We start from the raw sequence: 576,716 nt of genomic DNA, 5'->3' as shown, positions 1-576,716 counted from the left end.
ACCTGGAGACATTTTCCCTATGGTCTTGGGGATTACCATTAGGCCACTTGCTATTTCTGCAGGCAGCTTGAATTTCTCCCCAGAAAATAAATTTTTCTTTTTCTTTTCTTTTTTCTTTCTTTCTTTTTCTTTTTCTTTTTTTTTTTTTTTTTTTTTGAGAAGGAGTCTCGTTCTGTTGCCTGGTCTAGAGTACAATGGCCTGATCTCAGCTCACTGCAACCGCCACCTCCCAGGTTCAAGCGATACTTCTGCCTCAGCCTCCCAAGTAACTGGGATTACAGGCACCCGTCATCATGCCAGGCTAAATTTTGTATTTTTGTAGAAACGGGGTTTCACCATGTTGGCCAGGCTGGCCTTGAACTCCTGACCTCAGGTGATCCACCCGCCTAGGCCTCTCAAAGTGTTGTTGGGATTACAGGCTTGAGTCATTGTGCCTGGCTGGGTTTCTCTTTTCTATCACATTGTCAGCCTGCAAATTTTCTGAACTTTAATACTCTGTATTCCTTTCAAAACTGAATGCCTTTAACAGTACCCAGTCCACCTCTTGAATGCTTTCCTGCTTAGAAATTTCTTCCACCAGACACCCCAAATCATCTCTCTCAAGTTCAAAGTTCCACAAATCTCTAGGGCAGGGGCAAAATGCTGCCAGTCTCTTTGATAAAACATAACAAGAGTCACTTTTGCTTCAGTTCCCAACAAATTCCTCATCTTCATCTGAGACCACCTCAACCTGAATTTTATTGTCCATATTGCTATCAGCATTTTTGGCAAAGCCATTCAACAAGTCTCTCAGAAGTTCCAAAGTTTCCCACATTTCCCTGTCTTCTCAGGAGCCTTTCAAACTGTTCCAACCTCTGCCTGTTACCCAGTTCCAAAGTTGCTTCCACATTTTCAGGTATCTTTTCAGCAATGCCCCACTCTACTGGTACCAATTTAGTGTATTCGTTTTTCATGCTGCTGATAAAGACATACCTGAGACTGGGAAGAAAAAGAGGTTTAATTGGACTTACAGTTCCACATGGCTGGGGAGGCCTCAGAATCATGGTGAAAGGCACTTCTTACATGGCAGTGTCAAGAGAAAATGAGGACGAAGCAAATGCGGAAACCCCTGGTAAACCCATCAGATCACGCGAGACTTATTCACTATCATGAGAATAGCACGGGGAAGATCGGCCCCCATGATTCAATTACCTTCCCCTGGGTCCCTCCCACAACATGTGGGAATTCTGGGAGATACAATTCAAGTTGAGATTTCAGTGGGAACACAACCAAACCATATCAACCACTATGTGGGAAGTACTCTTACAGCAATCCAAAATTAGTGTAAGAATTACTCTCTTGGGCTGTGGTTTTCATTTTCAATGCAATCTGATATGATTTCTGTCTTCCTAAGATTTCTCATAGTCTCTGATATTATGAAATTAAGACTGATAAAAAGAAGTGATAAAATGAGATGTTTATACACCAGTATAAAATAATGGTGGATTAGAGGTTCCATGGTGATTCTTTCTAAATAGCCCATTAAACATCCATGAAAATTACAGGAAAAGTAGCACCATAGGCTTATGCTTAAAAAAATATATATATGCTAAAACCAAGTTGGGAATTATACTGACTACTTGTTGAAACAGAATAGGCTTACAAACACAGTTTGGGGTTTCTCTCTCTCTCTTGTCTCTGTCTCTGTCTCTCTCTCTCTCACATACACACACACACACACACACACACACACACACACCCCACATGGTCTTAATACTGATTCTTCTGAATACAGGGCCTAGGGCAAAAACTAACAGGTTAATGTTGTATTGGGAGATACATTCCCAGGGAAGCAAGAGTCAAGGATATAGGAGAGTGAAGGCAGGAATGTGGAAGAGCAAACACAAGATGGTGCATTTCAGAGCTGGCCACAGCTTTGCCTCGACACACACTGTTGCTAAGTTACATAGGACATATTCAGAGAAGCGACATGGAAACCCGAGTTGGAAACAGTCAGCTGGGGAGGAGAGGGAGCAACTTATTTGCTGAATCTTTCCTGCTTTGTTTCTGCCTTTGGTCAAAGTCTTACCCTCAGGACATCCATATCCCAGAAGGTTTTTTTGTTTGTTTGTTTAACCTGGCCAATTCTCTAGGAAGCATCCAGGGAAACCCAAGCTTTATTGGCCATAAGCCAGACACTGTGTAGGCATAGGGGTCTCTTTCTGTCAGTTGGCACCAAGCAAAGGGTGCTTCAGTCTGCAGTGTTGGTATCAGCAGTGGCTATCAGAACTCTACAACTCTCGGAATAGCTTCTGCTACAGCTGATCTGGCCAAGAAACCAGGCAAGTGGCCAAGGCCTGAAGAGGCATGGCTGAATTGATCTAGAGTGGCAGGTAAGCTTGTGTCTTGCAAAAGTTTCTGAACCAGAAAGAGGGGAAAATGTCAATGAAGATAGTGAGGAATGAATTTAACTCATATCCATTCTCTGTGTATAAATCGAGAGTGGAGGAATTGAGTTGACCAGAAAGAAAACTTGGTAGTTATTACTTGCAATGGCCAGAGTTTTGCACCTACTCCAACAGTAACAATATTTTAAAATATATTCAAACAATGCAAATTTTAAGGACCAAAATGGAAAGAATAAAGGAATGGATGAAAACATTATATAGCCTATGATTCTTAACCATCATTTAAAAAATTGATTCACAGACCACTGAATTAGATTCTGGAAGTAATGGATGCTTTCACTAGGGGAATATTATCTGGAATGTTCTGGAAAAAAAGAAAGACAAAATCCAGGAATGGTTTAGGTGGTTATGTAGCATGACCAAAAGGGGAGCAGAATAATGTTGAGCAATATGACGTAAATGGATGTCATTTTGCTCCCCCATATAAAGCTAGGTATTATGGCAGAGCAATAGCTTCATATAAGGTTAAAGTCTGAAAGGGATAAGCTATAAACATCAAAACAAAAAGTGAGAAGAGCTATGCAACTTTACTTTTCCTTCTGCTTTTTTGCAAATAGGAGACAAATAAATCTCCCCATACAATGCTGAGAAAGAATAGGACAGAAAACACAGTTTGATAATATTGAAACATAATTGAAAGGGAGCATCATCTTGAAAACTCACAAAAAATATATTTCAAGCAATTTTTTTAAAAATCATAAGCTTTATTTTTTAGAGCAGTTTTAGGTTTACAGCGAAATTGAAAAGAAGTATGGAGTTCCCACATACCATTCCCCTATTTTTCCCCGCTGTTATCCCCCACCAGAATGGTACATTTGTTATAACTGATGTACCTACATTAACATATAATTATCACACAAAGTCTATAATTTACATTAAGATTTATTCTTGGTAGTGTACATGCTATGGGTTTTTAACAATGTATAATGATGTATAATGATACCAGTACTGTAGTATCATACAGAATAGTTTCATTGCCCTCAAAATGATCTGTGTTCCACTCATATAATCCTCCCTCTCACAACTCTTAACAATCCCTAATCTTTTTACCTTCTGCATAGTTTTCCAGAATGTCAAATAGTTGCAGTCACACAGTAAGCAGCCTTTTCAGATTGGCTTCTTTCATTTAGTAATATGCCTTGAAGTTTTCTGTGTCTTTTCATGGTTTGATAGCTCATCTCTTTTTGGACTAAATACTTGAATAATATTCAATTGTGTGGATGTACAACAGTTTATTTGTCCATTTACCTACTGAAGGATATATTGGTTGCTTTTAGTTTTTGGAAATTATAAATAAAGCTGCTTTAAATATCTGTATGCAAGTTTTTGTTTGGATATATGTTTCAACCATTTTGGCAAATACCAGAGTGTGATTGCTGGATCATATGATAAGAGTATATTTAGTTTTTGTAAGAAACTATCAAATTGTCTTCCAAAGTGGCTGTAACATATTGCCATCCTACCAGGAATGAATGGGAGTTCCTGTTGCTCCTTATCATTGCCAGTATTTGGTGTTGTCATTGTTAGAGGTTTTGGCCATTCTAATTGGTATGCAGTAGTGTCTCATTGTTGTTTTAATTTTAAATTCCCTAATGATATATGATGTTGAAAATATTTTTATATACTTACTTGCCATCTATATATCTTTGATGAGGTACATAATTAGGTATTTGCTCATTTTTTAATCTGAGTGTTTATTTTATCATTGAGATTTAATAGTTCTTTCTATATTTTGGGTAACTGTCCTTTATCAGATATGTCTTTTGCAAATCTTTCCTCCCAGTCTGTAGTTTGTATTCTCATTCTCTTGAGATGTCTTTTGTAGAGCAAAAGTTCTTAATTTTATGGAAGTCCAGCTAAACAATACGTTTTACAATAAAAATATTTTAGAGGATGTGTTCTTGTCACAAAATAATAAAATTACAGTGTTGCAACAAGTAGAAGCAAGGGTATTTGACCATAGGACTTAAAAAATAAAAAAATAAATAGTTGATTGAAATTAGTTAAATTATCCCACTACTCTCATACTTTTAGACTGCTACTCTAGATCATTCAATTACAGAAAACAGGACTTTGAAAGAGAAACTATTTAGAAATATTACCTATTTTAATTATACTCCTGCTTATGACTGGAGACGTCAATTATAAAATCAATTTACTTCACATATGAAAGGATATGTAAAAGACCAACTCACTAACTTTGGACTTCAGTTATTCTTACAATGAATAATAGCTCTACCATCTCCATTTAGTACTTTCATGGCTAGGTATACAGATATTTGTTTTTCACATAGAATAAACTGCTCATAAAGTAAGAATTTGGTACAAAGGCCGAAAACTTAAACATGAGGATTTTCTGAACTGTTTTGCATTTAAACTTTTGACTAAGAGTAATGTGATTCACTTGTTTTTTGTGCTATTCGGCAAAGTTCACTTTCCATTATAAATTGGAAGACATCAAAAAAGTTTTGTCAACAAACTTCTGGATTGTATAACTGTTTTTCCTCTAACTTCAACTTCACTTTATCTTAAGGCTACTTTAAAAAGATAAAAACAAAACATTAGAAAATCAAGAAATCTCCAAACATTGGTTTTGATTTCTTATAAAAAATATGTTGCTGATTAGAGAAATCAATTCACTCTGATGAGAACCTGATCTGTACCAGGACCAATCTCTTGATCTTTATTCTACTCGTCAGAAGTACAAAAAAGTGGGTAATAGGCTGAAAGTAGTTATGTAGGATTTTGGGACATTTTAACAATGTGCTTTTATGTGGGAGTTGGGTTATCAAAGGTAAACAAACTTGGTATGCGACTTAACATGGTAGTGATAGAGATAAATCCCAGTTTTGATGTCAGTTGTGTTTACTGTTGTCATTAACTAGAGACTAATTCAAAAAAAAAGTGAATATTTTGAGTGAAACTAAGAGGTAGATCTTTAGACTCCACCATTATATATTTTCTCATTTTGTATGATTATTCAGCAAGTGAAGGAAATATTATTCAAGTATATTGTGGAAGCTATGAAAGCTCGCATGTGCGTTTCCCTATGAAGAAGCACATATATTTTCCATAAAGATCCATCAGCCTAACATTTTATCAACTTAAGCCCTGTGCAATATGATTCATATTTCTTCTGCATATTCCATTAGAATGAGATTGTAAGGAGTTTTTCTTTTATTAATAATTTTGTTTCTCAAATTTTTTCATATTGCTTTTGGGGATTTATGGAACAAAGGGAGAATCATATACATTCATTCTGGTTTGTGATCTCATTAGATGTCTGCCTTGTAATACAGGCCTCTATTTTTGGGATACATTGAAGGACAGCCAGTCAATTAGACTTTCATACTAGAAAGTAAAGGGGAGTCGCAAATGTGTCAAAGTAATGTAGAAATTCATTGCATAGAATGGTATAAATAAAATCAAATTGTATAAACATTTGTTTTTCCAAGGCGGAAAATTAAGCTTATGCCAGAGGAAGAGGGTTGTTTTTATCTCTAATGTCCTGTGCGAAGGTGTTAGAGAAATGGACTTAGTGTCTCCATTATTAAGGTTTCAGGAAAGAAAGAGCTGAGGAAAGTTTGAAAGCATAAAATTCTCTATTAATACATATGTTTAATTAGGAAAATTTATTCACATTGTAGATAAAACATAGACGAGAATTAGGTCCCTTTGGTTCTATAGAGTGTTTTTCTATGCCAAAAGGAAGGAATGGATCTTGTCATTCAATAGAATGGTAACTCTCATAATATATGACCATTTTCATTATCATCATTCCCCTGAGGCCAAATCTCCATTATGTTCATTAACCAAAAAATCTTTGTTTAATGTTCTTTTTTATGTTTCATAGTAGAATTATTATTTTTCATATTGAAATGTATTTGGAAATCATAGGTATCCACAAAATGTACAACAGTTCTAATGTAGATTCGAAAGTACAATATAGGGAAATCTCTTATTTTTAGAATGCATTATAACATATCTTTAGTTTTATTATTCATTTAACTTGCATTTGGTTGTATTTTTAACTTAAGTTTTGATTACTAAAAAGCACAGAACCTGTAACTTAAGATGTAAAAGATTTACGGTTTCTTAATTCTCCTCCTTTTACCGTTGAAGTAGCTGAAGTCAATTTTATTTTTGCGATAGTTATTGAGAGAGGGGCCCATGGCAGCACAAAGGGGGTGGAACATTCCCTCACTGCCACATAACCATTTGTTTGCTCAAGCCATTGCAAACAAAAAAGCTCTATGTCACAGCAATGACCTTGCTGTATTTCCACCTTGTAAAGATATATTTTTCTACTCCTTTCCAGAAAACCAAGTCCTAGAATTTTCCTAGAATAGAAATTCTGGAGCTACAACCGGGAGAGAATCTAAGGCTTTTAAATTATAATCATTTAGAAATGATTAACATAGATAAGCAGATTTTCTTTTGAAAACCAACTGTTTACATTATGGTATGAAACAAAAATAGACTTATTCAAAAAACTATATATTTCAGTTTTAATTGTATTAATGATATATTTACAATGTTTTCTGCATTATCAACATATCCTTGGACTACCTTCTGGAATAAACAAATGCAAATTAATATAGAAAATATACTCAATTTTATTACAAATGCTTATTCTTACAAAAAAATCGATTCAACATAAAAAGGAAGGGAATTACACTAGATTTCATTATCTTATATTGCATGTTTTTCAGACCAACGCCTGTGTTCTATGGAGTCTACTTTAGATTAGATATTGAGCAATGTACCAGTGATGACTTCCAGAAATGTTTAGAAGTAGATATAGGTAAAATTAAGATGAACTAATTCCCTTGTAATTCTTCTAAATGAAGTCAGATCATTATACTGATAGTATTTGATGTGGTTTGGCTGTGTCCTCACCCAAATCTCATCTTGAATTGTAGCTCCAATAATTCCTATGTGTTGTAGGGGGGACATGGTGGTAGATAATTGAGTGGAAGGGGGACAGTTTCTCCCATACTGTTCTCATGGTAGTGAATAAGTCTCATGAGATCTGATGGTTTTATAAGTGGAAACTCCTTTTGCTTGGCTTTCATTCTCTCTTGTCTGACGCCATGTAAGACACGCCTTTTGCCTTTCACTATGATAGTAGGCCGCCCCAGCCATGTGGAACTGTGAGTCCATTAAACCTCTTTTTCTTTACAAATTACCCAGTCTTAGGTATGTCTTTAACAGCAACCTGAAAACAGACTAACACAGTATTATTTTCATTAAAATTATTCTCAATTGAGTTATAATTTATAAAATTCTTGGCTGGGCGCCATGGCTCATGCCTGTAATCCCAGCACTTTGGGAGGCTGAGGCAGGCAGATAACGAGATCAAGAGACCGAGACCATCCTGGCCAACATGGTGAAACCCCATCTCCACTAAAAATACAAAAATTAGCTGTGCGTGGTGGTGCACACCTGTAGTCCCAGCTACTTGGGAGGCTGAGGCAGGAGAATCATTTGGACCCGAGAGGCAGAGGTTGCAGTGAGCCGAGATGGTGCCACTGCACTCCAGCCTGGTGACAGTGAGATTCCATCTCAAAAAATAAATAAATAAATAATAAATAAATAAAAATAAATAAATAAAATTCTCTAATATTTTATATTCACAGTATAGGTTTTCATTGCAGCAGTTTATATTTTTAATCTAAAGTTGCCCCTTACATTGATTTGTACACAGTTTATTTAGAAAGTAACTTTTCATAACAGAAATTGTCAAGGACCCTTTTTTGCCTACAGTAAATTTTTCAGGATGTTAGTCCCAGACAAATTTTGTAATCTTTTGAGATTCTCTAACTTAAGCAGAAATAGCTTGTCAAATACATTCTTAAGTTATTGCAAATATTTTGTGAATATAAACATGATAGCCCAATTGATAGCTAAATCATAAGAGGGTGATTTTTTTTTTTTTTACTTTAAAGGAGCAGACCGCTTCATGACAGCCTAAGAAACAGTGAGAAAATTCCCACCCCCCCACCATCCCCCTGCCCCACCAAAAAAGAGAAAACCTTTTATGATAGCTCTTATGTAATTACTATGGGCAGAAAATGTTTATTGGTACATGCCTTAACTTTGATTATAGAACTTACCCAGGAAAAAGTTCTACCTAAAGCTCCCTACTTCATATATTTACTCACGAAAATTATAGTAGTGCCAATAATAATTATATTAAGAAGAGTTAGTTGTGTCTTGAATCCTTACAAAGAAGTGTTAAGCACTACATTAAGTGCTTAATGTATTGTCTTAATTAATATTCAAGACAACCCTATAATGTAGGTCCAGCTAGCATTTCTGCTCTGGTGAGGTGAAACTAGACCTTACAGTTTAAGCATTTTATCTCCGCCACCCTGTTAGAATGTGTCATTGCCAGGACTTGAATCCAAATGGCTCTGCCTCAGCGAGTGAGCTTCACTACCATCATACTTTCCTCCTCTCTCTAGATAACATTATATTCCCAGAAGCATTAGCCAAATCTAAAGATATTTTTCTTAGATTCTAATATTTGCCTTTATCTCTAATAACGTTCTTTTCCCACAGAAATTTTATGAGTAACTGCAATTTGGCTGAGTTAAAAGTGATATTCATTTAGTTTCCTGGGTTTAGAGACTACCACCCACTGAAGTTTCTCTCTGTTCTCCATACACATCAGCCTTTGTAGTTTCAGTAAACATTGAGAGAAACTTGTTGCTATTGTGAAATGCTGGTCTCGGCCTAGGGATATAAAAATATAAACCACAACTTTGAAATTTGTGAAGCACTGTGAGAATGAACTTGAACTTATGTACAATTAGGGTTTGGGTATATTCAAACTCTCCTGATGAACAATAAATCCACATGTGGGGTCTGATAGATGGAAAAGAAAATTGGGGTCTTGAAACAAACAAGCCAAAACCAAACACATAAATGAATATGCCAGGGTGGGTGAAACTGTGAAGCAGGGTCTAGATTGGAAGGGATTAACGGGTCCAAGTGAAATATGAGACTGCGCTTCACACTATCAGAATCCTCTAAGAAGTTTCGCTTTATTTTCTTTTTTTCTCTTAGTATAGAGGTTGTTGGGTTCTGCCACCAATTACTGTAATTCAATAGAATAAGAATCTATATATATATTTTAAACATCTCACTAATTGATTCTGATTCACAGCCAAGGTTAGGAACAACTGACATAAATGAAAGAACTGTGTTATAAAGGTACAAGAGCTTGGTTGTGATAAATACCTTTGAAAGAGCTTGTCCCAGGGCACAAAAGAAATTTATCTGTTGACCTGAGAAAAGCAGCCAGGTGAGCAGTCAAAAAAATACCTACAGCCTCAAAAAGGTGACTGATGGGCAACATGGAGGTAATTAATTTTATGTGTCAACCTGACTGGATTAAGCGATACTGAGATATCTGGTACAATGTTATTTCTGAGTAAGTCGTGAAGGTGCTTCCAGAAGAGATTAGAATTTATGTTGGTAGACTGAGCAAAGAAGATTATCCTTACCAAAGTGGGCAGATATCATTCAATCCCTTGAACACCCAACTAGAACAAAAAAGTGGAGGAAGGGCAAATTTATTCTCTCTCTTTGTGATCTGGAACATCCATCTTCTCCTGTCCTTAGACATCAGCATTCCTGGTTCTTGGGTCTTTGAACTTGAATATGGAGCTAGACCACTGGCTCCCCTTGTTCTCAGACCTTTGGGTTTGGACTGAGAACTACACCCATGGCTTTCCTACATCTCTAGGTTACAGAAAGCAGATAGTGGGATTTCTTAGCCTCTGTAATTGTGTGAGCCAATTCCTCATAATAAATCTGTGCTTGCATATCTATATCTTTCTCTATATCCTATTGGTTCTGCTTCTCTGGAGAACTCATACTATTTTAAGGCCCCAAAAGCGAATCAGCATTATGAGCAAAAGACCCATAGTATCAATGATCCAGAAGAAAAGTGAAAGCAGTAATGCTAGAAAGCTGCCTCCAGGAAGCCTGAGACCTCCACTATCTTGTTTATTTATTATGTCCAGTATTTAGAATTATATCTTGCTTATAGTAGTTGCTCAATTAGTATTTGTTAAATAAATTAGGAAATAACACTAGGGTAAAGAACCTAGAATATTTCATCACAATAACATCACAAAATATCAAATGCTAATCAAACTCTTACTTATCTACACATATACTACTCCTCAGAAACCTAAAATAGTAGATGACGAAGATATCTGATAAAGATTGGATTTTTTTGTTATTCATGCAAGTGAAAGCTCTGGGCTTTGAGATTTGTAGAACAAAACATTTAAAATATAATACATCTGTATTCACAGGTGTAGCAAGGGACATACATTTCAAATGAAAATATTTGATATGTATTTCTTCCTCTCCTTGAGATCTGTCCTAAACCACCTGGCAAATGAGAACTCTAGACAATTGTAGTTAATGCTAGACCTGTCTTCACCTAGTTGGTTAATTTAGCTTAAACCTGAGAGTATTAAAATCCATGTTTCTAAAATATGGTCTCGTTTGACTGGTTCCTTGGAGAAATATACATTTGCCAGTGTAATCATAGATGGCCAAATTCCTGGTTGGCATTTAATATCACCTGCTGCAACAAAGACGAAGCAGCTGTTCTGTCTTCATTTGTCTTTAGAACCCCAAATTAAAGGGAAATAAAATATAAAAAGTTCAAAATTAAATAGTTCTTGCATATTAGATAATTAAATACACTACCCAAAGCAAACGTGTCAAGGAAATTCTCATTTCTACTCTAAATGAAACTACATCCCTCTATTTCAAACTAAGTAAAATATCTGATTGCTGTTTCCCCAGTGTGAAGGTGAAGATGAAGTTTCTAAGTGGAGCTTTGAAAATTCCTGATGTTTATGCTAAACTTTCTACTTCTCTTGAATATATTCCTTAAGCAATCAGAGAAACTAAGAGGTTTCTTTATTCACCAGGACATATAGAACTAAAATAATTTATTAATTAATACAAAGACGTATACCTCAAAAATTTCTTTTCAGTTTCAGTATGTATAATTAGATGTGACTGCTTCTACCAATATCTTTCTGTAATTAGTATCAGACATTACACTCTCTTAATGTGTCCAGTCTACAAAGTGATTCTATGAAAGTATTTAAAATTAAAAATAAAACACAGCCTCTGAAGAAGGTGATATGTTCAGGTTTGTGATTGACAGCTTTTCTGATATGAGTAAAATGAAATCATTTGCTCCAAATGCAATATTAATTATCAAATTATAAACTTCAATTTTTCTACCTTAAAAATATTTGTGTATATAACATCAGTATCTTTTCTTGCCAGCTCTCAGATTTTTTCAATATTTTGTGAAAGGTTTTACTTAATGAAACTCAGTCTTGCCAGACAGAAACTCCATGAGGCTAATGCCACTTTTTCAAAATGGCATGACAGAAGTGCAGAAAATTTCTATTATGCATGAGATTTAACTGTCATATGATAGAAAGTAAGACAGACACAACTCAGTTTTTCAACATATGAAACTATCATCAAGCTCTCAAACCCATCTTGAAGAGCATTTCCGCCTGATTTAAAGTGAGTATAATGACTATTACTTTAATAAAAATAACTTAGACTAAAATATCATAATCTCTCTTAGATTTGGAAGTTTTTTCTCATTTGTTTTAATAATTGGAAATCATCATTTAGATTTAACCTTTTTTTAGTCTAACATTTACCTTATAAAGCTAGTATGTTAGAGGAAATAAGAATTGTTCTCATGAATTGTTCTCATGAACAATTCTTAGTTCTAAATATAAAACTATATTTTAAAATATTATAAGAATCATTAGCAAAAGGGTAGGTATTTTAAACAGATCATATGGGATGAATTGTTTTACTATGTGTAAAAGGTGAAATTAGATATCTCCCTCACACTAGTCCTAAAACTGCAAAAATAAATTCCAGATTGATTAAAGCCTTTAATGTAAAAAATATATTGTAAAGAAATATTTAATATATTCATGGATTTTTAAAGTGCTACTAAAAAGCTGTATTCCATGAGTCTAGCAAGTCCATAGCTTTTCTGTCTAGTATGAGTCCATTTATTCTGATTAAATTTAGTAAAATTTTTAACAATGTTGTATTTTAAAGAATCTGATTTCTAGACACCCATAAAGTCAGGGATGGAGCTGAGTGCTTAACAAGATGCAGCCTTTATTTAAATTATCTATTATTATAAAAAATGCATTATCAGGTATAAACAAGGAAAATAAGGCAAAAACCCACATCTCAAACTGATTCTTTTCTTATTGCCATGTTCAGCATTGACATGATAGAAATGACTGCCAGTATCTGTTGACCAGCAAGTCAAAATGATATTCTTTCAAGTTACTTTAAGAATATCTGTTTTATGATAATAAGATGTTAAAGTGATACAGTCTCAACTAGTGGATGGTGATGGTGGAAAGTGGGGTTTGGCAATCTAGACACAAAAATGTTCGAAGACTAGATGCTGGAAGCAAAGCTAGTTTGGATGCGGGAACACATGTGGTGTGGTTTCTCAGATACTAGTCATCTACTCCTTACACGATGCTCGTTCCCCAACATGTTTATCAGTTGAGAGGAGATGTTACAGGTATGAGTGGTAGGAGCAGATGCATAAAAATATAAAGGCAAAAAGGGGTGAGAGGGAGAAAGATCAGTGTTAAAACTGAATGCATACTGCTGAATCCATACATGCTTATTTAACATTTTGTTTGTGGATAGTCAGGAAAATAAGAAAAATAATTAAAAATATCAAAAAGAAAATAAATGCACAATATTGATTATTAAGGTAATCTATGGGAAATTCTGGGAAGCTGATTACCTGCAGGAAGCTCCTTTTCACTTTATTCCTACATATAATGAGTTGTCCTCACCATAGAGCAGGAAGCAAGTGAGACTAGAGCTTTTCTTCCTTGTGAGCTGGGCAAGCCTGAACATGAGCCTCACGGAGGGGCAGGCATCTCTGCAAAGACCTAGAAATTACTGGAGGCAAGGATGACATCTGTTCCTTGTTAAGTGTGCTGGATTTTTGGCCCCAAGTGGCCAAGCAGAAGCTGAAGGGATGAGGTAAATCCTCTGACACCCTGAAGCTGGACAAGGATCCTCTTTAGTGGTACAGCAATCTGCCTGTTTCTATATCACTGCCTACTTCCACCACTTGTAGTATGGAAGACAATTGAGATAGTCCAACAACTAGCTTGAGTGAGATGATAAGGAAAATTGACATCTTATCTGAAGGGCCCAGCAACTAAAGGAAAAAGTGCAGTCAGAACAAACACAGCACATGTTCAGCCAAATAGAGATAAAGAGAAGAAACAAACTGAATAAGAAATGAATTGTATATATATTACATAGTATATGAATTATATATGTACTACATATACAATGAATGAATTATATATATACTATATATGTAGTATATTATATACATATGATATATATAATAAGATATATAATTTATGTATATGAGTTTTTAAGGAAATTGAGGCCCAGCCCAAAAATGACTTCAAGACTTCTGAAAAAATGCTTTCCCAATAGCAGCAATAACAATAAGATGATCAGTAGCTATACTGAAGGAAAGAAAATAGATTCAAACTCAAATTCGAGGTTTTAGAAGATATCTCAGAGCATAGAACAAAAGCACAAGATAATGAAGGAAAAAAATGTAGACTTGAAGGACATAGTCTAGTGAAATTATATATGAAAGAACAGAAGTTCTGGAAAGTGAAATATAAACTGATGATGGAAGGACAAAAATTGGGCAATTAGAAGAAATTTTTCCTGACCTGAAGAAAGGCTTCCCTTTGACAAAGCTCAAATTCAAAGATGAAGAGATCAGAATGGACACACAAAACCAGGTATTTCCTGATAAAACCTCTGAACGCTAAGAAGCAAGACAATCATAACTTGTAAGATTCAAAGCAGAAAGAAGAAGGTACCTACAAAGGAAAAACATTATCTGCAACCCTGTATTTAGAAAAACATAGAACAGCACCTGCACGATGCTGAACAGAGAGGGCAGTGAAATAGAAGTACTGTTCTCAGCTAAGTTATCATTTGGCATATTTATTTAATGATAACCAGAAACTTAGGGAGTTTATTATCCATCGACATTCTCTCAGGAAAAAGTGTCAAGAAAAGCAACAGTGTCATTCAGGGCTCTTATTGTTAAGGATAGAATATATCCTGGAAGTTTAAACAGGAAAAATAATTTATTAAAGGGTATTTGAGGGGTCAAAGAATTTCCAAGAAACTGAGATTGTCAGGCTTATATACTATGTACTATTTTTTTTTTCAGGGATTAGCCTAGGGGGAAAAAAATTAAAATTTCATTTATTATCCGGTAAATTGTGTATAGAAATGAAGTGAAAGGCCTGTACAAAAATATAATAGCTAATGGGAAAGGTTACCTCTGGGAATAAAAGAAAGAGTGAAAATAGAAGAGGAAAGTGAATGATCTTACTTTGCTCTATAAATATGGATACTTGATTTTATAACCAAGATGTTCAAATGTTGTATTATAACAACATAAAGTATAGTAAAATTTTCTATTCATGATTTCAAAAAAGAGAAAATAAGATAAAAATGAACACAATATTAGACACTTGTTTTGCCTGTTGTGACATTCATGGCTTTTACTTATATTAAAAAGTGGAACTTCTAAGCAAGGTATTTAGCTTGGTCTAACAAAGCAAGAGGCTGTCAGGTAGATTTGATCAGTGTGACTTAAAACGTCCTGTGTATTAATATTTGAGAGATAAAAAGTTACATGTGATGTTACCTTAACTTGGCTGTCTTCTGCACAGGCTAGAAAAAAGCACTGACATTGTTTTAAAAGAAAATACATCCACTACTATGCCAAGGTCATTACGACTTAATTGCTTCAGATTTCAATCAGCGATTTATTAAATATGAATACCCTTTAGGGAGAAATGTATAAAAACCTGAGATCTGTGTGTAAACTATATCTTGTGATTTGTATAACAAAATATTTCACCAGCGTCTTTGTAAAATACATGAGTACCCATGAGGCCAAGAACCAAAACACATTCCTCATTTTGCAGAATTTATAGAGATAATAAATAAAATGTAGTGGAAATGTGGCCGCATTATATTTTAGACTGAATTTATTTATTTCTCACTTTTTAGTTTTGCTGATCTTTCAATTAAAATGTTGTTAAATGTGTAAGGTGATTTCTTAGGAAAACAAAAGAAAAACCCTTAAAATTCTGTAATATGATATTATTGGCTCTCTTTCTTTGTGGACAGAGCAAGTCACCTTGGAAGATAACTTTTTTGTTCAGAGAAGAATCACTGGAATGGTCCTTTTAAGGTATGTAAATAAAGCACAGATAAGCAGCAATTGTGTTTGGAGAACTGTGTAGTAAGACGATTGTGACCTTGAATTTCTCCCAAAGGTCCTTGGAATGCAGAGCTGCTCAGAAGGTAGGAGGTAGAGATATTTGAATTGGGGTAAATAAACTTTCTAAAGGGAAAGGATTAAGACCATAATCCTTTTCTTTCCCTTTCCTTTTTCCTTTCCTTTCCATTCCTTTCCTTTCCTTTCCTTTCCTTTCCTTTCCTTTCCTTTCCTTTCCTTTCCTTTCCTTTCCTTTCCCTTCCCTTCCCTTCCTTTCCTTCCCTTTCCTTTCCTTTCCTTTCGTCATTTCCTTTCTTTCTTTCTTTCTTTCTTTCTTTCTTTCTTTCTTTCTTTCTTTCTTTCTTTCTTTTTCTTTCTTTCTTTCTTTTTTTTTTGATGGAGTCTCACTCTGTTGCCCAGGCTGGAGTGCAGTGGTGCGATCTTGGCTCACTACAAGCTCTGCCTTCCGGGTTCCAGCAATTCTCCTGCCTCAGCCTCCCAAGTAGCTGGGACTACAGGCACATGCCACCATACCTGGCTAATTTTTTGTATTTTTAGTAGAGATGGGGTTTCACCTTGTTAGCCAGGATGGTCTCAATCTCATGACCTCATGATCTGCCTGCCTCAGCCTCCCAAAGTGCTAAGATTACAGGCATGAGCCACCGCATCCAGCCCATAATCTTTTTCTTTTGAGATTTAATATAATTAAAATTTTTCTCACAGAGGGTCATTGATCAAACTGATGTTGTTTGGAAGGAAATTTATTGAGGACACCCAAAAAGCTCAACATGAGAGAGAAGGAATCTGCATTGCTAACTCAGGCTCACCACTAGCGCTGGACATTTTAATTGGAAAGTCTAGTCTCAGGAAATATGTCACTATAGCTGGCAGTCTTTTCTAGAGTCAATTTCACTGCTGTGGGAGTATAAGCTGAGCATTTGAGAGTGAAATGTAATGAGCTATAACATTGAAACCCAATGCCAGGATTGGTGTAGTGATCTGGGTCACCAGGAGTAGAACTCCTGCTATGAACAGGTATTCCACAGAATGTGTGGGAGTAGTGTTCAATAGCAGTATTATAGGCTAAGAACAAAAGCAGAAGTGCCAGTGTCTAATCAGCTGCCATACAAAATACCATAGACTAGGTGGATGTAATGACAGGAATTTATTTTTCCAACGTTCTGGAGTCTGGAAGTTTGAGGTTAGGATGCCAGCATGGTGTGGTGAGGGGTCTCTTCTGGGCTTGCAGACAGCTTCCTCCTTGCTATGTCCTCACACTGCAGAGAGAGAAAGATTGGGTTGAAAAGGAGGAAGGCAAGGAGGGAGGGAGGGGGAGAGAGAGAGATAGTGTGTGTGTGTTTCTTCTTATAAGGATACTAAATCCCATCGTTAGAGAGCCACCCTCATGACCTTATCTGAACCTATTATCTCCCAAAGGCCCCATCTTCATCTCCTAATGGCATCACATTGAGGCTTGGAGCTTCAACATTTGAATTTTGGGATGACACAATTCAGTGCATAGCAACCAGGAATTGAGCAGACTTTGCCTGTTTCTTCATGTGTATTTTGTGAATAACAACGTTCCTCTTTACTGAGTAAACCTCTGGTTTTAATGAAATATCAGCTAAGGTTCTAGAGACATTTTGGTCTTCCAACTAATCAGAAAGGAGAGTTTCCAAGAAATTAATTGGAATTAAAAGCAGTGTGAACAATCGTAATGGCTGCGTGAGGAGCTCCATGTACCCACTCCCCAGCAAACAACAATAAATGTGGAAAATTAATAAAACTGCAATCAGTTAAAGTCTGAAAATTGTACTATGAGCAAACAGCACACAGACACTTTATTCAAGAAAAATTATTAAATTAGGTAAGAATGAGTCTGTGGCCTTTCAGAAAGAACCTGCTCCCTCCCTCTCACTCCCTAGCACAGCCTGACAGAAGCTCCATTCCTAGTGGGTGTGGCCAAGAAGTTCAGGTTCCTTCTTCCTTTAGCTCCCAGTCAAGGGCTGCAGTATCTTCACAAGAAAGGCAGCTGCCAGCATTTCTCACCCACTCTCCAGTTCTGTGTTACAGAGGCTGATTCTGGGAGAATGCAGCCAAGAGCTTGGGTTTCCCTTCCTCCACCCAGCCACAACTCACAGGACAGAGGCTTTAATTCAGGCATGGCAGACTGAGAATTCTGAGAGGTCTGTTGCTTTCACCTGAGCTTACTAATAACGTAAAGATTCCTTGCATTCCAGAAAAAGCAAGCCAAGAAGACCAGAGGCTACCACTGATGCTGAATGACCATCTCATAAACCACTCATGTCATTCTGAGGGAAGCAGGCCCATGTCCTTACTCCCATCTCTGGAGCAGTAGCTTAGAGATTTGCTAAGGGAGTAAGGCAGGCATACAAATTATAGGTTGAAAAAGTACAGTAAATGAAATAAAAAATAGAGTAGTAGATTAGAACTAAAAGATGAAACATTCAGCAAACATGAAACTAGGTTGCAAGAAATTATGCAATCTAAAGAACTGAGATAAAAGAATAAAGAAAGTGAATAATGCTACAGAGGAATATAGGACATCATTTACCACCATCATACGCCTAATAGGACTACTAGGAGAAGAGATAAGAGAGAAAGCAATAGAAAAACTACTTAATGAACTAATGGTTAAAAACTTTTCAAATTTGATGTAAAACATGAATCTATATATTCAAAAATCTCCAAAATCTCCAAGGGCCAAACCATCAGAAAATTATGATTATAAACATACATGCACCAAACATAGCCTCAGGATACATGAAATGAAGACTAGAAATAGAAGGGAAATTCCTCAACCCAATAAAGGACAGCTGAGAAAAATCCACAGCCAACATCACGGTGAAAGATTAAATGTCATCCACCTAAAATCAGGAAAAAGACAAGATTCTCCATTCCTGTCACTTCTATTCAAAACTTTACTGGATATTTTATCCAGTACAGTTCGATTAGAAGGAGAAAAAAAGGAAGGAAGGAAGGAAGGAAGGGAGGGAGGGAGGGAGGGACAGAGGGAGGGAGGGATGGTGAGAATCAGAGTGAGAGAGAAAGAGAGAGAAGGAAGGAGGGAGAAAAAAAAGAAGGAAGGAAGGAAAGGAGGGAAGGAAGGAAGGGAGGAAAGGAGGGAGGGAAGGAAGGAAGGAAGGAAGGAAGGAAGGAAGGAAGGAAGGAAGGGAAGGAAGGAAGGAAAGAAGGAAGGAAGGAAGGAAAGAAGGAAGGAAGGAAAGGAGGGAAGGAAGGAAGAGAGGGAGAGAGGGAAGGAGAGAGGGAGGGAGGGGATGGTGAGAGGTAGAGAGAGAGAAACAGAAGGAAGGAGGGAGAAAAAGAGAAGAGGAAGGAAGAAAGGGAGGGAGGGAGGGAAGGAAGGAGGGAGGGGACATTGAGAAGCAGAGACAGAGAAAGAGAGAGAGAAGGAAAGAGGGAGAAAAAGAGAAGGGAGGAAGGAATGAAGGAAGGCGGGAAGGGAGGGAGAGAGAGAGGGAGGGAGGGAGGAAGGAAGGAAGGAAGGAAGGAAGGAAGGAAGGAAGGAAGGAAGGAAGGAAGGGAGGGGCACCCAGACTAGAGGAAAGATGTAAACTATCTCTGTTTTGAAATTATAATATTTTGTATCTAGGAGTTTTTAGAGTCCTCTAGAATGTTATGGGAGTAAGTGAACCAATTTAGCAAGTTCTCAGGAAATAAGATCAATATACAAAAAATTGTATTGCTATACATTAGCAATGAAAAATCCTTAAACTTAGGGAAATAATTTCACTTGCAATAGTAGAAAATATAATAAAATACTTAGGAATACATCTAACAGAATACGTTCAAAAATAAACCACAAAAATAAAATATTAATAAGTACTGAAATACTTAAGTAAATGGAAACACCTCTCACATTAATGGATTGGCAGACTTAATATTATTATAATGAGAATCTCTTCAAAGTGATCTATATATTTAATAAACTTTATTAAAATCCCAGGTATTGTTTAAAAACTTCACAGAAAATTTATTTGCAGAAATTGACAAGCTAACTCTAAAATTTTCACGGAAATTCAAGGAACCCAGAAAAACTAACATGATCTTGACAAAGAACAACAAATTTGGAAGACTCACACTTTCTATATCAAAGCTTGCTACAAAGCTACAGGAATGAAAACATTGTGAGACTGTCATGAAAAAAGATATTATAGATCAATGAAATAGAATTTAGGTTGTAGAACCATACTGTTATATTTATGATCAATCGATTTTCAACAAAAGAGTTGAGAAAATTCAATGAGAAAACAGTAGTCTTTTCAAAAAATGGTGCTGGGACAACTGGTTATTCACATGCAATAGAAAGAAGTTGGACTCCTTCCTTGCTATATATGTGTGTATATATATATATATATATATATATATATATACACACACACACACACACACGCACACACATATGTATATATACATACATATGTGTGTATATATGCATACATACATATGTGTGTATATATGCATACATACATATGTGTGTATATATGCATACATACATATGTGTGTATATATGCATACATACATATGTGTGTATATATGCATACATACATATGTGTGTATATATGCATACATACATATGTGTGTATATATGCATACATACATATGTGTGTATATGCATACATACATATGTGTGTTTATGCATACATACGTATGTGTGTATATGCATATATACGTATGTGTGTGTATACATATATACGTATGTGTGTGTATATATACATATATACGTGTGTGTGTACATATATATGTGTGTGTGTGTATATACATGTATATGTGTATATATATATCTCAAGTGGGTCATAAACCTAAATGTAAAAGCTAAAGTTTTAAAAATATTCAATGCAAATGCAGGAAGACTGTAACCCTGGATGAGAGATAGCCTTCTTAGATGTAAGAAAAAATAACAAATGACAAAAGTAAAAATAAATTAGAATCAAAATGAAAGGCTTCTGTTCTTCAATGGATACCATAAGGAGAGTTAAACGACAACTGATAGAATGGGAGAAAATATTTACAAATCATGTTTCTAATAAGGGACTTGTGTACAGGATATACACAGAATACTACCACTCAATGCTAAAAGGATAAATATCCCAATTGAAAATTAACAAAGGATATGAAAAGACATTTCTCCAGAGATATATGAATGACCAATAAACACACGAAATGTTGCCCAAAGTCTTTAGTTATTAAGGAAATGCAAACTGCAATGAAGTACTACTTCACTTCTAGTAGGATGATTATAATAAAAAGTTATGGCAGGAGATGGAGAAATTGTCACCCCTTTATAATGATTAGTGGGAATGTAAAATGGTACAGATACTTTGGAAAACAGTATGGCAGTTTATCTAAAGGTTAAGCATAGAGTTATTATATGAGCCAGAAGTTAGGTATATACAAGAGGGATGAAACCATAAGTCTACACAAAACTTGTACAAGAATGTTCATAGCAGCATTATTCTGAATGGCCAAAACGTGGAAACAAACAATCCAAATTTCCATCAACTGATGAAGGAATAAACAAAACGTGTTATATCCATACAATGGAATATTATTTGGCAATTAAAAGGAATAAAGCATTGATATATGCTAAATCTGTCTGAATCTTAAAAAACATTATGTTAATTGAAAGAAGACAGTCACAGAAGTCATATTGTCTGAGTCCATTTATATGAAATGTCCACAATAGGCAAATACACAGAAACACAAAATGGATTAATGGTTGCCTACAAGGTTGCATTGGGACAAATGAGGAGGGATTGCTAATGGATATCAGCATGGTGAAAATACTCTAAAATTAAATGTGACAATGATTGCACAGCTCTGTAGACATATCCTAAACAACTGAATTTTACTACCTAAATGGGTGAATGTTACGGCATGTGAATTATATTGTGATAAACCGTTATATGTTAAAAACAAAAAAGTGCATTTGCTTACTAGGAAAGTTAATGAAAAGGCCTGTACAAGTTGTACATGGCATGTTTTTTTCCATGTTGCCTTTTCTTATAATTTATCCTTTCCATGGTGAATGAAAATCATCTCTTTGGAGAGTGTTTAAAGATATATGGTGTTTGCCATGTTACCCAGATTTCCTTGCATTGGGTTGGGCCTGTGCCTTATTTTTATTTTTATTTTTTTGACAAATGGCAATCAGCAAAATCTTTCACTTCTTGGCCAAAGCATTTATAGGAAAGTCTAAGTCTCCCATCCTCTCTGTCTTTGACGTGGAGCCACGGAATTAATGAAGTCACTATCTAGAAGAGGGCTTCCCTCTCTCATCAATTTTTGTGTAAGGAAAAACAAACTTTTTATTGTGTTCAACCAACCACTGAGCTATTATAAATTGTTACTGCTGCATACCTCACACTAATCTGGTTTCTTAGAGCCAGTGTCACTTAACTATAAGTACAAGGAAATGAATTTTTTGGATTTAGATGTAGTTTTTTAGGTATGTACTTTAAGTATGTTTGAGTAATTATCCATTATACATTTAATAGAGGATATTTTAAAAGTAACAACATGAAACACTGCATGTTGATTAAATTATGATAGTCGAAGTAAGTTTCTCAGTGCCCCTGTGGGTGATAGGTGGCACATTCATATTAGAAAATTTGAAAAAAGTATAACAAGAATGTGTAGTTATGGTGTACGAAAACCACAATGGATAGAAGCCAGGGGGAGTGTAAGTGTGGCATCATTTCTATCTCTGGTAAGGAAGACACAGGTCAAGAGACAGTTACCCTATACTAGAGAAAGAACTCTCTGGGGATTTTTGCTCAAATGAAACAGTTAAAATTGGGGGATAAAGCCAGCCCAAAGCAACATGACATGAAGAGAACTGGAGTAGTGAGCCCACTGAAATCCTTGTTTTTTCTTCTTAAATCCCCTGCCATTGCCACCTAATAATTGAGGGAACCTAACTAGAAGTCCTCAAGGTGGAGGATTACTTCTGTGGTCCATAAAGGTCATTCACAAAGCATACAGTCAGATGCAGAAGGGTAAGCTGGATCTGGAGATGCTCATGTTTAAGAACTGGAGCCTGTGAAGATTTTGTGGCTAAAATTTCACTAAATTACAGGAGTTGCATGGTACAGAGAAGGAAGCATTGACACTTATGTGATTCTCAAACTTTAGCTTAAATCAGAATCACCTGGAAGAATAAAATATAGATTGCAGGACCAGCTCCCAAAGTTTGTGATCAGTAAATCTGGGGTGGAGCCACAAAATTTGCATCTCTAACAAATTTTCAGAGGTTACTAATGGTTATTGGCCAGGGGGACCACACTTTGAACATGACAAACTATAGAATCAGAATAATCAGGTTTTAAATCCTGACTTTGCTTTTTAGTAGCTTGAAACTGTCAGTGAGTCTTCCGACTTCTCTGATGTTCAGAGATTTTATTTATTCAAATATTCAGATTAGTCCTTTATTAATTAATTCACCTAATTTTTAAAAGAGAGTGTTTGTGTTTATCTTGAATGACTTTGTAGACATTATTATAAAATTGCATGAGAAAATAAATTCCTAGCACATTTTTTGGCACTTGATAAATATGAATACGCAGTACTTGCTTCTATTCTGAGATGCTTTAAATAATCAATTAAATTTATTGAGTCACAAATGAAAATCTAATGGAAATGTATAAGAAGCTATATCTAATACTCTAAAGTAATGATAAAAGTATATATTTACTTATGAAACTTAAATTATTTGTGCACATAATTCTTACATAAAGTAGCAAATGTATATATAATAGCTATATGATATTTTGTGCATATTAACTCTATATGCACAAAATATACTGCAGCCATGTTTTAATTATCTGTTGACAAATGACTCTCATATTTTACTTGGAGGCAAATGGTAAATGAAATTAATACTAATTTGCTGTATTACTAATTAGTAACAGGCAATAATGGATCACCCATTGTAACAGGCTAGTAACGTTTCATTTATACTATACCCTCTGGGAAATTAAATGTTCAGAATCAGTAAAACTTTCCAGATAATTAATGTTTAATTCCCTGAAATAAAATATTTACTCTTCATCATGGCTTTGTAAAACACTCTGAGATGTGTAGCCTTTTAATTTTTTTATTTTAATTTTTAAAAATGATTATATCAAGTTAGGAACATTAGTGTTCCACCATGCTTGAATATCAGGATGCGTGCATGGGCCTTTGAGGAAAATTGGACTTAATGTCCCCTTTGTTCATTTTGCCATAGCTATTTTTTGCTTTTCTATGTCTTTTGTCCAATAGTAGGGCAAACTCTAGAATATGTAATATAACTGCTTACTCACAATGGTCCCATGTTGTTTTGTCTTCATATTTGCAGCTCTTCTTGTAGTCCTGCGGTCACTTTTTGCAGTAATGTGTCCACTCACTTATCACTATCCCTCACAGGCTCTGGTGTATACTCTACAACTAGGGAATATCTGGAAACCAAGAGGTTGTTTTCAACAGAATTAAATATATTCTGTGTCACAGGTGTAATACAGGAATGAGGGCTGAAAATTCTGATTTGGAAACGGTGATGTTATGATTTAGTTATTTACTTATAGGCTTAAGACTATTCCAAGATGATATTGCCTGGAGTAATGACTGCCAAAGAAGATGTGGTTTTTTTTTTTAATTATACGATTTAGTTGTTTTGTATATAATTATGTCACAATGTGTTATTAACTATTATTTATTTAAATTTTAGAACATTTGAATTTGCATAGCAACTATTTCTGACTTCCTGCCTTTGTTTCTCTCTGGCTCCCACAAGTCTTTGCCTGTAAGTCCCACAAGATGAGGTACTCTGGCTCTCCAGTTTTTTGCGGTATACCCACCCCCTGGAATAGTAGCTCTCAACCCCAGATAGTGGATATAATTTGTTGAATGTCACTCGCCTTGCATTTTATAATCACCTGTGTTCTGGGCTAAGATATTTTGATACAAGAGTTCCAGATAGGGGCCAGGTTTGGGGATTTTATTTATTTATTTATTTATTTATTTATTTATTTATTTTTGAAGCAGGGTCTCCCTCTGTCACCCAGGCTGGAGTGCCATGGGATGATCATAGCTCACTGCAGCCTTGAACTCCTGGGCTCAAGTGATCCTCCCACTTCGGCTTCCTGAAGTGCTGTGATTATAGGAGTGAGTCAGCATGGCTGGCATCTGAATGCCTCTTGTGTTAGCTCTATGATAGCATTAGAAATATAAAGATGATATGGAAAGTTACTATCTTTGAGGCATTCACAGTGATATTGAACTGGATGTAGTTTTAAGTATTTTGTATTGAAATATCATAATCACTCTCATGCATAAATATGGCATAGAATAAATAGCAATTATCCCATTCAACAACACACCTTCCATTTTTCCTGTGCTCTCTGACTTGAAGACCAGCTATGTGTGCTGCTCTGTTGTCCTGTCCAGCAATTCTTGGGTAATTCTTAATATTGCTCTTTTTCACTCTCATATCAAGTTGGTCTCCAAGTCTTATATTTTTTTAACTTCCTATTTAATGTCAGAGGATTTTTAGTTTTTAACTTTCTTTACACTACTACTGCCAAAATGAAATCTGTTATCATCTATATTCTGTTTACTGAAACAGTATCCTAACAGGTCTCCTAGCTTCCAGTTTTGATCCCCTGTAATCCATTCTCAAATTGTTCTAAAGCACAAAATTAAACATATCCGTCATTTCCATGCTTAAAAGCTCTCAGTGTCTACTCATTTTATTAAAAATCCAATTCATATCCTTATATTTTATAATGCCCTACATAATGAGTCCCTTCTTGCCCTTCTATGCTTTTTTCTTAAGTATAGTTTATTTGCTTCTCATAAGCCAGTTCTAATAAACTACATACTGTGCCCTGAAATCAACTTCTTAGTCTCTTTCTCTTTTTCTTTCTCTGTGTTTCTCTCTCTCTGGATTTATATTTTGTTATTTTCTCTGCTTATAAAGTGTATCTTCTCTTCAATCTCAACCTCATTTTACTAGTTAATACTCTTCATCCCTTAGTATTTATCTTAAACCCCAAATTCTTTAGGAAACTTTTACTGATCCCCAAGGAACATTGTTTAGCAACATTTGAATACATAACAGTGGTGATCCTTCTATTTAAATATCCTACCTTTCCTGGAGCACAATTTTAGGAGGAGGCAAGACAAGGAGAACATCTCTCTAGTTTGATCCTGCACCTGTATTCGAAATGAGAGGGAGAAGAACTCTCAAAAACTGTGCTAGGGCTCCCATTGAAATAGGGGTTATCTGGGGACCCTGGAATCTCTACAGTGAGTTTCTAATTCTCTATGTTACATCTTCTAGTCCACATTTCTGGGTCTCTTAATCTCCCTTAATTCTGTCAGCACCCCGTACATACATTCACTTGGTCTGTTTCCTATACACTCATGGCAATACATTTTTACAGGATGTAAACACTATCATTTGATTATTATCCTTCCTCCACGCTATTAAGGTGACCACTAGAGAGGACTGGTTTTATAACAAAGATGTGTAGTTCAAAAAACTAGCTTTGCATAGTCAGAAAAAAAGGAAATGGAAATCAGTATTTACCAGTCCTACCCATATGATGGTACTATGTTGTCTGCTTTGCAGATTTTACCTTTTCTAGAATACTTTAAGGTATTAAAGAATTTAATTAAGGAATGTGATTACCATACCTTAGATATGTAATTATTTAAGGTATGTGAGCTTATATCAATTTTTTTTATTATACTTTAAGTTTTAGGGTACATGTGCACATTGTGCAGGTTAGTTACATATGTATACATGTGCCATGCTGGTGCACTGCACCCACTAACTCGTCATCTAGCATTAGGTATATCTCCCAGTGCTATCCCTCCCCCCTCCCCCCACCCCACCACAGTCCCCAGAGTGTGATATTCCCCTTCCTGTGTCCATGTGATCTCATTGTTCAATTCCCACCTATGAGTGAGAATATGCGGTGTTTGGTTTTTTGTTCTTGAGATAGTTTACTGAGAATGATGATTTCCAATTTCATCCATGTCCCTACAAAAGACATGAACTCATCATTTTTTATGGATGCATAGTATTCCATGGTGTATGTGTGCCAAGTCAGTGTGGCAATTCCTCAGGGATCTAGAACTAGAAATACCATTTAACCCAGCCATCCCATTACTGGGTATATACCCAAATGACTATAAATCATGCTGCTATAAAGACACATGCACACGTATTTTTATTGCGGCATTATTCACAATAGCAAAGACTTGGAACAATGATAGACTGGATTAAGAGCTTATATCAATTTTATACATGATGATGATAAAATTAAGAATGGAAGAGATTCTGGGATTAAAACCCTTAGATGTGTTGACTTCAGTGCCTAATGGCAAATTCACATGGTGCTTCATAAAACAATAATTTTTACTGCATGTGAAATCCTTCAGACTTTATCTATCCCACAAGATATATGAGAATCTTCCCTTTGTGAAACTATTTAACATTAAGGAATTAAATCTAAAATGGACCTCTGATGGGAATTCCAGTGATAATGAGGTAAGTGGAAATTTGGTACACCATTAAGCTTTCAATGTTATGAGCAAGAAATCATGGATTTGTCTAATAATACAGTAATTATTACCAACTTTCTTTATCCATAATAAAGGAATACCTGTGTAGGAAGACTGGGTTACATTAATTATGGTATTATTTGCCTCAAAGAATAGATCCTACAATCAAACTCTTTGCTTAAGCCCTCTGTTTCTTATTGATCTCTGACAATAAGAGCAGGAGGGTTAAAAATCATAGAAACCACATGGACTGCTTTATGGAAAAAGAATGAATTCCAGTCTAATTTTGTTTCATAGAAAAATCTTTACTTTTAAGACATGTAATAAATACATTTTCATAGAATAGTATTATGTTCACCCCCCTCCCCAACACAAAAGAAGATATGTCCTCTTCTTTCTGTCTCTGTCTCTCTCTATCTGTAATTCTCTCCCTCTCTCTCTATCTGTAACTCTCTCTCTCTCTCTCTCTCTCATCACTTATTTTAGGACATTTTCCCACCATTTCTTCCCTTTCTTTCCTGCACTATTAATTTTCCTTTCTTTAAATTCCTTTCAGCATTCAAAAAATGATACTAATTCTTTCATTTTAAAACAACAACAAAAAAAACTTTTCCTCCATTTTGCCACCAGATTTCTATTTATACCATCTGTCTGTCCTTCTCTCTACAACAAAACTGGTAGAATAAGGATTCTCCAATGTACTTCCTCTCAGTTTGTCTTAAACCCACTTTTATCAGACTTACATCCCCACAACCATACTTAAGCTACACTTGTTGTCTTACCTGCATGTTCTAAAGATAATGGTCAACTCTTCAACTTCATCTTGACCTTTCACTCAAACTTTTTCCAGGTGATCCCTTTCTTTTCCTCAAATATTTTCTTCTCTTGGCTATGAAACACCACTCTCTTGTTTTTCTGCAATATCTGACCTTTCCTTCTCAGTGTCATTTGATGATTTTCCTCATCTCCCTTATCTCTAAATTTCGGAGTACCCAGAGTTCCACTTTTTGATGGACTTCTCTTTTAAATCTACATTCATTTTTTAATTATGTCATCTGATTATGGAGTTTTAAGTCCCAACTCCAGGCTGGCAATTCCCATGTCTATATTTTCTTTTATATCTACAGCTTAAACTTCTCTCCAGACTGCTAGATATTGTCTCTCAGGTGCCAACAGCCATTTCAAACTCAGAGTCCAAGTCTGAGCTTTGCATTACTCTTCACACCGAGACCCTTTTCAATGATCCTATTTCACCTAGTAGCAGCTCCATTTTTCAGTTCCTCAAAAACCCAAGAGTGATCCTTGAGTTCTCTCTTTTTTTACATCATATCTTCCAGAAAGTCCTGCTGTTTCAACTTTTGAAACATTATCAGAATTTGAGGATTGTTCATTATCTCCAACTGGTACCATTCTAGTTCAAGCTACTGTTACTTCTTGTTGGTTCAGAAGACAAAATCTGAATTGTCTAATGAATAATACTAGAATGTTTGGCTGAGCAACAATTAAAGGAGGCTGTGAGTGGGTGTGCTTCTTCTGCCCCACTTAAAGGGACTTTTCCAGAACTCAACTTTCTTAAGAAAAGCTCTACTCACCCTGACACCTGAGTGCCACTCCCCAAAAGACTTCTGGTGGCTAGTAACTGGTGTTTTTTTTTTTTTTTTTTTTTTTTTAGGGAGTTTTGCTCTTGTTGTCCAGGCTGGAGTGCAATGGCACAATCTCAGCTCACCACAACCTCCACCTCCCAGTTTCAAACGATTCTCCTGCCTCAGTCTCCCGAGTAGCTGGGATTACAGGCATGCGCCACCATGCCTGGCTAATTTTTGTATCTGTACTAGTGATGGGGTTTCTCCATGTTGGTCAGGCTGGTCTCATGTTTTTAGACAAGTTTTGAACATCTGGTTTCTAAATTTAATCAGATTAATGTCTCAATCATAACTGTTATCTACACACGAGGTTGTTCCAATGTTGAAATCTAACAAGAGGAGATCAGAGGGCAGAGAACATGCAGGTCACTGGTGACTTAACAAGAGTTGTTTAAGTGGGATTTGGGGGTAGAAATTTGACTGGAGTGAGATTAGAGAGAATGTTAGAGTTGGTTATCTATTGTTATCCCTTAGTTGAAAAATTCTCCACTGCAACCTTAATCCCATACTGAGTGAAATGTCTTTGTCCTCAACCACCTAGCTGCCTACCTGGTTACTCTACATTATCGCAATAATCTCCCGACTTTCTGCTTTCATGGAGTCCCTCCAACCACCTCTGTCTCAATCTCTTGCAGCTGGCTGAGATTAAAGCAAAGTTCTTAAAATAATTTACAAGGCTCTTTAGATCTGCCCCTTCACGACTCTTCCCCCACACTCACACTACTCCCAAATACTCTGGCTTTCTCATTGTTCACTGAGCCAGTCAGTTGCACTTCGGCTTCAAGGGCTTTACCCTTGAGGTTTTCTCCGCATGATATGCTCAGTTCCCTGAAGTCTAAATGGATTGCATCTTCATGCTTTAAGGCCCTCACCTTTTATGTCACCTTCTCAGTGAGAACCCAGTCTGAACACCTACCTGAGTTGCAATTCGACTATCACTGGCATGTTCTATCCAGAGGCCCTTTCTGTATTAATTTTCTTTTTAGAAGTAACTACTAACAAACTTTTATATTTTATTTACCACATTATTTGCTTTTCCTACTCATATGAACATGAGGATAGGAATTTGTGTGTGTTTGTTTTCTCACTGATGTATTTATAGAGATAAGGTGTTAGTAATTATTTGTTGAATGAATGAATGACCTTGTGGGGACTCGAGCCAACTTAGAGTAAATTGAACAATGTCAGATGAAAATTTGAAAAGGGCTGAGAGAATTGAACCCTCAATTTCCCTTGAAACTTCCTTACCAGCAAAATCAGACCTTCCCCCAAATCTAAGGAAACCAAATATTAATTTAAATAAACACTTTTAATTACTTAACATTAGAGGGAATTTCCTCCTGTCCTTTATAGGAAAGGATCTTAATAATGTAATAAAAAGGAAGATGGTATATAAAGTTGTTTTAGGCTAAATGTATCAATATGTGGTCTGTTACTTGAAATTTAGGAATTAAAATGTTAGCCCCAGTCCCTAGGATGGAACTTAACAGTTTGGTTTGTCCATTAATGAAAACCTGTGCTTAATAATGGCCTACAGTTAATGAGGTTAAGATGGCAGAATGTCCCTGTCATACTATATAGAGAAAAGAGTCTGAAAGTTTAAAAATGGAAATGTTGGAGTAAATGTGTCATGTTCATCCTGCTCAGAATCCCTAACCATATGAACATTTAACTAACCTGGTGAAGAGGATGTAGTAAGTTCTCTTTATACTTTAATGAGACACATTTATACCAGAGTGCAAGCAGTAAAGCCTGAGAAAGTTTAGGGGCTGCCATATCAGTGACTTCCTCCAGTGCTTGGGGAATGTGGGGCTATTCCTCCAAAATGAAAGACAACTTAATATATCTTGTATTGCCATTTGGGAAGAAAGAAGCCAAACTGTAATACATTGGGGTTTTATTGAATTTTAAATTGTTCTGTTCTGTCTCATTTACTGGGAAATCCATAAAGCTGTCAGTTTTGAGTGAAACTCAGAGCAAGAAAAGGGTCTGCAGCAGACCAAGTAAGAGATTCAAGCTGCTCTGCCATTATACCTAATGACACAGCACAGTTAATACTGAAGACAATCTGTGTGGCAGATAGCGATGCTGAATGGGGTCTCTACCAAGCCCCAACTGAACAATTGAGTGCAAAGCCCATGCCTCTTCCTCCCGTACATACTGGGCCTGTATTATTCATAAAGTCATTATGTTGGATATTAACAGCAGCATGTCATTGTAAAATAAAAATGCTATATGTGGGACCAGCCTCCAGAGTTTTAGAATGCACAAGTAATTAACGTAAGCAGACGGCTCAAACTCCCAAATACTCTTACAGTTTCACCACTTCTTACTTAATCCACACACAGGCGCTCATACTGAGTTCTTACATACGAGTAAACTGAAAAGGAAAAAGCATAGGCCTGGCTGACAGATGTATTCGCACAGTAGTATGTTCCATCTTGCAGTGCATAGTTGCTACATTACAACCCAACTTGCAGGGAGGTAGTAGAAGACAGTGGAGAAGAGAAATCTTTTCTTAAGCAGAATGTCAAGCAGTACATCTAGTAATTCTCTTACACATACATTTTTTAAGTTGATGTATGGTATTGATCTATATTGATTCATAGGTGGTGACTAAGTCTTGTCTTGCTGGTAAATGAAATAATAATATTAGAATATTTGCAATAAGAAGGATTGGAAGATATATATGGATGGGCGTTCTAGGATGAGGAAAAAGGAAGAATTCATGTACTGACTAGATATTTTCCAGAAGTATCTATCACAGAAGTATCTATCAATAATCGGGTAGACAAGATGAACCATCCTGTTGATGTTATTCAACCTCATTCTTCAAGTATTCCATTGCTTTCTCAATAGACCCAGGTATAAAGAGGACATACAGGTAGAGATATGAGATAGGCATAGTCTCAAAAACATGAGCTTTCCCTCCTTAAGACCAATTTGGTTACGACCTGTCAACCTGTCAACAGATGTTACAATTAGATTACTCTTGATCCTTTCCCGCAGATGTGGGGTGGTAATGTGTCTTCATGGAAATAAGTATATATAAACTTGCCTTTCGTGTCTAAAATATTTTTGCCAGAACATTCATCAGTGGATTTACAGAATGCCTTATTTATCACCATGTTATCTTGCACATCATAGTCCAAACAGAAAACTTATTTTGCAGTCGCAGAAATACAACAAGGAGCTCATGTGCAAGGGATTCACTGGTTTTAAAACAATTTCTCACTCAGAGGAGAAAAAGTTGATAAAAGAGTGTATTAGCCCACTGAAGTTTCACTTACATCCTGCACTTACTTACACTGTACTCTATGATTCCAATCTCTCTTTAGCCAGTACAAATTTAGGAACCAAGAAGAAGACAGGCTTCTTTTACTGATGTATTGAATAATCTACTGAGAAAATTTACTGCTAATCCCTGCAGCCTTGGGCTTTGTGGGTTTGGAGGTATAAATGGCCTAAAGGAGGTGCACATATATTATAGTCATGGTTCCATTACATGGGAAGCTGAAACCACAGCCTGCCTATCTGGGGCTTCTTATGCTACTGAAATAAGATTAGAGAATAAGATCAGTCTTTTGTTCAGAGTGCTTAATCCCAATCATAAAGAAAAAAATAGTATGCATCTGCACCACAATGGCAAAGGAAGATGAATCCAGAGGATTCACTAGGGTGCCTCTAATTATTCTCATGTCCAGTAATAATCATCAATGGAAAACTGCATCAATGCAATAAAGACAGATCCACTGAAGATATGGATCCTAAAGAAATTCATATCCGGATTACTCTACTAGGAAGAGATGCTATCAGAGGGTAAGGTGTGCTGCTTTTTACAGATGAGATGCGGTCAGAGGTTAAGGAGAATATGGAATGGTTGTTGTAAGAATAATGATATAATTATTTGTTTAGGCCTAGTGACCAGGCACACAGTTGAACAATTTAGCAACTATGACTTAAGCTAATCATTCTCTTTTCCTTTAATTCTCTGTTACATTATCTGAGAAACAGAGATAATTGTTTGTGTTACACTTTTGGTTCCACGGGGAAGTATAGATAAACTGAGATTATCCCTCAATGACAGTATGTCTTCCCTGGGCTGATGGTAGCATTTTTTTTTCCTCTGAGAAAGATTGGGAACAGATGAAGACTGGAAAAAAAGAGTGGAATGTGGTTGGTAGTCTCTATTTGTTCTTCTCCATCTTTAGGCTGTTTTCTGCACTTTGCTACTTGCTGTATTTCTTTAGAGGCTTGCCCTTACAGTTCAACCTCGACTCCATAAACTCTAGCTTTTAGTGGAGTATGGCCAATGTCGACAGTAACAGGTGAGATGGGAGGTTTGATGGTAAAAACAATTGGGTTGAAATCTTTGTAGTTGCTGCTTCTCTCTACAAATGGGGTTCCTGTTGTGTGGGTCTAAATCAGACTGGGCTTTAATGTTTTACTCCTTGCTTTTTCATGGATGGTAAAAAATTACAAAGATCCGAGTAGCTGGGTACCTCAATATTACCTTCTCCTTAATACCTGGCACACTCTTTAGAAGTTTATTCATTACATTGACTTCAAAATCCCACAAGTATGCCTCCTGTTTTCAATAGACTGTGACTAATAACTCTAGTTTTATCAGAGAAGGAAGAATAAGAGACTGCTTTTGCTTCCAAAGGAGCTGCAGAGAAATTTAGGGGTAAAAGGTTCTCAGGCTCACTTGAGTACACAGATATACCAACCCCATGCCTTGCAGTTCTGATTTTTCCCCATTAATACCCTCATTTTACATAATATACTTGGTGCAATTTCATTTCCATCTTGACTGGTGATTCTGCCACCTGTGCAATTAGATTTTAGGACTAACAACCATGATTTCCCTGCAGCTTCAATAAGTAAAATATTATTTTAAATTATTATTGTCTTGTTGCTTGCTCTCTGTGCCTTGAATGTGGAGTTCAATGATCTGAACTTCCTTTTCTGTAATTTCTCCAGTGTCAGCAGAAGTGGTCATTCCACCTTGCAGTTTAAGTAAGCATCATGATTGTCATGATGAGTGATCAAGTGAATCTATTCCTCGATTTTCTGAAGTCTTCGTTTTGATTGGCACTTTATTCCAAGCAACCATAAGTGATAATTCATATAATCATAACACCCCTGCAAATCATTGATTAACAATATCCCACTCATACAGGCAAGCAATTCATCTCAGAAATCCAACTTGAGGATTTTTATCTTGGGACTACTGCTGGTTTCAAGAATGTAATTAGTTAATTCAGACCAGGAAAGCAAATGCTACTCTGAATATTTAAAAGACATAATTTAATTCAGGGAATCATTTACATTGTTAATGGAATAGCCAAGAAACAAACAGGGAAATATGAAAGAGAGTCCAAGGTGAGCAATAGCAGGAATTTTTTGCCATTGCTAAGCTAGAGGAACAAAGAAAAAAAGTGTTGCTTTCAAAGCTCAGGAACCTGGATTATTCACTGGAACCAATACTCACAGGAGACCAGTCTTGGGGAAGCAGTTGCCAGGGATGGCACCTGATGCTGCTTAAATTCCTCGTGGCCAAATTCAACCAGAAGCCACTTGACTCAGACGTCTAGAAAATGCAGCCTTGAGTAGGTCAGTATTTGTTTGATACTAATCTGTGCAGGAGAAAAGAGAGGAATCCACTTGAGGTCAAACAAGCCAAGGGATGGCAGAATGTTAATGGGCTTTGTAAAATTCCAACTCACTTAGAAGATAATTGAGATCTTATTTCCTAACACTTGTCAGAATAGATCTCAACCCAAGTCTTGACTTACTTCTTCCTTCCCTATGTAATTTCACTTTTATCCAGTGTGGATTTGTAGAAAGTAAAGGTAACAATCCCAAACAACTCATGTAAATATAAAACTTGTTACTTTTAAGCAGGTAGAAAAATTGTTAAAACTTCTATGTTATTCAACCAAAAAAATTGCTACCAGTTTCTAAATATACACAAATGTTTTCTACAAGTACTTCCCCGTCTATAGTTTTGCAAGTTCTTACAAGAACTTGCATCCTACTACTTTCAATCATAAGAGAGGTTTCAGAATCCATTCTCTGATGGTTAGATGATATATGAATCTACAAGTAAATGATTCTGTGGGTCATTTCTTAGGCATCTATAAAACTGGAACCTGACACTTAAAGTGGCCATAATTCAGTCCAATATGTGATGTCCTTTCAATCAATAACTAACAAAGAATAGATTACATAAGTAACCCTTAGCTGAAAGTCTCAGATAGATGTTGTCATTGTGGCCTTTGAATAGAATTAATACCATCAGAAACAGAACGGGTTTATATCTATCATCAGAACAACATATGTGTCTTCCATTTGTTGTTAAGACAATTTCCTATTATCTCTTTTGACTAATAATCAGGACTTTTCCCCTGCTTAACAAGATGATCTTATGCCGGAAACCTGAAGGTACCATTGTTATCTTGTGCATAACAATGTCACAGTCAGATTTGGTGTATGTTTTTCTTTAAGTTTATGGACTGCTACATGTGGCCATTCATAGCAGTAAAATTTGAATGTTAGTGCTCAGCCTTGGAAGCATTCTGCCAGTGGTTAATTTAGCTTATTTTATGTGAATACATATGACATTTTCCTTCTCTTTCCAAGAAACAATCTCTAGTTTTTACCGGCAAATACTCAAAAATAGTGATTCCATAACCTTCCTGCAGTTTATCCCAGTACCGTGAGAGAATTCTTTCTAATCCGGTGCCTTAGGCTAGATTTCTCTTGCACTATTTTCAGTAAAAAGAAAATTACAATTCATTGTTTTCTTATAAGCCAGAGTCAGTTATTGTTCCTTATCTCTTTTTCCTTTATTTTTGTAGTGTCAATTCTACTTTCAATCAAATGTGTCTTCTACTATTGCTTTTATGTTAAGAGATGTAACATTCTTACATAGACTCTGTGTGTTTCATAAGTTTTGTGTTTTACACGTGTATTTACATTCTTCAAATTTTCTTCAAAATCTAAAATGTTACTTCTTTTTATTTCTCTTTTTCCTACAGAACTTTGCTCATACCTTTATTATAAATAAACTTAGGTTCTGTTTATATATCTACTTCCTCACCCCTCTCAAAGAGGAAGGATGAGAATTTCTTATCAGTGCCTTGGTTCAAAGTGCTTCTTAGAGCTTGGCACAGAGAAGAACTCAACAACTATTTGATTCACTAGATGAATGACTATAAGCATAAATGTAGTGCTTACAGGTAGGCAGTATGAAATTGCTAGACAGAACCTGCCAGCTTCTATATCTGACCCGAATGTAGCTCTATACCAAATAATTAGTCTACAGGTAGACTCAGACCAGTGAGTTGATGTTTTCTACATATGGAAACTCTTTGTATATATACATGTTTTTTCAACTAAAAGTGAGGTGGTGATTTTCTTACTATAATAGAAACTCCCTCCTATGTTTACCTAAATCCTCCCATAAAATACTATGAGATGCAAGTAAACAGTGAAAAATCTTATTTTGCCACTATTATTTTGTTAGTGACTAACAGTGCTTAAAACATTGTAATGTTCAGTATTTGTTGCATTGCTTAATATATGAATTCTTATTTTTATGGATTATAGCCTATGTCCTTTTTGTAACACATAAAATAACAGAGTGAATAGAACAATATCTTATAGTAGCCAAAATGTAACTAAAAATATATTTAGTAAACTTATATTCAGCTTCTGTTCTTAGTAATAAAGAAGATAATAGCTAATTATTTTTGATCATTTATAATAGGACCAGAAACAGTAATAAGAACTTTATATAGATTGTGTTTTTAATCTCTAAACAAGTCTTAAGGTAGAGAGTCTCCTATTTTATAGATAAGAAATCTGAAACACATAGAGACTGAGAAGATTACCCTAAATTATATATCTCATAACTGACCTTGTCAGGATTTGAACAATGTTTGACTCAATGTCCATGATCTTTACTATGCTATGTGAACTCTCAAAGCATAAAGGGAACTTAATATTTTCAGTGAATGTTAATGTGCTGCAGGCAAAAATACAAGCTCAACTATTTGCATTAGCAAGGTGAGTCAAGTTGAAGATGTTCTTTCATTTTATTTTATACATAAATATGTTTATTATGCTTTGAAATAAATTGTATTCTTCCTACTATGCAAGGATGCCTTCTCAACCAAAGCAATATGTGCACTTTCAACAAGCCTGCAATAGGATGGTATTGAACATCTATAACACACTCAGCCAAAACTAGGGCGCAAAAGGAATCCTACCCTCAGAAATTACCCATTGTTTTAAAAGATGTGTTTGTGTATTTTCTTTCTTGAGGAAAAGCCTTACTAGGTTGTTTTGCAACTTTAATTTTCCACAAAGAATCAATCAGAATTTCATTTCAGTTCACAGCTATGTTATATAACTTTAAATTATTAAAAATCATTAACACATACAATGGGTACATATTTTAAGAAAATTTGACTTATAATAGGCCATTAACTCAACATGTGACATTTACTATTTCCTCCCCAAACACTATTATTGTAGAAGTTAGATTATTTGTGAAATAATATGCAGTTATATTGATAGCATAAATCTGTAATAGACTAAAGAACATAGTTCGACTTTGCTTCAATGAGAACAATAAATTTGTCAATTGTCTTGTTTTATTTAATGCTTACTTATTCTTTCATTTCTTGATGTTAAGTTATATACTTGGTTGTCTCCTCTGTCTCTCCCTCTGTGTCTCTCTCATTTACTCATTGTCTTTTTAAAATAAGACTAAAGGTATGATTTTCTTTAATGCAAAATCTGCAGATTTTACCTTGAACCTGTTTATATCCTTAGAAAATACATGCCTTTCTTTAGATTCGAGGATAAAATGTTTCTTTATGGACTAAGAAAAGTATTACAGAACCAAATGTTTTAGGGAAGGGATATAATTTAGAAAGGTTTCTTAAAATGCACTGAAATCACAGCAGAGGAAAGTAGTCTCCACTTTCTCAGCAGGTTGCTTGTAAATCCAAATGACATGCACAATGTATTGAAATATTCTGTGACGGACTCGCCACATTTACTGCAGCATTAATATAAGAAGCTCCTCCAATGGTTCACCTTCTTGCTTACTGATGAGTGGAATTGTTTGTGTCTCCACTGGGACTATAATTGGCACTCACCCTTCCCTCAGCCTTTCAGAATATTGGCATTTCTTTTGAGGAAATTCTAAAGCAAAGGAGGAACTAACTGAGGGCAGGAGGATCTTTTAAATAGATGAGATCATCCATCAAGTACCAAGTCTTCCACATTCTCAAGATTTATTTGGGTAGCAACTATTATCTCTTGCACAATGGATGTGAAAGAAGTTATAACAATATTTTTGCATATTGCTTCCTATATTACCAATATAAATTAGAGTCAATTTACAGCTTTTTTCTAAAGCAATGCTTTCTGCCTCTAAATTCATCATCTGCTGTGAAAAATGAATCATCTTTTTTGACCCATACACAAACTGCATTTATAGATCATTTTAATGATATAATAAGCTTTAATTTAACAAATTCTTTCTTGAATAGTCAAGTTTTCTTATACATAATAATTTTCTACTTAAAACAAACTCTAACAATATATAATAATACCAAAATTGTTTATTGAACATTCAGGCACCAGTCACTATGTTCAGCATTTTATACATATTACCTCTTAATCCTAATATTCATTTATTTCAATATTACTATCCTTATTTTACTAGTAAAGTAATTGAGAATTAGGGAAACCAGGTGATAGTTTCAATAACCCATTTCTTAAAAAAAGTAATTGGGCAAGATTTCAATCTAGGTTACTTTGGCTCAAGTATTTGATCTCCTAGCCTGCATCTTGTTTTCTTAAGGAGAGTATTGTTCACCTACATATTTGCCAGTTGAGAAGAAACATATTTCACAAAGGAATCTTGTTGTTTTAAAAATATATTCTGCAGTGTTGCCTCTTATATGTCAAATATAGTTTCCTGAAAAACATTTTTAGTTTGCTTTGCACTCCACTGCACACTATTAAATACCCATAAAGTTGTTTATATTTCATTTTAACCCTTGCAATTATCGTAAGGTCAGTAATGATGATGCCTCTTTTACTCCTGATTTTATTAAACAATATCTTCTCTCTTATTTTCTTCATCAACCAATTTTGACTATTATGTTGATCTGTTTCAAAGAAAAAAAACAACATTTGGTTCATTGTTTTGTTCATTTTGATTTGTTTTCTATTTTATTGATTTCTACTGCAATATTTATGATTTCCTTCTTTCTTCTTGCTTGGAGTTTAGTTTGTTTATAATTTTGTTCAATAATACTACATATACTTGCTAATTTTTATATCGTTTTACTTATTACTGAAAACTGGTGTACTAAAGCTTTCAAATCTTATTGTTGCATTTTTAAATTCTTCCTTCATTATGTCTGTTATTAATCCATAAATTTGGGGGCTCTGTTGTTCCCTGAATATAGGTCTGAAATCATCAGATCTTCCTGATGAATTGTTTTTATTATTATAACATCCTCGTCTTTGACTCCTGTAACTTTTTTCTTTGTATTAAAGTCAATTTGTTCTATTAGTGCAGCCATTCATGCTATTTTGTCATTCCTACTGGCATTATATATTTCTCTGTACTTTTTCTATTGATCTATTTATTCCTTTGAATCTCAAACTTTCTTATTGCAGTTGATATGACACAGTGTATGACTTTTTTTTTTTTTTTTTTTTTTGAGACGGAATCTCACCCTATCACCCAGGCTGGAGTGCAGTGGCATCATCTCGGCTCACTGCAATCTCCATCTCCTGGGTTCAAGAGATTCTCTTGCCTCAGCCTCCCAAGTAGCTGGAATTACAGTTATGTGCCACCGTGCCAGGCTAATTTTTGTATTTTTAGTAGAGACGGGTTTTGTCATGTTGGTCAGGCTCGTCTCGAACCCCTGACCTCAGGTGATCTGCCCACCTCGGCTTCCCAAAGTGCTAGGATTATAGGTGTGAGCCACCTTCAGTGACATCAATGTTATTTAGGCACTGGCTTCCTAATTTCTATCCTGGGAATATTTCCCAATAATCATGAAAGGCCTTAATTAGACATTAAACCTTTATACTCAGAAAATATTAAGTGCTTCTGTTTTCCTAGCTTAACACTGACTGGTGAAGTTTTTTGTAGAGTAGGCCTAACAGAATCTGAAAAAATGATACTATGGAACTGGCTTTTTAATCTTATTAGATTTGAATTTAGTAATGGTCTCATTATCAGTGAAAAATGGAAAGTACAACACAGATTATCCTTAGCATGTAGTTGTAAAAGAGTTAGCTAAATGATCACATATAGCTAAGTACTTACATAAGGAAAACTATGGGAGAACAGGTAATTGTAGCAATACAAGATAAGGGAGGAAAACAGTACAAGAATTGTGGAATGGGCTGGCATCTTCTAAGTGCAGTGGAAAACCTGAAGAAGGAAAATGACAGACTAACTGCTTTAAATTTCCAGTTTAAGGCCAGGGATCAGAAATAATTCGTTATAGTTTCACAGCTAACATTTGTGAAAACCAAACCCAAAGTCTAACCTTTTTCGTAGCTGTATTATTTAGCAGAGAAATCAATTCACAGTCTCATCAGTTCTTTTTCATTAGGGTATTGGTTTGGAACAAGTAGAACTCTGAGAATAAGAATGGAACATTTGGCAGGTGTCGATAAACCTGAATACCTTGTCTTCTCTTATGGTTTGAATTACATTCCCCACCACATTCATATATTGAAGTCCTAACCCCAGTACCCCAGAATGTGACCTTATTTGGAAATAAGATCCTTGCATATTTAATTCATTAAGATAAGGCCAATAAGGTAGGCCCTAATCTGACTGATATCCGCATGAAAAGAAGAAATGCAGACATGGAGACAGATTACACATATGGAGAATGACATGTGCACCTGAGGTAGAGATCAGAGTGATGCATCTACAAGCCAAGGAGCATGAAGATTGCCAGCAAACCACCACAAGCTAATAGAGAGGCATGGAACAGATTCTCACAGCCTTCAGAAGAAACCAACCCTGTTGATAGCTTGATCTTGGACTTTTAGGTTCCAGAACTGTGAGACAATAAATTTCTGTTGTGCAAACCACCTAGTTTATGGAACTCTTTTAGCCCTAGAAAATGTCATTCTTCAAACAAACCAAGGCCAACCAGGAACTCTGCTAGGAGATGATCAGATCTACAATGTTATTGTTACCGCCCACGCATTCATCATACTCTTCTTTATGGTAATACTAATCATAATTGGGGGTTTCGGCAACTGGCTAGTCCCGCTGATAATTGGTGCACCCGATACGGCATTCCCTCGGATAAATAATATGAGCTTTTAACTTCCCCCTCCGTCTGTTCTACTCCTACTTTCATCCTCAATAGTAGAAGCCGGTGCTGGAACCAGCTGAACAGTTCATCCCTCTTTAGGGGAAACCTAGCACATGCAGGAGCCTCTGTGGATCTGACCATCTTCTCACTCCACTGGGCAGGGGTTTCTTCTATTTTAGGGGCCATTAACTTTATTACCACAGTCATTAACATAAAACCCCCAGCCATATCAAACACCACTTTTCATCTGATCAGTCCTCATTATGGCAGTCCTTCTACTCCTTTCTCTTCCAGTCCTATAGCTGCCGACATTATTGTGCTATTAATTGACTGTGACCTCAACACTACTTTTTTTGACCCTGCTGGAGGGGGTGACCTTATCTTGTATCAACATTTATTCTGATTCTTTGGTAACCCTGAAGTGTATATCCTTCTCCTGTCAGGCTTCGAGATAATCTCCCGTTCGTAACATATTATTCTGGAAAAAGGGAATCATTTGGGTATATGGGCATAGTGTGAGCCATTATATCAATTGGCATCTTAGGACTTATCGTATGGGCTCACCATATATTTACAATAGGAATAGACATAGACACAGAGCATACTTCACGTCCACTACCATAATTATTGCTATCCCTACTGGCGTCAAAATATTTAGCTGATTAGCTACACTGCATGGCAGTAACATCAAATTATCTCCCACAATATTCTGAGCCCTGGGATTCATCTTCCTTTTCACAGCAGGAGGTCTAGCCTGCATTGTACTAGCTAATTCATCACTTGATACTGTCTTACATGATACGTATTATGTTGTAGCCCATTTCCACTATGTCCTATCAATAGGAGAGGTATTCGCCATCAAGGAGGCTTTGTCCACTGATTCCCCCAATTTTCAGGTTATATACTTAATCAGACCTACGCTAAAATCCACTTCACCTTTGTACTTACAGGTGTTAATGTAACCGTTTTCCCATGGCACTTCCTCGGCCTATCGGTATGCCCTGGTATTACTCCGATTATCCTGATGCATCCGCCACATGAAATATTCTCTCATCTGTAGGCTCATTTATCTCACTAACAGCAGTTATACTAATAATCTTTATAAAACAAAAAGTTCTAACAATTGAACATTCATCTACTAATTTAGAGTGGCTTTACGGCCGTCCACCACCTTACCACACATTCGAAGAGCCAACCTACGTGAAAACCTAAACGAGAAAGGAAGGAATTGAATCCCCAGAAACTGGTTTCAAGACAATCCCATAACCTCTATGACTTTCTCGATAAGATACTAGTAAAATCATTACATAACTTTGTAAAAGTTAATTTATAGGTAAATCCTGTAGGTCTTAATGGCTCATCCATTTCAAGTAGGCCTTTGAGACGCTACATCCCCTATTATAGAAGAACTGCTCACTTTCCATGACCACACTCTTATATTTTCTTAATTAGTTCTTAATTAATTAGTTCTTAATTAGTTCCCTGGTCCTCTCTATTTATCTCCCTAATACTCAGAACAAAATTAACTCATACTAGCACCATAGATGCCCGAGAAACCGAGGATGTCTGAACTGTCTTACCTGCCATTATCTTAATTTTAATTGCCCTCCCATCCTTACGTATTCTGTACATAACAGATGAGCTTAACAACCCTTCTCTTACCGTCAAAGCAAATGATATTGAAGCTATGAACATACAGACTGAAGAATTAGGCTTTGATTCTTACATAGTCCCAAGAGCAGACTTAAAGTCAGGAGAATTTCACCTCCTAGAAGTTGATAACCAAACAACTCTCCCAGTAGAGATCCCCATCTGTATATTAATCTCATCTGAAGATGCCCTGCACTCATGAACTATCACCTCACTGGGCCTCAAAACAGATGCAATCCCTGGACGCTTAAATCAAACTACCTTGACTGCTACATGACCAGGCCTTTATTATGGACAGTGCTCAGAAATTTGTAGGTCTAATCACAGTTTTATACCTATTGTCTTTGAATTAATCTCCTTAAAATACTTCGAAACCTGATCCATATCCACACTATAATACAACTGTAAAGCTACCAAGCATTAACCTTTTAAGTTGAAGACTGAGGTGATCTATACCTCTCTGCAGTGAATGCCTCAACTAGATACTTCTACATGATCCATGTTATCCTGTCAACAATGATAACTTTATTCTCCATTTATTCAGTTAAAATGATCAAATTCCAATTATCATATACCCCCTACACCAAAAATAATCAAAATACAAAACACAAAGCCCCCTGATAATTAAAATGAATGAAAATCTATTCACCTCTTTTACTACCCTGACAATTCTAGGTCTACCTGAAGTAGTATTAATCATTTTATTCCCCACCATACTATTTCCAACCTCCATTCATCTAATTAGTAACCGATTGATTTCCATTCAACAAAGATTAGTTCAACTTGTACTAAAACACATAATAATTACCCATAACATTAAAGGACGAACCTGATCCCTTATAGTGATCTCCCTAATACTCTTCATTGCCTTAACCAATCTCCTCAGGCTTCTACCCCATTCATTTACACCAACTATCCAATTATCAAAAAATCTAGGTATAGCAATCCCCTTATGAGCAGGCACAGTAATTACAGGCTTCTGCTTTAAAACAAAAGTCTCCTTAGCTCACTTTTTACCACAAGGCACACCTATGCCACTTATCCCTATACTAGTGATCACTGAAACTATTAGCCTATTCATTCAACCAATGGTGTTAGCTGTGCAATTAACAGCCAAAATTACAGCCGGACACCTACTAATACATTTAATCAGAGGAGCCACACTAGCATTGTCAACTATTAGTCTTCCCACAGCTTCAATCGCTCTCATTATTCTAATCCTACTGACCATTCTCAAATTTGCCATAGCCCTTATTCAGGCTTATGTCTTTACACTGCTAGTAGGCCTTTATCTATATGATAACACATAATGACACACCAAACACATGCCTACTATATAGTCAAACCCAGCCCCTGACCACTAAGAGGAGCTCTCTCAGCTCTCCTAATGACATCTGGCCTGGCCATGTGATTTCACTTTAACTCTATCACTCTTTTAACCTATACATAATATAGGTTATCTTATCTACCAGATTATTGAGGGCCTCCTATGCATCCTGTTGGTGAGTATCCAATTAATTTGTGTCTTTTCCTGTAGAAGAAGCCTTCCTTCTCTGACTGAGGATTTTAAGCTTCTCTTTACAGAGATAAAAAGAGTACCTACGTTATTAAAAACAATTATGTTTAGGCCACAAATTACAGTGTAAGATGCCACCATTGAAAACAGCTTCCTGAATCCAGTGGGGAATAATAGAGTCTTTGAGAAGCAAAGAACAATGACAATACTTCACCTTCAGAAACAAGATAAGCTTTGTTACTATAGCATGATTGGAATAGTAGTGAGAATGATTTTACCCAAAGAAGCATTTGTGGTTACTTATTGATAGTCATCACTGTGACTGATGCGTGTGTATTTACTAAACTGTTGCCTTATTCATTCGGCAGTGGCCCTAGGAGGTAATAGTATAAGTAATCCTCCCAGTCAGCAGAACTTTAAACATTAATTTTGAGTGTTCACTGTCTGAAAGAAATGGCCAGAGACACATATCTACATAATTTCATGGGCAGTGACTAATGATTTGGCTGAATTTTAGAGGAAAAAACAACAACACTAGTGACATGTTCTGGAGTAGAAATATTAGAATGGACCTTTTGTAAAGGCACAAATTAATTGCATACTCACCAACAGGATGCATAGGAGGCTCTCAATAATCAAGTAGATAAGATAATCTATACTACGTATGCCAGCCTGTCCTCTTTACCAGCCACCTCAGACTCTGCTTGACATCAGAATGTTTTCACCAATGGAAACAACAAAGGCTCAATTGAAAAGGAAGCTGAGTTGTTCACCTGTCTTTCAGTCACATTAGTTTTTTATGCTGTTGAATCCAGAGGTAAAGGAAGGGCTTACTGTCTTGGCAAGGATAACTCAAAATAGAGAGCTATAAATACATAATGGGACTAATGTGGTGGTTTTCATGTTGAAAAGTAAAAGCTAATGCAAAGTACAGAAACCCAACCCAGGCAGGACCACTAATAACACGAGTCTTTCATGCATAAAGGCACAGCCACCACGAAAGGTAAAACTCCCTGGCATGCTAAGATGGTGGCTAAAATCAAGATGATCATAAAATGGTTAGTGGAAGAAAGAAGTTGCAAATACCATCCATGGCCATGTATCCAGTTTCATGAATGTGCTGTTATTATAGATTTAATTATTTTTATTTAATATTTATATATTTGCATACATTAATTTTTCCATTTTACCTTTTTCCTTATATTGAATATAAATGCATTAATATTACTTAGTCCAATATTTCAATGTTTCAATTATAAATACATCTATATCCACATATGTATATATGGATACATAGTTTGTAACTGATTAGAAGATAAATGAACTTCACACTGAGATGTGTGAATGGCATATCAGACTTTGTATCTCCTCTTTCAAGGAAAGAATGAAAAGTCTTCAGTTATGTGGGTAGTTATAGCACGTTAACCTAAAGCTTATTCAAAACTGAAAAATGAAAAAGCAATGTACAGCAAAAATAAATTGTCAGGTTATCAGTTTTCAACTTGACATTATCACTATCTTTTTCCCAGTCTGCTCTGCATGTTAGGAACTGTATTAGCTAGAAGTGTCTTTCTTGTTTTATTCAAGGTTAATTTGCTAATGAAGGGGACCCAGTCCAAGATATGAAAGACAGAAAAGAAGGAGAAATCAAATGTAGTCATACGCATGGAGATTTGAGATTCTCAGTGGTTTCCCACTTTTCACTAAGCACTCTTTGTTGCTAATAACTAAGATAAGAGGTGAAAACTTCATAGAAATTCCTGGGAATTACAGGAGCTTTCTAGTAAATCTTTGAGAACAACATATGATCACCTTGATGCTTTAAAGTGAGCTTTCCAGTGTATGCTTATTTAATGTTTGGCGGTAGCTTATCTGATTTTTAATAGACTTCTCGCTAATAGTCCGCCAGTTCTTAAAAACAATCATCTAAATTTATATTAAACCATTTATATTTTGCATACAGTGGCTTCTGTTTTTTAATCAAGTCCTGGATTATAAAGTGAATAAGGTCTGGACCAGGAAAATGGGTGTAAAAAAATACGGATTTCCATTTTACATAAACCATATCGTTTATTTATTGAATGGTTAAGAATATGAGTAGAATATGATGAGTTACAAGTTAATCATACTTTATGATGTTGTTTATTTGAGGAATATATTTATAATGTGTGCATTATCTGTAGATTTTTTTTTATATTATGACTCATGCAACAAAAATCCCTGAAGTTTAGCAATAAGGAAATGCTCTCATCTAAATTAACTATTAATAGGGAAGTTTTCCTGTAGATAAATCTGAAGTCTTACATTCGATGTAATGGATTAGAAATATCAAATTTATATTTTCTTTTTTATTTTAAAACTGGTACCAGATAATCCCAGCACTTTGGAAGGCCAAGGTGGGCATATCACCTGAGGTCAGGAGTTCAAGACCAGCCTGGCTAATATGGTGAAACCCTATTTCTACTAAAAATACAAAAACTTAGCCAGGCGATGTGGTGTGTGCCTGTAATCCCAGCTACTAGGGAGGCTGAGGTGGGAGAATCACTTGAACCTGAGAAGCAGAGGTTGCAGTGAGCCAAGATTGTGCCATTGCACTCCAGCTTGGGCAACAAGAGTGAAACTCCATCTGGAAAAAAAAAAAAATCCTGGTAGCAGAATATCTTTCTGTAACTGTTCATAAAATTTTATTTTATTCTGCAAAACCGTCATCGACAATTGTAGAACTAAAATTAGTAGGAAATTTATGCAGAAAAATTTACTCAATTCTTAGTATACCTTGGGAGTTAGCATGTGAAGTAGCAAAATATCTGCATTATCTTAGTCACTATTGCTGTTGCTTGCTATTATAAACCTGTTTTAGTCAAATGTCTTATCACTATTTTACATATTTATGTACAATGTAAATTAATCATTTTAGCTTTATTCTCTTAGAGTCAATGCCTGTATGAAATCAGATCACAGCTTTAAATGTCATGATGCCCAGGTGCATTGGCCAAGAAATATTCAAAATAAATCTATAAGAAAAGAATAAATACCTCAATATAAAAAAGCATTCTGCAGCAATATACTTTATCTAGATTGCTTGCAGGACTATGTAGGTGAACTCATTTATAATTTTTTTAGAAAACCATTGAATTATGTAATGAAAAGCAACAGAAATCAGAAAACATGGAAACAAGGTAGGCACTAGAAAAAAATGGTTAAGTTTTGTATTATCTTTCAGTATTCATTTCACAAGTCTAAATTATTTTCAAAAATTATTTTATTTTAATATTAATAAATTATTTATTGGCTAGTTTTTATTAGTATGACATAGATTATATATATAATCTTGCACAGAGGATAAGGTTGTTAGTTTAACCAATAACAAAGAAGTACTGTGTACTAAATTTACTTATATAAACAAATAACTAACAATCATTTACAAGAAAATTATGAATTTTAGAAACAGTAATTTTAACAAGTCTATTAGACACCCTCTGAAGAACAAGAACTATCAAGATACATAGTCTTATCAATGACTGTGACACTATAATCTAATTTAAAATAATTGAATTATTAGGGTCAATTTAAGACAATGCAATTTTGGGTGATAAACTATAATCCATTGATTAAAGTCAATTAGTAGCTAAGACAGTAATAACTCCCTTCAAACAAATGGCTACATTGATTCTTATTACAAGAGTTTAACAGAAAATCAAAGATATCAAGTGCAATAGCACTTAGAAATGATTCACAATTTCTAAAGTAGTCAGAAATGAAATCCTCTCATACTTAAATTGTTGCTATTAAATGTAAGGTGCTCAGAGAAGAGCATTGAAAAATAAACAAATAATATATATTGAGAATCTTCTAGGTGGTGATGTGCAACATATTACTATCATGTCTAAAACAATTATCAATGAACTTTGAAAACATTATGCTAAGTGAAATAAGCCAGTCACAAAAGGACAAATAATGTATAATTCCACTTATAAAAGGTACTTAGAGTAGTCAGATTTATTGAAACTGAATGTAGAATGTGTGGTTGACTAAGGGAAGAGGCGAATGCAGAATTACTGCATAATGGTTACAGCTTCAGTTTGGAAAGATGAAAAACATTCTGGAGGTAGATAGTGGTGATAGTTGCACAGCAATGTGAATATACTTAATGTCACTAACTATACCCTTAAAATGGTTAAAATAACAAATTTTATGGTATGTATATTTTACCACAATTTTAAATAAATAAATACAATTATAAGGAATTAATCCTGTTTTCAAACAGTAGGTGATCTGTTCAGGATATAGGACAAGAAAAATCTAATAATGAGGAATGATACAGGTAATGATATAAGACAGCACCTGAAAACCTGTCAAATAATTGATATAGAATTTATTTCTGTTCGACAGGCATACCTGTTTATAGCTGTGCTGAAGTATTCATCACCAATGGGCCTGCTGCATCTGCAGCCTTTGGAGCCTCTATTTAGGTTGTCTCCAATCTTGTAAAAAGACATCCTAGCTTACCTCAGTGTGCTCTACAGTTCTACTGGTTTTCTGCACATGTCATGAAATGAAAAGTTTGGGAAGAATTGTATACTAAGCGTAAGAAGTTTAGAAAAAGAGGGATCCACTATGTTTCGGAGTAGATTTATGAAACTATGTAAACAAGAAGATATTTTAAAGAGATCCTAAAATATGAGTATGGTTTTCATAAGCATTCTGGTTTTACAAATTGCTGGAAATAGGTAAGAGGTAAGAAAGTATAAGGTATGTGCAGGAAATAGTGACAAATAAATGTGATATTAGCAAAAAATGATACTATACCTGAACAGTGGGAGATAAATTTGGAAATCAGGTTAAGGAAAGCTTTGGAAGACCCACAAACGGTGGGTGGGAGTAGGTAAAAGGGAGGCATTGGAGATTTAATCTCTGATTTTTGAGTTCAGTTTTCTCCATGAATTACTAGGTAATGGCCATAAAAATAATATTCATCAATAGACTCTTTCTCTCTTAGTTTTAATTTAGAGTGAATGTTTTGACTTTTTAAAGGAACTGTTTCACTTAAATCTAATAGTTAGAATTTTACCAAGACCTAAGAATATTTTTTGTAATGTATATATGTGTATAGTTGTAACATGTACAAATCTTTGACAATTAAAGAAAATATTTAGTTTATGAGATCTAAACAACTGAAGAAAATGCATGGAAATTTGAGCTATTACTTTTGAAGGTACTACCCAGTCCTCTATAATGTTTTATCTCTATAATAAAGTTGTATATAAGAGATTTTTAAAAACCCTTAAAGCAGAGATCTGATGCCGCAAGTATTTCCCATTTCTGAGTCACTTTATGTGATTCTTCCTATAATTCTGTTACATTTTGCTGAAATCTCAATTTAATGAGTTGTATAGGGATTAAGATGAGATGGTTTCTCTGCTAACTTGACCTAGTGTTTAATCACAATGTTTTAGCCACATATTGCAATTTAAAAAAAAAAACACTACCATTTTCTGAGACCACCTTGATCTGATAATTGGAGGTCCCTGTGCCTTATTATTGTATGTCATTCAAGTGTCATGACTGGAGTAGCCTCTGAGTTATGTGAAAAATGTTACGTCTTGAGACATCATATATGATTTATGATGATTGTTTTTTTCTCAATTTAACTATATTCTCCGGGGAACTGAACATGAATCAGTCCTCAAATCACCAGGGGCTCTGAAACAGAGGCAGGAGAACCTTGAGCTCTTCCCAGCTGGCAAAAGCCACTTCTTCCCAAGTGAAGATACATCACAACTGGTTCCAGCAAAGTACATATTTCTAAATGTCCTTAAATTTTGTCAGGTTACCTACTTCAGTCATGAAACTAAAAAGTAAAATTCATAAACTAGAAGGCTTAGGTACGTGGATTCACAGTAAAATTATCAAGATCTGGAATCATGGTATTGGTAATTTGAATACTTAGTCATGCTTCCTAAGATTACTTTTTCTATGCTTGTGGGCTATCAACAACCTTTCCATTGTCTGAAAAGTATTCTGAGCCCAAATCAAATACAAATAAGGCTGCTGCTAACAAATTTATTTACAATTAATTGAGGACTTATGAGGGTACAATAATACTAAATGTTGCAGCAAGAAATTTTCATGATTTTTGGATAATTGTTTTAATGTGACAGTAACTGACAGCAATGACTACAAGTGTGTAAGTATCCACAAATTATGTTTTGAAACTGATTTGATTTGTTACTCTAATAATGTTTACCTATTAAAAGTGAATTTTTAAAATTGCATTGCCGACTTTCATTTTAGGAAGGGACTTTATTCTACAACATACTGATAGTAATTGGCCACTACACTTTTATAACATGCTTCCAGTGATAGGAAGTAACTAATTGTAAATTAGATATTTCCAAATTTAATAACTCAAATATAGCTTTGTCCTGAGACAACTTTGCTTTCCTATACCTACTAATTATTTGTCCTAGTTCTAGGTCCTTAAGCTATCTAAATCAAATCTAGCCTCTCTCCTGCAGGCATCTGCAAAATGCTTCTCTCTTTTCCTAAGTCTATACTTCTTAGGTATGTATTTGTGGTCCCTTTGGGGAAGAATGGGAGTTCCGAAAAAAAAAAAATGAATGGCTAATGTGTTGGGTAGAAATGTAGAGAGGGTTTGAGGACAGAGGGAAACAATTTGATAAAGATTAGCATGGGAAACTGATAGGTGGAAAAATATATGACTGCTTTCATTTTCAAACTGAATTAATAGGAATATATAGCTGTTTGTCAGGCAATATCAACCATAAGACATAATAGCTAGTGTTCAGCTTTCGTGAGGGATGCCGTGAGTTCCAATACCATCTAAACTTATTCCTGAAATTTTATTCCACTTCCCTTTCTTTAGGATGGTAATTTCTGGATGTTAATTGTAATTCTCACTTTTGTTCACTAGGAAGGGATATTTTTTATGTCTTGTGCTTTCCTTTCCCCAAAGGTTGGGAATAGTGTATTTGCCACTTGCCTCCAAATGTTGCCACTAAGCTCTTCTGACTCTTGAGTTTCAGCTCCTTTGTGCTAAAAGAAAACCTTTGTACCTCCAAGTAATATTTGCCTCCTAACTTACCCATTTTGACCTTCACTATGTAGTGTTTTCCTAGGAAATAATACTTCCCTGTCTAAAAAGTTCAACCAAGTCCCCCAAGGGCAATGCTGGGAGCTACTAGTGTGTGAACATTTGTGTCGCTCTTAGCCTTTCTTACCAAAATGGAGCAAGACATCATCTCTATCCTATCTCAGAGGGAGATTTCTGGCTTATAAAGACTCATTTCCCAGAACCTGGATCAGCCCTCAAATCCAAGTCTGCTTAAAGGATAATAATAATAATGTTATTCAAAGGATTAGTTCCCAAATTCTCTTCCCTACGGTTCTCATAGAACCTAGAGACAATCATATAAATAGAATCAATATATTGATAGTTCCAGATTGCTGACAAGGAAAATAAATTAAGTTTCCATGTGAGTTTGTTGCATTTCATATAGGAGCCAGGATAAAATGAAGTTGTTAATTTTCTTGGCTACTCATTATCAACACTTAATATTAACTTTGAACATAATATGATTTACAAATTACTTTTCACATAATTCTGCTCTGTCAAATAAACATGACCATAATGAATAAAAGCTTGTTATAATATTGTATAGACTATATGGTACCTGTTATTGCCATCTAACAAACATACTTAGTAATAATAGATGAAGCCATAATTTAGATGTTTGACACATTTTCAGTTAGCTTTCTTGATGTATAGCTTTCTGTACAATTAATCATTAATAATAGAAGATTTTCTGCAATTAATCAGTCCTTTTGCTGTTGATTCAGTTTTAACAGCCTTTAAGCCATATAAAATGTTCAAAATAGTTTGATTAAACACTTCAGATCAATTTCAAAATGGTATCTATACATGTTTAATACTGGAGAGTCAAACAATTAATGTGGTGATTCTCATTCCAGTTTTAGCTTTTTGTTGTACCTCTTATCGGACATTAAAAATTGCTGCGGTGCATGCAGCATAAGAAATTTTCAGTTTTCTAAAATTGTCCCCTGTCATTTCTCTAAGGAAATGCTGTCTTGATTTTAGTCACTAAGTCCTTGCTCCGCTGAAACAAAAACAAAACTGCAGAGCTTAGTGCAACATACCTCTCCTGCTGAGACCCCATCGGTCCAGGTGTTAAAATTTGGACACTTTTTTTTCATACCCTTGATATATGAAAACAAAACCAGAAGGAAGCTTGTTGAGGAAACTGTGTTTTAAACAGTAGTAGCTCAATCTGTTGATTTACAGGCTACTGATTTACAAGCTGTGAATGAATTGAAGCCTTCAGCAACAGGAAGCTCTGCCATTGGGAAACCCTATAGCTACAGCTGGAGCCCAGGGACCTGCTTGACTGCTTACAGGAAAACTCACTCCAGGAGCCCCCTGTAATCAGAGTTGTTAAGCAGAAGGAAATGTCTTCAGTGTTCTTACATGGCTCTTAATCAGATACTGACAGAGTGCCTTTGATCAACACATTTGCACCATGAGGTTAACCATAGGGTTCAGTATGTCCACATAGATTTCACAGTCAGCTCCCAATGTACACAACCAACAGAGAAGCTATTCAAACTCGATCCTGTTGCTGGCTCCATTTCTGTCCTCTCAACCTCCGGGGTCTGTTGTGAGGATTAATGAACTACATTTTTCAAGTATCTTGCCATCTCTTAACCAGAACTGAGAGCAAACCATGAGGCATTGTTGTGGAGGCCTGTTTGTTACTTCTTTGATATCTCCACGTCTTAATTGAAACCTTAGACAGTGGCACCAGTCCGCTGCCCTGTGTTAGGCCTTTAAGAACACAGTAGTGGAGAGAAAGAAACCTCAGGGAGGAATTATCTCACAGACAGAGATCACTGGTGGGTGAAATGGCCCTGGCTGTGTTATTTTTCATTTGCCAGCTTGGTTGGTATCCAGAATCCGTGACTTGAAATGAAACTACTGTACAGTGGCAGAGCAGAGAAACAAAGTTGGTGCAGAGGTGCCCGAGAAAGCAGCTCACAAGGTGCATCCCAAATTGGTTCCGGCGAGAGTTATATATTTTTCTGTCACTTTAATTGCCTGTGAAATATTTCATGTACTTTGTGTTAGTGGACAAGATGGATTAACTCCATTTTGTTGTAGGGAGAAAGAAATTACTGGGTCTGCACTGAACTTGATGTGGGGAGATATGGGTAACGTGATACTGCTACGTTTTTGAGTAGGTATTACTCATGACAGGATGAAAGTTTATCTCTTCAAACTGATGTATTCACCGGATAATACAGAAAAATATAAACAAAAATAGGTCATGAAATTGTGCAAAACTACAGATTACAGTCATGTCTAAAATAGGAATAAAATAATTGTAACAGAAAACTAAAATCTAAGAAGAGCTTTTTTTAAACTTAAATGTTGACATAGGATTGACAATATTCAAGAGTTACCAAGAAAAACAAAAGCAACTGTTAGAAAGAAATCTGCTTTTAAAAAGTATTTACATCTACTCTTTTAAGCAGTAAATATAAAATTCAAAATATAGCTACTTTCATAGTACTTAAACTACTTGGTTTCACGAGAAAAGCACACACAGGAAATTGAAGAATTATTTTGCATGCTCTAGTTATTGACCTGTAAAAATAAATAGGGAAAAATCAGTGAGGCAAAATAAGAGATAAGTGGTTATGATTACTTTTTGATATAATACCCTGAACTTTAGAGTGATTAAAATTTAGTAAGGAAATTTTTTCGTTGTATTTTTTCAAATTGGCTAAAGTTATGATAATTTAGGGGAGTAGTTAACAACTTTACCTCCCAGGCATCAACATTTACTTCAGATGGAGTCTCACTCCACTAATTGGTTGAGAATCTGGATGCTATAATTTAAACAAATGAATTGCAGTCTAAAGTAAGTAATTCTCAAAGCCTTTGTCTCTAGAATTCACTTATTTTGTCTTTCAGTTAAATTCAATTTCAGATGAACCAATTTTTAAAAGTCATAATAAAATTTTTTTTCTAATTATCAAGTGTGATACTTTAATGAGGCTTAGCAAAATTGTAATAGCACCAGTATAATGGCAAATATGCTAAGTCAGGAAAATTTGTGCAAGAGTTTGAAATGAGAGAAAGAGATCACTGAGTGTCCTTTGAATGGAATGCTGAGCATTGTATAACTGCTCCTCTGGGATTATCTAATTCTACAGAGGTATCCATCTGTGATAGACAGAAGTTAACCTGGAGAACCCGAAATAATGCAAATATTTCCTGGAAATGATTCCTGCTCATGGCAATGCAAATGAATCTTGTACAGAAGATCAATCTTGATAATTCACATTTGAATTAGTCCTAACATCTTACTCTATTCCTCATTAATTAGTGGGTTAAATAAAATCTTTGACAACTGTTCATTTCATGTTACTATGAGAGTCACAATTTTACCTGCCTGAAAATTATATTTTAACAGACATGAGGCAGATAAAAAGAGCCCTTTCAATTAAAATAAAATCTAATTTATTTCAGTGTTCTCTGAAAATAGCATTCCTAAAATAATAAATGTTAGCTCTGCTTGCTAAGAATACTCAAGAAAAAACTCTAGAATGTACATTGCAGAGGAATATTTTTGTTTCATTTATTAATGTTTCTCAAGAACCTAGAGCAGTGTTCTTTTGTGCACATTCAGTGTTTGTTCTTCCATATAGAGACAGAAAATCAATATTCAAGAAACAGGAAGGAAAAACATAATCAAATCTAACAGGAAATAAAATATGCAAATATCAAAGGAAATGTGGAAATCTTATTTCTCCCTCCCATAAAAAATTCAATTTTAAGTGGTATCAAATTCCATATTAGAATGTACTCCAGAAAGAGTGAGAATAAAACTTTTTAAATTATTACCTGATATCACAAGGGAGTTTTAAAAAACTTTGTTTTCATTTTCTTCCTTCTATTTTTAGATAACCATCATAGAAAGCTGGCTAATTTGAAAATACAAATGTAATCTAGAGGTCTGTCAGTTGAACTCAGAGCAGTGATTCTGAAGGCCTCAGAAGTCACCTGGGTTTTTTTTTTTTCCTAGTAAACATAAATAAATAAAAGGTACTACAAAATTGATATAGTGCAATAGAATCATATCATCTTTTCCCTTCACAAAACCTGTAGAAAATAAATGTGAATTAGGAGGGCAGCTTAAACTCTTTCATTTTACAAACAATTACACTTTAGGTCAACTTCTGGATCAGAAGATACCTAATTTTCAGGTCTCAGGAACGAACATCTTTATATTTCTTATCCATCCACACAGGCAGAGTGCAGGACCAACTATATTGTGTGACTTCATTTATAGTAGCAAAGTCCACCTGCCTATTTGATACATCCAAACTTCTCTCACCCCACATCATGATACTCTAGCCACATAATAAATTAATAGTAAATAAAAGACTCCCCTCATCTTTCACTAAAGCTAAAATATCTATATAACTCACTTTTTGATATAAATATTTCCTATCAAAATAATAAATACAAATTCAGACTTTTGACATAAATATTGCCCTCTCTTGAAGAAGTAATTTGTGAAGATTTTATAACATGATCAAGTTTTGAGAAAAGGTTTGGATCAAAAAAAGAAAGAAAAAAACATGGAAACTCCAGAACATTGAGGATAAAATGTCTCCATGAGAAGGGAGAAGTGATGTGGAATAGAAATGGGATATGGAGGAGGGAGTAAAACAAATGCAAAGCACCTGTGGCTCTTTTACAACTGAGAGTTTATTTCTGTTATATTCACTGAAGAGTTTCAAAGCCTTTACTTCATCAACTGTACCTAACCTTGTGTTTTATCTATATACTATATACATTTGAGAAAATGATAGTTTAATTTTATTTTTATAATTTAAGATTAAAGATCATTTATATCATCTGAGCTAAATAGTAGTAAAACCAAAGCTTAGCCAATATACCAAATAAAGGAAACAATTCAATTGTCATTATATCATGTCCACTGTTTTTCAATGAGCTCTCCATTAAGGCCAGCAATAGCTTCTTGGGATGATTTATTAAAAGCAATTGCTATTTTATATTAGCTGCTAGTAGAGAGTTCAGTGTTACTTACTTTTTGTTAGTTTAGGAAGTACAGATAATTTTCCCTATAAAAGATTTCCTGATGATAATTTGCAGAAAAAAAATATTATTTGAAGTTACAGAAGAAATTACATTATGACATGAATTTCCAGTGGTGTATAAAATGTATAATGTCTTGGTAGGATGTTCTTGATTTTAATCACAAAACACATCACTTTTTCATCCAAAACATTTAAGGGCAAGAAGGAGTCTTCAGAAATTCAGTGGGAGGATGGAAGATACAAGAAATAAATAAAATTAGAAAGCTAAAACATTTAAAAAGTAAATTTAAAAACTTTATCCCCCGTAACGATTAGGACAATTAAAGCATAATAAAGTGACTTTATTACTGACTTAAGGTATAATGGCGCTACTGTCTCAAAGTTGGCTTGGAAACTGCAGAGACATACCTCCTACCAATGGGATATTTTCCTTTTCTTTCTTTCTTTTTTAGAACTCACGTCTGTAATCCCAGCACTTTGGGAGCCTGAGGTGGGTGGATCACAAGGTCAGGAGTTCGAGACCAGCCTGATCAACATGGTGAAACCCTGTCTCTACTAAAAAATACAAAAATTAGCCAGGCCGAGTGTGGTGGTGGGAGCCTGTAATCCCAGCTACTCAGGAGGCTGAGGCAGGAGAATTGCTTGAACCCGGGTGGCAGAGGTTGTGGTGAGCCAAGATCATGCCACTGCACTCCAGCCTGGGCAACAAAATGAGACTCCACCTCGTGGGGGATAAAAAAGGACTTTATTTAAGAATAATTGGCATAATAAATGGCAAGTATTTACAGAATTTAACTTGATGACTTTTGACATGTGAATATACCTAGAGAAGTATCATTGTAATCAAGTTAATGAAAATATCAACCACCCCAAAAGGTTTCTCATGCTCTTTTATAACCCTTCCTTCCTGATCTCCCTGCCCTATCCTCTACCCTTCAGCCAATCCCAGACAATTTCTGGTCTGTTACCTATAACTATAGATTAGTTTGCTTTTCAAGTATTTCATATCAATAGGTTCAATTATTCCACATCTTTACCAATACTTGATTTGGTCAGGATTTTTAATTTTCAACTTTTTAAAAGCCATGTACTGGTATCTCATTCCGGTTTTAATTTGTATTTATCTAATAACAATTCATAAACAGAATTGTGTACATGTGCTAGTGGGACATTTTTATATATTTTTTAGTAAAGTGTCCATTCAAAACTTTTGACCATGATTTTTGAAAGGTCGTTTGTGTTGCGATTGAGTTGCAAAAGTTATTTATATATTCTAGATACAAGTCTTGAAAATATTTTGTCCCAGGCTGGGACTTTTCTTACATTTTCTCAAGTGTCTTTTAAACAGCAAAAGCGTTACATTTTTATTAGGTCCAGTTTATCAATAATTTATTTATTGTTTTTGGTATTTGTTCCCTATTTATAAAATATTTGCCCAAACCAAGGTCACTAGGATTTTCATTTTAGTTTCCTTTTCTAGAAAGTGTATTATTTTAGCTTTCACATTTAGGGCAATGATCTATTTTGAGTAAATGTTTTAACATAGTGTGAGTTAAGGACTAAGCGTAATTTTATTGTCTATAAATATCCTATTGTTATAGCACCATTTGTGGAAAACATTAAACTTTCTCCATTGGAGTTTCTTGGCAATTATTCTAAAAATCAATTGAACAGATATGTGTGGGACTGTTTTCAGATTTCCTCTTCTATTTCACCAATTTATATGTTTGTCTTCACATCAGAGTCATGTTGTCTTGACTACTGTAGTTTTACAATGAGCTAAAATAAGTTTATTTGATAATAACTCTAGTTTTAGAATTGTTATATTTATTTTCATTTTAAAATAAGTATAGTTTATAATTAATGCATTCTCCAACTTTATTCTCCTTTTGCAAAGTTTGGGCTATTCTAGTTGGTTTGCCTTTTCAAATGAATGTTAAAATCAGCATGTCAGTTTCTGAAAGAAAAGATAAATGACTAGTTTTGAATGTGATTGAATTGAATTAACATATCAATTTCGGAAAAGCAGAAATCTCAAAAATATGGAATTTTCCAAACCATGAATGTGGTATTACTCACCATTCACTTAGGTTTCTTAATTTATCTTGGCAACATTGTGCAATTTGCAGTGTACAGGTCTTGCACATCTTTTGCCAGATTGATTACTAAGTATTTCATATCCTTGTTCTATTGCAAATGGTATTTTTATTTGAATTCAGAGTTATTTTTTGATAGCATATAGAAGTAAAATCAATGTATGTGTACTGACTTTTATTCTGCAACCTTGCTAAACTCACCTATTTTTTCCTCTACCTTTTTTGGTAGATCTGTGGGAAAATCCTTAGGAATTTCTACATAAACTATTGATGGCAGTGGTGGCCCATCTGGAGTGGCCACTGTGAAGATGCCAGCTGCAATAGGGAGGGCATGACTGGGGCTGCACATTCCATGGAGCCAGCGGGAGCCAGGAACAGGTGGGAACCCTCTTCCAAGTTGGTGGGGTAGGAGCCCCATGTTCCTGAGCACAGCTGCAGCCTCCCAGCCATAGCTGTGTACCCGGGCATCCCTATGCTCTCAGGAGCCTGGGAAGACCCGCTGACAGGCTCAGAATTGCCTGCTCCTGCTGCCTGCCCTCCCCCCACTGCCAGCGCCCACTCCAATTTTAGAGCAAAGTTGAAGCCAAGCCCAGACATTTGTTGCAACCCAGCTGGTGTCTGTATGCTCAGGGCGGTGCTGACACGACAGAACCCTGCTGCCACGGCCCCTTCTGGGTTTCAGGCACTAACAAGCATGGAAGGAAGGCCAATGAGGTGCTGAGGGCAGCTCAGAGTGGGCCTGCAAGGCACCCCTCAGCACAAACACTCTGCGTGCCTTGGACAACCTGATTGATGGCAGCAGGAGACAGATAGGCTCCTGAGCATAAAGGAGTGGGTCCCCAGCGAAGCCCCCTCCCCCCACCTCAAGCCCTGAAGCGTGGGGGCTGGCTGTCATCCCTGAAGCCTGAGGGCCAGGCTGTCAAATCCAGTTGGAGTCCACGGCCCTCAATGAGAACTTACACGATGCTTTTTTCCAGTCCTGCCCACGGCTGCCCACGGACCAATCAGCACGCAGTTCCTCCCTTCTGAGACCATAAAAATCCCAGACACAGTCAGACTCACAGAGATAACTGACTACCAGCTGTGAGAGGGAGCTACCCAATTTGAGTCTCCTTAACCCATCCGACCACGTGTTTGCAGAAAAAAGAGCTCTACCCACTCCGAGTCTCCTGTTTGCTGAGGGCTGCACTCCTCACGACAACCTGCCTGCAGAAAGGAGCTCTACCCACTCCGGGTCTCCTCTCTGCTGAGAGCTGGACACTCATTGGGACGACCTGCCTACAGATAGGTCAGGATGACCTGCCTGCAGATACCCACCCTGGGTCTCTTCTCCACCAAGGGCTGCGCTCATCAGAAGGACCTGCCTGTGGAAAGAAACTACCCACTTCGGGTCTCTGAAGGGCTATTCTATCACTCACTGTCTCCCTTGCTTACTCTCCAGTTGTCTGCATATGTCATTCTTTCTGGACATGGGACAAAAACTTGGGACTCACTGAATAGTGGGACTGAAAGAGCTGTAACACAAAGCAGGGCTGAAACCGCCACCCCGCCCCCCCCCCCCCACCTCCCCGTGACTGGTTACCACATTGCAGGCAATGAGAAAAAAAGGGCTGCTGCCCTTTAGGGGTCCCAGACCTAGGGGGTCCCCAAGCCAGGACTCTGACACCCTCTTTGGGGCTCTGCAGTTTCTGGCATCTCCAAGCTTCTGGATGTCACTGCATTCCCCTTGTCCAGACATGAGTGCCCACAGCAGAAGCTGCTTGCAGTGCATCAGATCCAGCCACATGCATGCATGGAGCCGGCACCTTTGCCGGTGCCTGGAGCTACCTGCCCCGCCATAGCAGCCTTCATGCCTGGCTGTGCACAGTGGCTGGACCCTGCGCTCACTTGCACATGCACCCCTCACCATTCCATTCCTGGTTTGCCCTTGGCAGGTGTCGAATTTGGGCCCATAACACAAGCCAAGTGCAGCCTGCCAGGCCAAGTAGATGGAACAAGCCCAGCAGGCCTGAGCAAAACTCGGACAAAGATGCCAACGGCCACAGAGGTTTCTGGCTAGAAAAGCAACACCTTAAGGATCCCAAGACTATCATGTTATCTGCCAATAAAGACAGTTTTCCTTCTTTTCAATCTGAATGTGTTTTATTTCTTTTTCCTGGTTTAGTGCACTGGAGAACACCTGCACATGTTTAACAGAAGTCAGAAATTATATATACTTGCCTTGATCTTTATGTCAAAGAAAAGTATCAGCATCTCCCATTGAGTATAAAGTTAGCTGTAGGCTTGTTCTGGTTGTTTTATAGCAGGTTAAGGAAATTACCTCTCTCCTCTTTGTTTTTTTTTTTTTTGTTTTTTGTTTTTTTTTTTTACTAGTTTCCTGAGAGTTTTTATCAAAAACGAGTTTTCTATTTAATACCCCACAGGTATTGCTCAAGAAATTTTTGCACACACCTATGTCCTGGAGATTTTCCCCAATGTTTTCTTGTAGTAATTTCATAGTTTGAGGCCTTAGATTAAAGTCTCTAATCCATATTGATTTGATTTTGTATATGATGAGAGATAGGGGTCTAGTTTCATTTTTCTGTGTATGGATATCCAGTTTCCCACCACTATTTGTTGCAGAGATGACATTTTCCCCAGTGTATGTCCTTGGCACCTTTGTCAAAAATGAGTTCACTGTACGTGTTTGGATTTGTTTCTGAGTTCCCTATTCTGTTCCATTGGTCTATATATCTTTTTTTTTTTTTTTTTTTAATGCCAGTATCATGCTGCTTTGGTTACTATAGCATTATAGCATAATTTGAAGTCAGGTAATGTGATTCCTCCAGTTTCATTCTTTTTTCTCAAGTTAACTTTGGCTATTCTGTGTGTGTGTTGGGGAGGTGTGGTTCCATATAAATTTTAGAATTGTTTTTTCTATTTTTGCAAGGAATGTCATTGGTATTTTGATAGTGATAGCATTGAATCTGTAGGTTGCTTTGGGTAATATAAACATTTGACAATACTGATTCCCATGAATGTGGAATATTTTTCTTTTTTTTGTGTTCTTCTCAATTTCTTTTATCAGTATTTTATAGTTCTCATTACAGAGATCTTTCACTTCTTCAGCTAACTCCTAGGTATTTAATTTTATGTGTGGATATTGTAAATAGGATTACTTTTTAAATTTCTTTTTCACATTGTTCACTGTTGGCATATAGAAATGCTACTGATTTTTGTATGTTGATTTTGTATCTTGAAATTTTATTTGTTTGTCAATCATAATAGTTCTCTTTTGGAGTCTCCAGGTTTTTCCAGGTGTAAGATCATATCATCTGCAAACAAGGATAATTTGACCTTTTCCTTTCCAATTTGGGTGTCTTTTATATCTTTCTTTTATCTGATTGCTCTAGCTAGGACTTCCAATGCTATGTTGAATAACAGTGGTGACAATGACCATCCTTGCCATGTTCCAGATCTTAGAGGAAAGGCTTTCAGTTTTTCCCTATTCACTGTGATACTAGCTGTGGGTCTGTTGTATATAGTTTTTATTATTTGAAGTATGTTCATTTTCTCCCCAGTTTTTGAGGGTCTTTATCAAGTGGGAATGTTGAATTTTATCAAATGCTTTTTCAGCATCAGTTGAAATGAACATTGAATTTTATCCTTCATTCTGTTGATATGATGTATCACATTTGCCTATGTTGAGCCATCCTTGCATCCCAGGGATAAATCTCACTTGCTCATGATGGATAAAATTTCTAATGTATTGTTGATTTCAGTTTGCTAGTATTTTGTTGAGTATTTTTGCATCAATATTCATCAGAAATACTGTCCTGTAGTTTTCTTTTGTAGATGTGTCTTTGTCTGGTTTTGGTATCAGGTAATACTGGCCTCATAGAATGAGGTGGAAAGTATTCCCTATTCGCTTGTTTTTTAAAATAGTTTGAGTGGGATTGGTATTAGTTCTTTAAATGCTTCGTAGAAGTCAACAGTGAAGCCATTGGGACCTGCATTTTTCTTTACTGGGAGAGTTTTTATTACGTTTTCAATCTTGTTACTTGTTATTGTTCTGCTCAGGTTTTGGATTTCTCCTTGTTTAACATGGCAGGTTGTATGTGTCTAGGAATTTGTCCATTTCTTCTAGATTTTCCAATTTATTGGCATATGGTTGCTTATAGTACCTACTAATAATCCTTTTAATTTCTGCAGTATCAGTTGTAAGTCACCTTTTTTATTTCTGATTTTATTTATTTGTATCTTCTCTTATTTTTCTTAGTCTGGATTAAGATTTGTCAATTTTGTTAAACTTTTCAGAAAACCAAGTTTTTGTTTCATTGATCTTTTGTATTTTTTTCACTGAAATTTATTTCTGCTCTGATCTTTATTATTTCTTTTTTTCTACTAATTTTGGATTTGATTTTCTCTTGCTTTTCTAGTTTCTTAAGATGCAATGTTAGACTGTTTATTTGAAGTTTTTCCTTTTTTTTTTGATGTATGCACTTATCACTATAATCGTCTCTCTTTGTACTTCCTTTACTGTATCCCATAGGTTTTACAGCATGTATCCCATGATCATTGGTTTCCAGAAATTTTTTAATTTCCTTCTTAATTTTCTCATTGACCCACTGGTCATTAGGAGCATATTGTTTAATTTCCATGTATTTGCATATTTGCCAATATTCCTCCTGTTATTAATTTTTAGTTTTATTCCATTGTGGTCAGAGAAGATGCTTGATATTATTTCAATTTTTTTTATTGCTTTAAGATACATTTTGTGACCTAACATATAGCCTATCCTTCAGAATGAACCATGTGCAAAGTAAAAGAATGTGTATTCTGCAGCTCTTGGATGAAATGTCCTGTAAATATCTATTAGATCCATTTGGTCTATAGTGCAGATTAAGTCTAATGTTCGTTTGTTGATTTTCTGTCTGGAATATCTGTACAGTGCTGAAAGTGGAGTGTTGAAGTTTCCAGCTATTGTTGCATTGGGACCTATCTCTCTCTTCAGCTCTAGTAATATTTGCTTTATATATCTGAGTGCTCAGGTTGAGTGCATATATATTTACAATAGCTATATCCTCTTGCTGAACTGACCCATTTATCATTATATAGTGACCGTCTTTGTCTGTTCTTATAATTTCAGTCTTGAAATCTATATTGTCTGATATAAATATAGCTACTCACATTCTTTTTTGTTTCTCATTGACATTGAATATCTTTTTTCAATCTTTTATTCTTGGTCTATGTGTATATTTATAGGTGAAGGGTGTTTCTTTTAGGCAGCAGATAAATAAGTCTTTTTTTTTCATCTATTCAGCCAGTCTATGTATTTTGATTGTTATTTAGTCTATTTACATTCAGTGTAATTATTGATAAGTAAGGACTTACTCTTGTCATTTTGTTAATTTTTTTTCTGGGGCTTTTTTTTTTTTTTGGTCTCCTTTCCTTTCTGTTTTCCTTTGGCAAAGGTGATTTTCTCTGGTGGTATGATTTAGTTTCTTGCTTTTTATTTTTTGTGTCTCCATGGTATGTTTTTTGGCTTGTGGTTGACATGAGTCTTGCAAATACTGTCATATAATCCATTATTTTAACCTGATGACAGCTTAACACTATTTGCATAAACAAACAAGCAAAATGAAAATTAATACAAACTCTTATGCCTTAACTTCATCCCCTTACTTTTTAATGTTTTGTGGTTTCTATGCATATCTTATTGTACTGACTGTGTCTTTAAAAGTTCTTACAGTTATTATTTTTGATGTATTTATTGTTTAGTCTTTCTAATTAAGGTAAGAGTAGTTTACACACCACAGCCACAGTGTTATAATAGTCTGTGTTTCTTTGTGTACTTACTATTACCAGTGAGTTTTATACCTTCAGGTAACTACTTATGGCTCATTAATTTCCTTTTCTTTCTGATTAAAATACTCTCTTTAGTGTTGCTTGTAGAACAGGTCTGGTGTTAATGAAATCCCACAGCTTTTGTTTGTCTGGGAGTCTTTATTTCTCCTTCATGTTTGAAGGATATTGTTGCTGGATATACTATTTTAGGGTAAAGTTTATTTATTTTTTTCCCTTCAGCACTTTAAATATGTCATGCCACTCTCTCCTGGGCTGCAAAACTTCCATTGAAAAGTGCTGCCAGATGTATTGAAGCTTCATTATATGTTATTTTTTTCTTTTCTCTTGCTGTTTTTAGGATTCTTTCCCTATCCCTGCTCTTTAGGAGTTTGGTTACTAAATGCCTTGAGGTAATCTTCTTTGGGTTAAATCTGCTTAGTGTTTGATAACCTTCTTATATTTGGATATTGATATCTTTCTATAGGTTTGGAAAGGTCACTGTTATTATCCCTTTGAATAAACTTCCTACCTCTATTTCTTTCTCTACCTCCTCTTTAAGCCAATAACCCTTGGATTTGCCTTTTTAGGGCTATTTTCTAGATGCTGCAGGTGTGCTTCATGATGTTTCACTCCTTTTCTTTGTCTCTTCTGTGTATTTTTAAATAGCCTGTTCTCAAGCTAATTTTTTCTTCTGCTTGATCAATTCTGCTATTAAAGGACTCTGATGTATTCTTCAGTGTGTCAATTACATTTTTCAGCTCCAGAATTTCTGCTTGATTCTTTTTAATTATTTTTATCTCTTTGCTAAATTTATATGATAGAATTCTGAATTCCTTCTCGTGTTATTTTGAATCTCTTGGAGTTTCCTCAGCACAACTATTTTGAATTCTTTGTCGGTAAGGCTATATATCTCTGTTTCTCCAGAATTAGTTCTTGATGCTTTTCATTTAATGAGGTCATGTTGTTGTGGATGATGCTGATACCAGTACATGTTCTTCAGTGTCTGGGCATTGAAAAGATTGTTATTTATTGTAGTCTTCACTCTCTGGGCTTGTTTGTACCCATCCTTCTTAGGAAGGCTTTCCTGATATTTGAAACGACTTTGGTCCTTGTGATCTAAGTTCTGTCTGCTTTCAGTGACCACCCCAAATCCAGTAATGCTATGGTTCTTGCAAACTCATAGAGGTACTGCCTTGATTGTCTTGAATAAAATCCAGAAGAATTATCTGGATTGTCAGATAGAGACTCTTATTCTCTTCCCTTCTCTGTTTGTTTCTTCCAAACATGAGCCACTTAAAGGTGGGTGTGTCCACAAGCACCCCTGTGGCCAAAACCACTATGACTGTTGCATTAGTCAGGGTTCCCTAAAGGGACAGAACTAGTAGGATAGATGTATATATGAAGGGAATTTATTAAGGAGTTTTGACTCACACAATCACTAGGTGAAGGCTATCTGCAAGCTGAGGAGCCAGGAAGCCAGTCTGAGTCCCCAAACCTCAAAAGTAGGGAAGCCAACAGTCTGTGGCCAAAGGCCCAACCCCCTGGCAAATCACTGGTGTAACTCCAAGAGTCCAAAAGCTGAAGAACTTGGAGTTTAATGTTCCAGGGCAGGAAGCATCCAGCACAGAAGAAAGATGAAGGCTAGAAGACTCAACAAGCCAAGTCCTTCCAACTTCTGCCTGCTTTATGCTAGTTGTGCTAGCTGCTGATTAGATGGGCTTCCTCTCCCACTCCACTGCCTTTAATGTTAATCTCCTCTGGCAACATCCTCATAGACCCAACAAGGAACGATACTTTGCATTCTTCAATCCAATCAAGGTGGCACTCAGTATTAACCATTACAACTGTGCTGGGTCAGACCTGAAGCTAGCATAGCACTGGATCCTACCCAAGGCCTGCTTTAACCACTCCCTGGATACTGCCTATGTTCTCTCAAGGCCTTTGGACTCTCTAATCAACAAGTGGCAAAGCCAGCTAAGTCTGCATCCTTCACTTCAAGGTAGCAAGGTCCCCCACATGCCAGATGTGTCCAGAGGTGCTGTCAGGGAGTCAGGGACTAGAGTCAAAAAACTTATAAGCCTGCCTGGTGTTTTATTGTACTGTGGCTGAGCTGGCACTAAAACCACAAGATACAGTCCTTCACACTCTTCCCTCCCTTTTCCAAAGGCAAAAGAGCCTCACCCCATATCTGCCACCACTTCTGGCCACAGGAAATACTGCCAGACTACTGCCAATGTTTCCTTAAGGCCCAGTGGCTCTTAAGACAGCTGTGGTGAATGCTGTCTGATCTGGGATTCACCCTTCAGGGCAGTGGGCTCCCTTCTCACCCAGGCAGGTTCAGAAATGCTGTCTAAGAGTACAGCTCTATAACTGGGGACCCCAACAGCCCATTTGGTGCTCTACTGCCATGTAACCCTGCTGGTATCTTAAGTGCAAGATAAAGTCCCCTTTTACTTTTCCCTCTGTTTTTCTTAAGCAGAAGGAGTTTTGCCCCATATCCACCACAACTGATAATGTGCTGAGTCTCACCTAAAGCCAGCAAGTCTCAGAGGCTCACCCAAGGCCCTCAGTGTACTACCTGGGTATCACTGCTTGTTATTCTGGGTCCAAGGGCCCTTCAGTTAGCAGGTGATGAATGCTGCCAGGACTGGGTCCTTACTTAACTTTTATTTTTGAAAGATAGTTTTTCTGTATGGAAAATTTGAAGTTTTTTCTTATTCCATAAGCTTTGAATTGTTCATCCAGTATTTTTTTTTTATTTTAAAGCTATTTCTCTAATTTTATTTCTGACATTGTTTTCAATAAGAAGTCTGCTAACATAATGATCTATTTTTTTTCTTTTGTATAGAATGTGGCTTTTGTTGTTTTTTTTTTGTTGTTGTTGTTGTTGTTGATTGGTTTGCTCCAGCTGCTTTTCAGATTTTTGTCTTCAACACTGGTTTAAAGGATTTGATTATTAAATGTCTTAGAGTCGTTTTTAATGTTTTTTTTCTGTTTAAGTTTTATAATATTATTGGAAAGGTAAGTTTAACATTTTATAAAATTTGTAAATTTTTAAATCTTTTTTTCAATAATTTCTTTCTCTTCTCCCCTCCTTAGTACTTTAAATCAAACGTATTTCACTGACTGAATTTGTCCCGTAGCTCACTGATATATTTTTCATTATTTTTCAGAATTTTTTTCTCTGTGTTCTATTAAAGAGATTTTATTTCTGTGTCTTAAATGTCACTAACATTTTGTACAATAGTATTTCTTCTGGTCTTGATACCATCCAGTGTATTTGTCATCTAAGACTTTGTATTTGTCATCTGATATTTCGTAATTTCCATCTCTACAAATTTGATTTGCCTATTTTTTCTATCTTCCACATCTCCCATTAATATATTCATGCCTTTCTTTTAACTTTTTGGATACAAGCTGTATGTTTACAGTAGCTGTTTTAGTGTCTTTGTCCAGTAATTTTATCATATACATCATTTCTTAGCACGTTTCTATTGATTGAATTTGTCATATGAGTTAGGCACTTCTGATTCTTTAAATGAATGATAATTATTTGAAAATTATTAATTTTTATGATAGATTTTTCTCTGTAGTCCTTTAAATATTTTTCATCTTTGTTGTAAGAGAGAGTCAAATTACTTGAATATAGTTTGATTCTTCTGAGGTTCATTTAGAAGCTGTTTTAGGCAGGACTAAGGTTACCTTTAGACTAATTTGGTCCAACTTCAGAGGCAGTAACTTCCTGAATACTTCACCTGAGGCTCCTTGCTGTCTTTTGCTCTAGGAAATGTAATCTATTGCCAATACTATACGAGTCTTGATAGTTATTCTGCCTCCTTTTTTTCTCCAGCCTGATATGTTTTCCCTGAAAGAATTTGCTGATCAGTACTCAGCTGGTAATACAAGGAGAATCTGTTCCACATCTCCAGAGTTCTCTCTGTGCAAGGTTCTCTCTGTGCAGCTATCTTCTCTTCTCTTCTTTGCTTTTTAAATGTTTTATGTTTGGCCTCTTCAGATGCTCAACTCTATTGCTACTACTGGGCAATCCCAGGGCTCATGTTGCTTGGTTTTCTTCCTTCCAGGATGACTGACTTGCGCCTCCTATTGTCTACTATATGCAAATCATTTTTACATATATAGTCCATGTTTTTAATTGTGTAATACTAGAGAATACATATGATTCTTCTTACTCCATTATAGCTGAAAGCATCTCTGCTCTATGACTCATGTAAATTAGATTCTCTCTAGCTTTGGAGCTATTTTATGTCTTGCACTTTCCATGACTGTCAGCTGTGGATAATTAAAGCTGAACACTAAAAGCTATGCTTCATGCCAGGCAAGAATGAAGAGCTGTGTAGGTAGCCACCAGAAGACTTGAAGCAAGCCTTAATATTATATGTGTAATGCCATGTCATAAAGTGAATGCTTATAGTCTGAAAGTTTGTATTCCTTCAAAATTCGTATGTTGAAATACTCACCCCCAAGATGATGGTAATAAAAGGTGGGGCCTTTGGGAGGAAATTGGGTTGAGGGTAGAGTAGATCCCTTCATAAATGGGATTTATGAGTGCTCTTATAAATGAGGCCTGAGAGAGACCCCTTACTCTTTCTATTGTGTGACAAGACAGCAGAATGGCGCTGTCTATAAGTCAGAAAGTATTCTTTCACCAGACACAAAGTCTGCCTTGATTTTGGACTGCCCAGCCTTCAGAACTGTGAGAAAAAAATTATTTTGTTTACAAGCTACCCAGTTTATGGTATTTTGTTACAGCAGCACAAAACACACTAAGCAAGACAACAAGTAACTTGGTCTCCTATTGAGAATGTGAGCTATAATCCTCTGGACATGTATACTGATGAGAGGCTTTACTTCATATGAAGCAGTTAGAATTGGACCCTGGAATCTTTTCAGTTCAAGGAAATACGTCTGATTCCTATTGTCCATAGAGAACAGAGTGAAAAACACTGAATAATCTTCAAAATAATAGAATGTTTATTCAGAGCAGAGTTACCTGACCCTATTTCAGTGATGGTGAATAACTAATCCTTTTGATGAACTACATCAATTAAGTAAATGGTAGAACCGAACTCCAGTGCAAAGAGAAAATGGTTTCACTATCACATACAATTAAGGGGAAAAAAAACTCTCTTTATTTCTCCATTGAGTAAAAATAGTAATTTAGGCTAGCAAAGAGCTGTTTTTTGGAAAGGGGTCAGCGGCCAGAAGAATGTATTGTGTGAGTGAGAGAAATTTTGGTTTTGGGGTTTTTGTTTGTTTGTTTCCTTTGATGATTAAAAGAAACTTATGAAAAATATAAGAAGTCACATGGTTTCCAGTTCCTCGAGTACAGATGGCTGGGCCACTGTAAATATTTTTGCAGGTTGTACAGCGCACAAGTCCACAGGGTGCCTTTTCATTATACGCTATTAACTTCTTACTCAAAGTATGGTCCACAAACCAGCAGCAGTGACATCACTTCTGAGAGCTTCTTAGAAATATAAAGTTTCGTCTCCTATCTACTGAATCAGAATCTGCATTGGAATAAGGTCTCAGGTGATTTGTTTATGTATGCTTATTAAATTTGGGAAATGTCTATTGGAATAATGCCCTGGACTTGGAAAGTGCACACCTTTCCTGACAATATGAGTCGTCTTTGAGAATCCAGGTTGTTAAAATGTCTTCTGCAGATGAATACGATGACTTGCAGAACTGCAGGGGGCCTCTGGGTAGCCAACTATATGCTTTTTTTTTATCTAATACACAGGAACCCTGAAGAATGTGCTTATCTCTCCTGTTTCTTTCCCAATACCTTTCTCTGGGTTCCATCTGTCAGCTTCAGCTTAAGAGTGTCATCCACAACACTGAAGGAAAAATTGCTCTAGCTCACTCGTGCCAATTGGAGGACATTCTCTGCATTCTATCCCTTTAGCTGCTCATACCTTGTAAACCACAATATGAAGAATTGGCTGAGTTTCAACAGAGATATTCAATGAGAGTGGCCTGATAATTCTCAAGAAAGACAATATACACCAAAAGAATATGCAGTTTGTATTTGTATAGACACATGCTACTTACATCTTTTATCTTCTAAGTGTAATTCATACATCCTATAATAATTATCTTGTGGGCAGTTGGCCAAACTTGGTATAGATTAAAACTTGATTGGATATGTTAACCACAAGCTGGATAAAGAGAGGGAACATTCCCTTCTCCCACACCCTGCTCCCAATTAATTTTCCCCAGCTACTTTGTTAATCCTCAGCAGTGTCTGGGAAAAAGACCGGTGTACTTCACCATACTGTCCAGCTTCCAGGTGTCTAGGTGGTCAAGTAGGACAAGCCAAACTGAATGTGACAATCAAGTCTCTTTTCAGTTGCTGAGGTAGTGTTAGCAGGCGGCAAAAATAGGCACAAGCTTTTTAATGCTCTATTTTGTTTTTACAGAATGGCACAGGTAAAGGTTGGGTGGATCAGCATAGGTGGGAGACCTTGTCAATGTTGAGGATCTCTGAACAAAAGGCTTTGATTGTTCTATGGACTCAAAGATTAGGAGAAAGAAGAGGGGAGAATGTTAGGAGTGAAGTACTAATTGGAAAAAAAGTCTTAGTTAAGGCCTCCTGTATTAGGGTTCTCTGGATGGACAGAACTAATAGGATAGATGTATATATAAGGGGAGTTTGTTAAGGAGTACTGACTGACACAATCACAAGGTGAAGTCTCACAATGGACCGTCTACAAACTGTGGAGCAAGGAAGCCAGTCTGAGTCCCAAAACCTCAAAAGTAGGGAAGCTGACAGTGCAGCCTTCAGTCCAGGAGTGAAGGTCCAAGAGTCCAAAAGCCGAAGAAGTTGGAGTCCAGTTTTCAAAGGCAGGAAGCATCCAGCATGGGAGAAAGATGTAGGTTGGAAGAGTACACTGGTCTAGTCTTTTCACTTTCTTCTGCCTGCTTTTATTCTGGCCCCATTGACAGCTGATTAGATTGTGCCCACCCAGTTGAGGGTAGGTCTGCCTTTCCCAGTCCACTGACTCATATGTTAATCTCCCTTGGCAACATCTTCACAGACACGCCCAGGAACAATACTTTGCATCCTTCAATCCAATCAAGTTGACACTCAATATAAACCATCACACCTCCTGATAAAAGGCCTCTAAACAGAGTCACCTGAGGAATGCAGGAATGTAGGATATGCATCTGAGCATGGCTGGCTCATGCGGACATGAGTCCTTAATTGCAATTCCCTTCAGAAAATTGCAACGTACTGACCATGTACAAATCTGGTGTAAGGAGGTCAGCTTCGCTGCACCCTGAGGCCTGGCAGGCAAAGTCTTATAATTGCCTAGGGTCAGGCTGGTAAGAACATATGGAATTTTGGCCTGGATCTTCACTCCTCAAATAAGATGCCTGGAAACATATAATGCCAAAATACAAAGTATACTTGAGACAGAGAGTTCTGGTATACCCGTGTAAGTTTGTTTATATGTGCCTCACTGTTGAGGTTCCTAAAAGTCTGAGGGTGATACTGCAGACATTTCCTGGCAGTTCTACAAGATAGGATTCTAATAAACAGGAGTTAGGGGTCTTAGCTAAAGAGTTCATACCAGCCCAATAGGGAATATAAAACTTTTATCTCTCAGTAGTGATTGTGTCCTTGAACAATATCACTTACAATTTTCAAGTATTTTCTTACTTGAGGGTAAATATTTATATTTTTTAAAAACTGTTACTCTTTTAGAGCATCATACATAAAGTGCTGACAACGTGGAAATCAGTTCAACCTGTTGGGTGGTATTGAGATGAGATTTTTCCAGGTTTCTAGCTGGCAGTTTGGGTGAAGAGTGATACCCTTCAAGATAATCTGGTTTTTTTTTATGCTATTGGTTTGAGCAGTTTTAGATTATATTTTGCTGATTCTGTTACAGAAATGGCTATAGCAAAACCCCAGGACTCAATTTCTTCCAGGTATTTTCCACAATTACAGGCATATGAACTCTCTCTATTTTTGCTTCCCTAAGTTACAGTCTCTACTCCCAACACCAAGTAATCTTCCCCTTCACTCTTAACTCTGCCTTGGGCCATAGCCGCCTTTGCCATTAGGCAGGTACCATTTTGAAATCCTAAACTCAGCTTCTCAATAGGTGATCACCTTTTCCTGTAGTCCATGGAAGGGAGAAAGAGCAGTGTGGCCTTTAGGAGAAGGGGCACCTTTAAATCCACACAACTTCTCTTAAACAAAGTAAGGGAAAGGATTCCCCCAAATAACTAGCGTTTTATGTTCTTTTAGTCAAGAAGTGGAAGATTAGAAATATTTCCTTTGATTTCAAAACTGTCCTTATTTTAAGTCATATTTCTTATATCCCAGTGTTGTGGAACAATTTATACTGGTAATTTTTGAAAATTTTCCAAACTGGTGAGAATTCTCATGAAGTTATGATTTAAGGACTCATATACTACATATGAATAGTAAATATATTATAACTTTTGAAGCTGGAATGAAGTGATTTTGAGACAATGGCCGTGACACTCTTAGTAATCTGATGTTTGCAGATGAGCATGGACTTTCCATAGTCAACACTGGTTTGTAAATATCATTATACAGAAATGATATTAAGTTTTTAAGTTTTCAATAGAATGCTACAAAATCCTGAGCATACAGCAGGGTCAGCAGAGAGCTAAATATATTACTTTTTCTGAAGTATCTAAATAAATGATGGCTGAAGGAGGTATAAATTGTTTTTAAGAACTCTATCTCAATCCTCTGTATCTAAAAATACTGAAACTCTTCCTGGAGAAGAAAGAGTTGATAGTTTAGCAATCCAGGTTCCCAGGTAGAATATCCCTTGGGCATGAGGACTTTGAAATGGGCTGCAAGGCTGGGAAAAATAAAGGAAGGCACTCTACCTACCATGAATAAGATAATATTTTAAAAATTAGAGATTTTTTTTTTATGAAAGAGCTGTTTATACTAGGGAAAAACAGTGTGTATATTGGCTAATAAAAATCTCTCAAGTTTTACCATAATGACCGTTGAGGCCAAGATATGCCAAAATCAGACCAAATCCATTAAAGGTCTGATTAAAGGACGAAATCCACGTTCTCAAAATGAAAATCAGCTTGGTGCAGCACCCAAATATGCAAAGACAGCTATTAACTTTTGTCTGCTGTTATGACTGGTCTAGTTCTCAGTTACTATAGCTATGACTAGAAGCAGATGAGAGTTCAGATTCGAGAAATGTGAACCAAATACATTTCTGAGGGGCATAATCTGTTTGCTACTCCTTAGATCAGAATTGATGTAGATAAAAATGAAATTTGAGTATAAAGGAAAATAAAGAAGTTTAAAGGGAAATATTCACATCAGTTACATTGCATTTCTCCTTCTGAGGAGAGGAAAGCATATACAAAATTAAATCTTCCATTAGGGATCTCCTCATGGACACATTTCTAATTTCTAACCTGACCATTTTTTTTTTTTTTTGCTTGCATTTATGTCTTGTGAACATTTCCTCAAAATTAAGTCATTTAGTCTCAAATAACATCCAGAAACAGTTCAGCAGTAAAATTAGTAGTGGTTACTGACATGATTCCTTTAGAACGGTTTAGGGAGAGCAACTTAAGAGGTTCAAGATTAATCATGTGTCTAGTGCTATATACACAGTGGGGTGAGCTTCTTTAAAACAATATTTTAACTTTTATGTTAGGTTCAGAGGTGCATGTGTAGCTTTGCTATATAGGTAAGCTTATGACTCAGTGGTTTGGTATACAAATTATTTTGTCACCCAGGTGCTAGGCTTGGAATCCAACAGTTTTTTTTTTTTTTTAACCTTCAACCTCTTCCTCCCCCGAGCCTTAACCATCAAGTAGGCCCCAGTGTCTGTTTTCCCCTTTTTCTGTCCATGTGTTTTCATTATTTAGCTCCCAAATACAAGTGAGAACGTGAAATATTTGGTTTTTTGTTCCTGTGTTAGTTTCTAAGGATAATGCTCTCCAGTTCCATCCTTGTTCCTACAAATGACATAATCTTGTCCTATTTTACGGCTGTATAGTATTCCATGGTGTATATATCTACCACATTTTATTTAACCAGTCTACTGTTGATGGGCATTTAGATTGATTCTACATCTTTGCTATTGTGAATAGTGCTGCAGTGAACATAAGTGAACAGAAGTCATTATGGCAGAATTATTTATATTCCTTTGGATATATACCCTGCAGTGGGATTGCTGGGTCAAACAGTAGTTCTGTTTTTACTTCTTTGAGGAATTGCCACACTGCATTCCACAATGGCTAAACTACTTTACGCTCCCACTGGCAGTGAGTATATGAGCTCCCTTTTCTGGCTGGGTGCGGTGGCTCACGCCTTTAATCCCAGCACTTTGGGAGGCCAACATGGGCAGATAACTTGAGGTCAGGAGTTCAAGACCAGCCTGGCCAAGATGGTGAAACTCTTGTAAAAAATACAAAAATTAGCCAGGCTTGGTGGTGAGTGCCTGTAATACCAGCACTTCGGGAGGCTGAGGCTAACAGATCATGAGGTCAGGAGATCGAGACCATCCTGGCTAACACGGTGAAACCCCGTCTCTACTAAAAAAAAAAAATACAAAAAATTAGCCAGGGGTGATGGTGGGTGCCTGTAGTCCCAGTGAAGATTGCAGTGAACCAAGATCGCGCCACTGCACTACAACCTGTGTGACAGAGCGAGACTCCGTCTCAACAATAAAAAATAAAAAAGAGTTCCCTTTTCTCTGCAACCTTGCCAGCATCTGTTATTTTTTGAGCTTGCAATAACAGCCATTCTGACTGGTGTGAAGTGGTTTCTCACTGTAGTTTTGATTTGCATTTCTCTAACGATTAGTGATATTGAGTGTTTTTTCATATGCTTGTTGCTGAGCTTTAAAGCATGCCATGCCTATTTACTTTCTTTCCAATGGGTTATAACCATCTAAACCCACAATAAAAATAAAATATTTGTTTCTGTCTATCTGGTGTGCTGTGCTGTGCCTCCACACTTTTTCATGCTGCTCCATTGACTCAGTCGGCCATAGGAAGATAGCTATACATTCCTTCAACGCCAATATTGTGGTTATACAAAGAGGAGTTTTGAGGTGATTGTATTCATGCTAATAAATAATTAGAAACTTTAGTGTTAAGTTTCAGGGAGAAAAAGGAGGTGGTTTATGTTTTAAATACCCTGTATGTTCTATTACATAGATTTTATGTTAAAAGAACCATTTACTTACTACCTAAATATCTAACAGCTTCAGAAAAATACTTAAAATTTAAGCCATAATAGTGGTAAATATTTGTGTGTCAGGAACTGGGCTAGGAGAATTAGAAGAAAGAGAAATTGATTTGTCTTTCATGATTTTTCAATTTCGAAAGGAGAAAAGACATATATGTAAATATAGGGAATATGAAAGCAATAGATGACAGTATCATAAATGTAGCAAAATTTTAAAGTTAAATTTCAGCAGAGGAATCAGTAGAACCCTATGTTGATAAAATGTATTCTGTAGATAGAAAAAGTGGGAATCCAATTTCTTACACATTGTATTTATATACATTGGGAAGCTTTTAAGTTTTTTTTTTAACAGGAATTTTTGAGTTTGTAATATGGTAATGTAGGTGATTATAAGAAGCACGTGGAATTCGAGACCAGCCCGGTCAACATGGTGAAACCCATTCTCTACTAAAAATACAAAAAAGTAGCTGGGCATTGTGGTTGACATCTGTAATCCCACCTACTAGGGAGGCTGAGGCAGGAGAATCACTTGAACCCAGGAGGCTGAGGTTGCAGTGAGCCGAGATCGCGCCATTGCACTCCAGCCTGGGTGACAGAGCAAGACTCTGTCTCAAAAATAAATAAATAAATAAATAAATAAATAAATAAATAAATAAATATAAAAAATAAAAAAACAAGCAGCACGTGTAGAATTTGCTATCCCTACATAGAAGCTGAGGGATGACACCATGCAGATGAAAATATGAGAATACGACTCATTTTGATTGGAACTGCATAGACAGATTTGTGGTTGAACCAAAAATAAGTGTTAGTCGTTGTCATGAATTTGGAAAGCAGATGATATGAGGGCCAGGTAAGATAGAGATAATTTGAAAAATGAAGGAAGGAATTTGTTACATGAGAAGTTGTATAGAGACAGACCTAGCAGAGAACTCTACCCAGTGAAACCCAAGAAAATAAATCTTTTAAAAGGATGGAGTTGCATCAATACTGGGATGACACAAAAATCCAGGTGAATAAGGACTCAAAGACAGTTACTGCATTTGGAAATCGGGTGACATTGACTTTTTAAAAGAAGTGTGTTGAAGACTACACACAGGTGACAAATCAAATAATAAATATTAAAAAATAGAAACTCTAAGTGTAGACTATTCATTCAACAAATTTAACACATAAAAAAGAACTAATTATTTTATGTCACCTTTAAAGTAATAAACAAGCTACATAGAAAATAAGCTGATGTGTGTAAAGGTTAACTTTTGTCCCTGAATAAGAAAGATATATGGCAAATAAAAGTAAAAGCAGCAAGGCAAAAGAATAAATAATTTTGAAAAATACGCATGAAGGAGTGGGTAAGGGTCAAAAGTGGAATCATTTCCTTCACAGAAAATAATGGAGACCTCTTTTTTTGATTTTATTTTTCCACAGGAGGGAAGGAGGCTTGATAGAACATATCTTGCCTGATAGTTTCTCTGTTTTTAAATGGTTTGCACTTATGTCATCAGCAGCATTCAGTTTTAGAGGTTTTGTGAACTTTATGCTTAACTGTAAAGCATGGAGCCTGCTTTTCTCATATCTACAGAAGTAATATTCTTCAGAATACTACAAAATTGTTTTGAACACTTTGATTTGGCTGATTGTGGTATACCTCTCTTTAAGAGGTCATTCCGTGCTGAAATTTAGCCCTTTGGAACAATATTTTCCCTTGTATTTACTTTATGATGAAGATATTAATTTATACAGCATGCCATTTCCCTTGAATAACTAGTAACTCTTGATAAGCGGACTTTTTCCTCAAACTCATGAAAAGTGTGTAATTACCTTGTCTCCATTCTTTTTCAAATGCATATACTAAAAAATAATAATAAAGGAAGAAATGCGTGAACAACAAATGATATAGATTAACATACATTTGGTAAAAAAAAATATATAAATATATATTTTCAATTAACCTTTGCCTTACTTCAAATAAAGACATAATTTCTTAAAATAGGGGCTCTACAGAATGTTATTTTAAATATCATGCAAACTAATGGCTAGCCATTAATAAGTTTTTCATATTGATTATATGCATACAAGCATATAAATACAGAAACATTTTTTATCTTATATCTTCCTGCTTTCGTTGAAGTTGAACCCTATTTTGTAGTCCAGTCCTAGAAACTGTGGCCCAGTAATTGAGTTAAGAAGTTTCAGAGTCTGTCTGCCCTTGTCAATAGAAAAAATTATTGATTTGTTCTCATTCCAGGTTGTTGGTCTAATATTCCCAGTGTGGAATTGGTTCTAGATATGTCATCTCCTGCAAAAATTGGAGCATAGCCCACTCCTGTATCTGACACTTACAGAGAAGACAATGGCAACTTGTTTTACTATTCTTAGCCCACATCAAGAAAGCTCATTACCGTATGTTGTACCATTTTCTTAAAAAGATTCTTAAAGTTAAAAAGTGCCATTTCTTACAACCCTCTGCCATTACCAAGGCTAAAAAAGATACACAACCAGGTAGAACTATCTACTAACATTTATCCAGGTTTAATTGCGTGTTAGAGGCAATCTTCAATATTCCCCAACTGCCAATAATTCTGTAATGCCAACCAATCCCCCAAAAACCTTACTCCTCAAATTTTAATTCTTAAAAGAATCCATGTAATTTTCAAGGAGAGAAAAAATAAAATAGACTACAATTAAGAAAACACTTTAGACTTTTTTTTTACATTAGAAGTTTTGTATTTGATAGACATATATTTATCTGTTCATAAAAGGAACTGTTTTTCAAAAAGCATGATCATTTGAAAGAATCTGTCACAAAAGCCACAGTGAATAACTTGAAATACACTTTGAAGTACAGTACTGCACGCAACTGTTTTATGATTAGGCACATTTGTACAACAGGAGATTGCATTTCTGTAAGACATAAACACCAAGAAATGAAATTAAGGTGAAAACTAGACTTATTTTTATACAAAACTGGGCTGGGTGCCGTGGCTCAAGCCTGTAATCCTAGCATTTTGGGAGGTGGAGGCGGGTGGATCACCTGAGGTCAGGAGTTCAAGATCAGCCTGGCCAACATGGTGAAACTCCGTCTCTACTAAAAATATATAATTTAGCTGGGCATGGTGGTAGGTGCGTATAATCTTAGCTACTAGGGAGGCTGAGGTAGGAGAATCGCTTGAACTCTGGAGGCGGAGGTTGCAGTGAGCTGAGATCACACCACTGCACTCCAGCCTGGGCGACAGAGCAAGACCCTGTCTCAAACAAACAAACAAAAAAACACCCGGCTCAAAATCTATTAGAATCTAACAACATTTAGGCTTTCATAGGTATTAAATTTCAAGGTAGACAAGAACACATACACATGCTATGCAGGAAGAAGTAGAAATACAAGGGAATGAAAAGGAAGATAACAAAACCATAACTGAATGAAAAGCAAGCCAGCATCACTACATTCTGTCATTATCTGAATTTTACCATGTGCTTCTAGGTGGCAAACGTGAAGTGGCCCTGCTGAAAGAACTTTAGCATTGATAGTGCCAGGTATAAATGAAGTAAACTGGGAGTTGGGGAGGAAAGTGAGTGGGGAGGAGACACTTCAGAGCAGCAGCCCAAGAAAAGAAAGTTGCTAATCTAGAAGAGAGGAAAGAAAATACCTCCAAAACCCACTGTAACAGAAACAGTACACATTCACACACATATCACCAAATTATGCTTCACATTAGGAAAATGATATAAACAGAAGCAGGCAAACATACCTAAAACATACCTGCCCCATTATTATAAAGGCATGAACCACAGACCCTGCATAATTTAAAGTACAGATTTGTTAGTCACATTTCCCATGTACTTGATCAGAATCTCTAGAAACAAAGACCTGGGATCTGCATTTTCACAAGTTGCACATGTGATTATTCTGTACCCTAAAGTTAGAGGACCACTGATAGTTCTGAAATATCTTCTCATAATAAACATCAATGCTTTATTTATTAATATAAATGTCAAATGTAAGGGAATGGAAGAGGAATAAAAATAAACACAATAATAAGGATTATAGAATGGGTACTTCCATTTGAATATATTATTAAGAAAAAAGCACTAGTAACCTAAGGATAAGAACAATAGTCTAAGGTCTTCACTCCCTCAAATTACACATGGCCACATTAATAAAATTGGTGAGCCAAGAAGTAGAAAGTTTAAATTCTTCTATTATCAAATCAAGGAATTATTAATGTCCTGTAAAACTTGAGTAGAAAACAACAGGTGCTGGAGAGGATGTGGAGAAATGGGAAAGCTTTTACACTGTTGGTGGGACTGTGAACTAGTTCAACCATTGTGGAAGACAATGCGGCAATTCCTCAAGGATCTAGAACTAGAAATACCATTTGACCCAACCATCCCATTACTGGGCATATACCCAAAGGATTATAAATCACGCTGCTATAAAGACACATGCACACGTATGTTTATTGTGGCACTATTCACAATAGCAAAGACTTGGAGCCAACCCAAAAGTCCAACAATGATAGACTGGATTAAGAAAATGTGGCACATATACACCATGGAATACTATGCAGCCATAAAAAGGATGAGTTCATGTCCTTTGTAGGGGCATGGATGAAGCTGGAAACCAACATTCTGAGCAAACTATTGCAAGGACAGAACCAAACACCTCATGTTCTCACTCATAGGTGGAAATTGAACAATGAGAACACTTGGACACAGGGTGGGGAACATCACACTCCAGGGACTGTTGTGGAGTGGGGGGAGGGGGGAGGGATAGCATTAGGAGATATACTTAATGCTAAATGATGAGTTAACGGGTGCAGCACACCAACATGGCACATGTATACATTTGTAACAAACCTGCACATTGTGCACATGTACCCTAAAACTTAATGTATAATAATAATAAAAAAAGAAAGGAAAAAGTATAATAATAAAAAAAATAAAGTTGAGTATTGAAATAATATCTAAAGCAAATCAGATTTATAATTATTCACTTATTTACTAATGTCTGTGTCTAAAAACAGGTAGGTATGTAGATAGGTAAATAGAGACGGAAGAGGAAGACAAGACACACATAGAGCCAGAGAAGGGACAGAAATTCAGAGACAGAGAAAAGCATATTGTTCCATTTGTTCAAGTACAGTATGAATGGGAGAAGAAAAAGGGACTCGTTAATAGAAAACAAGTAAGTTTAACAAGTTTCTATTTTTTAAGCCTACAATCCGAAAATTCTTCTGGTGAAGATCAAATATCCACTCTTCATAAAGAAAACCAAAATCTCTTCCTGTGTGCTAACGTCACCATGTGACAGATGTCAGATATTATAACATTGTTGTCATTGTGCATGTTTACATATAATTCAAGAACCAAAAAGTAAATAAACAAATGAGACCACTGTGCAAGCCCCAGTACAAGAGTAATTCTGTGTTCTGGTTTAGAGTTTGGAAACAGATGTAAACACTTGTAATTATGCATGTTTCAGGCTGCCTCTCATGCACAAGAGCAGTTGCTTTAGTTTTCCTGAAGTGTAGAACAAGAGATTAAGTATGAGTGCATTAATCACAAAATACAATTTTTAGGAAGGTCACTCACTTATGAACTTCTGGTGCCACTCAGAAACAAAATCAAAATGGAAAGTGCTTGAGTCTCTCTCTTCTCTGTTTATGAAATAGCACAATCAGAAGGTAGAAAGGAACACTAGGAGGTGGATTTGCTCTTTGCCTCTGCCACATTTCAGCCATTTGGGGTAGATGACATTTGGGGTTAGTTTACTGATACATAGACATAATATTGGAACAAAGTACCAGGCAACAACCAAAATCAGTCATTAACATGCATGTTGAACACCAACATCTATATTCTCTTTTTCCCTTTGTTGTTGGGCATCGATTTTTAGCTGATCGCAGTAGTTCTTGCTAAACATCCACTTTTCCTATCCTCTCTTAAAGCTAAATATGTCCACGGGACTAAGTCCTGGACAATTTCATGTACATAGACGTATGTCAGACTTCCAGGAAGTCATCTTAAATGTACTTCCTCCATTCCTCATTTCTGCATGAATGAAGTCCTTTTGAGAATGAAAGCCACATGGTAAGAATGGTAGAGTATGTACACCAACAGGAGCCCATGACTGAAAACACGGAGAACACTGAAGCTTTTTTTATCAACCCTGCCTGGCTTACCTCCAAAATTCTTTCATGTGATAGGGAAACAAACTTCTACACCTTATTTAAACCACTTTGTTTGCTTGTTTATTAGCAGCTGAACTAAATTCTATACAAATTACACATTACATGCAATGAATCTGTATGGTGTGCTTATCATTGGCCAGGAACTGTTCTATTTGAGGCCACAATAGTAAATAAGAATGGCCATGTTTAGCTAACAGCCTAGTGCAGAGGTCAGCAAACTAAGACTCATGGACCAAACTAAGACCCACCTTCCACTGACTATTTTTGTAAATAAAAATTTATCAGAAAATTTTTATGCTTATTGTCTGTTGCTGCTTATATGCTGCAAGGACAGAGTGAATAATTATGAAAGAAACCCAATCACCTGCAAGCCAAGAATAAGTACTATCTGCACATCACAGAAAAAGTTTGCTGAACCTGGTCTAGGAGACTTACGGAGACTAAGACAAATAAATAGACATTTATAATAGTATGTGATATATGTAACAGAAAGGGTTCTGGATTCTATATACAAGGCAGTGAATAACCTGTACTTCAGAGACTAGAAAATATTCCTTAGAGATGGCAATAAGATGAATTTGGAATAACGACTAGGAGTTAACCAGATAAATGAGTCAATGGAACATTCTAGGTTATGGAAACTGCATGAGTCCCAAACCTATTTCAAGTGAAATGAACCCTGAAATATGGAAGGATAATGCCAACCGCAGAAGTGGCTATGGTGGAAACCAGGAAAGAGCTAGGTAAAGCTTAGAAAAGCCAATGCCATTATTTACTTATTAGTGGATTTTCACTTTAAACTTAGTTGTCTTTAATTTTGGTTTAAAGCAAGGTTAACATTTATTTTTGGATGCAATAAAATTAGATGCAAAGTGAGTGAGAGTGTTGCAGGGGGTGAGAGAGCAGGTGCAGAACTTGGCCTTGTGGTGACCTTGCCCACTAGTCTTAGTTGCCAAAATTAAGTATGAATTACAAACCCTTGGGTTAGTTGTTAAATTATAGGCTCCAGGACCCACCATTCAGAGACTCTGATTCAATGGTCTGGGCTCAGGCTTAGAAATTAGATATTTAAACAGGTAAAAAAGATCATTTCAATTAAATTGGTCCAGAGGTCATACATCTGAGAAATGGTGCTTTAGTTCAGACCTATTCAGATGAATTTTCTGGGGCACTCGAATCATTCAGAATCTTAGGTGACATCTGTATCTAGTAAATACAAATAGAAGGGTGATATACTTGAATCTTTAGTTAGGAAGATTTTCCTATTGGCTCTGATGTGCAATAAGGTTTCCAAAATGTTGATTGCATAAACTTTGATTTTTCTTGCACAACCCTTAGGCATTCAGGACGCACAATGCACAGGGCACAGGAGCAAGAAGCAGCAGCTCTAAGGCCACCTGATTGAGTATGAGAAGGACAATGATGATAATTTGTAACAATGGCCAATTCATGTCTCTTGCCTGTGCTTCCCTCTTTCCTATCATTTGTCTCATGGATCTCTCACCTATTCCAGGGCTGTTCCTGACTTCACAGCTCACAGAAGAGAATGTGCTCACAGAAGCTATGTAAGTAGCTATGTGCAGAGTCACTGTTTGATTCAAGAGCCACCTTCTTTAAGTTTTGGAGTCACAGTCCTTCCATTTCCAGCTGTGAAGTAATCTTCTGCAATAATAACTGGCATGCATGCAGAATTCAGCCCTTCTAAAAACACCTTAACATACATTATCCCATTTGATCCTGACAAAGGCTCTGCAAAGTAGTTTTGGATTAGGGAATTCATTTTCCAGATGAGGAATGGGAAATTTTGATATCCCTGTAATTTGTCAGAAGAGAAACCTGGGCTTAGAACAAAATATACTGGCTCTAAGTCCACAGCTTAAGTGTTTATGGGTATTTAACATATTCAAGGGGTATCCCATTAAGAAGTGAATCCTTAGAGTAGATGTAACAAAAATACACATGCACAGTAAGATAGCTATTATGCAACAAAAGGTCTTTCTTATTCATTTCTAATATAGCAGTCTTCCCAATATACTTAAAAATTGTTGAGAGTAGATGTCATGCTACGTGTTCTTAACATCAGTTTTTAGAAAAGACTAGATGATGTCCTATCAAATGTTAGTTGACTCTACTACTGAGACTTATCTTCAATGATCTCCTCAACACTAACACTGAAAACTCTATTCTCTATGTCAAGTCATGTTGTTCACAGTGTGTGGTCTGTGTATGCCCTGTCTTATCTTCGAATTGTTCCAATGAATAAGCCAAGTTTTTCTCATTTATAAGTCATTTTCTAGCCCAATAAAAAGAAATTCTTTTAGAGAGCAGAGAAAAGCCCAGAGAGAGACGTGGCCTTAAATGTCTTAAAGTGTTGGAGTAGCACATGAGAGAGGTGAGTTTTAACTAAAGAAAATAAAATTGCAGAGCTTCTAGAGGTCCCATAGCAGCCGGCATGGAGAAACTTACATCAGCTGCAGCTGCTGTTACCAGTGCTGCTGGAATCACAATTACTTATGCTGCTGAAGGCACCCTAATAACCTTGGATCACAGCAACTCTGAAACCATCCATGCCAGAACCACCGATACTTCTGCTGTCCCTAGTAACCTATGGTGGTTCCCTGCAGTTTCTGCCACTGCAAGAACCAGGAACAACTAACTTGTCTTTATCTCACTTTCTAACCTCTGACGTAGTGCATCCCTTTGTTAGATGGTTAGGTAGAACCTAACCAGAAATCAGCTGGCAATGGAGCTTGGAAAATAAGTTTCCCACCTTCCAGTACCCAGTGATAAAAACAACACAGAAGAGCAAATGTGGAGGTTAGTGCCAACAGAAAATTCATGGCAGAAGCTGGTCTATCAAAAGGTTTAAAATCATCATATAGCTCACATGCTAAAAAGAATGAAATGTAAAATAATATATAACATTTGCAGGAAATAGGAGCATGTATATTTAAAAGCTATCTGTTTAAATCTTTAGTTTTTGTACTCGACAGTGTTAATTCTCTATATTATTACATTCCCCATAAAATAATGGTCAAAGGTAAAGCAATTACAATCTATAAATCAAAAATAATATTCTTTTAAAAAAACCATTTAACTATTTTAATTTAAATAAAAAGTTTTCCAAGAAAAAGATATGCACACTGTAAGTATAACTGTGTATATATTCATATATAAATATTATGATTTTATTCAAACATCTTTCTAAATGTATATCTGGGTATTTTGATTTATATATAATCTTCAGAAAGATGTTTGAATGTAGTCATAATTTGGAATTTCAGTTTCAGCTGAATATGTTTACATTTATTGGCCCAGAGGAAGACATATTTATTTTCAGGATATAGAACTATAGGATTCTGAGTATTCATTTCATAAGTTGATTTGCAGTGTATAAGATTTGAAAGGGCTTAGAATCAAAGTTACATGAACATCAAAGAAACATTTTACAGTTTCAATCTGAAATGAGAAATATCTTTCAAATATAAGTATACATTTCTTAATCTCCAGTTACATTACCTAAGTGATTTCCATCTGCATTTACTATGCAGCTCAAACTTGCAGTTTAGCAATGACTTTGAATTATTTACTTGGACTCTATTTGGTGCATAAGGATACGCTTTATCAGGACGTAATTTTTGAGACATCATTTCCTTCAGTTCCGATCACATCTTAAATTGGCATTTGGTTAACCCTTACCAGACATTTTCTAAAAAAGCCACAATTACAAAAACAGAAGTGTAGACCAACAAACATGTTTTGTTTCAATTAAGTTTAGTCAGTACAGTCCCATCTTTACATTAGTTAATGCAAACATGAGCTGCTGTAAGTGAAGAGTAAGGTGAAAATAAACCCCCAAGAAACTTTCTTTTCAGTGGAGAATAGAGGTATGCACTTAAGTGAGTAAAAACAGGAGGATTATGGGAAAATAGTTGAAAAACATATATTTGGCCAATTTTCTTTTCTAGATGACAGAAATTGGAGGACTCTACCTATTAACTTTAATAAAATTAACTAGGCAAAATAACAAAGAAAAAAATACTAGAAAATTCGAATTCACATGATTTATTTATTTAAACAGATATAAGATTCTATTAATGATGCATTTATTCCAGACTAAGAAGCCACAGAATATTTCGGCAATTTCAAGAGACTAATCATGCAGACTTAGCAGAGAGGACATATGGGAACTTTCTGTCATTTCCACGCAATGTTTCTGTAAACTTAAAATATATGGTAAAGCTCAGTTGAGAACAAAAGGAGGAAAAAATAGATGTGCTACCAATGAAGAAGTATCTCATAGGCAGGTGATTCTAAAATTTTAGCCTTATTAAAGTTACCTGCAGGGCATGTGAGACAAATGCTGGGTGGTATCCTTAGAGTTTCTGGGTACTATTTAGTAGGTTAAGCCGATATAACAAGAAATTTTGGATCATCTGATATTTTTACATGTTTTGTTTATTTTTATATTATTTGAAGTATTAAAAGAATGGTGGCACAAAGCTATTATTTTATTAAAATATTTAGGAGAATTCCACTAAGTCAGTAGTCAATAAATATCTAAGAGATGTTTAAAATTTCATTTGGAATTTTTAATTTATTAATTGTGTAAATAGTCTTAAAATGTTTAGAGAAAACATCTTAGTAGTTCTTTATACTTAATAAACTGAGCATTATACAAAGCATAGGTAGAAGTAATAGATTCATGTGCAAACACAAATTGACACAAATGTTTTAGATGACAAATGCAGTAATCTAAAACATTCTGAATTTATGCCATAATTTTGGAAAACACCTACACTTCTGTTTCTTTTCTATCTTTTATAATAGATTTCTTCCACAAAAGAAAGCACAATCAATACACAAATTATAGCTCCATGGACTAAGTATATAGGAGAAAAAAAAATCTTTGTGGCTCACTCTTGCCTACATAGAATTGCCCAACTGGGACAACCAATGACCTTACCCCAACCTCTCTAATAAGGAAGACTGATGACTCCTGAGATTGTGTTTCGTACTTTCCCCCCATCATTTCCCATAGCAACTGACCTTTCTCCCATCTCCCCACTCATCTTAGGGCCCAGATAGTCTGTTTATGATAATAACTAGTTAATCTAGAAAATGAATACATATTAATAAACAAATATGAGAGAAAAAATGATATTCCCTCCTTTCCAAGTAATATAAATTTATTTTAATAGTAATTACTAAGAGAAAATGTAAATAGTGTCCTTACCTTTGATATACCTTGGAAGTGATTATAGTTATGAAAATTAATCATACTCAAATTACATTAGATTCTAAAGCAAAAATAATAAATATATTGCACTTGTACTCAATTACTACCTTATCTTATACCTGCAAAAGTCATTTATAAGGAAGTAAATCACTCCTATGATTTTTCTTGATAGTGTCACTACAAATAAATCACAACTACAAAATTAGATAAACCATATGTCGCCTCAAGCCTAGAGTAACAAATTTGTTGACAAGATCAAATATAGACTTACAGATGACTTCTGAATAATCATTTGAGTGGAAGATGTGTCAACAAATGTCCATATGAATCATTGTTTCCTTTTTCATAAAAGGTAATCAATGAGTTAGTTATCTAGGTGAACAATAAAACATGCCAAAAACTTAATGGCTTAAAATAACAAACATTTATTATTTTTCATGAGTGTATGGGTAGTTCTGCTAATCTAGGCCCAGACTCAGATAACTTCTCTGGGATCACTAATCTGTCTGTATTCAACTAGCTGGTCCAGATAGCCTCCTCCGCTGGGCAACCCAGCTCTGCTCCATTGGTCTCCCATCCTCCAGTTGGCTATCCTGGGCTTGTTGTCATTATGAGGCAGAATTCCAGGGAACCGTGCTAGTACTCAAGTCTTCTTGAGGCGTAGGAATAGATCTGTCATATTGACACTTCAGCCACATTCTGTTGGTCAAAGCACAATTTTTACACCCAGATTTAGGAATAAAACAGAGAGTACCCCTTAATTAAAGAAGCTGTAAAAATATAATGCAGGGCCGGGCACGGTGACTCACGCCTGTAATCTCAGCACTTTCGGAGGCCGAGGCGGGTGGATCACGAGGTCAGGAGATTGAGACCATTCTGGCTAAAACGGTGAAACCCCATCTCCACTAAAAATACAATAAATCAGCCAGGCTTGGTGCCGGGGGCCTGTAGTCTCAGCTACTCGGCAGGCCGAGGCAGGAGAATCGCTTGAACCTGGGAGGCAGAGGTTGTAGTGAGCCGAGATCATGACACTGCACTCCAGTCTGGGAGACAGAGACTCTGTCTCAAAAAAAAAAAAAAAAAAGGAAAAAGACACAGAAAAAGAAAAAATATATATATAATGCAAAAGGTACGCATAAAGGGAGGAGTAGTGAATTAAGCCATTTTTGCAATCAATCTACTATAGTAATTTTCTCCAAACATACACATAAGTCACAAGTATAATTTCAGAATAAATTATTAAATGGATCTTGAAATACACGAGACAGATCTGAATTTCAAAATGGCTTTAAACCAGATCATTTATATAATATGTGAGGAAAAGATGGCAGCAAGTAGCTTTGAGTTGAGACTATAGATTTGTAATAAATGAAATAGGAATATACAAACATGCCTATTTATAAAATAATGTCAACTTAAGGAAACATTTCCAGTGGCAGAGCATAAGGCTTTTTTCTCAGTCCTGTTCTGTTTAACTCTTATCACCGCTTATGAAAATATGATTATTTAAATAAAAGTTGATATGAAGCTGCAAGGGATAGTATTTTGGATGACAATATTAGCATGTAAAAAAGGCCTCAACAAGGTGAAACTAAATCAAATGCAGCAAATCTCCTTGTAGATAAACTAAGGGACAGCAATAAAATCCAATTCCAAAATGAACAATTACAGACTGGTTTAGCTGGTTAAGCATCTTAAGGGTTTCTAGATAACAGTAACTTCAATAATAATCAACAGTGTATATAACTTACATTAAAAAATCTTTGAATATAGGTTACGTTATATAAGAAAAGCATATATTCTAGAATAAAATACATTTTTTCTGTACCTCAATGCTCACTTTGAATTCACCCTATAATTAAGCTCTTGAATAATATAGTTATCATTAGTTTTAACACTATTTTTGTTATTGAATTTCAGTCAATTTTTCAGTGTCATTGAAAATTAGTTACTTGAGGCATAAAAATTCTCATTAATTAGTAAGGGGCATTAAAAATTGGTAATATACTGATGCAAATAGAAGATATTGCATGTTTCACTTGCTCTTATTATAAAAACATTAGGAATGATAGCAAATACTTATAGTATCTGTATTAGTCAGGGTTCTCTAGAGAGACAGAATTAATAATAGGATATATATTCTATTATTATATATACTAATATATAGTATATATATAGGATATCCTACATATATCCTACATATATCTTATTGTTATATATATACTAATATATAGTATATATAGGATATATATGATATCCTATATATATAATCCTATATATATATCCTATTATTAGTTCTGTCTCTCTCAAGATAGAGTGTGTATATATATATATATATATACATATATATGTCCTATTATTAGTTCTGTATATATAGAGATCTTATATATATATATTCTCTCCTTAAATATATATATAAAGGGAATATATATATATATAAAGGGAATATATATATAAAGAGAATATATATATAGAGAATATATATATATAAAGAGAATAGATATATATAAAGAGAATATATATATATATATATATATGGAGAGAATATATATATATATATATATATATATATATATATATATGGAGAGAATATATATATATATAAAGGGGAGTTTATTAAGGATTAACTCACATGATCACAAGGTCCCGCAATAGGCTGTCTGCAAGCTGAGGAGCAAGGAAAGCCAAGTCTGAGTTCCAAAACTGAATAACTTGGCTGGGCGCGGTGGCTCACGCCTGTAATCCCAGCACTCTGGGAGGCTGAGGTGGGTGGATCACGAGGTAGGGGGAATGAGACGATCCTGGCTAACATGGTGAAACCCCATCTCTACTAAAAATGCAAAAAAATTAGCCGGGCTTAGTGGTGGGCGCCTGCAGTCCCAGCTACTCGGGAGGCTGAGGCAGGAGAATGGCGTGAACCTGGGAGGCAGAGCTTGCAGTAAGCCGAGATCGTGCCACTGCACTCCAGCCTGGGTGACAGATTGAGACTCCATCTCAAAAAAAAAAAAAAAAAAAAAAAAAAAAGAAAGAAAAGAAAAAAAAAAAAAACGAATAACTTGGAGTCTGATGTTCAGTCAAGAAGCACCCAGCATGGGAGAAAGATGTAGTCTGGGAGGCTAGCACAGTCTAGTCTTTTCATGCTTTTCTGCCTGATTTATATTCTAGCTGTGCTGGCAGGTGATTAGATGGTGCCCACCCAGATTATGGGTGGGTCTGCCTTTCCCAGCCCACTGACTCAAATGTTAATCTCCTTTAGCAATGCCCAGGATCAATCCTTAGCATCCTTCAATCCAATCAAGTTGACACAGTATTAACCAACACAGTGTCAGAAATACAAACAAGGAAAAATAATATAAGCTCTGAACTGTTAATACAGACATTAAATTTTAAAAATTACTATGGACCACAAATTTTAAAATATAAAAACTGATGATAAAAGGTCAAATATGTACTCAAAGGAAAATACATGGAAGTATTATTTATTATTTAAAAGAAAGGGATAGACTTCTGGCTTCTGCTTAGGGTATAGGAAGCTGGAAAAAATGTAACTCCCACTCTCACAAAAGGAGAAATCATTATAATCTGTAAAATGATTACTGTTTCTGAACCCATCAGATTCAAAATTTTGAGGTAATCTCTTTAGACAATTCCAAAGACTTGAGGAGAAATAGGACCATTTAGAAGTGACCTTCAGCCCCAGAATGAGAATAGTCTCAATCCCTGAGACCCAGGAATACAGGGTTTGCCAACCATTGAGACTAAACTAGGACAGCAGAAGAAACCCCCTGTCTCTCAATAGAGGATAGCAAGTACCAAGTATCAAGCAACAGCAGTCTATTTCTTATGAAAAGACAAGAACGCAAACAAACGCTTTATGAGACATACACATAAAGGGAAATCCTGAACCTGAGAGTGAAGAAGACTTAGAAGAAAACTTTGTGGCCAAATATGCACATATAAGAAATTCTAGGATGGGTGCAATGGCTCACACCTGTAATCACAGCACTTTGGGAGGGTGAGGTTGGAGGATTACTTGAGGCCAGGAGTTCGAGACTACCCTGGGCATCATGACAAGACCTCATCTCTACAAAAAGTAAACAAAATTAGCCAGGTTTCATGGCATGTGCCTGTAGTCCCAGCTACTTGGGAGCATGAGGCGTGATGATCACTTGAGCCCTGGAGGTTGAGACATCAGTGAGCAGTGATGGCATCACTGCACTCCAGCCTGAGCAATGGAACAAGACCCTGTCAAAAAAATAAAAGAAAAAATCTAAAGGAATTTGAAGCCAATGGCAAATTGCAGGTAACTATAGCAACAGCAAAACCCAAATCCTGATAAACTTTGAATAACATTGACCTAAGTCTAAAACTATCAGCCAAGAATATGGAGCCTAGAATACCACTGTGAACATTTTAAATGTACTTAAAAATAATACACATTATGGATATGGGATATTCACAATGTTAAGTCATATTCTGGGCCCCCCAAAAACTAAATCTGAGCAAATTAAATAAATGTAAATCAAATAAGATTAGACTTTAACTAAAGTGCAATTATTTTAGAAATTACTAACTGAGATATCTGAAAACTCCTCAAATGTTTGTAAATTAAACAGCACACTCCTAAATGCCTCATGGGTTAAAGAAGTAAAAGAAAAATGGTAAGATATTTTGTATTGAATGGAAATAAAAATACTGGATCTCAACATTGTGATATTCTGCTAAAAATACTTAGGGGAAAATTTATAGCATTAACACTAATATTAGAAGAGAAAAATAGTCTCAAATCAGTAATCTAAATCTTTTTTTGGAAATAAAGAGAAGAATAAATTAAATTCAAAGAAAGCAGGGAGAATAAGTATCATAAGAAAATAAGTAAAATTAAAATATACAATAAAAAAAGAAACAAAAAGATGGTTCTGTAGGTGCAAAAACTTTTAATTCTTAGGGTATCTGGCTGGGCCTGATAATTTGGCATAAGACAGATTAACATACGAAAAGCATACAAATTTATATAAAATTTATGTGACACAGGAGCCACTATAAGGAAATAAAGACACAAAAAACTGGTGAAACATAAATACCTTTATTCTAAGTTGAACAAAGAGAGGCAGTTTTTGAAAAGTAACTAAACTATAGGGGAGGTTAAAAGAAGATACTAATTGTTTTAACAAGGTCTCATTGTTCAGAATTCTCTTGGCTATGATTCCCCACCGAAGAATGTTTCTTTTCTCCTGGTACAGGAAGGACATCTTTAACATGGGAGTTTTTATCTTCTGTTTTCAGGAAGAAACGTGAGAGATGAATGCCTGCTTACATTTGCTGTTTTTGAAGTGCTTTTAGCTCAAAATAATCCTTATACCAAAGTGGCACATTTTAGAGTGGCATAGTCTGCTCCCACTTCAAGTCTTTGAAAGTATCAATAAAATTGATAAAACTGTAGCCTAGCAGCTCAAGGGGAAAAAAAAAGACAAGAAGCAAATTAGCAGCAGCAGCAAAGAAAGAAGAGATATCCATAAAAGCCCTAAGAAAATTGAACTATAAAAAAGGATATCATAAACAACTTTATGCTCTTAAGTTCAGCAACTTCAGTGAAATGGACAAATCCTTGAAAGACAACCAAAGTTCACCCATGAAGCAATGACTTGAATGGCCCCATAACTCTTTATAAATTAATATTTAGTTGAAAAATATCACAGAGAAATTTTCAGGATCAAATAGCTCTACAGGTAAATTTTATCACACATTTAAGCAAGAAAAAAATATCATTTCTGAAAAAAAACTCTTCTAGAAAATAGAAGAGGAAACACTTTCCAGCTCATTTTTGTCATGAAGCTAGCATAATCTGATAATAAAAGCAAAGGCACTGCAATAAAACAAACTATGAAACATAATCCCTCATGAATATAGATGCAAAACTCCTCCATTAAAAATATCAGTAAATAGAATCTAGCAATATATCAAAAGGTTAATACATCAGAAACAAGAGGAATTTATCCCAGAAATGAAAATCTAGTACAACTTTCATACTTCAATCAAACTAATTCACCATATCAACAGGAGGAAAAAAAAAGTAATCATCTCAATAGATGGAGAAAAAGCATTTGGCAAAATTCAACAACTACAAGTGATGAAATATCTCAGCAAACCAGGAACAGAAAGCTTTTATATATTGATGAATGCCTGCAGCAAACACTGAAATAGTAAGTACTTCTCTTTAATATCAAGAACAAGGCATGATGTCACTATCATTATTTCTGTTCAGCATCACACCTAATATCTTTTTCTGTGCATAAGGCAGGAAAAAAATAAATAAAAGTCATTTGACTTGGAAAGAATGAATTAAGATAATCTCTATTCAAAGAGTACCTTATGATCTATACAGAAAATCCCAATAAATAAATAAAGGCAAGGAGAAGAGAAACATGGAATAGAAGACAAGAAGAGAGATAAATTATGTGAGATAATTATTTGATTAAATATTTTATGAAAAGAAAAACATAAAGATAGCAATTATAGAAAAATTGTAGATTTAAATGCAAAATATGCATTAAAAAATATATAGACAGAATAATTTATTAAGAAACCTGAAATCTATTTGGGAGGCTGAGATGGGAAGATCACAAGTTCAAGAAATCGAGACCAGCCGGGTGTGGTGGCTCACGCCTGTAATCCCAGCACTTCGGGAGTCCAAGGTGGGCAGATCGCTAGGTCAGGAGATCGAGACCATCCTGGCTAACATGGTGAAACCCCGTCTCTACTAAAAATACAAAAAATTAGCTGGGTGTGGTGGCGGGCACCTGTAGTCCCAGCTACCTGGGAGGCTGAGGCAAGAGAATGGCTTGAACCTGGGAGGTGGAGCTTGCAGTGAGCCAAGATTGCGCCACTGCACTCCGGCTTGGGTGACAGATTGAGACTCCATCTCAAAAAAAAAAAAAAAAAAGGGGGGATCGAGACCATCCTGGCCAACATGGTGAAATCCCGTTTCTACTAAAAGTACAAAAAAATTATCTGGGTGTGGTGGCGCACGCCGGTAGTCCTAGGTACTCTAGAGTCTGAGGCATGAGAATCGCTTGAACCCCGGAGGCAGAGGTTGCAGTGAGCCGAGATCGCGCCACTGCATACTCCAGCCTGGCAACAGAGTGAGACTCCACCTCAAAAAAAAAAAAAAAAGAAAAGAAAAGAAAAAGAAAAAAGGAAAAAGAAAGAAATCTGAAAGCTAGATTACAAATGCATATTCACAGAAACCCCACAGATAGATCAATCATAGGCAAAACAAACCAAGAAATAAAATTAAACACATATATTTGTGAAAGGTGATATAATGAAAGAGAATAAAATAAATACATATAAATAATATACATAATTATTCAATTTAATAATACTAGCAAAATTAATGATTTCTATGTCAAGCAAAATGTTTGAGAATTGGATTAACAAAATTTAAAAAGAATAATGAAAAACAAGAAACAATCAGAGAAGATCTATTGGGTATTATCTTGGGCTCAGGAAGTTTTACTAATAATTTGTCTCCAGCTTTAAAAAGCAGATCTTCAGTATTAATTGTTCTTCAGTATAGAAAAAAAAATAGTAAACTAAATGAATACAAAACCTCACTAGCTCTTTCTATAAAAGCCTAAAATTTGAACATCTCCAAATATAAGCTAATATAAAGAGAGTAAGCAAACAAAAATAAATAATCAGAAACAACTTATTTTGGATTCTTTGTACAACTGTAGTTGTTCTCTCTTTCCACCTATCTACATATTCTGTGTTCATTGTAATTCTTTTAGAAATATTGGCCAGGCACGGTGGCTTACGCCTGTAATCCTAGCACTTTGGGAGACCACTTGAGGTCAGGACTTTGAGACCAGCCTGGTCAACATGGCAAAACCCCCTCTCTACTAAAAATACAAAAAAAAAAAAAAAAAAAAAAATTACCCAGGCGTGGTGGCCCGTGCCTGTAGTCTCAGCTATTCGGGAAGCTGAGGCAGGAGAATTGCTTCAACCCAGGGGGTGGAGGTTGCAGTGAGCTGAGATCGTGCCACTGCACTCCAGCGCGAGTGACAGAGCAAGATTCTGTTTCAAAAAAAAAAAAAAAAAAAAAAAATCCTCAGCAATTGTGGCACATGACCCAGGATTGATCAGTACTTATTAGTCCAGTTCATTAGATACAATAACCATCTAACTTAAGCAAGAACCATGCAAGTTCTTTCCTGATTTATTGAGTGTGCTTTGAATAGAGAAGTTCTCTTTCCACTGGGGTTTCTTAGATGGAAGGATGTGGGGCTCAGGGCATTGGTGGTTAATTATGGAGTTTTCCTCATAGCTGAATTAAGCAAACTGCAACAGAGAAGGAGGTAAAGCCAAATGATAGAGAGAATAGATAGAGCCTTGATGAGCCCCTGGAGCCAGTGTCATGCAACTTCAGCCAAGTTATGCATTTCAGCTGGTTTTAAGCTGTTTAATTTAGCTTAAAATTTACTTTTGTAATATTTCAATCTTAAGTATCTCATCATAACCTATATATAAGTAATAAAAAATGCTTATTAAATTTTGAATGTTGCTTTACATTTATATCAAAATTTACACTTAATTTACATTTGCATTAGTTAAAACGTTAAAATATGAATACAGTTTGTGTGGTATGATCATGAGTCTTTTTCCCCACATTTCCTTACTTTTATATTGTTTTAAATTTAAATTTTTCGTATATTGAAATTAAGAAAAAATCATGCACAGAATCAACAGCAGGTTGACCTATAAATTTAATTTAATTTTTAAATACATGAACATCTGCATGAACTCAAACTATATTTTCTGTGTGTGAAATTGTCTTTCATTACAACGATTTCAATAAAACCATTATGCTAACTCCTTTCCTAATGAACCACAGGTTTAATTCTATCTTGTACAATAACTCAATAGCTTGTAGTCACAACAATGCCACTGTTAATTATTGTCATATTTTGATTCCTCTTTTTTAATATATTATCAAGAATAAGATTGCTAATTTCCATAGTTTAGTTGATGTGTCATGGCTTTTGATTCTTAGTCAGTTTTATGCACAATTCAGTTACTCAGCTATTCAGAACTAAAAAGTGTACATACCCCACTTCATTGAATTACTCTACATCCTCAGGTTTTATCCAAGATTAACACAAAGAACAGCTATATGGAGAATTATTGTATACTTTCAGTAAAATGTATTAGTTAATTTATTTCTAAAAGTTGTCATTTGTGTTACTAAATGGCCCATTGTGACAAGTATCTTTAAAATGTAGGGTATTTTTCACTGAAGTTCATTTTGATATTTGCATCTTGGCTACTAAATATCATTTCAAACATTAGATGTTTCTTGCCACCCTAAATCCTTTTAGTGCTTCTAATCTACTATTAGGCAGGAAAGAAGTGCTTTTGTTTTTTCTGTCACGATCATGTTTCATTTTAAAATTGTAAAATTTATGCTCAAATATGAACTCATAAGCCTCTTTTCTTGTTACTGTAGTACCATTATAAATTATTTAGTACTCAGTTTAGTTTGCTCGGTGCTTTAAAATCCCTCAATATTCAAAAACAAAAGATTAAAACATTATATTGTAGTCATTAATAAGTAAATTGTTCCCAGCGGAGAATCATATAAAATACAGTTAAGCAAATCACCTGTTTCATTATCAGAGGATGACTGTTCTTAATGTGTATGCAAATAATCTTTCTCTTGTATTTTGTATTTATTCATATGCACTTAGAGTTCATATATGTACATACAGAGATAGATTATTTATATAATCTTTTAGTCATTTATATACTCTCTTAGTCAATTTTTTTACTTTCATACTATTCTTTAATCATAAATATGATATGTTAAAATAACCCTTGGCATATGTCTTAATTACATGTTAAGGAGAATTTAGCACAAGTCAATTTTTTCAAATCGGGAAAAACTTCAATTTATGGCACTCTCCATACATAATTAACAACGTTAACAGATAAATTTGTTGTGGGAACTTTCAATATACTACAGGTTTACACTGTTATTTCTGTCAAGCTACATTAATGTCTTTCCTATAAATTTAGCACCTTTATTAGTCTATAATTATTTCAGAAAAAAACAGCAATTTAGTCAAATTCACATGAGAATGTTTTGCATTTTTTTTTCTAAAGTCATCAGTTTCAAGTGGACAATACTGCAGCTTTTTCTAGTTTCAGAGAAGAATTTCCTTTAATATTGGTGCCATTCTCAAGACAAATTTCTTTCCATATCCTGGCCCAAATAAATGAAAATTTTATTTTGTAGTTCTTCTATCCCTGCCTTTTCTCCTCAAAAAACTTTCCGATAAGCTAATATTTGGCAGCTATATTTCTTAGAATGAAACTTTTAAATAAGTCCACCCTCCTAATTAGTGCATAACCAGCCCCCTATTCTGCCCAGTGTGCAGCTGACAAGAAACAGAACAATTTGACAGCAATGTGTGTGGTGGCCAGTGGTTCTGTGGAAAATTGGAGGAGAGGGAAGCTGAGTCTGTACTGTCTAGCAAGTGATTTTACATCAGCCAGTTTTTCTTAATAAAGGGAAATTTAAACCACAAATAGGATGATCAAAAATGTGGCTTTTATAATAAGTGCTATTGTCATTATCTCACTCTTTTGGCTTCCTAAGATAGACCACACAAGTTTCATAGACAGGCTATTGTGAGAATCAACAGCCGATTGTGTACAGCACAGCACAGATATCATGAAAGGTTTTGGATAAGGCCGCTTTCTATTTCTTCCAAGTTGAAAAACTTTGCTAAATATGTGTGATTAAGACTAAATCTCATTCAAATCCATACTGTTTCTCTCTCACATCTTCTTAATGCCTTGAAAAGCTCTAAATTTGTAGTAAAATGGAAAGCATAGCATTTTCACTATCTAACTCAAAAGATTTTTGTGAAAAGTGGTAAAATATGAAAAATAATTAACTTTAAACATGTACTTAGAGTATTATTATTCAATTATAGACAGTCACCAGCCCATCTTATTGGAAACTTCAGTACTAGATTTACTAATTCTGCATCATTTTAGTCTTTTTTCTGTCTTATCCGAACATGTAACCATGGAATGGTATCTTTGTTTCTGTTTATTTTTAATAAAATATTTTATTTCTCAGGAATATCTATAATTAATATTTGGTTATTAATTTAATAAGTGAAAGTGTCTCTATACATATTTTAGGATGAATTTTTGTGTCTATCCTCTTTGCCTTAGTTTTATATTAGTCTTTTCTCAGGTGCTATACTATGCAATATTTACATTTTGTTGTATAGGAAGCTTAAATTCACTCCTAATCTCTTGCCTTACGTAAAGTAAGTAACTGTTTTTTGTTTTTGTTTTTGTTTTTGTTTTGAGATGGAGTTTTGCTCTTGTTGTCCAGGCTGGAGTGCAATGATGCCATCTCAGCTCTCTACAACCTCTACCTCCCAGGTTCTAGCCATTCTCCTGCCTCAGCCTCTCGGGTAGCTGGGATTACAGGCATGTGACACCATGCCCAGCTAATTTTGTATTTTTAGTAGAGACAAGGTTTCTCCATGTTGGTCAGGCTGGTCTCCAACACCCGACCTCAGGTGATCTGCCTACTTAGGCCTCCCAAAGTTCTGGGATTACAGGCATGAGCCACTGTGCCGGGCCAGTAAGTAACTGCTTACACAGAGAGTTTTTAATGGGTGTTAGGATGTTCCTGCAACCAAAAACTGACCTTTTTCCCATGTAACTTATGCTTGAAAATTATTAATTTAGGTTAAATAGTCCCCTAGTGAAAGGATACTAAAAGTCACTATAAAACCAGATTTATTCGGAGCAAGTTTTGATAAAGATGGGAGGAAAGACCAAAGATCCTGAGTCCCAAGAAGTTGGGAGAAGTAAATGGTGCACCCAGTAAAGCTTTATACGCTAAAGTTTGAAAAAATAGAACTAAAATTAGAAGTTGTATGTAGTTATCAATAGATGGAGTGCTTTTTTAATAGAATATGAAGGGGGGAAACAGGGAGGTGGGAAATCAAGGCAGTTAAAACGCACAGTAAAATGACTGTTTTTCAAATTCCATTATTTTTCATTCAATGTGCGCAGATTTAAGTAATAACATTGACGGTCTTATTTTATTTATTTGTTTATTTTTATTTCATTTATTTATATATATTTTTTGAGACAGAGTCTTACTCTGTCACCCTAGCTGGAGTGCAGTGGTGCAATCTTGGCTCACTGCAACTTCCACCACCCCATGGTTCAAGCGATTCTCCTGCCTCAGCCTCCCAAGTAGCTGGGACTAGAGGCATGCACCACCATCCTGGCTAATTTTTGTATTTCAGGAGACACGGGTTTTCACCATGTTGGCCAGGCTGGTCTCGAACTCCTGACCTCAAGTGATCTGCCCGCCTCCGCCTCTCAAAGTGCTGGGATTACAGGTGTGAGCCACCGCCATGCCTGGCCAGTAACGTTAATGATTTTTATGCGACAAAATTAAGAGACAGATGATAGCGCCAAGCTGATAAATATGTCTTTTTGCAGCATTTCTGCTCTTCACGTCGTTTTATTTTCCTTGTTATCTCTAATCAAATAGAATCAAAGAAGTTTTTGTTCTAGTTGAATGTTTCAGTTTCCAAAATAGCATTAAAATCCATCATTTTCTGTAAATTACTTAATGAAGTAAAAATGCAGATTTGTTTGTCTTAATGTCTTAAATGAATTTGAAAGTAATATGAATGGATTTTCAGCATGTCAAATCAACTCAGTCTGGAACAGCATACTGTAACAACTGAAAGGAAAGTTCTTTTGAATCTTATTCATACTTAAAATAGAGTAATAGGACTTTCAGATTTAAAAAAGTTTGCAAACCATTACAAGATAGAAAGGAAAATAGACTTTTAATTTAAGCGTATTACTGTATCTCAACCAATGGAAGAGTATATGCTAAAAAGAGTTTTTAAATCCAATTCAGTTAATTAAATGTTCATATAATTTTATTAAGGATTAACTTTTTAATATAAATGACTACTTAAACCAAACTTGGTAAACTAGAAAAGTAGACTTTAAATCTGTACTCTTAAAATGCCTAAAATCACTTATGTATAGTGTGTAATGAAACTCACTGTTTCTTCTTCCTTCACGATAATTTTTCACAATTGTTTAGAGTCTGCTTATTATATGACTTAACAAAACGTAATTTTTCCCTGACCACCCCAATCCTCAATGTTCTCACCTTGTTATTATTCCTTTTGCATGTATTATAAGTTTCCTTATATTTATTGTTATATTCTAATGGATTTATGACTGAACTATTGCATTGTACTGAAGGTCTTTCAAGATCAAGAATACTGCTGTGTCCTTTTCATAACACGTGGCTTGTTTTTCTCCTTCTACGGTTGATATCCAAAATGGTTTATTATTGATAATACTTGAGAAAATATTAACCAAGTTGAGAATTTAAGGAGGTTTAAATGTAGAGCAAATCATCACTAATGAGTTTGTTTAAAAACTGAATTTAACCTTGATAGAAAGCTGCCTTGAAATAAATACAGAATGTTGTTAGTAATCTGCTTACTATTGTTTGAGGGTATTTATTTCTTCCAGAGATTATCATTTTTATGATAAGAAAAGTAAAATATGATTTATACCTGTTTTCTTTAAATGTTAATTAAATAAGGTCTGCAATAAACTAGAAGAGTATGTACTCTAACTTAATAGAGTACAGTTGATATCATAGGGCAGATAGTAAAAGAAGAAATCAAGTATAGATGGGCGGACACAGTTTGCTATTTTACACTGAGTTGATTTGACATCATGACTGCTAAATGAGGCCAGTTGCTTATACAAATAAGTTCATCAGTAAACAAAATCTTTTTGTGCAGAAATATCTGAAGATCAAGGAAGTGGCTTTTTTCTGAACTGGAAAAAAGATACTTCTTTCAGAAAAGTGGTCAGAGCAGGCAAATTCATGATAAACGAGAGATGTACACTGTGTTCTTGAAGTCGTGTTAGGGAGAAGTAGAGTTGTAACTGTGATAGGGCATGTAGCACACAAATAATTGATGAGATAGTGTAGTGAAATTAAACAAACGTCTTCTGGGAATCATAAAAATTTCATTGGAAAAGCTAAAACACAAGTTCGTTTTGTTTTGTATTCGATACTTGGAATCTAACATCTGTGAAATTGTCAGAACTGGTATTGCATTGGTAAACTTTGGAAGAGTTAGTAAATTCTCTCCTGAAACAGGTGAAGAACATCCTGATTAGTTGCAGTAGTGTCTGATGACAACTCAAGATGACTGAGTGCAAATTTATTGTAAGAATGTGTTTATTATTTTAAAACATCTTTTTGTAAGCCATGAATTATCTTTCAAATTCAAATGTCGTGGTAATGTAAATTAATATTTCTGCTTAACGGATTTAATAGAGAGCTCTATAGAAACAATAAATGATTTTGAAAACCTTCTATTTGATATGGAGATCTACGCTTATGAATGCCATAGATATTGAGCTTTAAGGATATAAATTACAAGCATCACTTACCATGAGGTAGGAATAATCATGATAATAGGTACATTTTCTGAAGGGATTACTTAAGGGCAGTGAGAACTTCCTCTGCACTAACAACTGAGACTCTGAGTTGTTTTTTTTTTAAGTTAGTGGCAGAAACATTATAGATTTGAGTCTACAGATGTCAGGCTCCAAAAGGTATGTAAATTTTAAGATTATTACCTAGGAAAGAAAACAGCAATCTCTAGGACATAAGCCTTTTAAATGTCAACATAAAAAGTGTCATGAAATGTTTGAGTAGGATTTACATAAGCAGAGGAGAGAAAGAAGGCAACTTCAATGAGAGTAATATCTGGTAATGCTCAGAATGTGATAGCCATAAATTAGCTAATAAGTGATTTAAACTTTTTTTTAAACCTGTGGAATTATATATGATGTCCTTTTTTTCCTTTTGTTCTTAAAGGAGACAGAGCTTACATTTTTACAGTGCATTCACTGGCTTATCTTTCTAGTATTTTTCAGGTGCTCATAATTCCTCACCCTTCCCTGCTATTGCTCTAGCTCTGACTTGAAGAAGGAAAAAAAAAAATGGAACTAAATGAAATTCAACTCTTTCAGTGGCCCGTTATTCCCCCAGCATTGCTGCTGTTTCAAAAATCTGCTTCTGTACCACTACTGAAGACTAGGAATTAGCAGACTGGAAAGGTGATCAGATCACCACCAACCATGAAGGAGTTTTCTACAGTGGGGATGAGGCCAAGAAAAGACACCGGGGAGAGGAAAGCGAGCACTTATATCAAAGGACCCCAAAGCTGAAAATACAAGTCTGCAAAACTTAGAAAAAGAGTAGTCTTCAGAGAGTCAGGGAACTATCGATGAAAGCAGGCTGTTGATAGGTGAACAAAGGATGCCTTTGTTTGAACACTGGCTAATTAAGTCTTGCAATTACTACAAAGAGATTTCTTTTGTGTAGAGGAGAGAGACTTATAAGAGTGATGCACAAGTTCAGATTGAAAATACTTATTCATATTCTTTGGGGGAAGGGCCATTTGCCTACTAAACAAAACCAATGCCGCCCATTTTTCGCTTTGAGCAAGCATGGGGAGAGTGGGAAGAGGCAGGCTTCTAAAGTAGGTGAAATTGTTGGACATGAAAAGTGCCTTTGACTCACAGTTTCAATGGATTTAACCTTTATTAAATATAGAACCCCTATCAAAATAGCTATAAGCTGAGAGAATTGCTTCCAATACACACTCCTTTTCTTAGTAGTCATAGAAAAAACAAAGCTTGATAAGCTCTTGGGGCTGGAGTATTCTTCTCCCATATGGGAGTTATTATTTCCAGTTCAGTGTGTCTCAAAGTAGGGGTCAGGTCTCTCAGAGGCCATAGGGGTCTGAGAGGGTTAACACAGAACAGAGCTACAGAACTCTGAAGTGATCAGTGTTGATGATGGTAGTGAACTCTGAGCTATGTAAACCAGATGAAAGGCCTCTACTTACCATCCCTAGGCTTCAGTTGTCTCCTAGCAAATATTCAAATATGTTCCGTCTCCAAGAGGGGGCTCCAAACTGCTATTTGATGGCTACAAAGAAAAGTTTATGAAAATCAAAGGATGCTTCTAGCCAGCACCAGAACCTGTAAGCAGTAGAGCAAAGAGGAAAGACATTGACTTAGAACAGTTCTAAATTTGTAAAGGAAGTTAGCAAACCTCTATGGAGACACAAACCAAAGCCTCAGGTGCTCCAAATATTCTGGCCCCAGAAAATGCAGACTTCATCCTTTTTGTTGGCTCTTGCAGTCTACCCCAAAACATTACCTTTCAGAGCAGTAACCTCATCTTAGAAGTGTCTCAGGAATCCATGGAGTAAGTAAAGAGATTTTGTTCTTAACCACCTAATTACTGTCTATTTCCTGAGCTCTTTCTCATGCTCTTATAATCAGTGACAAATGAGCAAACCTAGATGTGGGATAGAGATTTTGATGATCATTACAATCAGACCTTTCATCATTCACAAACTTAACTCACAGACTAGCAAAGGGCTCCCTTCTTTTTCCAGCCTGTTGACACCTATAGTAATTATTCCCAGGAAGATAACTCTCTGAGGCACTATTTCTCTTCTCCTTAACTGAACAAGTACCAGCTTACACACTACCAGCGTTGATGAGCAGTGACGCCTTCCTGTCAGGCAGGTAATTTATTGGCAGAAAATGCCACAGACACTTTAGTTTCCATCTTTCAAAATTTCGCATGCAAATGAGGCTCAGTAATTAGTGCTGACCTTCCAGTATTACAAGTTGTCAATCAACTGTGCATCAGATTCAAAGACTCTCTGCCTTATTTTATGCAAAACACGGGCATGTGAAGCATCCCTGGAGCAATACATATGTAAGAGGGCATTGTCTTAAAAATTAGCCTACTGAAAGAATTCAAGGATCTACTCATGGAAGAACAACATGCTTAACTTTTAAAAAGCAGTATTTTTCAAAGCACTCTTCAGGAAACACTTGTGTCAGTATTATCATGATGTTTGTACAAGTTCAGATTCTGAAGCCATACTCAGGCCTACTAAACAAGAATAACTGCATATGAGACAGCTGAATCTGCATTTTATACAAGCATCTTGCAAAAAATCCCTAACACTAAAGTTTGAGAGTGATTAGTAGAGGCATGCATTCGTAATGGCAAGGCCAGAGAGCACTTTTCCCTGTCACTAAATCCAATAAACATTATTACATATCATTTATGCGAGATGTCACTATGTTTATTAACACATGAGCAAGGTATGGCACTTGCTCTCAAGGATTGGTTTATCAACCTAAGGAACATACTAAATCAAGGAATATAAAACGGAAGCTGTAGAAAACTATTTTTAAGAGTCGAATACATGGTACACACTAAGGGAATGCCATAAATTTGAAAGTATCTGCTTCTTTGCTCTGTCTACAGTAAGATGTACTCTTAAGGTTATATGTCTTTTACATTTAGCTGTCAAATTTATAATCAAAACTGTAGTACAAATTTTAAAGATATAGTCTTAAGCCCAGGATCAATTAATGAAATGCTTATTCTCCGGCAATCTGTGAAAACATGCACTTAGAAAATTTTGTTTTCAGTTAGGTGAAAATATAGGTGAAATATTTGAAATTTAGTCTATCAAGGAATCTGTAACGTTTCTAAAAATGCCTGTTTCTTAACCAATACATGACAGCTGATTTATCACACTCTTTTATTTTTGAAAGAAATTGAAGACTGTCCAAAAGACCGTTGAGATTTTTCCATCCGAGGAAAAGGGAATATCAGTAGATTAAACATTTATTAGCAGAAAAATAGAATAATCTTCTTAAATATTTACAAAAGGAATAAATCAAAACTACCTGAAACTCAAAAATGTGTATATAGTATGAGAAGGTTTATTTTACAACAGGATAATATATGGACATCTTTAGCTATTTGTGTTTCTTTTATGAGGAATTAAAATTTTAATATTGGTAGAGAAACATTCATATCATTCTCACCATCAAGATCATCTAGGCGATAAGGAGTGTCCAAAGAAGCCTATTTACATTGACTGAAATTGTTACCTAACCTTTTTGAATTGTAAATGTATGAGGCCTGATTATTTCCCACTGTGCAGGGTGTTTCTCTTGGGCAAGATCTAACAACTAAAGAGCCATTTGCTTGTTGAGAAAGTGCTGAATCTGTAAATGCTGACTCAGCTGGGCAGGAGGTGGTAAGATTAATGGACACCAACCATAGGGAAAAGCAGTCTGTGAGTGTTAAAGGCCTTGGTGGGAGAAACATTCCCCTAGTGAAAGAGAGAACACACACTTCGCCCTTCCCTTCACCCCATGGCCAGACATCCTGTTCTATATGTTTCAGTCCCGTGTGGTGGTACTATTGGAAATTTATGTCTCTATTCAGTAATGATTCAATCACACCAACTCATCACACATCTTATCATAAACTTTAACTGCCGTGATACTTTTAAATGGGGCCAGTTTTATTTTCATCAATAACATATGAATTCTGCTTAAAATAATAAGCACAATTGTAACAGTCTACCAAACTACATATGAAAATAAGATATGCTCAAGGGCATTTCTTTAAGTACAGCTTAAAATACTACAAGGTATTGAGGAAAATACTGAATAGCCATGCAACGTAAAGGGATAACAATGGATTAAAGGAAAATAAATATCATACCACCTAGCTGCTTTTTGATCCTTTAAGATGTATTTAAAATGTGCATAGTGTGAGAGAATAGAAACGTGAGGGATTTTCTGTGTTAGACAAAATATGAATCATATTTAACAGAAGTGCTCAATTGCATTTGCAGTCAGAAAAATAATACACATCTTGCATTTCACATTTACTTTTCATCCAGGATGTTTGACATATTAACATATTTCATTAACATCCCAAAGAGTGACAGTAATAGAGCAGCACTGAAGGGATTAAACAATGTCTAGTTCACAATTTGTGAATATGAGCAGTTCAGTTTCAACACTTCACTTAATTCAGTTGACGTTTTAAAATATTAGAGGTTTACAGGTACAAAATGCAACTTGTTAATTGTGTGAATATTTACTGAGTATCTACTATGCGCCAGAGGCTGTTTCTAGCACCTGTGGATATAGTAATAAAGTGTAGAGTCATGCTATTGTCAAGAGAGGGAAAAAAGGAGAGTTATACTATTTCAAGTCAAGTTAGATATAATTAAGAATAAATGTCATCATTCTCTGGTTTTCCCGAAAATAAGTAAAGATTACATTTTTTTTGTTTCTTTTACCTGACTGCAATTTTTGCCTTTACTCTTTTCCTTTGTAAAGTCAGTGTTCCATGGATAATATCATGGGAAACAAAGTTAGGACCTTAAATAAATTAGTTAAATTTCTCTCAGCCTCAGTTTCCTGGGATAATTTATAGAGTTTTCCTGATGAGATAAACTGAAGTTTCATTTATGAAAAAACACATTGTAAACTGTATAAAGACAAAAGATTGTAGTCTATCAGGGTTTTGTGGGGTTCCAGGTGAACCTTATCAGTGTTAAATCCAAGAGAAAATGTTTCAGTGAAAACAATTTATAGACAGCAACCACAAATGTGTAGGAATGAGGACATTTTTGAATATTTCACTTCTAATTTCTTATTTTTTCAGGTCTACTTTTCTAAGTAGGAGGTAAATGTTAGTAATAAAGGGAAAAATCAAGTAAATATATTTCTTCAGCTGAAACAGTTAAACTCAAAATACATACATATGTATAGTAACTTATAATACCTATAAGACCTCATGTTTTACAAGCCCGTTGTAAAATCTCTCTTTTATATTGCCTCAAAGGAACAAGTCAAGAATGCGGGCACTGGAAACCCATAGTGAAATTTAGTTGAGTTATGACTAATGGTGCTATGAACAATTTGTCTTTAGAAGAACATTGAGTAGACTGAGATTTTCTGTTTTCATAAAATGTTTTTATTTGTAATCATCCTTTTAAACATAGGTACATGTATTGTCTTCTACATCTATCTGACTTAATTTGTAGAAAAAGTTGGATGGAATATCCTGATTGTATTTATCTTTTTAAATCACTTCTCGTGGGAGTGCTTTTCTTAGCAAAAAGCGTGAGGGAAGATAAATTCATTCCACTTGGGAAAAAGTTCAGATGTCCCTGTTGTTTAGTAAATAACTAAATGAAGCAATAAGTAATGCTATCGCTTTCTATAATACCGTCATGTTAATACAAACATTTTCTTCCTCCAAAAATATTAATCAGTGTTAACTGTTTTGAATATGTCTCCCACTTAACACTTTCAAATTTAATCTCTAAACCATTATCTTCTTTCTGGTTCAGCAGGAAATTCTGCCTGTCATTGAATCAGTAACCCCTTATGTTTATGAGTAGCAAGAACTATAAGAGCCAGACTTATGTGTAGAGTAAAACCTGTCTAATTAGTATCAGTCATCACATTACTGTATGTTGACAAGAGTCTTTCATACGTTATAGTATTTTGGCATGTGTAATGGATGATACAATGTAGAATAGTTCATCACTATTATTTTATCTTCCTGATATAACTTCTTCCGAAGCTTTTCTTTTTTCCTCTCTTTTTTCTTTTTAACATTTCCCAAATTACTTGCAGCATTCTGACCTGTAGCTGCCTCATTCTTCCTTCTTGAGGATAGATCACAGGCAGTACTAAGTTTGAATAAGTTAACATTTTTATATAGTCGAACTTCATACCTCCTCTTTTACAATTGTGTCTGTTGCTTTAGATCTGCTTCAGAGTCTGTAATTCACTGTCCAGGATAGGAGAAACGGACTGAAAAGTGTATAAAGTCCACCCACTGTAAGTACAAGAAAAAAAAAAAGGAAAAAATGGTGGAAGAAATAATCTATTTCTAATAATACAATCTAATAGTTATTTTAATGAAGTCACCACAACTTGAAATCCACAAGCACGTTTCCTGGACTCAAGTTTCTAAGATTCTACTCTGCTATTGAGAGAACAATAAATAATATAATTGGGCTGTTTATTATGACACTAAGGCAATATATGTGCGATCATCTTTTTGTGCAATTGAAAATAACTTCTATTTTTGTGTAATTGATAAGTAATTGTATTTCCTTTTCAAATACAAGGCGGTATAGAGTTATTTTTTAACAATTATCTTATATAATGTTAAGGTAAATGTACAATGCAGATGAGCTTATTTTTAATCCTTTGAATAAGAAAATAATTTTAAATAAATAAATAAAACATACGTACATAACTATTAATTGCAAGGTTAATTCTGAGTAATTGAAATCAATTAATTTAAATAAACTACAATAATTGGCATTTGAAATGTCAGGTCCAGAATTCTTTCTTATATTGTTTTTGATCATGTATTCTTTACTAAATTTCAGCAGAATTTAAATTAATATGTTTTAGATTTTAACTCATTTATCTTATTTGGTTACGTGTACCTTACTTACTTCTTTTTGTATTTGTAACTACTTTAGATTTTTATGACTTATTTTCTTTTACATATAGTTTGGAGTCTAGAATATAAAATGGAGTAACAAAAAAATAGGCTAGTCTGTCACTGATTTGCTTTGTGGAATTTGCTATCACTATTGTGCAATATATTGTAACACATTCATTCTGGGCATCTGTTTTCTTCTTTGCCATCACTTTAGTAAAACTTCTGGCTGGAGAAGACAAAATGTGAAAGTAGTTAATGAGACAAAAAAATATAAATATATACATTTTCCTGGATGATGATAGGTGAGAGTGTTTAAAATGCACAATACATCATTCGAAAGTTTATTTTTAAATAATCACCCTTAAGTGAATTTTGATTAAAACCATTGGTACGATTTGAGAACAAAACTAAGACTAGATTATATACTCATCACAGATCAGGAGAAAGAAAATGAAGGAAAACCTTTCATCTTACTATTTGCAACTCTCTCTATTGACAAAGGCTTTATTACAATCACATTTTATGCCTCATTTATTATAGTTTTAAGGACTTTTTCCTAGAGACTCCAACCCAAGGGAAAAAAAAAACATACATTTTCTGTAGGTGATTTCTCTTTTTTGGGTACATTTCTTGGCTCTTAAATGCAAATTACAACACACTTTTTAAGTCAACTGTTTTACTTGCCAACTCTCTAAGTCTTAGGAAGTTACAACCTGTAAATGGGTGAAAATTATAGTACAAAGAATACTTACAGAACTCAGATATGTCAGTAAGTTCAATTTAGGTAACAAGTTATGGCTTAGTCTGTTTTGTGATGCTATTACAGAATCCCCAAGATTGCATAAGCTGTAATAAATAGAAATGTATTTGGCTCACAGTTCTGGAGGCCAGGAAGTACAAGACTGAGGGGCCTCATCTGACAAGGACCTTCTTGCTGCATCATCCCATGGTGGAAGGACAAAACAGTACATGTGCAAGAGATAGGGAAGGGTGCCAAACTCTTCCTTACATCAGGAATCTGCTCCCACAATAACCCACTCCAGTGATAATGGCATTAATCCATTCATGGTGGAAGAGCCCTCATGACCTAATCACCTTTTAAAGGCTCTGCCTCTCAGCACTGTTGTATGTTTTTCCAACACATGAAGTTTGGCAGGCACACTCAAACCGTAACAAGTTACTTAGATAATGTCTGTTTCTGGATTTTTTGTTCATTGTTTATTGCTGTTTTATTTCTGAGTCACATGGTTTTTTTAAGATATAAATTTATTCTAAGTTTGTACTGTAAGAGAGTTAAAAAAAAATACTTTTTCTGTTCTAACTCTCAATACAGAATGCAATGTTTCACTTCTGGTAACCAAAATCTGTATAGATTTCTCCCCACCAACAACCAGTTCTCCAGCAGATACCAACTGGCTGTCATATAATTCAATTCAATTCTGACACTATATACAAGGAGTAAGCATCAGATCTCACAGATGAAATACTCAGTCCCACTGGACTGCTTCAGTTCACATGCCAATGGCAAACCTTAGGTTGCTTTGCCTGTGTGTCGCACCAAATAGCTATAAATATGGAATGACCTCCTCCTCAGGTTGAATGAATTTGCTAAAACACTTCACAGAACTCATGGCAACACTCTACTTACTATTATCAATATATTATATTATATTATATTATATTATATTATATTATATTATATTATCATTATTACTATTTGAGGCAAGGTTTTGCTCTGTTCTGTTGCCAGGCTGGGGTGCAGTGGCACAATCATGACTCACAGCAACCTCAACCTCCTGGCTCAAGCAATCCTCCCACTTCAGCCTCTTAAGTAGCTGGGGCTACAGGTTTGCATCACTACTCCTGGCTAATTTTTGTATTTTATTTTGATAAAGATGGGGTTTTGCCATGTTGCCCAGGCTGTTCTTGAACCCCTGGACTCAAGAGATCTTCCTGCCTTGGCTTCCCAAAACATTGCCAATTTATTACAAAGAATATTTTAAAGGATGTGAATAAATAACTAGATTATGAGGTACATAGGGTGAGATTCAGAGGGTCGGAAGGGTTCCAAGCTCAGGAACTTCTGTTCCCTCATATAGTTACGTCTCCCTCTCAAATGTGGGTATGTTCTTATTCACCAACTTGGAAGCTCTCCAAACCCAGTCCTATTGTATTTTTATGGAGGTTTCATTACCTAAGCATGATTGATTAAATCATTGGCCATGGATGTTCAACTCAACTTTCAGCTCCTTTGGTTCCCATCTTGAAGGTATCCAGAAGCTCTCAGCCATCAGTCCTCTAATTAGCATATAAAAAAGATACTTAACACTTTGGAGATTTCAAGACTTTTAAGAAGCTGGGTGCCAGAAAACAGTTTGAAGATCAAATACATATTTCTTATTATAAATCATACTATCACGACACTATTTCTACTCTAAAATCAAAATAGAGACCTATATAAATTTCACTTCCACCACAAAATTCTCAAAGGTCACTCCACTCTTGGAATGCCTCTATCTCCAAACTTCATGACTTAATTCCATTATGTGGTTTCTGACCCCTCCAATGTGTCCTAATTGAAGTCCCTAGTTATCTTTCTCATATAAATACAATTAAAGGAAAAAATAAAGAAATATAAAAGCCAATGGGAAACTTATCATCACACTGCAGATTAACAAATAGGGAAATAACATCCACATTGAAAATGAATTCCATTTTTGGTCAGTAAATCTTACATTTATATAGATATCCATCATAATTTTAAATAAAATATTCTTTCAGATTATAATCTTACTTCATCATAATTAAAGGAAATCACAAGTTTTAAATTTAGTCTTAAATCATTTAAGTGCTTAACAATGTAATAAATATTGAATAATACTTATTAAATATTATTCAGTATTTAAATTCAATAAATATTTAAAAATAAGGCTGAATGGAGTGGCTAGGCCAGGAGCAGCGACTCACACCCATAATCTCAGCAGTCTGGGAGTCTGAGGCAGAAGGATCCCTTAGCCTAGGAGTGTGAAACCAGCCTGGGCGAGATGGAGAGACCCTCCATGGTCTCTGGTAGAAACCCTCATCTCTACCAAAAAAAGAAAGAAAGAAAGAAAATAAGAGAAAAGAAAAATAAAAGAAAAAAAAAGAAAAAAGAAAAGAAGGGAGGAAGGAAGGGAAGGGAAGGAAGGAAGGAGAGAGAAGAGAGAAAAAAGAGAGAAGAGAGAGGGAAGAAAGGAAGGAAGGAAGGAAAGGGAAGGGAAGGGAGGGAAGGAAGGAAGGAAGGGAGGGAGGGAGGGAGGAAGGAAGGAAGAAAGAAAGGAAGGAAGGAAAGAGAGAAGAGAGAAAGAGAGAGAGAAGGAAGGAAACAAAGGAAGGAAGGAAAGAGAGGGAAGAGAGAAAGAGAGAGAAGAGAGATAGAAGGAAGGAAAGGAAGGAAGGAAGGAAAAAAGGAAGGGAAGGAGAGAGGGAGGGAGGGAGAAAATATGACAACATATGAATGGATAAAGAAAGTGTGGTACATATATACAGTGGAGTAAAAAAGAATGACATCTTGTCATTTGCAACCACATGGATAAAACTGGAGGTTGTTATGATATGTGAAACAAGCCAGGCACAGAAAGACAAACTGCATGTTCTCACTTATTTGTGGGAGTTAGAAATTAAAACAATTGAATTCATGGAGATAAGAGTAGAAGAATGGTTACTAGAGGCCAGGAAAGGTAGTGAGGGGGCAGTTGGGGGGGAAGTTGGAATGGTTAATGAGTACAAAATATAGGAAGAATAAATAAGACCTATTATTTGCTAGCCCAACAGGGTGACTATAGTCAATAATAATTTAATTGTACATTTAAAAATAACTAAAAGAGTATAATTGGATTGTTTGTAACACAAAGGATAAATGTTCAAGGGGATAGATACCCTGCTTATCCTTATGTGATTATTGTACATTGTGTACCTGTATCAAAACATATCATGTAACCCATAACTATATAAACCTACAGTGTACCCACAATATTTAAAAATTAACCATTCCAAAAATTTAAAAAAGTTTGCTGGACAGGGTGGTGTGCATCTGTATCCCAACTACTTGGGTGACTGAGGTGAGAGGATCACTTGAGCCTGGGAGACCAAGGCTGCAGGGAGTCGTGATAGCACCACTGAACTCCAGCTCGGGCAACAAAGTGAGACCCTGTCTCTAATACACACACACGCACACACACACACACACACACAAGCACAAACACAAAAGGTATATATTTGTGGTAAATCTTGAATTCTTAATTATACTTTATTACAACTATTAGTTGAAGCTCTGTATAAGACTCTTCTTAGAATAAAACAGACAAACTAGGGTCCACATTTTATAAGGACTCTGAGTTTCTGGTTAATAAAGGATGCAATTGCAATATACACTCCTTTTTAAAAATTGGACCTAACAGTAATTCTCCCTTCAGACTGTCATTTTATGTTTAAGTTATATTTAAAAGACATCATGCTGTTTTGAGTCTATGCACTAGATCAAAGCTAAGCTCTTTCAAATATATATCAGCTAATTTCAACATCAAATGTGTCTCTAAGATAAAGGTTAAACTTCCAGTTTTAAGCTATCAACTAACACTTACATATTATGGCTCTAATCAATACAATATCATAGGATTCTACATATGGAGCAGACCTTGGAGGTGTCTATTTCAAACCCCTCATTTTATATGGAAGGAGTATTTGGAGACATAAAAATGCCCCTTGCCCAATGTCTCACTACATTTAGTGATAAAGATAGAAGGTTAATTGGATGTCCTGGTTGCTAGGTTAATTCTCTTTCTATCATAATTTTTTGGGGGGTTGGTAGAAAGAATTACTTTCATATCCCACTGGAGTGAAGTAGAAACCACTTTGGGAGTTCCTTGCACTATATATGAACTGAGAGCAGAGATGATAGTTAAAGCTGGATACATAAGCCACTGTTTTCACACACATAATAAGAGTTCATGAACAAATGTTTTACTAAGTTTGTGAGTTTCTTATGGAGGTAAGTGTTAAGTGAAAGTTCTCGTGTTTCATTTTTCAGAAGAGAAGAAAGTGATTCTTGGATGAAGAGTTAGAATTTCCCTGCTATGAATCTCATTTCTGCTTATCTTCTCTTTTAAAGAATGTACTTTATATAAACCAGCTATCTAACTCACATATCTTAAGTATAAGTTAGTTTGTCACTGCTATGGACACTGAACACACAAAAGGATAAAATTTATCTCAGAATTTAAAAACAGAAGAGAAAGGGAAAGGTAGCGATCTCCTTTTTCATGTCCTGCATTGTATCATACAGGTAGAAATAAAAGTCTTGTTTACGACCCCAAAAAGAGATATCAATTAATGTCCCATGATCCATTTATGAAAATTGAGTATATTATAAAAATACAAGAGATGTAATGACTGACTATATATAAGAACATTAGAAATGGATCTCTACATTAAAGTAACTGATACTGAATATTAACTTAAGATAAATTTGTGAATGCAGAGAAATGAACTTTTAAAAGCACTGTTTAGATCTCTTCGTTTAATATTATGGTACCTACTGAGACCCATAATTTCTGAGCAATGAAAAATCTGGAGAGTTTATAATTCAAAGGTGAATAAAGGTGTGAGAAATTATGACTATGGTAAGATGCTAATCAATGCTAACACGAGAAAATACATCAAAACAAAATGACATTACAGATTAACCTCACTTTATGTATAAAAATGGAAAACAATTTAAAATATTGGCATATCATATCCAGCAGTGTATTTAAGGGAACAGAGAGTAAAAATTATTTTTTTTAGTTCAAAGTTTAGAAAATAATCAACCATTAGGAGGAAAAGGTATTAATAAAATTAAGTAGCAACCTGTTTAATAACCAGATTAAAAGAGAAGTATCTTTACAGATTCTGAAAAAAGATGAAGCTTAGCATTTATTCATTTAAAAAGTTATTTGTAATATAAAGACACTTCCTTAGCCTGATAAAAACTATATACAAAACGTAACATACCTTAACAACAAAACTTTTCAATAGAAAAACAGTTGAGGATGCCACCATCGCCACAATTTTTAACATTGTTTTAAATTCAAAAAGTAAATTGGAGTCACATAGATTTTAAAGTAAGAAGTAAAGCTGTCATTGATTTGTTAAATGTAATAATTTCATTAAGCCTTAGAAAAATTAGAAAAACAGTATTAGCACTTAAAAATGAAACTCAAAAGTAGACATCTAGTAAATCAGCATCTATTAGATCTATTAGATAATAGATCAGCAGCCCAAACCCAACACTAATAATAAAAAATATAGTTGATTTTTAAAATATTCACAACAGGTACAATAACTGTATGGACCTACAACTAAATCTAAAAAGAAATATGCAAAAAATTTATAAAGATAAGTATAAAACTTTACTAAGAGTCATTTAAAAACTGTACATATGCAAGATATAAAATGTCCATGGATGGAAAATCTTAATATTGTAAATAGATTAGTTCTCACCAAATTAATCTAGGAATTCAGTGCATCTCAATCAAAACCATTGTAGGAATTTTTATGGAACTTGACACGTAACTCTAAACTGCATATAGAAAAGTAAATGTAACAAATAGCCAATAAAGTTTTTAAAATAAACACCTAATCTTATCTTTTGCAATTTAAAGTTTCTTATCAAATTGAAGCTGTGCTCAGGGTAGAAAAGTAACTCCAGCATTGCAAAGAAGGGGGATTCTGGTTTCTTTTATGGCCCTGCCTTTCCGTTGTGATAGTGCCTATAGGCTGGGCAATCAGGAGATACCAATGGAAATTGTTGCTGCACGTGACTATCTGGAAAGTTTGATTTATCCTATTTGTTGATTATTACCACTGATTTTGATCATCGTTTAAAATGCATATGGAAGACATCAGTCAGAATGGAAGACCAAGAACCTCTGGAAGTCCTGTCCTTCATTAAACAAAGAAAATGATGGCAAAAATTGTCAATATCTACTTTTTCAGAACTATGGAATTTCGATGAAAGCTTCCATAATCCAGGGAGCATTTCCTTAAGAAGATGGCTGAATCACAGTAAGAATAGCAACTTTGTGACATTGTAGCTTGTCCTATTACCACCCCATCCCTAGTTCCATTGTGGCTTTGAAAACTAACAGTCTCACAATTACATTTACAACCAGCATCTTAGCAGCAAACAGAAAAACAAAACAAAACAAAACAAAAAAACCGGGTTGGAGCTCCTCCAATGCCTCATTCTCAATTAACTGTCATTATTTTTATTATGTGATCTGTTTTGCAGTAGCCTTGAAAATTCCACTCACAAGGATTGGTTTTATTTGATACGACTCAGTGCTGATCAGTGAGGTTAGCCTCTACCCTGGAGGTTTTCGTTAAAACAGCAAAAATATTAAGCAGCAACTTTTTTTTAATTCTCTTTTTTTTAAGACAGTCTCACTCTGTCACCCAGGCTGCAACCTCTGCCTCCCGATTCAAAACATTCTCCCACCTCAACCTCTGAGTAGCTTGAACTACAGGCATGTGCCACTGCACCAGGCTAATTTTTGTATTTTTGTAGAAGTGGAATTTCACCATGTTGGCCAGGCTGGTCTCAAACTCCTGACCTCAAGAGGTCCACCCACCGTGGCCTCCCAAAGTGCTGGGATTAAAGATGTGAGCCACCACGCCCGCCCTAAGCAGCAATTTTTCAAAACTGTTGCTGACTGAGGCAGCAATAACAGTTGGGGAAAACAAAACATTTAAAGGGATAATCTGAGCTATAAGCTCAGAAGAAAAGGTGACTAAAACACTTAAAAGAACAAGGGCTACATTATATTCCTGGAAATCTAGAAACTTGTACTCACGGGAAGGGATTTCCACATGCCCAGCACTCTGGACATGTCAAGTTAAGAACTGAGAAGGCCTCAGTCTTCCAGCACTTGCTAATCCTAAGGCTCTATGCAAACAGGAGATGAAACCTATGTCATAGTTTTGAACTGCTTTCTTAACCATTGAATGGATGTTCTCTAAAAACACAGAGCCTCTTAGCAAAGACTGGAAGCTTTTAGGTTCAAGTAGAATTTCTGTACAATCATTAGTCATCATAAGCTAGCCAATCAGAGACTTCGAACTCTGACTTCACAAAATTAGTCCTGGAAAGTCATGAATCAAACAGCAGCAAAAGTGAAGAGAAAAAAACAAAAGAACTGGGGGATAGCTGATTTCAGGTTGGCATATTATACTATTTAAAGTATCTAGAATTCAATTAAAAAGTATTATATGTTCAAAGAAATAAAAAGGTATAGCACATCCAAGGGAAATAAACAAACATTAAATAGGAGCTATCTCTGAGGAAGCCCAGAGTTAGATTGACTAATTATTTAAATTAGCTGCTTTAAGTTCATTCAAATAACTAAAGGAAATAATGTATAAAGAACTAGATAAAATTACAAGAATGATGTTTTACCAAACAGAGAATATCAATAAAGAGATAGAAATAATAAAAAATAGAAATTCTGTAGTTGAGAAGTAAAATAACTGGAATAAAATATTCTCAAGATTCAAGAGCAAATTTGAGTTGGCAGAAGACAGAATTAGTAAACATGCAAATGGGTCAATTGAAATTATCCAGTAGCAGAGACAGAAAGAAAAACAAATGAAGGAAAATGAATAGAGGCTCAGACACCTGTGGGACCCCATCATGTATACCAATACATGCACAGTGGGAATTTGGCTTTCAACAGTTTCATTATAATGTGTCTAAGTGCAGTTGTCATTGAGTTATTTTACTTGGAAATTATTGAGCTTGAATGTGGAGATTAGTATTTATCACTGATCATTATGTCTTCTAATATTCTTTTTGGCCCTTTTTTTCTCTATTCTTCTTTTGTTAAAAAAAAAAAAAAAGTCAACCAAGAATTGCATATCCAAGAAAACTATTCTACAGAAAAGGAGAAATTAAGACAGTCTTACGTAAACAGGAACTGGTGATATTTAATGCTAACAGATTTGTCCTACAAGAAATACTAAAGAGATCTCCAGAGTAAGAATTGAAAGAAAGCTTCACAAGAACTCGACTCTGCATAATGGGGCCTATCAGAGGGTAGAGGGTGAGAGGAGAAAGAAGATCAGGAAAAATAACTCATGGGTACTAGGCTTAATAACTGGGTGATGAAATAATCTGTACAAAAACCCCTATGATAGAAGTTTACCTATATAACAAACCTACACATATACGTACCCATGAACTTAAAATAGAAGTTAAATTAAAAAAAAAAAAAGAATACTGTTACAGGTAAACATGTATCTAAGTAGAAAGGACCTACAAATGTATTATTTTGCTTGCAACTACTTTTTTCTTTTATCTAATTTCAAAAACAACGGCATAAAGCAATACTTACACATCTCTGTTGATGGGAATAGGCTGTATATAGATAAAAAGTTGTATGAGATAATAGCAGAAAAGGGGGGAATAACTAGAACTACATGTAAACAACTATTTTGGAAACAAACTTAAGTAGCATTTTAATCTGAATTAGATTGTTAGAAACCGAAATCACTAAGACAACAATAAGAAAATAATTCAAAAAGACAGTAAAAAAATACAGTAAGGAAATTAACTATGTTACCCAGATATAAAAATAAAATATATCCTTTCTCTCTCTCTCTCTGTCTCTCTCTCTCTGTCTCTGTCTCTCTCTCTCACGCACGCACACACAAACACACACACACACACACACACACACTAATAGAAGAACAGAGAAAAAAGACACAGACAAATCAAAAAGAAACAAAATGATAGACATAAGATATAATTTATTAGTTTAGCATATAACTATACTTAATGTAAACAAATGAAACACTTCAAACACAAGAAAAGACAGAGATTGGCAGAATGGATTAAATACAAAACAAAAGAAACACAATTCAACTATATGCTGTCTATAAGAGATACCCTTTAAACTTAGAGACACAAATAGATTACAACTAAAATGATAGAAAAATATATAGCTTGACAACTGTAACATAAATAAATCTGAATTGGTTATACTAATATCAGATAAAATATTTTAATACAACAAAATGCAACAATAGTTACTAGAGACAAAAAAGAATATTTTATAGTGATAAGAGGCTTAACCCAGGGAAATATGACAATTATAAACATATTTGTTCTAAAAAATGCCACAAAATAATGTGAAACATATACTGAGAGAATTGAGAGAGAAATAAACAATTAAATATTTACAGCTATCAGCATCAATAACCCACTTCAATAAATCAAGGAATAACTAGACAGAAAATTAAGAAAATAAAAGGCTTGAATAATCCTATGAACTAAACCTATTAGGCACATATAGAACACTCTACACAACAGCACTAGAATATACATTACCCTCTAATGCACATGGAACATTCTTTAATACAGACCATAAATGAGGCCACACAGCAAGCCTCGGTAAATTTTAAAGGATTAAAATTAGATATAGTGTGTTTTCTTACCACAACTACATGAAATCAGAAATCAATAATTTAATAAAATTTGGGACGTTAACAAATATGTGGAAACTAAACAATATATTTAAATAATAAATAGATCAGAGAATAAATTACAAGGGAAAGTAAAAAGACACTTTCAGATAAATAAAAATGAAAACAAAATATATCAAATTTATAGGATGCAGCTACTTTAGTGTTGAAATGAAAATTCACAGTAGTAAATCCTTACATTAAAAATGAATAAAGATCTCAAATCAATAATTTATCATTTCACTTGAAGATACTGAAAAAGAAATGCAAACTAAATGCAATGTAAGCATAAGGACAATAAATTAGAATAGGAAAAAAGTGAATGAGGAGAAACAATATGAACTAGAATACAATAGAGAAAATCAATAAAACTAAAAATTGATTCTTTTAAAATATTAACAAAACTAACAAACATTTAGCATGACTGACCAAGAGGGAAAAAAAAGTAATAGAACAGTCAAATTACTAAAATCTGGAATGAAAAAGACACATTACTATCAACCTTACAGAAATAAAAATAATTGCTGGGGAGCCATTATTTATAATTTTATGCTAATACATTAGGTATTATCAATGAAATGAACACAATTCTAGGAAGACACAACTACTGAAAATAACCCAATGAGAAATAGAAAGTTTTTATAAATATATAATACAAAAAGAAATTGAATTATATCAAAATATCAATTACATTTTTCACAGAAATAGAAAAAAAATCCTAAAATTTATATAGAACCACAAAAATCTAGACTAGCCAAAGATATCCTGAGCAGAAAGAATAAAACCAGAGGAATCATATTATCTGACTACAAAATATACTATATTGCTATAGTAACCAAAACAGCATGATGTTTACATTAAAACAGATACATAGATTTGGCTGGGCACGGTTGCTCACTCCTGTAATCCCAGCACTTTGGGAGGCCGAGGCAGGAGGATCACAAGGTGAAGACATCGAGATCATCCTGGCCAACATGGTGAAACCCCGTCTCTACTAAAAATACAAAAATTAGCTGGGCATGGTGGAGCGCGCCTGTAGTCCCAGCTACTCGGGAAGCTGAGACAGGAGAATCACTTGAACCAGGGAGGCGGAGGTTGAAGTGAACCAAGATCGTGCCACTGCACTCCAGCCTGGTGACAGAGTGAGACTCTGTCTCCAAAACAAACAAACAAACAAACACACAAAAAACAGATACATAGATCAATGGAACATAATAGAGAACACAGAAATAAATTCATACATCTACAATGAACCGATTTTCAATAAAGGTGCCAAGAGCCTATATTGGGAAAAGGACAGTCTCTTCAATAAATAGTGCTGAGAAAACTGGATATTCATATGCAGAATGAAACTATACCCTTGTCTCTCACCATATACAAAAATCAAATCAAAATGGATTAAAGATTTAAATCTAAGATGAATTCTGAGACCTCAAACTATAAAACTACTAAAAGAAAGCATTGGGTGATCTTTCCAGGACATTATTCTTGGGCAGAGATCTTCTGAGTAATACCCCAAAAAACAGAGGCAACCAAAGCAAAAGTGGGCAAATGGGATCACATCAAGTTAAAAAGTTTCTGCACAGCAAAGGAAACAATCAACAAAGTGAAGATACAACCCACAGAATGGGAGGAAATATTTACAAACTATTTTCTGACAAGGAATGAATAGCTAGAATATATAAGGAGCTCAAACAACTCAATAGGAAAAAAAATCAAATTAAAAATGGGCAAAAGACTTGAATAGATATTTCTCAAAAGAATACCTACAAATGGCAACAGGTTTATGAAAAGGTGCTCATTATTGGTCATCAGAAAAATGCAAATCAGAACTACAATGAGATATCATCTCACCCCAGTTAAAAATGGCTTTTAGCCAAAAGACAGACAATAATAAACACTGACAAGAAAATGAAAAAATGGGAACCCTCCCTCCTACACTGTTGGTTGGAATATACATCATTACAGCCACTCTGGAGAACAGTTGAAGGTTCCTTAAAAAATTAAAAATAGAACTACCATATGATCCAGCAATCTCACTGCTGGTAAATACTCCCAATAAGAAAATCATTATATTTAAGAGATATCTGCATGCTTATGTTTATTGCAGCACTGTACACAATAGCCAAGATTTGGAACCAACCTAAGTGTACATCAACTGACAAATGGATAAAGAAAATGTGGCATATTTACCATATTTGATACTATATGCTTGAGGTGATGAATATTCCATTCACGTTGATGTTATTGTTATACATTGTATGCCTGTATTAAAATATCTCATGCATCTCATAAATATACAACTACTATTTACCCATAAATTAAATGTTAAATAAATAAAAATAAAATTCATATAGAAATGTAAGGGAATGAGAATAGTCATATCAGTCTTGAAAAAGAACAACAAAGTTGCAAGACTCACATTTTCTCTATTTCAAAACATAATAAATAGCCACAGTAATCAAAACTACAGGGAATTGTTATATGGATAGACATATAGATTAATGGAATGGAATTGAGAGGCCAAAAATAAACTCTTGTATTTATGGCCAATTGAGTATTGACAAGGATACAAAGAAAATTCATAAGGGGAATAAATAATCTTTTCAAAAAAAGATGCTTCAAAATTCAATTTGCATTTCCAAAATCTATGCATTTCCAACTCACACCATATAAAAAAATCAACTCAAAAGTTATCAAATTCTAAATATAAAAGTTAAAACTAGAAAACCCTTAGAAGAAAATATAGACATAAGCCTTCATGATATTGGATTACAGAGTCGTTTCTTATATGTGACACCAAAACACAAACTAAAAATGGAAAGCTTTGTGCTTCAAAGGATACTATCAAGTCAATGAAAAGACTATTCATAAAATTGAAGAATATGTTTGCAAATCAAATATCTGAAAAGAGACTATTATACAGGATATATGAAGAACTCTTACAATTCAGCAATTAAAAGACAAACTACCAAATTAGAAAATGAGCAAAGCAGTTTTCTTGAGTTCTCTTCCAAGGATGGAGGTGTGATTAAACAAATGTACAACTCCCTTTCCTCACAAACAGGAAGCCATGTGTCTGTGGTCTTAGAAGGACTAGCTCTTTTCATGAACGGAGATATCGCACTGCCGAGAATGCCACTCCTCTATGTTTCCCATTACCGTTTGTCTTTCCATGATGTCAATGGTAAGGAAATTTGCTTTTTCACAGCACTGTTGGTGATTAAATTTGGATGCAACATAGTGTGTGTGTTCTAACATAGGAAATCATACATATCCATATATATATATTTATTTTACAATTCAACCAACATGAAGTATATACTATCTGACGTATAATCTTTAATATGTGAATTAGTTCCATCTCTTTTGATAAAATCTGAGTGAAAATAAGAAATTTTCAAAAAGGATATATATATATACACATATATATATACACATATATATATATACACATACATATATATATATACACATATATATATATATATATATATACACACATATATATATCTCCTTGGTTCCAACATATGACTTCTTTGAATCTAACCAAGAGGAGGACACATGTTCAAGAGAGAGTGTGCACTAATTTGTTGCATTGCAAGAGCATTAGAAACTTGGAACAAATTAAAACATTTGTTCCTAGGTGAATGACTATTCAATACTGCACAACAGTTAATAAATTGAATAAATATATATTATTCTAAGGTAACTGGAAGGTTACTATAGTAAATAGCAGTGTACACTCAGAACCCCTTGAATGAAGGGGCCTGGATCCTGTTGAGGAAGAGCCTTGCTACACTGTCAAAAGTTTACTGTTAATTCTTCTTCCAACCTTGTTCAAATGGACCTGTCACCATTTACCAAGATGACTATGCATTGGAGAAAGGAAAAGAAACATTTAGAGCATTAGTGACACTAATACTTGGAGAGCCAAAGTGTCACTGTAGTCTACCAGTCACAGTAGGGGGTGATGGGGATCAAGTGATCAATGGTGTTTTGGCTCAAATTTATCTCACAGTTGGCCCAGTTGGTCCTCTAATTTCCCCAGTTCTGGAAGATGCAATTGAATAGGCATATTCAGCAACTGGCAAAATCCCCACCTGAAATATATATATAAAATAAACATACATATATACGTTCTGGCTGAAAGCTAAATGGAACCCTAAGAATGATTTTTAAATCTATCAATATTTATAAGATTATGAATAAGTAATTTCCTATTTTCACTCAGATTTTATCAAAAGGAGATGGAACTAATTTACATATTAAAGATTATATGTCAGATAGTATATACTTCATGTTAGTTGAATTGTAAAATAAATCGCTTATTAAAACTGTGGAATCTTCCTCCGTGGAGGTCCTTAAAAACATTCTCGTAAGTCTGTGATAAGACAAGTATGCAGATTAAGTAAACATTGTATACTTTGAATTTATGGACATTTCTACCATTTATTTACAATATTTCACATATAAAAACAAAATGAGTTGGCAAATTCATGCTGAACCAGCCTATGGGTGGTCTTAGGGAACCCTGGCACGCAGCTTCTTGAAGGAATTTTTGTGAGCCTCTTCCTTTACAAGGTTAGTAGAGGCTGAACCAGATGGACAACTTCCACCTTTCCCAAACAGGAAGGTGTATGCTTATGGTCTAAGGAGGACTGAACCTAAATGCATTGATCATCACCTATAATGCATTATTGGTATGGTTGTTTTGTGCTTTGACATGATAAAATTCTTCCATCATATTTTTAAACCCAACATAAATCCCTTAGTATGTTAAAATATAATAAAATGTGTGCTTATTTCCAAAGGATGCAAAGCTAAAGTTAAGTGCCAAATGGCAACACAATAATTAAACCAACTTTCCAATCAAGAAATAGAAAAAAATAAACTCTATATTAATACTATTTTTAAGTTGAAAACTAAATGTCCAGCCAAGTTAGTCATTCTTTCCCTAGTGGTATTTTGGAAGTGGCAAGCCCAGTGATATTTTCCTTTCTACTGAGTACAGCTGTAAACAGGTCTCCAAATCGAAGGAAAGGCCTTGATTCCATGAACCCACCCACAAAGTTTTATAAACATTTAGCATCCTACATGTGGTATTACTCAGCTTTTAAGTAGAAGCCTGCGCTTTCACTGTATTCTTGTTGCTATGTGGATTTCTCATTTTCAATGTAATGCATCATCTAGTATTAGACAAGCAACAAACTCTTCCGATTTGAACTGAAAAATACAACAGATGAAAGAATTTACTAAAATAAGACTAGTAGGGCTTGAGAACCCTCTTTCACATCCCCTGGGATACATCCATAAATGGCAGCATGTGGCACTATTTTTGGTAGGCATCCACATTTCCACATCAGAGGCAGCTTTATACTAGCAAGAGCTGCAGGGTAGAAGGAAGAAGCACACACATATAAACACACTCTGATATAATCTTAGTTTCTCATAAGAGAAAATGAATTTTGTTGATGTGTGACTACCAGCTCTAAAAAATATCAGTGCCCCTTGTAAGTGAAAAAAAAAAAAAAAAAAAAAAAAAAAAACCACCTTGTGAGGTTATGAAGGCTGATTTCTAAACTTGAAGCATTCCACTTCAATGTAATTACAACCTAGTACACACATGGCAATATTAGGTATTGCTGTTGGTATTCACTCTTATATTCTGGCAAAACAAAACTCTGCTACTATGAACTTGCTTCTCATGACTGATGTAATTCCCTAGATATTCCGGATGTGACTTGAGTTTCAGAGCTCAAGTCTGACACCTAAAGCTCCCCAAAGACAAAGTCTGAATAGTTTTGTCAAGTGCTTCTTGGACCTGAAGTTGTTGCAGACCTAAGAAATATTTATTTTTGATAAGAATGAGTGAGTTTTATCCTATATGATGTGTAAGGATGTGTAACTTGTATCATTGTTTCCCACTTTTATGCCTGGAAAATCCTCTTTCCCTTACTATGTGTGTTATGGAAAATTTATATTTGAAAGAGTTTAAAGATTTTTGAAAGGTTAATTTTGTTTTGAAACACAGTGATGAATATTTCATCCTGCAGTTTTATTCAAGGATGACTGGAATTACTTAACATCTCCTGATGTAAGATAAAAATGATAAGTGGAAGCATCCTATTATCCATGAACAGCTTCATGTCTGGGTAGCGGCAAGTTCTGATTTGATTGATTTGTGTCCGGCTTGATGCTACTTGAAAATAAAGGCTCAGCTCCTATCTGTGCCTACCTATTCCCTGCTAGAACCATCAATCAGGGCTTTGTTTCCAGGCTAGCAGAAGTCACTGAATTTATATTGTTGATTTCAACTACAAGATACCAAGGAGAGTGGATGCAGACAAAAGTGAGCCACTCTAAAGGGTAGAAAGTACTAAATATTTTTGAAAGTTTCTACATATGGTATCATTCAGTTATTAGATGATTTATCTTTTCCTGTCACAATGATAAATTTTCCTTAGTCCTATGTAATACACAATCTCTTATATTAGACAAATGAAGAACTGTGCTCACTATTTCTCCAAGAGGTCACTGGCCAGTTGTACCCCATTGGCTAAAGATATACATTAAAAATGAGATAGAATTAGCTTCATTGAAAAACAAACTCTGATCTTGACTTTATGCTATGTGTTATTCTCAATAAAACGCCTTGTTTGAAAACATTGACGTAAACAGCTCTGACGACGTAGATACAAATTAGCATCGCCCCATCTTACCTTCATTCAAACAGTTTTACTTCTATCACTATGTTTCCGATGAGAGACTGTATAATCACCAAAATCTCTCTGAAGATTTCAATAGTAATTTTGCCAAACATTGCCACACAGGTAGACATATTTCAGTTTGACTTTGTAAGTACGACATGTCACTTTTTTAGACATAATGAGTCTTAATATGGCATCTGTATTGCATACCTCAGGGTGACTGGCTGGTTTGGCTGAAACAACCTAGAGAAGCATGCAGAACTATTTAGGATTCTAAACTATTAGCAGGAAGCAGTCAAGGTAGAATTGAGGTGACCTCATTGCTCCAGTTTGCGGCAACAGGATTTTAAGAAGAGGTCAGGCTAAGGTCAGAATAAACAGGGTCTTTAGGGAAAAAGAAATGTACATATGGAGATGCTTTCTCCCTCAAATCTATTCTGCTGTATGGCATCACTTTCAATTTTATGTCTTATATTTTGGAGTTCCATTTTCTGTCAAAAATCATGATTCTAAACGTACTGGTATATGTTGCCAACCAATGACCCAGCACTGAGTGGCTCTGCTTAAGCAGTGGTCAGTAACTTTCTGACTCTGTTCCCTCTGTGTCTCACACACTGGGATGCAGCCAAGTCCCCCAAGGAGACCCAGGTGGCAGTGACAGCCGTGGGCCTAATTGATGAGCAGGAAAGCACTATTACCTGCTGATGGCTCCAGAAGGAACATTACTAATCCTCTCTCTCTGCCATTCTGGAAGTGAAATTGAGGTAAATTCTGGCCCAAACAGCAGGGGGCTGTTTGCTTCCTACTTCTTTTCCTTTCCCCGAGGCTTCCTCGGCTGTCAGAACATTTACTGTCCACGTGTTTAGTGATATCAGGCTAACTGACTTATCAAGGAGGCTTTGGGTCAATACTGGAGCAACGCTGAGAGAAAGGGAAGCAAAACAAAATTTCTTTGAACTACAAGGGGTATTACATTTCATACTTGATAAGAGTGAATGGGAAACTTTAAATGATGAAAGAAACTTTATCCCAGGCACAGTGCTAGGGCAGTACTGCCCAGTGATTTCCAAACCAATGTTTTTGCAAGCAGTCCTGCTTGGGGTCAGTCTGCTCCTAGCCTTTGGGCACTATTTCAGGATAAAATGACTCATTCCAAATAAAAGTGAGGACCCATTTATTGAAAGATAGTATTTTCAAGTTTACCTTTGGTAATTGCACATTTTCCTCGTATGAAAACCTAATATTTGTTTTAATGTGTTTGCAAAGTGTCCTCACATTGTGTTGGTATGAACCTATAAAGTTTCAAAATAGCAACCAAGTTTGCAATAATTCATATTCTTCTCAGTGAAGTTTACTTTGCATTATATAAGAAACATAAAAGGGACACATATAATACTAAATTGATTTAAGTATAATGAAATAAAAACTGAGTTCCATACCAGCTGAATCATTGGGAAAATGAACTTTTAATTCTATCCTCATTGATTAAGCTTCTTTTTTTAATTTTTAATTTTATTTTACTTTAAGTTCCAGGATACATGTGTTTGTTGTATAGGTATATGTGTGTCATGGTGGTTTGCTCCACTATTAACCCATCATCTAGGTTCCCTCCTCTCCCCTACCACCCTCCAAGAGGCCCCGGTGTCTGTTTTTTCTCTCCCCATGTCCATGTGTTCTCACTACTCAACTCCGAATTAGGAGTGAGAAGATATGGTGCTTGGTTTTCTGTCCCGTGTTAGTTTACTGAGGGTGGTGGCTTCCAGCTTCATCCATGTCCCTGCAAAGGACTTTATCTCATTCGTTTTCATGGCTGTACAGTACTTCGTGGTGTATATGTACTACATTTTCTTTATCTAGTTTATCATTAATTGCTATTTGGGTTGGTTTAATGTCTTTGCTATTGTAAATAGTGCTTCAATAAACGTACATGTGTCTTTATAGTAGAAAGATTTATAATCCTTTGGGTATATACCCAGTAATGGGCTTGCTGGGTCAAATGGTATTTCTGGTTCTAGATCCTTGAGGAATCACCACAGTGTCTTCAATGATGGTTGAACTAATTTACATTCCCACCAACAGTGTAAAAGCATTCCTATTTCTTCACAGCCTCTCCAGCTTCTATTACTTCTGGAAGTTTTTTTTTTTTTTTTTTTTTTTTTTTTTTTTGAGGAAGTCTCTCTCTGTTGCCCAGGCTGGAGTGCAGTGGCACGATCTTGGCTCACTGCACCCTCTGCCTCCCGGGTTCAAGCAATTCCCCTCCTGCCTCAGCCTCCTGAGTAGCTGGGATTACAAGTGCGCACCACCACACCCGGCTAAATTTTGTATTTTTAGTAGAGATGGGGTTTCACCACTTCACCATGTTGGTCAGGCTGGTCTCGAACCCCTGGTCTCGGACTCCTGTCTTCATGATCTGCCCACCTCAGCCTCCCAAAGTGCTGGGATTACAGGTGTGAGCCCCTGTGCCTGTCCGCTTTTTGACTTTTTAATAATCGCCATTCTGACTGGTGTGAGATGGTATCTCACTGTAGTTCTGATTTGCATTTATCTAATGATCAGTGATGTTGAGCTTTTTTTCATATGTTTGTTGGTGGCACAAATGTCTTCTTTTGAGAAGTGTCTGTTCATATCCTTTGCCCACTATTTGATGGGGTTGTTTGTTTTTTACTTGTATATTTGTTTAAGTTCCTTATAGATTCTGGATATTAGAACTTTGTCAGATGGGTAGATTGCAAAAATTTTCTCCCATTCTGTAGGTTGCCTGTTCACTCTGATGATAGTTTCTTTTGCTGTGCAGAAGCTCTTTAGTTTAATTAGATCCCATTTGTCAATTTTTGCTTTTGTTGCCATTGTTTTTGGTGTTTTAGTCATGAAGTCTTTGCCCATGCCTATGTCTTGAATGGTATTGCCTAGGTTTTCTTCTAGGGTTTTTATGGCTTTGGGTTTTACATTTAAGTCTTTAGTTCATCTTGAGTTAATTTTTGTAGAAGGTGTAAAGAAGGGGTCCAGTTTCTGTTTTCTGCATGTGGCTAGCCAGTTTTCCCAGCACTATTTATAAAATAGGGAATCCTTTCCCCATTGCTTGTTTTTGTCAGGTTTGTTAAAGATCAAATGGTTGCAGATGTGCAGTGTTATTTCTGAGGTCTCTGTTCTGTTACATTGGCCTGTATGTCTGTTTTGGTACCAGTATCATGCTGTTTTGGTTACTGTAGCCTTTTAATATAGTTTGAAGTCAGGTAACATGATACCTCCAGTTTTGTTCTTTTTGCTTAGGATTGTCTTGGCTCTACAGGCTCTTTTTGGTTCCACATGAAATTTAAAGTAGTTTTTTTCTAATTCTGTGAAGAATGTCAATGGTAGTTTGATGGGAATAGCATTGAATCTATGAACTACTTTGGGCAATATGGCCATTTTCACGATATTGATTCTTCCTATCCATAAGGATGGAATGTTTTTCCATTTGTTTGTGTCCTCTCTTATTTCCTTGAGCAGTGGTTTGTAGTTCTCCTTGAAGAGGTTCTTCACATCTCTTGTCAGCTGTATTCCTAGGTATTTTATTCTCTTTATAGCAATTGTGAATGGGAACTCATTTATGATTTGGCTCTCTGCTTGTCTATTGTTGATGTATAGGAATGCTTGTGATTCTTGCACATTGATTTTGTATCCTGAGACTTTGCTGAAGTTGCTTATCAGCTTAAGGAGTTTTGGGGCTGAGATGATAGGGTTTTTAAATATAGAATCACGTCATCTGCAAACAGAGACAATTTGATTTTCTTTCTTCCTATTTGAATACCCTTTGTTTCTTTATCTTGCCTGATGGCCCTGGCCAGAACTTCCAATACTATGTTGAATAGGAGTGGTGAGAGAGGGCATCCTAGTCTTGTGCCGGTTTTCAAAGGGAACGATTAAGCTTCTTTTAAGAAGCTTTTAAGAAGATGTCTTTAAGATTAAACTCCTTTGCATTTGGATATAAGGGAAAAATAATCATAAAATTTTCTACTGAATCAACAGAAGAGGGATATGCAGCATCTTAGGAAAAGAGAGAGCAACACATACACGCTATGATAGATGACAAGTCTCTTGATGGACAAGGTACCTTATATATTTTGCATTAACTTTCTAAATGTATAAGAAAACAAATAAGAAAAACATTTCAACCTTTGACCATCATGTCAGTACAAAATGTTGTAGTGTGATTCAGTACAGTACCCGACAACATTTCCCAGTGTGTGTTCTGCAAAACAGATACCTAGTGAAAAGCATTCTCTGGTTAAATAAATTTGAATGATGTAGAATGAACACCATTAAACAGATGCTTTAGTACTGAACTTTCTGGAAAAGTTAAGAACAAACATAGAGATTCATCAACAGGTGATATAGAGCATATAACATCTCCCAAACTTAATGAAAGGAACCCTTTGTATTTTCATTTAAATATTCATAATTTGTAGAAATAATTTTTAAGAATATACATTTATTGTGATCTTAAAAATGAATCAACCATGGACCATAACTGAAATTTGTATGGTAACTATTATTGGTCAGCAATTAAAAAAGGAAAAGTCCAGGCTTGGGGGCTCATGCCTATAATTTTAGCACTTTGGAGGCCAACGCAGGAGGATTGCTTAAGGCCAAATGTCTGAGGTTATAGTGAGCTATGTTTGTGCCACTGCACTACAGCCTGAATGACAAAGAGACACTTTCTTAAGAAAAAAAAAAGAAAAAGCCACACAAATAAACAAACCAAAGAAACCAAACAAAAAAACCCTGAAAACACAAATTGGCATGTAAAACTATTTGCCACAGGTGGCACAAGTCATTGAGTATGATATTTAATTTCCTTTTATGCATAGAGATTCCTAATGAATTTGATTTTATTTCTAACACACTTAGATTGTAAAACTTAGTAGAAAGCACACAAAAAATAGATAAAACGTAAGCTGCCTCGCTCTTTTATAAGCAGTTGCTCAGGTAACAGTTCTGGCTTTTTTTTAACAGAACTATAAGTTGTGTCATATATTTGCTATGTGGTGAGTAGGGAAATTAATGCTAAATGAAATTCATTGGCCTTTTACAAGGCTTTCAGAGAGCTTTGCAAAAGTTTTTGTTCGGGAATAGAAAATGTGAGCACGTAGACTTTTGAAGAGTTATGTTTAGAAGTTTATTTTTCCAACAATTAGATTTCTAAACTTCCCTTAATTTATTTATGTTAAATAAAAAGTCAGTGATTTCTTTTGATGTTTCACAACAAAACGTTTAAGAATCTACACACATAATTCAATATGCTATCAATTTGGGTGAATGTTAATGCTAGACAATAATATTCATTTTTAAGGGAACAAAACCATCTAAAAACGTTTTGTTTCAAACTCAGTGAATATAATTTAAAATGGTCATTCCAGATTTCATGACTATTACACAACTGAAGAAGCAACGGAGAAAGAGGGTAAGTCTATGAGTGGCTTTCTAATTCTCTCTATATATTTTTTGAAAAATGTTTTAAGACGTTAAAAGACAGCAAGAGTTTTTTCTGAAGAATTCTGGAAATGAAAAAAAATGAATTCTGGATATGGACATAGGTCAGACAGGGATTCTGAGACTAAAAAGCCCTATAAAACTCCAAAATTATGAGCAGCTGGTTCTTTCAGACTCCTGTGAAGTGCAGTGCTCTGGTTCAAGAGTTTCCTTGTCATACAATCAAAGGACGGAAACATTAAGATTGCAGATGTAGAGTGGTGACACACTGTAATTTCATACAGATCCTAAGATGGTTTGGTGACATAAGAATTACTAGACCATGAGTCCTAGGGTCCATGAAATGGATTAAAGCTTTCTTGCTCTTTGGAGTTCTGACAATGACAAATGCTTTCTCTGATGTTGGGATTATCTTGTCTAAACTTTTGTTTCCTCAGTTTCAGGTTTCAGTTTTTCCTTAGCCATCTTCTAAGATCACAAATAACTTCCGTTTTTTTATTGTTATTGGAAGGTATTTAGAAACAGCCCCCACCCCCTTGTCTCTGCCTCTGGCATCATATCCATGCATAAGTCATTTTTAAATTTCCAATTTCCTGATACGTGTTTGAATGATGGACTTGATGTGGTCACATGACCTGACTACAAACTTCAATTTTAAAAAATAGGAGAAATAAAAAGAATAAAAACCAATGAGAAACAATTTTATAAGAAAAATTTAGGTACAAATATTATGAGTATTAGGTATTAATGCGAGCAATTGACAGCATCAATTAACTAAACAGATTTTTGACAGCAATCTTTTAATAACACATCAAATTAATAATGTATACTTTCTCAGACCCAACACCTATATGCACACAAGTAATGTGTTTTATAAATAACGTTTCTTGTTAAAAATGAAAAATTTAAGCAAATTTCAAGAAAATACTTTACAATAATTTTTTTGATTGAAATGGGAATTATAACTGATTACAAAAAGAGAACGAGTTTTATTTTCTGTTGACCCTGAACCTGATGGCACTTTCCCCTCTCCCTATCATTCTATCTTTGTCATAATCATGCACTGTGAAAACACTACTTCTGGTGAGGTTAAGTGGGTAAAATCTTTAATATGAAAGGAGTTATATAGTACACTAATTCAGCAAAATTCAATGGCATTAGCATTCAGTGTTTTTCTAGTACTTGATAAAAAGTGTGTGAAACCATGCATATGGAAACACATTAAGATTTTTACTTATTGCTAAAATTTTCCAGTAAACCAGATTGAAATTTTGTCCTAAGCATTACTTCCCAACAGTTTCAGGTTGTATTTGGATGTATTATGATTGCATTCACTTTTGAAAAAATTAAATAATTGAATATTGGTAGATGTAATACAGTTAAACTAGCTTGACAGGGAGTTCTTCTGTCCTACAAAAAAAAAAATGCAATCTGTGTACCAAATATAAGTCAAATCAACTGACATAGCAAAGTGGCATATACTTGGCTTTAAGGAGGGTAGAGAGAGTTCAGAAGAATAACTCCTTTTTCAGATGTAATATGGATTTTTATACTTGAGTTACACAATGAGAGGAGATTTTTAGAACAAGTGAAAACTACATGGTACCTTTTGTTCTGAGACAGAGTCTTGCTCTTTCTCCCAGGCTGGAGTGCAATGGCACAATCTCGGCTCACTGTAACCTCCGCCTCCAGGGTTCGAGCAATTCTCCTGCTTCAGCCTCCCAAGTAGCTGGAATTATAGGTGTCTGCCACCACACCCAGCTAAGTGCATTTTTAGTAGAGACAAGGTTTCGCCATGTTAGCCAGGCAGGTCTCGAACTCCTGACCTCAGGTGGTCCACACACCTCGGCCTCCCAAAGTGTTGGTGTTACACATGTGAGCCACTGCGCCTGGCCTATGTGGTACTTTATATCAAACCTTATTCCTTTTGTAATTTCAGGCAGCTAGCATTGTATTTGGTACATGAGTGTTTAATAATTATTAAAATATGAAACAGCTGATTACAACTAAAACTCCCATTGTATTGCTGATCATTGTTGTAGATCTTGAGGTAATCACTAAACAACAAAAGAACAAATATCCATCACTATCAATGAGTTTATAATGTTAAAAGTTTTTCAACTTTCTGAGAAACTGTATCAGTGGATTTAGAATTAGACAGAACTAGTTTTAAATCTCTGTTGTCACTTAGTAGCAGTGTCATTAGCCAAATGTCTGATCTTTTATAAAGCACAGTCTTCATATCTGTAAAATGAAGATAATGAGAGTTAGGGGTGTTACTCCTAAAGTTCTTAGTCAAAGGCCTCTCCCACATTTCAAAATACCAACTGAAATAATTTTCCTTGTACAAACAATTTGAGAAACATGAAAAAAGGGTAACAAAACTACATTTGCTATAAATCTTTAATGATTTATACATTATTTATTATTGCATTTTCATGAAATATCTAGAAAAGGAAAATCTACAGAGATAAAAAGCAGATCAGTGATTGTTTGGGGCTGGAATGTGGAGTGAGGGACTGCAAAAGGGCACAAGGGAACATTCTGGAGTGAGGAACGGGTTTTAAAACTAGACTGTGTTGATGCTAGCAAGATTTTAAAATTTGTCAAAAATCAACATATTATACACTTAAAATGGGTGAATTTCATGGTATGCAAATTCCACTTCAATGCTTTTTAAAAAAGCAAGTCACTGTACAGACTTATATTTGTATTTGGGAATATTAACATGTTTACATCATTAATTTAAACGTGTTCATTTTTCTATGTATCCATTTATGAAACTTACACCTTTAAATACAAAGTCTGTCAATCTTGTTTCTACATCTGCCTCTCACACTGTCAATACCAACAACAAATAGACTCCTTCACCAGAGTGGGGACATCTTGTTCGTTTCTGTATCTTCGGTGCATCATGGTAACTGGCACATCAATAGTTTTTTGATGATATTTCTGCTGAACAAACATTATGCACTATGAAGAGTAAATATAAATGTTAGGAAGAGTAAATAAATATCAATAAATAGAATTCTTGAATCAATATGCTTTCATGGAGACTGTCTGTATTTATTTCTACAATTTGAAATTATTTGGAAACACATGACCACTGCATTTTGCAATTAATGGGACTAGTAACAATTTACCTATGAGTAAAACATACTAGAAAAAGTCTATAATGTAGATTACAATAACTTAGACTTTTTCATAATTTAGAGATTTTTAAAGAAAGTCAATATTGACATCAACAAAGGAAGTCATAGATTATAAAGTAAAAATCAACAACATATAATTGATTAAATGCACATATTTTATATCTATTCCCTAGTGTTTGAGAGTTTCAATGACTGCATTTCCTATTTAGAGTGCTACTATATCCATTTAAAGTTATTAAAATAGATTTTAATTAAATACTTGCTAATATATACTGACGAATCAATCTGTACAGTCAGAAGAATTAGTAGAATTTCAGTATAGAGTTAGCAACATTTTGGTTTGATAACTTATGAGGAATGTGGATATTTTGTATCAATTCACTTAAGAATATTTTCAGTAATATCTAAAGGAGTTGAATCTGAATCATATTACTCAAAATAAATAGAAAAGTAACACATGAACTTTAGGGTATCCAAATTACACTCAAAACAAGCAATTGAAAGGAAAAGTGAATTACATTTAGAAATTGTGGTCAATCTTTACAGTTTTGAAAATGTGCAATTTTGGAATATTATAAGACCTGCTAAACACAAGGTGATGGCCAGTAAATATTAATAGAAAAAAAAAAGAAAGAGAATGAGGGAGGAAGAAAAGCAAGAAAGTTAGAATGGGAGACAGAAAGACAAAATATAGACTCGTCCATGTGTTTTTTTAAGGAATGAAAACAGTAGAATCCGCAGAAAAACTGTACGGCCAACTTCATGATGCAAAACATGCTGTTAACTGTACCATTAAATGATGCAAAGATCCCCTGAAGGCAAACGTAGAGGCTGAGACAGATGTCCTTAATCATGAGAGTTCATACAAAAACATGCTCCATATGGTTTTAGGACACAAGATGTATGGTTCAACTGGCCCGAAGAACAAGAGGAACACACAGTTAGCAGTGGAGACGGGAAAACAATTCAAGATCCACATCATGTTGACAATAGTGTTGATACTATAACAGCTAATGAGAGCCTAACAACGAACAATGGCTCATTTCTGTACAGAATTGAGCTTTTTATTTTTAAGTAGTATTTTGTAACAACATAAAGGTCAGTTGCCCACACATGCAAAACTAAAGTGAAGAAGAGTCTTTACCAAACCTCACTATTAGATGCATATGCCCATATATTTATTAAAAATAGAAAAAAATTATTAAATTTTGACTTAGAACTGAAAGAAGAAATTATATCCAGCCCTTTATGAAATGGTTTGCCTTCTGCACATGTCTAAATATCAAGTCAATGTGTTCTAGTTCTGTTACAAGATCAACTCTAGAGATCTACATTTAGTATTTTAACCTAATCCTTCCTGAAGTAAGTAGTTACTGTTAGAAAAACCAATAGAAGTGCCTCTTGCCCACAATTTAATACGGAGATTTCCACCATGGGTTGCCTCTTGCCCACAATTTAATAAGGAGATTTCCACCGTGAGTAAACAAATACAATCACAAAGCTACATGAAGCTCAAACCCCACATAAGAGACATATTTTCTTCTCTAACAACCACATTGAATTGAGTAACTAGACAACATTTTTCCATGCACTGAACTGTATAGGATCAAATAATTATTTTAATCAGAATACAAATTTGCCGAGATTGTCTCGGAGCCTCACATTTCTTCTTTTAATTGTTAGAAGTCGGGAACATTTTGTGTCATTTCAAACTAAACCTAATAACTTATGTCTTACACAACAGGAAACCATACTTACAGCCTGGACATTTATGACACTTAATATCTACCACTTTGAAGCAACGTTTCTAACTCTCTAAAAATATGTGGTTTACTGTAAACTAGGAATATACAGCTTATCATTTAAAACCAGGAAATGAAAACTAAGTTTTGTGTTACTTAAATTGAGACCAAAATATCACTTTCATAGGAAGTAAAAATATTCCATTTCCCTGAAGGAAGCTTTCTAACTTCTATAACTTTTATTATTATATACTTCAAATGTCAAAAACTAAAGTCATTTTATTCACCATGGTAAATAAGAGAAGTCCTGCTGTGCATTTTGAAAACAATTATTGAGCAGTTTCAATGTAAAAATTTTCTATGATTTTGACTTTTCAAAGTTGAACTTTTGAGCTCATTTGGTTCAGAGTACAATTTTGGTAAAAGTAAATCCTAAAACTAGGCTTTCACTTGGATCAAGGTAAGTAAATAAAGAAAGGAAATAGCACTACTTAAGTAGATAAACTAAGGAAAGCAGTTTACCCATAATACTTTATCTTTCCAGCTCTATTAGCTTTATATAATGATTATTGTTTACATGGTGAAAAAACTGAGTCTTTAGAGTTCAGCCAGCATTGAATTCAACTAACAAAAACAGCTAAGGGTCTTGAACACAGATTTGTTTGATTCTAAATCCTGATTTCTTTCCATCATGATACTTTTTAACAAGCATAACAGCAAGAACTCACAGTAATATCTAATATTTGCTGATACCAATGTTTATTTTCTTATCTATTCAAAATGTCACTTTTTAAAAGCCCTGTAGTGTTTAAAACATCCAGAGGTATACAAATAGAAATGATTTTAGCCAAATTTTCAAGACCATACAGTATCATGGCTAAGGGTGTCCCTTAGAAGCTTTCAGAATGTAAAGAACAGAAAATATATAGTTTACTTAGTGATTATGGGTTTATTTAATGATGCATGGATTGTGGGAACAACAAATCATCTTAGCATCTGAGCTCTTGGAAGGATCAAAAAGAACTAGAATTTTTTCGGGCTTCAACAGTAACTTTAATTCCATCTTCCCTACAGTCTTTACCTGCCTATTTCACCAACATAGCTGAGGCCTCAAATCATGCCTGGCACAGAGTAGATATCTCAGAAAAAGCAAACAAACAACAAAAAACCTACATTACTTGTTGCCACTGAATAAATGCGTGGAATTTTTGGCCTATATTGGTGATAATAGAAACTTTGCTAACTCTGTGCTTTTGTTTTTCTTTTCTCAGTTGTTCAGTGATCTACAACCAAATAAACCAATCACAGGTGTCAGCTTATATTACAATAGTGACTTTTACAAATCTTAAAACTATTGAAGTCTTTATTACTATGTAAAATTATAAAAAATACAAGAAGCAAATTAGGGTGCATTTATTTTTAAGAGCACGAAGAACACAAGTGCTTAAAACTCCTCTTATGTACTGAATAATTCTGAATTACCACAAGCAAGCAAGAGGGTCCTGAATAGTTTCGAAATAACTCTTTAAACTCTGGACAAACCAGTTCAAAAAGCCCTGCTAAGTAGCATGGATAGAGTCATAGGCTTTTATTTTGTTATATACAGCACTGTCATTTTCAAATTTTAATAGATTTATAACAGTAAATATCACATAATACAGATTGTTAGAACTGGAAGAACTTATAAAAATCTCTAGCCCAGTTATCATTTGCCACAGGTAAAGAAGATAATATTTGTTCACATAAACATTTTAAGAGTTTGCATGTCTTTTTGAAGTTGCAAGTGTTTATTGTCATACCTTGAGCACATATTAAGAAAATTATACAAAATTATTCAAAAATTTTATAAACAAAAATGTAATTCTAAAATAAAACTAGGTCAAGGAACCCACAGAAAAGCAAGAAAAGAGAAAGGGCATAATTTGAAACAGAAAACAAACAGTAAATTAGCAGACTTAAGCCATAATATAATTACTTGACAAATAAATGGAATAAATACATCAATTAAAAGACAGAGGTTGACAGAATGGATAAAAACGATGACCCCACTACATTGAATCTACAAAAGCTCACTTCAAAAATAATGACACAGATGTGTTAAGAATAAAATGATGGATGAAAATATGTTATGCAAACATTAATTTTTAAAAGTAAGGTATTTGGCCAATATTTGTTTGCATACTCTATTTTACCTTAGGAGGTAAAATTGCTTTAGCTCTGAGGCAATACAATATATAATGATATATATTACATATAAATATATGTAATATATATATAATTGCATAACACATAAAGTGGACTTAAGAGCAAAGAAAATTAGTAGGGACAAAGAAAGGTATTACATAGTAATGACAGGATTAATCTAACAAGAGACATCGTGTCCTAAATGTGTATGTGCAAAAAAAAAAAAAAAAAAAAAAAAAAACAGAGCTTTTCAATACACAAAGCAAAATTGGATGGAGCTGAAAGAAGAAATGGGCCAATCTATACCTGTAGTTGAGAACTTCAAATTCCCACTGTTAGCAGGAAATAGAAGCATTAGATAAAAAGAGAGCAAAGATAGAGGAGAATGGAAAAACACTGTCAACCAATAAGATTCAACTTACATTGATAAAACATTCCACTCAATAACAGCACAATATGCAGTCTATTTAATTGTCCACCAAACATTCACCAGGATAGACCATATGCTGGCTCACTAAACTAACCTCAGTAGATTTAAAATAATCGAAATCATGCAGAATATACTATTTAATTTTAATAGAATCAAATTTGAAATCAATGATAGACAAGAGGAAAATCTCTAAACATTTGAAAATTAAAAAACACACTTTTAAATAATCCATGGATAAAAAAGGAAGTCAAATAAAATATACAGAGAATTGAAAGAAAATTAAAACAAACATCAATATTAATGAGATGCAGCTAAAATAGCAATAAAAGAAAAATTATAATACTATATGATTATTTTTGAAAAGAGAAAATGCTTCAAATAAACAATCTAAGCTCCTTAAGAGACTAGAAAAAAAGAGAAAATAATAACCCAAAGCAAGCAAATGAAAGAAATTATAAACAGCACACACAAACAAGAATCAAACAGAAAAACAATAGAGAAAACCAACAAAACAAAAATTTTATCCCAAAAAGTTAATAAAAGTGTTAAAAATCCAAAAAATAGTCATGACAATTATCATAAACATTGGTAATGAAACAAGTGGTATTATTTCATAATGATTAGAACAACAAGGGAATAATACAAACTATTTTTATACTCACACATTTGACAATTCTTTTAAAATTGAGAAATTCCTCAAAAGCTACAAATTACCAAAATGAACCAACTTGAAATAAACTAAATAGTTGTGTAGTTATTAAATAGAGTTTATAATTTAAAATAGCTTGAGAGAGAAATCTCCAGGCCTAGGTAATTTCACTAGAGAATTCTCTAACACTTACAAAAGAATTAGCACAATTTTATACAATCTCTTTCAGAAAATAAAAAAAGAATGTTCTCCAACTTATTTTATGAGGCCAGTATTATCCTGATACGAAAGCCCAACAAAGAAAATAAAGAAAAATTAAAGAAGTAAAAGATGGGCAAAAACTACACCTATCTATGTGTCAGAAAGTTCAACACAAATTGCTCTACAAAATCATAGGAAATTGAATTCAGTAATGTATTAAATGATTACACACCATGAACAATGCATATTTTGCCCCAGGTATGCAAGACAAATTCCATATTCAAAAATCAATCAGTATGATCACCAAATCAAAAAGAAAAAAAAAATCATCATTCTAATTGAGGCAGAAAAAAAATCTGAAAAATTTCAACACTTTTTCATGAAAAAAAACTCTCAGAAAAATTGAAATAGAGGGGAATATCTTCAACTTGATAAGGAATATCTACAAAAAATTTCAGGTAACATCAAACTTAGTAGTGAAAGACTGATAGCTTTCTTCCTAAGACTGGGAACAATGGAAAGATGTCTGCTCACAACTTTATTTAGCATAGTAGGAGAAATTCTAGCCAGAGTAATAAAGAAAGAAAAAGAAATAAAAATGCATACAAGTGGAAGGGAAAAAAGTAAAAATTTCACAGTTTGGGGATGGCATGGTTGTCTACATAGAAAAATCCCAAAGCATCTACAAAATAAAAACTTAGAACTAATGTATGAATGCAACTAGATAGTAGAATATATAACCAAACCCAAGAGAATTAATCACATTTCCATGTTTCAATAATTAACAGGTAGAAACCGAAATTAAAAATATAATATTAGGGCCAGGAGAAGTGGCTCACTCCTGTAATCCCAGCACTTTGTCAGGCTGAGGCTGGTAGATTATTTAAGGCCAGGAGTTCCAGACCAGCCTGGCCAACATGGTGAAACTCTGTCTCTACTAAAAATCCAAAAATTAGCTGGACAGAAGTGGTGCACTCCTGTAGTCCCAGCTACTCAGGAGACCGAGGCAGCAGAATAGCTTGAGCCTGGTAGGCAGAGGTAGCGGTGAGCCGAGATTGTGTCACTGCACTCCAGTCTGGGTGACAGAGTTCTCAAAAATAAATAAATAAATAAATAAATAAATAAATAAATAAATAATATATATGTATATCTATATACACATATATATATATCAGTTATAATTATGCCAAGGGAATTGAAGTACTTAAGTACAAATTAAAAAAATACTTGTATAAGATCTTTATGCTAAAAATTACAAAATGCTAATGAAAGACATCAGAGAAGATGTAGATAAACAAAGAGGCATACCGTATGTGTGGATTGAAAAACTCAACATTGTAAAGGTGTGAATTCTACCCAAATTATATATAGGTTTAATGAAAAGCCTATCAAATGTGGCTATTTTTCATAAAATATTCATGTAAGCTATTATCTTAATTTGAGAAGAATCTTTTGATTGTTTAATGCCTAACAGTCCCAAGTTTTCTATGCTGTGTAGTCATTCCTAACCAAAGGAGGATGAGGGTAAGGGAGTTGATTTCTTCTCTCCTAAAGAAATCTTAAATGTGGATATTAAAATTTTTTGAGGTTAAATCTTTTAATGAGTTTACATTAAATTTATTCATTGTTCTTAACCACAAAGATTGAAAGGAGTCTTTCGGAGGAAAAGATTCTCTATGGGTCTTTCATGTTTCTGCATATCTTTCAAGCAGAGGCACTAACTGCCCTCTTTTCCGCATTATCTTTTCAAAGATATTTGTATGGTAAATAACCTTGGAATAAAGACATAGTACTCCCCTTTGCAGCAAATGGTAGATTTGTTAACTCTCCGATATGATAAAGACATTTCTCTCTGAAGAAATTGTTAGGCAGTTTTGCTTGCAGCCAATTATAAAAGATTGTAGTTCCTTAAACATGAGTTTCCTTTTCTTCAACAAAACTCATTGCATATGCAGGCAAGACTTGGCTCTCTTTGCAGAACTTTGTAGAAATTAGGCCTTGGGGAATTCGTGTATGAAAATGGTGACACTGGATACTGCCACTGCTGTGAGTACCAAACTATTCTTTGTCTCTGACCCAGAAACCTCATGACAACTGCCAATATCCATGAAAATGTGGCAGGCCAAATTGTTGGCTTGTAAGTAGGGTAAAATCTCACATCCTTCCTCTTTCTCCTCCCCTCCCTTCAGATGTCTGTACTTGGAACCAACCGCCACATTGTGAAGGCACGTGTGAGCTTAGCTGAATCCCCGATAATAGCCAACACCAATAACCAGATAGAGGAACAAATAAATATTCAGAAGAATCCAATGCCAGAGTTTGAGTCTTCCATCTGAAGTTTAGGCAACATGGAGCAGAGACAAGCTTTCCCATGTATAAATTCCTGACCTGCAAAAAACATGAAATAAGTGACTTTTGTTGTTTTAAGTCACTGAATGATATTATGCAACCACAGTGTCTCATGTTATGCAATCATAGCTATCTTAAAAGGAAAGATATCTTAGTTTTTTAGTCATATCCCTGGCTTTGGCATTTATTAATTCTTTAAGTATTAGTAAGCCAGATAATAAATAAATATATGTGTATATATATAAATAAATTTGTTTATATACATATATAAATATATGTATATATGTATTTATAAGTATATATAAACATGTATATATGTATTCATAAGTATATATAAATATATGTATATATGTATTCATATTTGTATTTATATATTGTGTTCATATTTATATATATTATATTCATATTTATATATGTATATAATTAATCCATTTAATAATTAAGTATGTGTATATATGTATGTAAATATATATATTTCTCTTTATCCAGAGTAGGAAAGTGTATAATAGGATTCCTTTGTTACCCATAGTGATTTTACATTATAAATGTGTATTATTCAACAATTATGGGTTTATTCTATGTGCTGGGCCCTGAATCTGTCTATGTGTTAGATAAGACTTTCCTCTACAAAACTTTCTGTTTCAGAGAAACATTAATCTAAATGGAAAGCAACTGCATGTTGCACAGAATCTCTGCTACAATTGTTGAAATAGATAATATTGTTCATTTGTCCTCCAACAATACATTTAATATTCATTTGGCAAAGACTAATTGTATGCCTACTAGCCTATTGTATACTAGATACTCTGTTAAGCACTTGATAAATGAACCATCACACTAGGCTAAAAATTAATGTCATGCCACAGCCTTTAATGCTCAAATGATGCCTCAAACTGAACCCATTAAACCAAGAAAAAATTCTGTTGCAAAAATGTCTTTAAAAATTTGAAAATATCAACAAATTAATCTATTTGATTCTGCAGGCAGGTACTAAACTTTCATGTATTCAAACTTAATTTTATTACCCTAAGATATTGTTATGATTTCAATGTTCTAACTTCCATAGAGTATTTTATGTGTATATATGTATGTGTATATATATGTGTGTGTGTATAAAATCTCTAGAGTCAGAAACATAAAATTGAGTATTAAGGGCTCTCCAGACCAAGATAAATAATTATATTGGCAAATTGAGTCTTCTCTGAAGGATTGTGTCCAAATGAATTTTGACTAGAGTCTGTTTCAATTTTTGCCTTGCTGAGTTGCTGATATGAAATATATATTTATTATATGAAGCATACCTATGGCAGTTAAATTTAGATAGTGTTATCTGTAACAATTTGTATTGGCTTCCTCCCAAGGCTTTCAATTTGCCATGTATGAGAATAAATGAGAACCATATGAAAGTCAATAAGTTCTTGATAGTACATGACATTCTGTATTCTCTCATCCTTGATTTTAGCAACATTCCAAGGGTTTGGCTTCCATCATTGAGGATGATAGGCTTCAAAAATATAAAGGTTTTTTTCTTGGCTTCAGATAAGAATCCTAAACTTAACATACGTCCATAAATCACTGGTGTGGAAATCTGTCAGAAAATAGAACAAAAGTACTACTTTTTCCTTGTGGTATTTGGTGTTTCCAAATTAGATTATTTGTTGAATGTTCAAGGGAACATGTTTGCTTGAAGGGTTCACTGTATGTCAAGCAAATCTCATGCTGTTGAAATGGAGTTCTCAGAAATGAAATCAAGGATAACTGCCTGTTCCTTCCTCTACCATGGTAGTAACAATCAAAGGATTCTGCAGAACTATGTTTCTACTAGCAGAATTACTGAATTACAATTGCACATTGAAAAGTGGAAAATAGAGACTACCCAAGATCTTAATTCTGGAATAGTTTTTATTATTGTCCTTCAGATTTTATCCTCAAGTTGTAATATTATACTGACAGCTAATACAACATAATAGTTCAGAACAAGAGATCTGGAGCGATTTTGACTTCAGTTCTTCTGCTTGCTAGCTGTATGACCTTGTGTGATTATTAGCTATTCTAAGTTGCAACCTATAAAGTGGATAACAACATACTTATTTCATTAAGTTCTTGGAAAAATTAGATCAAATAATATATGTTAAGGGCTTTGTACAGAGTAAAAGTTCAATGTACATCAATTATAATTATTCAGAAAAGTTAGTTTATATGTGTGTGTACATATATGTAACATGCACATAATAGAAGAAAAGCAACTTCTTTTCTTCTATTATTACTATTGCTAGCACCACTTTATTTCTAAGTTAAGTGGAAAATTACCTTTCTTCAAAGAGGAAAGCTGATAGCCCACTTTGTTGGAAAATGCGATTCAATTATTACTATTCTTCATCAACATGTAACTGAGTTTTCCCAGAGAATTTCAGGGTGAGGACTTCTGCAAACCTCCAAACTCTTCATTTTATGGCATATCTAACTCCACCACTTATTTTCCCAAATGGCATCTAGAGCCTGTGTGTCAACAGAATGTGCATCCCAGAAGCCTCATAAGAAGGGTAGCTTTTAGTAGGCATGTTGACATTATTTGTACATAGTGAGAAAGTAGAAAGGATCAGAAAAGCTTTGGCATTTACCTTGTTAAATTTTTATAGCTAAGCTCTGGTTCAAGGGTCTACTTAAACAACTTAACTGCACTAAGAAAAGTGGGAGCATTGAGACCAATGAAACAAGTCCACAAAATTCTATGAAAATGAACCAGTTCTAGCAGAGATCAGTATATTCAATGATCCAAGATATATAACTAGAACATTAACTAGCTTTATTGAGCTGAAGGAAATTTACACTTTTTCCTACGGGGAAAAAATAATCAGATACATTGCCATTTATAATGCCATCAAACATTGTTTTAATATATTAATTCAACTCAAAAAAATTTTGTGTTTATTATATACCAGGAAAATTGCAATAGGTGATGCAACAACAATGGTTTGCAAAACACAGTTCAAGGTGTCCTCAGCTAGAAGTAAAGATAGGGCATAAAGAATAGGCAATTTTGGTTAAGATAGTGTGTGTCAGTATTAAGTACAGGGTTCTACTGCTGCACGAGGAAGGGTTACCTAACCCAGTTTTTAGGGATATAAGAGGACCTGAAGAATGATTAGAGATTGGCTAAGTGATTCTAGACAAAAGATCAAAAAAGTCAAAAGCTATGATGCATTAAGAAAGTGGAATACTCAGAGAACTACAAGTGGGTCAGTACAGTTGTATAGAGTGTAAGGAGGTAGTGGGTTAACCAGAAAATAAGGAGAGAAGCCGGGTTTTATTCAAGATAGGTCTCATGTGCCAATACCAATGAGTAGTCTGTATTTTAGAAATAAAAAGTTGGCAGCTGCAGGGTAAATTCAGAGTGTGTGTGTGTGTGTGTGTGTGTGTGTGTGTGTGTTCATAAATAAGTGGGTTATAATTTAAATATATAGAAATTTTTCCACAAAGACTCAGATTAAGGATTCTCTTGAAAAATCAAGAATTAATATATACACTTACCATGTACCTACAAAAACTTAAAAAATTAAAACCTAGTTTCCTTAAACCTTAAAAACAAAGAAAAGGAAAAACCAGGAATTCATACTGGATCGGTGTTGCCTTACACCTGAGAAATTTGCTTTTCGTGGAAGAAAAGGCACTTTTATGGGTCACCACACTCTTCACTTGCTTCACTCATTTATATAACCTGCCAGTTCCCTGAGGCATTTGCGTTTGCAAGCCTCCTGAGGAGGAACTACAACATTAACTTTGCCGTATTAGTCTGGCTGCATATTCAACCTACTTTTGTAGGTTGAAGATATCAAGACTAGAATCAGGGGCACAATTTAAGAAATTCCATCTGTAACTCAGAAAAGTAATGAGGATCCAACAGAGATTCTGCTGGGCAGTAGAGAAAAGGGATGAGAGTGAGCGTTTCTAAGGTGGCATTGTTAGGGGATCAGTTAGACACTGAAGAAAAGGCAGAGAGAAGAATGAAGGATAACATTTTAGTTTTCCAAGTGAGTCAACTTGAGAGTCATCTAAGTTTAAGATTTTCAAGAATCAGACACAGAAAGAATTAAACCCGCAAATATTTTTTGCTAGAAATGCCTGGGTAACATCATTGGAACAGGGTTTAAGAGAAAACACAAGGAGCTTGCAGATAGAAATACAGTTCTGACACCTATAAAAGGAAAGAGTGAAGGAAGGAAAATTGAGTAGTAGGGAGATCAGACTGTAGGGTATGCCTGAGCAAGCTTCAGTCAGGATGATTAGAACACAAAATACGCTTGTTAAAGGGATTTACCACTTGTGAAGAAATGGCCTGGCACTAGTACTTCCACCATACTCAGTCATTGACAGGCATTAACCAAGGTAGAGCATGGCCTGCTAAAAATATGCTGGGGATTTTGAAAATATAGCAGCTCACAGTTGTCAGCTAACTGCTCTCTTGCAAGAAACTCTCTTGAAAGGAAATCTGAGCAGTGTACTCACATAGCTGACAAGTGCCATTAGTAGAGGTATTGGATTTATGTAATAAGAGAAAAGAATGAAAAATGGTTGCCTATAGAGGAAAAGAAATTGGCACAGTTAGCAAGAAACTGATGTTTCTCTGATAAGCTTTTTAGAACAATCTGCCTCTGACATATTATTTATGTTAAAAGGAGTTGTGGCAGAGATTGTGATATAAATTCCAGAAATTTTCCATTTTTATTTAGGCACACTGTCAGACAACTCTCTTTATGTTCTCTTGCAGTTAAGTATGCCAGTGTGGTTGAGTTGTTGCCAGTGGAACCAGAGAAGAAGTGGTATGTACCACTTACAAGCAGAGTTCATAAAATCCCCCCAAATGATCCTCTCCTTCATTTTCCTGGCTGGAAGTAGAGGATTTCAAGGCTCGACAAGATGGAGAAAGTGTAGATTCTTAATTATTGCAAAGAAGGCCACCTGGCAAACACCTACTTTGGATCATTCTGTGTTAAAAAACATATTTTTATTATTTTAAGTTGATAATATTTGAGAACTTAACTATGTAGCTAGCATTAACCTAAGAGGTCTTCCAAGAAAAATATATGTCTATATAGGAAACACATAAATATTTGTAATGTAGATCTTTACATACTTTCAAAGACATCTTTCCATATACATTTTTACCCTTGAATTCTTTTTCTTAAAGCTTCAGATTCTCATCCCCAATACTTAGTAACTTATTAAAGTCTGGCTTACACTATATATTTGACAAACCCATGATGTTAAGCTGACTTCTCCTTATTCTCTACTTGGACTAATGGTGCCATCATTTCCACAGACACTCAAGACCTAAATTTTTGTTTTGCTTTGATTTCTATCTTTCGAAGAATTCTCAGAACAAATCGGTAAATTTTGTTAATCCTCTTTCTTTTATATATTTTTGTATGCTTTCCATTCTTCACATCTCTATTACCACCATCCTGGGGTAGATGTATATCTTTGTGCATAGAATACCAAAATAGATTTCTAACATCACATAGTCTATTAGACCTAGTCTCCCCCAAGCCTCTTCTGCAAATTGTCATTGCCACTGTCCCCAGAGCATTGTGGAGATTATAGTAGCTATCACATGATGGGAGGAATACAGAATAGGAAGATTCCAGTTTGAAATATCTATCTACATACTAGGGTGACCTTGGGAAGGTGACTTGGACATTCTGAGCCTGGAGTCCTTTCTCAGATAAAAGTAGCTCATCTCCATTCACAGCACTGTTGCAAACGATTTAATGAGGTAACTTGTAAATGATGATAGCAAAACAACTGGCTCATGATCATGCATACTATGTATTTATTGAATGAATAAATATATTATTTACCTCTTCTCTTCCCCTTAACTTAACTAACTTATCTCCTGCTTACAAGGTATTCTCTACTCCACTCAACTTGACCAAATGCTATTTCTCCTTCAAGGCAAACACAAATCAGACCTGTTTTTTTAATCTCTTCCTAACCACTTCCTTCTCTATGGGAATGTTGATCACTTATTTTATTTTGCATATTTTTGAATTAGCTTTTTTTGATTTTCATATATAATCATTTTCTTTAAGTGGACTGCAATGACAAGGGACCTATTGTATACAAAGTATCAGGTGTGCAGTTGTACTTTTTTTTTTTTTTTTAATTTTTACTTGCTTTATTTGACCTGGCCAGAATTCCTTTCTTCGTTTGTCATAAACAGTATTCTGACTTTCTGTTGGACATAAATTACTTTTACACCTCTAACCCCTGAGCATCACTTTCATATAACCCCACACACTATCTCCAAGGGCAAGCACAGGAGTCAGTACTTGCCAATCTGAGTGATTCATTCTCCAGCCCAAAATGATAGGGCTTGTGATCCAAGAAAGGCCTCATGATCTCTGTTGGAACTAGAGAGACAGTAATTCTTTCATAGGAGTTGCAATGCAGAATTAGATTAAAGAGAGTAGTATTTTTTACCTTGTAGAAAGGTATAGCTTGCAAATCAACCCAGTTGGAAAAAAAATAGGGCCAAGGGAAGAAGACAAAGAATGAGAGAATTAACCCTGTTGACATTGTTTGAATTCCTGGTTCAATCTGTGTCTGATCTCTTAGCTAGGGAGTTTATCCCCAGATAATTCTGTCACTTATTCTAAACATTTTCTTTTTTAGAAAATTAATCCAATTTATTTGTTTTCTGTTATTTGCAATCAAAAGAGAACTGTCTATTACAGTTGTGTTTATTAACTTTGAAATAACATTTACTGATTATTTTTCTGGCTTATTCATAATGAGATGTAGACCAAAAACATGTGGATTATACAATGTAAATCCCTCCTCACTAATGGAGAATAAAAGCCCAGAAGCATATTTTTGTGACTTATGTAAATTTCATTATTTTGCTGTTTAAATAAGCACATAGTTTTATATATTTTTAAAAAACTTCAAAGACCACTTCTGTATTCCAATCTGTAAAAAATATTTTCATTATGTTTATTATAAAAATATAAATGTTTCCACTACAAATCATTTTACATTAGTAAGAGGCCATCTACATTGTACAACATAAACTGAGTAATATTTTGAAAAGACAAGTTTAAAGTAAACACATATTGCCAATCATATCACATTTATACATGGCTTGATTGATATTTAGCACAGCATAAACTGAGTGAGTTACCAGAAATAAATAATATATGTAAATCAAATTTAAGATACAAAACAGATCATATGGTACATAACATCATGTAGGAGTTGTGGCTTTATGTTTACTGAAAGTCAATGCAGTTCCTGTACAAAGAGATGGCCGTAAGCATTCTAGTACCTCTACTCCATGGTTAAGAATCGTACACTTATGTTTACATATGTACAGGGTAAGAATTGTGTAAAGTAAATTTATGAGAGGTCAAGGAGAAAAATATTAATAAAATGAAGAACAGTATATGGTGTATACAACCTCTACTTTCAGATGGAAACCACAGCCAAAATAAGTGAAATAGATTCAACAATCCTCAACTTCTATTAGTTTATGAAATGCATGGGTTTTGTTGAGTATGCTCAGAATAGTACCTAAAAAAGAAAATAGTAGTCTGGGAAAAAATTAGATTGAAACCACATTCAGATCTCATTCTAACATTCCAAACACAAAATACTTGATTTAAAAAAAAAATGTTTTCTAGCTGCTGATAGCAGGTATAAGTGAAATTTGTGATTAATTTTATAATCACAAGTGTATTTTTAAAAATTTCATGCTCTTATATATCCAATACAGAATTCTAGTAGCCTGATTTGACTAAGGAATATTGCCAAGATTTGAGAAACAATCATATCCGAAGGAGCACAATCTAAGTCTTATTACACTAAATCTACAACAGATGAGCACTTGTGAGTTTTGATTTGCGATTGTAAGCTGTGTTTCATTAGCGTTCCATTTTGCATAAGAACATTAAGTTTGCAGCATTATTTTATCCATTCTAGTGACATATGCATTTCTTATACTCAAGATCATATCAGCATTAGAAAGAGTATCAATAGAGCTAAAATGTTGCTTCAGAATATATTACTAGCTAGATATCCACCAGGTACATCTTTTCAAAATTAATGAGCAAGCTCATAGTTAGCCTTTATGTAATAGTAAGTCTAAATCCCTGTGATGAGAAATTTCTCTCCTGCTTACACATTTTGAGGCGGTTGCTAGATGACCAACTATTCTGAAAATGTTATGTCCAGTAAATTCAAAGAAGTTCAATCCTTCTAAGTTACACACCAAAACTGCACCATGTGCATTGAAGTGGAAGACTCTTAAAGATAATAATACCTGGTACTAATGATCACAATGTTTAATTAATTCACCTAAACACCAGTGATACAGAGGAAAAGTTCTGTTATCATCATTCTCTATAAACAGCTCAGCAAGTTTCAGCAACAATAGTAAGTGACTTTTCAAAGCCAGTGAGCCAGTAATTGTTTTTTTTTTTACTCATGCATTGGCCTATAGGCTGTGTTGTCAATTAGTGCAGCATTCTATATAGGATTCCACTTCTCTCCAGTGGAGCTATTCTCGGAAGCTCTAACACGGCTCCTTCACTAAAGGAGGGAGTTGATAGTCTCTAAGCACCAGAGCAGGAAAGGTATGTTATCTGGTTGAAAATCCATTGCATACAAGCTGGTATATTACACTAAGTTGTGAGCATACAGTTTATAATAAACGGAGAGGCAACAATGATTGGGATAACAGATTTGAGAGATTTGGTTAGTGTATGAACAGGAAAAGGATTTCATTTTTTAAAAATATATGTAAGTGGATGGTTCAAAAAATCTGAAAGAAACCCATTATTATCTGTGTCTAGTTAAATTGCTGACAATTTGAGAGAGCATTTGGCACTTGGCTGTAACAAATCCATATTAAATCATCAAGGCATAAATAGAAAACAATAAAAACAATTCAAAAGAAAATAAATATGTACTTTTTTCAAAAATTAAGACATTTCTTTACATGATATACTTAAGGAAGCTAACAATTTAAAAATGTGTAGTACTTAAAACAACTACAAACTTCATCTCTATATGCTTTAAACAGATAAAAGAGAATAATGCAGTGATAAGGTAGTAAATATGGCCAGATAGTTTGAGGTATAAATTCCTCTGTGTTGCTTGCTTTAAAAGAAACAAAATACCTGTTACAGATTTCCTCTGTATATAAAAATATTACAAGTCTTTTCTTTTGTGGCTCTACCTAAACAAAGCCACCATGTCCATTTTGTTATTTCACTTGTTTTGATTTTATGATAGTCAGTTTATGATCAATGGCTATATGCTAGTTCTTCACCATTTTACGCTGAAGAATTAAATTTAATCCATTAACTAATATTTAAAAAAGCAATTACAAAAAAATACCCCACCCACCCATCCAATAAATGATAGGGGAAAATAAAGAGTTTTTCAATTCCATTTTAAGGCATTTGTACTCATATTTGAGTGTCTTATTGGACTTGGAACTTCCACCAGTATCTCCAGAATTATTGTCTGTCTGCAGGATGATGCTACGCCTTCCACAGCCACCACTTCCGTCCAGAAGCACTTCCGTCCCGTGCTTTACACGGGAACTGGGCCATTCTTTGATTGCGTTTCTAGAGCTTTAATGCTACTGATGATCTTCTTCTGTGGCCCAACCACGGTGACACCAACCTTTTTCATGTCACTGTAAAAAAAGAAAACAATATAAGAATCGGTTTCCTCGATAGTGTATAAGCAGGAGATTTTCAATTAGCACAATTTGCACGATGTTATATTCTAGTACTGTGGACCTAATTGTCTGATATTTGCATCATCTGTGTTATGTCCGGACCGTTCCACCATCTTGTAGAAGGCTATATAGATGGTGTAGTGGGTTGAATAGAGTTTCCCCAAAATCTCTGTCAATCCCAAACCTCAAAATGCGATTTTATTTGGATAGAGGGTCACTGCAGATGTAATTAATACACCGATTGGGAAAATATCTTACTGGATTAGGGTGGTACATAAATCCAGTGACAGTTTCCTTATAAGAGAATAGGATACACAGAGAAGAAGGCGATGTACAAATGGAGTCAGAGATTGGAGTTATGTTGCCACAATCCAGAGAATACCAGGATCCACCAGAAACTAGAAGAGACGAGGAAGAATTCACCCCTAGAGACTGGAGCAATTATGGTACTGCCAACATCTTGATTTCAGACTTCTGCCACCAGAATTCTAAGAAAAAACTTCTGTTGTTTAAGCCAATAAATTTGTGGTAACTTCTTGTGGCAGCCTTAGGAAACTAATATCAATGATCACACATTCTTTGTGGGGTTTTATCTCTTTCCCTTGAATCTGGGGACTGCTTCAGCTAACAGAGTACGCCAGAATTGACATTGTATCACTTTCTTCATTCAGGTCTTAGGAAACTGCCAGCCTCTACTTATTGCTTGAGATATCCTCTCTGGGGGCTCTAGAGCTGCCATATAAAAAGTCTGACTACCTGATACTATTTCACAGGAGAGGCCATATGTAAGCACCTTGGCCTACAATCCCAGGTGAGACCAGCTGTACAGCTAACTGTACCAAGGCAGACGTCGAAATGAAAGCATCTCCAGCCCTCCACACCAGATCAGTCCATTTGGCAGCTGTAAGCTTCTGTCAACATCAACCTCAGAGCACAAAGAATCACCCACCTGAGCTCTGCCCTCATTTATAACCCACAACACTATGATGTATAATAAACCTCTTGCTGTTTTAGCCTTTAAGTTTTCGGGGAGGCTGCTGTGCAGCCATAGATAACTGGAATAATCTCATTAAAGTACACAGTTCTTTCAAAGTAGAAAAACAATGACAAAGACCTATCTCTTTTATTAAATATATAATAATTTAAAGTCAGAAAGTAGGCATTAAAATAAAGATTATAAAAACATAAGGAATTTCATTTAGGTAAAAAAGACAGCTAATGTGCAAATGGTTAATTATATATTCTTGTTTCAAGTAATTAGTTCATATATTCCTGTCTTTCAGGATTGAGAGATGCTCAAACATCCCCCTCTAATGAAATCTTCCCCAACCCTCCTATTTAATATTTTAAAACTTTTCTGTACTTGTATCTGCACTTTCTGTTTTCTTTTCTTGTTTCATTTTCTTCCAAAGCATTTATTACCATCTGACATATTGACTTTCTTTCTGATTTATTTTCTTTATTCCCTATCTTACTCCACAAGAAGGTAAATTCCATGTGAACTGGGATTCTTTTTTTTTTCTCGTACTCTGTTTACCAACAGCAACCTAAACAATGGCTGCCAGTTAGTGGGCTCAATACAAATTTGCTAAAGAAAGAAACATACAAAATATATTTTTCTGGGTAAAGATGACCAGGGCGTAAAGTATCATTTGTCAAGGAGAGCCAGGAAAATTGAGAATGGCAAGGAAAAAAGAACACGTGTGAACACACCACACACAGACACAGACACACACACACACACAGAGGGGATTCCTTTATACTGAGCATAAAGAAAGAAAAAATTGGGAATTCAACTACACAGAAATGGATTAATCGATTTCTTAAGAAATGGGTTCCTAGGCAATAAAGGTGTTCAAGAAAACAATAGGTAACCATTTGAGAAGAAATGTAGTTGTTATTTAAGCATTAGGGCATTAAATTAACCGAGACTCTACTGAATTCCTACCATCTGGGCTGAGAAGGTTCCTGATGACCTTCAGGTTCCCTCCCTGCTGACTGTCAAAGGGCTGATAAATCCTCTCTGGAGAGCTTGTGCCTTGCCTTAGGCCCTATCTGATCATACTCTTTCTCAGGAAGGCTAGTGGGGATGTATGGGAATGTGAGGCTTGCCACGCTTAGTGTACTGCGGATGATGGAAGCCTTCACTTGGAGTAATGTATGCTACTTCTGTTGATCCCTGCCTTTGAGAATGTGCGTTACAGGATTTTGATAAACATACCATGAATCTACCTTTAAAACAAAGAATAAACATTTCTCCACTTATCCCCAAACGACAGCAAAGTCAGTTTTTGAGTCTAGAGCCAGAAAACAGGACAGATACAAGTATGGGTATGCAAATCAATAGATTCTCACTCTTTCTTTTTTCTTTCATCTTCTTCCAATACCATATCCTATGTTTTATGACTAGATGATTTTTTGTCCTTTGTCTCTTCCCTTTCCCCTTCCTAAAATAATAGTCATGGAATGTAATCCCAGCACTTTGGGAGGCCGAGGCGGGTGAATCACGAGGTCAGGAGAGCAAGACCATCCTGACTAACGCGGTGATACCCCGTCTCTATTAAAAATACAAAAAAATTAGCGGGGCGTGGTGGCGGGCGCCTGTACTCCCAGCTACTCCGGAGGCTGAGGCAGGAGAATGGCGTGAACCCAGGAGGCGGAGCTTGCAGTGAGCCGAGATCGCGCCACTGCACTCCAGCCTGGGCGACAGAGCGAGAATCCGCCTCAAAAAAATTAAATAAATAAATAAATAAATAAATAAATAAAAATAATAATAGTCATGGAAAGTAAATATATATAATATTTATATTATATGAGTAAATATATATATATAATATTTATATATTCCAATGCAGTAATTGCCTGAGCTCTTTGAGAAATTTAAGCATAGTTACTGAGTGCTGCTTGCTATGATGTTTGGCCCTGATCTTCCTTCTGAACTGAAGCACTCATCCCCAAGTGGCTGGAAAAAAAAATGTGATGCTGAGTTCACAGACTGATTTGAGACATTCCTCATCACTTCTTCATAGCTGCACCTCCTGAGTGTATTCCTCAAGAAATGTTCTGCAAAAAACTGTTTTACATTCTGTATCTGTGAACCCAATATAAGCAAACATATATATATATAATATGCTTATATATATACATGTTTATATATATATACATGTTTATATATGTTATCTACAATATATAAACATTATATATTATATATAATATATAATATATATTTTTATATATTTATATAAATATACTACATATAAATGTTTTATATACAATTTTTTTACTTAATGCAAATGATTATATTGGACTTTTGAAAAGAGAATTAAAGTAATTATCCATTTGGGTTATTCCTTAGCTAGGGCTTTTAAACACCCTCTAGTCTCTCTATTCTTGCCCGAATATCTTCTGTCCACTACTCTGCATGTCCAAAATAATTTGGAACCCCCAGTTGCTGCTGTCTCCATAACACTCTGTGTGCTCATTTCATTTTGACTGTCCTGTTCAGAAGAGTGGCGGAAAAGTTCAAGACTAAAGAGCAGCTCCAGACTGAGACCAGAGGTTAAAGTGTTATCTGGTACTTCAAAGGCAAAGGGATAGGTGATGACACTTTGAAAATGGCATCCAAGGGTGCAGGATAATGACATGTGGCAATGAATCTGCTTAATATTCATTCCACACACTTAATTCTCTTTCTAGTTCCACAGTCACAGCCACTCTAACCTTTCCCTTTCTCTCTTCCTTTCTCACTTTAACCTTCCTAAATCCATCTTAGGTTATGAAATAATGTCTTGAAATATGTATTTATTAAACAAAATTGCATGTGTTCTGGGCTTTGTTCAAAAATGAGATAACTTGAGTAGCTTGCATGTCAATGAAATCTCTAAACTAACGAAAATAAATTAATATGCATTTGAATGTGAAATTTTATTGATCTTTTCCTATACTTTGACAGCCTGAATAGGAATAAAGGTATCTTTTTCTATTCTAGGAGGATCTCCACAGTTATTTGGTCGAGCAAATCATTTCTGAATTGAGTCTGGATGGCACAAAGAAAATACAGACTGAAAGCAATCAAATTCAAACAATAAGCCAGGAACCCGAAAGAAAGCTAAAATATCTAGCTCAATATTTTACAGCATTTATGCTGAAAATGTTGCCTCATTATATTTACCCAAATTATTAGTATGTTAAAGACTTTTAATAAATTCTCTTTTTGTAATATAAATTAGGAGCATGAGGTGCATGACACTATGAAGACTCAAGGAAAAAAGCAGCTCCTTTCAAGAAGGAGTGTTAGGGCAAAGGTGTTAATCCTATATTGTCCCTGAATTGAGGAGAAAGGACAGAAGAAGGAATATTGTGGGGAGTGCAATATGGACATATCCATACCACCTGACTCAGTGTGCAGGACAAACCTGAAAAAGCTGTCTTTCAGGAAAAGTCAGTTTTCATCTTGAATGTATATTCACAGGTTGTTCAAATAATAATAACAATTAAGTAAAAATATTCCAATCAGCCAAAAAGAGTTTGACGTCCAACATGGTATTGCTGACATAAGTAATGTCGCTAACTTGGAAAGTATGACAAATGCTGTCATTCACTTTTTTAAAGCAAATAGCTTTCTTATCACATTCATAGCTTATAATGGCTGACAATATTTGAATTGCAAACTAGCAGTTAATCTTATCAACAGTGTTCTGCCTCATACATTTCAATATAGTGTTTCAATATCTAAAAGTTTTGAGTGTTGATATTTTATTGAGAGTAAACATTTGCATAACTTTGCCTTTGAAAATCTGGCAGTGATGTGGACATGTTCAACTTTGTGTTTGCTTTTCGCTATGCTTCTGTGCTCTACAGCAGGTGTTTTGTGTATCATAACCCTAACTGTTTATATTACTAAAATAAGAATTTATAAAAATATTTAAACACATGACTATATCCTGAGACTGTATCTGATCAAAATAAGTACCACAGAAACCCAAGTGTACTGTCGATTGGGTCAGAAGTCTATTCAATAAACACCACATTCCACTTTGAACAAGAATGCTGGTGCATGTTAAATTGACTAGGGTAAGTTTATTTTTTTAGAACAAGTCCTCTTCTTCAATAATCGTAAACTGTTCCTGTAAGTCCTTCTTTGGCTTTATGTCTTTCTGATTGTAATGTTACACCATAAATTATAAACTTATTTATTTGTTTGTTGGGCACTTATATCTATTAATTACATGGCATGTTCTTTTCTGGCATCTAATCTGTTATTTTTCACAGTGATGTTGAATGATTGACAGGGTGGCAATGAAAGTCTTTATATATTCAACAATATTTAAATATTTAAATATTAGTGGGAGATGATAATACTTAAACTTGGGGGACTAAAGGGTTTATTTAATTTAACAAAGATCAAAGAAAGACTGACACAAAGATGAACAGTTTCCCAATAGACCATGCAAGCGACAACATGCTGGACAACTTTTGGTGTATCTATCCAGTATACACTTCTTTCTTTGGGACAGTTCTCCATCTTATCTTCAGGAAAAGGCCCCTAGAGCCAAGTTCATACTACCTCATTCTACTTCTTTTGAAGATAAATGACTAGATACTAGTAAACATATGACTTTGGAGGTGCCAATGTACAAGTGGGACTGAGCCAGTCCTACTTTCTCTCCTGGTAACTTAGATTAAGGGAGTTGGACCCTGGTCAGTTGAATGGCACTATAAGGCTATATGACCAAGAGTTTAGAAAGCCAGTTTTTAGCTATGCGCATGGGAATCCAGAAAATGTCACTGTGCAGAAAAAGAAAAAATTATGTAGTCACATTAGGAAGTGAAGTAAATTGGTTCTCAATCACAGTGAGATGAAGAATGTGACTTCCAACTCTTAATTTATCAATTCCCAAACACTCTACTTTGTGAATAAGAACCAAATTTTTGACTATTCACTGGATTCACTTGATTCTTTATATACCACCTTTCCTTGAGTCCATGTGTTTCTCATATCAAAAGATTCCTGTTACCCAAAGATGATTGTCCACAAAATACAGCATATTATACTTGATTATTATTGGTTTTTAACACATAAAGCTATCAATTAATATTAATATTATGACGCATATTTTTTCTTTCTCATCTGGCAATAAGCCTTTTGAGGAAAACCCAAAAATTCTATCTTAAACCTAATTATAACTTCATTTTCTAGCATGATATCCTTTACAGGGTAGACAATGATGAATACATGTTGTTATGTTTATTTAGCAACTATGAAAACCAGTTTTAGACTTTAATATGTTTCCTTGTATACCACATTATCTACTTGGCTCTCAATTTTCCTGATTCACAGATGTTAAGCTTTAGTAAAAATAACAGAAAAATCACAAAATGCAGAAATATAATAATCATCAATCTATGTCTGCTTATGTTTTAAATTAGGGGCTTGAGTCTGCAGTGTGGTTATGGGTGTGAATCTGTTGGTTGATCTGAAGGTCATATCTAAAGACACCGATCCTGGGCCCTATCTTGAGAGAGGAAGACACATCAATATGTATCAATCCAGAAGCTGTGGGCCACAAGGAGACCCAGGGCCCTGATTAGCAGTTCCAGGCGGTAGTCAGTACCTCAGATCTACCACTAATATTTGTAACATGTCAAGCCAAGATGTTACAAATCTTTCATGTCAAGCCAAGAAAGTTCAAAAGAATCCTTCATTCTTCTTAATGAATTTTTTTTTCTTACTCTGTGGAAATCTTGGCTATTGTGTCACAAGAACTGTACTCCACACCCGTGAAGATTTCCTTGCAGTGTGCTGTCCAGACACCATTAAGCCAGTCACCTGTTGTGCGGAAGGTAGTGATATCCACATTGCTTTGGTCCAGAAGAAGGTTTGATGGCCTGCAAGAAAAAAAACACCAAAGGGAGACAGATCAGGAGTCAGCAGAGTTGCTGTGTGTCAAAATTTGACACTAACATCGGCAGGAACTTCCAGACTTCATATGGTGTTCCTTTCATTTGTGGAATTTATCTGCCATGAAAGCTTCATCTGTTCAAGCTGGCAGCTTGGAGGAACGCCGTGTAATCATCTTGTCTAAGTTCTCCCCTTCTCCATCCACAAATGCTTTTAAATCACTGAAAATTTTCCAGTGAAAGACATAAATATATCCATACATATTTTATTATCATTGAATTTAATCACTAGCAAAAATGGTAGTAATTTAGGATACGGTTACAGTAGGCAGGACACACTGAATTCTTTGCTGTCTGCTTTGATGATGGATTCAGTTTCAATATTTTAAGTATTTCCCACTGGATGTTTGTTTGTTTGTTTGACATTGCACAGGTTGCTGTCTAAAGAATGGCTTGAACAATCTAGGCTACACTCACAGCAGGACATAAACTCAATACAGAGTTAAATAATGCTGCATGTCATTAAAAATAAAAAATAATAGAAAAAAGTAGATGACTGATAAGAAAAAACATTCTTGCATACTTGACACCAAATGAAGTTCATGATATATATATGCAACACATTATTCATGATATATACATTATATATGTAATGTGTTTATATACACATGATATATACATAATATTTTATATATATACACACACACATACACACACACACACAGAGACTCAGAGAGGGATTGTAATTGTGATTTATATTGCACAATACAATCAGCTTTAAGAAAAAGGGCCGGGCGCAGTGGCTCACTCCTGTAATCCCAGCACTTTGGGAGGTTGAGGCCGGCGGGTCACCTGAGGTCAGGAGTTCGAGACCAACCTCACCAACATGGAGAAACTCCATCTCTACTAAAAATACCAAATTAGCCATGGTGGCACATGCCTGTAATCCCAGCTACTCGGGACGCTGAAGCAGGAGAATCGCTTGAACCTGGGAGGCGAAGGTTGCGGTGAGCCGAGTTCATGCCATTGCACTCCAGCCTGGGCAACAGGAGCGAAACTCCGTCTCAAAAAGAAAGAGAGAAAGAAAAAGGACTTCCTTCTAGGATTTTTTTATATAAATACAGGCCTAAACATCTATCTATAACCACCTGCAAGACCTGGTAAATCAATGGAACAGAAGAGGCATAAAGGAAATGAATGAGACAATGTTTGCCTCCCTGAAGAGGCAAAAGAAGCAGACTGTTGGTGAAATGTCTTTGGTGTGTTTTTTTTTTTCTTCAGCTCTTAGTGGCCTCTTTAATTGTCCTTTGACTTATAAGACTGGAGCCAGTCACTAGGTGAACAATATATTGACTTCTCTCTTCTTTTCTCCTAAGGAAGGGAGCTTGGGCACAAGGTAGTTATAAAAGCCTTTAGTTTTGGATGAATAATAACAATGACAGAAATAAGTTTTTAAGGCCCTTGTTTTCATATTATATCAAACGTTCATGTGCACTCAATGTGGCAGGCATCATGCTAAGAATATTACACAGACATGAAGGACCTTAATCCTTACAGTACCTGTTAGGCACTGATGCTATCCTCTGAGATAGATAAAGAAGCTGAAACTAAATCACATTAAGTTACGAAGCTAAGTTTCCTCAGGCAAAAGAGGCAGAGCTGGCCTTTAGACCCACATTATTCTATACCACAGTCCACATTCTTGACTGGTACACTGTGCCATTTAGGTAAAACTTTGTTCATATTGCATTTCCCCTGTTTTTTCTTAAATGATTTATGATTCCATCATGTGGCATATTCGATGTTTATATGCCCTGAAGTTTAGTGCACAGATACTGGAACCGTAAGGCCTGGGTTGAATCCCAGGTATACCACATACTATTTGTGTGACCTTGGTGAATTTCTTGTCTGTTTCCTCATCTGTAAAATGGGGATGATGGTGAGGATATCAATTTCACACAAATGAAGATTAAATGAGCATATGTGGGAAGCACTTAGAACAGTGCTGGCTCATAATAAGCACTATGTGTTAGCTGTTCATTATTCTTATGTAAATGGTGAAATGGTTAAACTTCTGAAAACTTCAAAAAGAAAATAGCAGAGTAAATATCAGTTTATATATAATGCTGGGAATGCAATGATCTTGTTAACCACCATTTTAAGTAACTAGAAATTTAGTCATATATAATATTATGTACATAATAGTATAACAACCCTGAAAAGTAGCCATTATTAGGGGCTTCATTAGAATAGTCAGTAACTTTTACAACTTCACAATCATTCCACTGCAAATGCTTGAAAACAGAAGTGCTATTCTGCTGTCTGTGATTTTTTTCATTATTGTAATAAAATATAGTATTAATGTTAAAACTTTATATATAATTTAATCTTTATTTAATAATTAAGAGGGTATATTTTGATTTTTTGCCGTTTTAGTTCTTCAGAATCTTTCAATAAAAATCTCCAAAATTAGGAGTATTAAAACTAGAACTTCATATTTTTCTTATATACTTGAAATGAAAGATTAGTCTAAGTGAAGTCTGTCATTTGAAGTGTTTAAATTCAAAGTTTAGAATTTGTGGTGAGAAGACACCAAAACAAATAATATATCGACATGCATTTATCCTTATTTTAGACATAAATTTAGGTCTCTAAGGGGCTAATTTCAATATCTTTAGAAATAGCATGAAATAGCAAAATGAACAATATACATGAAATAAAACTGTATAATGTTTTACATATGAGTAGCAATCATTGATTACCATCTAGGATATGTGGTAAAAGCTCCTGTTCTAAATGAGAAAATCTATGAAGCAAATCTGTGCCAGCTCTGCGCACACTTAAATAGGTCTTTTAATTGAGAGGTTTATACCACTTCTGGTGATATTCTTCAACTTACTCTCTTATGTACAAAAGACCTGCTCAAGTGTAAAGTTGATTCGTGAGCCAGGATAATTTTAGATCGTGCCCTACACCTACATGCTATTACTTGGAACATATGAGAAGTTTGTGAATTCACTATCTGGATTTTTACAGCGATGCATGAAACGTATTTGATAAAAATGGTCACATTTTAGTGCAGTTTTAACCCTGAGTTTCAGGAAAAAAAAATTGCAACATTGGTTCTGACTCTATTTACATACTCTGTGGAAAATATAGATTAATAGTCCCCTCTCTGTGATGGTCATTTGTGTAGTGGAGGGAAGTTGAAAGGGAAGGATTCTTCAAACTTCTGTCCACTAGACTAAACTCAATTACCTCAATCCTTTTTACTTCACAAGTTCAAATTATAAATTGAAAATCTTAATTATGGAGTTTATAATTTCTATTTCTCTGATATAGTTTAGTTTTACTAACTCTCAGAGATTATCTAAAAAAGGATTGGGCCATATTATATAAATATTAATTTTTTCCTTTAGCAATATCAGGAAAACTATAAAATATCAATATAACATTTCATAAGTTATCTTCTTCTGAAACATATATGCAAACGACTTTATGATTTTTTAAATTACTCATCTTAGGAAGAAAAACAGCTTATTTTTATAATTGAAAATTTTGTATTTTTATTCTTTTCCTAAGAACTTGAGTAATTACAGATATACACCAAAATGTACACAATATTCATGGGTTGTTTCAGCATAGTTATCATGAGTGAAATAGTCTTTGTCACTAGCAAGCATTAGACATTACATTAGACTCATTGGATAAGTCATTGAACCACTAAAAAATTGATAAGAATAGCATTAAATCAGGTGTGAGAAGATTTTAGAAGAAAAATCATGTGAAACCTAGAATGAGACAAGACATTAAACTATCTACAGGCATGCGCGCGCACACGCCACAGTTTCTCTGTCTACAGTAGCTGGAGCACAGAATCTTATGTCAAGTTTTAGTCCCATGAATAGTAATACTTTTTTATTTATGGGTTTGTGGGTATGAAGAATCAAACCCCAGGACATTTATTCAGAATATTTATGAAGTGTGCCTAATAGCAAAATGCAGAATTCTTTCTTCTCAGTTCAGAATAGTTTGTACTTTTACACTCAACACTTTAGCCAGACTCAACAAGAGTTTAGAGAAAATTAGTATAAACAAATTGAAATAGAACAGGACGTGTGGATTAAGGATTAGTGACCCCAACTGAGTTTGTCTGTTTATGACTTGGATCAAAGTGCATCCAAGACAAAAAAAAATGACCTAATTTTAATGCCAATGACCTCAGAATAACTAGCCCTGCAAAGTATCATTTTTCCACTTCCAGGATTTCTCTGGGGATTTCAAATAAAAATTGGTTCCTTTCCTCCTCAGAGAGGACATCTGGAGAGTTTATCAATGGATAGGAATTTGTCTCTCACTGTGAAGAGCCTGTGATGTCTCTTCATGCGCACCAAGGGAATCTGGGCCTTTGAGCAGCTGCAGGCATTGGCGTTTTTTCAGACCCAGCCCCAGACATTGGTCTGAAGGGGAAATTTATAGGCTGGGTGATGTGCACCGTGAGCTCACACTTTTACTAGACAAATTAGATAGGTTTCAATCCATGCAGCTGTAAACGATGTCCTACAGAGCTCCACCTGATCTTTTACAGCTTTTCATAAATCAGTACCTACTGGCTACAGACCGCAGTCATTAAAAAGAAATCATGGAAATTACATATTTGCTCAGGGGAAGTGAAAAATAACTTTCTTCCCTTTCTTTCTCTCTCTTTCTATTAAGATTTGTGAATTATTCTTTCATGGGTTTTATACTGTTGCATTAGAGAGGTACATATATATTTTCTTCCCATCAATTCCTATTTTAGCTGTAAATAGGTGCATAAAAATTAGCACCAGATACTGGGGAAAAAGCTCAATAAACAACTGCCAATCCCAGGAATATCTTCGGGTAATAATCTTATTTCAATGCTACCTTAGAATTCTGAATCTCTAGTTATCCATTTCTCACTTAATAGACTCCTTTTGATTACAAAGAGATTTACTCCTCAAATATCAAAAATAATAACTAATACACATTTCTTGAATGAATAAGTATATGCCTATTATGTCTACAAGGAGGTAATAACATTGGAGATGCATACTGTAACATTATAATTATTTTTTATTTGTTGTGAATAGTTTCAGGAAATACATTAAATCTAAAAAGCAACTTTTTAAAGCCAAAATACTAATAATTGTATCTGAATTTATTATTGTTTGAGAATAGTAATATATTTTTTCCGTACATTTTATAACTGTTTTTTAAAATTTCAAATGTTTCCCCAATGTATTTCAGGGGGAAAATCTTATATTTGCCAATTTATTTTAATGTTGATTGCCGATGACCTTGATCTTTATCACTAAAATTAAAAATCCAGATACGATAAAATGAATTTAATTTTTCATCAGTAACTAAAAATAATTTTGAATATATACAGTTCCCAACAGGAACCTAGTACATAAATGACACATTAAGGAGAAATAAAGTCATTGTGTTTATTTTAATTATCTCTAGGCCTTAAGGACAAAAATCTTTGAAGTTATAGCCGTTACACCTGGTTTAATTCCTCCGTGTGGTAAAATTAGCTGTTTTGATTTTAAGATTAAAAAAGAGAGACAGGAGGGAGGAGCCAAGATGGCCGAATAGGAACAGCTCCGGTCTACAGCTCCCAGCGTGAGCGACGCATAAGACGGTGATTTCTGCATTTCCATCTGAGGTACCGGGTTCATCTCACTAGGGAGTGCCAGACAGTGGGCGCAGGCCAGTGTGTGTGCGCACCGTGCGCGAGCCGAAGCAGGGCGAGGCATTGCCTCACCTGGGAAGCGCAAGGGGTCAGGGAGTTCCCTTTCCGAGTCAAAGAAAGGGGTGACGGACGCACCTGGAAAATCGGGTCACTCCCACCCGAATATTGCGCTTTTCAGACCGGCTTAAGAAACGGCGCACCACAAGACTATATCCCACACCTGGCTCGGAGGGTCCTACGCCCACGGAGTCTCGCTGATTGCTAGCACAGCAGTCTGAGATCAAACTGCAAGGCGGCAACGAGGCTGGGGGAGGGGCGCCCGCCATTGCCCAGGCTTGCTTAGGTAAACAAAGCAGCCAGGAAGCTCGAACTGGGTGGAGCCCACCACAGCTCAAGGAGGCCTGCCTGCCTCTGTAGGCTCCACCTCTGGGGGCAGGGCACAGACAAACAAAAAGACAGCAGTAACCTCTGCAGACTTAAGTGTCCCTGTCTGACAGCTTTGAAGAGAGCAGTGGTTCTCCCAGCACGCAGCTGGAGATCTGAGAACAGGCAGACTGCCTCCTCAAGTGGGTCCCTGACTCCTGACCCCCGAGCAGCCTAACTGGGAGGCACCCCCCAGCAGGGGCACACTGACACCTCACACGGCAGGGTATTCCAACAGACCTGCAGCTGAGGGTCCTGTCTGTTAGAAGGAAAACTAACAACCAGAAAGGACATCTACACCGAAAACCCATCTGTACATCACCATCATCAAAGACCAAAAGTAGATAAAACCACAAAGATGGGGAAAAAACAGAACAGAAAAACTGGAAACTCTAAAACGCAGAGCGCCTCTCCTCCTCCAAAGGAACGCAGTTCCTCACCAGCAACAGAACAAAGCTGGATGGAGAATGATTTTGACGAGCTGAGAGAAGAAGGCTTCAGACGATCAAATTACTCTGAGCTACGGGAGGACATTCAAACCAAAGGCAAAGAAGTTGAAAACTTTGAAAAAAATTTAGAAGAATGTATAACTAGAATAACCAATACAGAGAAGTGCTTAAAGGAGCTGATGGAGCTGAAAACCAAGGCTCGAGAACTACGTGAAGAATGCAGAAGCCTCAGGAGCCGATGCGATCAACTGGAAGAAAGGGTATCAGCAATGGAAGATGAAATGAATGAAATGAAGCGAGAAGGGAAGTTTAGAGAAAAAAGAATAAAAAGAAATGAGCAAAGCCTCCAAGAAATATGGGACTATGTGAAAAGACCAAATCTACGTCTGATTGGTGTACCTGAAAGTGATGTGGAGAATGGAACCAAGTTGGAAAACACTCTGCAGGATATTATCCAGGAGAACTTCCCCAATCTAGCAAGGCAGGCCAACGTTCAGATTCAGGAAATACAGAGAACGCCACAAAGATACTCCTCGAGAAGAGCAACTCCAAGACACATAATTGTCAGATTCACCAAAGTTGAAATGAAGGAAAAAATGTTAAGGGCAGCCAGAGAGAAAGGTCGGGTTACCCTCAAAGGAAAGCCCATCAGACTAACAGCGGATCTCTCGGCAGAAACCCTACAAGCCAGAAGAGAGTGGGGGCCAATATTCAACATTCTTAAAGAAAAGAATTTTCAACCCAGAATTTCATATCCAGCCAAACTAAGCTTCATAAGTGAAGGAGAAATAAAATACTTTATAGACAAGCAAATGTTGAGAGATTTTGTCACCACCAGGCCTGCCCTAAAAGAGCTCCTGAAGGAAGCGCTAAACATGGAAAGGAACAACCGGTACCAGCCGCTGCAAAATCATGCCAAAATGTAAAGACCATCGAGACTAGGAAGAAACTGCATCAACTAATGAGCAAAATCACCAGCTAACATCATAATGACAGGATCAAATTCACACATAACAATATTAACTTTAAATATAAATGGACTAAATTCTGCAATTAAAAGACACAGACTGGCAAGTTGGATAAAGAGTCAAGACCCATCAGTGTGCTGTATTCAGGAAACCCATCTCACGTGCAGAGACACACATAGGCTCAAAATAAAAGGATGGAGGAAGATCTACCAAGCCAATGGAAAACAAAAAAAGGCAGGGGTTGCAATCCTAGTCTCTGATAAAACAGACTTTAAACCAACAAAGATCAAAAGAGACAAAGAAGGCCATTACATAATGGTAAAGGGATCAATTCAACAAGAGGAGCTAACTATCCTAAATATTTATGCACCCAATACAGGAGCACCCAGATTCATAAAGCAAGTCCTCAGTGACCTACAAAGAGACTTAGACTCCCACACATTAATAATGGGAGACTTTAACACCCCACTGTCAACATTAGACAGATCAACGAGACAGAAAGTCAACAAGGATACCCAGGAATTGAACTCAGCTCTGCACCAAGCAGACCTAATAGACATCTACAGAACTCTCCACCCCAAATCAACAGAATATACATTTTTTTCAGCACCACACCACACCTATTCCAAAATTGACCACATAGTTGGAAGTAAAGCTCTCCTCAGCAAATGTAAAAGAACAGAAATTATAACAAACTATCTCTCAGACCACAGTGCAATCAAACTAGAACTCAGGATTAAGAATCTCACTCAAAGCCGCTCAACTACATGGAAACTGAACAACCTGCTCCTGAATGACTACTGGGTACATAACGAAATGAAGGCAGAAATAAAGATGTTCTTTGAAACCAACGAGAACAAAGACACCACATACCAGAATCTCTGGGACACATTCAAAGCAGTGTGTAGAGGGAAATTTATAGCACTAAATGCCTACAAGAGAAAGCAGGAAAGATCCAAAATTGACACCCTAACATCACAATTAAAAGAACTAGAAAAGCAAGAGCAAACACATTCAAAAGCTAGCAGAAGGCAAGAAATAACTAAAATCAGAGCAGAACTGAAGGAAATAGAGACACAAAAAACCCTTCAAAAAATCAATGAATCCAGGAGCTGGTTTTTTGAAAGGATCAACAAAATTGATAGACCGCTAGCAAGACTAATAAAGAAAAAAAGAGAGAAGAATCAAATAGACACAATAAAAAATGATAAAGGGGATATCACCACCGATCCCACAGAAATACAAACTACCATCAGAGAATACTACAAACACCTCTACGCAAATAAACTAGAAAATCTAGAAGAAATGGATACATTCCTCGACACATACACTCTCCCAAGACTAAACCAGGAAGAAGTTGAATCTCTGAATCGACCAATAACAGGCTCTGAAATTGTGGCAATAATCAATAGTTTACCAACCAAAAAGAGTCCAGGACCAGATGGATTCACAGCCGAATTCTACCAGAGGTACAAGGAGGAACTGGTACCATTCCTTCTGAAACTATTCCAATCAATAGAAAAAGAGGGAATCCTCCCTAACTCATTTTATGAGGCCAGCATCATTCTGATACCAAAGCCGGGCAGAGACACAACCAAAAAAGAGAATTTTAGACCAATATCCTTGATGAACATTGATGCAAAAATCCTCAATAAAATACTGGCAAACCGAATCCAGCAGCACATCAAAAAGCTTATCCACCATGATCAAGTGGGCTTCATCCCTGGGATGCAAGGCTGGTTCAATATACGCAAATCAATAAATGTAATCCAGCATATAAATAGAGCCAAAGACAAAAACCACATGATTATCTCAATAGATGCAGAAAAAGCCTTTGACAAAATTCAACAACCCTTCATGCTAAAAACTCTCAATAAATTAGGTATTGATGGGACGTATTTCAAAATAATAAGAGCTATCTATGACAAACCCACAGCCAATATCATACTGAATGGGCAAAAACTGGAAGCATTCCCTTTGAAAACCGGCACAAGACAGGGATGCCCTCTCTCACCGCTCCTATTCAACATAGTGTTGGAAGTTCTGGCCAGGGCAATCAGGCAGGAGAAGGAAATAAAGGGTATTCAATTAGGAAAAGAGGAAGTCAAATTGTCCCTGTTTGCAGACGACATGATTGTTTATCTAGAAAACCCCATCGTCTCAGCCCAAAATCTCCTTAAGCTGATAAGCAACTTCAGCAAAGTCTCAGGATACAAAATCAATGTACAAAAATCACAAGCATTCTTATACACCAACAACAGACAAACAGAGAGCCAAATCATGGGTGAACTCCCATTCACAATTGCTTCAAAGAGAATAAAATACCTAGGAATCCAACTTACAAGGGATGTGAAGGACCTCTTCAAGGAGAACTACAAACCACTGCTCAAGGAAATAAAAGAGGAGACAAACAAATGGAAGAACATTCCATGCTCATGGGTAGGAAGAATCAATATCGTGAAAATGGCCATACTGCCCAAGGTAATTTACAGATTCAATGCCATCCCCATCAAGCTACCAATGACTTTCTTCACAGAATTGGAAAAAACTACTTTAAAGTTCATATGGAACCAAAAAAGAGCCCGCATTGCCAAGTCAATCCTAAGCCAAAAGAACAAAGCTGGAGGCATCACACTACCTGACTTCAAACTATACTCCAAGGCTACAGTAACCAAAACAGCATGGTACTGGTACCAAAACAGAGATATAGATCAATGGAACAGAACAGAGCCCTCAGAAATAATGCCGCATATCTACAACTATCTGATCTTTGACAAACCTGAGAAAAACAAGCAATGGGGAAAGGATTCCTTATTTAATAAATGGTGCTGGGAAAACTGGCTAGCCATATGTAGAAAGCTGAAACTGGATCCCTTCCTTACACCTTATACAAAAATCAATTCAAGATGGATTAAAGATTTAAACGTTAAACCTAAAACCATAAAAACCCTAGAAGAAAACCTAGGCATTACCATTCAGGACATAGGCGTGGGCAAGGACTTCATGTCCAAAACACCAAAAGCAATGGCAACAAAAGACAAAATTGACAAATGGGATCTAATTAAACTAAAGAGCTTCTGCACAGCAAAAGAAACTACCATCAGAGTGAACAGGCAACCTACAACATGGGAGAAAATTTTTGCAACCTACTCATCTGACAAAGGGCTAATATCCAGAATCTACAATGAACTCAAACAAATTTACAAGAAAAAAACAAACAACCCCATCAAAAAGTGGGTGAAGGACATGAACAGACACTTCTCAAAAGAAGACATTTATGCAGCCAAAAAACACATGAAGAAATGCTCATCATCACTGGCCATCAGAGAAATGCAAATCAAAACCACTATGAGATATCATCTCACACCAGTTAGAATGGCAATCATTAAAAAGTCAGGAAACAACAGGTGCTGGAGAGGATGCGGAGAAATAGGAACACTTTTACACTGTTGGTGGGACTGTAAACTAGTTCAACCATTGTGGAAGTCAGTGTGGCGATTCCTCAGGGATCTAGAACTAGAAATACCATTTGACCCAGCCATCCCATTACTGGGTATATACCCAAATGAGTATAAATCATGCTGCTATAAAGACACATGCACACGTATGTTTATTGCGGCACTATTCTCAATAGCAAAGACTTGGAACCAACCCAAATGTCCAACAATGATAGACTGGATTAAGAAAATGTGGCACATATACACCATGGAATACTATGCAGCCATAAAAAATGATGAGTTCATATCCTTTGTAGGGACATGGATGAAATTGGAAACCATCATTCTCAGTAAACTATCGCAAGAATAAAAAACCAAACACCGCATATTCTCACTCATAGGTGGGAATTGAACAATGAGATCACATGGACACAGGAAGGGGAATATCACACTCTGGGGACTGTGGTGGGGTCGGGGGAGGGGGGAGGGATAGCATTGGGAGATATACCTAATGCTAGATGACACATTAGTGGGTGCAGCGCACCAGCATGGCACATGTATACATATGTAACTAACCTGCACAATGTGCACATGTACCCTAAAACTTAGAGTATAATAAAAAAAAAAAAAAAGAGAGACAGAGAGATCACTTGGGTATTCGGCATATTCGATTCCCTCTAAAAGGTTCTGTATCATATTTATTCACTGAGCAAAGTCACCCTGTCAGTTTCAGAATTTGAGGTCAAAGTCATTTTGAGAAATAAAGGCAGATTGTCTTTTGGTTGTTCGATTTGTCTTGAAGGATATGGTATTTGTCAAAACAGCAGTTATTCTCAAAAAGAATTCTATTATGTACTCTTAGAGATCAGAAGCTTTTTACTAATACTTGTTTATTTTCATTAACTGGGGAAAATATGAGTATTGTTTATTTTTACTCCTTTCTATGCTGCAAGTTAATAAAAATAAATCCCTTCAAAGTTAGTGATCAATGCAATGAAACAATATATTTAAAAACATTTCAATTAAATTAACTAAATATAATTGGGTCTGCAGAACCTTGTTCTAAATATTATTAAATATATTGCTTAAGTCTGTGTCATGAATTGTGTTGCCTTCCATTTAAAACCTCGTTCTAAATATTTTGAATGTATTATCTAATTTTTTTGTGTCAAGAATTTGAATTTTATCAATTTACAACAGTATAGAAGAATTCAATACCTGGCTAGTGGAAATTCTGTGAACTTAAGAAGAAATTATTTCTCTATTTCATTTTACACACATATGCACACACATACATCTCTTCAAAATTAATATTGTCAATAATAAAAATCTCATATCTTCAAAAATAAAAAGGGTATCTTACTACTTGAATAGAAACACATTCTCATTTTTCTGTTATTAGTCAATTTTTAATTTAGCTTCAGTTATAAAATAAGTGAATAAATTTATTTAAATCTAGAAGTTATATTATAATCTTTCAAAATATGTTTTTAAAAAATAAATGTGTATTTCTCTTATATGTACAAAACAATGTGTTGGGAAGTTAAAGAATATTTTTATTTTAAGACTATTTTCTATTTATTTTCATGGTGGCATTTTCTATCAAGAACAATCTTTAAAAAACATCCCTTTGGGCTGGATGTGGTGGCTTAAGCCTGAATTCTCAGCAATTTGAAAGGCCAAGGCAAGTGGATCACCTGAGGTCAGGAGTTCGAGACCAGCCTGGTCAACACGGTGAAACCCCATCTCCACTAAGAATACAAACATTAGTCAGGCATGGTGGGGAGTGCCTATAATTCCAGATACTCAGGAGGCTGAGGCAGGAGAATCGCCTGAACCCAGGAGGCGGAGGATGGCACCATTGCATGCCAGCCCGGGCGACAAGAGTGAAACACTGTCAAGAAAGAAAGAAAGGAAGAAAGGAAGGAACGAAGGAAGGAAGGAAGGAAGGAAGGAAGGAAGGAGAGAAGGAAGGAGAGAAGGAAGGAGAGAAAGAAGGGAAGAAAGAAAGAGAAAGAAAGAAAGAAAGAGTAAGAAAAAGAGGAAGAGAAAGAGAAGAAAGAAGAAACATTTCTTTGATTCTTATAAAAAAAGAGAGGAGAGCTTCTTTTGTTTTCATTCTTTTATGCACATCTTCTTGTTTTGCCTTGCCTTTTCATTATCCAATTTTATAATTAGGTCTCTCACAATGTAATATATATTATTCCAAAATTCAGAATAGTTTTCTTAATACCTCAATGTTCCTTCTATCTTTTTTAAAATTTTACCTTAAGTTCTGGGGTACATGTGTTGAACCTGCAGGTTTGTTACATAGGTATACATGTGACTTGGTGGTTTGCTGCACCTATCAACACATCATCTAGGTTTTAAGCTCCACATGCATTAGGTATTTGTCAGAATGCTATCCTTTCCCTTTCCCTTCACCCTCCAATAGGCCCTGGTGTGTGATGTTCCTCTCCCTGAGTCCATGCGTTCTCATTGTTCAACTCCCACTTATGAGTGAGAACATGCAGTGTTTGGTTTTCTGTTCCTGTGTTAGTTTGCTGAGAATGATGGTCTCCAGCTTCATCCACGTCCCTGCAAAGGACATGAACTCATTCTTTTTATGGCTGCATAGTATTCCATGGTGTATATGTGCTACGTTTTCTTTATTCAGTCTATCATTGATGGGCATTTGGGTTGGTTCCAAGTTTTTGCTATTGTAAATAGTCCTGCAACAAACATACGTGTGCACGCCAGTTAGAATGGCGATCATTAAAAAGTCTAGAAACAACAGATGCCAGCGAAGATGCAGAGAAATAGGAATGCTTTTACACTGTTGGTGGGCGTGTAAATTAGTTCAACCATTATAGAAGAGAGTGTGGCGATTCCACAAAGACATAGAACCAGAAATACCATTTGACCCAGCAATCCCATTACTGGGTATATACCCAATGGATTATAAATCCTTCTATTATTTAACTGGAAGTCTATTCCCTCAGTTTTTGTTTTTCTTTCCCTTTTTCAGCTTTTGTTAATACCGTTTGAATCTACTTTTTGGAAATGCCTTGCACTGTGGTTTTCTGCAGTAGTCTAAACCTCATCCTATCACCCTGATTGTTCCTCGTTTCTACCTACCATTTCACATTCTTCTGTGATATAACTGGCACTGCTCTCCAAAGCTCAAAATAAAGGGAATTTTCTTTCTCTCTTGGTGGCAGTCAACGTAGTGAGTTAATATTCTGAGATATTAGTGAATGTTTCGTATTTGTTTTCCTTCTTGTATTGCCATTTCCTGTCACTGATTGGCTCCACAGCCCCCTTACAAGGTGCCTAAAATCTGGATTGGCTGCCACTACACCTTGTTACATACAATGGAAACAGGAGGCATTCAAACATTTAAATTAGTTTCTTGACTGTTGCCAAGAATGCTTATCTGCATGGCAGACCTGTTCTTCCTTCTGTTCTTCCTACCACTGTCAATGAGAAGGCTGATCTCAAAGGCTCCACATTCAGAACCTGGAAGTATTCTCTGATACTTTCTCTGTCACTCTGCACATCTCAGTCACTATGTCCTATAGAACTCACTTTAATAAAACATATTGAATTCACACACTGTCTACTTTCCCTGCTCTAGCATAGCAGATCCTTTTCTTAGACTATTGAAAGCTTAATTCTCTCGTATGAATCCCTTCATCTCCAGCCCTTTTTAGAAGTAGCTGCCAAAGAACTATTCCCTAAACACAGTGCAACATATCACTTCAGTAACTTCAGTGTCTCCCCTTTCCTTATGGATAAAAGCCCAAATGTCTAGAAATGACATTTAGTCTTCCATCACCTGACGAATCATCTATCGCAGCGGTCCCCAACCTGTTTGGCACCAGGGGCCAGTTTCATGGAAGACAATTTTTCCACGAATGGGGGTGTGGTGGGGGATGGTTTCAGTATGAAACTGTTCTGCCTCAGATCATCAGGCATTAGATTATCATGAGGAGCGCATAACCTAGACTCCTCGTGTGTGCGGTTCACAACAGGGTTTGCTCTCCTATGATAATCTAATGCCCCTGCTGATCTGCAGTAAGTAGAGCTCAGGCGGTAATGCTCACCAGCCCGCCGTTTGCCTTCTGCTTTGCCACCTGGTTCGTAACAGGCCATGGCCTGGAAGCAGTCCATGGCACGGGGGCTGAGGATCCCTGATCTATCAGGCTTTTTCCCCATAATTTCCTTTTTTTATCCTATAGTCTAGCAAAACCGTATTATGCGATGTGATTTGGAAGTATCCTACCTATTTGCATGTCTTCCCTTTTCTGTAGTGTTCCCCCAGCCTGTTTTCCTGTTACCTACCTGTAGAAATTTCAATTTCATCCACTATCCAAAAGTCCCTTTTGCATACAAATACCAGAAAACTCCAAATATAAAAGTAAACTCACCTCCCCTCGGGATTCCCGAACTCCTTTTATTTTTGCTCTAATAATTACATGTTCTGAGGGGTATTATAGTGTTCTAAATATTCTTTTTTCTTCCACATTTAAACGTAAGCTGTTGAGGATGGAAGCTACATCTGGTACCTATATAATCATCACAGGACCTAACATAATGTCTCACACACGGTTATTGTTGAATAAACATCTGTAGCCTTGTACTGATGTACTATCAAAACTTAAAACCCTCACATCTCCTCTGATTTACTCTACTTTTAGAAAAAGCAATCAATTACTAGGGAACAAGCATAACACAAAGTTTAATGTAACTGTCCTTCCCTTATTATGATTCTTTGCAGCATCTAAGTAATTGTTTGATCTGGCCCACCCTGACCATCAGCTTTTCCACCTTCCCCACTTCCAGTGACGATATTCATGGAGACACTCTAAGCGGAAGATTCTTTGAGAATGGTACTGCTATAAATCATCAACTCTAATGAAGGCTGAAAAGTGAAATGATGCATTATAAAAAGACTTCTATTGCGGTATATGCAACAACGTTTTTAAATTCAAACAATTAGTTTCAAAAGGTACTTAGCCACCAAGAAAAAAATAAAATTTGACCATAAAATGTACTAAATCCAGAAAGACTGAAGAAACATCATTTCTATCAGAATGATGTTGTTTTTCTTAAAAGACACTACAGGGTACGTGTATAAACACAGTTCTATGCACTGATCTGAATAACTACACCATTCAGAAACTTGAATGCTTTGTACCAGCCACGAATTCAGTTTTGAAGTCTCCTATTAAATTTTTAGGAGTGTATTTCTGGAGTTGAGTTGACAGAAAGGTACACATGCAGAATTTTGCTTAGGAGAACAGGTCTAGGCTTTTACCATATGATCAATGTCTATTAAAAAAATCTGTTCAGAGAGCAGAAAAACACTGGAATTTTTTCTATAAATTGCATCTTTTGAAATGTAAATTTACTAATGATGTCAGCACATATTTATTAGGTATTTAGGAGACATTTACAGAGCACCCATTATCAATCTGCACTGGTAATACGAGAGAAGCATGGTGTGTGCTCTCACAGGGCTTAGAGTTTATTGAGAAAATGGATAGTTAAAAAGAATACACAGACACAATCACAGAAAACAGAATTAAAATAGTGATGAAGAACGAGAATATGGTGCTCTGTAAAAGAATAATGATGTTAAACTTTATTTCACTGGTGCTGCCACAGAATGAGTCAACACATACATGATGTGTAAGTTGCTTCCTTAAGGAAGAAAGGTGCAAAGGAGAATCTGAGACAAGGCAAACAGCATGTGCTACAATCTTCTGAAATGCTTTTGTTTTCTGAAGGAACTAGAAGTAGCCACTGAGGTTAGAGTATTGTTTAGATGAAGGTGGCACAAGTCGAAAGGTTAAAATGACCCCCACCTCCTCATACTTTTGCTCCTCCCTCTACAAAGCAGTCATATAAATCAAATCATCTTACTTCTCTGGTTCAGATGCCTAATGAATTCCTCATGCATTTGAAAAATATTTCAAAGTCCTCACCATGGCCTGTGTAGCCTCAAGTGCTCTGGCTTCTGTTTACCTCCTTAGGTTCATGACAGACTCCCTTCAGTCATATTATTCTCTGCCACTTCCTAGAACTCTCCAAACCCTTTCTCATCTCAAGACTTTTGCATTTTTTAATCCTGTGCCAAGAATATTCTTTTTGGTGAGGAGGAGGTTACACAGCTGGCTCATTCCCTTCCTGCAGGTCTCAAACATCAGCTCCTCAGACTCTTTCGCAGCTATTCCTTTATCGCCCATCACGGCCATTTACTTATTTCCTTCCTCTGGTCTGTACTTGTCTGTTGTTTACAAGAGTGGCAGAAAACACCATTTATTTTAAAATACACAATTAAGGTATTATTGACTATAGTCATCTCATTGTATTATATAAAAATAGTTTTCGAATAAAATTTATTTGAATAAGATAATAACATTGGAGAAGCAAGACTTTTCAAAATTTTCTTTTTTAATTAATTTATAATTTTTTTCAAGAGACAGTGTCTTGCTCTGTCACCCAGGCTGAGTGCAGTGTTGTTACCATTGCTCACTGTAACCTCAAACTCCTGGACTTAAGCAATCCTTCTGCTACAGCCTCCTGAGTAGCTAGGACCACTGGCAAACACCACCATGCCTGGCCCATTTAAAAAAAAATTTGTAGGGATGGGGGTCTTGCTATAACACCCAAACTGGTCTCCAACTCCTGGCCACAAGTTATCCTCCAGCCCCAGTCTCCTGAATAGCTGGTATTGCAGTTTTGAGTCACTCCACCCAGTCAGCAGGGCTTTTTAAACAACCAAAAGGAGATTTTTTTATAAGTGTAACGTGAATTCAATATTGATTATAAACAGGTGACTGAAACTATATCATATATGTTTTGATAAGAAGATTCTGGAGGCTGTGCAAAAAAAATGTTTGGAGTTTGAAAGCAATCAAAGCAGGGGACAAGTTAGGAGCCTATTGCAGTGGTCCAGGTCAGAAGACGAAACAGCCATGAGGAGAGTGTTTTCAGTGAAAAGGGATAGAGATAGATCTCATTGATCCAGATGATCACAGTGTAGAGGGGAAGAAAGAGGTACCAAGAGTTGCTCTAATTCCTGGTTAGGTGAATGGGTAGCTGCTGGTGTATGCAATTAATTAGGCAGTGGAAGGATCAGGCTAGGGGGAGAAAATTGATAAATTTTCAGAATATTGACTTTATGTCTGTGAGTCCATTATTTGAGAAGTTTGGCTGTGAAGAGTGTTAGAGAAGTAGGGAAGTAGTTGGCAGAGATGTGGGGCCAGCAGGGGTAATATTGACAAGCAATATCACCTAAATTTTCCAGAGGAGAAAAAAATCACCTGGCATTTTTATAAAACATCCAAACTCCATTCTCTTTTCCTGGAGATTCTTGGGATAGACCTGGATATTTGTATGTGTAATAGGTTCCCCTGGTGATAAGAATAAGATAATGAGAAAGAATATAATAGAACATCTGTTTGTGGCAATGATCCTACAGAAAAAAAGAGCCTGGATATGCAGAAGAGAGAGAGGGAGACAGGGAGAGAGGAAGAGTAGAGGATTAGCCTCTGACAAATAGAGGGACACTGCCTTTTATAATTAGAGGAAAGAAGGACGATATGGGTAGGTGCAGGTGCCACTACATTTCTGTTTTGCTGTGGGAAGTTCCCATCTAATGGCTTATTTTCTCAATAAAGCATTTGGCAAGGACATCACTAAAAATTAAAGAAGGAGGTCATTTTAATCAGTTATGAAAAGGATGAAATAATCATTGTCAAAAGTAGGAAAGCAAATTTTCTAAAGAGAAAAAAACTTCTTGACATAGTTGCATATAGTAATGTGAGGTTGTTAAAAATAAATGTATTATGACAAAATCTAACCCATCGTGCATTTTAATGGTAATAAGTAAAAATATAAATATAATTGCCCAAATGTTTATATTCTGTACATTGAGATGGTTGTCTTTTCATAGAAAATATTGATTTTTTTCTAAAATTATGTTTTATGACAAAATACATCAAATTAGTTCATGTATTAAAGAAAAATATATAAGAAAAAGTATTTGATATATTTCAATAAGAGTGGAAAAGTGAATTATGAAAGTATGTTAAAATTTGGATGCTAGGACATAGCCTCACATATTATGATCTGATAGTAAGACTACTTTTCTCTGTGAAACTGGTATTAGATACCCCTACATTACATTACATTACATGAGTTAGCTTTGAAAATGGTTTGAATGTTTTTATGATAGGTAAAGTCTTTTTTTTTCTGTGATTACTATCTATGCTGTAAAGATCAAAATAAATGCCTTCAGGGTACAGAATGAGGACCATATGGCCCAGGAAAGGACAGGTTTGTTATCCTGTTAGTTGTTAAACTGTCAGGTGAATTTCTAAGAGTCTATACAGTCTCTGTGAAGTTTGGGATAGATATTTATCCTTATGGAATAAGTTATGGGTAGTTTTATTTAAGGACTTATTACTAAATTCAATCATAGTGATTCCTACTAAGTGTTATTATCAATAAATAATCTATGATTCTTATATACTGATATTAAGATCTTGTTTATGATTCTCCTACTTAACTTATTAAACTATTATGTAAAAAACAGGTAATGTGCATTTAATATAATCAACACAAAATGGATAAACTGAAGACCTAATACTGTAAAGCTTCTAGCAGGAAATACAGGAAGAAAGCTCTATGACACTGGTCTTGGTAACAATTTTGTAGAGATGACACCAAAATCATAGGAACAAAAGCCAAATTAAACAGGAGGGATTATATCAAATTAAAAATTTTCTGCACAGTAAAGAAAACAAGAAAATGAAAGGCAATCCACAGAAGAAGAGAAAATATTTACAGTCAATATATCTCATAGGTGGCTAATATCCAAAATATATAAGGAACTCATAGAATTTGATAGCAAAAATAATAATACCCCTATTAAAAATGGGCAAAGGACCTGAATAGACATTTTTTTCTGAGGAAGACAAATGGCCAACAGGTTTATGTAAAGGTACTCAACATCGCTAGTCATTAGAGAAATGAAAATCAAAACCACAATGAGCTAGAACCTCACACTTGTTAGGATGGCTATTATCAAAAAGTCAAAAGATAACAACTGTTAGTGAAGATGTGGAGAAAGGGAACATTGGCATGTAAGGGAATGTAAATTGGAACAGCCATATGGAAAAATGTATGGAGGTTCCACAAAAAACTAAAAATAGAATCACCATATGATCCAGCAATCCCACTCTGGGTATATAGCCAAAGGAAATGAAGTCAGTATTTCAAAGAGATATCTATATTCCCATGTTCATTGCAGCATTATTCACAATAGCCAAGATATGAAATCAACATAGGTATCCACTGACAGAAGAATGGATAAAAAACGTTTATATGTTAAAATTTTGCTATTTTATTCCCTGTGGATTTCAGGGGCATTGATTTTAGACATCTTAAAATATTGTTTTAAATATGATTGATTTTTTTCACAAAAATATGATACTAAGGCATGGTTAATCAAACTTGTAATGTACCTACATATTCACTCACCAACACACACACACACAAACACACACACACACACACACACACACGCCCTGCTTGATCTTCAAACAGATAACTTAAGACAAAATGCAAGGAATTTCCCATGCATTGAACGCCAGCTTTAGTCACTAAGCTTTGTAGCAATGGAAACAACAGGGCGGGATACTATTATTGAGACCCAAAACTAACACAGTTGAGAAGCGATATTGAGAAGCAACTGGTTATGCAAAGAAGGCAGAATGACCCACAAGTCATCGTTACTGATAAAACTCCATTGTACCAATCAAGATACTATTGAACTCACAAGTCCAAGCCATTGAGTAGGCACATAGCTAGAGGTCCCAAATAGGTCTGAAATGCTTCTCTCTATAGTTGTCAAGAGGAATGTTTCAAAAGTATAAAACATGTACTAACTCATGTGATAAATCAGAGAGAAAAATTAAAAGCCTGTAAGAGAATGCATTATCAAAATGTAAAAGAACCTTTTTTTCTTATGCTTACAATGAGAATCAAAATTATTAAACAAGATATCTTTGCCTTTAATTACTCTGAGAGGCACCAAATATATTAATATTTATTTTCTTCTTATATGGCCCCTGACAAAATTCATCTCTTCTTCCTTCTTTTTTCCACTGTACTTTGTAGATACACTTTAATTTACATTGTTCTAACCACTGAGAGAACTCAGTGATTCTTAACCTAAAAGAATATGCATAAAATTAAATAGACTTTGTGCATCCAGGATTGCATTACAGCTGCAGAGTATTAACATTTGTGTTGTTGTCCAGGGACACTGGCTTTATCTTACTCTTAGTTTTATCTTCAATGGTGTCTAGCAAAGTAATTGATACGCAATATAGACTAGACAAATATTTGTTTAATTAACTGGGGAAAATTTGCATTTTGCTAGCCAGTGCAATATTTTGGATAATTTCTTTTTCTTTATTTTGAATGAAAGATGAATCAGGACTTCTTTATTCATGAAGGGTGAAAAGAAGTATGTGTTCAGTATATTTATTTATTTAGAGAGAGAGTCTCGCTCTGTTGACCAGGCTGGAGTGCAGTGGCATGATATCAGCTCGTTGCAACCTCTGCCTCCCAGGTTCACAGATTCTCCTGCCTCAGCCTCCCGAGTAGCTAGGATTACAGGTGCCTGCCACCACACCAGGCTAATTTTTGTATTTTTAGTAGAAACGGCATTTCACTATGTTGGCCAGGCTGGTCTCGAACTCCTGACCTCAAGTGATCCACCAAAGTGCTTGGATTACAGGCACGAGCCACCGCACCCCTCCAGTATTCCTATTTCCCAAAGACTTAAACAAGCCTGAATGTAGAGTCAAGATAGATGTTAAAAAATATCTCAGAATTTCATCATTACTATTAAGGAGGACGAGAATTAGTTCTAAAGATTAAAAAAGAAAGGGGAAATACATCTCTCTAATATGGTGGAATACAAGCTTCAAATAATGCATTTTGGGGGTGGGCTAAAAAAATTAACATCTTGGAGATAGCAAACACAAATTTCAGAGTGAATGCCAGATAACAAATTGAATGTGTCACCTTGCGGCTGCACTGGTGATGATCTTCAGGCTGCCGGGATTCCGGATAAGCTTGTCCAGAATACTAACAATCTGCTCAAACTTGGGTCTGTTGTTCCTGTCTTTCTGCCAGCAGTCCAGCATCAGCTGATACAAGGCAGCTGGGCAGTCCATGGGGGGTGGCAGTCGATAGCCCTCATCTACAGCTTTAATTACCTGTGTGAGAAGCAAAGTTTTCAGGAACCAGGAAGTTTTCAGGAAGTGTCACTTAGTTTACGTTTTCATGGGCGGGGCTCACAAATATGCTTATTTTAAAGGTAAGTGGGAAAACTTCTCATTTTTAGTTGCCTAAAAGGATAACAACTGATCAAATAAATAAGACGTTATGTATGCCTAAAATATTATATAAAGGAAGATTGAAATAACATAAATTTAGGAAAGAGTATGTAAAGATCCTTTTTGGGTTAAAATAAAAAGAAATGTTAAATGATAGAGCAAATTTGGTGTTATAAAGAAATTATTATTTGGTTATATAGTTCTCTATGGAAAACATATATGAATGAATATGGACAAAATTACTATACAGGTTTTAGTTATACTGCAGTTCAAATGGTGCCTTCCAAATTATAGTAATTTTTTTTGTAAAATCCTAAGTGCTGTAAAATTAAGTAACTATTAGTTCATTAGTACTTTTCAATGGTGTAAAGCAGTGACTTTCAAACTTCAATGTGCATTAGAATCTAGAGGTTATCTTATTGGTCACTTTTTTCATTACGTTTTCACTACAAATGTTTCTTTTGTCTTATTTCTAAACCCTTGCTTGAGGGAAATATGTAAATCTGTAAGAACAATTCAATTAATATAATATCCTTGCAAGACTTGGAAACAGTTTCATTGCTGCTAAATATTTTATTTCAGTGTTATAAACCAGGAGCCACCCAGTTACATTATGTTCCACTTCCTTGCACAGCTTGATCTTTTCATCTGAACTCATAACTCATAGACCACAAATACTTACATCCTGATTGGACATCTCCCAGTATGGTCTCTCTCCATAAGACATCACCTCCCAGAGAACAATCCCATAACTCCATACATCGCTGGCTGACGTGAACTTGCGGTAGGCTATAGCTTCTGGTGATGTCCACCTGATTGGGATCTTCCCTCCCTTTGAATATAAAATCATGTCTACATAAATCAGCAATGCATAGAACATATAATATACATAACATAATCTGAAACCGGACAGAATTTCTCATAGTATTTCTGTTCTGAAATGGAATATGCATTTCTGTGAAACATTTTGATGTTATTCTATTTCAATACCAAGCAGAAGTAGCATACCATTTACAGCAAATTTTACTTCCAAATAATTTGGAAGGATTTTGAAATTATATATAAAAAAGAAAATTGCTTAAATATTGACATTTTATATCAACTATGGCAGGTTAATTAATCATCTGCAACAAAACAACCTGAAGCAGATGTGACATGACATGTATTAGAATTAAAAGAGGTATCACAAATCAACTTTTATTGATTTAACCTAGATTTATGCTTGACCAAGCAATCGAAGTTCAGAATGTGAATAAGTCAGTATTTGTAAAGAACTTAGACCACTCCCTGGCACATAAGTACTTACAGGTGTTTGTTACCTAAATAAACTCAAAATAAAATTATATTTTAAAAAACTCTCTTCAACACAATAATCATCTTGATTAATTTACTGTGTGCTTCATCATTAGTCATTGAAGTGTCTTCTGGATAGTAGGCAAGCACCATATAAATTAGATAGACATAATAATTACATTCCCAGAACTTATAATTTAGAGGAAAATAATATTGCTTTTATAAGTTATGGGAGATATAAAAGTGTAATGTCTATGGAATTTGCTCTTAGTTCAATAAATACATTTAATAAAGATGTACTGATTGTCAACCATATAGGAAGTATTATGCTAGTTAATTTGGGTGAAACTGATAAATAACATACTGGCTCTTTTGTTTCGTAAGTGTCAGGCAAACAGGAGTAATAATGAGTTACTCTGAAAAACTAGATACAGAACGAAATAGGTATCTAGCACATTGCTTTTCAAACTTTATAATGCATATAAATCATATACAGCTTACTCCCAGTAAAATGAAAATTTTGATTCAGGAGGTTGAGTGTGTAGCCAGTGTCTGCATTTCCAACAATCTCCATGTGATGCTGGTCCATGGAACTTACCCTGAGTAGAAAGACAGTAGTGAAAGCCACCGTAATGTGGAACGTGGAGCCAAGATTCTCACTAGAGAGACTGAGGAGGGCACTTATGAATTAAGTGACCTCAATTTCAAGTGAAGTCACTTGAAAGATAAGTACAATATTTGATATAAGAAAAAAGGGATGGATATTTCAAAGAAAGAACTCACATCCTCAAAATCTTAAGCCGTGTTCGTCAAAATGTGACCGATTTCTATCGGACCTCATAGCATGCCACTGGATTTGAAGTGATGCTCAAGGGGGCAATATAGTGCTTTACACAAATGGATTAGCAATTTAGGGGACAAGTTTCTAAGCCTTGTTGTGCAGGACTGTCCTCATCTGTTATTGAGAATGTAATAGTCCTGGTTCAGAGTATTTATGTGGGACTAAACGACAAATTTCAGTAAAATATTTAGTCTTCTTCCTAGGACATAGTAAGGACTCAATAAATGTTAGCTCAATACTCTCATATTCTGAGCAAATGGCATAAATCAAAGCACAGAGGAGAAAACTGTATGTTCTAGAAGAACAGTTTCCTGTGTGAAGAAATATAATGGAAGAGGAAGCTAAAATGTCAAATTTTTATTTAATCACAGATGCACTTGGGAAACTTTATCCTGGCTAGGAGAGTGATAAGATTGGAACTAACTCAGTAAAACTGAGCACTTCTCCTTGGTGTTTTGGCACAAATGAGCTGTTCAGGGAGAGTACTGCCAGAAGCTCTTTGAAAAGGTAGAGCTTACACAGTCATGAAGAATGCAAGAAACAGTGCAGAGAATTGAGGAAATGGAAAAACACCATCAGCAGGAAGAATAAGCCTGCAAAGACACACAGTGAGCGCAACCTTCCTAAGAAGCTACCAGGTGAAGAATAGTTGACAGTTTCTACTGATGAAGTAAAACAAATGAAATTGGAGAGACCGGAGCCAGAGAAAAGATAGCCTCGGAAGTTAGGGAGATAAACTACAGTGTGCAACGTGCACTAAAACTCCCAAAGCACTCATCTACATATGCCTAGATCAAGTTTATGTTTTTATAATTCAAAATTTCAAATACTACCCCTTGACATCGACAAAAGTGGACTTAGACATGTGGCATTGAACAGAATCTACTCAGGATGCCAAATGGAATCATTGGGCCTACTTTCTCCTTCTTAAGAACTCAGAGAATTAACAAAAGTCAAACAGAGCTGTATTCATAGGACAAGGGAGGTACAGTATCTTAAAAATCTCAATTAAATATCTTAGGTCTGTTATAGACACTTGTCATTTTTCTAACTGCCTTTGCTACTTCTCTTTTTCCAGAACCAAATTACTGAAAGCGTATAAGTATACTTTCAGTATTACTGAAGGTATATAAGTATACTTATACTGAAAGGATCATGTCAGTATACTTTCAGTAATACTGAAATTGTGAAGTGTACTTAAATGGCACTAAAAAAAAGAAAAAAGAAAAAAAAAAGCCCTTTCTATGCTGAAAACTTTGTACCTATTTAGAAAATATTAGGCCCAGATATTTGTTGCCTTACCATGGTCTCTAGTTGAAATTAAAATAGAGTCATAAGAAAAAAACAATAGGTTGATGACAGCCATGAAAGAGAAGTGTATTTATTTGGTTAATTCAATCAGGGTTAAAAAGAAACACAGAAGAGTTGTTTCATTTTAAGTGTTTCTTCACCATTTTCCAGAGAGAAGAGCATTGAGATTAATAGAATTTCTTAAAATAATGATATACTGAAAGGTGATCATTTTTAGGAAGAACAGAGCCATATTTCTGCTTAAGCTTGGAAGGAGAATCCTCTTTTGCTCTGTTGTAAATACAGACATAATAATGTTGGAGAGGTATCTGCTGTGGTCGCATGATCATATCTTCAAGGAAAGCTTCACTCACCTGAATCTCTTAACTTGCCTGGGACTTATACAGTATGTTCTCTAATGAAATACATGGTTACAGATTCAAGCAAATTATTTCCAGAATATTTCCCAATTACATGTGGTCTATTTGTGTAACCTGTGTAAATCTTATTAAAATGCTTAAAATTTAAACAAATGGGATGCATGTTTGGAAAAATGTATAGTAATTTATTTTAATAAGAAAAACTTAAATTTTCAATTCTGCTCTTCTGGTTGTGTTTTGTAATTGTTGTAGCCTGCACACACACACACACATATTATTGTTAGAATGACAACTTTAAACCTTTCAATGTAACATACTTGCTGATCAGGTGACCTTTATACTATCTTTACCTTCGTACTAATTTTTAACAAAATATTCTGGCTCTTAGCTCACTGTGGTACCTTGGAAAAGTATCTTGGCCACATTGTGCAGTAGATACCTGTGAAATGGCAAAGGCCTCTTGCTACAAGTTTTGCTAGCTTTGGAAATGTAGGTATGGTCTTTTCACTTGTGTCATTCAGGTTTTTGATTTACACTTTTCCTTTTTGTCTCTTAACTATATCAAGGGTTCAGTTGCTGCCCTTGTGGGAAAGCATAAGGAAGTGGGGCAATCTCATTTATTTTCATTTTATTTTGGACATGTTATTACAAACACTCAAAAATTAAGTGGCATTCAATCAGTTCAACAATGAAACCAGGGTGCAGTGCTTTAAATGTTTCCGTAATTTATCCAGATACTACTATTGATCAACTTTTGGTGTACCAGTTCTTTTCCTCGCTGGCCAGATTCTGTCCCAGGTCACAGTTAATTGAGCTTATATACTTAGAAGTAAACATATTTATTTTTATTTTTAATGAAAAACTCTTAATTTATATTTTTATATATGATATCCAAACAACTCAGTCTAAAAGAAGAGCTGGGGCTAATTTAAACTCTTTCTTTAGAAGAAGATGTGAATAAGTGATTTGCTTTGCCCAATTTTAGTGTTGAAGTCCATAGACAGTTAGGTCTGGAATGCGGTGGTGCAGTGCGTTCTCGGCTCACTGCAACCTCCCCCTCTCAGGCTCAAGCAATTCTTGTGCCTCAGCCTCCTTAGTAGCTGGGATTAGAGGTGTGCGCCACCAAGCCTGGCTAATATTTGGATTTTTGATAGAGACAAGGTTTTGCCATGTTGGTCAGGCTAGTCTCTAACTCTTGGCCTCAAGTCATTTTCCCACCTCCACCTACCAAAGTGCTGGTGTTACACAGGTGTGAGCCATCGCACCTGGCCAAGAGTTAGCTGTTTAGCCCAGAATGTATTCAATATTCATGAAACATTTAGCCTTTTCATTAGAGAATTTCCATTATCTGCTAATAGGTAGCTTATTAGACGGATTAGTTTAGCTCCAATAATGAAATAATCACAGATTCAAGACTCTTATCTCTTTTCTATCTAACCATATTGTAAATGATGCCATCCATCATTGAGGGAAACAGGAAGAGAATAAAGATGATTGAGAATTATATATTATTATTTAGAAAATTTTGTCATTTGTCATGAATTTATAATATATATAAAGCCATTTAAAAAGTGTCTGCTCCTTAATAGAGCATTCAATAAATGTTATGCCTGTTCCTTCCTTTCAATTCCCTTTAATTGTTACATTTACTGTCAATATAACAAATTTATTAAAAGATGCTACAAGGGAAAGCTCACTGTTAACTACAAAGTACAATTCAAATTTAGCAATTAATACTAAATCAGATAAAAAGAAATTTTTAAAAATTATCTTATTCTATGGCAAGCAAATAATATCAAATTGCTCTGGCTTTAAAAATAAAAGAATAATAAACCAACATTGTACACATTTAATTTGAAGTAAAAAAAAAAATCAAACTACAGGTGAAATTTCAAACGAGCAAAATTATTATGGAATTTAAGAAAAGATAGATACATACATTCTCATAAACTCTTTAAATTCTTCATTGTAGTTTCAAACTCTTTATGTTCTACACTAGTAAAAGTAGTAGCAGTAGTGCCTGTCATATCAATTGCAACAAATAAAAATAGTAAACCCGAACCATTATTTCAAATCATAAGCTTATGAAAAACTGAATAGATTATAAAGCTGAAGATAAGGAGTATTAACTCACATGAAACTATGTTCTCCATAAACAATACACATTCACTACAGAGAGCAGTTTTCTTGCTCTCTGTAGTATTATCTTGGTATTATCTTGGCAAATGTGCAGTGCAGGCATTCAACAGATGCTCACTGATCTTAATTGAATTCCCCCTGTGAGCATGCTATCTTCCCAAATACATGGTCTTTCTTTTTGGGAGGCTTTTTTTCCTTTTTTCTGTAACTGGGTAAAGTTCTTATCTGAACATCTTGGTCAAATGTAAACTCTTTGGGTGAACATTTAGGAGTCTTCCAGCAAGAGTTGGTCATTCCATCCTCTGTGATCTTTCTACTGCTTTATTATCCTGCCTAATCTGGGATGTCCAGAGGAATAACCACCTGGCCCCCTTCACCACTGTATTCCCCCAGTTTAAAGTATGTCTTATTTTCTACCTCTGCTGTTTACAAAACTTTGTTGCTTGCAAAAAAGCACGTTGTTCTGTCAAGTGAGAATAATGATTTATTTTGTGGACCTGGGAAAGTAGATTTTTCTAAAGATTTCTGATAATTTTGTGCATTTTAAAGGTGCAGTTCATTTTCAGTTGATAATGAGTTAAATCTAGTTTTTCATAATATATGTGAATGTGAATGAGCCAATATAAACATAATAGTTTATTTTCTTAAATCATACTGCTTTCTAATGTCCTCTTTTTTCTTATGCTACTATTTAATAGTGTTGTTACATTAATACATTTTAAGAACTCCACAACGATAGTTAGTATAAGATTCACTGAGCATCAACTTTTTTAGAGTATCTGTAGAATTACAAAAATATGTCACAGGATGTTGTATGGATTATGTGTTTTAGAGTTCGTAGAATGCTATAAAGATTTTCATTTGACTCCATAAACAATACACATTCTACATCAACTGCTTCAATATTAATGTTGTAGCTACTTCACCAACCTAAAAATACAATTAATTAAAAAATAATTTTAGTCTACACACATGGACGTTACCCCTTTGTAGAATGAGGCTAAGTAAAATGTTAAAACATTAAAAAAATTACACAAGGGTAAGACTTATATACTGACTAAAATATCTGATATATTTATCTTCTAGAGATATACATCTATGTATGATTTTACTCCATGATGTCTTAATAAAATGAAAATAGAACATCACAACTAAAGTGGCTATGTTTGAAATTTAGAGCCTGGGGTGGAGGGTGGTAAGTAATTTAAGTGTTTAATTGAAACCAAATGAAAATGAAATTTTAACAGGCACACAAGACTTATGATTTGTTGCATTATGTTTGTGATAGCTTGAAGTTTCACATTCTAGGAGGCCTGATAACAGATGGCTAGTCTGTTGCACATTTTTTCACAAATGGTGTAGTCTATATTGTCCCATGCATCTTGCAGTCCAATATGGACAGGAAAAAATAGAAAGTACCTGAGAGAAACATTTGATCCCCACTCCCATTCTTTGCACATGATGGGAACCTTGTAGGCAAGGTTTCTCTAGAAGGGCACTGTTGACCTTTCACCCGAGATCATTCTTTGCTGTGACGGCTGTCCTGTGCGTTGTAGGATATCTAGCAGCACTTCTGCCGCTGTCATCTAGATTACATTAGCATCTCCCCAGTTGTGACAGCCAAAAATGCCTCTAGACAATACCAAGTATCTTCTGGGGAACAAAATCATCCCCATTTGCGAACTACTGCTTTAAATGTTGTACAATCATCAAGGGAAAGTAATCCACATGAGGTCTACAAATTATGTGGGATTTTATATTGACTAAGTGAAATCAACTTTCTAGGGATATTTTATACCCCTGTCACAGGCTATACCTTTACTAATAGAAAAACAGGGGTCAAGTTCACCAGAGCCAATCTCCTAATACTTGGGTTTTGATGATGTAATAATATCCCTTCTGGAATTTTTTTATGTTTTATTTTATTTTCTCCTTTCTTCTTTTTTCCTATCTTCCTTCCTTTTCTTTTTCTTTTTTAGGATAACTTCCTGTTAATTTAAGTTTGCTAGTAAAACTTAAATTAACTTTATAAATTAAGCATCAATTTTTTTATTAAATGGAGGTATAAGTAACCAAGCATTTTAGTAAGATACAAGTGCTTGCTCCAACAGCAAACACTGTCTACAGCTACAAAAACGTAAACATTATTGGCATAGAGAGACACGAATAAGAGTCCTTGAGGGCCCAATTTGGTTCTGAAATATGGTTAAAAGAAGAAGCTGGGGCAATAAATTTTAACTGAGTCACACTTTACAATAAGACTTGCTGCATTTAAGCTGAGGATCTGTAGTTCTGAGACTATCAAACTAAAATAAATTGAATATATAGGAGTCTAAGTTTCCTACAAGTAATTCATCACAGAGCGTATGCATATTTCTGTTCTTGATTGTGACCACAAAAATTCCTCTTCCCTTCTCACCTCCCACCTTAACAAATTCAAGCTCATATTGCATGAGTGTTATTTTTTTCTGGTTTAGAAATTGCTTTCCTAGCTTATATATGTGAAGGACATTTTTAAAATGTAGATGCTTTAGAGGGATGTGCCACACTAGGCATTTAGAATATTATAAAAGCTCAGCTAGTCACTATAACAATTATTTATGAAGATGTGTTTTTTAACCATATTTAAACATTTAAAATGAAGCATTTACTTTTACTGGTCTCTATATCCTAATGTAAGCTCCCAAGATATATTTATGTATTTCAGAAAAGCTTCCAGTTGCTTGGAGCAAGCCCAGAATCATAGCATATGGAGTGTATCTAAAACCTCAATTTCAGAAAGACTTCCAATTCAAACTTAACAGAATCAGAAGCTAATGTTTGCTCCTTACATCTCCAGTGCCAAACCTTCAGCCAGTTCCTCCAAGTGCTGACTTCTCATCTATGTATAGCTAAATAACTGGAGGTACAGGGTAAGTTTAGTCATTTGCTCCATTTGGATTCTGAAGTTTAATAAGAATCAGGAGTCTTGGTTTCTGGCCTCAGTTTTGACCTTCCTGTTTAATTTTAGCCAGGTGTCTTAACCTCTCTGCACAGCTGTCTTGTCATTCAAAAACAGGGTCATGGACTATATAAAATTTGACTTTACATTCAGTTTTATCTAACAGCTTAACAGCTTTGCTGACTTATGACCATAGCTCTTTGAACTTTCTATCTTAAACCTACATGAGTATCAAGGATGCTGACATTTTCAATGTTAATTATTTTGGACTCTTAAAGAAAGACTAACTTTGGAATAAATTGCATATCCACATGGGTGTCACCTCGATTTACGTCTATAGAGTTTTACAGAAAAGGTAAAGGAGATGAATAAAGTGCTACAGGTAAAGATGCTAGTGATTCTCTGGAAAAAGGCACTACATAACTGCTAAACTCCACTCCAGGATTAGTTGAGAGTCTAAAACCTTGTCCACTTTGCCTAGATACAGCAGTTAGATGAGGAATCACACGGTAACCCTGTTCTTGAAAGATTCTGCAATTCAGTTCCCTAAGCTCGATGAATTTAGACAGTTCAATGAGACATGTGGCTAAAAGCCTGAATTTTTCAGGAGCTTAACTGAAGTCAGCTCATGCGGTATGGGTTACGGGGCTTCAAGTTCTGATTTCTAAAGAGAAGGAGTGTAATTGCTGAAATTTCTGGGTATTGAGGCATAATATCACATAGCTGCCAAATGTTTCTGTAATTATATGTACAAATCTCTGCCTGCCAATTTAGGAAAGGTTTGCTGGTTATAATTCACATTTCCTGTTTTTGAGCTTTGTCAGGTCATATTTAGAGTGACAAAGGACTTTGGAGAGTTTATCTGAGTAAACCCAAGTAATTGAGTATTTAACCTGGAGGGAAATATTAGCTTCTCAGGTTAAAAGTGGAACTATAGAGATAAATTATTTGGCTAAAAGATTTAGCATCTATGTATTGTCAAGGACTAAAATTCATTCACTGCAGACAACAAGGTGAAGGGTGATCCAAGAAGGCTCCCAAAGGAAGCATCTAGTCTTATCCCCAGCAGTTCAAATCTCAGCGCCACTGAGAGAATAGTTTCAGCAAATGTTGATTGCCACAAGAGATCAGAGATAAATGATCCTTTAGGTAGCAAAACCTCATTCTTCGAACTTTTGAGATCTTTCAACATCATGTGAAATGATTAAGCATTACTTGAAATACAGGAAAATCTCCATATTCCAAATTATTATAATGGCTAACCAGGAAATAAAAAACAAACTCATAATGCTTATGTTACTTTCGGACTCTCATGAAACAGTGTAAAAACTAAGTAATCTGATGTATGATATCTATCTTCTACAAAAATAATGCAAACATCGGGGAGTAAGTCTATATACATACATACATATATATATGTGTGTGTGTGTGTGTGTGTGTGTGTGTGTGCCTTAATATGAGTCTGGCTTTTTTAAAAGTTCAATGAGGTTTTAAATGTCAAATTTTGTATTTTTTATATATATTCAATCTCCAGTTTTTAAAATCTCTAATTTTTAAAAGTTATAGTGATTCATTTCAAAGTCTGAAATTGTAGCACTCTGAACACAATTTTTTGAAGAAGCGATGGTAAATTAGTAGAAACGTAGCAGGGGATACTGACAATTTGCAATTGAAATGATAGAAATAATACTAAATTCATTCTAATAATTGTTTTGAGATAAAATCTCACTCTGTTGCCCCAGCCTAAAGTGCAATGGCATAATCAAGGCTCACTGCAGCCCTGACCTCCTGGGCTCAAGCGACCCTCCCACGTCAGCCTCCTGAGTAGCTGGGACTAAAGGCATGCATCACCAATAGAAAAAGAGGACTAGTTACTATTAGCTTGACATTTAGTCTGAGCTAAATAATTAATCTAATGACTTACATTGTCTTCCTGCAAGGTGGGCCTCTTGGAATCAGTGCAATTATTAAAATTATTCTATTCAATTGAAAATTAGTGAAAGCAAAATTAATGTTTCTTTAGCCTCAGTATTTGCTCCTTCATTCAAACCCATTTTCTGCTCTAGTGTCATTTTACCAATTTCTCTGACGATCCTATATAAAATTGCATTCTCTACAGACTGCCTGCATTCCTCATTTTACTTTTCTGCCTTTACTTGTGTGCTCCTGTGTTCCACTTCACAATTATAGTTGTAATTTTTCACCACATAAACCTGGATAGTTGTTTTTTACATGTTTAAATGTTCATGCTACTCATCTCTCTGAAATAGATGGGTAGAAAGTACTAGACTTTTCATTAAGTGTCGATTCAACATTAATTATTAAAATCACTGAACCTTTGAGAGTTTTCTAGTTATTGAATAAGTGGCTGTATTTTCTGATGCTACATGCAGGCATATTCATATTGATCATAAGGGGAGGCAATAAATTCGTAGTTGACTTTTTTTGGTTCACAGTTTAAAATACTGTTACTATATGAAGGACACAAATTAGATATTTTGTTATTACCTTTTTCATTTAGGTATAAATGACATGCGACATATATTACTTATCAAATTAATATGTGTCTTTTGTATTATACCAATTTTGATAAGCATGGTTTTTTTGGTTCTTGAAAATGTTACAGAACAAAGGCTCCTGTTTTCTGTTATTTATGTTCTTAGATTGGAGTTACCTGAAAGGAAATATTTAACCTCTTAGCTTTTAACCACTTGCTTAGCCACTTTTCTTTTTTTGCCTTATCCTTAAAATGAAATCAAACAGGCCAGGCACGGTGGCTCACACCTGTAATCCCAGCACTTTGGGAGGCCGAGGCTGGCGGATCACGAGGTCAGGAGATCGAGACCATCCTGGCTAACATGGTGAAACCCCGTCTCTACTAAAAATACAAAAAAAAATTAGCCGGGTGTAGTGATGGGCCCCTGTGGTCCCAGCTACTCCGGAGGCTGAGGCAGGAGAATGGCGTGAACCCGGGAGGCAGAGCTTGCAGTGAGCCGAGATCCCACCACTGCACTCCAGCCTGGGCGACAGAGTGAGACTCCATCTCAAAAAAAACAAAACAAAACAAAACAAAAAAACAAAAATGAAATCAAACAAAACAAAGTTGTATAGAATATATCTGGCATCAATATGGCAGAGTCACAGATCTAAAAAGCCAAATAAATTATTATGTAAAATAAAATGTTGTAACAAAATCTAGTTAGTACTTACTAAGTAGGCAACTTCAGAATAGAAATGAAAAGAAAAAAATCGAATAATGGAGAATATAGCCAAGGACAATTCAATTTGTTTTCTCAAACTTTCCAACTCAGTTTATGTGGTAATTATGCTCCCAAAATGAACTTAAGGACATAGGAAGAATTGAAGTGATGGCTTACCCAGCATCTAAATAAGATAAAAGTCTGTGCTTTCAGTAACTTGATCCTGTATAAAACAGAAAATTAAACACTACCATTTTGGAATTTTGGATTCCATGTATTTCAACATATGAATATAGAAATATTCATCTATATAGATGCATGAATGCATATATACAAAAATACTAACCAGTTAAAGATAAAATTTCATAGAAGCAAAAATTGAAAAATCATTCAGTGGCAAACTGTTCTACAATAGTGTCATGATTCTGTTAGAATGAAGTAAATTAGTAGACCAGGGCAAAAATATAACAAACATGTTATAATTATACTTTCAAAGTCACATGATGAGAAACCAGAGGAAAGGAATTAATTTTTCTGTTTTTTTTTTCAGACACAAAACTTCTTTGATGATTTAAATTTGTGGAGCTAAATGGTCTAATCATATCCATCCCAAACGAAATCCAGGGACTTTCAAGATGATTTGCAAACTTTGGTATGCAGCTGCAGTTCTGCTTTCAAAGCTACTTCTTTAAAATATATTATATCACATAAAACTATGCCATAATTTAGATTTATATCAGTGAATAACGGCAAAAATATTCATTTAGTTATTAAGGGACTTTTTTCCTAGTAAAGTATCTATAACAGTGGCTTTCAATCTGTCATCCGAGCATGTATGTGGGTCCCCAAGAGCATTTTAGGGGTCCACAAGATAGAAACTATTTTCATAATAATACTGAAACTTCATAGCCTTATTCATTCTGAACATCCCATGAGAGTACAGTGGAGTTTTACAGGATGCATAATAACATTGTATAATGGAAAATATCAACATTTGCAATTTCTGCGTAACACAGCAGTAAGAAATGAGAAGAAATAACAACAAGTGAGTATTGGGGAAAAAAATCTGATTCCTTACACAATATCCTTATGTAAAAGAGAAAATAAACATAAAAATGTATAGTACTATCTTAGCTGACCCTTTCATATCCGGCATGCTGTCGAGAACATAAGGAAGGAAAGCTTGTGATACACCTAAGACAGTATAGAACACAGTGTGAGAAAATATCTTTGACTGTCTGATAAATTAAGTTTTGAGCTTAGGTGTTTCCTCAACTCCTCAAATACTCTTCAAAGTTTAAGAAGTTTTAAATACATAATTAGATTATATAATTTCTATACATTCCTCTATTCTGCCTGTCACTCACAGAGATGTTTTAAAACAAGAGCGACAGACATTCTATGTTCAGTATTCTTTTCCACTGACATTGATTCAAATGTCCTTCATGACTCTTCAGTGCAACTACGCTCTACCTACAGGCAGTAACTTTCAGAGGAGCAACCAGGAAAGGGTCATTGCATTGAGGCACCAAATGTTAATCTCCAAATTGTAGAAACTTCAGACACTAGATGAACTGCGTTAAACTTTATTAATGTGACTGACTTTTTAATGCAGATTAACCAGGATCTCTTATCCAAAAGGAATGCCTCAGCAAATTGTTTTGAATGATGAACTTGTTTTTCTGAAATAACAATAATCAGAGCACACTAAATCAAATAAACAAGACAGATGTCTAAGCTGGGTATATTGCTTTGGGTTGACAAACAGACAATATATACACAAAAATGTAATAGTATTTTTTCTTTTTCTTTTCTTCTTCCTTTTAAATTTATTATTATTTATTTATTTTTTGAAAAAGGGTCCTGCTCCATCCCCAGGCTTTAGCTCACTGCAGCTTCAACCTCCTGGACTCAAGTGATCTTTCCACCTCAGCCTCCTGAGTAGTTGGGACCACAGGTGAGCGTCTCCATGCCTAATATATGTTTTTATTTTTATTAATTAATTATTATTATTATTATTGAGATGGATTCTCACTCTGTCCCCCAGGCTAGAGTGCAATGGCACAATCTCCGTTCGCTGCAACCTCTGCCTCCCAGGTTCAAGCAGTTCTTATGCCTCAGCCTCCCAAGTAGCTGGGATTACAGGCGCACACCACCACACCCAGCTAATTTTTGTATTTTTAGTAGACACGGGGTTTCACCATGTTGGCCAGGCTGGTCTTGAGCTTCTGACCTCAGGTGATCTGCCTGCTTTAGCCTCTCAAAGTGCTGGGATTACAGGCATGAGCCACCGCACCTGTCCTATATTATTTTAATACATATACACACATATATATAGTATTTATATATAACATATATAATTTATTTATATATATATAGATGTATTTATATATAAAATTATATATACTATATAGTATATATATACTTTATATAGATATAGTATTTATATAGATATAGCATTTATATATAAAAGTGTATATATATTATATATTATTTATATATATAAATATATATTTATATATATATATATTTTTTAACAGAGATGAAGTCTTGCTATGTTGCCCAGGCTGGTCTCAAACTCCTGAGCTTAAGAGGTCCTCCTGCCTTGGCCTCTCGAAGTGTCAAGATTATAGGCGTGAGCCACCCCACTCTGCTTATCGAGACCAGATTTTATCTTAGTCAAGCCTATATCCCAAAATACTACCTGCTTAAAAATGTTTGATTAATGCATCAGTTATAATTTAGCTTTAAATATAATTCCAAAAGAGAAATTCCCAAAACATTTTGTGCAATATCAGCATTCCTGGAGTAAGTATATATTTATTTCCAAAAGGAAAACTTAGAATGCTGCCTCATTTAGCTGTTTGGTATATTTGTTTTTTTAAAAAATTGAAGTCTTCTTATTACTTCATAACCATACCTCATATTTAGAGTAAACTATAAACTTATTGTACTCAATAAGGCCTATTATGAGAGATTAAATCAATGATGTTTAAATTACTCTAGAAACGCACATGCAAATTACAGCTTCTCGGAAGAAAGCCAGGACTCCCATGGATATTTTGAGGGAGTTCCAAGGAAATACAAAGATGAACCCTGAAGAACTCGAAACAGCTATTTATTGGTGGTGAATGAGCCTATTTGTTCAGTGTGTTTTTAAGAATCTTCAGTGACTGGAACAGAAATGCAAAGAGCCTGTTTCACTTTTATTTCAGAAATGTTAAAGAGCAATTTCCATACGACACTTTTCTTCTAACACTAAAGAGGCCCTGACAAAACAACAATCAGTGTAAAGGAAACATTTAGAGTTAACCCCCTGTGTTCTCCAGAGTATGAATCATCTAAAGTTGGACAAATGTTTCCAATTCCTGCCAGAGAAACTATTCTTTTGAGTATCCTGGCAATCAAGCCTACTTATGGGGACAGAGATGCTCTCACATAATAATTTAATATGGGGCTGGTAACAGTGGCTCACGCCTGTAATCCCAGCACTTTCAGAGGCTGAGGCAGGTGGATCACCTGAGATCAGCAGTTTGAGACTAGACTGGCCAACATGGAGTAACCCCGTCTGTACTAAAAATACAAAAATTAGCCAGGCGTGGTGGCAAGCCACTGTTATCCAAACTACTTGTGAGGCTGAGGCATGAGAGTTGCTTGAATCTGGGAGGCAGAGGTTGCAGTGAACCGACACTGCGCCACTGCACTCCAGCATGGGAGACAACGTGAGGCTCTGTCTCAAAAATTAATAAATAAATAAATAAATAAATAATTTAATATGGCATAGAAATTAGAACCTGACTGAATAACCAGAAATTTAACATTTCAAATAATTTTTTTATCAAATAGTTTTTATTTAACCTAAAAGTATTTTTCTGGCATAATATGATTGTTGTAACACGGACAATATAAGTAAGCATGATACTTTTCATGGACTCTTAGAAGTACTTATGTCATGACAGGTTAAGAGGGATAGCCTTAGAAAAAGAGTAGAAGTGAGTAGAATGAAATACATTCCCTAAGACTGTTAAGTATCACTTGCTGCATATAGTGTCTACTGAATTGGTAGCTCAGTTATTAAAATGATGCTTTGTTGCAGATACATTGGCTGACTAATTTTTCTGGTGATCAGAGAAGGAGAACTAAAAAGCACTGTTGAGGTATTGATCCCATGTTTGGCAATTTCATCATGTTCAGAGCTATATAATTGTAGTCACTTGTAAATTTAATTCAACTAGCTACAAGATAAGAAATTTGTCTTAATTTGTCATGCTCTTATCCATTTGAATTGTGTTTGTTAAGAACAACATTTTTATGTAGGACACATTTTAAGTGTCTAAGGACTTTTTAAAAAATACTCAGATTAAAAAAAAATTTAGATTCATGAACAAAGTAAATGCACTACAGAGTATATTTGAAAATTGGAAAAACAAAAGGGTTTATTATTAAAAGCCATTGGGAGAGTCCTACCTCCTATATCAATGCATCTAGAAATATCCCAACAGCATTGTGTCATTATTATTCAGTGGTTCTATTATTGCGGCTTTACTTGTGGATGAAATGCTATCTGGCATATTAGGTTCTTTATTATAGCATGATATGCATGCCATGTGACAATTTTGATTATTGGAGTTCTCGAGTGATTTGCAAATAGGATGAGCTTTTTTTTTTAATCGGGAATAAACTTTTAAAATTAGATAATAAGAAACAGCAGAAGACTACCATCTTTGGAACCACCTATTCTCTTAGCTGATGAGAATATGGAGAAAGATACTGCCATTAGGAGAGAAAATTGATAACAAACTACAGCAAAGACAATTGGGCAATATATACGCCAAAAATTCTCACATACTTGTATACGTTTTGATCCTGTAATGTTAATTCTATAGAAATATCCCAAGGAGGTAATCATGGACAGACACAAAATAGATATCATGACATCAAAGTATCACTCATAATATGAAAATATTGTAATTCTGCCCAATTAATAGTGCTTTATTTAATTAAATTATGTATATGAATAGAGTATTAGACATTATTGAATATTGTAAAAATATTTAATCATCTGGAAACTTATGTATTTTATATTTTTAAGTTAAAACAGGGCAGAAAACAAAATGGCATTGATTTATATATAAGTAAAGTGCCTAAATTATCGGTATGTTGAAATCATTTTATATATCAGTATATAAAGTATAATCCCATTTTTGTAACTTTATGCCAAAAGAGGAGTTATTTATTTGTGAAAATTTATTTAAAAAAATCGAAAGGCTAAATTTAAAATGCTAATAATTATGTTTGTGTAGTATTAATAGTAATGATTATTAGACATTTACTTGTTTTTTATCTATATTTTCTAAATTTCTACCATGGAAATAATTTTCTTTAAAGAAAAACTTAAAAATTAGCTGGGGCTGGTGGTCCATGCCTGTAATCCCAGCTACTCAGCAGGCTGAGGAGGGAGGATCACTTGAGCCCGGGAGAATCACTTGAGGCCAGGAGTTTGAGGCTGCTACAATGAGTCGTAATTGTGCCACTGCACTCCAGCCTGGGTGACAGAGTGAGACCCTGCCTAAAAAACAAAAAACAAACACAAAACAAAACAACAACAGAAAAGCTCACAAAAAATTCAAATGCATTTTGAATTAAATGGATGCAAATTAAAACATATACATTCAATTTATCCTAACTGATAATAGTAAAATTAATGAAAATACCTAGTTTTATCAAGAGTGTAGTAAAGTGTGCTTTTAAAATATTCACGTAATCTTTGACACAAAACATTCATTTTTAGGAATGTATCATTAGAAAATCATGAGGCTCATAACAATTATGAATGCAGGCAGATCACATACATTGGTATAAAATATGGAAAAATTAAATATAATAATAATTTGCTCACTAATTAGGGTTTGCTTTAAAAAAGATACAACAATATAGAATACAGCAACCTACTACATGTAAAAATTTAAAGATTATTTATTGACAATGAAATATATTCAAGAAGTGTATTGGTAAGGAGAGAAATGGCATACAATTGTATTATGAATAATTGTATTTAAATAATATATTCATGAACAAGTTTGTACATATGAGTATGAAGAAAAATTTGTAAGAATTGACTCACAATCTTATAAATGTTGTCTGTGGATGGCACAATTATGGACAACTTTTCTTTATAGGTCTGTTTTGACATTTTTACAGTATAAATAGGTATTACTTATTAAAAAATTGATTTGAAAGTGCTTTAAAATGATATGTACTGGGATAAGGTCCTTAGAATTTATCCAATCTGCTAGCTCAGGGTGACTCAACCATGGTGAAAAGATGGGTACATTTAAAAATATCAAGATTTGAGGAATGTGAGAATCTTGCTGCTTTTGGTGGGGAACATTAAACTGAGGTATAGAATTTCAGAGTTAAAATCATTAAATGTTAAACAGTGACCATCTATTTACCCAGAATAAATAATAATATTTTAATTTTAAGATATGTTTTCTATTGTGGAAAGCATAATTGACAACACGTTTTGGGTCATGATTTCTACTTATTTACAAATCAACATGATACAAGATGGAAAACAATGATAAAAAAGGAGAAAATCTAAGTTACTCACTCTTGTTGTATAAGCAGCTTCTGGGTCATCCTCCAGGACACGCGAAAGTCCGAAATCAGAAACCTTACACACCAAGTTACTGTTGATCAAGATGTTCCGAGCAGCGAGGTCTCGGTGAACATAGCCCATGTCTGACAGGTACTTCATGCCAGATGCTATCCCTCGAAGCATCCCCACTAGCTGAATGACAGTAAACTGGGCATCGTGTTTCTGGGAAGCATTTCAAATGTACAATTAAGATACGTTCCTATTTCTTAAAGATATATCTTTATTGGTTAAAATCTCACATATTGAATTTTGTAACAAGACTGACTATACACACTTTAGTCCTAAGCACTCAAGACAAAGATATGTGGCAAATGGATACAAGGCTGAAACAAAATAACACACTGGCTATGTTATCAAATACTTTGTAACAGGAAGTATCTTAACGTTCTTTGACTTCAGTTTAAAAGCAAGGACTTTCCTGGTCCTTATGTGACAAAAAAACTAACTCCTGCTCAGACTCATTAAGGTTAAGAACAAAAAAGTGAAATGAATCTTGTGGCTAGTTTAGGTTGATATTTATTTGTTTGATTGAATTTTCATTTCCCCTTCTTTGTTTCCTGATATTTTATGAATTGTTTCAAATAAGGTGGATGCTACATTTTTAAACATTATCATAAATAATTAGTTCATAATTAGTCAAAAATATTTATTGGATATTTGTTTTTCTACCCACTTCTGAATTGTAGTCACAAAATAGAAAGCAATAAGAAACTAAATCACATAATCCAGCTTCCAATCTAATTTAATCTTGGATTAAAATAGAAACATAAGGTTTAAAATGTATAGATAATGTATTTATATAAAATTCCATGTTTAATTACAAACGATAATTTTGAAAGAATATTTATCATAATATTTTAACTCACCTGATTTTGGAAATGTTTATTTTTGAAATAACGATTATGAAAATAATTGCTATTAAAATTTTTATTTGGCTAATGGATTTTAATATAAAGCATATCCTTTCTCAGTCTTAGAAAATTTAAAATTTTCCTCCATGATTATGAATGATACTACATATTTTCTTTATCTATTTATCTATCTATCTTTCTGTCATCTGCCCATCTCAATTTATATAGCAACAAAAGCACCTTGAGGACAGGGCCTATGTCTTTTCTTATCGCCTGCAATGACTGGTAATTGGTATTGTCTTGAACTTCATGAAATTGTTGAACATAACATTTGTTGAAATAGATGTAAATTTAATATATTCACTTTCTTATGGTGAAATATAGTATGTCAAAATATGGCCAGGTGCGGTGGCTCATGCCTGTAATCCTAGCAATTTGGGAGGCTGAGGAGGGCGGATCATCTGAGGTCAGGGGTTCTAAACCAGCCTGGCCAACATGGTGAAACACCACCTCTACTAAAAATACAAAAACTAGCCAGGCATGATGGTGGGCGCCTGTAATCCCTGCTATTTGGAAGGCTGAGGCAGGAAAATCACTTGAACCCAGCAGGCGGGGATTGCAGTGAGCCAAGATTGCACCATTGCACCATTGCACCATTGCACCATTGCACCATTGCACCATTGCCTGGGCAACAAGAGTAAAACTCCATCTCAAAAAATATAGATAGATAGATAGATAGATAGATAGATAGATAGATAGATAGATGATAGATAAACGTATAAAGCTTCTCAATCTAAAAAATTAATGTACATATCTAACAGCAAAATGATATATCTAAATTAAAACTATATATACTTTAGCATTATAGCACATGCTTATTTTCTGACAGCACTGTTTGGAAAGTAGATGGGCTGTCTTATATCAGACTGTGATTAAATAATTATATCAGACTGAGATTACTTAAAAAAGAGACTTTCTGTCTTACATCAGTGGGTTTTATTACTTGCTTTAGGATTCTTTTTTATTTTTATTTAACGAGTGTGAATCTTGGCAGTATAAAAAGAGTCTTTTGAAGAAGAACTCACAAATTTGTTTTAAAAATATAAACCATTAACATTTGAATGCTGCAAAAAAAGATGCAATTTTACAGCCCTTCTCTGTCTATTTAGCCTCAGAAGATTTCAGTTTTACTTTAAACTTAGATTACTGAATTGCTTGGCACAATATTGGAGGGTGTCTCTAATGTTTTCAGCAATTTATTCATATATATGTATGTGTGTGCATCTTACTTACACGTAGGAAACTATCCAAGGAACCATTCTCCATGTATTCTGTGACAATCATAACTGGCTTACCTAGATATACAGTAAATAATAAATAATAATCAGTACAGTTCAAGTATTATACAATGAACATATATAATATAGTTGGATTTACCTGAGGATTATAGAGATGTAAGAACTTTGCCTGTCTTCTAATTTTTAAAAATTTTAAAAAGCCCTAGGTTTCATTAGAAAATAAAACTTTAAAAACCACAAAAATTGGAGAAGATTGGTTTCCAGAACAAAGGCCCATGACCAATAGCATCTAAATTGGTTTGACAGGCCTTTCAAGTAAACAAAAAATATGCCCCTTTCCTCTCTTTAATTAAATTCTCACTTATCTTCAACACCAAATATTTCTGCCTCCAAGCCCAAGATAATGTTAGGAATTTAACATTTATTTATTCTTTCTATGGGTATTTATATGTGCTATATGTGCACACACACATATATACGTGTAGGGCACTGTGCTAGGTGTTCTCTTTTGTGCCGCTTAGTGGGGAGCAAGTAGATCAAAATTTCTGCCTTTATGGATTCTACACGAGTTCTACAAAACAATTCAGAATAATAGTTATAATTATTTACAAAATTTGTTTAACACTTAAAAATTATGAAATGAATGCTATGTTTAAATGGAAAATAAAACTGAAATTAAAATTGCTATTGGCAGTAACTTGTAATAACCAGTTTGCAAATATGTAGCCTAAAATACCATGAAACCTTTAACCCAGCATTTTAATGTATTTAAATAGTACTTATTGTGAGCATGATGCTGGTGTAATTAATTTATATATTAACATATTAAGTATTATTATTTCCATTTTACACATGAGAAAACTGAGACACAGAGGCTAATTAACTTGCTGGTCATCATACATCTAACAAGTTATAAAGCTAAAAGTTGCAACCTGTACACACTATGCTGTCACTTTCGGAAACTGATAATGAGGGAAAAATGTAACATATGAAAAAGCATCAGACACAAAGGTGCTAAGTATAGTGGATACACAGAGCTATGAATATAACAAATGTTCCACTACAGATAATGATTTAGTCAGTTATTGCATGTTAAAGCTATGGATGATTTTAAATTAAAATGATGACCTTAAGACTTAAGCACTTTAGACAATTGTTACAGCGTAATATTATACAAAGCTGAAAATATAATTCTATATACATTATGGTAACAATTAAGAAGATTATGTAAAACTAACATTTTAAAAAGAAAAATACCAAAAAAAGGATGCTTTGATATAAAAGAAATACTGGTAATTTTTTTTTCATGATTAGAATTATGTAACATTGCATTAGGTACTTGACATTTGTTATATCACTTAATCCTCACAGCTTACTTATGCTTTAGCAATATGCATTATTCCCATTTTACTGATTCCTACCCAGAAAACATTGTGGGTTTAAGCAACTTGTTGAGGTAATACAATTAGATAGCAGTCAAGAAAATTTTAAACACGACTGTCTCTAATTTCAAAACCTATACATATTACCACACTGTAATTCCCTTACTTTATTATTCTTATACTATTTTAGTTATAAGTCCAGCATTTTACAGGAAGGAAAATCACTCCTTTTCCAAGTCCAGAAGACGTGAGTTGAGTATTAACCGAGTACTGCTGAAAACTCATAAGCAAATAACAGATGTTAAACAAACATTAATGTACACATAACTGTATAACACAACTTTTCCTCCTATGTGTCTTATTTATCATGAGGTTAGTTTGCCATTCTGATGCTAGAAAATAACTTCCTTTTCTTGATTTTTTCCTTTCATGTGTAAAAAACTCTTTGATTTGTACAAAATGTAAATTATGAGTTAGCATCATGAAGGTTATACTTTTACATTCAGTAATTTGAATATATTCCAGGAATTATGTCTTATTTATTAAGGAAAAATCTATTTAAATTCTATAGTTTTTGAGATAACTTTTATACATGTTACAACCACTTGATACATTGATCTATTTTCCGTTAAGACACTGATTTATGTCTTTAAGGCACCATGTAACATCTATCTAGTTAATGTAGTAATATCTGAAAAATTGCTTCAGTCAAAACCTTGAGCCCCCAGAATTTGCTTTATCAAAATTCCAACTAAACTTTGATTAAACAATATTCAAAAAGAAAGGGAAGATTCACCATTTCCTTGGAAACTTAGATCTCTCCTGAATTAGTATCAGTTCCCTAGAGACTGTTTGATTCTAGATGCCTGGCCTGAAATGAAATGAATGAATAAATGAATGAATGAATAAAATCCTGCATATGTGTACTTTCTATAAATCACCATCAGTTTCTGTCTTTCCTCCTTCATACAGTGCTGGGAGGAATGATATGTTACCAAAATTCAATGCACACTTCAAATGCAGTCACAGATATTTTGCCTCACACCACCAACTCTCAATATCATTGGCCAGTTACTGCATTTTTATACTACTCAGACCTTTACTTATCACTCCTTTCCTTCTGGCTCCCAGCCTTATGACCATTTCTCATTAGCATGTCTAGTGGGATGTTTGGGAAGGGAAATAAAAGTAGCTGAAAAATCAAACCAGTCAATTAAGTCAAAGCCCCATGACCATTCAGAAATCACATCAGCGTGCATTTAACTCTAGAATTCAGGTATTTGTAAACACATCAGTTAAGATGGGCAAGTCTGAAAATGTGCTTTGCATTACGTTCAAAGATTCTGCAAATCAAATATACAAAGAGTAAACAGAATTACAAATATTCTACCTTGGGAAACAGTATCTTGACTTAGGGTTTCCCTTGTGATTTTGATTATGGTAAATAGGGTTAAAGAAAAAGAGACTTCTGTAGTGGCGAGAACTAGTTCCAACATGCATTAAATGTGGTGGGAAATTATTTATAAAATGCCAGCTCATCTGCGCATTATGCCATGTATTTGTACTCAAGTTTGCATGCTCTTCCAGGTGTATTTTGATTTACAAATGACATGATCGTCTTCCTCCAGACAAAGCTTGTATCATTTGCGGCTCTCAGAAACCCCAAAACACATCTGGGTATACATACTAAACTCAATGAAAGTACTGTTCTATGACTTGCTGAAATGAAACCATCAAAAATGAGCAAAACAAAATTTGCAGTGGAGTTTTGCTTTTGTTCTCAAGTTGATTTATGAGTTTAGATAAAATGATGATCTTTCACAATTGTAAAGTAAAGGGAAGCAAATCAGTCTGTTATAATCAGTTCCTTTTCCCAACTATCCCCAGTGGCTCGGAGCTATTACTAGTCATTGAATCGCCGCTTGATGACAGAAGAAATATGATTCAAAATGTCTAAGAATTCCAGATTCAGCACCAGCTATTTTAACACAACCTTCTCAATCACATTTCTTATAGAGTAGAATAATGTGAAATATATACACATACATACGCATATATATATACATATATAGTCAGTCATAAAGATATTTTCTTTGAAATTTTCTAACAAACTTTGTTTTTCAGATTAAAATATTTTCATTCAAACAAACTGTTTATCAGATATTGAAACATTATTAAATATTTACATTTAATAATTTCAAATGGAAATGCTATTAACTCCCTATTAACAACAGTCATTGGGTCTAACACTCTATGTCTTATTTTCAAAAGGATTAAACACACTCTAATGAGGGTATATTATAAAATCAAAACCTTTGACCTTAGCCGCTAGCAATCTATATAATCAGTGTCAGGATGGAAGGAAAAAAAAAAAAAACGGGAGATGGAAAGTTGAAAAAAATTGACAAAATTTGCCTATTTCCAGGAAAGAAGATTTGAATCATCTTTGATGAGAATAAAAAATGTATCATAGATTTTCACATATCATACCTAACTGATAAAAATATTGTAATGAATATTGAACTGAAATATTGAAATGAAATATTGAGCTGAGTTAGGGTATTTTTTTTTGTGGGTTTCTTATTAAATCATTATAAAATTACAGGGCAACGTCTTCCAAATTCCATTTTAATCAAGACATTATTGTGTGGAAATGACCCCTATTACGTCTATGAGTTAATGAGAGCAAAGACCAAGCCCATTTGTCTGTAGTTCTAAATCCAACACCTACCACTGTGCCAGTTACAATTGATCAAATTAGGTCTATAATTTCAGACTGGCTAGAGATAATTTCTTTCTTCAAAATCAGGATGAGAAACACTTTCTCCAAGACTTCCTTAACCAACCCTACTCTATCAATCCTAACACATAGAATGCTTTACTTTCAGCTGCTTGAAAAATATTTATATTTATTTATGCTTAACTTGAAACGAAATTTAACATCTTCAAAGATAACAACTAATTTACTGTCCATTATGCTAGTTAGAGCTGAGTCATGCAGTAAGCACAATAATGTAAGGCATACAGTAAGTGGAATGAATGTATATAATACTCTTAATATGTTGTTTGATTTCATAAAAAGTTTTGTTTTTTTCTCCTTTCCAAGCTTTCTTTTATTTATTTGCTTGCCTAATTGGAAAAGCTTATTTAACAAAAAACAGGATTTCAAAAATATCAGTGAAGACTGTCATTATCAGAGTGCTCAAAATAATGCAAATAAAGGAGCTGATTTATTTGTAAAAGTCAAAAAAAAAGGTTTAAGATTTCCTGTACAATATTGAATTGAAATAATAATAACAACAGGCTTTTTGTTTTCTCTCGAAAAGAAATGCTTTTAAAGTTTTACTATTAAATGTGACATTTGTGGGTTTGTTTGTGTTTGTTTGGGGGCTGTTTACATACCTTTATCAGGAATACATATTTTCTATGTATGATGTGCTAATAAAAAATTAAAATTAAAATAGTTTATTTTTTGCATTTATTAAGATAGAACTTTCTTATTACCTATTAATGTTATGAGTTTTTAGAATTGTTAAATACAAAACCAACTTTTCATACTTGGAATAAACTACACTTGGGAAATGGTGTAGTATCTTTTTTGATACACTTTCAGATATGGCTTCACAATTATTCTAGTGTTATTAAATTTTTGTTTATGCATTACAATAATGTTATTATACTTTCTGATAATAGCTGTATAGTTTGGTATCAAGATATTACTAGCCTCGGCATTTAGAGGTGATACTTTTTTTCCCTTTCTGCAAAGGTTGTGTAAGACCACAGTTATTCAGACAGCTACTAAACTAGTGCTTCATCATATTTCTTCTTTCTCTAGGAGATTTACTGTATATGTAAACCAGTGCTCTAGAAATGGTGTCTTTGGGCACACACAAATCGTGCTCTAACAAATTTTGTAAGTTGATCTTAATTTTTCAAAAATATCAGAAAACCATCCTATACATATAAATGAGAAAAATACACAATACCACACTTTTCTATAAGTCAAAATGGCCTATTCATCCAAGGGACATAAGTGGACAGTGATGAAGAAGTAACAAAAGCTGTTTAAATATGTAAAAATAACATTCCCTGTCTTATATTTTTCTAATATATCGAGCAGTGATTTTTTAATTTTGTTGATGTGGTTACTTAGACAGACATGTTCTGAACTCATTTTAACAATTTGCAGCCATGAATCCATGATAAAACTTGGGTCATTAGAGTTTCCAAAATTTGTTATCCTAACAAACTATCTCTGTAAATTACTAGTATAGTAAGTACAACGTATGTATTGTCTTTTAAGATGACATGAAGTGTAGTACACTTAAGACAAATTTAGAATATTTTTAGAGAGAAACAAACAGAAAATAACTAGAATTTGGCATTGTTACTAAATGATGACCTCTTATTCCAGAAATGTGTCCTTACCGTACATGCAGGGAAACAGGCAACTGGAAGCCAATGGCTAAGCTTTTAGTGAAAGTGGATACTCATGCCACTACAGATAAGTTTTAATTATGAAAATCATCTTAACGTTCTGCCCATGACATTCCTCAATAATGCAAAGTTACACTTAAGTTACATGGTAATTTTTTAAAATTTCCTGAAAATAATGCAAGACAAAATACATTAATCTCATCCAATATAATTCCTTCTATTTCGCTAGGTGAAAAGTGGCCAATGGAAGGTGTTCTTGGAGTCTGAACATTATTTGACTAATGGTGTGATGGCAGAAATATCAAACATTTGCTAAGAACAAGTTCTATCCTTTTGAACTTCAGCTAAAATTGATAACACATGTTAGTACCTTGTTGTGAGCAGAGCCTGTGCCCCCCGCTTTCTGCTACTTTGAAGATCAGAGACTCTCTCACCTTCTCCTGTTTAAGACCATCAGGCTCAAAAACATTAAAATTGTTTGTGGCTAAATGAAAATACAATGACTGAATAAAAAGCTTTAAGAAAAGTTTTCTTCAAATGATTTGAAAATGATACATTGTATTTGACCTAGTGTTTCAAAGCACACAATCGAATAACAATAATAAACAGATTTATCTTTGAGCAAAAAAAGAATTATTTTCAAGAATTTTTTTCTATACACCCAAATTGATTGGTAAAATCTCAAACAACCAGAGGAGTAATTTAGATTTGCACAGTTCTTTGCCACTTAATATATTCTTATGTAATCTCATTTGATCTTTAGTATCTAAAAATAGTAAAGTAGTACTGTTTAATTTTGTTACAAGCGAAGAAATGAATTATGTGTGAATTGTCTGATTTGTAGGAGTTCTCAGAGGAGTAAGGTTGTTTCAGAACTTGAACTCAGATCATTGATTATTAATCTAGATACTGATATGCCTGCTTTTGAAAATATTATTTTGTTCATTAAATTATAAGCTCTGCATCACTCTAGTTGTGTGTGTGTGTGTGCATGTGTGCATGTATAGATGTGCTTTCTGATCTCTGCAGGTGGATTGTTTTAGAAATCTCAGGAAACAAAGACAATAATAGCAGTAGAATAAATAGCTTCTTTTGGAAACACAATCGCTCTGTGTGTGTGTGTGTGTGTGTGTGTGTGTGTGTGTGTGTGTTAAATACAACATATCAACTTTATTGTAAGGAGTTTCTATTTCCTCTCAGATGTTACCGGGTGCCAGACTAAGAGCTTATAAATATGCCACCAAGGAGTTCAAAATCTAATTCTAGGGCTACTACTCTATTATATTTACAATATATGAGATGACTGGGATTTATATAGTCAGATTTGGCAGCTTCTTACATGCTTATTTGACCAGGGAGATATATCAAATTTAGAACTCTCACCCTAAGAATAAGGCAGTTGTAATCCATATTAGAATGTTACAGAGTCGGTTTGAGTAAGATGTTTAATATATAATACCTGCAATTTTTAAAAGTCATTTTAGTGCATTTTTCTACATTTTTTGTCTTAGAGATTGTTTCATAGATTTGTCAGTCTACCATAATCTATATTTAATTGTTTCAGTTTTATATCTAAAGGAAATTTGCCACAACATTTATAGTTTAATGTTGCTTATCATCCAGTAAATGCATTTATAGGAAACAGGAAAATATAAGGAGTAGCTTTCATAATTCATAACACTGAAACAAAAAAATCAACTCATGACTGACAAAATAATAGAGTGAGTTTATTAGTAAGCTTAAATTAGAACCTAATATTTGTGTGATAGTGACTCTTAGCTCATTTTTTTCTTAATTACACATGTTGAAGAAGTTAGATTATGATTCTATTCAAGCTAAAAAGTAATCATTTTTTTTCATCACTCTCTGGGTGATAGAAGTAGTTATTTAAATGCACTCCTTTGAAAAGTGTATTCAATTTAATGAATCAAATACTAAAGAAAGACCTATTGTTAAAAGATATTGTTGTGTCCTCCCTTCCTTCCTTCTTTTCTTTCTTCCTTCCTTCCTTCATCAATATTTTTTTTAATTTTTCAACATTGGTAAATTAAGTATCTATTATGATCCAGGATTTATTTTAGTCACTTGTCATCAAATAACATGGGTTTTTGCCCTCTTTGAGAGTTTATATTTTGTTTTAGATATTAAGGATTATTAATAGTTCCAGAAATTTTTGAAGATTGAGGAATGTCTCACTATGTTAGAGAAGATTTTTAAAGTAACGATATAAAAGAATAAGTAGAATACAGGAAAAGACAAGTAGAAACCTGTTTGGGTTCAGAGTTGGGGATGGGGTGAAATGAACAGAACAAGTTCCCAGTGCTACCTCTAGCATTTTCTAGTTATACAAGCTAATTACCCTTTACAGTTATTGTTTGTTCAAATGTAAGAGAGAAATTATCATGTCTAATTCACAGGGTAGTGGTAAGAATGAAATAATGTCATAGTATAATGTGGGCACATAACAGATACTTCATAATGAAAAACTTGTAAAAATTGAGAGTTAGAAGAATGGCTTCATAAGTACAAGGGAGTTTTCTCTTCCCAGGAGGCTCAAGAGCTAAAAGGCAACCACCACTTGATGCAGATGTAATGGAGAACATTAAATGGCTAAATGACACTAAAATCCCAATGAGACATGATACTGTAACTGTACAGACATAAAACAGTATAGCCTTGCTCAGAAAGAACAAAGGATTCATACACTTTCCCAATCCTTACTAATTATGCCCATTTTTATTAATTATTAACTTAAAATTTAAAAATGTTTTTTATCAGAAAATATTTCTATTAATAAGGCCTGGTTTTGTAGAGTACATAGGCAAACAAATAAAAAGCCTTATAAGAATTAATATGGACTTACAATGTATGTTGAACTATTCCACATTGTTAAATTCTTAATTCCACTTTTTATATATGAAAACTCAAAAGGAAATCAAAGTCTATTTCAATTAAACCATGCTCTCATGAGGAAGGAAATGCCTTTTTAGTCATGCTAAAGTGAGAATAAGTATTAGTGCCATTTGGAAAATGCTCTATAAAATGGTAAAGAGAAATATAATTATGAAAAATATGTCTGTTGGTAACGATAGAGTATGTAAATGTGGTGCCAATGAATTATCCCCTAAAGGATGCCAAATTCCCTGCCATATGTTGTCTTTCACTCTAAAAAGTTTGCTGCCAATTTCACTTATTCTTCATCCTGAGCTCCAAAATCTTGAGGAAAAATGTCCCAGAGTATTCTCAAGAGACTTATATAGGGATTGGAGCCAAAAATCACAGATCCGCCTCACAGGATCCCTTTTGAGACCTGCTGGAGAAACCATCATGGAAATAAGTTCACATCTCTATCATGGGCTGTGAGCCAGAGCTTCCACAGAGCAGTAAGAATCCACCTGGGTTTCTAGATCAGAACTATTTAAAATCCACAGAGAACCAAGAAACGGCCTTGGGTCTATTGTGATTCCAATCTGTACAGCTCAGAAGCATTTCCTAGACTCCCAAAATTTTCCTAAAGGCAGGGATGCAGGGGGTGGGAGGAGGTTAAAGATTTGTAACTTTTAAATAAAACTGATGAACAATAAAAGAAAAGGCAGCTAGCTGGGAGTTCCTGTCAAGCTTGAGTCATTGTTTTTCTTTGCTACTTACATAGCCGAGAATTCCCCACAATTCTTCTCTTAACTGTCTGCTAATCAGCGTACCTTTAAATGGTCTAATATGTGGCTTCTAGTATTTTTTTAAAATTTTTTGAGGTCTAAAACAGTACTGTCAATAGAATATTATTTAAAGGTCTGCTCTACTGTCAAAGAAAGGCATGCTATTCCTAAACTTTTCTTTTTGGTAAAACTGAGATACTTATGAAAAAAAGCCAAAATTCTTAAATGGTTGGGGTTGGGTTTAAACAACCTTTGCTCAACATACGGAAACACAGGTCTTATGACTACTTTACTTACTTTTGGTAACAACTCCTTCCAGTCGAATGATATTGGGGTGGTCAAACTGTCCCATAATGCTTGCTTCTCCCAGGAAGTCTCTCCTCTGCTTTTCTGTGTAGCCAACTTTCAGGGTCTTAATGGCCACTGAAATCTCTTTTTTTGAAGGAAGTTTTAAGCGACCACTGCACACCTCTCCAAATTCACCTGTTATAAAGCAGAACAGCAACAAAATGTAAGGAATTCTATAATAAAAATTCATCAGTAGAGAGCAACTGTTTTATTTCAAAATTTCCATTTAAAATATTTGTGCCTTTGACCTGCAAGATGTACACTCTAGTACTCCAAATTATTTTGAAAGATAATCATATGAAACTGCCTAGAAAACCTCAGGATAGTCACCCCCTGTTGGAAAATGAACCTTGTGAAAATTCCATATACTTTAAAGTACGACACTATAAATAATGTAATGTAAAAGGAGAGATAAGTTGAAAGCTGCATATGTTAGATTTTTTACCCCTTGTTGTCATAGCTACCATTACCTCAGAGAAATTAACAGGACAGCACCAACAGTGATTAAATGTGAGCATTGGATTAAATTTCAGATATTTTAACAATTCTGTTTTTACCGAGGGCCAATATGGCTATATATTCAGACTCTAAAAATGAGAAGGAAAGCATCTGCTATCAATTTATTTTATTGGAGTATTGGTGTGTTGCTTTACTGACATACCAGCTATAAAAGTCTCTGGGCTTCTGGAGGACAACAACAATATAACAGTATCAAATAAAAACAACATGCCTTATCTAAATACTGTAGAAATATTTTAGATTCATCTTCTTCAATTTAAAAAAAAAAGTCTTCAATGTGCAATTAATCCAGAATTTGTCCCATATAGAGTGTTACTGACTTTTAAATATTATAGTCCAGTTGATATAAAACTGCCTAGAACTAGTATGGACACTACCTTCAAAATACATTTTTACTGAGAGATTTACTAATCATCAATTCATTACATTTGGAGCTCACTTAGAGCAGATACCCTTTACATTTATTTATCTGTACCCATGCTGCCATGATGATTGCCACATGGGAGTTCTATAGAATGTCCTTTGTTCACAGAAGAACTTCTAACATAGTGTGGATTATCAGATATGTTTTGCATCACATTAAAAATAGTTTTTAATGTCAAATGAGCTTTTCTTGAAATATTTTAGAATTAATTATATGATTAATTTTTGGCTCTTGATGGAGTGGAATCATAATCTTGGTCCAATTTTCTCTCTGTGAATTTTCTATGAGCTTCATGCCCTACGTGTCAGTCAGATTGAAGTGATATGATTCTTCTCTATTTTTGTTTTCAAGCAAGTGGTTTGAACCACAAAAGTAGCAGGTTGTCCTATTGATTTGCCAGCTACATTACTACAAATGGTGTCTCTCTCCCTGGGAAGCTTTAACCTTCCCCAGGCTTGACTCATCCCCAGAAATCCACTCTTGCCCTGTTTTCAAAGCAATGACTTATGCTTTAATTTGGCAAAGTCACTTAAAATCCAAAAGCAGATATTCATGCATTTATTTAATAAATATTCATAATAGCAACTGTATTGCATACAGTATAAAACACACAGAGATAGATATAATGGTAAACAAGACAGGACTAGTTTATTCCCTTTGAGGAAGTGTAGAGAAGATAATGATATCTACAGCTATAGTGTTCCTTAGGATACAGAAAGAATCAGGGAGTAGAACTTGAGAAAGTTCATTGATCTTGCTAATTCGAAGGAAGAATATGCCATTTAGATATGAGAATATTAGGAGAAAGAGAAGTTATGGTGTGATAAAATTATTCTCAGAATTGTAAACAAGAGTAAGAGTTTCTTTCCTCATATAGGGTTATCCGAACATTATCAGAGCGCTCCCATTTACTTTGTTTCACTTTGTGTAAACACTAAGCTTGGGAAAACCAGAAAGTTCTGCCATTATCATACATCAACATGGTATAATAGAGCATGTTTTAAATGTAGATGTCATCATCACATATTCTAAGTGACATGTCACTTGTCAGTTTACAGGAGTGATAGTACAGAACTCTGGTTAAGAGCATGGATCCTGCAGCCGAATTGCTTCGGGTCCAATTCTGACTCTGCCACATATTAGCTGTGTGATTTTAAGTAACTTAACCTCTCTGTACCTATCTTTTCCTATCTCTATGGGGGACACTTATTGTATCTACCTCATAAAGCTGTTGTGGGATTAAAGGAACTAATGTATGTTAAGTACTTGAAACAGTGCCAGACACACAGTAGGTGACATCTAAGTGTTGGTCACTATTTATCTCTCTGAGTTCAGACCCACCTAAAGGATAAATTGCCTAACTACCCTTTAAGAGTTTCTGTTTAAATCAAACTGACAAATGAATATGAAAGTGCTTTATAAAATGCCAAATTCTATGTTAATGTAAGAGATGGTTATGGTAATGATGGCGATAACAAGGCTCATGTCTTACTGGACATATATTTGTAAAGGATAGCATACTAGAGATATGAAAAGTAGGAGTTCAAATTTTAAATGAGCCAATTAAGAGTGTTCTTTGTTGTAAGTGGGACACCTGGACACATAAACATGTACATGTATATATTTACCTTCGAAATTCATGAAAATTGTGTTTCAGCAATGCTAGTTTTTAAAATTCCCCACATTTAGTAATGTGATTATTTCATCAGATAAACACTAGAAATAGCCGCCAATATATTATAAAAGACATAGAAATGCTTAATATTAATTCAATTATATTTTTAATAATTTAAAATAACTGCATTGGGATAGCAATTATGGTTATTACAACTCTGAAAATATACTAAAAATCACTGAATTGTATACTTAAATAGCTGAACTTTATGGTTGGTAAATTGTATCTCAATAAAGCTGCTAAAAATAGAAAAAGATTAAAAATAAAAAATAAAAGAACTGTATTGTAAAAGTTAACAAAGACTGGGCAAATGCAATTTGCAATAGTTTCATCTGGCCAAGTTTTATATTGTCTTATTCAATTAACTTTGCACCCATATGAAACAAAAATTCAGATCTTGTCATTTCTAGATAAAAGCATGGCTGCCAGATCTTGATTTTTTAATTCTAATAAGTGCGGCAATTTTATTTGCTCTTTGAAATAGGTATATTTATAAGAATGGGGACTGTATTCTGATTAAAATGCACAATGTAAAAGCTGCTCAAAATAAAATTTCTTATGCTAATTTCATTTAAACAATTAAAAAAAGCCGACATTTAAATAGAATGACTCCCTCCAACACTAGCTTTAAAGCCTACCCTCCTTCTACTGTTTTCATAAAGTAAGCATAATAAAAACACATATTGAACAATGCTTCTGTGTCAGCTAAGTCCCCTGCACAACTTATCTTGTTTAATCCTCAAAAAAAAATACTATGAAGAAGACACTACTATGATCTCCAGTGTCCAGCATGGGCTTTAAATTTGGAAAGTATAAGATTCAAATTTTGGTTTTTCATTTGATCCAAACAAGTCTATTCAAATTCTCAGCTTTTGTTTATTCACGTGCTGAAATGGAGATAATAATACCTATCTAAAAAGGATAATAAAATTAAATATCATGGGAATGCACAGGATAAATTAAGGACTTACTAAGTATTTACTTTCTTCAGAAATTTTTAGTATTCAATCGTTGAAAGAATGGTTGGATTGAGGAGTAAAATTAGGAATTGTAGTCATGAATTCCTCACTTCTAGTAATCTACTACTGTGGGAAGCTAATTCATATGTCTTAATTTTATCATTTATAGTATAAGTATAATTCTTTCTATAGTCCAATGTATACAAGAGAGTTTCCATAACATCAATTCATTTATGTAAAATTTCTGACAGAAATTTAAGAGAATTAGCTTATATATATATATATATATATATATTCTTTCTGTAAATTTAATTGACTCTGAAAGTTATGTAGTTGGCTGAAAGGTTTGCCTTTCTAACAATGGAAGCCAGTTGGTAATCAATTTAGAATAATTATTAAATTTTTATAAATAACATATTTTTTTTAAGATTAAGAATGTAGGAAGTAGGTAAATGTATATACCAACCAAGGTTGCCATTTGTTCATTGTTATAAAAGCTATTTTAGAAATGAGTAACATACAGGTTTATTTATTATTACACTATTTAATTTATTTGTGTACATATTTTACATTTTACAAAACAAAATGTTTAACAAATTGTTAGCTTTTAGGAATAATAATTTCATTTTCTAACTTGGTAAATACAAACCCTCTGAAAGGTCATCAAGGCAGTCTAGAATTGGGTGTGTATATTGTATTGAATTATTTCAGGAAAAGTATAACTAACCTTGAAGGTATACCTATTTGCAAATAAGTACAGTTTTGTTGTTCTTAACATGGCAAATGTGAATATTGGCTGCAAAACCCTGAACATGGGCATATATCTAATCATTAACATATATACTTGAAGACAGAAATAGGAAGGAGGCTCTATTCTAATCTTTAATGAGCATCAGGGATTAAGTGATTCAGTATAAATAGACCTCCCCTTATCTCATTTATCAGCTGCTATTTTCAGTGGTGTGCTTTTTCCCAAATCACTATGTTCTGTATATCTGAGTCTGTCAATAATAACTATATAAAGATATTTTATCAGTGGAGAGGTACCTAAATTTCAACATCATAATAATGTCTGCCTGGCTTTTGGACAGTGGCTTAGCATAAGTAACCTTTTCCTCCTCTCAACATATTCTCCAGTTGAGTGTTCAAAGTCCTCGTGCTGCATTTGCTACCGCAGGCTCCGTGCTGGAGAAAAGTGCACTCTTGTGAGGAAACATTAAAACCAGCCAGACTAAACCCTTCTGCATCATGGAGCTGTTCAGAAGTCAGGACTGAAGAAATGAAACAGAGTAAACAATATATATCTGTTTTGGCACTGGATCAGCACAGATGTACAGCGAATATGTTTACTCTCAAGTCTTAGATTGTAAAAAAGAAGTTACTACTCCATTTTCTTTCTATGAACACAAGTTTCATATTTTAATATTACCTGCACATGTAAATTTTAGGATAAGAAATTAAGATAATTAGAAGAGAAGCTCTAGTAAATTAACATTATATTTACAAGATTGTCCTGTTCGCATACTAACTACTGCTTGATTTTTCAGTACTACTTTGGTGTATAGAAAAAGAAACAAAGCATTACATGTACATTTTTGTAAAGACACATCACTCATAAATATGTAAATACGGTACTTGCAGAAAATGTGATCTGATGTTACACAGAGAATTCCTGTATCAACATAACTAGTTTATGTTTGCTTTGGGGAGTGACATTGAAGGATTAGATGATGGTACAAAATTTTTTATTGTTGAGCATGGTTCATTTTTACTTTTGAATAGTAGTTTTACTTCCATGCATACTGCACATATCATGTGTTTATGTGTAAATATATAAAATACTGTTATTTTACAAATATATGAAATTTTTCTTATAAATATGCAACTGTTATTAACCACTTAATAGGTGATTGTTAACAAATTTATCATTGTTTAAATTAATAATTAGAACAAAGGTATATTTATTAAAAAAAGCTTTAACACATAAGACTATTCAAAGTCAAGCAAGCATTAAAATGGAGCACCTTATATTATTTAAAATATCCACCCAAGATAGTTGTGATAAAATTTATGTAAGATGAGTCATGATATTACTTTGTGTTGTTTGTTCTTTTAATTCCAAACATGATTCTAAAATTGAAAATGAAAACTTCAAATTACCTGGGTTGTCTAAATTGAAATAGACTTTTATCCAGTTATCCTTATTTAGCCAAATAGGTTTTGTGACACACGATCAGCACAGCTATGGGAAGATTGAGTTGTTGCTGCTGTCACATCAGAAATTTAATAAATCAAAAGCAGCCATGGTCTGTGAGCCGGTAAGTCTGGCACCTTTGAACTCATTACATTCCATTAAATATTGCACTTATTTATTACTTGCCTTTGATCATGAAATCAGAAAATTCCCATTTCTTTAGCAATATACTTAGGTTTCAGAGACTGAGCAATCGTGATTCACATACAGTACTAAGTTGGCAGTAGGGTCATTGTGGTTACCTGCTCCAACAACTTTATCAATGGATATGTTGGTGGCATCCAATTCCTTGGCAAACTCATGAACAGCTTGGGTAGGGTCTTCATATGTATGTGGGTCAACATAAGTCCTGAGACCTGGAAGTTTTACTGTTTGAGGAAAGAAAGAAAGGCGCAATTGTAGCTAGATTTGTACAAACAATTATAGATCAAATTTTATGGCATTATTGGTTTAAAAAAATCCCTACCCCATAAGGTGCACAACCTTCAGTTTATTCTGTAGTATCACAGAAACTGGCAGTGACATTGGACTGTGTTGAAAAATTTAAGAAAACATGTTCTCTATGATGAATTATATAAAGGAACCACAATGAGGAGCTTTCTTTGCAAAAACATCAGAAGGAAAATGCATACTCAAAAAAGGGGATCTTAAGAAGAAAGATAATTCAGAACTGATTAGACCTAGTCATTACTACCAGGAGCAACAGTGAGTGAACACCATTATGCTATTGCATATTTATGATTACACAAATGTTATAATAACCAGATATGTATTACAATGCAAGATTGGAAAATAATTCAATACAATTATAAGGTGAGATAATGGCTGCAATTATAGATAAATTAAATGATATATAATGGCATACCTTCTGACACTGTACTGCTTATATTAACATTCACAATCAAAATGTCCCACTGTAATTACAAATCTACTTTAAGCTGTTAGTATGTGTATACATGTATGTATTATATATTATATTGGTGTGTATATATAATACATACATGTATACACACCAATATAGTATCAGTTAAATATAATCATATTGTATAGCTTTATAACATAATTAGAAGTAAAATAAATATTGTCTATGAGTTGAATAATGGCGCTAAGGAGCTAAGTTCCAAACGTAAGTCATATATGTAATTTATTAAATAAAAATCTCCTTCATATTATATTTATTCATTAAATTATTCTGAAGGTAAAAATGTTCATATCCTGTAGTTAAAATATTACAGACAACTGATACAGGATAATCATTTTAATTTGATTTAATATTAATAAGATTCCTATAATTTGGAAAAATAACAGTGGAGACAATTTGCAATTTTCAATAAATTAACTTTCTCTAAACAAAAACCCTGAGTTTTAAAAAAGTGATTCTAAGATCTACTAAACTATATAAATATGATCTAAAATTAAAGGAAATTGCAATGTAACTCCTATGGTATATCTGCTAAGACTACTGATTTTGCTTTTAATTTTGATAACATTCATAGCACAGAATATGGATACTTAATAGTGTGTTTTAGCACAGAATATGGATACTTAATAGTGAAATATATTTTCATTCATTACATTAAATTATAACAAATGAAATCAGATATTACTGTTTCCAATATTACTTCATAATGGGAGAATTATGGGAAAGTTGCAATTGAACACCCTGCGTGAACCAATCGTTTCTTTGAGTTAGTTTTGTAGTTTGTATTAAATAGTTGTGGAGACTGCAGATGCCCGCAGTTTTTCTGGGAAGCCTCAGTACAATGAACATTAGGCCAACAAGTCTAGGATTTCACAGTATGTGTTAACAAATGATCAATTCTTTGAACTACAAGACAACTTCATGAAACCCATGGTTATAATGCATTACGATTTATGTTCTTGTGAAGCTTTCATAGAGATTTTGAGTAAAAAAACGTAAGTGTGAGAATAAACTGTTGTAAAAGAAATGGTGGCTGAGAGAGAGGTTGGGTAAAAACTCTATTTTCCTCAGCTATTATTTGCATGACTTTGACACAGCATAATAGAAAGCAGGGATGGTGGTGAGAGGGCAAATAGGGAATGCAGAAGAAAAGCTAACACGACTCCTACTTCTGCCTGGTGCTGATACAGCTACAACAAAAGAGCAGCTGCTATCCAGCTTGAGGCGAGGTGTGGATAATTTGAAAGGACACCACTATCTAGAAGTCAATATCCACAGAAATGGGGAAATACAAGTTCTGTCCCTTGCTTTGGACAAACTCTGAGTGGAGTAGCTGTTGAAGTGAGAACTTCACTTTTAGAGTTTTTCATCTTGAATATCTTGGCAAAAAAGACAAGCTAGGGCTCTGAGAAAAAAAAAAAGCTATACTATTCAAATGCCTAGCATGAGAAACTGTTGCATAGTTCTCACTCAATGTATTGATAGAGCTCATTGCCCTAATGAGCGTTTTTATTGTTAAGAACATTTATTTACAATTATTAATATAATTGATGTTTCCTAATGGTAGAATTTAGACTTAGAAATGTCCATTACTTTTGAGCTCACAGATCAGCTTATATGCTTCTTCCATATAAGCATGAATCCTTCCTATAAATACAGATGGGAGAGTCACCCTTTAATACAGTAATCTGTTGTGCTTTATTGTTACATTAAAATAACTTCTAACATTACCAGTACTAAAACCCTTTACCTTTAAAAGAAGAAACTTCTTTAAGATTAAGGAAAAGCTATCATACTTTTCTAGATGTGGAGTAAGAAAAATTGTAAAAGTAAGTAACCATTACTAAAATATGTTAGGAAATAAAATCTTGTTGGAGTCTTTTCATTTAGTCAATTTAGTTACATTTTAAGGATGAAAACTCATATCAGATCAACCCTATAATGTGTGATCTTCCAGTTTTTATTTGCCTTTACTTAGTAACAGTAAGGTAAAGAAATCTAGCAATCTTTTTCAAGGAAATAAAATGATACTTTAAGCATAAGGTAAAATGGAACTGTTTTGTACATAATTATAACTCCTTTACTTTGCTGAAGTTAAGGAAATTAACGTGGGGGAGATTTCCTGCCATCAGAATTTACAAAGATTATAAAATGAGTTGTTAGGAACAATGTCTCACATATTTTAAATAAGCATTGGCCTTAAACAGACTTGAAATTGTGTGATTTAGATTTACCCTTAAGTACCAGTCAGCTTGTAGAGAATATATGTATGATGGATACCTATATGCAATACTACTATTACTAAATAATTTGAAAATTAAATAACCATTCCCAAATAAAATGAATCCTATTAATTTCTATTAATTAAAATAAGGTGAATTTCTTTTCCATCCATAAGACATTTGGGGGAAAAAAACAAACATAAACATATACACCCCCAAGTAAAATGGTCTGTTCGCTGTAGAAGCACTGGCTGCTGATCTTTAACTGCTGACCCCAGAGATTCCAGGAATCAGGTGATTCAGGCTGCGAGGCACATAATCCCTTCACACCAATAATTAAGGGCAACATACAGAGTAACTGGGCTCTGTCATGAAAACCAGGTAATAAACACATGCACACGTGTTAAGCTGCACTACTTTACAGCTCATTCTGTGCAAACACAATAATTTACATTTCCATTTTACCAGCATGAGTTGCCCTAAGGATAGCAAAGAAGTAAAAAGGCCCAGCCAGAAAGGGCAAGGGGACAGGATCTTAGGAGGTGAAACACATTTCTTTCCTTTTGAAGCAATATTATAGGATTTGTAACAAGGCTGTAGGGAACAGTTCGTAGCTAGAGCTTTTTAAAGTAATACCAAATAAAAGGTCTGAAATAAACCAGCTGTAGTATTAAGATGCAGAAAGTTTATGACATGCATATAAGTTACTTTATGCCTTTGCAGCCAGGATGAAATGCATTTCTCTTTTGTTTGTCATAAGGATATTGTGCATTTGAAAAAAATTAAAGTTTCAACAAAAATCCACCATAAAAACAATAGCAAAACAGACTGGGACGATAGAGGAACCTGTTTAATAATTGGCACACAGAAATTTACCAAAGCTCAAAATTCGTAAGATGTAGGCTTCCCATAAAAAAAAAATCAAATCAGCATGGTCTTGCTCTAAAGATGATATTTACAATTGTCCAAGTCAAATTGAGGGTGACTTAATCCACAAGAATGCCACTGCTCTAATTTATGCATAAAAATTGTAACACTAGTGTTTTGTGGGCCCATTGAGAAAAAGAAAGACAAGGATCCTGTAACTTGTTCAGGCATTCTTTTTAGACTTTTGAGTTGGTCACCTAATTAATCTGGACTGATGTGATGTTGATTTTAGGAATGTAGTACTTTGGCTTTTTTGTGTGAATTATTTTATAGACGCTGCAATTGGATGAACAAAATAATGCTTCTTCAAACTCCTATACTGCTTTCTTCTCATATCAATTTATATTTTGAAAGGCATTATTTTCAAGCTACTGTATGCTTCCTGCAGGTTAGCAACAGGTAGTCAAGTTTTTTACTTGAGTTACAACTAAAGCTATCATTTTTAGATGATAATCCAACGGCTGATACAAAGTATCATGTCAATTTGCAAATAATTTTAGAAGGCAATAGTGAATACTAAAAAAATTAATGCTTACAAGACTACATTAGTTATATTGAGATTATTTTGGAGCACATAAGCATGAGTACAGTCTTTGTACTAATTTCCATGAGAACATGCTATTTAAGCTACTGATTAGTAATTGCCACACTAAGCTGAGCCATAGTTTGGAACGCAAAACACCTGGAATGATTCGTTTCACCAGAAAAAGAAAAAAAGTCTTTTTGTTAGTTGTAAACACTTTGTTTCTGAAATGTGTATTTAAAAAAAATTAAAAGGGTAAATTAAAATGTGGAGAGAAAGTTCTGGCTTTACTACTAGTTGGATATCATGTAACTGCAAAATAAACAGTTTATTTTAAAGGCTCTTTCTAGGTTGGTTGATAAAATGGGATAAGGCACTTCAAATAAACAGAGGTTGTTTATATTTACTTGGCAGTTAGGAAAGAGAAAAGTCTCCTATTTAGAGTTTAGCAAAGGACTAGTAATAAGGAAATTGAAGATACGCTTTGCATTTCAGCCATGCAGAGCAGACTAGTTTCTACTACCTAGCATGTGCGTTATTTGAATGTAAACCACAGATTACCCTTTATTTTAGCTTAAGTATGCTGAAATGTACACATGTAAAAATTATTTAATGCAGAACCATGAATTTCCCTCTTTTTCTAAAATAAATTTAATGTACTCAGTTTTTCCATAAAACTACTTTTGAAGTCTCTTTGTCAGGAGGAAGTTAACCAATTGTAAATCAATAACTGCTAAAGCTAAAACGGTGAAGCAAAACAAAAAGCCAAGTTTAGAAACTTACAATGCCCATTGCCAAAATGAAGTCTTTTTTCATCTGCCCCATGTTTTGACTTATAGCCACAGAACCTGGAGGTAAATCAAGGAAAGCGAACACATAAGAGGAATATATTTAAAATAGTTACCTATGCTCAGAATGTGCAAAGCATAAAAATAAAACATTTTCCTCAAACAATTAAATGCTTTAGTGAAAGTTTAATAACTTCATATTTTCAAAATCCTCTGAAGAAAGCCCCTCTCTCTGGGAACCCTGGAAAGCTGCCTAATGAGGAGATACACAGAGTTGCTTCCCACTGTGCAGACCCTCCAGTTCAGTTTTTATAATGGCTTTAGAATGTGTTTATAGTATTTTTTAACAACTTCTGTTAGAAGGAATGAAGGGTAAAGTCTCTATGGGTAATGATTAGTGCTGTGCAGTGTTACCCCTGTTCTGGGTGAGAAAGTGTCAAGGAAATCTGGGGTTATTTGAAGAGTGAGGAGATAATTAGAGAAAGAAAGTAAAAACTAGGAGTAGTGTCAGAAGAGAGAAGAGGAGGGGTGTATGTTAAAAGAGTGGGGACAGGAATTTAATGTAGAGCAGAAAATCAAAACTAAGGATGGAGAAACAAAGAAAAGGAGGAGAAAGAGAGGACCTAAACTACAAGTGGAGACATTCTTATTTGTTAAAATATTTTATTGAGCACACTCTTCACATTTTAACAGCAATCAGTGGCAGCAAACAAAGCAACAAAGAAAGTGAATAGTGAAACAGACTGTGAACTCACCTCCCAATCAAAACATAGATGACAACAGTGAGGAGAATAATTGCTACTGCCGCTGAAATGGCGATCATGACCACTTGGCTACTTTCACCAGAGATGGAGAAAGCTGTGAGGTTGAAGAGAAAAAATAAGAACAGGTATTATAATCATGACTAACATCTACATGGAACAGTTGATTGATTCATTAATTAATTAATATGTGTTCTACTTTTACCTGAAGTATGGCTTAATGTCTGATACAATGTTGAAAGTATTCTTTACTTAATGTTTAAAAAAATAGACATTTCCCATAATTTTGCTTGAAATTTCTACCTAATTAATATGGGTACATACTTTGTTTCAATGACATCAATCAAACATTATTTAAATGTCTCCTGTCCAAAATATGCTGTACTGGGTTTCTCTGTCCTCAATGGCAAAAAACTCGTTGAATGAACCAGAAGTTATGGGAGGATCTTAGAGAAGAGAGGAAGATTTCTCAGCATACAATTATAAAAAGCTTTCTAATTAAGCTTGTTTTAACTCCAATATCCATATTCATTTGAAAAGTGATATAATACATGGACCTCAACACATACCACCAACAAACTGTCCCTCTATTTCCTACCTTTATAAATGGCCCATTTATTCACCTAGACAAATGGTTGGCAAAAAAGCCCAGGAGCCAAATCTTGCCCGTCCCCTGTTTTTGTACAGCTCACGAGCTTAGAATGGTTTCACATTTCTTTTAACAGTTGTAAAAAGTCAAAAGAATGAGATTTCATGACATGTGAAAATTCTAAATCTAGGAAATTCAAATTTTGCTGTCTATAAATACAATTTTATTGGAATATAGCCACAATCATTCATTAATTTGTATATTGTCTATGACTGATTTTATGCTAGAATGGGCAAGTTGAGTAGCAGCAATAGAGAATGATGTGCACAAAGCCTAAAATATTTATTATCTGGCCTATTACAGAAAAAAGTTTACTGACTCTTGACCCAGACCAATGCTTCTCAAACTTTAATGTTCACAAAAACCACTCAAGAATCTCTGGAAAAGCAGTTTCAGATTCAGTCATTCCGGAGTGGGGAATGAGATTGTATATTTCTTATGAACACACAGGCAGTGCTGATTCTGCTGATTCCAGACCACAACATTTTGAGGAGCAAGAATCTAGACCATAAATATAAAATAACCTTCTCCTCTCCATCTCCTAATCATTCTGCCTCCAGTTAATCACCAAACACTCTTAAATATCCTAGTTTAAGTCTTCATTTATCTTCTGAATTATAATTAGAAATTCCTAATTTGGTCTCTATTTGTATGCTTTCCACACATTTTATCTTTCAGAATATTCCTTCTAAACCATGAATTTGACCATGTCATTCCTATGCATAAAAGTTTTGCATAGGAAAATTTTGGCTCTTTATAACTTTCAGGATAAGATGCAAATTTCATAGCAGAGCGTGTAAAAGCCATTTAGAATCTGTTTCATGTTTAAATCCCCAGCCACATCTCCTACAAACTCCATAAGCATCCTAATCTCTAGATATTTTAAAATACACACAATTCCTGGAACAGCCTCTTTTATGCTCTTATTTGCATATGTTGTTCTTGCGGTAAATGCTGATTAAGTACATGAATACCTCAGGACTCAAAAGAAGAGCAGATTTTAGTTATCTGAATACTATCACCTCCCCAGGAGCCAACATATCATCTTCAGCCTGAACAAATCTAAGTTTGGAAGATTTTCTCTAAAATATGTGGTTTTAGGGTTAGTTAAATAATGCAAGAAAAGAAACGTGACAGATAGGTTGTTAGGAGTTTCCTGTGAGCAGCATCTGAAGAAAAGTGCTCAGAGTGTGGCAGGATGGCACACTCATAATATAAACTGTTGTAAGCCCTTTACTCTTTACTACCAGCAAACTATTGTTTATACCTCTATGGCAGTCACAGGAGTGCTTGCTCAGATGTTCCTGCTGCAGAGAGTACAGTCAGCAGACAGCCTCCAGCTGCAGCACCTTCAGCTACAGCCTTCAAGCACAGGTTATGTACCCCTTAGTGACTTAACAGTACTGGCAAAGGGTTACTGGAGCCTGGCCATCCCTGCCCAATGCAACACTCCTCAAATGGGTGATCTGTGCTCTGAAACTCCCCATCGGCTTGGCCAAAACCCTCAGAGCTGCACTGCTGTCTGGGGCTTCCCCTCCTCAACTCTTTCTTCTTTCCCTCCTTGCCTTTATAAATGACAGACCTACATCTCAGTCTGAGGTTCTGCTTGCCTGGCTCAGCTCCATCTGCCTTTTATCCTTCACAAATATTTCTCCTATAAAGCTCTTATAGTTTCATCTTTGTATCTTCCTCCCAGAGCATCTGGCTGTTACATCCCTATCCATTGGCTACAGATCTGTGAATGATTTGTGAAATAGCTTAATCCAATATTTCAAAAATGCTCCATAAACATATAGTGGTGACTTGAACTCATGCTTTTCACTTTGCATACTGTAATAATTTATAGAAAGCAGCAAGGTTTGAATTCTGTGGTTATTTTGATTAGCCAGCTTATAAAATAAAGCTCAGTGAAACTGGGAAGGGAACTATGATAGGAGAAAAAATAATTATCTATTTCTTTTTCTGTTGAAAACAGAATTAAACTAGGATTTCTCCACAGTTTTTTCTGTCTCTAAAATATATGACTCACAGAGGCTATCTAAAGCACATAACTAAATCAGATCATTTCCATTGCTAAAATTAGCAAATATGTGAATGACTAATAGTGATGAGTTACATAGGTGTCTAATAATTTAATGTAATTGATAGCTATTACATTTCTTAATAATTCAACTTGAATTTGTTTTCTGCTCCCTCTGTTTCTATTCATTTCCATTTTACTCCATCCTACACAGAGTGCTGGCTTTCTCTCTCAAAAGAGTGATTCAGAGTTCATTCTTTTGAGTCAGAACTCCTGGATTTATATTTGTTTGCTGTGTGACATAATTTTGTTGTTTGAGAATTAAATGAGTTAGTACTAGTAAAACACTTACAGTAGTGCCAAGCATATATTAAGTGCTCAATAAATGTTACAATTGTTTATATCATTTCCCTGGTTAAAACTTTGCAAAAGTACTCTATTTCCTACAAAATGATAGATGATGAATGCCTAATTTTTATATAGAAATTTCTCCATTTAATGATTCCATTCTCCCTTTGTCAGGCTTCCTTTATGTTCCCTAGTAATAGGGCCCAAGAAAGTAAAGTTGTACCATTTTTACTCTTCAAAACAACAAATAATGAGGGTGTGAGGCTTTCGGGAGCGCTAATTTAATTATCCCTGGGGTTGTCTTCTTCATAATAATATCCAATGAAATCCTCTAATTTTAAAACTCAACTTTATTCCACAGATTGTTATTCTTGAAATTCTTCAGATGTTCAAATTACGGACTATTTGTTTAAACACAACACACATGCACAGTGAGTACCTACTATATGAGGCTATATGAGGTACTATTTTAAGCACTTTACAAGTAATAACATATTTAATAAACATTAAAATCTCATGAGTTATCACATGATGTTCCCCAATTTCCAGATAGAAAAACTGAGACACGGAGACTTGAAATGACTTGTCAAGTTCACCCTAATAATGCTCAGCTGCTCTAATGTATTTGATCTTAACTTTCACTTTATCCCTGATTTTCTTGTGCACAAAGCACACACCATGGCTTCAGTTTTTCCCCACTGAGGGTTTCCAAACAATTGGACTATCTGCTTTTCCAAACATGCCCTAATGTCTGTACTTCTTGTATTGGTGGAAGCTACCTTCATGCTAGGAAAATCCTTTTACTCTTTTATACTCCATGCTTTCTATGGGTCTTAGCTTAGTATTTTTTTTTTCATGTGCAATAATTGCACGGTTCAAGACTTCAAAACCTGGAGATTCTAGGTTTGTTGCCCCATCTGACTACATATGTAAACTCAGAAAAAAAACACACAAAATCTGTATCTTGGATCATGTATAAAAGGATACAATAGTATCTGAATAACTTATAGAACAGAATCAAATGAAATGTTTATCATACTGCTTTATATACTGTCATGTAGAAACCTGGATTCTGGAATTGATGTATCCCTTGCCAATTGTGTGACTTTGGAAAACTTCCTTAACCTCCCTTTGTCTCAGTTTCCTCAACTGTAAAATGAAGATGATAATAAATATAAAATACCAACATACAAAAATAAGATATTTTAAAGCACTTAGAAAACAATATGTGCTCTGCTCTGCCTCCATCTCTTCCCTATAAAGTTCAGAAAATGTTATCTAAATTCCAGCTCAAAATACATTGTGTTCTACCAAGAAATATGCATACATGTCATGAATGAGACATTCTTATGTAATTACAAAATTAAAACCGGCTGGGCACGGTGGCTCACACCTGTAATCCCAGCACTTTTGAAGGCCAAGGCAGTCGGATTACTTGAGGTCAGGAGTTCAAGACCAGCCTGGCCAACATGGTGAAACCCCGTCTCTACTAAAAATGCCAAAATTAGCTGGGCATTGTGGCACATGCCTGTAATCCCAGCTATAGAATCGCTTGAACCCAGGAGGCGGATTTTGTAGGGAGCTGAGATCTCACCACTGCATTCCCACCTGGGCGACAGAGCAAGACTTGGTCTCAAAAAAGAATAAATAAATACATAAATAAAATAAAATATTAAAACGAGAGGGAAAAAGCAAACTGTTAAATACAAACAGAAGTCTTATGTCTATTTTTTAAAAAAATCAATATATAACAAATAAGAGTCTTATTAAATACTTACAGCATTTAGGAATATGTCATTTTGATTTAATAAAAACAATAGGGAGAGTGAGACAAAAAAAATTTTGTCTTTTACCTCCTAAGACAAAAGGCATTTTTTTCTCATTTATATTTAAAATCTGGAAATATTATGGTGAAATAAGGGCAAAAGTAAACTAACTTTTGTAAAAAGATTAAAATGTGTAACTCACAGTTTTTAAATAAATGAGGAGGGAGAAAAAGGCTCATATTTTTCCATCCTTTTTTCCTCTTCTCTCTCTCAATCAATGGAAGCATTGCTAATACAAAACTTACTTGGCAAAAATCCTAAGGCCCTGCAGTTTTCGAATGAGATATTTCCTAAACCTCAGACACTGAAGCCTCATTAGAAGGTTATGCATAAATGCTACCACAGCAATATCTGTGGTAAATCTGGAATTACATTACAATTTTAAAATATATTGTTTTTGCAAATTTACTTATCAGAGAGGGTTAAGTGTTAAGACCATGTAATATTAGAGGGATGTTCCCAAATATGCATAAAACATGTTTATCTAATAGTGATCTGAGCTTTTTGCCTCATAATATGCCTGATTTCTACCACAGGACACAATAAATATTAGCTTTTGCTAATTCTATGATTTCGGATCTCTCCTGATAAATCAAATATAGATTTTGTTATTGCTGTTATTTCAAATATTCATTTAAGTCCCAGTACTTTGGGAGGCTGAGGTGGGTGGATCACCCTGAGGTCAGGAGTTCAAGATCAGCTTGACCAATATGGTGAAACCCCATCTATACTAAAAATACAAAAAAAATTAGCCAGACGTGGGCACATGAGCCTGTAGTCCCAGCCACTCGGGAGGCTGAAACAGAAGAATTGCTTGAGTCAGGGAGGCAGAGGTTGCAGTGAGCTGAGATCATGCCATTGCACTCCATCCTGGGCAACAGAGCAGGATTTTGTCACAAAAAAAGAAAGAGATTTTGAGAAAAGTTAATCTGTAATCATTTCAAAAGGAGAAACTTTCTTCGTACCACTTAACATTTGCAAAAAGTCTTAGAAGTACTAATGTTAAGTTACACTTATATTTTATTATTGAGCCATCTAAAGTTTTTAATTTGTTTTAAACCTTGTTGGCACTTGCATTATTTCCATCATACTTCATGTTTTGTTTCTAATATCTTCTGAGGGTGATTTCTCCATACACATTTTATTGTGAGGATTAAAAGAAGTCTTTAAGAATAGATTTACGTATTTGAGGATGGCAGCTCTCCTTTGAGTAGAATTGTCATGGTTCAGCTATGAGCAGATGATTTCTAAAAACATTAACATTTCAATACCTGGTGAAATTTATAGCTCCTTATTGTAAGCAGCATTTCTAATTGTCCGACAGAAAGTGTGCCATAAAATATGTACTCCAACATGAGTAAACTTGATGGAATAAATACTATATAACTAGAATGATTCTTATATTTTTAGGTCAATCCTGAAAGTTTTTATCAGGTATCAAATTTGGACACAAAAATATACCAGTAACAATGAGATTTTATGTCAGGAACTAACTATCTAGAAAATGGGAAGTACAGGTGTCAGGGAAGAATGGGAAATGGGAATGGTCAGAAGATTATTATATTCCATTCAGCAGAGTGTTGAGCATTGTCAGACCTTTCCTGGGTAATCTATTTCTAAAGGGTGTGCATCTTTGCTCATCTTTCTAGGCTACCTTACAACAGTGAATTTAAGTTGTAGAAAACTGATAGTGATATATATCCTTTTTCCTTTAACAATTGAAATAACACTTATTTACTAGAAAGACAACTGGTTTGTGCCCTGTAAGAAAGATGACCTCAATCATTACATTTATTACCCTCATTGGATATTAACCAGTGTGGGATATATTAGCACATTTTTAGCATATTATGATTACCTAAACACACACACACACACACACACACGCTCACACACACACACACATAATTATGTATCTGTTCTTCAAGTTTTTCTTAGCACAGGTTTTAATCTCTTGCTAATCTGTTTATTAATTAATGAGTTAAACAGCCGGGCGAGGTGGCTCACGCCTATAATCCTAGCACTTTGGGAGGCCAACGCGGGCGGATCACGAGGTCAGGAGATCAAGACCATCCTGGCTAACAAGGTGACAGGAGATCAAGACCATCCTGGCTAACACGGTGAAATCTGGACTCTACCAAAAATACAAAAAATTAGCCGGGCATGGTAGCGGCCGCCTGTAGTCCCAGCTACTCGGGAGGCTGAGGGGGAGAATGGCGTGAAGCCAGGAGGCGGAGCTTGCAGGAGCTTGCAGTGAGCCGAGATCGCTCTGCTGTACTCCAGCCTGGGTGACAGAGCAAGACTCCGTCTCAAAAAAAAAAAAAAAAAAAGAAAGAAAGAAAAAAATGAGTTAAGTAAAATCATTAACTTCTACTCATTTTATATTAGTGCCATAGACATAATTTTACCTTTTTGAAAATTATATTTTAGCAAAGGGCTTTTTTAAGTATGAAGAAAATTCATTTGAAAAAAAGAAAAGTTACTGGAAAAATGTTTGCCAGTTTTAGGCCAATTTTAGCCAAATTTGGGGTTAAAGGAACAGGCTATTCAAATTACTTCTGAATGTGAATGAAGTGATAAAACACATTTTAGAAAATCCTTATTCTCTCTGTGATATGCTATTGAATGTGTTAAGGATTAAAACAAAATTAAGATTCTCATGGATCAGCAAGTTTCTTTTTTGTGGTTCATTGAATCACGCAATGAACCTGGAATATCTGAAATGACAGACACTGGAAGTGTGTTACTATATTAAATAATGTTCCTCAAAAGCAATTTATGGCTAAAAAAAAAAAACAGAAGCATTTCAGGCATTAGAATATGTTTGATTTGCATACAAGAAAAAAAGAAACACAAAATGTACACCCACACAAACACAAATACTGTATACAGACACAGGGCTCTGCAAATTGCAATGTCCCAAGCAATATACCTTAAATGTATCACATTTGTTTAAAACTTAGAAACAGTGAGAATAAACGATCAGACATCTTTTGCAAGATCCCTGCCCCCTCCTCTAGACTGCATTGAAATAATACATACAGTCTGGACTAGTTTCAAACTCAAACTTGCGGCTGTTCGTCCCATATCCAGCGGCTGTTCGGGCTCGGATTTGGAATACGTATATAGTGTCAGGCTTGAGGCTACTGATGGTAACATTTGTGCCTCTTGCCCTCAGAATGGTATAACTTGTTTCTTGTTCCTGCTTTGAGGTCAGAAAAAAAAATTCATGTTAAAATCAAATCTTCATAATGCTATAAAATGATAAACAGTGAACCACTCAAACCTGATTCTTTTATATTTTAACACAAATCATAGGATGGATTTAAAAAGTCATATCGATTATTTCAATTATTTTATTCTCTGAACGCAACTTAGGCATTTTTTTTTTTTTTAGACAAAGTCTTGCTTTGTCACCAGGCTGGAGTGCAGTGGCGCGATCTCAGCTCACTGAAACCTCTGCCTCCTGGGTTCAAACGATTTTCCTGCCTCAGCCTCCTGAGTAGCTGGGACTACAGGTGCACGCCATCACTCCCAGGTAATTTTTGTATTTTTAGTAGAGACGAGGTTTCACCATGTTGGCCAGGCTGGTCTTGAACTGCTGACCTCAGGAGATCCACCTGCCTCGGCCGCCCAAAGTGCTGGGATTACAGGCATGAGCCACCGCACCTGTCCCAACATGGGCATTTCTAAAAATAAAAATATTTACAGAATTTCCCAATTTGAATATTATGATTTCTGTCCTGCATGTAAAGCAGGAAAAATTTGGCTTTATTCTAACCAGTAAATATGTGAGAGAAGATATGTTCTCTTCAAAGTCAAGGCTGAGAGAAAGCTTAAATCTAATTCCAATAACAAACTTACAAAGAAGAAAATATCCCTTTGAATTAAACCTAATAGGAATGCTCTATTGATTCTGGAGTAGAACTTTTTTTTATCAACCTTAAAATATTAAACATAAAAAATCAAGGTTTTATATGTAGCTCTACATTATTTTTAGCTTAACTGTATTTGTGCTGTATTTAATCTAAGTCACTGTGGTTTGGTAGAGACAAAAATCTCCAGATCAAAGGCTAGAAATGCTTCCCAAAAAGGATCTCTAGGAGATTCACATTGTACATTAGATTCACACGACACATTTTAGTGGTCTCTTTGTGTCAAGCTTTGTTTACAAAAATTGAATTTATCAAGAATTACGTTTTTTCTCTCACATATATTATTATACACAGAGCTCCTATGAGGAACCTGATTTCAAGCAATGGTACAATGTCCCTGCACCTAGAGTAGGACCTAGAGTGGATAATATGAAACGCTGTATATCCTCAACCAAAACGAGATTGAATAGTACAGAAAACATGCCATACATTACATATACTGTTAATCACCATCAGCGAAATAACCAGTCCAGAAATCTAGACCTTGTGGACCTTAAATCCTAGAGAATCTTTCTAAATATTACCAAGCATACTATAAATATTTAGAATTAATTTTTAAATTTAGGTATATGTGATGCAAATATGTATTTAAAGGAATATATTTTAAATAATATTACAGGTATGTATGTATCAAAAAATACTTAGGGAATAATCAATAGATTTGACCATTTTTTCCTGCAATAGCTAATATTGTTTAAAAGTAATGTCCAGGGGTGGTGGCTCACGCCTGTAATCCCAGCACTTTGGGAGGCCCAGGCGGGTGGATCACCTGAGGTCACAAGTTTAAGACCAGCCTGACCAACGTGGAGAAACCTCATCTCTACTAAAAATACAAAATTAGTTGGGCATGGTGGCGCATGCCTATCATCCCAGCTACTTGGGAGGCTGAGGCAGGAGAATCGCTTGAACCTGGGAGGCGGAGGTGGCGGTGAGCCGAGATCATGCCATTGCACTCCAGCCTGGGCAACAAGAGTGAAACTCCATCTCAAAAAAAAAAAAAAAAAAAAGGCAATGATGCTTGTTGCATTTGTTGAGGGAGTTTGAAATAAGGCAGCATATTTCTCATGTTTGTGAAAGGTGCAGATGTATACAATTAAAATTTGAGATCAACCTCATAGATCTAAATGTTAGGTGTTCTTCTCCCAGTCCTGAAATCTAGTTTGAACTGAGGCACATTACTGATTTTTAAGAATTTTGTGGCATCATTTATGAACATGAATTATTATATTTGCCCATTCTATCTTGTCACACTTCTGAAAATAGATCACAATCCTATGAGTATTTGACTTTACCACAGTAGAGGACTCAAAGCTAGGAGAAAATTTATTTCTACTACAATTTTTGAACAATGAAGTTTATTTGGCATCAATTTCTTTTAATAAAAAAGATATACTCTAGGCTTTCTGTAAGAGAGACTATGAAAAAAATGACATTATACTAGAGAAATATATTAACTTCAAGCAAGGAAATAACTACATAATGCAAAACAATGTTTTTACATTACGCAGTTTGCACAGTTGATTATGCCAATAATTCTTATAAGGATCTATTATCATGTAGAAAAAGGTACCTGATATAGGGAAAAACCTACTAAAGGAGGACTCACGGCTGCCACAATTCAAAACAGATGCCTAATATTTATTAGCAATGAGGCTGTGGGAAATTCATATAACATCACTCTCTGTTTTCTTATTTCTAAAACAACTTACTTTGCTACTTCCATAAGGTTGTTATACAGCTCAGACTTAAGTAATGTCCACAGAAATGTTCTGTAAATATAAACTGCTATATAAATGCACAATTTGCATTTAATTCATTTTAACACACTTTATAAACTGAAGTAGATACACAAATATGTAGTGTTCATGTTAGTAGTTGTGAAACTAACTAGCTGTGATTCTAAGGTTTAAACATATCTTGTCTTTAAACTTTACTATCATTTACAACCAGAAAAAAAATGAGTTATTTAGAATGATGGAATACTCGCCACTCCACTCAGGGCAAAATAACCACATAACTATTTTTTAATAATTTTTAAATTTGGGGTAAAAATAACCATGTGCCTATTTTTTTTAATAATTGCATTACCAAGCCACAACTTTATGTCACGCAAATTTATCCATCTATCCCCAACCTTTTAAATTTCCTTCTACAGGGTCAAGAAAATCTTTTCATCATCAGTTAAATAATACAATATTTTTCTTACTAGCACAATGTTGCTATTTGTATTGAATGAAATGCATGTAAATTTGAAGGTCAGGAAATGATGCTTGAGGCAATGAACTAAAAAAACAGTTCACAAATAGACTAAGAAACCACAATAAAATAGTTGGTAGAGTAGGGGTCTTGGTGTAAAGGGAGATAAATGTCATGCTATTGCCATAAGTAACTGGATTAAGTTGGCAGTGGCATCTTTGATGTTGTTTATTGCTGTAGAATAGGGGGTATTCAACAAGATTCTTTCTAAACCTTCCTCTACCAATAAATCAAAGGGGTCACAGGGCCACAGTTCTAAACAGTGCTCTACCATTTACCAGGAATGTCACTGGTTTCTTTGCAAGAGCACAGCTCATGAGGAAACAGCTTCTTGCCTACACAGCCCAACCCTTAAACATTGTTTCCCCACCTTTTCATAGTATTTGACCTCGTAGTCCAATATGATCCCATTAGGATGTTCAGGTTCTTGCCAGGACAAAGAGATGCTATTTCTGGAGGTCCGATCTTTCTTAATCGTCAGGACAGGTGATGGAGCTGTAAAGAGAGGATGGGAGGGGAAGGTGGAAGGAAGCAAATTAATGGGTTAGAAAGGGTGGCGAATAAGAACAGAGGGAGAAGGGAACATGCAAATGGAGTCTATCATTGTTCCAGTTTTTTGGCAAGAAAGCACTATTTCCATTTCCAAGGCTCTTGAATATTAATCTGGCCCCATATCCAGACTCAACAGCTGGATTATAGCCCTGGTACATGCAGGCCTAGGGAAAATGTGCTGAGATTCTCTGCTGCTGGTGGACTAGTGGCAAGTGAGCAGATGTTTTCAATCTGCTACTATAATGTAAGCAATGAAATATATTTGATGTATTAAAAAAAGAACAAAACATCAGGACTACCTATTTGTTATAATGTTGCAAAGTTATTAATGCCAGATTCTTCAGCTCATTGATAACATTTTCATATGCAGCTCTGCAAGAGGACTGGAATCCATTATGCACAAGGAGTCCCATGGTATCCATAGGTAATAATAATATTTAGTATATTGTAAAATAGATATGATTTAGGACATATTACAGTAGGCCTTGACTTCTGACAAACATCTCTTGACTACAAAGAAAAGGAACAACAATCTTCTTTTGTACAGTTTTATTTCTTAAAAAAATACTTAATGAGAGGTACCAAGGAAATGACTGCTATATGTGTTACAATTACCTAGACATGTTTTGAAATGTCTTATTTGATGGTGATTCTACATTTGCTATGTTTTGCTAAGCATTATCGAAAGTATGGAATATGAATAAAAACCCCATCTGTTTGGATCAGATATCATAGGGTCAAATTCATTTCTAACTGAAGATTAAAAATATTTTAAGTGATTTCCTTCTTCAAACCCTTCCATTAAAAGGAAAAATGCATACTATCATCAAAGTACTTCTGCTTTCAAATCTCAATCTTGGTTCACTCGCCAATCGAAATGTCTCACTGGAGTTCAGTGGCACCCTGCCTTAATGGAATGCAGCAAAATAAACTACAAACACACAACAAACAAAAACTCAGGAATCTTTAGATACATTAACTGTTGAATTGTTTTCATTGTTAAAGCACTTATTTTTATATAGATTTTTCTCAAATCAAGGACCATAAGAACCTCATGTATTTGTATTTCCCACAAGTTAGCAGAAGTTCTGTATTTGTTGATGTTTCTATGATTATCACATGATGATTTTTGCATCCGACCTCTCATTCAAACTTTCCTATCTATAAACACTTTTCATTTTTATTCTTCACCTATAATAGAAACTTTCATGATGCTTGCCTTGTGCCACTTCAGAGAAAACTGTACACCAAAAAATAGAATCTACTGCAATATTTCCCATCAACTGGGTTTTATTATTTGTGAGATCTCATAGGAACACCTTCTAATTGAAGCATGGATTGGCCTGGGAATGATGACTTAATCTTTTATTATTTTTTTCTTTCTTTAAGACAGGGTTTTGCCCTTGTTTTCCAGGCTAGAGTGTAGTGATGTGATCTCGGCTTACTGCAGCCTCCACCTCCCAGGCTAAAGCAATCCTACTGGCTGAGACTACAGGCTTGTGCCACCACAATCAGCTAATTTTTTATTATTTGTAGAGACAAAGTTTTGTCATGTTGCCCAGGCTGATCCTGAACTCCTGGGCTCAAGTGATTCTCCCCGGTAGGCCTCCCAAAGTGCTAGAATTACAGGCATGAACCACCACACTTGGCCTGACTTAATCTTTTGCCAAGGAAAAATGTAGGTGTTGCTTTTCTGATGAAAAAGTAAATTCATTTTCTTACCAACTTTTTGCTCCCATTAGGAATTAATATCTTTTCATACAAATTAACATCATTTACCTTTCATTATCAATTCTTCATCTATTCAATAATCCTCTATTTTAGTCCCTAAATTGGCTTCACCCCCACAACCCTGCAATTTGCTCTCTAAAATTGATTCCAAGCAAAAGATAAGTTATTTTTCTTATACTTTAGTTGAAGCTTCATAAACATATTCTATATTTATAAATGTATTGCTGAATTATAAATAAATGGATATGTGGATTTTTTAAAAAAAAATTTATTTTTGCTTACTTTAATACTTAGAAAAATCAAATCATTATCCAATCACTAATAAAAAAATTTCAGCCCCAGTGTCTTTGGACTCAAATTTTGCATTTTCTACAATGAGGAAATCTACTAATTTTTCTGCTGAAGTAAGTCCATTAACGGAGTCACATTTAATGTTGGTTTCAAGAGCATTTCAAGAAGCTTAATGTTGGAACACATGAGGTCCTACATTTAATTTGATACCACCATGAAACTTTCATTTTTTCCTAGTGGTTAAAATTCATTTTCAAAGAAGTTTTGAAAATAACCAGGTACAGCATCTCTCCTTTAAAAAAAGAAAAGTGAGAAAACAATTCATTTCAAAGAACAATTGCGATGAGGATTGTATTAACTTTTTCATGAAAGCTTTGTGGGCTGTTTTGGGGGTCTGTCCAAATTTTACTGCTTCTGCACTGAGCAGGACTTTATAACTGTTGAATTTCTTCAAAGCTCTTTGAGCAAGCTGCAGGACCCTGTTGGACTGTAATAAATAGGCTTTTGTAATTCCACACTTACTTAAGTAGAGGCAATTGCTTGAAGCTTGTGCCATCGCTATGTTAAATGAACCTTTTCTGATTGCTGCTTTTGGACCCCTAATAAGTCATTTGTTCTGCTCTTTTAATACACGCCCCTTGTGCTGGCTGCATTTCAGAAAAGTTCAACTCAGTACACCAGCTGGAAGCCCGGTACTTTTTAATACTCATCAATATTTTAATATTAATAAATAATTAATAGGAATTGTTTTTCTTTCCCCTGATAAATAATGTGGACATAATAAAACATAATGGAGAAAGAGACAAATTCTCTGGGCACTCCATTGTATCAATGCTTTTAAAAAGTTTTCTAGAATACTTTTTAATTCATGTTTTGAGGTATAATTTATCGATTTTTTTATGTGCTGTGACACAATTTAGAATATTAATGAGAAAGTGATACAAATTATGCTTTTCATTAATTTTCAGATATCAAAGAGTGATTTGTTCAAATTACTAATTTGCAAATTCATAGAAATTCTTTAAATCAGTGTTTTTCTGTACAAAAATTCATGATATTGCAGTGTACACTGTATGACAGATTTATTTTCTTTTCATTCTTCTGTTTTTTAAATTTGCAATTTGAGAGAATGGAAGTTAATGGTTAAACAAAATGGAAAAAAAAAACTTTCAACTTCCTTAAGACTGGAAAAATGCTGAGAGCTACAGGCAAAATTAAGAAGGAAGAGAAATCTCAGGGATTTTTTGGCAAAAATGCTGGTATAGATGCTAAAATCGCAATTGCCAGTAAATGACCTGATAGCCTAGGTTTTTTTTTTTTCGATGGAGTTTCACTCTTGTTGTCCAGGCTGGAGTGCAGTGGTGCAATCTCGGCTCACTGCACCTCCACTTCTCGGGTTCAAGAGACTCTACTGCCTCAGCCTCCCAAGTAGCTGGGATTACAGATGCGTGCCACCACACCCAGCTAATTTTCGTATTTTTAGTAGAGACAGGGTTTCGCATGTTGGCAAGGCTGGTCTCGAACTCCTGATCTCAGTTGATCCAACTGCCTCAGCCTCCCTAAATTCTGGGATTACAGGAGTGAGCCACTGCGCCCCTCCGGATTTTTAATTTTCTGCCTCTTACACAAACTAATTGATAGATTACTGAAATGGTTCCCCTATTAAGAGAAAGAAGTTGATGACAGAATAGGATGCTGAGAAACTGGTGCAGGCATTGACGCAAGTTAGCAAATAGTTTTGTAGAAAAACAAATGAAGAAACTGGTAAAAAGAAAATTTAAAACCGTATAAAGGTAATAATTTTTAGCAAATTTAAAATAATGTCTGGTATGTAAAATACATTTTTGTTGTATTGGTATTTAAGAGAGAGAAATAATATTAATATTTGATCTTTAATTTTTGCTATTCTGGATACAGCTGATATATGTGCCCTTTGTAAAACTATAAAGAAAGGAGACATAATATACTTTGTAAAGTGGTATTGATTATATTTTAAATGAAATATTTCTTAAGAGAATACAAATAGGCCGGGCGCGGTGGCTCACGCCTGTAATCCCAGCACTTTGGGAGGCCGAGGCGGGCGGATCATGAGGTCAGGAGATGGAGACCATCCTGGCTAACACGGTGAAACCCCATCTCTACTAAAAAAAAAAATACAAAAAATTAGCTGGGCATGGTGGCGGGCACCTATAGTCCCAGCTATTCGGGAGGCTGAGGCAGGAGAATGGCGTGAACCTGGGAGGCAGAGCTTGCAGGCTTGCATCGAGTCGAGATCACGCCACTGCACCCAGCCTGGGTGACAGAGCGAGACTCCATCTCAAAAAAAAAAAAAAAAAGAAAAGAAAGAAAAGAAAAGAAAAGAAAAGAAAAGAAAAAAATACAAATAAAGGAGAAAAAAATAGTTAAGACTAAGAGGGAGGGGTGGCTTATGCATCACACAGCTGACCATTCTCCATGAAGCTTCTCCGGACTTACACAGCGGTACTGAAAACTTCCAAACACCGCCAGTACTAAAGAAACTCTTAACTGTGTGTCAGTGGAATTGCATGATGCTTTCAATCTATTCTTCTTTCAAATGTTTCTTCGATCATGACATAGGACTAGACAGATATTTTCACCCTATATATCTAGTAATATGTGTTTTATAAAAGCTGATATAAAAGTGCTTTTCAGGCCAGGTGCAGTGGCTCGTGCCTCTAATCCCAGCACTTTGGAAGGCTGAGGCAGATGGATCACCTGCAGTCAGGAGTTCGAGACCAGCCTGGCCAACATGAAACCCGGCTCTACTAAAAATACAAAAAAACGAGCCAGATGTAGTGCTGGGCACCCATAATCCCAGCTACTCGGGAGGCTGAGGCAGGAGAATCAGATGAACCCGGGAGGCGGAGGTTGCAAGTGAGCAGAGATTGCATGTCATTGCACTCCAGCCTGGAAAACAAGAGTAAAACTCTGTCTCAAAAAAAAAAAAAAAATGCTTTTCAATTTCTCTTCCAAGAAGACATAACTTTCTGGAAACCAAGGGTTGACTTGCTCACAGTGTTTTCTTCCCTAAGTCCAGGCCACTGCAATGACAGCCTCTTGAATCAGCAACATGCAATGACTAGTTGACATATATAACGGAGAGATGCAAAGTACCACTTTTTTTTTTTTTTTTTTTGGAAACGGAGTCTCGCTCTGTTGCCCAGGCTGGAGTGCGGTGGCACGATCTTGGCTCACTGCAACCTTTGCCTCCCGGGTTCAAGCAATTCTCCTGCCTCAACCTCCCGAGTAGCTGGGATTACAGGCGAAGGCCACCATGCCTAGCTAATTTTTTGTATTTTTGGTAGAGATGGGGTTTCATCATGATGACCAGGATGGTTTTGAACTCCTGACCTCAAGTGATCTGTTTGCCTTGGCCTCCCAAAGTGCTAGCATTACAGGCATGAGCCACCACACCCGGCCAAAGTACCACTCTTAACAGTTAATAATTGGCCAGGCATGGTGGCTCACATCTGTAATCCCAGCACTTTGGGAGGCTGAGGTGGGCAAATCATGAGGTCAGGAGGTCGAGACCAGCTTGACCAATATGGCAAAACCCCATCTCTACTAAAATTCAAAAATTAGCTGGTTGTGGTGGTGTGTGACTGTAATCCCAGCTACTTGGGAGGCTGAGGCAGGAGAATCACTTGAATCCTGGAGGTGGAGGTTACAATGAGCCAAGATGACACCACCACACTTCAGTCAGGGCGACAGAGTGAGACTCAGTCTCAAAAAAATTTAAAAAAAGTTAATAATTGAACCTCAGCCGAGAAGTAGAGAAGAACTTTTTCTAAAAGATTGTTTCTTCATCTATTTGAAGTACAGAAGGAAGATTTTTGCACATTGTAACCTGAGTCATTGACTACACTCAATAAAATAATAGAAAAACAAATTACAATGGTAAAGCAAAAATGTTGGCTAGAAAGTGTCTCCTTGTGAAGGGATCTGGTTAGGGATGAGACTTGCGTCATTCACAATTTGTGTTAGAATTACACTTGATACATGTGTCTGCCAGATCTGGTGACAGACATGGAAGGGATTCTTTGTTTTAACTATGGTGTTTTAAAATCTATATTTGCCATTATTCTGCCTCTAAAATATGACCCTTCCTTAAAATCAGGAAGTGAAAACTTCAAAATTCAACCCATAAAGGATCTGGTTTGGTTTATTTGTTTTTATTGGGACCTTCCTCTTTCTAGATTTGGGAATTTCTAATGAACCTCTGAGGTATCTCTGTGATTTAGAGATTGGACAAGTTAAAGTAATAACAAAAAGGGCTCAGGATTTCTTTTCTAAGTGAGCCAAAGCTTTTAAAAATTGTCTCCATGGGAAAATATATGCAGTGAATGGTTGAAAGATTTTTCTTTTGAATCAGACATGACTTTAAAAGCATTAGTCTCTTATTTTTCTTTACCATTCATTACAATGCCTACTGAGGAACATTTCCTTCTCAGTTTTTTCAGAAGTGAACACTTCTGTTAAATCTAGAAACTCTCTTGGGTTTGATTTAGCATAATCATTCATTGCTTAATGTTCTTCAACTCACCATTCCTACACTGATTTCCCCAAACCTGGTGTTCTGATTTTCTATTTTAGCTACAAAACCTTATCAATTTGCAGTGTATCCAGTTCAAAATCTCAGAGTTATAGTTTATATTTTTTCTCACCAATAATTCAGCTTGCCAATCAGCTCAACTTTCTGAAAACTGATCACTTTTCTACTTTTCCAGCCGTGGATTAGTTCAAACCCTTGCCATTTACCAACTGCATTGGATTCTATGACTTTCAGCTTAATATTTTCAGAATTTCAACTTTCTATACATTTTGATGATTTAGTATTTTATAAAGCAAATGAAACATTGATTCCCCTCTCTTTCAAAATCACATAATTTCAAATCTAGGTTTTCTAAAATGTTAAGCAAATAATAAGCTCCAACAGAACGGTCTGGAGATCTGTATTTTTAAGAAGATGATAGCAGATAACTCTTAGGATCACAAAGAGTTGGGAAACTTTGGACTACAGTAGGATACAAAATTTGAAATTCATTTCATTATTATTTAGTGCTCCTCACAAGACTGCAACATACATACCAGCTTTGTCATTTATTGCTCTCCATACAAAGCTAAAATTCTAAAGACAATTCTTTTTTTCAGTTGTTTGTGTATGCTGTACTCCCTGTCTGCAACACTAGATCTCTCTCTTTTCCACCTGGAAAACTGCTTCTACTACTCATTAGTCTCCAAAATCCTTTGCTAATATAATTCCCTCATAAAGTTTCTCCTGAGTCCCTTAGGCAATAGTTGATCAGGTCCTTCCTCTGCCCTCTTACAGTATAGTTGCTCCTTCTCCCATTATTTATCTGACTGCATTGTGTTGTAATTACATCATTTGCTTACAGTATGTCTTCCCACTAGACTGTATGTCCCTCAGAATCTTAGGTGCCTAGCATAGTGCCGGCTTTGCATAAATCTACCATGGAATTTGGTTAGCCTTGGAATAAAGTATACAGCATATTTTCTGGCTGGTTCCTCTGAAAAATAAGTTCTATTTAGCCCGTGATATTAAAATAAAAAAATTAAAATCAAAATGGCAATGAAAATGTGCTTAGAAGAGAGACTACTCTCTATAAACTTATGTTATTCAATTTCTATAGTAAAAAGAAAAGTAATTTTCTCAATAGAATTAATTGTGCTGGGAGAAAAATATTCTAAGACATAATACACTGAAAATAAATTTTGACCAGAATTTCCTCCCCCGATTTTTTGATAACAGTATACACAAGATTTAGTCTTTTCTAAAGACTAAAACTCCAAAATTTTAATCATTGAATTTTAAAGATCTAAAGTAGTTTTAAAGACTGGAGAATTTTGTTATAATTTATAATCTTATCCTTTTCTCAGCGTGGAGAAATAAAAAATTTTAAAAAAGTAATGACAAATGAAGTATGCATTTCATAGTCATTTATTGCATAAATTCACCAAAATGAAATCTTATATTTCATTTTAACAATTAATCAACATATTCCTTGTTATAAAAATATAAAAGTCTTCTTCTTTTTAATATCTCCCAGTATCCTCACAGAATTAGAGCAATCTTCATACATATGATATATGTGATATGGTTCTGAAAATCTAGGGGATAATCATAGATTTCTAAATATAATGCTTCAGTGTGAAAGAGGTTATATCAGTTCATTCTCACGCTGCTATAAAGCACTGCCCAAGACTGGGTAATTTATAAATGAAAGAGGCTTAATTGACATAGTTACTCAGGGGTGAGGAGGCCTCAAGAAACTTACAATCATGATAGAAGGGGAAGCAAACACTTCCTTCTTCACATGGCTGCAGCAAGGAGAAGTGCAGAGTGAAGTGGCAGGGAAGCCCTTACAAAACTATCAGATAGCATGAGAACTCACTCACTATCATGAGAATGGCATGAGTGTAACTGTCCCCATGATTTAATTACCTCCCACCCATGGTTCCCTCCTAGGACACATGGGGATTATGGGAATTATAATACAAGATGAGATTTGGGTGGGGACACAGAGCCAAACCATGTCATTCCACCCCTGACACCTCCCAAATCTCATGTCTTCACATTTTAAAACATAATCATGCCCTTCCAATGGTCCCCAAAGTCTTAACTCATTCCAGCATTAACCCAAAAATTCAAATCCAAAGTCTCATCTGAGACAAGTCAAGTCCTTTCTGCCTATGAGCCTGTAAAATCAAAAGCAAGTCACTTACTTCCCAGATACGATGAGGGTACGGCCATTGGCTAAATACACCTATTCCAAATGAAATAAGTTGGCCAAAACAAAGGGACTCCAGGCCCATGCAAGTCCAAAATCAAACAAGGCAATAATTAAATCTTAAAGCTCTGAAATAATCTCTTTTGACTCCATGTCTCATATCCAAGTCATGCTGATGCAAGAGATGGGCTCCCACAGCCTTGGGTTTTCCAGGGTACAGCACTCCTCCCATTTACTTTCATGGGCTGGTGTTGAGTGTTTGTGGCTTTTCCAGGTGCATCCAACGCAAGCTGTCAGTGGATCCACCATTCTGGGGTCTAGAGGATAGTGGCCTTCTTCTCACAGCTTCACTAGGCAGTGCCCCACTGGGGACCCCACATTTCCCTACTGCACTGCCCTTGCAGAGGTCTCTATGAGGGCTCTGCCCCTGCAGCAAACTTCTGACTGGACATCCAGGCATTTCCAAATATCCTCTGAAATATAGGTGGAGGTTCCCAAACCTCAGTGCACCTGCAGGCTCAACACTAGGAAGAAGCTGCCAAGGCTTGGGTCTTGCACCATCTTAAGCCATGGCCCAAGCTATACCTTGGCCTCTTTTAGCCACAGCTGGAGCAGCTGGGACACAGGACAACAAGTCTCAATGCTGCACACAGCAGGGGGTCCTTGGACTGGCCCTCAAAACCATTTTTCCCTCCTTGACCTCCTGGCCTGTCAAAAAGATATCTGACATGCCCTGGAGATGTTTTCCCGATTGTCTTGGCAATTAATATTTGGCTCCTTATTACTTATGCAAATTTATGCAGCCAGCTTGAATTTCTCCCCCACCAAAATGAGTTTTTCTTTTCTACTCCATTATCAGGCTGCAAATTTTCCTAACTTTAATGCTCTGCTTCCTCTTGAATGTTGTGCTACTAAAAAAATTGTTCCACCAGATACCTTAAATTATCTCTCACAAGTTTAGAGTTCTGCTGATCTCGAGGGCAGGGGCAAAATGCCACCAGTCTCTTTGCCAAGCTATTAAAAGAAGCACTTTATTCCGGCTGCCAACAAGTTCCTCATCTCCATCTGAGACCACCTCAGCCTGGTCATCATTGTTTATATCACTATCAATATTTTGGTCAAAGCCATTTAACAAGTCTCTAGGAAGTTCCACACTTTCCCACATCTTTCTGTCTTCTAAGCCTCCCAAGTCTCTTGGAAATTCTAAACTATCCCATATTTTCCTGTCTTCTTCTGAGTTTTCCAAATTGTTCTAACCTTAGCCTGTTTCCCAGTTCCTAAGTTGCTTCCACATTTTTGGGTATCCTTATAGCAGCACCCCACTCTCTGTGGTACCAATTTACTATATTAGTCTTCTCTCACACTGCTATAAAGAACTACTCAACACTGGGTAATTTATAAAGGAAAGTGGGTTAATCAACTCACAGTTCTTCAGGACTAGGGAGGCCTCAGGAAATTTACAATCATGGCAGAAGTTGAAGCAAACATGTCCTTCACATGGCAGCAGGAAGTAGAAGTGCCAAGCAAAAGGGAGAAAAGATCCTTATAAAACTATCAGATCTTGCGAGAACTCACTATGATGAGAACAGCATGAGGGTAACAGCCCCCATGATTCAATTACCTCCCACTGGGTCCGTCCCATAACATGTGGGGATTGTGGGAACTATAATTCCAGTTGAGATTTGGGTGGGACACAGAGTCAAACCATATAAGAGGTTAATATTGATAAACAGCTATATTTAAAACTCTTATTGTCCACTTGAAGCTGAAGTTGATTATCTCTAAAATAAGAAATTATGTTGGTAGGAAATAATACATATAGAGCAAATAATTTTTTTTCATAATGAAATCCTTTTAGAAAATGCAGTATATTAGCAAACCTATCATAAAATACTGTGACTCTTAGAGGAGATATGTATGTATAATATTTGTATTTATGTATGTGTGTGTATAAAATCAGTATGTTTTAGAAAAATGATCCTTGGATTGCTGGGATGTTCTACAATATTCTTATCTCTTTTCTGGGATGTTCTACAATATTTTTATCTCTTTAGGTCCTTTAGAGGGCTGTGAGTACATATAATACATCTGCAGTTTAAGCATCTAGTGATCCCTATCCTGGGACATCCATACATTGTTATACAAGGTGATGAGAATGATGGTTATTCATCTAAATATTTGTGTATGTGTGTATTTATGTGCATCTTTCAGCCTAGTGCTTATTCTTTACATATATCATATGAAGCTGCTAACGGATCTGGTGGTCTTTTAACATGAGACAACTGAAATTCAACCGCATCTATGACATTCTTTCTTTTTTTCATCAATTGTACCTGAAACATAAGATACCCTCAAAATGCTTAGACAGATATGCATTTAATTGTGTGAATTTTTAAAAGGCAATATTCTTAATTTTATGTATGAAAAATACATGCTTCACACTTCTGTTTGTTAGAGCCTAAACGTTTTAGAAAAATACATTTCAGAGAAAATGTAAACAATCCACAAGGAGAAGATCAAATCTTTATTCCCAGAGAGCGAAAAACAATTTTGCAAAATTCCTAAATTCAGTTAAGTTTCTGTCTTTCACTTTCCAGAAAATATAGCTTAGATTTGCAAGTGAAAAATATGTCTATCTACTGGCTTTGTTAATCTTGGGTAAGAACATTAACTTTGATGGAATTTTAATAGCCCGAGTCCCCAACCAATGCAGGATTGCTTTAGGCAATATCTTCTGCTTGTTGTCTTAATTCACTGGTTTCCACAAAATTAAGACGACAAAGTAGAAACTTTAAAACTACAGTTGATAATCAAAATTGGAAGGACTAAATATGAAACCTTAGAAAAAAATTAGATAGTATCTTATACAACTTTTTAGTCTGAACAATAAATCACATTTATCTCAGTATAGATGGCTCCAAAGATCGAGGAGGGACAACTATTGAAAGTATATGGCTGATGAACATGTGGTTTTGAATGATTCTATAAAATCAAGCTGAAATCAATGCAGAACAAATTTCAGATTAGAAATTGGCTGACTGGCTAGGTGCGGTGGCTCACGCCTGTAATCCCAGCACTTTGGGGGGCCGAGGTGGGCAGATCTCGAGGTCAGGAGATCGAGACAATCCTGGCTAACATAGTGAAACCCCATCTCTACTAAAAATACAAAAAATTAGCCGGGCGTGGTGGCGGGCACCTGTAGTCCCAGCTACTCGGGAGGCTGAGGCAGGAGAATGACGTGAACCCGGGAGGTGGAGCTTGCAGTGAGCCGAGATCGCGCCACTGCACTCCAGCCTGGGCTACAGAGTGAGACTCCGTCTCAAAAAAAAAAAAAAAAAAAAAAAAAAAGAAGAAGAAGTAGGCTGACCACACTGTGAAGTTTTGTTTCTTATTAATTTGTTTGTCTTAAAGCACTGCTGAGGTCATAAATCTGTTCTGAGTGAGGGTCATTCAGGGCTAGAACAGCCAGGGCAGTTCCAGCACAGGGCAGGTGGATGCTTGCAGGATTCTCTGTGGAGCTTCTCAAAAAAGGTTTTGGTCACTTTTAATTAGAGGCAAAAGTTGAGAGATGTAACTTAAATATATCTTTAGTTCAAGAAAGGATTGATATTTGCCCACCCTCCATTCTAACAGATAATGGTAGGAAAACTATTCGGAAAGGCTATTCTTGGGTTGTTTGGCTCATGTGCTGTGCCCAAGCATAGGATAGAAAGGAGTAAAACGAAATGCCATTATATATTATGTTATGTTATATTCAGACACTAAACAAAATATGTGCTGGTCTTAATCTTTTATTAGCAAACTACAACTATAGAGTGGAAGTGAACAGCAGAGAACACTCTACAGTAATTAGAAATAATCTATATCTTGATTGGAGGATATATATTTGTGAAAGGCCATTAACTTTCAAATTTATGAATAGAATAATTCATTGTATGTTTTACTCAATATTAAAAGAAGTAAAACATATGGTTTATATTAGTAGATATCAGTATATCAATATATGAAGTTACTCTGAATATTTTCTTCTTTTTGTATTCCTGATGCTCTGGCATCTGAGGCCTCACTGACTGGGAAGAAATTGTCTCTTCTAGGGCTAGTCAATTCTTCAATTCTTAGAGATAGCAAATGTTAGTCCAGGAACATGCCTTCATGTGCAAACTAACCAATCCAGAGCCTTTCCTCTGAAACACCTCCTCTTTCTGGCTCTTAACTTCCAGCAAGCAATATTCTTCTGTCCTAATCCTGTCAGGGTCAGGTACCAGACTGCTAGAGACAGTCCCTATACCTCAGAGCTAACTGAAATTATTCAAGCAAACCAACCCCGACTCTGTTTACCCTGTCTTGCCTTTCTCATGAAACCACAATAAATGCTCCCATCCATGCTTTTCCCTTGCTCCCTCTGCCTCCTGACTGACCCTGGTGCTTCTCTTTGTGGCATTATGTGACATGGAATATTCTCTTTTTTTTTTTTTTTTTGAGATGGAATTTTTGCTCTGTTGCCCAGGTTGGAGTGCAATGGTGCGATCTTAGCTCATAGCAGCCTCCACTTCCTTGGTTCAAGTGATTCTCCTGCCTCAGCCTCCCAAGTAGCTGGGATTACAGGTTCCCACCACCATGCCTGGCTAATTTTTGTATTTCTACTAGAGACAAGGCTTCACCATGTTGGCCAGGCTGGTAATGAAATCTTGACCTCAGGTAATCCACCCAGCTTTGCCTCTCAAAGTGCCAAGATTACATGTGTGAGCCACCACCCCCAGCCATAGTCTCTATTTTTTAGTGGCAACCTTCTCCTGATCTGTTGGCCGCACCATACCTGAGTTACAATAAAACATGCATTTCAAAACAATTGCAGTAGAGAAATATAATCTAGAACTTTTTTCAAGCAAGCAAAAGACCTCTGCTTGACAGAGAGGTAATAAGCTATCTAAAGAAATAGCTGGCTATTTGGCATGTATACAATCTTGCTGTAATTTTTTTTCTCACTCTTTAAACCCAGAGTTCTTGTCTTAATCTATTTGGGCTGCTATAACAATACTACAAACTGAACAGCTTATAAACAATGGATGTTTCTTACAGCTGTGGAGACTGGCAAGTTCAAGATGAAGGTGCCAGCAGATTTGGTGTCTGGTGAGAGTCTATTTCCCGATTCATAGATTGCGCATTCTAGCATCATTGTGTCTTCACAAGATGGAAGGACAAGGTAGCTCTATGGAGCCTTCATTATAAGAGCACTAATCCCATTTCTGATGGCTCTAATCTCATGACCTAATCATCATCTTTCCAAGGGCTCATGTCCTAATTTTTTTTTTTCTTTTTGAGACAAAGTCTCACTCCGTCACCCAGGCTGGAGTGCTGTGATATAATCTTGGCTCATTGCAACCTCTGCCTCCCAGGTTCAAGTGATTCTCGTGCTTCAGCCTCCCCAGTAGATGGAATTGCAGGCATGTGCCACCATGCCGGGCTAATTTTTGTATTTTGAGTAGTGATGGGTTTCGCCATATTGGCCAGGCTGGTCTTGAACTCCTGGCCTCAAGTGATCTGCCCACCTCGGCCTCCTGAAGTGCTGGGATTACAGGCATGAGCCATCATACCACGCTGATGATTGGGTTTCAATGTATAAATGTGGAGGGGACAGAAACATTCAGATAGTGAAAGACGTCTATGATGCACTCTTTGATGTTTAACTTATACACAGGTTTAAAACCAGCCTATAGGCCGGGCGCGGTGGCTCAGGCCTGTAATCCCAGCACTCTGGGAGGCCGAGGCAGGCGGATCACGAGGTCAGGAGATCGAGATCATCCTGGCTAACACAGTGAAACCCCGTCTCTACTAAAAATACAAAAAATTAGCCAGGCGTGGTGGCGGGTGCCTGCAGTCCCAGCTACTCTGGAGGCTGAGGCAAGAGAATGGCGGGAAACCAGGAGGTGGAGCTTGCAGTGAGCCGAGATGGCGCCATTGCACTCCAGCCTGGGCAAGAGAGCGAGACTCTGTCTCAAAAAAAGAAACAAACAAACAGCCTATAGCAGCTTTGGTTAAAAAGCTACTACTATTAGCCGGGAGTGGTGGCAGGCACCTGTAATCCCAGCTACTTGGGAGGCTGAGGCAGGCGAATTGCTTGAACCCAGGAGGCGGAGGTTGCGGTGAGCCAAGATTGCGCCACTGCCCCCCAGCTTGGGCAACAGAGCAAAACTTCATTAAAAAAAAAAAAAAAAAGCTACTACCTATTATGCTGTTTAAAGAGTCACAGTTTATAGTACACTTACAAGTTTACTATATGTTGCTTTGTGTCTCTGCTGATTAGCGCCTCTGATTTTAGTCAGCTTACATTATTAATTAGATGGTTATACTAAATTATAAGCTAAACCCCTTTTCTAGCACTACCTCCTCTTGGTTGGTACTGTTGAGGCCCAAAATAAACAATGTTGTTTAGTCTTGGCTGGCTCCTTTCATTCGTATAAGTAAGAAAAGAAAATGAGGGCATTGTTACACCAGACCAGAGTTATCAAAGGCGTCATACACAAACCCTGTTGTTTTTGGGGTCTGTGTGACAAATAATAAACTGCTAACTTTAATTGAGGAGCCAAATTTGAAACATACACAAAAACACACAGACGCATGCATATATATATGTGTATGGATTCAACTGTGGCTCCATTATAACTTCATTCTCACATAAATACCTTCTGAGGCGAGTGAGAAAGAAATTGATTTACTCCTACAGAAATGACAACTGTCCTTATACATATCACATGCCTGAGTGAGTCACCATTGCTTAACTCTACATTGTTATATGACTCATGAGTTTTCAAAAGGAATTATCTCTCTTCAAAATTTTTTTAATATGGTGGACAACATAGACGTATGCATTGCATCAAAATATTATTCACCATGTGCGTGGAAACAGAAAAAAAATATTGCTTAACATATGGCCTATATATGCCTGGCCCATATGGCTTGTATATGCCTGACAACCCCACCCAAAGTGCAATAGAGACTAATTGAAGCAGAAAGAGAGGTCCTATTGAAAGTTGTGTAGGTTGATCCCTTCCTTTAAGGGGGCAAAATCCCAGACCTCCCATAACAGAAAACTTATGAAGTCAATTCAAACATTTGGAAATCAGATTTTGGAAATTAGCTCAGAGCTATCCAATTTACTCACACATAAAAATACTCATTTGGCTTGAAAAAATGGGACAATATAGTATTTCAGAAAATAAGAATAATTTTGGTTGGTCATTGTATACAATGTAAAACATTTTGATTACCATGAAATCTTTCTGAGAAGCCCTAGTTCCATGTTACCACGATACCAGAAACTTATTTGTAACATAGGCGTACTCTTAAAGAGCACAGTCTTTGTTTTCTAACTTAGAAGCAATCACCTAAAAATATAATACGAAAAAGTGAAATGCACTTGACAATTATAACTGGAATCCTAATATCTACTCTACTTCTCCTCCAAGTATATATCCTAAACCCATTATCAAATTTCAATTAAAATGTTAACAAATTAAGTACTACAAAAAGAGATTGTGTGTATTAATAGTTTCTAGTTTAGCTTTCTGAAGGGTGCAGGTGGGGAATATGCTAATTTGGGTCTGTTTGCATATTTATACAAACAAAGTGAACACCAGCAGAGACTTACAGTTTCCAAAAGCAATCATGCCTGCAGAATTTCTATTTTGGCTGTAAAATTTGCATTGTCTATGCTTGGGTTTACTAATACTTCTCAGTCTCTTTTTATCCCAAACAAATTTACTCTTTCTCTGCCCCATATTACTTGATTAAGAAATGCAAACATTGAGTGGCAATAAATAACTTTATACCTCACAAACAGAAATTTTTAAAAATCTGAGCAGAAAGCAAAGGGGAAATTGCAGAGACAGATTACCTGCTGCTTAATTTCCATGATGCTTGTGGCCTGACCTGTTTAGTTCCAGCACACAGGATTAATTTATCTGAAGAATTTTTGTCAAGTAACTTTTCAGCTAGCCATAAATTTTGGAGCGATTCTATTTCTTAAGTCCATCCAAATAAGTAAATTGCATCAATACTTATTTTTGCCATTATGAATATTTCACATAATTGATCTCAGAATTTTGAGAACTGATTAACTGATTGATGTTTATACACGCCTTTACAATTTCAACACATTAGAAAAAATAGCCTTAAGCTGCTCAATTTTTGGATTTCATAAGTAAAGCTAAAAAGGAAATCATGCAGATACAAATACAGCAATACTTGTTTCTTTCAAGGATTTGGCTTTCAATCCAATGTATGTATTTAGGTTCCTGCACTTCTAATTGTTAACCTCAGTAGTTTACAGAAAATTGTCATTAGCCTATATAGAGCAAGTGTTCTCAAACACAGGTGTGAAGACTTCAGTTTTACAGGGAGATACTACATTTTACCTAATGTGTGGAAAGATTCTAAACATTATTTCCAAGCTTGTGAAGTAAACTTAAGCCTTTTCATGATGAGATTTTTTGTAAAAAACTAAATTACATGTAATGATTCTTAAGTTAGAATTGACACGAAAAATAGTTAAAAATGCAATGATGAGTTTATCATCATTATTAGTTAGTTGTAAAATCATTGTAAAACTGATTTCTGGGGATGCCGGCATGAGTCAATAAAGTAACTAAAAATTATTGAATTGTCCACTTGAAATGAATGGATTTCATGAGATGTGAATATATCCCAATACACTTAAAAAATTTTTTATTATACTTTAAGTTCTAGGATACATGTGTAGAACGTCCCCCTTTGTTGCATAGGTATACACGTGCTATGGTGGTTTGCTGAACCCATCAACCCATCATCTATATTAGGTATTTCTCCTAATACTATCCCTCCCCTAGTCCCCCACCCTGTGACAGGCCCCAGTGTGTGATGTTCCTCTCCCTGTGTCCAAGTGTTCTCATTGTTCAGCTCTCACTTATGAGTGAGACCATGCGGTGTTTGGTTTTCTGTTCTTGCCAATACACTTAGTTTTAAAAAAGAATAACCTGGAGTAAAAAGTAGTACATGTGGTTTACCAGAATTAAGGGGTAGTTAAACTAATTACATGTCTTTGAATGATTTTGAACATTTTTCTATGTGTTCCATATTTTTTTTCTAATTTTCAGAGCCATTTGTTGAAAAAAAGATCTGTATGAAACTATTATATAAGCATTATAAAGTGTTGCTGGCCTGGTCTGTCAGATTTCTTCTGGAATTGAAAAACAATAAGCCAAGAATCATTATTATTCACATCGCACAGTCTGTGGTTTAGCTTTAGAAACATGCTTTTCAAGTTAAATTTCCTTCAAAATGCACCTAGCTAGGAAAAAAAATGAGGGAAAAATGCTAGAGGCAAAGCAAACTTGAAGTTTACAAAGTCTGGTAGTCTATTTTCCAAATACGAGTGGGTTTCGTTACCCTTTACATTCTAGAGTGGTTCACAGTTGGTTTTCATACATGCATCTATGAATCTATGTTATACCTTACCTTCCTGGATGGCTAAAGTGTGGTATTTTTACTCTTTGTTAACCTTAGGAATAACTGTTAAATGGATTTTTGGCTTTAATGGGTTGGTTTAATCTCTAAAAGGAGATCCTGAAATAAGAGTTCAGTAAGACCAGATGTTGGTTCTAAACAATATGTAAAGTTTGCAAATGGGTACATATGAAATGAATCTTCCATAACATTTGTGTTCAATATAAAGCATCTGATGCACAGGCAATTACACATAATATAATGTTCGTATTCTCTTCATTCACTAAAAGAATGTATAGAGACAGGTTGGGAAGTGCTTTAGGTAATTCACCACTAGATTTTAGTAACACAATGGGACATGAAATCAGATAAGAAAAAACAATCTACATAAGCAGAATGAAAGTTTTGAACTAAAAAAGATCATATTCCTGTGACAAAACCCCTGGCAATTACATTTATAATGAGGGAAGCAACTCCAAAAACTACAGGCACAGAAGGAAAGTTGTGAGAAAAATTTTCCAACACGTTCCTTAAAAAGTCAGCAGGGTTTTATAGGAAACAATCAAGTGATTGTAGAAAGAAAACATGCAACCAAAGAATTTATTCAGTTAACATCTATAATTTAACAAAATAACATATGTTCAAAGCCACTTTTCGAAGACAAATTAAAAGGCCCTTATGAACTACAAATTGCTAACTACCAATGTTCATTTAAGGAAATGGCAAATAACGCTGATGACAAACTATCCCAAGAGTGGCTGCTGTGAAAACTGGCATCTCAAGGCTTAGTATCAACCTTTCTTTAGTCTTTGAAATCTTATCAACACATTTTAATCCAAATATAGGTGGAAGACATGCAGTATAGAGGAGACTTTGTTTATATTTTTAAATATGAATATAAAAATCACAAAAATATGGGCACAAATATTTGATGAAATTAAAACATAAATTATTTAAACCATATGAATCATCAGAAACCCTACACCAGTTAGAAAATCATTTATTCACAGTTGATATAGAAGGAAAGAAAACTGAGGAAAGCAAAATCTGATTGTACTAATTTTAAAGGTACAACTTGGAGGACATACTTATATGTACATACAATATCTAAAATATGTATACATATTATAAATATACACTTTTAGTTGTGTGTATATATATATATTTATATACACACATCCTACATAAAGCTCAATTACTAATCATTATATATTAGATTCATGTATTCTTTTATTTAATTCCCGAAGTAATCTAAAAAATTCTGGAATTGTTTGAAAATTGTTTCAAAGACAATTTTGCATTTAATTCAATAAAGCATCCTAATTAGTCTTATAGTGCTCCTTATTATGGTTCTAGGGTCTTTTTAAAATTAATAATGTATGGAATATCTCTTTATGTGTTCCTTTTTGCTTACCTTTGCTTATCAGTTTAGTAAAAATTATTAAAGTAAATATCATAAAATGATTTCATTCAAGAAGATTTTCTGTGCTTACTGTATGCCAGGTGCCATGTAAGGTGTGAAGGTTAAAGTAGTGTAAAAAGGCAGATGTGTCGCCTGCCTTTATGGAGATCTGAAACATTCTCATTGCTAGAGTTGGATTTCTTTACAAATTTCCCTCTGATAACCTATGTTCCCTCAAATGCATATGGAACCTATCATCATCTCAGTTAACCACTGAAGGATTTGAAGTACTACAGCTCTTCCAGGATACCTAATGGGCCTATTTTGTTTGTGTCTGTACAATATCCCTTTGGAATTTACTATATGGGCAACTTTCCAATTTCAAGATGTCAGCTACTTAATCTGTATGACTGAGGGCTTCTTTTGTTATCAGAGTCACTTCTATTCATGCACTTTAGGCTGGAAGTCTTGGGGATAAAAAATTATACTCTTCAATTACCTCTCATCTTTGGAACAGCTCTCAGTCAATGACTGATGAAGAGTTCATGTATAAATATCCCAGCTTCCTCTTATCTAGTGTGGGATAACTCTGAAGCAAGTATTCCAAACGGGCTCCCACTCTTCAGCAACAGGATTAAGCTCCAGTTTCCCACAGGGTAAAATGATTAATACTTATTCTTCAGTGGCTGCCTTCCTTTCCTTGTTTCATTTTTATGCTCCCCTGCCTGTGTTTTCAGGGATCATTCCCAAATAAACAACCTATATTCAAATTCTCATCTCAATGCCTACTTCTGGGAGAATTCAAACTAAGAGACCTTGCATCATTGTAAATACTTAGGAATATTGGTGACAGCCGAGACCATATAAAGCTTTATTTGGGTTTTCAAGACACTTTAACAGTTTAAGTCTATTTTAGTTAATGGCTCATTGTGTGTCACTGGGTAGTTTTGGCTTTGAGTGGGACAAAGTTTAGGAAAACTAAAAAAACACACAAACATACAAGCATATGAATACACAGAGCTAACACACACACATACACAAATATATCTCTACCCCAGCAACGTCGATGCCTCAAACTTATTCTTGAATTGTGAAATTGAGTTGTAAGCTGTGATACAGATAATATTGAAAATTATTTGATTAACAGGACCTACAGTTGCTATAGTGGAATGAAGGATAGTTTGTGGTGTTATATAGAGGTTTAGTGGCATTACTTTTTTTCAATGAAGTCTCTATTTTTCTGTCTACTCTAAGTTGGGTGGCTATTCTGAACCAAAAATTTAGTTTTTTATTCTGTTATGTGCTCGGAATGTGGCATTCTCAGGTTAGAAAATAAGAGCTACTTCATTACTTGGTCATTCCAAATGACCAAGAAATAGCTGAGATGTATCATGACAATTGGCCCTCAAACAAGCAGCAGACATCCTAATGCAGACCAGACCAATGGGATTTTTCTAAAAAGTGAAATACAGAGAACAGAGACCCTCTGATCTGTTGAACCTCAAGTTCTTGTTCTTTGATGAAATTGCTGTAATATCTCATAGCCTGCTCTTCACTTTTGGTTATTAATGCCCAGTGTATAACAGTATAAAACAGCAATTTCATGGGTGGAAGAGGAAAAAAGTCAGCTCATTTACATCTTCCTTCCCTTTTCCAATGTTGGAGGACTGTGGAGAGATGGTGGAAAATAGAGGTTATACTTAGCTGTGCACACATTTGCACTGTATTTGTTGACTTCCACTGTTTTCTTGACTAATACTGACTTTTACTATTGTGTGCTAGCTTTCTGTAGGCACTCATGACGTTTTCAGATGATTCTGCAAAAATCTACATGGCAAGGACCCATTTAATTCCTCTTAAAAATGCCTCAAGATGTGTCTGGCTCCAACTGTTTGCAGTTCTCTTTTGTATGTGGTATACTTGGTGTATTTTTGCCTGACTTTTTTATTCTAGTTGCCAATTCCCAAGCAACAAGAAAATATCTTACTGAACATTTTATATATGACTATATTTCTGAGTATGTGTGTGTGTGGAGAGTGTATAATTGTACATATTTGAAATTTTAGTTCGGAAACTCATTTTTAACAAATCCTTTTGTTGTCTTAATAAAAGCTGATATTTATTATATATAGTATTGAATAGCACCTATCTCATAGTAATCAGACCAAATGGACTCTATTTGACCCTTAGAGTTAAATTCTAGTACTTAGAATGAATAAAACCATGTAATGACATCGACCTTATCCTCTACATCTCAAAGCCTTATAAAATGCAATTTAGTTCTATGTTAATATAATATGTTGAACAAACCCACAAATAGAAGCCTGATCCAGGATGGAAAGTGAAGTGAAATACATCTCTGAATAGATCTTTCCTGTCAATTCTCATGGTGAGTGAGAATTAGAGTCTAGTAGGAGTCAGAGACAGAGGCAGATAAGTGAGTTCCCTCTGGGAGAGACTCATTCACAGCAGGGTGATGATATCCTGGTTTCCCACTGACTAGCAGACTTCACCAACAGAGACACCTGTCACATAGGAATGAGACCAGTGGGCTTACACAGAAATCTTTTCTGTTTCTGACTCTCTAAGTTCCCATTTGCTGCTAAAAGAATTTTCTGAAATAACATTGCCATTTCACAATTATTACACCAGGGTTTTGTTTTGTGAGGTAAGATGGATGTTGGAAAATGATGCAGAAATATATGCAAAGTTATCTATATAAAGCCTACATAAATAAGAAAAAATGTTCTACACATTTAAAAGGTTGTTATCTTGCCTAAGGATTCAGTTCAAAAAGTGGCTGGAGGAAATTTTAAATTAGCAATATAATTTCTTTAAAAGTAAAGATTAAATGGGATGACAAAAAACAACAAGAAAAAAAGATTATCTTACAGGTTAAGATTTACATAATTATTTACTTTTGTAAGTCTTTGCCCTTGCAAAGACTTGAAATTAATTTTAAAATGTTGATTTCAGCAATAAGTACAATACTCTATGGCGTGAAAACTATTTTGTGCCAGAGACTTTTAATTAAATTAGTAAGTAAAAATAATAAGAATGGAAACTACTTTTATGGAGTGAAAGACTAGAAAAGAAAACTGATAAAATATTTGGAAGGGTCACATATTTTCTTAATCAAGATATATGTATTTGATCAAACTACTTTTTTCATGCAGCAGTTCTATGTAGACATATCCTTGGTTCTTTTGTGGTTTTAGCTGATTTTCTGAATACTTTTATTTAAAATATATTACTAGTGCAAGGTAAGATAACATACCTTCCTTTGAGAGTCAGATGTTAAGTTATTCTATTTGTTTTATTTATGTTTTAAGGTAACTGTCTCATTCATCAAGAATAATGTTAACCACAGTCTGTAGGAGACAGAGACTAAGCTGTTCAAATGAATGACTATAAAGTGAATAGCTTGTGCCAAAGGATGATTCATTTGATTTAAAACACATTTGTCGAACAAATTTTGGAACTGTGCTCACTTGTTAATTTTCTCTTTTGTGATTTCCTTTCTCTTTCATAGGTTGGCAATCAAAACCAACATCCAGACAGTGCCAAGTCTGATGAAGTGGTTAAGAGCATTCCTAGAAGTGGCACATATGCCAATTGCAAATTGCAAAGTTTTTTTTTTTCAATTAGAAGGAATAAAAAGTCTGTGCTATATATGAATAAAAGCTGCTGTGTTTTTAAAAATATCTTGGAATATAAAGGCTTGAACCTAAGTATGAGGGTGAGGGGGTTGCTGCTAGAAGTAACCAATAGTCTCCATCACACTATAAAGTCTTTAAGCCTTAAATTTGTATATGAAGCCTCTTCAATACTAGGTCATGACTAGTGAAGCTATGAGTTGTCCTAGGATGTCCTGTCTTGAGATACCCTACCTTCTTGTCAGTACATCCCACTGAGGCTGACTGGTTCCAAAACCTTCAGATGGATCAATCCATAGATTCCAAGATGGGCAAATGTCAATGCCAATTTTATCGGAATGTTTCAGACCAGATTGATGATCAGTTATGCAGAAACTTAAACTTGTGGTGACATTTTTTTTCTTTCCTCCCTCTCTCTGCTAAAATGGTTTTATTTTTTTTTTTAATTGAAGAAAGCTTTTAGATAACTCCCTAGGCTGGAAGTTAATCATAGAGAATTGCCCTACAGAAACAACTGGTTTGAGAGTAAAGCCCACTCCAGACTTATTCTAGTAACTCTTCAAATGTTGAGTCATTTAGAAACTGTTTCTCTTCAATATAGGCAAGCAGTGTTGACTAGGATATGAAAGATTTCCATATAATAAATTATCCAGTCTTAAAACTTTGCTACTTGTCAATCTCAGTCATACACATATGTGTGTGTGTGTTGTGTGTGTGTGTGTGTGTGTATGTGTATCACTGTGCCTTGTACAATAAACCAAGTAGAGGAAGACAAACTAGCAAAACTCTTCCCATTAACAGACTTCCCTTAAACAATCTAAATGTGCCACACGGTACAGTTGTGTATTACTGAACTGGAGGTGGCCCTGGCTGACAGTCAGTACTTTGAGAGAGAAACTCTACAAATCTCCTTATAAGGAATACAAATAAACCAGCCCACACATTATCTTGTCCTATCATTTCTTATCTTATCTTTTATCTATCTTACCTTGTATCATCTCTTCTTCAGTTTACCTGATAGAAGTGGACCCAGAATGAAAAGATTCCTGCACAATAGGTACCAAAATGTCGACGATAGTTAAGGGCATGTTCATTAAATGAGTAAAGAGAGTAATCTTCCAGGGAAACTTAAAGATATGAGAACAGATAAAAGATGTTTTTGTTTAAATGTGCTCAAGTAGAATTTTATGGTAACTGTAGTCATTGGTACAAATTATAATGTCTCAAAATCATCAGCCAAAAACAAGTTTAAATAAAAATAATCACTGGAATGAAAACAAACAAACAAATATATGAATAACTAATATAAAGAATTTTTTAAACACAAATCTATAATGACTATACAAAGCTGATTTCCCAGAGAACCTGACTACCTTGAAATATTTATTTTCATACCATTTAAGAGCAGATATAATAAAATTTCCATATTCACTTTAAAAATTCCTTGGTAGTTCTTTTATTTTCTTACTTTATATCCATTACCAAAATGTAGATGTTTTGTCTAGGTGCACAGAAAAGATGAAAAACTGCAGTACCAGTTTGAGGGGCTACTGTACTGTTTTATTTCAAGTCTTAGCAACTTCTTAACACTTTGCCCAATTCACTTCACAACCTGTTTCAGGTAATTTGACTTTTTAGTTTCTCCTATACTTTCTTCCTGTTTTTCTCAATGTTGAGAGAAAGAGACTTCCTTATTCATTTCTACTTTGTTGTTTGCATTCCTTCTTTTTTTATTTTATTTTATTTTTTTGTCTATATACAACTAATGTATTTTGTTATTTTTTTAATTATTATTATACTTTAAGTTTTAGGGTACATGTGTACAATGTGCAGGTTAGTTACATATGTATACATGTGCCATGCTGGTGTGCTGCACCAATCAACTCGTCATTTAGCATTAAGTATATCTCCTAATGCTATCCCTCCCCCCTCCTCCCACCCCACAACAGTCCCCAGAGTATGATGTTCCCCTTCCTGTGTCCATGTGTTCTCATTGTTCAATTCCCACCTATGAGTGAGAACATGCGGTGTTTGGTTTTTTGTCCTTGCGATAGTTTACTGAGAATGATGATTTCCAATTTCATCCATGTCCCTAAAAAGGACATGAACTCATCATTTTTTATGGCTGCATAGTATTCCATGGTGTATATGTGCCACATTTTCTTAATCCAGTCTATCATTGTTGGACATTTGGGTTGATTCCAAGTCTTTGCTATGGTGAATATTGTTGCAATAAACATAGGTGTGCATGTGTCTTTATAGCAGCATGACTTATAGTCCTTTGGGTATATACCCAGTAATGGAATGGCTGGGTCAAATGGTATTTCTAGTTCTAGATCCCTGAGGAATCGCCACACTGACTTCCACAATGGTTGAACTAGTTTACAGTCCCACCAACATTGTAAAAGTGTTCCTATTTCTCCACATCCTCTCCAGCACCTGCTGTTTCCTGACTTTTTAATGATTGCCATTCTAATTGGTGTGAGATGGTATCTGATTGTGGTTTTGATTTGCATTTCTCTGATGGCCAGTGATGGTGAGCATTTTTTCATGTGTTTTTTGGCTGCATAAATGTCTTCTTTTGAGAAGTGTCTGTTCATGTCCTTTTCCCACTTTTTGATGGGGTTGTTTGTTTTTTTCTTGTAAATTTGTTTGAGTTCATTGTAGATTCTGGATATTAGCCCTTTGTCAGATGAGTAGGTTGCGAAAATTTTCTCCCATTTTGTAGGTTGCCTGTTCACTCTGATGGTAGTTTCTTTTGCTGTGCAGAAGCTCTTTAGTTTAATTAGATCCCATTTGTCAATTTTGGCTTTTGTTGCCATTGCTTTTGGTGATTTAGACATGAAGTCCTTGCCCATGCCTATGTCCTGAATGGTAATGCCTAGGTTTTCTTCTAGGGTTTTTATGGTTTTAGGTCTAACATTTAAGTCTTTAATCCATCTTGAATTAATTTTTGTATAAATTAGTTGTGTAAGGAAGGGATCCAGTTTCAGCTTTCTACATATGGCTAGCCAGTTTTCCCAGCACCATTTATTAAATAGGGAATCCTTTCCCCATTGCTTGTTTTTCTCAGGTTTGTCAAAGATCAGATAGTTGTAGATACGTGGCATTATTTCTGAGGGCTCTGTTCTGTTCCATTGATCTATATCTCTGTTTTGGTACCAGTACCATGCTGTTTTGGTTACTATAGCCTTGTAGTATATTTTGAAGTCAGGTAGCCTGATGGCTCCAGCTTTGTTCTTTTGGCTTAGGATTGACTTGGTGATGCGGGCTCTTTTTTTGTTGTTTCCATTCCTTCTTACCATTCCTTGAGTTCTCAAGAAACCCAGTCTCTCTTGTCATTGAGTTGCTAATTCATATTCTTCTTCCCTTCCATGACACGCTTCAATAGCAGAGAAAACGATGACTAAGAATGTGGGCACAGCTGTCAGATTACTTGAGTTCAAATTGTGAGTCAGCAACACCAGTGTGAACTAGGCATCTTACTTCACATCCTTGCCTCAGTTTTCCACATTGAAAAACTGGAAAATTAATGGTTGCTAACTATGAAGGTTAATTTTATGTGTCAATTTGACTGGGCTAAGGGATGCTCATACTGCTGGTGAAGCGTTTTTTGTTTTTTGTTTTTTGTTTTTTCTGGGTGAATCTATGGGGGTGTTTCTAGAAGATACGGGCATTTTAATAGATGGATTGAGTAAAGAAGATCTACCCTCACTAAGGTGGGTGGGCATCATCCAACCCATTGAAGGCCTAAATAGAACAAGGCAGAGGGCAGTGAACTTGCTCTCTCTTCATGAGCTGGGAAATCTATCTTTTCCTGACCTCAGATATTGAAGATCCAGCTTCTTGGGTCTGCTAATTCTAAGAATTACAATATCAGACCCTCCAGTTTTCAGGCCTTGGACTTCATACTGGAAGTTATACTATTGACTCCCCTGGTTCATAAGCCTTTGGCCTCAGACTGAATTGTATCAGTCTTTTCTATTTCTCTAGCTCCCAGGCAACAGATTGTGGAACTTTCTGGCCTCCATAATTATGCAAACAAATTCCCATCATAAATCTCCTCTTACATATCTCTACATAACCCACTGGTTCTGTTTTTCTGGAGTGCCCTAACTAATATACTACCTTATAGTTCTGCTTTGTCTTTTTTTAATTAATGAAGATTGCTTTAAATAATGTACTCTAACACTTATGATCTAAATTCTGCCCCCAAATTTCACTCAGTTTTCTCTTAAAATAATAATTTTTTTAAAAAACCCCATACCTCCACAACTACCAACAGCACACACTTTAGTATTCTGATCTAATTATATGAAACCACTAGGACTGAAATCTTCTGCTCAGCTCTTCTTCTTCTTACAGCTCTCTCACTTAAAATGTATATAAAAATGCCTATTGGATAAGGCCCAAGTTAGCCACTATGAAGGAGACAAATGTGAGCCATGCCTTGGTCACGCCCTCAAGGAACCTAGAGTGCAGTAAGAAAGATTAAATGCATATGAAGTAGCATTCTAATACAAATTAGAACAGAGGAGCACCATAAGAGAAATACAGATAAACGATTCTGTAGCCCTATGGGAGTTGTGATAAAAGGACAACTATTTCCAGCTGAGAAGAATTAGAGAAAAATTAACAAAGTGCTGGCACTTAGTCTGAGTCTTGCAGAATTAAAAAATTTTAAACACATGCATATAGAATAATTGTATTTTAGGTGAAGGTTACCAAATTTTCAAAATATCCTGGAGAATAGGAAGGAGATATATCTATCTTTGTAACAAGGAGTAAAGGAAATTATGATTGGAAATTTGTGTGATGCCACATAAGAGGAATCTTAATTTCGAGGCTAAGAAGTTTTTTTTTGTTTTTGTTTTTTTCTCCTCTGTAATGGAAGCCACTATTTAAAGGAGCTAAGTTATGTGATTGAAACTATATGCTAATGTGATTAATCTGACAATGATTTTATCAAGAGTTCAGCAAACATGGATAAAGCTAGGTCCCTGCCTTTGAGGAGTCACTTCACCTATAAGAGCAGTGACAGAGCTAGAAACTGATTCCTATGTGGGTACACGGGAGGCCAGCTCACTCTAGTGAAGAAATGGGAAACATCCTGCAGGAAGTGACTCAAGAACTGACTTTTGAGAGATGAGAAATGAACAGGTAAAGAAGGGAAATAGTTGAAATTTCCATACGTGTATATAAATAGATTTTAAAAGGCATGAACCTGTAGCGAGTTTATGCAAGTTTACAAGAAAATGTATTCATGGAGCATAAAGTGGAAAGGTATTAATTGGCAGGTAGTCTTTAAACAGTTCATGGAGAGCTTTGTAAGTCACAGTAAAGCACTTGGATTAAGGTACTTTGTAAAACAGATGAGGTGGAAACGCAACTGCAGACTAGTGGCTACTGTAATAATCAAGATGAGGGTTGATGAGAACCTGAAGTTAGTAATATCAAGTGAAGATAGGAAGAATGTTATAGAAATAGAAGAGAGTTTGTGCTGGTGGAATCTATGGGACATGCTAACTGGCTACATCTTCATTTGATAGAATTTTTAAAAATATCCAATACATTTTAGTTGCTGAGGAAACACATCTAATGAACAAAATGAACAAAATACATACTAATGAACAAAGTGAACAACAATTCCCCACCCTCATTAGGCTTATATTCCTTGAGGAGGACTAAGTGAGAGGGCAAAAACAGAGTAAGATTTCATAAATGACTTTGTAGATAACTGTTTCCCAGTTAAAGTCTGGGCTTTGATTCCAAAGCTGACTCCGTCTATACTCAGCAGGTATCCATTGCTGTTCTCAAGATCTTTTCCTTGATGCTATTTTAAAATTAAATTCCATGCTCTATTATCTACACTTTTTCTCTTCAACTTTCATGGCTTTCAAATATACAAATTATATTTAAGATCTTTCTCAAGAATCAGATCTTAGTGGTCAATTGCTTACTTTGTACAACCACCCGCATAGAATACCTGTTTTTTGCCTTAATTTCATCAATTCTAAAATGCTGTATATTATCTTATTATGCGTTCATGTTTTTGATCTTGATCAATGGTATTATCATCCTTTCTTCCACATGTGTTTAAATTATTCTCATGTTTGAGTGAGCTACAACTCCCCCCTTGCTCCTTTATTCAATTCTGGTCAATTTATCCTCTATTCCCCTCTGCCTGTTGGTATTGTTGATGCTGAGTTGGTTCTGGAACCAAAAGGAACTCAATATGTGTAAATATTCCCTTAAACTGATGAATGTATTGGTTCTGTTTTTTTCCCAAATGCATGACACAGAACTGGTCATGGTTTTAATTATTCTGGTTTTAATCTCTGAAAGGTCATCTCCCTCATTTCCCCAGGTTTATTTCAGACCTTTATAATCTCTCATTTGGGCTATCATTAGTGTGTCAACTGGTTTGTTTTCCTTGCATCTTCATTTATTTTTCTAAGTCATAGGCCTGATTGTGTCACTTTTCTACACAAAAATCAAGAAGCATTTCTGCTAAACCATCCCATCCCAAACCATCTATATCATACACAAGCACCGCTACCTATAAAATGAAGAAAAAATACCCATGCATTTCTGCCCAGGTGAAGAAATTGCATGGCAGGCTCTGCAGGGAAATGGGCTTTCTGTTTCAAGGGAAAGTGGAGGCAGAGACCCTATTCAAGGACATGAGGACAGTCATACCGCTTTGTCCTCTATTCCTCTCTACTTGTTGGTATTGTTGATGCTAAGTAGGTTCAGGAACCAAAAGGAAGTCAATGTGTGTGAATAGTCCCTTAAATTGATGAACACAATTTCTTGGTGTTATTTTTTCTGGAATTCTTGACACAGAACTGAGTACTAACAAGCAATGGTGCAGCAACATTAGTCTATGTTTCCAAGTCTGGCAGGGCCCTTGCTGCACAGACAGTCAAGTGTTGCCCTGTGGAAAATCAAACCAAGGTGAAAAGCTATGTTGTATCTGCTCTTATGCCTGTAGCCCCTTTATTTGCATTATGTTTTGTATCTATGACTAAATATGTTTGGAAATGTAAGTGTGTGTCCACTCCAGCGGACTAACAAAATCCCCCCAAAAGATTGTAGACCTTAAGCCACCATTCCATCCACCATTGCCCTTTCAGTCTTCCCCTCTACTCTGCCTCAGCTGAAAGGCTATATCTGAGGGGACAATTATCTTCCCAACCTCTTTATTCCTTTTTCCAGTCTTCAACATGCTGGCTCCTGTTAAACCCTTCTTTACCTTTTATTGTCCACCTCAAACCCCACCTCTTCAAGAAAACCTTTCTCTATTCTCAGACAGAGAATAATCATTCTTTTTCTTTATTATGGTGTGTTTTCTTTGCACAAACTATATTTAGTTAAATAAATGTTGAGGTAATTATAAATTCATCGAGGGTAGAAAGTAGGTATCAATTATCATTATCTCTCACCACAACATACAGCACAGTGTTGGTCACATAACAGTATGCAACAAATATTGTTGGAATTAAGTTGAATAATTAAATTTCATTGTTAGGAAGTAAAGTCACTTTATAAAACAAATATTAAGGAAATCTTTGAAAAGTAGCAAGGAGTGATGAAAATGCAGAAGAAAAGATAACTCAGTATTAGTTAATGAACAGTTTTAAGTACAATCTCTGTATTACACTGATTGGCCATCTCAGCATTACTCTTCAGCAGGTTTAACATAATTCTTTAGAATTAAAGACATTTAGAGGATATTGAGAAGATAATGACAATATCTTAAATTTGCATAAAATCTAGAAAAACAAGTGTTGCCTTTTTGAGGCCAAGATAATATTAGTATAAATATATCTGGTTTTTTAACAAGGGTTTATCCAACTTCTCTTTCTGCAAGTTCAATTTGCATGGCCTCAGGCCAGGCAGTTCATGGAAGCACAAACTGTAATGTGAAGGAGCTATAAATTTTCTGCCTGTCTGCAGCCTTGCAACTGGGAAAGAGTTTTTCTTCCTAAGAACTTCCCAAGTGCTTGTTGACCAGATTCATCTGTAGAGTGATTTAAAAATGCATGTGCTACTAGGGATCCCTATGCTTATTTTCAGAGACTCTGCATCTGTAGGATTGGCTTGGAGTAGGTAAATACTGGTGTTCTGAAAGGCCTCTGAATGATATTTTAAGCAATTCTGGTTTCAAAAATCACTGAGCTGAGAGTTTTCATCAATAGCAGTACCCAAAGATGATTAACAAGCCCTCAAGTGGTGCTAATAGCAGCCACAGCACTGTCCTGAAAATAGGGATGACTCTCAAAGGTCGGTAAAGGGAAACAGTGTAGTGAAGACTGTCTTATTAGGCCTGACACTATTCCTGAAATTCTATGCACAGAAGGCACATAAGAAGGTGATCTCCAAAAGGGTAATGTTGACATGAAAATATTTACCAATAAAAAAAACCTATAGTGTGCCTTTTCCACAAAGCAGTTTGTCAGTTTACATTGCTATTGATAAGTGGTCATCCAAGTGAGATTTTCAAACTGAATATATTTGAGATAGGAATAGGGGAGGGGACACTTTCTGATGCACTGGGCATTGTCTTCCAAGAAAAACCTAAAAAAAGACTCTCAAGGAAGAATGAAGATCCATTAAAAGAGAATTCCAATATGGTCAGTGGGTGAAATTAAAAGATTAGTATTTTCTTTATATCAATTTATCTTGACATTTCTTTTAAAAATATAGTCTAGAAATTAACTCAAAAGAGAAACAGCAATCATGTGCATGCACACACACACACACACGCACACACACCACTGACTATGATGGTTAAATTTATATGTCAACTTAGCTATGCCATGGTACTCAGATATTTGGTCAAACACCAGTCTGGGGTCACTGTGAAGGTGTTTTTCAGATGATATTAACATTTAAATCGGCACACTTTTGAGTAAAGCAGATTGTACTCCAATAATGTGTGTGGGCCTCATTCAGTCCGTTGAAGGCCTTAAGAGAAAAAATAGAGAACCCTTAAGACCAAGGGAATCCTAGCTTCAGAGTGCATTCAGACTCAAGCTGCAATGTCAGCTGTTCCCTAGGTTTCCAGCCTATCAGCTTACCCTGCAGTCTGTGGATTTGGCAGCCTCCACAATCACATGAGCCTATTCCTTAAACTCTCTCTCTCTCACTCTCTCTCTGTCTCCTGCCCCCTCGCTATCTCTCTCTCAATAGACAGATAAATACACACAGTCTATTGGTGTATTCTTTCCCTGCCCCCTCTCTATCTCTCTCTCAATGGATAGATAGATACACACAGTCTATTGGTTCTGCTTCTCTGGAGAAACTTCATTAATATGTGGACTAATATAATTGAAAAATGACTTTGCAAATCTATGCATGAAACCAAAACCTATGTTTAAAAAGAGAGTAGATAGATACCTAGCTTTATATAAGATGAAATGATAAGAGTAATTTTCTTTGGTGCCACAGTCAATCATCTTACAAATCTTATCACAGTTTGGGTTTGCATAAATCTTCTTTAGTAAAACTCTAGGAGGAAAGAGGAGATTGAAACATACACCAGACTATAATCTTAGTTTGAGTTAGTAAATATAACCTTGGTCAATGAGAATATTTTCTTTTAACTGGGAAGAAGTAAAACTTCATTTATTGGAGATATCTTTGGTTCTCATTGTGCTGTGAATTTTTTGTGCAGGACAAGAACTGACCACTGGAGCCTTTCCTGCCACTCATCCCATGTTGTACACATCCTGCCATCTGACAATCTGGTGCTTTTCACAAACACCCAATCACACATGTTAAACTCCTTCTCCCTTGCCCCATCTCCCAACGTCCACCCAGTACACTCCTTATACAATGCTCAAGGAACATCTTTCCATATTACTTTCTGCATTGCTCATTACAGGAGTCATATGAAGCTTTCTTGTTGCAGCCTTTGTGACTAAAAAAAGTGTAGGCTGTGTGCAGGTGACTGCATTTAAGACGAAGGGCTCTATAAAGAAATACAGAAAGTAAAAGCAGCTGCCTGGCGCCAACTGCAATAGAAAGACAGCTGCTTTCTTTACATGGAGGTGGAATAAAGCTCACTTCTAGGCAGCAGTTGTTACTGCAGCAGTCACTATCTAGGCTAATCTCCCACCATTTCAACAATTATTTGAAGGACAAAAGGAAAATGACTGAGTTCCTGCCTGAATCACAAGAAATGACTTTCCTTCTTTTTCATGGTTCATTCCTCAAGATAGCAGATATGTTCAACCCAAAAAGAAATGAAGATCTTCTGGATTAATAGCAGCTACTTGCGCTTGAAGAAGATGAGATGGACCATCACACTTATTTAAAACGAAACAATTCTGAAACATTATTTCAGAAGTGAGGTCATCTCACATAACATTTCTTAAGGTGTCATACTACTCTACTTTAGAAGTATGAGTCTTTATTACCTTCAAATTATAATCAGGACCTTGAGGGGGTTGTGAAAATATTTTCACTTAAAGTAATTTTTAGACATAGTGTGCATTTTGCAAACAAAATACATATAAAAATATTGCTTTTCCCACAGCACAAGTGTAGCAATTCTATGTTAGACTCAGATACCTCTTATTAGGGAGAAGTAACAAAGAGGGAATTATTAAACCATGATCAAAAGCCAGCTCTCATGTGGTCCCCACACTGTTGGTTTTGTGAAACTCAAGTTATTATCACCTCTCCAGGCTAAGGGGATAGCAGAGAATGGGCATAGAGGAGAGTGAGGCAGGTCTGTTGAGGTGAGCGCTCAGAAAATGTTCGTCTTAGCTCCAGGAAACTTTAAAGGGTAAATTTCATTAAGTAAAAGCAACCTTTCAGTATTCCCTAGACTAAACTGTGAAACATTTGTGAAAAGCATAAAATCCTTATTTATGGTAGGAATGTTTGAAATTCAAAAGATAAATGCCATTCAGAATGCAAGTATGTTCTAGGTATCTAATATGTAATGGGACACAGCTGTACTAACAGTCATTGAACCAGGGGCCTCTCTATATCATGTCATTAGTTGGCTTGTTATAAGCTGATTTTCTAGCCCTTTTTATAAGGGCCACTGGGGTAAAAAATAAATATATCATGTACTGAACATCTGTGGTTCTGTCACAAAGCACCACTCATATCAACTTTCAAGCTATATCTTAGGCTACACATGACACCCTTTAAAAAGGGATCTTAACAAAAAGTATAGATTAGGAATTCATAGGTCTTTATTTCCAAAGAAAGGCAAAGGATACAAGAAGGCCTTCTCTGTACCTTGGGCAACACTAATGGCATCTTTTTTCCAATTGTTTTAGTGTAGTCTTTTGAGTTGAAAAACCATATGTGCACTCTAGGTAAAATTCTGAAAATGAATATTTTATATGCAAGATGTTAACTGAAGAAAGACTTGCCAAGTGCCCAAACCATTGACTCAGTAAGTTGCCATAATTGTGAGTTAGCATTTAAGGGCACATGTTCACTAGCAATTCCTGCCTAAGCCATTTTTTAAACAAACCTATCTGTTCATATGAGAAGTGAGTGTTAAATTTTGTCATTGGTCAATTAAAAAGTAATGCCAGTCACCTTGGAAATAATACATGAGAAGTGAATTAAATATTTGAAATTACACAGGAAATTTGATTAGTTATGACATAATTTAAAAAACTGCAAACATTGCTAATTTATGCAATAAAATAAATAATAATAAACATGAGTATAGTTATAAGAGGCTTGTTTTTCATGTTCCCCTCCCTGTGTCCATGTGTTCTCAAGGCAAGGGTGAAAAAAGAAATGCAGTTGGGAGCATTTTCGATAATCTGGGGAAGATGATGCTACTAGGGTGGTAGCAATGGATCTTGTAAGAAGTGGTGAGATTCTTGTGATATGTTGAAGGCATGTTGTATAGACTATGCTGATGTAGATATACAGTTTGAGAGAAAGAGAAGCGCCAAATGACTCCAACAGCTTTGACTGAAATAACTAAAAGCATAGAGTTGCAGTTAGCTGAAATGGGATGGCCTGTGGTTTAGTGATCCTTATAAGCAATTGCCAGTGAGGTAGTGTTGATAGGAATCAGCAGATTACTCATAGTGCTCCAAGTTTACTCATGGTGTTTGGTGAAAGAATTTTAGGTGTTATGTGGACAAGCAATTATTATCTAATTAGTCATAAATTTTTGGCAAGTAACATTAGTTTTCTATTTATAGGAGCAAACTGTTTTCACATTTCAGAGCAAAACAAAACCAAAAAAAAGAGAGGCTTGATTTAAGCACATTATGTTGTAGGAGTCCTGGTGGCATATGGATGAAGCAAAATTCCTAAAAGCAGTAAGTTGTTTACTGAAATTTGGAAATTATTGGTGCACTGGAAAGATCTAGGTTCAAATTCTCCCTAGCAACTTGAGTTAGATAAATAGGACTGGCAAACTCTTGATAAGTTTCTTCTAAAAATAAGGGTAATAATGTCTCCATTACAGGGTTGATTTAAGGCTTAAATGATATCTCGAAAATGCCCAGTACAGTACAGTACAGTATTGGTTGTTAGTTTAAATAATAAATATTCTGATTTTGAATGTGGGCAACAATTCCCTCAGGCCACTGCAACAATCCAAAGATATGCATATATATATATGTATATATATATGTATATATATGTATATATATGTGTATATATGTATATATATGTATATATATGTGTGTATATATGTGTATATATGTGTATATATGTGTATATATGTATGTATATATATATACACACACACAATATATAACGTATATACACACACACACACAATATATAATGTTTGCCAGTTCATCTAAAGAAGAAATGGCTACTGATAGTAGAGGAATATATATTATCTGAAAATGTATCACAATTTAAAAAACATCATACAGTGCTAAAAAATACAGCAAATAGTGTGTAAATACCAGTATTACATGTGAAATGTACATAAATTATAAAATCTCCTTAAGTACTACCCAACAAGACAGCTAAATTCTTACTTCTCAACAAAGTGTGCATGTAGATTAACATAGATAAAATAGTGGATTTTTCCTTTATATCTTTTTTGAAACTCATTTTAATCGTTTTTACTTTTCATACAGAGAAAGCAATATCTTTTAACTTTCACAAATAGGCAAGGTTTGTAAACATGTATGTCTTAACAAATATTAGCAAACTAGTAAAACCTGACTTACTATTATGTTAGTGTCAAATTCTGGCCAGGTATCTTCAAAACAATTATAATTCATAATTAAAATGATTATTCTAAACATTTCTAAACTTTAGACATTGTCTTTATCTGAAATAAGGAGTCACTTTCATACTAATTACTGTTGATTATATTTTAATGCATTCTAGTTTTATATACTTTATGTGGTAACTGTCTATTTAACTAGAATATTTAATTCCAAACTAATAACAATAAGCTTAATCAAATAGGTAAGTAAATGGACAGATAGACAAATAAGTCAGATTAATGTGGTGAGTTTTACTGCACAACTTTAAACATTTGCTCTTGTCCCATTGTTATAAGTTCACATATTCTATGTGCTTTCATAAACCAGATACATGCATTTGAGAGATCATTAAAATACACATGCAATTATCATCGAATTTGTACATAACTTAAAGCATTTCATTTACTTTCCTTCTCTTTAGTGAAAAACTTTGGGACAGCATGCGAGTTTTTTAGCATCATGTGTAATCAGTAGGTTTTTCTTTTTTTCCTCTGCTTTAGTAATGAAAAAAAGATAAAACTATTATACTTAATGTCATATAATCTGTGAATTCAAGACCAATCTCTTTCACTGGGGGGCTTCATTGAGCTGTTGATGCTTTTTGAATTCTCTTGGCAGCTGGCTTTGCCTGTCTTTTCTTGGCCAAACCAATCAACTTCATGCTGTATTCATGAAACCTTTAAGATGTCCTAAATTGAGAGCTCCTTGAAAGTAGTGACTACATCTTAATCATCATTTTATCCCAGTAGATCCAGTATAGTAACTGGCTCATACTAAGGGCTTAGTCAATGCTTTGGGAACAGAAAAAGGCAAGTAATTGAGTGTGTTATTTATTGCCAAAGAAAACCTGGAGTTATCTAAATGGGTTTTTTTTTAGACCACATTTACTGCTAAATGTTCCAAATGTTTATGAAAGATATTAACTACCAAGTATTGATCACTTAATAAGCAGCCAGCACCACACAAGGTATTATATATGCTTTTTTCTTGACTTCACAATATCTCAATGTAGCCATAACCCTTATTTAACAGATGAGATGGTTAAGAAAAAGACTATCCTGTTCAAATATTTTAGTAAAAAAAAGTCTCTCTTCTTTCATATCTGTTAGACTCCATATACTTTCTATAACTTTATTATTTCTAGATCTTTACATTCCTAATTTATACATGTACATATATACACACGCACATGAATATACAAATATAAACACATACACATATGAATAGTTGTAAAACCTAGTTCTTCTTCTAGCCATTTTATATTAGGATTTTAATAAGGACATCTATCTTATATCTGCAATAATAAGAATTTGTAAAAGCAGCTTAGAATGGAAACATACCTCAGGGAAGATGGATGGGATTTTTTTCAAACTTTTCAGATATAAAAATGTCAAATTAAACTGAAGTTTTTTACTATATCAATTCAAACCAAGAGAAAAGCATGCTATGTTCTTAGCCTAGTTGTTTTATTTTAACTGGGAGTTAATGGAACAGTAGGCAATGTATCCCAGATATCAACTATGAAAAACCTTTTGAAATCATTTCAATAGAAGAGAAATAAAACAAGCTTTACTACTTGAAACAGAAATAGAGAATGTTATTCTTTGATATGTTGAAAATCTGTATAAATATCCATAACATGTACTTCATTTTAGAGGATATATACCCAATTGCCCTCCTTAGGTGGACAAAGATAGACGAACTTTGCCCACAAAGTATATTCAAATAGCGTGATAAGCTAAACAAATAAAAGTAAAGATGCAAAAATTTTCTTTCTTTAAAATATCTATGGTATGCACAATTAATTTTGGGGTCATCTGACATTCTCATCTTGGAATTACAGTGAATCTATTAAAATAAACTTGTAGAAAAAGTCAACCACTAACAGTCTAGTGATTAAAAATTAAAAAGTGAGCATTTCCTAAGTAGTTGTAAAATCTTTGTCTCCTGTCACAACCTGGGCCTTGGTAAAGTGTATTCTTCTAACTCTTTATCCAGAATGATTATTAGAACATTTGTTGCCACCTGGTTTCTTCCCGTATCACCGTCTCTTTTCTTTACTCTTTGCCGATATCTTTGCTTGATTGTGCTTTTTTTTTTTTTTTTTTTTTTTTTTTTTTGAGACAGGGTCTCACTCTTTCACCAGGCTGGAGTGCAGTGGTGCAGTCTCGGCTCACTGCAACCTACACCTCCCAGGTTCAAAGTATTCTCCTGCCTCAGCCTTCCGAGTAGCTGGGATTACAGATGCACAACCAACGACCACACCCAGCTAATTTTTGTATTTTCAGTAGAGACAGGGTTTCACCATGTTTCCCATGATGGTTTTGATCTCCTGACTTCCTGATCTGCCCGCCTCGGCTGCCCAAAGTGTTGGTTGTCCTTTTATTAGTCTTATCAATTTCTTATTTTATGTGTGCCTTTGGTTCTTGTTCTAGCCCAACTAAGAGATATAGGCCAATATATATAACTTTCAATCAGTCATTTCCATTACATCCTATGTAGGGCACCTCAGTGATGGCACAGAATCAATGGATATACATACATTATATATACATATGTATATGTGTGCAACGAACAACACGAGAATGACCTATTACATTGAGGATTGTCACGCATTATAGATATGAATTGCGATTTTGAAAAAAACTTGGGGCCTAAGCCAATCACACCAAAGAAATGTATCAGAATTTGATCTTACTAGAATGGCAATCATTAAAAAGTCAGGAAACAACAGGTGCTGGAGAGGATGTGGAGAAATAGGAACACTTTTACACTGTTGGTGGGACTGTAAACTAGTCCAAACATTGTGGAAGTCAGTGTGGCGATTCTTCAGGGATCTAGAACTAGAAATACCATTTGACCCAGCCATTCCATTACTGGGTATATACCCAAAGGACTATAAATCATGCTGCTATAAAGACACATGCACACCTATGTTTATTGCAGCACTATTCACAATAGCAAAGACTTGGAACCAACCCAAATGTCCAACAATGATAGACTAGATTAAGAAAATGTGGCACATATACACCATGGAATACTATGCAGCCATAAAAAATGATGAGTTCATGTCCTCTGTAGGGACATGGATGAAATTGGAAATCATCATTCTCAGTAAACTATCGCAAGAACAAAAAACCAAACACTGTATATTCTCACTCATAGGTGAGAATTGAACAATGAGAACACATGGACACAGGAAGGGGAACATCACACTCTGGGGACTGTTGTGGGGTGGGGGGAGGGGGAAGGGATAGCTTTAGGAGAAGTACCTAATGCTAAATGAAGAGTTAATGGGTGCAGCACACCAGCATGACACATGTATACATATGTAACTAATCTGCACATTGTTCACATGTACCCTAAAACTTAAAGTATAATAATAATAAAATAAAAAATATATATATATTTATTCACATTTTTAATTAAAAAAAAAAGAGTTTCTATTTCCCCCAGACACGGGAAGATCTGCATGATCATTATGGAGACAGAGCACAACTTATTCAAGCCCTTTCCCAGTCACAAATGCTCTCTCATTTTATTTACTCCTCACAACAATCTATGTGTAGGACTTACTGTACCAATAATCAAAAAGGATACAAAGATGCCAGTAAGTTTAGTCCAATAACTCCCTTAAATTCATTTCTAAACAAAATTGCAAATGAATGCATAAACAAACCAAATTTAAAAATACAAAAAATAGTCACTTCATTATTAAGTGACAGTACCTGAATTTACAATTGGACTTTTGCTACTGTCCTGTTCCACTTTGTTTTTCAAATACCTTTTTTTCCCAAGGCATATTTGCTTCACTTATAAACAGTGGATTATTTTTTCTTAAGTACATGATACAATGTGCATTAACTTAGTTTCCTAGAATATATAATTGGAAAGAAACTTAGAAATGGTCTAGTCCAAATGTTACATTTCACAGAAAGATAAAGCAATAGTTCTGACCTACTCTGAGGCCCAATTGGAGTGGGATCAAGATGAATATTTACCTCTTTGGACACACATTCCAGAACTCTTCTTACTCAGGCACATGGCCTTGCCTTTAAAGCTATTTCCTAGGAAAAACTTGTGACCAGAGACAGATTTTTTTTTTTTGTCAATTTGTTATAATTATTTTTTTTCCAATTGAAATGAAAAGGGAAAGGAGTAAGAGGTTATTTCTGGATGATGAATTGTCAAGAGGGTGCTTTTGAATTAGCATTGATTAAGAGTAAATACAATCATGTGAAATTTTGATTTCAAAGAAGAAATCACACCACCTGTGTACCAGGCAGTCAAGATTTTACTATAATAAAATAACCATCTTTATATATTTCTTTCTTCAGCCTTACTTAGATTTTGTGCAAAGCCTCTCCTTTGCAACCCATAGGAAAAAGAATATGTAGATAGGGGCTCTGGAGTTGTGCGGCCATGGACAAGACACTTATTCACTTATAGCCATATAAAATTGTTGTAAGATTGAATAAGATAATTACATAAAGGACTGGAGTGCAGTGCTAATCATGTCAAGAAGAGTTAGGTCAGCAATTAATAATAATAAAAAGGAGCAGAAAATATGAACTTCTCACCTCTTTGGCCTTGGCATTCTTTTACTTTGGTGCGAATGGTATAGAATGTCAGGGCCCCTGCTTATAGGGGTGCCATACCTCATAGTCATAGTCTTTGTAATTTGGATACTTATTGCAATAATTTCCTGATAGATATCTATAAAGTCACTTAAGAAAGGGATGTATTTTTTTTTTCTATTTGAACACTGGTACTATATTGATAGGATTATAAAGTCAGAATGCTGAGCTGTATGATGGTTATTCACACTGAGATAACACTTTGGGAGATGCTGAAATATAATTAAGAATTTATTATGAAAGAGTTTTGCCAGTGGTAGTAATATATCTGCTTTTGGAAACAGAACATTTTCTTTCTTTCTAAATACTTGCATTTATTAAATTTCTCAATTACTCACATACGATGCTATTATATCCTAAGGACTATATTTCAGTTAACTTTAGGGAGGTAGAACACATTTAAAGTATAAAATATGATTTTATTGTGATTTGAGACTAAAAATGTTCTCCTTGGAAAATAAGGATGAGAAAACTTTCTGTGAATTAAATATTTTTTGCCCTTGGGGGAATATAGTTAACATACAACAAGTTAGCATCAAAAGTCTAATTCTTTCTTAATTTCCATGTGCTTTAGTTAACACTATATTTACTCCTCTAACTGGTTATTAATATTCTTTTTCTAGTGAAAACTCTTGAATGAAAGTTGTAATCATACCCTTCCACGTACATGTCTTCTCCATTAATTAGAGTCGTATATAAAACCAGAAATGAAGACGGAATGAAAATTCAGTTTAGATTCATGAAGCTCTCCAACTGTCTTCCTTAGCTCATGTTCCATTTTGTTATGGCCTCTAAGCTCATATAAGGGTTTTGAATAACTGTCAGGACAATATATGGTTTTTGCTTTTGCTACAGCTTATTGCTCATTCTACAGTTACGCAATGTGCCTCCATACCAGGGTGTGATGGCTGAGAGGCATCATTAATGTGTTAAATGATGTGGAAGGCTTGGCCACACTATGACACATCACTGCACAGTGACATTCCCAGATGCACAGGTATCTGCCTTGATTTCAAAACAGGAAGAAGCTGAATTGCCAGTCAAGCATGATGTACTGTGAAAATCATAATGTATATAACCACTTATACTCTCAGGGCCAAATTCAGACGTCATTTGTTTGTTGAGATAAACAAAATGTTAAGACTTTGATTTTTAGGTTTCATTAATCATAAAATGAAACAAAGAGAAGGATGCATCATAGAACATTACTAAAGTCATATGATGTTCATTATTTTGTTAGGTGATTTTCATTATGTTTACAGTTTCCGATTCGCTACATTGGCGCTGAAAAATGTCTACCTTCATGTTCTGAAAGAATTCATGTAGATCCTTTTGGTGTTTAATTTACTTCCAAGGAGTATAATTACACGGCAACATACAGTTCTATAGGGACTATACCAATAGGTGGCCATAGTTTAATGGCAGATTCAGCTAAGCATTTATTCTACCTTTATTTTAAAATGTTTGCTTCTTCAGAAATGCTGAAGCCTGACTGATATCTTCAACATGAGTTATTTCTTTGTCATATCTACATACACTAAGTTCCAAAAGAAAAATAAGGTGGCTAGAGGAAACATATTCCAGAATGAAACTACAGAAAACTTAGAAATATTTTCTTTATCAAATGCAAAAAAATACTGTGGATTCTTTCTTTCTTTCTTTTTCCTTTTTTTTTTTTTTTTTTTTTGAGACAGAGTCTTGCTCTGTCGCCCAGGCTGGAGTGCAATGGTGCCATCTCAGCTCACTGCAACCTCCGCCTCCTGGGTTCAAGCAATTCTCCTGCCTCAGCCTCCCGTGTAGCTGGAATTACAGGCACCTGCCATCATGCCTGGCTAATTTTTGTATTTTTGTAGAGACAGGGTTTCACCATGTTGACCAGGCTGGTCTTGAATTCCTGACCTCAAGTGATCCACCCGCTTCGGCCTCCCAAAGTGCTGGAATTACAGACATGAGCCACCACACCTAGCCTAGTGTGGATTCTAAATTTAGTCAAAGGGCTCTAATATTTTACAGTTCTTTTTTTAAGTATATCTTGTTTATTTAACATTTATTAAAGATATTTACTTTTCTTAACGAATGGATACTATTGCTTTATTCTGTGAAATAAAAGGCCATAAAACCATGAACGAGAAAGCCTATAAACGTTTTTTATAGTAAGTGAGTCCATAGGTGGTCTTAAAGGTCAAAAATAATTAATTGTTTAAAATTATATTAGTGACAACATTTTGAATTATAGTCCCAGAATGCCAAAAAATAAATTAAAAACAAAAATAATTATTGGATTTCCAGTTTAATCCCTTCATGTAATGGATGGCAATTTTCAGCCAGAAGAAAGGAAGGCGTTTATCTAAGGGGAAAAGAAGGAGGTTGTCTTTGATCATCAAATTAAGTAGATAATAGAGGTCATTCTGTCTAAAGCAGAGGATAGGAATTCCTTCATTATAGCTAACAGCCTCAAAGATCTTTTCCTTTACATAAATTAGTGCACCTTCTATCGAAAATCTACATAAAATGAAGTCACGTTCTCTCTTTTAAATATCATAATTTGCTGATCATTTTTGAATGGAATGGCAACTCTGAAATTCCCTGCATCATATCCAGCACCTGGAAAGTCCTATCAATAAGTGTTGGTCTTCTTCCTTCTCCACTTTTTTTTTTTTTTTTGCATCTGCCTTGAATTTACAGAAAATTACTTATTTATTTTTATGGATGGGAACTATATTATATCAGTATATGTTATTATTATAAATAGAAACTGGAGGTAAACAGAACATCAATTTGTTTTTGCCATTTGGATATGAGTGAAACAATGAACAAAAGTTGACTAGTATCTTCAGATGAGATTATAGTATAGAACAATGCTAATGTCTTGATTTTAATAAATATATTGAGACTATGTAAAAGCATTATTGTTTTTAAGAAATTGTCACTGGAATATATGGAGACTCAGGAGGAGCCAAGATGGCCGAATAGGAACAGCTCCGGTCTACAGCTCCCAGCGTGAGCGACGCAGAAGACGGGTGATTTCTGCATTTCCATCTGAGGTACCGGGTTCATCTCACTAGGGAGTGCCAGACAGTGGGCGCAGGCCAGTGGGTGCGCGCACCGTGCGCGAGCCGAAGCAGGGCGAGGCATTGCCTCACCTGGGAAGCGCAAGGGGTCAGGGAGTTCCCTTTCCGAGTCAAAGAAAGGGGTGACGGACGCACCTGGAAAATCGGGTCACTCCCACCCGAATATTGCGCTTTTCAGACCGGCTTAAAAAACAGCGCACCACGAGACTATATCCCACACCTGGCTCAGAGGGTCCTACGCCCACGGAATCTCGCTGATTGCTAGCACAGCAGTCTGAGATCAAACTGCAAGGCAGCAGCGAGGCTGGGGGAGGGGCGCCCGCCATTGCCCAGGCTTGCTTAGGTAAACAAAGCAGCGGGGAAGCTCGAACTGGGTGGAGCCCACCACAGTTCAAGGAGTCCTGCCTGCCACTGTAGGCTCCACCTCTGGGGGCAGGGCAAAGACAAACAAAAAGACAGCAGTAACCTCTGCAGACTTAAATGTCCCTGTTTGACAGCTTTGAAGAGAGCAGTGGTTCTCCCAACACGCAGCTGGAGATCTGAGAACCGGCAGACTGCCTCCTCAAGTGGGTCCCTGACCCCTGACCCCCGAGCAGCCTAACTGGGAAGCATCCCCCAGCAGGGGCACACTGACACCTCACAAGGCAGGGTATTCCAACAGACCTGCAGCTGAGGGTCCTGTCTGTTAGAAGGAAAACTAACAAACAGACAGGACATCCACACCAAAAACCCATCTGTACATCACCATCATCAAAGACCAAAAGTAGATAAAACCACAAAGATGGGGAAAAAACAGAACAGAAAAACTGGAAACTCTAAAACGCAGAGCGCCTCTCCTCCTCCAAAGGAACGCAGTTCCTCACCAGCAATGGAACAAAGCTGGATGGAGAATGACTTTGACGAGCTGAGAGAAGAAGGCTTCAGACGATCAAATTACTCTGAGCTATGGGAGGACATTCAAACCAAAGGCAAAGAAGTTGAAAACTTTGAAAAAAATTTAGAAGAATGTATAACTAGAATAACCAATACAGAGAAGTGCTTAAAGGAGCTGATGAAGCTGAAAACCAAGGCTTGAGAACTACGTGAAGAATGCAGAAGCCTCAGGAGACGATGTGATCAACTGGAAGAAAGGGTATCAGTGATGGAAGATGAAATGAATGAAATGAAGTGAGAAGGGAAGTTTAGAGAAAAAAGAATAAAAAGAAATGAGCAAAGCCTCCAAGAAATATGGGACTATGTGAAAAGACCAAATCTACGTCTGATTGGTGTACCTGAAAGTGACGGGGAGAATGGAACCAAGTTGGAAAACACTCTGCAGGATATTATCCAGGAGAACTTCCCCAATCTAGCAAGGCAGGCCAACGTTCACATTCAGGAAATACAGAGAATGCCACAAAGATACTCCTCGAGAAGAGCAACTCCAAGACACATAATTATCAGATTCACCAAAGTTGAAATGAAGGAAAAAATGTTAAGGGCAGCCAGAGAGAAAGGTCAGGTTACCCTCAAAGGGAAGCCCATCAGACTAACAGCGGATCTCTCGGCAGAAACCCTACAAGCCAGAAGAGAGTGGGGGCCAATATTCAACATTCTCAAAGAAAAGAATTTTCAACCCAGAATTTCATATCCAGCCAAACTAAGCTTCATAAGTGAAGGAGAAATAAAATACTTTACAGACAAGCAAATGCTGAGAGATTTTGTCACCACCAGGCCTGCCCTAAAAGAGCTCCTGAAGGAAGCGCTAAACATGGAAAGGAACAACTGGTACCAGCTGCTGCAAAATCATGCCAAAATGTAAAGACCATCGAGACTAGGAAGAAACTGCATCAACTAACGAGCAAAATCACCAGCTAACATCATAATGACAGGATCAAATTCACACATAACAATATTAACTTTAAATGTAAATGGACTAAATGCTCCAATTAAAAGACACAGACTGGCAAATTGGATAAAGAGTCAAGACCCATCAGTGTGCTGTATTCAGGAAACCCATCTCATGGGCAGAGACACACATAGGCTCAAAATAAAAGGATGGAAGAAGATCTACCAAGCAAATGGAAAACAAAAAAAGGCAGGGGTTGCAATCCTAGTCTCTGATAAAACAGACTTTAAACCAACAAAGATCAAAAGAGACAAAGAAGGCCATTACATAATGGTAAAGGGATCAATTCAACAAGAAGAGCTAACTATCCTAAATATATATGCACCCAATACAGGAGCACCCAGATTCATAAAGCAAGTCCTCAGTGACCTACAAAGAGACTTAGACTCCCACACATTAATAATGGGAGACTTTAACACCCCACTGTCAACATTAGACAGATCAACGAGACAGAAAGTCAACAAGGATACCCAGGAATTGAACTCAGCTCTGCACCAAGCAGACCTAATAGACATCTACAGAACTCTCCACCCCAAATCAACAGAATATACATTTTTTTCAGCACCACACCACACCTATTCCAAAATTGACCACATAGTTGGAAGTAAAGCTCTCCTCAGCAAATGTAAAAGAACAGAAATTATAACAAACTATCTCTCAGACCACAGTGCAATCAAACTAGAACTCAGGATTAAGAATCTCACTCAAAGCCACTCAACTACATGGAAACTGAACAACCTGCTCCTGAATGACTACTGGGTACATAACGAAATGAAGGCAGAAATAAAGATGTTCTTTGAAACCAACAAGAACAAAGACACGACATACCAGAATCTCTGGGATGCATTCAAAGCAGTGTGTAGAGGGAAATTTATAGCACTAAATGCCCACAAGAGAAAGCAGGAAAGATCCAAAATTGACACCCTAACATCACAATTAAAAGAACTAGAAAAGCAAGAGCAAACACATTCAAAAGCTAGCAGAAGGCAAGAAATAACTAAAATCAGAGCAGAACTGAAGGAAATAGAGACACAAAAAACCATTCAAAAAATCAATGAATCCAGGAGCTGGTTTTTTGAGAGGATCAACAAAATTGATAGACCGCTAGCAAGACTAATAAAGAAAAAAAGAGAGAAGAATCAAATAGACACAATAAAAAATGATAAAGGGGATATCACCACCGATCCCACAGAAATACAAACTACCATCAGAGAATACTACAAACACCTCTACGCAAATAAACTAGAAAATCTAGAAGAAATGGATAAATTCCTCGACACATACACTCTCCCAAGACTAAACCAGGAAGAAGTTGAATCTCTGAATAGATCAATAACAGGAGCTGAAATTGTGGCAATAATCAATAGTTTACCAACCAAAAAGAGTCCAGGACCAGATGGATTCACAGCCGAATTCTACCAGAGGTACAAGGAGGAACTGGTACCATTCCTTCTGAAACTATTCCAATCAATAGAAAAAGAGGGAATCCTCCCTAACTCATTTTATGAGGCCAGCATCATTCTGATACCAAAGCCGGGCAGAGATACAACCAAAAAAGAGAATTTTAGACCAATATCCTTGATGAACATTGATGCAAAAATCCTCAATAAAATACTGGCAAATCGAATCCAGCAGCACATCAAAAAGCTTATCCACCATGATCAAGTGGGCTTCATCCCTGGGATGCAAGGCTGGTCCAATATACACAAATCAATAAATGTAATCCAGCATATAAATAGAGCCAAAGACAAAAACCACATGATTATCTCAATAGATGCAGAAAAAGCCTTTGACAAAATTCAACAACTCTTCATGCTAAAAACTCTCAATAAATTAGGTATTGATGGGACGTATTTCAAAATGATAAGAGCTATCTATGACAAACCCACAGCCAATATCATACTGAATGGGCAAAAACTGGAAGCATTCCCTTTGAAAACTGGCACAAGACAGGGATGCCCTCTCTCACCACTCTTATTCAACATAGTGTTGGAAGTTCTGGCCAGGGCAATTAGGCAGGAGAAGGAAATAAAGGGTATTCAATTAGGAAAAGAGGAAGTCAAATTGTCCCTGTTTGCAGACTACATGATTGTATATCTAGAAAACCCCATTGTCTCAGCCCAAAATCTCCTTAAGCTGATAAGCAACTTCAGCAAAGTCTCAGGATACAAAATCAATGTGCAAAAATCACAAGCATTCTTATACACCAACAACAGACAAACAGCCAAATCATGAGTGAACTCCCATTCACAATTGCTTCAAAGAGAATAAAATACCTAGGAATCCAACTTACAAGGGATGTGAAGGACCTCTTCAAGGAGAACTACAAACCACTGCTCAAAGAAATAAAAGAGGATACAAACAAATGGAAGAACATTCCATGCTCATGGGTAGGAAGAATCAATATCGTGAAAATGGCCATACTGCCCAAGGTAATTTACAGATTCAATGCCATCCCCATCAAGCTACCAATGACTTTCTTCACAGAATTGGAAAAAACTACTTTAAAGTTCATATGGAACCAAAAAAGAGCCCTCATTGCCAAGTCAATCCTAAGCCAAAAGAACAAAGCTGGAGGCATCACACTACCTGACTTCAAACTATACTACAAGGCTACAGTAACCAAAACAGCATGGTACTGGTACCAAAACAGAGATATAGATCAATGGAACAGAACAGAGCCCTCAGAAATAACGCCGCGTACCTACAACTATCTGATCTTTGACAAACCTGAGAAAAACAAGCAATGGGGAAAGGATTCCCTATTTAATAAATGGTGCTGGCAAAACTGGCTAGCCATATGTAGAAAGCTGAAACTGGATCCCTTCCTTACACCTTATACAAAAATCAATTCAAGATGGATTAAAGACTTAAACGTTAGACCTAAAACCATAAAAACCCTAGAAGAAAACCTAGGCAATACCATTCAGGACATAGGCATGGGCAAGGACTTCATGTCTAAACACCAAAAGCAATGGCAACAAAAGCCACAATTGACAAATGGGATCTAATTAAAATAAAGAGCTTCTGCACAGCAAAAGAAACTACCATCAGAGTGAACAGGCAACCTACAAAATGGGAGAAAATTTTCGCAACCTACTCATCTGACAAAGGGCTAATATCCAGAATCTACAATGAACCCAAACAAATTTACAAGAAAAAAACAAACAACCCCATCAAAAAGTGGGTGAAGGACATGAACAGACACTTCTCAAAAGAAGACATTTATGCAGCCAAAAAACACATGAAAAAATGCTCATCATCACTGGCCATCAGAGAAATGCAAATCAAAACCACTATGAGATACCATCTCACACCAGTTAGAATGGCAATCATTAAAAAGTCAGGAAACAACAGGAGCTGGAGAGGATGTGGAGAAACAGGAACACTTTTACACTGTTGGTGGGACTGTAAACTAGTTCAACCATTGTGGAAGTCAGTGTGGCGATTCCTCAGGGATCTAGAACTAGAAATACCATTTGACCCAGCCATCCCATTACTGGGTATATACCCAAAGGACTATAAATCATGCTGCTATAAAGACACATGCACACGTATGTTTATTGAGGCATTATTCACAATAGCAAAGACTTGGAACCAACCCAAATGTCCAACAATGATAGACTGGATTAAGAAAATGTGGCACATATACACCATGGAATATCTATGCAGCCATAAAAAATGATGAGTTCACGTCCTTTGTAGGGACATGGATGAAATTGGAAATCATCATTCTCAGTAAACTATCGCAAGAACAAAAAACCAAACACCGCATATTCTCACTCATAGGTGGGAATTGAACAATGAGATCACATGGACACAGGAAGGGGAATATCACACTCTGGGGACTGTGGTGGGGTGGGGGGAGGGGGGAGAGATAGCATTGGGAGATATACCTAATGCTAGATGACGAGTTAGTGGGTGCAGCGCACCAGCACGGCACATGTATACATATGTAACTAACCTGCACAATGTGCACATGTACCCTAAAACTTAAAGTATAAAAAAAAAAAAGAAAAAAAAAAAAGAAATTGTCACTGAAGTGTTCAGGAGGAAAAGGTCATAATATCTGCAAGTGGTTCAGAAATAAGTAACATTTACATAGAAAGAGAGATGGGGGTGGGACGGATAAAGCACGTGGAATAAATTATTAATCTAGGAGAAATCTGGGTGAAGGTATATAGGCATAATGCACACTATTGCAATATTTTCACACATGTGAATGAATCCAATTTTTTGATAGAAATTGTACATACACATGCTGAATTCCAATAGGGTAAACTGGTAAAGGGAGGAAATGTCAATTTACTCAGAACTTTGCTGTCTTGATGAAATGTTGAAAAAGCTTCTCAGATATCAGTTCATCCAAGTAGTAAAATAAGAGTAGAGGTGGACCTCCAAACCCCAAGGCCACATACATTCTCTATTAGTGCTCCTTATTCTAGTCTGAGATCATTATATGCTATAGAATAGTGGAAAGCGGCAGATTCTATAATGGCAGTTAAGAATGAACAGATATGCATATTCCACTAGTGGAATGATTGTTTTTGTCCAGAAGAAAAAAAAAGATGAATATACTCATTCTGTGAAAGAAAACAAAAAGCAGCAATTTATGTCGTTATAAGTTTGAAGATTTTTGTTTTGTAATCTGCAATTCTTTCTTTACTTGACTGATGGATTCACAGATACAATCTTTATATGGTGGCCTACTTTCTTATCTCACTGACATACTTTGTGAAAGTATTGAGAGCTGAGAACTAATATCCGAATTTACAACATAATCTTCTACAATTTAAAAGGTGCCTTATCATTTGATCATCACAATGCTTTTACAATGTCATCAAGAGAAGAATCAACAAACTCGATCTCACAAACTAAATTAAAAGGGACACATTCATGCTTCCCCTTTATATCCACGTCAAAGATAGAGGCTAGGAGGATTTTAAGCACCCTGGCATCATATCTGTCACAGCCATATCCTTCCAGTGGTAGGGAGCTTATTTTTCAAGGCTACCAGTCCATTAACCTTCACAAGAACAAAAATAAAGGAAAACAAAGAAACACTCCCTTCAGAAAAGGCATTGCTTCTAATCATGCTTATATATCTTACCCTGGAGATTTGAAGATAGAACAAAGACCTCTATCTCCCCAGGCACACAAAATGATACAGACATCCTGAAATAAATATATAAAATGCCTGGTGGTGCATATTATAAACACATTAGTGATTTTTTTTAAATGGGAGAGAGACTAGGGTAAGTAACTTCTATCACCTTTGCTGAATCTGTCTTAAACTGTGATTTGTAACTGGGAGGGCCAAAGCATCAATCTCATTTATTTTTTAATGTCTTGGCCTGATCTTGGTTGCCACTTTGCCTAGATTCATTTACTGTGTATATTTGGAACTATTAGTTTCCTGATAAATGCATTGTCAGAAAGCCAGAGGGGAATGATAAGATAGGAAATAAGGAGCTCTTGTTTGTTTTTATACAATTCTGTTTGACTTAAGAGATAATTGTAACACAGATTGATGCTACAATTTTAAACAAGGTAGTAAATCAGCTTGAAATATAGCGCTCCGGAAAACCATTTGCCACATGATCATAATTTGTTAAAATTCCTGTGTTAGCTGAAGATGAGAAGCCATAATCATGCAATATATAGCAACAGTATTGCAGTACTCATTTTTTCCCATAGAAGACAGTTAAATAAACCTAAGTTATAAACTTTTAAATATCATTAGTTACAAAGTATAAATACCATTAACGGAAGCAAAGCAAAGCATATACTGGTTGGTCTGGGATCTAGCTCCAAGTGGGAGAAATTATAGATACAGTGAGCAAGATTAAAGTAATGATTCAGTGCACTTCATTTAAAATTCATGTATTTTCCACAAATTAAGTTTACTTATCATCATGAGGAATGTAAAAATATAAGATTTTCATCAATATATGAGACCAGAAGCAAAGTGGAAACGAAAGAGAAATTTAGAATCAGAAAGATACATATTTGAATATGGATGGACTCTGCCATGGCTTATATTTAAAATATCTATCCATTGGCATGGGGAAGACAGGGGCCCCTCAAGAAAGACGGGTGCTAGCCAAAGGCTCTGTATACCCCTCTTATGCAAAGATTTATCCCTTTGGTTGCTGAATGATGGGGAGAATGGAGATGGACCTGACATACTGAGCTTAGGGGACTACTCAGTGTATTTGAGAAATTAACCAGTAGAGAGGCATTTCTGTAATAACCTGCAGGAACAGCTAGAACTACATTTAACCAGTAGATAAATAGATGAAAATGTTAACAACCAGCAGAGTCATATTGATGCATACTTGCTTTTGTAGATGACACTTACTCTGTGTCTTTACTAGTTGAACTAACCTTTCTGAGTAAGCCAGGTGATGGAAACAGAATGTGGTGAGTTTTTTTGGCTCATGATTTGGCTACTAGAAGACCTAGGTGATAAGATAATTTAGTCACCTCTGGTTTCCTTTTGCCTAGAGCATCCAGGACACATTCTGATATTCTCAGAGCAAGGGGTGATTCCCACTAGGGACCAGAGGGATGTCCATAATGTAAGCCAAATGAAGAGCAGAAGCCGAGTTTATACTCAATCTTGACAACCAGCTCAGAGGTGACCCCACCTGGGAGAGAACTGGAGAATCGGTAGTTCTCTGGAGAATCAGAGTGGCATCTTGTCTCTCTCTTCCCTCTCCCTTTGGCTCCAATGTTTGTGTGTGTGTGTGTGTGTGTGTGTGTGTGTGTGTGTATGTGTAAAAATAAGACAATAATATCTCTGAATTGAGCTTCTTGGGATGTATACCTAATTCTGACATTTTGTAGCAATAATTTAAGCACAACAAATACCTATCAGTTTAGCTTTGTACAAGACATTTTGAATACAAAAGAAAACTGTTTATTACTCATTTATCAGTTATCAATATTGAAAAATGATTGTTATATCTCAAAGGGGCATTATTTCTATGTAATATATAATCCATTTATATGTTTGAGAGATTCACAATTAAAATCCCACAAGTAAAATCCATAAGTAATCTACATAGTTATTATTAAGCAATCAGAGATTTATAACTATCAGTTATAATACACAGAACTTCTTAGAAGTATGAAATAACAAAGGAATACCTAATTTTAACTAAGCTGAAGATATTTACAATTTTTCATATCCTGCATAACTTTTTTTAAAGCTAAGATTCATTGCCTAAGTTCTCTGAAATATAAAAATGTTTCCCCCAAGGAGCCCCTCTACTACTATCTGAGAGCCTCAAATATTTAAGGATTTCAAATTGGGAAACAATGGGTATAAACTAGTTTAAAAATCACCTAACAAATATGGTTTATTCTCACTTGAAGAATTAAATTATTTAATGTGCCATAACTGTTTAAATGTGTTAGAAGGCAAAATCCTGGGGTTCTATAAAATCTTTTTTTCCTTCCGCCCAGTTTTCCACCCAGAGTCAAAACCATTACTCAGACGTGATATGATAAGAGTAAGAAGCATCTAGTATGTACTCACCAGCCTGATTAGTTGTGATGCTGACCGCAGCAAACTGTCTTGGTGGGGAGCTCAGCTCTGACACCCCATTAACGGCATCAATCTCAAAGGTGTAGTTAGTATGTGCCAGAAGGTCTGTCACTGTCACCGTGGTGTTGGTGAGTCCAAACTGTCGAGGGAGGAAGCGGACATTTGGGCTGCATGGCTCACACTGTTTTATATTCCACCCACATTTTTTACATATGATGTTGAAGGTAACATCTTTCCGGCCTCCTGTGTCCAGGGGCCAACTCCAGTCCAGGATAACTGAGGTCTCGTTTATATTAGAGATAACATTTCTTGGTGAAGATGGAGGTCCTGCAAAGTAGTTCAACAAAGATTAATGAGCCTCACTTCTGTTTTCTACTACAAGGGAAATAGATAATTTACAATGGAACTGAATGAGGTAAATAACTATCCTTTCTTTATTATCAACTTTCAGTTCATCCTTAGAGGATCCATGATATTATAGACACATGGATTCAAGAACACTGTCTTCCCCAAGCTGTGAATGGCGGAGTTTTAACTCAAAGGTAAGGATACATTCACAAATTCTAACAAAGTAACTCATCACTATGTTCAAAACCCTTGTGAATAGTTATGAAAACTTTAGTATTAGTTTTATAACTCTTAGTCCTTTTTCCCTATGACCTATGACCAACATACAGCAAGAGGGAATAGAAATGTAAAAACATAAATCCCCTGTCTATAACCTCCCCTATCCTGTCATATGTAATGCAGGATCTAAACAAGACACAGAAAATGTTCTCTCTTTCAGGGGGTTGTGTTGCAGGAAGTGCTTTAAAATTTAATTCATTTTGTGTGATAAATGTTGCATTTGTGGTGAGCCAAGCATGGGGAGTGAAGCAGAGAAAGCTTTCAATTTGCACACGGGCAACAGAAGGAAATGGGCCAAATGCTTTAAAACAAAAACAAACAGCACAGTAACAAGAAGAAAACAAAACAAACATGGAGGCATGGGTTGCAGCAAAACTACTCACGGGTACAAGCCATGGATGGAGGGTCTTTGTCTGCCCGGAAGTAATTATTCTCACACCTGCAGTTCATTGAACCATCTTCCTGAGTAGAACTGTGAGGCGGGCACTTAGCACACTTCATATTACCATCCAATGCCTTGTAGAAACCTGGTCGACAAGCTACAAACAAAATGACTCTCTTTTAAAAGTCTGTGATAATTTTTTTGAAAATATGTAAAACAGATTTAAGTAAGTTCGAATATGAATTTATTATAAATAAAAATCAAGTTTTTTCCTCCAAGAATTTACAGAAGCAAATGACAGAGCCTACTGTAGTTTTTCTACATAAATGCTTGAATTTGCACCAAATGTTAAGAAGAAAAACACACACACAAGATTTAGATTATTTTGGCACTAGTGTATGATGAAATTTCCAGCTTGTGTTTTCACAGCTTTACTTGGCATTGGACTATTTGTGGAGAAAATAAAGCAAAACCATGTCACCATGTAGTAATTCCCTTTTTAAAACATGATGCAATGTGTATACTATCTGCACTGCAGCAAGCAGTATATTAACATTGACTAGTTTTCTAATTGCTCTGTGGGTACAACTTCGTCCCACAAAGTGTAAGCAACTGAAAGAAGAGATCATGGCTTCACGTATATTTTTAAGATTCTTGATAAATAATTTTCATGAGCTACAATATTTTTTTCTGGCTTGACAGTACTTTTCCTTACTTCCTATGGCAATGGCCTAAAATAAAGATTTAAATATATTCCTTTGTCTATATCTGAAATACAGAGGGATATACAGTTCCTATTTAAACTAATACACTTATGAACTGTTACTAGATGAGAGCTCTTTTAATAACTGTGTTATCTTTTTAATTTCTGGCCATATCTCTGCATAAAATGGTTTTTGTAAGCCTATTGAACTGGTTATCGAACATTGATTTCAGCTTATAATTTAGGGTTCAGCATCTATGTACTGTTTTACAGAGATATGCCTAAAACTGCCTCTACTATATTATTTTCATTTTGTCTGATAGAAAATTCAAAATGCTGCATTACTTCTTTTGATGCATTTTTATAATTACATTGAGAACTAAAATCATAGTGAAAATTCCAAGAAGTCTCTAGTAATTCATTTGAGAAGGAATTTGGGATGTAAATTTTAGATTCAAGATGATCCTTGGAAGTCAATAATTTCTAAAACTTCTAAAGCTCAATTTCAGTGCCACATTTGGACTTGATGATTTACAGAACTTAAATAGACTTGATGATTTACAGAACTTATATACAGAATAGGCCCTATAGATGGTCATTACATTCTAGAATTTTCTTATATTAACTTCATATTGTGAAGAGAAGATTATTTGCATTAAAGTAAAACCTGTGTGAACAAATCAATATTTATAATCACTAAATATGTTTCTGAAAAGAAATACAATATATCCATGGTAGACTATCTTCTTACTGAAAGTTTCTTAAAATAAGACAAGGGAAATACACTGCCAAAATAAACTACTGGAATAACTTAAAATGATAGCAATCATTAATCTAGTCTTACTGTTTTCTAGTTCCTACCAAGAATGGCTGCTGTAGGACCAATTTCCAATGTATTGAACAACTTTTGGTGTCACACTGAGATCCATTACATATAGTCAATTCTACTGCCCTAACAATTATAATTTTTCTTTCTTTCTTTTTTTTTTTTTTTTTTTTGAGATGGAGTCTCACTCTGTCACCTAGGCTTGAGTGCAGTGGCACAATCTCGGCTCACTGCAATCTCTGCCTTCCAGATTCAAGCTATTCTCCTGCCTCAGCCTCCCAGGTAGCTGGGATTACAGGCGTGCGCCACCAGGCCTAGCTAATTTTTGTATTTTTAGTAGAGACAGAGTTTCACCATGTTGGTCAGGCTGGTCTCGACCTCCTGACCTTGTGATCCGCCCGCCTCGGCCTCCCAAAGTCCTGGGATTACAGGCGTGAGTCACCGCCACAGGCCGACAAATATTTATGAAGCTGTATGTATATGTGCCTACGTATCCTTTACTGTTATTATCTCAGGGTTATTATTTAGTCATAATTGGATAAAGTCTAGTGACTAGTTTGAGTAGCATTCTTAACTTTTAGGTTTATTAACTGTAGCTACCTTCAAGATACTATCAATAATCTTGATAATTTGTGCAGTACCTAGGAAGTGATTATGTGACTCTCTTTTCAAGTATCGTATAGTATAGCCATCTGTAATAGAAACAAAAAGTGACTGAGTGTTTAGTGAATACCTGTATAACAAATGTTGTAAAAACCATAAAAGTCAGGAGATCGAGACCATCTTGGCTAACACGGTGAAACCCCGTCCCTACTAAAAATACAAATATTAGCCGGGCACAGTGGTGGGCGCCTGTGGTCCCAGCTACTCGGGAGGCTGAGGCAGGAGAATGGCGGGAACCAGGGAGGCGGAGCTTGCAGTGAGCCCAGATAGCGCCACTGCAGTCCGGCCTGGGCGACAGAGCGAGACTCCGTCTCAACAAATAAATAAATAAATAAATATTTGTCAAACATCTATTCTTGTTTGGGCTCTTTGATTCCCAAAAAGGCAAAAATGTCCCTAATTCTGCCCATGCCCAAAGGGCCCTTGCAATAGAAAATGGGCAGCGGGCATTTAATACAAATCATGCTGAGCAATCACTTCATTGTGATTGGTGGTTGGAAGAGACTCCACAGAAGGAGCGCCATTTGAGAAAGATCATACATAGATAGTAGAAGTGGCCAGTATGAAGCATAATTCAATATACAAATAAATCAACATGAAAAATACAAACTGTTACATAGAATTTTATGGCAAGTAGTGTTGGTACTCAATACCCAAACTCTGCTCCCTTCTTGCCAGCAGAATCCTGATTTTGCTCACAGATGAAGCCAGCCAAATCCTTCCTTCCTTAGACCAGTGAAGCTAGAGATGAACGGCCAAAGTTATGGACAAAAAGGTGGGCAAAGAAATGTACACAGAAGTCCGATTAAAATATTTGTGATACCTTTTTGTTTTCTAACAAGATGTACAAATACAACTTGAAGCCAAGTTATTCCAGCCTTGATTATGGACATTATGGCTGGAATTGCAGCAGCTTACATGTGATCATGAGTGAAAGGCCAAGAAATTCAGCATGATGTGTTTTCTGTACTTGATCCAGGAACCACCAATCTCAAGATTTCTTATAATGTCAGAAAGACAATACCCTGTTTGTTTAAGTCACTGTGGCCTAGGTTTCTTTTACTTGTAGCAGACGGCATACCTGAGTGACTAGATGAATAGGAAATTCAGTTGAGATGTGCTAATTAAATAGAATAATAGCCTAATGGAGCTAAAAGATCCTTAGAAATCACATTGATCTGTATGTGTGTTTTACATCTGAGGTCACTGAAGTCCAGAAAGTTAAGTGACACACAGTTTAGGGACAGACATTGCAACATCTGACACCTGATAACTAGCTGATAGGCTTTAACCACGAATGAATAGATAGTCATTTAATGTCAACTATATGCAGAGTAAAATGCTAGATTCTATAATAACATTTTAATTTTTGTAGATGTCTTTACTTCTTTGGTAGGACTTTTATATGTACCATCTCAATTAAATCTTATCAAAGTTCTATTGAAATTATCGGTGTAGGTATCAGTCTGTGTATTTTATAGACTGTACAATTGAAGCACCAATGGAAAGGACAGCATGCCCAAGATAACAAAGAAATTCAATGGTATAGTTTGAACAGGGAAGGAATCTTTCTTTTAATTTTATAAAAATCAATCATTGAAAGCAAATTACTTCCTTAAAACACAAATTATTTTTCTACCAATTCTAAACTGTTGATATGAAATTGAAACATAGTCATTTAAACTTTTATTTAATTAAAAATTGCAAGACTTTGTCATCTATTCCAAGTGAGAAAACATCACAGAAAGGCTAATGCTCTCTCGTACATGTCTTTCTCTAGGATTTAGGATTTTTGTTTTTCTTTTTTTTTTTTTCTTTTTTTGAGCCAGGGTCTTGCTCTTCTCACCCTACTGTCCAGGTTGGAGTGCAGAGGCATGATGACAGCTCACTACAGCCTCCACCTCCTGGGCTCAAGCAATCCTCCCACCTCAGCCTGGGTCAACAGGTGCATTCTACCATGCTTGGCTAATTTTTAAAACTTTTAGTAGAGATGAGGTCTCACTATATTACCTGGCTAGTATTGAATTCCTGGCCTTAAGAGTTTCTCCCCCTTCAGCTTCCCAAAGTGCTGGGGTTACAGGCTTGGGCTACTGCACCCAGCCTTTCTCTAGGATTTGCTATCTATTTGATGTCTAACATTGGTATGGGCGGATGAGTAAGTGTCCTTTTAGTTGGAAGGGCAGTGGGAATTTTTCAATTTCACGAGTAGGACGACAGTGACATGCTGTATTTGGGAGGCATATAAGTAAATTTTCCATTTCTTGTCCAAGTAGTATCTCAATTCTCCACCAAAACTGTTCAATGAATTTGAGAATATGAGTGGAGAATGTATAAAATTATTATTTTATAAAGAAACAATCTCTATAAATGTATTTTTCTCTAACAAGCCAATTTTTAAATTTATATCATCAATAAGCAATCTCTCTCCCTTGCAGTAAATCAACTTGTGCTCAATTACCTGTCTGTCTGTCATGTCTTCTTTATCCTTCAAAAAATCATCCTGAGTATTAAAGACTTTAAGGAGCATCTATGTTTGTGTGTGAATGTGTGTGTGTGTTATCTTTGCTTATAGTAGCAAAGACAATGATTGTATATTGAAAACATCTCCTTTCCTTCCTTGAATGTAAAACTAGTGAGTAACAATCTACACATTTCTCTCATTTAAGCATTTTTATAGGCTGAAGGAGGTTGCACATATAAGAGAATAAAAGTAGGAAATAAAAAGTAGATGTATTAATGTGCTTTCTTTCCTTTTGTTAATGAAAATAAGTCCCAGTCAACTTATTAGAGAATACCAAAGAAAAAAGAGATTAGACAAGAAGGGTGGAAAAAAGATTTATCCAGAGACAAATTTTAAAATACAAAGCCCCAGCTATACAGTCAAGGTTGTCTGTAGTGGAGACCAGCTATTAAATCAATACTTAACTAAGGCAGATACACACATATCAAAAAGCTGCTGCCAAAATGACACAATTCTGATTTACGTCTTCCCTCAGGTAATCCAGTAGTAAATGTTCTTGTCAGTCAAACACGTGGAAAAATTATTCATGGATCTTAACCCCAGGATAGCAAAACCAAAGAGTGATTGAATAGTTTAAAATCTTTCAAGTGGAAGCAAATTGCCACCTTTTTATGTGGCTCCAGAGATGCTTTCTCCCATTTTGTAAGAAGATTTTTAAACTAGTTAATTGTGGCAGGAACTCTTATCTTTAACATTATATTGATATATTCAAGTAAGATGATCCATGAGTCTAAGTTGATAACAATTAAAATGGAAGGCAGCACCTTCTCAAGCCTTACTAGATATCATCCTGGATTTGCTACGAATTGTATTTGTTCACATAATGTTTGAATTCATTCCTTCACTTTTATCAAACATGTATCGATTTCCTAAAATGACCTAGACACTTGCTATGATGTGAATGATTGTGTTTCCCTAAAATATATATGTTGAAATCTAATGAACAATATGTTGGTTTTAGGAGGTGGGATCTTGGGGAGGTTTAGATCATGAAGGCAGAGTCCTCATGAATGAGATTAGTGCCCTTATAAAAGAGGTCCCAGAGAACTGCCTTGTCCCTTCTATCATCTGAGGACCCAGCTAGCAGGTGTCACCTATGAACCCGGAAATAAGTCTTCACCAGACACCGAATATGCTGGCCCCTTGATCTTGGACTTCCCAGCCTTCAGAACAGGGAGAAATAAATTTCCATTGTTTATAAACTAACCAGCTTATGGTATTTTGATATAGCAGCCCAAAGAAATGAAAACAACCATTTATTGTGTCTTATAGTAATAAAAGTCAAAATCCCAGCTTTTAAAAAGGAGATCAGTTTCATATCATGGTTATTTTATAAATGGATCTTCTCACCTGAGAATTGGAGTTGCAAGATACGTTTTTATATGTCACTTATATGTTATCTTCACTAAGCAATTTCCTGAAATTTCTTCTTTTTATCCCAATACTTCAAGTTGTCTTCAGCATGTTAGAGGAAAAGCACTGGACTAGGAAGCGGGAAATGGCATGTTTTGATCTAGCTTTTCCTATTAAATAGGTGTTGGCTTAGATTTACTGATCAGGTATCTTCAAACTTTAATGAGGTGTTTGAGACAGTGACTTCCTCTTCTATAAATAACTCTAAGGTTCTACCCTAAGTAATTACGTATTCCCAGATTAGAGCCTGAGCCATACAGAGACAGGAGTTATTTCCTATTCATTTTGTGCACCCTATATCTGGCACACCATCCAGCACCTAGCAGTGAATGAGATGAATTTTTAAAGTGAGTGAATTATTTGCAACCAGTTGTCTTATCAGGACTTCAATTTCCTCATTTAAAAAATGACAGATGTTAACTAAGTTATCTCTAAAGACTCTTCTTAGCCTAGACACTTTAAAATGTTAATACCCTGTATGCCCAAATCTGTAGGATTAGTAACACTTTCTAAGTGGAGATAAAAGAACAAATTAACTTCATGTTCATCACTGCTTTAAGGATTAAAATTAGCCATTGAAATTATAAAATGCCATATGGCAACAGAACAAGGAAATGAAATTCTTTCCTGGCTGAGAACAAATATACTTGAAAAAGAAATGATGGATTTTGCAGTGCTTTCCTCTAGCAGAGTAGTGTATATTCAAAGGGCATATTGGTTTTATAGTCAAATGGACTGAATGATATACATTGACTGCCAAACAAATAATTCCCTGTTATACTTTCATCATAACCAATAACATAATAAAACTATATGTTATGATAGTCATCCCCTTCCCACATTTTACATTGTGAAGAATGTTTGGAAGTTTGTGAATTTTATGGGAATGAATAGACATAAAAATCAAATTTGATAACATCAATCAAAATTATTTCTAATTTTAAAAATATAAGATATTTTCTCTTTTAATGACAAGAAAAATAAGCACAGTATTAAAAAGACAACTGAAAAGAGAGCACATTTGCCTTCTGTTAGTCTGCAGTGAGGTTTTTTATTTTTTTTTTTCTTTTTGAGATGGAGTCTTGCTCTGCTCTGTAACCCAGGCTGGAATTAGCAGCGTGATCTTGGCTTGCTGCAAGCTCTGCCTCCTTGGTTCAAGCAGTTCTCCTATCTCAGCCTCCCAGGTAGCTGGGACTACAGTCGCATGCCACCACACCAACTAATTTTTGTATTTTTAGTAAAGATGGGGTTTCACCATACTGGTCAGGCTGGTCTCGAACTCCTGACCTTAGTGATCTCCCCGCCTCAACCTCCCAAACTTCTGGGATTACAGGCATGAGCCACCCTGCCCAGCCTGCAGTTAGGTTTTATTTACCCTTTTCTTGCTAATCTAGTCTTCAGCTCTTCAAGTTTAAGTGCCGAGTTAGTGACGGCATGCTTGTGCATTATCGAGCAAACACCAAAACTTATTTTAAAAAACACCCAGAATGGGCCACAGTGAAACAAATTAGATAAGGCCTTTGCAAAATGTTAATTTTCTATTAAGAAATACTAAAAATATGAGTAAGATAATAGAAGGAAGCCAAAATAATACCAATTTGTAGTGGATGAATTAGAAATATTTTGGGAACCTGCTGATTTCATATTTATGAAGGGGAAACAATAAAACAGGAACTAAACACTGTGGGCCCATATGGGGGTAAAATAGCAAACTGCCAGCTCTGAAAAATAATATGGAAACAAGTATGAAACAGGGAGTATTATGAGCACTACCTATACAATGAATAATCATTATGGAAGAGCTTCCAGATAGAATCTTGGCCTCATTCCCAAAGCACAAAACACATTTTTGTCACAGTTGTAATTGATGACTTTGAACTATGCTGATACAGGGAATGGGTAAAGTTACCATAGTGAAAGGGAAACAAATGCACTTAGTAAACCATGGTGGCTACTGTTGAAAGAAAGAAGGCAGCCTTTCAATTGCAAAGTGAATTTTGTCTCCGGTTGACTAATGTGGTTGACTTTTAGAAGAAACATGGTCCTAATTAAGGGTTAAAAGGCTCATTTCAATTTGAATTGACTTTAAATTAAAAAAATAAAGCTGTTGGTAAATAGGTCTCTTTTAGTATTCAGACGTTAGCTCCCTCCACACAGGGCTATATTAGCAATTCCCAGCCATAAACACAAACTAATGACTAGAACCAGCACTGACTAAACAGATGATTTCCTGGCCCTGCAATTCCAGGCCTGACAGGGTCTATTTGCCTGTACAAGGTCACAGCAACTGTTTATGCCCAAAATGAGCTGCACTCCACAATGTTACAGGAACTCTATTCTTTGCCATCTGAATAGAGGTACAATGCGTTGAGGCAAGGCCCAGGCATTTCAATACACTGGAAGTGGCTACGTTCAGTCATTAAACTCTGCCTGCAATGTGCAGCATTTACAAAGTGATCAAGTGTTTCCTTCTTCTGTTCCTTCCACTGTTCTATAAAAAAGGCCTAAGGCAAAATGCCACCACACCATTAAACACAGCAAAATCAATCACAATCCAGTATGGCTCAAAGATAGCTTAGTAACAAGGCTTTATTGTGTTTGTTGTTATTGCATCAGATTTAGTAAGACAGGTGCCAGTAACACTAAAATATGTCCAATGTACATTCGCCACAAAGAGAATGTTAAAACAGCTTCTGGTCCTGAGGATGGTGGTGTTTTGCCAGCTTTTTGGCTGTCCACTTTCAAGGAACTGTATGTCCTAAGAGTAGCACTAGTTGGGTTTTCCGTTCTTCATGATCAGTGCTCAGAGAATGAGATCAATTAACAGAATATGCATGTAATGAGCAGACGATTATGTGGGAAGGGCCAGAGCGAGAATGGGATAGAAAGTCTTATTTATGAAGATGTTATTAAGGTGAATGTCAAAATGCATAAAGCTCAACTCTATACTCAGGATATATTAGCAGACAGCCTGGAGAAGCTTTTCAGAATAGTGCTGAAAAGCTTTTCTGAAGTGTTTTGTTTGCTTGTTTGTTTGTTTTGTTAAATATCAGAACAGCATTGGAATGTATAGGAAAACTCCTAGAAAGGAGTTTTGGAGATGCTAAATCACTACTACATCTGAATACTCTTTACTATAAATTAGCATTTCCCAGGCTGATTTGGAATCATAACTAGAACATGAGGTTTGGTTACCAATCAAATATCCACCTTTATAATTTAATTTTAGATGAACAGAATTACCACCATAAATTGAATTTTGGAGTGTCCAATGCCACCCAGAGAAGGAGTCTGAGATAGAAATGATGAAAACCTAGATGCTGTAATTTCTAAAGGATCAATATTGTACATGAATGTAGGAAGAACACTTAGGTCCTAGGTATGTTCATCTACACAAAGTTATATGAGCAACACTATTTATAAAATTGGCAAATTAGAAAAAAAGTGTGATGACCTAAATTAGAAAAGCAGCTAAATAAATTATGCTATGTTCACACATTTTTATAAATAAGTTATGCTATTCTCATACATTTGTATAATGGTATTAGTGTCTCACATGGAAAGATGCTCATAATATTTTTACAGGAAAAAGGCAGGATAAAAATGTATATATAATTTTGTTGTTGTTTGTACTTTCTTATTCATCAAACATTAACTTGATCACTTATTTCATAAACTTAAAAACGAAAAGGTTCTTAGAAGTAAAATTATTGCACATACACAATAAAAAATCAAAATATCTTAGTCAAAGAATATGTGTGTTTGTATAATTTGAGGTTTGGGTGCATGTGCGTGCAGTTATGTACATGTAACGTATGTAAATACATTGCACACTTGCACACTCTATGTGGGGCAAACATCTGCATATCCATATCTGTCTCTCACTCTGTCTACACACACACATACAGATGCACAAACATCCACTCACCACAGTTTTTATTTGTTCTTACTTCCATTTCACTGATCTAAGAGCTTCCTTTTTCTTCTTGCTTTTTTCCCTTCAAAAACATGCAACATGGAGGAAATTTATAATTGACAGAAAATTTTGATAGTCCACTAACATGAATTTTCACACTTTCCAGATTAAGTAATTGCATCCCCACTTGGTAAGATGTATACAGAAGATAGCACTTTTTTAAATCCAGGATTTTAAATGAAAACAGAGCGGAAAATTTAGAGGGATAAACGACAAATTTCTGTGGATGCTGCAAAATACAATGTGCAATTATTTGCTCTCTTAGTTATATTGTTGATTATCCACTCTGCAAATAAAAGATGACAAACTGGAACTTTGAAAAATGGTGACATCATTGCATTTTATTATAAGTCCTTTAAATTGGCTTTACTGTTTAGATAAATTTATTTTAAATTAACATACATTTCTATTCTGAGGAATTAACTCAGCTTTCAAATTCACACCTTAATATTTCATATCATCCTATCAGCTTTCCATCCCACTTTATTTTTCGAAATTTATTACTATGACTTATGTGATAATATTATTGTTAAAAAGCCAATGGATTTAAAAAAAACCTATGATATATAATTTATACATTGGATTTTTATTATCACATAATATTACCAACTAGGAGAAGTTTATCATTTAAAAGTATTCAATATTTGCTTTGAGTGATTTCATGGCAGACAGACATTTATCAGGTAACAGAAAAATAAAGTAAGAGTTAGTGTAATTTTAGGGTCTGTTTTTTATTTATTTTTATGTTTATGGTAAGTATTTGTTCTAAGATGGAAAGGGGGTTTCTACTTAAGGTATCCTGAAATTTATTCCCTAAATAGATAAGAATGGATTTCTCAAGGAAAACATAAACACCATGATAAATAAGTGCTTAGGGGATCAACAAAACTTGACTGAATGAGTTTTTTAAATATCTTAAAAGAATCCTCTTTTTTGAAACTATAAAGACATAAATATTTGTAATTGTATAGAAACATTTATATATTTGATTTTCACATAAAATGAGTTCTATCTTATTTAATAAAAAATATTTTTCTAAGAATAAAAATATTTTTAAAAACTTGCCTCTATAAAGTTTCAGATTTGTATATTCACTGACATTTGTATGTCAGAAACACAAAAATATTCCCCTCTCCCAGTGAAGGTGGGAAGAAACTTCTCAAGCATATGGAACAATCTCATGGGCAGATACCACAGCAATATATAGTAGTATTTAATGGTGTTATGAAAATAAAATATCCCAAAACTTCAAGATGCACTATAACAGGTTTACATTCTTTAAAATGGTTAATTTATAAATATAGAGATAACCATTTTTTTTCTTCACTATGTTATGCTAAAACTTTACTTTCAACTTGGAAGATGAATTGCAATAAAAGGAATACAATGATTAAATCCATTTAAGAGGAAGAAATTCTCTCTTCCTGTCCTTTTAGAGGACAGGAAGAATGGGAGAAAAGATGAGAAAATAGCGTATTGGAAATATTAAGATGGATTGCTTATAGTTGGCAAATATAAAACACTCATAGTATAAATAACTGGGACACATTAGGAATGTGGACCATAAGGAAGAACAATAGAAGAATCTCTGCCATTTTTGTTCACTTTATCTGGAAATGTCACATAACCTCAGACTTGGCCATCTGTATTCAGTGTTGCTACCCTAGAAGTGTGGAGAGGATGGTGGGGGCGGAGCGGGGAGTGGGAAGGAGAAGGAGGAGAGAGAATTGTTGTGTTTGTGTGTGTTAAAATGGACACGCCGAGGGTATGTGTGTATGTTTACATATGAATTTAAACCATCACCCTATTTCTTAGTAGAGATAATTACATATTCCATTAACCCTTTGGAGTTACTTTTTAGAATTTCATTGATTGCCTTGAGATACTCATTCAGGATAATTGTGTCCTTTTTATAACATGCAAAAAAATGAGACCTAAAAAGGTGAGGGATTGGGAAGAGGGTGGGAAAGGGAGTTAGTTCCCTGAGATTGTTACATCTTAGACAGCGGCACACATTTTGTTGCCTTTGAAAACCCAGGCACATTGAACTACAATGTTTACATCACCTTTTCCAGAACGATGTACCTGGAGAGAACAGTTCATACCTACAGGTAATGTAAAAAGCAGCATTTACTGAAACCTACTCCATGCCTAGCATTGCACCTGTGTTTTAATTCCATATTCATAACAATTATGTGAGACTGGTATTATCTCTTTTTCCTGAGGAGAAGGTTAGGGCTTAAAGGTATTAAGTGCATTGGCTGTTTATCCCAAGATTTAAGTGTTGTAAACAGAAATGAAACTTATGTTTGAGGGCTTCCAAGACATAGGTATTCTGTGTTTGCATCCAATTTCTTCTTATTCATGTAAAACTGTAAAAGAACAACTAATGTAGCATTAACATGCAATCCTGCACTGTAAAAATAATGTAACCAATTTAATGGAAGGGTGACTATGAAGATAGAGACATCTTCCAAGGCACACAGGGAAATTGATTACCTTATCTCTTTCCAGTGACTGTTAGTTTCACAGTAGTTTTCTTCAACAATATCTTAGAGGTCTAGTCAAGTGACTGGCTCTGATGCAAAGAAACTTTATTAGGAGTAGAGAATGCTTAATTTATGCAAACCTGCTGAAAAGGTATTTGTGGGCTGAATTATTTTGTGGGGGGATCTGCCTGCTTCCCATGTAATGGACTGTCTACTACATGTTATTAGTCGAAACACGGAACTTTATTGGGTAGAGGGAAAAAATAAAGCATTTTATGTTCCAAAATTAGTGGAGTGTGCTTAACGTCTGACAGAATAAAGTAATAAAGTGAGATTGCATAAATTATTTGAGTTTTTTCTGTTTTTTTCTTTTTTTCTTTTTTTGAGATGGAGTCCCACTCTATCACCCAGGCTGGAGTACCGTGGCATGATCTCGGCTGACTGCAACCTCTGCCTCCCGGGTTTAAGTGATTCTCCTGCCTCAGCCTCCTAAATAGCTGGGATTACAGGTGACAGCCACCATGCGCAGCTTATTTTTGTATTTTTAGTGGAGATGGGGTTCCACCATGTTGGCCAGGCTGGTCTCAAATTTCTCACCTCAAGTGATCCATGCGCCTCAGCCTCCCAAGTTCTTTGAGTTTTGATCAGAAACAGTTTATGGCATTTACAGATATAACGCCCTACTATGTGTCCGTACCATGTATCTGAAAGCAATACAGAGAAAAACAAAACAAACAAACAAAAAAAAAGCACAGTTCTCAAGACTTTCAGGGGTATATTGATGCACTTCAGAAAAGATGCCTAAAAAAACTTTCCATACTGTCCCCCAACTGCACCTACCAATTTGATTATACATTTGGCACAATTAAATAAAGTATTTACAAACCAATAACACTTTTGTCAATTAGAACTGGAAAAACACATCTAATAGTACACCTAACGTGCCCTCAGTATAACACATGATAGAGTCTGTACCACTTTCCTTCTGAGTAAGTCTTGGTTTCTTAGCGCTTACAGTTTATTTGATGATACATAGTGTGGGGATATATCTGAAAAGAAAATTTTTATGACTAGGCAAGTTCATGGAAGTATTCTATAAAATCATTTGAACTCATATTCTAGCAGTCATTTCTAACTGCCTTAACATTTCATCATCTGTGTGTTTACAGGCCAGATAAAAATTTCAACTACCTGAAAATCTTCTTTCTAAAACAGTGTGCTATATTCAGTTGAAAATTGATATATCTTGTAAGGCAATCTTGTCACTCTAAACACTGACAGTATAATCATGTTTTCATAAAACACATGTAGAAAGCACATTCTACATGTGTTTAAAACTCCACTCCTATTATGTTACTGCAGTGTGATAGATAAGGTAAGTGCACTTCATGGGCATCTTTCTTTTATTTACCTTTATTTCTTACCATGTACTAGAATGACTGGCTTATATAAGGCAACCGAAAAACTTTCAGGGAAGAATGGAGGCCTCTTTCATCTCTCCACAGCAATTCTCCATTATCACATGTCCTATGCCCAATTACTTGGTCCAACCAAACACATATATCTTAGTAGGTCTAATTTCCCTTTAAATAATCAGTCTCATGCTATGAATCCATCAAGAAGCTTCCGAATTAAAAAAACAGAAAGAGGATGGACAAATTTGTAAAGATATTTATGTGTTTCATTAGGTGCTAAATACAGAAATGCAGTTGGCCTCTGTATTTATGGGTTCTGCATCTATGGATTCAATCAACCACAGATCAATTTAAAAAAAAAAAACTGGCTAGTCAAGGGCCAGGTGCAGTGGCTCACTCCTGAAATCTTAGCACTTTAGGAGGCTGAGACAGGTGGATCTCTTGAGCTCTGGAGTTCCAGACCAGCCTGGGCAACATGGTGAAACCCCATCTCTACAAAAAATACAAAAATTAGCAGGGTGTGGTGGCACTTGCCTGTAGTCCTAGCTACTCAGGAGGCTGATGTGGGAGGACCACCTGAGACCAGGGGACTCAAGGCTTCAGTGAGTCATGATTGCATTACTGCACTCCAGCCTGGGCAAGAGAGCAAGATCTTGTCTCAAAAAAAAGATGGTTGTACTTGTATTGAACATGTACAGATCTTTTTCTTGCCATTGTTCCCTAAATAATATAGTATAACAACCACTTATTAGCATTTACATTGTATTAGGTATTACAAGTAATCTAGAGATAAAGTATATGGAAGCATGCAATAGGCTATTTGCAAATACAACACTATTATATACAAGGGACTTGAGCATCCATGGATTTTGGTATCCTCAGGGGTCCTGGAACCAATCCTTCATTGATACCAAGGGACAACTCTGTATAATATATGTAATATGTACATAACATATAATAATATATATAATTAATGATCATCATAATCACATTTTAAAACCAGAAAAAAAGGACTTCCCAGTGTCCTATAAGCATTTATTTAAAACAAAATCTTTAATTATATTTTAATTTTGTATTCTTTAATATAATCTTTGGTTATATTAAAGATTTCATTTTTAAAAATTCTTAATATGTATAATATCTTAACTGTATATAAATCTTAATTATATTAAAGAAAATATCACAAAAATAAAGGAAAATATGAGTTACATTTACTAAGGAAACTTTTTTTATTAAATAAAAATTTAAGTTGGCATAGAAAAGAAATGGAGTAAGTGAATTTCCAGTTGAATAATATTTATGGTATGTACAGTGTCTAACCTTTAAAAGAGATCTATCATTTTCTGTGATATGTACAAAGTACTACAGTATTCACATGATATGTAAAAGGAAAAAATAAAGTAGAAGGCAGAGAATTCTAGGGTAAAAGTCTTGAGGCAGGAAAGAACTGGAGAGTAAATGAAAGGTAAAGAAAAAGAGTATAGCTGGAAAAGAAATGATATGAGGGCCTCAGATTAATTTGGTGGCACATGCAGGCCAATTAGGCCATGCCATGTCTTCAGGCTTATATTAAGGTGGCTTGTTTTTCTACATTAAGTGTTATCAGGGGTTATTGAAAGGTTTCACGCATGAGGTACACCATAATCAGATTTACATTTCAAAGAGATTATGCTTGCTTCTATCGGGAAAATGTATTAAACTGAGTCAAGAATGGAACAGATGGGAAACTACTGAAATAATCTAAATAAGAAATCATAAGACATAGGTAGAGAAGTGATTATGGACATAGAAAGAAATGTATTTATTTGAGATACATTATGTAGATGATATGAAGATTTTAGATGATGCAGAGTGCAAAGTGGAAGAGAGTATAAAATAAATCATTCTTCCAAAAAGACACATGAACTCTTATGTTCATCACAATACTATTCTCTATAGAAAGACATGGAATCAACCGAGGTGCCCATCAGTGGTGGATAAATAAAATATAGTACATATACACAGTGGGACACCACGCAACCATAAGAAAGAAGGAAATCATGTCCTTTGCAGCAACATGGATGCAACTGGAGGCCATTATGCGAAGTGAATTAGGCAGGAACAGAAAACCAAATAGTGCACATTCTCACTTATAACTGAGAGCTAAATACTGGGTACTCGCAAATATAAAGATGGCTACAATAGACATTGGGGACCAATGGCAAGGAAAGAGGGAGGTGGGTAAGGGTTTAAAAATTAAGTGGGTATTATGCTCACTATCTTGGTGATGGGATCATTCATATCCGAAATCTCAGCATCACACAATATAGCCATATAACAAACCTGAACATGTATGCTCTGAATCTAAAATAAAACTTGAAATTATAAAAAAATAGGATGACATCTAAAAGTTGGTAATTATGTGTAGTGATAGATATGTTTTTGTAATCATTTCACAGTGTGTATGTATAAGAAATTGTCACATTGTATACCTTAAATATATGTAATTTTTGCCAATGATATAGCAATAGAAGTAGAAAAAATAAATCTGGATAAACTAGTTAAAAAAAATAAAAAATAAAAAAAATAAAAAAATAAACTAGCTGGGAGCTGTGGGTCATGTCTTTAATCCCAGCACAAGCGTGAGCCACAGCGCCTGGAGGCCTAGGCAGGTGGATCACTTGAGTTCAGGAGGATGAGACCAGCCTGGCCAACATGGGGAAACCTCGTCTCTACTAAAAATACAAAAAAAAATAGCACGGCATGTTTGCACACATCTGTAATCCCAGCTACTTGGGAGGCTGAAGCATGAGAATCGCTTCAACCTGGGAAGTGGAGGTTGCGGTGAGCCAAGATTGCATCACTGTACTCCAGCCTGGGTGACAGAGTGAGATGTTGTCTCAAAAATTAAAAAAAAAAAAAAAAAAAAAAAGACTGACATCTAAAGTTCCACATTGAGCAGTTGGGAACTATTCCTATTTTTTGAGTTACAGAAGGAATGGCTATATGAGCAAAGGCACAGGAGTTATAATTTGGATGTGTTACATTGAGTTAGCCAATAGGAAATGCCAAGTTAGCATTTGCTGTAGTAAATCGTGTGGTATTTATAGTATTTGTACTGCAAAAAAAAATGGATTCCAATATTTTCATGTTATGAAAAATGCCACATTTAGTTTTCTTTGTCACATAGGCTTCTGTTTATTGACACTAAATGAAGTTGGTTAGCAAAAATATGGATTTCTAGAGAAGCCAAAGTGATCTAGAAATACATAATTTCTATGTAAAAATAATTCAATAAAATATTGCTGGAGAAATCTTTCACGTTACTGATACGTAAGAAAAATAAACTATCTTTACTGAGTTGAGCGATTCATTGTCTTAGAATATAGTACTTATTAAACCAGAATACTGGTTTTGATTTCTTTATGAACCAGATACTTGTCTTCAAAAATAGAAAGCCTGTGTTTTAAGAACTCCAATATAAGCTTTTTGTTGTTGTTGGCTAATAAATACTATTTATAACAAAATAGAAAAGAAAAAATTATGATCATACCAACAAAAATCATGTCATGACTATTGGACCAACAATTTAAAGTGCATCCTCAATGCTGGTAAATCAATAGGAGATATTATTTTGATCTGCACATTTTAATTGTTAAGAGCCCAGGTTCAGAATGCTCAGGTTCAAATCTTGGCTCTGCCAGTTACTATATATGTAACTGAACAAGTTACAAAGCCTCCTCACGCTTTAGTTTGTCTGTAAAATGGGGATAGTGAAAACTTTATAATAGGATTTTGTAGGAATTACATGTGAGTATAAATATTCTCTAATACACATTAGCATATTAGAAATTAGTAAGTATTGACACACATTTATATAAATAAATGCTTACATATTGTGTATAAACATTTTTAAAATCTGCAACATAGGTAGATGTGTCAATATATTTAAGCAATATTAAACCACATTTGCCTTTACTTAGTCTTCTACTTTTGGAGATGTATTGGACATTTGCTTTTTCTTGGAATATTATACCAACATCCTTTTCTGTTAAAATTATACTTTTTAAATATAATTCACAAAGATATATCACAAAAGAGCACCTTCTTTTCCAAGTATGTTATTAATAGATATATGGCAAGTCCTTTGCCACACCCTACTTTATGAGCCTAGAGATTTCCATAGATAAACTATGTCTAGATAACTTAACAAATTAGACAAGTCAAAGCAATTTTTGCTTTTGGTTCTTGGTGTATATGCCAGGCCATCTGATCACATATATCTAATACGTTTACCATGCTCTGAAATCTTTGTACTTGCTGGTAAAAGCACCAAAGCTGAATGGATCTCCTCAGGGGTAATTGAAATGATTACCTTTGACTTTGTAGCTCAAAGCTGCTTTGCTTTTTTATATAGGTACACTCTTCCCACTCCCAATACTGGCAATTATAAATTTTTATTTCTTAGGCTGCCACATGCACTAGCAAACACTTCCAAACCTGGCTGCCTTCCCTCTACATCTCGTCCTCACTTTTGGAAGGAGCCTTCATTTACATAGTTTCCAAACATGTATGACTTTCAAATACTTTAGTTTTCCCAGTCTTTTTTCTCAGTAAGTACAGTACCATCGCTAAGGTGATACTAATCCTCTCAACTTTCAGCCACTTGTCCAAATTTATATCATGTTGACACTGACCAATGTCTCCTCTGTCTCATAGTTTTTCTAGCAGTTAATGAGAAGTCAAAGGTTAGAGCTATTAGTCCAAATCCTAGGGCATAAGTATCCAGATTATAAAAACCACATTCACATATGGCAATAATTGGCAGGCTCTTTTAGGTGATCATAGCATTATTTCCAAAGACTCAATGGATACTTGAATAATTCCATGGTGCCAAATAGGAAACTCTCTTGAATGCGATAAGTATATACTGTTTTCTCTCTCTCTCTCTCTCCAACCCCCCTCTGTGTGTGTGTGTGTGTTTGTGTGTGTGTGCAGTTACTATTTTTCCATGGATTTTTCCACTGAAGTAGACTCATTTGAATAATCTGTACCAGAATTCACACAATTCTACCAAACTTCTAAAGTTAACTTTATACCAAATGCAAGCTCAGAAATAAGATAATTCATTTCCATGCTGCATAAGGTATTATAGAATTAAAGTAATGGAAGACAACATCTTTATACATCTAAATACCATGATACTAGAAGCAGCAGCTCAGTTTTGTAAATGACTTTTTATCAAGAAGCTTAATGCTATTTATAGAATGTTATTTTAACCAAATTTTCTTTTTCTTGTTATTCTTCAAAAGTAATACAACATTCAATCTGTTGCTATTAAGGCATTTATTAAATTCATATTTTAGGATTCAATTTTATATACAGTACCTTTATTTATAATTCTAAATATGCTCTTTTGTCCCCACTGGTTTATAAGGCTCTGCCATGCTCCTTTCAGTTTCTTTCCAACCTTTTTCTATTTGCTCGCACTTGGTAATAAGTTAAACATTTCTTAGACTCACAAGTAATCAGCAAATGAGAAGGAGAATATTGTGGTGCTTCTAAAGGAATAGCAGACATTTAAAGGAAGTGCTGTACCCAAGGTATTTCAGAACTGACTTAATGGAGTGGTATCAGAACATTTCTTAGAGCAGAAGTTATTTTAAATGAGCTTGAAGTATATAGGCACAGCTTCCTTATTGAATGGCATTTTTCATGTAGGAAAAGGAATAGCTTCAGACTAGGAGGCAGCAGATCTGTATATTACTTCTGATCGGCACTGTTTAGCTGGCTAGTGTCTTACATTAAGAACTAGTCCCAGATCTCAAAGCCAATGGATGGTGGAGAAGGACTTGCCAAAAGACCTTCCTTCTTCAACTCACATGCTGCTTCCATTATGCTCGCAGCATAGAACCTTAAAAAAAAGCTAACAAATTGTTCCTGGGTCAGTTTAACAAGGGATGCATGTACTTTTGACTATATTTTACTCCGCATACATGTGTGAATATACTGAAAACCAGGAACAGTGTCATACAACAAGCCAGTGGTGTGAACTTTGTTATAGAGAGAGAGAAAAAAAAAGGCAGTCTCTCATAAAATATACATAGCCCATCATTTCTTCCTCTATCACCTACTATACACACAGGAGTGACTTTTCAGTAGCCAAGATGATATTGATTCTGTCTTAGGAATCTTCTCAATTTCACATTACAGAGGAATACACAGCAACTACTGAGAGAGATAGATCATTACATACTCATCACATGAATAGGGTAATTTTGGTGAATAGTAACATTTTGAATATTTCAGTAACAATTTTTCAGGAGTTATAAAAGACTTTCAAATATTTTTGTGGTGTTTTACATCTACATTCATTGCTGGCAATCTAATATCTAATTTTTGTTAATCAAGATCCTAAATAGGCATATAATTAAGTGTAAACAAAGATTTAAAAAATCTTGCCATGTAGCCTCATGGCTTAAAAAAAAAGTCCATGGGATTGTTTCATTTAAAATCTCATATCCTAGAGTAAATAGAGTTCTTCATCTATTTAGCACTCATCTCCCAGGATTAGAAGATGACACAAGATGGCTCAATGATTACATTGGAGAATATGTTTCCCCTAAAGCGAAGATAATATCCCTGTAGTCACCTTTAGTTTCTTATCTCAAGTTCCTCTTGCATTTGCTGAATTCTATTCCTCTGTGTCAACTGTAACTTGAAAATTAAACACCTTTGGGACACTAGAGAATAGCACGAGATGAACACTATTCTGACCCAGCTGGAGGCCACTGAAATGCTGCTGCACCAGAGGAAGTGAAAGGCTTGGGTGTCATGGAAGATAACTGTAGGAGCTGGCACTTACATGTGGTTTCCCCCATTATTTTATTATTTTCTTTTTGAATTCTTTGTTCTTGCAAGTATGTATATCTTTCTTCTATATATTACTAGTAAGACTAGTTTTGACTAGCAATGACTAAAGAATAAGTCATTCTTCTTAGAATTATGCTATTTTTTTCAATATCAGAAATTGTCTTGTGCTCAGAATTGTGAACATTCTGAAAAAACTCATGCTTAAATACATACTTGTTTTGCCTGTAGGTACCTGTAAGGCATTTATAAATACCACTTTGTTCTGTTATTGTATATAGCATTATATAAAATATATACCATTACTTATTAAAAACAAGCCCACGAGTTTTAAAAGTTTCCAGATTAGTTATAGAAAGCACATTAAGATCAAGCTGTTACACCATGAGCCTCTACTGAAAACCACTAATAATTTTTAATTATAGGGAATTCACATAATAGCTTAGAAATTAAAAGAGAGAGGAGCTATTTTAACATTTTATGGCATCAGTTTAGGTCATCTGAGGCCCCCAGTTTTTGCACAAACGATAAAAGGCTCTCTCCTGACAGAATAAATTGAGCCATAAGAGAGGGCCCTTCCTCTAGATAGGGTTTTGATGGGTATAGTCATTGTGCTGAGCTTCTATGAGCTTCAGTTTTTTCACCACTCTTTCTGGCTCTCTGGTGACTACGCAGCTCTCCTGTTTGTAATATTAACATCTGTGCATGCTTCTATTTTAGTATAGTGTATTGTCATTAGCTCTCTTCGGGGCTTTGGCCCTATTACACTGTAAATTCAGTGAGAAGAATTATGTCCTATATATCCTTGTGTATCGGATATCCTAATACTGCCTAATACAAAATTGGTAATTATTATTCATTGACACAAATAAACTTCATGCATACATACATGCATACATGTGTGGGGCATTGGTGTGCACTGATAATACTCAGTATACATGTCATGGCATGATATAAGTCTCTGCTCCTACTTCTCTTCTCCCTCCTCTCTCTTACTCTCAATCTTTCTCCCCAGAAGTTATTAGGTTCTATAGTAGAAAAGAAAGGAGTAAAAGAAGAAAATGGCATTTAGACCAGAATATCAGAAAATTGCTTACATTTTGGAACCTGGAGAAAAGATAAGTGATACTGGCAAGGAGATTCAGAAAATGACAAATGGTGAATACTGATAGTAGAGATCAATGATTTCATCAAAAGCATAACTAAGAGCAAAATATTCTGAATAACATATGGTAAGTAAGAAAACCAAGGAAATGTGGATTTGAGCAATCATTCTTTGAGCCTACAGAACATCAATATTTGCACTCCTCTGGGGAAGGATGTGTGTGTGTTCTGATTTCACAAAATTGTTTAAATGTAACTAACACAGTATTTGTGTCAAGTATTACACATTTTCAAATACAGACAGTATAAGAAAACTCATAACTAATATCAAGTCTTGTGATTTACTCTACCATTCTTTAGAGATGTCATTATTGTATTTTTATACGTGGTCAATAGATTATGCTTAGCATCTCCATAAGCAAAAGTTCTACAATTAGGTTTCTGCTGAATGTAAGCATGTGTTTGGAAATGAAATGCATTTAAACATGGGTACCATCAACATAACCTTTCTGTATCAAGCTGGCCGGCCGTCTGACCATTTACTGCAAACTTTGATACTTTATTGGATTATTATGTGCAAATGATTGAGGGCCAGGATACCGGAAAGATTTTTAGGAGAAGTCAAATCATTCAACAGAAAATAGTCTGAAATGAAAAGAATTTGAAAGTAGCCAGGACAACCAAGAAATACAAACTATCATCATACCCCCATGCCCCACACCCAAAATATCAAATCAAAGGATGAAAAAATTGCTCAGAAAATGAACTTCCTTGATAGCTGTTAATAAAGTACAAATTATACCTTGACATTTTGTCTCAGGAAAAAGACAGTAAGTTTTCTTTTCACTGCAGAAAGCATACTTTCCATTCATCAACAATATGGCTTTCTAAAATATCTCTTCAAGTTATTATGGTCTTTTATGACCAGAACTGATTGTAAAATATGATGTTACAAAAATCAATAATAAAATATTCATATGATCCAAGGTTTTTCCAAATTGAATCTGACTGGGTCATGGAAGTATGCTGATGTCTGGAACGCATGTAATATGCTGCTATATTATTGATGCCTGTCAAATAACGGAAATTGTTACAAATTAATTCATTCCTAACCTAATTAACCCCGTGTGCAATATTATATATATTCCAGACAAGTACTATTTTTCTCTGGCTATAAAATGAGAAAAGACAATATTTTAACTTATCAAATCTCTTTTTAAGCCACTTAGAAACCTCAAAGACTATTGCTTATGTAGAAGTGATACAAAAGAATGCATTACCTCATTTCTTTGAATTATTTTTGATCTAATACAAAATGTTCTCTTTCTAACTTTTTTATTGTAAAAATATTCCATAAAAGTGTCTAGGCTAACTTTTATATATTGAATGGATAGAATATATTAATATAAATATATTGCATTACTTTTTAAAATGTGTACATTTGGGGCAGGAAATGAGGAAGGTTTAACATTTCTTTGATGTTATACTGCAAAAATGATTATTTGTTTTTTACCTACAATATATCATAGGTCTAACTTTTCAGGTCAATATATGGCAAGATACAGCTTATCATGGTATAGATAGAGATTAAGACTGGCCTTAATGGAATCAGGGAGTATGTTGTGAGTTCATTTTATAATATTTTGCTACTTTGCTTTATCCCTCTATTTACACATATCCCTCTCCACCCCCATTTGCCAGTAATGTCATGCTCTTCCTATTGGCAGTGCAGGGCCAGATTTAAACACATCCAGATCTGAAATTTTCCTGTGCTCCAGATCTATCTTGCATCTGCTCCACATCAATAGGAAAAGTCCTGTTGTCTTTCTTCCTGCTAGCTGATAAACCTAGTGAGTTTATCAGTAAACAATAAAAGAAATGACAAACCAAGAGAAAAATCTAATTGTTGAGATGTTTTGAACTATTTTAATCTGATTTTCTATAACCATCATTTGATATCATGTTGCAACATTTTTCCTTTAATTATGGCCAAAAATTTCTATTTGTCTAATTATAGAATAATTTAACGTTTGGTTAAGTAGATTTTAAAAAGGAGGGCAGCCTTGAGTGGCAGTAGGATGGATATGGTACGGTAAGTTGGATCTCAGGGAGCATCAGAGTTTGGACACTTTCTAAGTGATCTTAGAAAGGTTATTCAGCCTCTCTGAACTTATTTTCATATATTTATACTGAGTACAAAAATATCTCCCTCAAAGAGTGGTTGTGAACATTGAAATGACCATTCATAAAGTGTCTGATACAAAGGAGGTACTTACTAAAAGAAAGATTTTGCCATTACACAACAGTTATATTTCACAACTGATACTTCCGTGCAAATCTTAACAATGCCTATTTTCAAAGGCATTGTTTTAACATAAGGTAACTCTCCAGTATGTTAGAAATCTAAGAATTTCATTTTCCATAAGAGAGCATTAAGTATCACCAAAGAGAAAACTGTAGCATATTTAAAAGAGAACTTTTCCTCCTGCTTTCAAAATCTACAACAGTAAAAGAGAAGTGCTTTGTGATTAATCTCCTTTTTAGGGCATAGGAAAAAGGTATATACCCTTTTCTATATATATATATATATATATATATATATATATATTACACACACACACACACACACACACACATATATATACAGTGTATACTCTGAAAGACCTCTGTATTGTACCAGATGTTGTCAAAATGCGTTAGTGAAACGTCATATCTGATAGAAACTAATGCGCAGTGATGCCCCACTGATTGGAATGTCATTGATGCTGTGGCCTGTTGTTTTTGACACCACAGAAGAGGATCAAAGCATCTTTCATGGTGATAAAGCTGGCAATATGGATGGGAAATAGTGCCAGAGAGACTGATTAAGTGTTAACATTCCCACCTGGTGCCATGAAAATAGCACACAACATTTATAATTCAGGGTGATTTTCTCCTCCTGTGCCTACTTTCGTGCCAGCTATAGTATTTGAAACAGCACTGATGAACGCTTTCTTTTTCATATTCTGTCCCAGGCAAGCTGTGGGTTATGGCAACTTATTTTTTGCGTTATTTTTTCAAGGAGTGCCTTTTACATTTATATTAAGTATTTAAAAAGGCATTTCAAGTGGACCTTTTTATGATTCATCCATTCTCCCTGACTCTACATGTGGGTCACCACACTCAGGCTGTCCCTTGACTGATAAGTACCTCAGGGAACAGATTTTTCTTATAATACTTTAGAGATGATTCAGGGGATCCAGGTCCTAACTTTCCATTCTCAAGGAATAATGTCAACTAAATTTGACATTCTGAAATAAGAATAAATCCCTTTTCTGAAACCATGCATCATCTATCACAATTAGACTTACTGGCACCTATAATTTTAGCATTGTTGCTTTTTCTCCATGAAACTAACTGCAAGGCAAATCCAGCATGAGGCCTGAAGAAAAAGAACCCTTTCAGAACTGCTAAGCTGAGATGGTTAAGTGGACAAGATTGCTTTTTTTTTTTTTTTATTAAAAAGGAAATTTCTCTTCACAGATTTCAAGCATCCTAAATCAAAAGGGATAGTGATATTTATTTAGCTTTAGGGAAGATTCTCCTAAAAAATGATTAAATGTGATTTTTAAGCCAAATCAATGGTAACACATTTGTATGAATCGCTATCATCCACAGGACAAAAAGAGCTTTCATTAATCCCTGAAGGTGCCCTGAAGTGTTCATGTTCCCTGAGCTCTGAACTGTAGCACTTACACCACGTCTCATCACATACTATAGTTGATTCAGAAACAAACCGTGCTCCTTAACTGCTGTTCTATTCACCTTCATCTTTGTAGGCATACACTGTCATTATAAGATATTATATTTTAACAAATGGAATAAGTATTTTGCATACACACATTCACACACATTGTATACACACAAACCATATATATAAAAAATATATATGACATATATGTAATATATACAGTCACATACCACATAACAATGTTTCAGTCAATGATGGACAGCGTGCATGACAGTGGACCCATAAGATTATAATGCCATATTTTTACTATACCTTTTCTATGTTTAGATATGTTTAGATACACAATACCAGTGTGTTATTATTTCCTTAACACTAATCAGTGCCATAACATGCTGTACAGATTTGTAGCCTAGGAGCAAAAGGCTACACCATAAAGCCAAAGTATGTGGTAAGCTATACTATCTAGGTTTGTGTAAGTACATTCTATGATATTTGCACAACGACAAAATCACCCAGGGATGCATTTCTTAGAATGTACTCCCGTTGTTAAGTAACGCATAACTGCATATATATTTTTTTCAAATAATTTCCATCAGGGAATAATTTGCTGAGTGTACCCAAATGATGTCATGATGTAACAGGTATTTCTATTACTAATTTGTAAGATTTTAGCCAGGCTTTATGGTCCATTTGAAATCACTGTGTTTAGATTTTGTAGGCTGCCATCTAGGTGCCAGATAGCTGAATGCATCTTATGTTACTGATGAGGTCATCATGAAGCAGCATGCTGAGAACAGCAGGACTGTCACCAGGCTCTGGAAATGAGGCAGTCATGTAAGTGTGTCTTCATTTGTATTCTTTCATAATTTATTTGCATGAGCTTTCACTCTTTATAATCAGGGTGCTTTGGATCTTTGATTAATACAGTATAGATTGCTTTGTATCACATTAGCATTGATTCCCACACTATTAAAGATCTTTGTTTGAAAAAAAAATCTTATTTGCCCCCATGTGATCCTCATAATTTATATAAAAAAGTTAGTCACATACCTCTAACATCACTATGAGAAGAAACAAAACCTAAAATACTGATCAGAAACTTTAGAAAATAGAAAAGTAGCTTTTATATAGGGGCAAACATTAATTTGACCTTGTGCTGATTATTTTATGGTGAAGATAGCAACTAAATTTGACAAAATTTGAAATTTGACTATATGATTTGAGATAGTGAAATTGACCTCTCAAAACATATTTGACTTCTGTGAAAAATTCCATGATAGCAGCTACCTCAAATATAACCAAATGGACAAGGGCATGTTGAGATGCCTAGTCAAATGAAAAGTATTACACAACATTAATTCTTCATGTGTGTGTGTACATACAGCATCAAATTAATATTAAAATTAACTTACTTCTAAGTTATTCCCACTAAAAAAATCAAATTTTAAATTCTTAAAAGAATAGTTTACTTTATAAAAAATATATACCTGCCATGATAACAAGAGAATATTTCTTTTTATTTTACTGCTGACAGTTTTAAACAACAATATGTAGTACTTAGAGGCTGGAATGACAGGTGTAATGGGGAAGTGATAATTTTTGCTTTTATTCACTTTTTGTTACCATTCACTAATATATCTCTTTTCAAATTGTTTAAAAGTCACATGACTACTTTAAAGTAAACATAAGACTGTATATTTGGCTTTATAAAATATATGATATAATACATATGGAAACAACAGCATGGAACCTACAGAGGACATAGACTTATGAAAATTTCCTATATTTAACCAGAAGTAATTTAGTGCCCACTTGAAGTATATTGTAATAAGTTACAGATAAACATTGAAATCACTAGAGAAAATATGAACAGATAATGCAAGAAGGTCAATGGAGGATTGAAAATTACATATTTACTAATCATTTTGTTAAACTAACAGTGTAACAAAAACAAAAGATTAAAGGAAAAACAGAAGAACGAAACATCATTGAGAGAAGCAGAAAACAAATAGCAAATGGCAAACCTAAAGCCAAATGTACTGTTTAAATTAAATGTGAGGGAATGAAACTTTTCAAACATATAGCAGAATTTGTCAGATTAAATTTAAAAATCAAGATCCAATTATATGCTATCTGTAAGAAATGATAGATACTTTAAATTTAGAAACAAAAATAATTTGAAAGTGGAAAGATTAAAGAAGATTACTATGCATATTGTAAAATAAAATAATTGGCATAACTCTATTATTGCACAAAACGGATTCAAGGAAAATAATAATATCTGGGTATATACCCAAAGGAATACAAATAATATTATTATAAAGACACATGCACACATACGTTCACTGCAACACAATTCACAATAGCAAAGACCCGGAATCAACCTAAATGCCCATTAATTACAGACCAGATAAAGAAGATGTGGTACATATATACCAGGGAATATTATGCAGCCATAAAAAATAACAAGATTATGTCCTTTACAGGGACATGGAGGGAACTGGAAGCCATTATCCTCAGCAAACGAACACAGGAACAGAAAACCAAACACCGCATATTCTCACTTATAAGTGGGAGCTGAATGATGAGAAGGTATGGACACATGGTGAGGAACCACACACACTGGGGCCTTCTGGAGCATGGTAGGTGGGAGGAGGGAGGGCATCAGAAAAAATAACTAATGGATATTAGGGTTAATACCTGGGTGATGAAATAATCTGTTCAACAAACTCCCATGATAGAAGTTTACTTATGTAACAAACCTGCACATGTATCCTTGAACTTAAAATAAAAATTGAAAAGAAAAGAAACTATAACGGGTATAATGAAAATATCAATATAATAAGAAAAAATAATACTTATAAATATATCAAGCTAAAAACGGAAAAAACTGAGGCAAAATGCACACAATTTAAAGAAGAAAGATAAGATCAGAAAGGAATAATTAAAACTGTCTTTATTTCATAAACCATGACTGTGTATGTAGAAAATCTTAATAAATCTACAAAAAAAAAAAACCAGAATTGCGTAACTGCGAATGAACTCTCACATTTTAAGCTTTCTCTAAAAAACGTCTTCCCCAACTTCAGAGTTTTCTTGAAATGCATGGAATTAATAAATAAAAATCAAAGACAAACATTATTATAATCTTTAAGTGCACTAAGTCCTTCAGCAATATTGTTTACATTACATTTTGATTATATTATTATCAGAGGTTATAAATATATGTGACCAAAAGTCCTGAAAGAAGTGAAACCAGGAAATACATAGGGAGTAATGTGCTGACCATAGAAAACTGAGGTGCAAAGATTTGATAAACTATATAGGTTCTATACTTCTACCTCTATGTCTTTTATTTGTTATTTAATTTTCTTTAAGGATTTTGTTTTTGTTTTCTGTGCCCCTCTTTTCTCACCTTTTCAACAAAATCATACCTACTTGTGTCATCCTCAAAGCCACTCTTCAATATTCTTGGCCATTTCACATTGGACAACAAATCCCAGGATATTATTCAGACATTAAATACAAAATATTCCAAGTTATATTGCCAGCTCCGAAGTGTTGAAAATACAAGTGTCTGTGCCAAGGAAACATACGCTTGAGGTCAAAGAGTCCCTTGGAAGTTTTAATGATGTAGACACTCAATAAACAATTCCAGAGCTGGCATTTGCTGAAGAAAGACAATCCCTATTCACTAAGCCAGAATAATAAACATGAATTTTAAGAGACAGTTGATGGCTTGGACCATGAATCTTCTAAATCCATTGGGTCCTTTGGCTAGCACTGGAGAGAATGTTAAACTTGAGCATGTCTCAAAATTCTGAAAATATCTTGACTCAATTATGATTATAATTTATTTCTTTCCAGGCTAAGTACATGATATATATGGAAACAAAATGCAGAATTTTAAAATCCTCCTCTGTTACTCAAATCACACCACCACCTTTTGTCCCTATTTTAGGCACCAAAGTTTGCATGGTTTCACTTAGATTGTTGGTTGAAATAGTAAATGTCAAAAGCAAGAACAAAGAAATTGTAATATTCACCAAAAAGTCCATTTCTTCAAAATGTCAGCACTCTTTTATCAAGTTTCATAGTTAGGAGAACAAAGGGAAATGTGTTGACGTTAAATGCTTTCATTTTATATTTCTTCTCTTTGTAATCCATAATCTGAAATGCATTTTATTTAATTTTATAACATAGGGAGGGGCATCATATATGTATACACTTTTTGTCCTTAAAATAATTTCTTAAATAATAACTGCAACCATTTGTAAAATGCTTACTGTTTGCCAGGTATCGCTCCAGCATTTTATTTAATCTTCATTACAGACCTTTATAGCAGTACCACTATGAACACTATTATACAGATAAGAAAACCAAATAGCAGAAAGGTGGAGTAACTAGTTAGGAAATGGCAGAGTCAGGATAAGAACCTAGGCATTTTGGCTTCAAAGACTGTGCAACAAATCACTGTGCTTCAAAAAAATACAGGCTAAGACAGCTTCAGAAGACTAAAATTTGCTTTTTTACTATTGCTGATACTTCATATATTTGTCATAAAACATCCGCATTCCAATTAAATTATCTAGCTCTTATAGTTAAACAGATGACAAGTCATGAGGTGATGAATTATCAGGGAATTCACTTTGTTTATTGACCTTTAGGAGTTTACTTCTAATTAATATATATTATGAATATCTATATAGACATCTATATAGAGTATCTATTAAATTGCATGGTATATATAATATCTATATTCTGTTAGACTTACTTAACAGACTGTGTCCCTGTTTTTTGGAGAGGTGAATAGGTAAGGTATTTGGAGGATGTAAGACCCAGGCTATGAAAAAATGTAAAAACTAAGTATACAATAAGAAAGGAAGGGGTTAACATAATTTAAATTAGACTTCATCTCCTAAATCAAAGTGCTTTTCAGTTAACCTACTTATCATTGAGAAGATATACCCCAAAAATTCGTATCAATACTAACTTTAAAAAAAATTAATGAATTTTCCAAAGCAGTCTGACATTATTCTGTGCATTATAAGGATAATTGTGATAAGGTCTTCAATTTCTATTTTTCCTTTAAAGCTATTATATTGTATCTTTTTCCTATCCCTTACAATTAGTACTCACATGGACTATTATGCTTTTTACTCACTTGCCTTTTACTTTTATATGTCTGCTTTATATATAAAGAACCCTGGCCTGAACTGCTCAAAGGGCTATACAGGTACCAGCTCATTAAAAACTCTGCTGAGAGAAGTCAGTGAACATTTTAACAATTGTACTGTTTTCTATAGAGAACAGAGAGTTTAAAGGCATGTGGAGCTCACCCTGTGAGTTTTCCATCAGAGACCTGACTTGGTATAAGAATCTTAATTCTGAGGTGATGCATTTAGTTTGCTTCCAAGTTTTAATTCACAAGATTTGTAACTTGTAGTAATAAAAACCACAGGATATGAGAATGGCATTATGAAATGGAATGTTTGTGTGTGGGGGGTGGGGGGTGGCATTTTATTGTGAAAAGAGAAGAAAGAAGGAATGGGCCCAAAGATCTCTTAAGGTCTTCTTTAAATTTGTATTTAATTATTTACTAAAAACATTTTTTTCTTGAATGTTTAGAAATTCGACATATTACTATTGACCTAGGGAACATAGGTTTGGCCTGAAACCAAAAATATTTCTATTTGAAGCCTATCAAATAAATGAATTAGAATAATAATAACAACAGTAAAGTAGATTAATCTAGCTACGCTTAGTGCTCTGGTGCCCCAATATGGGATAGGCTAGTAAAAGTACTGTTAGATGTGAGCGTGTGTGCCTGTGTGGGTACATGGCAGGAAGTTGAAAGTGCAAGGCAGAAATAATAGAACATCTCATGACTTTGAGAGGCTAAAACTCAGAATTATTCCTTCCCTCTCCCATACCCTCTCTACTTCTCACATGTTAGACACCATAAAAGGTGATGTCTCTCACATTTGTTAATCTCTTTTCCAGAGGTTTCTAAATAGGCTCAAGATACAACTTTCCTAAACGAAGCAAACAAAACAATATTCTCTCCTATTCCCCTTCTCCGTATCAAAATGCTGATGTAACAATTAAGTTTTCGTCTTGAAAATATTTGTGGAAAGAGTATCCTATTCTTTCTCTTTCTACTTTCTTATACCCATTCATTCTCTAACTCCTACCAATTCAATGAAACCATTTGGATACTGTCAAAAATAATCTCCCAGTTGCTAAATCCAAAGGCTCTTTTTCTTCACTCAGCCTACTTGATCTGCTGTGCAACATTTGATACTTTCACTACTTTCTTCATCTTTAAAGCTTTCCTAATCCTGGCTTCTAAGACACCACTCTCTCATTTTACTGTCCAACTTCTAGAACACTTCTCAGAATCTTCCTCTGTTTGCCTCCCAGATGCTGTAGTTAGGAAGAAGTGATCAATCATAATGGAAAAGTAGTCTAAGAAAAGACTGAATATCTTCCTGAATCCATTGCCTTTGTCATCTAATCCATTTTATATATGCATTCAGTATGAATCTTCTTCGTTAATTCAATGTTATCTACAAAAGATTACCGAGTTTCATTAAAATTGTTATTCCCAGATTCCTTTACACAAACCTTTCCACTATTTCAAAATCTCAACACCCCACTTATACTGACTATAACCAACTATAACCCAGGTGAGGATTTATAATGTTTGCTGAGTTGAATGTCATTTCTCTACTCAAAATCTGTAGTTGCAAATTATTGGAAAACTAAAAAAAAAAAAAAATTCCCTTGGCTGTAGTCCATAAATAATGTGTCCCCTTTTTAGTTGTTTCTACCTAACTTGTGCAAGCAGAATTCTTAGCATAACCGTCACTTCAGCATAATCAGCTGCTTCCTATGCCAGGGTTCCTGATGTTCTTCTTGCACTCCTGCCTCTACCACCCACCCACACACTATTATAGCCAGCTTCCCTTTTTAATTTCTTGTTATGTTTTCATCTCTGATGGTCCCAGTTGACCTTGCTAACCCTTCTCAAACTATTTTGCTCTTATCTTTGTGTTATTTTACATGTATTAATTAATGTCATATAATCAAACTGTTTGTATCATGCAACTTAGCTTTACTTATACACAGTTATGTACTACTTTTCATGTGTAGGATTTTTTCGTACTCTTCTACAGTTTGTTCTTTGAAAAGGGAGACTTAATACCATTTTATCCTTCTTTTAAATATTTCACACAACTTATCACAAAGCCAAGTATATAATGCACACTCAACCATTACTTAATGGTTGCTTAATTGGCAAAGAACATTAAAAAATCACCAAGACCTCATTAGATGATTCAGGCAATCACTATGCGTTTAATGATTACACTCTAAAGAGTCAATTTTCAATAGCAATAATTTCTAGATGCTATCGTAAATCACAACTGTCAGCTACATTTTATTCCACTTATATGGTTAAACTTACCATATTAAACCAAACTTTGGAAGTACATGGAAAAAAGGTAAACAATCCAAAAGAGATGATCTAGGCCTGGAACAGTGACTCATGTCTGTAATCCAAGCACTTTGGGAGGCCCAGGTGGGCAGATCATTCGAGCCCAGGAGTTCAAGACCAACCTGGGCAACATGAACAGACCCTGTCTCTGCAAAAAAATACAAAAATTAGCCAGGTATGGTGGTGCATGCCTGCTGTCCCAGCTACTTGGGAGGTGGAGGTAGAAGCCTGGGATGTTGAGGCTGCAGTGAGCTGTGATTGCGCCACTGCACTTCAGCCTGAGCAGCAGAGACCTTGTCTCAAATTATAAAATGAGAGAGAGATGATCCTAATCCAACAAACATTAGCACTGTTACTATTCTGGTAACCATATATATACCATTTAGACAATATTTGTATGTGGTTAGCCTCTTGACTTTTTCCACACACTTAACCAGTTGAATAATGCTACCAGCTGAATAATTAAGCCTTTAAACTTTGTATTTCTTCAGACTTCGTCTTTTTTTATTAATTTATTTCATGGGTTTTGATTTATTTGGTCCTTATTAGGTTTAGCAACTCAATCCTTTTAGCCAAGACTCTGCGCTTGAAAATCTTAAGGCTTCCCCAAAACTAGTTATGGATGCTGGCTACAAAGAAGTTTATGTTTCCTTCTTGAAAACATTCAAGACAATTTTAGGCTTTCTTGGTTTCCATGGTTATGCTAGATTTTATTTTCAACATTTTTGTTTTAGAGAACTAGCTTTGAAAACCTATACCATAGTCAATGCACATGAGGAATAGGAATTTATCAAACTTCCTGAAACCTAGCAAAAAGTAATAACTTATATCATTATGCATATATTCATCTATGTTTTAATGTCAAATTAGTGTTCTTTTAAATTTGATAATTTTATGTCTGATTTTTGAAATGTGAGAATAACAGAGAACTATGTTAATGTGTGTTTTCAATTCTGAGACATTTTTCTTTATCCCTAACCAAAGAAACCATGAAAGGTGCTTCATCTACAAAGAATTATATCCAATTCGAAGGACCAACTTCATAGTTGGCAAGTATCCACTTCACAAGTATTGAAAGACAGAATTCTGCTCTTTGCTTTCAAGCTAGCCAAACCACAGCACGGTTCTGACCAAACAGATCCAAATCCACAGGGCTTTTCTCAGCATTATTCACAATTTGCTATGAATGGATGGCTAGACTGAGCTTAGGTAAGCCAGCCTGGAGAAGCCAGAGAGTCTGGTAATGTATCAGAGCTGAGATTTCTATCATTAATTTTACTGCCATTGTACAGCCCATTCCTTTGTTTCTAGAAGGTTGGGCCACATTCAACTATAACTTGTTATTCAAAATTTTATTTTAATACTTTTAGAGAAAGTTTGTTAAGATGGTTAAAATAGAAAATTAAATTTTCTGAAAGCCACTGTTAACATTAATTCTACTGTAGCCACAGAATATTCATAGCATCATCTAATGCTTTCTACTTTGGTCTTTCATGATGATTTCAATAGAGTTAATTATCTTGTCTTGAGGTGACTTAAATTTCCTGCTCTAAGATGAAATAAAAATGGGCGTAGTAATTAAGAACATGGGCTTCAAGCCAGACACTTCAGTTAGAATTCTGGTGTTATTATTTACAAGCTATATACGTTTTCAAAAATTACCTAATCTCTTTGTGCCTCAGGTTTATCTTTTGTGTAATGGACTGAAATATTAACTCCCCAGTACCACCGTGGTAGAAACTAATCATTATTAAATTTAAGGTACTGAGAACAGTGCCTGGAATGTAGTAAGCAATCAGAAAGCACTGGCAATGATAAGGACAGTAATGATGATGATGATGACGACAATGACGATGAGACGTTTATAGCCACATCTGGGAAGGCTTACCTATTGACTCCATTTATGATCATTGCACATAATATGTAGTCCTTTTCTTTTCTGTTTACTTCTCCTACTCTAGGAAATAGAACTTTCCATAAAAATTACTTCGGTATGATATTTAAGCTGGTGTTTCATCGATAACATGTTAGAAAAATAAGGAAAACATTCAAGGAAGTTGATTAACACAAAATTTTATTCTCTGTATTATAAAATAGGGCCAAGTAGTCTGGTTGAACGCACATAGTCGGGAGACTGGAGTCAAACATGGGAAAGCGATAATGTGAAAGTGGAAGCAGCCAAGGGGTTAATGGGGTCAACACTAAAATTGGTGGCACACACTAGTTCAGAAAACATATTATAGGTTTTTTCCCCTTACAATCAAGAAACCCAAATATAGAATGACTGAATTTTAGAGGTAAAGGAGATATTAAAGAATACCTTTTGGAGGTATGACATATTCATATTACATAATAAGAATATAGTAACACTAAGCAACTTTAATTTAAGATTTTCTAAATATCAATCCAATGTAACTTCTTCTACCTTACAGGTGGATGCAAAAAAGTGCCTGTATTTGTAAACTTTAAATGTGCAAGTCTTCACAGAATAAAACTAGAGTGAAAGCTTGTCAATTCTGTATTTTGCTAACAGATGGCATGATTTGCCATGCAAAATAATATTTTTCTTGGCCGTTACATTTTTCATTAAATGATAATTTTTATTTGCTATGATAAATAACTCATCATGTTGAAAAGTATAAAACTATAAGACTGAAATATGTATTCAGAATAGGAAGATGATTTTAATAGAAAGAGGTTAAAAAACAAAAAGAAAAAACTTGTGAGAATATGGAAAGTATTGCAAGTATCTATGGAGAATTCCTTAACAATAGGAACAATTCCGAATGCAGGAGATATTCATGGATCACATAAAAATTGCTATGCCAACACAGTCTTAAATAATCAGAAATAAAATTGAAAAATAATCCATGAAATGAACAATCTTTTAATTGCATGGCTAAAGAAGGCCAACATCAAAATAAAATGCTTATTAACCTAATGACACCTCTGGAAATACTTGCATTTATAAATTCCTTAAATATGTATTGAATGGCAATTGTGGTCCATGATCTTTTCAAGGTGCTTAGGATTAATCAGTAAGTAGAAGAAAGAACCTCTCCCTTTTGGAGTTTATGTTGTAGTATGCAGTGAGCAGAAAACAGGAAAAGGGAGAGAGGAAAAGGAAATAGACAAACTATCATGAACATAATAAATATGCATATTACATTGTTTGTATGATATAATAATTAACATGAAAAATGAAAAATACACTGGGAAGATAAAGAAGGGATATGTGAATGGAATATTTTGAATAAAAGTCAGCTCACCACTGATCTGATCAAACATTTAAGGGAGCTGAGGATATTAGTCATACAGACACCTGGAAAAGACTGTTCCTGGCCTAGTGAACAGCCAGGGCAAATCCCAAAGGTGAGGATATATTTGAGGAACATCAAGGGGTCTAGTGTGCCTCGAGTGGTAGGACTGATGGGGTGAGTAACGAGTCTCAAAAGTCAAATTGTATATGGTAGTCAAAGTCCTGTAAGGATTTTGGCTTTAATTCTGAATAAATGGGAAAACCATTGGAGGGAAGTGGAGAGAAACAACAATTGACTAATTTTAACAAATAATATCACCATGTCTACGTTGGGAATAAATGGTAGAGGGTAAGAATGGCTGAAATCGAGGCTGAAATACAGTTCATACTGGACTAGAAAAGAAGTGGGGAGTTTGTTGCTGAAATGCTGTCTGGTGAAAGTGCTGGTGATAAAAGTTGGAGGGAAAACCACAGTTGGTTCCAAAGATTCAAGGACCTTTAAATTTCCACACCAAGTGAGTAGCGAAGTGGGGGCTGGGGATACAACAGAGACTAAGAGTTCTCTTAGTTACAGATTTCAACAGTTTGCCAGTGTAGAAGAAAATGGTCTAAAGATGTTCAATAGTTTGAAAATCAGCAAGGAAAAGAAAAGTAAGTCTGGTTCAAAACCCACACAGAATGAGCTCATACTATTATTTGGCAGAAATACATGAAGGGATAGCCAGTTTAAACTCCCCTTAGTCACTTTGGACATAAAAACACAGAGGTGCACAAAGAGTCATCTGAACTATTTGTATGTATGGAGGAAGTTCTCTGTACTAAAGTCACTTGCTTTCTTTCTGGTGTGAGAATTCCATTTCTTCATGTCATAAAAAATAGTTGCTTTATTTTAAAAAATTCTAAATATGTTGTAGAGACTAATCAAAGCAGCATGACATGGTTATTTCTTTAAAATGCTCCTGGATAATTGATATAGAAAAAAATCAATTTTTTAATGTGGACTAAATTGCCTCTTTCATATTTTTGTATAAGAAATCGATCTTTTTGACTCATGTGTAGGAATAATAAAACTATATGTGACAACCTATTCTAATTTAATAATCTATCCCTTCCTTTTCTCTTCTTCCCTCATTTTATATCCTCCTTCCTCCTTTATTTTCTTCCTCTTCTTTTTTTTTTTTGCCTTTTTATAGATATCAGGTTTTGCATTTTAAGATCTTTCTTTTGAATTAAAGAGAAAATATATAAATAATATTTATATTTATAACTGGTGCTGGGATAGAAGCTTTTGAAGAAGACAGTGAACAATAGACAGAAAATAATAATTATGGAAATAGCAAATAGAAAAAGCAATAAGGAGTATGGAGGGCAAATACCATCAATTAAAATTATTTTAAAACGCAAGAAATACAGTTTAAACTAAAGCCAAGAGGCTGGGTGCAGTAGCTCAAGTCTGTAATCCCAGCACATTGGGAGGCCAAGGTGGGTGGACTGCTTGAGCCTAGGAGCTCAAGACCAACATGGGCAACATGGTGAAACCCTGTCTCTACAAAAAAATAGAAAAAACTTAGCCAGGGGTGGTAGCAGATACCAGTAATCCCAGGTACCCGGGAAGCTGAAGTAGAAGGATCACTTGAGCTCAGGGCGTCAAGGTTGCTGTGAGCCCTGATTATGCCACTCTACTCCAGCCTGGGCAACAGAGTGAGACCCTGTCTCAAAAAAATTAAATAAAATAAAAAAAGAATAAGTTCAAGTGTTACTATGTTACTATGCATAATCCTGTAATACAATAAATGAATATTGCTACTGGACCATATAATACTGATGTTTTATAATGCTAGTGTTATTCAGAACTTGAGACATAAAATAACAATTGTATAGAGCTAAACTTTAGAAGAGTATTAGCAAGCAAGGATTCTATGGATTCTAAATTCAGAAAATATAGACATTTTGAAGATTTTTTAAAGATATCTTAAAACATGTGGAGAGAAGGGTATTAGAAAAATAAGCAGTCATGACATACAAATGAAATCAATACCATATGGTATTCTTCATTCACATACAATATCTTTCACCACTTTGCCCCTGACTGTAATTCTGTAATCATTTCCACCTCCTCAGTTCCTTACTCTCAGCTTCTACTGACTTAGGATAGAGTCAAACTCCTCAAATGGATAGAAAATAAAAGAATTTTCTACCTCCCACAGAGCAAGTTGAATGTTAGAACACCTTTTGGTCTTTTATATCAACCAGAATAAAGTATAAAGACAGACTGTATAAAACACACAAAAAAAGGTTATGAATGAAGGGAAAGGAACTGTAAGTAGGGAAAACCATGTCACCATATAAATAGATCTTAGTTACTACTAAAAATGTAAAATTATGATACAATATGAATATGATTGCCTTTAGAATATGAAGGAGGTTGCTATTTCAATGACAGATGACAACTTTTTTTGAATTTCATAGATTTAAACATAAAATTATTAAGATGACACTATGCCATCCTCTAACATAAAAATTTGTTTTACATTTTAAAACATTATTTTATTTATTTATCCATGAAATAAATTGTCCGCATAGGACAAGATTCCTTCCGTGGTATGAAGAATTTATAACTTTTCTAAGGCAGTGAGGTAGCCACATTTTATTTTATTTTCCCTTCTTTACTTGAGTACACTCAAAGTTTAAAAGGTTAGTATTCAAAAAATAGCCATATCACATTGGTTTCAGTTTCCTATGTCCCTGCCATTTTTTCTTAAACATCATCCACTGACTTTTACAGAGTTTATCAACACCCATATCATAATATTCCGGACTATCATTTAATGGCAGGTTCTATTCTGTGGAGCTTCCTAGAGAATAAAAAATTAGAATACATTTCCATTCATGCAATTTTGTGAAAGAGGTCAGGATTGCAACTCCAAATAAGTATCCTCTGATATTGTATGCTTAACTCTCAATTTACACTACTTTCCAGTGACCTAACATTTTATATTTAAGATTTAGATAACTAAAATTATTCTGTGAAAATAGTTGCTGAAATCATCATAAACATCCACCAACATGAGGAGTGAAAATACTTAAATATGTAAATTGAGGGGTCATGTGATTCAGTTCAATTAATATGAAATCCAATTTTATTACTGAAAGACATTTATTAACCCCCTGTGTCTAGTAATGTACTAGTCTCTGTTTAGTCTCAGAGTGAGCTCACAAAATGCCCTCTCTTTTAGGAGTAGACATATATTTTATTACTAAAAAGTGACATTATCAGCTTTTCCTCTCAAAAATTTTCCCATTATATATAAATCCAAATTATTGTGGCAGCTTTAAAATGAAAGATTGAGAAGGCTGTACATTCGTCCTACAATGTTGCTACACTCAAAATATTTTTGAAAATTCTTTTCTGCATCGCCATGAGAGACATTTTATGAGCCACATGAGAATACTTCCTTGGTGCTTAAAATCCATGACTCATGTATTTTTAACCCTAAATGGTATTTCTTATTTGGTCATTTCTTTTAGCCACCAGGTTTGACTCTAGATCATTGACAAGCACTATGAAAAGTGAAATCACCTTAAGCAAAAATCAGAATTTGTTGCTATTGCATTTAATTTAGAGTGGTCAGGGAGACAAAAGTGCTGAAGACATCTGTGGTACTTTCATGGAAACATCAGCTACCTTGCTTTATAACCATGTCTCACAAATCAGGTAACTCAGAAATGAAGGTGAGGAAAGAGAAACTCAGAGATCTCTAGAGAACAGGTATGGCTGTATGGTAAGGAGAAACAGGCGTGCATTTTATTTGAGAGGTTCCCTTTTTAAAAATTGGCCTCACCACACAGGATATCCTTTATTAAAATAAATGGCAGACACTATAGTGACTCAGTATATCTTGGAGTACAGAGCCGTATGACATTGTGGTTAAGAACTTGAACTCTGAAGTCAGACATCAAAGGCTGAAATCTGGCTCCAAAGCTTATTACCTGAGTAACATTGGGCAGATTTCAGACAATAAAGATAATTGTTTAAAGTAATAAATGAGATAATCTAAATAAAAATGTTTAGCATGGTGTCTGTAACATAGCATGTACTAAGTAATTCAGTCCCCCCATTTTCTCTCTGCTTATTAGTTTGTGTGTGTGTTTGTGTGTTTATTTGTATGTCTGTGTTGTGAATGTCTGTGTGTTGTATGTCTCTGTGTGTGTAGCATTGTCAATATATCAAACTTTACGTATATAAGTTTGAAACATATACTTTACATATTAATATATAACTTTACATATAAGTTTGATATTTTGACAATTCTAAATAGGCTGTAAGAGTAGTTTATAGTGACACTAACTATAACTCTTTTATTACAGAAAACAAATATAACTGGAGTAATACTATCTTCCTGATTAAAAAAATAATAATCCATTGTGTAAAGAAAATGCATTATGAGATTTGAGACTTTAGTAGTTTCTTGTCAATTAGATTTACTGAGTAGCTAAATAATAAAGAAAGTTAAGTAATCCCAATTATCGAAGACATAAATGTACTGTGAATCAAGTCCTGGTAAGTACTAGCATTAATATTTTTAAATTCTTTTGTTGTTGTTTATTTGGCTTAGTGGCCAAATCATGATAAATAAAATAAAATAATATTATTATGCCCAAATGAAAAATTAATATAATCGACACTTAAATATGTAGAACATTGCAATACTATCTTAGATTGTTGATAGGCAGAACTGTGAGAGTAGTCGTTACTTACGGCTATCAAAAATTTTCCTTAAGGCTGGATATCACACAAATCAACTATATTTTCCTATTTCATATACAGTGTTAGACAAACTCCTGCCCAATACATTTTCTTTAAAACTATGCCTATAACGTTTTAGTAATTATCTGTAATAAGAGACTGGATTCTGAAGTTGGATATATTGAAATTCAAATCCTGCCCCCATCACTTCCTATCATCTTGGATAGAATACTTATTTTCTTACTTTTAAATTACAGAAAGACAATCACATAAGCTGATAATAATGCTGTAGTGATTAAATGAAGTATTCCATGTAAAGACTTAATAGTGCTGGCACTTATTGCACACTTCATAATTTTTTTATTTTTTATATTTTATGATGATGCCGTTACTTTTTCCTGGGTTCTTTTATTTTAGTTTTATAGGCTATGGATGTTACATTTTTCTGTTGATAGTTTCATTATGCTCTTTCTATTAAAATTTCATTCATCTTAAAAATTTCCCATATTCTCATTCTTGCATATAATTAGTCACCAACTACTGGAAATTTATATAATGTAATGCTGCTCTGTCTTTTCTTTTCATCTTTGTTACAATGATTTAATCCACCTTGATTAAGTATAATAGTTTTCTTTCTAGTCTGTCTAGTATTTGCTTCCTTGTCACTTCCTCCTGATTATTCTTGTTCAAAGTGGCATTCACCATCTTATTACAAATGAATGCCAAAAATTTTAATGGTTTACTATTGCCTTTATATAAAAAGACAAACTTAAAGTTTCTAAAATCTGATATTTACATATGTCTTCAAACATTTAATCCTTTATTGTCCTCTGACATAAAATAATCTCTTCATTAATCATTTTGTACAACACATCTTTATATAATGTCATTTACCTGCATAAAAGGACTTTATGAAAATATTCCATACCAGCTATCAAGAGTTTTCCTGTATTATCATCTTCATGATGATAGTAGAGACCCATGAAGGGGTCTCTAAACATATAATTATCAATAAATTATTCTTATTTTGAGTTCTTTTCCTTACCATCTTTAATTTGACAGTTAATCATATATTACTTTAACCTGTTTTATAATATTTAATTTACATATCCCATATATGTACTCCATGTTAAAATAATTTTCAGCACACTTAACTATTTTATAGGATTTTATGTCTTGGCATCTCCAATGTATAATTTTTAAAAACACAAAAAATACCTTTAATTGAATTAATACATAACAAAACTTAATCCTTGAATCCTGGTCAGGAAAAAGTAACAGAGACTGAATTTACCATCTCACAAGAAACAACCAAAACAAAAAATAAGAAACAAAATGAAATAAAAACTCCATCTAAAACAACAGTTTTCAAGTCACTGGATATCAGGCAACAAAGAACAGAGATCCTTAACAAAAGGGAAATGGATGACCCTATGGTGCAATATTTTACTGCTGTAAGAATTTCTAGGCTGAAACAGGAGGACAGAAAACCAAAGTAGAGCTCAGAAAATTCTTGGGTTTTAGGAAATGAAGATGAAAGTCCAGGGAGACCAAGATGACTAGAGTTTTTTTGCAGAGAACACCAGGGAGAAGAAAGCTGCACAGAGAGAGAGAAAGGCCATTTGCAAAAGTTCCCCTTCAGTTTTTAGCAGAGTGCCAATCAACCCATGTGTGACCAAATCTCCTGAGGTCAGGGAAAGAACTATCCAAATGTAGTAGAGGCATGGGATTTGGTGCTCGCACATGACATGGAAAAATGCTTGTTCCCACCAGCCAAATTAGAAAACCTCAAGATTCATGGGGCGTTAGGTGGATGTTTTTGTTTGTTTGTTTGTTTTGTTTTTTGAGAGGAAGTCTTGCTTTGTTGTCCAGGCTGGAGTACAGTGGCATGATCTCATCTCACTGCAACCTCCGCCTCCCAGGTTCAAGTGATCCTCTTGCCTCAACCTCCTGAGTAGCCGGGATTACAGGCATGCACCATCATGCCCAGCTAGTTTCTGTATTTTTAGTAGAGACGGGGTTTTGCCATGTTGGCCAGGCTGGTCTCAAACCCCTGACCTCAAGTGATCTGCCCACCTCGGCCTCCCAAAGTGCTGGGATTACAGGCGTGAGCCACCATGCCTGGCCAACATATTTCATTTTATTGTGCTTAGCTTATTGTACAGATACTGAGTTTTTTGCAAACCAAAGGTTTGTGGCAACCTTGCATCAAATAAGCCTATCTGCACCACTTTTTCCAACAGCATCTGCTCACTTCATGTTTCTGTGTCACATTTTGGTAATTCTCACAATATTATAAATGATTTCATTACTATTATACCTTTTATGGTGATCTATGATCCGAGATCTTTGATGTTCCTTTTTGTAATTGTTTTGGGATAGCATGAACCATGCCCATAAAAGATGGCAACCTTAATTGATAAATATTGTCTGCTCCATTCACTAGCAGTATTCCTATCTCTCTGCTTCTCCTCTGGCCTCCCTATCCCCTGAGACACATTATTGAAATTAACCCAATTCATAACCCTGCAATGGCCTGTAAGTGTTCAAGTGAAAGAAAGTATTGCATGCCTCTTACTTTAAATCAAAAACTAGAATGATTAAGCTCAGTGAGGAAGAGTGTAAAAGCCCACAGAAGCTAAAAGATAGGCCTCTTAATGACAAACAGCCAAGTTGTGAATGAAAAGGAGTTCTTGAAGGAAATTGAAGGTACTAATCTATTGAACAAACTAATGATAGAAAAATAAAACAACCTTATTGCTGATATGAAAGAAGTTGTAGTGGTCTGCAGAGAAGATCAAACCATTCACAACATTCTTTTTAGCCAAAGCCCAATCCTGAGCAGTGTCCTAACATTCTTCAATTCTATGAAAGTTGGAGAAGTGAGAAAGCTGCAGAAGAAATGTTGACAGCTAGCAGAGGTTGGTTCATGACACTTAAAGAAAGAAGCTATCTGCATAATATAAAACTGCAAGGTGAAGCAGCAAGTACTGATGATAGAAAAACTGAAGCAAGTTATCCAGGAGATCTAGCTAAGATAATTGATAAAGATGGCTACACGTAACAAGAAATTTTCAATGTAGACAAAATAGTCTTATATTTGAAGAAAATACCATCTGAGACTTTCACAGCTAAAGAGGAGAAGTCAATACCTAGCTTTGAAGTTTCAAAGGGCAGGCTGACTCCCTTAGTAGAAGCTAATGCAACAGCTGGTGACTTTAAGCTGAAACCAACACACATTTGCCATTCTGAAAATCCAAGGGCCCTTAATAATTTTGCTAAATATACTCTGCCTGTGCTCTACAAATGGAACAACAAAGCCTGGATGACAGCACATCTGTTTACAGCATGGGTTACTTAATATTTCAAGCCCACTATTGAGACCTATTGCTCAAAAAAAGATTTCTTTCAGAATATTACTTCTCATTGACAATGCACCTAGTCACCCAAGAACTCTGAGGAAGATGTACATACAAAGATTTTCCATGCGTGTTAACATAACATTCATTCTGAAGCCCATGAATCAAGGAGTAATTTTGACTTTCCTGTCTTATTGTCTAAGAAATATATTTTGTAAGGCTATAGATGCTATAAATAGTGATTCCTCTGACAAATCTGGCTAAAGAAAAGGGAAAACCTTCTGGAAAAAATTCACCATTCTAGATTCCCTTAAAAACATTTGTGATTCAGGAGAAGATGTCAAAATATCATCAGTAACAAGAGTTTGGAAGAAGTTGATTCCAATCCTTATGGATGACATAGAGGGATTTAAGACTTCAGAGGAAGAACTAACTGCCTATGTTGTGGAAATGGCAACAGAACTAGAATTTGAAGTGGAGCATGAATGTGTGTCTGAAGTGCTACAATCTTATGATAAAACTTCAGTGGATGAGGAGTTGCTTCTTATGGATGAGCAAAGAACATTATTCCTTGAGATGAAATCTACTCCTGGTGAACATGCTATGAATGTTGTTGAAATGACAACAAAGAGGTCGGGTGTGGTGGGTCATGCCTGTAATCCCAGCACTTTGGGAGGCAGAGGCAGGCAGATCACCTGAGGTTGGGAGTTCGAGACCAGCCTGGCCAACATAGGGAAACTCATCTCTACTAAAAATACAAAAATTAGCCGGGTGTGGTGGTGCATGCCTACAATCCCAGCTACTTGACAGGCTGAGGCATGAGAATCTCTTGAACCCGGTGGCAGAGGTTGCAGCGAGCTGAGATTGCACCACGGCACTCCAACCTGAGTGACAGAGAAAGAGAGAGTCTGTCTCAAAATATAGGAAAAAAAGGAAATAATAACAAAGGATTTAGAATATTACACAAACTTAGTTGATAAACCAGAAGCAGGGTTTGAGAGAATTCACCACAATTTTGAAAGAAGTTCTATGGTGGAGAAAATGTTGTTAAATGGCATTATATGCTACAGAGAAATCTTTCGTGAAAGATGCAGTGAACCTTATTGTCTTTTGAGAAATTGCCACAGCTGAAGGGTGCCACCCTTCAGCAACCACCATCCTGATCAGTCAGCAGCCATCAACATTGAGGCAAGATCCTCCACGAACAAAAAGATTATAACTCACTAAGGCTGAGATGATCATCAGCATTTTTTAGTAATAAAGTATTTTTAACTAAGGTATGTACACTGTTTTTTAGACATACCACTATTGCACACTTAATAGACTATGGTAGAGAGTAAACATAACCTTCATATGCACTGGGAGAGCAAAACATTTGTGTGACTCATTTTATTGCTATATTAGCTTTATTGCTATAGTCTGGAATAAATCCACAATATTTCCAAGGTATGTGTATACATACAAGTGTGAGTGAGGAATGATCAGACCTTGATTAAACACTTCTCTGAATCCATGTAACAAATGTAAAAAACAGAACTCACAAGGATCAAACTGTTTTTCAATAATTTAACTGTGTCCCATAGAAAAGTTCAAGAATATTAATAAGAATACAAAAATATGAAGCATGCAAAAGATAAAATTCACAATGTTTGGCAGCCAAAAAAATAATTACATGGCATGCAAGGAAATACAACTCATAATAGAGAGAGAAACCAATCAGTCAAAATCAACTCAGAACTGCCATAGATGTTAGCATTAGTAGGCATGGACATAGAACAGTGAATATAACTGTGCTCTATATGTCCAAATACTGAAATACAAATAAGGAATATATTTTAGGAGGCCCAAATAAAACTAGAGATAAAAACTAAAATGCCTGATATGAAAAATACATTGAATTGGATGGTGGCAGATTAAATATTATACAGGAAAATTTTCATGAGCTTGAGAAAGGATAGCAATCATCTATGTGTATTATTATAATAAACTTCAGTAGTCATCTTCTGTGTGTGTGTGTAAGAGGAAAAGAACAAAGTTCAAGGAATAAATGAAACTACCAAAAATGAAGAACACAGAGAAAAAGCATTTTAAAATGTGAAGAGCATTGGGCTACTTCAATTTAGTAATGCATTTTTAACTGTAATTCTCAATGGTATTGGGGGAGAATATTTGAACAAATGATTTTCTCCAAAAGTGCAAAGGTAATTTAATAGAGAAAGGATGGTTATTTCAACAGATGGTATTGAAACAATTAGATAGTCATTTGCAAAAATGAACTAAGACTCGTACTTTGGAACACATAACAAAATTAATAAAAATAAATTATAGACAATGTTAAAACCTAAAACTATAAAATTTGTAGAAGAAAACATAAGACAAAATCATTGTCACTTTGGGTTAGGAGAAAAGTTGGCAACCTACCCATGGCCAATGGGACAAATCTTACCCTCTACCTGTATTTCTATTATGTATGAACTAAGAATCTTTTTTTAGATCTTTAAGTGATTAGTGGAATGGAAAAAGTATACTACTTCATTACATGAAAATTATGTAAAATTCAAATTTTAATTATTAGAACATAGCCATACTCATTCATTTAAATATATTTTTGTGATTGCTTTCACACTACAACTACAGAGATGATTAGTTGAGGCAGACGGTATTAGTCTGTTTTCACACTGCTATAAAGAACTACCTAAGACTGGGTAATTTATAAAGAAAAGAGGTTTAACTGACTCACATTTCCACAAGGCTGGGGAGGCCTCAGGAAACTTACAATCGTGGCAGTAGACGAAGGAAAAGCAAGGCACATCTTATATGGCAGCAGAAAAGAGAGAAAGAGCAAGGAGGGAAGTGCCACACTCTTTTAAATCATCAGATCTTATGAGAACTCACTCATTATCATGAGAAACGCATGGGGAAATTGTCCCCATGACCCAATCACCTCCCACCAAGTTCGTCCCCTGACACATGGGGATTACGATTTGAGATGAGATTTGAGTGGGGACACAGATACAAACTATATCACAGAGGGTGTATGGAGCACAAAGTCTAAACTATTTATTATCTGGCCCCTTAAAAGAAAGTTCCCCGACTCTTTGAATAGGCAAAGGTATAACAGCAAAAGCACAATAATTTTTGTTAAATTGATAAGTTGGACCTCATCAACATTCAAAATTCTGCTTTTCAAAAGATTCTAATATGAGAATGAAAAGCAAAATACAGACTGGGAAAAAAGTATTTATAAATCATTTGATTTATAATCTGATAAAGTACTTGTGTTTAGAAAATACAAAGAACTTTCAAAATTCCATAGTTTAAAAAAATAATCTCCCCGCTCAAAAAGGACAAAACCTTTAAATAGACTCTTCACCAAAGAAAATATGCATATGGAATATAAGCACACGAAATGACACTCAACATCATTAGCTTTATGGAAATGCAAATTAAAGCCACAATGGGATACCATTACATACCTATCAGAATGGCAAAAAATTAAAAAGACTGACAATACAAAGGGGTGGTGAAGATATAAAGAAACTAGAGTTCTCATACACAGCAGGCAGAGATACAAAATGTTTCAAATGCTATGGAAAACATGTCGACATTTTGTTAGAAGTGTAAAAGTCACATGATTTAGCCAGCCCAGTCTTCCATAATTATCCAAAAGAAATGAAACATACCTTTATAAATAAGGCCTTGTGCATAAATATGTACACAAATCAAAGACTTTTGAAATTTGTAATAAACTTCAGTAGTCATTTTCTATGTGTGTGTGTAAGAGGAAAAGAACAAAGTTAAACGAATAAATGAAATATTGGGGGATTTGCAGAGTTTACTGGGGAAGATAGGGTTCTGAATTGATATGCTAATGCTTTCTATAGATCAAATAGAGTTAAGAATTTTATTCTTTACATATTTACAAATTGGAAAATCAAAATTTGGATTAATAAAGTCTTTTCAAGGAGGGCATTTTATTCAATAAAGGTATGCTTTCTACATTCCATGTAAAAGTTTTACTAAATTATAGTCATCCGCAAGGGATGGGTTCCACAGGGAACTCGTTCCAGGACCCCTGTGGATGCCAAAATTCGTGGATGTCCAGTCCCTTATATAAAATGCCATAGTATTTGCATACAACCTCCGCACATTCTCTTGTATACTTTAAATCATCTCTAGATTGCTTAAAATACCTAATACAATGTAAATGATATGGAAATAGTAGTTATACTGTATATTAAAATTTGTGTTATTTTTATTGCTGTATTATTACTGTTGTTCTTTTTAAAAATCTTTTTTGATTCATGGTTGGTTGAATCTGTGGATGCAGAACCCATGGATACAGGGCGCTAACTGTAATTCTTATAAGTGAATTATCCCTCCTTACTTTCCAGTAAAATGATCTTTATCTTTACTACAGAGATTTCTGGAAGGAATTATAGTGTCTTTGTTCCATTTTTCTTAGAACTATAGAATAATTGGTCTTACTATTCTCAGAGAGACTAAAGTTTCATTGGGCACTGGAGCATGTGAATTTGTCAACTTTATATTATTATAATTTAATTGCCAGGTAATGTACATCACCTCTGTTTCCTAGACATTGATGCTACCATACATCCACAGTAATCTTTCTTAGAAAAGTAGAGTAAGGATCATAGATTACAAGTTTGTTGAAGAAGTAGACATTTTCATTTAGCCTAGCCAGCTGGCACATGTCCTATAAACCAGACCAAATGTGAGCATCACAGGGTAACAGTTCTGATCTTTAAAGTGACAGACTCATAAAGTGGAGCAAATGATCCTTACACACAATCTCATGCAACATCACACTTCAAGGCCCTCAGTTAGCAATTTAATAGTAAGTCTTCAGTTTTAAGTGCCTACAATTGACCATAAGTTATCTTACATCTGCCCTCTCTTATTGATTTTACTACTCAAGAATCCTGTAAATAACTCTTATCTTTTTTCATCTTTTTATGATTATGGAAGGTTTTCCTAAACCAACCATTAATTCTTAAAACATAAGCAAATGTTCTTTATCTATATCTCTATATATCTGTCTCTATCTTTTTCTTTGTCACATTACATAATTTCTAGATAATACTTTGAAATCCAAAATACTGAAAATTTTGTATACTGCATAACATACCATAGTACACACTCATTTTTCTCTATAATACAACACAAAAATGAAAATATGTACAGTAGTTTTCTAGCCTCCATAATTATTTCTTAGATATATAATCTGACTCATAAAATCCAATAAACTGCATGAGAAGTTGGAGGAACTCCAAAGATAAACTAGACCAACCCCATAATATATATGATGATATTAGAGGAGAAAGAGATTTAGTGACTTACTCAAGGTCACAGAGTGAGTAAATGCTTTAACTGAACCTGAATCCCTTTCTGCATTCATTCATTAATTAGAGAGTTCCAGTGATGAGTCAAACATTATGCTGACTACAAAGGGTATATAAAGAAAAATGGCACCAATCCAGTCATCCAAGTGATTTGAGCCTGGCAGGGAAGAAACCGAGCTATCTGTCACTCAACTCAATATACCCTTGGTATTCATTGTTCTTTTCTTAAATAAATCTGTCATTAAAAATACATAACAAACAAAATATTAATAACCTTACATCTAACAACTTGGCTTGTGGATTTAATAATTTATTTCAATTATAAAAGACACCCAACTGTAAAAAAGAGTTGAGTGCTCAAAAGAGAGCTGCCTGCTCAATGACTTTAACTGAACTTTATGTGCCTGAAAACTCACACAGTGACAATAAAAACAAATTCATCAGCAGTGCTAAAGCTTTGAAAATCAGGGCCTAAAATTAACTAGAGATTGTGATCCTTATTTATAGATATGCCTCAACCTCCTTTGCAATAAGATACAGTTTTACTGTTAACCAAACACATAATGACACTTAGCTTTAAATTGTGCTAAAAATGAAAAACAAAGTAATAATTAATAAGGAATTTTTAATTAACACTTGTCACAATTCCTTTTTCATAACTTACTATTGTATTGTTTTCAAGTGTTTTGGTGGAGGAGAGGGTACCCATTCTTTCCATATGATGTATGCTACATGTGTAAAAGCATGTTTTCCTCCCCACACAATTCTGATGAGACCACATGTTCAACAGTATTTTCATTCGTTGATTCATCAGAGAGGAGCGAGGAATATATCAGAGTAAGTTTGGCAGAAATTCTCAAAAGATTATTGAATTCATGATGAAATTGGTTAAAATAATTAAACATCCATTACTTTGATACGTTTGTAAAGGAACATATAATTTTTGCTTATCTGCACTTATATAAAACCTCAGAGAGAAGTGTGTAGTTAGAATGATAAGAAGAAAAGGTGATAAAACCTCCAGAAAGGAACTCTTAGAACCACAACAGAAGAACCGTCCAACAAGAAGCTGTTGGCAGCCTCACAGTTTGTATTATTTGACATTATCTTTGATAAAACACAGGTGAGTATTCAGAGGATAAATCCTAAACTGAAGGCAAAACAGCATGGTCTGTTACATTAGGTACCTCTGAGGCTGTGCTTTCTTTGATGTTCACAACCCAGAAACCTAAACTTTACCCACAATGGCTTCACTCAACAGAAAGGCCTCTGACTAAAATGCAGTATAAAGGGATCCACTTTCTATTAATCAAACCTGAGTGGAAACAAAGGAAGAATGGCAGAGTGGCAAGGGGTAGGAATCGCAGCCTTTTAGCTCCTCCACACATTTCTTTCCTGTTGTGCGTGTCTCTGTGAGTCTCAACTCTCTCTGTCACCCCTTGCATGAACACATGCACACACGCACGCACATATTGAACCTCTGAGTTATTACCTGTCACTGGGAAGAACTTATAAAATTAGATAAAATTTTAATTTCTAACAATACAGTACCTATTAATATATGTGTGTACAGACAGGATATATATAAAGATATTATATATACCTCAGATACAGAAATTTAACAGTTGGCTCAAGGCTCTCAGATAAATGTGCTTAGCACAGCCTGTCTACTCCAGGATCCCATTATACAGGATGAATTACTTTAATATACTACATATAATTTTTTTTCATTTTCATAGAACACCCCCAGGAGTTAATTCTGAAACCATTAATTTTTAGTACCAATGTTGAGTACCAACTTTAATATCAAATTTAGCCAGCCATAAGGCAACTTAATGAGCATCCTGTACTGTCAGTGGGAATAAAGAGTAAAAGGCAGAACCAAGCCTCAGCTTCTCTCTGCTAGCTGAGATCCTCCACGCTGAAGGAAATCAGATACAGAAAAGTTAAGTCCTGTACGTTTCAGTTATCACCAATGGTAGATAGAGATTGCTTTCTAGCTCTGTGACCATGAGCATGCCCACTTATCTCTCTGTTGTAGTTCCTTAGCTTGTAAAATCCAGGTAACAGTGTTTACCTCATAGGGTTCTTCTGACGACTACCTGGATTAGTATAGGTAAAGACATAGAAATTTGACACATAGTAGGTGCCATGTTAATATAAGCTGTTACGATGGTAATTGTCAAAGTATATTTAATGTATACATAAATGATATTTTGTTATCCATATGAATTGAAAGTATCTTCAGAATTCTTTATTAAGGCCAAAGAACTTTTAAAACTGTTTAGAAGCATTTTAATCAATCTCAGGTTAAATAAACATGCTTTCTATTTTTAAGCTTACACTTTAATTACCTGACCATTTTCTCAACCACAATGCCTCCTTTTCTTGTAACACTGAAGAAATGCAATATCATTTATGCAACCATTATGGTGCTTTTGAGTTTAATATGCCTAATAATGTTCAAAGGCTCACACAAACAGTATTTACTATGAAACTAATGATGGGAATATTTACTTGGATTTTTCATCTGAGAACATTACTGGGTGATAGCAACCCTTTTCCACTCACATAGAAGTATTGGTTCAAGTCGGTATCTCTATTGGCTCCTGAAAACCATGCAGTAATAGAATACTCAAGCCTATAACACTTTTAATCACTTAATGGTTGCTGTGCTTGTCCACATACAGGCACCTTAAAATAGATATACAGTACATTCTGTATCCACTCAAAGATTTGAGGTGAAGTCTATAGAAGTGGCTATAAATGTCAACATTATACAGCATCATAGCTCTATATTTGTGTCAGGAAGGCATATTACCAGTTTAAGGCTATAATCATTCATGTCCTACCAAGTAATGGTGTGACACATCCATTTAGAAAGATGGTTTGCTCACAGAGAGCACTGTACTTTAAAAATTCATATGTACTCTAGCCTGAATATCCAACATTGACTACGTGACATTGTTTTGCATGATGGTAACTATTATATGCAAGCATTCACCAGGTGTTTTTTTTAAATTTGTAATTGCATTCTTTTGTAGAATCTTACAAAAGATGATGAGTAATCATCTTTTATCAGAAAGCATGCACATATTAGGTTATTTTCTAGTTTTTTTATTCCAAAAAAAATAAATTCTGGTATGTTTTCCTGTCAGGTAGGCATAACCCTATGTAGCTGAAACAGTAATCTGACTTATATTAACACATACAGACATATTTTTAGCTGTCAGAAAAAATAAAAGATGGACAGTTGATGTGTTTTCTTCTACTTCTAAAGAAAACACAAGGTCAATGTCATACCACGGGAGAATCTTGAGTGGGAAGAAGGGAGAGTTGAGGTAAAATTCAGCACTTATTTGGGTCAATATCTACTTGTGTAACATGAACTAATTTCCACAATTTCTCTATCTGTAGATAAGAGTGTTGACCTCAGTGATTTTTGTTAAAATTTTCTTCTAAAAAATGTAATACTAAATTAAGTGTATTTAAATATGTTGGCTCACTCTTCCTTATTTTCTTTCTTTTGTCCCTGGGTATTTTGGTGGGAGGTTTAATTAACTTCTTGCCTGTATAATATATATTCCCAGAATACTAGAGTTACTCTGGATGGTAATGCTTCTTTCTTTTTCTTAGCTGACAACACACCTTCCCTTAACTGAGTCAGCCCATGAAAATCTCCAAACCTCGTAGATGTCACGCTTTTATTGACCCCATCATTATCATTTCTTTTCATTGAGAATTATCAACATGATGGTAAAAGGACACTCACTTGAATGCCAAAAGGACACTGATTTGGTTTATAATTTCAATTCTCTGACCATTCTTCACATAAACTTTGGCAAGGTATTTAGTATTCCTATGATCCCATCTGTAAAATTCTCCCATCCGTAAAATCAGGATAATGATAATGCTAACCAATCAGGGTTGTTCTGTGGCTTAGATTTATTACATGTAAAGACTAAGAACTGTGCTTGACGTTCAATAAATGCTAATTATTATTTTTCTGTTCGTAATTGTTCTGCAGCTTGAAATGTTTTTCCTGTTAAAACCAAAAATAGGTTGGAAAATTAAGTAATCCATTTGAAAAGTGTTTTGGAGGACTTGCCAGTAGTCAGGTTCTATGAAAAGATAGAACATGTTCCTGTTTTCATAAAGCTTACATTCCAGTGGAGGCAAAAAGATGATATAAAGTGAGTCTAAAAAATAAGGTATTTTCAGGTAGAAATAAGAACAACTAAGAAAACAAAACAAGGACATGTTGCAGAGAATAAGAGTGTAGGAGAGTGGGAGTGGGGGGAAAAGTGCTTTTACTTGCTGATATGCATACCTCTTGATGTTGAAGTGAATCAACACATTATTTCTGTTTTGTTTATGTACACTTCTTCATTTCCTCACCCAAGCCCAGGGATTAAAAATGACTTTCAAACATACCATATAATTTGGTTATCTTCCTAAAACCTGTTACACTAGCAGTCTTTTCCTTTTACAGTAAATGACATTTTTCCATTGCCAAGAACACAACCTCTGGAACTATTCTGACTCCTCTGTGTCATTTTATAGCTAAACCAGCAGAAAACATGTCAACTCTACTTTCAAAACATACTCAGTATTTTACCCATTCTCATCACTTTCACTGCTGCCATGATAGTCCAAGACTCCATAATCTCTCAATTAACTACTGGAGAACCTTCCTAATTGGTCTCCCTGCTTTCGCCTTTGCCAATGTACCGTTTAATTCCAACACAGAGCCAGAGGAAACATTAATCAGATGATGGACCTCCTCAGTTCAAAGGCTACAACGGCTCTGATTTCACACAGAACATTATCAGAAGTCTCACCATGTACTTCTGCTTGGCCCTACCTGATCTGCCTCACTTCTCTTACTCACTTGTCCCACGCTCTACTCCTCTCTCCCTACTTCACGTAGCACCAGGAAAACTAGCTTTCTTAATGGAACCAGCCCAAGGGTCCCATAGAACTGATGTTTATGGAAACACACACACACACACACACACACACACACACACACACACACGTAGAAATTGATCCTCCTAGTTTAAAGTTTGAAACTTACATTTGCCTTATCTGAGTTCCTTCCTCAGGAAACTGACTCTCAGGCCTCCCAGACAGTATCAAGGGACTGAACTAACAAGATCACCATATGCAGACAATTAAGGCAGCAGAGACCTCATCTATCATGATTGCCTGATCACCTGCTTCCAGTTGACCAACGCTTCTTCCTTACCCCTCCTTAATTCCTTAATTCCCCACACTTAGCTACATTCCTTTCCTGCTATATAAACTCCTAACTTTAGTTGGGAGGTAGGAACAGATTTAGGAATTGTCTTCTGCTGACATCACCAGGAGTATAATAAAATAATGACTACTTCCCTGGCAATACTTGTTGTCTCAGTGATTGACTTTCTGTGCATTGAGCAACAGGACCTAGACAGAATCTTTGGTGTTTTGGAAACATTAATATTCGTGAAATATACCAACAACTCTTCCGGCCAGGGCCTTTGCTCATTTGTAAATAGCTGACATGCTCACCCTTTATCAGCATGGTTTGCCCACTCAATTCTTTCAGGACTTTAATCAAATGTCACCTTTTTAGTAGGGTCCTCTTTAAAATTGCATCCCCAAACCCTAGAACTTTCTATACATTTCTTTGCTTCATAGTAATGATTACCTCCTAATAGATTTATTTTGTTGTATTATTATCTCTTTTCTGTTAGGGTATAAATAATACCAGTGTAGATATTTTTGTCTGTCATTCAATGCTATATTCCAATTGCATAGAAAATTGCCTAGCACCTAAGTGTTTTCCCAATATTTACTGAGTAAATGAAAGAGTAAATGAAGGTAAACCAGGAAGACTTCTCTGAGCCCAAAATATTGAGAGAGATGGATCATTAGACACTTGAGGCACAGACTATTCTAGGCAGATGTAATGACCTTTAAAACTGTCAGCCATTAAACAAAAAGAGGAGTGATGTGACATATTTTTATTTTTTTATTGTATTTATTTATTTGAGACAGAGTTTCGCTCTGTTGCCCAAGCTGGAGTGCAGTGGCATGATCTCGGCTCACTGCACCTCTGCCCCCTGGGTTTAGTGATTCCCGTGCCTCAGCCCCTGAGTAGCCAGGATTACAGGCTCCCACCACCGTGCCCAGCTAATTTTAGTATTTTTAGTAGAAATGGGTTTCACCCTGTTGGCCAGGCTGGTTTCAAACTCCTGACCTCAAGTGATCCACCCTCCTCAGCCTCCCAAAGTGCTGGAATTACAGGCGTGAGCCACCGCATCGGCTAACACATTTTAATAATTGTTCTAATTCTATGTTAAAGTGGAAGAACGTGGTTGGAGTAAGTTAAGTAAAGAGGAGAGACAAAGGAGCCAAGTTCTGAGAAGGAAGGAGAGGACAATTCATTTGGGGCCTTTTAGGCTATGGTAATAAGTTGAATTTCACTTTAGATGCAAAAGAAAGTGCCATTGAAGGGGTCTGATGGAGGCATAGATTACGGGAAATAATATAATTTTATTTTGTTTTAAAATATCGTTTTGATTTTATTCTAAATAATCATTTGTATGGCAGGAAATTGTTATTTTCTACATAGAGGAAATAATCAGGAGAAATCAAACTCAAGGTTTTAAAATCAGTAACATGAAAATTATAAAGTTAAGTACTTAAGATTATATAACTGATAAAAAAAAAGGTGATGGTAGATAAAAATTTCACTGTTTGAACTGACTTTGTAAAAAAGTTAGATATTTCTGAATGTTCTAGATTGGTTTATCCGCAGTCTCATCACCAGAAATGGTTTATTTTTTTCAATAGCTTCCAATTCACTAATCACTCCAGTCACTCTACCTGAGTCTATTAAAAAACTATCATAAACGTAGCAAGATGAATTTACAGAACTACCCCAAATGTGTAGTTAATTAATGTAAATGAGTATGGACTTTAAAAAGTGAAAATAGGTGTTACATAATCCAGAACACATTCCTATAACAACAAATGTGGGCTTTAGATATAAATCTAACTTCATTTATTTGGAATTACTTTGATAACAGTTTCTGATCATTATTTTATACATGTGTATAAAGTAAATTTTATTAATAAAATCCTAGTCTTTTATGGTGTGGCAGTAGGAATTTAAACATTTGTGACTGCACAAATGTCTCTGTATTCATGTTTAGTATTCCACTAAAATACATAACTAAAAACTGTTGATTATAAACCTGATATGGAAAACTTCTGTTTTTAAAAAATAAAGAGAAGACAAAACATATTCCATTTGTTTAATTATAATTATTTTCTTTGTTTGATTTTAGAGCATTTTTACAAGGGAAAGAATGAATTTTCAAGTTTACACAAACAGCAAAGTGAGCACCTCCATGTTTATAGAACATCAATTCTCTCTTGTGTTTCACCGTGCTGTGCAATAAGATTTGTATCTGAAGAGTTATAATATGATAAAATAAAACTGGATAGAAGTGGGTTCTCTTTTTGACCTAATTTGGCCTGTCCTTCAGTTACTTTGCTTCTGCTCTCATTTCACTATGTGGCAATGCATATGTAAAATGTCATCATTGGTTGGGAAATGCATATTGAGATTAAAAGAGTTGTCGCATTTTAGAATTGGTTGTTTATTCTTCTGTCAGAAAATTAGCCAGAAGTTTTCTACGAAGTAAAAATACGTAATTCAGTTTTTCTTCCCTTATAATATTATTAGTAGTTTACTCCATTTTGTTACTTTCTATGTTCAGGTGCTCTATTTCCCACCATATTCCCTCACCAGCCCCCACCAGATAAATGTCAGAAAGAATGAAACATTATGTTTTTCCTCTGTTTCAGGAAGCTACCTACTTAGAATTCCATGACGTTTCAGTTACACAAGGGCTTGAATCTTCAAAAAACCTAATACCACTAATCAGTTTAAACTTTTTTCACTTTGCTGTTGATTCTAATTCATCAACAATAAATTCTTTCCATTACCCATAATGATAGTTAAAACTTGTTCATGCCCTGTTACTGCACCTAAAAGCAAACTCCTTAAACCTGCACTTCCAAGAGTAGTTATTTGTATTGATTGGATCCATGATAATTATTTTGCCTGGCTTCTCCTGTATCAAATAAAGTACAGAAACTGTCAACTTTTAAAGTGATATTTATACAAAGATTAGTACAACAAAGATTGTACAACACAAGGATTAATACAACGAAATAAAGGCAAAGCCTTTCAGTGGCTCCTATTATTCATGTTTCAGTTAACATGATCAAAATAATCATCATGGCTCACAGTAATTTAAATTATTATATTGAAAAAGTCATAACACATTTCAGTTTTGGTGCAGGAGACTGTTTATTTCTCATAAAGAAAAGACACTCTATTGGCTACAGATCACGCATGATTCAATAACCCAGTTCATTTTTCACATTTATTCACTTTTTACATTTAAATCCCCAAATTGGTACTTATAATTGATTGTAAATCTTTTAAGAATATCAATAAAGTAAATAAAAATACGGGGGAAAACATGGTATGCAATCAAATAAAATTATGGCCTGTTATTAAAGGCAATGAACTATAAATTTCCATGAAAATAGATAATGGAGGTTTGCTCTTCCATGTGTAGGAAGATGATGGAAGTGGAAACTACAAAAAAAAGGTGGGAAAAGAAACTCCCAAATGAAAAGTATATAGCAGATGACCTATGCTTTTTACATATTTCTCCCAAAAAAGTACTTATGATTAATCAACAAGTATGATAAATTCTATATTGGAGAATAAATATCTGCTATTTCCTCAATACTCAAAACAAAGTCTGGCATATAGTATGTGCTCAGTACATATTTGTAGGATATCAGCTTAAATGTCACTTCTCAGTGACCTTAGAAAGTAGATTATTATAGCATTCATCATAACTCTGAATAAATTATTAGTTGGATACTTTGTGGTTGTTTTAGTTCAAGCATGAGAAATGTCAGAAAAGCCAAGATAGTGCCTATATTTACCCACCATTTTATCTGACTCTAGATGTATGTCTGACTCATAGTAGATGTTTAATAAAACTACTGAATGAAACTGCACGAATAAACTTTCACAGGTAAATCAGTGAATTATTTAATATATAATTGACATAATCTGCATCTTTGATAATCATAATTTTATCAGATAAATTGAAACTGACACATCAGCCCAATAACTAGACACTGTTAAAAATAGGTGTTGAAAGAACTATATTACCATTTTCTAACACATATGTACAATGATTGGAATTAGCCATGTGTATGCTTTTTTACAGTGCGCATAAAATCGAGAGAGATGTTTAGTGTGGCACCTTCCCTGTTCACTATTCCCACTGGAGAGTTTCAGGGGACACAAGATTTGTTGCAGAAAGGCAAAATGTAAAATGTAAATATGTTCTAAATTTCTCCTTGAAGCCCATGTACTATAGAACAAAGCTGTATCTCCAGTGGAACATCTTGAAAACATTACTTTTTAAATAAAATTACTTATTTTAATATTTGCATTGCATATATTATTTATACGAATATTAAACAGTAAATATTTGTTGAAAGGAAGGATGGACTACAGACAGTATCTGGCTGTACATTTGTACATAATGCATCTTTGGTTAATATTTTAGGGCACAGTATCAATAATGGAGAAAACCTCCTGCAGCAGAATTAGAGCAGGTTTCCATTTCAAAGGGAGCTGCATTCATATCTTGGCTCAGAAATCTGCTAGTGGTTTTTGGTCTTGGGCAAGATACTTACCCTCTCTGATTTTCTCATATGTAAAACAGCTATAATATGTTGTGAGAGGCCCGGTGTGGTGGCCCATGCCTGTAATCCTAGCACTTTAGGAGGCCAAGGCAGGTGGTTTGCCTGAGCTCAGGAGTTCGAGACCAGCCTGGGCAACACAGTGAAACCCGTCTCTACTAAAACACAAAAGAAATTAGCCGGGCGTGGCGGCGTGGGCCTGTAGTCCCAGCTACTCAAGAGGCTGAGGCAGGATAATTACTTGAACCTGGGAGGCAGAGGTTGCACTGATCCAAGATCGCACCACTGCGCTCCAGCCTGGGTGACAGAGTGAGACTCTGTCATAATAAATAAATAAATAAATAAATAAATAAATAAATAATAAAAATCTTGTAAGATTCATATGGTTAGATAATATGTGAACACCATGGATGGTATTTAGTAAATAATACCTAGTATTATTATAAGCTACTATTCTAAGCAAAATATACAATTCTAATCACGAGAATCATGATTACGTCACAGACTTTAGCTGTTTTACAATAATTTGTTTCAAATTCTTGGAAAATAACTCAAAATCTACCCTACTCATAGATAGCAAGATATAGTTGTAATATAGTCAGTATTGTTAATGTGTTCTCACATAATAGGTATGATTGTGCCATATTTATTCCTAGGTGGTACATCCTTGATATATTTTATGGATGTGTACATACATGAAACATGCATAAATACAGTGCAGATGCCTTTGAGTACCAAATGCATGTCTTGTAACTACATTGATGCATTGCTCAATGCAACTAAAACCCAATTATACCACACGTGACTCTCTGAAAACAATCATTCCCTCCAGAATAGTTCACTCAGCACTAATCAATGAGAATAGAAACATCCCTTGTCACAAACCAAGTGCTCTGATTTGTATAAGCTGTATAATAGACAGAGGAGATGTGACGACTGTGCCACACTTTGCCTAACCCCAACCCCATTTTTTTACTTCAACCTCTGGAGGCTTTTTATTGATTACTATTAACTCTGAGATACTCTCTATATATACCTGAAGCACAGATTTGTAAACAGACTGTCTATACCTACTCACTTCTTGAATCCTATTGAAAAGTCCATCCAACTTCCACTCAAAATATCAGTATTTTCTATGAAATGGTATTCAAAAGTTATTATGAAATATGGCCCTTACTGAATAAATCTATTTTTGCAGGAAATAAATATCTGTAATTTTAATATTTATGCCATTACATCAATTCTGTAGCTAGCTATTTTGATGTAATATTATACCGTGTTCCCATCTCTGACATGTGCATGAATGCACACACACACACACACACACACACACACACACAGGTGCACACAAGAATTGTTGAAACATTGTGATCAATAACTCTATATATTTTCCCCTGAGTTCATAAGCTGAATGAATAAAATATAGTTCACAACTTAATGTGTTTAATAAAGATCATTTCTTATTATTGAAGTAATTACCTTCTTTTTGTGTTATATTTAGAGTGGCTTTTCCCAATGCAGCATATAATAATACTGAACCCTTTGATATTATTTATTGTTATTTTTCTTTAAGGCTTGTTCACTACTTAGCAAGGAGGACTGTAACCAAATTAATGAGAAGATAAATTAGTAGTCAAATATATAATATGTTTGTACTACCTTTACTTTAGAATTGCACCAAATAAGTGTTGCAGGACCCACTCTAGAAAAAGATGGCCTTATGAAGAAATATTTATCTGGTATGAGAAAAAAAATCAATTAGCCAAAGTTTTACATTAAAAATAAACTTGCAGACTAGCTCACATCACTGAATACCAATGTGTAATTTCTTATAACTTTTAGTATCATGTATTTTTTAACATTTCTTAGACATATTTCTTAGCTAATAACACAATAGGTAGCTATATATTTTGTTTGAAAAACCCAAAAATTTAAAATTAATTAATGATGGCAAACATAAGTTATTATGAATATAATGTATTCAATGATTATAAATATTAAAGTGTAGAACAAGTACAGGCCACCGACCTTTTCTCTAACTTTTTCTAGAATGGTAAACAGAGTGTGTCAATTCCATTAAAAGAAAAGACTTTCTTTCAAACTCATTACTTAAGAGAACATATTTCTGCCTACCTAAATGAGGTTTCCTGGGTGTGTATGTATGTTAATTAAAAAAAACTCTAAGGAACAGTGACATAGCTATGTGTTTGCAAAACAATTTTTAATTCACTTGACTTAGCTATTTACTTGCAAAACAATTTTAAATTTAAAATAAAAGACTACTCTTAGAATTTAAATGATCCACACTTCCACAGTCTGCTATTTAAAAATGTGAGGGGAAAAAAACACTATATACACATTTGGTTCAAATTTTCCACAGTTTAAACTACCAGCAAGTAAGTTGAATGCATACTTGAGAATCCTCGAGTTAAAAAGATGCAGTTCTAATCACCCTTAAATATGAGCTCAACAGCACCTTTCTCCCAGCATGAGGCACTTAGAGTAATGAAATCTATCCTCTTTTTGGAAGTTAATTTGCACTCATTTTAGCACATTTCTTTTGGGAAATTAAGGCAAACCTCTGGGGCAATGGGCCTAGTCGTCAGAAATGCTTTACTCAAGAAGTTGATAGCTTATATATACAAATCTTAAATCAGGTTTATCAAGATCTGAAAATAGCAGAGCGACCTCTATTTCATTTTATTCCTAATTTGTGTACCTGTGGTTATGGGTTATTGAGAAATACAGAAGAGAAAGCGTCACAAAATAGGCCATTGCGCATGAAGTCCACAAGATCACCAGGTAAAGGAAGCCCATGGCCTTCTGGAATGTCCTCCTGCTGGGAGTACACATGGCATTCCATTCGCCCCATGAAACACTGGATTGTTTAGCAACGGCAGACACTGAGAGCAAAGGGAGCCCTGTGTTGCAAACGTTTTCATTTAATGAAGTTAGTAAACTAATCGTGTTTCCATGACTCTTCTTGACAGGTTGATTTCCTACCTGGAAGAGCCAAGCTTCTCTGGCTTCAGCCACCTACAGGGCAGAGACCTGCTTCTAGCTACCCTTGTGGCAAGATGCAGGCTGCCAGTATGCCACAGAGACCCAGCAAACATGATACCCTGTCTGAATAATGTTTCAATATGCCTGGGATTAAGAATAAATCTTTTAAAATGAAAAGTAAAGCAGGAAATATATATAACATACTAGCCTTTGGGGTAAAACTTCTCCAAAAGAAAAGTATTTTGACTCTATTTTAAAGGACTGCTGGGGAATTACACATGTTTTTAGAAAGGCAACTTGCAGAAAGTATAAACCCATCATAAAGCTTGTAAAAGCACAGATCTTTGTCAAAAAAAATCAAATACATTTGAGACAAACCTCAGGAACTTTCCTTGAAAAGGCAGCTGAAGGCAACCTCCTGACTCTGGTATGAGAAGTAAGAGTTAAACACCCCATTGAAATTATATTCACCATCCATGGAGGGTCCAAAAGAGAATCATTGTGTGAAAGATGTTTAAAAAGGAGAAAACAGAACAAAATTGCTTTAAATCATATTAGCTAATGCATAGGGAATTTTCATAAATGGGAAAAGGAATAGTCACTGGAAAATAAAGTTTCCGGAAATTTTTGAGAAAAGAGCAATAGAACACTAGGGCATCATATTATGACAAAAAAATATAATATACTGGGATCATTTTTCTGATTAAACTGGGTGCTTTAGAGTTTGAATTATAAACCTATAAAACAAAAGCAGGCCAGAGTATGCTACCCCAGTGACATATCTTTAAATGCATAAATAAAAACACTTTATTTAAAACAATCATGTTTTCAGTGGTCTAGAACAATTTTACTATTGCTATCTAGTTCTGAACTAAAGTTTTGTGGAGAAGATTTATCTTTGAATTGCCAATTTAGACTTTAAAATTTCAAATATCAAATCTAGTCGTCTATGATATGGCTATATAGTGAATATTGTACTGAATGAAATATCCATTTTAATGTTAGCTAGAAATATATTCAAGAGCTTAAAGGATTTCTCATACTGTTACTTTATAGTTGGACTTTAGGTATCATTACTTCTTTAAACGTATATTTCTCCCACTTTAAAATTCAGAATTACAGTATGCATTTTTAATTTAATATTATTTGCATTGAGATGAAGAAACCATTATTTAGAGATAAGAAAAAGTAGTTTTCAGAGAAATTGTATGCCTTCATATTAAACTATTCCTAGGACATGCAAGTTGGTAATTCAGTAGCAAACACACGAAGATACCATGTCTTCTAAAGTTTTGGCTAGTCCATATGCATTTAGCTTTTCATTGGGGAGGTGGATTAAGGAGAGGCAATGCTGTTTCATATGGATATTCATGCAATTAATCATGAACTTTATAAGATGACATTTTAAAAGGGATATACTCATTGAAAACTGTTAAATTGATCCATAACATCACTTTGGAAACTATAAGAGAAAAGTTGCTATGATCTTTTCAAGAGAATACTGCAGCTGGATAGCTTCAAAACAGACGGACTTTTAGATATTCTCTTTAATACATTATGTGTCTTTTAGTGCTATAGAAAAACACTTAATTTCCTGTCTTCTATGGGAACCTAGACTTCCTGAGAAGGCTATTCGGATTAGAATAATAAATCTTTCTCCTGAATACAGAAGGCATGGTAAAACTTATTTTCTCACTCAGTCAAACATATTTCATATTTTTTCCCAAATAACATCTAAGAGGAGAGGAAAGGAGTATTATCAATCTCTGATGCTTTCTACTCCTGTGTTTTTTAATATATATGCACATTTTAAATTGCCATATTAAAAATAGAGGAGAACAAGTTATCTTGCAATGCTATATTATCAGAACTTCAATTAGGAGCACTGTGGAGACATTTGCAAAACCATTCTCTTCACAGTCAGGCATCCATTTAAACATTCCTTCCTACTCAATCAAAATGTATCCAGTTTAAAGAATTTGCTAGTGACAGGTTTGATCAATAATTTAAGTACCCAGGCAGAGGCATCCTCATTCTGTACAGTACAATGCTTGATAGACATCCTATCTGAGAGGGAAGGGGATTAAGAGAAAGTGTTATGAGCCTTTTCATACTTCCACTTCTTTAAAAGGTTGACATATTTTTATGGATGACATCCTGTGACATTGATAAAGCAATCAGAGTATGTTCTGGGGGAGAAATTACCTGTATATGATTTGAGAGTATGGACATTTTTAGAAGATGCCTATCCTTGAGAGCATCTATTTTAAAAATGCAAGCACAGCCATTTTTCTATTTCCTGAGTGTTTCTACCTCTGCTTTTTCTCCCCCGTACTATGCCTCACTGACTGCTATTCACCCTGCTGGTTCTAGTTCAGACACCTTCTGCAACTCCCCAAAATTTGGCCAAGTATATTTCCTGGGTTATGAAAAATATGGTTTATATTGTATTGCATTGCATTGCATTCCCTTTAACTGAGGGAAGAGATTTGCTTTATTCATTATTATAGTACCAGCTCTCAGCAAAGTTCGTAGCTTTTAGTATGCCTTCAATAAATATTGAGTCAATGAATAAAATAAACCAAGATTTTTCCGTGATACAGAGTCAGAAAACTTAAACCAAATATGAAAGCTGCACATAAAATGCACAAACTTTCTATTTCACCCTGTCTGCTATCACTTGTGGAAAATATTGAAGAATTTTCATATTTCTGAGAAAATTTGGTGTTGGAAAAGAATCTGGTGGCAGTGAGCACATTTGTAAATGGGTTATGGACTTGCATTTTGAAAGGCATTTTCACTTACAATATCTCATTTGAACCTCTTAGTGTCCAAGACAGAGATAAGATACCTAATCCTCACTTATTATAGGTGAGGGTTTGGAGCTCTCACAAATTAAGAACTTTATTAGTATGACTACGAATCCACATTTTCCCAGCTACACACTTTGAAGGTTTAGGGAACGTATAGTTGTAGAGGGAAATCCAGTTTCCTGAGTCATGAAGATGCTGATATTAGGAAAATCACGGGGCTCTGGTGCCGACAGTTTTCTTTCTTCCACCATAGCTTCTTGATTTTAGGAGCTGTCAGTGATTTCTGAAGAACATGAATCTCCAGGGAAAGGAGTGTGTAGAATTGACATTGCTCCCGCAAGGACTGTCTCATAGCATATCCAATAGTAGGAATTTTGGGTTGATATATATAAAACCTGATGTAGCGGAAAAATTATGGACTTTGGAATCACTCAGCCTTGAACTTCAATTTTAATTAAACTACTTACTATCTATTTGACCTTGAACAAGTCACAACCACTCAAAGCTTCAGTTTCATCATTAGCAAAGTTCTGAAAGTATTAATGTCTATGGAGCAGGATGTTAACAGCACTAGAATTATAAAGTAAAAATGACATGCCTGACATATCTGTCATGCTAGTGAAATGACAATATGAAATTTGTTGATACATATGGACAGGAAAGATGACAATTTCACTTATATTATCTTTGTACTGGGAGGAGTGGCTTGGTGAAGATTATGCATGATTATTGGGCTCCAATCTTCTTAAAATTTTTTGGTTAATCTGCCTTTTCTTCCCTCCTTGGTTACGATTCTAAATCGCTGTCCATTCTCCAAAAGTGCGGAAAACTTTGACAGCCCAAGGTACAAGGCAGGCATTCAATTTACTATATTAAACTGATGGCTCTATCAAGAGTGTTGATTTTCACTTCTAGATAAGTCATTTTAATTATGATACAACCGATATCTCTTTTAAACATATTTGTCTGTTCTCTATTAATTCACATAAATCTATGGCTTTCAGATGAGGGTATTATTCCTTACTCATTAGAAAATGTAAGAATTTAACACAGATCATTAGACAAAGTCTAATGATTACACTTAAATAAATTTCCCTTACTCTTCTCCTCCCTAAATATACTGCTTATTGCTTAGAAATTACTTAGTTCAGTCAGTTAATGTTTGAGTGTTTGCAATATTCATAAAGTATTAAATAATGCTAAAAACAAAAAATACTAGAGTACTGACATAACAGAGATGGAATGATTTTTTTTGAATCTTTAAAATGAAAATAAATTTAAAGCACAGCATACAAAACATCAATTATTGTTGAGGCTGGTACAAAGTGGGAGGGTGGTGGGTAAATAGAAAATAACAAAGTTGATCTTTTACTTGGGGACTTTGTATTTGCAAATTCACATATTTGCTAAAACTTATTTGTGACCCAAAAGTCAATACTTGTGGCACTTTCTAGTCATTTGTAGACATGACAGAATGGCAAAAACTTGAGTTGCCTGACATGCATGTTCTCAGCTGAGGTCAAATAAGGCAACTCTCTGCCTTCTTATTTCAACTCTCACACTGTAAATAACTGTCTATTTAGTGCCTCATTTTTCACATTTCTGTGCTTTTTGTTAGTGATTTTGCTGTATAAAATGGCCCGAAAGCACAGTGGTAAAATGTCAGCCAGTGTTCCTAAATGCAAGAAGGCTGTAATATGCCTTACAGAGAAAATACATGTTAGAAAATATCCTTTCTGGCAGTAGTTGCATGCTATTGGCCATGATTTTAATGTTAATGAATCAACTGTATATTAAATAAGGTGCCTTAAAACAGAAACATACATAAAATAAGACTATGTATTGATCATTTGATGACAATGTTGTAACCAGGTGCCCTCAGGAAGCTAAACTTGTATTTCCCCTAGGAGCAGCAATTCAATAGTCACAGCAACTTTATACAATATAACTACCATGGATAAAGAAAACTTACTGTAAACACTACAACTGAGTATCTTCTCACTCTTGGCATATTTTTTGCTACTCCAGTTTCCACTTCACAAGCATCCATTCACATCAATTATATTTATTAAAAACTCTCTTCGAAGTTAGATTGTGCAAATAAGACTGATGGAAATGGGCAAAAAGAAAAGTTGGCTACTGTTCTATTAATATAAAGTTTAAACTAAGGTATAAACAGTGAGAGATATAACATGAATAGATAGAATACAGAAATGGCAACAAAGAAAATAACAATGACTTACATTCCTACTGCCTTTTAAGGTTTTTTACTTTATGTCACTTGTACCTCCTTTTTAGGTATTTACAAGCATTTCCATATTCCATTAACAAATAAGCAAAGTGATTCTCAGAGAAAGTAATGTCTTCAAAAGAACATGGCTAGAGTTAAAGCAGTTGGAATAAGAAATCAAATATTTTGGCTCACAATGCATACAAACGTTAAAAAATTACTTTAAAATGTTGAAAATTTATCTTCCCATCAAACCAAATGTATTTTTGGCCTACAAGCTACTTGCTTAGATAAGAAAAATATTCACTTCCTTTAATAGTCACTTAACCAATGTAAGTAGATTATAATTTTGTAATAAATAATGTAGTCAGAATTTATTTTAAGCCAGAGATACATGGTTTCTTAAGTGTTTTACAGTGACCATCAGAGAACATTAATTCTATTAAGCACCTCCCAGATTTACGTTTACTTTAAATCCTATGTCATCAAGTTGTAAAAAATAAGTTCTTTCATTATCCCAATAATATTCCAACTTTCCATGTGTTCCATAGTTACTTTTAAACATGATTGGTTATGAGTATGAACATGGACAAAGAGAAAAAGAGTAAGTAAAATGTGGACCAAGTAAAAGATCAAAGCCACGTCAGACAGAAGTGAATTTGAGGAGTTTAAAGTGCAATTATCACATACAACTAGAAAAATGAGAAATACGATTCTACTTAACACAACTCTTTGTCTAAGAGCAAACACATGGGCACTTAAAAATCTGGCATAGCACATGCCTTATTTTCCACATTTTAACAACTCTTAATGGATTAAAATTTCTTGACACTTTAACAAGGCAAAGTTGAAATACACTGCATCATTTTTAAGAGAGGGCTTTGGTTTAAAGCTGATGAAATTTTTTGTAATCTATCAATACAACCACAGCTGTGTGACATATTAGCCAAATTATATGACTTATAAAATATTTTTATTTAAATTTTTAAAAAGAATAGAATTTATTTTCATTTTTAAGGATCATAGCCAAAAAAAAATGGTAATACATTTGGTACAAAAAAAATGGTAGTACGGTTGACCCTTGAACAATGAATGCAGGAATTAGGGTCACTGATTCCCCATGCAGCTGAAAATCCATGCATAACTTTTGACTTTTCAAAAACTTTACTAATAGCCTACTGTTGACCAAAAGCCTTACTGACAACTTAAAGAGTCGATTAATGCGTATTTGTATGTTATAGGTATTATATACTATATTATTACAATAAAGTAAACTAGAGAAAAGACAAAGTTATTAAGAAAATCATAAGGAAGAAAAAATATATTTGCTATTTATTAAATGGGAGTGGATCATCATAGTGGTCATCCTCATTGTATTCACATTAAGTAAGCTGAAAAAGAGGAAGGGGAAGGGTTGGTCTTACTGTCTCAAGGGTGACAGTGGTGGAAGAAAATCTATGTATAAGTGAAACCGTGAAGTTCAAACCCATGTTGTTCGAGGGCCCAGTATAAAAGTGACTCGCTTGATGGCATTTTCTATTTTTAATTTCTAGTAATTTCTTTTTCTTCCTGGTATTTTTCTTTTTCCTTCTTCTTTTCTGCTTTTCCTTCCCCTTCTCATCCTCCTCCTTTTTCTGTTTCTATTGCTATTCTTCTATTTCAACATATTACAATCAACCATCAGCTATCGGTATGGATGGAGATAAATAGAGGCAGGTAAAAACAGTATACGTTTTGTTTTACATACTACCAGTTAAATGGAAGACTTGAATATAAAGCCAGAGATCGAAAGCATATTAGACATGATCAGTTTCAAGAACACTAAAGGTGAGAGAAAGCCAAGTTGCTGCAGGTTTCTTGACGCCTCCATGTCATAGCAAACCTTAGGAATTTCAGCCATTAAAAAAACATTAGAAAAATACATTTATCATGAACACCATTCAGAAATATACCTAACTTTGCTGTACTCTGCAAGGGAATTATAATACTTTCTTCACATTTTAACAAACCCCACTTTACATTGCCATTTCTAGCTAAGCTTTGTTTTCTTTTTTTCGGCTTTTCTTGTGGTTTCTTGCTTATACAAAAGGTAATACAGTGACTTTATAGGTAAAATTATGCCTTCCTCAACATTATTGGACCTAACATTTCCTGAAGAATAAGAATACACAGATGTTTTGTCTCAATGCTGAAGCAGAACATATAACAATATTAATAAGGAAGAACATGTTGAGTATAATCTATATTTTGTTTGTACAATAGCTACAAATAGTAGGGAGGGCTTATTCTTTCCATATCAGTTTTTTTAACTTGATTAAAGAAAAGTATTATTAAGACCAATCCCTCCCCTTCCTCCTTTTCAGCTTACTTAATGTGAATACAATGAGGATGACCGCTATGATGATCTACTCTGATTTAATAAACAGCAAATATATTTTTTCTTCCTTATGATTTTCTTAATAACTTTTTCTTTTCTCTAGTTTACTTTATATGTAGCTTGAGAAATAATTTGCTAGAGGAGCCCAGTGTGTTTTGTTTGCTTTTTAATCAAAAAGCACAGACAATTTTTATCAGAAATAAATAGAAGAAAAAATAACATACAGAGGAAATTTTGAAGAAATAATATTTGCAAGTTGACATTGAATTCATTCAAAAAGTTACAACTCTGGGGCACAGACAAGATTGATCACATGTATTTGTTTAAGTTTTATGAACATCAATGAAAAGAAACACTCAATAAGAGAGGTCATGCATTTAATTATTTATGGTGGACTGAATTCATACTCAGGCTACACAATTTAAAACATTATTGCATCTCTCCTTAAGGAAATAAGACAGAAGTGAGGATCAGGCTGGCTGTAGATCAGGAGAAGCTGTCTACATGACTAAAACAGGTGGACTAACAGCTGGCCAAAGACAGACAGACACAAATGAGTAGACAGTGCGTGGAAGTCCTGGCAGAAGGAGGCTGGAAAGGGATTTCTGAGTATAAAGGTCATAGGTAAACCAATAGCCTAGTTTTCCACAACTCAAATAATGACTGACAGTGATAATGATGAATCATAGTAGTAGTAATAAAAATAATAACATGATATCAGTTTCTAACCATTTACTAAGTGTCAGGTACCATGCAGAATGCCTTAATACATTAAATTAATGAATCTTTTATATAATAATTAGTTTCAATCTTATAAATAATAAAATTGAGTTTTGGATTTGGTATTCACAGAAGATATACTACCTGCCTGAAGTAGGCTTTCACATTTGGTCCTTTTGGCAGCCCCATCGAAGAGCTACTAGTATTCCCAGTGTTATTCTAAAGATAACCCAACTCAGACCCTGAAAGACCAGTGATTTGAAGCCACACACCCTGTAAATGAAAATCTTGTGAGTCAAAGGCAGAGAATTTAGACTCTATCTTCTGAACTAGTAGTTCTCAGACAAGGGCATGCATCAAAATCATTTGTTAAAAAAATTTTTGTCATAGGTGGGAATTGAACAATGAGATCACATGGACACAGGAAGGGGAACATCACACTCTGGGGACTGTTGTGGGGTGGGGGGAGGGGGGAGGGATAGCATTGGGAGATATACCTAATGCTAGATGACAAGTTAGTGGGTGCAGCGCACCAGCATGGCACATGTATACATGTGTAACTAACCTGCACAATGTGCACATGTACCCTAAAACTTAAAGTATAAAAAAAAAAAAGAAAGAAAAAAAAATTGTTGTCACTCTGGCTGGGTGGCTCATGCCTATAACCACAGCATTCTGGGAGTCCAAGGTAGGAGGATCACTGAGGATCACGTAAAGCCAGGAGTTTGAGACCAGCCTGAGCAACAAAGCAGTACCCTGTGTCTACAATAATAATAATAAATTATAAAAAAAACTATTCTCTATGCCCTGTACATCAAGCTTTTAACTCAGTCTGGGGTAGGAACCAAGGATTTGCATTTTTAATATATTCTCAGATGATATCAATGCTATTGGTCTGGAATTCACATTTTGGAAACTAATGTTCCAAGTCACTGCTCTATACTCTTTCTTGGATATGGACATGTCATAATAAAGTCTCTGTGCCTCAGTCTCTCTGTAAAATGTGTAAACAGTATTCTTCATAAGTTGTTTTGAGGTTTCAATAGTTTACCCCACGTAAGGCACTTAAAACTGGGTCTTGCACATGATATACATTAAATGCTTAAAAGATCTTATTGGTCAGTAGATTTACAAAAGCAACACTCGAAGTAGATTGTGATGTTTAAAAGAATAGAAAAGTAAAAGTAGTAATGCCATAATACCATATTACTTTTAAAATTCTAACTAATGCCCATGGGTTTATCCTATGACCTTGTATAAGACACACGACCTTGTATAAAATACACAACCTTGCTTTGACCTGAGGTTGTTTTTTTTTTCTTAACTTATAAATAAGAAAAATTATATCATTTATCACAACACAGGAAGGTTTAAAAAAACTTGTAAAATTATTTTATAGCACTTTGTGAAAATAATGGAGTATATAAAAGCCAATAATAAATTTCACTTTCCTCAGAGAACATTGTAAAATTCTAATACCTCAGCTGATTTACTGCTATAGCTAAAGTGCTATAGACAAGATTTCTTTTTCCTAAAAAATCAGCAGTTAAGTTTTCTTTTTAAATATGTCATAGATATAATTTATAATAGGGTAACTGTCTACACTACTAAAAGTGAATTCAATTTTCTTGATTTCAAACACATTAATTATATGATAAAATTGTTGGTGGCTTAAAAAAAAACAGAAACATGAAAACCAGATAGACCACACATATCAAGAAATAAGAAAAAGGAAAATAAAATTTGGAGTTTTTAGAAACTTGAAGTATCCCTTTAAATTTCTGAGAATGCACTGAACTTCTTTAAGATGAGCGAACCTTTCTTATTGTTTCTAAGCAATGAAGATTAGCCACATGAACAGACATATCTTTCATCAGCAATAGCATTAGGAAGCACATGTTTCCAGAAAGAAGAAAGTTGATCTACTGAGGGCAGTTTGAAACTGATGTGGTTTAGTAGACTAAGTGTCAGAATTTGTGAATTTTAATCCCTCTCAAACACCACCCTGTGCTACTACTGACTTGTGTGGGCTGGGGCAAGTGAATTGTTTCTTTTGGCATTTAAATGCATCCCTAGGAAAAATGGATTGAGTTACATCAACCTACCACAAGTAATTAACTTCATAATTTTTCTTAACCTATATCAGTAAGCCCATCCTAGCTATTAGGAACTGCACGTTATCTTTTGCATCATTGTAACAATTTGCATACTTTACTGAAGGTCAATGTGAAATGAGAGCAATAGCAAAGAGAGCTTCAAATCAGTTAAAATTACTAACAAAACATACTTGTAGCCTAATGGAATCACACTGTTTTAAAATAAAATGTTATCCTGTCAGTTTATCTGTTGTTCTTTTCTCAAAATTGAGCTCAGCATCACCTCAGCAACTGTTAATATTCTAGTATAAAACGTTAAGTCAGTTTGGCCTTCATTTATTCTAAGCTTTTAATTTTTTATTGTTTTAAAATTTTTGATTAAAAAAGCAAGCCAAAGCTTAAACAGAAATAAACCAAAGATTGACTTTGTGTTATTTGAACATACCAGGACAGCCTTCATAAAGTTAATTTAAAAAAAAATAGCTAAACAGCAATATTTCCTTGCCAAGACGTTACCTTTAATGTAGCTTCCTCCATGGTGAAGGGCTTTTAATGTTCATTTAGAAACACCCTTTCTTTGCTATTCTGCTTCCTGGCTTCCAGGGGGAATGGCAGGGCTGTGACTTGTGTCAGTCAGTAGATGCCTAAGCCTTTCTTTTTTAATAAGAATAGGATTCCAGACAAAATAAATCAAGTTTCTCCCTGTCTTCCTGAGAGAGTAACATCTGAATTAGCCACAGTGTAAAATAGCCAAGGATAATTAATTATATGCTTTGAGTCAACCCTCATTCCCTTCCAATTGAAGTACACAGACATCTTTTTTAAATGTACTTACAAAGAAAATTGTAAGGATGTCCGCCATCTTAAATTTCCTAAAGTTTCTATCATTGATACTATAACTTTTATAATGGAACATTTGGCAAGGTAAGCTTACTTTACCCACTGCTCCTGATTTGTTTTCACTCACCTTCTGTTACATGTTTTATCCTATTTCCTTTCTAGCTCTGCCTTAGAAAGAATCTGATTTCTATTCATTCAGTTTGCTTATACTCTGCAAATTGTCTTATGCTCTCTGAGGAAAAATGCATCCAAGCATAATATGAGAAGTGGTAGAAAACATTAGACAATTTCATTTTTTTAATGAAATACTATTTGAAATTTTTTTTAAGTCATTGACTTTCAGAGGTTTTAGCCCTTTCAAGGTTGAATTGGTGAATTTCTATTTCTGAAGAAAATTGTATTTGAACACGTTAAAATGGGTTTTGAGAATGTTATTTTGTATTTGGTATGTGATCATATTTTTCACTGCTAATTTGTGTGTCTACTCATTTGTTATTGAATTGTTTTTGTAAATGATTATTTTTTAATAAAACCAATTGTTTACAGTCCGAACAGAAATATCAGAAGAATTATAGAGATCAAAGGAGAACATAAAAATATACAGCATAAAGGATAAAGAAACATAAAGAAAGCATTAAAATTACCAATGATGACCGAATATGCTACTTATGTAAGAAAAGTTATATTCTTAGGGTTGGAGAAAAATTGAGAGTTAATTTATAAATATTTACTTTAAAAAAATCAGAAGACTTTTAGTCAAAATCTGTAGTAATTGAAGTTCACTGATTTATGTGTTATGCTAAAATTGAATTTAAATCCTCAATTCAACACTGACACACTAAAATGTGAAACAGAACTCTTTAAAGTCTAATAATGTGAAGATAAATTCAGCTACCTGGGAACTAAGCTGGCTTCAATAAAACAATAGTTTCCAATGAACATGATGGCTGTAAGGTGTAGTAATTAAGAGTAAGGAACCAGCTGACCTGGTTTCAAATCTCATCTGTTTCACTTAGTAACTGTGTGACCTAGGACTAGTGACTTGAACTGTAGGTTTCAGTTTCTTTATCTATAAAATGAAATCAATACAAATGCCCACTTCATAGAATTTTTATGAATATTAAATGGGTTCATACTTTATGCTATTTTTATTATTCAATGAGTTTAGAGTGTCTTGGTAGGATTGCGTCTCTCTGGATTATCTTGAAGTCCAGAAGACAGAGCTCAGAGCTAAGCTAGGAATTTAATTGTGTTTATATATCTTCTGGTAGTGTCCGCCAGACTGGAAAATCCTGAGTAACAACAAGTTCCTAAGCAAATTTTCAATCAAATCCTAAAACTTTTTAAAGTAGAAATGAGAAATAGAAATTACCTTGTGTATATCTTACAGAAATTTTTTCCTAGTATCACATTCCCCAAAGGCAGAGAAACTTGACATGGAGGAAGAGGGTACAAAAAGAAGGTTGCCCAGGTATCTAACCAGTGCTCATTCTCAGGACTTGACAGTTACCGAGAATGTACTAAATTTCATAATGTCCACATGACAAAAGGAGTGATGCATTGCTTACTCCTTGATGTCTGCACTTGGGTCAGAAATTAAGCAATTGGTTCTGCTATACTTTTCTCTGAAATTATAATTTCAGCAAATAAACAGAAATAACAAGAAATCAGATTATATTTATTTGAAAGAAGGCATTGTTAAACTGCTTTATCCTAAATGAGAATATAAATTAATTTAAATAATAAAAGCCATATCACATTTTGCATTACATATTTTGCCAAAATTATTTTATAAAATAATGGTGTATCAAGATATTTACAAAAAATATTAAAATAAAAGTTTTTGAAGGAGCAACATTTTTTAGAAAATAACTTTTTTTCTGTAGAACTACGCAGAGCTATTTATATCACCTAACGAACTTCATGAAAATTAATTGTTGAAGGAGGATATTGAATATGACATTTCCCAAAATTATGTGGTCAGGGATTCCCCATTTTTCTTGATGCATCTCTAAATAAATGCTATGCTCTATGACACCAGTTTTGGGAAATGTAGCTTTGGAAAGAAGATTTGTTGCATTTTTTATTTATTACAATTATAAGTCAGAGATGCACTTACAGTAGAAAATGATGATAATAACAAAAATTATATTAGGCCAAAACACCTATGGGAGAGTCTCTCTATATTGTTGCTGAACATAATTTTTAATTTTTAATCAATTTCCAAAGGATATGTTAAAATTTTTAAATGTCTGCAATTCTGTCTGGAATCTTAAAATTACTACATTAAAAGCATAAGAGTTATATCAAAACATCTAATATCCCCTATAAATATATTCACCTACTATATACCCACAAAAATTAATGAAAAATATTTAAAGCATAAGAGTACATTTTCATTTCATTAATATTCTTAATGACTCTTTGGAACTTCAATATGAAATCAGGTATTTTGCCCATGACATTATTTTAACTCAAAAGGCACAAAACTCCTACTGTTTTCTTTTAAGACAGAATTCCATCTTATTTATTGATTCAATAAATATTTCCTGAGAGCCTAGGATGTGGCAAGCATAGACCTATGCTTTGGGGATGTAACAGCAAATAAGACATATGCTTCTCCTGTTCTCCTTTGAATCCTGCTTGGGGGAACAAGGATTAATTTATTTGTGAAATTACTCAACTTTATAATTTCTAGTAAGCAAAGATAAGAATGAACGTTTATATGATAATTTATAAAAAGAGAACTCATCTACATTAGAATACGTAACTAACAGTCAAACTAAGACTGAAAAATGAGTACGATTTCACTGAGCAAGGGGTACGAGGGAGGTAGGAGTTGGTGGGGAAGAGAACGTAGGACAGGGCTGACCAGGAATCTGCAGATTCATAGGACTGAACATCAAGCCACAGAGGATTATTCTCAGGCCTTGAAACCCAGTGGAATTTTCCCTACTGGGTTTCACACTTGCTTGTGACAAGCAGCTCCTTTATTCCTTCCAGTTTCCCGCTATGAGAATGAGAATGCCTATCCTATACTTATCCCAGCATTGTGTTTAGGAAGCAGATAGCTCATTTAAGAGTTTCACAGATTTACAGATGAAAAGACATTTTGCCCCAGGATAGATCACACCCAGAGTCTTGGCCATCCTTGATTCAGATGATAAGATTTGAAGCTTTTTGAACCAAACATATTTAAATGAGATTTTGGACTTAGAGTTGATGCGTGAATGGGTTAAGACTTTTGGGAATGTTGGGCTGTGTTGCACATGGGATGGACGTGGATTTTTGAGGCCAGAGGGCAGACTCTACTGGGTTGAGTAATGCATCCCCTCCCCTGAAATAGAAATTCATGTCCACCTAAAACTTCGGAATGTAACCTTACTTGGAAATAGTGATAGGGACAGAGGGCAGAGCAATTCTAGGAAGAAAAGGGAGGGTCCACAATGAAACCCCACCATCAAGCCAAAAAGCCTGAAACCACGGCCCAAAATTAGAACTTCTATCCCTGTTTTCCTGCTTGAATGCTGTCTTTTCCTAAACTACCCATGGCCCACCCCACTCCCATCCTGTGCCTAGAAAGACCCCACACTCAGCTGGCAGAGAGAAGCAACTGGACATTGGGGACTATGGCTGGACTTCAGAGAGAAGCAGATTGACTTCAGAGAGACAGCTTGACGGCGTAACTTCAGAAATGAATCTGGCCCGAGATGGCCAGACTTCAGGGGAAGATTACCTACCTGCCCCATCTCCTTTTCAGCTCCCGTTACTGCTGAGAGCCACTTTCGCCAGCGATAAAATCCCCCGCATTTACCATCCTTCAATTCGTTCGTGCAACCTCATTTTTCATGGATGCTGTACAAGAGCTTGGGAGCCACAAGTGTGGATACAAAAGCCTATCACACTGGCCTTTTGCCCTTGCTGGTGGAGGGCAGCCTCCTCACGCAAAAAGGCAAAGGGCCTACTGAGCTGTTAACACTTAAGCCATCCGCAGACAGCAGAGCGAAAAGAGCAATGTAGGGACATGGATGAAGCTGGAAATTATCATTCTCAGCAAACTAACACAGGAACAGAAAACCAAACACCACATGCTCTCACATGTGAGAGAACACATGGACACAGGGAGGGAATCATCACGCATGGGGCCTGTCAGGGGACTAGGGGAGAGGTAGCATTAGGAGAAATACCTAATGAAGATGACGGGTTGATGGGTGCAGCAAACCACCATGGCACGTGTATACCTATGTAACAAACCTGCACCTTCTGCACATGTATCCGAGAACTTAAAGTATAATTAAAAAAAAAAAAAAAAAAAAAAAAAAAGAGCGCTGTAACATGCCCTCGGGGACTTCGGAAGTTGCATGCATCCTGCTTGGATGCTGCTGAGGGGCCTGAACGGAGTTAGCTCCTGCAGGCGCCCAAAAGGGCTTGCTGTGGCTCCTGCACCCACTCACCTGCGCACTCCCTCTCACGGTGGGTGGAACGCAGTGGGTGCGAGTGAATAGAGTTTGATCCTGCAGGCACCGAAACAGCCAGCCGGTTCCAGTGCTTCTGACTCCAGTTACCGCTGTGTTCACTTACGCACTCCCTCCTGTTAGGAGTTGAGAGAGGTGGGCTGAGTAAACAAGGCACCCCTGTCACGCATCATGCGACCGGGTCGGGGAAATACCGTGCTTCAAAAAGGTCTTTGCAGATATAATTAGTTACATTAAGATGAGGACATATTGATTAGGGTAGACTGTAAATCTAATGATTAGTGTCCTCATAAAGTGGTCAGGAAAATGCTCACACACTGTGAATAAGGCCTTGTGAAGACTGAGACAAAAATGAGAGTGACATAGCTACAAGCCAGGGAATGCCAAGGATTTCCAGCCACTGTCTGAAGCTAGAAAGAGGCAAAGGAAACATTTTCCCTAGAATCCTCAGAGGGAGTATGGCCCCACCAATATTTTGATTCCAGACTTCTAGCCTCCAGAACAATTAAAAATATATTCTGTTGTTTTAAGTCATCCAGTTTGTAGTAAATTGTTATAGCAGCCCTGGGAAACTAATACAGTTTCTCATGAGAGTAAATATTCTGATATATTTTTATTTTTATTACTATCAATACTGATGACAGTGATCTGTGAACAGTTGGAGTTGATATTACATAGGCCATGTAGATATGAATACGAGAGTTCCTTTTGATAGTAGTTATAATATTATTTGGGTTCTTTCCAGTGAAAACTAAAATTGTGACTTAAACTATTGCATATTTTGTGTTATCTTTGGATGTAGGCATTCGAAAAGGTAAACCAATTAAATAATATCAATATTTTACTAATAATGCTATAAAATAAATGTGTGTGTTCATATGTATGTGTGGGTGTCTGTGTGTTGGTCAAAGGTATTAGGTTGGTGCAAAATTCATTGCGGTTTTTGCCATTAAAAGTATGGCAAAAACCGCAATGACTTTTGCACCAAACTAATAGTATCACTTTTTAAAAAACTACTTGAAAATATAAAATGACTGAAAATGGCTTTCAAAGAGCAATGTTAAGGACAATATACTAGAGTTATAAATGAGTGCGTATCTGATACTTGTGGCCACTTTGGGTTCAAATAATTATTTTCTGGGTACATGCTCTAATAGCATCCAGAAATTACTTTTGTCAAATATCCATTTATTTAAGATATATTTATTTTGAGCACTTATTATATACAAACCCTGTGCTGGGTGACAGGCTACAGTGGGGAGTCAAAGATCCCCTTGCTCTTATAGAGCATGCATGCCATTGGAAAAGAGACAATGCACACAACTTAAAAATACATGAAAAATAACAAGTTCTAAGCAAGGTCCGCATGGAGAAGAACAAGTAAAAGTGTATTTTCAATCCAGGGGTAAGGAAACAGCTCTCAGTGCAGATGACTTTTAACTGAAGGCTGAAGTATTCAAAGGAGCTGAACATACAAAGAACAAGGCAGGAGGTCAGCATTCTGATGGGAAAAAAATGCAGGTATAAAGACAGTCTGAGGCACGAGTGACTTTTCTAAGAGCATCAAGAAGAAAGAATATACAAGTGTCACAATAAAATCAAATAATTCTGAAGAATATAAAATAATTTTTAGCAGATTTTCAAACAAGGAAGTCCTTACAGCCTCTTGAAGACTGAGTCTAATAGCAAATACCATAACTGGCTTCCTCTGCCATCTCATCATCTGCTAGCAAACCTTACTGAAAATCAAATGGCATTGTAAGAAGAGCAAGCTCAGCCAGCATGTCAGGAACCTTTGTTGGAATATAACTCCACAGAAGGAAATGTGCAGATAATGGAAGACAGCAGGATAGCTTAGCAGCTGCTATGTATTGAGAAATAGCAGGACGGCCTCAAAGATTTCAGTGGAAATGCTGTGGAGGACCATAGAGTCCTAACAGGAAACAATGGGAAAAAGCAGCCATTCATGAATCAGTCTGGTGTGGAAGTCAGCACAGAGGGTGATTTTGACTGTGTGCAAAACAAAAGGCAAAGAAAGGAGTAATATTATGTTCTGTCAATAGAGCAAGCTGAAGAATATTGTTAAATTTTGTTGTTAAAGCTTTAGGTAAATCTTACACCCTAAAAGCTTTGGCATAGAAAAGAAAACCACTGACAAAATGCAACCAAATGCAAACAAAGGGCAGCCTGCAGACTGGAAAAATATATCACACAACTGATAAGGGGTTAATATCCAAAATTTATATTAAAAAACCCTACAACTCAATAGCAGAAAAATAAATAACCTGATTTAAAAATGGGCAAAAGACCAAAACAGGCATATCTCCAAAGAAGACATAAAAATGGCTAACATATATATGAAAAGGTGCTCAACATCAGTAATCATCAGGGAAATGCAAATTAAAACCACTATGAGATATCACTTCATACCCAATAGATTGGCTATTATCAAAAAAACAAGAGATAATAAATGTTGGCTAGGGTGGGGAGAAAAGAGAACCCCAGTATACTGTGGGTGAAAATGTACACTGTGGAAAAGCCATTGTGGAAAAGAGCATGGAGGTTCCACAGAAATTAACAATAGAACTTCCATACATATCCAACAATCTCTCCTCTGGGTATATACCAAAAGGAGATGGAATCACAGCCTTGTAAAGATATCTGTACTCTCATGTTCATTTCAGCATTACTCACAATAGCCAAGATAATGGAAACAACCTAAGTGTCTGTTGACAGAAGAAAGGATAAAGAAAATTATAAACAAACACACACACACATCCAGAGGCAGGAACATTACTTAGCCTTTGAAAAAGAAGATGCTGCTATTTGTGACAATGTGGAAGGAGCTGGTGGACATTATGCTACATGAAATAAGCAAAACACAGAAAGAAAAATATTGTATGATCTCACTTATAGTGGCATCTGAAAAAATAGACAGAAAATAAAACAGCAGTTTTCATGGGTGGAATGGGGAGAAAGGAAATGGGGAGATGTAGGTCAAATAATACAAAGTAACAGATTAGGTAATATGAACAAATCTAAAGATCTAATGTAAGACACAAGGACTACAGTGACTAAAATTATATTGTATTAGAAATTTTTGTTAAATAAGTAGATGTTAGCTTCTGTGTTTAAAAAATGTAACTAAGTGAGATGACAGATATGTTAATCTGCTTCAGTAGAGCAACCATTTTACTATCTACATGTATCCCATAACATCATATGGTAAACCTCAAATATACACAATACAATTTACCTTTTTTAAAAAACAGTATTCTCTTGAAATATGGCATGCCCCACTTTTCACACAAAAACTTCCAGTGCAGACATTTCAAGATTTGTTAGTTAATTCAACACTTATTTAGTGAACGCCTAGCATGTTCCAAGCATATTTCAGGCAATATCATCCTTCAACAAAATAAAGATTCTTGTTTTATTACAAAATTCATTTTAGCCAAAAAGACAGATGATGGACATAATGGCTAAAAAGACTGTGATGTGATAGGAGGTGGTCAGGGTTAGGGAACACAGAGCCCCAAGGATGGCCTGTCCCTGCAAGCAGCAGCAAGGTGGCCACAGGTGAAGAAGAACTGGTGAGCTTGAGAGTAGCAAAGGTCAGAGAGGTAACTAGGGCAGATCATGCAAACTCTTGCAAGTAATTTAAAAAATAATATTTTGAAATAAATTTAGACTACAGAATTTGTAAAACTGTACAGCATCCCCACATACTCTTCACTCAGCTTCCCTCAATGATAATATATATGTAACCATATATATTAAGACCAGAAAAATGGAATTGGTACAATTCAATAAACTAAGATACAGACCTTATTCAGGCGCCAAGAGATTTCCCATACATTGACTTTTCATTGTTGTTTGGTGTAAACTTGTTTGGATTTTGTGGCATGTACAGGTTTATGGAGATACCACAACACTCAGGGTGCAAAACTGTTCCATTGCTCCCCAAAATGTCCTCCTTTTGTTGTCACATGTTCACCCCACCTCTATCAACCACCTGTCATTGGTTTTAGTGGAATTGACTTTATCTTTGACTGAGGTGGGGATCCTTTGGAAGATTTTGAGCAAATAAGTGGCATAATCTGCTATATTATATGTAATGTATGTATTTCTTTTGTTTTCGTACTTAATTCAAATCTATAGAATGTTAAAAGAATAAAATGAACCGCTGTATTTCTTTATGTCTGTATTTTCAAATACTGGCACTTTACTTGATTTGTTTTATTTTTCCATATATATTATTTCAATTTCATGTTGTTTTTCCTACTCTATGTGGTGAGCCATTTGAAAGAAATTTGTCATGTACAATGGCAATTACTACTAAATACACGAGTCATCTAACAATAGGGAAATTTGTCTCATAAGCACAACATTATCACACCTTCCAAGATTAACTTTGATACAATGTCTTCTAGTATATAGGCCACAAATTTCTCTCATTGTCTTAAAATATTCTTTAAAAATTTTAAATCAAAAATCCAGTCAAGATCACATATCACACTTGCTTGTCGTTTCTCTCGTCATCCCTATCCTGGACAAATAGCTCCATGTCTCCCCCATGGCCCCCTGTTTTTGTCTTTCAGGACATAAGCTAGTTACTTATTGAATGTCCTACAATCTGGATGGATTTGTCTGATTATTTCCTCCTGATCAAATTTTGACTGGACATTTCAGCAAGAACATGAGATAAGTAATTGTGTACTTCCTACTGCATCATAGCATGAGGCATAGAGCAGCAGTTTATCTCATGAGTCCTGCTAAATTTGTTGAATAGGTTAGTGTTCATTAAATCTTTCGCTTTTAAAGATAGTTTATTCTCTTTGTAATTAATTTTTAAAAATTTATGGAGTGACACAGAGTTCACGTGAATATTCTGTTTCTCAGCATCTTTAACTTAGCATCCATGTTGGCCAGTGGTTTTAGCATCCATTGATAATGCTTATCTAAGTTAATTATTACATTGGTTGGTGAAATATAATGCATTTGTCCACTAACACTCTGTGAAGATGTTCTTTCTCTCATCTCACTCCTACCACCTTTTATTTAGGATCAGTGTGGACTTAAGAGTTTTTGATAATGTTGATATTTGTATTACTACTGTCATTCCAGTTGTTATTTTTATTATTTCCTAACATGTTGTATTTTTTTTCTTTTAATTGTCAAGTTAAGCTGTTTGGCCAATGGAAGCTACTTCAAGCCCCTGTGACTTTGCTATATTCCCGTTAGTCTTCAAACACTTTCTGGCTTTCAAATAATAAGATACTCAAGAATCACCTCAAACTTTCTCTGCTTCAAATGAGGAATCAACTATTTCTCCAAAAGTCCCTGGTCCCTTTGTGTGGGGAAGTGGCAAAGATCACCTTGTTGTTTTGAGAAGGGAGTGGGATAAGGAAAAGGGAGTGGGGTGAAAGCAAGGAGAGGAGTTAGGAAGCCATTGCAATCTTCACCAGACCTAAACGTGACTGAATTAGCCAAGTACAATTCAACAGAGTAGGAAGTGTTTGGATTTTTTAACGTTATCAAGGTAGAGTTCCACACAGATAGGATGTGGAGTTTAAGAGAAAGAGATGAGGCAGAGATGCCTCAAGTGTTTTGGTCTGAGCTGCTAGAAGAAGGGAATTTGGGGAAGGAGGTGCAATAAGAGAAGGATCGATAGTTCAAAAGTTCAGTGTTGTGAATTATTTGCTTTTCCAGCCATTTGAAGTTGTTCAAACATGGTGAAATAATTTAGCCATTGAAACATCCAGTTTTATTATCTTCAGTATTACATGTGTGTACATACATACTTAGTACAGTGAACTGTTACTTTAATATTTACAATCTGTATCAGCAAAAAAATACCATTAGATTGTGAAAGAGATTCTCCTTTAGCAACATCCTTATTTTTCCTCTAAGGACATGTGCTCATATGTATTAAGATTCCTATAGATTCAGATTCATTACCGTATGGTATAAAGTGATTTTTCCCTGGGTATTTTCACTATGTTACCCATGGATTTCTTCATAAAAGACAGACAAATGATAGAGCAATGTAATTGCTTAACATTTGCTATTGAATGAAAATATTTTTTGCATATTCAGCAAGACTCTGGGCTTGAAATTCATGCATTGACAAGAAATTCCTTTAGCCTTCATGGGACATATCTAGGGATATACTTAGAGGACTAGACCATAGAATTTTATTTATTTATTTATTTATTTATTTATTTATTTATTTATTTCCTTATTTTTGAGACAGAATCTCACTCTGTCGCCAGGCTGGAGTGCAATGGCACGATCTCGGCTCAATGCAACCTCTGAGTCCAAGCGATTCTCCTGCCTCAGGTTCCCGAGTAGCTGGGACTACAGGCGCACTCCAACACGGCCAGCTAATTTTTTTGTTTTTAGTAGAGACAGGGTTTCACCATGTTGGCCAGGCTGGTCTCGAACTCCTTGTCCACACTGGTCTTGAATTCCTGACCTTGTGATCTGCCTGCCTCAGCTTCCCAAAGTGCTGGGAATTACAGGCGTGAGCCACCATGCCTGGCCTATTTTTTATTTTTTGAGAGAGAGTCTCACTCTACTGCCCAGGCAGGAGTGCAGTGGTGCAATCTCGGCTAACTGCAACCTCTGCCTCCTGGGTTCAAGTGATTCTCCTGCCTCAGCCTCCCGAGTAGCTGGGACTACAGGTACGCTCCACTGTGCCTGGCTACTTTTTGTATTTTTAAATAGAGAAGTGGTTTCACCATGTTGGATAGACTGGTCTTGAACTCCTTGGACAGACTGGTCTCGAACTCCTGACCTTGTGATCTGCTGGCTTTGGCCTCCCAAAATGCTGGGTATACAGACAGGTGTAAGCCACCGCACCCGGCCTATTTTTTATTTTTATTTATTTATTTATTTATTTATTTTTTGAGATGGAGTCTCACTCTGTCACCCAGGCTGGAGTGCAGTGGTACGATCTTGGCTCACTGCATCCTCCATCTCCTGGGTTCAAGCGATTCTCCTATCTTAGCCTCCTAAGTAGCTGGGACTACAGGGATGTGCCACCATGCCTGGCTAATTTTTGTATTTTTACTAGGGATGGGGTTTTGCCATGTTGGCCAGGCTGGTCTTGAACCCCTCACCTCAGGCAATCCACCTGCCTTGGCCTCCCAAAGTGTTAGGATTACAGGCATGAGCCACCTCACCCAGTCAGACCATGGAATTTTATTTGGGCAGGGTTGGACACAGTTTTTCAGTAAAGAGCCAGATAGTAAATATTTCAGGCTTTACAGGCCATATGGCCCCTGTCATAACTACTGATGTTGTCATGTGAAAGCAGCCATGGAAAATATCTAAACAAATTAACATGTCGGTGTTTCAATAAAATTGTATTTACAAAAACAAGTGGCAGGCAGAATTTGGCCTGCTAGGCCATAGTTTACCAAGCCCTAATTTAAGGGAAGTCCCAAATGAACAGACTAAGGGCAGCTCTCTCTCTCTTTGGCCATGATATAGGAAACCAGAGTTAAAGCAAGAATATCAGAATCCCAAATGTTAAAAAAAGGTCTATTGCTGACAATGAAATGTGTGGTCATACGTGTAATAAAATGCTACCATAGACTTCCGTCTTGAGGTAAAATATTTCTAAAAATAAATTTTTAAGTATATGCTATATATAAGAATTTTCTAATATCTGAATATTTTATAAAAGTTCTTTTAAGTAAACATTATTTATGAAAGTTATTTTACATAAACTTTTTTTATGAAAGGAAGTTATTTGTTAAATTTCTGATCTGAAAACTTTTTATGAATTAATTGTTTGAATCTCAGAAAGCATTTTTCTACTGACACAATATTATAACAGAAGTCTCCTTCTCTTTGCTATATTATTCAGGCAACAGAGCAATTTAGTTCAACTGAAGTTACTGAATGCTATTTAAAACAAGCCTTCCCTATAGGAAGCCCTTTAGAGTTCAGAAATGAGATGTCTTGCCAGTTCTGATGGGCACTGAAGCTTCCAGCTCTCTTGAACATTAGTAATTTAGGACATTCATCAAGAAAGTGGTAGTCACACATTGAAAGATGGTCTAAATCTATTAAATGCTATCAATGTGTTGGTCATTCAAAAGAACTTGCTTTATTCATATAGATAGGAAATGTTAAACCGTTATAAGGATAAGGGAGTGGGGTGGAAGCAAGGAGAGGAGTTAGGAAGCCATTGCAATCTTGACCAGACCTAAATGTGACTGGATTAGCTGAGTACAATTCGACAGAGTGGGAAGTGGTTGGATTTTTTAATGTTATCAAGATAGAGTTTTACACAGATAGGATGTGGAGTTTAAGAGAAAGAGATGAGGCAGAGGTGCCTGAAGCATTTTGGCCTGAGAAAATAATTCCAGGATTTATTAGACATGCAATTATAAACAGATTTATCCATTCGATGGCTCCTCCCATTATTCAGAGTAAATGTATCACTGAAGGAAATAATGCTAATCACAGAAGTAAATGTACAAGGATTATTGACTATTTGATCAGTGCAGAGTAAAGTGATTTCAGGCATGTATTAGGTCTGCCAACATAAATTTTTTAACTAAACAATGCAAATTCCAAGCTATGTTTTCAAAATATTTTAATATAAGCTATAGAGATTTATATTGTTACTAAGTATAAGAGTCTAAATATGAATTAAGCAGATTATTTTACTATAGAATAACATATAAACTCGGAGGGCTGAAAGGGCAGTGAAAATATTGTTTATCATTTTCTACTATCATTTTGTATTTAATTGTAGACATTGTTGGACAAGGAAATGGCTATATTTATATTGATATATTTATGAGGCTTCTAATTAAGAAGGTTAAACATAGTTTTCTGATTTTTTTATGCCCTAAAACTTACAGTATATTTAAAATATGAAAAGGAAGCAGGTATTTCAACTCCTATAATGATCAAAATGCAAGATCATGAGCTTCCCATAATACATGCTTTTGCTACTTAAAAAAAAAACTCCTCTTATTTTTTCTATTTCATATAAACTAACCACAAACTATAATTTCAAATCAGATTTTTTTCTTAATTTTGAGCTTTGTTATTAGTCAGAAACTTCCTTATTAACTGACTAAACTCAGTGTGTAAGCTAAAATGAAACGAAGATGACAGTTAATAAAATTTATAAACAAGGATGTCTTCCTAAATTGCTATTTCTTTAAAACAATATCTTTAAAGTTTACATTTTTGCAAGAATTAGACAACTGACCTCCACCTGTGGATATTTCTTTCTAATAAATATATGCATATACTTTCAAGTTCAAGCTATATACATGTCTTAATAGAGGCTCAGGGAACAGAGAAGTGCTCTAATGCTTAAAGACTGCCTTAAGCCATGTATGTTTTTGAGAACTTTTGTTCTTTTATTGTAAAAGAACATGTAACTTTGAGGTGGGAGGAGGGCATGGTGTGAGTATGAATTGTGTGTGTCTTTCAATCTCATAAATCCATTCTTTTCAAAGAAAATCTCAAGAGTTTCCCAAATATAAACATATTGTATTCATCTCTGTCATGCACTTGAGGGATTTTATCCCTAAAGTGAGGTATAGTTAGTCATTGGAAAAAGAAAAAAGGTATAAAATATTATAGTATATAATTTACAGTTATTAACAGGGAAAACTTTGCTTTTTTTGAAAAACTGTAAGCCTATAACTCCTGCTGGGATCAGAAGTATCATTTGCAGAACTCTTTTAACCAGCGTTTCACCTCCCCACTTGTCAATGCATAAATCTTTCTCTATTGCTCGGAATAACTAAACAGCCTCTGGCAATGGAGAATGACTAAGTTGGGGGCAGAGAGAAGTAAAGCAAGTTTAAAGTAAACCAATTAAAGAACCTAAATTCAGACAATGTTTTGCCTAAACTATTTTGATCTTTTATACTATTCCATTAAATAAGAAATATCATATATTATATTAAGTATAATGTATATAAAAATTATATATATAAATTAAAAATCTTAATGAACAATAAACTCCCTGCAAATCATATTGTATCTGATGTTGACATCTCTTAAGATAAGAGCATGAAAAACTTGAATAATATTTTAAAAATATGAATGGAGAAAAAGGTTAATGTTTCAATGGAGTACAGTGGCATAATCACAGTGAACTGCCCCTTTGACTTCCTGGGCTCAAGAGATCCTCCCACCTCAACCTCCACAGTAGCTGGGACTACAGGCATGCACCACCATGCCTGACTAATTTTTTAAATTTTTGTAGAGATGGAATCTCCCTGTGTTGCCCAGGCCAGTTTTGAACCCCTGGGGTAAGAGATCCTCATCCTCCTAAAGTGTTGGGATTACAGGCATGAGCCACTGTATCTGGCCCCAAATAGTTTCTTAAATGCTGAAGAAGCAACTAGTAAATAGAATATGGATTGTTTTTATACCAAATCTATTTTACGTCCGTACTCCACTTGAGAATTTTTCTTAACACAAATAGCCAAAAAATATAAAATATTCTCTCTGATTCTGGAATTTAGTCCAGCATAATATATGTTTAAATATGGTCCAAACCAGTCGTGGAATTCAACATTTCTCAAAGAATTCAATGAAACATTAATTATCATTGGTTTTGGCAAGCATATGTGGAAATTTGGAAATGGTTTGCAGTATAAGAAGTGTATGGAATCACATTTACTCTGAAAATATTTCATATTTCTTTTTAAAAGAAATGTTCCTATAACTGTGACATGTTTTTCCTTTATAATTTATTATTCCTGAGTAGAAGATCTATAGAAACTAAGACTCGTAGTAATAATTCATAATTTTATTTCTCTTAGGTTGTATATACCATAATTACTTTTATCCATGCTTGTTCCATTTAAAAAGTAAAATAAAACAAAATACAGCAATTAACAATAAACATACAAAACATACTTTAAAATAGAGATGGCCTGAAATACTTGGAATGGTAAAATGCCTCATTATATTTTTCTATTAAATCGAATGTATGGCTGTGATGCTAATCAATCTGATTTTTTTTTCTACACACAATTTCTTGGAACACATCCTAGGAGTAAAGCAAGACATGCCAATGGATTAGAAAAATTAACAAAAATTTAAATTGTTATGAAATAAAAATGATATTTGAATATTATTGTGAATTGCACTTGATTACTTAATATATTTTATCTTTATAATCATATGATAGTTGAAAGAGCAGGGGCTTAGTAATCAGATTGATTCATATTTAAATTAGAGTTGTAGCTTTTACTGACTGTGGTTTCTATCTCTATTAATTAGATTAATAGCCACTTCCTTCAGGGTTGCAATATTATGCAAAACATATCTAACACATACTATGCTTTCATAAATTTGAGTGATCTTTCCCACATATCATTTTCAATTTATATATGATAAATTTATTTGGCCCAGAATTGTTACTGTGATTGATACATTTATCACTTTCTATAAGTTATTATATTAATCTCCTCTTTTAAAAAAATTATAATCTATTGGAAAGATTTAAAAAATCCCCCAGGTAGGTGATTTCCCACAGATTTATATTCAAGAGGGTTTATTTGTTTTTCTCTTATCTTGTTTTTCTAGTTTGTTTTTTATTCTGGAAGATTCTGATTTTAAAAAAACAAACCAAAAAACCCTAGTAGTTTGATAAAAGTATCTCCAGAAGAACATTGGTTATTAAACCTGTCAAGACTTCTAAATTTTCAAGGGCAAAATCATTATACATTATTCTATATGCCTGACTGCTTTGATCTAAGGCTAAACCTTTTATTTCATAGTCTCAGAGAAATAATTCCATATCTAATGTTTCTAGCAGTTCCATGAAAGATGTTAATCCTTTCTAATTACACAGCCTCTTGAGAAGGGCTGCAGAGCTTACTTGGACACACATGACTAATGCTGCTTGTGAAGTTTACAGTCTTATAGAAAGATATCACCAAGCATTCATTAAGGGGAAATAAATTTTACCTAGTTACAGTGATCAGTTGGGGCTTCGTATGTAAATGCTATTAGACATAAAATACTTTAAAAATATATGGCAGGATTTTACATCCAGAAGCCATTTCAAGAAAGAGATTAGTAGAAAAGGATCTTGCTAATGGGCAGTGATGCCATAAGTTTGAGCCTTTTAAGGAAATTCTGATGTAGTTATTACATCCAGTTTGTTGAACTCAGGCATTTCCAGTTTGGTTTAGGTATTAGGTCAGCACAGGGTAGCAGTGGGGATAAGAACAGAAAGTAACCAAGATTGGATTCTGGATAACCAAGTTTAAGAATTTGGTATATTATAGAATGAAGACTTAATTAAGAAAGTAACATGACTAGAACAACAAATTAGGAAGATTAATTTTGCAGGTGATAATAGGGTAGATAAAGGTACGATGACATGAGACAGAAAACAAAATAGCAATACCTTGATGTTACATGATAAAATTACTGAAATCCTGAAACAGGATGGAAGATATGGGAAAAGGGCAATAAATATGATGGAAAGAAGCAACTGAGTAAATGCATAGGCATATTTGTTGATAAAGTTTCCATGATTCCACTCAAGAAATAAAGAAGCTTTGCTAATAGAGGAAAGTGGCTCAGAGAAGCTGATTTGATAAGGAGAATGTTGACTTTGATTTTTGTATGACATCAGTTAACCTTCCTGGATTTAAATCAAAAGTGACCGTCCTTATTCAGGAATGTATACTAGAAATGTGGAACTTCAATTAAAAGAACTTTAAAACTGGAAATTGTCCAGGTGAAAAGATCCATCACAAAACAGGAGGACCCCACATTTTTTGGTTAGGAAGCTAGTAAGTCTGGTGATGTAACATTTTTTACAAGCATTCGGCTCTGGCATTTTCCATAATATATAAAGATATTAATTGTGTATCTATCAGAATTGTAGCATTAGAGTGAATGTTGGGTGAATCTTGTGGTTGTTATAGTAAGAAATGGCAACATGTTGGCCAGGAAACAATTATTTTTTATTTGAATTATGTCAAAACAGATGTTATTATCCTGAGATATAGAAACAGCAAAAACTTATCACTATAAGAAATGCTTAGTTTAAAGGCTACAACTGCCTGTAATCCCAGAACTTCGGGAGGCTGAGGCAGGCAGATTGCTTGTACTCAGGAGTTTGAGGCCAGTGAGGGCAATGTGGTGAAACCTCGTCTCTACAAAAAATACAAAAATTAGCAGGGCATGGTGGCATACGACTGTAGTCCCAGCTACTAGGGAGGCTGAGGCGGGGGAATTGCTCGAGCCCAGGAGGTGGAGGTTGCAGTGAGCAGAGATTGTGCCACTGCATTCAAGCCTGGGTGCCAGAGCCAGACCCTGTCTCAAAATCACTACTAATACTAATAAAAAATAAAAAATAAATCTAAACAACTGCTTGATCAGAAGCTAATAACGATGAATGAAACTGTACTAACAAAGAAACCATGAATTTAGCAAAAATTAAAATGTCACCGCCGTTCAATATGTAAAGAAATTAAAGCCCAAACAGGAAACAAGAGGAAGTGAGATGTCAAAGCTTCTCAATGCCAGGACCACTCATATCCCATGTGCTCTTATAAAATAATGAGGAAGGAGACAAAACCAGGGCCTTTGAAGAATTAATGAATGAGGAAGATTGTTTCAAGAACAAAAGCTCTCCATGGCAAAGGCAATAGGCAAATGAAGAAGCAACACAATTCTTAACTTCTTCCACCCAAAAGTGGCATTAGTCACTTTTACTCACAGCTCATTGGTAAGAACTACCCTCTGGACCCAAATATAACTGCAAGGGATACTGGGAAAAGGAGATTGCAAATAGATTTTTGGTGCAGATTAAAATCTCTGCCACATGAGGACTGACACATAGGATTAAAAAGTACTTAATTTCATGTAAGAACAAGACTTCCTTATTCTCTCTGTTCAGAAGAATTTGAAGTATGCTGTGTGTTATGGACCTGTGCACATGGTTTTTCATTTTGTCCTTTAAAGAACATGAATTTATGTAGAAGCAAAGTGATTCTTTTCCAAATCTGCACATTCATTAGTAGGATTACCTAGAAAGACAATCTCCCTTTTTCTGGATATAATGCCTGGAATTGCCACAACCAAATTCCTGCCAGTCACCAATGATGAAGCTGCAGGGATTATAGCATAACAGGAATAATCTGGTTGACTATCGTATAAACACTTCTATCATTTGGACTTCCTGAGATGTAATGTTATATTCATTATATACAGTGTTTATGCCAGTTCAACTAAGTGTATCTATTACTACACCGAAATGCATTTCAGCTGCTAAAGATATTTTAAAGAATTCACGATATTAAATATTAGCCGAAGAGAAATAAAAATGAAGACAAAGTTCTGGCAACTGGGCACTTATGTCTTCAACTGGAGAAAATAGCTAGGTTGACCCAAATTGTGGGGATTAAAAGGCAACCAAGAGTGATAAATCCCTGAGTTGCAGGAAGTCAGACGTTTTAGAATGAGTCTAGTGATCAACAGAGCACTTGCTGCAGATAGCTCAGGAAAGATGAGTTGAGAAAAATCATCATCTGTCTGGTAACGTGGAGGTCTCATGCTATAAACTCCAGGAACAACATTTTCATACAGTGCCAGAAAGAAAAATGGGCATGGATTTCATGGTGAAAAAGTGCAGGCAGTAGATGTTGCAGCGCATTTAAGGAAATGATTAGATTGATTGCCTTATTAGTCTAGATTAAGGAAATGAGATAAATAGTAAGGTGACTTGATATATTGAGAAAATATTTGGGGTTTTGTTTTTAATTGGGAGAATGCAGGTGTATTCATTAACAGAGGGACAAGTAGAAAGGGTAAATTAAATATATGTATCATAAACAATAGACAAAGAACATCAAGGAAGTGAAAATTCTTTTAAGCATCTGCATTGCCCAAGGTCCTTACATCAGCACTGTCTCTACTTTTTTTAGTCTCTATAGACAATTTCATCCACTCTCTAGATTTTTAGCAGTGTCTATGTTATCAATGAAGATCATAAATCTGCATGTCAATCATATCTTTTACAATAAAATTTAGACTCAAATTTCGTTTGCTGAATTATTATACTTGGATGTCCCACAATGACTTTGGCCACAAAATACCCAAAACTGAACTCATCACTTTTTTCACAATCTAGTTTTTGCCTCATATTTCCTATGATCAGAAAACAGCATTACCTAGACTTCTTTTTCCAAGTAACCTGTTTCCATGGTCTTCAAATCCTATGTACTTTTGGGTTCTGCTTCTTTCTTTACAGGTTTATAAAACTAGTCTAGATAAACCCATCACAATTTCTTGAACTGACAACACATAAATAAAGTTAAAGCTCCAGATAACATTTTCTGTTCTTGAATCCCTCACAATTTATGTTTCAGCAATACCAAATACTTCCCTTGCTTAAACCTTATTATTACCTTCAGAACTTTGCCATGATATTATTTAAGATTCATTTATCCATTTTCACCTTTTATGTGCCTGATTATTTTCTATTAATTATTTAAGTATGGCCTTAAGTTTATCTGCTTTTTAGAATTATTCCCCATCCCCTCAACTTGAGCTGGATCTTTCCCAGTCTCAGAGGATGGAGTCTGTATATCTCTACAGTATTGCCCTGAAATGATTTACTTTATTTGTCTTCTCCCTATTCTTTATCTCCCAAACTAGGACTTTTTGGTAATGATGACTGGGATTTACTTATCTTTCTAATTATTCCCGGTATCTAGAAAAACATGGACAAAGAGTAGATGCTCAAGAAGTACTCGTTGAATGGTACTGAAGACTCTTATCAGGAGACTGAGTCAGTAAAGACCACAGGCACTACATGCTACATGCTATATGCTAACATTTGCTCTTGTTCTGTATAAAGCATCAGTAAGAACTCAAGGACAAGAACTTCAATTTGAAATTGTCCAGCAGGAAAATCTACTGCTCCAAAGGACATTAAACCAACCTTACTTCCAGATTATTTCAACAGTAATAAGGAGCAAAATAAAAAAAAAGATTTAAATAATGTAAATGTTAGCAATGAATATCTGAAAAGCCTGGAATTCTTCTTACAACAACTCATATTTCATTCCCTTAGCTATTATACATATTTCTATCAAAGAAAAGTTATTGAAAGTATGTCCACTGTATCATATAAAGGGCAGAGTAGCAATTGATATTCGATATATTCACATGTAAAATAATTGAACTGCCATTGCCCATGGGAATGATGGCAACTTCATTGTGTCCCTTGCAAGCTCTTTGACACAACCTAGTGGGAGGGTCAAAGAGTTAGGCCAGCAGGGGGCCAGACCTATTCAGTAGAGGATCCTGGTACAGACAGCTGTGTCCTATGTCATGTTAAAGTGTTGTGAGACCCATCAAAATGTTATTCTATCTTCCAAATAAATAACTTTTTAAACTTACTTTTTCTCAAAATGGAAACATATCAAATAAACAATTAACTGTGGGATTCAGTGATTTCTAAGTGTTTATTTATTCTTTCCTGGGAGGATTTCTCTCAGCCTTTGAGTGCCTAAAACACTAAATTCTGTTATAAATAAAATATAAACTTCAAGTTTCCATACTGCACTGGAAGTGTGATATTTATCACACATGCTGCAATCTTCAGAATCACATAATCTAAAATGCAGAAGGTGGCATAATTTTAACTATCACATATCATATGTGAAATATAAGTCACTATCTCAGTGGATTTCCCTTTGAATAGTCAGCATTCCTATTGTTTAAATTGAGCGTAAGAGAGTCATACAATATGAAAAAAAAATTAAAGAGGAACTTGTCTACCATTTCAGTAAATGACTTTTTGCAAAACCCAACTGTGGATCTAATTTATTCTCTTGAGATTCTCCATGTGAGTATTTCTAAATGAGCTTGTATATTGCAGGGCTTTACGTAACCTTATTATCCTCTTACCTTTACATCACAAGCAAGGAATTAGAAAAGCTGTCCTTGTACAATTTGACCCACTTCCCTAAAGGCTTTTAACCTGAGGCAAAATCCATTTAACCAGCCAGGGCTAGCACTCTGATAACAGTAGATGCCAGCTGGATGGCCAGGTCTATAATGTACACAGGCATCCACATGGACTACAGATCATCATGAAACATCAGATTTAATTCGCACTTCAGAGAAAGTGTTACAAATTAATCTTGCCCATTGCAGTAGGATTTTTCACAATGATGGGAGTCCAACAGATTTCTATATTTGCTCTATCTCACCAGAACAATCAACATAAGGAATCTTTAAATTTCTCTTTCTCTTTTTATGAAATCAAGCTGAAAATAACTTATTTGGCAAGGCATAATATTGTTTTTCATGTTTATAATATTCATCAATTACAAGTTATATAAAACCATATCATAAGGTTTGATTAGTATACAGACATGAAAATAGCGTAATGCTTTTTGAAGATTATTAACTGTGAAATGCATTAAAAGAAAAACAAATCACTGATATATCTTACTATTTTCTACTCTTGTTCCTTCAAGTATTCTTCAAATAACTATATAACTGGATATTCTAGAATTCTAGAATTTAACAATATTCTATACTAGCCTTAAATTTATCTTTTAAAATAAGGACATAAAGAGTACATAAATCTTTAAAGTAACTCAAAGTTGTTCAAAAAAGACCATGTATGTACTAATTATTTCTGGATAGGCATGATCTGTGCTATTTATCTTTAAGAAACAATAAAATGAAAGTGAATCAAAACCATTGCAAACAAACCGCTGGTTTGGTAATTTTTTTAAATGTTTCTTCAAGAATGGCCAACAATACTTACCCTTTCTGCAATACACTTTAATAATTCAGATTGACCTGAGTGACACTGAATAATGAGAGCGTAACTGTTCATCTGCAGGGTTAACTGCAATTGAACTTTGCCCAGAACAATCTGCTCAATTGCATTTTCATAGGAAAATGTGTCACTTCATTTCCGAAACCAATGCTTAATACAATAGCCAGAATTTGGCAAAATTGAAAAGCCCAGACCTGCAATTGGATCATTCAACTGTGTGGCATATAGCTGAAGAAATGTTCACATTATAGCCACTGATAAAGCTGCATATCCACATCGCTATTACTGGTATTACTACCACAGTGGCTGAAATAATATTTTAATATAGGAAGTAGAGCTAATTTAAAATATTTCTTTGTATTTTCTATAATACTTCTTTTCTCATATTCATATTCATGAAAATACTACTATTCAAAGTTTATAATTACTAAATTCATACTTTGGTATGAATTACAGAAATACAGAAAAATAATATAAATACATTGGCTTCAAAAATTTAATGGATAGTATAAAACATTTTTTAAGGTACTCATCTTTTTTTAACTGGAAAAAATTTAAATATGTTGGATGTACAGAAATATGTAACCATGTGAATACTATTAGCTCATATCATTTTAGAAATCTTACTACTTAAAATTTTTAGATATTAGCATATATTTCAGTGTGATAAAAGTTTAAACACATAAGCAACATAAACAAAATATAACAAAGATACTTTCATTCAGATTTTCTAAAAATTAATATTCCTGGTAACCTAGCTATTTTATTGGCTTAAAAATCTGTTTGATTTTCATAAAAATATTTTATTATGAGCCAATTTCCCCCAATAATATTTTTTCAGAATTACAGTTTGTGTATCAATAATGTCACATAAAATTAGTATTACACAAATGTAAAATGATGTGTAAGGGCCATATTTTCATATTTTTAAATAATCAAATTCCTAAGACAAGTCACAGCACCATATTTGTAAATTATAAATATAAGTATTGTCAGAAGTAATAGGGGAGACAATATCAAAGTGAGGGGCTTTATTTTTTTCCTGAGTGGAAATATTTTTGTACTTCACTAAATAAAGTGTATAGGATGGTGTAAAAGAACAAGTGGTAAGATAAATGAGTCCTGGCAGTGGGATAACGTTTACATAATGTCTCACCAAATGGCTTTAAGAACTCCACCAGTTCAAGTGTTTTAAGCATTAACTAAAGAAGACAAAAATTATAAAGAAAATACTAGGCTAAAGAGCTTCTGCACAGCAAAAGAAACTACTCTCAGAGTGAACACGCAACCTACAGAATGGGAGAAAATTTTTGCAATCTACTCATCTGACGAAGGGCTACTCCTCTGACAAAGGGCTACAATGAACACAAACAAATTTACAAGAAAAAAACCAACAACCCCATCAAAAAGTGGGCAAACGATATGAACAGACACTTCTCAAAAGAAGATATTTATGCAGCCAAAAGACACATGAAAAAATGCTCATCATCACTGGCCATCAGAGAAATGCAAATCAAAACCACAATGAGATACCATCTCACACCAGTTAGAATGGCGATCATTAAAAAGTCAGGAAACAACAGGTGCTAGAGAGGATGTGGAGAAATAGGAACACTTTTACACTGTTGGTGGGACTGTAAACTAGTTCAACCATTGTGGAAGTCAGTGTGGAGATTCCTCAGGGATCTAGAACTAGAAATACCATTTGACCCAGCAATCCCATTACTGCGTATATACCCAGAGGATTATATATCATGCTGCTATAAAGAAACATGCACACATATGTTTATCGCGGCACTATTCACAATAGCAAAGACTTGGAACCAACCCAAATGTCCATCAATGATAGAATGGATTAAGAAAATATGGCACATATACACCATGGAATACTATGCAGCCATAAAAAATGATGAGTTCATGTCCTTTGTAGGGACATGGATGAAGCTGGAAACCATCATTCTCAGCAAATTATCACAAAGACAGAAAACCAAACACCGCATGTTCTTACTTATAGGTGGGAATTGAACAATGAGAACACATGGACACAGGAAGGGGAACATCACACACCGGGGCCTGTTGTGGGGTGGGGGGAGGGGGGAGGGATAGCAATAGGAGATATACCAAACGTTAAATGACGAGTTAATGGGTGCAGCACACCAACATGGCACATGTATACATATGTAACTAACCTGCACGTTGTGCACATGTACCCTAAAACTTAAAGTATAATAAAAAAATAAAAGAAAGAAAGAAAATACTAGGCCAGGCACAGTGGCTCAAGCCTGTAATCCCAGCACTTTGGGAGGCTGAGGCAGGCAGATCACAAGGTCAGGAGATCGAGACCATCCTGGCTAACATGGTGAAACCCCATCTCTACTAAAAATACAAAAAATTAGCCAGGTGTGGTGGTGGGCGCCCGTAGTCCCAGCTGCTGGGGAGGCTGAGGCAGGAGAATGGTGTGAACCCGGGAGGCGGAGCTTGCAGTGAGCCGAGATCATGCCACTGCACTGCAGCCTGGGCGACAGAGTGAGACTCCGTCTCAAAAAACAAACAAACAAACAAACACAAAACAAAAACAACAACAAAAAAGAAAATACTAAAACATTATGTTGCAGTGCACACTTGGACATTGTATTCACACTGAAACTTACAGTCATTCTAAAGTTATTTGAAACATTCTTATCAATGTGTATCTCCCAAGACATGATTGCTAATTATTTTTAATGGAAATGGTCTATGGATTTTAACCTGCAGTGGGAATGATTGTCTCTGTAGAATTACAGTTCTTGACTTGAATCACTTTAAAACTCAGCAGCTCATATTACAATCATTTGTAGCAATTAGACAAAGATCGTCTTCTTTAGATTTTGAGTTGGATTCCCAACTCTGCCAACCGTGTATTTCCTTTCATATCCTCATTGATTAGAAAGCACCTTAAAAGAATCAACCTAGGTTTGAGATCAGCATTTTATTGCACTAAAGGACAATTTAATCTTGTTTTCTGATGCAGAGAAGTATAATTTTATTTACCTTCCTATCAATATAAGCTTAAGGCTTGAGGTTTTATAAATCTGCTTGATGATCCCTTAATCTCGGGGCTGAGAGGGGGATAAAGTTAAACTATCATTGGAAAAAACAATTAGTTTATTTCTTAAAATATGTTTTCTTTTAATCTTCTGTTTCAAAAACCTGAAATATACTGTATTTTAATTTAGTTGTGTTCCAAGAAATAATAGACTATTCAGATGAGAAACAAAGAATGTACGTTGCATTCTCTTAAAATCATGCAGGGGGGTGATAAAAGAAACTGACTGATAAACCATCTAGATTTTCTCATTTTTAAAATGGAGAAAATAATGGTATTTGTCAATGAGAGTTGTTATGAGGATTAAATACACTACTATACAAATGAACAATGCCTGTCACAAAGAGCCCAATAAATGCTATGTATTAGTAATGGTAGTGGAATTAATAAGCAGGTATAATAGTCTTAATATACACAATAGTAGAAATGTTATCATTATTGGCGTTGTTAGTAGATGTAATAGAAATAGTTATTTCAAGATTGCTAAAATATAAGAAAATCATCACCACCACTATAGTAAATTTTAGCTGAATGCATTCAGTCAGTGGCAAATGCCAATCAGTTTTCAAATACCTAATATTTAGCTACAGTAGGTCAACACTGATTGGCTGATTTACTGATTGGTGTGTGGTGTGAAAATTCCCACCAGACACGTGGAGGTAATTGGGTTTCGAGTAAAATAGCTAATCATCTTTTTCTTATTCTTCCTAAGGAAAAACAAAAAGAAATCAAATAGGAGAGACATTAAAAAGTATATTATTATGCAATGACTGGTGTTTTTTTAATGTTTATATTAGATATTTGACTGCTTCAAATTAACAGGCTGGTGACACTATCTCTAGGAAGCTACAAGGTATATAATGTGTTCTTCAGGTAAATGAAAAAAAAAATTTTTTTAAAAGATAAATTATACGTTTATAAAGTAAAAATTAAACATTTCATTTGATTATTTTAATCCATGTCCTTAATTTTCAAGATGTACTGTGTTATTTTATTCATCTCTGAATTTAACATTTCAATTTAAAATTTTGTTTCTCAGAGTTTACTCTATAATAATTATTGAACTCAATTGTCTCAAATCAGCTTATCCATCTTCATAACCTAAATCAGTTGTGCTTTCTGTTATTTTTATTGGTAACAAATTGTCCATAATTTCTTCTGCTTTAATATTATTTTTCTATAGTTTAGTTAGATAGACAAAAAAATCATAATTTTAACTAGAATGCGAATGGTTTTTATTTTCTAAAAATATTCTGAATTTTTATTAAAAATCTCATAAATGAATGGGTACTATCTGCATAATTATAAAAAATATACACACTATATATTAGTTTTGTGATAGATATAAAAACCTCCTACTTTACTGGTTTACTGGATAGTTGAAATATTTGACTATCATAAAATAAAGAATATTCTTTATTATATGTGTCATGAAATGTAATTTTCTTAATTAACTGCCTTTCATCCTTTAAAATAATACAAATGTATTGCATTTTAGGCTGGTATAAATATGTGCATAACACTATATGTATAGCAAAATACCAGTCAAGTATTTTTCTACTAGTCTTAATTGCATTAATTATGCTTTTTCCCGATAAAATAGTGAATGAAGCAGGCATTATAGTTACTGGAGGACTTACAGAAATTTGCTCAGAAAGTTCTAATTCACAAGCAAACACAAAAAACAAAACAGAAAATCATCATCTGAGACTATATTATTATTTTATAAAAATATTTTCTAGTAATGCCATACAAATGTATTATTTCAACCATGCGACCTGCTTTTGTCCCAGAACTAGAGTCTTGGGAAGAACAGCCCCTGCTTTGGCCCCACTGGGGTTAGATGACAAACTCTTGACCCTTACCCTTGAATGTGCTCAGTTGTCAGTTTTGCCTACCACAGCTGTTGGCTATTCCAGAGGATCAGATGGCTAGAATAGGTCTGGAATAGACCTATTAGCATCTCAATACAACTGCTCAGTCCTCTTTATTACCAATTCACTCAAATTAATTAATTTTTAATTTTGCACTACCTCAACTATTATCAATCAAGTCAGCCAGTGAGACAGGAAAGCATACTGAAACATGAAACTCTCTGTGATGTAAGTCAGAAAGGCTCAACCTATGCAATCTGTCACTTTGAAGATTAGAAAAAGGGCAAATTATCTTGTGCAGAGATTACTGAAAAATATTTTTTTGAGAAATTATGTTCTTTTCAAAAGGTCATAAAAGAGAAGAATAGTGGTGATAAATGTCTGTGATGTGTTTATATCTGTAATCCTGAGTTACAAGTTCAGAAAGCCTAGTTGATTTTTTAAAATGCTACTATGAATTCCCATTTACTTCATTCAAAACTTAATATTTTATTGTCATGTTAAAATATATACTGCACAAATAGTGGCTTTGGTTTTAAAATTTACAGCACCAGCAGCAAGATATAATATCCCTAAGATGTAAGATTTATTATTATTATTATTATTGTCATTATTATTCTGTTGGCTTGGCTGGGCTATTTCCTTAAATCAGTAGGAATTAGAGGAATTATCCAAATTATACAACTGTTATTTTGAAATGTGGAAAGAAATGAAATCACTGGTGAAATATTCCTGTGTTGCTTTATCCTCATTTTATTTACATGAATTGCTTTCAGCAATAAAACTCATGGTAAGACAGCATTTACTTTGAGCAGTGCAATCTTCTTTGAGTGAGGACTGACTGCTTTTGATATTCCATAGTGCAGTGTATACAGTTAGAGATAGATCATATGGGCTTTCTTTTTGACTTTGAGCTACAAAGCCTAGAAGGACCAAAGATTAAAGATGTTTAATCACTCTCGCATACTGTGTGACTTCTTACGTCATATTCTTGAGCATGGGAATGTGGCCAAATTTAAGATGTATTTATACCATGCTGAGTATGACTTTTTTAACCTAATATAAACCTAGCTGTTTGAGACAGAATACAATAGGTTTCTGTTTCTGAGATTAATAAAGGGTAGATTCATGGATACCAAATAACTCTTAGAAAGCTTTCTTTCCCCCTAAAATATAATCAAGTCCACAGTATAGTTTATTATAAACACTATGAGTAGTTTAATTTTAAATATTTGCTATTGTTTTACAAGTATTTGGCATTTAAAGTTATGGAAATGAAGTAAGTGATTTGTTAAGGTTAACAACACTCTAAAGAAAATAAGATCAATTCCATATTTTAGGCCACTATTTAACATATTTTCCTGGGCAACAGTGTTTCCCGAAACCTACATTGGTTACAGGTAAATCGTCATAAATGACAATTATCCACATTTTAAAAACAGTAAAATGAAATACTTTCCTAAAGTAAGAGATGTTAAACTCAAGAATTGAGTTTAGAACTGTGGTTAAAGAAGAATAGTTTCTTCATGCTGGAACTGACTTAACTGTGGTTCTAACAGCAGAGGCATAAAATACAATATTGAAATCTTTAGAAAAAAATTCAATTATCAGATTCAAAATTGGGCTCACATACCTCTATGAGATTTCAAGCTACTAGCAAAATAAAATTTTTTAAGTCTCCAAATTCTCTATTGTTACTTGATGAGATGATTATATAATATTTTTGTGTTGGTTTTTGGCAGAGCATGTTGAACCAACTACCAAAGTGAATAGAAATTATTTTCACATATCCATCTGGCTACCCCATACTGCGTAATTACCTCCCCTTAAAAATATACTTTTCTTAATGTTTGAGAAAATAATCAACATACTGGTGAATAGTGAATACCCGTTATTTAAAGATTGTCCTGCATGTTATCATTGCTGTTCTCTAAAATGTCCCAGCAAGAAAAATTCTGCCTTGGAATTCGACATTAATATACTGAGAGCCAATTGATCTTTTCTCTTCATGTAGGGTTTTAAGTGTAAAAGTCATATCCTCTTTTTTTTTTTTTTTCCTGAGACATGGTCTCACTCTGTAGCCCAGGCTGGAGTGCAGTGGTGCAATCATAGCTAACTTCATCCTGAAACTTCTGAGCTCTAGCAATCCTCCCACCTCAGTCTTGCAAGTAGCTAGGGCTACAGGAATTTACCACCATGCCCAGCTAATTTTTTTTAAATTTTGTTTTATTTTTTGTAGAGAAAGGATCTTGCTTTGTTGCCCAGGCTGCCCTTGAATTCCTGGCTTCAAGCAATCCTCCTGCCTTGGCCTCCAAAAGAGCTGGAATTATAGGTGTGAGCCATGGCACCCAGCCCATTCCTCATCTAACATAACATTACAAACTGAAAAATTGGCCACGACTTAACAAAACAGATAAAAGTTATTCTTGGATATCAACAGTACACATCCACCACCAACTAACTTTTTATACAAGTCAGTTGAAATCATAGGGCAGAAACTCTTAGGAAAAAATGAAAAGTCAACAAAAAGTAACATTTTGTGACAATTATGGATATCTCTATTTCTATTGAAACTAAATTCACAGAACTACATTAATCATAATCCTTGGTTTGTGAAATTGGCTCATGTATGGCCGTTATTTATATATTTATGTTTTGTTTTGTTTTGAGTCAGAATCTCGCTTTGTCACCCAGGCTGAGGTGCAGTGGCACCATCTCGGCTCATTGCAGCCTCTGCCTCTTGGTTCGAGCGATTCTCATGCCTCAGCCTCCTGAGCACCTGGGATTACAGGCACGCACCATCACACCAGGTTGATTTTTGTGTATTTTTAGTAGAGACAGGGTTTTGCCCTGTTGGCCTGTTGGCCAGGCTGGTCTTGAACTCGTGGCCTCAAGTGATCCAACCGCCTTGGCCTCCCAAAGTGCTGGGATTACAGGCATGAGTCACCATGTCTGGCTTATATTTATGTATTTGTTTACATATTTGTTCAATTATCAATCCATGCATTCATTTATCCATTCGATCCATGCATTGATTCATTGATTCATAATTACATTCATTCAGTACTGCAATAAGTATCTGTAAATCTATCATGCAGAATGTACACTTGATAACAACTACATGCATCTAATCATATTGTCTTCCTCACTTCATCCCTGTCTCCCTACACACTGGGCTATTGATATTCTAAGTCACGTTTACATGGTAATTTTGCTTTTAGATATAAAAAAATGTAGCTTTCTTTAATTTTATTTAAAAAAATTACTATTATAGATGTGAATTTAAGGACTTACTCTTTTTTTTCAATTATACTTTAAGTTTTAGGGTACATGTGCACAATGCGCAGGTTAGTTACATATGTATACATGTGCCATGCTGGTGCGCTGCACCCACTAACTCGTCCTCTAGCATTAGGTATATCTCCCAATGCTATCCCTCCCCCCTCCCCCCACCCCACAACAGTCCCCAGAGTGTGATGTTCCCCTTCCTGTGTCCATGTGTTCTCATAAGGACTTACTCTTTACTTAATACTATATTGCTAAATTTCGTACACAGTTTTAATGTCATTTGTTATTAATCTTGATTGTTTTACTTAATACTATATTGCTAAATTTCGTACACAGTTTTAATGTCATTTGTTATTAATCTTGATTGTAGTGTAGTAATTCATTGTATTAACATACCACCTTTTATTCATTTACTCTCTTTTTAATAATATTTGTATTATTTTGAGATCTTATATAGTTTTAATAGTGCTTTATGAAAATATACCTTGCTAAACATATGCAAGGGTTTTTTGGGGGGTATATATTTAGGAGAAGAAAGGCTTAGTTTACTCAAGATGATAATGTCAAACAGATTCCTAAAGTAGTTAAAACATTTATATTCCTACAATTTATATTAAATTTAGATGGAAGATGTAAAAATCACATCTTCTTCAATCCTTGAAATATCTAAAATAAACAAATGTATATATTCACAATGAAACAGTTTAAAATTGTAATTCATTGCTTTCTTGACTTGACTGGTATGTCACTGACCACTAATGATATGGAACATTTCTTCCCATGTTTATTGAATATATATGTTTGCTTTGTGGGGGGAATTCTACTTTATAACTTTTACTCCACTTTTTATTATTTATTTATTAATACATAGAAATTCTTTATATATTTTCAATTATATGTGTGAGAATAATTTCTCTCAGTTTGTAACTTTTTTTACTTTCTTAAAATGTATAAAATATGTAAACTGATTTTTTATTTTAATATAAATAAAAATTGTGGTGTTAAGAATTCAGCAAGTTTCCTAAAAGAGAAATGATAAAACATATGAAAAAATAGGGTAGTTTTAATAGGTTTATAGATACACCATGTTCATGAAAAATTATGGTATATTGAAAATATACTCTTTTTTTTCTAAATTTATCTACACATTGTAGAATTCTAAGAAAAATCTCAATACAGATTTTCATGGCATTTAATAACATCACTCTTACATGCATATGAAGAAATGAAAGGCAAGAATTATCTATAATATTAAAGTCAGGAATGAGAGTTTTTCTGTTTCAGATATCAAGATTTATTACGACGCTATACTAAGAAAGTAAAGAATTGGCACATGGGTTGATATATTTATGTAAAATATATCTGATCTTAGGCTCACATCTCTAGATTGTTATTAGAAATCATTTTGTTTCATCTATTTGAATGTCGAAACAGTATTAAAGAAAAGAATGCACTTTTAATGAAAATTTTTAAAATCTACAAATCTATCAGTGAGTGTCAGGATTACATTTATTGTCAAGAAAATCCAGGCTGGGCAGGGTGGCTCACACCTGTAATCCCAGCACTTTGGGACGTCGAGGTGGGTGGATCACCTGAGGTCAGGAGTTCGAGACCAGACTGGCCAACATGGAGAAACCCCATCTCTACTAAAACTACAAATATTGAGACAAAAAAGAGAAATAAAGAAAGAAAGAAAGAGGGAGAGAGGGAGGGAGGGAGGGAGGGAAGGGGAGGGAAAAGAAAAGAAAAGAGAAAAAAGAAAGGAGGAGGGAAGGAAGGAAGGAGGAAGGGAAAGAGGGAGGGAGAGAGGGAGGAAGGAAGGGAGGGAAGGAAGGCAGGAAGGAAGAGAAGGAAAGAAGGGAGGAAGGCAGGAAGGAAGAGAAGGAAAGAAGGGAGGAAGGAAGGAAGGAAAGAAAGGAAAGGAAAGGAAGGAAAGAAAGGAGGAGGGAAGGAAGGAAGGAGGGAGGGAGGGAGAGAGGGAGGAAGGAAGGGAGGGAAGGGAAGGAAAGAAGGAAGGAAGGAAAGAAAAGGGAAGGGAAGGGGGAAAGAAGGAAGGAAAGGAGGAAAGGAGGAAAGGAAGAAAGGAAGAAATAAATCCCCTCCAAACACTGTAGCATGATGGAAAGCCTCATAATCTCCTAACTCAAGTACACTACTGAAATTCACCTCTAGATGTAATTGATATTCCCCATTACTAAGGAAGACACCAGCACATTTGATTGGTCCATGTGGATTTCAAATTTTAACCCATCAAAATTACCCAGTTACAAAATTGGCCAAAATAAACAGTGAAATATAAATAAAAAACATTCACATAGATTAATTGTGGTACATGACTGTGTAGTTCAAATAATTAGTTTTCCAAACAGTTTTGCAGAGCTTTATGAGATTTTATTGATTAAAATACATGAAAACAGCTGTCACATGGAAAATGAGTAACACCAGAATGTTTGGTTCCAGTAAACAGTAAGTTCTCCTTTCTGTTGATATTATGATTTTGTAGAATTACTTCAATAATGCAATTTCTATTCTATTTTATATTCTTGTTTATATATTTCATCCTTACTGCTCTGTATAATTAAATTGATCTTTTATTTACAATCACTTCAAAGTGGCATTTTTCTCTTTCATGGCATAATTTGTTAAATTCCTACTCTATGTTATTTGCCTTTTGTTTACAAGAAGTGAAACTCTAAAAGGTGTAACTATGAAGACTTACCACTCAGATTTGTGCTGTTTTTCTTCAATCATTCTACTTTCACACTAAACCCACTTTAACTGCAAGCCCAAAATGGTCATACTTCCTGCCTTCACAAAGGATAAGAGAATAGAAAAATCTCAGTCACTTAACTATGACACTAGTAATTTGGTTTATAAGCACCTGATACAGATGCTTGGAAAATAGCAAATCATCATTATATAGACCTACAAAAGTATCACATACCACAGAGCTTTTCCATAAGAATATATGTGTAAAACATACACTCCAGCTGACAAACTCCAAAATGCATCCATTTATCTCAGTTATGCCTTCCACCGTTTCCCTTAAAGAGGGCTAGTACTATACTCCAGCCTTTGGTTAGAAATTGTGCAAGACCTATAGCCAACACCAATTGAGGAACCGATATAATTTTCACTCTCCCCTTGCAGTCTTCAAACCAACAGCAATTCAGTACATGAGAAAAAACAACAGCCGGTGCAAAGTTCTTAGGGTCTGGCTCAGCAGGGGAGGTAGAAGCAAAAAGTCATGTCAACAACAATAACAATGAAAACATTTTTAAAAGCTTTGATGAATAGCCTCAGTACCAAAGGCAAGCCCCGCTGCTCATGCCTTAACAACTGGACAAAAAGAGCAACCTCATTTACGCACACTAGTTCAATGCCAAAGGCAGAAAAGTGGGGGGACAATGTAGGTCTTGGGGGAAGCATTGCAGTTCATGGCATTATTATTGCATCTATTCCACACTAAAAAATAGTTACCCATGAACAAGGCTTTCCACTTTTTCTTTTTAATATTTCTTTGATTTTCTAAATAATTCATCTTCAGACATAGGCTAAAATATATATGTGCGTGTATATATATATATTTCAAATACTCTGGACAAAAAGCTATTCTCCTAAATTCTAACCTTTTTGTTATCTGAGATGTCTCTGTACCTTGTAACGTAAGTATTTAGACATGAGATCTCTGTGGTCTTGCATACTGAAATAAAATTACCATATTTTAGTAAAGCCTCAACTTGACTATTTTTGGATATAAAGTAGGAGTTCATTTTCTGACACCATGAAAAGGAAACTGCTTATTCATGAATTCAGGTACAGGGAGAAAAGAGAGCTAACAGCTACGGTTCAATAAAATTGAAAGTTCATTGCCTGTTATCTTTCTAATTTTGGTACAAGAAATGACCTCAATGAATGATAGGCAAATAGCTAAGTCTCTTCTAGCTTAGAGTATAGGAATACAAAGTTTAGGATTAATTATAGAGCACTTCAATTTCTTCTTGGCTATTTGAATATTACCAAGTTTGAGAGGCCATTTTGTATAACACATTGTAAAATTAATTGCCTTTCATTATTTAATCTGGCATAAAATTAAGAAGTGGCATTTTTGCCTAAATTGAATTGTTACAAACTTCACCTTGCCCCACTAGTATTTAAATTTCCCCATTAACCTAAAATAGAAAGATATCTCCAAAAGAAGGTATGGTTATATTGTTTTACATGGAACCTATGTATAGCAAGCATGCTATTCTCCTAAAAATTATTTGAAGACTCTGACACCTTTCTGTTTCCAACATAATTGGTTTGTCAAGGCCTTTCACCAGTCTGTCCTTTCCCACCCAGTTTGTTCCACCTGACAAGACACACCTTAAGACCTGCTGCTCCCGCCTCCGCCAGCCTGGCCTCCAGATCCTCCCAGCAATAAAGCTTCCTCTAATCTATCAGCCTGGCCAGAAATGAGTCTTCCTTGCCCAACCACCAATTTTTTTGCTCTTCATTCTTTAAATATATACATGTGAATTAAAATTCCTTAAGGAATTTTTTATAAGCAAATGGAAATATGTGTTATTTTAGTCTCTCAAGCCTTACTAAACTGTGGTCCCATTGGGGCTCAGAACACGACACCCCAAAATATAACATCTTGGCACAAGCAGAAAGGGCACCTTCTGACCTTCTCCTGTCTTTCTCCTGTGAGTTACATAAAGAATCTCTCCTCCCTTCTGCCCTTCAGATCTTCGTGTGACAGGTGTCCTGCCCTGCACTTGGAGGAAAGAAGGAAGACGAAAAAGAACTGTCCATTAACAGCCTTGTTAAGTAAACCATTATTATTAGATCATAACCTTTCTAATCCCATTTCTACATGACTGTCCATTCTTCATCAAACTGAAGCATACAAATATACACTTTTCCCTGGATCTTTGGGTCATCATTTCTGAAGACTCCCATGTCACATAAAACTTTGTTTAAATAGATGTATTATTTCCTCTTGTTAATCTGTTTTTGCTACAGCATGTCAGCCATAAACTTTATAATGGGTGGGGAAAGGATATTATTTTTTCCCTTCTAAAGTTCATATCACCTGAGAGCTTGTTAGAAAGGCAGAATCTCAGGCCCTGCCCCAAACCTAAGGACTGCACTTCTAACGGGATCACCAGGTTATCCATCTGCATGATGTTTGAAAAGCACTATTCTATATTGTCCAAAACGCAAACAAACATACACACACAAGAGCAGTGACAACACAATTAGGAGCTAGATGAGGGAAGGAAGCAAGAAGGAAAAAGGCAAATAGCAAACAAATTGCTTTCTCTCTAAATTAGGTATTTAATAGAAAATAGTGGTTTTACCTAAAATCTAGGTTGTTTTCATTTAGGTACATACATATTTAGATACATACATATTTAGATGTGTATTCAAACAATATAGAAAGCACTAGATAATATAACAACATGCCTAAAATGTGATCATTAATTGAGTTTGGTCTAATAGGGTCATTAATGTTTTGTATAATAAATAACTTACTAATGTCATATATTAAGAGAAATGGCAGGTAAATAGTTTCTCCAATTAAATGACAGAAAATTAATTGTGTCAATAAACTTATCCTATTCATTTCATTGCAAATTATTAAAAGAATTAATTACTGTCTATTCCCCCATTACATAAATTCAATTATTTTAAAATTTGATGGGTAATGTATAACAAATGAGTTTTGTGTGTGATTAATATATTGCTTTTATTCAGAATAAACATAATATTATTAAAAAATATTACAGATTCATAGATACTTAGCCATGGAGAAAGCCAATGATGGGCACGACCATGCCTGTACATCAAAACAAAGCCCATAGTCTGAAATAAAGCTCTTCTGGGGAGCAGATAAAAGCAAAGGTGTGTGTGTGTGTGTGTGTGTGTGTGTGTGTGAGAGAGAGAGAGAGAGAGGGAGAGAGAGAGAGAGAGAAATATGTATATTGGGAAGTGGAACCATACCAGTGGATCTAGATGTACTATAAAATCTGAAGGAAGATAAAGCGAAGTAAAGTAATAACTGATTGATTTTATAAAAATAGCACCTTGATCAAAATTCTTTCCCTGATACTGCCCGAAACACAAACAACTAAACAACAACATCTAAAAATATTGTTTTTATTTAGTATAATCATAATACTATAGAAAGAAGAATTTGGATAGATGATCAAAACCATGTTACCATAGTGTTCATCCATAAGTTTTATAGTAGCTTCATACTACTTTTCTCCTTCACTCTACTTAAAAACATTCCACAGCTCACTCCACATACAATGTCTGAAGAGCATTTAAAATCTTTGGCCTGAACCATGTACTTCCAACATAACTTTGCACTCTTGCATTCCAATACATTCCAACAAAAATTCATAATTTAGGCAACGTGAAATTTTCTGTGGTTTGGTGGTGATGGAGATGATACACCTAGGCAAAAACTCCTCCTATCTAGAGGCCATTTTCACCCAGAAAAATTTTACCTTAAGTATTACCCACTTCTTGAAACCTTTCTATTCTCCATAGTCCCTTCCTTCTAGTTGGGATCTGCTACAAAGAGCTGGAATGACCTTGGTGAGTTTACTTAATTGCTCTGGGTCTTCCTCTCTTCACTGGTAATATAAAGTGATGAGCCTAGATCTGTAAATTTCTAACTTTTATTACTCATATACACTCTAAAATAATTTTTAAAGCTCATACATACTGACTTATATATTTCAAGGTGGTATGTAAAATGTTTCCTCGAGTGTAAACAATTGAAAATTATGCCATTTCTAACATATTCTAAAATTGACATTTTAAAATAAAACAGTTACACTATTCCTAAATGCACCCAATGGAATCTAAATACTCCAAGGCTTTGTAACTCAATGTCATCCATGTAAAAATAAACGATCAAGTTCTTCTTTAATAGTCAGAACTTTTATGTTGTTTGCTTTCTGTCCCTTGGGTTCATATTTCCAATTAACTCGCCATTTAAAATATTATGCTAAGGATTTATATTTTTTATGTTTGAACATCTCATATTGATGAATCTATCATATATTGCAGTAATCAAATATTGAAATTGAACTTAATAGTTTATTTATTTAAATTTTGATGCTTTAAGCCTGCAAATTGTCTTCCTAAATTTTCTTATTATAATTATTTTTAGTAAATAACTCATGAAACCTAATTAAATATATATATTTTTAAACTATTTTAATTAAAATAAAATTTTTATTAGAAATTGATGTCATACTGAGATGAGCTAGGCTTTTTTCCCATTTAAGATAGATATAACTTATTTTTATGCACTGAAAATCAATTCATTTTCTAGTTTTCATTGTTATAAATGCAAGCACCAGAAAATCTTATTTACATAAATAATTAGGCAGGAATAAAAATAGTTTTTCTATAGTAGTGGAAGTTCTTCAAACTTGAGTTATATGCTAAATTACAGAGTAATTTATCACTAAAGTGATTTTTACTTCTTTATTCACTGACAATTTTAGTAAGTCTTTCTTCAATTTGAATCAGAGCCAAGAACTGATACCACTTGACCTGAAATGTAATTTGATTCACATTCATTCACACTCTTAACACATTTTAAAATTTCCTTTTGTTTAGCACTTACATCCTACGAACAAAGCATCTTAGCAAGATTTCAGAAAAATGAGAAGAATGCTTTTCTGTAGAAAATAGGGAAAGAGAAATAGTGAAAAGGGAAGTGAGGAAGGAGAACTAGCTTAAGAGCTTCGGCTTAAACATAGTCAAATTCTCACACATGTTAACTTCACTACATATGAAAGTTGAGGATATAAACATTAATTTCCATTAAACCACAAAAGCTCATGTACTGCCTTGGGAAGTCTCTGTGAATCTTTAGTTTATATGTACTTCAGCCTGAAAACTGCTGCTCTCTGGGCTTCAGAAAACTTTTAAAAAAATGTTTACGTTCCTGGTTATCAATATCAAGTGTATGTTTCCATTCATACGTCCTTACATACTTCTCTGGTATGTTTATGGGTTACTCATCCACTAGATTTAACATATCTAGAGAACACGGCACATTTTTCATAGGTGTTACATCTTACACAGTATTTTGTATAATGCCTTAATGGTTAATCAGTATGTATATATAAAATTAATAATTCCTAAAATCGTGACTGCATATAGCATTTATCTTTCCAAATTTATACCATATGATAGTGTATATAATTATTCTACACACAAAATTTTTATGTAAATCAATATGACATTGTCATTATGCTTCTCCATATTCATTCCCTAACACGTTGAATGACAAGAGCACTATGCATAATGAAGTTGTAGATAGACTATATTTATCAGCCCTGTATGTGAATACCAGGAAATTAATCCTTTATAACTGTGCTGGCAGGCTTTCTCATTGTTATTTTGTCCAATTTTTTCAAAGGAACACTATATCATCTTCAATATTCAGTTTTCTTTTCTGCTTTTGTAGAACACTTAAATACACATTGCCAATTATACACACTCTGTCCGTGACTATCAACCCATGGATGAAACAGTTTTCAGCAGAAACTATTTTTCTTATTGTTTAACAGTGAATCTGAGTAGGCATTTTATCTGGGGAGCATGTGTCTACCAGAGTAGTCGTTTCTAACTAAGGATACCAAAGTCAAAGTTACAGCAGATCTACTCTGCAATGTTATCACACATGCCAAACATAATATTGAACTACCAACTAAACGACTGTGTTATGCACAATACACTTTAATTAACCTTGTAAATTCTCTGTACATAGAGCCCTAACATGCATGTACCTTGGTGAAAGGAACTACAATGCTGAAAGTAAGTGTGAAATTTGCCAAACCAATTTTTGGAAGCTTAAGTCATTTGACCTTTCCAATTTAAACAACCTAATATAAGAGTGAGTCATTCTTGGACATGGAACGTTACAAATAAACTGCCCAAAATAACAGCCATCATGTTCTAGGATATCCTTACTCTGAATTATTATAGTGAATTTACCTGAAGTATTTAAATTAATAAAAATAATAATACTCAGCCTTCTGAAATCACAGGTGAAGCTATGAATCAATCACCCTCCAGTACCTAACTATGCACAAATAGAAGACTCACTAGTTGTTCCTGGATATGTACAAGGTAATTGAGAAATTTTGCCCCACATTCCAGGATTTACATTTATACCATGACTTATACATGTTTTCCATAATGTGTTAAACACCGACTTAAATATTCAGTCTCTCGTAACGTACAAGTTCTTTACTTCGATTTAATATTTACTCAAGAAATACACAGGAAATGCATGATTCATCCATGAGGGATTAGAGACCTGCAAGTGATCCCTTGGGCTTAGATCCTCAATATCTAAACAGGACTACATCCCACGTCTGAAGTCAATTTTCAGAACCTCCAAGAGAGTAGCTGTTATTTGTTTCTCAAAGAAATTTTGAAATAATTCACTTAAAAATGATTAAACATTTTGTAGCCATAATATGTTTCCCAATGTGAGAACTTTGGTCTATTTGCAGAAAAAGAGGAAAAAATAAAAAGTAAATGTAGAAATGATATGTTTAACATATAAAAATATGAATACACATGCCATTCAGGACAGTTACTGATTATATACCTGACTGAACGTTTGCATATAATATTGATGGACACCTGAGTAACAAGTCTTCACTGGTTTTTCTCTTTTGACTATGTTTAACCAAATTTATTGTGTAAGGTGTATGTGCTCTCTGTCTGCCTCAAAATGTCTTCTGATTTCCTACCTATTCATAGACACATCACCATCTATATCCCTGCACCTCCACTTTATACTCAACAATCTTATGCAATGGAATGTATATGAAGGATTTTAGTGTGATTAAGTCTCAGTAATCATGCCTAAGCTTCAAACGTCATGACATTTGCAAAGTAGCTAATTATCTGGTGCTGAATAAGGACTGGTTTTCTACATGATAAAAAAAATACTGTCACAGCAAGGTAATTCAGAATTTATAAGGAATTCAGAATGGTATGACATGCCTTGTTTTAAAAGAAACAATCCTGAACCATGTTAGACAGACCATCAGAACCAATTACTGAACCAAGTAAAGTTATTTAATTCTGAAAACCTATCCAATCATGGATCAGTTGAAGTTCTAAATATAATTAAAAATTGAAGAGCTCTTAAATTAGAGTGCAGAAATACTGTATGTTATGACAAATTGTACACTGTTTAGTGAAATTTTATTTTGTTTATTTTGGTATTTTACTTGATGTATAATAAACCTTCAGTTGTCTGGATTCCTGGAACGTTTAGGAAAAAGACTTTCTAGATAGCTAACGTTTCCCCATAGTAAGGATTTATCCCTCTTATGATAAACCTAACACTTATAAAGTACTTGTTAGGTGCCAGGACCTGTGTTGAACATTTTAAAAACATGATGTCACTTTATCCTCTCAATGACACTACTAAGGAGATGCTATTGTTATCTCTTGTTAGCTCCAATTTATATGTGAGGAAACTGGGACCCAGAATGGTTACATAGTTTGTCCACAGTCCCATAGCAAATAAGGGATAGAGCCAAGCTAAACCCTGAGGACCTCTGATTTATATACCATTTATACTGATTAAAGCAATGATGTTTCTAATCTTTGTTTTCCATGGAGGAAATATAAAATATATTATATAACAATTTGATTCTTTACCAGAGTGGAGTGAATATAATTTAAACATTTATTGATGTCTCAAGGCCACAACTACGAATATTTTTATTTGCTTTATGTACTTTGCAGTCCTGTGAACACTCAGAGTTTACTGAGGCATAGAAGACTGTGGTCCCACAGTGGCCCCAGGCAAATGTAACTTGAACACGTGTGTATGTTATCATAGCCCCTTGGGTTCTTTTCCTATTCTCAGGCTGCCAATTGTGATGTTTACTATACTCATTCTATGTACTTCTTTACCCCTTTCAACTTTCAGATTTTCATCTCCTATGAGCTTTGAAACCAAATTACTCAGCATATTAAAACTATGTACCTAAAATAGGGTAGGCTCTGACTGCAGCCTCAGTGTTCCTGAAAGTGTAAAGAACTTCACTATGAACTTATGGCATACCTAGGGGATGTATTTGTAAGCCTGTGTTCCTCACTTAGCAATTTTACCAAAGACGTTTTCTGTAAAATTATTTGGGGAAAAAATGCAACTTTCTTTGAAAATACATTAGGCTACTATGACCAAACTTTATAAACTGGCACCATCTTAGAGAACACAATAGCTATTAAGCTAAGAGAAATGTAGCAATATGCAACAGGCTGAGATGTATAACATGGTACAGTTGGTTGAAAATGTAAAGGTTCCACAAGGTTTACTTTCGTATCTAGTGTAATTTTAGAAAATTGTTTCGAACACACCAAAATCTTTTGGAGTAAGTAAAGAGTATTTTCCGAGGATTCATAGAATATTTTCACTGACTTTTCCAGTCATAGAATCCACTGGATTATAAAGGCATTTTTTTTCTGATCATTACAGGCATCGAAGCAGTAGCACATAATCATAGCCATGACTGACCAGTGAATAAATAATAGCAAATAAAATGTGATTACAAATTACTACCTTCACGTCTTTAGATCTTAACATAGCTATTCCAAGATGGATAATTTCACTTGTAAATAACTTGATAATTTCCAAATAACTTTCACATTTTTACATCCTTAAAGTAATCCATTTCTTTTTAACTGAATTTGATTGCTAAATTTTTATTTAAACTGGAAAGCTAATCTCACTAATCACAGCCACTCTTTAACCTTTCCCGTCTATATTTTTCAGCATCAAAGAGTATTTAGAAAGTGTATGCTTTTTATTTTTTTATTATTATTTATTATCATTATTATTATTATTATTTTGAGACAGAGTCTTGCTCTGTTGACCAGGCTGGAGTGCAGCGACATGATCTTGTCTCACTGCAACCTCCGCCTCCAGGATTCAAGCAATTTTCCTGCCTCAGCCTCCCGAGTAGCTGGGATTACAGATGCATGACACCACTCCCAGCTAATTTTTGTATTTTTAGTAGAGATAGTGTTTCACCATGATTGCCAGGCTAGTCCCGAACTCCTGACCTCAAGTGATGTGCCTGCCTTGGCCTCCCAAAGTGCTGAGATTACAGGTATGAGCCACCGTGTCTGACCAAAAAGTGTATGCTTTATAAGAGTATCTCTACCTTTAATAGAAATTAATGGCTGTTTCTAACCATCTTCCTTCTTCAGAAATAAAAACAGTTACCTTCTTATTACTTTCTTTTGTAACTTTCTAAAAATAAAATGAAGGTGAAAAAAGGTAAACTGATACAAGGCAAATTTGGTGTTACCTAATACAGCAGAATTTCTTTTATCATTTTATTGTAAATTAACTATCCCAACTCATTTGCCCTGGCAACCTCAATATTTAAAGATTTAGTCAACCGCATGATCACTCAGCCAAATATTTGGATTATGTCTCTATTTTATGAAGCTTAATTTTGAATAAATTTCATGGTAAATTATTTGTGTAGATAGGAGAGATGCTATAAATCTCTGAAATAAACTACAAATGAGAGTGTAACAAATGTCCAGGTTTACATCTCCCATGTGTGCCTATGTTCAAGAAAGTTATCCACCTTTTCTTATTGCTTCACATTTTTTGTTAGATATTGTTATAGTACATTTATTAATAAAGAAGCAAAAATATTGATCGATAAAATAATCATCATTATTCACACAAAAGCTGTGTTCAGATTTTGAACCAGGCATTGAAAGAATTTAAAAAGAAGTGGAAAGCACACTGTTAATCTTAGAAAGATTACAAATTATAATGATAACAAAGCTTTATTTTTTAACTTAAAAAATTCGTTACTATATTTTAGAACCATATTTACTAACCATATTTTAGTACTTTATTATACGATTTTCTCTCCACTCTTACTCTTAGATATTATTCTAGATCTACATATGAGGAAGCTAAATTTATTCACACATATAAGGTATTATAATACAATGATACAAACAAAATCCAAATGTATAAAGTCAAGTCACGCCATCATTTTATGCTAAGAAATCTTAATTATTTTGTAGGAATTAAGATGGATACCAAGTCATGTACAACAAACATAATCCCACCAACCCTGCTGGGTAAATCTCAGGTTTATTACTAGTCTAGGAACGTACAGAAACTGTCTACCAATAGAGCTGACGATTCCTCTGCAATCATGACCCTCATCTGGAGTTTACAGCATGAGCCTGGCGACTAGCCAATATGAACAATGTTTAAATTTCTTTATGGCAGCTCAATGAGCCTTCAAGCATTCATCTGTTTTACCTACTGTGCTTAATAAAAAGCAAGCCAATGCATTTTCTCATTTTCTTTTCATCTCTAATAAGAGCAACCATCAACCGTATGAAGGATGGAGTCAGCATTTCCTTTCAGCCTCCCTTTCCTAATAGTTCCGCACTGAAGCACTCATAGAACACCATGATGCCACCCATCATCTTGCAGAGATTTTGATTTACTGGGAATGATCGTAAGAGGAGTTTTTTAAAAAGGAGAAAAAATAGATTTTAAAGCAGCATACATGTTGTCATGAAAGTATAACAAGTATAAACAATGAAAGCCCCTGGTAATTACTTCTGTTCTTGACTATCAGTGTTTTTAAAGAGTTGTATTATGTTAATGAAAGGGTTGCTTTAAATAAGCTTTTAGATTTTGTAAAGGTTAAAAGACTAAGAAATATTTAACAGCAACACAAAAGTTTGTAATCTATAACACCAATAACATTTTCAAAGAAAATTAGTTCCACACATGATCCTTGTATAGAACAACCAGGTCAGATACTTAAGAAGTCTGCAACTTTAAGTCACATTCATTTACTTAATGAAGTGTAAAGCTTCATCAGTATGTGTTACCACTTCAAGTTTTGGAAGTTATACATATTATATTTATTAACGTATTTTGTGTGCTGCCTCATTCTAAAAGCAGTAAAAGAAATGTAGGAATGTGTGCAGCAGTCCAATACCACCAGAAATTGATGTGATATTTTATTACAGCCTTCACCCTTCTCAATTTTTTAGAAACAAAGAATTTAAAGTACACTTATAAGTACACATTTACTAAAAATGTATATGTACTAAGTATATAGTGCTAAGTGCATATATGTGTATGGACATGTATAGACATGCACATATCTATACATCTATACATACATATATTTATATATATTTATATAATACATATATTATTTTGCATTTTATGTCTATATACATATACACACACAAGTATGCATGTACATCTATATATATTTACATGCATGTGTGTGTACATATATGTATATATGTGTGTGTATACATAGGTATATACATATACATATACATATATATATATATATATATATATATATGTATATGTATTTATGAGCTTTTTAAAAACCCAATGTCTGTAACAGAAATGCTAGCCAGGTCCAAAATTCATTCCCAATCTGCCACTTGGAGATCTGTCAAGCTAATAATGAAGCATATTGTGCAAGCATACACATTGGGCACATAGCAAGTGTCTTTCTGAGCCCTGGTTCTCCACTAGCCATCATCTCCTATCAATCATGTCCTCAGCAACAGCAGGAGCAATGGAAACAGAAGCAGAAGCAATTAGAGGTGTGGCTCAGTTCCACATGCCTAGAAAATAAAGGCCAGAGATGCCCTGTGAAAAGATTTGCGTGTTAGAGGCTTACCTAATCCTATGTTAAAGAAAGAGATGTTATGCTAATTAATATGAGGTTTTTGCCTTTTTATACCACCATTGCCAATCTTTTTTTTCTCAACTCTTATAACCAATTTCTCCAACCATCCCCTTGGCAGCAGGAACTTGCAAATTTTCTCATTATGGTGACTTGCAGAAGCATTTCAGATGAAAATTATTGACATATTATATTATGAAAAGCATCAGGTTTCAGAGTCAGCCAGACCTGAATTTACATTCTGGCATTGTGACACTGGTCAAATTAGTAAATTTTCTTAGACCTGTTCTGATAAAATAACGATAATAAGATTTACCTCGTAAGGCTTTGGTGAGGATCAAATGGTATATTCCTCACTGGGTACATAGTAGGCAATCAATAAATAGTAATTTAAATGTATGTATGGCTTTTCGTATTTGAGAAAGCATTCCCACAATTCAAGATGGAATAGATTACAATAAAATACATTTTAGAAGGTGAAGAGTAGACCAAAAAGGGTACATAAAGAGAATAAATAAAACAGTGAGTTTACTATTTAGAAGGCATGTTAAGAGAGCGTATCTATGTATGTTTTTCAGATACAGGAAGACACGTAATTTTCTGCTCTTCTATAGGGAATGCAAACAAGATACGATGACCATTACGTGAATCAATATCCAAAAAGCAAAAACAAGTGAATAGCTTAAGGAACACAATCACTCCCACCCTTGGAGTCAGAAGTAAATGTCCGTGATTGGTCCCAGAGAGAGGACACAATGAAAAGTATTGAATAACATCCTGAGAAGCATCCTTACAGTAAACATACTCTGCGCTTCAGGGACTATTTCTGGTAAAGCAGGCTGATGAGCTTCAGGTACCTCAGCCTCTCTCTGCCAGGAAGCATAGGAAACAGTGGTCCCACACAAGCGATCTGTTCCACTTTCAAATTCCAGTTTTACCATTCAAATTCCAGTTGAACCACTTACTAATTGTGACCTTGGACAATTGCCTGATTTTTCTAAGCCTCCAGTTTTCTATCACGCAAAATGGAGACATGATTCCACCAAGCTCATATGTTGTTGAGAGGATTAAATGAAGTGCCAAGCTCAGTCACATGCTAAAGGAAAGAAATGGCTATTTTTAAAAGAAACAGCTGATATCGAAGAGCCACTCTAATTGTCAAAGGACCAGTACTAAAACTAAAGCATAGAAACTTTTTATACAAAGACTATTAACACAATATGTCCTGGAATAGAACCACATCTACCTGTCATTTTTTGTATTAGTATCACATTACAGAAAAAAGGGAGTCAAATGTTAGATTTGATTTCATGTCAGCACGTCAGAATATCCTCAAAGGAAACTAACTCTGTAACAGCTGTCTGAACTGTTTCCATACGGAAACACCCTCAACCTCCAAATGCTTTATATTTGATATCTCTTTTATTACTCCATTCGCATTCTGAGTTCTTAGACTACGAAACTCTACCCGCTGAACGTCAGTCACCTTAACCAGCTCTTTGCAGGTAACTTTTTGTTTTTCAGTTTTAAAATATCCATCTTCATGTCACTATTCCTGAAATCTTTCTTCTTTCTCCCAGAAAAAAATCCATCTTAGTTTTGTTTTTCTTGCAGAGGTGTCACTTTCCAATAATCTAAGTAGTTAGTAAGACTTTATATGCCTTCAAAAATTCACTAATTTTAAAGAAAATTCCTGAACGAATGTGTCCTGAAGCACAATCACAAGATGTCAAGTACCAATTCGAGCTCTGCTAATGTATAATTCGAACCTTTAGCCTTAATAGACATATCTGTAAAGGACAATGATTAAACTAGACCAGAGTTTCTCAACCCTTCCACTACATATTTATATGTTGGTCTGCATAACTCTTTGCTATAAACATTGCCCTGTGCATTGTAGGATATTTAGCAACATGTGTGGCATCTAAACAGGAGGTGCCAGTAAGCAACCCCTTTCTTCAGCTGTGAGAACCAAAAATATTTTTAAACATTGCCCGGTGGCTCACGCCTGTAATCCCAGCACTTTGGGAGGCCGAGGCGGGCGGATCACGAGGTCAGGAGATCGAGACCATCCCGGCTAAAACGGTGAAACCCCGTCTCTACTAAAAATACAAAAAATTAGCCGGGCGTAGTGGCGGGCGCCTGTAGTCCCAGCTACTTGGGAGGCTGAGGCAGGAGAATGGCGTGAACCCGGGAGGTGGAGCTTGCAGTGAGCCGAGATCCCGCCACTGCACTCCAGCCTGGGCGACAGAGCGAGACTCCGTCTCAAAAAAAAAAAAAAAACAAAAAACAAAAAAAAAAAAAACATTGCCAAATGCCTCTTGGAGGTAACATCACCTGGGCTAGGAACACTGGTGTAGACTCCAGAATTCTATAGGTAATACCCTGGAATGATCTGTATTAACATGTGGTTTCTTAATATTTCCACTCAAATCTAAGTTCCTTGAGGGCAGGAACATTTTTCTGTTTTGTTTAGTGCCACATTTCCAGTTGACATTTGGTATAGCAGACACTCATAAATTGTTGTGGGGGGCAGGGCACGGAGGCTCATGCCTGTAATCCCAGCACTTTGGGAGGCCAAGGCAGGCAGATCACCTGAGGTGGAGAGTTTGAGACCAGCCTGACCAACATGGAGAAACCCCATCTCTACTAAAAACACAAAATTATCTGAGCAGGGTGGCACATGCCTGTAATCCCAGCTACTCAGGAGGCTGAGGCAGGAGAATCACTTGAACCTGGGAGGTGGAGGTTGCGGTGAGCCGAGATCCTGCCACTGCACTTTAACCTGGGCAACAAGAGCAAAACTCCATCTCGAAAAAAAAAAAAATGTTGTTGTGAAAAAATGGGTAAATGATGAAATATTAAACTCCATGGAGATTGAAACCTTAACTCTTTAACTCTTTGATGACACTTTAGAAGCAGATTATGAGTCTCTAAACAACATTTGTCTTTCATGCTTACCAGACCATGTTTTTCCTTATGAATAGGATACTTGCCTCCTTTTAAGATAGATTCAGTTCATATCTCCTTTAGAATCCAAGATGCTTCTAGTTCTAGATCCCTGAGGAATCGCCACACCGACTTCCACAATGGTTGAACTAGTTTACAGTCCCACCAACAGTGTAAAAGTGTTCCTATTTCTCCACATCCTCTCCAGCACCTGTTGTTTCCTGACTTTTTAATGATTGCTATTCTAACTGGTGAGAGATGGTATCTCATTGCAGTTTTGATTTGCATTTCTCTGATGGCCAATGATGATGAGCATTTTTTCATATTTTTTTGGCTGCATAAATGTCTTCTTCTAGAACTAGAAATACCATTTGACCCAGCAATCCCGTTACTGGTTATATACCCAAAGGATTATAAATCATGCTGCTATAAAGACACATGCAAACGTATGTTTATTGTGGCACTATTCACAATAGCAAAGACTTGGAACCAACCCAAATGTCCAACAATGATAGACTGGATTAAGAAAATGTGGCACATATACACCATGGAATACTATGCAGCCATAAAAAATGGTGAGTTCAGGTCCTTTGTAAGGACATGGATGAAGCTGGAAACCATCATTCTCAGCAAACTATCGCAAGGACAAGAAAACCAAACATGTTCTCACTCATAGGTGGGAATTGAACAACGAGAACACATGGACACAGGAAGGGGAACATCACACACCAGGGACTGTTGTGGGGTGGGGGGAGGGGGGAGGGATAGCATTAGGAGATATACCTAATGCCAAATGAGGAGATAATGGGTGCAGCACACCAACATGGCACATGTGTACATATGTAACAAACCTGCACGTTGTGCACATGTACCCTAAAACTTAAAGCATAATAATAATAATAATAATAATAAAATCCAAGATGCTTTACAGCCAGAACTATATCCTCCTTCCCCCCAATTCAATACATGAATCAATTCTGTATGCCATAAAACATTTATGCATGATGATAGATGGATTGAAATATTTTATATTCAATGTAGAAGTATGAGATAAACAGTAAATGAATCTAAATCTCTGAAATACAAATTTTCCTCTCCAGTAACTATCAGAGAAGCAAAAATGTTCCTTACCAATTATTTATATATTCAGATTCACTTCTCAGTTTCATAAAACTTTACATGTTCCTGGTGCACAATAAATTCAGGTATTCCTTCATCTCATAGCATATACTTTCTCTTTGTTGAAAGTTAGTCTTCATGTTAAAAAAGCCACAGCTGTTTTCAATTGCAGCATTTTCTTTTAACCTTTTGTGGCATTGCAACTGACCATTGAATAGAGAATTCAGAAATATTTTACACTCAGGGTCTTTCTATATTTGAAGCCATTCTTGCTTTTTATTTGTTTATTTTTAATAATACAAAAAGTCTGTGGTGGATTATGTGGGGTTTATGGGTTTCATGATCTCAATGACTCGCCTTTGGAATCCCTGGGGTCTCTTCTCACAGAATGAATCTGCGATTAGATGTCCACGTTATGATTGTGTTTCTAAAGGACAGTTAACATGAATTTCAGAGATTTATAGAAATAGCGGTAAGAATATGACCAAAGTTTAGAGTTTTTTTTTGTTTTTGTTTTTGTTTTTTTAACGACCCTGGATTCTGTTCCTAGAAAAGGCATCCATAAGCAATTACAGAGTCATCTGCCAACAGGATGTTTTGTCCGCATACTGGAAGATGAGAAGCTACAAAAAAAGAGCATATATGCAGCTTTTCTAGTTATGTGATTATTTCCAAAAGGCTCTTTCTTTAAGAGCACTTTCATCAAATATTATCAACACTTATACTTCTTTACAATTGCTCTCTATTAAACTTTAGTGCCAGCTGTCAGAGCTGTAATGTAAACCCTTATTAGCTCTCATAAGTTCTACTCTGGAACTAATAAGGGATTGTCAAAACTCTAAACACAGACAGAAGTGAAAGGGGTGGAGAAATCACAGGAAAAAAAGGTGGAAAGTGTTCAATGAATCTGCATTGACAAAGCAATCTTTGTGAAACTATTACCAGTATATTTCACAGAATCTAAGTCCATCAGGAGGGAAAAAAAGATCTAGTTCTCAGTTTATTTTGCATAGGGTTTTATTCTCCTTACGCTGGAAGAAGTTGACTAAAGAAAATGAAACATTAGCTGGAAAAGTTAATGAAATATCAATAATCATTCTCTGGAATCATTACATGTATTCTGAAAAACATGGTTACATTGCATCTTGAAAGTTGAAAACACAGAAGCTTTTATAGTATCTGAATAGTTAGAGTAAAAAGGATAAGTTTGAAGTGAAGATGAATGTTCTTTACAAAAGCCATAAATTATATAACATGTATGCTTTAACAGAAGTTGTTTAACAAAGTGGCACGCAGCAAATCAGAGCTAAGGAAGGTCATCCATATAAAACACCTTAAGTTAAAGAAAAGGAATTTCAAGACTTTCTTTAGGGTCCAACCAGCCTTGACAGTAAATTATGATGGCAGATTCACGAGCTAGCTGACAAGATAATATTCATTAAGATGATAGGAGAACTATAATTTTTACATATTCACAATAACCAATATCCCACCCTTCACAGAAAAAAGAAGTTTAGATATGTCTTTTTCTTGGACAATTTCAATCACTTTACAGGTAAGTTTACATTTAATAGATATTTAGTGAGTTGTCTACAAAGCAATGTTCTATCTTCCTTTGGACAGAAAACTGAAAATGAAATGATGGAAACAACCCCTTTCAAGTAAAATGAGAGCTACTTTTTTTCTGCAACCAAAATTATTTTCTGATGCCTCAGATGCTCATAGTGAATACTGTCCTGGGAAGATTAACCCATACATTACCATAGTCTCTCAAACAAATAAACTGCTTAATGGACACATTATTTATGTTTCCCAAAGATTATACACTTGGCATATAGATATTACCTAAATTACTATTTGCACATTTGAAACACTAGACCAGTCAAAGCATCTAAAAGCCCAAAGAACTTAGTGTAAGAATAATAATTTAATGAAAAGAACTTGATACTATAAAGCAGATACCCCACAGCCATTTGATAAGGAATGCCTGTGAGTTAAATTAGAGCTTTAGAAGTATACTTTAATAATGACCTATAAAATCATCTTTTAGGTTGGGATTAAGTAGAGTGAAATGCCTATTTAAAGAGAAAATGTGTTTTAAGATTTTTTCCCTCTGAACAGAATTGGTGAGATTATATTACTAAAGTTAACCCACATAAGGTAAAACAGTTCATATTTTACTAAAACACTGTAAGTCTTATTTAATTGTAATCCTGCGTAAGAATGTTACTAACATTTATGGAACTTCTTGTGATTTTTAAGGCCTGTTATAGTGGTTCATTGCTGATCATTTAACTTATTCATTACGAGGTATTCAAATGCTTAGATATGAATTTGCTCTACTCCCTAAATTTAACCACAGACATATTTCTCCTAAACATGTTTGCAATTACATTGTGTCTGAGTGTTCAAAATAATCTGATTTGCAGTATATACAGAACAAAGAATTCACATTTCTATTTTCCTAAACTTGCAAATCCATGGTTTAAATTTATATTGTTTTTATAGAGACTCAAAAATGAGCTACAATATTTAAGAAGTCACAAACCAAATATATTCCCTTGCTTTCTCTCACTTTTCATATTAAAAAATAAGTTTTTACTTTAACTACTTTTTAGATAGTGCACTCACATAATTTGATCACAGATTTCCAGTAATATCACATAATAATAATTCGTGTAAGCACATTTGACATATACTTCAAACAACTTATACTGCTTCTCCACTGCCTTTATAGTATTTGGGCCATTCTTAAGTATACATAATAACTACCTAAAGCAAAGTAAATAGATAAGTTAGCTCTATCCAGAGTCAGGTGAAATGTTTCAACAGATATATTTTTCTTTTTCTTAGTTGCTTACTTATTTTTGATTCACATGATTCTTTCAAGGCAAGGGCATTATTTATTGGTATATCCTTTCCAACTAACTAAACTCGTCTTTTATAGAAGGAATGTTAGGACACAAACACAATATGAACAAAACCTAGGCTTAACATTTTTGAGATGTAGCATTTTAATTTTATTTTTGCATTGCAGTTGTTTGCTTATTTCCTAAATCATGCTTTCTTAAATCAAACCAGTTAAAACCTAAAAGTCTTTCTGAATATACAATATAAAAATGTGCATTTATAAACTCAAGGCACTTTGGAAAAATCAGTGGGAAGATTCATACTATGAAAAAAAAGAGACTGAGTCCAATACCAGATGGGAAAAATCAAGCGTGACTGCTGTTTGGAAGAAAAATAACACTTAACAATAAGATAATGGAGGAAATATCACCCATGGTTTAATAGACTAGAGGTTTAATTGAACAAAAAAAATGTCTCTTTAGAAAAGCACAATCCTTTTGGATCCTTGTTTGGAAGAAGGTGGGCAATCAATGAATAAATAATGAATACACAAATATATACATTCATTAAATACATGTTTTATCTCTTAAAATATGTCTAAGGTCTAAGGTAAGCTGTTGAATGGGTGATTTCATCATATCTAAATGTTCTAAAATGTATTGAAACAAGAAAACAAGGAAGGTAACACATTTCAGGGATTCTGATGACTGAAAATAATGACGTTCAAATACCTTGTGTCTAGTGCTGTATATTGTGCAGTGGACTAAGCAATACATCCACTGGCCATTTTGAAGCCCATCCCTTTTGTGGATGAAGAAACTAAGGCTCAAAATGTTTAGCCACAAAATTAATAAGCTGCATTCCTAGGACTCCTAAGCCCAAGCCCTCAAACACTTGTTAGTGACAAGAGCTTTTGGCTAAATAGAACAATTAAATGCAAACTGTAATTTGAAGACAAGTGCAGAAATTTTTTTGGCATTAGGCTCATGTACATAAATTGATGAGAAGACATAGAATCTTGTATAAATCAGAGGCTTGATAGCTATTATAAAGCTATAATGTATCTGTTTAATTTGTTATATTAAAGTTATTTATCTTATTACTTATCAGTGCCATACTTTTTATTTAAATAAATTCATTGGTTGGAAAAACAATGGATGTATAACTGCTAAAGGCAAAGAGGAAATAGACAGCTGTCATTTTAACCTCAGAGAAAGGAAATTTTTCATAACCGAAGGTAAGAATCTCGATAATTATAGGGTAGTCTTTACGAGGTGAGCCAATGCTTTAAGCACTAGATCAGTAAATTTAAGGGACAAAAATGCCACATTTATTTCAGCATCTACAAAAATTGTTTAGACGGTTGCTTTATTACAGGTATTAATCTAGAAACAATTGATTATTTTAAAGCAGAAAGATAATATGCATCATAAATTCATAAAAGAAAAAAGTATGATCTTTGGTACCGTAAAAATATTTGTTATTCCTTTACTTCATCATCTATTCGTTATTCTAACGAGAAGTCAGATGAATCTATTATTGCCTGGCTGCAACTGTATGTGACCTAATAATCAAATATGTTTATTTCAAATTAGATAAAATTAACATCTTTATTTGCAATGCATTCTGAAAGGCGTAGTGGAATCAAAGATAAATAATGTAAAGTCTATTCTCTTCAGGACCTCTATTCTAAGAATGGATAGTTGGTATAGAAATATAGAAATCTCACAGTAATTACACATCCTATAGGTATCTACTTGAGAACCTACTCAATTAGATTCTGCTATGTTCTAAGCAAGATGTTTCTAAGAAAAGACATTTCTGGTGTCTCCCCTTAAGGAACTTCCAGGCAAAAAACAACTAGAAAGGAATGCTTCTGAGTTCATTCACACTCATGAGCACCTTGCAGTTCCAGAGGGTGCCTTCTGATTGTGCACACAGACTTAGTAGGTGTGAAGAATATACTAAGGTTTTCAATTTTCTCTAGCGCCTCTGTCAGAGCAAGCAGAGTCTTAAAATTATCCTGTTATTGAAACTTTGGCAGCTGTTTTAAGAGTTTCTGAATTAACAGAGAAATGAGTGGAGAGTAAGAACTGGTATCCTAAGTCAGAAGTAAAACAAATATAATTTTGGATAGTCATCAAAAAGTCTAGGTGTCTTCATACATCACATCAAACACACTTTTCTATTTAGCTGCTAATGTAAAAGAAGAAGGAATAAAGTTAGCATTCCACAATGAATGTGCAGAGATAAAGCACAGAGCAACAAATTCTTCAGTGACATTAATAAGGTATTTGGTACACTAAGTCTAAACAAAGTTTATATGAGAAGGAATATTTATAGTAACCTTCTGCTATCTGGCTCAAATGTAATTAACTGACTATATAAAAAGCCATTAGCGTCCTCATCTCTCCCCTCCAAACTAAACCAAAACAGATAACATAATTCATTAGGCTGGATTAAAAAGAACAAAAAAAAAAAATCATGATGTTTCCTTGGTATTAATACAAAATTTTCCCACACTTCCAATCTTAAAAAGAGAAAACCAGTAAGAAGAGTTATGCTGGGATCTAAAAAATATGAAATATCCAAATGAAAAAATCAAGTAAAATATTGTCAATGCTTGAAAGTGAATGCCAGATGACTCAGTTTTAGTATGTCACTTTATAATTTTAATTTTTCAGTGTTACCCTTTTAAAAGGAGGTTTATGAACATCCTCCCCAAAAAAACAACCCCACCTGCCATTTGACCATGCTGTCAAAATCCAGCAAGTCTGCCCAGATCCCAGAAACATGGTCCAAATAAATTTTAAGTTATATACATGGTAAATTAAAGAAAATATATTACAGTATCCTTCTCTTTCATCAAATATGAGAGATAATGTATTTAAATAAAAGTCATATTTTAAAATATATTAGATAAATTCCTAGTAAACGGTATGACACATATTTTCTTACCTTCCTTACTAATTTTTATACCACTCCTTATCAGTTTAAGCTTGCATAGTTATTTTTATATGCATTTCTATTTCACCAAATTTATTGTAATAAGTACTCTTTACCTTCCTGGTGCTTCTTGGAGTTTGTTTGGCATGCGATTCTTAAATCGTTCTTTAGTCGCCAATATTTCTTTCTACCCTCCTTTATTTTCTCTCTCTAAACAGTCATTGAAAGAGAAAAATTTACCATTTACTATTCTTAGCTTTCTTTTTTCCTATCCTACCTAGCCAAAAGAAAGAGGAGGAGGAGGAGAAGGAGAAGAAGAAGAAGAAGAAGAAGAAGAAGAAGAAGAAGAAGAAGAAGAAGAAGAAGAAGAAGAAGAAGAAGAAGAAGGAGAAGAAGAAGAAGAAAAAGAAGAAGAGGAAGAGGAAGAGGGGGAGGGGGAGGAGAGAGAGGAGGAGGAGGAGGAAGAGGAAGAGGAAGAGGAATTTATTCTGTGAACCATGTCTACAGTCAAAAGCAAAATATTATGTTCTGTCCAGATTTAAAGAGGACAATTTATATGCAAAGTAGTCTCATTTATTCCACTTGCATTTGAGAAAAGTGACTGATTATGCGATCAGGAGTAGAACACCAGACTTGACAGAGTGTAACAGCAAGCAAGGGCATTAAAATGGACAAAATTTCAAGGACAATATACTTAACTTCTCCTATATATTTATTTATTTAAAATTTGAGTAACAATTTTAGTGTGTTCTTAAGCATAAAACCTTGCCTAATGCTAAGTAAATTTTGGGATTAAGTGAAATTATGATATGATATAGCACAGCTGATATACATAATTTTATATAAAATGATATTTTAATTGATTCCACTTAAAATATAAAGCGATTTTAATAAATATTAATTTGATTAAAGAGTTCTAGTTCTGTGATATTATATTAATATCAAATATGCATTCAAGCCTAACGGATGATACAAATAATTTTTGAGCACTAAAACGAGCCAAATCATGGTGCAAAAGACACTTAAAAATCATGCCTGTATACATTAAACACTGAAGCATCAGCTCTGGATTTTTAAATCAAATAATCTTCTAAAAGCACTAATCTCTTGTAAGTAAACATGTATTTGATACCCAGATGTCAGTGAAGAAAAGACTGTACTTTATAGCAATGAAGTAAATATTGCTATGAGATAGATGAGCACCAGCATAAATAACCACCACAGTATCTAATTCTGTTAGAATTAGGTTAGCTGAGTGCTAAAGATTTCTCAACTTTCTACATAAAAGAGATAGAATGTTTTTCTTCCAGGTGGTCTAGAATTAGATTACCTTAGTTATTAAACAGCAGAAAAACTTAAATATAGCATGTATAACACCTATTACAGGGTGCAGGCCAGCACTGTATAATCAAATACATTAATATTTCTACAGCAAAGCATGAATTACCACATCAAATGGAATTAATTTTAGTCCATAAATAGACTATGGTCAGTTTGAGGCATGTTTTCCTGCCAAGTGAGTTGAGACTGAGTGCATTTCATTTAATGACACTATGATAAACTCATAGGTGAGAAATATTGCTCAAAGAAAAATAGAGAAGGCTCTTACCTTGGCACATAAAACCTCTTTCTTCATAGCCAGCATTGCAGGAACACTTGCCAATGGGTACAAGCCATTCGCCTTCTGTACTGCAGTACATCCTTGGAGGATCTTCCTCCTTAGAATTGTTGACACAAGACCCTCTAACCTCCACCAGGGACTGGGAGTCCATGGGTACCGTGTCTGGAAACATAGCCAGATTCTTCACTGTAAATGGGCACTTTTTGAAGTATACTCTCACAGACACCAAGGCAACACAAGCACCAACATCTTGAAATGCCAAATAAAATCCCTTCTTGTTGACAGGACCTACTTCTCTAATCTCAGTGTTGAGCTTCAGAATACGGTCCCCAAGATCCATTTGAGTGAAACTTTCATCAGCTGCAATGGTGTCAATCTTTGTAAACTGATGCTCTCGAAATTTCACCCCATGATCATCATCAGACTCCATGTAGTACAGGTTGAATGTCTCCTTGCAAGTTCCTAAAACCAATGGAATGCTATTGCAGTCTCGTAGAGTGAACTTGAGCTCCACATAAATCTTCTGAGCTGAGTTCCTGGGGACCCAGTTTGTTCTCAGCCAATTGTTTTGACTGTGGTCCATGACATTGCACACCTGGTAAGTCCTGATGGGTGTGTAATGTTCATCCACACCACTGATCTCTTCCCACTGAAGAATCAAAGAGAAACAGAGAGTGAGGCAGAATTAATGATAATAACGAATACAACATAAGGGTGTCAGAGCCATCTCTATATAATAAATCATCATTTACTCATTAAAAACATTCTTGTTTGTAGTTTTTATTTGCAAGGTTCTCTGAGTTAATGGACATAAAGTAATTTATAATTTTGATGAACACATTTCAATTGCGTTACAGTTTGTTGAATATTCAGGAAAAAGACACTTAGCAGTTAATAGAGCCTAATCAAACATTCCAGGATCAAAACCTCAAATCAGTTGTCTCCAATGACACTATAATATTATTTTCTCATATGTTTTTGGGTGTTTTTCTCAGTTTAAAAAAGAAAAAATTAATAATACTGCCTAAAATTCATGCTTATTAATCTTTTCCCAATTTGTGCCAGGTTTTTGGTAAAATTGATATAAGGTAAAATAAAGTGAATATAAATGATATTTTTACTATGTATCATCATGCATGACATTTTTTAATGTACTGTCATTTCAATGGACATGTGTTGCAGAACTATGAAAAAAAAATTTGAAGTAAAAATAGAAATGTTCCTCACCCCACAGCTTCCCGCCAAATATAAAACCAAGTTATGTGTGAAAAACAGAAGACATGGCAAACATTCGATTCTTAAAGCCTTTTGCACCCACATTGGATCTTTTCTTAGTCAAGAAATAGATAGATATTTGGGGTTTTGTTGTTATAGCAGTTAAGGTTATCTTAGAACAACTTTTATCACTGTAAAAACCTTTAAAAGCATTCAGACTTTTGAGAACAGTGAAGCACTATTTTCTGTGATCCTTAGGACAAATTTTGAGAAGCTTTTAACTTAGCATCGTAAGTGTGTGTTACTTATGATCCTAAAACTATTAGACCAGTTGTTTCTGTTATCTCTGTGTCCATACTTTCCTCTTATGCCCCATTTTGCTTACTTCTTGCAGGAAACTACATCTTTTGTCATGCCATTCTTGAATGTAAAGTTTTCTAGGGATCTCTGTTACTTACGCAAAAACTTTCTAACTCTTGAATTTCACATTTGTGTTCCTCTTAAAACTGGTCCTAAACCACATGTTAATTTTTCTAAGTGTTTGAATCGAGATAAGTAATATTTCCACATATTATATTATTGTCAATGTAAACTCTTTTATTGTTTACGAAAGATGTGGTGGATATTCTGTCCTTTATTCTTTTCTTGTGGAACTTGTGGAATCTTCCCTTCCTTCCTTCCTTCTTTCCTTCCTTCCTTCCCTTTCTTTCTTTCTTTCTCTTTCTTTTTATCTTTCTTTCTTTCTCTTTCTTTTTTTCTTTCTTTCTTTCCCTTCCTTCCTTTCTTCCCTCCCTCCCTCCTTTCTTTTTCTCTTTCTTTCTTTCTTTCTTTCTTTCTTTCTTTCTTTCTTTCTTTCTTTCTTTCTTTCTTCCTTCCTTCCTTCCTTCCTTCCTTTTCTTTCTTTCTTTTCTTTTTTTTTTTTTTTCACAGAGTCTTGCTCCTGTCGCCCAGGCTAGAGTGCAATGGCACGATCTCAGCTCACTGCAATCTTCACCTCCTGGGTTAAAGCAATTCTCCTGCCTCAGCCTCCTGAATAGCTGGGATTATAGGCCCCCAACACCACAACTGGCTAATTTTGATATTTTTAGTAGAGATGGGGTTTCTCCATGTTGGCCAGTGATCTTGAACTCCTGGCCTCGTGATCCACCTGCCCTGGCCTCCCAAAGTGCTGGGATTATAGGCATGAGCCACTGTGCCCATCTGGAATATGCCTTTCTTACGGTATAACCCCATGGGACTGTGCATTCTTCTGCCTTATGCCTTCCATAACCCTGACAATCTTAAGAAAATTTCTGTATTATAGAACCCTTATTGAATCCCCTATTCATTTGTAAATTTAATTCATGATACATGCTAAAGTTAGTTTAATTTTGTTTCATAGGCATTTGCTAAATTTTAGGCAGGTCTCTTCATATTCACTGTAGTATGGAGCACAAAACTTCACCTTTTGGCATATGCACAAATATTATTTTTCTTATAAGTAAGAGTTATTCATGGGAATACAACAAAACGTTTTTCTTAGAGAAAATATTTAAATATATTTAAATATTGTAGTTAAATTTATGAATAAAACCCTTGTGAAGCCCATTATAAATGTGTTCCTACATTTTTCTCCAATAAAGCATTAATAATTTTCATCAAGAACAATAGACATTAAACACTTTTAACTAAATCAACAGCATATAAAATGCATTAACAGTTTTTTCTATTTCTATTGACACTATGTTATGATTTTCTTGTGTGTTTTTTGCTTTGTTTGTTTGTTTAAAAAAAGAATAAAAAATACTACTGCCTAAAATTCATCTGTACGAATATTTTCCCAGTTTGGGCCATGTACAGGTTTGCTACATTGGTCCATCGCATGAGGTCAAGTTTTGAGTATGATTGATCCTCTCACCCAGGTTGTGAGCATAGTACACAACAGTTAGTTTTTCAATTCTTGTTGCCTCCCTCCTTTTCTCCTTCAGCAGTCCCTAGTTTTTATTGTTGCCATCTTTAAAGACACAGAAATTTTAATTCACACCTTCTAATCACAAAATAAAATAAAATATTAATTTATTAAATTGTCGGTAATTACAAACAAAGGAACATGACATTTATTTGGCCTTTAAGCCTCATTAGGGGAAATTTTTTTATACTAAATTCTTAAATTATAAAAAACAATTTGTGAACTTTACTGTTGTGACAATCACAGTTTAAAAACTTCTAGTTCTTCATAGCTCACCTATTAACTTACAAACAAAACAAGTTAACAGCACTATTTATTTTAAAAACCTTGATCGTTCAGGATCTAAAATACAAGATAGGCACTCATTTTCTGGAGGCAAAATTGACCTAGCTTCATTGTCACATCCGAGATTCAACAACGAAACAAGTTGAGACTATTTTAGAAGATCTCAGAAGTAATATACAAGATACATTCTAACCTCAGTTTAAGGAAAGAAAATATTCACATTATATTTGTAATAATTGCCAATATACAATTTTCATGCATCCACTCTATATGTATGTAATATACTGAGTTTTTAAGAAGATAAGAGCAACTGAGCGTCTCAGTTCTTAGGGTTTTACATTGAGGTGCCTATAATAATACAGTCACATTCAAAGCAAAATGAATGTATATGTTGAATATAAAAAAACAGTCAACAGACTTGGTGCTCCAAAAATCTCTGGTGTTAAAAGTTAGTGTTTTATAGAGTCTTCTCTAGTAACATTACCTTGGTTCTACAATGGCATTTTAAAGTACAGATGTAGCAAAAACTCTAGAGAACAAATGCTTTCCATAACCATCTTATAGAAAGTTCGATCATGACAATATTATTTGAATGTAAACCAATTGACTTTAAATTTCTTAAGTCAAGATTTCCTTTTAGTAATAAATGAGATTGTTACTTTGATGAATCATTTGCAAATTTATTCTGCAATGAACAGCATTTTACTGGACATCAAACAGAACATATTGTGTAGAGGTTTTCATAACTTGATGTAAAATATGATTTTAATTATGGAGATCTCAGTGTAGTTTAACATTTGGCAAGATACCACAAGTCCTTGAAAACAGAGGTGTACATTGCAAGAAGATAATGCAAACAGAACCAGCATTCTTTGCACATAAAAGGTTGCAAGGAGCAATTATCACTTCATTAATTTGTAATGAAGGCCAAATTGCTTGTAAGGGATGGTGATGTGCCATCTCAGACCACTTGCGAAAACAACAAGTCTCTAACTCTAGCATTTGCTGAGGACTAAAGACAGTAGAAATAAAATTCTTAAATGAATATTTTCTCATAGCAGCAGCAACAAGAAAAAATCATTAATTAAAGCTGCTGTTATAATGCTCATGCTTTGTAAATGTAAAGAATGCCCATGTTTCATTCATTTTTCTACTGTAAGAACTAATGTATAATATTCATTATATATTATCATTATATTTTATCAGAGATTCTATCCTGCTAAAGAAATTGTCTCAAGGCAGAGATGAAAAAAAAAAGGGAGACATAGCAATGGTAACATAGAATTTGGTGGTGAAAAGCATCTTTCTCTTCATTTTCTTAATGCTTTCAAGAAATCTCTGTGATTGGTATCCACCAGTAACAGCTTCAGCAGAAGGGGATACAAACAAAAGAGGAGCTCAAAATACTTTTTCAACCTCTAACTCATTAAAATAAACAATTCTGATATTTAGCCTAGCTTCCAGATTTTGACTTTAAGCTTTAATTATTAGACCACATAGGGTTCCTTGTATTTTCATCTTTCTCTGGATCATTTCAAGTATAAGAAACCTATGCATCCAAACTTTCTCCCACTGGACAGTCCATTCTGAAAATAACCACACCAAACCTCTCCATCATCAAAGGTAGTATAAGATACTAAGGAGGCTCTTAGTTTATATTTTCTAGATAGCACAGTTCCTTGTCACTGAATCAAACATATATTTTTGAGGGAAACATATATTTTAATAATTAACTGGCATTTACCTAATAACTATTATGCTAGTATATCATCATTATGGTAATTAAGAATTTATATTTATTGTTGATATTAATTACTTTCATAGAAAACATTTTTATTTATTTGCTAACAAGGGGTAGTAAGGTGAGGAGGAAGTTTACACTTCCTTTAAGAGAAACAGAAGCTGCAATAAATTTAGTGCACAAGCTAATATAATTTGGAAAATATTAAGATTGCAAGATAGTCATGATTTACCTTTTAAGACTTAAAACCAGTTTCTAAGAAATTTGTGGATGACAATATAAGGGAAATGCATCAGCAATATTGTTACATTTACATTATTTTTGCATTTCAATGGTTTATAAGAAACACCAATTTCTGCGCTTTACAAAATGCTGATGATGATTAATCTTGCACCCAGTAATTTTAAGTGATATTAAGTCGGTTCATGTTATTCCTTTCTCCACTCACGTTTTTTATTCTTATGTTTATTTCCCCTTGTACACTCATAGCCATTTCAAAATCCAGTCTTCGTCCTGGAAGTATTTGGGCATTTACCAGGCAGCAGCATTTTAAGCATGCATGCAGAATCTCTTACAGCAAGGCTGTCACTGTCAAGTGTCACGCACAAATATATCTACAAAAATCATTATATTTCTATTTATTCATAAGTAGTTTTCCTTAGCCCATTCTGGTCTCAAAAGTACACACACACACACACACACACACACACATTTACACACAGATATATATTTCTAAAGGTATATTATAAAAAGATCAGAGTAATGTCAAATAGTTGAGACAAATGAGGAATAGAATTGTTTTTTTGTTTGGGGTGTGTGTGTGTGTGTGTGTGTGTGTGGTGTGTCAAATCAGAGAATTACATTTGTGGCCGAGGAGTCAGGAAGACAGAAGATGGAGATTTGATGTTGGAAAATCCCTATGATTAACAAGATGTGGGACAGGATCCGAAGACAAATATGACCGAAAAGGGCATATGTGGGAAGATGTGGACAGTTATCTTAATTATAATGGCTACTATTCATACCCAACCACCTTTAGCCCCTAAGTTTTCAGCAGAAATTTGGTAATGGTATTAGAATTGCCTTATGGAATATAGAAAAGCCAATATCCACAGTTTGGCACAGTATACTGAAAAGATCTGGGAAACAAAGACAAATGTAAAAGAATCAGAATTATTATGAGGAAAGCCAACAAAGTATTTTAGAGAGTGAGAAGAGCTAGGAACAGAATCATGTAAGATCCCTGCTTAGAATTCTCACCAATATTGGGCATACCTCAGTACTTTCTGTGGTTTTAACAAGATACAGGCTATTAAAGGCACAATGTCTCCAGAAAGTTTGAGTATGTTGTCCCTTCTGTCTCCGCTTTACCCAGCAACCTCGCAGCTGGGCTCATAGATGTCTGTGTTTTTCTTCTCTGTCTTCTAGTTCCTTAATACCCCTAGACTGAGAGAAGACCTGAAGTAGCCTCAGCTCCACTCTTCTAGGAGCTTTAAGGTTTTTTTCTTAATATTTTTATTTTATTTTATTTATTTATTTTTTTGAGACAGAGTCTCGCTCTGTTGCCCAGGCTGGAGTGCAGTGGCGCGATCTCGGCTCACTGCAAGCTGCGCCTCCCAGGTTCACGCCATTCTCCTGCCTCAGCCTCCCGAGTAGCTGGGACTGCAGGCGCCCGCCACTGCGCCCGGCTGATTTTTTGTATTTTTTTTTAGTAGAGACGGGGTTTCACCGTGCTAGCCAGGATGGTCTCGATCTCCTGACCGCGTGATCTGCCCGCCTCGGCCTCCCAAAGTGCTAGGTTTACAGGCTTGAGCCACCGCGCCCAGCCGGAGCTTTAAGTTATTTTTCTCCCAGCTGGGATTCAGGGTTACTGTACTGAGATCTCAGGTCTGTTGCAATGATACCGCACCTTTGGACAAATGTCTCATACCTTTAAGTCTGTTTAATTCCTTTATGTAATTTTTTTTTTGTTTTGTTTTGTTTTGTTTTTTTTTTAATTCCGGCTAAGCAGGGAACCAGGAAGCTTTTTTAAAATACTGCTTCCCAGATAAAAAAAAAACAACAACAACAAAAACAAAACCAAAAAAACCTAGGTGATTCTAACATTCTAACCCCCAACACTGAGAACTAATGCTATATATCCCTTGGCCAACTGGACTTTTAACGTCTGCACTCTACCTGAACTGATAGGATGCTCCAATATCAGCTTCCGTGAATTCTGAGTCTCCTTAGAAACTGCGTCTAAAATGTCGTCCTTCCCCTGTCTCTGTAGCATGGTCTCATGTTCAGCCCTTATCCCATCTGGTTTTTCACTCCAGATTTGCCAGGGCCTAGGCATGCCTTACACAGAAGCTCACCTGAATAACCTCATCTTCTACCTCCTACAAGGAATGATAAGATATTATAACAAACCAAGTAAATCCTCACAGTGTTCTATTTCACATCTGGTGGTAGAACACCTGACAAAACAGGTAGGTGTATTACAAAAACATGCAAACAGTGTGTGGGGAAATAACTTTCAATCACATATTTATACTGGTATGAAGAAGACAATTGATTTTAGACATGCTACTATTTTTATAGTTTGCTGTAGTTTGATAGCATTCTACTGTGATTTTCTGTGGTGATTTGTGATTTTTGAAAACGCCCTTATAATTGCAGTTTTATTCAATTTTACATGGACATATTAAATATTTATATGTGCAAAGCTTAAATTAGAAATTGTGTATAGTAAAAAGATAAGTAAAATGTAATTTTTCATATATATATATATATATATATATATTTTTTTTTTTTTTTTTTTTGAGACAGAGTCTCGCTCAGTCATCCAGGTTGGAGTGCAGCAGGGTGATCTCGGTTCTCTGCAACCTCCACGTCCTGGGTTCAAGTGATTCTCCTGCCTCAGTCACCGGAGTAGCTGGGATTACAGGCATGCACCGCCATGCCCAGCTACTTTTTATTTATTTATTTATTTATTTTTTATTTTCAGTAGAGACGGTGTTTTGCCATGTTGGCCAGGCTGGTCTCTAACCCCTGGCGTCAAGTGATCCGCCTGCCTCGGCCTCCCAAAGTGCTGAGATTACAAGCGTGAGACACCACGCTTGGCCACAAAATGTGATTTTTCTTATCAGAAATTGATGCTGGTGGAGGAGGCATAACACATACAGTAGATGACAATATGTTCTGTATTTGAGGTACTGCAAGGAGTTATTGAGAAAGGAAAGATTATCATGTGAAGGAAGGTCCTGGAAAAGGATACGGAAATGAAAATATGAGATTATTGGAACTTCTGTAAGTGAAAATTAAGGAGGACACAGAGAGGGAGAAAAAGTGTCAGCAGGCTTAGCAAATGTGAGGACAAAACCTGTTTAAGTAACTGGGTTCCAGTACGATTGGAATATAGGGCAGCGGGCTGTGGATATGTGGACAAGTACTTGAAGTTCACACTTAACATCCTCGATAGATTCTTGGAAACTGTGACTTTAAACAATGTATAACAAAACCAATTTTACCCTGGGCTAATTGATATAAACAAGAGTTAACTTCCCATGGCATATTTCTGGTTATGAAAACATCACCAAATTTCTAAATAAACACTCGAAGCACTTCTAATATTAAACATGGAAATAAATGTAAGATACAGATTCATTTAAGAAAAATTCATGAAAACAAGATGATTATTAACCCAATTTTTGGTGAATAGCTGCGAGACAGTGGTCAGAATGGGTAGTGGGTTACATCTAGGAATGAACATTTGCAAAGTAAACACTTTAAGGAGCACCTCCTCCCACTGTGTAGTTCAAAAACCATGGCAAATATGGTGGCTTGTGGAGTGCCTTAGTACTGCCTCATTTAATGCCATGTATTTGTATGATTATTGTACACATGACAGATTTTTATTTTAAAATAATTTGTATTCATTTATTCATTCATTCATTCATTCTTTTTCTAACCGTTGGCTCTGTGTCCCCACCTAACTCTCACGGTGAATGGTAATCCCCAATGTTGGGGGAGGGACCTGGTGGGAGGTGATTGGACCATGGGGGTGGATTTTCCCCTTCTGTTTTCATGATATTGAGGGAGTTCTCATGAGATCTGCTTGTTTGAAAGTGTGCAAACCTTCCCTCTTTGCTCTTTCTTCCTCCTGCTCCAGCCATGTAGGATATGCTGGCTTCCCTTTTGCCTTCTGCCATGATTGTAAGTTTCCTGAGGCCTCCTCAGCCATGCTTCCTGTACAGCTTGCAGAACTATGAGCCAATTAAACTTCTTTTCTTTTTAAATCACCCAGTCTTAGGTAGTGTTTTTATAGCAACGTGAAAACAGACTAATACACCTGCTTATTCCAGTTCAGGGCTGGGGTGGCTGGAACCTATCCCAGCAGCTCAGGGCACAAGGCAGGAGCCAGCCCTGGACAGGAAGCTATGGTATTGAAGGGCACGCTCACACAGACCATACTCACTCAGACTGGGAACACTTAGACATGCCAGTTCACCTAACGGGCACATCTTTGGGATATGGGAGAAAAACAGAGTACCCAGGGAAAACTCATGCAGCCATGGGGACGATGTGAACACTCCAGACAGTGTCCCTGGCTGTGAATTACATTTATTTCTCATCAGTGTTACAATGAAAGATATTGGACAAAACTACCTTATTCAAGGCCCTGGCATACTTAGAAATGTAAGGCCAGGAACAATTTGGGCAGTGCAATGTGTCTCTGCCTCATTTGCTACAGTGAGAAACTACTGAAGAGAGGTGCATGGTTAGCTCTGGACTGGGAGTTGGTACAATAAAGAATAAAAAAGAGAAGAGCTTTAGCAAGACCATGGCAAAGACCCAGGCAAGACTTCTTAAGATGACTTCTGTTGAACAATTATATACTGAACATTTCCCAAAAAGATTATAAAGAGATGCTCTTTTTTCTTATGAATGCACACAGTGAATATCTACATGTGAAGATAGTAACTCAGCTTATCTTAGAATTTTGGATATACCAAAACATATTTCAGAATGATTCTTCTTTCTGCTGAAAGATGCAGCATCAACAAAAAGAGACAAGGTACGTGTATATAAATAAATTGATATCTTTAATTTTTCTCTGTGAAATAATGTCCAATGTAGACTCCATTTCTCCTTTCAAGAACATTCAAATTTTTGTTTATTGAATATTGTGTATCAGGCTCTATATTGATAATGCAGTTATAACACAGATAGACAGGATAGCTGTTCTTATAGAACATAATATCTACCAGTTATATCTACTGTTATTTTATATAAAACACACTCACTCATTTCTCTATTCATTAGTCTTGCTGCCCTCCATGGTCTCTGGTTTTGTTCATCTTCCCCTCCCAAGCATCTAGCCCTGTGCCTAAAACCAAGTAAGCGCCCTATTTTAATTTACTAAAATTAAATGGCATGCAATGTGCCAAATGTCAAAATTATACAAAGTACAGACAGAAGTGTGCTTTTGGCTACATGAGGCATTGGATTTAGAAAATCAGTAATGTAGACAGTTATCTGTCAGAGTATCCTTAACTGAGTAACTATAAGACCAATGACAGACTTACAGGAAAAAAGAAGAAGGTATACATTTCTAGAAACTATGTGTCAGTAAATTTATAATTCAGATTTTTGAAATAGAGGGTGAAAATAGTTTTGGAAGATAAAGGAAAAAGCATCTGAAAACCTGAGATATGGTGGGGTGGAAATAAAAAAATTCAAAAATTATTAAAAGTATTCAAAGATTTACCAAAGAAGAGAATTTCTAGCCAGAAGCATTGACTCGAAACAGATATATGTTATGCTAAAATATAAAGTATAACATAGGGAGACAACATATAATTCACCATTGTCAAGAAGTTTCAATGAAGTGTGCTATTTGAATTTTCTTTCTTGTGAGGAGAATAATGTCAATATCAAAGAAAAGAGAAGAAAAGTATAATTTGCATTGTAAAGGTTTGGTTTTTAAATGGTGAAATATGTTTACTTATAATGTAAAGGACACTTATTGCAAAAATGTTCTTTTTAAAACTATCGTGATGAAGTATACCATTATCTGAAAATTACCTCAGTAAAGTGGGAGTCAATACGATTTAAGAATAATCTAATAAATCATTAATATATTCAATACAAGTTAGAAAGAAAAAAATACACTGTTGACATTCATCAGAGATTTTCTCACTCTGTCTTTCTAATCATATATAGCCAAATGGCTTTACTTTTTATAGAGTAAATTTCCCTTAAGTATTAGAGAGTAGGACAATGAGACTAGCATGTTTCCAATTCTTGGAAAGATATTCAAGGTGAAATTGTCCAATAAAAAAGTAATTTTAGAATTCAGTATAACTGCTTGAAGATAATGAGGAAAATTCCATGCACATTGGCTTAACTTGTCTAGACTGAAAACTGTGCTAAGATGGACATTTACAGAATTATTACAAATGACCAACTACTTAGAAATTAATGCATAACAGTGACAGCAGTATATTTCATATCAGTTGTGAGATTCATGCAATTTCCTGCTATGATAATGGGTCACAGCCACAGTAATTCATAGCAATTTACAATATACCTGCGGAGCACTCCCGGTGACGGAAATGAAATTAACTGGTGTCACTATGGAACATATGCTAAGTTTTACAGATCTTCAGATAGCTAAATTTACTTTTTAACAAAATAAGTGTAATTTTTGAGAGCACTTCTCTGAAATGTAAGCTGTTTTATAGCACCAATTTTAAAGCTACAGAGACCCCTTCTACTGTTCTCTTCACAAGGGTAGCAACAATACTTCATAGAAACATGTTTAATCTTTTATCCGTTGAGTATCCTGAGGAGCCTAGATTTAAGGGTCTAACCTGTAGAGATAAAAGACCCTGTGTTTGAAACCTAGCTCTACTACTTAATAACTAAGAGATTCAATAGAGTATGATTTAATTTACACATCTGTAAAATGGGAAAAATAATAATAACATTTTCTAGAGATATTGTGAACAAAATTAGATTGTCCATTTAAAATGGTTGTAACTGTGTTTGCCACTTGGGAAGCAGCAAATAAACATTCATTATTATTATGCTGACAAAGCTGAGTTAACCAAAAATGTCACCGGAATATACTAGTTTGTTTTCCTTATAAAATAATATAAATGTATTTTAAATTCAAAGTTTGTCTATTTATTATTCCTTTTCACTTGCTGGAGTTTCTGTTTCTTCTAATTTGAGGCTATAACAATTATGACCAGTGTAAGTCTGTTTTACTCTTTTGAAATTCACTAAATATAATTGACAAAAGGTAACTGAATATTTGGCTGCTTTGCATATTTATTTTTTTATTTTTATTTTTTTGAGACAGGGTCTTGCTCTGTCACCCAGGCTGGAGTACAGTGGCATGATCTTGGCTCACTGCAACCTCTGTCTCCCAGGTTCAAGCGATTCTCCCCCCTCAGCCTCCCCAGTAGCTGGGACTAAGGCACACACCACCACACCAGGCTAATCTTTGTAATTTTTGGTAGAAAGAGGGTTTCACCATGTTGGCCAGGCTAGTCTCGAATTCCTGACCTCAAGAAATCCACCTGTCTTGGCATCCCAAAGTGCTGGGAATATAGGTGTGAGCCACTGTGCCCAGCCACAATTTTATGAGAAATGAGTCTGCTATCTTTTTTCTAAGATAAATTTGCCCTTCTAAACTGGAATAAAATCTTTGCCAATAGTATTCCACACTTTACCATGTTCTATATTTCTGTAATTTTATTAGACACTTGACTTCACTTCTTTTCACTATTATCTTTTTTAAAAGTAAAATATATCTGCCATCTATCTGCATAACACGTCAAGAGATATATTCTATATTTTAATAAAAATAAGTTTTTTTATGTTTTTATTTTTTTTTTATGTTTTTATGTTTTTTTTTATGTTTTTATTTCATACCAGGCAGTATGTTAAGCCTCAGGTATATCATGTTTAAAATGGAGATAATAATAGCACCTTTCTAACAGGATTGCTTAGTGGCTTAATAGATAATATCGATAGTAAGTGCTTACACAGTTGTTACCTGCTAAATAAAACAAATGTTTATGAAGCCCTTACATTCTACAAAACCATTTCTTGGCACTACCATTATGATCAAGATGTCATGAAACATTACATCAGAGAAGTAGTTGAGTAGAAGGTCATTTAGGTCCTTTTAGGTCATAAGAGAGACTTTGGATTTTATCCTTAGATAAATGGAAATTTAGTAAAGGGTTTGAATAGAGGAGTGACATGATCTGAATCATGTCATAAAAAGGTCACAGGCTGCTGTGCTGAAGAGAAACAGCAAGGAGTGACGGTCTAAGAAGTGGGATGGGAGGTTATTGTAATACTTTTGTGACATAGGATGGAGTCTGGATAGGATAGCATTGGTGGAAATAGGAAGAAAATAACAGATTCCAAAACCATTTGGGTGGTAGAGCCACGGGATTTTATAGATTTGATGTGGGACATGAGAGAAAAGTGTTGAATGTGATTTATGCTATTGAAAGTTGCCACTCCCAGTACAAAAACCAGAGGAAAAAATTAGCAGTCAGGAGGTGGCATTTAGGGAAGAAATTTAAACATAAGTAGAATTTTGACTACTATGTCAAAATGTATAATTTTGACTACTATGACTAGTGAAAATAGATGAGGAGGAAGAAGGAGGATGAGCACATTCCGAGCAGGTGAAATGATATGGAAAAAGGCATAAAACCCCCAAAATTCCAACTGAGTTTGGACATCACTGGGCAGCTGCAGTGAGAGATGAAGTTGATCTTTCATTGACTAACTCAACACATATTTATCAAACACCTGTTATGCACTAGTGACTCTATAAGGTGCTATTACAGCAGTGAAAATGATGACTTGAAATCTATGACTTGAAATCTCTCCTCAGGGAGCTTCCATACCAGTGGGAGAGATATACAACAAAACAAAATTAAGTGTTAAAATGTGTTTTCTTACATAGTGTTATGTTTTCAGGAGAAGCAATGACGGAAGCCAGAGAGAGGACACAGTTGTGTATGTTGAGAGGAGGGGAAGATTTCAAAATGAATGGCCTGGGAAGTCTTCACTGAAAATGTGATACTTAAATAAAACCTCAAAGGATGAGACAAGTCAGAGGAAGACTTCATGGTGAACTATTTGAATAAAAGAATATGGATACATCAGGAAACATCATTCAAGGCAAAGGAAACAGCAGTAAAGAATCCCAAGGTAGACAGTATCTTGTATGTCCTCAGAGGAGAGAGGTAAAGAGAATGACTGGGAGAAGGAGGAAGGGGAAGGGTTGAAGAGTTTAGCCCAATCCTGGGATCTGAGCAGAAGACTGACAAGTTTTACTTTTTCCTAGAATCACTCTGGGTGCTATAAAGACAATAGTAGAAAATTAGAACAGTGGGGAATGACCATGTAGATGGTTTGGAATATAATGGAAGTTTTTCTCATCACTCGTGAGATTTAAGCAACAATTAGATTTAAGTACATTGCTTTGGCAAGAGTGTTTAGGATGGGCTAGATGAGGAATGGAGGCAGATGGATCTGAGAGTTACTGTGGTTATCTAAGGGACAGGTAATGAGGACTTGTTCATTTTGCTCATTACTGATACCCAACACCCAGGACAGTTCCACATAATCCACTCATTGAATAAGCAAATAAATGAACTAATTTTTGAATGAGAGAAATATTTTAGGAGTAGGACAAGGACTTGACAAACGATTGATATTTGTTTTGAGAAAACTAAAAACCTGAAAATGACTCTGAGGTTTTAAGCTAACATTGGATAATCATATTGACCATTTTATGTTCAAGGTAATGGGCCTTTCTGGCATTGCATCATTTTATCCTTGAAAACCCTGTGCTGCAGGTGCCATCATCTACTAATTCTATAGATGAGACAAAATGAAGCTTAGGAGGGGGTTCAATAACTTCCCCTAAATCTGTTAGCTGTTAATGGTGGAGCCTAGATTCAAACCCAGAACTCTTCAGTTGCACAGCTTTCCTGTTTTTTATGAACCTGTCTTGGTGACTTGGAGATAACGTTATGAGCAGAAAGAGCAGCAAAACAGGTGTGAGAACTTATGCAAAGAAGAGGAGCAAAAGTTTAATATGGGTAGAATCTAATAATGTCAACATGAAACACAGAAAAAGAATGTTTTCAAAAGTTGAAATGGATATCCAGAATTCAGAAAAAAAAATTACATGCATATAAATTCAGATTTTGGAGTCATATAATTAAAGTTTTAGAAATCTTATGTTTAAAAAAGAAAAAAATACAAGAAAAATGAAATGTCGGAAACTGTATTATGAAATGCTTGTGTGTACAGGGTAGGAAGAGAACTATGAGCTGATGAGAGAAGTGGAAATACTGTATTATCGAAATTGCTCTTTCCAACATCCATATTGAAATGTTCCCACATCAAAAAGTTTTTCAAGTTCGGCATGGTATATACTGCTGGAAAAGGAGCATTTGCAGAGGTGAGAATAGAACAAGGGAAAAACAATGTCAGAGTTGCTGGAGAGAAGAGAATTTCAATAACTGTATAGGTATTATAGAGGATGCTTTAGAGCAAAGTATGGTCTGAGGAGAGTGAACTGACAAGAAGACAGATATTGACTATAAAAAATACATGTATTTTTGTTAGCAGAGGTTTTCACAAAACGTCATTTACTTCATAAAGCATAGCAGAGAAGAAGTCAAAGCAGATACAGAGATTTTGTCCTAACAATTTTATTATTGAATAGAAAAATATTCAATAGATTCTATAGGAGATTGGAGAACTTTCTTTACAGGTTTCTTAATCGATATCTACAGAGAGAGACAGAAACACATCCAATGTCAAAGCTAATAAAAGTCCAACCTAGACCAGATCTTCTTACTCTTAGACCTGTTCAAGTGCCAATAAACCACATTGTTTCTGCAAGGCAGAAGGGACTAATTGTAAAGTCAGTCTGGATAAAACTCTGCTCTACTAATACTTAATACGAGATTTGCCAGTTACAGGCAAATATTAATAACTTTGAAACAAATACAGAAATATAGTATTACTATAATTTTAGATGAACCTAGTTATCTTATTAAAATATCGTTTTGTTAGCACATCAATCCATGTACTATAAAGAGTATGTTTTAACAAGTTCTGAAATATTAGTATTTTTAAAGAAAAGTTACATTTCTGGAAGAATATTTGGGAATGGACTAAATCTCATTTTAATCCTGACCTAAAAATGATTATAAATAAATCATAAGTGATAAATATTCTACTTTGAAAATTATCATATGTTTACAAATGTTCTATAATATATAGTGCATTCCGTTTCATAGCCTAATGTGAATGTGTGTACAAGCAAAAATAATGAAATACATTAGAACCATAAATAGCCACTTGGACATGAAATTTTAGAGATGAAGGAACATTTATAAATTTTGAGCTCAGAAAAATGGTTCAATACTATTCATATAACATGTTCATAGCAGGTAAACATATTGGGAAACACTTAAAAAGCTAAATAGTGTGTACTCATATCATTTTGTGTAATTAAATTTTTCTAAAAAAGTAGTTTATTCAATATCATTTAAAATATTATTTTAATTGACAATAATTGTATATATTCATAGGGCACATAGTCACATTTTGGAATATATAATGTACAGTGAACAGATCAGGGTAATGAGTATATCTATGATTTCATACATTTATCATTTCTTTCTGTTGGAAATGTTCAATATCCTCCTTCTAGTTATTTGAAACTATATAATATTTTATTGTTAACGGTAGCTATCCTGCAGTATAAAACACTAGCACTTACTCCTCCTCTCTAACTGTAATTTTGTGTCTTTTAACAAATCCTTTCTACATCAAAATGATCAAGGATGAAGAAAATCTTTCTAATCACAAATTGAATTGTGAAAAATAGGATTATCAAATTGTAACAATTGTTCCCATGGTAATGCCAAGGCCGCTATCATTTGGTGGGGAGCAGCTACAAACTTGTAGCTTATCAGAGCAATATTTTGAACTTAAAAGAAATTTTTAAACCCAAAAACAATGGCCAGCTACTTAAGCTACAAAGATCTTGTTGTCTTTATTCACAGATTAACCATTTTTTTGGGTGGCATCTCAAATGATTTCATATTTTGCAAATGGCCTACATAAAGAGAAGATATTCAGATATTTTGTGGTTTCAAATATTATATTTATGTAAACTACAACGTTATGCAATTATACCTCTATTTACTATCCAGATAAATTTTTGTTCCAACTTTGTACAAAAGATTTCAGAGATTATTTACAAACTCATTCAAAGTTTATGTATTAATAATAGGTGTGTAAAAATATATTTATTTGAAAATATTTCTCTAAATTCTACCTCAAATTTTACAAGTGATTATTTATTGATTTTGGCTATATCCTAATCTGATGAGGCTAAATAAATCCAGTATATTTTAAAGCAGTTACTTACTCTGAATTAGGAGCAGGATGGCTCCTTATTTTATTTGCCTAATATTACATGTCTCCAGAGAATTCTTCAGCTTCTAGAGCTTTATGACACCTAAAATGGTAACATATACCAGTTTTCTCTGTATTAGGATCCTCTATTCAAAATATGAAATCCAAGTCAATACCATGAAATTAAGTAGGATTACATTGAAGAAAACCAAATTAACTCTATATTTTAGAGATTTTTATAAGTATACCAGAAGGCAAATATTTTGGTCAATTGTGTATTCTGGTTATTGGAGAACTAATTCCTAAATCCTACAGTCATTTTATTTATTTCTACTTGATGTGTATACATATATGAATATATTTTGGTACATAAAATATTTCTTAGTGTATGTAGTATATATAGTATATTTTACCTTTTATTTATATTTATTATTATAGTTTCCTGCTTCAAATCTTAGCCTTACTATTTTGAAGAAAATTAAACTTTTACTCCTATAACTCTGGATCTACGAAGGCTCAGAGTACATCATTTTCAATATCAGCAGTCACTCACAGTATTGTAGGTGTTGAATGTAAGTTAATGAACACTCCATAATGTAGTGTGGTTTCTAGAACAAAATATTATACCTAGGATTCTCCTCTTGGATCTGGACGTTCTTTCACTGGGTTTGCCAAATCCTTAATCACGCACTACATGTTTTTCATGGGCCAGACACTTTTCTAAGTTATTGATATTTATAAACCTAATATAGTCCTCATAACCAACCTACAAGTTAAAAATAAATAATATCTCCTTTCAAAAGATGAAGACAGGGAGCTGCCAAAAGATTAAGGAAGGTCCCGAAGTCACACACTAGGGCGAGACAAAGGAGACAAGGTTTTACTATTTAACCATTTTATGACTACTTTACCTAAAAGCTGCACCTGCTTCTTTGATTTATATTATATATCTTATTGAAATCAGGCCACACTTTCCTTTACTTATCTTTTTAACATTTACTAAGAGAAGCTGATAAAGAAAAATGTTAACATTTCTGGACCGGTCTGATGATAGTACTTTAAATTATTTTTCCTAACTCTCTTCAAGACTCGTTGTTTGCCAGGTGAGTCTATGAAAACAAATGAATCAGTCATTTCAGAGAACAATATATCTACCAATTAACTGGGTAACCAATTAACCAATTACCTATAAACATAAGCTTTATTTTAATATTAAACATTTAAATTTTGTATAAATATTGTTACAAGATATATTCTTTGTTACATATACTGTGACTAAAGACCACAGACTGGGTGGTTTAAACAAAAGAAGTATTTTTCTCACAGGCTGTATACCATCCTGGATAACACAGTGAAACCCCGTCTCTACTAAAAATACAAAAAATTAGCCGGGCGTGGTGGCGGGCGCCTGTAGTCCCAGCTACTCGGGAGGCTGAGGCAGGAGAATGGTGTGAACCCAGGAAGCGGAGCTTGCAGTGAGCCGAGATCGTGCCACAGCACTCCAGCCTGGGCGACGCAGAGAGACTCCGTCTCAAAAAAAATAAAAAAATAAAAAAAATTAAAAAAATAAAAATAAAAATATAATACTAGTTGGGTACAATTAGGAATCATGGGAACTCTGGTAAGCTGGAGAGTGCATTAAAGGTCAGAAGAAACTCCACTTTAATTTTTAATAAGCACTGTGGCTCAAATGTATTCATCCATTTTTGTCTTCTAAGCTAGCATAATATCTGGCAGGCGTCACCCAGTCAATGTTTACTACACCAATGAAAGAGGAATATTGTATTTTAATATTTCCAATAAAAAGAATAAAATGAAATGGGTAAACGTTTAAACATATATTATGGGCTGAATCATATACCCCCAAAATTCATACTTTGAAGTTCTAACCCTCAGGATCTCAGGATGGGAGTATATTTGGAGAGAAGATCTGTAAAGAGGTAATTAAATGAAAATGAAGTTATTATTGTGAGCTCTAATTCGATACTACGGAGGCCTTATAAGAAGAGGAAATTTGGACACAGACATATATTGAGGGAAGACAATGTGAAGAGACACGAGAAGACAGCCATTTATAAGCCAGAAAGAGAGGCTTGAAACAGATACTTCTCAACTGTGGTATCTCAAAGGTTTCCATATTTTGTAAATGGCCTACATAAAGAGAAGATATTCACAGAATATATTATTTTGGGGTTTCAAATGTTATATTTATAAAAACTACAACTTTATGCAATTACACCTGTATTTCAAGGTTATCAGAGGAAGCAATCGTGTCAACATGTTGATTTCACACTTCCAGCCTGTGAGAAAAATACTTCTTTTGTTTAAACCACCCAGTCTGTGGTCTTTAGTCACAGTATATGTAACAAAGAATATATCTTGTAACAATATTTATACAAAATTTAAATGTTTAATATTAAAATAAAGCCTATGTTTATAGGTAATTGGTTAATTGGTTACCCAGTTAATTGGTAGATATATTGTTCTCTGAAATGACTGATTCATTTGTTTTCATAGACTCACCTGGCAAACAACGAGTTTGAAGAGAGTTAGGAAAAATAAGAGAGTTAGTTTGTTTGAAGAGAGTTAGGAAAAATAATTTAAAGTACTATCATCAGACCGGTCCAGAAATGTTAATATTTTTCTTTATCAGCTTCTCTTAGTAAGTGTTAAAAAAATAAGTAAAGGAAAGTGTGGCCTGATTTCAATAAGATATATAATATAAATCAAAGAAGCAGGTGCAGCTTTTAGGTAAAGTAGTCATAAAATGGTTAAATAGTAAAACCTTGAGCTGCTACAGATAGAGGATGTTTAATACTGTTGCACAGGAAGTGTCTTAGGTTTAAATTTCTGAACGAGGTACCTGTTTTCAGCTCAGATCTCATGTTGAAATTATACTTCCAAATGAGCTGAACTGGGTTTAAAATTTGTTTTCCAGTATTAAATCTCAATGCAAAATGGCAGGGCTACTGAACAAAGGAAGACGTACTAATAATAAATTGCAGATCATAATGGACACAATTAATGCCTCCTTAGTAACCAGTTGTTTAAAATAGAGTACTTACAGTAATTTAGTTTTAAAAAATAGATAATGTGAAAAAATATTGCAAATGAAAGCAAGGGTTCTGTTTTGGAATAAAAAGAATTTGTCAGGGGAGCAATACAGAACTCAAAGTAACGTTCAGGAAACGAGGAATTCTCAAGAAGAGAAAAGTGGCTTAGACTAGAGCTAGGTCTCTTAGTGTAGTTTTCTTGTTTTTTGTTTTGAGACGAAGTCTTGCTCTGTCACCAGGCTGCAGTACAGTGGCGCAATCTGGGCTCACTGCAACCTCCGCCTCCTGGGTTCAAGCAATTCTCCTGCCTCAGCCTCCCAAGTAGATGGGATGACAGGTGCGCGCCACCGTGCCCAGCTAATTTTTGTATTTTTAGTAGAGATGGGGTTTCACCCTATTGTCCAGGATGGTCTCAATCTCTTGACCTCGTGATCCCCCTGCCTTGGCCTCCCAAAGTGCTGGGATTACAGACGTGAGCCACCGTGCCCAGTCTCTTAGTATAGTTTTCAACATTATATTAGGATTGAAGAATTGGACATTAATACTAATGAAATGAAGGTTTGGACTTTAATACTAGAATCCCACTTAATGTCAATTATAGTTTAAGGTATACATCTCATTTCATAAGGTAAGGACAATCCTTCCCATTTAGTCCTCTTCATACTCCTGAGAAAGACTAAAATTTATTCCTTTCAGAAATGTTTTCTAAACTTTCTACATAAACTGGAATCCATTTAACTCCAGGTATTACACTCCAGGCACAGGCATCTAGTCTAGATAGCACATGAGAGAAGCACTTACTATAGTCTTATATTTAACTCACTCAAAAGTATTTCTTGAGGGCCTAGTATGAACCATACACTTTTCAAAACTGGGGATAGAGGCTGTTAGATAAACAAATAGCAGTCTCAAGTTTCATGGAACCTACTTTTAAGGAGGAAAAAGAGAACAGATAGTGAAGAATGAAGGAGGGTAGAGGGACACAGTGGTCAAGGATCACAGCTCTGATAAATTGTCATGGGAAGAGGTGTGAATGATGTGAAGAAGAAAATCATTTATTAAGATGGGAAAGATTAACTGAAGAAGGAGCAGGTTTGGTGAAAGAATATAGAAGTATCTTGGATATATTAGTTAGAAGTGAAGTTTGTAATAGCACCTGTTATGAGTCTGGAATTTAGGAGCATGATGAAGTCAAGGATATAATATAAGGACGGTCAATATGTAGATGGTGATATTGGCTAGGAAAAGATTGTACAGAGAATAGAAGGAGTTTGAAGAATGAGTTCTAGAATTTTTCATTTATTAGAAATCAAGAATTTTTGGGAGAATCTAGGAAAGAGCTTAAGAAAAAGTGCCCAGTAAAGCAAGAGAACTATGAAAATAGTATGCTGACACCAAATGAAGAAGTTTCTGAATAAAAGTCGATGATGAAAAGAAGAAAAGTCAGTAAGCACTCCCAAATACTTCTGCAAGATGAGCAAGGTGACGGTTGACGACTGAGCCACAGCGTTTGGCAACATGGGTGTCATTCACGTGCCTATGATAGAACGAGATCGTAGCTGGCTTATTTTTATCTGGATGTGTTTCATCTATTTGTTTCTTCAATAACATTTTATTGAGGAAGTATTATGTGTGGGTATTAAAGGGGGAATTACAAACAAGAATGTATCCATTTATTGTCATCATGAAAATCATTAAATCACAAAATAAATAAAAACAAAATTCTGCCTACTAGTTTTCTTTTATATTATTGGAATAAAGTAACTTGTTATATATTGCCCATTAAAATCCTGAATTTTTTTCAGATTACTTGTTTCTGTTTAGGAGATACCAGTTATACACTTTAAAATATATGTAGAATTGTCAAAGAAAGCAGGTTTGTGGTGCTAAGAGATTTTTAGTGTTAATTAATATATAATATACATTTATTTCACTGAAGTCAAGAGAGTTGTTATATTACATTTCTCAAGCCCAGCGCAGCCTCTGAAGTGTTCCTACAAAGCTATGTCATGGCCAATTATCTCAGATAAGTGTTTATGGTGACAAGGCTACTGTTTAATTTAAACTTTTCATACACATGCTTGTATACATACACACACTCTCGCACATCATGTAAATCAACAAATATTTTCTACAGTATTTACCAGTTAAATTTAAGAACATATAGTCTTTTAAAACAGAGGGACATTTTTAGAATCACACTGATATTCATCAGCTCAAATTCATTTTTTAATTTAAATTAACATATTTTTTATATTTGCAACAGTGCAAGTCACTTTACTAGCATTTGTCTTATTCAATAAGTATATTGTAAATATATGTCAATTATTTATTAATACACATTAAATAAGATAAATTAATTACATAATACATGTATAGCTTTATACACTTATGAATAATATATAAATAAATATGTATTAAATGCATAGATATATACATTTATTTATAATGTATATTATTTATTAATATTTATTAATTTATTAATGAATACTAATAAATCGGTAATGTATAGACTCATATATTAAATACATTCATAAATAAATATTAATTACTTATTAATATACATTAAGCATATTATAAATATGTTTGCTTTTCAAAAACACAAATTTGATGTAATAAGAAAGGGCTTTTATACAGTAATTCAACAAAGGTAGGATATGAACATAAAAATATTCGTGAGGATAAAAATTAAAGTCTGTAGTACTCTGAAAGAGTAAATTCTACATATAAAGTGAGAATCTAAACTGTATACTACTATTAAGTTCAATACACTTTTATAATTAAAATAAATCTGAAATAAAAATTTATTTTATTAGAAGACGAAACATAAAAGCAGTCATCATTTTGCATGGCATAACTCAGCAATATAAAATGGGCACACAGTAAATTAAAGATTAAAAACATATTCCAGGCAACACAAAATTCAACAAATTCAATCAACAGGTGCATAACGTATCATTTCCTTGGTTTAAAAGTCTTTGAAATGCTATATTTCTACATAATGGAATTTCCTATAGAATTCCCAATTCACAACATGTTTTTCTATTGTCATTTACCTAAACACTGAATGTACTGTGGCATCAGTACTAGTAGCCCGAAAAAAACTGTAAAAAGCACCAGCTGGCTGTATTCAACATGGCACTTGTCCAGGTCTCAAATGTCTTATTTATATACAATGGAATTCTGCCAGCTGTTTAATATTTAGGGCTAATAAATGTAATTGGCAGTACTATACAAGCACAACTAATAAACATCAGAAAATACTTCTCAATGTGAAGTTTGAGTTGTTCTCATTTCACAGAGTGAAATTCGTGACAGTGGAAAGTAAATTGAAGCCGTTTTGACTTTGAAATAATTTTTAAGAATTAAAGAAAAAAAGGTTAACAAAGCTATAGGTGAGTTGTAAACTTACTATCTTATTTATATTTTTTTTAAACCAAGGACATGTATTGATAGTTACAGATTGTATCATTATAAAAATGAACAGAGGTATTTAAACAGGTCCCTGGACCTCAAAGACAAGGTAAAGGGTGTTAGGTGTAGAGGAAGTTACAATATAGTATCAAGATGGATTAATATATCATGATAATGCAGTGAAATTTTACCAAAAGAAGTCTATATGAAAAATAAGGTGGACTCACTAACTGCCAATTATGAATGTAAGACTATAATTTAGGTTTCATCTCTAGAAACAAACAGTAGACATGTACCACTTGATGAAAGAAAGAATGAATAGGAGAGACAGAGAAAGAAGAAAAAAAGAGAAAGAAGGAGAGGAGAGAGAGAGAAAGAAAAAAGAGAAAGTAAAAAGAAGGAAGAAAGAAAAAAAATGAACCTTCTTGCAAACAAAATAAGCATTATTTGTAATATGCATTAAATTTGAGTAATAGACAATGAGGGGCTATTCCTCTCAAAATATCACTTTTCAAAAGACAACATTCCACTACTGAACCATTTATCCCTCTAAATCCTGTTGCTTGTCCCTAAAAATGACCACACCCCTGGGTATAATAGAATGTTAAACCTAAATCATCATTTGTGTAAATGCGAATATGTGAACCAAGAAGGCTCTGAGAGTAGACAAAGTAGAAAGGGAGAGCTGTGTGGAAATTGTGAGGATGCAAGTGAAATGAAAAGTGAGAGGGTAGAACTGAAGGAACAAAACACATTCCTCCAATCCCACCTACTTCACATTTTTGCCAAGTTTAAGCCCTAGAGAAGATACAAAAGACAGTCCTCTAGCCAGCAGTGAAAAACGTAGAGGAGGACCAGGGAATTGAACAAGTAAGAAAATTGGATTTTAATTCTTGTTTTCACAATATCTGTTGATATCTGTTAAATTACTTAGCTTTCCTGAGATCTATTCTCTCAACTACTAAATATATTAATATATCAAATATAATTTCCTTTCTACATAAGTAGCCAATAAAATGCTTAATTCAGCCCCAACAGGTGCTGGAGTACCCACCAGAGAGTTCAACATGTATGTAGGGGACAGCAAAGTCACCAAACTTTTTTTTTCTAATTTCTAAAATCTAAAACGGTGTTTGATATTTTAAAAGAAAATAAATAAATGTTTGACAAGGAGAAAAGCTAGAACTTTGCTGGACGTTGTTACAATTATATTACTGATGCTGCTTTGACTTTGAATTATACAGGAAACAACATAATGTTTCTAGGTTTAGGTTCTTTACCATACTTTGATTACAGGTGCCCAGTCATATACTACCTTCACAGCCCACACATGCAGATAAAGCACGAGCTCACAGCAGAAAAATAATCCAGAGACAGCAGGGGGAGAAAAGCACCCAATAAGAAGTTGGCTTTTTAATTTTAGACAAATGCAAATTAAAAACATGCTTTCCAAACCAGACATGCCAATCTCCCTGTTGGTAATGGACACAAGATTTGGGAGCACTTAGACTATTTAGTCCTGGGAGCAGTAGTTTCCAGCTTCACATTCTAATATCACTGCTGCTATCCCTTTTCCTAAGTCCCCTATCTTTCCGCCTGACTCCCCATCATTATCTTGCTGGAAAACATTCCCTCTTATTAGATGTGGGGAAGAAAATGCTGAAACGAATCCATTTCAAGAGTTTTGCTTCCTTTTGTTTTAACAATCACAAGGGAAACCAAGAATTCTGGCTTGGAAAAGCACAGTATCTTTCATTGATTTTTAAAGAGCTTTTCAGTGTGTGTTTACATTTTGGATTTTGCTCCTGAAAAACATAAGAGTTTGGTTGTTCCAGTGTTTGCTTATTTTAAAAGTAATTCGTTGACTGCTACTTTGTAATTTCTGCATATGATTATAGAAAGTAGAATCACTTATGGCATATCTAAACTAAATTCAAAACAACCGGAATGTAATTAGATTAATGCCAATGTAAACAACCAGCCCAATGAATGGAGGCCTTTCAAACACAAATAGAGCACAATGGTTTTCATGCCAAGAAATCCCTGTAACTTGGAACCTACTAAGGATACCATTACTCTACAGGGGCCTCCATTTTGATGAAGCCACTCAAGTCAACCAGCCATTCAACTACTTCTACACACATATCCTTGTGTTTTCTTCATGAAGCCAAGGGAAAATATTTTCCCTTAGGGGAACTGGTTTCTTTCAATTTCTATCTAAGAATAAGTTGAGGAGGAAAATCACCATCATTTTCCAGTGATCTCTATAACTATTTGGTCCCTGAAACATTTGAAGAATACCAACATCTTGAAAATTCCAAACACTGCTCCGAATCATGTGAATATATTTAAAGGAAAAGGTCAAACCTTAAAAAAAACACAAAATACTGTTCATAAAAATTATATCTTAAAAATTTTTATAGTCATAGAATAGGATATAGTAATATGATTTAAATGATCATTTACATAATCATTTCAATGTCTCTATGTAACCAGCAAATCTCACAGACTTTTACAATTACAAGTAGTTTCAACCCTAGAGTTTTGCAAATGAATTTCAGATAAGACAGCAGTATATAATCTGTAGCTAATTCCCAGTTCCCAAAAAGTGACAGCTACTTCTTGAGCCATTAAACAAAGTATAAGAGTTATAAAATTCTAGATTTCTGCTCATAAAGCAAAAGGAACATAAAGTCTTTAAAAAATCATCATGTTAATAGAAAAGGCTTAGAATGCATCTGTTTTCATTAAAAAATAGTTTCTTTATTAAATCACCTTAATATAAAGTTGGAGGCCATGTGTGTGTGTGTAGGGAGTACTTCAGAACTTTAGGCAATAATTATTAAGACCCTAAGTGATAGAGAGGAAGGTGAGGCAAAAGGTGATTTATAAAGGTCCTGTGGGTTACCATACCTTCTAATCAGGATAATATTGACATATCTTTGGGTATTTGGTAGGATGATGTAGCAAGAGAAGATCTAATTGCAGCCATGAGAAAAGACCAAATCTTACAGATCTCACCCAAAGCACCATCCAGGACTATGCATAATAGAATAAACCTCTTAGGAGCTCAATGAAGCATGTGAGACAGTGGGAAGAGATTAGGAAGTCATCCATCCTTGTGCAGTCCATTTTAAAATTCATATTTAATTTCAATTGTGTGTACAATATATAGAAAGGTACATGTAGAAATTTAATAACTAAATCTGTAGCTATCTATGAATATACATGTAGTAGGAACTCAATAATTATTTTAACTATCAGAGTACATCATCAAAAGTTTTGGATGTTTTTAAATTATACTGGAACTCTGACTTCAAGGATTACCTCTCCGAGTCCTCAAATTAAAATCACATTTGTAATCAGTTTTCCTTTCATCTTAAAAAATGTCTGACATTCTGACAAGTTTCAATGTCTGCTTTGTGTAATTCAGTGGAAATAATAAGCTATTTATTGTAGATAATTTTCATTCAAAATATTTTAGTAACAATGTAATATATACCATGTGATTCTGAAAACCAGTAATGAATAGATTTTTATATTACTTAGAGGGAGTTTTGATTTTTTTTAATGTTCTCTTTCAAAGGAGTGTGAGAGACATCATAGTTCCCTGACATTGGTACAGATGTAGAAAGATATGCTAAGTTTTTGTTGATTATACCTCAACTTTTACATACATAGACTATTTCCAGGTAAAGCAAAAGAAGTACACACATGCCTATGCACGCACCACACAAATTACCAATAATTAGAAAAACCTATTTCATTTAAGCTATACTTTCTCTGCTCAAAATTTATGTATGGATTGACCTTTTTTTCAATATTTTCCTTTTCATGACATAATGTAAGGCATACCTTTTGTAAATTCTCCACTAAAGTGAATAGAAATCTATGTGTACTATACGGAAAATCAATTGAGAATCTATTCAGACTATAAAATTTCCTACACCAAGCTATCAATGCATTCCTACCTCTTATTTTTAAAGGACACTCTGATGTATTTAAACTTCAGTGACTAGGCTACTCTCCACAATGAATAGCCATATTTTCTGTACTGTACAGACTATACCATTAGCAATTATACATTCCCGGACTGATCTTTTACAGATGTCAAGGAAATCTGATGAAAGGACACACTCAGCATGGAGGCATGGTTGGGGCTATAAAGTGGCACCACTGGGTACAGCTGTCCTTGTTATAGGAAATAAAGAGTGGTATAAAACCAGTATTTATTTTTCAATGAAAGGAGAAAAAACCAATTAAAGTCATAAAGAAGAGAAGAGAAGGATAAAGGGGAAAAATAAAGGAAAATTTATGATAGTATGGTCATCAAATAAGAGGAAAACCATAGTAAAAAAAAAAAGCTAACAGATAAGTAAGGATGAAAATGATTATCACTGGTCAAATGCTATCTAAAGTGCTCACTGTTGCCTAAGACGTTTACATGAAATATTTCATCAACCTTCCCAGCGACCCTTAAAAAAGGTACTAGCATTTTGCCAAGGAATAATGATTCAAATAATTGAAAACCATTTCTTACTTTGAAGACTTTCACTCAATTAGCATGCCTGACAGGCCAGCTTTCTGAGCATGCAATCTGTATCGTCTCCTAGGGCTCTCTGCTTAGATTTAACGATCTGCTGCCACAATCTTAAAGTTGTTAGTTTTTGAACAAGGTATTTCAAAAATACCCTATACCCCCAGATTATGGAGCTGGTCTTGATATCTCATAATTCTGAAGGACAAGATTTATGACATACTTACTGATTGCATATGGCACTAATAATCCAAAAGCTCAAATTTAAAACACCGCAGTATTAAGTATATCTCTCTCCACTACCATCTCCATTACATTGTCTTTTATTTATTTTTCTGTTTATTTGGCTGCATCACCTTCTGAGGTTGTCATTGACTACCTATTAAACAGGTCCATTTGAATGTCTGCCTGGCTTCTCAAATATTTTAATCAGTGTACAAAACTGAGCTATGTGACAAAATATATAACTGATATATTTTGCTGTAAGAAAAAAAATCAGTAGAAGTTAGAAGAATTAAACTCTATGGTAGTATTCATTTATTTAATATATCTGTCATATTTGCTCAACTGGAAATTAACTCAGAAATTCTTCTGTGGTCTTCAACATGCCTATTACAATTTTGAAAACAAGGCAGAAAACCAATGAACACCAATAAATTCACTGAAATGCTCAAAAAGTAAACTTCAATATAAAAGAAACAGGTAGAATACAAAAGTCATTTAAATAAAACTAGGAGATTACTTAAGTCTGTCAAACTCAAATTACATAATTACAATATGAGTGTTTTTGTTTACATAAAAAGAAACATTTTCAAAACTATGAAAATAAATTTTCATACTATGTGTTGGAGTATGGAAAATATCCCATTTAAAGGGGTTTATCAGTCACTTGGTTTATCAACATCTTGTCCAAAAGGCTGTGACAAAATCTCTTTTTTTCCAACTCTCTGGAAATTATTTTAGCTCCTCCTATACAAGCAAGTCTTAGCAAATTACACAAACTAAACTTGCCAGAGTAGTCCCATATGCACTTCACTTACAAAAAAAGTTTTTATTTTATGTGAAGTACAGGTTTGCCACCTCAGAGTTTCATGGAAACAAGTCTATTTTTTTCCTTAAAAAATAACGACAGAGAAAAATAAATGACAAAGCTGGAGTCAAGGAATTTTGGAAACAGTCCAATTGTTTTATCAGCTGCACCACAAGGCAAGCAAACCTTAACCTTCTATGGCCTTATAACGCTACTAAACTGCTGCCCTTATACTTTGCATTTTGCATATATAAGGAAATGCTCCTCAGTTTAATATGTTGATTACTGTAAAGTAAGCACAATGTCAAAACAATATTTGACCCAATGCATCATAATGCTGTGGCTTTCTAACCAGTGTTCCTGTCACATGCCAGTCAGTAAATATACACACCATAAATTTAAGAGAATGGTTTCATCTTTCTTTTTAGGGAACTGAATACACACAGACTTGAAAATCAAGAGAAACTAACTTCTGACTCTGTTTATGGTATAGTGGGTAACTTACTTTAAAAAAAAAATCAGATTTGGAATTGCATAAAGGACAATGCCTAAATATTTCCACATTCAAGCCTGGTCTATTTAAGATATCTTAGATGTATAGCAGGTAAGAAAGCTTTCATGAAAAAAAAATTAATGTTGAGCTGTTTTGACATCATTTAATTGGCACACTATGCATTTGTAGATTTTTAGGGAAGAAATTTATGCTGTTGTAGAAAAACACGGAAACAAATAGAACAGGTTTTCTAAACACCCTCAACTACAGATTACAGCATTTTGTTTTAACCTTTTATAACAGAAATTGATATGAATATACGAACTGCACTTGAGTTGTATTTCTGCATATTTAAACATTTAAATTACTTAGCCTCTAAGTCTCAGGGTATTGAAAAAAAAAAACCCTGCTCTCAGTGAGACACTGATTTCATGCTGTGACAAGCTCAAAAATGAAAACAACTATACACATGAGAGGGTTTTTCACCAAACCGCAGCACTAAGCACAAATGAAACCCTGCTGGGAACATGTATCTACAAGTGTGAGTATGTTTGACTTGGTAACATGCATTTGTGACTTTATGTGTTAATAGGAAAAAGCGAAAAAGGAGCTAGACAAGGATTTCATTGTCCACATTTTTTGAAGATCTTTTTTTTTTTTTTTACAGACTTTAAAAATATTGGCAACATTTGAACATAACACTTAGCATTGGGCTCAAAGGCTGTCTTCACTACAGTTAACCACACAGTTCCCTGCTCTGCCCCAACAGTGACCTCAATCTAAGCGAAAAAGATGAGAGAAGATTCAGACTTTATGCTTGTATTCCCCTTGGACTGGTCTGGACCAAAGATCATAAAGAGACTCACTATGAATCATGATTTATTTCTTATTAGATGATGGAGTAAGTATCCTATTATATGAAAAATAAAGGCAAATGGTGGTAACTAATTATAAAAGTTCCCCTCCTTTTTAAAGAAATTAGACTGGTTTAAAACCCCTTCTCTGATAACTATCTATACTCCATTCCCATGTGATTTTTGAGGGAGGAATAAGAGATATCAGAGATCAGTATAACAGTAGGAAAAACATTAGAAAAAGACATATTAATTAGTCTTCCAAATAAATTCCATCTCAAATATAATTTCACAATACTTGAATCATTGGCAAACATAAAAATGCACATGAAACAATTCAACATTGCAAGAAACACAAATAACACTACTCAAATGGTTCATTAGGTATAAAGAAATTATTTTATTCAAGTAAAAAAAGAAAAATGAAAATTTTTATAAAATATAAGCGATATAGTTTGTACCATTTTGCTTTTAGAAAAACATCCCACATTAATAATATAATATACATCTAGTTTTTATACCACAAACATTTATTGACTTTGACTACCTTATTATGATTTAATACACAATGGATAAAAGCAATAAAATTATGACTTTAAACACATAGAAAAGGTTATTCTCAAGATTCAGATGCTAGTTATAAGCAGTAACTGATATAAAACACTTTTCTTTTACCCATAAAAATAAAATATAAATTTCTTCTGTGGCTCAACAAATAGAAGTTATGGACTCAAAATGCTTTAAAAATAGAGGATTCTATATAACAGTATTGAAAATATTATTATTTTAGTTAATACATTATATTATTCAGAATTAATAATAAAACAGAAAAGGTTTTATAATATAATTTTCAGTGCATCTAAAACATCTAAACAATATCTGCTCCAATCCACAAACTTCATAGATAGTGTACTATCTACAGTAATAAATAATGGATTCACAGGAGCTATTATTCCCCAAGGACTAAAAATTCAGAACAAGAATTTCTTTCAAAACAGTTGGTACATCTTTGCTATGACATATAACTCCACAGCCAGACTCCTATTTCTAATTCCTTCCTCAACAATAATGTATGTGTAATTATACGTATGCTAACAGCATTTCTTTATACCTTAGTTCCATCTTTGCACAAATGGAATAAAGGAATATCAACATGGAAATCAAAATTATATTTAGAAGATGTAATAACATAAAAATGACTTGAAATTATTTACTATCTATCTATCTATTGGCTACATATGTCTCTTGATTATAAGCCCTTAAAATGTCATTTATTCCTAGTAAATATTTGTTTTAGAATCATCATGCCAGGGGAACTGCACCTTGAAAAAGTTCAGTAGAATAATTGTAATCAACACTTTAAGACTATCCACAAAGAAGATAAAAATTTCAGTGGTAGAACCCAAAATAAAAATGTAAATGTACAAATAGATATGAATTTAGTTCACCCCTTGGGATTTTCCTCTAATACTTTGGTTCCTTTGGAGGATATTATGTTCATTATCATTAGACATTATATTTTTGCTTTGTGACTCAGTCTTCTTTGGAAAATTCTGAGTGTAGTAAATCAATCAATCAATATTTAATTGAACAGCACAGTATTTAAATAGGAGAGAATAAAACGAGTGAGGGAAAGAGAGGTAGAAGAAGAGGAAATAAAGCAAGCATCAAAAACAGTGAATGCAAATATAAAACACATCAAATGTTGTCAGGACTACAGTTGAAATTACCCACAGGAGATGTACAGAGTGATTTGATAAAACAGTGCATTTAATTAGCAACCACTAATTTGAACTAACACCTTGAAGATTTGCTATCCTTCACATTTTCTGGCAATTTGAGTGGCTTTTCAAAACCCTTTCTAACAAACTAAACCTTAAGGCTAATTGATAATTTCAAAAATTTTTAAAAAATGAAACCTAAAAGAGAAAGGAAGTAACCCTTCACATCTGCCGTGTGCTGTCAGCCTATGTCAGTCTTTGAAGTTGTTTACTGAAATCTTACCAATGGGAGAGGGAACATCAAATCAGAAGAGAGAAGGCAGATGTATGAGAGAGAAATCTTTTTTCACAGTTACAGTCCCAAATGTGGACAGGTAATCCAAGGCCTCAGACTTGTGGTCGCTCTGGATGTCCCCCAGAGATTTTAACACTCAGTTGTCAGTGCACACCAAGGCATGCACAACACCCAGACAAGTGTCCTTTTGCAGATCAGATGTAAAGAATTGCTGGCAGGTAGCTAACCAGCATTCTGTCCATGCTTAGAGGTAAAAGTTTTTGTTAAGATGTGGAATCAGATATAAGAAGAAAAACTACTCTTATAATATTTAGGAAATTTCAGATGATTATGAGAAGTGATAAAACTCACACACACATACACACGTGCACACACACACACACACGCAGAGTGAACCCTTTATGCTATGCTACATATAAGTAAGCGTTTGGTTTTGCAAATTAGTCAATGTCTAAGAAAACCGTGTGTGTGTGTGTGTGAGATATGTGTCCTGTATGTGGCTGTGTTTTTGTATTTGGTATTTGTTGTTACAAGAGAATCTGAAATATTAAGAAAAATATCTGCATGTATTTATTTTAATCTCCATATAAAATTAAAATAAAATATTTGAAAGCCATTTTGAAAATTTTATTTTCTTCAATTCATTTTCCTATGGTATATTACAGATAAATTCCAAGTGGTTTGCACAACAAATGCCAACAGAGACAAGGATTTTATGATGTATGTATTAATAAACTTATAGTTAAATACATTTGTAACACTATGATTCTAAATAAGATTTAAGACTGTTAATATGTGTAAGATGCTTTACAAAATATGGTTGCACACAGCAACTCTGTGAGACATGTATTATTACTCTCATTCTGCAAGAGAAATTCCTGAGAATTAGAAAGGTTAAGTAACTGGTGTAAGAATAAACAGTAGGTGAAAAAACATATATTTTTTTTTTTTTTTTTTTTTTTTAGAGATGGAATCTTGCTCTGTCACCCAGGGTGGAGTAGAGTGGCGCAACCTTGGCTCACCGCAACCTCTGCCTCCTGGGTGGGTTCAAGAGATTCTCCTATTCTCCTGCCTCAGCTTCCCAAGTAGCTGGGGCTACAGGCATGCACCACCGCACCCAGCTAATTTTTGCACGTTTTAGTAAAGACGGGGTTTCACTATATGTTGGCCAGGCTGGTCTCGATCTCCTGACCGCAGGTGATCCTCCTGCCTCCGCCTCCTGAAGTGCTGTGATTACAGTTGTGAGCCACCATGTCCAGCCACAAAAAGATATTTCTAAGTCAAGTTTTTGAACTTCAACACCTATAATCTTTCTACAGTGGCATATACTAATATCTCCAAATTGGAATATATTGAGATGTGTATCACAAAATGAGAAATGAAATGGGAAAATGCTAAAAGAAACTTCAGATTCTATATTAAAGTATTACAAAATATCTCACAAAAATATCTGAAACTTAAACAAAAAATAAAAGCAAAGTTGCACAAGATAGCATCACTTGGGGGTCAGTGGTGGCCAAAACGAAAACAACTGTAAAAAAACAACAATAACAACAGAATAACTCTAATCAGAAGGAGGAATTCAGTCCTGGAGAATAGGATGTTTTTGCCCTTCTCTCTCCTCTTCCTCCTTCCTTTTTCAATGCTAAGGGTACCAGAATATAAGAGAACCAGAATAGAATCGCAGGCATGGTTCAGAAACCAAAAGGAAAATTTTAGATGACAACCCGTCCTTTTAGGAAGTATTTTAATTAACTTGTATAAATCAAAATTTAAAGTGGAATAATGTTAGTTACTAATATTTAATAATATTAGTTTTTGAACTTCAACGCCTATAATCTTTTAAATGTCATAAAGCCAATAAGGCTGAAACATAATTTTACTAATTTGGTCAAAATTTTTTTGAAGTTAATAACTCAACAAGGTTCAAAATAAACTTCCACATACTAAAATATATATGTTTATCAATTCCTGTGTCTTAATATTTAAAGAATGTGCTTTAATAAATGACCAGTGACTTTACACTACACTTGTAAGCCACAAATTTAAATGAATAGTTGAAAGTTAACTACAGCTTGTAGTTAGAAAGGATCTTGCAATCTGGGTATGGTTGGTATAAAATATGTTATAAAATATTGACACTTTTCCAACTTAAAGTGGTTTCAAATTTTCCCGGAGCAAATTATACTTACAAACACCACTCGGTTTTACCACACTGTAAATTATCAAGTGTTGGCACCTGTGACCCAATTTGTTTCAGCTTTATTTTGGATCACATCAAATAAAAAGGGCCTATTTTCAAAGGTAACATTCTACTGCCAAATACAACCAACACATGCTTATTTCCTCAGGTGAAAGTTTCAAGGCCAGATTACAAAAAAAAAAAAAAAATGCTATCACTTTTTTTCTTTACCAAACCTATTGTTACCAGATTTTTGAAGCTTAGTTTAACAGAAAAAGTATTATGCAGAACCACAGAATGTTAATACATGCTTCCAATTAAATGGAGACAACCAAATTAGTTCACACAATGTTTCATGCTTTTTTTTTCCTCTGCACATGCTATTCTTATCAGATTTACCAAATTTGATTTGATTTTTAAAAATGTAGGGTCAAAACATCTTATAATTATTTATATCCTATTAAATTGATTAGTATAAATTCTTTCCAAAGCTCCATCTTTTTTAAAGTATTATCACCTGGCAAATATCATACTCTAATATATATTTCATAATTTAACTTGGTGGTTAATTTTAAAAAGTAACTTCATTAAGATGTGTGGTTCTAAGACTGTTGGCTCTGATTTATAACTATATTATTAAGGATATAATAATTCTGATTTACATTCAAGACAGGGATTCTTAAAAAAATGATGAACTTGCTAGAATATAGGGTAAATATACTCTCTGCAATCAATCTTTTTGTAATTTTACTTCCTGAAGTGATATGTACATTATGTAAATGCACATGCTGCTTAGAAATGGATTAAAAAAGAGACCCAATCTACTAACAGATAATAAGCTCATTGTATGTAGCTGCAGATAATCTCATTTCCCTGATAAAAACAATAATGAAATACTCATAATGACCACACTTACATTTTTGCCTTGATCAGGTATATTCAGATTACTCGTGGATGATAAAGAAGACTTAAGCACTCCTAGAGACAGATATTATAATCTTATTACTATGCAAATACATGAGACTATCTAAGTATGAGAACACCTAGTATCACGGAAACCTAAGACCTCTTGATATTTAATGTGCAGCTTTCACCAACAGAAAACAGATCATTTCTGAGTCCCTAAGATTCACAATTAAATTAAAATCAATTGAAATTAAAACTATTATAACTTATCTCCATGAGTCATTTTTCTTACATAGCATTTTTCTTGAGTTTCTTCTCTGTAAAAGCCGAGTAATTTTTCCTTGCTTCTACCACCAATATCAACTATTTTCCCAAAATATATGTCCCAAAAGACACACGTGTGATTTGGGAATAAAATGCATGTTTGCTACCAGACTGTGGTTGTTCACTATGTTTTTTTAATTTACTTTATTTTTTATAGAACATGTTTTAGAGACAATAGCCAATGTTGAAGGGATCATTTTTTTCTTTTTTCTTGAAATGTGACAGTATGTTATTTTTATATGTAACTTAAAACTAAACACATTGTTTTAGTTCTCAAGAATTGCCTCAGATATGCTTATTTTAGAGTCAGCCTGACTCATATTAACCAATTATTGTGAGGAAAAATACAGTGAAGCTGACCAAAAAGTAAGCAGACAATGCTCATCATCAGGTTTTGAATACAGCTTCTCTCTTTCTGGTAATACAGTTTAAAGCAAAATCTACTTTTAGAATTATTGATTTTACATAGCTAATAAAAACATTTAATAATAAGTATACACATTGTACTTGTTTCTATTTTTTTCTTTAGGATATTGAACTAAGTAATATGAAACTTTCCTTAAGTTGGAAAAATAACAGTATCTAAAACGATAAAATGAAACTGAGTTTACTCACCCAATGGATTTGAGAGGTGACTTATCTGCTGTGAGAAGTTAAAAGTACTATACCACTGAAGATTTACTGCCTATGTAAGGGTTGATATATAAAATGCATTTTTGGCCTTGGATTTTAGGAATTCCAAATTAAATTTGGACATTTAATTTATGCGTATAGAATACCTCTGACAAAAAACATTCTATAAGCAAAACAAACAAAGGATACAAATTAGATTCAATAGTCATTAAATTCAATACTTGATGCATCTCTACTTAGAGTTACATGATACAGCACTTGATTATGAAATGTAAAATATCAAGGAGTACACAAAAAACTCATCTTTTTTGGTGGATACATTTATATGTATATCTATCTCTACCTATGTACATATGAAACATATTTACAGATTCTGAATACTGTACTTGTTATAATATTAAAAATATTAACTTTTTTGAATATTGCAATTTCTTCTTCATTAAGACTTTAACTTGTGAAAATTACTCAAAAAGCTGAACCAATTTATAATCCCCACATCAAGTCACTCTGGTCATTAAGATAACCTAAAATACATCAAAATGTTGTTTTATAGTATTTTCCTTTATTTTTATTACAGAGACAGAATAAATCATGACAATTCTATACCTATGACATGCACATAATTACACTGTAATTGATGTCCTGTTATTATTAACAATATGGAATAGATCACCTTTCTGAGTGAAGTATTAATGATCACACATTTTCTTTTCAACATTGTTGTTTCTTACAAAATCAGTGAAGTGATAGGGAATCTTGTTCCTCCTACAGCTATTTTTCCAGTTATTTTGCATATTATTCTAATAGCTTCCAATGGATCCACTTGAATCGAGTGACCAATGGAAAGGTTAAGTTGGAGTAGGAGAAAGCATTGCAACTAATTAATATGTCAGAGGAGTACAGCCCTAGCCAAAAGAGTTAATGAAGCTTGCTAAGGACACATGTGGGTCTTTTGTAACGCAGGCCTGACTGTACAGCCTGGTTAGGTTAAATTGTCTGTCAGTTACTGGCCAGTTGGCCACCACCTGGCTGCCTAGGCTGGTCTTTCCCCCATCCCAAACAGCCCTCTTCCCAGCTCTCAATGGCAAGCTGCTGCCACTAAACATCTAGAAGCCTCTGACAAGGTTTGGGCACACAATGAGCTCCTGACATGTGAATGAAGGGCCAGGGCAACACTCTGAATGGGGAAGATTTACCCCATTTAAACTCACAATGTTCACAACAACACGCATAAAAGAAAAAGCCCATCCTTGCTGTCAGGCCATTAACATTTATAACAATATGCTAATAACCTTCTAGATTACTTTCAGTTTCCAAGGACATTTAAATACATGAATTGATGGCTTCAGACGTAAAGGGGGTGGTGGGGGAGTAGAGAAGAAGGGGCGGTTGGTTACGAAGAAGGAAGAAACAAAAGCGAATGGAAGAAATTGCAATCTATCTCACAGAACACTACTTTTTAAGCCTTCCACCCAAACAGAGGGCTTCTGTCTATAGAAAGATTATGGTCAGGCTTACACAATGACCCGCTAATGTTATCAACGATAGGCACATCTCTGAGTCATGCATTTAAACATGGCAGTTGTGATCATAAGGTGGTTCCTGATTCAAAGGAGTTTTAAGTCAGGCCATGAACCTTTGCTTTTCTGGTTATGTGTTGTCTTTTGTTCAACTGCCTCCTTTGGGATGATATCATATTTTTTTTCCCCGTGATTAGAAAATCACATCACAAGGAAAACATATAACCTTTTAGCAATAAGCTCTGAAGTTGTACCCTAAAGCAATTAAGAAAAGAGTGTGCAATCCTGAATAAGTTATAGATGCTGTTTTCTTTCCCATTATTTTATCATTCACCATTTTCTTAGAATGAAACAAATGTGAGAAGAGTTTGTAAAATTACTTCCCACGACATTCACTCAATATAAGCCTCAAAATCAAGTTATCAATTTGTGTCATAAGAAAAACACCTATTATATCCATTGCTTGCTTCATTGTACACCAAAATTAATTGCTTCCAACTTAAAGACAGTATCACCTTCTTTAGAACCGATTAGTGATATTCAATCAATTTGAGACATTATTGTTCTCATAGAGTTCAGTATGTAGCCATTGCCACAAAGTTGAATCTGCTTGGCTTCAAATGACAAGAGGCATTTGAAAAATAAAATATGCTTATTTTATATTCTCTCACAGAGAACTTACCACAGAGGTAGTTAAGCCTGCTATATAACAGTTCATTTTATTTTAGTGGGTAAAACGCTTCTTTCTTCATATAGTTTTTGAAACAACGTTGATAAATTTGAGACATAAAAATCTTCATGTAATATCAAGGCTAATTTGTACCAATCTGAAAATGCATGCCCATAATGTGATACTAAACAGAAGCCTTTTTAAAGTGTTCAATCTGTTAAAAATTTTGCCTCCCTTATCCAGCTAAGCAAAAGTATCAGATTCAATTCTTAAAAAAAAAAAAAATGGTTTTAAAGAGTTAGCATATGCTCTTCATGCTGTAAACATCTTCTATTTAACGATCCACTAGACCAGAAAACTACTGAACTTAATTCTAGGTAATATTAACAAAAATAACCAAAATGAGCATTCACAAAAATTGCTCTCAAATTGCTCTCAAATAAATTCTTGTTTTTTCTTTTTCTTCACTCAAGGGTCTCAAAATCCCCAAGTGTTTCTCTTCTGCAATGACATATAGAAACGTATCATTTTTATAACTGATACTTAGGGTTAAATATTTATATTTGAGCTTGGGATCCCACTGTCTACACTTTTGCTCTATCTTCACTTCAATAGCAAGAGTAGTCGCAACAGCACCTGTCTCAGAAGAAAAGTGTAGAAGAACTAGTTCGTATGTCATCAACTCCTTGGCTACACTTTATAGCCAAGTTGTGTGCATTCCATAGACCAGTGGAAATCTTCACTCCCAGACCACCGCTATTCCATTTCCATCAGGACAGAGAGCCAGGCTAAGTGTCCTTGAAGGTTTGGGTCCAAAGTAATCCAATATGACAAAGTCCTTATGAGGAAAATAAAATAAAAGCTATCTCACAGATTAAGCCAAGTATCCTTAGGTTTAAACTTAAGTAATTCTAGTTCTGTGATTAAATCATTATTTTCTGAGGCTATAATCTCTTTTTTTTTTTTTTCTGATACGGAGTCTCTCTCTGTCGCCCAGGCTGAAGTGCAGTGGCGCGATCTCTGCTCACTGTAAACTGCACCTCCCGGGCTCTCGCCATTCTCCTGCCTCAGCCTCCCGAGCAGAGCAGCTGGGACCACAGGCGCCCACCACCACGCCCGGCTAATTTTTTTTTATAGTTTTAGTAGAGACGGGATTTCAACGTGTTAGCCAGGATGGTCTCGATCCCCTGACCTCGTGATCTACCCGCCTCGGCCTCCCAAAGTGCTGGGATTACAGGCGTGAGTCACCGCGCCCCGCCGAGGCTATAATCTCAATATTAGAGTTTGTTGACTTTCAGAGCCGTTCATCTGGCTCTGTCAAAACCAGTAACTGTATCTAATTAACAAAGGCTTCAGGTAAAGTAGATTGAATGCTGCAATTTCTACTATCAGAAAATATGAACAAAAAAACAAAATTAAGGTTATGAAGTAGAATTTACATACATCCCAGTAAAACTGAAGAAATGATATATTTGAACTTTAAACCTAATAAATGCAAGAGAACTTAAGAGAAGTGTCTCTTTATGTAGCCATATGATCCCACAAAAAAACAGCTTTTTCAAGGTCATAGGCACAATTTTGAAATATATGATATCTGAAAATATACACAAAAACACTGTATGGTCACCTGTGTGATTTTTTATCTCTTCATTATGGGTAAGAGTTACATAAAATAATAGTTTATATATAACAGTTATCAAACAAGTTGATATATTTTATTAGCAGTTTATTTAAGATTGCAGTTTATTCTATACATGAAAAGCAAGAATCATTTAAATAATTTTGTCATGGTTATAAGTAACAGAGAATGAGAACATTGATTAGATGCTGTATTTCAGAAGCACAGCTAAGACCCAACTACTATGTGCCTGTGTAATATAAATGTTTATAATTTCGGTCTGAAAAATATGTACAATATCTATAAAAAAATTTTACTGCAAATGTGGATGCCCTAACTAACCTTTTAAAATTAGAAAAAAAAACATGTATAATTAGCAGTGATAAAATTATTATAGATGCCAAAGGTTGTCTGTGAATTCATCTTTTTATACTTTTAAATTATTTTATGGTTTCAGAAAAAATAAGTCTAATTCTTTTCACTCAGGTGACCTAAATGGGCTGATGCTTTTATACCAAAACAAAGATTGCCTGTCTGTCCAAACCTCCAGCCAAGGAACAGTTGTCTCCAGACAGACAATTGTTAGTGTTTATTCTACTGAAAAATGCGAATATATTGTGTTCTGAGTATTTGCTTAATTAAAAGAGGAGCTTTATATAATTTATGTACAATGAATTGGAAAAACATCTCTCTGAGACTTTTCTATAATTTTCTGCTAGTTTTATTTTTTGATGGTGTACCAGAATTTCTAAATTTTTAAATTTCAATACATTTGCATATTTTAATCATTGAAAATTATTTTCTATACTAACATATGTAAAGGGAAGGTTTTGTTTCCTAGCAATAGGAACTCAACAGGTAGGCAAATATGCATTTTGTAATATTTAGAAAAAATTACTAATTATCATATGAAAAATTTAAAGCTTCTCTATTTCAAGAAGCATTGTGTTTAATTATCTGTATTATTTTTCTTAAATATAGTTTTGATATAATATACTAAACTCTAATTTAGTCATGAAATTAAAATTGAAAGGAAGTCTCTTAATTACCATGAAGTTATTTTTAGAATATCATAGTTTAAACTCTTAACATTAAACATGTAAAAATTTGGTATAAATAAACATCAATGCTGTTTTTAAATTTTTTTTGGTTTGTTTTTAATCACAGCCTCATTAATGATTGAGGACATTAGAGAATGACTTATGAAACACCCTATAAAAAATCACAAAAAATAACATAAACTTTCCACTTTCAGAGATCTAATAACAAAATACCACAGTTGTCAAAGTTATCTGCTTCCTATCAAGATCTATGTTTGGCACAAGAAGTATTCAATTCATTCATCATTGTCAATGCACTAGTACACTAATTATTTCAAATTGTTTCCTCAGCCAGAGGTCTAGGACAAATCAGGCAAGCCAAAAATAGCAGTTATGAATAATTATGCATAATTTACCTCAAGGCCTGGGCCAGTCTGCTATTAAAACTTTTACTTGCCACACTGTGATCTGTGTTAATTGCAAACTTTAAAATTATTTCAAGGTTGTCTTTTTATCCAGTGTCAACTTCAAACCTTTGTCTTAGTGACTTTTAGGTACTTTGCACTCTTCAAATAAAATGCTAATCATAATTTTGTTTAAAAATATATGTACATATATGTATGTATATTTGTGTGTGTGTATATATGTGTATATAATAAATAATAGAAATCAGTGAAGAAAGTGTTGTTCCCACCTTTTGCAATTCTCAAATATGTAGACACAGTATAAACATGAGAGTTTAGGAGTCAAAGTATAGTAATGACCTAGCTGTGGGAATTCTATCTTGCTCCAGTTGAAAAGAGAATAACAGGTTTTAGCAATGTGCAAATATTTCTCCAGTATCAAGTTAGTCCTCAGATACTCCCTATAATTTCTAAAGGAAGGAACCCTTGAAATTCTGCTGCTCCTCAGAAAGTTCAGTGTATTCAACTTTGACTTTCATTTAAGACAAAAACAGAGACAACTACCTTAAATTCACAGATGTCAGGATTTCTAATAAGCACAAACTTCAAACTATGGAGTTAGTATAACACACAATTGAAGATGATGCATTTTAGCTTCTATTTCTTTTTTGTAATGTTATTTCTCCCCACATAGGGGAGAGAAATAGCTTTTCTCCCTACTTCATTTTCTCATTTCTCCCCCTACCCCTACCCATGCTAAATCTTGTAGTTATGCTTTATCTTCTTATTGAAAGAATAGAAAATATTAAAGAGAATATAAATGTGATATTTTAAATTATATGTCCTTTGAATTTCCAAGTATATGTATTTTATATTTGAAAAAATGTAAACAGAGTGAATGTTATGTACTTTTATCACAAAATAAAAACTCTGTGATGTAATGCATCTATTAGCTAGTTAACTGTTTCACAATGTATATATGCTTCAAAACATTATGTTGTACATGATAAAAATATACAATACTATCTGTCCATTAAAACAAATTAGTTTTCATCATTTTTTTTCCAGGTCATTGACTTTTAGACCATGAGGATATGTATCACTAAACTGTCATTTTCCTGAGTTATTTTCTTTGTACGAAACAAAGGATGCTCCATTTCACCTCAGACACATTTTGAGGAGAAATGGGGCAATTTGCAGGAATGTGTTTTCTGCCTGTGACTTGTCAGATAAAGACCCCACTCAACCCCTTCTTAAATAATACATCATACTTGCTGGGTTGCTGTGCTTGTGTTTTTGTGCTGTTTGTTAACTGATGCTTTCAAAGAATTATCCATTCAAAAGCACCCCCTTAATATTGTCAGGTCAATTTAATAAAAGGGTGCATTTTGTTTAGGTTCTCCCTAGACCTCATTCTAAAATATTCTGAGAGTACGACATTTCTGATATGTCACTGTGTTGGAAACTAATTATATGCAAATAATTCCAAGAAGCAAAAGAAAAAAGGAGAGCAAATCAGAGGAAGCAGGTGAATTTGGGAGAGAAAGGGAGAAATGCTAAGGATAGAAGATAATTGATTTGTCTTCATTGTTTCAAAGAACTGTTTTTATGGTTGGTGTTGTTTTTATACGTTTGAATGAAATAGAATCTTGTAACATGGTTATCAGAGTAAAAAATCAGAAAAAAACAATTATTATAATTTAAAGACTTTATATCATTTTCAAAAGTTACAGGCATCCAATAACTACCCTTCCTCTCCATGTGTTTTAGTTATTTCAAGCAAAAATGTGTAGAGTGAGTGCTTCTGTTCAAAAGATAGTATATGTGCTGGGCATATTTTGGTCTTGCCCACAGAAACCTCATAATTTAGTGTACAATTTAAAAAGCTGAACAACTACCATAATAAATAATTACAAATTTTGATAAATTATATGAAGAAGAAGATAAACGAAGAATGAGAAGATGAAGGTGGTTCTTAAACCTACTTTAGACGGTGGAACAGGGAAAACTACCCGGACGTTTAGGCTGAGAACCAGACCTGAAGGGTGCTAAGACAGAGATCTCATGCAGTGAAGAGCCGGGAATCTGGAGTTAGATCACCGGGGTTTTAATCCTGCCACTCATTTGCTATTAATGAGCATTTGAGCAAATTACTTAACCTCTCTGGCTTTAGTTTCATCATCTGTAAAACAAAGATGATGATAGCATCTAAAACAAACCATAGGGTGAACGGCGCTTGAAGAGCCAGGGAAAAGTGTTCTGGGAAAATGAAAACACAGGAACAAAAGCCCTGAATGGGTATTTGGTGTTTCTGAGGAGCTGATTGTTGGCCAGTGTAGCCACAGCATGACCAAGTTCCAGAACGGCAGGGGCCTTTATCATTCAAGGCCTGAACAGCCTTGGAAAGGAGTCAGGATTTTGTTGCACAAAAGCTGATGTCTTCTTTTATTTCAGAAGATGAGTATGTAAAGATGCAAGATATTTGGATCAAGGATTCAAAAGGAGAATACAAAAGTAACACATTTTTTTGAAGGTAATAACATTAAAAATTAAGCAGAGAATTAACATAAGACTTGCATTTTTGAATGGATCATTTTGACTACAATATGGAGATGGAAAGAGGAAAGGCACAGAAGAGCACAGAAGTTTTTAATCCATGCATTAGAACAGTTAAGAGATGGTCTGTTCTATGGTGATAGCATTGGGGATGGAATGATTGAACCAATTTGAAATATATTTGCATTGCATTGCATTTATTAAAAATAATTATTACGAAAAGTATAATTTCTTTCAAGAATGTTTTATATACAGATAATATATGTTGGGTGGATTACATACTATGACATTTCGTTTTAATTCTTAGGAAGATCTGCTTTTGAGGATTAGTTAAGCATTGGCAATTTGTCTTATTTTAAGTGAAAGTTCTTTGTGTTCTCATTCAGCTTTCCCAGAGTTTCAATTGTAGCTACAAAAGAAATGAGGTTGAATTTTCCCATGGATCCCAGTGGGATTGTCTAGAATGTTGTTGCATTAGAATCACTTACAAAATGTCTCCTGTATTAATCTGTTTTATGTTCCTAATCCCTCACTGATTAAAATCAGAGGTGACAGAAAGACTCTAAGAAGGACCTGCAATCTTTAAAAGCCAAATAAGAAACAGTTTCTGAAGTATAAGGATATGAAAACCCTGACTCAGCAATGCTGCATTGAAAGATTTTTGTTTGTTTGTTTGAGTAGTACTACAAGTTGTCTCTGTGTAGTTGTGTAAATACACCTCCATTTTAAATGTAGTATTATCAGATAATTTCATTTATTAAACACTCTCTTCTAGTCCCTGAGATATACTGTGACTATTCTGCAGGGTGTTCTGGGGCATTATCCTACCAGCACACATTCTATTAACACTAATTGTATGCTCTCTAGAGAGTAAATGGGCAGAAAAGCATATACTTTCATTGAATAATCTGGAGATCCTTTCCTTGGCCTACTTAATCTTTTTTCTCCATAAAAGAAAAGGATCATGAAGGCATCTAGAATTTTGTGCTGGAAGATTTCTAGTAAGTTCAGAGGAAGACAGAAAAACTAGTGGGATTTACCCTACAGCAAGTCTGGGTGGAAGCAGATCCAAAGGGCAAGAGAAGCTGTGAATGGGAAAATTCAGATGTCAGGTGTGACACAGGTCTGAAAAATGTCTTCCAAGAAAGATTTCCAGTTAATCCCAGCAATAGCATACACTCTGCAAAGGTTTGTTGGATTTTTTAGGGGGGCGTGTCTAGGCCAAGCTTGTTCAACCCACAGCCAGTGGGCCGCATGCGGCCCAGGATGGCTTTGAATGTGGCTCAACACAAATCCGTACATTTTCTTAAAACATTATAAGTTTTTTGGTGATTATTTTTTAAGCTCATTAGCTATTGTTAGTGTCAGTGTATTTTATATGTGGCGCAAAGACAATTATTCTTCTTCTAATTTGACCCAGGGGAGACAAAAGATTGGACATTCCTTGTCTAGGCTACCTGGTAGATCCATGCGCTGCTAAATCAATTAGTCTTCTCTACTCCTTTATGTCTGAAACGCTACCTCTGTCTGAAGAATTCAAAATCATCACTGGATTAATTTGAGATGTTTCTATTCCCTTGAAAATAATATGGTAATATTATTTGGTACTCTGGTTTGTTGCTCCTAACTATTGACTTCTCTATACAAAAAAACTAGGCACAATCAGATTTAAAGATCTCATTCCTTAATCAGCCTCTTATTCACCTGGATAAACCACCAGACCAGTTTTATTGACCTCAAAGAGAAAACAGTCACTTTAGAATGGGTTTTTGTGTCTCTTCCTTCCCCATACCATCATCCTTTGAAAGTAACACTGTAGGTTCTCTTGGCAATTAATTCTGATTTGTTCAGGAGTGTTCCATTTATACCTGCCACCCAGCTACAGCAGAGACCCACAGCTCACAATCTTGTCTGATTGGGAAATCGGACAAGAGTCCTCGATTTCCCAGGTGTGTAGTTAAGATACTCACAACTAGTATTCATTTAGTTTATTTACAAAGTTTCATTCCCACATTTCAATAGAAGTATACATTGGATATTAAGGGAACTCACAAAACATCTACACATTATTTTTATATCATATGAATATGAGGTATTGCTATTATAATGTAATAAAATCAATAATATTAAAAAATATGATAAAAAGGTTAGTATAAAGCATCAGCAGCAACATAAATGAGATGTTCTGGGAAAGCTTTCTTATTTCCTTATTGTTCCCTTCTCCCCCGACCCCTCAAAATCATAGCAAAGTATTTAGTATCAAACTAAAAGTTAATCAAGTTAATATCAATTTTATGATTACTCATTAAAAATAAGTCATCATTGCTAAATGCTCACTATGTACTAGGCGCTTAAGTCCTTTACTTAAAATATAACCTCTAATCTGTACACTATCCTCCAAAATAGGTATCATCATCCCTATATTATAGAAGAAGAAACTGAAGCTTACAGTGAATAAGAGGCAATGGCAGGGTTCAAGTTTAGGTGTGAATGATCCTAAAGCTATAATCACTCCTGTAATTTGGCTCATTTATTTTGCTCATGCTAAAATGAAATATCCTGGTAAATATAAACTTTAATCATTTATATCTTAGTATGAATCATGTTTGTTGTGCGACTATGTTGATACAAGAGGCTGACACTGCAATTTGCCACCTGAATACCTCTTCATTGAAGGACTGCAGCCCCGGCTGCTGGGATGCTGTCAGCAGACACCCTGCAGCTTTCAACCCTTTCAGATATTGTCTTTGCTGCATGGAGTGGCCGTCCTAGAGTTCAGGTCCTTCCCAAGGGTGGCACATCCAGTGATTTTGCAGGAATAAAAAGGCCTTGCAATCTCAGCCCAATTCAAGATCTTTCTAAAAGCCCCTCTCAGTTCCAGCATGCAGGGTTGGGCTAAAACCCTTGGTAGGTCTAGATCACAGCTTCACTTCACCTTCTGTCCATTCCTGCTTCCTTTCTTTCCTTTCCACAGGTTTGAATCCCAAAGGCACTCCTTTCTAAACATTCAGCATACAAAATGCCTTCCTACAGTCTGATTTCAGGGGAACCCAAACTACAATTGAGGAGAAGGAGAGAGGTTGGACAAGTGATTTCTGGGCAAGAGAGGAAGGAAGAGAACAATACTGAGTGAAGGAACATTTTAGAAAATGAGCAGAAATCAGATCCTCAAAGAACAAATTCTGCTAGGTCATTGCATTTGCTTTTGCATAAAACTAACATCATCATTCACAATGGCTGAAATAGATTATTTGGACATTATTAATTAATAAGGTACTTTATTTCTTCTGATCTAATTTATTTGGAGTATGGCATGTTCCTGTATTTACTCCTGCTTTCCTCATTTCTAAAATGCATGATTTCCAGGACACCAAATTACCTAATATGTCCAGGATTGTCTTACTTTCTACATGTTATCCCCAATTTTAATTTTAAGTAATACCCCTTTTCAGCCTCAAGCATTCCTGCTCTGAGGATAATTATGTGTTCATCTAATTCCCAGTTCCTGTGTAAATCTCTTACTTGTGTTTTAAGTGAATTACCTCACTTGGATAAGAAGGCTCACTAAGCAAGAGAGGTTTATTATTTATTATTATTTATTATTATTACTATTATTATTATTATTATTTTGAGACAGAGTCTCACTCCCATCACCCAGGCTGGAGTGCAGTGGTGCAATCATGGCTCACTGCAGCCTCTACCTCCCAGGTTCAGGTGATCCTCCCACCTCAGCCTCTCAGGTAGCTGAGACTACAGGCATGCTACCATATCCAGCTAATGTTTTATATCTTTTCATAGAGACAGGGTTTCACCATGCTGCCCAGGCTGGTATTGAACTCCTGGGATAAACAACTCATCCACCTTGGCCTCCTGAAATACTGGGATTACAGGCATAAATCACTGTGCCTAGACAAAGTCAGATTTAAAATAATAAAAATTATAGGATATTCACACAAGGTTACTCATTACAGCCACTGTTTTTGTTTTATATGTATATATAAAATGAATGACTGCCCGTCAGTAAAAAAACTAATTAAATAAATCATGGTATATCCATACTCTGTAATACTATGCAAACATAAAAATAAAGAACAAGGAAGCTCTTTATATGAAAGATCTCCAAGATACATTGTTAGATTTCAAAAAAAGTAAGCTATAAGACATAATTGAAAGATTCAATTTGTATAAAAGCAGGTGTTATATTTATACTATGTAAACATTACACAATTTTTGTATACATATAACCACATAACTAATACTATTAATGGCTTTGAGAGAGGAGAAACAATGACTTACTGGCAGAGGTGGAGAGAGACTTCACTATATTTCTTCTATAATTTTTGAAATTGTAACCATGTGAATGTGTTACCCATTCAAACATTTTCCTTTTTTATTCTAGTTTCTAATATGGCATGGTCCTTAAAGTGTGATCCAGGGAAATCAAAATGATTTTCATAGTAACAGTACAGTAATGTTTGTCTTTTTCACTCTAATTGTCTTACCAGAGTTTGGTGGAGATTTTTAGAAGCTGCGTGATGTGAGATGAGATCATCACTCAGATGGTAACATCCTTCTAGTGGACTTACTGCTAATTTTTAAATGCATTAATAATTTCGTTAAATTTCCCAGTTTAATTTCCATTAGGGTAAATATTTACACACATAACCAACATAAGCAAAACCTCAATAATTTCTTAGAGTACAATCCTGAGACCAAAAAATTGGAGAACCACTCTGAAATAGGTAGTTAAAAAATGTTTTTAATGTAGAAATATTTGAGGTTTGAGACAGTAGCAACTTTGTAAGCTGAGGAGACTATAAAAAGTGAAAATTTTGCTGATGGATTTCCTATTAAAAGTCTGGAAAGCAGTTGCCAAAGAGATATACCAAGTTTGTGACAATATTGAAGAAAGCTTTAGGGTTGAATCTTTAGGGCTGACAATTAAAAAGATACAAGTTTGCTGTACAACATGATCCAAACTTTGGTGAAAGAAATACACACAGAAAAAGAATGCGCGCACACACACACACACACACACACACACACACACACACACACAAAATCTAATATTACTTTTCTCTGACTTGTGGAATATAAAGCTTTATTTACTTATGAACAGTTATTTATAATTATTTACTTAAGAATATTGACAATTTTGTAATCATAACAACTTTTCAGAGGGCCTTCACATGAAGTCTCATTTTATTCTCCAAACAACCTAAGGAAAACAATCTAAATATTACCATCATTTTCTGTAAGAAACAGACACTAACAAGATATGCTACACTGCTTTTTCTATCTTTTCATATCCCTTTTCAAACTTTAACATAGCATACAGTTTATGTATTTATTATATGTTTGTTGTCTGTTACCCCCAGAAGAAATGTGAGATCCATTCTGATTGTTCCAAACATTATTGATTTCTAATATATTATATATTATGTTCATTTACAGCATTTGCAAACTTCCTTCTCCTAACGGAATGTAAGGAAATTGATTACCATCATTTCTTATTCAAACTCTTTGGTATACTGCTTTAGGATAACGGTCTTAGAGTGTCGGGTTATTGTAGTATTTAGTCATATTTCCAAATCTAGTATAATTTTTCTTTTATTTTTGAAGAAAAAGTTAAAAAATACAAAAATAGGAAGAAGGAAAAGAAGGAAGGAAGGGAGGAAGGAAGGAAGGAAGCAAAGAAGGAAGGAACTCATAGCCCATATAAAGCCTAGTTGGTGTTTAGAGTTTTCTTAATTAATCTCCTTTATACCTCAACACAATCTCATAAATCACCGTGTGAAGCTAAGATGTTTCATTACAGTGAGTACTTCTATATACTACAATGTAATAATAAAAATGATGAAAATTATAGCACTAATAGTAATTAATGTTGGGGGTCATGAAGATATTTATCCGCTTTGGATTCCAAGAAAATGAGCCACTTTCCTATATTTAGATACACAATCATCAAATACACCTCACTTATTTTCTGTAGTTCCAATTGGTTTCATTGACTATTCCTGCCCAGAACTCTGTAATGGGAGTGAGAGGCAGTGGAGAATTTATTATTTTGGCAGCAGCTTTGGCAATGCCATCTGACTTCAATTGACAGCCTTGTCGTGGTGTCAATGAGACCATAGCCAGGGACTAACGGTGGTGGTAATTACAGGGACTTCACTAGTGGATTTTGGTGGTGCTTGCTGTGGTCCTTACTGTACCCTCCCTAACTTGTATCTAGCCACTTTCTGAGCTGGGTTAGTAATACTCTTTTCAGTAAATTTATTTTCTGACTAAATCAGCTTCAGCAGGTTTCCAATGCTTACAACTAAGAGCTCTGATTCATAAAACATGCATCTGATTTTGGTAAAAGGAACTTCAGTTTTGTGTAAAATAATCAGGGCTATAGAAATGATGCTAAAAATAAAATCTTTGATTATCAAAATGCCTAGTAGATATTTGATAAATATTGACTTAATGAATCAGTAAAATCACATTAGAAACATTTGAAAATATGCCAGACATATTAGTACAAAATGAACTAATATATTAATGAATTAGGTAAATAATGCACATATGCTTAAGGAAATGTGGGTGAGGCTATTTATAATATATTGCCCTTGCCCTACAGTGATGTATTATTTAGGACTATAACAAAAAAAAGTAGTTATTTCTTTTCTTCTTCCCCAAATACATGCATAGGAATTTTTTCTTTAACAAAATTAAGGGCAAATATATGTATTTTTTCATATGTATTTGCCTACCAAGTTTCCACTCCTTTCAAATAGAACTAATTCCAAATTTGGAAGACAGCTTGATCCAGTACTCTTTTGGCACTGTTTATTAAGAATGCTCCTTAGCACATTGGGGTCCTTTGAATGTTGCAGTTGTTGCTGAGAAGAAGAGGCCCACTGTAAAATATGTTTGAGAAGCAACGGGATATACAAAAGCAAATCTTGTCTCTTTGAAAGAGGACTTCTCAAATCTATAAAATATTAATGTGTTCATTTATTATGAATCTGGGAAAAGCAGACATAATAAGGAGCATCCTGTACATTTATTTTATCTTGCTTAACATCTTTAACATTTTTTGTAATAATACATTGTTTTCTGATAAACAAATTTAGGAATTCTTGACCAGACTAAATAGCCAACCAATACTTTGCATATTCTTTCATTCCTTTTAATAGACAGTGTAAAAGAAAGCCCCAAGAATTTATAAGTATACCTTAATTGAGAAGTAAGAGACAATGTCACCTAATGAAAAACCACATACTGTCTACCATGAACATTAAAGGCAATCCTCAATGAAGTGGTAGAATCCACAGAAATAAATCTACTTTTAAAGACGCATCTAAAAATGGTTTAGAACATTCTGGAGTCAAGCTGTTTAGGTTTAAATCTTATCTTCAACATTAACTGGTTGTGCAACCTTGGATAATTTACTTATTTTCATTGTAGTTTTGTTTTCATCTACAAAATTATAATAGAATGTGTCCCATTGTGTTATCTTGTAGATTCAAATGAATTAATATTTGTGAAGCAATGGTATACATAGAACTACTGAAGTATCTGTTAAAAACACAAACAAGCAATGGTAGGCTCTTTCAACTGAGGTGGACAGAAAAGACCTCACAAACTTTAGGCATTTATCTCACTTTCTCAGGGTTTTCTCTGTTGATTCTATTTAAAATTTCAGCCCTGCCCATTAACTCTCTCTTTCCCCTGACTTCTTTCCCTTTTTTTTTTTCTTTTTCTTCATAGCGAGTGTTACTACCTACACTGTATATATTAGTGTTGGTTATTTTCTATCTACCCTACTGCCAAGGATGATTTGTTCTCTTTTACTTACTGCTGCATCCCCAGAGACATGTAGAAGCAACTTCCTGGAATTAGTACCTGTAGGACAATTGTGAAATCAATATACATACATCATCAGCCCGCAGAGAGTTTCATCTCTGCTTCTGGGTTCCCCTGCCCTGGTTTTATCCCCGCAAGGTTACCCCTTTACAACAGTCATCTGCTTGGAGCAGCAGGGTTATTTAGATAACTGTAAACTTAAGCACATGTTCCAGGACCCAAAGGAAATCAGGAGAAACACCTAAAAGAAATATGATATTCTATGCTCCTTGTTCCTCTTCGTTTTTCATCAACTTTGCAAGAGATCTGGTTTTGTGAAAGAACACCATAGGAATTTGCTACAGGTGTTATGGATAACAGCTGAAGTATGAGAAGGGGTGCCTGTTAATAAAGGTCAAATAGAATTTGTTTAAATTTGGCGATCCTAGAAAATTATATTAAAGTTGCATTAAGGAATATCTGGCAATTGAATTTTAATGAAGACTTCCACATTAATCTTGCTTTTTCTAAAGCAGAACTTGAGAATAAGTGGTTCGATCATAAAAGAGCAGAATTTGGTTGGCCAAGAGTGGAACACTGGATCGCACTACCATAGCATCCTGGCTTCTTTCCCAGTACAAACCTTCACTTCATCACAATTTCATTCTTATATATCTGCAAACCAGAACTGTCAGTGAAAGTTTATTTTATTCCTTCAGCTTTTGCATGCTACATATTAAGAGGCAGACACCTTGTTTCTGCCACATTATCCGGATTCATTTGTGCACTGATGCAGTGTCAATCTTGAAATCTGTCCAGGCAAGGAGAGGTGTCCTGTTTTCTGTCCTAGGCCATCTGGCTGCCCTTAGTTACATTTTTTTTTCCAAAAAAAAAATAAAATGTGTAGTGGACATGAGTGAATATGTAAAGATAAAGGAAAGTGATGCCACCAAAAGTCATCAGAATCTTATATTCTTATATATTTAGCACTTTCATGGTCTCGTTTTTTTAAATAAAATGTTCCTGCTCTGTTTAGCATTAAAAACATCTTTTAGCTTTTGCACACTAACTTTTTTGGTTAATTTGCTAACTAATATCATTCTTCTTTTTACCTAAGAAGTAAACATTTTCACAAAGTAAAGAAAAAAAATGGCAAACGCTTGAAACCAGGACCTTAAGTTTTACCTAACAGTGGAATAAAAACAATGGATTTGCTTTTCTGTCAGTTTCCCTGTCATCTGATTTTGGCACTTAGACTGAATTTTGCCAAAAGCACACCAAATAACCCCCTCCACACAGATTAAGAGAAGAAGCACATGTTAAACAAATAGCTTAAAAAATAAACAATTTATTGCAGAGCAGTTAAAAATAAGAGCACTTGCTCCTCATTTTATAATGTGTTTTCAAGTTTTTCCAATTTTAAATCTGCTCTCTTCTTGTTTAGTATAAGGAAGTCCTGGATTTCTAACATCCAAATAAACCAGATGTGAGGAACACCCAGATACAAAGGAAGTGCTTTCACACAAAAACAAAACTCACATGAAAGCAGTTAAGACAAGTTTCTTTAGACACAATGTCTCTACTCTGAAAAGTCCACCAGTCATTATAATCTTCCTGATGAGATACTTAGTGCTCATGTTTTTGTTTGTTCATTCATAAAACACTCTCAAACTTGCACGTAAACAGTATCTTCTTCCCAACGGCCTCCAGTAAATACATCGCTCCAAATGGCCGAGTTTACTAGTTTAACAATCACCACACTGTTCATCACATAAAGACTGTTATTTCTTTTCCTTTGGATACTTACAATCTGTTTCTTGTAAAGTTGAAACAAGGTTGTTTTCTCATGTTGAAAGAACTGACAGCTGTAATTACTCCTACCACTGCAGTACGACTTGGTTCCCAACGTTCAACTACATACTGTATAAAGCATGAATCTGTTCAATGTTTTCAAAGATGAGAAAGGGTAATCTCATAAAAGAAATCACTAAGACCATATTTTCACTCTCTCAAGGGAACTCAATCCTCCACAAACTGGTATATGAGAAGTGGTTTTATTTTTAAGTTTTAAGTTAACATTATTAAAACGTAATTGTAAAACAGTAGTTATTTTGCTTTACTTTTTAGCTTTTATAAATGATATTTGTAAAGCCTGGCATTGTGAAAATGTATTTTCTTATTCAGAAATTCCATGAACAATCAAAAAGCCACCATGAAAATCAAAATGGATTGCAATTGTAAGGTAATCTAATCTGAAATCTTTCTTACAAACTTTGTTTACTCTTTTATCTATATGAGCATTGTCTGGTTAATACTATGCTTGAAATGTCAATGGACTTTTGGGAAGATTAAATGAAACAGTACATATTGTCACTAGTGCTTGGCACAAGGTATACACCCACTAAATGCTACTTGATAGTCTTATTAATATAACTAGAAAAAGGGTATTTTATATGTTTCTTGAAGTTTGAGAAGTTTGTTTTAAATGACGCAGATAGGCTGGAACCATAGTTAACAAATAAAGAAATAGTACCTAAGCTATTACAGATAAAAAATGTACAAGATCATTATTCATATTTTAGAATAGTTCTCATTATGTATTGATTTTACATACACTTCTGAGTCTATTAACTCCATAATGCCTTCATCCTGGGGATTATGACATATATTCATCTTTCTATATTTAATGTACAGCACTATCAGACATATACACAGTAAGTGCTTAATAGCTGTCAGTTTGAATAAACTTCAAGAAAATTTAACTACACTTATTCTTTGAAAAAATTTTAAAAAGTTTGAAACTTTTAAACAGAATTATGTTTCTAATGGTTATAATAGTGGAGCAATGATAATTATAAATATTATATAATTATAATTATATAATATATATTTTATATATATATGTTCTTAGATGCTTTAATGTGGCTTAAAGGAAGTTGGCTGTGTGTTACATTTGTCTTTAGATGAAATATATGGATAATTGCCTAATGTCTCAAATAAAATCCTGTTTTTTTTAAAGTTCCAACCTTTTAAAATCATGATCTATTTGAATCTGAAAACTTTGTGTTACACTGTTCCAACATTTGAGCAATCTACCAATTACAAAATGATAGAGTGAGTTGTTTACAAAATGGCTGCCAAATGATTGAAATTTTTCACATGATTTATATAATTAATCCTAGTTCAATCAAACAATTTAAAATATTGTTCAGTATAGCTGTTCATTAAATAAATAAATCTTAAAAGCTAGGTCCAAAATCAGTATTTTTGAAATTATTATGAGACTATGTTTTGCTGCACTTCATTTATACATAATTAGCAGTATATAAGCACCACACAGTCCATTGATACTCATAACTTTTTCTGAAAAAAAATCATGGAGAAATGACACTTTCCTACATTTATTAATTCATTAACTTATTCATGCATTTAACAGATATCTATTGAGTGCTCACCTTTTTATGCGTCCAAAGAATGAGAAATAAAAATAAAAAAAAAAAAAAACAAACAAAAACCCAAAAAACAAGGAAGCCCAAAACTTTCCTGTTCTCCTGCTCAAAAGGAAAGGGGATATAAATAATAACAGTAACAAGTAAATGCACTAAGGAGAATATTAGAAGATGATAATTGTTATGGAGAAAATAAAAACAGTAAATGCAATTTAAAATAGAGTGATCAAGGCAAGCCACAACGAGAGGTCAATATTTGAAGAGAACAGAAATAAATGTCGGGGGGCCTCATGGCTTCAGGACAAAGGGGAACCATTTGCAGGAAGTGGGAAGAATAAGTGCTGAAGCTCAGAGATAAAAGCAGACCTGACTTGTTCATAGACACCGTGGACACTAGCAAGGATGGAACAGTGTAAGGAAGGAGAGAGGAGCAGGTCACAGATGTCACTGGGGGACAAATCATGATGAGCCTTGCAGGTCATTCTGAGGACTTTGGCTTTTATTCTGAATGTGATGGGAAAACCTTAGAGGATCATCAGCAAAGGAGTGAGATAAGTAGATTCAGGATCATTCTATGATGAACACAGAGTGTAACTATAATAGGACACATGCAGGGGCAGGGAGCCTGGATTTAACAAAAAATAGGTAAAAGATGGTGGTGGCTTGGTCAGAAAGGTAGCATTGCTGGTGGGTAAGAAATGGTTATATTTCTGATATGTTTTGAAAGTAAAGTCAACAAGAATTGCCACCACTGCAAGTGAAATGTGAGAGAAGGAAAATAATCAAAGTGGACTCCAGAGATTTTGGCCTGATACCTGGAAGGAAGAAGTGGCCATGGATGAGGAAGACTGCAGGAGAAATATGTTTTGGGGGTGGGCTCAAAGAAAAAGAGGAAAACAACTTTTTTCCTTTTAATATCTCAGAAATGGAGATATTAATAAGGAAGTTGGATATATGAATCTACATTTTGCAGAAGGCTGAAAATAAAGAGGCAACAGCAAAGTCAATGAAGAAGGACCCGCAAGTGTGAAAAAATTAAAGCAGGAGAGCATAGTATCTTAAGTGAAGTAAATATATGAAACATTCTCATCTTCTCTCTGACTCATTTACCTGCTTCAAGATGAAGCTGAAATTCTAGATTTAAGTGCCTTTTCCTTTACCCATGTCAATTCACAATGGAACTCTTCATTTTCCAAACATCTGTGGCTTTTATTGCATACATAGCCCATTTAGTAATTAACTTATAGCATAGTGCTTATTACAGTGGTGCTTATTTAAATATGCTTTATTGTAGCAATCTATGTTTAGGTTTTATATCCATCAACCTATAATAGCTTATAAATACACACATGATATTTATGAAATAGTAGACAAAAAATAATTAGACAGTTTTACAGATAAATACTACAAACTGAGCCTTGGGTGATTTTTCTAAATTTACCAAACTAATTATCAAAATTCTGGAATTTAGTTGCTAGTTTGTAATGAATCTTTTCAAACTTTCCTCACCACATATAATGCCTACATTTCTTCGTTCATTTAGAAACATATTAACAATTCCTTTGTGATTTTTCACAGTCATTTTTGTTAAATATATTCCTATAACCTCAAAGATGGTTTTTACTTTTTACCCTAGTATATTTTGACTCTGTAAAAAACATTGACTGGATGGAAAATGTAAGCACGTTCTTTTTAAAAAGTATAATTAAGTTTCTGGAGGTTGAAACTATAAGTGAAAGAATAATGATGTGAATTCCAGCATTTTAAAAAATATATAATAGTATGTATTCCATTAGTCCTCCCTAAAAAGTTTAACAGTATGAACGTTTTAGGTCCTGAGAATTACTCATAACAACAGATGAGTAAAATCACCTAGACATCTTGAATGGTCTTGACCCTAAGTTAAAACTTCCATATGTGAAAGGAGGTTGTGGGTGGAAAGAGAAGGCCTGTGCAGTTTCTGAGAGTGTTTAATCATAATAAGGAACAGCATGAGGAGGTCGTTTTAGGTTTACCAGAACACAACTGAGAGTATTATGTTAATTCTAATGTATAGGTGACTTATGTATGTTGTATTCCCTCTGATCATTTGTTGAGTTAGAGATAGAATTTGGAATTTTAATCAGGTAAAGAAGAGAACACATGGATATAAATTAATAAGGACACCATAATGTTGATGAGTACCTTCGTGATCCACAGAAAAATGAATTAAAATATGCGTCCAAATATTTGAGATAACATAAACATATGCACTGAATAATCTCAAGGTAAGGCAGAAGTCTTCATTAAAACAAACATTTCTACCAAACAATATTAAAATTTAAATGTGGAAAATCTGTAATTTAAAAAACAAAAAGCTATTCTGCAGCCTTCTGTAAAGGCCTCTCACTATTTCTAAGAGTAAAGGTAAGTGGATCATTGCAAACAGAATTTGGAGAAAAGTTTTCTTACTTGAGCTTCAGGTCATGCCAGACCACAAAATGGATTTGGATGTTTTGATATTAATATTTAAATTCTATGCTTTTATTTTATTTCTATTATTTCTATTATGCTCATGTAGAGAATGGAGAATTTGTGCGTTTATACACATATCCATGTTTGATTTATGTTAATTTTTCCTAAAATAATATATTGTTTGTATATTAGTTTGGAATTATGCTCCAATGATTGAACCTAGAAAATCTTCAGTCATACACAAGTCTAATTTTCTTGTATAAACAGTACTGAAATAGGCAGCTGGCACGTGCTGTGGCATCTCCCGCAAAGCACCAGTGAGCTGCCTCTTCCTGCTCCTCACTATGCTGACCCTAAGTCATAGCTCTCATTCTAATGTCCCCAAGTGACTGGCTTCTGTAGTGCCAGTCACTACCCAAATGCCAGATTTCCTGTACAGCATCTTTGTAGAAGTCCCACACCCCTACTTATGTCCCTTCAGTTAAAACTCTTTCATGCAGACACACTTCAATTTGATAGAAGCTGGGAAATGTACTCCTTTAGCTGAGTAGAATGCCAGTATAATGGTATCTTAGAAGTCCAGTGAAGTAAATATATGAAACATTCTCTGAATGTCTGAATAAAAATCGGGTTTCTTCTAGTAAAGATAATGGATTTGAGAGTAGACTATTAGACACACATGGCTTTCGACGGCACATATTTTAGGTATGATAATTAGATATACCTCTGCTGCTTTTATGCATCATCAGTTGTTCCTTTTCCTGTATAATTTTTATCTTTTTCATAATATATCTCTTATTATCAGACTTAAAAGATCAGACTTCTTCTACAGGGTCTACTGTTAAGCGTAAATAAGAAAAGGTGTTAGAACTTGTCTGTATTGTCTTCTTTTTTATAGACAGGTTCTCACTCTGTCACCCAGGCTGGAGTGCAGTGGCATGATCCATAGCTCACTGCAGCCTCTAACTCCTGGGGTCAAGTGATCCTCCTGCATCAGCCTCCTGAGTAGCTAGGAATACAGGCATGAGTCACCATACCAGGCTGTAATTTCTAAGCAGTAAATTCTATACTAAAAATGTCAAATTACAAGTGTTCTAAAGGTACAAATGATATTCTGGTCTACTTGAAACAGTCCGTCATTTTGGTGATATATGACGTAAGGAATTAATGCTATGGAAAAACTGAATACACATAAGATTCAAATTGATATCTGGTAAACATTTCAGTAACATAGAATATGGATCCATTTTCAACATTTTGGAGTTTTCTCAATAATATGTATATGTGCATCTGGGGAAGTTATATGAATTTTTAAATTCTAGAAATCACTATTGGTCATAAAATGAAGGATATTAGCTATTACCTACTCTAGAAGGTCTCCCAAATGAGGTGCATGGGTACCCTCTATTGATATCTGTTTTAGCCTTTTAAATTTATCTTTTTTTCCAATAACGAATGCACATTATTATCCAACTATACAAAAAACATATAAATAAAAGTTACATATATCTTGGGAATATGTATCAAATTTTATTGTCTGAATTTCCTAAAGACCATGTTGACTTTACTTCTAGCTTAAAATTTGAATTATTTGTTCATCTGACAAAATATACCCCATGAAAATCTGAAATTGTTGGCTACCACTTAGACTTTCATATCTGCAATGTCTGTGGTGTGATTTAACATAATTTGACTTATTAGATGCTTAAATAATTAATCATGAAGTCATTAGCATGAAATCAATATCCGTTAAGAATCATATACTTTCCCATCCAAATTGTCACTAAAAAGAGAGCCAGAGATACAAGGAAATGGATGTACAACCACAGGACCTTTGAAACAACTACTGCTTAAGGGTAGATTTTAGTGGTACCTGAGAACAAGCTGGTACTTGTACACAGAAATATATTTCGGTGCTTTTACTTGCAAACTCTCACTAAATATTTAATTTGTTTATTATAACAGCTGAGATGAGAGCAGAATATTTGACCTAAACTTTCTTATTAATTAATATCAATCACCCCTCCATTGTTTATCACATAGTCACACACCAGTGAATTCTTTTTGCTTTTAAAGAATCTTAATTTTAGTTTCTTATAACTTTTTAAATATTATAAAGATAAATACCCACAACTCATATTTTCCACAGGAATTTTGTAATGCCGAATTGAACAATGAGAACACATGGACACAGGAAGGGGAACATCACACACTGGGGCCTGTTGTGGGGAGGGGGGAGGGGGAGGGATAGCATTAGGAAATATACCTAATGTTAAATGATGAGTTAATGGGTGCAGCACACAACATGGCACATGTATACATATGTAACAAACCTGCATGTTGTGCACATGTACCCTAAAACTTAAAGTATAATAATAATAAAAAAAGATTATTCTATGCATTTAATGTGGGCAGTTTTTAATATACACCAAGCACTTGAAGGGAAGAACACATACTAGTGTCTGATGGATGACATACCACTCCTATGTGTCTTATTTCAATGGTTTTCTATTTCAGAAAAGGAAACCCAAAAGATGACTGAGATTATAAAATAGTGGTTGTTCCATCCTCAAAGTAATACTTTCCAAAATGTCTGGTACCGCTTCAGTAAATAGATTGCTTTTGGTAAATATTTATAGACTAAGAAAATATTTTTCAAAGCAGACGTGCATACAACCATGTCAGACATATCTGGTTTCAGGTAGAAACCAGCACTCTATAAAATCCTTTGAACCATATAATATTTTATGATTGTTTAGGCAATAGTATCTTCTGTTTCAATGGAAAAACCATGCTCCCATTTTTCTGTCTCTTTTGAAGAACTATAATCTCTGATTGGTATGCGCTGGCTTCAAAATTTGCATTATGGCATTCTAGCTTTCTCTGACTCGGTATTCTCAGGTTCCTGATGTCTATTTTTCACAATTAGTTTATTATATATATGACTCCAATGAAATAATAATATGTTATATGTTTATAATTATGACTCCAAATAAACAATAATGTCTATTTTCTATTTGCAAATACCTAACTTAGGAATGGCGGAAGATGGTGCAAGTTGACATGCAAGTGACAGGAATTGAAAATAATTCAGATGCATTCACCAGTTGTTTCTATAAGTGACATGATAAACAGAACTTTCCTAAGATGGGTATGCTGGAAAACAATGTAAGATTAATTCATCATCAAGGAATATTCTAAAATAGCCATTTTTGTTTTATTATTCTGAAAGTTATACAGGCTCCTTAAAAGCATATGTCATCACAAAGTTTAAAAGCACAATTTTCCCTGATAACTTTTCAATCTTTAAGAAGAAAAAACCTAGAGAAAACTAAATTTAATTTCAGTTTGGATGTCTGTTTCATGAAAGACACAAACATTTTGTATAACTTTTGATATTGTCATAAAATCTTAATTTATTCATAAATTCCTTTTGTTTGCTTTTAAATAAATTTGCTTAATGCTTCTTGTCTTCTCTGCTTAATTGGTAAAATTTTTAAACCCAAGAAGAGACTCTTTCCAGTAAAACAGTAAATTCATAAACTCTACTCTCCATTATCTTTTAGATACTTTAAAAACAGGTACTTGAATAGACTCTTATTCTCAGTAATAATGACCCTGGTATTAAGTGCCTTATATGTTAGTGTTTTCATTTTAATAAATATTTTAGTTTTCCAATAATACATTTTAAAAACACAGACACACATGCACAAATGCCCACACACAGAGAGCACATGTGTGTGTTACTGACTGATATTTGCATTTAATCAACACACAAGTTCATGCATTTTTTCCCTAAAAATCTTTGTACATTCTAGACATTGTATACTTCTAGAATATAACATCATTACACCCAAATGCCTTTTTCTTTCTCATGGTGTTTTACTCTCCTAGCCTAATGCACGATCCATTATTTTTCCTTAATATTCCATAGGCAAAACATACAGACTTTTCCATTCTGGTTTTCCTCCTTTTTGACCAGCTACTCCATGCTACTGTCAAAGAACTGACTGATTTTTACTGAATTTATTTTGCACTAATATATGAGTCATTTTGTTTTCTCAATTGTTAGTAGTCATTATTTCCACCTTCATACTAGCATCTTTTGATGCCCTATATTATACTTCTAGACCAAAATTCCTCAGGGGTGAGGAATTATTCCTGAGGTCAGGTTAAATGTAAATACAGTATTCTGCCCTTTTTCTAGGGGGTACATTACAAAACCCCCAGTGGATGCCTGAAATCCTAGACAGTATTGAACTGATTGCGGTCAATTGAAACACGATTCTGTTCGTGTCTGCAAATTTAATGTTGTTTTCATCTTAACTGAGCACTTATCACACACTGTGGCTGTAACTTTTGCAGTGTGAGGTGCCAAAGCAAAATTAGCACAAATTTCCTTTTTCTTCTTCACAATTATATGGATAGAAGATTTATTCTTACCATACATCTTAGCAACTTTATTGTAAGATTTTTTCTTTTCTTAGAAACCTTACATTTAGAAAAGCACTCTGTGGCTTTTTTTTCCTTTACGTTCTGGGATACATGTGCAGAACGTGCAGGTTTGTTACATAGGTATATATGTGCCATGGCAGTTTGATGTACCTATCAACCCATCATCTAGGTTTTAAGCCCCGCATGCATTAGGTATTCATCCTAATGCTCTGCCTTCCCTTACCCCCACCCCCGACAGGCCCTGGTATGTGATGTTCCCCTTCCTGTGTTCATGTGTTCTCATTATTCAGCTCCCACTTATGAATGATAACATGTGGTGTTTGGTTTTTTGTTCCTGTGTTAGTTTGCTGAGGATGATCGTTTCCAGCTTTATCTGTGTCCCTGCAAAGGACATGGACTCATTTTTTCTATGGCTGCATGGTATTCCATTGTGTATATATACCACATTTTCCTTATCCAGTCTATCATTGATGGACATTTGGGTTGGTTCCAAGTTTTTCTATTGTAAATAGTGCTGCAATAAACATATGTGTGTTGTTGGGAAAACTGGCTAGCCATATGCATAAAACAGAAACTAGGCCCCTTCCTTATACCTTGTACAAAAATTAACTCAAGATGAACTAAAGACTTAAATGTAAAACCTAAAACTATAAAAACCCTAGAAGAAAACCTAGGCAATACCATTCAGGACATAGGCATGGGCAAAGACTTCATGACTAAAACACCAAAAGCAATTGCAACAAAAGCCAAAATTGAAAAATGGGATCTAATTGAACTAAAGAGCTTCTGTACAGCAAAAGAAACTATCATCAGAGTGAACAGGCAACCTACAGAATGGGAGAAAATTTTTGCAATCTACCTATCTGACAAAGGTCTAATATCCAGAATCTACAAGGAAGTTAAACAAATTTACAAGAAAAATACAAACCACCCATCAAAAAAGTTGGCAAAGGATATGAACAGACACTTCTCAAAAGAAGACTTTATGCAGCCAACAAATATATGAATAAAAGCTCATCATCAGTTGTCATTAGAGAAATACTTTATGACTTTTTTTTGGCCTATCTGAATTGGCAGCATCATTACTCATGCACTTTGGGGGATTATTAAGTTAAATAAGGTTTATTTGAACACAAGCCATGTGAAACTGCAGCAGTTAGTCTGATAGCTGGGACAGCTACTAAGTGACTAATGGGCTGGTCCTGTGTATACATGGAGGATACCCTGGAGAAAGGGATGATTCATGCCCTGAGTGGGATGGAGCAGGACAGAGAGAGATTTCATCATACTACTCAGAGCAGTGGGCAATTCAAAACTTATGAACTATTTCTAGAATTTTCCATGTAATGTTTTCAGACCTCTGTTGACTTCTGGTAACTGAAAGCACAGAAATCAAAATCACATGTAAGTGAGAACTACTGTAAGGATTTCCTTTCCAAAATTAGCATCTATTCATTTTTAACACTACATCTCATTTTTTTATTATTTTGATGTTAATTTTTCTTTTTTAACTAAATTATGCAACTTATTTTAAAGCCAAAGATATTATTACACAGTGGTGTCTTCTTTGATGATATTGTTTGACTGAAGGAAATAAAGCAACAGTGAAATGGAGAGTGAGAAATCGATTCTAGACACACTTGAGAAAAAAAAATTCCTCAGGAAACGATAAATACTGAATATGAATAAAAATAAAACAACAAATAAGAATTGACTCAAAGGTCTCTACATTAGGTGACTAAGTGGATATTTAATACATTATTTGAAATAGACAATATAGAAAAAGCAGATTTTAAAAAATTTGACTCATTTAAATCAACTTAGTGAAAAGAATGGAAGGATATAAGCTATTGAATGTTATAAATTCAGACAAATTTATAAAGAAAAGATTGCAAGATAAGATCTTTCAAAGAGCTATATTATGAAGATCATTCTATATTGCTTTAAATAACTGTGCTAAGAATTGATTTAGCTCAAATAATATATGTGTATATACATATCTGGAAATTGAGTATGTTCACACAGTAGTTTTATTAAGAAGTTGATATGATGGATATTATTTTAAATATTTTTGTATATTTCCTTGAAGAATCTCTATATAAAGGTAAATACACTATTATGTGTGTGTGTGTGTGTCTGTTTGTGAATATATGTAATACACACAACTAAAATAGAATGTTTCTAACTTGTTTGAATTATAGAAAATAAAGTAATTCATTAGCAGCAAAGTTTTGAGAACAATGACTCAGGTAGGCAAAAGAATATCAACTTTTTAATCCCTGTCCCTGTCTCCCCTCCTCTATCAAGAAAACAAAATTTTGTTTAGAGGATGAATTCTTTTCTTCCTGGAAAGGAAAAAGAACTTGTCTTATTTTATGAGGGTAAATTCAATTTTATTTTTACCCTGTTAAATCATCGATCAAATCCAGTGGTTTTATTCAATGCTTACTATTGATACTATAAGAACGATATGATTGTTATTTCTTAATTTATTTCAAACAGTTCAACTAAAGTAGGTCAATAAACTGGTATATTTCAATTGGTAAATTATGCCTATTCTGGACTTTTTTCCTCAACTCTTATTAAACACCCAAAGTTTAATAATCAGCTTTGGGCATTGAAAATATAAACAATTGCCATATGTTATTACTGTAAAAAGAATCAAACCAAAACAAAACACAACCACAGAGTGTTTGGAAACGAGGAGCAAGCCTAGTATTCAGCACTCCATTTAAGCAAAAATAAATAATAGTATGGTATTGTAAAAATAACAAGAAATGTAAAAGAAATGCACACTGTCATCTTACAAGTGATAATATGAAAAGAAATGAAAGTGTTCATATGTGCAGATATTTTCTAATAGTAAACTGCACTGAAAGGTTTGTTGTAATGTTACCATTAATAATTCCAAAAGAAAACTAAGTTCAAAAAGAAGCACACCTCAATAAGTACAAAATGGAAGGCACACAAGGACAGAGGCTTCTTTTGTAAACTCAGAATTCAAAATGGCATGTGTAGAACTGGAAGGATACATAGATGGTCAAAGCAAACACAAAACAGCATCATATGTGAAAAGATGTGCAGGAATCTTACATGCATATCACTAAGTGACATTCTGACAGGGAAAACGACAGTCAGCAAAAAGATCTGTGGTTGCCATGGATGAGTGGGAGGAGGAAAGGAATGAGTAGGTGGAGCATAAGGGATATTTAGGGCAATTAAACCATTCTGTATGATATTGAAATGGTGAAAATATGTATTATGCATTTGGCAAAACCAACAGAACTGTAGAATACACAGAGTGAACTCTAATGCAGACTACGTACTTAAGTTAAAATAATGTATCAATATTGGTTCATCAATTTTCAAAAAACATACCCCAGCAATGCAAGATGTTAATTATGGAGGAAACTGTGGGGGTAAATGGGGAATATATGTGAACTCTCTGTACTTTCTGTTCAATCATTCTGTAAACTTAAAACTGCTCTAAAAATAAACCTATTAATTTTAAAAAGTTAAACTGATGACAAAATGATATGTGGTAAAATATATTATTGACTATAAATAGAAAAGAAAAAAATTCCTTCCTACTAAATGCAATGTGATACCCTGGATTGGATCCTGGAACAGAAAAAGGAAGTAACTGGAAAATATAGTGAAATCTGAATAAAGTCTGTAGCTTATAGTAATGTACCTACATAAATTCTTAGCTTTGATAGTGTACCACAGTTATGTAAGATTTAACATTATGAGAAAGTAGGTGGAGAGAATGGCAACTCTGTACTATCTTTGCAACTTTTCCGTATATCTAAAATTATTTTAAAAAGAATTTTTTTAAAACCCGCATTATACATGAAATAATTGACAGCTAGAATGAAATTTCCAACCACTATAGACCATATTCTTTCTTGACTTTGATAGCTCTAGTGCAAGAACAAGACAAAACACACTAGTATACTTGGTCCTTGTGGGTAAGACTTGTTTCTAGCTTTCTTTTGACTCTGAAATATCTAGGGAAAAAGTGCTTATACATTACTAATGACTGATTCTTAATCACCTAGAATCAAGTGAAAGCAAGATCTTTCAACGCCACTTAGTAGTACAGATTGGGTTATATTAATTAACATGACAGCTTTCTATTTAATTTGAATTATTGCTTATAGACCAGCTACATTGTATATTCCAAAAGAAACACAAAAGTATTACTAGAAAAGTAAAGAGAAATCTAGTCTCATTAAAAACAATTTAATTTTTTTTCCCAAACTCTGTAGGTATCGTGCAGAATTCCGGACTTAAAGATTTTATAAATATAATGTTATAGTTCCTTTTGTACAGGTAACCTTTTCATTTTTTCATTAGTTATATTTTATAGAATATTCTATAAATAATATTTAGATTCTTTCATATTAAGATATTTAATAATTAGCTAAAAGGTTAAAAGAGGATTTCCCCATTCTATTGTTAAACATGTTACAGCTAGTTAACTGTTCAGTCATTTCAATTTTTTGAACATAATCTTCATTTAGCATTGTGCCGGATCCATGCTCTTTTTTGAAAAGGCATAAAGGGGATCTCTACTGCGTGAGGCTATTGAAAGATTTGATGGCTCACTGGTCTAAATCAATCCATGAAATTCCTAATGATTATAACAATAAAAATAAAGTATGTACAATTTAAATAAATGGCTTTTACATTTTAAAAATCTTCTTTTTTTGGTGCACTTTGGCCACAGTATTTGATGAGAGATATCCTATTCTTCTAAGATGACAATTCAAAAGTGTCTATTTCCTGAGGAAGTACTCTAAAAGCACGTTAATATAAGTAACAGTTTATGTCAATTTTGAATAAAGACCAATAATTAAACAATTAAAACATCCTTTTACTTTGCTGTAAACATTTTGGGATGAAATCAATGTTAATACTCATGAGATTTTTTTTGGTATGTTTAAAGCAGGCCTATGGCCACAAAAGTTAGCTCATTTACTTATAAGTGCCTTGAGAGGTTTCATGCTCTGTTTATTTACAGCCACTTCCTATGGAACAGCCCCTGATCTAGTAACAGATTAAACAATAACTCCTCTCCCATTTAAACATTGCGGTAAATATAGACCAAAGTTTCTATTAAGAATCATAATTTCTACAAATGTTGTATCTATCATTTCAGTGCTTTTCAAAGGGAAATTGAACGTTGGGGGAAAAAGTGATATGGTAGACATTTCCTAAGGCTATTATTGTTTAAAATTCTATTTAAAGTTTCATGATTACCTCCCTTTTGTCAACCAAATGTCATGAGTATATTTTATAATTATTTTTAGAAACTATCAGTTTTAGATAGCAAATAGCATACAATATAAAATTAATATTTAGAAAAAAGTTTTATTTTTAGCTTCTATATATACTCTACCTCCAAAATACCCATAATTGACTCTGCTAAAACTCTAGAAGTACATTATATAAATTTCTTCAACTGCCTGGAGGAATCTGTGTAAAAATTTCCTATCTTCTAAATTTCCAGCAATTTAGAAATTATTTATAATATAGGGGCCATGAAACAATTTCATATATTGAAATAGCACATGGGATACCACTGGGTATGTTAGGATATGTGTTATAGATGCAGATATATGTGTAGATGTATACATAGATATATTCACACCTAGACGTATGTGTGTATATATATATATATAACAGATCACATCTCTTTTTAAAGTTTCATTGAAGTTCTGTCCTTTAAACTTTCATAATACCAAGCCATTTAAATTTATTTGCAGGCGAAAGCCTTAGTATTAATGTAGGACATTGGTTCTTAAAGTGTGATCTTTGGACAAGCACCATTAGCAAGGCAATCCATAACTATAAGGGTGGTATCCTTCAGATGGTTCTGATGTACTCTAAAGTTTGGGAAACATTGATCTAGGAGAAACCAAGACATGCATCAGTTATCATCAATCACAATATCATGGAAATTATCCTTGATTTCTCTACCCCCTTTCTGCCTAGTTGACACCCTTTCTTATAGAACAGATAGCATAAATCACCTGGCATCTATTACCTCCTTTCCATATCTTGTTAGACCTCTTTCTCTGATGACTTTGGTAGACCGTCTGATCTCTGCACCTCTAGTCTAAGTCCATGGAGTAAACATCCTAATTCCCAGACTTCATAACAATTTTGCATTAAGATGGAAGCCAAACCCTTGGCATAATGTATGAGGCTCTGTATTGGTCTTTTCCACTAAACTTTAAGATTTCCTTGGAAATAGCTTACTTCTCTTACCATATGTAGTATAAAGTAGTGGTGACGTGCATTTTATGGGAATCAGATTGTCTGATTTCCATTCCTGATGTTTTTACTTACTAGATTTGTGAATTTGTTCGATTTATTTAAATTCTTTGGGCCTTACTGTTCTCTCTTGTAAAACTTCATGGGATTGTGGTGAGAATTAAATGAAATGATATATCGAAAGCACTAGGAATAGTATATAGCCCTTTAGAGAAATATTAGCTATTGTATTGTTTGCATCTCTACTGCCAACAATAGTACCTAGTACACAGCAGGAGCTAAAGCAGTTGTTGGATAACAGAGTGAACAAATTTCAGTGTACTAAAGATTCTACAAGCCCCTTGTATGCTACATAAACTATTAAGAATTTGATAGGTTCTAGAAACGAATATTACCTCATATATTTTCACTTCTGAAATAATGCTATTACACTTAACCTTCCCCTAAATGTTTTCCTCTCCTAAACTTTTCTTTGAATCAGAATCACTTATTTCAGAAAATAAAAGTGTTTATTTTCCAAGAGATAATCACTAAAGCAAATTTCACCACAAAGGTTTTTTGGGAGTTATAAAGCTCATTTGTTCTGTTTTATATTTTAGTCTCCAAAAATTGTTGAAGGACTAACTTGTTACTCTAATTTATATTATCCAATTATTTTGAAAGCTACATATGAACAACATGTATTTAGTGATTATTTTAGCAGTTCAGAAAGCACAAAATAAAGCCAACAATTTAGAGATATTTTAAATCTTGAGAATTTACTGGCTAGAAGATAACATATCCAATCCTTCTGTTTTAAGACTAGTTGTAGGAAAATGATATACTAATTTTTAAAAGATCTTCAAAAATTAATTGGCTTATACAGAAATTGAAACTATGTGATATTTATTTTAGTTACATAGCAACATTTGAAAATACTCTTTCAATGCAAGCAGATTTAGATTAATCTTTGAATTCAAGCTAAAATCAATTTCTACTTGTCAGAAAATGAGTTAAGAATCTTTAGTCGTCAAGTGACAGCTCAGTCTCTGGATCATAAATCAAGTTGTGATGAAGGGATACACATTCACGAGAATGGAAAGCTAATAATAATCCTATACAACCTGATTTTTCTCTTGGGCTTATGAAAGATCAGCATTTTTCACCTGCTGAGAAAAGTAGCTCTATTTTGTCTGCTGTGTCTCCAGATTTGGATATTATCTTGGGTGCTGCTGCAATGCATGACACTCGGTTGAAGTAGTCTTGAAATTCTATAAAGTATAATCTGATAATATTAAACTACACAATCTTAAATCCTTCTTTGTCACTGTGCACAGACCAGTACTCCTCCACAGAGAGGAGGAATGAAAAGAGCACCGAACCCAGACCCAGAAGGTAATGACGTGACCTTCATCAAGTCACTAAGCCTACTTGAGCCTCAATTGCTTGTCTATCTAATTAGAGTATTGCACTAGATGATTTCTATAGTCGCTGCCGCTTCTGCCACCTCTAAAATTTGATTACTCATTCAAATATATTTTACTGCTCTAAATAAAGTAAAATTTTGCTGCCTTTAATGGAAAATGGAAGCAGCTCTATCAATAAACGTTTTCACAAGATTCTACATATAATATTTTTATGGCTTATTTGCTGCCTTTTCAGCACTCAGGATAGGCAAATTTCCATCAAAATTGTGTTACTAATTCAACTTAAGAAATGGCTACCTAGTACATCCATCCAACAATACGGATACAGATTACATATTTATTCAGGGAATTTCTGGACAAACACAGTTTACCAAATTGACTCATATCACCCACAAGATTTAAATCCTATTGAAGACTTTTGAGTAAACCTATGAAGTGTGCGGCTATCAGTTTTCCTGGGATTCCATGGCATGGAATAGTATCCAAGTATAGACCATCCAAAATGGTTAAAATTCTTTTAAAACATTGCATTGCATCTCTCCTTTCTTGAATAGGCTAGGCTGTCTCCCCGATTGCTGGATTCTTGGTCTTGTCACTTTACATTGAGAAGGGAGGTAGCCATTTACATTTTTTAAAAAATTAGCTTATTCTTAACCTTAGGCCCAAAAGAATATTGACTGTTATACAGAAGGGAAATATAATAACTTCTACTGCGAGAGTACTTTTCTGTCCCCCAACACACACTCTTTTGTTTGTTTCTTTTGCTTTCCTTAGTTTACTAGATAATTTTCATGTTCACTGAGTCCTCTATAGGTCCTACAAGTTACTCAGTTTTCCACATATGACTTCTCTTTGTTTTGTGCCTTTATAATAAATACTATAATCTGATTAACATAAAAGAAAAGAAAATAATGAAGATTTGATTTTTAAGAATAGCCCTTCCTGGAGTCTTAACAAAATAATAAAAGTTCTACTTGATGCTAAATCCTCAAGATATATAACCAAAGAATAAAAGGCTCATTCTAGGTCCCATTAACCTATAATGGGAACTTTTACAGTGCCCTTTCTGATTCCTATTTGTTCTTCAATTACACTATCCTCCCTGATCACCTGCTTAAAATGTTGTCTTTGATTGATGTGAGCATTTTAGGGTGGCACACAAAATTCATCACAGTCTGATCCTAGTAACACTCTAGGAACAGTTAATAGTCATTTCCCAGACAACCTTATATTCTAGTAACTGCATGACAGGGACTTTCCAATTCTGTATTCCCATTTTCCTATCACTTAATTCATTGTTTATTTAGTTTTTGGGTTTTAGTATCATCTCTTTTATCATGAGCAATGGATTCCAGATATATAAATACTGTACAAGTATTTGTAAATATTGAAGATACTACATGTGGTTCAAACTAAATTCCAAGAATACATGAGATAAATTTGATGACTTGGAAATAAATTCCTATGACAAATTTCCAGGAATAGATTTCCCAAGTTGCCAGGGAAACGCGTCTTTTCTCTTCCTGTGTGTTTATTGTAAAATCCAATATTTTAAAAATATCAACAGTTATATTAATCATGAATTATACACAGTGCTGTATTTAGAGGTTGAGATGAACTACAGCCCTGAATCAAGCAGCAGCTGAATATCTTAGTAAGTACTGTGTGCCTCATTACATCAGATAACGATCTTCTAACACAGCAATCCCCAAACTTGAGTAGCATCAGAATCCCATGGACAGCCTATTAAAAATCCTATTGCTGGGCCCCATCCTCAGGGTTTCTAATGCAACAGGTCATGATTGGGGCCCAGAATTTTGCATTTCTAACAACTACTGTATACAAGTTTAAAGGTAACAATTTTGATCTGTTAGTTTATGTATATCAAACTGCCTTATTAACAAAATTAATAAAAATAATGTGTAATAATATGATTTTAAGTATATCAGAAAAATCCAAGTGTATCAGCCCCTTTGACATTTTTCTTCTTATGTCACATGCAATGGAGATGAATGATTTTAGCAACTCCCAAGGAATCTCATACATTACTTTGGTAATATTTTTATTCACATAATTATTTCTCAATAAAGTGAGCATCATATGTAGGAAAAAAAGTAATGGTAATCTACAGCTATTAAGGTTGCAGAAATACTTAAGGTGGTTTATGTTGTATACATCATAGCCATTAAGCATTCTTAGGTTCAATGACTATCATTTGGGACATGGGACTTACGTAAAAAGTATACTATACCATAGTTTTTATAGACTAAATTTAATTTCTTTTTTTAATCTTTCAAAAGAAACTAAGCACCAGAGTGTAATAAGCCTAAGGGTCCAAATAATTAAAAATTTTCATAAAGGAGGCAATATTTTAAATAAGCAAAGCTTTTGTGTGAATTATTTTTATAAATTCTTGTTTTACACGTAATGGAATGAAACAGTTGAAACTCCTTTCCATCAGGGTATGTATCTTGTTCTTATATCCTTCATACAAAAGAACATTTGGAAGCTTGAAAACATAATGTTTAGTCTGAATATACTCTTTATAAAATATTAAAGGAATAGGCCATTTCTTAATAATGCACAAACCTATTCAGTCTGCCATACACTATTTTGCATGTTTCAACACATTTAATGTATAATGAATTGAATATGAAAGCCATTCTTTTAAAATTATAATATGTATATTTTTGGTCACTTTTATTTTAATAACTGTGCATTTTTGACCAGAAAATATGCTAATTTGAAGTTGCACAACAAAACAGAGCTTAGTGCCAAAGTTATTTGTTTTAGAGAAAAAATGTTATCAATATGAGAAACTAGCAGAAGCAGAATTTTGTCTTCTATTTGAAATTTTTAAATCTACTTTAAAAAAATAAAGAATGATTATAGCAAATATATGAAATATTTAAACTGTCAAAATAGAAATGAAAATTATTTGACTACATCTTAGCTTTTTATTTAACTTTATAGTTAATATATGTTAGGTAAGGATTATAAAGCACAAATGAATTCATGAGTAAAGCTGGAGGAAATAAAACCCATGCACTTATGTTTCAAGTCTCCTTTATTTTAAATCCCACTAAGCTTACATCAAAGTAAAAGAAATGAAATATAGTACATGCCATATTTTTAAAATTCTAATCCAATCTCCTAAAACATAAACACTGTTTTGATGAAGAGAACACAATTCATAAAGAGACATAGTGTTAGCAACAGAAAAATCACTTCTATTTTTTTAAAGCACCAAGAAAACATTTTACTTTTTATAAATTAAAAGTCGCTAGAATAAATTCTATCTTATCTGATTTCTAGCACCTGTCCACGTTTTCCCTTTTTTTTTTCAGAGTGCATTTTGTTTCAAGGAAAGGGTCAAAAAAAAAAAAAAAAAAAAAAAAGCCTGTAAGATTTTGCCATGTTTTTCTAATTTAATCAGACATCCTTCCTTGAAAGGTCAGCATAATAGGTGAAAGTGACATACTTAAAATAGAGTTTAGTCAGAAAAATTTCAAGTGACCAAGAATCACATATCACATATGTCAAAAATTTGATGTTCCTGGATTGACTATTCAGCCTATGAAGTAGAATTTGGACTGTGATTCATAAAGGCAGAATCCCAGGTGATTATTGCTGACACACAGTTGTCAAAATATTATTTCTGCATATAAAACCCCATTCACAAAGCGAAAGCTAGAAATCCAGTTGGTAAGATTTTTAGAACCCAAACTTCCCAAATAGCAATAATTCTAATACTACAGGCAAATAACATCATACTGTAAAGTAGAAAAGTAATTACTTATTTTAGAAAGTATTTTTATTATTTTCATTCCTGTCTATGATTTATTCATTTTAAACAGTTCTATGATTTGCTCAACTGGATTTATTTACAGGATTCTCACTTTTTTCCCCTTGATAACAATCAATATAATTTTCAATATGAAGCTATCTTTACATAGTTTTTTTTTTCAGTTAAACTTCAGTTCACAAGCCAGTTGTATTTTCTAGCTACATTTAACTAAATATGTCTGCTAGTAAAAAAGACAATGTAATATATTTAATATAGATATATTATAGATTATTCAAGATATATGCGTTTATATATAAGAATTGTACTTAATTTTATGCCATTAAAAGAGACAATGAAATCCCTAAAAGACATTATTTCAAGTAATATAGTGTAAATCATCAAATTATTTTCAAAAAACAAAACAAAACAAAAATCGTTGTTAGCTCTCTTATTTGGGAAAGCTCTTATTATTCATTTTTTAGATAATTTTAATTAATGGGCAATTAATACAGGAACTGTAAATGCTGAGAGTTAAGGGAGAATTTCATGAAATGGGGATTGGCCTCACACAGCTTGCAGTTTCCTGGCTGAAATAAAGATCAATCAAATGATTGCATTAATGTATAATTGTAAGCTGTGGATATACAACAAAGAACATGCATAAGGAGGTAGAGGAACTTATCAGGTGTTGTATGCTAGGAATAGGGGTGACAGTCATTTAGGAGGTGGTGGGGCAGGAGGGTGGCTTGTGAAAAGTCAGGAGGTCTCCATGAAAAAGTAACATTTGACCTGAAATCTGAAATATCAATATTTGAGAACATTCTCATCACTAAAAATTATAAATAAACTGCATACCAAATTACTATGTTTAAACTGCCTCAATTATTAAGTTGGTGCAAAAGTAATTGCAGTGTTTGCATTGTTGAAATTTGCCATTTGATATTGGAATACATTCTGAATTAAGTGTGAAATATGTTATACATCATTTTAATGTGCATTTCTCGTTTTGTTTTTGGTAATGACTTATTATTTGCTGTTTGTTTTATATGTATTTCAGACGATGGAAATGATGTTAGACAAAAAGCAAATTGGAGCAATTTTCTTACTGATGTTGAAAATGGATTGTAAAGCAGTGGAGACAACTCACAACACCAACAACCCATTTGGCTCAGGAACTGCTAATGAAGGTCCAGTGCAGTGGTGGTTCAAGAAATTTTGCACAGGAGACAAGGGCCTTGAAGATGAGGAGCATAGTGACCGGCCATTGAAAGCTGCGGCACTATTCACAATAGCAAAGACTTGGAACCAACCCAAATGTCGAACAATGATAGACTGGATTAAGAAAATGTGGCACATATACACCATGGAATACTATGCAGCCATAAAAAATGATGAGTTCATGTCCTTTGTAGGGACATGGATGAAGCTGGAAACCATCATTCTCAGCAAACTATCGCAAGGACAAAAAACCAAACATCGCACGTTCTCACTCATAGGTGGGAACTGAACAATGAGAACACTTGGACACAGGAAGGGGGACATCACACACCAGGGCCTGTTGTGGGATGCGGGGAGTGGGGAGGGATAGCATTAGGAGATATACCTAATGTAAATGACGAGTTAATGGGTGCAGCACACCAACATGGCACGTGTATACATGTGTAACAAACCTGCACGTTGTGCTCATGTACCCTAGAACTTAAAGTATAATTTTTTTAAAAAAAAAAAAAGAAAGTTGACAAGGACCAGCTGAGAGTGATCATAGAAGCTGATTCTCTTACAACTGCACAAGAGGTTGCCGAAGAACTCAAAGTTGACCATTCTGCGGTTGTTCGGCATTTGAAGCAAATTGGAAAGGTGAAAAAACTTGATAAGTGGGTGCCTCATGAGCTGAGCGAAAGTAAAAAAAAAAAAAAATGTTGTTTTGAAGTGTCATTTTCTGATTCTACACAACAGTGAACCATTTCTCGATCAGATTGTAACGTGCGACGAAAAGTGGATTTTATACAACTGGTGACAAGCATCTCAGTGGCTCGACCAAGAAGAAGCTCCAAAGCACTTCCCAAAGCCAAACTTGCATTAAAAAAGCCGTGGTCACTGTTTGGTGGTCTGCTGCTGGTCTGATCCACTGCAGTTTTCTGAAGCCCGGTGAAGCCATTACTTCAAAGATTATGCTCAGCAAATTGATGAGAGGCATCGAAAACTGCAATTCCTGCAGCCGGCATTGGTCAACAGAAAGGGTCCAATTCTTGTCCACGACAATGCCCAATGACACGTTGCACAAACAATGCTTCAAAAGTTGAACAAATTGGGCTACATAGTTTTGCCTCATCTGCCATATTCACCTGACCTCTCGCCAACCGACTACCACTTCTTCAAGCATCTCCAGAACCTTTTGCAGGGAAATCGCTTCCACAACTAGCAGGATGCAGAAAATGCTTTCCAAGAGTTCGTCGAATCCCGAAGCACAGATTTTTATTCTACAGGAATAAACAAACTTATTTCTCGTTGACAAAAATGTGATGATTGTAATGGTTCCTACTTTGACTAATAAAGATGTGTTTGAGCCTAGTAATAATGATTTAAAATTCGTGGTCCAAAACCGCAATTCCTTTTGCAGCAAGATTGTATGCGAACTTTTGTCTGTGCAGATTATATGAAATAAAAATGAAGTGACATCAGAGGCAATGTATTGGGCTCTGAATTTAGAAGAGGTGCCTGCTGAGACTTCACACAACACTGTCAACTTTCCTTCTCCTAAATACAAATTCAAGACCTCAAGTGTAGACTGAGATTTAAGGAGACATGTAAATGAATTTAGCAAGAGTTTGAATTAAAATGGGAGAACCTCAAAGCTTGTCTTAGAATAAGAAATGATATTTATATAGCTCTTTCACATGTATTATATGTATTTGTATTCTTAGATGCATAGAAATATTTCAGTTGCTCAAATCTCATTTGCTCTAAAGTGATATGACATAGGAATTACTCTAATTCCTTTTTTTAGAGGTGAAGACAAATGTTTTTCAAGATTTAAAAAAATTCTTTTTGAGAGACAGAGTCTGGCTCCGTCATTCAGGCTAGAGTGCAGCGGCTCAGTCGTACCCCACTGCAGCCTGGAACTCTTGGGCTCAAGCAATCTTCCCACCTCAGCCCCCTGAGTAGCTAGAACTACAGGTGAAGGCCACCACTCCAGGCTAATTTCTATTGATCGATTGATTGATTGATTGATTGGAGATGGGGTGTTATCACTGTGTTTTCCCAGGCTGATCCTGAAGCCCTGGCCTCAAGTGATTCTCCTGCCTTGGTCTCTCAAAGCGCTGGGATTACAGGTATGAGCCACCTGGTCAGTTTTTGATTAATTGGCTTACATCTGATTATATAATAAGTGGTAGAGATAGAATGGAAATGCAGATGCCTCAATTCTAACCAATGTTCTTAACCTGTTTTACTACTCTATTATTTTTGACATCATACTAAAGTACCAAAAAAGACAATCTGGAAAATATAAATAACACTATAATATACAATTATGCCATAGCCATAGCCTCCATTTAGAAATTAGAATATTTGAGCAAAGATAAAACATTCTATCCTGTAAGGATGCCTTTTATTTGAAAGCATGAAAAACACTAAGAGTGGCTTAAATAACAAAGAAGAGGCATTCTTTCACGTAATTCAGTGGTTCAGTGATATCAAGGTTCCATGCTGGCTTCTCTTATGCTCACTGGGCTCTGCCTTTCTAGTCCCGAGAGAAATGCAGCTGCTGCAGACCCAGAGCCTTTACAGAACAAGCCCAAACGGAGGAAATGATGGGTCTCTCCCTATCTCTCCATCAGGAGGAAAACCTTTCCTAGAAATCACTGGAATTCTGCACCAGTCTCATTGGCTTTACTTACACTTGCTTCAACCAATCCCTGCAACAATAACTATCATGGTCATGATTAGTTCCAAGATGAATCAGCATTCAACCCATGGAGTCGCAGAGGGGCCATTTTCCAGGAACACCTGGGAGGGTGAAAACTTGAACAATATCGATGTTTCTTTCATCAGCAAGGAGAATCCAGCGAACAGATATTGGGTGGGCAATCAACAAGCTCCCTATTTGCCAAAAGAGTGTTTTCCTTTAAGTGCATGTTCACCGCTAAGACATCAATAAATATCTAAAGAAACTTTAATTCCACAATTACTAATTCGGATACCTCTTTCTGTTTTCCACAAACATATATTACTCATTTCAGACAGTGCTTTTTCTACACTCCCTGAACCCTGCCAGTCCTCACTCTCTTCTTATTGGAGTTTCTTTAATTAAGTGAGTCATAGCTCATGATTTCTTTGTACTAGTTAATCACAATATCAATACTATACTAAGTGAAAACTGTGTAGCTCAACCTTCCTTGGATCTCTCCTCCAATGCATTTATGTAGTGATATGTAGTCTAAGAAAGTTTACGTGGTAGATAGACACTATCAATCAGTCAATCAATCAATCAATTTAAGTACAATCAATTTAAGTCATGTGTAAGCAAAAGGCTGTTTTTAGAAAAAAACAATAACCTAACAATATATAGAGGCTTTGATATGTGTTGATTGTTCTCCAAATCAAATATTAATATTAGAACGATTGAATTATTTACCCAAATTTCTGAATAAAATTAAGCCCTGGATTGAAATATCATATCATTCATAGTTTATAGGGCCAGAGAAGGTAACTGCTTCAGTCTGCTTTGCTAAAGTCACCAAATATAATGCCAGATTATATGAGTGTCAAATAAAACTCTTTCATTGAAAAATGAATTGCTATTCACGACCTCCACAAATAATTTCAGTTTACAAATTTGAGTATTATTTTCATGACCTTCATTTAGAGAAAATTAAAGTTTCATTAAATTTACTCCCAGATATTTATTTGGAGAATTAGTCCAAGGCCTAATAATATATGTAGTATCATATCTCCCTACAAGGTTTTCTCTAAGATATGAAGCACCATTTAAAAATGGAGATAGGGACCGGGCGCGGTGTCTCACGCCTGTAATCCCAACATTTTGGGAGGCCAAGGCGGGCGGATCACGAGGTCAGGAGATCGAGTCCATCTTGGCTTACACGGTGAAACCCCGTCTCTACTAAAAAACACAAAAAAATTAGCTGAGCGTGGTGGCGGGCGCCTGTAGTCCCAACTACTCGGGAGGCTGAGGCAGGAGAATTGCGTGAACCCGGGAGGCGGAGCTTGCAGTGAGCCGAGATCGCGCCACAGCGCTCCAGCCTGGGTGACAGAGCGAGACTCCATTTCAAAAAAAGAAAAAAAAAAAAAAAAAGGAGATAGAAATACTACTCCCAAGAAAATTACCTAGGTGAATTGTAAAGTTTCATGTATGAATACGTCTTTGGAGGAAAAGGAAGAATAGAAATAGAAAAGAAATTATATGTAGGAATGAACTACTCTTCACCATTTTTCTCCAAATATGTTAATTTTTTATAGCTCAGATGATACAAGCATTCCATGAAAGATTCAAGTTTGAAATGAATCACTTATTTATTTTTTAAAATTTATATTTCAACAGATTTGGAATTTAGAGCTTCTGATGAGAATATGATTGGAAGTTAGAGAGGGAGCTGGCAGTCTCCCAAATCTCCTTAGTTATGGACATTTCCTGATGGAATGCTATTATTAATCCCCTAAGTAAGAGTTTCTCAATTTAGCCACTGTCATTTTAGACCAGGTCATTCTTCTTTTTAGGGGCTGCCATGTTCATTGGAAGATATTTAGCAGTACCTCTTGTCTCCCCTACTAAATGTAAAAGTGCCTGCTTTCTCCAGTTGTTACAAAAGTCTTCAAACATTGCCAAATATCCCACCGAGGCAAAATAAAAATTCCCTCTTCCCTTACTCGCTCAACCTGTTAAGAACCACTACCCTAAATCAAGAGTGAGAATTTGCAGTGATTTAATATGGTATAATATTGTTATTATGATTTTTTCCTCTTAAGTTTACAGTCATATTTTAGTTATCCTCCAGTCAGATGTACTGCCAGTTATTAGAGTTAATTAATTTGAAAAATAACAAACTCAAAGTTATTTCCAGCTATTACTTGTCTTTTTTTTATGAAAAACGTTTCAGCAAGGATATCACAATTGTTATAAGTATCTATTTCCTTTAAAAACAATACAACCACAAAACTAATCTATCCTTGTCATATTAAAAATGAGAGCAATAACAATAATTAATTGAATCTAGAGGCACAAATATTTGTATATGCCAGGCTATTAAATCCAAAACCTAAACTTACCATACATTATTTTCACCCAGTAATTTGGTCAGTTTCTCAAAAAAAAAAAAAAAACAATCTAATGTTTTCTAAATCTGCACTATATATTTCCTTATATATATTATGGTTAACTTTATATGTGGGAAATTTAAAGGAAATATACACTATATATCACCACAGAACAATAATTCACATCATTTGATTTTATTCTTTTTTTTAGCTTCGGAGTTCTCAGGTATTGTAAGTTTCATGAACTATTGGGGAGTGTCTCTTTTCTCCCTGCAAATAATAATGATAAGCTTGAAGAGAATGACCAACTGTTTTAGGCTATTTTATGCATCAGAAATAGGAAAATCACAGTTGCAAGATCAACAGAGGACAGCAATGAAGAGGAGCTAATGGGTCCAAGTGGGGATCTCTGAGGCAACAGTAAACCAAAGAAGAAACTGAAAACTTTTGACTGTGGAAGTTATAAGAGATTTCTGGGGAACAAAGAGACAGTAAATTGGGCCAGAGATGGGAAATGTGAAGAGGTAATTTATGCAGAGGAGTGTTTCTCAAATTCAATGTGCTAAAGAGTCACCTATTGAGATACACATTCTGATTCACAATGTCTGGAGCAGGGTCTGGTAGTCTGCATTTCTAACAATCTCCCACATGTTGATGTTGCTGGTTTGTCCCTGTGCCACACTTTACCCAGCAAGGTGCTAAGAATACCCCACTGTCTACCTCCAACATAGCTCTGGAAGTAGATGTGCCAACTCTATCCCATCACATTATCTATGAGAATAACAATGGGGGAATTCATTTCCCCCAATTCCCAATATAAAAAATGTGTTACCATTATACCTTCTTTAAAGGAAAACATAAGCCAGACTGTTGCTGTGAAATATAAGATGATTTCTTGTTTTAAAAAGAAACATATACATATCTATTAGTTATAGATACTAATATAGTAATATATATACTATATTATTGAGTATATAGTATATATAGTATATAGTATGTCTATATATGGTATACAGTATACCATATACTAATATATAGTTACTAAATGTTACCATAGCTTTTGCTTTTCTTATATCCTGAAGCAGCAGATTCTCTGGTATATTATCTGAAGGAGTCATGAAAAATTTAAATTTCTAAAATCAAATTAAGGTGAGGTTTGACTTTTAGATGATTAGTTTCAAATGAGTTTTCCAGCTCAAACTTGAGTTTCAATTCACTCTTTATGACAACCTAGGCTGTGCTTTTATCTTAATCATTTGATTCCTTTTACACCTCTGGGAAAACCAAATCCTGGCTTACTTCATACTCTCTCCTCTAAAGTAACTAATGAAGGCTTGATTTTAGGTTTTGGCATATTGTCAAAGTCAAGGTGTGTCAGGAAGAGAAGCAGATACAAAGATGACAGATAGATGAAGTATCTCTGATGGAAAACATCCGCTGGTGAAGAAGCTGGTGCTATCAAAAAATTGTGTATATTTAGGCACAAAAATCTAAAGACTGAACGCCAACACGAAGTGGAAGTAATTACAATCTCTTGAAAAGACGACTATCATAGAAGGACAGGAATACATAAATTTGTTCCTATGACAAATATTTCAAAATAGTACTTCACATATTTCACAAACTATACTTAGAAACAAAAAGGTATGCTCAGGAATTTATTACACAATTGTGTAGGGAAAAGAGTTTGAGAAATGTAAATAACACTCCCCTCATTTTTCAGAAAAAATAAAAGAAAAATGTTCTCCCATAAAAGCCTCATTATAGTCATTCAGAACACCAATATGCTACACACTCTGTAATTTGTATCTGGATTGATAAAATACCAAAGCTATGTAAAAAGTTTAAAACTTAAAGGCAGCAGCAGATTTTTTCTAAGTAATATTCCCATTTTTGAGCTGATCTAGGCAAACTGTAGACATTTGAAACAAGTAAATTAAGACAACATAGGTTTATACTGTTGACCAATAAATTCTAACTACTTGGAAGAGCAGTTACTGAGGTTGATTTTAAGGCTATGACTTTGGAGATTACCGTCTCCAAATACACACTTTCTACATTACCTGAAATTTAGACAGTCTAATTAATTCACTTATTCTGATCACATCAAAAAAAGTCACTCTTAGATCATTGACATGATGCCAATAATAATTAAACTATTTAATCAGTCCATTCAAGCAATTGATAAATTAAGGAGAAAAAAAATCTTCAAAATTCTCACTAGCTCCATTGGACACAAATGTCAAGCTGTGGTACTCCATATATTGAATACTCCTATAAGTATAATTTGTCACCAGAAGTACAAGAGTTCTCTTTAGAGAATACAATAAATTCATCTGCTCCCTAAGACAGGTAATAGAGAAAATGTTTCCTTGTGATAGTTTATTGAACTCACCCCATGTGATGGATAAGAGATCCAGCCCAGCTCCCCTTGAATTGTTTTTGAATCCAGTAGATTGACTAAAATAAAACATAATACACAAACACAGTTAATAACAGTGAATTATTTCTATTTGCTTCTGTTGAGTTCACATTGTCTGTTGTTGATGTTGCTCAAAAAACATAACTCTTCCTTCTCATTATAAGTCTATAATTAGGATAAAAAGAAGGAAATTACAAAAAATACACAGGGAAAGTTAAGAGATCAAAAGTTTCTGTGTCCTTTTAAACTGTTTGCATTTGTTTACAAGGATAGGTTAATGTTCAATATACTGGCAATTTCTGGCATAATAATTATGGGTTTAAAGAGGAAACAATAAAAATGCATAATAGAAAACAACATTAATGCTAGCATATCAAAATAACTTCAAAAATATTAAATTTGATAAATTTACATATGATTCCACAATTAATTCATTTCTTAAATATGTTGACAGAATGAGTCAATTTATCTGTTTATTTATATCTAATATGACACCTTCATATCATCCCTGGCTAATACTCAACATATTATTCTGCAATGTGTATTTTTTAAAAATGTATTCATTATTTACTTATATGTAACACACAAAAAGCTTAACTACCAATTTGAGGAGAAATCAAAGTAAAACTATGTTTTATAATAACACCTGTGTAAAGCTTTACTTATTTAAAGTAATTATTTTTACTCAAAGGCTTTAGTGGTTTTACTCAGAACTTTGTGCTAGTTCTAATGACTTTTAATCGATATTTGTATACAAAAAGTAAAATATAGCATGCATATGGTTGCATTTTTAATATATTATTAAAAGAAGATGGAACACTGTTTATTTTCCATACTGAATATTCATTTGTAATAGGTTAGAAAATAAAATATACAACAGCATTTCAAATACAATCAATAACAAAAGGTTCACTTTAATTGTCTATCTGACCTATTAAATAATGGAAACTATGGTTTTACCTCATCTTTCTCCTAAATTAGAAAACAATCCCATGATTGACTAATGGAGGATGTGAAGGAAGGTTACATAAACTAAGCATGCATTATTAACATGAACCAGACCATGAAAATCAATAAATACAATAGAAGGGAATCATTTTCAGGGGTTACATATATACACAAACCAAAACATAATGTAAATACATACACCGCACAACATGTTCTCATGTTGTTTATAAAGTGTTTCCTGATACATGAAAAGCACCATCCTTTTAAAAGTCATCTCAAGTATTTTTTTTTGCAAAGCAAACATTAATCTTTTAAATGTTAAGAAAAATAAATTGTGTATTTGATAGACTTTAAAAAATCATCTCAACTATTTTTTTGTGAAGGAAATATTAATCTTATAAAATGTTAAGAAAAATAAATTACATATTTGATAGACATTAGGTTTCTAAATTTTCAAGCAGTACTAAAATTTTGATTATCTGGTTAGTTGATAAATAAATTAAATGGGTAAAAGTAAGGCTCTTGATCACTACAATTTAAAAGAAATACAATTCTCAAAGTTAGATTCTTTACGTTTTGCTAGTGAAAGACAAACATAAACTTTACCTTTTATATTATAATTCCTTAATGATTAAAGAATTTTTTCCCAATAAATTAATCCTAATTAGAAGTAATTGTATTTAAATTAAAACAGAAGATAGATAGCCGCTGCATGGATTACATAGTATAATTTCCATAATTGAATTATTTCCCAGGATATCAGTTTGGAAATTAACAGTATGCTTAATTATATTGCAATTATCTCTGAAAAATAATTAAATACCCTCAACCAATTAATCAATGTTATAGATTATATTTCAGATAACTGTTAGAAAATTTTTGAAAATATGAAAATACTTCCTCACCTTTAAATTAAAGGATATTACTAACATTTATTCTGATAAAAGATATACCTAGTTCAGTTGTTAGTTGTGTGATACCAATCATTTAATTTCTCTGAGCTTTATATGGGATTTGCATAGTAGAAATCAGCTTGCCAGTATACATAAATTATTAGATTATATTTGCAATGTCCTTAGGGGTTTAAATGGCTTAATGTATCATTGTGTTCAGGTAGTAATTGCACATTACTAAATGATAATTATATGTTACTCCACATGTTAAGATCAATCACTAGTTTAATCTCAGTATTAGTAACCAGAGTGAGAAGAAGAAGATATGGTTATTACATAGACTCCATTTAGTAAATTACTTATTGGAATGTAGGTTGTCAACTAATGAACTACCATATCCTTACGTTTCTTCTGATAATAAGAACAATGGAAAAGAACTGGACTAATCACATCAGCATTTGGTTTCTACTCAAAGGAGAACAAATAAACCAAAATAGGTTAGACCATACAGTCAATTAAAGTAAGTGTAGAAGATTAATTAAATTTATTGCATTTACTCAGAAATTAAATTTTTAGTGCACTCTATTCAGCATAAATGAGAAAAACACAATTAGCAGCATTACTTCTGACTGATTCTATTGTCTATCAATTATATCTACCCTGAGTATCTTGCAATGTTGCTGTAATGTTCAAATACCATAAATATCTTTAAATCCACCATGAGTTTATAACATGCTGTACAGACTTCCTTCTCGTAAATTTAATACATTAATATTATTTAACAACAGTTCCATTGTGGCTTCTAAATTGTATTTATAATTCAATTACATGACCTAAATACATGATCTAGTAGAGTAGAATAGTTAACTTCAAAACACACTTTAAAAGCACATACTTTGGATTTATAAAGTGCCTTTTGTTTGTACCCAAATAAAAATAACACCGTCTAAGAATTCTAAATACTTTAAAGTGAATTGTTACTTAATTGGGACTCCCAGGATACAAACCTCAAATCTCCTGTGATCCATTGTAGAACTGTTTGAGTATACAGCATAATTGAGGTAAGAAAAGACAATGAATGGAATTTCAAAGTAAATCTGTGAGCGATTTCTCTGCATACATTGACTCAATGTAACATTGCAATACATATCTTAAATCTCACACTGATACAGGCAAGAACTTTGGTTACTATAATGCTGTCCCCTCTCTAAACATATCTAGACCTGATCATTTCCTTTCAAACTCTAGGACAGACAGGATAGGCTAATGAGTTGTGACATACAAATATACTACTGTGGACTGAATTTTAATTGCACTAGTAGTTGGATAGTTTATTTCAATTGCTGGACAATACGAGTTCGCAATGATAAAATCTGACAAAAAGAAAACTTTCTTAAGGCTAGATAGGAACATATGCATGACTTCATTCTTTAATGGCTGTCTCATGCCAGTTATTTATCAAAGCTGTAAGTTACCCCTTCCCAGATTTCATATTCTAATGATGTGATTGCCAAATATTTTTGGTGTGTAACAGAAAACACATTATTTTGTTAATTTTAGAATATTTTATATTCAAAAAACTATGTGGAATATATAAACTTTTTTAATGAAAGTGATTTAAATTGGAAATGTTTTTAAATGTCATGATTCTATTTAAGTTGGTAAATAAATAACTGGAGTTTTTCTGGGCAAAAATGAATTTGGAAAACACCATCTTAAGTATAGATGGATATGGTTCTAGGTTTTTCTTTCACATGTTTTACTGCCTCTAATTGCTTTTAAATAGAGATGTATGACTAGAAGGGGCTTATATTCATAAGAAGGGGAAGGCAATCCTTACTTGGACTGTTGATTTGACTTTCAGATGGGCACTAAGTTACTAAGATCTGGAAAGAAGGAATGGTGGTTTCTGACGTAAATAAGAAGGTGTAGAATGGAGTAAAGGAGTAAAAACAAAGTATAGTGGCGGGCGCGGTGGCTCATGCCTGTAATCCCAGCACTTTGGGAGGCCAAGGCAAGTGGATCACCAGAGGTCAGGAGTTCAAGACCAGCCTGGCCAACATGGCGAAAACTCATCTCTACTAAAAATACAAAAATTAGCTGGCATGGCAGCACACACCTGTAATCCCAGCTACTTGGGAGGCTGAGGCAGGAGAATCGCTTCAACCCGGAGGCGCAGGTTGCAGTGAGCCGAGATTGCGCCACCGCAATGCAGCCTGGGAAACAGAGCGAAACTATCTCAAAAACAAACAAAACAAAGCAAACAAACAAAAAAAGGAGGAAAGTATAGAGCAAATTGGCTCAAATTGGTAATAAGTACTTATGGAAAGGAGGAAACCTAGATGTCATTTCTGCCACTGATTTCTACTGTTATGTTTCCCCCTCTTTTGGATTGTGGGATTAAGATTCCCAGAGTCATCCTCTCTCTTCCTTTCCTATCCTCTGTCACAATGGAGAGACTCAATCAAAAGTCCACTCCTAGTAAAATTGCTCATTAGTATTGGTAGTGTCACAAATAATTGCCTATTCAAATAATTTACATAGTCTTTTCTTCTTAGTAAAAGGAACAAACTAAGACTTTTTATTTCAAATTCTCAGTTACTAAAAGAAGGGCTTGAAACAAATGTTCCCAGTTAGTGAGGGCGGATTAAAAATGTACAAGTTTCTGGAGTTTTGATTTTTAGAGAATTATTAACACATAAAGATTTTTAAAGGACATTTCTAAATTCTGATTCATAGTGGCTACTTGTCCACTTAGAAAGACTGAGAGTGAAACTAATATTCACACCTTGAAAGATTTTTAAGTGCCACAAACATGCAGAGAGTTCTAAAAGGTTTTTAAAATTAAATGCCACAGTTTTTTACTGAAGCAGATCTTTCCAATTACCTAATAATACACCCATAGGCTTTGTGGTAAGGCTATAGTTGCATTTTATGAAACTGAGTTATAAATAATTATTAAACAATCATTTCAAGGTTAACAGTAGGCTTTAATGGCTAAAGAATTTCAAACTCATATAATAATGCACATGTTCTCTAGTAAAACCTTCAGTTATAAGGGACTTTTATAGCCAAGTACAAATAACTATAAAACCACTACAACAAAAATAAGCCCATCCTTTGATTACATCTTGTTTTCACTAAAGAGTAATGACAGTTTCTTTCTATGCACACCATCACTGTAATTGTCCCAGCCTCATTTCACAAATACTTATCTTTATGATTTTCACCACTTTCTGTTATAATAAGCAGAATAACTTTGCTCTAGGTTACAGGACTACACAGAGCTCTTCAATCTGCTTCTAAGTATATTTAAATGTCACAAATTGAAGAAAATGATACAGAAAGAAATAAACTTTGTACTCAGTGTTATCATTCTCTGTGTAGTTCTCCGGTCAAACATAATACAGAATTAAGAAATCGACCTATATTTTCTGATAGGAATTCAGCAAAGCTCAGCTTTTCTGTTTTACTGTAAGCAGCAGGGTATGATATTGAGAAGTTTAGAGAAGATAGATTTTTGATGTACTTATATATTGCAACATAACTTTTATCTACCATGCTTGTATATTCTTAATTTAATTGTTCCTGTGGACTTCCTGTTTGTATTTATTTTCTTTCTACCCAAGCATAATTTTTTTTTTTTTTTTGAGACGGGGTCTCCCTGTGTCGCCAGGCTGGAGTGCAGTGGCACAAACTTGGCTCACTGCAACCTCTGCCTCCTGGATTCAAGCAATTCTCCTGCCTCGGCCTCCTGAGTAACTGGGACTACAGGCGTGTGCCACCACACCCAGCTAATTTTTGTACTTTTAGTAGAGACGGGGTTTCACTATGTTGGCCAGGATTGTCTCGATCTCTTGACCTCATGATCCGCACGCCTTGGCCTCCCAAAGTGCTGAGATTACAGGCGTGAGCCACCGTGCCCAGCCAAAATACTTTAATAGCTTTAATTAGTATTTTATTTCACAGATAAAAATTATAAAAATGTTGTACTATAAACGAAGTCAACTATTATGTGTCAATTGTGTGCAGATAAAAGTTCCTGTAAACTGTGTTAAATTTAGCAGCATTTTATATCACAGAAATGTTAATTTATACAATTTTTATCAAATGAACAGCTAAAATTATGATGTAATAATTTATTTTATTTATTTATTTATTTATTTTTTTGAGACGGAGTCTCGCTCTGTCGCCCAGGCTGGAGTGCAGTGGCACGATCTCCTCCCACTGCCAGCTCCGCCTAACAGGTTCACGCCATTCTCCTGCCTCAGCCTCCCGAGTAGCTGGGACTAGAGGCACCTGCCACCACGCCTGGCTAATTTTGTTTTTGTGTAGAGACGGGGTTTCACCGCGTTAGTCAGGATGGTCTTGATCTCCTGACCTCGTGAACCGCCGGCCTCGGCCTCCCAAAGTGCTGGGATTACAGGTGTGAGCCACCGTGCCAGGCTGATGTAGTAATTTTTTAAATGCTGCCATGTTAAACATTGCTATGAAAAACCTTTGGTCAGGTGGTATTTTAACAGCCTATTTATGTGATATAAGAAGATTTCTGCACTTAACTTATTCTTTCTCATTAGCTTTTTCTCCTGGGCAATAATTTTGGATTTATTTCTATAAAGATCTTATAGAAGAAATTGCAATTAGCTGTCTCATCTCAATCTTTGCCAACAGTAGGGGGAACTCCTTGGAATCAAAACAGAGTCTCACAATAAGATGAGTCTGTGTTTTTATAACTAGAGTGATTCAGGAAATAACATAGAACAAAATTCTGCTAGAAACTTACTTTAGTAAATGTCAATCCTATGCTGTTTATCAAGTGTTAAAATTTTCTTTCTTTCTCTTTTAATCAGAGAAATATAAAGGTCATACTGATATCAAAACTATTATGGAACAAACAGGTATCAAGATATCAGTAGAAAAATGTGTTCTTATAACAAAATAATCCTTTCACATAAATGAGTTGTGATGCTCTACTGCCAGTGAATTTTTAGTGCACTAACAGCCTGACTTAAATAACAGCTCTTTGTTTCTCTCCATTGTTAACTGATATTATGAATCATTCAGACGAGTAAAATGTGTCTCCCAAAATGTAAGTTTCTAAAACCAGGACATTATTATGTAAACAGCATTTTATTTTTCACAGTTTTGCTTTTTAAAGTGTTCCAGAAGTAATAGAATGATTGTTTACATCCAATTCAGAGAGACCTTTTTGAAAGATTAAAAAGTGAAAAATGAAAACATATTACTCAATTATGAAATACAAATAGTCATTAAGGGAAATAGCAGTTTAAACTACAGCATATGCATTTTGCCTTCACCCCATAAAATCAGTCTATCTTGGTATTTAAAAAATCATATTATCATAAAATGTAGAATATCGACATCCAGATAGCACAGGCTATCTGTTCAGCCAGAGTTTGACTGTTGGCTGGGAAAATAGAATACAAGAAGAAAACTGGCCTACAGAATAACTCTAATGTAGTATTTCCTTTAGAAATAAACATAGTTCCTAGAAGTCCGTTGGATATAAAGATTCAAAATTCTAGCATAGGAAACAAAGAATGTAGTGGTGAAACAAAAGTAAGTTTAAATTTAAAAACATCCTCTGGACATTTTGGCATCCCCAAACACACATGTGCACATACATACACACATATTTGTTTTGAAAGAACCCCACTGTAGAATAAATTGGTTTCCTTATTAAACAAATTTCTGGAAAACTAAAATCAGAATAAAGTTCTGACTTCATCATATTCTGCAGAATATCTGGATTGTCTAAAATCTCAGGTGTATCATTTATTTTGATCATGACAATACAAATTTGATGGACATCTACAAACACAGGCACACACACACGAACAAACTCTTCAAGACTTGTTTTTGGGTTTTTATAATGGTCCCCAAAGGATCAAATATGGTACCACATTCTTAGCAGTTTATTTCAAAACACTAGTCTTTTCCTTTGCATCTTAGGAGCATGGTGTCAATGGAAAGCATCAAACTCCGCACTGGAATAGTCAGAAAACTTTTAATTTATTGATGAAAGAGATGGCAGAATGCAAATAAAGACCAATGAGATATTTTTGGGTAGTGTAGTCATAATAGGAATAGCACCTACAGAAGTTTTTATATGGAGATGGTTCTATTTTGATATTCAGTCACATGTGTTTCCAATATATTCACATGCACTCACATGTAATGTAAAGAATTTATGTTAGCTTCGGTATGTGCTTAACAAGAACTATTTCTGAATATTTAGTTATTTTGGACATGCTTAAAAGTGTGTCTTTGTTATATATTCATTTAAATTATTTTTAAAGTTACATGCAGTTAAAAATAAATCTGGGTTAAAATTATCCCCACCACATGAACTTAAGCAAAGCTTCTAATCTCCTAGTCCTTGTTTTTATGAATTTATTATTATCTTTTACCTTAAAAAAATTCTCCCTGTCTCTCAGGGACTCTGTTCTGGGACTTAAATTGCACCCTCCACTAAAGATTCATATCATATTTTCATAATTTTCATATCTATGTTATAACAATTTTTATATAAGTATTTATTTTAGATTCATTTATCCCATTGAATTTGACATCTTCAAGAGCACAGAGCATTCCACTCCCTAGCAGATATTTTTTTTCAAAATCTAGTGGGTAACTAATCCTCAGATAAGTACTGTTTGGTAAATAAACAGACAATAAATTATTATAATATGAAAGATGAGTCATTATGTAACAGGCAATTAGTTATATATCAACCCTTTTCTTGACTCATTTTAATGATTCTTAAAGTTGTGCCTTTGTCATTACATTTAGAGTTCCAAAGTTTTCACTAATAGGGTTAGGGTAGTAAACCTACTACACACCTGGCCAAACATAAAATAAAACATGCTTAGTTAATTTCCAAAGGATCACCTTTGGAAAGAAAAATTTAAAGGAATATTACTAATTTTATATCTTTTTAGTTTTCTTCCTCTCATTTTATTTTTCTTGTGGGAATATTAAAACATTTAGTATGATTTGGAACATCACTTTGAAAGATAAGAAAAATTTTCTTTATGCAATGTACAAATGTCAAAGAAAATCACTTGTATCTGAAAATATAGAAAAAAACCATTGTTAAGCATGGATTAACTAGTTTAGCCAGATGAAATACATATAATTACACATGGAAATTTCTTTTTCAGAGAACAAGGACAATCAAATCATAATTTAGATCAGAAGTGTCAAGAACACTATAATAAAACCTCTAAGTTTATCTTTTTGAGTTATCGAATGTAAATGAGTATTAAATTATCTATAGTAAACCAGATAGTAAAAGTAAACCAAGAGAAAAATACTATGTCCTTTTATACTGCATCTTTGAAAATATTTCCAATATTTGGCAGTTACTAGATTTGGTGGTGTTTATAGATTTCATAAAAGAGTAACAATCTGACTTAATTCTAGTTCTAGTTTTCTATGATGCTGTCAGTTCTTTTATTCTGTAAAAAAAGCAAAATCTACCATGATCAGCTGTGACTTATTCAAGGGGGAAAGAAATCTCAGTTTGTATATAACTCTAGCCTTTTTGCCACCTTTGAATATTATAGATGATTAGAGGACAATTGGGGAAAATGAACAAGATTAGATAGTGACAAATAAATCAATGGTTGTTTTTGTTTTTTTCACATCACCTGTTTGTAATTCAAAAAAAAATTATGCCATAATGAGGTCAAAAGGTATATATTTATTCATTAAATTTTGCTTACAGTTTGGGAATAGCTCAGTTTTGTAAGAGGACAATACTGTTGGTGATATAACACACCACACAGTGCTGCAAATAGACTTTTCCTGTGAGTGGTGTTTTGCTTACCCAGAGGATTAGTTAGATAATCCACATGGAAGACATTGCAAATTAGCTTCCCAGACTTTCCCTCAGTGTGAAGACTGCCATCAGATGCAATGAAAGAATATATCCCTTTAAAAGCTATACAGTTTTATTAATTGCTAAATTGCGTTTGAAAATCAGGAAATAAATACATGTTAACTGCTAACAAGCTGCTCTGTGTTCCCCTTAGTCAGTCTGAGGTAGATAGGAAATGTTACAATTTCCTGTTGATTGGAAATCAATCAACTTTATCATAGGCAAAAAGTAAAATTTTAAAGTCTTACATGAGGCAGTTTACACTTACTGGACCTTTAGATCTTATTCATCTATTTTTCTTAACTATTAATTGAAAAAACCTATATTAACCTTCTCAAAATGAATGTATTAAAAATCGAGAAGAAACAGTTTTGATATTGACCAACTAAACTTCTCAGTAATAAAATTAACCCACAATTCTCTATTTGCTTAAGTCCCTTTTGAGGCCCTGCTATGTAATCAGTCAAGATGTTTGTCTTAAAAGGGAAGACAGCTCAGTTTGGAGCCTTTAAAGTCAGTTTACATTTGCCTTGATTTGAGAGAGTTCTGAAAACCCAAATATAAATATAAAAAAATCAAATAATAGGAAAATGAGTAACAAATATGAATATAAAAAATCAAATAACAGGAAAATGAGTAATTGACATGAATTCTCTGGAAGTAAGGGGGAAAAAGTTTGTTGCTAATTCTTCACTTTGTTCATGGAAAATATGCCAATAGCTTGAAAGAATGGCTAACTCTTTGGTTAACCACCACATTAGTTTTTTTTTTTTTTTTTTTTTTAATGTTACAGTGAAGACAGCAAGATACTAAAAGCTGCTTTCTGCTTTGGAAGCCTGATGTCATCAATATGCTATTTTTGCTCTTTGCCAGGTTAACAGAATTTATTGCAGCAATTAATGCAAAACATATGTGCTAAAATACCCACATGAAAAATATAATTGCCCCCAACTTAATTTGCTACCTTTCAAAAGCCTGTTTTAGCTACCTTTTCTCAATGGCAGGAGTTAAATAGAATACAAGTGCTTTTATGAAAGAAGAGCTAAATCACTAAAATTTATTTTCTCATCTTAAGCAATTTAAAAATTATATTTTAAACGGGGGGAAATTTCCACAGAGACTAAAGTCTACTTTTTGGACCATGTTCTATTTTCTCCTATTACTGACCTTTAAGATAATTCCAATTGTTAATTCACACTTCATTTTTATTACACATAACCCTAAATAATCACACTCTGGTTATATTGTACAATTTCCTCACTATCTGTATGTATGGAATTCCTGACAAAATCTTCTTTCCAGGGTGATGAAAGGAGTGTTTGAGTGTCAGGAAAGGAACACAGAGGTAAGAACGTGTGAAGAAAAGTCATCACAGATATTTTCATCTACTCTTCTGTCCACAACAAATTCCTTTAACTTAGTTTCTTAGTGGGTCCCCCCCACACGCAGATAATCATAACTTATGAGTGTAACTACAGTTCCAAAGTACCCTCATTTATATGGTTTTCTTCAATTTTTCACTACAAATTTCTGAATGTTTCTAAATTATCCTTGCAAAGTCAGAAGACAAATTAGTACAGTCACTGGGATTAAGGTTGAGAAGCTAGTGCTTTTCCTGACAATGATGCCTCCCTAGTTCATAGTCATTTGTGTCTAGGAGAAAACATATGAGGTTAAAATCAAAAGACAAAGACGAGAGAGGGCTTGGCTTAGTTACCGCTTTATTATGATCCATTTTCTCAGTTTCCTCAGTTGTAACAATGGGAAACATTATGTTACCTATTTTAGGGCTGCTTTAACGATTAAATGAGGTTCAGTAAGTCGTGAATGATAATGTAAGGGAAAAATCTATTTGCCAGCAGAGCACTGAGCAATTATTTTCTCAGTGTTGAACACGGCACTGAGGATATATTAGTCTTGAAGTCTACAGGATTTAACAAAATCATCTTTTATGAAAAAGACTGAAGTTCTAACACAGCCACAGAAACATCAGGATCATCCACCCACCAAGCTATCTCGATAGCACAGCTCCCAAAAACCCTCTCTTGCCCATTCCATGTTTACTCCCAATATTGGAAGAGGAAAAATCCTGTTTTAATAAAATGGTGTCAGTCAAACACGGGCTTTGGGAGAACACAGACAACTTTTGAATATGCACAGGGGAAAAGTTTACTGACATCCCCTCAGCAATTACTAGGGGCCTAAAGGTGGCACTAGCAGGTAGTTTTAAAGAAAATTTTTCTAAAAAAAAAAAAAGATATTCTTCATTTTAGTCTAGCGACACCAAAAGAGTTGAATGCCCAAAAGATGAAGAAATAGTAAAGGGATAGGGTTAGAAATCAGCAAGCTGCACAACAGGGCGTATGAGGCAACTCCTGTGAGTCTCAACCAAGCGCACCCAGTAAGAGATGCTTTCTCAATCCGGCAGCGAACCTTGCAGAATATCTCCTTCCCCTGGCTGTCACCTGGTGAACCCATGAAAATGGATGGAAAAGAGACACGCCACTTCCAGACATCAAACTGAAAAGCCTAGCTGACAGCAATGCGAAAGGCGGCAGGGCGATCGTAGATCCTGAATTAAAGTCTATTCCTCAGGTCAGGACCTGCCAGGCCCGTCCAAGGCGCATGGACTCTCTGGCGTCTTACTGACGCCCAGGTAAGGAGGGTCCAGGTGGCAAGGAGTACGCCGTGCTCTCCCAGTGCCAGCAGATCCGCGGCAGCAGGCAGAGGGCGCACGTTTGCCTCTCGCGCGCTCCAGTCTCCTCCTGGCGCTCGTGTTCGCTTAACTTTGCACCTTCGCTCTCCGCTCGCTACAGAGTCTACACCGTCCGCCCGGGGGCAGAAACCCGGAGCAAAAGAGCATCAGGCTGCGCTCGCCCACCCACCCTACCTCGGGACGGAGGCCGTGGCACCCTGGTCGCGCTCCGGGAACTGACTTGGGCAGCCAGGCGCGGAGAGACTTGTGCACAAAGAACCCACTGGCCTCCAGAGGGCTGAGACTGCGTTACGCGCACCCGGAGATGTTTTTTTATGATCTCATCTTTAATTTGATGCAGAGTGAGCAAGCAGTGAACTGTTGAGAGACACCGTTGTTTTCCCTTTGCACCAACGAGCCTGGACCTAGCGGAGAATAGTTTGTGGTTAAGACACCCTGATGGTGGGTGTGGTGGCAGCAAGGAACACTTGCTCATCTCCCTGTTGCCACATTACTGTCTCTACCCGTACGGCTCTGCTTTGTGCTAAAATTTCGCATGACACACTTTTGTAATTTAATGAATTTGCATTATCAAATGTGGAAAGTGTAAGGCGAAGAAGAAGAAAGGCAGTTATCCCCTCCTGTGGCTACTCCTGTCCATGGCGAGGAATATTCACAACAGTTTGTTTGTACAGTGCTGCCACTTGCTTTCCTCCTCCTTCCTCACCTATTATTCTCACTTCACCATGTTGGTTTGGATTATGTGGATTTTCACCCTTTGCTTTGACTGGAACAGCGGGACATGATTTAGAAAATGAAGGGTTGGGGGATGTTCACACTCAGGGCTTCTAGTTTAATAACATCACTTCAAATTTGAGGCTTTATTTGCTGAATTGATTTTGATTCTGTCCACCCCTCCACATGCATTCGTCCAGACATTCAAAGGGGGAAGCATTTTAGCATTTTTTGGCTGTCACTCTTAAAACTTTCCTGGATGAAATATTTTCTTCTGGGAAAAAATCAAAAGTGTGTAAACTTGAGGAGAAACAAAGAAATGCAGCCCCCCCCCACCTCAACCCCATTTTAAGTGTGCGGGGTTTTTAGGGATTTAATAAAAATTGATTAGCCAGATGTTTTACGTGATAAATGCCTTTCTTTTAAGCAAATGATTTATATATTAACATTGGCTTTAAAACCTTTGCTTTTCTCTACTTCTCCAGTTTTCTAATCAACTTTTTTTATTTTCTTTTCTCCTGCAAAAACTTTTTTCTTTGTAATCGACCACCCTCCCCTCTTTTTTTTTTTTTTTTTTTTTTTTTTTTGTACAAAGGAAGCTGGTAGGAGGCAAACTAAAACTTGCTGACTTTCAGATTTTCCTGGAGAAAACCTCCTGCCAGGTTCCAAGAACTACCTGATACCAAGCAGCTGGGAACAGACTTAATGAAATCAAGCAAGTGGCGCACATGTATCCACACCCCGAACACACTGAGGGATGTCTTCCTAGGTGGATTGATTTGTGACTTGGAAGACTTTGCATTTTATAAATGTCACAATATTGCTTTTACTAATATTTCTAAAGTTGTTACAGAAGAGTTAGCTAAGGTTTCCACATTTCTGAGAAGTAAATTTCTAATCCTGGTTTTCTGTATAACTGGATGAATAATATAATGAATGTTTCACACTACTGGTCAACCCTTTATTTAAAAAATCTGTGGAAAGCTACTTGTGTACTTGGTAAAAGCCCTTTATTGACCTTCCGTGATGATAAAATCCAGATCTCTGAAAACAGAACCCAAAAGGAGACACCTGCATCTGTTCTTCTAAATCTTCTCTCAAACAGGAATTAAAGGAACAAGGTTTATTAAATATTTTAAAGAAAAAATGTGCAGGCTAAAAAATAAAGTTGAGGATCTTGACAGAAAATAACTTGTAAAACTTAATGTTCTTCCAAGAAATACACGTTTCCCCTTATATCTAGTATTTATGCCAAACCGAATCATTGAAAGAATGATTCAAATAAAAAGTAGCCCAGATCACAGATTTTTTTTAGTAAATGTCTATAAAACCTTATCGAGTTTGATGATTTGAGGAAAGTTTTATTAATATTTTCCTGAAGATCTTATGACTTGGAAAATGTAACTTTCAAGAACACTTCTTTTTTTTTTCATTTGTGTTGAAATTAGTAAATCAAATATATTTTGGAAATATATTTTGCCTTTAAAAATCATTTGCAAAAGTAACTATTTGATATTTAAAAATTGCATATATTTTATTTCCGAAAAAAATTTAAATTTCTGAAAGGATTTTAACATTAGAAAGAAATTTATTGTGGAAAAGTATTAAAAATGGTCGGACCCTTAAGGAACACACCAAAGTTTGAATGTTAAATGTAGGCAATACATAAAGAATGTTACTAAATCATTTATTTAATAATAAACTTATTAAGAGCAACGTGAGATTACTAAGTTGTTAATATGACCAACGAGCCAACCATAATTCAATTCAAGAAATGAAAAACTTTACCAAAAACTTCCTAAACCTACTAAAAAATGTTAAAAATAACTCTCTAAGATCTGATTCTGTACAATATTTTGTTTTAAATTTTTGTATTAAAGTGTTTTTCATTATAGCTCCCAATTTCTAGTGTTTCATGGAAAGACAACTTTATATAAAATACAACCATGATCTAACACGTGGCAATGGTGTTTTATTACATGTAGTTCCCCTTTTATAAGTCCAGTCACTTCTGAATTAGAAGTATATCCAACTAACTTTTAACCTTAAAATAGGCAAAGAAAACCCTATCAACTACAGTAACAATAATTTAAAAATATAAAATTAAAAATATTGATAGTTACAGTGAAACTGTTTTGTATTGATAAATCTATTGTTATTACTAGAAGATGTAATATCTAAAAGAGTTTATAATTGCTCATTTATGACAAGGACTGGAATAGTATGATTATGAAACATAAAAATAAAGAGATTGAGGTATCCGAGTGAACCTTTTCACCACTCAAATTATTATTATAGATACTAGTCTTTACAAAGATATAGATTCAGAATGAATTAATTTTGTGATAGATTTTGAGAGGTTACAAAAAGTTTCTTTACGGGACATTCAAAATATTATCGTAGCAATTCAGATTGTCAGTAAAAGCTTAAACAAATTTGCTGATAATCCTGTTAATGACCTAGGTCAAGTGTTAACTGTTGTGGGTTATAAAATAGTGAAAATAAGGTTTCTCCTACCTTCAGGCAAATAGCACAGTTAACCATGGAGGCGGGGTGGGGGGGGGATGTAGGGGTGAGCTATTAGGAGAGCTATTAAATTACAAAAATGTATAATGCATTCAATTATTTAGTCTAGCATGATGAAATGCTATGAAAAGCAAATGTAAACCCTCTTCCAAACCAAAAAAACTTATAAAGATGATATGATAGCTTAGTTCTCTATTAATGTTTTAATCACAGTGTGTTCTTATTTGAGGAAAAGTGTTTATATATGAAAAGTGATGCCAATTTATTGTAATTTTTAAAAATGAAAAAATTGATTATTTATTTTCTCCAACATTTGCCTACTACTCAAAGGGAAGCTTATAATATTCATATGCAAGTTTTACTTTTAAGTTTTAAACAATTGCATAGTTTCCTCTAGTATTTAGAATATTTATATTTAGGGAAATGCATTTCATAGAAATAGTGTCTTAGCTACTAAAAAAAGTCTTTAAAAAAGTAGTATATAAATATGAATATTTAATTTTATTCAGTTTTATTTTGGATACTCTATTTTCAATATAAAGAGCTTTCTAGGTAAATGTTAATCCAATTTATGAACTCTTTTGGATAGAAAAAATGATTTAGTGTATTATGTGCTGATGAATTAATAGTGCATTGTACCCCAGACTGCCATAAATGTATAAAAGTGTTTAAAGAAAGTATTTTTACCAATTCTGAAAGGGTTGAAGTAACCACAGTTGATAATTTTATTTTATATCCAGTTTTAACTTTGTTCCAATGTTATTTCTGTTTACCATTAATCATCCCTGTGGTATGGAAACTAGGAGTAAGTATATGAACTTTTAAAATAATACGTAGTGTAGCAATCATATTTTGCCATGAAAAACAGCTGATCTCCCATTAAAAGTCTTTTCTTAAGCCATGTAAACAGAGAGACCTGATAAGAATTTAATAAAGTTTTTATAAAGTTCTGTTTAAGTATATAGGCCAATTGCTGAGTCAAGTGATCATTGGAATTATGAATATCTGTTATCGTTGATGAGTCCCTATTATCACCTGGAGTCATTTTCTTGAAAGCATATAAGAGAGATATTTGTAAATACATTAATAGAAGGAAAATTCAGATTAAACATTTTCTAAGTTATTTTTCTTATCAGGGACCCATGGCATTTCAATATTGATGTTTAATGATTAAATCTTAAATTAAAAAACACATCACACAACTGCAAATGTCCTAGCAATTAAGTCAATGGCCTGGTTTTGTTCTCTTTGGTTCTCAAATGCCTAACTTCATAACAGATTGAAGAATATATTCTAGTAAATATGTTTCAGTAAATTTCTCATAAATTTTTTACAGTGTTGAAATATTTCAATCATAATATTTTAAATACAGTCTAGTATTTCATATTTCAAAATTAAAAAATTATATCAGAAAACTACATTAATACCATTTTTAAATCACCACTCCTCTCATATATACATTTTCAAAAGAATTGCTTTCTATTTAAATTACATTGTTAGAAAAATTGCACGGAAATCTTGGCACATACTTGGCATTTTCACTTTTCATGTTATTCAACTCAACTGAGAGCCCAGCTATGGATAATATTTAAAATCTCACTCAAGTATTACCTAAGTTAAATCATCTTAAATTTGTTTTAAAGCTTCCCTTCACAATCACAGGAAGGAAAAGAGACACTACCCATAGGACACAATCTGGAAGGAATAATCCCATGAATGATGGATAAACTTTCATCCAAGCAAATTAAATGCAATTATGTCAGCTTTCTGAATATATTTACCTTTCTATATCCATATGGTTAATGTGTACCTGTCTGTATAATTATATACATTATATCCCCAAACATACATGAGGTGAGGCTTAAAAGCAATTTGTATTTGATTAACTCTGTTTCATTAAATTAATACTGATTAATTTTACATAGGTGTGAAATAGTTTGGTGTCTTTTTTTTTCTCTTGCAGTTTACTTAAAGGTTGTTTTCCACAAAAATACTGACTAACAGCTACATTCTTGTGCATAATTAATTCAGTAATATCCATATCTACATAGTTCATAACCATTCTATCTGGAAAATATAATTTATCATGACAATGTGGGAATTTTAATACTATTTTTCTAGTTATTGTCAATATTTTAATATCTGCAAAGAACAAAAATTTTTAAAACATTAAGTTTAATTTATTGATATGTTACCTATTATACATGTTACCCGTTATACAAATGAATACTCTTACCTTTCATTCAGGAAGAATGATTGACTCTTACTTTCAAATAAACATTTTAATTTGGTTTGTAAAATAAAAAGTCATTTGTGGGTAAGATAATTTTCTTGATCCTTATATTTTAGAATTTTCATTTTCTTATTTAGAAAAAAGATTCAGAACATTTAATGAAAACTGCCAAATTGATAAAGGCAGTCAGTAAGGAAGGAGATAAATTACTGCTCTATTAGCAGTGAAAGTAGGTCACCGAGTATCAGGCAGTTATTACATTTAATAAAAAACTTTCTAAGTATTTTGTTTTTACTCGTGTTTTTAAAATTAAGGTACATATACAACAGTATTGGCTTGACAATATATTTTCTAAGGAGTGATGTATATAACATGATGTTTGCACATCAGTTGCTCGGTATTGTTAACTTGCAAAATAAATTGCTAAATGTTACTGTTATAAGTTCAAAATCACTAAGAGGAAATTAATGTTGTAAGTGTGGCTTTACACTAATCAATTATTTAGAGAAGTTTGTTTTACGAGTTAGTGACTGTATTCACAAGAATAGATCACAAAAGGAATACAGGAGAAAGAAAATGTATGTATTAAGTACACAATCTTATAGAACACATTGGTGTCCTTAACATTAGGTTTGCACTTTAACCCACTGAAAAGGAATTAATGCTCATTACAAGGATAATAAATAACACAACATCAAGGAAATGCCATTTGCTGCATATGAACATTCTCTCTTAATCTACTATTCAGTTATTTACTATATCTTCCCAGGAGCTATCCACTATTCATTAAATACATTCTCCTATTTGTATATAAGCCTTTAAACAAAGAGAATCCAACCTAAGCTTATTGTAATTCTTGCAAATATTACTTACGTTAATGTGGCATATGCTGCTCTTTAGAACCTGTACCATAGAGCAAACCATTGCCTGGCGGGATACACACAACTTCAACACAGCCCTTGCACCATAAACACGCACCTCCGCTTCGACAAACTCTGATTTCCCTTTAGTCCATTCATAAATGCCATGATCCCAAGTAGGAACAACCTGTCATTACCTTTAAACATACTAAAGAGTCTAGAGAGGAAGGCTGAATTTTCTTTCAAACTTCTCGGAGTACCACATGGTCATAATTAGAAAATAAAATACTGCCTTGGCTATTTGGCAATTAACATAACTGGGTTGCAACGCTGGAGGATTTTCTTTCTTTCTTTCTGCTCAAATTGGCAAACAAGGTAATTGCTCGAAATGGTGTCAGATTAAAAACACATTTTCAAAGTTTAGACCATCTAAAATTATCTCCTGAAGTGTTTTAGAAGACAGTTGGAAAAAAAAAAGGCACATCTTTCCTTCACTCTCAGAGCAAACTGCTCTATTCGGAGGCACCTTCCCGACGTGCAAGGCTTCGGTGAGAACGTGCTTTGAAGAGCGTGAGCCCCGCGGGGCAGAGCTCCGTGCGTCGCGGTACCTGGCTTACCTTCATTGGAAGGCTGCGGAATCAGTTCCCCGAAGCTGTCGAGAACAGAGCAGCTGAGAAGGAGGAGGATGGAGAGCTGACAATCCATGTTGCTGGTGCAGAGGGCAGTGAGAGGAGCATATCTCCATGAAGCATGCCACTGATGTGAGGGGGAGCGCTCTGATTGCTGGAGAAGTTACCATGCTCCGCTCGCAGGCTGATGTCAAGTTTGACACTGGAGATAAGGAGGAGTCTGGCTGCCTTTCCGCGAACCCCGCTCGGGGACTTCCCTGGGTCCTAGTGCCGTCTTCAGCGTGCGCTGAAGCAGAGCGGGATGGCACGCAGCTGGCTCTGCAGCCCAGAGCTGCTCGGGAAGGAGACCGGGTGGGAGTGGGGGCGTCGCCCATGGGACAGGAAACACAGAAGATGTGATGAGGCCGCGGTGCTGAGAAAAATGCTCCCTCTTTTGTGTTGCATGAAAAGTAGCTGTTTTATTGTTTGCTATCCATGCTCTGTTGCTTAATTCACCGAAGAAATCACAGCCTTGATAGGAGTATCATATGGCAATGTGAGTGCAAAAGGAACTGAAATGCGAGAGAAACGTGTGTTTTGAAAGAATAGCAGTCTTTCGTTAAAAAGTCAATCATGTTTGTATAATTGAAAAAAATGATTATAGTTATTCCTTTACTGTGTTCAATGTGATCATAACTCTCCATGAGTTCTTTGTGATTCAGAAAGACACTAATACACAGCCTGAATCAGAGGGTCTCTGCATTTCCACACCCAATGGTATCGTGGCTTTTTACTAGATCTGGCACAGTGATTTTCCGCGCACATAGAGCATACTTTGTTTTTTTTCAAACAGGGAAGTTGACCTTCATCATCTTACGGAAGGGAGCAAGTCTAACCCCAGCCGGAGGTCTACATTCTTTTCTCGTTCTGTGTTGTAAAAGTAATACAGATCAAACCTAAATTTCTTAATAATACATATCCCCCTCCCTCACCATCTCACATTAGGATCTCTGGGTTCTGCAAGAGAAACAATGCATAATTCACAGCTCCTCCATTCAACTTTCAACCACTGATAGTCTAATAATATTGGGGTATTCTTATTCTTTAACATTCCAAATCCAAAAGCTAAATAATAATGTCCTCGTACTTTCTCACTTATTTTACACCATGACTATCAATGGTCTCTGTTATTTCCAATCCCATTGCTGAACAACCTATTGCAATCTAGTTCAGCCAAACAATTTTGTAATTTATATTTTAATAACCAGCATCACTTATCTTTAAAATATCTCCCAGAAAATGGTTACTCAGATATCCTTCCGCCCATCTATCTCTTCTTATACTAAAAAGAAAACAAGATTATTATATTCCTCTCACAACTTCAGAAAATAAAGGTATGTTGATAATCTTAAGATCAGTGATCAATTTTAGAGCTCTTGATAATGAAACTTAAATGAAAGTTTGAAAAGCCCTTGCTAATAATGTATTCAGTCCACAAACTCAATGTTTTTAGTTAGAGAACACAATTTTCACTTGAATTTAAGTTAATGGTGCCAGATAATAGTTTGATGACTGGGGTGGGGAATTGGGGTGGATAGAAGCAGCCAGGGGAAAAGAGAGATCCTTCTCACTTTTCTGTGTATGCCATGTTACTTTGTGTCTCTAACTTCTTTCCACATTGTGTCACCAGAGGCTGCGCAATCCTCAAGTGCCAAGTCTGTCAGAATTGAAAATAATAGCAGATACTGCCCAGAGAACTTAGACAGTGGTGACTCTGGTGTTTTTTCAAAGTTCCAGCACAACACTTACATTGTTCCAAAGTTAGATACACGTTTTCTGAAACTTGAAAGAAACTAAAATCTTATTTGGAATTGACAATTTGAAAACATTTTGGAGAATCTGCCAATGTGCTGACACGCAGATCCATTGGCGCCCCTCATGCTATTTCTCTTTTCACACTTGAAAACTTAAAAACTGCTTGTCACTGGGAAAAAAGGCATTCATGTTTGCAGAAAGCTACAGGAGTGGCAAAATGAGTACAAAGCAATACCTGGCCTGAAAATAGAATGTAAATGATATAGAATCTCTAAATTGTCAACTCTCTAGTGAAAAGTAAAAGGTTTCCATTATGTAGGCGCCATTCTGGACAGATGGGGAAAAGGGAGTGATGCCAATAAGCAGAGAAGAGCAACCATAGCAGGAGTGGAAAGGATGAGGTGGGGGCAGCAGATGCAGGGAAGCCCTTATTAAGAAAGTGGTAGTTGAGTTGCAGCTTGAAGGATGGGTAGGAGTTCACTAGTAAGAAAATGATTCAGAAGGAACTGCAGGCAGGCAAGTCCAGAGAGTGTCCAAGTGAGCCAAAAATGAAAGCATTTGGCACATATGGAATACAGAGTATATTAGAGTATTTGTGGTAGGTAAAGGGCCGGAATAGGAGGAGGTATGGATTGGAGACAAAATGTAGGGAAATATTCTTCAAAGGACTGGTTGAAAACTACAGAGATTTCGATGCCACATGTCAATGATTTTACAATATATTTTAAACTAAAGAGAGACATCAAAAGCATTTCAGCAAGTAGTAAATTGATCATGTCTCAGTCTGGGGACAAAAGTTTACTAATAGCATAAAACAGGATGTCTCCACCTGGGTGCAATGCTTATTAAGAAGTGATGCCTTCTTCCCACCACAGACTTACTGGACCTAAACCTCCGAGGTTGGAACCCAGGAATCTGCAATTTCACAAAAGCTTCTCAGGTAATCCTTGGGGTCCCTGGAGAACCACTGCCCAATGTGAAGGAGGGAATATTAGAGGTAGGCCAGTTAGACTTCAGGCTATTTTTCAAGTAAGACTGAAGTGATAAGGAACTGAACTAGGATCTCTCAGAAAGAAGAAAGATAAAAGGGAAAATGAGAAGACCATTTTAGGTTAAACAAACAATACTCCCCCAAGGAAAACTGGATTTAGTACATAACTCAAGTTAGGAATTAACAGTTCCCTGGGGGAGATGGCAATTGAGAGGAAACTGAAAAGGGGCATTTTAAAGAAAAGTGAAAAACAAGATTTCTGGAGGAAATGACAAATGTCTCTATTATTAGAGTATAGATTTCGAAATTGTGTCAGCGGGTATGGGAAAGAGGAGACACCGGCTAGGAAGAAGCAGGGTCATGAAGAGTTGTATTAGCTGCTCTAAAAAGCTTGGACAGGGGTGCTGAGGGGCAAGGCAGAAATAGTTCAATTTGCATTTTAGAAAGATCAGTTTGACATATTTAAGAAAGGAGGGGAAAATGAAAGTGAAAACTCCAATGAGAAGCCAAAAGACAAATTAGGAGCCCTTTCCAGTAGGATGGCCAATACCATGTAGAGGTTACCAGTGGGGCTCTTGAATCAGAGCAATCTAGGTCACTGACCTGGCTCTGTCACTCTTAGTGAAATCCAGATAATAACAGATCCTATCTCATCGGAATGTTGTAAGGATTATATCAGATTTGGGATGGTACAGATAAAGTGTTAGCCTAGTGTCTGAATTATTAAAAGCATTCAATACTGTTTTTAAAAAATCTTGATCCAAAAGAGAGATCTAGAGAGTGTGACACTGAGCAGTAACAGTAGAACTGAAACCAGGCACATATAAGTGGGAGAAATGGCAACACTTCATAATAGATTGATTATGAGAAATTAGGCAGACGGTAGTGCGTAGAAGGCCTTTCAATTCCTGGCTTGAATGAAGAGTTAGTGAGGAGTAAGAGAGGTTTGAGGATAGAAAACAGACGTGGAATGTAAAGGTTTCTGTTTTACATATGTCTAGTTGGAAAGACCTGAGGGAAAGCAGAGGGTAAATGAAATATTAGGAGAAAAGGACCTAAGTGGAGTTATTTCTTTGGAAATCATTAGTATATGAAAATAGGCTTGGAGTGGAGGCTCAGCCCTATAATCCCAGCACTTTGGGAGGCCGAGATGGGTGGGTGGATTGCTTGAGCACAGGAGTTCAAGACCAGCCTGGGCAACATGGAGAAAGCCTATCTCTACAAAATCTAGCCAGGCATGGTAACACATGCCTGGAGTCCCTGCTACTGGGGTGTCTGAGGTGGTAGGATCTCTTTAGCGCTGGAGGCAGAGGTGGCAGTGAGCCAAGATCACATCACTGGACTCCAGCCTGGGTGACAGAGTGTTGGTAGGAAGATCAGCTGGATGGCCAAGGATGAAGCCCTAGCATACACCTGTATTTAAAAGGCAGGTAGAAATAAATAGCAAAGGACTAGAAAAAATAACTTATTAGAAATCAAGCTTGTGAAAATTTTGAAAAATAATTCATTCTTAGCTGTGGTGCAAGCCAAAAAAAAAAAAAAATCCAAAAAGGTGACTGAAAAGTCACAATTGAATTTGACAACATTTTGGATGAGGCCTTCTCTGAACCTGGTGCCCTTACCTCTATCCTTCCCACTCCCATAGCAGCTAAATTTATTGTTCTTCTCTGTTGACATCCCTCTTTTTCACATCTATCCAGAATGGTGCTCAGGTTATAAAAACTCTTTACTTAATGTTTGATGTATCTTAATCTGGAGAGTCTACTATTTCAATATCCTATATTGTTTATGTTAATTCCCAGGCTTGGTTTTGCTTTGTGCTCATTTTGACACTCGTGTAAGTTTCCTTCAAACATGAATGCCTCTTTCTACAGGGAAGATTTTGATGACTTTCGTGATACTTTTGGTATAGTAATGGGACCACAAGTTCAATTAAGATAAAGAAGTAAATGGTAAGTGAGGATATAGAAATAGTACATATTCTGTGCTTTCAAGAAGGTAAGCTTAGAAGAGATGAGAAGCCCGGAAAAGAGGTAAGTGAGATCCAATGAGAGTATTATAAAATAGAAGAGGCTGACATGTTTCCTTCTGCTGTGCTTAGCTGATTAGTGATGCAATTAATTGACAAGAAATATGGTGGTTCAAATTTGGGAGGTAGAGAAAAGGGGGGAAAATATCAATTTTTTATTTACAACCTGGTGAGATCTAAGTGCAATCAATAAAGCCAGTAGTTTAATAGAAAATAAGAAACCCAGAAGGGCATAAACTGCAAGTTAGGAAATTATTGGTAAATGAAAGTAGTTTAATCCATGAGAGTAAATGTAATTGCCCAGAAAGACTATGAACAATGAGGGAAAAAGAGAACCCAGTGTACAATTCAGATTATTATTATTATTTTGAGACATTCTCACCCAGTCACCTAGGACTGAGCGCAGTGGCATAATCTTGGCTCACTGCAGCCTCTACCTCCTGGGCTCAAGTGTTCCCTCTACCTCAGCCTCCCCAGTAGCTGGGACTACAGGAGTGTGCCAGCATGCCCAGCTAACTTTCATGTTTTTTTGTAGAGGTGGGGTTTTGCTATTTTGTCCAAGCTGGTCTCAAACTCTTGAGCTCAAGCAATCCACTCCCCTCGGCCTCCCAAAGTGCTGGGATTCCAGGCATGAGCCATCGCAACCAACCTCGATTTAGATTAAACAGAGTATCCAAAAGGCAGAAGGAAACTGAATAATTATCTCAATTAACTGAATAGGAGTAAATATTGTAAAACAAGGTAAAGAGAATGAGTCAGAGAGGACAGTAGAGATGAAAATTTCCAGAAGGGGACAGTCAACCGAAACAGATGTAAAGTTTGGTCAAAACTAAAAACAGTCTTTCCAGTGAGTGGAAAGATGACAAGATTGGGAATTCTCTCCCAGAAAATTATGTTTACAGCTGCAAAATTTTTTAGAACCTATCATTTTACAGTTAGAGAAAGAGTCAAACATTAGTGACATCATTATGTTCACAGGGTCAAAGGAAACAATAGAGAAAGTATAAAAAAAATTATTAAAAAAATAGAAAAAATACTTATGGGAAACCCTACAGGAAATCTTTGGTGCCTAAGTATTTGAAGGTGATTAGAAGAATGGAATAATCTCAGAATCTAAGAAAGCTTCTTGAAGGACAGTGATTTTTCAGGACAATTACTAAATTTTGGCTTTGAAAATAGTCACAGCAGATGGCACAAATTAATTTACTGTATTTTAACTGATATCCACTGAATTAATATGTTGTAAACATGCAAGTTTATGCAATCAATATAAAAATTAGCATGCCCGAATTAATTGAAAAATGCTGATTATAAATTAGAAAGATTTAATCCAATTGTTATAAAGCTGTCCAAAAAAGCAAAAAAAGACTTATAAATGTGATTTGCTGGTTAGGATAAACCAATGCTATTTAAAACATACTCTTACATTCAATTTTATAATTACTTCTGAAACATTTTTCCATTTTTAAAACAAATTTTACTACTATCACTACTTCCTACTCTTCTGTTTCTCTTGCCAAAAGACAGTCAAAACAAGCCAAGAGTTCATCTTAACATCTAAGGAAAACATCCCAAGGCTCTGAGCAAACTCTGAGCAAGAGCATATGGGGCTTGAGATGGTGGAGGAGTGAAGGGAATGTTTTGGATGAGACAGGACTTATATAGTAGTCCTTTTAAAACCCATTTTTGAGAAATAATTATGAATATACATACATATGTATATTCATCATACACATACATATGGAATATTGTACCCATCAACAAGAAAGACCATACACTATCCAATAGTATTTTCTTAGAGCAGGGCATGTTAAAATGCAGAATTTTATTTAGGAAATCTTGAGCGGGACCTGAGATTCTGCATTTCCAACAAGCTCCGAGGTGATGATGTCTGCTGCAAGTGATGACACTTTGCAGCAAAGTTCTAAAATACATTGGTTGATTTGGAAAATTAGTGTAAATATGTATAATATATTCAAATAGAGACATTACAATATTAAAAAGTCAGATATGGTAAAAAAAAAAAAAAGTGGGAATACATGGCTCAGTCTATTCAAACTCATCTCCCAGTAAACTTCAAAACTAACCTACTGCTCCAGTCAACTATTTAGATAACACTACATTACTCTAAATCTCTTTCTTCTTTAAGGATGTCATAACAGATGCTATCTTTATGGCTTTATGTAGTCAAGACTACACCATCTTTTCTGTAGACTCTTATTTCACCTTTATCTAAATCACTCTTAGAAGCATTTCATCATTTACTGATCTGCATTGTCAGTTAACTGTTTCAAGTGTATGGATTTCCTTCCCAATATTTTAAGTTCTTTAACAACAAAATAAATGACCTAACATAATCCAGAAAAGTGAAAACATTATTCAGCACAAGAATGTAAAATAACCTATTTCATTTTGTTTCAGATATGTTAAATGGGTGATAATATAGTGGGATGATAATTTCTTGAGATATATATTAAAAGACCAAATTTCAACTATCCAAGAAGATATATACAGCTTAACAAACATGAGAATACCATTGTTAAACCCATGATTTAATACAAAATGAATTTGTGTTTGCAAATATTAAGAAATTTATCTAAAGATGAAAAACTAATGTCCTTTTATTTATCAATTAATTTTAAATATCAAATGACATTTTCATTCCTTAATGTATTGTTATGTGGTTCAGTAAAACAAGCAATGGCAATATGGCCTATTGATTGAAGGGAATTTTTAAAAGGATGTCATAACAGATGCTATGTTTATGGCTCAGATCAAAGTAAGAGGACATCCAAAATAGTTTTCTACATAAAGCAAAAGGTGATAAAGGATTATTACATGCTCTGTGGAAGAATTTTGAGAACACGTGACTTCAATTTTGTTTCTGAACTATCTCACAAGCTTGAACATAAAATAGAATGACTCAATACAGAAAAATTAACAGATTATGTACTTGTCTAACCATAGTCATCAATTCAGTTGGGAACTGGAAAAATAATCCTTATTAAGTCATCGAGGCCTTATATTCAACAGCGTCAAACATTTGTGATTTTTCACGGATGCTCTGGTTTCCGCAAGTGTCCAAATAACCTCACCTGCTTTTCCAATTTGTCTCCTAGACTATGCTGTGGGTCAGTGATCCCTATTATGTCACATCAATACAGTGGTTAAATAATGATAAATAATTTAAAGTGTGGCAGGTAGTCCACATCTTAATGTCAATCATCTTTATCCATGCAATATTTCCCAAGTTAAATGGAAGCTATTTCCGTTTCTAACTCTGGGTTTTTACTATCCAAATATGGTTTATTTACACACAAAATTACAGGTTTTACAAAGATGATTGAAACTCAGAATTAACTCAGTTTGAAAAATAAATCAAAGTAAGGGAGATTGCACCTAAAATACTTAAAAATAATTACAAATACAGTGATACAGTTTTCTAGAAAAATGAGTATGCCCTCATTCAATTTTTAATCATGGCAATGAAGGGATTCAAAATTTTCGTTTTATATTCTTATTTAAGATGCATTTATTTTGCAATTCCTATGATTTAATTAAGCATCTCAAATATTCAGTAATTTTTTTTGAAACATATGTACAAGTAAAGCCTCAACTGAAAACTTGGATGTTTTTCAATTCACCTTAGAGTAAAAAAGGTGGAATACATTTACAAGTCCACATGCAGGAAGTCTGTCTGTTGGGTGGTATCATCACATCTAAACAAATGAAGGAATAGAGTCACATACCAGTCCTCACTTCCCTCGATTTCATGAAAGATTTTTTTATTGTCAAGTCGCCGGCATAGGGCACTGCTATAAGCCGTGCTCTCCACTAGAGGGCTCTAAAGAGGCAGCAGCCTCTGCGGCTGAAGATTAGGGTATTTAGATCTGTTTATTGAGGCGGTTCATTGACATAGAGGCCTTCACAGGAATAAGCACAATTTTATTTTTAGGTTCAGTTTAATTAATTTCCTGATTAGTAGTAATTAAGAAGGGTATGAATGCATGTGTACATCTGTGAGTTTTAACTAATTACATCACCTCGTATTTACCTTATCTGGACTGTATGATTAGTTCATTATAGCCCTGAGGAATCAAGAAAAGGTGTCACATTGTCACATTTGATTTCCTGTTCAGATAAATCTACCCATTTCCACACTAAAGAGTGTTTAGATAAGTGGCACATTTTCTTTATTTTTAAATCTTTCTTCTTTATATGCAGTGTTTCCTCATTTAATTTCCCCATGAAAATGTTCATGAGAATGGCAGGAGTGTAAGATTTAACGTATATTCCAGATATTTCCTAAAAAAAAAAAAAAAAGTGTCTCTGTAAAATTTGCAGTAAAAGGTAAGGAAATATGATAAAATTGACATTTAAAAAACAGGATCACTACAATGAATAGTTGTCTTAAGAAGTCCCTTTAGTGTCTGGGGCAGAGGGAAGACAGGGGCTCGCCTTCACAAAGGTATTGTGGAAAGCAACAACTATAGAAAAAACTGAATTATTTTTAGCACTTTTATTTAAAGGTATAAGCTTCAAGGAAGATCAAGAGAAAAATGGATAGACCAAATGTCCTAAACCTTTTTGGGCAGCAGCATACCTGACATTCCTGTGGAATGTGTCTTGCTCCCTTCAGTAAAAGTGATGTACCCTAGTGTGATTTTCAGAAGAGACATGATGCACTGTTTGAATAGTGCATAAAAAATCTTTGTAATATGAGAACACTTGGACACAGGAAGGGGAACATCACACACCGGGGCCTGTTGTAGGGTGGGGGAGGGGGGAGGGATAGCATTAGGAGATATACCTAATGTAAATGACGAGTTAATGGGTGCAGCACACCAACATGTCACATGTATATATATGTAACAAACCTGCACGTTGTGCACATGTACCCTAGAACTTTAATAATAATAATAAATATATATATATATATATATATATAAAATCTTTGTAAGGATGATCTTCTTTGGAGAAGAACATGCCTAATGTAGAAAAAATAAATCTATATTCTGTATCTACTATAAAAACTTGCAGTCATCTATTTTTAATGTTCATCAGAAGCATAACTTCTACAGTATCTAACAATGTTATTGTTTAACAATATTGTAAGTCAGCATTATATGTCATGGGTTGCTGGTTATCCTTCATTTATGGAGTAATATGCCAAACATAAGAAAAACAATGTTGTATTATGATGAGAGCAGTGAAGTGCAGAATACTATTTTGTTAGAAATATAAGGATAACTCATGAATGCTAAGTAGCCTTACAGACCACCTGTGACCAAATTCTGATCCTGCCAAAGAATGTCTTCATCCAAACACTCTGGAATTAAGTGCCAGGGGAGCAGTGATTGTGGTCTGCTTTGCTCACTGTTGTATTCCCAGCATCTAGAACTGTGTCTGGCACATAGTAGGTCTATAATCAATATTGGGTGAATGAGTGAAAATGTAATTATTATTTATGATAATAAAGTTTTATTTTTTATAGTTATGTTTTGTCTTCTTTTGGTTTAATTTTACACCAGATTTCAACACCCTACCTATTCACTTACTTCTTTAATTTTCCCTTTCAAACAGTTTAACATAGCCCAGAAAATTTAGCAAAATAAGTTAATCACATAGTAATGTGTTAATAATAATTATTCAATTATATTTCAATAAATTAATACATTTCTTGCATTTTGATGAAAGATTAAAGCAGAAATCATATACTCTCCTTTAAAACATAGACAACTGGTTGACCAAACAATGTTAAGGGACTGTTTACATAAACTATTGACCCTAGAGAGAAATAGTCAAAAATTATCCTCAGGGTAATCAATAAATAAATGACAAAATATTTCTGTTTGTTGTTTTAATTTATTTAACAAACTTTATGTTAACTTATTTATCATTCATAATAAATTGATTTTATATAAAGAAATTTAAAGAGTGAAGAAAGCGAAACAAAATTACAATTGAACAAAATAATGTAAATTATTTTCAATGTGTAAGATTATTACATCTCTTTAGTTTTAGTTTTTGAAATTTAAAATCCTTAAAAAGCAATATTTTATTTTGTGGATTTTTTTTCCCAGAACAAGAAGGAGGACATTCTTATACTACTAAGCTTCCAGCAAATCAAATCACACAGACAGAGAGCCTAGGCCACATGCTTGCATAAATAATAAAGGAGTTAATGGTTTTATATGAACATTTTAAATGGCTCCAGAAATAATCATTATATGCAGACAAATTTCAATTTTTTGACTTCCTTCACAAAAGCTATTTAATGGGGAAGGAGTGAATAAAGGGACTACAGAGGTTTTTGAGGGCAGAGAAAATACTGCATGATATTATAATGATAGCTGTGTATCACTATAAATGTGTCCAAACCCATAGAATATACCCTATTGTAAACTATGGACTTTGGGTGAAGTGATGTGTGGATGTAGGTTCATCAGTTGTAACAAGTGTACCACTCTGTTGGGAGGTGCTGATAATGCAGGAGGCTATGCGTGTGTGAGGGCAGGAGGTATATGGGAAATCTCTGTATTTTCCTCTTAATTTTGTTGTACACCTCAAACTGCTCTGAAAAATAAAGTCTTTACTAAATAAACTGCTTAATCTCCACAAGTTTTCATTTCTATTTTTAATTAATTGTGCCACATGTAAGTGGTATTCATTTTAGGAGCATAAATATTCAACAGAGTAGCAATAGTTTTTTAAATAAAGAAAATAACTCAGTGTGCAGGGAAACACATATAATATCTGATTTATAGAGAGAGTCTTGTGTGTAGCTGTGAGACTTAAAGTCCTTATGTGTCCTCAGGACAAGCACATAACAGGGAAAGATAGTGCCACACAGCTCTCTTTATGTGGCTCTACCCATTCATGGGTCAGCTCGTATCTATTATATAGTCTTTTATGAGTTTAATTTGTTCTGCTCATCAATTTAAAATTATCTGAATACCCTTTTACAGCCAATTGCATTTCATCAGTCTTAAAGATTATAGGAAATAATTTAGAAAAAAAGTAATGCATTATTTGTGAGGTAAAAAAGCAAACTAGCCCCTTCATCAACAATTTTATATTCAGTTATTCAGTAACTTATGAATCAACAGGGCTTTGGTTGAAGGAAATATTTGTAGTAGGGCTAAAAACAGAACTTAGCCTGTTTAACAGACAGCTTCTGAACATTAGAGAGGTTTCCCAACTTGGAAAAATGAGTCTTTATTTCCTTGTATGCCTCTATGCTTTAGGGAGCATTGCAGTCCAAAACAAAAAACAGTAAATGATGTTTCAGTAAGACCTACAACTCTGGAGGAGTTCTTCAAAGAAATTTTAGGACTTGGAAATCTGGAAACATCTTTCACCAAGTTCTACTGCAATAAAATAAATAGAAAAAATTAAAATGGGAAAAGAAAAAGGCTGAAGTAAATTATGGTTGTAGAAGATTAATAATATCCCCCAAATTATCCTAACATTGAAAATAAATTCTAATGGCTATTTTTGCTCAATCACGAAGTCTCTAGAAAGCAATAAACTCTTGGATAAGTAGGGTAAATATAATCTTATGTGACAGACACGATGATTCAATCTAGCTGATCAAGATACCCCTTTCTATCACCTTACTCCATGTATGAACATTTAATAACTATTTAGAAATTCCTACATGATCTCATTATTTGTAATTTTTCAAGAGGTCTTCTTAAGAGCAAATTTTTTTATCTGAACTTGCTACCTTATGGAGAATCACAGCTTTCTATATTTTGGGAAGAAGGCTAAAAATGTAGATGTCTGTATTACTGCTTGCTAATGACTTCCAGAGAAAAGCTGGGCAGGGTAATTAAGCAACAATCGGCAGCAGCTAGAACAAGAAATAATGATGAGAGTAAATGTTCAAGCTCAGAACATACAGAAGGCATGGCCTCTTTAAAGCTATTTAGATAACAGGCCACATTTAGAGATTAATAGATGCATTTTATTAGTGATTTATGTGGAGTAATGTTTTCTAATCCTTAGTGATCTTGTATTTTTCTTCTATGCAAATAATGACAGCAAAGGAAAAGTACGTGAAAGTAAAAACCAATGAGATAATACGAAGTTTAACAAACACTGACACTCCACTCCTTGATAGTTATCACCTTAGCATCTTTGACTTAAGCCATATTCCTAAAAATGGTAATTTGGTTTTGAAGAACTACATTTTCTTTAAGAGGTTTTAAATTTTCAGAAATCTAATATGTTAAAATTAAAACTTAAAAAGCATGAATTAAAGGTAGAGATTAAAAGAATACACTGATTCTTAAAATATATTTATTTGCTATTTGGAATTATATTATTAATTAATATCTCTTACTAGATATTTAAAAGCAGCTAACCTGGACCAAATGTATATAATATAAAAAACATTAATTTGGAAAATTGAAAGAGGGTGTATCTATTATTTAGGGGGTTGAACCAGCATATCAGATATACATCTTCAAAGATACTTATACCAGAAAATGGAATTCCAAGATATTTCCATGGGGAAAACTGTAATTTACATATTCCACTTACCTATTTTTGTGGAAAGACCAGTGAATGGTAATTTCAAGTGAGGCCTTGCTTCAATTAGAGGGGAAAAAATTACCTTACTAGCAAGATGTTAAAACATATATCATGGAATTAAATATCCAAGACCACCTACTATGTATATATAAAGATCCTATAATCCCTTACTAAAATTATGTGTCTTATCAAAATCAACATTTAATTTTAGACTTGTGAAAACAATAAAATATTAGCTATAATTTCATAGATTTCATCAGCTATAACTTGTCTGCAAAGTTCCATTGTTTAAAAAGATATCTAAAATACTATGAAGACATTGGCATTTTATTTAGTAGGAAATACATACAATTGTCATCATTGATCAGAACCTACAAGCTCACTCCAATCAGAGTAATTTTGTACAGTGAATGAACTCCAAAGACATTTAAGAACAACATGTTTGGTGAAGGGAATGATGATAATCACTTGAATGCAGTGATGGGAATGTCAATATCGACATTTTAAGCAACATGTGAACACACAAAAAAGCTCTTTAGATTTTTGTTCTATAGTGAATATCAAAGATAAATTATTATTTGTCATATTATAAAATTATACCACTAGAAAGAAAAGATGGAGTAATGTAGAGTCTAAAGTGAAAAAGGATTTTTTTATTTCTATTATATTTTACGGGTCCAATTGATTTGAGTATATGGTTGCTGTGGTGACAGTCAGGCCATATACTTTAGATATGATTTTACAGTGATTGCAGTTATCTAATCTAAATAAGAACTTTAAAAAGAAGGTTACATTTTAAATGTAAATATAAATCTTAGTCATCAAATGATAATTTTATAATTTGATATTTCCTGTAATCCAGAAATTAAAAGATGTGCAAGATATGGATTAAAAATTTACACTCACCCAGGCTTTTTGAGTGAAATAAAAACACAAAAGTTCATTTAAAATTAATTCAGTATGGTCCCAAAGACTAATGAGACCTATGCTTTCATAAAAGTAACCAAGTTCTGATAAGTATCTGTCTCAGTTCTGTCCAAACTAGGTGTATGATCTTGAGCAAAAGCCCCTGAGGTCCCAGTGTCTTAATCTTAAAAGTAAGTTTTTATGGCCTATGACTTATACAGTCCTCTTTAACTCTAAAACATTTTTTATATAGAAAGGAAATGGAAAAACAAATATCTTTTAGGGTACTACACCATCATACTTATTTGAAGTAGAAAATTATATAATTGGTTTTAGTATCTCAACAGTAGTATACTTACTTGCCCCTTCAATGTATATGGCCATTATTATGTATTTTGCCTGCTTTTCCTCTTTAAAACCACTTCAAATACTACCAACTTAGTAAGAAATGCCTAAGTTAACTGGTTGCCTGCTACCCATCTGACTCCCAAGAAGCAAGGCAGGCAGCTCATTAGAAGAGCCTCTTTAGAAGAAATAGGATCCAGCTTAGTAATAATGAAATGGGACATAGAAATTCCCTGAGTATTCTCCAATCCTACTACCTTTCTCACTCAACATTTCATAAAAATAGAGCCGTCAGAAATAATACCACACATCTACAACTATCCAATCTTTGACAAACCTCACAAAAACAAGAAATGGGGAAAGGATTCCCTGTTTAATAAAAGGTGCTGGGAAAACTGGCTAGCCATATGTAGAAAGCTGAAACTGGATCCCATCCTTACACCTTATACAAAAATTAATTCAAGATGGATTAAAGACTTAAATGTTAGACCTAAAACCATAAAAACTCTAGAAGAAAACCTAGGCAATACCATTCAGGACAGAGGCATGGGCAAGGACTTCATGTCTAAAACACCAAAAGCAATGCCAACAAAAGCCAAAATTGACAAATGGGATCTAATGAAACTAAAGAGCTTCTGCACAGCAAAAGAAACTAACACAGAGTGAACAGGCAACCTACAGAATGGGAGAAAATTTGTGCAATCTACTCATCTGACAAAGGGCTAATATCCAGAATCTACAAAGAACTCAAACAAATTTACAAGAAAAAAAACCAACAACCCCATCAAAAAGTGGGCAAATGATATGAACAGACACTTCTCAAAAGAAGACATTTATGCAGCCAACAGACACATTAAAAAATGCTCATCATCACTGGCCATCAGAGAAATGCAAATCAAAACCACAATGAGATACCATCTCACACCAGTTAGAATGGCAATCATTAAAAAGTCAGGAAACAGGTGCTGGAGAGGATGTGGAAAAATAGGAACACTTTTACACTGTTGGTGGGACTGTAAACTAGTTCAACCATTGTAGAAGTCAGTGTGGTGATTCCTCAAGGACCTAGAACTAGAAATACCATTTGACCCAGCCATCCCATTACTGGGTATATACCCAAAGAATTATAAATCATGCTGCTATAAAGACACATGCACATGTATGTTTATTGCGGCACTATTCACAATAGCAAAGACTTGGGACCAACCCAAATGTCTATCAATGATAGACTGGATTAAGAAAATGTGGCACATATACACCATGGAATACTATGCAGCCGTAAAAAATGATGAGTTCATGTCCTTTGTAGGGACATGGATGAAGCTGGAAACCATCATTCTCAGCAAACTATCGCAAGGACAAAAAATCAAACATCGCATGTTCTCACTCATAGGTGGGAATTGAACAATGAGAACACATGGACACAGGAAGGGGAACACCACACACCAGGGCCTGTTGTGGGGTGCGGGGAGGGGGAAGGGATAGCATTAGGAGATATACCTAATGTAAATGACGAGTTAATGGGTGCAGCACACCAACATGGCACATGTATACGTATGTAACAAACCTTCACGTTGTGCACATGTACCCTAGAACTTAAAGTATAATTTAAAAAAAAATTAGCCGGGCATGGTGGCATGCGCCTGTAGTCCCAGCTACTCAGGAGGTTGAGGCAGGAGAATCACTTGAAGCCCGGGAGGCAGAGGTTGCAGTGAGCTGAGATTGTGCCACTGCATTCCAGCCTGGGCAACACAGTAAGACCCCATCTAAAAAAAAAAGAAAAATTAAATATTGATTACATTGATGTATATATCATTTTTGGCTCCTAAAATATTGTTTCTAATGATTGTATTCTTAATGTATAGTATGGGTATTCAATAAAGTTTTTGCTATTTAAAAAAATAGTTTTAGAACAAAATACACATTTCTTCTATATATGCAATGTTTAGGATTTTCCAAAATTAGAAAAAACTTCCTGAAAGAGATGTATTTTCTTTTTGTTTGTTGTTTTGCATGTATAGATTTACAGTTTTGGTCCACCTAGACAAACTAACATCCATTAGCTATTCATTTTATCACATTTAAATATATATTACCAACATTTTAAAATCATTTTTACGGTTATATGAACATTTAGTCCTGTGGACATACTATACTTTGACAATTTATTTATTTCCATTTTAAAATTAGCCTTCATTTACTTATAATTTTCACACAATTGCATCCATTTAAACTGTAAGTGACTTGAATTTTGATAGATATGTACACTCATGAAACCCCCACTACAATCAGGATGCAGAAAGTTTCCATTGTGACGGGAAGTTTTCTTATGTCTGTTTACAATCCCAGGCAACCACTGTTACTATCCATTAGCTTGGTTTTTCCAGACTTTTAATTGAACAAAATCTTATAGTATATATTATTGTGTATTTTTGCATGCAGAAACACGAATTTCAGATTCATTCATGTTGTTGGTACATATCAGGAGTTCATTTCTTTGTATTGCTGAGAAATGTTCCATTGTAGAAATATAGCATATTTTTCACCTCTGGATGATATTTCACATTTTTTCTAGTTTTTGCGTTTTATGAATAAAAGTGCTACAGAAATTCACATACAAGCATTTTTGTAAATATTTATTTTCATTCTTATTGGGTAAATACCAAGAAATGAAATGGCTAGATTATACACTAATTGTATTAATGCTTTAAATATATATTTTTTAATTTTGATTTTGTAATAGCAGTGTAGTATGCAAAAGCCAGTTGTTCCAACTCTTGTACTCTTGTCTATATTTGACCTTTTAATTTTAGCCATTCTATTGGTGAATAGTGGTGTCTCATTTTGGTTTTCATTTGCATTTTACCTTATTATTAATAGTGTCGTACAATTTTTCATGTGCTGTTCATCATTTGTATAGCTTTCTTTGTGATAGCCTCTCAAAGCTTTCACTTTATTTTTGAATTGGTTGTCTGCATATTATTGCATCAGAAAGATTAATTATATTTTCTGAATATAATTTTTTGTAAGATAAATATATTAGGAACATTTTCTTTCATCCTTTGGTTTACCTCTTTATTGTTCTAATGTTGTGTTTTAAGACATAAGTTTTTCATTTTGATAAAGTCCAGTTTACATATTTTTGCATGTATTGTGCTTTTGTGTCCTATCTAAGCAATCTTTGTTTTAAAGTGTCAAAGTGTTCTTTTTTTTTTCCTGGGTTTTTGAAATTCTAGTTTTTTCTGTTTAAATATCTGATTAAAGCTAATTTTTACGTATGGTGTGAAGTAAAATGTTCACTTTTTTCCCAATATGGATATTCAGTTGTTTTAGCACTACTTGTTGAAAAGTCTTTCTTTTGTTGTCATCTTTGGTGTAGCATACATTATTATTTCATTTCTTTTTATTGACTAATAATATTCTGTTCTAGTATATATTGCATTTTATTTATCAATTCTTCTGCTGGCATAAACACTGGGGTTGGTTCCACTTTTTGGCTATTAGGAATGATGCTGCTAGAAACATTTATGTACAAGTTTTTCTGCAGATTTATATTTTCATTCCCTTTGGATATGTACTTAGAAGTGAAGTTGCTGGGCCGTATCATAACCCAATGATTAACTTTTTGAGGAACTGAAAAACATTTTCCAAAGATGCTACATCATTTTACATATTTTATCAACAATTGATGAGAGTTTGAGTTTCTCTACATCCTCCCCAGGATTTATTATTGTTTGTCTTTTTTATTGCAGCCATCGTAGCATAGCCCTCAATGTGTACTTCCACTTCCATTACTTATTTTTGAGAAATCATGGGCTTCTAAGACTTTTATAGTTTTGGCTATACATGTGGATCTGTTATTATTTTAGGCGGGGGTTATGGTATAAGGAGGAGACCCAACTTAATTCTTTTGCATATGGATAACCAGTTGTCCTAATATCATTTGTTGAAAAGACTATATTTTCTCTATTTGTTGTTTTGGCGTCATCTCAAAATCATCTTATTTTAATTTTAAACTTTTAAATTTTAAATTTTTGATTTTTGATGGTTATATAATAGTTGTACATATTTATGGGATGCATGTGTTATTTCGCTAAAAAATACCGTGTGTAATAAAAAAGTCAGGGTAATTGAGATATTCTACCTTAAAAATGTATTATTTCTTTGTGTTGGGAACATTCCAAATCTGACCCTGTAGTCATTTTGAAATATACAACAGATTATTGTAAACCATAGTCACCCTATTATCTATCAAACACTAGGTCTTATTTCTTTTATCAAACTGTGTTTGTGCTCATTAACCAACCCTTTATATACCCCGTCCTCACTGCTCTACTGAGCTTCTGGTAATCATCATTCTACTCGCTACCTCCATGAGATCAATTTTTTAAGCTATCATGTATGAGTGAGAACATGCGATATTTGTCTTTCTGTGCCTGGCTTATTTCACTTAACATAATAGCCTCTAGTTCTACCCATGTTATTGTAAATTACAGAATTTCATTATTTTTTATGACTCAGTAATATTTTATTGTATAGATATCACATTTTATTTACCCATTCATCTGTTGATGGACCCTTAAGTCGCTTCCATATCTTGGCTATTGTTAATAGATTAAAAAAATCATTTGATACCAATAGTCAAGGTGTTGGCTACCATGATATACCCTCTATTATCATCCTCTTCCTTCAACTTAAAGCCAAAAATAACATCCACTTCAAGAAAAGCAGTCATATGAGATCCCAGAAAACACAGTGTCTTTCATCTTTATATATATCTCCTGTAATTAGATATCATATCTTTAGAAGAAATAAAATGAACAAATGAAAAATAAATGACTCCTATAGCTAATTCAAGTCTCTATTTTTACAAAGCTGAGGATGGTTAGAACATTTGACATTCCCACTAATTTTTGAGCTCCACTCAGTACAAACCAATTTTTAAAAGTGTTAGATTACAGTTTTCTTGAATCATTACTCAAGCTACTTTATTTATTTCCCTCACTTTTTCAACCCCAAATCTGCAAAAATAAAATTTGTTACTTGGTGAACAGCAGCTCAGTTCTGATGTGACAGGAATAGAAATTCTATGTCCCCTTTCCAAAGATGATCTTTTTTAAAAAAATTATATCACTGTAATTTATATATATATAAATTTGCCTGTTGGAGATTTTGGCTGGATACAGAGTGTTTCCCCAGAGAAAAATATGGGATTTAGTAAGCTTTCTACAATGGCCTTCAGCTAAAACATAAAAGATCCAAGAGAAAGTACCATATTTTTTAAAAAAGCTTTCTTTTCTTCACACTGCAATTTTCGAAGAAGAACATTTTAAATCCCAATAGGAAACAAACAAACAAATGAAACTAAACACTGTCTGTATGTCATTCTATGATTTTGCAGCAAAAGGGGTAAGAATGGTGGTAAGTCTTCCTTTCTTTTCTTGTTATTATATCAGAGAGAAAGTCCATTTTATCTTAAAGAGAACGGAATCTTAGAAATATAGTTGCCATCTTAGTTGAAATGACCTGATCTCTAAAAGCCTGCCATTTATCACCTAAGGAATGTTTGAAGATTTACAGTAAAATATGCTTTTAAAGTATGAAAGATGTGCAATATTGATTGTGGTGGGAACAGCAAAAAGTTTGCATTTTAAGCAACTTGGTCTGCCTTGAACATCAGCAGATGTCATCGATGAATTCCAAATAGAAACACTGAGATTTATCCTCTTCTATGCCCTTCTCTCAACTAACATTACCCATTCACTCAGGAGCACTTATGTTCCTGGAACAATAACAACAAAAAGAAAGAGCTCTTGAAATGCAACGAGGAAGGATATTTCTGCCCAGGGAGGAAGAAATCCTTCACATAACTATTTTTTATGAAGCATATTCTTAAAGACTTTATAATGTCTGCTTTAATACTACCAGGGAATATTTTGATGCAAAAAATCCACTGAGGTTTAAATAAAACAATTTTTAAGGTAACTCCCAGTATCCAAATATTGATCTTGATGACAATGTCATTTGCTATTTTCAACAAAATTAAAATAATGTAGTTTCTCATGGTGATCATAAAAAGTTTGATACAAATACTAAATTTAGTGCCAATTCTAATATAGTATATCCAAGAAGGCATATGGCACAACATTTTTTAATTTAAGTAAGCTTAACAAATGCACAATACAAACAGCTTTAGAGCACAAATTCATGAAAATTCACAACTGTGAATACTTAGGTAAGATAATGTAACAACCCAAAATGGAAACCTCTCAGACATTATAATTACGAAAATATAAATTCAGAATTATGTATTAGTATTTCATGTTGTGTCTGAAATATTGGTTTAAAAATGAAACTCTAGCAGCAGCTATAATTATAATTCTTCACAGAAACAATAACATTTTAAAGAATTTTAAGATACATGACCTGAAATAAAGAATTTATGTAGAATTTTTTTGTGGTAGTGTTAATAATGGAAAATAAAAATTGAAGAAATTCCAAATAGAACAATGGTTAAATAAATACCATATGACAGAGTATTATATAGCTATTAGAAATTTATAATGTTCTAAAGAGCATTCAATTAGTTGCCAAATTGCTAATGATAGAAAATGTGAAAAAAAATCAAACTGTAGAATTAAACATAGTATTAGTTGGAATACTTATAAATATATGGAGATAAATAGGTTAAAAAAACACTTTTAAAATTACCAAGCGATTACACTGGGTTGTAAAATCACAGGTAGTTTTCATGTTCTTTGCTCTATGTTCTCCCTTTCAATATGCATGGATTTCTTTATAGATACAAAAAAAGTGATGTTATCACTGGCTTTCTGATGCCAGAACAGTAAAAAGAAATGCCAACATCTATTCAAGCAGCTGGATTATCAGAGGAGGATAAATATTTTGTAGTTTTTCCCATTAAAGGTTAAATAACAGTTACCATTCTGAACAGATGATGATGGCTTCTGTCAGGAATGAAGTGGAAAATACAGTTTCAAGAGAGAAAGATACTAGATACTTGAAAGTTCACTAGACAATTCTAAGAAAACATAAAAAGCAGGAAATTCATTGGCTATATTAAAGATCTATATACATATACACATGTATATTTAAATACTTATGTACATTTACACAAATATAAACATATATGTATGTACATATATATGCAAGAATCAAGATATGTGTGTATATATATGTGTGTTTGTATGTGTACGTGTGTGTATTAATTTCAGTATAGGACATCCCATATTAGCCTATTTATCTCAGAAAATTAGACTAAACCTGAAGATTTTAGTAGAATAAAGTATTCATTCTAAATGGTACAGGTGGCTTTGTTCTGGAAAGAGTATTACATTAGCAACAATTTGCAAAACTAGATGAAGATGGGGAGAACTCTGCCCTCGGCTCACTTTCAGGAAATGTAGAAGCCGTCTCTTTCCACCCTAGGAAATATGTCTAAAGTCCCCATTCCTGGACCTTCTCAAGCTTCTCCCTTACTTTTTCTGCTGGTCTGTCTCAGAATTCTTGAATTCTATTTCTCAGTTTAAGAATAAATGGTTTCAAATTCATTCCTCGATGTTATTTTTATTTCAATGCATTTATTCCTTTCTTTAGATTCAGAAGGAAGTATTCTACTTTTTTCTGAGATTTATCCCTGACCTGTTGAAATGATTCAATACTCTTCTCCTTTCAGAACATTGCTCCATAGCCTATTTACAACCAATCTCCTTTCAAGGAGTCACCAATCTGCTCCTCCATATTTGTCCTTTCTCCCCAGAGATAGTCTTAAGATTCACTTCAACGAAGAAAATTCTTTATGTTATGAATTCTTTTAAGTACAGCTCCATATCATTCTTCATGCATTTAACAATTAATTATTGAAAAACTAGTATCTGCTAGACACTATTCTAGGTCCTAGAAATATAGCATTGGTCAAAAGAAAGGAAATTCCTGCTCTACTATAGCTTACATTCTGGGGGTGGTAGAGGACAGGGAAGGATACAAAAACATGCATTTTTAATATGTCAAGTTGTAATAAGTATTAAAAAAGGAAGAGCAAGGAAGGATAATTAGTGATAAAAAGGATCAGGTTATTTTTAAATCATGTGAGCACGTATAGTCCATTTGTTAAGATGATGTTTATCAGAAAGAACCAACGGAGTGCATGTGAATAACTGGGGGAATTAACAGAATTCCAAATGAAAAAGCCTGAGACAATGGGAAGTCTTGCATTTTGTTCAAGAAACAGCCAGGATTCCCATGTGGCTACAGCAGTATTAGCTGTAGGGGATCTTGAGGGGAGTGCAGGATATGAGTTCAGAAACTTCCAGATGATGTTGAGGTTTGTAGTCCATGATAAAAACTTCATATTTCATGTGGAGTAAGATTGGAAATGACTGGAGGGCTTAGAGCAGTGGGGTAATGTGATAACTCTTCTCTTTCTGCCAAATTTCTTGAATTCATAATCCACTTCATCATCTCCAATTTACTCCTCTAGTCTTTTCACTGCGTGCTGGCTTCTGCCCTCACTATTCATCTAAGGATAAACTAAAAATTTGCCAATGATTTCTTAAATTGCCACGTTGCCCAGCATTTTACACAATTTGCCATACACTTCTACACACACACACACACACACACACACACACACACACACACGTCCTCTCTCCTTGGCTCTTCTGTTCTTTCTGTGCTTCTGGTCTTTATAGTGTGTGCTAGGACCTCTGTCTAATTACTAAACAGCACCACGTGAAACTCCTACAAACTCCTGTATCTCATATTTTGCAAGTCAAACCTATTTCTTTGCTACAACACCTTTCTTTTTGTGGTCCTCAATTATTGCTACTAGCAGTAATTTATTCTGTACTAAAAGAATCCTAATGCCATATTCAACTTGTTGTTCTTTTCTTGACCATTACACTCTAGTGCTTCCTATTTTATTGGGTGTGATGGTTCCACTGTCTTTTATATCTGTCTTTGATACCTCTCTTTTCCATTTCCAATGTATCTTCTCATACTTTTGGAGGAAATTATTCTTGGTACTCCTATATCCAGAATTTTCTTTCCACTTTCCTCCAGGAGGCAAAAAATTACAATCACACATCCTTCTCTCTAAAATAAAAGTCTAATCACCCATGTCTCTGATCTAAAACTCAGTTGGTTCTCCAGTTCCCAAAGAATAAAGACTGACCCCCTTAGCATGGTAAGCACAGTCCTCAGTGAGGGCTAGCCCCATTTTCCGAAGTTTACACACTTCAACCTGGGCTCAATTCTGGTTGTGAAGCACTACTTGGCCTTTGCCTTTATCTTTCCTCTGGATGAGACTTCCTCATCTCCCCCATCTTTCTCTAACGCATCACTGTTATCTAGTATATTTTACCTGGGATGTCATTTGTGTGTAGATCTTTCTTTTTTTTTTTCAGTTAGAATTTATTACTGCATTTTTTTGACTCGAGGTTATTTATTTATGAAATCATCCTTTCAACTTACATTGTATTCCCAACATCAAATTTATACATGACAGTCTCTGTCGTTTTATTATAAGCATCTTGAGCATCAGAACTCTCTGATTTAGGTAAGCCTAGTGTCTTGGACATGAGAATGAGTTCAGAACTGATTTCTACGTTGAACTGAATTGGGTATACATCTCTAACAATTCAGTTGTATAGGATCTTTTTTAAATAATAGGCATGACGAAAATAAAAAATAGTAAATATATGTTGACTACTGTAATAAATATTACAATTTACTAATAATTCTAATTTTCTTCTTCCAAGAACATGATAGGATTGAAACTTAGCCAATCTCTTGATGACAGACAAGGCTATGTGACATTAATAGTCAGATACATGAATAGAAACGATATATGCCTTTTCCAGGGAGCAAACACTTAAAAGTTGATCTTTAATGTTTTATCTTCTCTTCTTTCTCTCTTGGTGACCTGTAATATTCCAGTTGGTAGATATTCCATCAGCCTGAGTCCTATGATGGAGTAAGAAATAAACTTTTTGTTTTAAGCAACTGAAGCATTGGTGTTTTAACATAGAATAACTAAGCTTATAAAGAGCAATGCAGCTATTTATTATACTTCTTTCAACAAATACAATCACTCTCTGCGTACCACTTCTGGTAAGCATGATGCTTTATAAAAGTTATCTCATTTAGTCCTAAAAGGAGGATGTACCATTTTCCCACATATTAGCAATAAAGATAAAGGGGTACAGAAAAGTGAGACAATTTACTGAAATTCATACAGCTATTAAGTTGGAAAGTCAAAGCTTGTCTGAATTACATTTAATTTAACCACCTTGGAGCACTGAATCCTAAAAATTTATTTTATTAATTCATTCTACACTTAGAATGCACTATAACATAGTACTTAATGGGCCTGCAGTTAGACTCTCTGTATTGAAATCTCAGCTTGCCTCATGTGAAATGTGTGACATTAGGCGAATGACATCTTCTCTCTGGGTTTTTATTTTATCATCTGTAATATGAAGGACAAATAGAAATTACTTCACAGGGTTATTGTAAAGATGAAAACATTTAGTATGATACCTGATATTAATAAGCACTCAATAAAATCTTCTATTATCTTATCACTTATTTTATTCCAGATACTGTGATAAAAATGTCATTACATTAAGCAAATCATTGTCCTAGTTCTCTAAGAGAGGGAGACAAGTAAGCCAATAATTGCAAACTAACATAACACTGTATGAGGAATGCACAAGGTCTTGCAGAATGATCAAGAAGAGACATTCTCATCTCAACCACATGCAGCTTACAGACTCTCATGCTTGGTCCGTTGAGCCAGTGCTGAGCTGTTTCTTTTTATGCTGACGGGTAGCCTCAGAGCAGGAGTGGAATGGAGGAGGTGACATGACAAAATGCCTCCAGCATCACCTGTAAGATTGAGCCAAACTAGCCTGGCCAGGGAGTGCCACGAGGTTGTGAATCAGCTCAGCACATGAAATTTCTCATGAGTGTGGCGAATAAAGTAGAAAATCATCACAAACAAACCGAGGAGGCACTTAGATTAGATCAAACACAATCCCAAGGCATACACCTAGGACTTCTTAATGTTGGCATATTGGTATTGCTCCTGTAGCCTAATTTATTTGACGTTGGAACAGAAGGAAATTTCAGAAGCTATCTAAAGAAAGTTCAATATTTCACAGACTCAGTTGAGTGACTTCACCTCTTTGAGGGCAGAATCCAAGCAAGATGTTATCTTTCCTGATTCTCAGCTATGTGTTCATTGTTCACCTTTGTATACCATACATTGTAAAAATATAAACCATAAATACTTACAAAATAGTTTATAAAGTATTTCTGTAATTACTGTAGCAGTGGGAGATCTGCGAGACAGCTTGTGAAGCAGGCAGGTAAGAACGGGATATAGCACCATCTCTGGATAGCACTATTTCGTCTACAGGCAGCCTGAGAATTCCTCAGCAGTGAGCAGAGAAAGGTGAGAGTGAAGGTTACAAAAAATATCTTTGGGACATACACTATTGTGAAAATCTATTATTTGCTCCATGATGATAAATGTAAAAAGATAATTAAGTGTAAAGAACTCCTCATTGAACAAATGTTTACCAAGCATCTACTCTGTGCACTCAGTCAGGTGCTGCAAAGTGATGATCAAAATATTAGATTTGAACTCTCATGGAGCTCAGATTCTACTGGGGAAAAAGACATCGCAAGTAAATAAATAAAACAGATCTGATAATGTTTTATAGTGTTAGAAGTGAGATAAAGACAAGACAGGGTATTGTGTAAAAAAGTGACTCGGGCCTATTTTGACTGAGTGAATCTGGCCTATAAAGTTAATATTTGAGCAGAGACCTGAAGACCTAGGAGGATGCAAACATGAGACCTAAGGGAAGAGTCTTCCAGGAATAGGTTTAGGAATAATGTGAATACCATAAGAAGAGGACAAATTTAGACTATCTGAAGCCCTGAAAAAAAAGTCAACGTGGCTAAAATATGGTGGGCTTTGGGGAGAGTTGAAGGAGGCAAATTCAGTATGGTAGATAAGGTTGTGACCCCATAGGGATTTATTCTTAGGGTTACAGGCCTAGGATAACAGTGTGAAATTTAGTCTGGGTGAATGTAAAGGCAAGGAAGGGTTTTAAGAAGGGGTTGATATTATTTGACTACGATGTTTTCTTTTTAACCAACTTTACTGACATGTAACTTACATACCATATAGTTTCCCCATTGAAAGCAAGTGCTTCAATGGTTTTTAGCATATTCACCAATTTATGAAACTATTATTTTAATCTAATTGTAGAACATTTTCACACACACACACAAACACAAACACACACACACACACACACACACACGCAAAATTTGCCTTAGGAAGCCATTGATCTATGTTCTATCTCTGTAGATCTGCCTATTCTGGAAATTTCATGGAAATAGTTTATACGATATTTTTTTTGGTAACTGATATCTTTCACTTAGCATAATGTTTTCAAGTTTAGTACATGTTGAACCATATATCAGTATTTCATTCCTCTTTATTGCTGAATAATATTTCATTGTATATGTATAGATATACCAAATGTTGTTTATGTATTCTTCAGTAGTCAGCATTTGAGTCTTTTCTACTTTTTGACTACTATGAATAATGCCACCATGAACATTCATGTACAAGTTTTTATATGGATATATATTTTCACTTCTCTTGGGTAGCTATTTAAAAGTGGAAATGTTGAATCCTATGGTAGCTCTATACTTTGTACTTTCTGTGGAAATTGGTTGGAGTGGCTGGGGCTGCAGGATGCACTTCCAAGATATCTCATTCATTTATCTGGTGTTGAGTACTTCCTGACCCCTCTCTCCTCGTGGCTGGTTTCATTCTCGAGAATCTCTCCACTTGATTTTCTCACAGCATGGTAGTTACTGGAAGTATATTTCCTACATGGCTCATGGCTTTAAAAGGTGGGAAACTGATACAGTGTTACATTTACTTTATCTTATTGGTCAAGGCAGTCACATTCAAATGGATAGAGAAATTGATTTTACCTCCTGATTGGGATATGGAAATGCCACGTTGCAAAAAAATCATGAAAGATAAGTGATATTGATGCAGCCATTTTTGAAAAATACAACCTGTCACAACCAGACAGGAGTTATTGCAGGAATACAGGATAAAAACTGTGGTACATCCAGACAATAGAATATTATTCAATGTTAAAAAGAAATGAACTATTAAGGCACTGAAAGGCATGGAGAAAACTACAGTGCATATTACTAGGTGAAAAAAAAAAACGAGAAAGGCTAACTACAATTTCAAAAATGTGACATTTTGGAAAGGGCAAAGCTACAGAGACATGAGAAGGCTAATGGTTGCCAGGGATAAGATGGAAGAAGGGATGAATAGAGAGAGCACAGAAGATCTCTAGGGCAGTGAAACTACTCTGTAGGATACTATAACAGTAAATGCATGTTATTGTATATTTGTCAAACCCATAAAATGAACACCAAACCTGAACCCTAATATAATCCTTCAACTCTGGGTGAAAATGATGTGTCAACATAGGTTCATCAGTTATAACAAACGTACTACTGTGTTGGGGATGCTGATAACTAAGGAGGCTATGCATGTGTTGGGACAAGGAGAAATGAGAAATCTTTGTACCTTCCTTGCAATTTTGCTGTGAACATAAAACTTCCCCCAAAAATAAATTATTAAAAAAAAACAGCGTAAATATAATGGTGACTTAGACTAGAGTGTTTCTGTGAAAATTAAAAGAAGTAGAGTGACCCAGAATGTTTTAAAGATAGGACTTATATGTGCAATGAACTGTGAGCTACAGTTAAGAGTAGGAGGTACAGGTAAGAGAAGAAGAAAAGATGAACCCCTAGCCATAATGCTTGAGCAACTGTGATAATTGATACAGTTTTTAATGTATCAGGGCACTGTCAGGAGGTCACATTTTAGTTAGTTTAGATTTTTTGGTATATGTTTAGTTAATGTGGCAGCAATCAAATTTAATGTTTTATGTATGCAGTATAATGTGCCCTTTGTATATTCAAGGAGAATCTCCCATAGTCATTTGAACACACGTGCCTGAATTTCAGGAGAAAAATAATGATAGGAGATAGAAGTTTGGTAGTTGTGCCAGTCTTATCCTGTTTATCCTCAGATACACTTGTCAGCCTTCCCTGTTCTGTTCTGCCTCACAGGTGGGCCTAAGTACTGTTGGCCAAGTCTCAGACTGGGTTTGGCCAATGGGAGGCACTAGTGAGAAATTGAAAGGTGAAAGAATGGAGAAGCAAGTATATTTCCCTCAGTCACCCTCTGCCTTGTGTGTCATCAGTGGCTGAATATCCTCTGTGACTCCCACCCCATAACCTGGCTGTAATTCTAGCTTACATCTGTTGAGCCCCTGCATCTAATATTTGATAATTCTATCTCTATTCCTTGAGCCTCTGGTCTAAGAGTATAGCTGTTTGTAACATAATGTTTACCACATTGTCTCTTTTTTTTTTCTTAGCTCTTTAATCTCCTATGTATCAGTTGACTCTACTAAAGTTTTTTTGAATCCTCACAACGGTTTCTTTTTTCTACATTAGACCCTGAATAATAGTAGTTATCAACATGTAGATATTAGTACTTATATATAACATATATAGTGCATACAGATATAGTACTTAAAGCCATGAGAAAGAATAAAATTCATAATACCTGCTCTGTTCACCAGAAAAAGCTCAAAATAAAGCAAAGACTTGTCTTCCTTGTTCAATGATGTATCTCAAGTGCAAATAACACTACCTGAGATATACGAAGAGTCAATAAATGTTTGTTGAGAAAACAAATCTATTAATTAGTTAATTTAATTAAAAGAAACGTTAACATTTTATTTATTTTAAATTATTATTTAATCATAATTTTCACTTGTGAAAGTAAAGATTGTTTAAAATATGTTAAATTCTGAAATACGTTAAATTTATTGTTTTTCTTCTGTGTTCTACTCAGTAACACCGTGTTTCTTATTAATCTCAAGAAAGTAGATTTGATGAACGATGATTAAGATTGTTACAAAAAGAATGCAAAACAAAGAAGAAATAGTGTTCAGCAATTGACATTCTTTTTTTATTGTTTCTTGTATATATATTTTTTCAAAAAATTTTGTATTATACTTTAAGTTCTGGGGTACATGTGCAGAATGTGCAGTTTTGTTACATAGGTATACACATGCCACGGTGGTTTGCTGCACCCATCAACCCGTCAGCTACATTAGGTATTTCTCCTAGTGCTATCCCTCCCCTAGCCCCCCATCCTCTGAGAGGCCCCAGTGTGTGATGTTCCCCTCTCTGGGTCCATGTGTTCTCCTTGTTCAACTCCCACTTATGAGTGAGAACATACAGTGTTTGGTTTTCTTTTCTTGTGATAGTTTGCTGAGAATGATGGTTTCCAGCTTCATCCATATCCCTGAAAAGGACATGACCTCATCCCTTTTTTATGCTGCATAGTATTCCATGGTGTATATGTGCTACATTTTCTTTATCCAGTCTATCATTGATGGACATTTGGGTTGATTCCAAGTCTTTGCTATTGTGAATAGTGCCACAATAAACATACATGTGCATGTGTTTTTATAGTAGAATGATTTATAATCCTTTGGGTATATACCCAGTAATGCGATTGCTGAGTCAAATAGTATTTCTAGTTCTAGATCCCTGTGGAATCGCCACACTGTCTTCCACAATGGTTGAACTAATTTACACTCCCACCCACAGTGTAAAAGCATTCCTATTTCTCCATATCCTCTCTAGCATCTGTTGTTTCCTGACTTTGTAATAATGGCCATTCCAACTGGTATGAGATAGTATCTCATTGTGGTTTTGATTTGCATTTCTATAATGACCAGTGATGACGAGCATTTTTTCATAAGTTTGTCAGCTTCAAAAATGTCTTCTTTTGAGAAGTGTCTGTTCATATCGTTTGCCCACTTTTTGATGGGGTTGTTTGTTTTTTTCTTGTAAATTTGTTTAAGTTCTTTGTAGACTTGATATTAGCCCTCTGTCAGATGGATAGATTGCAAAAAATGTCTCCCATTCTGTAGGTTGCCTGTTCACTCTGATGATAGTTTCTTTTGCTGTGCAGAAGCTCTTTAGTTAATTAGATCCCATTTGTCTATTTCAGCTTCTGTTACCATTGCTTTTGGCATTTTAGACCTGAAGTCTTTTCCCATGTCTATGTCCTGAATCATATTGCCCAGGTTTTCTTCTAGGATTTTTAAGGTTTTAGGTCTTATGTTTAAGCCTTTAATCCCTCTTGAGTTGGTTTTTGTATAAGGTGTAAGGAAGGTGTCCAGTTTCAGTTTTCTGCATATGGCTAGCCAGTTTTCCAAACACCATTTATTAAATAGGGAATCCTTTCCCCTTTGCTTGTTTGTGTCAGGTCTGTCAAAGATCAGATGGTTGTAGATGCATGGTGTGATTTCTGAGGCCTCTGTTCTGTTCCATGGGTCTATATATCTTGTTTGGTACCAGTACCATGCTGTTTTGGTTACTGTAGCCTTGTAGTGTAGTTTGAAGTCAGGTAGCATGCTGCCTCCAGTTTTGTTCTTTTGGCTTAGGATTGACTTGGCAATGTGGGCTCTTTTTTGGTTCCATATGAACTTTAAAGTAGTTTTTTCCAATTCTGTGAAGAAAGTCATGCATCAAATCTATAAATTACCTTGGGCAGTATGGCCATTTTCACAATACTGACTCTTCCTACCCATGAGCATGGAATGTTCTTCCATTTGTTTGTGTCCTCTTTTATTTCATTGAGCAGTGGTTTGTAGTTCTCCTTGAAGAGGTCCTTCATGTCCCTTGTAAGTTGGATTCCTAGGTATTTTATTCTCTTTGAAGCAATTGTCAATGGGAGTTCACTCATGATTTGGCTCTCTGTTTGTCTGTTATTGGTGTATAAGAATGCTTGTGAATTTTGCACATTGATTTTGTATCCTGAGACTTTGCTGAAGTTGCTTATCAGCTTAAGGAGATTTTGAGCTGAGACGATGGGGTTTTCTAAATATACAATCATGTCATCTGCAAACAGAGACAATTTGACTTCCTCTCCTCCTATTTGAATAGCCTTTATTTCTTTCTCTCACCTGATTGCCCTGGCCAGAACTTCCAATACTTTGTTGAATAGGAGTGGTGAGAGAGGGCATTCTTGTCTTGTGCCAGTTTTCAAAGGGAATGCTTCCAGTTTTTGCCCATTCAGTATGATATTGGCTTTGAGTTTGTCATAAATAGCTCTTATTATTTTGAGATACGTTCCACTGATACCTCGTTTACTGAGAGTATTTAGCATGAAGGGCTGGTGAATTTTGTCGAGGCCTTTTCTGTGTCTATTGAGATAATCATGTGGTTTTTGTCATTGGTTTTGTTTATGTGATGGATTACATTTTTTGATTTGCATAGGTTGAACCAGCCTTACATCCTTGGTATGAAGCCGGCTTAATCATGGTGGGTAAGCTTTTTGATGTGCTGTTGGATTCGGTTTGTCGTTATTTTATTGAAGATTTTTGCACCGATGTTCATTAGGGATATTGGTCTGTAATTTTTCTTTTTTGTAGTGTCTCTGCCAGGTTTTGGTATCAGGATGATGCTCACCTCATAAAAGGAGTTTGGGATGATCCCTTCTTTTTCTATTGTTTGGAATTGTTTAAGAAGGACTGGTGCCAGCCCCTCTTTGTACCTCTGGTAGAATTCGGCTGTAAATCCTTCTGATCCTGGGCTTTTTTTGGTTGGTAGGCTAATAACAACTGCCTAAATTTCAGAACTTGTTATTGGTCTATTCATGGATTCAACTTCTTCCTGGTTTAGACTTGGGAGGGTGTATGTGTCCAGGAATTTATGCATTTCTTCCAAGCTTTCCAGTTTATTTGCGAAATGTTGATAGTATTCTCTGATGGTAGTTTGTATTTCTGTGGGATCAGTGGTGATATCCCCTTTATCATTTTTTATTGCATCTATTTTATTCTTCTCTCTTTTCTTGTTTATTAGTCTGGCTAGTGGTCTATCTATTTTGTTGATCTTTTCAAAAAACCAGCTCTTGGATTCATTGATTTTTTGAAGGTTTTTTTGTGTCTCTACTCCTTCAGTTCTGCCCTAATCTTAGTTCTTGTCTTTTGCTAGATTTTGAATTTGTTTGCTATTGCTTCCCAAGTTCTTTTAATTTTGATGTTAGGGTGTCAATTTTAGATATTTCCTACTTTCTCTTGTGCCCACTTATAATTTTCCCTCTACACACTGCTTTAAATGTGTCCCACAGATTCTTGTACTTTGTGTCTTTGTTCTTATTGGTTTCAAAGAACATCTTTATTTCTGCCTTCATTTCATTATTTACCCAGTAGTCTTTCAGGAGCAGGTTGTTCAGTTTCCATGTAGTTGTGTGGTTTTGAGTGAGTTTCTTAATCCTGAGTTCTAATTTGATTGCACTGTGGTCTGAGAGACTGTTATGACTTCCATTCTTTTGCATTTGCTGAGGAGTGTTTTATTTCCAATTATGTGGTCAATTTTAGAATAAGTGCAATGAGGTGCTGAGAAGCATGTACTTCTGTTGATTTGGGGTGGATAATTCTGTAGATGTCTATTAGGTCCTCTTGGTCCAGAGCTGAATTTAAGTCCTAAATATCCTTGTTAATCTTCTGTCTCGTTGATCCGTCTAATATCAACAGTGGGGTGTTGAAGTCTTCCACTATTATTGTGTGGGAGTCTATGTCTCTTTTAAGTCTCTAAGAAGTTGCTTTATGAATCTGGGTGCTCCTGTACTGGGTGCATATATATTTAGGACAGTTAGCTCTTCTTGCTGCATTGGCCCCTTTACCATTATGTAATGGCTTTCTTTGTCTCTTTTGATCTTTGTTGGTTTAAAGTCTGTTTTATCAGAGTTTAGGATTGCAACTCCTGCTTTTTTTTTTTCTTTCCATTTGCTTGGTAAATATTCCTCCTTCCCTTTATTTTGAGCCTATGTGTCTCTTTGCACATGAGATGGATCTCCTGAATACAGGACACTGATGGGTCTTGACTCTTTATCCAATTTGACAGCCTGTGTCTTTTAAGTGGGGATATTTAACCCTTTTACATTTAAGGTTAATATTGTTATGTGTGAATTTGATCCTGTCATTATGATGCTAGCTGGTTGTTTTGCCTGTTAGTTGATGCAGTTTCTTCATAGTGTCGATGTTCTTTACAATTTGGTGTGTGTTTTTACAAGTAAAAGTATTTCTGAAAATCTGCATGCCAATGTGCCTTAAATTTAAAATCAGTTTTAATAAAAGGGATGTTTGAATTAAATGTGAATTCATTTAAACTACACGTATTCATTTGCACCAGTCTTCTGAGAGATTATTAATGTTGAAAGGATATGAATTGTATGTTTGTAGACTTTGTTTTCTATATTCTTAATCAAATAAAACAGGAGAAAGTAACAAATATTTTGTACATGTATGCATATATATATACACACATACATATATGTATACTAAGAAAACAAAATATTCATAGATAATTTCAAGTATCTTACCTGTGAATATGGCTTCACCACCAGAAAAGACTTAATTTTAATCATCATCATTTTTTATACGACAAAAAATATTTATGAAGTATATTTTAGTTAATCAGAGAGTGAACTTTGTGAAAACAATGGGCTACTATTGGAAGTGGGAAAAGTTAATATTCCAAAATAAATAAGCCTTTTCTAATTTGTAATAATAGACCTTTTCTAAGGTCTTTACCAGATCTTTCAGTTTATATTTTAAATACAATTTTTAGTATTGCTCGAGTAACACATGTTCAGAGTAGAAAATGTTTAAAATATTGAAAAGATGTATTTTTCCCCAAAAGAGCTTGAGATGCGGAAAATTTGTGAGGATAATCTGTAAAATAATTGGTCTTGGATTAATTCCAAATGGTAAAACACAGAACAGATTGACTCTTTATTCGTTATGAAAAACATGAAACATTTTTTAGGCCAAATCTATAGATGGTAGAGAACGTATGTACATATCATATGGTATGCTTAGATTTTTTGCAGAGTGATATTTTATTATTTTATGTCTTAAGATTAAAAAAAGAAACCTGGGAAACAAACTGTTTCTTTTATTTTTCAAAAACTTCTGCAAAGTCTGTATCTTTGATTCCTCATTCACACATTGTCGGGATAGTTGACCCCTGAGTTTGGTGGATTAATGGCACTGCATCAAGTGGATATCAAACAAATGTGGCACTTCTAAAGCTGCAGTACCAAACTGCAAATTGGAAATACACCCTTGGTTATACTGTCAACAAAGGAGACCCTTGATGTGTGATTCCACTCATCATTCCTCTTAAGCCATTATCAGACAGCTGAGATCAGACAACAATGAAAGAACATGTGCTTGATTGTTAGCATGTCAGACGTACATTATTAAAAACAGTAGGGACAAGGAGAGAGATGAGAGGAAAGGCATTGGCTTCTTTGTTCCGTGTGTGAGGGTTTATTTGGGGAAAAAAAAGAATTCTAAGAAGCACTGCCATGTAACTCCCTATGATAAAGGCCTAGCTTTGCCTCTGTTCATTTGATAATCAAGTTTATGTTCTTTCTTTTTGTTTCTTTCATAATGAAAATGATTAGGAACTTGTTTTAACTGCTTACTCATTCTTACCCATTTCAACTGAAAACTCATTTTCATCTGGCTAAATTTCTGATTGTTTTTCAAAAATCTGTACCCCAATTACCTGGTTTGATACGGCAAGACTGTTTTAAATTCACCCCCTTCTAAGGGGAGGTATATGAAGAGTTAGGAATGATCTGTTTCATTCAGACCTTTCAAATAAAAGTAAAAATCATTAATGATCAAGTTCATTGCACATAATATTATACATGCTTTAACTAAAGTAATGGGTCAAGTTCAGAGGAAATAATGAGAATCTATTAATGGCTTTTAGGTACACATGAGAAATTGCCCATAGATAATTTTTCAACCTGAATATATAAAAAGGTACCACAATAGTGTCAAACACAAGCAGAGTTAGTGACCACAAAATGTAATTTCTAAGATAAATTTTTAAAATATAACGGAATTTATAACAACTTTTCTCATGGACTTTCTGTAAATACAGGGAGAAATCAGAATTATATACAGAAATTTACAAATTCGCTTTTTCTCTACTTCTCCAAATTGATTGTGTTGGGTGATACTTTTCTTAAGTATTCTTAATGCTTCTTTTTGAAGTAAATTTTTTTATGTTCCTCACAAAAAGAATGTATATTTTTTTAATAATGTATATAATACTTATTTTTAAAATGTATACAACTACTTGTCTTATTTCCTATGAAAGAGACACATCTACAGTTTCAGTTTCTCTTTGAAGTAATCACATTACTCAACATTTGTAAAACAATTAAAACATGGTTTGTGAAAAACAATGAAGATTATTAACTTTAATTTATTTCTTTTGTTCCACTTGCCCAAAACATGAATAGGGGAGGTTTCAATATGGCAATAGTAGGATTAAAGTATATTATATGTCTTAAAACGTGATTGAAAATCAATTTAGCATTATAAAATTTGAAAATAAATGTTCTGTCACAGACAGGTTCACAAAGTAACATAAAATAAAAATTATACTTTTTTATGATTTCACTTAATTTAAAAGAGAAATAGAATTTACGTAAAACGTTTTTAGCCAATTACAAAAGTAATTAACTATTGAAAACTCTTTAATTATTTTATTAGCCACAGTCCAAAGTATTTATTTGAAAAGCCTTTGGAATCATGCTTGTACAAGAATGACTAAAGTCAGAATATGTTGAATACAAATTTTTAAAAGTCCTTAATATTTATGTGTGGATCTTCAAAGTCACAAATGTAATTAAGAAATTCCTGGCCAGAACTTCAAAAACTATGTTGAATAGGAGTGGTGAGAGAGGGCATCCCTGTCTTGTGCCAGTTTTCAAAGGGAATGTTTCCAGTTTTTGTCCATTCAGTATGATATTGGCAGTGGGTTTGTCATAGACAGCTCTTATTATTTTGAGATACATCCCATCAATACCTAATGTATTGAGAGTTTTTAGCATGAAGGGTTGTTGAATTTGTCAAAGGCCTTTTCTGCATCTATTGAGACAATCATTTGGTTTTTGTCTTTGGTTCTGTTTATATGCTGGATTACGTTCATTGATTTGTGTATGATGAACCAGCATTGCATCCCAGGGATGAAGCCCACTTGATCATGATGGATAAGCTTCTTGATGTGCTCCTTGATTCGGTTTGCCAGTATTTTATTGAGCATTTTTGCACCAATGTTCATCAGGGACATTGGTCTAAAATTCTCTTTTTTTTGTTGTTGTGTCTCTGCCAGCCTTTGGTATCAGGATGATGCTGGCCTCATAAAATGAGTTAGGGAGGATTTTCTATTGATTGGAATAGTTTCAGAAGGAATGGTACCATCTCCTCCTTGTACCTCTGGTAGAATTCGGCTCTGAATCCATCTGGTCCTGGACTTTCTTTGGTTGGTAAGCTATTAATTATTGCCTCAATTTCAGCTCCTGTTATTGGTCTATTCAGAGATTCAACTTCTTCCTGATTTAGTCTTGGGAGGGTGTATGTGTTGAGGAATTTATCCATTTCTTGCAGATGACATGATTGTATATCTAGAAAACCTCATTGTCTCAGCTCAAAATCTCCTTAAGCTGATAGGCAACTTCAGCAAAGTCTCAGGATACAAAATCAATGGGCAAAAATCACAAGCATTCTTATACACCAATAACAGACAAACAGAGAGCCAAATCATGAGTGAACTCCCATTCACAATTGCTTCAAAGAGAATAAAATACCTAGGAATCCAACTTACAAGGGATGTGAAGGACCTCTTCAAGGAGAACTACAAACCACTGCTCAATGAAATAAAAGAGGATACAAATAAATGGAAGAACATTCCATGCTCATGGGTAGGAAGAATCAATATTGTGAAAATGGCCATACTGCCCAAGATAATTTATACATTCAATGCCATCCCCATCAAGCTACCAAGGACTCTCTTCACAGAATTGGAAAAAACTACTTTAAAGTTCATATGGAACCAAAAAAGAGCCTGCATTGCCAGGACAATCCTAAGCCAAAAGAACAAAGCAGGAGGTATCACGCTACCTGACTTCAAACTATACTACTAGGCTACAGTAATCAAAACAGCAGGTAGTGGTACCAAAACAGAGATATAGATCAATGGAACAGAACAGAGCCCTCAGAAATAATGCCACATATCTACAACTATCTTATCTTTGACAAACCTGACAAAAACAAGCAAAGGGGAAAGGATTCCCTATTTAATAAATGGTGCTGGGAAAACTGGCTAGCCATATGTGGAAAGCTGAAACTGGATCCCTTCCTTACACCTTATACAAAAATTAATTCAAGATGGATTAAAGACTTAAGTGTTAGACCTAAAACCATAAAAACTCTAGAAGAAAACCTAGGCAATAACATTCAGGACATAGGCCTGGGCAAGGACTTCAGGTCTGAAACACCAAAAGCAATGGCAACAAAGGACAAAATTGACAAATGGGATCTAATGAAACTAAAGAGCTTCTGCACAGCAAAAAAAAAAAAAAAAAAAAAAAAAAACAAAAAACCACACACACACACACACAAAAACTACCATCAGAGTGAACAGGCAACCTACAGAATGGGAGAAAATTTTTGCTATCTACTCATCTGACAAAGGGCTAATATCCAGAATCTACAATGATCTCAAACAAATTTACAAGAAAAAAAAACCAACCCCATCAAAAAGTGGGTGAAGGATATGAACAGACACTTCTCAAAAGAAGACATTTATGCAGCCAACAAACTTATGAAAAAATGCTCATCATCACTGGCCATCAGAGAAATGCAAATCAAAACCACAATGAGTTACCATCTCACACCAGTTAGAATGGCAATCATTAAAAAGTCAGGAAACAACAGGTGCTGGAGAGGATGTGGAGAAATAGGAATACTTTTACACTGTTGGTGGGACTGTAAACTAGTTCAACCAGTGTGGCGATTCCTCAGGGATCTAGACCTAGAAATACCATTTGACCCAGCCATCCCATTACTCGGTATATACCCAAAGGATTATAAATCATGCTGCTATAAAGACACATGCACATGTATGTTTATTGCGGCACTATTCACAATAGCAAAGACTTGGGACCAACCCAAATGTCCAACAATGATAGACTGGATTAAGAAAATGTGGCACATATACACCACGGAATACTATGCAGCCATAAAAAATGATGAGTTCATGTCCTTTGTGGGGACATGGATGAAGGTGGAAACCATCATTCTCAGCAAACTATCGCAAGGGCAAAAAACCAAACACGGCATGTTCTCACTCATAGATGGGAATTGAACAATGAGAACACATGGACACAGGAAGGGGAACATCACACACCGGGGCCTGTTGTGGGTTGGAGGGAGCGGGGAGGGATAGTATTAGGAGATACACCTAATGCTAAATGACGAGTTAATGGGTGCAGCACACCAACATGGCACATGTATACATATGTAACAAACCTGCATGTTGTGCACATGTACCCTAAAACTTAAAGCATAATTAAAAAAAAGAAATTCCTTTTGAAAATATAAAAATTGCTTAAGTATATTATACCTAAAATATTTTAAATACCACAATATAAGTTATATTGTGATCTGTATTAGGAATAAATATGAATATGTGCCAATATTTACATATTATATTGAAATACTTACATTTGTTTTATGTGGTATGTATGAGGGGGGAGGGAGAGAGAGACAGAACAAATAAAAATATTTCTACTTTTTTTCAATATTAAATGTAAGGATATCTTAAAACACTTTGAGTATATTAAAACACTTTGAGGATATTATTTACTTTTGCAATACAAATAATTTTTGTGTATTTGTCTGATGTAGAGATCTTTCTCTTCAGCGTGAATGAAATTTATAGTTGTTGAACAGGACATTAATTGTCTTAAAAATCTCAGTAACATTTTCAGTAATCTCACAATAATTACATATATTATTTTTCATCCAGAAGTGTACTCTATTGAAGGATGTATTTTCAAGCATTTTTTACCAGTTGGTCATGGTCAAAACATGGTTGCTTCAACTCTGTGTAACACATCTATGTTTAAAGCACAAAGAGTGAGAAAACATCAAATGTCAATGCCAATTTGTAAAAATCCCTTATCATATTTCTTTTGCAACTCGGCCAGAGTTATGTCATGTGGCCACACCCTGCTGGAAAAAAGCTGGAAGGGCAAACATCTGGCAAAAACAAAAAACAGAAAATCACAAGTTTGGCCACATGGTTGCCTCAAACAAGGTCATTATTCAGATATAAAAACAATATGGTAAGTAGAAAAGGCTATTGACACCAAGCGTCATTTTTATTTAATGATTTTTTTATTCCATCATGGGTAACCTTCTCCATCCTCTTTAGTGACAGAGAAAAGGGCACCACTGAAATGTGTTTTGGGATAAAACTAAATTTTAAAAATATAAGTTATAAGGTATATCAATGGAAATGTAATTATTATTATTTGAATACAATATAGGTTGTATTTCATAAAGTAAGATATTTCTAATAGCTGCCTCATATCCAAGATGCGGTTTAAGACGTGAGTTTTTCCGTTCTTTTCTTTGTACTTTACACTGTATTGTGCCACTACAGAATTTTGCAATTACAAAATACAGTTCGGCATTCCCTTAAATCATCGAGTTCAGTTGCATTTTTGAAACGAGTAATTCATAATCTCACATTGTAAAGTGGCATTTAAATTAATAAATTTTTTTTGTATTTCTGATGCTATTGATATGTGTTTTTCTTTTTCAAAAAACTAATCTCAGTAAGGTTTCTATTTTAGGATCATAGGAAATTGTAACATGAACTTTTCCAAATGCTGCTTTTTAGCTCAGGCAGAAAGGACTTCATCTGAAACATTCTCTGTGTGCCCCACCCTCTTTAACTTCCACTGTCATGAGAAAGGAAATAATTGGGAATGAATGAGATGAAGGGTAAAGGATAAGAGGATTATAGGAAAGAATTTATGTTTAATTCAGAGAAAACTCCCTAAAGAATCTTGTCAGTTAGTTTCAAACTATCTGAAAAAAAGAAACTATTCACTAAGATTTTTAATTTACAGAATGATAGGTATAAAATGTATTCTAAGAGTTCACTTACACTATTTTCTCTCTCATGCAGCACCACACCTAAACCAACTGAGACCAAAGAGGCCCAATTTGAAAATTTTATTGTATGGCTCCTTTACATCATAAAATACAGACACGCGGCCATGGGTGGTGGCTCACGCCTGTAATCCCAGCACTTTGGGAGGCCAAGGCGGGTGGATCACGAGGTCAGGAGATCGAGACCATCCTGGCTAACACGGTGAAACCCCGTCTCTACTAAAAAATACAAAAAATTAGCTGGGTGTGGTGGCGGGCGCCTGTAGTCCCAGCTACTAGGGAGGCTGAGGCAGGAGAATGGCGTGAACCTGGGAGGCAGAGCTTGCAGTGAGCTGAGATCGCGCCACTGCACTCCAGCCTGGGCGACAGAGCGAGACTCCATCTCAAAAAAAAAAAAAAAAAAAAAAATACAGACACACACACAAACCACCACCACCACAATAACAATTACAATGTTTTTTTGGTCTTCAGTCTCAGAAATTTGTTTCTTATTTCAAAATAAATAATTCAGTTTCATCCATTTCCTCTCCTGCCCTCAATGGAGATGAACACCTGGACAAGGACTCTATGTAATTGCCCTTGTTATTGCTGAAAGAGTTGTAGTATCTTTCATTCATGTCTTTCTGAAAGCGAAGGTTGCTTTTGTTCTATTACTGTTCCACATATATGTTATTTCCTAAACCTTTACCCAAGTTTGCTATTTATTTTCAACTTTGGTGTTGCCCCAGTCACGTCCTATTGAGTTATGACTCTCAGAACCCAAGACAGTGTATCCAAGAAAATACTCAGAGGAAAATAAAAACCCATCAAGTACTTCTGAGCCTTTTAAAACATAGGAATAGAAAAGGAAGTTCTTGACATATATAAGACAATTGAAAACCTTAATCAAAACCATTCTTTTCCTTTTCTTCCCTTCCCTTATATTTGTTATTTCAAATGAAAATGTACTTTTAGATGCTTTCTTAGAATTGTCCATTCTCCAAAGCATCAACAGCATCTTTAAAATAAAAACACACAACAAAAACCTAAGCAGATTAGTGTTTATCTCCTGGCATTAAATGTGTGTGTGTTGTGAATGGGCAGACACTCATGCACTTACATTCTCTCTCTCTTTCTCTTTCTCTCTCTCTCTCTCTCACACACATGTACAGGCACACTCACACAAAAATTCTTGAAAATCAAGTCCTCTTATTGGCATCCCCAAGTCAGAGGGTAGAATCTTCTAGAATCCTGAGCTTCCTTTATTCAATTCTGGCAGAATTTTTTAGGTTGTTGTAGGAGACGTATTTTTAGTGAAAGCCAAAATATATATATATTTACACTATTTTTCTGGTTTCTTTAGGTAGCAACCCTAAAAGTAATCTCATTTATAAAGTTTGCAAGTAATTTTCTAAAATAAAATATTAATCTAGGTATTCTTAGGGTTGTCTATTAATCTTCATTTGTTTTCTTCAAAATGTATTATTATGATCAAGAGAATTAGAATGGAGGGATAGGTGGGTACTATTTAGTATGCAGATTTGGGACACATTCCAGACTTACCAAATCAGAATATTTGTACTAGTGTCCAGGATGTCAATGTCCTCTAAGATCAACAGTTGACTTCAACTCACACTATTTTGAGAACCACTACTATGAAAGGCACAGAACCTAAGAAAAAAATGTTACTTGGATTTCTCATTCTAACTCCAGACCTAATGCCAACATTTAAAGCAGATGCAATGGGTTCAAGGCGACTGTCAAGAGCAAATTTAAATTAAAAATAAAAATTAATGGAAAACCTTAAAATGTAGAGACAGCTCTCTCTTGTACCTTTTTGAGAAGTTGTCAGTGGTTTTTAGCACAAGTAAGTGAGAGAGGGATCTCTTTTTATTCCAGTAACTGTTCCTAGAATCTTTGTTGCATTACCACTTGTCATGTAGCAAATTGGTCCCCTTAAAACATGAGCCTCTCTGAGGAGAAGGCTCCAGTACTCTACATGCTCAGGGTGGACCCGGATAGGGCAAAACTGAGTATGTACAAGTCCAGAGTTCTTACAATCTTCATTTACTGGCTCATATTAATTGTTACTTTGCTGGCCAATTGCTAGCACTTGTTAAGATTACAATACTATTCACAATTGCAACATTATTCACAATAGTAAAGAAATGGAATCAACCTAAAGTCCCATCAATGATAAACTAGATAAAGAAAACCTGGTACATATACACAGTGCAATACTATACACCATAAAAAAGAACGAGATCATGTCCTTTGCAATGACATGGATGGAGCTGGAGGTCATCATACTTAGAAAACTAACACAGGAACTGAAAACCAAATACCGGCCGGGCTCGGTGGCTCAGGCCTGTAATCCCAGCACTTTGGGAGGCCAAGGCGGGCGGATCACGAGGTCAGGAGATCGAAACATCCTGGCTTACACGGTGAAACCCCGTCTCTACTAATAATACAAAAAATTAGCCGGGCGTGGTGGTGGGCGCCTGTAGTCCCAGCCACTCAGCTACTCGGGAGGCTGAGGCAGGAGAATGGCGCGAACCCGGGAGACGGAGCTTGCAGTGAGCCGAGATCCCGCCACTGCACTCCAGCCTGGGCTACAGAGCGAGACTCCATCTCAAAAAAAAAAAAAAAAAAAAGAAGAAGAAAACCAAATACCTCATGTTCTCACTTATAAGTGGGACATAAGTGATGAGAGCATATGGACACACAGAGGGGAAGAAAACACACCGCGGTCTTTTGGAGGAGACAGGTTGAAAGGAAGGAGAGAATCAGGAAAAATAACTAATGGCTGCTAGCCTTAACACCTAGGTGATGAAATAATCTGTACAAGAAACCCCCATGACACAAGTTTACCTATGCAACAAAACTGCACATGTACCCCTGAACTTAAAATAAAAACTAAAAATAAAAAGATCCAGGAATGCTCTATGGATTTTGTTTGTCATGTTGTAGTTTACTTTCTTCCCCACATCAACTTCTAGCTATAATGACACTGCTTTCTGTTTATGCAACGCTTGACACAGCTTTACAAAGTGCTATATTGTACATTGATCACATGTGAGATTCAGAGAAATAGTATGAGGAAGACTGGGTGTATATATAATTCACAATTAACTTGAGTCAAAACTGAAGCTAAAACTGCTAAATAACTTATGAAAGTGGCTTGAGTGTTTCAGACTCTAGATTAATACTAAGAGCTTTTGATTCTGTGATGTTTTCTCTATTAATCTAGGTAAGCAACACACTATTAGGTAACATAATATTTGCCTACAGCTTATGTATTTGTAAACAAGATATACCCAACTTTATTCATTTACCTCACTTCCTCCACTAAAATATGAGCTCCAAGATAGCTGTTTTTTTCTCTGCTTTGTTTATTCCTTCATGTTCAGTAAATAAACCTGTGAACGGCAAGTAGTAGGTATTAAACAAAGTTTGAAAGCAAATGGCCCTCTAAATGATCATCTGTATCTTTAATTTGTCTTACTGAAAGAAACTTGAATTTTTTTCTAGGAATACACCTAAATTAATTTGATGATTACTTTCTTAATGTAAGTTAAAAATGTCATATATTTATATTTCTTTAAATAGTTGTATTGTTTTTCTCCTCAGGTTTAGCATCAGTCATCTATGGAAAACAAACGGGATGACATTCCAGGTATGTTCTAAGTCCTAACAATTTGTGACTTAAGGAGTAATTAATTTCAAACAAAATAATATATAAATGTTTAATCTTGATAATTACCAGCAGGATTCTTGAATACCATAGTTAGAGAAGCTGACGTAATACAAAAATGATTGAAAAATATGAAAAGAAGTCTATAAGGTTTCTACACAAGAGAAATGTTTTAGTTTATTGAAAAATATTTTATTTTTCTTAAGCCAAAGTACTTTCCAGTAATGTTGCTTTCTATGTTTTGTTGTTGCTGTTGGTTTTGGTCTCTTGCATTTAAGATTATGTTTGCAAACAATTACATCAGTTCATGGGAGAAATAGTTTAGAGACCTAACAGCCTTCTGTGAGCCAAAACCATTTGCACACAGAACAAGTCAACAACAGTCAAATGTACATCAACATTTAACAGTATAGCATATGTAGCAGATAAATCTAAAACTACTATTCCAAACTGCCACTCCAGTCAATATATATCAAACATATAAATCAAACATATTATCTATCATGTACTTGGATGGCTTTGGCATTTCTTATTTCCCTTTCTCTTGCAAAAAGTATACATCACTGTGACTAAAATCATTGCTTTGGAAATTCAATGGTTGCCAAGTCACTGAAAATGTAAATTTGAGTTATTAGTCTATGAATTAAAGGCAGAGTACTTTTAACCTGATTTGATCTTTATCACTTCTCTGGTGAAGTGGACATATTTCAAACAATATATCTAGAAAAAAAACAGGAAATAGTGAAAACATTATATTTGTGTAACACTGTGGCTTATCTAACAAAATCATATCTAATATATTAATTTGAAAGTGTTCACTTGTGTCTATATGTGTGTGATGTGCATGTGCATGTGTGTATATGTATGTGTGTGTGCTTAATGCAACTTACTTCCCTATGAATCTTTGGATCTTTTAAGGAATGAAGATTGGCTTTTTCTACCAATATGCCAGTCTTCATTTACATAACACTAGCGAATAAACTTCAAGCTTAAATAAGTTGAGAGACATTGCCATTAAAGTCGGATAAAAGATTTCTAAACATCAGCATATAGATTTCCATTTGCGAGTTGTAATTCGACACCTTTCTTAATGGGGCTTTAACAAAATTATAAAGCTCAGTGTTCCCTATGCTTTGTTGACGCCACACTTCAGTAAGAGCTGTACGTGTGTATCTTACAAAAGTCTTTGATTCACTCCAGGCATGTAGAGACCTTTTGCTGTAAAAAAAGATCTTTTAGCCACTTTGCATTTCTTAGGACAAAGTATAAGCATGCAAATGCCTACAGGTGCCAGGTAATTTTCATAAATTTTTGATCAAACAGGAGAAAACATTATGTGAAAGGGGTTCTGTTCTGCTCTATCTATATTTATGTATCAATATATCAATAGATCTGTGTTTATTTCTATGTCTACATTCACATTTATATCTATATGTCTATCTCTACTTCTATATCTATCAGTTTGTTCATCTATTTACATCTATCTATCATCTATCTATCTATCTATCTATCTATCTATCTATCTATCTATCTAATCTTAGACTTGCAAACCTATGAATCAGACCCAGACCACCCAGGCCTAGAATCACGAAGTTACTTTGCTGCAGAGCTGCAGAGAACTGAGATCTCCTGGTTATTATGGAGTACTTTTTCCAGTGTGTCCCAAATCACTCAGGAAATATATAAATCAGGACCCTAAAGCACTTTAACCATTCTCTGTTCCGATGCATAGAAGAACACTGAAGCAAAGATTTTGCTGGGTGTTCTGGTTGATAGTTCTGTTATTGGATTAATTAAATAATAGTTGCTCAATTTATTAAATTTTAGCAACAACATGACAATCTACATTACATATTATGGTGAATAAAATTATGCTGACAATGCTGAAATAAAGCAATGCTTGGCTGAAAAACATAAAGGTAATTAACCATTTTAACTATTTTATGAATGTTTGTGTTAGATGGTTGTTCTTTTCAACAGAATCGCTTTGTTAAATGAAGAATTGGAGGCCATATTCTACAGAGTGAAGATGGTGTTGGGGAATTATGACATCTTTCCTAAAGAGGAGCCAACTCATATTCTTGCCACTAGGCCCAGCCAGTGGTTTATGGAGGTACAGTAGCACATATATTTTAAACAAGTAAAACTTGACATTTTAAAGGGGGGAAGATACTTTTACAAAAATCTTTAAATAACACAAAATAAAGAGTATTAGGAAGGACAAAGAGAGTGTTGATGGAGTATGTTGACCAAGGTTCTTTTAAAGTATTAGAGGAAGTTGCTATATTCTAGATAAAGAAGGAAGGATTAAAGTGCGGCTGTGACACACTAGTAAATTTGGATGGAAGGTCTTCATTGTTTGAAATGGATGTGTGTCACTGAAGTAGTTAATGGATTCACTTGTGGTTTTCCTCAGTATGATTTTAAACCAAGGTTTCCAAATAAGAACGAGGAAATTGGTTTGAGGTAAAAATGAGACACACAACAGTCTATTTCTTTTCTTTTTCAAATCTTCTCTTTCAAGCAGGAACATTAAACAATATTTTTCCAATGGAGTTTGAGATACCTCGACAGATGTTTAAAAAATTATCAACTATTCACCTCATGCTTTATTTGTTTATTTAGGTAATAAAATACATAAAATTCAAAGTAACTTTGTACTCATAATTTGTAAAAACTAGTTCCAAAGACAATGATAGATTCTGGAATCTTTCAACAGTGTTACATGGACAGAGAATAATTAACTGTGAAATGGATACCATAAAGAGTGTTTAAATCTTAAATGCCTAAAGAAATGCTTTTGGTGCACCTAGAGAATGACATACTTGGGACAGTATATTGGATATTTTCACCATCTGTGAGTATTTTTAAATATTTCGTCTTTTGGAAAGAGAAAATTATGCAATTTGGGCTCTCAAGTATATCAACATTCCAGCTTTCACCAACATCCTTGGTATTTTCACAATTTCTTTTTTCTTACTTTCTGTAGTCTAACCCAGCCAGCTAGAAATGATCCATGTTTTATCCACTTATACAATAAAATTGTACATTTTCCCATCCAGCATTATTTATTTTTATTAGAAGAATGTGATATACCTTAAATACTATAAAGTAACATACACACAAAAGGTGGAAATTTCAGGGAACCAAGGAAAGAAGAAATAAATTCCAGAATAATTCATGTGAATGATATATAATTTAAATTAATGACATAAAGAATTTAAATACATTTTAAAAACTTGCTTTCTGTGCATTTTTACTCAAAGACAATAATACATTCTCTCTTCTGATCTATCGGCTTATTAATGAAGAGGCATTTTTACCTCAGGGGACAATGTATAAATTTTATCCTCTGAATAAAACTATTAGGAATCAATATAACACAGAAGGGAGGACTAGCCATTGGTGGAAACCTTCCAGAAATTAGCCCACCATTTGAAGTGATTTGTAAATATTTTTGCAAAAATCTCATGAGAAACATTCTAATCTAAAAGTAACTCATGTGAAGTCCTTTCATTATCTGTACAGTGAGAGGGTTGGATTAGAAGATCATCCCTCTCATCCTCAGGAATGATATCACATTCATGCCAAATGCACAGAGAAAGGGAGCTGCAGTCTAAAGATTCAGAAGCCAGTTTAGAAGAGGCAGAGTCACATAAGAGGTGAATAGTAAAAGGGAATCTGTTGCACTTTGCAGAGTCCAGGCCAATTTTTAGGGAGTAAGGAGCTGAGGCACCAGGGCTTAAAAGGAATGGCGTGGCGTGGCTTAAAAGGGCGGCGTGGAACAAGACAAATGAGCAGTGACAGAATGGGCCCCAGAGAGGAAGAAGCAAGATTACTATGGCTACAAAGCAAGTTATGTAACTGTTGGTACAAGCATTATATGTGACTTGTGTCATAGTGCATGCAAGTGAGGAAGCCCTAGGTTTATCCAATAAGACATACTTGTGGCTTTGGGGTTGGGGCTTGGCCAAGAGAAGTGTCACAGACGCCTGTGGTGCAGGCTTACACATACTTACCCTTCTTCATTTCCAATTATAACAAAGCATATTGGAATAACACCAGGTAATGAACCATGTGTTCTATGTTTGGTATTTCTTAGCTATTAAATTCTATGACTATTTGTCCTCAAACTGAAACTTTTATCAACCACTTAGTAGTGTTTTGAAACATTAACTCTTCAGATCTCCCATGGCACATGGAAATAATTCGTATAAAGATAATGCATTATTTCTTGCTTATCAATGTGTAGGGATTTTCTTAAAAATAAACGATAGATACATCTTCTAAAACTCTTTGAAAATTTGTTGGCACTATTTAGAAAGCCACAGTCACATTTTGATATAGTGAGCTGATTTCAATTTTGATAAAAATATTATAACTTGTAAACATTAGGATTACCTCCCATTTGGAAAACTCTTTTGAAAACACTTTAGCAGTAGCCAAATAAGCCCGGTGGCTTGATTTTATGTATGCTATTGTATCAAATACTTTCAACTTCCAACTGTGAAAACTGTATAAACCAGAGGATTATAACTATTTGTATGAGATGATTAATGTGTGCCAGATGCCCCACCATTAACTTCACATGGTTTGTCTCATTTAGTCATGAGAACATAATGCCTGATGAATGAAATTGTATTATTCCCATTTTACAGATTTGGTATTGAATTCTAGAGATGCTATGTAACTTGTCCAAAGTCATATTGCTAAGAAGTTTCTTCTATGGGATTGAAGACAGTTTGAATTCTGGGCCTGATGTATTATTGGCTTCTGCACATTCCATTCCCATTATTCTCGTGCTCACTAAACTCTACTATTGACATAGAAAAAAAGTTTAAGGAGTGCTTTATTGTAAGACTGTGATGATGGAGGTGTTTATTTTAACAGAGACCTTTATCTTATGATAAAATCCCCTGGAGCACAGGGAGTAGAGACAGCTAATTTTGCTTTGCCCCCGACACTTGACTCTGGAAGTCCATATAAAGCACATGCTTCTGAGTTATCCTCTCTAAGAGATGGGAATGGTGGTTACTTACAGAGCAATTCCCACCAGTGACTGATTTGGTGTACCCCTGGTGGATATTAAATCTTGGCATTTCAAGCATGTCTGGCATGTGAGTAGAGTGGTCTCTGAATTTAGAGAGCATCATCAGGTACAGTGAAGCAAATATTAGAGTTGGAATTAGCCTGTGTCCACAGTAATTATATAGTAAACGGGATACAGTTGGGGCAGCAACACATCACCTGCAGTGCTAAAAATGGCCTTTGTAAGGCTGGGTGTGGTGGCCCATGCCTATAATCCCAGCACTTTGGGAGACTGAGGTGGGTGCATTGCTTGAGCCCATGAGTTTGAGACCAGCCTGGACAACATAGTAAGATCCTGTCTCAACAAAAAGTTTAAAAGACATAAGCCAGGCATAGTGGCATACTCCTGTAGTTCCAGCTACTTGGAAGGCTAAAGCAGGAGGGTAACTTGAGCCTGGGAGGTCGAGGCTGCAGTGAGCTGTGATGGCACCACTGCACTCCAGCCTGGGTGACAGAGCGAGACCTCATATCAAAAAAAAAAAAAAAAGAAAAGAAAAAAAAGTCCGTTGCAAATTGAAGAAAACAGCAAGTTAGAGGAGTTCATAGTCGTGAGTTTGTTGCCTTTGCTACCACAGAGCAAATGAATAAGACATTGCAGCACACGGTCTACCTACCAACCAATAGCATATTCTGCTTTGCTACATGCACATATTTTGAATTCTTTTCCTTTTTATTTTTTTAATGTGTCTTCAGGCCTACTGTGTCACCATGGCCTACCATAATGTGCACAATTCATGTCTGTTGAAAGAAAAAGTACCATGATAAAAATTCACATAATAAGTGTCTTAAAATTCATAGCTAAAAAAGACAATTGATTCATAGACATTAAATGGAAGGATTCAAATTTGCTTTTTTATGATGTAAAGGCACACAATAGAGGAAACTACTTTGAATGATTTAATTAAATATGTGATTAAATTAGCTGGTTTGACTCAGATCTTACCCTAGGATGAAGAATGCTGGCCAGCTGAAATGGGAACCAGGAAACTCCTGGGGTATCACTTTATTTCCAAGAAAGGAGAACGCCCTTGTGAATAATTGGGAATTGACTATCTAGGAAAACATTACTATTGCCAAGGTTTCCATTCATAAGTTAATAGAAGTTACTGAGTGACTGAAGGAGAAGTAACTAGCATTAATAATAACTACCATATGCCAAAAACCATGCCACACAGTTCACATGCATTCACACATTGGCCCCTATACCCATCAGTTCTATGAAGTTTTTATTTTACATAGTGAAGAAAACTGAAAAAATTACGTATCTATTCCCAAGGGCATGGAATAAATACTTAGCAGATTAGGTTGCTTGTCGAGAAAAAGCATGTGAATTTCAATCTGTTTGACTCTAAAATCCATGCTATTTCTACACCACTCTTGATTCCTTATAGATCATTATTTCATCCTGAGCTCAGGTGAAAATATGGTATAATATTCAAAATCAAACTTTTCCTTCTAACATGCATATGACACACACAGTCACACCTACACACACCCACATACATACTGTGTAATAAAGTAATATAATATCAGACTCCATTTTTGATGTTCGACTGCTGAAAGCTTTTGAGTCCCATCATTTCCCTTTCGGCCCTGCTTATGTGAAAGCTGATAAGAAATCTTGGGTTCTCCCTCCTTTGGCTGTGGAAAGGTTAAACCATGTAAGTCCCAGCCTGAGTGGGGATCCTCTCTCCTGAACCTCATCCCCTAACTGCTATAGAAACTTCAGAGCTAGTCTCCTATCCTCCCTCTTCTAAGCCATTTTTTTGCACTGTCGAGAATCTACCTTGCTCTCCCCAGAGAGCCCCATTGTGTAAGTAATAAACCTTTTCAAACCTTCTTCATGGATTGTGTAACATCGTTTGTCTTGACGTCCGAACCAAATTTTGGGTGGAGGGTCCACTCCCCTGCTACGGGTGACCACAACGTTTGGCATAGCAATCAGGATGTCTAGATAGTGGCCATCACCACTGGGAATCTTTTTTCTCTGGCCTTGGCTTCTAAACTGGATTTCCTCCATGCTCTCAAGCTTTTGCTTTGAGTTGTGCTGTTTTGTGCTTCATTAGCTGAGTGCTACTGAGCCTCTTTCAGCTTTCACTAACCTGAATATTAGGTTTCAAGAATCAGCACTTAGGGACAGGAGTATGGGATTAAGGCCCTTTTAAAATGGCCCTGGGTCATCTGTATTGGCCCAGACTTCTCTGTGTGTTAGATTGATTCATGTGTTTCTGTGCCAGCATATTTTGTTACTGTAGCCAGGCTCAAGGTAGCAACTCTTACCCTGTGTGTCTGTTTGTTTCAACTAGGCATTGACAGGAACCCATACTATAAGTGATCAGGGGAAAGACTGATACTCTGTGGGGTATATAAGTTCATTGGGTGGTTGCTTGTAGAGGAAAAGCGTCTATCATGTGACATGTTGAGGCAACACTTTTAAAAGTAGATGGCTAACCAGGCACAAATTTCCTTTGTTGCTACTGCTTCCTAATCCTCTGACAAAGATCCTGATTTTTCAGGGTTATGGGGAACACACTCATGACATGCTCATGGAACAACAAAGGAATTAGTTCTAACCTGACTTAAGTACACAGCCCTTAAACCCAGAAAGCATCTATTGCCATGGGAAGGGTTCCTAACTCTGAAGATGCGAATTTGGTTTCTCCCTTAAGTATATTCATAAATGATCAAACAAACTAGCAAAAAAAAAGAAAGAAAAGAAAAAAAACCCTGAGACACAGAGTGAAGAAATAAAATCTAAAATAAAGTTTCACAATCTGACTCAATTGAAAATTCAAAATTTACTAAGAAATTTTATGCAATAATACAATAAAATAAGAGTGATTGGCTTTTGTGCCTCTACAACATAGGTCCTGAATTAATTTTAATATCTGCTGAAGTGCACCAGTTGGTGAACTTTCAAAATTAGAATAACTACTGAGGTGCAAATTCTAGCTAAATTTGTGATCCCACTATATTTAAACAAGGGACCCCTTTATAATCTCTGAAGAATTCCTGGATATAAACTAGACAACAAGAAACATGCCTCACCTTAACCATTGAGCTATTGCCTTTTCAAAATTCCTCACAGTTGTAAAGCCCATTGCACTAGAACATACCATAGTGGACATAGAAGCTTCCACTCATTGAATGCAAAATTAAAATTAATTAAGTCTTTGCCATTTACAAATGGCTAGAAAAAATGGAATTCCATGGGCCTTCTCCTTCCAAGTTAAAAATAACCAATGAACACCATTATAAATTTAAAAAGGGCCTTCAAGAATTGAAACCCATTATGTAAGACCTATTTAGAGAAGGGAGGTTTGTCCCACTGCTTCTCTCTTTAGCAGTTCAACCTAACTTATTCTTTGACTTAGCAAGAATGAATTCCATCTAATGGTGCATTACTCAATGCCCTGGTTTTATTCATTAGGATTCCAATACCCAATAGTCTTGAAATTGCCAGTTTCATCCAATCAACAACTAGTGAATACTTTGTAGTCATAGATTTAACTGATATGTTCTGTTTTTATTTCAGCAGTTTCTCAGCCAGTTTGCCTTCACCTCTGAAGAGTCTAAGGCACCTTTATCCGCTA

General features: G+C 34.8%; 1 protein-coding gene and 5 pseudogenes across 5 annotated transcripts, besides 6 other annotated features; 3 read left to right on the top strand and 3 right to left on the bottom strand.

The window, feature by feature from the left end:
* On the top strand, positions 41,274-42,657 carry MTCO1P6 (MT-CO1 pseudogene 6; annotated as a pseudogene).
* MTCO2P6 (MT-CO2 pseudogene 6) lies at positions 42,801-43,485 on the top strand (annotated as a pseudogene).
* Positions 43,729-44,405, bottom strand: MTATP6P6 (MT-ATP6 pseudogene 6; annotated as a pseudogene).
* Positions 43,729-44,409, top strand: LOC124906249 (ATP synthase subunit a-like; annotated as a pseudogene).
* On the bottom strand, positions 44,409-44,536 carry MTCO3P6 (MT-CO3 pseudogene 6; annotated as a pseudogene).
* On the bottom strand, positions 149,237-523,750 carry EPHA3 (EPH receptor A3). 5 transcript variants are annotated; one of them, NM_005233.6, is made up of 17 exons: positions 523,535-523,750; positions 504,098-504,162; positions 420,851-421,511; positions 290,300-290,455; positions 289,281-289,616; positions 235,410-235,534; positions 231,891-232,053; positions 224,000-224,102; positions 223,240-223,304; positions 218,105-218,230; positions 211,981-212,166; positions 202,204-202,265; positions 200,012-200,221; positions 181,997-182,146; positions 181,001-181,194; positions 158,752-158,907; positions 149,237-151,974 (listed from the first exon to the last, which is right to left on the bottom strand). In NM_005233.6, the coding sequence occupies exons 1-17, from the start codon at positions 523,620-523,622 to the stop codon at positions 151,869-151,871; spliced, it is 2,952 nt and encodes a 983-aa protein (NP_005224.2). In that variant the 5' UTR covers positions 523,623-523,750; the 3' UTR covers positions 149,237-151,868. The 5 variants fall into 5 exon arrangements, with proteins under 5 accessions (NP_005224.2, NP_001397707.1, XP_005264772.1 ...); NM_001410778.1 differs by having other exon boundaries at positions 158,849-158,907; XM_005264715.4 differs by having other exon boundaries at positions 231,891-232,050.
* Positions 164,217-164,807: an enhancer, noted in NCBI's record as "OCT4-NANOG-H3K27ac-H3K4me1 hESC enhancer chr3:89515714-89516304 (GRCh37/hg19 assembly coordinates)". NCBI's record gives its function as "activates a minimal SCP1, AML or CMV promoter by ChIP-STARR-seq in primed H9 embryonic stem cells {active_cell/tissue: H9 hESC(primed)}" and the evidence as "EXISTENCE:reporter gene assay evidence [ECO:0000049][PMID:30033119]".
* Positions 298,653-299,242: an enhancer, noted in NCBI's record as "NANOG-H3K27ac hESC enhancer chr3:89381279-89381868 (GRCh37/hg19 assembly coordinates)". NCBI's record gives its function as "activates a minimal SCP1, AML or CMV promoter by ChIP-STARR-seq in primed H9 embryonic stem cells {active_cell/tissue: H9 hESC(primed)}" and the evidence as "EXISTENCE:reporter gene assay evidence [ECO:0000049][PMID:30033119]".
* Positions 352,607-353,166: an enhancer, noted in NCBI's record as "OCT4-NANOG hESC enhancer chr3:89327355-89327914 (GRCh37/hg19 assembly coordinates)". NCBI's record gives its function as "activates a minimal SCP1, AML or CMV promoter by ChIP-STARR-seq in primed H9 embryonic stem cells {active_cell/tissue: H9 hESC(primed)}" and the evidence as "EXISTENCE:reporter gene assay evidence [ECO:0000049][PMID:30033119]".
* Positions 465,106-465,966: an enhancer, noted in NCBI's record as "OCT4-NANOG hESC enhancer chr3:89214555-89215415 (GRCh37/hg19 assembly coordinates)". NCBI's record gives its function as "activates a minimal SCP1, AML or CMV promoter by ChIP-STARR-seq in naive H9 embryonic stem cells {active_cell/tissue: H9 hESC(naive)}" and the evidence as "EXISTENCE:reporter gene assay evidence [ECO:0000049][PMID:30033119]".
* Positions 516,578-516,687: a silencer, noted in NCBI's record as "silent region_14549". NCBI's record gives its function as "represses an Ori minimal core promoter by ATAC-STARR-seq in GM12878 lymphoblastoid cells {active_cell/tissue: GM12878}" and the evidence as "EXISTENCE:reporter gene assay evidence [ECO:0000049][PMID:35858748]".
* Positions 523,769-523,908: an enhancer, noted in NCBI's record as "active region_20121". NCBI's record gives its function as "activates an Ori minimal core promoter by ATAC-STARR-seq in GM12878 lymphoblastoid cells {active_cell/tissue: GM12878}" and the evidence as "EXISTENCE:reporter gene assay evidence [ECO:0000049][PMID:35858748]".

The sequence above is a fragment of the Homo sapiens genome, chromosome 3, assembly GCF_000001405.40.
Source record: "Homo sapiens chromosome 3, GRCh38.p14 Primary Assembly".
NCBI lineage: Eukaryota > Metazoa > Chordata > Mammalia > Primates > Hominidae > Homo > Homo sapiens.
Note: the sequence above shows the minus strand (reverse complement) of the source record. Positions and strands in the feature narration are given on the sequence as shown.

Coding starts and splice junctions, on each gene's coding strand:
- EPHA3 (NM_005233.6), bottom strand. CDS start 523,622: ATGGATTGTCAGCTCTCCATCCTCCTCCTTCTCAGCTGCTCTGTTCTC. Junction 290,456..420,850: donor AAGAGGTTTTATGTGCCAAG/GTAAGAGCCTTC, acceptor TTTTGTTTGTAG/CTTGTCGACCAGGTTTCTAC. Junction 200,222..202,203: donor CCTTGGATAGTTTCCTACGT/GTAAGTAAGATG, acceptor AATGCTTCCCAG/AAACACGATGCCCAGTTTAC.